The sequence below is a fragment of the Poecile atricapillus genome, chromosome Z (assembly GCF_030490865.1).
Source record: "Poecile atricapillus isolate bPoeAtr1 chromosome Z, bPoeAtr1.hap1, whole genome shotgun sequence".
In the NCBI taxonomy this organism is placed as follows: Eukaryota; Metazoa; Chordata; class Aves; order Passeriformes; family Paridae; genus Poecile; species Poecile atricapillus.
Genome location: NC_081289.1, coordinates 52,967,646 through 53,400,389, shown reverse-complemented (window position 1 = coordinate 53,400,389; position 432,744 = coordinate 52,967,646). Strand labels below are relative to the sequence as shown.

Genomic DNA, 432,744 nt, shown 5'->3' with positions numbered 1-432,744 from the left:
CAATCTACAGTTTGGCAGCTGCAGCAGCACTACCAAATTAGAGGCCTAAAAACAGCAAGGAAGGATAGACTATATATTTTTTGAATTTTTTTTTTTTTATTCAGCTTTAAAATTCCAACCCCCCACCCCCCATCAAACTAAAGCTATCAGTTTGCAGACAAAGAAAAATGCTATCAAAGTGATTGAATACTTCATGCAGGACCTCCGTGGTCACACACACTGCATTTTAGTTTTATGTCTGGAATTGTAGTTACCTAAATTAGACTCCTGGGTTATCCTGAGAAAGAGAAGAGTACTCCAACTGCCTGTGCCCTGCTGCACTACATGCTTATAAACCACAGAGGAACTCCCATCTTTGCTCTCCGGAGACATGCTGCTTGTGCTCCCTCCTTCCCAGCACACCAATTCACATCCTCAGGCCCTGCTCCAGCCAGCCTGTGCTGCAAAACCTGTAGCAAGCCAACAAATCTGGCTAGAGGATATCAGAAAACCATGGGTACTCCCTGCAGCTGTCTGTGGGGTAGCTTTCTTCCATCGAATGGACAGGGATACTCAGGAAGCTGGTACTGGATACTCAGGAAGGAGGATTGCAGAGACACTACTGGCCAGCCTACCTGGGAGCCACATTGACGCCACCAACAGAAGAGGAGACTTCCTTTATTCTTATATGGTATTGTCCTGAAGATTTTGGCATGCCCAGATTTCTGGGCCCAAAACCACCAGCTGTGTGGGTGGCATTTGCATGGTTGTCAACTTCTCTCAGATTTCTAGTGAGGGTATTTTAATCAGAGCTTTATGGGTTATTCCTAGAAGAATAACCCATAATAATAACAACTCGAATAAAACCATTTTATATAGATTTGCCTTAATGATTGTTTTGTAATGTGGAGCTCATACCTCCTTGGAGAATCCTATTCTAGAACAAAGTAATCTTCTCTGTCCCCACCCCCTGCTCCCTCAGTTACCTTCAGCACAGAGAGTAATCATGTTCCCCCCTCCAGCCCAACATCATGTTTCCCTTTCAGCCATTTAAGTAAAGTCTTTATCCTTGCATTTTCCCCAATGTCTCAGAGTCAATTCACCCTTCCTGCAACCCCAAAACCATTCATGGGTCCCAAGATTCAGGACAAGCTGGGAACAGATGAAGGAGGTATCAGCAGAGGCAGGCAGATGACTCTGCGTCCTGTATATTCCTGGGAATCAGCCTTCTATGCATCTGTGCTATTATTACTTTGTTCCCCGCCTCTGTGCTACCACTGTCCACCCCACAGCGGCCAGGGAGGCAGGGGAGGTAGTTTAAGCTTGCCAGAGGAGACCCTACAAACGAGGCTCTTTCCCTTTGCTGAGATGGCAGTCGCAGCTTTATTTCTTGGGATCTTTCAGAGTGAAGTTGCAGGAGGGAAAGAGGAAGAGGTATTGATAAGCACTTCTTTTTCAAGGCAGGGGAAAGGGGTGGGGGGAATTTACACAACCAATAAGGGGAACTGGGGAGAACAAGATAAGGGAAAGAACTTACAAGTCTACATTTTCAGGGGTACATTCTTTGGGTCATACCATTTTTCCTAACTGCATTACAACACATCTGCTTTCCCCAGATGTTCTGAGGAGTGAGCTGGATTTTTCTCTAACTATTGGTTTCTTTTCATGACAACAGCATGTCATGCCCATTTCTTAGGAAGTAAATACTTTCCTCAGTCACAGCTAGAGTGCAATTAACATGATTCCTGTTATCTTTTGAATCAGGATCCCATGACATCTCTGGGCTTACATGTCTACTGACTTACCTGGCCCCAATCTGACACTTCAGAAATTAAGCTAGGACTACTGCATATGGGGACTAATTTCCCTGGCATTAACTAGTCTTTTACGAAAAGGATATAAGTGGATATGGGTCTCAAATTCACAAGAAAGATTCTTCAGTATATAATATTCAAATAACTGTTGGTAAGATCAGGACTATCCAGCTAAGTATATTCATAGGTATATGTGCATGTTTCAGAATTTCTAGCAGAAAGGTATAAATCTCCTCTTTTTGAAATACAAAACAAGCTTAGTATTGATTTCCTGTTTGAGATTCCCTGACCTGTTCCTTCCAGTAGCTGTTCCCATTGCATGGATTAAGGGCTCTCTAGTCTGTTTACCTCTTTCTGTTTCTCCCTCTCACTCAGCCTCTTGCCTGGCTGCTCCCTACAGCAGCCAACTACTGTCCTGCTCAGCATGAGGCAAAGCTTTGCAGGGATCGCCTCTGCCAAAAGCAGCAAGCCATGTCTGTCAAAAGTGATCTCCAGTGCTTGCAGACAGAATCCCGGTTCCATCTGCATCATCTGGCATAGACTCAAAGTGTTTAAAACTACCCTGACACAGAAAAGGTGAGAAGAAAGTCACAAGACTTACTAAAAAATTACCAGGGTCTGGGATTTGAGAGGATTCAGCCAAGGTGCCATGCAGGCATGTAAAGTTCACTATTCATCACTATTCACTGGGTTTTGACTCAGCTCATACACACACAGCTTCCATTTTACATGAGTCTCCATGTTTGATCAGTGGTGAAAGCTAGTGACCACTGAAAAGTTATTTCCATGATCTAAACAGTAACCTGGAAACATAATTGCCAGCAGCAAGGAGAAAATATTAGGCACAGAAAGTTAGCAGGAATTTAAGGTCAGCTGAATACATACATCTTACACATGCTTAACTTCACTCAGAGATCTAACATAAACCATAAATTAAGTCTAGGTATAAGTGCTTGTAAGATGAAGTCTTGATATAAGAAAACTAGCATCAGTAATTTCACTATAAAGAGGCTGCCAAAAACAAAATATGTTTAAAAAAAACCTTTTCACGATTGTTCTTTTTCTGGAAAAAGTTTCAAATTTCAAAGCATAGCATCCTAGCATCCATTTCTGTGAGAAATGAGATCACATGAAAAATAAGTGCAAACTGATAATTTCTAAATTAACTGATAGTCAAGTGCTTGTAACCATCTGTCATCTTCACAGAGCAAACCTACATGCAATTTTCATTTTTTATGCTGAACTCTTTAATTTCTTTTTTATTTTCTAGTTTGCTAAAAATTGTGCTAAGGGCCATAAATTCTCACTAACTTCAAAAATTAGTTAAAAGCTTCAGGAAGAATAGGCCTTAATAGCACTGTAAATATTCAAGCAAAGCATCTTGTTAAGCTGTGTTGGAGAAAACCAGCTCAGCTGCACCCTCCCTGATTTTTTACTTCTCCTTATATTCAATCCAGACTGCAATTAGATTTGTAGTGTCTTTAAGCCTGTGTGTGGTCCCATTATAAGCAGAAGAAAAGAACAAAATGAAGAAGAGACAAAAAATACAGTAACTGTTCTGAAGTGAAAATCAATCCCAGTGCAGTAAAAGCCCAGATTGTCTCTCCTTGTCTCATCCATAGAACCATGTAAGCATTAGTGAGAGTGTGATTTTGCTCAGCTCCAAAGAACAAAGATTCATCTCTGAATCCTGCTTAAACTCAGCTCTCTGATTTTGGTTCACAGTGAAAGCAGGCAAGAAGAGAATCACAGAATCAGCTGTGTTGGAAGGGATCCATAAGGATCATTGAATCCAACCCCTGCCCTGCACAGCACCATCCCCAGGATTCACACCATGTGCCCAAGAGCATTGTCCAAACACCTCTTAACTCCGTCAGGCCAATGCTGTGACCACTGTCCTGGGGAGCCTGTTCCAGTGCCCAAACACCTCTGGGTGAAGAACATATTTCTAATATCCAGCCTAAACATCCCTGACACAACTTCTGGCCATTCTTTCAAGTCCTGTCACTGGTCACTATAGAGAAGAGATCAGTGCCCTTCCTCTTCCCCTCATGAGAAAATTGTAGACTGTGATGAGGTTTCACCTCAGTCTCCTTCAGGCTCAACAGACCAAATTACCTCAGCTGCTCCTCATACAGCTTTCCCTCAAGGCCTGTCCCCTTCCTTGTGACCCTCCTTTGGGAACTATCCCGTAGCTTTATACCTTATATTGTAACACCCAAAACTGCCCCCAGCACTCGAGCTGAGGCCACCCCAGAGCAGAGTGGGACTTGCCTGGCTGGCCATGCTGTGCCTGGTGCCTCCCAGGACACTGCTGGCTCTTGACGTGTTTAACTTGTCAGCAACCAGAACCCCCAGGCCTGCGTTCTGCTGCAGGGAGGGGCAAAACAACTGCCCTGGGCCCTGGAGTCTTGGACCTCAGGCAGCCACTAAGGACCAACAGGAAAGGCAACAGGATGGGTCTTGGTTTAGCAAAATCCAGGATCCTTTACTGAGCCAGGGACCAAGACATGGAAGGAAGAGAGAATCATGGGTTTTATATGCCAGGGTAGGGTTGGAGTTTAGGGTCGGGGTTCAATAGCGAGAGGAGCCGGGGACAGCAAAGGAGTGGGTCGAGGAGGACAACCAATGGGAAGAACTAAGGTGGGAACACTGCAGTAGAATTTAAACCAATGAGGGTATAGGAAAAGAACGTTCTGGAGCCATTGCTTATCTGGCAAAATGGGGTGGAGTGTCTTTTCCTGGGCTTGCAGGGGCATGCCCCGTAGGGTGGAGGAGTGGAATCTTCTTTAAGTCATGCTCCTCACCCAATGCTGTCTGTTTTAGGTAGAATCCCCACCTCCTGGAGTGGGGGCCAGGTCCATTTCTGCAGCGCTATTGTCCAATATCACATTCCCCAGTCTGTCCGTACATTTAGGGTAGCCCTATCCCAAAAGCAGAATCTTGCATTTTCCTTACCTCTGGTCTTGCTCTTTCCCTTCCTCTCTTCCTACTGGTGGAGCTGCTCATTAGATCTTCCATGAGAAAGAACTCAGCTGGGCTGTTTTCTGCCATGTGAGGGAATTGAATTGATAGTGGGCCCTCATGCTGGTACAGGTCAAGCCGCAGGTGAACATTATTGAAAGATGATGCAAACAGAGGAATGGAACAGGACCTTTTAGGTGGTGGCAAAGCTTGATACTCAGCTCATCAGATTACCAAACCTACCAGCTTCCCTAAAGTTTAGGCAGAATCTGGGCCAACTGAGTTACTTGTTCAGAAGCATCTCTGTATCTCAGCCATGTTCATCACTACTTGTTTTGGCAGAAAAGGTTACAGTGAAACAGAGGTATCTATTTATTTATATATGTTAATAATACAGCAAGTTGCTTTACATGAGGATACAGGAAAGCATTTGAAGACCAAAGTCTTATTAAATATACTGGTTCCTGCTTAAAAAGCAATTTTGAATGTCATGAGGAAGAAATCAGCAAATTCTCTGCTTCTCCCTGTCTACAGTTATTTGCTGACATAATCCCCTTGATGCAGTTATTCAGAGATAACAGAGATTTATGGATTTTGTAGCCAGTTTGATTGCCCAGACTCACTAGTTACTGCTGAAAAATGGATAAGAATCAGTAGTAATCAAAAAGTGCCCAGATAGGCTGCAAAAACATGGAACAAAGTGAAATACCTCATGACCTCTGACAACATCTGTGTTCCTTTTTACTTTAAGTAATTATTTTATTTTGTGATGCTCCACATCATTTCTCTGGCATCTTGTTGGTCCTCCTCTTCTTCACACTTCAGGTTAAAGTATCTGAACTTCCATTCTTAAGTCTTCCTCTCCCTACAAATGTTTTCTAATTGTATCTCTGTTGTCTCTCAAGATCATTCTCTTATTTTAACACATCTCTTTTTTTAAAATAATCTCTTTGCTTGGGTGATCTCACCTTCTTATTGTCTTTCAGTTACATTTTCTGTGTTTATGATATGAAAGGCATTTGCACAAATACTCTTCTACTTTCTCATGCACTTCTGTTGCAAGCAGAGCCCTTCACTGCTTTGTACCTACAGAAGGGCTCTGAAGTGCAAAGTTGTACTTTAAGTGCACGGTACTATTTTCCTTGCAGTCTTTCCTAGCTGCATATATTCAGATGAAAATGTTATCAAAATGACCAGTGCGAGTTGAAAGAACACAAGAATACCAGTATCATTGACTCTGTCCTAGGCACTCCATGCCTGTTCAAATGGTATCTGCAATGAGGGTATTTCTGTTCCTCACTAACTGGTGCATGTATGGGAACACCTGCCCCACACCAGGCCTGTGCCCTCCTCCTTTAGCACCAGGTCAGGAAAGCTCCCATGAAAAGGAGATGCTTTCAGTCTCATAATCTGAAGGTCATGAGTTCGATCCTCACACGGGGCACCACTGTGTAAAATGTCCTGTGTTTTATCTGGTTCTTTTCCTTAAGGTCGGGATTAATGAGCAAGAGAGACGGTTTTCATGTTTGGACTCAGTTATTTTTTCTTATCTATAGTACTATTCTCACAGACAGTGTGTTTGTCTGCACACTAAGCTAACAGTCTAAAAAATGGAGTCTCAGGTATCTCTCTCCAAGGCCTTTTAAGTGTCAACTACCCAATTATAAAATGCCAACTAATTTATTTTTATTTTTAACCTAATAACTAAACACTCATGTTCCACACTGTGGATTTTTCTATTTAATCATACAATATTACTAAAATCCATGAAGAAGAAGGTGAAAGAACAAGGCAAGCTAACACCCTAAAACCTCCATCTTGTTACGTATATATTACTATATTCTAAAACCTTAAAGTCTAAATTTTCCACTAAGTGATATAACATACTTCGGTTTAAACTACACATTTACAATCTTAGTTCAATCTATCAATTTTGGAAGATTTTTTCATGACCTCAGATCAAATACAGTGTTCTTTTGTGGGTCTGTGCCTGTTAGCAGAGAAAGCATGAAAGTCTTTGTGCCCAGCGTTCCAACAGATGGGGAGAGGGAGAGCAAGAGGTAGGTATGCAAGTTTGGAGGCTAGTGCCGGGGGGAATTCCTCAGTCAGACCTCCAGAGTGAGAGCAGGATGTATCCTAAATAGTGGCCTATGCAGTGGGAATGCATGATGCTTGCAAGCCAACCATGGAGTTGTTTGAACAAGAGCAACAAATATGAAGTAAAGGATCATTCGGTAAGGGCATTTTGCATTGGGAAGAGAAGCATTTACAAATGTATTTAATTGTAATGTTTAAATTTCTGATTTTGTTTGTTTTAAAAGTTAATTTTTCTATTTTCTATCTTGATAAACTCCAAATGTAGAATGGAAATGTCATTGTTCTCCAGGTCCTGTCACGAGATCTTTCCTCTTCTTCTGTGTAAACTAATTTCATTGCCATGTTCCCTTTTCACTTTAGTCTGGCTTTATTATGTAGGTAGCCAAGACTAGTGGTGGTTTTGGTTTTTTTTTCTCCTGTTCTTCACCATAAGTGGACCCAAAGACCTCAGTCCAAATAGAGGAAAGCCAAGGTCACACAAGAATTCGTGACACTCACCCCCAAGCACTGCTTTTTATACAGTTGCCTCTCAGAAGCAGTATTGGTCTCAAATAAACGCTCTTTAAGAAGATGCCATAGAAAAATACAGTCAGACTCCCTGTTCCATAAACACTCATCTTCCAATTCACCCCCTAAACTCTGTTTGATTCTGTCTCTATTTGGCTGCCTTTCTTCTTTTTTACTGCTTTTATGATAAAGAACATATCTTTCTTTAGCAAAGTGATTGCTTTGCTGAGACCACTCAGACTTTGGCATGACTATCCCAGTATCTTCTAGGTTTAGCAGTCCTCTGATGCTCCTTTGCAGCAAGGAAAATTAAAGTCTCCTACAAACAATTTTTTTCATCTCTGTTGTGCCCATTACACAAGGGTGTAATGCTCTCAGGTACCTAGAGCTGTTTGTGCTGTCCTCTGGATGATTTAGTCTGTGCTGGTGCAGATGGGGTGCCTGCCACCAGCAGGCTTGACAAACAAGCTCTGTAGTTTTGGACCAATTTTTCCAGGTGCCAATCATTTCAGACATTTTGGTCATTACATTTTTGTTCATCCCAGTACAGTAAATATCCATGCAAACATAAAAGTTAAACCACATCATGGCCTCCACTGAGTTCAGAAGATGTGTGGATGTTTTAGGCACAAGGGAACAAGAACTTGATTTCTTCCTATCAAAAGGCTTTGTACTGATGGATATTTGTTTAACAGAGCTCTTCCGCTAGCAAGGAGAGTTTTAAGGCAACCACATTACACAGAAATGTTGACTAAATGCTCAACTGTGCCTCTCAAGGCACCCGTAGATTTAACTAACCCCATCAAGGCCAGACATTATTATATATGCCAGAGTATATAACAGTTTATAACAGTTTGTTGCATTCATGGTGCTGCCAGAATATACAATAACCCAGCCCAGAAATGTGTCACCTGGGGCACTCCACATATTGTGAACGTATATGAGGAATTATTGTACAAGTGAATAGAATACATGAGGATGGAAGACATGCTATTTTGTTGTTCTTATGGATAGGCAGGAAAAGATAACACTAAACTTCTTAACTTCTTGACCTAATTATAACAGTACAGCTTCTTTCACAAGTCCAGCTGCCACAGCCTGATTGTTGCAGAACAAGGTAACAGCAACCACTGCGGCACAGAAGTTACTTTAGAAATACCTTTGAGTACATTACGTCTTTTAAGCACTGACTTTTGACAGCCTACTCAACATAGTATTTGTGAAAGTAAAGCTGAAATTTAGATTTAGCCATTTTTACATCTTACAAAGCCAGGTGGCCTGAATAAATAGAGTGAAGGAGGCTGCACAGAACATCTGCATTGCAGCTGGCACGAGGTCTGATGAGTTCTTTGTGTCCTGCCCCATGCAGAGTCACTACACTGCCTCTCAGCTCTGGCCTCATGGGCTGCACAGCTTGCTTAAAATGCGCCTGATGGACTTGAAAGCTGAAACTGGGGAGGGATGTCACGCAGAACCGCTGTGGTACAGCTGGGAGCAGGCTGAACATCATGCTGTCAGTAGGTGATCTTGACCACTTTGATTGAACAGGTCATGTATAAAACTAGCATTTTAGGCATAGATCTGTTGAAAAACCAAGGTTTAAAGAAGATGTTTCTCAGGTCTAAGAGATTTAAAATGTTTCATTATCATTTTTCAATATTTCACACATAATTTGAATTGTCTAGAGGGACTGAAAAGTGAATAAAAGCATTTTTGTTCTTTGTCTCATTGCCGGTTTGTTGGAGCCTGTTTCTTTTGTGGGTTGTTTTGTTATATTTTTATTTTATGGAGTCTTGTTTTATGACTAGAGGTAGACATAGATGTACTCAGGATTTAATTTTGAAATAAGTTAAAATATAACCAAAATATAACCAAATCAGAATTGCTCTGAAATGCAGTATGAAGTAGTTGAATAACTGCCTAATACATTTTTTTATTTAATCATTATTTCTGTAAAACTATATTTTGATGAACTTTTAAAACTAAAGCATATTAAAGAGACTCTTTGCTTTGGAAAATAATCTAAAACCAGGTAGTGCCAACACCAAAAATTAATAAAATGTATATAAGGCTGAAAACTAATTTGCTTGTTTTAAAAGAGTCTTTGGAGAGACAATTACAGACAATTTTTGGGATTTATTTAAAATCACACTATCATTTACTAAATAGGAAATCAGTTTACAATTTTATAATCTGATGATGTGATTAGGAACAATATGTTTTCGTGTCTCCTTCCTTCTTGAGTTTAAATATGACTGCTTAAGACTCAAACAATAGGGAAGAGGAAAACTTAGAATCTTTTATATTATAAGGCTTGTCAGCCTCCAGAGAGAGACGTCAGTACATTCCTTTCAGCCTCTTAACAGAAGTCTTTAAGTATATAGCTATGGGTGAATGTTTGGAAAGCACTTTCAAAGTGGAAAGTACTTCAGCATTGGAAAATCTTGAACACTAATGTAGATACTAACCAGAACACCTTAAAGCTGGATTTTCATCTCTTTCTTGTTTTTGAGAATCATCTTTCATTTTTCTGTCCTGGGCTGAAACTTCACTGAGCTGTTTTCCCAGTGTGTATTTTAGATTGTATGTCTTACAAGAGCAACCAACAACGTTAGAGAAGAGATGGGCAGAACTGTTCTGATGTGACACTCTCAAAGGCAATCATTGCTTCTGAAATCATCATTTCTGTGTGCAAAAGCATGTAGGCTGTAAGTCTTTGTCTAAGAAAATTTCAGCTCTGGATTAAAATGATTAAGACATGATTTTAATTTTTTTAGGGCAATGATAAAGTAACTCCTACCTTAACTTCTGCTTATTCCTCAGTTCCTTAGCCATTCCAATAGTATTAGGCTACCAGCAAGCTCCCTGGGAAATGTATGGGATACTTTCCTAAATTAAAATAAGGGGTTGGTCAATACTACTGAACTGTTTCGTTTTCCAGACCTGACTAAGGAACACACGTTTTTATGGTCAGTTCATTCAAGTATTGGCTAATCCTTCGATCTATAGAATTTGCTTTCTTTAAAAGCCTGAGATTAATGTAGCCCCAAATAACATGACACAGAGATTAAACACCCTTTTAAATAATTTAAATCAAGAAGAGCATATCCAACTGAATTCATCACAGCAGAAACACTTCAGCTTGTCATCTTTTCAAGCAAGCTACGTAACTGAACATTTGTTACAACAATTTTTAAATATGATGAGCACTTATTTTTATACACCAACCCGTAGTAACAATATAATTTTTACTCTCACCAAAATAAAAGATAACAGAGCTGTAAACAAAATTTCTTTTACTAACACAAGGAAAACTATTCCTGTATATCTAACAAAAAAAGATTCCCTAATTCCATAGCACTTACCTGACTGATCTCTTCCAGCACATAACTATACTCACGCTTGGAAAGTTTATCTATCCCACATGTCCTTTTCTTAAAACAAATCATAAAACTTGCTTTGAAATTGTAAGGCTAAAATTTTGCAGGTAGAAGAATTATAGAATTATTTTCACATTGCTCCCAGTTTCTGCTTCACTAATCCTCATGTGAGCAAATATAGTATAACTATTATTTATTCTTCTAGAAAAAAAGGCTTAATAGAAAAATCAAGTTAACTGTCAACTAACTAAATCTGTTCAGCAACAAAGATTCCTCAAAATTTTGATACTTTTAAAGAAATATATAAAATTTTTAGCTGAACAACTGCATCTAGTCCCCTCATTGTTCTCTTTAATTTGAATAAAACTTTCTCTAACTGGCATTAGCCAATTTCATAGATGTGGGCAGACACTTTTGATTCAATGACTAAGACATTGCTAAATATTCAGAAAGGAATAGAGCTGCCACAATACCCAGTAATCTTCATAATGTAAGGTACAAGGCACAAATAGGTATTACGTCTTTAAAACTATTAACACAGTTGTGGATCATAACATTAGTTATGCATTTTTTAGTGCATTAGGTCGATTTCTTGTACAGTCATGAGGCAAGTATTTCTCTATTCTAGCTGTAATATGCTAGGGTTTTCCTTTTCAATATCTTCAGGATTTTTTTTCAGGACTGAATAAAGGAATTATTCCTATCCCTATAAAAAGAGAACACAGCATGCAGTTAAAGTCATGTTTATAATCAAGACTTTAAGTCTACAATGAACTAATGTAGGAAATTACTAGGGGTTTTAAAATATAAGACCTATGGAAGGACAAACCTGAAAGTAGTAGTCATGCAACTTGTTGACAACTTTTGCATGCTCAAATAACTCTGGAATACAAGACTTATCTAGAGGAAAAAGCTGTTGTTTTTCTGTATTGAATACTATACAAGTATAAAAGTAAGATATGGATTTGGAAGTGCTAAGAGGAATCTTACTGTAAATTGGTATAGATACACTAAAGTGTGACATTTTCTCCTTTTAGTTTTGCTCTTTTATTCTAAGAGCATTTTAGTTAAACCAGCAAGGAGTAACAAAACTGAAGGGATATGTTCATATGGTGTGGCCTAACTTTATTCATGTATACCCTGAAGAGAATGTAAAAACTCAGAGCCTTATTCCTCTCACAGTTTTGCTTCTCAGAGACTTCAGCCTAAAAAAATTGAACTCTCTGCTGTCAAGGTAAAGGCCACCTCTGTTGAAGAAGAAAAATGTATGGTCCAGACATTCCCACAGAATGAGGAAGGAGATGAAAAAAACTTGCCAAAAAAAGCCAACTCACAGTGGAAAGTACCTCCCTGGTGAGGCAGAACAGAAAAGTGAAACAAACCTCAGAATTTCTGATCTTTGTGTGAATAACATTTTGCAAAGTTTGGTAAAGAATGCAAATTTTCCAGTGCTATTCAGACAGTCAACTTAGTGGGATTTTCAGATTAGTACCCATTAATGTATTTCCTCTCCCTTTTTCATTTCAGATCTAAAATAAACTAGAAGTCATAGCTCCCCAGTGCACACAGACAATACTCTTTATGAGGAATAGGCAATGTTTTGTTCCATTACAGTGCTTAGCACATTGGTTCTCAGTTTGTGGTACTACAAAAACTTAAAATCCTAAAAGTTCACCCAAATGCTGGAACATTAATGTGAAACTCAAAGAAACTGCACTGCCTAATGCAGAAGTTCTCCTAACGTAGTGTCTGGTATCAAACAGCATTCAGTGAGTGTCAGAGGATTCTAGGACAGTCAGAGGCAGCCACAAACACTTCCCTCATTACAAACTCTTGACTTCTACTGATCAATCTTCTGTGAGCTTCTGATCCAAGTATCTTAGCTGTATGTCCCATTTTGTGATGTAAACATGCCATATGTGAAAAAATGTTGCTCATTTTTTCATTTTGGATTGGCTGCCTCCATACCACTGCTATCAAAACATACCTTTTCCACATCACTTCTGAATTTACAGATCCCTGTTGCGTCCTCATGGAGCTGCCTCTTTCCCATCCAGAAGAGTCACAGACAATCCATCTGCTTCTTAGCTGTGTTGTCATTATACAGCTTTGACCCTCCAATTTGAGCTTTTTCCTAGCTTTGCTGTCTTTTTGTAACAGAGCAGACCAGAACTTTACACTACATTGACGTAACTGCACCATCAATTTAAACAGGATAAAACTTTTCTATTTATATCCTACTGCATTATTCTCAGCACTTGTGTGACCTGCTGCTGAACAGTGAAGTTTCCATAAAATTACTAGATAATTTCAAAATCACTTTCCTACAGAGTAATAGGTACTTCAGAGGACTCAGCTGCAGGTAAAGTGAGATCTAAGTATTATTTTATATATTATTTTATATTTACATAATTTTAGCAAAATGTTGAAATACATTTTCCACTTTATCAGACAGTTTGTCATTAGATTGGTCTGATGCTTTTAGCACTTTCCATTTTTGGGTTTTTTTTTTGAGAAAACAACATACATAACTAAGATTATGTTACTATTTAGGCCTCTAACTGATCTCTTATGTAACTCTGGAGTAGCAAAGTCCTGCTCTTCTTTGGCAGTGTGTGTTGGGGATATTTATTCCTTTACTCTTCAGGATTCTATTCTGCAAATAGCAGTGTGGATGTCCCAATCAAGGGATGCCCACTCTTCAACCAGTGCATCACTGCTTTAAAAGAAGCTTTAATGAGAAACTTTTCACCTGTACTTCTTTACTCAGGGCAGTGTCCAGCAACTGTATTGACCATGAAGCATGAACTCTCTCAATACTTAACTACTCACACTGCTCAGTACTTTTACAGTCTCATTACCTCCTGAACTGTGAGCTTCACTTACAGGCTTCCTATTTAGAAAACAAAAGTATATACAGGTTTTATTGTTTTACACCTTTGACTTAGGTATTGCATTCTTTCCCACATTTTTACATTTGTCCATTTCTGTTTTCTTGGCACAAAATACTAATTTACTAATAAGGACAAGTTTTTTTCCTCTTGTGAGTTCTATAATTTCTCAATGAAAAAATAATTTATATTTCCCAAAGAAACAGCAATCCAATATTCACACTAAAAAATGAAATTTTATTTTGCATTTGTACTTTTGGTACCATCTTAGGTTACCAGCAGAATGAAAGATTTTGCTGTACACAGTCTTAATTCTCAAGGAACTTACTTCATAGCCCTTGGGACAAACATTCAGTACAAGGTAAGTCTAGATTACTGGTTGCTTATTTAATTTCAATTCATAGCATGGCACCAGTTTCCCACAGAACAAACACTTGTTATCTCCACTGTCTCAACAGCCTCACTTAAAACCAGATATTCTAGTCTTCAAGTGTTTTTTTTGGGACTGAGATTTCCACAGAAATATATACACAGTGGGTTGAGTTCCTAGTTTCAAGGAAACCTTAGTTAGCTGCTCCTCGCTGTTGTTTATTTCCACCAACTTCTATCCTATTCTTTTGCCAAAGTTTTATTATTATCCATAATCATATTTCCTTTCTTACATGTCTACTTTTCTTGAGTTCATGGACCTTAAATGCCTACTTTTTCCATTTTGGAAAAACATGCTGTGACAGAAGCCTGGTTTCATTCTCTGCACATACTCTTATTACTAATGGACCTATCTGTTTTTATTCCCTTGGCACTATTTGCATGGTCATGCAATGGAACACTGCTTCTCTCCCTCTCTTCTCTTCATGGGTCTGGAAAGCTAGCACATCACAGCCACAGCCTTTCAGCCTAACCAGGGGCTGAAGTAAAATCTTTAAAAGAGAAAGCATGTTTTTTAATAGTGGAAAGCAGGAGGAAGGAGAAAATAGGCATAAACCCCATCTTTCTGTTTGGCGCTGCAGCATTAAAGAGCCACAGAAAAAAAAAAAGGCAATTTGTTTGTGAAACCATTTCAGTGACAGATCTTTTTTTGACAAATGTACAGAAAACATTAATCTGAGGAGTTGAGATTCTTTTATTTTACACCTAATACAATTCAAATTTAAAGGATTACTTGCACAAAAAAATAAACACATTTGGTATAAAAATTTATCATCACTTTAACACCTTTTTTTCTTCTTATGGCCCCCGCCTTCTCTGGAGCAGAAACATATAAAGACTAATGGCACAAGTTTGTTTTATTCTACAGCATTATTTTTGTTTTTACATACTCAAGTACCCTAAAGGACAACAGCCCGCTGTATACAAGAACCATTTTCTTCAGCCTGCTGAATTAAGTTTCATAAAGAACCAAAGCTATAAAGGCATTTTAAAAACTGTCTCTTTTTCCTTTCAGAAGCACTGACTTTTTGCACTATTAATATACATAGTGTTACGTAACAGCTCTTGAGTACAGTACATGCAGCAGAATATATCTGTTGTATATAAAACATACATTTAAAATCTTGACTTACCGGAATTTTTGGAAGATTGAGTAATTGTAGAATGCCCACTGCTTAGAGAAAATGGTTTGATAGTACAAATGTCTGCATATGTTGGCCACTGGAACAATCCAAGGCTCACTGGAATAGTATCTGTAGCACATCAAGGTGCGTAAATAATTTACCTACAATATTAAAACATGACTTAGCAAAACCAATAGTTCAAGATCTTATGACTGGGGGCTGGAACTAGAAGATCTTTACAGTCCTTTCCAACCATACCATTCTATGATTGCTATGTTACTCTTCAGTGGTTGCAAGGAAGTGTGGTGAGAGTTGCCCCTCTCCTCCCAAGTCCTTTATAAAACCTTTAGTATGCAATTCTTTTCCAGATGAAGAAACTTATTTATGTCTACTGCCTCTTCTCTTCATTGCAGCTGTACACTGTGGACAGTACCATTTCCCTTTCGGTGCTTCTGTCAGTCCAACACATCCATAGTGGAACCACTCAATAGGGCACTATAAAAAGAGTTAAAAGAGAGGTTTTGGGACTTGGTTGTTTTTTTTTCAAAATGCCTATCACAAATAGAATTCTAGAAAATGAAACATGAGTGGAAAGCATAGATTATGCATTTAACACAAGTCACAGGACAAAACCAGGAGAGGGGAGGATCTGCAACATACACTCAGTACACTAAGAAAAATGATAAAAATTCTGGGAGTCATATATGGACTCACAGAGCAAAATAACTATGCTATGCTTTGAAATAGTTTGACAAAATAATCTTATCACTCACTTCTGTTTAAATGTAGTTATCTCAGTAAACACATGATTATATTCAACTGTTCTTTGAAAACTTTTTTATTTGAAAAAGACAACTCTTATTAGTACTGAAATAGCTGAAATGTCACAGAAATAAAGGATATTTTGAAGCAGGGAAAATAAAGGATATTTTGAACCTAGCAAAGGCTGAAGTTTTCTAAAACAACCTGAGCTGTGTGGAAAGATGAGGAGTTTCCTGAAGGATGTTTCAAATCATATGCACTTTCCACTAAAAAACTCTACTCAAAAACAAACTCTAAAAAAAAAAAACCAACTCCTACAAGCAGTAGTTATATGCAAAAACCTCTCATGAACCCTTTGAACTTTTTTACTTACATCTTGGTTATCACAGCCTACCATTTCACCATAGGACACCTAGTAAAATAAGGAAAAAAAAACCCTTAGCAATTAATATTTTCAAGGAGCCATCATTCAAATTTCTTCCTTTGAGGAGTTTTTTTCCATTAATAGCAGTAACAACATTTTCATTTTACTTTTGTTACACAACCCAAACACCATCATGTTCATAGTGAATTGATTTTCAAAAACTGTTTATGCAAAAGAAGATACATCTGCATATTTCAGATTGGATGAAAAACTAATTCACTGTGAACCCCCTCAATTTTTAGTTTAATTATTCCTGAAGTCTCCATTACTAGATTTAAAACTCTCCATGGATATCTATCACATCACTAAAAAAATTAACTATTTTTAGCTTCAACAGTTCATGATTCATATCACCAGTAAGTAAATAAAAACAGATCAGAAGTTCAAGAGTAAAAATACAGTTTTTTTCAAAATTAGCATTCAGAGAAGGAAGTTCAGCTACATCAAAATGGTAGCTGTAGCTGTATTTCAATTTGGAGGCCATCCTTACCTGATTACAAATACAGTAACGTGGCTCATTTGGATCATAGGTCCAATCAACCTGGCTATTAGAATCAGACTCTGGTATTACTGCTGTTTGCTGAGACAGTTCTTGTGCCAGTGCAGATGAAGAAGAACATGATGATAGAGAGGAAGAAGATGATGATGATGAGGATTGCTGACTTGAGGATTTGTTGTTGTTTCTGAGGAAGAGTAGAAAAAAAGGAAAAAACAGCATGCATGATTTATTTTCTGCCAAGTGAAAGAATCACTAAACAAGTACTTCACTGGCTCTGAGATACTGCAGAATGTAAATCCCAAATCCCACTATCACATTTCATTCAACCACTGCAAGCAGTGGAATGCGCCCACTGAATGCTCTTGGAAAAGGAAACAAGTCAGACCAGCTTACAAGTGCAAGACACGCTGTTCTAATCAATGGAATTTAACAGCCCTAAACTGTCAAGTGGCTTAAACAAATGCTTTTCTTCACAAAGATTGCCATCAGCAGCCTTGGTGTCAAGTCCTTATAAAAATTATGTTACCAATAAAACAGGAATTTACATACAAATAACGTCATATGTCATGTACAATAGATAACTGTTTTGAAGATGACTGATTCTCTGTTAATCTCCACTCAAGCATCAGCAATCACTTCATAGGAATGGTGCCAGAATAAAATTTCTCTGCTTTTGCTTATAGGTCAGACCTGACATCGAAGATATTCATAGATGAAAAATTATTCTAAAACAGCATTATTAACTGAGTTGTGAACACACACAAATTTGAATGAAGAAAAAAAAAAGTCAATTTAAAAAGATGGGATGAGACAAATTCTTCCAAGTACAAGTTCTGATTGTTGAATGTTGTAACATTGTGTTGTTAAAAATGTTTTAAAACTTCATTTCAATCAGAAATAAAATTCATTCCCTGTCTAGAGGGTCAGTCATTAGAAGGCACCAGTTTCAAGTAAACCTGACATCAAACAGATATCCAGGTTATTTCAAAACCATCTACAAACCATAGCAGAGTAATTCCCAACATTTGCTGTTAGATCAAATCTCTTCAAAACAAATGAGGGAAGAAACTTGATTGTATCTCAGATAAAAAAGCAAGTCAATGGAGTGAGTTTGCTTGAAGAAAAAGAAGTGGGAGGACTAAAGAACACAACCCTGAACAAAAAATGGCCAGCAGGGAGTAACCTTCTGCTGATTCCCGCCCAGGGATATTAAATACAATGTATTTCTAATGCAGCCCATGACCTTTTAAAAGAAAGCTCAGCAGTCTTACAAGTTGTAATTGCAATCAACAAGTCAGAAAACCTACTTGCTTTTTCTACCACTTCGTGAATCTGTGGTTGATGAACTTAACGTCTGCGTTAATGTAGATGCCAGAGCTGATGATGAATATCCAGCTGAATCTCTGGACAATGAAAATTCTCTTCCAAGCTGAAAATCATTGTTCTTAAATGCTTCATAGCTGGCTTTTAGACTGGATGTTCGTCTTCCCTCCTTCATCTGAAAGGAAGACTGACACTGTATCAGATTACACAACAAAGCTCCTACATAAAGTTGCTAACTGCCAATGATATGCACAGGTTCGCTCGTTACCTTGTTAATGAAATTATGTACAGAAGGTAGTTAAATGTGCATATCTAATGTGAGTATCTTCCAGGAAAAGTCAGAAAACAGGCTGTCCCTTTAGGCGAGTTGTACAGGATGAAACTGTTGCGTATTAATAAAATTCTAATATAAAAACTGAATCACATCAGCCGAAAGTGATCATGGGAATTCAGATTTAAAAAAAAAATAAAAAAAGCAGTCACTAGCCTTTCTTCTTAATCTTAAGTGGATGGCAGAATGACAAGAATATTTTGACATTACCTGTGCCGTGGCTTGCACTGCTTGAGCTGCTGCCATGGTAATTGCACCGGCCCCGGATCCTGAAGATAATGAGCCCAGGTTATATGATGCCAATGGTTGAGAAGAGTTTGTATTGTATGCATTGTTTGAAGAGGATGATGAATTACTGTTTCGACACCCTTGATGAATAGAACACATTTATGAAATTCAAAATGAAACTAAATTCCTTTGCATTTTAAGAAGTTATATGAAAACCAGTGAAAGAGTAGGAACTCCGTTTATGCATCAGAGTAGTCTAATCATATGGAAAAAGGGTTTTAAAAGTAATTGGACACAGACAGTATTTGTTTACGGGGAAAAAAAAAAGAAGTTTGTTCCCTATCTATCCTCATGTGCAAGGAGACCTTTTAGAAAGACAGCTCTCACTATAATACTAAGCTGTTGAAGAACAGATGCAGCTGCTGTACCTATATTGAAACAATTCTCACTACTATAATCATCAAGAAGAGGGTGAGAATGATTATGCACCTATACTGTTTCTGAAGTAAAAGTTTCAACAGTCTTAATTCTAAAAATCACAGATCAGTTTTAATGCAACACAGTTTCTAGGGTCATCTGCAGAATGACAGCTGCTCAAATATAGCTACATTTTCTTGGCAGCCTCATGTGAAGTTTCTTCAAAAAAAAATTGAAATAGAAATGACTAAAACTACTTAAAACTGAAAAACATTACTGAGGTAGTTGATTTACTGTATCTCCTTAGTCTTTTATTTTCAGAAAAGAAACTATGAAACACCTTAGTATTGAGAATAGGCAGAAAGGTTTAGGTTTTTTTAGTTGCTATTCAAAAAGGCTTCTCTTTTGACATAGACAACACATTAAATAATTTTATTTTCAGACCAACTCATAAAAAAAAAGATGTGAAAATTCTTTTCCCTTTCTTTGGAAATTGTTGTATGCAGTTTTTCCAAAACTAGTGTAATGATCTCTTATATTTCTACTACTAGCTGAACAAAACTGTACTGTTACCCTCCTCAAAGTGTAAATAAAAAGAAACAGCCATCATACAGCTGTTAAATGACAACAAAGCAGACACACTTAATGGACAACACAGTTGAGTAAGAATGCCTACAATTTCTCATGTTTCAAGTGACTGAAAATCCTAGGGAAAGGGGTATCAGCCTCTGACTGAGAACTGGCTGAATGGCAGATCCCAGGAGGTCATTATCTATGGTACAGGGTCTAGAAATTCACAAAGGGAAGTGCAGTGCACCTGGAGAGGAATAACCGCATGCAAGAGCACAGGCTGTGGGCTGACCTGCTGAAAAGCCATGCTGTGGAGAAGGACCTCAGGGTCCTGGTGGACAACAAACTGTCCCTGAGCCATCTGTGTCCCCTCGGGGCTAAGAAGCCCAGTGGTGCTCCTGGGGTGCATTTGGAAGAGCACTGCAGGTTGAGGAAGGTGATCCTGACCTTTTCCTTAGCCCTAGGAAAGCTGTGTCTGGAGTGCTGTATCCTGTTCTGGGCTCCTCAGTACAAGAGACATGGAGTTCCTGGAGTGGGTCCAGTGGAGTGAAAATAAGGTGATCACTTAGGAGGAAAGGCTGAGGGAGCTGGGTCTGTTCAGCCTCGAGAAGAGACGACTGAGAGGGGACTCCATCACTGTCTGTCAGTATCTGAAGGGAGGGTGCCAAGGGGATGGAGCCAGGCTCTGCTGGGTGGTGCTGAGCAGTAGGACAAGAGGCAATGGGCAGAACCTGATGCACAGGAAGTTCCAACTGAATATAAGGAAGAACTTCTTTACTGTGCAGGTGGCCACAAAGGAGAGGATGCATAGGAACAGGTCACCCAGAAAGGCTGTGGAGTCTCCCTCACTGGAGATAGTCAAGAACTGTCTGGACAAAATCCTGTGCTGTGTGCTCTGGGATGGCCCTGCTTGAGCAGGGAGGGTGGACCTGATGACCCACTTGGGTCCCTTCCAACCTTACCTATTCCATGATTCTGTGAATTGAGAAGACTAACTCACAAATGTAATAAAGTTTCTCTTCTGATTAAAAAGCAATGAAATGAAAGACAATTAGGATTACCTGGTGTATTTTCTTTAGAAGCGTCTGAAGTCAGGGTAGATAAAAGGGCTTCAGATTTGAACTTCTTTTCAGGAACATGATCTGTTGTACTATGGTGAGAAGATGGATTGTGTTTCCTTTCTAAATGAAATAAATGAAGGGAACTTATATGTAAAATCTATTTGGCTTGAAAGTCAAATTATGCTACCACTTTCAACTAATTCCCACCAGCAAAACCTATTTCATCTTGCCCTTCTTCTTAACAGACATTATTAACATTTCTTATGCTTTGTTTTCTCCCTGCAATGATGGAGGGAAGAAAGTTCTGAACCATCTTTTTCCTGATACTACTCAACAAAAAAACCAAAGGAAACATAAAATATGGCCATCTTTATATAAGTTTCAAGTACTTACTCTCTACTGGAGTGTGAGAATGGGAGTGATGGTTATTCACAGGCTGTGCTGGTGTATCCAGCTCCAGTGACCCTAAGAGGAAGGTAAGAGGACACAAAAATTGAGAGCTGGCACTGATTTAACTTTTACATACTAAAGGAATCTTTAAAATATTAACCAAATCACCATACAGTTATATTTATTTTAATCAAAAGAATTTTTGTTAGAATTGAAACCCTTTCTACAGTACAACCAGGAGCCAGTGAGATTAGTTCTCAAATAAAAATTGGTGACTGCTATGGTCCAGCTGTTGAAATCAAGAACTTAAAATCAAGGCCAACAAGAAGAACCAACAACATTGCCCTCAACATGCCACTTACTCAAATAAGATGCAGAATGGCTGCACCAAAACTACTGACAATCTACAGACATATGAACTTTAGTCTGAACAATATAAACGGTGCAAAGAAGGCATCTTGTCCCACTGAGTCCCCCTTGTCACAGTCAAATCTCAAGAAACAGCAGTTTCATCTTTCAACATGACTTAACTTTCAAAAGAAAGGGCTGCAGATCATCATCCAGATTTTAACATTCAAAATAAAAGAGCAACAATACAAATAAAAAGAAAACAAAACAAAACAAAAAAAATACACAAAACCAACAAAACAACAACAAACCCCACCCCCCTCTTCCCCTCCAAAAAAGAAAAAGTCAGACGGGCATAAATCCAAGTATATATCTAAGAATAACATTTCTTGTAAGATGAGGCAAAATAATCACAGCATAGGACAGACTTCGACTATAAACTTAGAACAATATACAATACTTTTTTCATCAATCTCTAAGAAAAAGATTTTGAAGTAGTTCTGATACCTACCAACTTACATTTACACAGAAGACAAAACAAGAAAGCAATTCACATTTATTTTTCAAAATCTGTAGCTTCAGGATTTCTTTACCTCTTCAAGTACTTTCAAAAAGCACTGACATACATGAGTATATAAGTAATACATAAGTATTACAACAGTTTAAATATAATTATTCTAGAAGAGAATCAATGCATAAGGAGCTATTTTGGCTGAGCGAACTTCAATCACATTATGAACTTGCCCAAAGGCTGCCCTCTGGCGGGACTTCAATCTTATGTATTTATTCTGAAAGCTAAAAATATTAAGAGTCTTCTACTTTTAGCTTTATTTAAAAACAAAGAAAGGAAACCCTCAATCCAATCAAATCTTAAAGATGCAACATGCAGTCTAGTACTTCTCTATTTTGAATTCTTGAACTCCTATCTAGCAACCTCTCCAAACACATGGTTCAACAGATGGTAGCATCACATTCTAAAATCAGCTGTGATTTAAATAAAATAAACTAGTCCTTTTCTGTAATTGCTAGTTAATTAATAGCATTTCATTTAGAGTATTCTTTTTTTGTATCTGTTATTTGTAATAGCAATTACAAATAAAATAGTCCTGAACTCCCAGCTTATACAACACGGCCACAAAAAGTTCCAAGAGAGAATACTTATTCCTAATATCCCCAAGTGACTTAAGTCAATTTTCACTATCTTTGGCTATAAGGACAGCCACTGCCTCCATAATCACAGTAGTTAAATCAACTTAGAAATTTATCACGATCACATTTGAATTTGATGTCTAAATGCTGATAAGTACAGAAAATCCAGATTCTTCTACACCAAGCTGGCAAAAAAAGCTGTAACTTTACATTTTTATTCACATTCTGAATACAAGCATGGTTGTATTTAACATGCAGGTTTCTTACCTAAAATGCTTTTCCTTCACTGCCCCATTACAGAACAACCCATTCTTACCCCTTTAAAAAAGAAAACCACCAAGTACATGAAAAACTAAAATAATGACCCTCTTTGGTTTGGTGGCAATCAGCTCAAGGAAAAAAAGGTACCCTTGCAACTGGGTAGGCGGCATGCTTAGGCCAAAGTACTTGGCTGAATACCTACAGTCATTAAAAACAGGTTTAAAGAATTATGTATCTCACTGTACCAATTCACAAGGACAACAGTTGTGTGAAAAAATTATTCTACTTAGTCAGCTGTATTTTGATTTCACTGGTATAAATTGAGCTTGAAACTAAAATTTTGTTAACTAACTGATGAGAAGTGGGTTAAAACACAGGTGAAAATACTGTCAGCCACTAACAAGTGTATGATACTTGAATTTTCTGAATTGACAGAAAGTCTGTTAAGTTCTTAAAGAAAATCATGCATACTTACGTCTCTCTAATATTTCTGTAATTCCAGCATTATCTGCTTCAAGTTCCATTTTAAATTTAGCGAGTTCCTGGTCCAATTTTCTTAAATGACGGTCTACCTGTTTGTTAGATGAAGCAAAAATAAATAACATCCACTTCTGGGACATGAATATCTATGTCCTCAATCACAGGCTTGCTAAGTATTTCCCTTCCAGCAATTTTGTGCCATGCAGCATAATAATGCAAGAAGCAATCTTTTTGGCCACCTCCACTTCCCTCACTCAGCACAGACACTACTGTTAACACCAAAATAGCATAAGCAAAGCTCCAAGACACTTCTTTTCAGAAATAAAAATGAAGAAGACTTGGAGGTGCTCTGGTTATGCAAATACGAAGGGGAAGAGAAATAACAGTACATGACGTGGACTTTAGTAGAAATTGGGTTGCTTTGAGGAAATTGCAAGCTCTGAACTGAAATCTGTGTGCAATTTGTGTGCCACTATAAACACCAGAAAATTCAGTGTGTTCTGAGTATTAACTGAAAGCAATGACTTCTGTGTGTTTCAGTAAACTATGAGGTGCTCTTGGGTATTAAAAACTAACCAAAAAAATTCTCAACTCACTATCATGAAAAGAAACATCACATTCCAAATGCTTTCTATGTCTGTAATCATACAGCAAAATTTACCTGTCTTTATTAAAAACTGGGAGGTTTTTCCAGTTACCAGCTAAGCAAAAGAAAAGGGGAAGTTCCAACTTCTAGAACAAACTTTTGGCTAGTTGTAGTGAACAAAAGCAGTTGTCTTATGTCTTCTATAATTGAATGTAGCCTGGCTTGCAGGTTCTGTTCACTTGAAGAATGTAAAATAAATAAACTTTGTACTTTAAATCCTGTGCTACCCCTCTCTGGGTCTGGTCATCCATCCAATTTTTTACCCAGTGAACAGTGCACCTGCCCAAGGCAAGAGCTGCCACCTTCTCCAGGAGAGTGCTGTAAGAAACAGGCTTTACTAAAGTCTAGGTAGACAACATCCACAGCCTTTCCCTCATGTACTAAGCAGGTCACTTCATTATTGAGTATCAGGTCAGTCAAGCAAGACCTGCCTTTCCTAAACCCATGCTACCTGGGCCTGATCCCCTGGTTGTCCTGCTTGTGCTGTGTCATCACACTCAGGATGATCTGCTCCATGACCTTCCGCAGCACTGAAGTCAGGCTGACAGGCCCTTACTCCTTGCTCTGTCTGACCCTTCTTGTACATGGGCATTACATTTGCTAATTTTCAGTCAATTGGGATCTCTGGTAAACACCCAAAAGTGGTTCACTGACCTCTTCCACCATCTCCCTCAGTGCTGTGAGGTGGATCCCATCACAGCCCTAGACTTGTGTGTGTCTAAGTGGCACAGCAGGTTGCTGACCTCCCTTGAATTAGGGGACTTCATTCTGCTCCCCACCCAATTCTTCCTGCTCAGGGGGCTGGTACGCTGGAGACAACTGGTCTTGTTATTAAATATTGCAGCGATGAAGGCAATAAGTATCTCTGCCTTTTCTGCATCCTCCATCACAATGTTTACCTCTGTATCCAGTAAAGGATGGAAATTTGCCATAGCCCTTCTTTTATTTCTGATATATTTTTAAAAATATTTTTGTCTTTCCTAGCAGTAACCAGATAAAGTTCTACTTGGGTGTTGGCCCTTCTATCTCCCCACATAACCTCATAAAATCCTTGTAACCCTCTCAAGTTGCTTGCCCCTTCTTCCCAAGGTGATACACTTTTTTTTTTCCCCCCCAAGTTGAAGTCAAAGCTCTGAATTTAGCCAGGCTGGTCATCTTCCCTGCTGGCTTCTCTTTTGGCCATATGGGCATGGGCTGCTCCTATATATTTAGGATTTCCTTCTTGAAGAATGTCCAGCCTTCCTGGACTCCTCAACACTATATCCCAAAGGATTCTCTCAACCAGTCTCCTAAACAGGCCAAAACCATGCATTAAAACCTTATGAGTTCTAACACTATTTATCTGTTTTATATTCAAGTGATGCTTACTACCCAAACCCCCAAAATTTGTAAAAGTCAATAAAATATTAAATGTTTCTTTCACCGGCAAAACATCTGCATGTAAATGACATAAAAGTACAGGACGCATGGCTGCAGTGCTTATCAAAATGCTTAGAACTTTCCAGTGAATAAATTTAGGTAATTCACCACAAGTCTTGAGTCCACTTACCAGATCGTATATTTGATTAGCCAGTTGTACTTTTTCATCTGCATCTTCCAAAGCCTTATAATAATCCTGTTATAAAGAGAATTTTTTAAAAATATGAATGTAACTGAATTAATTTCAGTAAGTTTAAGCTATGTTATGTTATGAAGCACAAAATAAAAGTCAAAAGGACAAACTGAAGTCAGTTTTCAGAAAGACTGAAATTTTACTGAAAACAACAATCATCTGAATTTTAAATGAGAGACAATATATGCCAGTTTATTTTCTCTGTGTTAGAAAAAGCCAAATTACAAGATGGGGACACTTCCTACTAGAAAAGTATTTAGATTTCTGCAAGAAATGCTACAAGAAATGAAACAATCTTGCATTTATTTTATATTACACAGCATCATGCTACAGACTTAAAATAAGATAGTGTCTTTTACTTCAGGACCACCACAAATCCTACTGCTCTTCAAAATGATGCAGAAGTACTCTGTGGGGAGGACTTTCCAGCACTCTAGTTAAACAGAGATAATATTGTGTATCATCTAAATTACTTTAAAATAAGTTTCTCTAACTCATAAGTGCGTCCCAAATAATTTGACTAAAACAATCCAAAAGACTTCTCTAACCAATAAAAATCCACAGACAAAACTTTTTTTTAAAAAAGGTATGTTTTCAAGTGCTTTTACTTTAGATTTGAACAAATGTTGCTGTCTTTTAATTCTCAGCTTCCACTGGATAGTGAAAACTATCTTATGTGAAAACTACTTGAAGTTTTAATTCAACTAAAGTCAAAAGCAAATTTTTCATTTATTGTAGTGAAGTCAGAGCTCTGACCTTTTTCTTTTTTAGAATTTAAAAATCTATTTGCATTAATTAAAGAAGAAAACAACCCCTATCCAAGTTAGGGGCTGAAGTAGCCACTGTAGGAGATTACAAAGGAGTTTCTCCTGACAAAATGATGGACTACATTGCTAACAATACCCCCACCAATGCTCCAGTATTGAAGGATAACACAGAACACATTCATATTCATGTTCTTACTCCTCTCTCTCTCAAGCTACATAGACAATATGTATAATGTGTAGAAGGACACAAACAGAAAACCACAGGAAATGCTGAATCTAAGCTTGAAAAATATCCTCTAGAAGAAAGCAAATTAACTTGGGTAACTTCATATCATGCAAACAGAAACAAAAAATCTGAGCTCTAAATTTAGTACCAGGCTTCCTCACCATTTCAGGATTACATTTTTTTTAAATGCTAGCAAGTACTCAGTAAAACTTGAGAGAAATACTTGACCAAAGAAACCTTTCACTCTTCTCCTCCAAGGCAGTTCCATCCACCTCTATGAAAGCCCAAAGGAAGGCACAGTTCTGAACACTGAAATCTCCCATCAATCATAAACTATTCGTTCCTAAGCTTGTTTTAGTTTGCAAAAGAAAAATCTGACCCACTCTCTTGATATCCTTACTTTTTTGATTGATGTCATTTGTTCTTCTCTCCATTCAGGTTTGTTTTTCTTTGCATTCATAAAAAACTCATTTACCCTCTGTTCAAGCTGATCCATTGCATCTGTAGCATAGGAAAAGATTGAGACAAATGTTACCTTCTCATGTACACAAACATTAGAAAATAAGGGGAAATTTTTTTCTCAAACAAAGTTGACAGGACTGAGGTGCAAACTATTAGAGAGGAAAAAAAAGAAAAAACCAAAACAATCAAGCAACAGTGGACAGCGGAGGGAAATATTTACCTTAATTTCCAAGAAGCAGAATTGCATTCTGGTAGGATTCTCATCAAGGTTCTTGTGCTCTCCAGCATGGGACAGGCAGGACTCCAAGTTCTAAAGGTTTTTTGTCCCTAAGAGCAGTGGTAGTGACTTAAAGCACGACCCAAACTCCTCACCCAGGGCTCTAGACTGCTGACTTTGGAACATTCTAGCCAGTTACAAACTGAGCAGGAAACAAAATGTTCTCCTAAGAGAAACAGTCAAATACAAAACCAAATAATTGAAAAAAATTAGTGTCTCAAAAAGGTAGACCAACTGAAGAGCAAAGTCACTGCCTTTAAGTCCAGGGCCTCTCCATTGTTTGCTAGGAAGGGTCAGGGCAAATTGAAAGCACTCACAAATTATTCCCTCCACCCCCAGAGGAGTAAATGCACTGATGAAGTATTATTTGGACAGGATTCTCACTTATGAAGTTGAGAAATATCGTAAAGGGGAAAAATATAAAACCACCCATTTTCTAACATTAACTATCTCTAGAAAGGAAAATGTCAACCACAAGGTTTTTTTTTTCATTGTTTATTGAGACAGGAACAGGGATTCCCTTCCTTTTCCCCTCCAGCCTTCTCCCAGTGAGTTTACTATTTCAACAGCTGGACACTTGCTCACTCAACAGTGCATATTTCCAAAAACATGCAGCTCCCTCAGTCAAACTAGCTTGGACAGCCTTGCTAGTGTCAGCATAGATGACAGTAATGAGTTTTTTTTCCCAGCATTCTCAGTGACATTGCCTAGCTATCAGTTTTAAATTAAATCTGACAATGCACAAATCACCTACAAACTTCAGGCTCTGGGTGCAAAACACCTAAGAAACTTTCCAGAAACCACCATTAAAACTGGATCACATCTTGCCAAAACAAAATGAAAATTCATTAATTAGTTCAAGAAGCTCATGAATCCGTATGATTTTCTCTTAAAATCCAACAGGCCAAGGGTCTTCTTAACTCTGTGAAAATTCACTGCTAGAACTGCTTATATAAATGACCAAAAATCATTCAAACTAAATGATCAATACTATTCATCAATCTTCCTTATGCTGGGAATATTCAGCATCAAACCCAAGAGGAACCTAAAAACTGACTGGACAGAGCACCATTAATCCCAAGCCATAACAGTTCTGACATAAATTCACATCAACTTTATTTAGACACAGATGAACAAAGTAGTCAAACAGTTCTGGAGTAAAATAGGCTAAAGTGGGAGAACCTGAACAATGAGCATTTTCCACCTGCACCAAGTAGAGAAGATTAAGAAGAGTTAGCCAAGAAGCACACACTTTATATGGAGGCTTCTAAAATCTCTATTCTTCGACCAAATGACTCTAGTTTGGTCCAAAAAGCCAACAGACAAAATGTTCTATCTCCTATTATCTGAGCACAAACACCCTAAGTGTTAGTTATTCTAGTGGCTCCATAAAGAAGAAATGATAAAATGTATCTTCACTTTTTATTGAGGACATGTTATCAGTCTGTGTGAAACTGCCTAGGGAAAAATTTCCACAGAAACTTGGTCTCTCCTGAAAGAGCAGAAAAGACAAAGGCGAGTGCAGGTCAGATCTATCCAATTATATGTAAAGTTCTCTCTGCTACACTCAAGTTCATCCATTTTTTCTCATTATACTATATTCTCAAGACAGTTTCTTAGATCAAATTTCCCAAGTTGCTAAAAATTCTATGATAACAGAGTCCTGTTTCCAGATCTTAACATTTTACCATTAAAACCTGATAATCCATGATTTTAACTTAAACGGAGAAACACATTTTATGCTTCATGTGGAGCTCAGTTAAAGCTCAAGAGCCAAGTCCCAACTCAGATGATATTTGCTTTTTCCACAGCAACCTTATCAGAATATACAGCAGATTGACTCCTAATGAGGCAGGTTCTGCTGTTCGAAGTTGGAAGAAATAATAGACCAGGTCTATGTGCTCCAAACACGACAGAATACAAAGTCAACACTGACACTAAAGCAGAGCAGCAGAGATGTCTCTGAATTACAAATCACGTCGATTTCTGGGACAGCATCACTCATCAAAGTACTGTTTTCAAGTACTTCTGAGACACCAAACAACCTCCAGGTTTGCATGTATTGTGCATCAGGCAGTTGGACAAGTTATGCTGAAGAGGTGCTAGTCCAGAAGTTTAATAAATGTCTTTGGATACCCTGCCAATCACTGCACAAGCTCACTCCCTCTCATGATGCTCCCTAGTGATAGTGACTTCAGAGGTACTATCTCTCAGAAGGAGCCATGACTGTTCCCACAACTTTAAGCACAGAATTACCAAGGTCTGAGAAAATTTTTCTCTACACCTAAGGCTGGTCCTAGTAAGCAATATTCACTGTCATTTACTACTTCAAATAATACAACATGGAGTGTTATTTGTCATTCTCAGTTTAGGCAGAGGAAATAACAATCTGATGTCTTGGTGTTGCTAGCTGCCTCAGTTTTCTAACACACCTAAAAGAGCCCCTACCATCTTCTTTGCCTTCTTATGGAACAGAAGTAAAATTGGTGAACGTATTCCGAACTATTCAAGTCAGGGAGCTGCTCATTCCCTCTCATCATGCTCCCTAGTGACAGCAACTTCTCCCAGAAGGAGTCATAACTGTTCCCACAACTTTAAGCACTGAACCCAAGACAACATTTAGGTCATAATATACCAAAAAATCCTATAGACAGTTTAACATGTGTCAATGTGATCTGTTAAACAGACCTGCTGGGTCCACTAAAGCAAATATCCAAAGGAAATAACTCTAAAATACTACAGAACTGTTCCCACTTAGTGCTGCATTTTGTATTCCTATATGGTATTTGCTTGTTATTTCAATCTCTGCTCTTTCTCTCATTCCCCTTTTACAATAGCCTGGCCCTTCCACATTGATGATTGTTCTCATCTTTTGTGCAGTAGCAGTTTCATTAGTGAATACTTTTGGATCACAGTTATAGATAACCATATTGTGTGTTAAATGACCACAACAGCTACCCAGGGTGTGACAGGACACCTAAGTCCCAGATGAGATTGCATTGGAAAACATTAAATAGCAATGCATCCTGAAAATAGCCTAATGAAGTGTATTACATTGGGATATAAGCAGCTAGATACAAAGTCATCTAGAAAGAAACCTGAAATGTATTTATAAATATATATTTTGTATAATATATATATTTATACTAAAGAAGACATTTACGTAAAATATAATTTGTATAAACCCGAAAATATATATATATAAAGTATGTTTGGCTACGTGTCAGGCAGGACACAACAAGCCGAGCAAATAGCATCTTCCCATCATACACTGTTATTAGGGAGCTGGCTGGAAAGTTTCAGGGAGAGCATGCCGCTGCCTACTGGAAGGAGTGGGACATAACTCATGCTCCAAACCACCATCACTGCTCTTAGGGATCAAAAATCTAAAGAGTTTGGGACGTGCCACCAAAAATGCCTTGGGGAGCAGCACAAGCCCTGGAAGGTAGCTCCGCCGAGGCCCTCCTTGCGCCGAAGCGCGGCGGGCGGGGGCTTGGGGCGGGTCGGGGGCTGCCGCAACAGCGCCAGGGGCGTGCGTCCCGCCCCCCGCCTCGTCGCGGCGGCTCGGCAGAGCCTTCGCCCGCGGGAGGCGACGAGACGCCCCCAGGCCCGAGCGGCGGTGCCGGAGATCCGTGGCAGGGCTGGGGAGGGGGCGCGACCGCCCCGGGGCAGCGCGGGGGAGCGGGCGGAGCTGCTGCAGCGGGCCGGAGCGGCGCCGCTTCGCCTCCTTCCTTCCTTCCTCCGCTGCTCGGCCTTCCCGCCCCTCCCGCCCTGCGGCGGGGGCGCGGCGGTGGGGCCGGTGCCCGCGGGGCGGAGCGGGGCGGGCGCGGAGGGGGCGGGCGGAGGCGGAGGGGGCGGGACTCACGTACTCTGCACCTGCAGGTCCATCTCGCGCATCTCGGTGAACCTGTCGCGCAGATCCATGGGAAGCTGCTCGATCACTGCGGGGACACGGGGGAGCGGGAGAGAGGGGGGAGGGAGGGAGCCAGTCAGTCACTCGCTGCCGTGGGGGAGGGGGGGCGCCGCCTCCTCGCCGCGGCTTCCCCCGGCTCCCCCGCACCGGCCGTGCCCGGCCGCCCGGCGCCCCCGCCGCGCACACACTCACTCTCCAGATAGTCCTCCAGGTACAGCATGGCGGCGGCCGGGCCCGCGCCCAGGGGCTGCTCGAGAGCGGGCGCTCGTCCCTTCCAATATGGCGCCGCCGCCAACAACACCAGCGCCTCGACTCAGCGAAAACAACATTGGCGGCGGACGGCGCTCGCCCCGGCCGCGCCGCGATTGGCTGCTCGCGCCGTGACGCACACGGCAGCCCGCGCTCTGCCGCGCGGCCTCACGGGAAGCGTAGTCCGCGCTGGGCGAGCCGGTGGGAGACTGCGCGTCCCGCCAGGCATTGTCCTGCCGGCTCGTCCGCGGTCCCGGGCCCTGCCCGCGAGCCTGGAGCAATCCTGCGATCGTGGGTGGGAGCATTCCCGCCTTCATGGGAGCACTCCCGCCCCATGGGGGCCGCGGGACTCTTCCCTGGGAGCAGCTTTCGGCCCTCCGGAGCGTCCCCAGCGCGACCGCAGCGCCGCAAGTCAGGCGAACGGAAAGGGAAAACTTGCGGCTTCTCGAGCAGTGTCGAGGCTTTTGTTTGTCCGTTGTTGTTTTAAATGCTCGCAGCCGGCAATAGTTCATTAAAAACGTAAGAAATGGCAAAACTAATGAAACTGCTTCGGTCCGTGATCTCTCACGGCACAAGGTGAAAAAGCTGCTCCGTTCAGCACAGGTCACAGCCTTAGGAGAGGAGAAATGTTCGTGGGCTTCTGAATTACTGTTCAGAGTGCACGACCAAAATTGGCTGACAGCGTTGATTGCCATCCAGTTGCAATATTCCTTGCAGTAATTCACTTTCATGTGTTTCGGGCTGGGGGTTTTCACACATTCATTCCCCCAAACAGTCTTTTTCATCACTCTTCTATTGCTGTTGTTTACTGCTTTAAGCATGGACTGATGCATTCATACAAATGTGTTTTATTGCCTAGGGAAAGAAACCTTTGGGGCTTGTGTGATGTCAAGTGAAAGTAAATTAATGTAAGAATTGCGGTAGCAGATCAGGTTTGCTCCCCACCGTGCATTTTGTTTCAATGTCTTTATCTGTGCCAAATGTAGCCAAGTATGCTTAATCCAAGTATGAGTAAAACTTGGCTATTTTTGATAGTAAAACTTTTTGACAGTCAAGACCAATGAAAAGTGGTACTTTTCCTATGTCTGAAGTTCAAATATTGTGAGTAGTTAAAGGTGACTGAATTTTGGGAAGTGAAGCATACATTTTGTATGTAGCCTTTATGAAGACTGATGTAGTAATGTGTTGGATACACACAGTATAGCAAGCAAGTTGAAGGGTATTAATTCCTTTGTCATTAAAGATGGAGGAGAATAAAAAAGGTGTAACAAAAACACTTGATAACTTTTCAACTTGGTGGAAAATGTGCTGCATGAATATGGTGTCATACTCACTCCATCATCAGCCACATAGTTTACACTGCCAAACCAGAAATACCAACTACTCTCATAGAAATGAGAACAGATTTTAGATGGTCATTAAGCTCAGTTAGCCCTAGTGGAAATGATCTCTGTATTACTGCTCATACAGATCACTTTCCCATATTATTTCTGACACACCAGTGTAGGCATAACAGTTTTGGGTGAGAAATTGCATGGCCCCAGTTTGGTATGTAAAAGACAAGATTGACCCTTCGTGGGAAGGTAAATGCCTGCATTTACTGAAATGAAAGAGGTACATGCAGCGAGAGAACTTAATCCATGCAAAAGCACAGCAAAGTAATGACATGCTATATTCAGTAGGAGAAAGGCTAGGTGAATTTAGGGGAAATCTGGATAGATGGCATCACTTTATTTTATGCTTAATTGTGGCTTTAATGATTGAAAAAAAAAAAGAAAAAAAGTTGTAGACATGTTTGGGAGCACGTTTTATGCAGCTGATGTCTAATAACGATACTGCAAAAAAAGACACCACAATTAGAACCACAACTGAAATACTGTCATACAGTAAGTCCCTACCATTTGCCTCATGACCAAAATCCCAGGACAGCACAGACATTGGAACTTCTCGTCTTTGCAAGCTTGGGGATACCTAGCAAAATTCTCAATGAGGCCTACTGTGCCATAGTGTTTTATGTGTATTGTGGTGCCCAGACCAAGGAGACCAAGGAACACAGCTCTTGGGGCTGTGTCTCAGTCACTTCCATTAGTAATGGTGTATGCCCTGTGTCTATTAGTGAATCAGGAAAATGAAATTCAGCTATGCCAGCAGAATGACAAAGTACTAGTGGGGCTGGCTGCTGTCTGCAAGGTGTGAGTTCCCCCTGTTTATGTGTAGTGGTTTATTGTAATGTGAGAGGCTGTTATAGAAACAGAGACCTGCTCAAAAAGCTGCTCACTGTACTGCATTACAGGAAGAGATGGCAGGGAATTGTGAGGTAAACTACAAATGAAATACAATTCAATTTGTTCACTATCTGTTGAAAAGAAATCAGGAATTTATTTATTTACCTGTAGGCTTCTTTAGTATTTTTTTGGCAAATGAAGAAGCTCATGTTTTTCATTTCTGCCCATACTAATTCATGTTGTGTAGTCAAATGACTAGCCACACCAACTTAAGTAGGATTGCTTGTGTAAGTGCTGTTTATCATGACATACCAATGGCACTGAGTTTAGGCTGACATTTAAGAAGTGATAAGCCAACAGACCATAAAAAATACTGGTTTTGCAATAGAAAACTTCCTGTTTATAAATGCAAAGAATTAACTCTATTGATTAACTCAACTTCTAGAACAGCCTAATTAGAACAGCTCCTGATAAGGAAACAGGGATTAATGACTGTTTATTGGAATGCAAATACAGTGAAAAAGAACTAAACACAAGCTGTGAATTCAAGGTAAAAAGAAATTCAATTTGTGAGTTGCAATCAACACTGCTCAAAAAACTCCTTTGTAACTACATGGCTGCTTAGCACAAGAAGTGAAGGGAGGCCACTGGAGCTGCTGTTTTCTCCTGTTTATATAATATTATTAATGTTGATGGCATTTCTCCAGCAAATGTTTCATATAAATCATGTTTCATCACTGTGACGGAGTGATGGCATAAAGGAATATTACAGATGTCCTGTAATCTACCTAAAGCTAATTGCTTGCTTAGGTTTCATTAGTTCTCAACTGACAGGAAAAAAAAGCTGATTAAAAACATAAGTTTATGTTTGGATATACATTTCTCAGATGAGGGTTCAAATTTTCAAATCTCCCTCTCTTCTGCACTTACCCATTCCATATCCCTGTAATGTCCTTTTTCTATTCTAATTTATTCTATCTCTTCCCATGTGTAGAGCTGTTTGACACATTAACTCCATTTCCATCTTTGTGTTGCATCTGCTGTCTCTCTGTTAATACCACCCTTCGCTTCTTCCTTCCAAATCCATTCTATCTTCTGGAGCTGCATGATTGCTGGAGCTTTCTGTACCCATTTAAGACTGTCACAGTTTTGTATTTATTTCAGTACTCTGATTTTTAACTCTCATCTAATACAGTGTTTCTGGACTTACAGTGCTTTTGTTTCTTTGTTTTCAAGAAGGACACACTTCTAATGATATTATTTGAAAATATCAGGAAAGATCTACCTATCCCATCCCTAGATTGATATTCCAGGTCTCTGCTACTGCTGGTAGGTTCCTGTGCTTTGGTTTCTCACAAGGGAGCCTCCCTGCCTGTGGCACACAGAGGTTGCAGATGTACACCTGCATGTTTCTGAGGGCTCTCACAAGAACTTCAAGACAGCAACAGCTAAGTGGAGAGCCTACCACCTAAAACTGCAAGCCTGGCTAGCTCTTGAACTACCAGAAACTAGCAGTTTGTTTTTCTTTGGCACCTGCTCCTGCTGCCCTACAGCAGTCCTGTGTGGCAGGCCAGAATCCATTCACCACGGTGCGCTGTGCATGTGTTGTGGATTGCAGCATTCCCAGCAGTTCTGGCTGCCAGTGTCAGTATCAGGCCTGCTGCTCTCCTCACATGCTTTCAACTATTTTCTTGTAATTCCTCCTCACATCCTGTTTGTTGCCTGCTATTTTTCTGCTGTTGCAGCTGTTTTTTCCAGTCTTTGCAGTCCTCCCAGTTTTGCAGTCCAGCTGTCCCTCCCAGCTGCCATGAACTCCACCATCTCCAAAATTCCACCCTTTCTGCTGCTACAGGGGCATCACCCACAGCCTCACTCTCCCTTTGCAGGAAATAACTATCATTCCTGCTCTACTGCACACCATGGCTATTGGAGGACATTAGTTAAATAACTGAATTGTCTTGAGACTGAGAGCTATGTAAGGATTACAGCATGATTGTATTTTTTCTGAGCAATCAACTTTATGTGATGGGAAACTCCATCCAAAGTTGGATCATAGGAAAAAGCTGTGTCAGAGTTTTAAGTACATAATATTACCCTAGTCTAGTGCAGCACTATGCAGGAACTTCACACTTCTGTGGAACAATCTCTCAAAAGGGCAACTTTGGCCCAGGAATATTGTGTCTGGATGGTAATCTCTCTTGAGAAATCAGTTTCCTTTTCTGTTTATTACAAACTCTCTTGGATTCTGAGATTCACATTCCTGTTTCTGGAAGGAAATCCATGACCCCAGATAATTTAACAGTCAACAGGAAAATGGAACTGCCATTTATCTTTCAGCTCGACTTTGTGTACAGACTCAGGCAATTATATCTCCATCTTTTAGTTAATCTGCTACAGACTCAGTTAAATTTGCTCACAGATTTCAGTTATTTCCTGAATATCTGCAGGATATGAGCAATTGCTGTTTATATATTAATCACTGAAATGTTTTATCCTGACTTGCTAAGGAAATAAAGCTTACATGAGCAATCCATCTTTGTGTGAATACTTTATCTGTTTTTTCACTCTGCCCTGTCTCTATAGAATTGACTAATTTCAACCTAACTGAAAAAAGAAAAGCTGTTCTTTTAGGGATTAATTTTGAACTTATTAGATGCTTGCTTGCTGCTAATAGTTTTGGATTTTTTTCTCCCTTTCACTGAGGAGAAGATTGCAATACGAACCTTCCATGTATTGGACTCAAGAAAATCTACTCAAAAGCACTGAGTACCCAAACCGTAAAAAAATCATCTGCTGATGAACATAACTTATGCACAAGGAACCAACATAAGCAGTCTCACTGCTTACAGAAGGTCCAGGTTTGTCTGCTTGATTTTCTTGCCATCTTGAATGCTGGACCATGTGGCAGTAAATTGGAAAGTGATTATCTTAATGATTACTTAAACACTTTAAGTAAAATCTGACATTTCAAATGCCTTTAACTATTCATCTGTAATGAAAAACATTTTCTGCCTTTTAATTTTCAGATTTATACATATATTTTTTCCATGAAGCCAGGACATGCTTGTGCCTGGAATTGGCTCATATCTACTAGTTTCCACCAAGAAGTGCTATCATTTTCTGGTATGGCATGAGTGGCACAGAAGAATGTGGGATATCTGTGCCCTGTGCTGCTCTGAGAATTGAGGTCTACAGATGGAGCAGCTAAAAAAATAAAAAGAGCTGAGCAGTCTTGTGCTCAGAGCACACATCTAGGAGATGACAATACAGTTATTTTACTCTCTACTCAAATTCATGCTCTTGTAGCTTCTTTGTCCCTGGAGCAAATTCATAGAAGTTGCAAGTGGCAGCAGGGGAGGGAAGTAACTGAGAAATTTACCAAAATAATTATATTATGATTGATTGAAGTAGCACAGCTGACCCAGGAGAGGATGCAGACCTTGAGGGCAGGCATGAATCTTCACTGCCTCTGGGCTTACACTGTCAGATATGTGAGGATAACCCAGGAATCACCTCTTTCATGGTTTCAAGAGCTGTGCAGAGACTGAGGCACTCGAGAAACTGGAGTTCAGACTCAGAGGAGCTGCAGGACAGGACAGTCCTTGTGACAGAAGGCAAATACCCCAACTTCTTACCAGGGAGAGAAGATGTACTACAATTTAGCATGAGAATGAGTCTACTATTTCTTTGGTTGATAATGTAAGGCAAAACTTGGGGCAAAAAAGGGAGAACAACCAAGTTCCTTGAAATTTTACTACCATATGTACTCAAGGTGGTAATAACATTGTAGCTGTGATACTCTCAAAGATACAGGTAAAGTTAGTTAGCTTCCCCCCTCTTTCTGGGGAAGCTAACTTAGATGATAATTATTTTATTAAGATGTATACAGTAGATGAAAATACAGAAAACTTGGAGAGCACAGAAGTTCCTCTCCAACTGTCCTATTGACTTCTGTTGTCTGATGTTTTTTTTTAACTATCATGTGATCTAAATGTACCTATTTTATATACCCCTGGTCAAATTTGCATTACAATTAGAAGTATAGCTTAGCTTACAAATGAACTAAACCTATGCCTTACTGGTATGCATCAGCATACTTTAAGGTTGTTATGGTTTATTATTTGTGCTCTGAAATGCAAATTCATGGTCCCACGTGTGATGAGCCCTGTCATGTTAGTTCCTACAGAAATAAAGAATAAAAGGTGATGCCAAGCTAAGTTAATACCTAATTTGATTTTCATCTCATGCACTGGAGAAGTAACCTTACCATATTTTTAGATGAGTTCTAAAGGTTTGCAATCAGCCCATACCATAATGATGTAACAAATTGCCTCATTTTTTATATATGCAGAAATCCCTAATGTAAGCATGCACTTATTTGAAAATGCACAGTGAAAGCAGAAGAGGCAGTAAGTGCCTTTGCAGTCCATTTTAGAAGGATTGCTCTTGTTTTAAGTTTTCAAACATCTCCATTATTCTGATGTATTTCTTTCCAAAAGAGAAATATAAGTCTTAAACCTTCAATATTTTTTTAGTGCACATGGAGAGTTTGCCTCTCTATGTGTCAGTATTGTATTTCAACAAAATATGAAGAGAATTACACAGTCACAGTCACTTCGGACTTCATTGGCATAATAATAGTTGCAATGAACAGCCTACTTTCAGGGTAGCAAGTGACAGGAATGCTACAGCTTTTCTAACTTGAACAGATGATCTTACTAACAAAAGAGTTAATTTTGGTGGAGAGGTTCAAACTGAAAAATTTTTCACCTCTCATTTTCATGCATGCCATTGCAGAACTGTCTGGTCTTTCATATTTGCATGTTACATCTATTAAATTTGTTTGTATCTCAGAAGTCATAAGAAATAAGGGCTTTACCAGAAAAGAGAGCTACTGTGCCGGAGACCACAAGTTGATTTTACACATACGCTAAGCTAATGTGGCAAAGGAATGTATTTTTTAAAGGAAAAACTCCTTACTGACAATTATCTGACAATTATTTATAAGGGAAGTACTAAAATCACTGCAATTTTTTATATCAATTCAGTTTGAAAGCAAGGTGTTAGTATTTTTTTTCTGTTAATAAAAATCCTATATTCCACTTAGTCACAACCTCAGATCTTCTTGGCTCTTCTATGTGTCTCTGCCCTTAAAAATTAATGCAAAACACTTGGGAATGCAGTTGACTGGGAATTCTTCAATGAAAGAGTTTTTTAACTGGACAATACCCTGTATGAACTAACATGCTTGCAAGAACCTAAGTGCTTCAACAGGGCTTTTACTGAAATGCAATACTCTAGAGACTGAGAGGCATAATTGGTAATAGCCTTGTGGTCATGAAACTCCTGGGAGTTAAGCAACAAACTCACAAGTGTCTTCCTTCTGATTTAGGTATTGGCCCTGAGATTTTTTTCTTCTTGATCTGCCTTGTGTGAGAGAAACCACTATGGAGCTAGTCCAATATTCTGTCTGGTTGTGATGCTGGGTACTCTGCTTCACAACTTTGTTGCAGAGAATGTGAACAAAATATACAAATACAGAAAGTCATAATCCATCTCTAGAAAAAACACTGTAGGGTTGATTTCCTGGTGTATGGAGCATATTTCTGGGATAAGAAGAAATGGCAGACCTGCAGAGTGAATCTGAGCCTTTCACATCCCAGGTAAATTCCTCTTATTGCCAGGCTATTATCTGTGCATTCATTAAATTACAAGTGTTTAGTGACATTTAATAAAGATCAAGAACATTTAAGAAACCTTAAAAAGTTTTACAGGACAAAAAGCCTCATTTCCTTGTCTAACCTGATACTGAGTATCTTTCATCAATAGGGAACAGATTTAATTTAAAAAATCTTATAAATAATTAAAAACTTATTTCAGTTTGACTGTGATTATAATTATATTCTGATACAATTAACATTAAGAATTACTTTTGTTAGCAATGTAATCTGGTACTCAATTATGGTTGACAATGTTCTCTACAGAGAAAGGGAGAATCTTTTTTGAAAAAATTGACAGAAAGTGCGAAGAACTTCATATACCTCCCAAGACAATATTTTACAAATTTTTGAGAAAAATCCAGTGGCTCCTGAATTATGTCCCTATGGTATCATTTTAAAACTACCAGGTCACACAATGTTATAATTCAATAACAACTGCTAATAACGTAGTAAGAAATAAATGGTTGGTGAAGATAAAAATAGGTCTTAATTTTTTTTTATTGTGTATGTCAACCTTTCTTTGCTGCAATTATATCTGGGCTGTTTTTCCATTTTGAGGCTAAATAGAAATTCAGATTATAAATGATTCCTTCTAAAGAATACTTACTGGATAAAGAAAAGTCTAAAATAGTGTGTCTTAGCAGTTATTTTCTTTTATAAACAGGATCAACACAAACAGTGCTGTCAGACGATGATGATTAATGGTTGAAAACACTATAGATCTGCATTATGTAATGCATCTCATATCCTTGAAATGAGGATTGTAATTTGTCATTGTTGTCTAGTGTTAAAATTACAACAGGTAATTTGCAAGAATAGAGTGTAGTGTTTTATAATTGCTTTTTAAAATTCATTTGGTCTTATATTTGAATAAATATTAGATCTCGGAGCAATGCATTAATTTTCTGTATAGTGACATTCAATGGCTGGATAATCAATTATGCATTTTTTCTTTAGCTAAAATGACCTCTATCATATTTCTCATATGGCGTGGTACCCTATAAGTAGTATCAGAATACAAGCACACTCTTTCTACCAAGAAGTATTCATTTTTACTTTTATTTCCTTATCTCTACTTGACCATGTGACTGGCAGAGTTCACAGCTAACTCTGAGTTAGAGCACATTCTGACTGCTCATGGGAATTACATTCTGGTCTCTTGTGAGCATGCCCTTACAGGGGGCTGTTTTCTCATGGGCCCTCCCTGGCACTTCTCCTTGCCACTGCTGCATGCCCCTCTTTCAAATGATGGCCTTGGCTCATACCAGATACATGGTTTGTTGTAGGCTGTAGAGTTCATTAAAAGGCACGTATGATAATTCATACTCAAAGACTTTCTCTGTCTGAACCTGTCTGTACTCAATTACAGAATTGCAAAAAAAAAAAAAAAAAAAATTATGCAAGAGATGCCAGGTAGAAAAACCTGACTCACGACAGTTTGTTTGTTTGGAGGTGTTGTTGTTGTTGTTGTTGTGGGAATGCACTAAGAATCCAACATTTTGTATTGTGATATGGTCAAATGTAATTGAATGGGAAATTCCATTAAATCACTGACTTGTGGTTCTGGAATTGCTCAGTGACCTCAAGTGCTGGAGGACAGCTGTAGCCTGCCTTCTTTATTTACTGATGCTGGCTTATAAATGTATCTTGCTAGCTTGGACAACAGAGACAAGTCCCTTGTGGTCCACTTTGTTGAACTTGACTGAGGAATGTCTGCCCCTGGAAAGAAAAATATTTGGTTTCCAACAGAGAACTAGAAGTTTCTGTGCCAAATGGGACAGTGTTTGGAATGAGCTAGAACAGAATGGAAAGAAAATTAAATTATTGTGCTAGGACTGAAAGTTATTATATAGATACTTAAAACTGAAACATACCTATCCAGGTATTTATTTATTGTCAGTGTTCTCCCTTTTCTATTTTCAGTCAGTGTTAACTGCATAAAACTAATGTATAGTCATTCCTTGGCATTTTCTTTCAAAAATATAGGCACATTTTCTTAAATAGGCAGCAAGCAATATGGTCACATCAAACTGTTTAAAAGAAGATGAGTTCAGGTCACATCAGGCTTCAAATACTTTACAGGGTCCTGCAAAAATTCATAGTACCCAGAGCTAAATGACTTTGTAGGTAGTGTATTTAAATTTAATTAAAAAAAATAATAAAGTACAGTCTGGAAGTGCCTGCTGCCTGTCTCAAAGATGAGAGCTAATTTGCTATTAAGAATAAATATATTTTATAGTTTTTAGTTCAGAACCAGCATATATGAATCAAGGACAACTGTTGTCATCTGACAATGAGTTCAGCTTTAATCACTCAGAATTGAATTTTAATCTCCCCCTTCCAAACACACATCAACTCCATATATGTATATTATGTATATATATGTGTGTGAATGTTTTGGCCATGGTACTCAGCACTTGTTCATGATACTATTTTTCATTATCTGTCCCTGCATAATTCATTTCAGTTGGCACAGTATAGACTTATAGATTCAGAAATCTGAAGAGATAAGGAAAGAAAAGAATGCATATTTTCAGTGAAGGCATCTGTATGATTCTATACAAAATTTTTATACAACTGAGCTGAAAAAGAGCAAAGAGAACATTGTAAGGTAAGATATAGAATTTAATGGAATGTTATAACTTTGTTTTATTTTACTACTTTATCTTAGAGATTACATGAGGAACTAATAGTAGCATTATATAATCTTGTGAGATAATGAAAAAAAAACCTAAAAATACGTGCACTCATATAAATTCTGTTAGTTTTAAAATAATTTCTGTAGAAGCCTGCTAACCTCCTCACCTCTGGTGAGTTCTGAGGGATTTTCTGTAGAGGCTGCTCTTTAGTCTGTTCACAGGAAGGCTGAAGGCATGGATACAGCTGGACAAGACACGTGCCTTATTCAGTGAATTACTAGTGGCTATCATTTATTGCCTTACTACAGCAGTGACAAAATAGTAACAGAGAGCAGAACTCCCATATCGGGTAACATATACACACCAGCTGTCCCTTTAACCCACTGCTCTCCTTCTTTCTCTTATAACCTTTCTTTTCCATCTTTAAATATTACATGTTTTTCCTGTATGAATTACCCTTTGTTTACAATGCCACATCTTAAATACCCAGTAAATTATAGAAAATCCTGTTTTTATAATAGAAATAAAATATTTCACATTGATAAAAGACACACAGAAACTTGCCTTTCATGTTAGTTAGTATTTGTGCAACTTTAGGAAATGTCTTTGCATCAGATACACAGGTATCATGTGATGCAAGGAGTTACCATGGACAAACAACACTGAATGGCAAAATCAGGCTTCGTAATACCTTTATCTTAATCACCGTCAATTTTTCCATATGTTCTAAATATTTTACAACATGTAGTGGACATGAAGCATAACAGATCTGTGGATTGAAGGATGATAAGATTCAGTTGCACGATTTTTTAATCATTATCATCCTGTTTTAGTAATAAAACACTTTTGTTCCTATCATAAATTGTATAGAAAAAAAGTAAAGTAAGACAAACAGCATGTATATACTTTTTCTACATACCTTCATAAGATAGTGTGGGGCAGATGTCTCCTAGTGGAGACCTTACTACTTAAGACTCTGCATAAGTAACAGTGATCCCATAAAAGGTCCATCACTGGTGCCACACTGTGTTTTATGGAAGAAAGTTATGGTAGAAAATGGTTCGTTTGAGAGGGGACCCAAGGTAGCTCAGAACCTGCTACTCGTCAGTTGAGCACAGCCACTGCTCTGTCGCCTTCAGACTGCTATCCAAGGATGCTTCCTTCACTGAATTTAAATTTCAGCATATGAAAGAGCTTTCATTTCATCCTTTGTATTCCAAAATTTTCTTGAAAGGAAAAAGAAAATGTACAAGATATAGTGTTTTTCATAAAGAACATAAACTTTACTAACAATTCAGATTATGTCCATAAAATTCACTCAAGCTTAGTGACCAGCTAACAGAACTAACAAAACATTCTTAAACCTTCATGCTCTCAGGTTTAGAAAAAAATAGCAAACAATGGTGAGAAATGTCAAAGTTTAGAACATGTAGCTGGTAAATATATAGGTTATATTTAAGACTGACAATAGCATGAAAAAACACCAACACAACTGTAAATTGTCAGGTACACATTTAAACTAGAATCATGTCGAAGACAACTCCCATTTTTGCTGTTCAGCCACCTAAATTTTTATTTTATCATTTGGACATGGGGGAAGGTTTCTTTTTTTCCTGTGTAGCTAAGTAAAGTACATTCTTAACATCTTATATATAATGGTTTGAAAAAATCCTGCTCAGCTTCAGCTTCAACTTAATCATCTCATGGTTTCAGAGAAGGAGGGCACCAGTGTAGACTGAAAATGGGCAGATATAGAAAGAGAGGAGTTTTTAAGAGGTGATTTCTCTTACATCAGGTGGTAGAAGCAAAGTTTTGCTGAGGAGTGCTTCCTGGAAAATTAAAGAATTATCTGATCTTCGAAAAAAATAAAGACAGAACATAAGAGCTGTCAATATGAGAAATAAAAGAATGGAGAAGCTTAGAGTGAGGATACATAAGTTGCTGTAAGATTTGTCTAGAAGAATTCAGGATACAGAAAATGAAAGGAAATTGTTGATAACATTGAGGGAAGAATAAAAATAGATTTATAGGTACAAAAGGGAAGAGGGGAACATGGCTCAGAGTAACACAAGCAGACATGAAAGAAGACTGAAAGAGAGTACTGGAAAGTCATGGTCACTCATGAAAGACCAACATAAAGCCAGTAAACATGTTGAAAACAGTGGTGGCTGGTCAAAAATGGTTTGGATTGTCATCTCCTAGACTGATCAGAGTTTTAATTAAGAGAAAATTAAACTGAATGGATATTTTGGCAAGAAATGCAATGACTAGCTTTAACGTTTTTTCAGAATTTTTTTTTCTGAAATGATTGCTGTCTTCCCTTCATCATTAAAAAATTAAAATGTATTATTCTACTGTTGAAATTGTACTTCCACTTCCCTTTACCTCTAGTCTTCTCAAAATTTGTTGCCAGTGAAGCTTTTTCCTGTCAAGAAAATGTTCCGCGCTTCTCTTGGCTTGCTAATAATCAAACATAACATCTGGCATTAGATTTTGATGGGTGTGGACTCCTTAGTTTATAGAGCCATATAAAAAAAAATTAATTGTCCTGTAGTTAGTTACTATTTAGGAAATGGATTTTATAGGCAATAGAAGATTTTTTTATGAAAACAAAATTGAACATTATGCAATGAAAACTGCCATCCCAAGTTCCTGGAAAGTATACTCTTGGTGTTCAAGGCTTGGTGCAAGGCTGTGGCCAGCACTAATCATTGTAGCAGCAGTAAAAAGAAGGTGTTGTTATGATGAGACACAGATGAAGTTCTTTCTCCTTATCTCCCAGATCCTGTAACTCCTTATAAATCCAAGATGTCCCCAAAGTGTCCCCAAAGGGTCTATTACTATTTTAATCAGTTTTGTGTCTAAAATATTGCTGCTTGTAAAATTTGTTCTGCTTTTATTTTTAATGCCTTACTGGATTAAATAAAATATTTTTCAATGATTAGGAAGCATGAATACCGGTCTAAGTATTCAGCTGCTGAGAAACGTGAAAATGAATTGTAACTTGGAGAACAGATTGACTTATTTTTCATTCATTAAAAAAAAAAAAAAGAAAAAAAAAGAAAAAGAAAGGAAAAGGAGAAGACAGGCTAAAAAGATTACCTGAGGCAGGTCTCATTTGCAAAAATAGCAGCTATATATAGACATGCATTACATAAAAGCCAAAGTAATTAATATCTATACAGCAAAGTTTATAAAGAAGTAGTTCATACACAGTGAGAACTATAGCTATTAAAGTAGCCTATTAATCTGTAAAGCAAATTTTGTGATCAGTTAGCAATTTTTCAGTCTCGAATAAGACATTTTATGGGAGTCTAATTAGATTTGTGTTTCAGTGCTGGGAATAACACTGTGTATGCTTTTTCTACTGCTTTATAGGCCATAACAAGTTGTTCCCAGGACACTTAATAGACAAGTCACATTTTCATTATTCACTGGAGCCTTGAGTACATTTAGGACACGTCCTGCAGAGCTGTTCATTGTAGTGGTTCAAGGACACCTAGTGCTGTGGAACAAATGCTTTATTTACAAATACAGATTTAATGAGTTTCTGAAGCGCAGTAAGATAGCCTTTGATCCTGAAAGAGCTGATACATACTAGTGTGGTGCAAACAGAGCAGACAATTCAAATTAAAACATGTCATAACTATCAAAAGCATCCCAGTGGTGTAGTAGAGAAGTAAGAGTTCTTTGATAAGCATAAGTCCCTGGGACTGCAATGTCGTTTTAACATCTTCCATGGAAAATCATGGATAACTGACAGCAGATAAGTGTCCAAGTCACTGATATGTTAGCTCAGAGCAGGCAATTTTCTTTAAAAAAGATGTTTTAGTGTTGCACAAAATTGAGCTTTAAGGCATTTGGCTCTCTAACTGTATTTTTCAGTTTCCTACAGAGTCGATTTATACTCATTCTAGCATTGCTAGGATGTTATACTAAAGCTGTACAGCAGTTCTGTACCTGTTTGTGCCCAGTACATCTCATATGGTGGATGATGTAACTGTGTTCAGCCATGTCAGTGCCAAAGGATGGTGGCACAAGAACTGATGATGTCCTGCACCACTGAGTGGCAGGCCAGTTCTGCATGCTTATTGTCTGCATTGCAAACCCAGCACCCTTCCTCAGTCCCTCAGTGGGTGTCATCCATGGCAGTAATGCATCAACATTTCAAGAACACATTGTTTACATGACAAGCAGCCGACTGACCCTTGAAAAATGGGCTACATTTAGGGAAGGTAATATAAAGAGACTCTTTGTGGTAGAATTTTAACCAAAAAATGGCATACATTCTCAGCTGCCTACTTAGAATTCAAAATACTTGAGAATTACAAGTACTTGAGAATATTATGAGGTTTTGTGTTCAGATGAAGCTGTACAATATTTCTGCTGTATGTATTTAGGAAGTACTGCTGTTTGTCTTGCAGCAAGGACATAGAGACTTCACGGAAAAATCAGAGTCTATGCAGAACACTACTTAAAAAGTGCTAGCACAGAGATGGCTCAAATTTAGGGCACAAGCAACCTACTTCAGATACCTTGCAGGAAGTAAAAAAAATATCAAGGAAGTCATGATCATCCATTGTCCCATGAAAGATCATTTTGGATGCTGACTGAAATGAAAGCTAGTTACTTGCTGACTCTGGTGATACTAGCCTAATAACTCATGCATATAGTGCATCATATTGCAGAAATCTGATACTGATTACAAAGTGGAGGAAAAATATGCTATTAACCCTGGTCTCATCATTCTGTGGAGAAAAAGTTTTAGCTTAGATACCTAAATATGTTCACTTCTTCCATGTATAAGTTCAAAGCAATTAAAACCTGCCATTTGACAATTTAAGATACTCTGTAAAAGAAAAGATGAGAAGGCATCCTTCTCATAAATATTTGCCATGCCTTTTATAATTTTTTTGTTTAGATAAGAATCTTGGTATACCTTTTTCCTATAGAGATCCAGCTACCACACATCACAGTTAAAAAGCCATGATAAAGTCTGTGTCTTCTGATATGAAAAAAAAAAAAAAAAATTACAATTAGAATAGAATTGTAGCCAGACAACTTAGTTTTCTTTCCTTTAATGAAGGACATCAGTCTAAAGCATTTTTGTTTCATACTTCCTGACAGACTTTGTAATAACAGCAAAGTGATACACAGTTCTTCACAGATGTCTTCTTGTTTTCTTTTTCAAGCCTCAACATACCTCCATCATTCTCCAGATTTTTACATTCTCCTTTGTCTTACCTACTCTTAATGTCTGTCAACTTCTACTTATTTCTATCATTTTTGTGTCCTGCTTTCACCTGCATCTCACTCAAGCCTCCAATGACAGTTTCAGCAGCAATTTTCATGGGAGCTGTGAGCCTGCCAGTGGGAGCTTTCAGATCCAAGGAGAAGGGAACATCATTTGTGTTAAGGCATCTCAGGTACTGTCGCTTCAGGCTTTGCCATCAGAAGACTTTGGTGTGATTGTGGTGGTTTCAGCCAGGACAGGGTTAAATTTTTGCAGTAGCTGGGAAGGTGTGTGTTATCCCCCACCACCCCATGTCACTGCCAGGGGCAGGGAAAGGGACTCTTGCTTCCCAGAAAAGGGTGTTCCTTCAGGTGGAGAAAACATGACAGATGGGTGCAATGGTTCAGTATTCATATTTTGTTGAGGGTTTCTCTGTGTTTCCATTTTTTTTTGTCTTATACCTTTTGTTTTTAATATTGTTGCTGTTACTGTTCATATTCTTACCTCATTGCTGTTTCCAGTAAATTGTTCTTATCTCAGCCTGTGATCTTTGTCTTTTGGACCTGACTTTGAGTGTGGGGACGGGAGAAACGTATGGTCTTTTAAGGGGGGAGTACTAAACTGGAGAATAATTTTCCTAAACCATGACAGTGATCCAGAAACAGCTTCACCTCAGACATTTTTTTATATATATCCTGGATAACAATCTTAATGCAGAGGAGAACCTGGACAAGACACTGAAACTAAAAAAGAAAAATAGATTTAGCAGTAGAGGACATGTTGAAGAGGAAAAGGTAAAAAGTGGAGATTAAAAGAAGGACAAGGAGAAAAAGGAAGAAGGTGAAACAAATGGAAAAAAGGGGAAGACTTATCCCTTCCTTATAGGGCTGCAAGAAAACTGATGATTATTTAACACCAGATTTGATTTCATCATAACTAGTAAGTTCTCTGCTAATTCTTAACCAGATTTGAGCTCTGAATCCTGTTAGCTCTGAATCCCCATGTAGTTAGATGGAACAATAAGGTGTAACAGGTGACCATAAGCCAGCCATGTGCAGAGCAGTGTATTCCCCTTAGCTGGTATAAGATTTTCTATAAAACCATATTTTATATGCACCTTCCCAAAGAAAAACTGCCCTAAGAGATAATTTCTCAAACACTGAAAAATAAGGAAGTGTCAGAGTTAAAGACATTTGCAAATCTTTATTCCCTTATTAAATTATGACACTAGCTTTAGTTACACAATCATATGCATTTTTCTCCTTGACCCCTGCTTCATTATGTGCAAAGAATGAGCTTATTAGTATATTCTTTAGCCTCATTCAGCATGAGGTCTATATACTTTTCACTATTAAGTGTTTTATCTGTTAGGACAGCCATACATTTCCTGCTGGCTTGTATTGTGACTCTCATAGCACATGTGTTTCACAAACATTTCTCCACATTTCTCTGAAAGAACAGTTTTATCATCTCTTCCCTACAGCTGGGAAATTCAAGCTGTACAACACAAATATCTGAGAATTCAAGCTAATCCATCTGAGTAGTTCACAATGAGTTACATTTCATATTTTTAAAGGGCAGTTCCCAGTAGCTTCAGATATAGTCGTGAATGTTTAGCATTTCTCTGAATCAGTCCGTGAAATCTCAAGCTGGACAATGAAAAGAGAGAAAAAAATAACCACCTGGGAAAAATGTGATTAAAGAAAGTTGCCACACAGGAACTTTGCAGTGGAGACAGACTGCAGTTCTCCAAAGCTGCTACTCTTTAGTGATGGGATCTCCTTTGTATTTCCCTACAGCACCAGAGCTCTATGATAAGAAGTGTCAGCAACCTTGATAACTAGCAGTGCTGTTGACACATCCCAGATAATAAAATGTGCTCTTTGCTCATGTAAAATCCCCTGTTGTGCCTGAAAAGGAAGTGTGGACTATAATCTACAGGACTCTGAGATCATTGGTAAGAAACTGAAACTTAGGAGACTTCAGAGGTGGACCTATGCAAACCTCATGAAGTTCAGCAAGGCCCAATTCAAGGTCCTGCACCTGGGTTGGAGAAATCACAAGCATAAACAGAAGCTGTGGAGAGAATGAATTGAGAACAGCCCTGAGAAGGACTTTGGGGTGCTGGTGGACAAAAAGCTCAGCGTTACCTGGCAGAATATGCTCGCAGCCCAGAAAGCCAGATGTACCCTGGATGGCATTTAAAGGAGTGTGGGCAGCAGCCTGGGGAGCTTGAGCAGCTCCACCTTGCTCTGGTGAGACACCATCCATAGTATCTCATACAGACCTGGGGTCCCCCACATAAAGACACTTGTTTGCCTTGTCACTGGTGCCACGGTCCTCTAGTTAAGCAAGAAGGAAGACATTGCTCCCCAGTCAAAATTTGGCCATGAGGAGATTCTAGAGGGATACTGTGGAGGAAGCCCAGTCCTCTGACAGGCATCCTCCCTGGAGATCTGCCCCCTAAGATAAGACAAAACCACCTAGTCATGGTGACTAAGCTGTGGGCCCCTTCCTGCTTCAGGACCCCATGTTATCTCCCTGTTAACTATTGGTCACCTTCCCAATTCTCCTCTTCCCTATAAAACCCTAGCTTTTGCCCAGTTCAGGGTTTAGATCATCACTGGCCCCCTTTGCTGAAGCCTGCAATAAAGACTCTCTGTGGAACGCCATATGGCCTACCCGTCTCGTGTCCACATTGGCTGTGGTAACTTCTGAACAGAGCTGGCTGGGCTGAACAGAGCTGATCACAGAGCAGAAATCACTTCTAAAAGAGCTGGTCACCTAAAGCCTCTGCCCGTGCTCCTAAGGGTTACTCCTGTCCAGAGACTGCCTGGAAACCCTGGGATGTCTGTCTGGGATTGTTGCCGGCAGAAGCTGGGGATCGGACAGGCCCCCCAGGCCCAGCTGAAGCAGCATACTGATGGCCAGGACAGGAGAAAGAAAGGAAATAGGCAGAAACACAGGTTTAGAGAGTAACCTAGGTTTGAATGAACCAGCTGTGAGATCCGACCATGTTGCTCAGAAATTTATTAATCTAGATCCCAGAAAAAAACCTACTGAGATATTATTTCAATTCAGAGAACAGAGAAAAGTTGCTGAGCTGGAAAGCAGGGAAGACCATTTTCAGGAGGCCATTGAACCAAAATGTTTTCAAGACTATGGTTTTAATCACTTAATCTTATTAATTGTATTTTATTAAGTGCTGCCTTTTTCCAGACTGTTGTTTGTATGTCCAAGTAAAACCAAGCTCTAGAGAGAAGAAAAAGTTGGTGCCTTTTGATGTCTTTGTTTCAAAAGAAAGAAGGGAACTTTTACCTCGTGGTAGCAATTTTGGGTTCTGTTATAAACATGCATTTCATGACAGGCTACTCCTAAGCCAACTAGAACACCTTCCATTTTAATGGATGTTTGTGTATCTGATAATTTTGTTCCTAAATAAACCTCCATCCTGCCCTTGACATTAAACCTGTCTTTAGAGAGGCATATTAATTGGGCAGACAGTCATTACCAGCACTGATGGCCAGACAAGAACCAAGTTTAAAAGCAAGGCAAACCAGGATCCAGACAAGTTAAGAAAGGTAGCAAGCAAAGAGCAGAAGAGAAACATAGAGATAAGGGTTCTAGAGAAAACAGCTCAAAGAACAAAGGAAAGGAAATTAACTAAGTCTGAGTCTAAGCTAAAGAGCAAACAGGTCTGGAGCAAAGCTGAGAAAGAGCTAAGCTAAGCACATAAGACCAAACTACAGAATACGATAATAATCAAGTAAAAGACTGAGAAAGCAAGACCAAGTGATAAGATGCCTACCTGAGACACTGACAAGCCACCAGCTAGCTTCAGAAATCCATCCTGAGTTCAGTGCTAGCACAGTTAGTCATGCAAATTACTGATTACAGGCAGAGGTCAGTTATAGAACTTGCCTGCCCAGGCTATACCTGGCAGAGACTTGAAATTAAAAAGCTGTTTGTAAAAACAAATTACTTAAGTATCCTTGAAACTTTAAAAATACCATGAAAATTAAAGGGGTCACAGAATTTTCATATCTAACAGACAATGTGTCAGATAAAAAATATTAACTCATTAAGAACGCCCATGGTGCCTCCAAAACCATTTCTGGCTTATACTAAAATCTTGTAAATAAACCTGTCCATGAACAATTTGTTCATTGGAGTAGACTGAGTAGATACATCATAGAATTAAAATAAATATGTGTCAAAACACATCCATGTGTATGTTCCTCTGTTCACTGCTCCTCTGAGCAATTTTAAATGTTATGGTGGGATATAAAAGGTCATTATTTAACTAATCACTTTTTGAGTGATGAAGTTTCCTGACAAATATTAGCAGGTAATTATCAGATATAAATTTACATGCCTAATACTATTCCACTTGATCACATAGTTTAAATTAAAGATATTTTCAGCCATATGCTGGATGGGTGTCTTTAATATCCACTGCTCTTCTATTCAGGTTTCCTGATGAGGAAGGAACAGCTTACAAAACCATGCTGTTGTATTCATGCACACTAAATGTCTGTCAAACCACACTCTTCTAATAGCTTTTGAACCTGCTGGCTAATTTCAAGCACGTTTGACAAAGAGGAGCTAACTTACAGATATTAAATTTCCATACATCAAATTAAAATAGGCAGATAAGCAGAGGAAAGAGATTATTTGAGTTAATTGAATTTCCATCCCCCTCTTCTGTCATTGATGGAGAGACTGTATAGTGAACATTTTATTTAAGTCTAGAGAATTCATATTAGAAAGCTATTGTGGATGCCCTGTGACAGAAAAGAAAGCTTCTCAGATTGTAGTTTATTAGGCATCAGAGAATACAAGCAAAAAATACCAATCCACAAGGCTTTCCATTTTATAAGTCTCTGTGCATTAAATAAGCATCACTTGCTAACAGCAAATACATATTGAAAAAACTTATAAAGAGCTTCACCATAACACTTCTGTTTGTAAAAAAATACTCTCTTTTCTTGCCCTAAATAAACAGGTTACTCTTTACAATGTATGGGAACTGCCTGTGTATTACTTTCCCAGTGCTGACATCAAGAAAATACCACAAACTTTGACAGCCTGGTAGAAAGCAGTATTCCAGAGAGACCTTGCTCTTGCCCCTATAGAGTTTAGCAGACATTCATAAATAGGGCCTATTTTTGTTAGATTTTAAGCAAAATCTCTTCTGGACAGCTAATGATTTAGCTAACAACAAAATGACAGAGAATTTTTTTAACCAACTAGGGGACCCTCTTTATGTTTGTGATGAAGTTTTTGCAGCAGAATTAAAAAAAAAATTAGTCTGAGAGTATCTTATGATGAAAGACCTCAAAGAATGAAAACTCAGAGATGTACAAGTGCCATTTTTAGCAGGATTTTTAACATGTAAGATGTCTAAGAGACTGGTTTTCTTTTTCCTTAATTTCTTCATCACACTTCAGGAATAGTTTTACACTAAACCAAAAAATATCTAAAACAAATAAGAGAACTTCTTGTATGCTATTTTAGGCATGTTTAAAGAAAAATCACTGAGTATAAGATAACTGAATATTTTTGTAGTGCATTTTTCATAAAATTTTGCTCAAGCAATTTGCTGTCTTCTCAGGAACAATCGATAACAAACAAAACCTCAGTTATTTTTATGTTGCTTTAGGTCAGATTGGATTGTTCTTAGCCAAGGCTGGAGCTCAGTTGTAAACTGACACTGTTTTTGTAAACTGGCATAGGTTCACTGAAAATACCATACCTGTTCAAGTTCTGTCTGACTGCGTTCATGTGAAGTCTGTAGTAATAAAAAGAATGAATGGTATGTAAACAGCAGAACGAATGTACAATGCCACCTTTTAACAGTATCTGCTGTAGCTCAATTTGCTTCATTTAGGTATGGAATTATCAACATACACTGAAGATTCTAAATGTGGGTACTACACTTCCCAGGTCGACTCATGATTTCACAGAGAATCAAAATAGCAGTTAAAGTTTAGCAAATTTCAAGGAGGAAAAATCTTCACACACCATATTTCTGCAGTATTCTTAACTGTTTTCAGCTTTACTACGATTTTCACTTATATAAATTTGTCATAAAATCCCTGTTGCATGGGGATTCCCATGCAACATGGAATCCCATGTTGCATGGGGACATAAAAGTCCTTCTGTGTCCATTTAACTTCCTTTTTAAGGAGAAGCAAATACCCCTGAAGAGTCTGTCTGCCCCAGTTCATCACAAATGGCATGAAGCAGTGAAATGAAAACTGAATTGAGATTCCACCAGCAGCTTCAGTGATAAGCATTTGAATATCTGGACTTTGTGTGTTTTTTTCCCAAGACACTGTTTCTTCAAGAAACAGATTTTTCTTTGGCCTTACAAGAGCTAGATTTTATCCATTACATCCTTTTTCCTCTTTCTCAGCTTTAACTAGCAGTTATTAAAGCAATCTTTATATATCATGAACTCAAAAGTATTTTCCTGTTCTAGTTAAGAAATATTTTTCAGAATATTTTCTTCTAATTTTTGTGGCACCGCAACACTCTTATAGGTATTAATGGAAAATTTGTTACTAATCTGTATGTAACTGAGTTTTAAACTGTAATTCTTAGTTTTGAAGTATATTGTGTATATTGTACACACATGTAACAATACAGACATCAGTAACAATGAAATAGTGTAGGTTTAGACTGGATATCGGGGGCGGGGGGGAAAGTCATAACTGTGAAGGCGGCGAAACACTGGAACAGCTGCCCAGAGAAGCTGTGGATGTCCCATCCCTGGAGGTGTCCAAGGCCGGGCTGGGTGGAGTTCTGAGCAACCTGGTGGAAGGTGTTCGCTGCAGAGGGGCAGAACACCTTTCAGAGGGTGTTGGAACTAGATAAGATGCAAGGTCAAGAGGGGCTAGAACTAGATGAGCTACAAGGTCCCAACCCATGCTGTGATTCTACAGAATTCCTGCCCTCATCACCAGCTGCACACACACTAATGGATTTCAGAGGAAGGATGACTTGTTTCAGGTCAGTTGTGTCATCTGTAAGTTCTATGCACATTACGGGGCAAGTCAACGGCCATTTTTCCTAAATAGTAACTACAGATTTTGTCCATTTCTGGAATAGTATCTCTCCAATATGGATACTTTTTCTAAATTTGATGTTTAGCAGAGGGGGAGGGTGCTGGACTGCTAATGACCGGATTCAGGTGTGACGTTGCAGAGTTTAATTTCCAGCGCAGACGCCGGAACCTTGTGAGATGCCTGTGAAACATTGCAAAACGTGTTTCGTGTGGCAATTGCCACCCTGGGCCGAGGCGTCACAAGGGAGGGGGTTTCTTGTCATTCAGCCCCAGTCAGCCCATTGATTAACATCTCCCCTGGAGGAAAAAAGGCCACCAGCTCCGAAGTCCCGCCGCAACAAAGGTACCGGGCACGAGCCTGTGTGCCGGGGCCTCAGCCCTGCCCGGGACAGGGGGCACAGTCCTGCCGGGGGCACAGTCCTGCCTGGGACCCGGGGCACAGCCCTGCCTGGGACACAGCCCTGCCGGGAACACAGCCCTGCCGGGAGCACGGTCCTGCGGGGGACACAGCCCTGCCGGGAGCACAGCCCTGCGGGGGACACAGCCCTGCCGGGAGCACGGTCCTGCGGGGGACACAGCCCTGCCGGGGACACAGCCCTGCGGGGGACACAGCCCTGCCGGGGACACAGCCCTGCCTGGAGCACAGCCCTGCCTGGAGCACAGCCCTGCCGGGGGCACAGTCCTGCTGGGGGCATGGCCCTGCCTGGAGCACAGTCCTGCCGGGGACGCAGCCCTGCCGCGGGCACAGTCCTGCCTGGGACCCGGGGCACAGTCCTGCCGGGGGCACGGCCCTGCCGGGGGCACGGCCCTGCCGGGGTTGCCAGCTCCGGGATCGCGCTGGCGGCGGCGCTAGGACCGGGCGGGCGGTGGCGCATGCGCGGGGTGCGGGTGCCGCGGCTGGCGGAGCGCTGCGGGCGGGGCGGAGGGGCCGGGGCAGCCTCGGGGCCGGGCCGGGCCGGGCCGGACCTTTGCCGGGACCGGACCTTCCCCCGCGCCCGCCGCAGGGCATGGGCGCCGCGGCTCCGCGCTGCGCTGCCGCGCCCCGGCCCCATGAGTCCTCGCCGGAGCGAGTGAGTGCGGGAGGCGTCCGGGGGGTAAGTGGCCGCTGTCCCACGGCCGCTCTCCCTCCCCAGCGCAGCGCGTCCATCCTGAGCTGAGAGGAGCTGGCGTCCTCGGGCCGTGCCTCCGCTGGCCTCAGCTCAGCTCTGCTGTGCAGCTGGGGTAGCCTGCGGCTTCTCCCAGCCCGCGGGTTTATTATTTTTCATGAGAACAGCTCGCTCCTCGCTGTCTCCGGGCGGGCCGGGAGGGGAAGGGAGGCTGCCGGGGGTCTCCGTGGGGCGCGGTCGGTCCGGGCTCGGCGGGGCTCCGCCGCCTCCACCTGCGCGCTGGTCCCTCTGCAAGGCGGACTCGCCCGCCCTTCTCCCCCTCTTTCCCTGCAGGGCACCGGCGGCCCGGCCTCGGGAGGGAGGATGTGGTGAGAGGATGGGGCTGTGTCCCGCGGGGGCTCGCCATGGCCAGGGAGGACTCGGTGAAGTGCCTGCGCTGCCTGCTGTATGCCCTCAACCTGCTCTTCTGGGTGAGTGCAGCGACGCGGGCGGGCAGGTGCCGTCCCCAGGCTCAGGACGGGCACGGTCGCGGGCTGTCGGCGCTGGGCCCGGGGCGGGAGGTGCCGCCCTGGTGCCCTTGGCCCCATGCCAGGCAGCTCCTGCAAGGGAGTACATTTTACTGGGGAAAAAAAGGCCTTTGGAAGCTAGTGGGAAGTAAAATTGAATTAGGCTTACTCGTGGGAATTGGTGTACCTGTAATATGTAAAGAGGGGAATATTCACGGGTGGCTTCTTGACTGGGTGAGTTTTAGAGCATCCTGTGACCCAGGATGAACTCCGAGCTCTCGCAGGTACTTGAATAGTCAGCTCAGAGTCTTTCTTGTGCATTCAGTGGACAGATCCTAAGTGGCAGGCAAGGCCCCTTCTTTTGTTTTGAGGATTTCAGTCAAAGCTGTATTTATAGCACCAGGGTTTCTCACTCCGCACAAGTGGGTGTGTCTTGTTCCTTAAACTTTTGGAGCTCTGAAGAAACAGCAGGATGGATATTTTTGGAGTTCCCACTCATTTGCAACAAATGAAATCTCTTTCACCTGAATTGATGAGATTTGTGTATGGGTAAGACAAGAAAAGGGATGACATTGCAGACCTGTTCATAAGGACTGGCTCCTGAGATGCTATAGACTTGAATGATGCAGGGATAATACATGGGCTGGGACCAAACCTAGTTTATGTCTGATTTCTTTCCACCTGCATCCAGCTCTGGGATCCCAAACACAGGAAGGACATTGGCCTATGGGCATGGGTACTGAGGAAGGTCACCAAGATGGTTAGAGGGGTCCAGCACCTTTTCTGTGAGGAAAGGCAGAGAGAACTGAGATTTTTCAGCCTGGAAAAGAGAAGGCTTTGGGGTGACCTATTTGTGGCTTTCCAGTACCTGAAGGGAGCCAACAAGGAAGATGGAGAAGGACTAGAGCATGTAGTGACAGGACAAGGGGGAATGGCTTCAAACTGAAAGAGAGTAGATTTACATTTCATATTTTAAAGGAAATCTTTATAATTGTAATTAAATCTTTATAATTATAAAGAAATTCTTACTGTGGTACTTGTGAGTCACTGGAACAGGTTGCCCAGAGAAATTTTGCCTGTCACATTCCTGGAAGTGTTCAAGCTTTGAGTAACCTGTTCTAGTGAAAGGTGTCCCTGGCCATGGCACGGGCTTTGGAATTGAGATGAAGTCCCATGATTACTGAAAACTAAGTGGAAATCAGAATATGAATGAGAGAGAAAACTGTTAAACAGCATTTGGAACAGAATGGTAGTTTTTGTGCAAAATGAATTGCTTTGTTCAAGCTGGGGGCATGAAGTCTTTGAGGTCTTGAATAAAACTGCAAGAGTCAGTGGACACTGCCTGGTAAGGTCTGACTGTCAAGCTCTTAGAAGAGAACATCTGAAGTAAGCTTCAAAGTGTGTGCAGCTATACCAGTGTGCGTGATGGGACTTCAGCATTTGTCATTGCCAGCTTGGTGAGGATAGACCAGTGCATATGAAGCTCCTTAAGATAACACAAGTGGCTATACAAGTATTCTGATCATGAATACTGCTGAGAAACTGAAGGTGCGGATGGTGGCTGCAAAACACCACTGTCGGCATTATTTGCTTGTTTTCAGTGCCTACGGAAGCAGAGAACTGAGGGAACTTTATCAGTCACTCTGCTGCTATCCTTGTAGCTTCTCCATGGTATTGCTTGTAAATGTATAGCTGTGTGCTCTGTTTGAAAAGAAACTTTTTTTTACTGAGCTCAGCTGATGAGCTGTGGTGTACCTGTGTGTGCATGAGAGGGAGGCAGGCAGGAAGTGCTGTTCATAATGCTTTCTGTCACTTTTGACCTAAAGTTTGCTTAGCTGTAAATAATCCATAAGCAATCAGCAGAAAGCCCAAGGCTGTGTTGTAGTGGTTCATCCTGTTTTATAATGGACCAGTACTGCCTTTACTGCTCCAGAAAAACACTGGTTTTTCACTCACTGGTGGAAGTGAGTGGATTGGTACTTCAGGACCTGCAACTTGCAGAAAGCCTTTCTTCTTACAAGATGAAAATAAATTCATTGTCAGTGATCTAACTGTTGTTAGTTAAGTGACTGACTGGTTAAGTGGCTGGTCATAGACCTGATGATACTCTTCTGGAAGCTTTTTCCATGGTCAGTTGAAGCATGCATCTGACTGTAAGATACCTGTTTCATAGCAGTGGAAGTTGCAGTTTCAGGACATTCTCAGTCTTGTAATTTTTTTTGGCAGTGTTTTTTTTGACTGTGTCCTGGACAAGGAATATCCTTCAGACTAAATCCTGCAGTTAACATTTGGTTTCATTCTTCTGCAATCCTCATATATATATATATATATATATATATATATATATAAATGGGCATCACTTCATAGTGTAATTTGCACGACTGGGGTATTCAGCTTGATTCTATGTTCTGTAACGCTGCTATTTTCAGTAGATTAAATTCTGGGCAGCCTAATAAAAGAGGAGACCTCCAAAAATGCATGATTTGGTCTTTTGTGGTCAAGATTTAGTGCTTAGCTAAGCAGCCTATCTTAGTGGTTCATGAGGGAAGATGAATTCCTACTGCTTCCTATTTTACTGTTCTTTTACTGTTTTTTGTTATATCTAGATAGTATGTGTATTGGCACTTGGAGAAATTAATTTTAATAGCTTTACAGATATATTTTATGCAGTTTATGAGGCTGCAGGGTTTTTCCTTCTGGTGGGGCTTTGCTGGATTGGCAGACTCCTGACACTGTCCCAGCTCTGTAGCAGTCCTAGCTGTAACATGAGTATCCTCATTCATTTTGAGCCTGTACAGCTTGTCCTCACAGAATCCCTCTTTGCCACACTTTGCAGTGCTGCCATTGTTCTGTATTTAGCTGTGGTCGTTTTCCTAGTCAAACCACCTTTCCAAGCATTTATACTAGGCAGACCTTCAGTCACAGAACATGGTCAGCCTGTAATAATGGCACAGACATATCACAGGAGATACTGGAGTGCAAGTGCAAGTGTTCTCTGAGTTTTCTGCTAGAACAGGAACTAGCAAATGGTGCTGAATACAGGGAAAATTCAGCCTCCTGACTGCTTGCTGTAGTAGGGGATTAAGGAGAGCAGTGGTTCTGAGATGTACAGGTTTGTTCTACTTTCCTTTGCAGCTTAGCCCTGTATGTTCTTTTATAAAAGTTATTAATAGTTGAAATAGATTAACTGGATAGTGATAGTAAATGCAACTAAAAGCAGTACAATTTTATCAATTTTCTCTTTTTTTTTTGAAGAAAAGCAAAGTATTTGGCAGAAAGAGTGCATGAAAAAGTCTGCATAGACTTTCTGTCTTGAGAAAACTGCCAACTTTTTTTTTTTTTCCCTCTGGTAAGCATGTGAGGCAGGAGCAGCTGCTGTTGTGTGGCTTGTAATTGAGGATGACTGTACTGTAGTGCTGGGGACAAATCAAGGTTGTAAGTTGCAGTTGACTGTGTCACAGGTGGTAAGGGTCTCTTAACTGATGATTAGAAGTGTCAGTGAATGTTTGAGCCGAGACAGGGATGTTGCCACTTTTCTTTTACCTTGTGAGCTTTTTTTGCCTAGGGATTTGCTGTTTCTGTTGAACAGTGTTTAAGATTTCCTTCAGCAGTACCATCTAATTTCAGTTATGTGATTGCAGACAGTAAGTACTTCTGGCAGGTAGTGGAATATGTTTGCATCTATCTCAAACTTATGTTTGTGAACAAAGTTTAAAAAAAAAGTCGCATAAGATGAAAGTGGAGCAAGTTTCCAGTTAGTTTTCCATTTGAGTACTTCGCACACTTAAGTCTTCTAGTTTTTCCTATGTGTATTAATTAGAGCAAGTGAATATGAATGTTGTGCTAGGAAGTAATTAAGGGTGGTTGGAAGCAGTGAAATTATATTTCCTGTGTTCTCCAACTTCAAATACATGTGTTGAATCTAGTAATTTTTTTGCTTTTTTTCAGTCTGTTGTTATATGAGAAAGAAATTGGTCTATCCTGCTTTCTGTGAAAACAGATTCTGGACAGAGGCTGTTTGTCCTGCATTTCGACTTCCACTCTTGTTGGTGGGATTTGTAGATACCTGGAATAAAAAGTTTGGGTCAATATTTTAAGTGGAAAATACTATCCATTGAAATGATCACTGCCTGGCCAGGTACCTGTAGCACTGTAAACTGTGTTTTAGGCTAGTATACTGTGATTTTGGAGACTGCAGTTTAGACATGTGCAATTAAAACCTTATTTACTTAGCACTCTTTGTGTAAAGAAAATAACTGTGGGAATATGCTGTCTTGTTAGGAATGTATTAATATGCTTTTTAATTGGCATTGAGAAAGAAGTGAACCACAGACACTTTTTTGGTAATACTCACAGTTAACTCTGTGGCAGTCATTGCATCAGCCGGGAGGATGAATCACAAACCTGTGCTGACAAGATTTGAGCTCGGGGAAGGAAAAATTTCAAAACTATGTGCTTATACTGGTGAACCACAATCTGGACCAAACTGGAAGAGGGTCCATCTGGCATGTAGGTACTTGTATATTTTCTTCTTTCTTTCAATTTGCATCTCCTTTTGTAGAAGGTAGCTATCCAATTATTCATGAATCTCCAGTATCCTGTGCCCAGTATGCTTCTGTACCCTGAAGATTCTCTATCATCTTGAGTCTGTGGTAGGCTCTAGACAAGGCTCATAGAAATAATAACAATTTTTAAAATATCTTGTAGCTATTTCACAAGTTATAGGGGACAATTTAATTTTGAGCATTTTTGTAGGAACATGTGATTTAAATAAAAATTAATCATCTTTGCGTGCTCATAGAAATTCATGTGTAAAACAGGAAATTTAGGTATAAATCCACTAACAGGTAATTTGTAGTCCTGTGGAGCATAGGAAACACATGCTCTTTTAAAGTATATATATATATGCTCAGTTTAAAAATAATTTGCGTGCATCTCTGAGATTGACTACTGTCCATGAATAAAAGCAAACTCTTAGAGAAACAAAATTAAGAGTATATTGTGTATATGTGAAGGCATATCATCTTGATGGTAATGTGTGCATTGTGATATGGATTGGGATACTTGAGCTGTGGGCATTGCTCTGGATTACCTGTGATGAGCAGCACATACCTGTTCCTCCCCAAAGCAAAAGATGTTTTGACACTCAGATGGTTACTTTTGAGGGAAAAGTGGCCCAAGTCGTGTCCTAACAAGAAGTGCAGTGCCTAAGTAGTTGTAGAGAGGGTGGCTGAAGAAATACACGTGCTTCTTTGTCACTCTTTGCTTTTAATGTACCCTTGTGCTCCACAGCCCAGAGGTTGATGTGGGTGTGACACACTGTAGAACTGTACCTCAGCCTTGTTTGCATGTTTGAGCTCTTGTTCTTTCTGCTGTGCTTCTTCTGGGTGCCTTGAACAGCCACCTGCTGAAAATCTGGCTCATGTTCCCTGGGAGGGTGGCCTCTTAGCAGCCTGTCAGTGCTCTAGCAGTTGCCTTACTGCAAAATGTGTGAGATCCAGCCCGTGCCAAACGTGCAGCAGGTTGCTAACTCACTGTTGCAGCTGTGCAAGCAAACCCAGATTCAAAGTGCAAACATGAACGTGCTTCAGCTGTTTACTAATGTGGGAGGGGACCAAGGCGTAACCTTGTAGGAAGCTTAGTTAAAATGAAATATTGGAATATCTGTCCAATAAAAGGTGCTTTTTTAGAAAATGGAGGATTTCTCTTTTTTGTAGGCAATTCTTCTTTCTCCAAACATTTAAATGGTTTTGCCAGGTAATACAGAAAAAGAAGGCCTCTTTCTCCTCGTCCTCCACCCTTATGACCCTCTGTTGCCAAAAAATGTAGCTGTTTATTCCTGGATCTGAGTTATCTGTGTTTGTTCAATGATCTAAATGTTGAACCTTATAGTGAAAATCCTGTAAAAGCATTGCAGCATGTTCATGACCTTGTAATAATGTATCCCCCCTGTCCCTTGGTAAGGGTAAGTCATAGCTCAGATTACCTGAATCAATTTTAACAAGAAGATTTTCACAGGGTTTGTTTTGGGATTTGTTTGTTTGTTTGTGGGGTTTTTTTGGTGGTTTTTTGTTTTTGTTCTTAACTAAAGTTATGGGACATATTCTGATGAATGTTGTCACATCTTGGAAGTAATTTCCTTATAGCCAGAAACCTTTTAATACAAAGAAGGTTGCTCTGTACTGCTGCTAGTCAATGTTTCATTATGGGTATCACGGCCTGGCCTGGAGTTGTTTACCCCATCTGTTAGAAGATATGGAAGATACTTTTAATCTTTCCTCCAATTTAACTGTTAAAAAAAAAGAACTTTCTCAAATTATAGCAGAAGTAAAATGAAGGTGAAGGTTTGAATGAAAAAAAATTTTGGGAGGGTGAACAGAGGTGTTGATATAGCAACATCAACTGGACTTGCTTCCTTAAAGACAGAAATACATGTTCATTTATTAATTGGAAATGCAGATTTATTTTCCAGTTTAGTTATGGCCTCAGAGACACTGGGACTAGAACTTTCAAAATAATGGCTTAAAATATGTACTTAATGAATTGAAAATGATTTTATATTTTCATTTTGATGTCTAATTTATGTAAGAGAGTTCCAAACACAATTTAAACTATGCTTGGAAATGATCGCTCCTAATAACTGAAGTCTGTTGTTGGATATTGTAATTCAGTTGTCTGAGAAAACCTTAGTAGCTTAAAAAACTTTGCATTAGAAATTAATTTGAAAATTTAATACATTATTGTGTGCATATTGTTCATATATAAAAATAGAATTTATTTCCTATGTTCAATCAGTGTGGAAATATATTTAAAACAGAGTATTACAGCAGGCATCATTGTGAACTCCTCAGTGTTGTGTTGATGGCTATACAACATACTGTGACAGTTCAGAATTAAACCCATAGTGACTTGTGCAGCCAGCTGCAACAAATAAACATGTTTTACTGCATACTATCATATTATATTTACAGCACAGCAGACTGGCTGTCATCAGAGAAGCTTGAATGAAAACTTTTTAGTGAAATGATGTTACTGCTAATGTGAGAATTATCTTAGCAGTTTTATTTGTCATACACTTGTGTTCTTTCATCTGATTGCTTGATACAGATTTTAACTGTATGTTACATATAAATTGGTTGCAAAGCAACAGCTGAAGTGGGGACTGCCAGTTTTTTGGGACCACCGTTTTACCATCCTTCAAATGAATCAACGATAGCTTTAATCAGGACCTTCCTCCTGCCTGTGACTTCTTGAAAATCACTTGGCAGTGAATTGCAGGGATGTGCCTGCTGATACTTGCTGGTGGGTTTGGATGCACACTAAGGTTTTTGGGGAGGCTGTTACTGTTTCTGCCTGCTGAGTGCCTGGACTCAGTTGTACTGCTGGTGTCAATGAAGTCTGTGCTGCTGGCTGAAGATCTGCATGTGCTGTAGGTGGTGTGAAGTGGTGGGTTTCTGGAGCTTTCTTGATGTCACCTGGCACTTGAGGATGTTTAGTACTTTTACAGGGCAGCACATCTGCACATTGAGTCAGCAGGAGGCTATGGAGGCCAGATATGTGTGTTGTGTTCTTGTGATTCCCTTGTGGCTATGGAGCAGGTGAGCAAGTGGATTGATGGATGGGAGCTTGGTAATCTTTTGTCACTAAAATAAACATCAGTCATTATACAGAACAGTCTGGTGTTGCAAAGGCATCTTTCATCCCTCAGGGTGTTGCTGCCCTGAGGCTCACTTCTGCTGATCAGAGGGGTTGCAACTTTTTCCCCATCATTCCTTCTATTAGTAAAGAGCTACCAAGCACTTGCTGGCTTATGTGCTGTGAAATACACCTTTTAAGTAATCAACTTATTGCTGAATTGTTGTTTTGGGTTATCAGTTTGCTCTTTCACAAGGCCTCTTTTTTTTCAAGAGGAGCCTCGAGTATTTGCCTTTGCTTTCTGACCCACGCCTTTCTGCCACCCCAGCTGCCCACTGTTACTGACTTTCACACCTGTGAATGAAATGTGTCACAGCACTCTGGCTTTCAGGTTATTCGGAGTAATAATTCACTTTGGACTTGAAAATATGTGCCCAAAGGTGCCTCACTAGGAATTTGATTTGCAGGAGAGTGTTGCACAGGTAATCTGTGTGTAGCATCTGTGTAGCAGTGAGGTAAGGCAATGTGCTTGCACTTTTTCCGGTCATACTGACCTAGCTCTTGTGCATTTTAAGAGTAGCAGAAGTCAGTAACATCTGAAGCAGTTAATGGTGGTGAGATCATGCCAGGCACAGGGTGGGTGAGTGAGTGGTTGAGTGGTAGCCTGGCTTTCACAGGCTTTATAGGTGGAATGTTCTTGCATGTAATTTGCATCAGCAAGAAACAGTAGTAATTGTTAGTTATTCATACTAAAGGAGAATAGCCAAGGGGAATCTAAATGGCTAAAATCTTTCTGAATGATGCAAGAGGCCTTTCATAGAGAGTTTGTTCTTATGAACTGAAACAGTGTTCATGCAGCTACGTTACTGGTGAAGGTTGTGTTTCCTAGGTTAAAGGAAGCAGTCCTTTTTTCCCAGTTGCTGTTCATATATGAGGAGGGAGTCATGATCTCTGATGTCGTAATTAAGCATTTCTGTAGAAGTCACATGGCCATGTGTTGGCCTCAGTTTGGTGATGTATCTGCCTAGATTTTCCATGGATTTTTTTGTGGGCAAAAATACATATCTAGGTAGAGAAAACTCAATCTAGGCAGACAGAACAGAAATGAAAGTTCTTGTCCTTCCTGATTTGCCTTTGCATGCAAGTCCTTTTCTTCCAGCAAACTGAATGATTCTCTTGGTGATGGGACTCAGTACTGCTCAGTACTTTTGGTCCTTTCTGTCTTCTCTGCCTTTTACCTCGTGGTTCTGTGATTTCCCTGTTGTCTGTGAGTAACCTGCATGCTTCAGTATACTGCCAAGTCTTACCTCTGCTAGAAGAACAATTTTGCCTTCTTCAAAATCCACCACCTCTCACTGCTGTGTACAATGTGCCGCCGCATGCTGACAGCTGAAAGAAAATTTGTGCAGCCTGAGAGTGCCTAATGGACAGCAAGGAGTAGGCATTCTACCAGTCTAGTATGTGAGGAAGAATATTATTTAGAAAGCGATCATTTTTCTGGTACTGTTTTTGTAGCAGGGCTGTCTGGCTCTTACTAAAAGTTACTGAGCAGTGTTTTGATGAACTTCTCATTTCTGAGCACCACTGTTGTAAAATGAATTAACCAAATTGGGTTATAGCTTAAATATCTTAAATATATCTTAAATATTTTATCTTAAACATGATAAACATTTTATCATATTTTACCATAAACATCATAAACATGAGCTAATGCTTTTCTGTGTGTATCAACAGGCCTGTCAGGAAGATGTGGAGGGTTAAAAATATTTTGTATTGCCTTTTGACAACAAGAAAGTAGGGTGTCTGCTTGTTGTCTGCTTTACCTCTCTAGTGTTTTTGACTGCTTGTGTGGTATATTTGCCTGACACTTTTTTAGGACATAGGTGGGGGGAGTTTATTTAGGAGGAGATTCCAGTCATCCTGGTTTCCTTGTTCCTGCAACTTCCTTCAAATAAGACAATAGAAAATATTCTTTACTATTACTGTTTCATCAGCCAAAACAGATCCCACAGAGTGTAAAGAACATGAGTGAATATAATAGACATGTAGCATGCACTAGCTTCCAGGAATATGCTTGCAGCATGTCAAGCGCCCAGCTCCTGCTGGCAGCACTCAGAGCCAGGGCAGTGCCTGTACTTTGTGCATGAGATCTGAAAAGCAGGAAGAAGCTCTGGGACAGCTGCTGGGACTTCTGTGAAATTTTAAAGTAGTCTGCTGTGGGCATGCTGCAGGCTAAGGAGCCAGTAAGGATACAGAGTGACTTTTCCTGTTAGGTTTGATCCACTTAAGTTGTTCCTCAAAAAAACTTCAGGGGAATATGAGGGCATGTGAGAATCTAGATGTTGACGACAACAGGGGAGATGAGCACTTCTTAGTGATTTAAGACTGTAAGTATAATGCTGATGTATTACCCTTATGCAGTTCATGAAAACAGTAGTATTCAGGAAATTCAGCATGCTTAGGAACCCCTCCCTCAGCTAGACAATGGTGTTTCTGAGGTCCTGTGTCTTCTGTGGTTCAGGCCTAGATGCCCACACGAGACTGAATGAGGAGTGCCTCGTCCTCTAGCAGTACCTAGCAGCAGTAGAACTGGTGCTGTCACAGTGTGGCAGGTTCTGAATGTGTTGTTTGGGTTTGGCTTCTCAAGAAAACCAGAGGGTGGATCTTCTGGTAAGTCCCAGGTGTGCTGAAGTGTACGATGGCATCGGGTGACAAAATTCATGTCTGCTGAGGTAGTGGCAATTCTGGGTGGGCTCAGTCTTTGGGACTTACTTGCTGTGGGAGCAATCCTGGTGACAGTGTAGTGTCTTTATGCCTCTGAAGTGCCTGACATGTTAGGTACCCAAATGCTTTATATGGTTTATAATTGAAATACCGTTAGTTTTATTTTCATTTTATGGTTCAGGAAACTGAGACATAGTGTTCAGTTTCAGTTCATAGTGTGACTGTCCAGATGAGGAGGAGAATCAGATTCTTCTAAATTCAACCCACAGATAAATCTCTCTTGAGCATCATTGTATTAGGACTGTTGTATGAGATTTTTCTTCACTAGCTGTGTACTTGAGCATGGCTTCATGATTTTATGCAGACTGATGTGTATCACTTGTGAGCCTTGAAGAGTCACTGATTTTAGCAGCGTAAGCTCTCCCTGTTTTTTCTATGGTATGTTGTACAGTGGTGGGATAGGAGCTAGCAGTTGCATCACTAGGTGGAAAGGAAGATTATTGTCACTGGCACCCTAAGACTTGGGCAGCAAATGAATTCTAAGCATACAGAAGTACAGTTTTGGGGATGGTGTGTTGTTCACATAAATGAGTGCATGAAAGATGTTAGTGATGATTGATCCTCTACTTAAATTATGAATGATCTTCCAATTTGTGTTAAACACATGATAAATAACTTAATGTTTTCTTTTTAGTTGATGTCCATCAGCATATTAGGTGTTTCTGCTTGGCTGAGAGACTACCTGAATAATGTTCTCACTTTAACTGCAGAAACAAGGTAAAGCTTTAGTTAAACTTTTAATCTGTGTGGGTTACTGGTTGGGGTAGATGTTGTTCATTATATGTGGCAAACTTCTTAATTAGGATTTATAGAATTGAGAATCTTTCAATTAAACTAATCATTTTTTTATTGGAAGGTGCGTTTTTTGCCACAGTTTTGGGCATCAGTTGAAATAAGAAAAAGGGGAAAGATAAGGTTTCAATCCTCTGCCTTTTTCTTCTGACAGGGATCAATTTTTGGCTGGTTGACAACATGTAATCATATTATATTACTATTTAGTTTTGAATACTTAATTCAGTCCAGAGATTTAGAAATTCTATTAATTTTATTACAGCAGTGCTTATGAGCCTTGGTGATAAAACAGGGTCTCATTGTACTGCACACTGTGCAAATGCAGGGCATGAAGATTACCTTTGCTCCAGAGAGGTTTTGGACAATGCAATTTTTGTTACCCAAATGTAGTATTTGACTTTAAAATGATGTTAAAGAGATTTTTTTGTGAAATGCGTAAGGTGCTGGAAAGAAAGTATCTGCTAATGAACCATTTTCTTCTTAATGACTGTATTTTTTTCTTTTGTGTCTTTTTTTGTGATTGTGCTTTTTTTGAGGATTGTTCTGATTGGTTTTTAGGGTGGAGGAGGCTGTCATTTTGACTTACTTTCCTGTGGTCCACCCAGTTATGATTGCAGTCTGCTGTTTCCTCATCATAGTTGGAATGCTGGGATACTGTGGAACAGTGAAAAGAAATCTGTTGCTCCTTGTCTGGGTATGTTTCATAACTTCTGTTTTGTTTCAGGAGTGTTAGAAAGGTTTTAATCCACAGGCACTAGATAAATACTGATTATTTTTTATTACCCTGTTGAGTTATGGTATTGGTGAGGAATTGCAATTGCAAAGCACACAGTAGGAAATAATTTGTTGCCTAGATTGTGTTATGCTGTGACTGAAAGACAAGCAGTTTCTCAATTGCAAAAATTCACTTCATTTAGTAGAGGAGTTGCTGAAGGGAAAAATAACTCAAACTCTTCAGTACTAGTAATTATAGGGACATGAATCTGAGTACTCTGAAATAAACCCATATGTTACTGTTTTGACTCCTAGCTGTGCAATAGCTACTTAACCTAGACTTTGTGTGTGTAAAGTAACAGCATTTGTAGCTTAAGAAAGTTAATTCTGAGTATGTTCAGAAGTCTTCTCTTACATGGATGTGGAATTTTGCAGTTGCATTTGATTGTGAGCAAGTTTAAAAATAAATTCCAAGTACACATCTTTTTCCTTCATTTAGAGAGTATATAACTGAGCTGACAGCAGCTGAAATGGAGCAGTCTGTCCTGCACAAAGCTTTGGCTTGAACTGTCAAGGGAGCCAAACACCATGTTCTTTGTCTGGAAGTCAGTGAATTTAAGGACAATTAAAAAAACAGTCAGCCAAAACCAAACAAACAAAAAAATGGTATTCCAACAAGAGCCCATGAAGTTCACACAAGTCTTAAAGGTTTAGAGTTAAAATTTTTAGATGATTGGCAGTACTGAAATCCAGGAGTGCCATGTATCTATATGCGTCTTAAAAATGTAGCTGTAGCTTTGCAGAATTGGACTCTGCTCTTTAACATGAGGATAAGCAGGATTCCAAGCACTCTGTAAATCCAAGAGAGCGGGAGAAATGGATGTGGAAGAGGTGTATCAGACTTGACTACTGTAATTGAAGTAGGAGAAAGTGGACAGATAGAACCCTTCAGCTCTTGATATTCATCCAGGGTCCCATACAAGTAGAGTTGGGCTCCTGCTGTTTTTTCACTGCACTGTGTGTTGGATTCTCACAGACTGCATTCAGTTGAATTTTTCATGTGGATCTGTGCAGGCTTAAATATGTGACACCTAAATCTCACACATTTTGCACAAAATGGCCATAAAAACACTGTAAGAAATTGGCTGAGATTTATGGAACCTTTGTTTTTCTCTAATAGAAATATTCTAACTGCAGCATAAACAGTTGCAAAACTGTACTGGGGTTTTGTATTAAAATGTCATTTATTTATTTATGTATTTATTTATTTATTTATGAAGGTTGGAGAAAACTATATTTGATATTTCCAGATGAATGTCTGCAACAGAAGTGTTCTTTAGTTGCAAGAGGGCAGTTTCTCCTTTTGGATATTCTGTTCAGCCTGTATGCAATGTGAAAATTATTCTTTCAAAACTATATTGTTGGGGAAAACTGTCATTTAAATCTGAACATGTTAGAGTAACAGACTGCTCACACACATCTTTTGTTTCTAGATCTTAACATTGCAATTTTAAAATCAATGGAAACAAGTTCTAAAATGATTAGTTATGGGCATGTGTTTAAGAGTAATGGATTAATGTAATTTTATACCATATAATTATTTCTCTAGTAATCTTTCTTACATACTTTAAAAGGGCTTTGTACATATTTTTGTTTCATCTAAATAGTTACAATATTAAAATATGGTAAACTTACTAAACCTTAGGAGTTTTTGTAAGGGTATAAGATAACTTTCATAATGTGTTCTTTATTTTATAGTGGTGGTAGTTTTAAATCCTAATTAAATTAATTAAAAGGTAAAAACAACTACATGATGTAGATCAATGCCACATAGTATCTGGGGAAAGAAAAAGTTATTTTTGGTATAAGCTTAGAAAAAGCCCACCTCACTATTTCTAGAGATAATAAAGTTAAAACTAGTTTTGGTCTTCAGTTTATTTACATTGCAAGTGAAAAGTAGAAATAATTTATAGCCTTTAATACCATCTGGAAATAAATAATTCGAAGTGTGTTTAGGCAGTCAAATCTACACTAAATCAAAAGACAAGACATTTCTGTCATTTTATGTTGCAATATTTCATTTTTAGGAGCTTGAGATTTGCTCTTGCTAAAAAAACTGATAAGCAAAACTAAATTATGTCTTCCTAGGTGTGTCATTGTCTTTGATTGATTGTTAAATAAATGCAGTTATGTTATGGCATACAGAAGTATGCAGACATAAGTCAATGCTTCATTCATCAGACTGATTAGAAAACTGATGGATCAACAAAATGAGCTTTTGTTCAACCAGATGAATTAAAGAAAAGAACCTTCATGTAAAACATTAACAGCCTCTTCGATCATGCTTTTAGTCTTCTTTTTGAAGTACATGAAAGCCATAATGATGGCACGCACAGATATTTAGATACAAGTCTTGATGTTCCTGGCAGCATGCTCATTGCTAGTGCTGATGTTAATTGAAATGGATTTTTGGAAAATGTAATAAAGTGCAAAGGCAATAAAATAGATATGGTGTTGGTTTTAATACATTCAAATGCATAATTTTCTTTTGTTTTTGAAATTCTGTCTTGAAATCTTTCTGTCTTCACATGAGGGCATCAAGACACATCAAACTTGTGTTTGCTCAGCTTAATAGTAGGAAAATGTAAAACCTCAGTCTTCTGAGGCGCATGCTCTGGACTTTCTGTAGAACCACCATTTTAAAGCTATGATAATTTCATTTTCATCACTTCAGAAATATGTCCTGAAGGGAAGTTGGTTTGAAGAGTCCATGTGTACCTTGAGTTTCTATGTTATTTTTGTGTGACTGATCAATATCCTCATGTAGAAGTAGCTATGATGCCAGCCTAAAGTGGAAGATCTGAGCTCTTCCAAGTCACTGACTTGGGTGCATGAAAAGTACAAAGATGGCAAAGTAGAGTCCTGGTTTTATGGTGGTTGATATAGTTCTTTCAACAAGATTTGTTCTGTATTTAAAAAAAAAATACTTTGCCTCTCTTCTGAGACTCTGTTTTGGATTGTTTTCAAAGTTTGTTGTGCACATTGCCTAACTGAAAAACACCCAAACCCTAACAAAATGCATATATTCTTTAAGAATAGTATCCCCTAAGGATATGTGGTGGTTTTTTTTAATTTTTTTTTGTTTGTGTTTTGGTTTTTTATTTGTTTGGGTTTTGTTTGGTTTTTTGGGTTTTTTTGGTTGTTGTGGTTGTTAGTTTTTGGGGTTTTTGTTTTTTTTGTTGGTTTTTTTTTTAGTTCTTGTTTTATTAATATAACAAAAATAAGCTTTGTTGCTTGGCAAGAAGAGCTTTATGAAAATCCTACTGGAAAATACTTCTGGCTGAAATTTTCATTGAAAGTTCTTGTATTTTTTACTGTGACTTTTCTGTAACTGCAGCATTCAAACAGCACAGGATTCAAATTTTTCTGCGTATGTTTTCACAAAGGGGAAAACTGTTAGAAATATTTGATTATCAACAAGGCAAATCCTGCTACTGATTTTTATCATATAGGTGACAGAGTAATAAATATTCTTCAGAGCTAAACATTGTTAGATCCTGTTGGTGTGTGGTTAAATGGCTTATTAATTCAGTTATGGTGGAACCTGCTAATAAATTGGACCCTGTTAGACTAAGCTGTGTATTGAGTTGAAACACAACCAGACAAACCATCATCAAACTACTGGTTTCTGTGAAGTCCATCTAAAGAATGCTGAGATGCTGTTGACTGTATCACCACTTGTGGCAAATTCTTCTGTACACATACACCCATTTCAGTCCATGTGGATGCAGAGGTGATAGGGGTGATTAAATTGGGGCATCTGATATATTGCAAGATACCAATAACTGCTAATGTTTTCTTCCTAGAAGGCATTGTTACTCTATGTGAAATGTTGGCTGCTACACACTACCACAACATCAACTGTTCTGTAGTACTTATGACTACAGTTGGCAGGAATTAATATGAGACTTTAGTGATAACAAATTTTGTTGTCTGGTTTTTTTTCCTCTTTTTGTGGCAGCATGTGTTTCTGCAGTAATACATAGAGTAGCTTACTTGCTCTGTAGTAATAGTGGATATTTATTCCTATCTATGTAGACTCTTAGCACAGTTACAGCTGCTCCAATACCTTGTACTAACATTTGGCACTGGAATTGTTATTTACCAACCAGAAGTATTTCTAAATTATTTAGATACCAAATCTTGAAGGGAAGAAACAACTAACAAACATACTTGGTGTAAACCCAAGCAGTTTCGTATTAAGCTGGACAGACTGAGTTTGTATTTTGTGGCTTTTATCAATAGCCCATTTACAAATGGGGTATGAATGGGAGGAAGATGGAGAATCACAAGACAGGTTGACCTACCTTGTTTGAAAGACTGGTTTAAATATGTTTATAATGCTGTAATGCAGATTTGATGAGAAGCCAATACTTTGCTAAACCTCAGTTTCAGATAGCCAGTGAGTAACTAAGGGGCTGGACATTCAGCTTGCATTCTGAAGTTCTGCTTGCTTCAAGTTCCACTGGTAAGAGAAAATATGCTTCAAATTCACCAATTTTTATTATACCCCAGTAGTTTCAAATATGAGCAACTTTCTCAAAAAAGAGAGAGTATTTTTGTTCTTTCTATATTTCTAACTTTGAATTCAAAGGTAAACTGCTGGAGATGATGCCTGTACTAATTACTATACATCTTTTTGCCTTGAAATGGAGAGCAAGTGTCTTTCCTGTTTCAATCAAGATTTTTGAGGTTCAGACAAGCTGTTTGATTTTTGAGATGGATTTTGGTGATGCCAGAGTGTCACCACAGAGCTAAGCCAGGCTTTGCAGGAATATCTGCTCTCTGTAGGGCTCCCATCTCTGTGGAGTACATTGGTCCTGGGGTTCAATGCCAACTTCTCTATCTGCCTGTGTAAGCATGGTGTATTTTGTTGACCTTGTCTTGTCAATATACATAAGTCCTTGCTGTGTATGTCCTTAAAATACTTTTCCAAAAGTAAGTGCTTTGAAACAGTGCCTAATTTCTTTAAATGGTAGAGGGACCCTACAGAGGAGACATGAGCTGCTTGGCTACGTGGGATACTTGGAGTTGTGGGGCGATGAAGGTGCTGCCTGCAGAACACACAGCAAGCACGAGCAGCTGTGTATTTGAGCATCATGGGGGAGCATGACAGGAATTGAACTGGGGGGAGTGTCCAGGTCTTCTTGCAAGTACTTGACTTAAATCCAAATGTGTGCTGTGATCATGGTAGTGATCTGCTTTCATCCAGGCACTGAACAGCTGCCTTGAATGCTTGGCAGTGTTGCAGAGGCAGCGCGGCACTATTTGGTGCCGTTACCCAGCAGCTCCAAGTAACAGGAACTGTCTGGCCTCTTGAGGGCAGTTCAGGGAAATGCTTTTGACTTAGGACAGCAGGGTTGGATAGTGCCATTAGGAGGCCATAAATTTTAATTGTTTTCTGTATATTTCTTCAGTAGTGAGGAGGCATTTGCTCAGTGCTTTAGGAAAAAGGCACAGGGCTGAAAGGTAGATATCTGTTGACAGTAGTAACTTCATGGTTCCAGTGTTTCTGCATGTTCCATGTGCTGCCTGGACTCTTGTGCTACACTTTTGACTGCAAGCTATACTTTTAGGCTCACCTGATGGGAGGTCACTACTTTGTTCTTGGGGACCTATATCCTTAATACTTATTTGACTGGGTGTCACTGTTTGGCCTCATGATCCTTTTGAAGCAAGCCTTGTAGCTTTTTTCTTCCTTCTTTCTGTTTCTCCTCATTGCCACTTGTTACACTCTTAATACTGCTTCTTCCCTCCAAGTTCATTGAAGTCATTGATGCCCAGGGTAGTAGAGGAGAATGAAACAGTGCCAGAACTGAAAAGGGCTCTGGAATAATGCTCCCAGGTCAAAAGAGGAGGGAAGATAGTAATAAAAAGGTTGGTGAAATAATGGATGTGGGTACCACAAAGCTATAGAAAAGACAGGGACTGATATGATGGCAGGTTCGAGGCACTGGGGTTGTTGAAGGGTAGAGAGTTGTGAGTGATACCAGGATGGGAATGAGGGCTGCTGCGTCTTGACTGAGAAAAGATGGGGAGCTGCTGAGATAATACATAGTCTTGCTGCCACAGCGTGGTTTTTTTTCCCCTCTGTCCTTTCCAGCTCGTCTTTTCAAACTGCTTGTTTGCCCAGGTTTTTTGTCTGCTGAAATGAATAGGAAATGAGAGAAGTTTCTAAGAGCAAGGAAGGAGTATATAAATGCACAAAGACTAGTCAAATCTCTGTGTCTTGTCTGAGACACAGCCTGGCCTCACTGGTAGGGTGTGCCTTGCTGCTTTTGTTCAGCTGCATTCTTGTTGCCACAAACTGAGTATGGAGTGCATGTCCTGTCAGGAAAATCAGTCTTTTTCTCGTTGAATCATACCTTTTTGCGTGTTTAACCATGAAGGCACTTCACTGTGTCCACAGGGGCTGCTGTATGGGTTTTATATCATAAGAGCACTTCTTCACTCAAAATGTTGATTGTTTTAAATGTCGTGGGGCATGCTGAGGCAGAGTCGTGTATCAGCACCAAATGGGTCTATTTTACAGGGAAAATAAAGGTTTTTTTGACTAAGGAAACATTTTTATGGTTTGTAATTTCCTTGGTAGGAAGTAAATAGCAGGTAGACAAATGAAGGAAACTGCATTTTGAAAAATCTGTGCAGAATAAAAAACTTTAGGTTTTGTTATAAATCTTATGAAATAGGGGAATAAAAAGGGGAATGGGAATATGACAAGCTGTAAGAAAATCATGGTCTAATGTCTGTCTTCACCTATATCCTGTTTAGTACTTTACCACGACCTTGCAATAACCCTTATTCTGGGAAGTTCACTGACTTGAGGTAGTTGAACCCTTAGCAAATAAATCCCAATAATGGTTTGAAATGTGTATTTGCTTATTTCCAAAGTAGTACCAGTTTATATATATAAATGAAGATAACCATTAAAGTAAAAGTTTAAAACAGGTGAAGAATATCCCACAGAAGAATCAAGGCTGTGAACAAAAATCTAACCATTCATAAATAATTTTATTTAGTTTTTAAAAAAACAAATGGTAAAAAGAACTTGGATACATACATTTAAAAACTAGAATGTTCATTGTCATAAATTAATTTAAAAATTAGTTATAAAGTTTTGCAAAAAGGAGGTGGACTTTGCAAAGATCATAGACTAAGACATTTTGAAAAAAAATTGTGATCTGGGAAACTAAATCTAAGATAATAGATTGATCATTTTCATGTGAAATGTATTTATTTTGAAGAAGTGGATGAGATTCCATAGCTTATGTTGCAAGTTGTTGGTTTCAGCTCATTTCCCTGTTGAATTTTGGCTGCATCTCTCATAAATTTCTGTGTTGTCAAGCAAATAAGCCAAATTTAAAATCAAAATGACTAATGGCCTGTTAATTCCTACAGGGCAGGGCTAAGGCTACAAGGGAGGGAAGCAGGGGGAAAACTGTGCTGCTGAAGCGGATAAACAGGATGTCAATTTTCCATGCAGCTTGTCTGACTCTGTGTAATGAGTATTTGCTCTATTTTTGAAAAAGATAGCTGGATTTTCATTAAAATCCACTTGTTAACTTGTAGACGGACAAAAATAAGGGGAACCGTAGCTTCTTAGTTACCAAATGAGGAAAGACTTGTTACATTTTACACAGGACAATTCTGGTTCATGTTGGTGATCCAGTGGTGATGGTCATCTGAGGTTTCCCAGGGGGCAGAGAGATGGTTGGATAGCTTGCATCTCAGAAGATCAAGGCTGATGCTCTCAGGCTGTTAGCCATTGGGAAATGCTATGCATAACTCTTATTATCTGCTGGCATTTGCTTTACATACCATATACTCTGGTCTTTTAGAGGTTACGATAAGGTTTCATTCTGCAGCTGCCCTCTTGGAATTTCCTTCAGCCCATGCCCTTTCCAGAGCTTTCTTCACATCTAACGCCACATGGAACATGTTGCTCAGAAAGCAGTATGAGGCAGCAAGTCTGAGGAGAACAGAGTTGTTGGTCAGCTACTCTTTTGTTTGCTCTGGCATAAGATCTTGTTTTTTTCTTGAATCTAAGGGGGGGAGAATGGTTTTATATCTTCTCGGAGAAAACTGTTTGGGAGGAGAGTAGTAAAGCCTGAAAAAGATGTTTATGAAGTAAAATACAGGTGATGTGAATGATGATTCCTTAATAAGTACACTGACCCTTTAAAGAAAAGTGCATTTGCTCAGAAAATGAAGGATTTCTACAGTCTTGTAGAAGAGGTTTTCCAAAAGCTCCCCATGCTCTTTCCTTCACTATATTTCAACTTCTGCGTCCAGTAGTTAGCCCCTGCCTGCCATTCCTCTTTGCTTTAATATACAGAATGCACTCTTGCTTTCTCACTGTCTGGAAGTCAGTATTTTGACTGTGTTGTGTGATGGGATATATTTGTTCTCTAAGGATTAATTAAGGAGATGGTGAAGTGTCCTCAGGTTGACAGTAGTTAACTAGGAAGCTGTCAGAACAGAAGAGCATGATGCGAGATAAAACTAAAAAGGTCTGAGTAAGGAAAAAGATAAACTAGACCATTCTTGTGCCTTTCTAGTTCTGATGAAACTTGGGTTGACACAGAACCCAGTCTCTCATATTCATGGCTCTTGCTTCCAAATCACACTTGGAAAATGCAAACAAAACAAACACTGGTATGAGTGGGCTCAAAAGATCATGACTGGAGATGTGTTGAGTTTTTGATTCTCCTTGTGCAGTTTTACTGATTTTAGTAGCTGCTTGCTGGTGAAGCATTTCATAAGTCATTGGCAACAAATTACTGAAGCCATCAGTGGCAGATTGAAAAAACACATGGAAAAAGCTCATCACTTCCAGAGTATACATGGGTACACTCAGCTTTGTAGTACTGCAGCTCTTCTCTGCTTGAGTTGCTTGGCAGCAGAGTGCCGTAGTGACTTGGTCACTAAATACCCCAAGTCACCAAATTTCTATTAGAGTTCCTGGTCTTAGCTTTGTTTCTGACAGAATGTTCACACAGGGTTCAGAAGGGCATCCTCAAAGGACAGTCGTGCAGGTTGTGTGTCTGTGCCAGTGGGATTGGCATGGTGGCTGAAGTAGGGCACTGGCTGCTGACATTGCTCTGGCTATTGCACTGAAGGAAACTGCTGTAGGGCGCTACAATTTTAACTCAAGTTTTCCTTTGATAAATGTAGTTAGAATTCAATATTTCTGTTGTGAAAATTTAAAATGTCTCTCCATGTATGTGGAGAACACATGTATCTGTGTTTTCCTAGTGTTCTCCATCATTCTATTGCCATGTTAGTAACAGAAATAGGTTATTTTTCACCAGTTCTTTTCATCTGTTGCCTGAAAAGCATAGACAAATTACATTAGGTTATTAATTGCAGGTATAATGTGGTGTATTCAATACAAAATCTCTAGAACTACAATAAGAGTTTTATATTAGATATCTGCAAAAGACTGTACTCCATGCTTTGCATCCTTCCCTAAGTTGCCCACAGTTGCGACAAAAAAAAATCCTATACTCTGCAGGTTGGAAAGCCATGAGAGAGAGATTTTATGTTGGGAGACACTTCATGTGTGTGCTCTTTGCTATTGCTCTGAACAGAATGGGAGTCATTGGCGAAACACCTTTTAAACAAATGTAAAATGCCTTAGATTCGGTATTGGTGATTTTGTGCTTGCATTTGCTATTTTTGTTTGTATTTTTATCTAAGTGATTGAGATGATCAAGAAAGAAGTATGTTCCTGGAATATATTTGGTGGTGGTGGACATTAGCTTAGTTTGGTAGAACAAATGTAATACCAAAAAAGCCTATCATGATTTACTTAGGATAAACTAATTCTGTAACTTGGTTTTTAGCCTTATATGGAGAGATAGGAGGGATATTTTGGGCATATGCCAGAGCATATATGCTCCACTTATGGAGAACTGGCACACACTGGCATATATGGAACTTACACCCTTTTGTGAGGCACCATTGTGGTGTGCAGAAATTTTATTCAGATTAAAATTTTTGATTATATTTACATAGCCTATATAGATATTTTTAAAAATAGGTTTTAATTATTTTTATTTTTTTAATGCATATCTGAAAATACTATGTATGTTTTTTAGTGCTTTATCAGGTTCTGATAGCCTTTATGCAGATAATTATTTGGATTATGACAAAGCTTATTCAATACTAGTCCCTGGTTTTTGGTTTGGTAGGTGTTGGTTATGTTTTGTTCTGGTTTTTGTCTTTATTTTCTTGATGGTTACCTCCCTTCTGCACCTGAAATTCATCGTAATAGGATTTGCATTCACTATCCCCCTTTCTGTCTTATATATGAATTCCCTGTAGATGTGAGCTTGGGGTTGTTTGAGTTGCCCAGGAGCAAGAGCTCTGTGGAGACTGTTGCAAGTTGCAGTAGGTGAGTATAAGCTGGTAGCATCTCTGCACTAGTAAGCAGTATTTCAGTGGTGGGATACCATGCTGTTGTTGTGTGTGATTTCTGCATTGGAGGTTTCAGGAGCTGAATGTTGGCTGTGGTCACTTTTGCGGCTGTACCGCTTGAAGAGTATTCCAGCAGAACAGGGTCTGGCCATTACGTACAGAATATCTTTACTATCTTTCCTTGACCCTTCATGCCTCTTTACATGTCTGAAACTGTTTTTCACTGTAATGACTTTGTTTCTATTCCCATTTCTTGAATGTTTAGTCTCTTGCCCAAGAAAGGAAGGAGAACATGATTCTCCTGAGCCCTGAGGTCCTTCACCTCTCTTTCAGGATTGATGTGCCAGAAAAACAAAGTTGTTTAAGCTTCTGCATTCTGTCAGTGCTGCAAATCCAAGTGCAGTATACCAGGTATTAGATGAAATGTTCCTGTTGGAAAAATACTGCTTTACAGAGTTGCTGCCTTCCTCTCTTCTCCCTCCTTCCCTTCCAGCCTGTGACCTGTGGTAGAGCTGCCTTAACAAGGAGGTTGCAGGAGACCAGCTCCTGCTAACTGGTAACATCCATTTTACAGTGAAGCGATGCTGAAGTTGAGTATCTTGGCCACAAGCACGATGTATGAAGCAGTAAATGGCTAACACTTTATTTATTTTAAAGTTGGCAAGTATTTTTACTTTGATTTATTACTCTTTAAGAGAGTGTTTTCTGCCAGCATTTTCAGTCATTCAGCTTCTCTCAAGGAGGCAACATTTTAGGTTTTTCACAGTTTTGCTGGAGGAAATCCTTTAGTGAAACTGATGGGTTTGTTACAGTATCAAGGCACCACTCCAATTTTCTGAGTACTTCACATAGTCAGACTAAGGAGAGAATGATAGTGATTAGCAGTTGCTTACAAAAGGGAAATGTTAAAAGTCTGTAGGATTTGCCTTGTAAAGGGTCTCCAGTTCTTAAAACAATCACAACTGTGCTTTTATTTTATCATAGCTTGTAGATGTCTTTGCGAAACTGTTCACTCCTGTATGTGCCTTCCCCTTCTTACCCTCTCTCTGCCAAGAAAAGAAAATAACAAAGAAATGAAGAAACAGTAGAAAATATCTCAGCAATGGCCAAGAATACTCTGAGGGAGATGTTCTGTAGAAGGCACTATCAGGGACCTCCTGGCGCAGTTTTGAGTGTGATATACAACAGTGTTCTCAGTAAGTTACTCATCTGTGCGACATGTAGCCACTCAGCCCACAGGAAGAAATGTTAAGCCTGCTTCAAAACCAAGTCCCTGTTTCTGGCAAGAGCTAGAAGCACGGAAATGCAGGAAGATGCATTTAGCATTCAGATTCTTGTGGGAATTTAACTGGGGTCAAGCAATAAGCAATGAAGCCAGTAATAATTTCTAGATTTGGAACATGGAAAGTAGGGGTAATACATTTAAAGTAATGATTAGAGGATGTTTTTTCCCCCAGAAATCTTATATAAGAGGTATTTGTTTTGCAAGGCATTATATAGAGAGAGGTATAATACCCTCCTTCAGTAGCAGAGAGTAACAAACTCTGACGTGTGAGTTAGGTGTGTCTTCCGTTACTCAATTCAGAGCATGACCTTTCATGTGTGTAAACTCATTGTTTTCTCTTTTATGTTATGGGCAGAGATGGGCTTTCTCAGGACAGAAGGCTTGGTTCTGCAGTGCCCTGATGTGTCTAGATGTAGCTAGTCAGGAGTGCTCAGTCCCTGGCAGAGCCAGAAGTGGTTTATGAGTGAATCTGGCTCTATCCTGGGCTGTATTTAGTAATAGGAGAAAATCTTGGTTTTGGCTTTTCTGTCTCCTACCACTGTCTCAAACACTCTTAACATACATACTGAGAAAGATGGGGAAGTTTCAAATGTTAAACTTGATGAATGAATTAAATGTGGCAAAGAGCTGCAAATTAGGAGTTTTGCAGAGAAGGCCATATGTACACCCCCAGATGTATCACTTTCACCACAATCAGTGATTTTTGCATAAGATTCAGAGGTGGCAGAAAGTCCCAGGCTTGTTATTCAGTTAGAGTATAAACCCACTGAATTTTCTTTTGACAGCATAGAAGTGAAATGCACTTTTTGTTGAAACATTTAGTTGTTCTCCCTCTCAAAAATGTTGGTATTAGTCACAATGCCCTTAAACATTTTTTATTATAATTATTAACCAGAAGAGCATTTGGCACTAAAGCATGTGGTGTTCTTTCCTGCTTTCAAAAGTGAATACTTAGAAAAGTAGATTTCCATGTGTGTTTTTTTTAAAGTATCATTTGCGTAGCTACTAGGCACTGTAGCCTAGTAGATACATTAAACAGAAGTTCATGAATTTATGCTTTAGAGAAAGCACCATTGTTCTTGGAAGGCGTGACTCATGTTTTTCCTTTTTTGTGCCTTTGGAGGATGAACATTTTGGTTATTGAAGACCTGTACTGGAGCTCTGCGTGTGCTTACAGTGTTGATTAGTAAGGAAGTGCAATGTGTTGTTCAGCTGTAAGGACTGTAAAGATGCAATGTAATGTGATGAAGACTAGTAAAACAGGAATCCTTTTTGCAGGGGAGGGTATGGGTACAGGTTTCTCCTGAAAATTAACATGAGTATTTTTACACGCACTTCTTATATAGCACTTCTTATGCATCTACATGCCTAATTCGGGGTGTTAGATTTGGTGAGCAAGTAGAGATCAAGGCAAGAACGATAGCTGCCACGGTACCTGTGAATTACTCAGTTCCAGACCAGATGAATGGAAAATGTGTTATGTAGATGGCTGTTAAAGCCTAACATTTGTGGATTTATACTCTGTTTTAAACAGAGTAAATACATCTTATTACCCCATTAATAGAAAAAAAATCACTTACCATAAGTACATATTTTTTGTCCTAGATAGATTCCAGAATGAAATAACTAAATTAGAAGCCATTTGGCATGTATCCTACTGATTGAATTATATATTTATTCTATTTTATGTTGTTATGGTGTTTCTTTGATTTTCAAATTAAGTTAAAATCCATGAAGATGGTAGCTTTAAAGTCTTGTGTGCCAAGTCCACTGACATGGAAGACGATTTGGAGTCAAGAATGAATGAAAGTATATTTCTGCTTTAAATAAAAGATAAAAGGGTTGTTTTTAATAGGGAACACCAGTTAAAACAGCCTTAAATTCCATGTAGCTTTATCCTGCGGTTCAGAAAGGGTTTGTTGATGCTATGTAGAAGATACTCCTGTTCTTTTTAATTGCAACAACCAGTTTTTCTTAAGCATCATTACCAAGGTCTGTACTTCTTCATTTACACTTGCATTTCCTATTTTTAAATAGTTCATGGGTTACACCTTCTGATAGTAAAATATATTTCAATTGATCTCTGAATATTTGTACAGTTAGACCTGACATCATACCCCTAAATCACTTTGATAAGAATTTCGTTTTCAAGAAAGAAATGTCCCATGATTTCAGCTTTTATAGTTTGCTTCCTCAGTCTTTCATATTTTGGTTACAAAAATGTATTTCTGTTTCCATGTCTTAAATCATGTGAAATTTTAGTATTTTCAGATGCTCTTTAAGTTTGAAAAAAAGACTTAACAATATTAAACATAGAAAACTTTTTTTTCATTTCAAAGAGGATAAAAAATAGCTAAGACCATTCTATTTTCTGCAGTATTTTGGAAGCTTGCTTGTAATATTCTGCGTTGAACTGGCCTGTGGTGTTTGGACCTACGAGCAGGAAATAACGGTGAGTCAGAAAAGGAGGCTGCATTTTTTCAGCAGAAGAAAACTAAGTTTTCTATTAGCTAGCTGTTTTCTAATTGCTGTAGTATTTATCTCTGTTTATTATTCTGACAGTTTAATTTCAACTGATTGCCTTCATTTTAAACAGAGAATTCTCCTAGGAAAGCTTGTTTGTCTGTCTGGAAGGCCCTGTCTGGGTTTCCCCTTACCCCATCTATATTTGAGAGCCAAATCCTTCATCCCCTCATTTAAGAACTTAATTTTTTTGTTAATTTTTGCTCAGGCAGGTTTTCATTGAAGTCTTTGATATTTTTAGCATAAATTATGAATTTCAGGCTTAAATAAGGATTTTGAGAGTTGAGACAAGAGAATTTGAAGGGATTTTGTCCCAAAAGTTCTTTGCATTTTAAAGAGTGTACTACGTTATAAACAGACAGCATGTTCTTTCCATTGAGACTTGCTGTCTGCTAAAATCTGCACACTGCCTCCACAAGCTATAAATGCCAGTTTTAAGCAAAACATGTCTTGACTATAAAACACTCTTCTGTAAACTTGTGAAGAGGTTTTATCTCTGTCTAGTTTTTGTAACTACACCAACCTTTAATTTTCAAACTTGTAGCCATCATGTAAGAAAATAGATAAGTGGTGAGCAAATTAAACTGAAACGTAACTGGTGGCTGCTATATCCTTACATCTTGTACTCAGTCTGGTACATTTTTATGAATAGAAGAACAAATATTTTTCTCTCAACTGCCAAGATATGCCCTATATAATGGTCTTTCCAACAGTGAATGACAATTACATTGCAGCAAGATGTGAGGTAGCTTCCTTGGTATTTACACAGCACTTGGACCACAGGAATTTCTGGCAGATTTGAAGTCTGAAGTTACACAGCAGGACTTTGCATCAGAATTCATTCCCTTGCAGTACAGATTTGAGAGAGTTGTTCTAATATAATAGAGATTAAGGCTATTCCTTTGCTTTAAATGTCAGCTCACGTTGATTCATTTTAAAATTGGGAGTACAGATGAGGCATTCTTCATGTTATGGGCACAGCTGCCCTCTGCAGGGGTTTTGCCAAGGATGATTGTTACAACTAATATCCATGGTTTCACAAAAATCTTTTCAGTGGAAACTACCTGAAATAACATAGCCTTCACAGCCCTGGAACATCCTTTTTCAGCCTTCACTATTTAGTTAGAAAACCTGAAGTTGTGGTGCTTTTTAGTCTGACCCTCAAGCTTTTGGCTATCTGTTTTTCTACTGAAACCAAATCAAACCTGTGACAGTTTGATAAAGACTGGTATAGCCCTACCATATGTTATGTCATTGATCATGCTGTTTCCCTTCAGAAGAAAACATGGCTGTCCCTTCAGCCCTTTGCTAGAGTAAGCAGCACTGAACTCCATGTCTGCATCTTCTGCAGTGGGTCATAGCAAATAAAGTTTCTCCTTTTTTTGGTTTTCTTTGTCTCTTCTCTTCCTATATATATATATATATATTCCTCATCTCCTGAAATACTGGTTTGGGTTGGGTTTTTTGGTTGCTGTTTCTTTGTTGTTTCCTCTTTCCATCTGATTTCTTACTATTATTCCCTTTGTCCTAACATTACTGCTCTTCATGTGATAAGATGGGTTTCCTGCTTCTGAGAACCATAATGAATAGTGAATGTGGCAGACGTGAAAAGAACAGTTATTTTTCAGTGGTTCTTCCATACCTGTGCAGGTCATTCCCTAGAACGTGCTTCCTCCTACTTGATAAAGCTAAGACGATTCCCTCTTAAAACCGCAGAGTTGTCTTGGTGTCATATTGGTTTCAGTGTAGCATTAAATCACATGAGCCCCTGGTGGGTTTCAGAGATCAGTTGGCATTAGTGTAGGTGGGTGTGTAGTGTAGCGTGGGTGATGTTGTCAGAAATGTCACTGAGGCATAACTGCCTCTGCTGATGCAGTATGGGCTTTCCTTGGTAATTGGACAAGTGGCTCAAAGAGTCCTTGCATAAACAACTTTCCTTACAGCTCATGATAGCTCTCAGCATGTAGTGTTCCTCATGACTAACTTATTCCACCTACAAGATTGAAAAGCCAGTGTGGGTCCTTGGCTTATTTAGGCATTGATCAAGCTTTGATAGTCATTAGAAAAATAATAATGAGTAATTAGATCTCAGTGGCAGACTGAGCTTTATAGAACTTAGGCTGAAATCAAACTAGCATCTTTAGTTTTTGTTTGTTTACACATGAGTATTGGTGCATAGTCAAACAAATGCATGTCAATCACGTATTATTGTGCACTACCATGTATATGAGCTGACAGGAAGATATTGAGAGGTACATCAATGTACCTATTACCTGTACAGTTTTACCTGTAGGCATTCTTGTAGCAAACACAAAGATTCTGAAATCCCTCCTTAGGTCCAGCATTCAAATTGCTTTCCTACAATGAGATTTAAATTGTTTTGCTTTGCTTTTAATTTCCTTCTCTCACTTCTTGAGTATTATTTTTTCCTGCTTTCCATTGACTTCCTAAAGAAGTGGAATGTGTTTAACCCAAATAGGTTAATTAAAAAATAATCTAACAAATATGAACTTAATTGCAGCACTACCAAATATTATCCGAAGAAAGAAGAGTGCTAGCTTACAATGCAGAGGAAAGAGAAATGCATTGAGTACAAAACTAAATTAATTAATTTATTATAGTGGCCTGTGTAAATGTTTGTGATAGAAATATTCTGTGATAATGCTTTTACATATTTTTAGTACTCTACTGCTAACATATTTTTCATGTGAAATATTGTGAGTTCAATGCAAAAATCTAAGTGAAAGGCATGTTAAATTTCTAGAATCTATTAATACATTGATTATATGAAGCTTTACTAGGGCATCAAAAATTTAGTATAACTTAGCAGTTGTAATGAAATGTTATCAAATGTTCCTATTTGTGTTATGGGTTCAGGCAGGCAGTGATTGTCTCTATATTTTTGCAGAGCATCTAGCACAATGAGGACCAGGTTCCTTGGGAAGTACTGTGCAAATTTTCTTTTCTTAGATAACATTTGTTGCATAGAATACCCTTACTGTCAGCTTCAAATTGGAGAGCAAAGTCATGGCTGCTAGAGGAGCTGGGCTCCCCTCCCATCCAAGTCACAGCTGATACTGCAATTGTGGTTTCTTTCACCATGACTATTAAGGCTGATGGAGACAAGGCAAAACTCTGCATGGATGGTATGTGGTGACACAGAATGGTGACTGCAGTCTTCAGGTCCTTGTTTTGTTTTGGCACACTGAAATTTGTGCTGCTGAACTGAAGTAATTTGATTTTGACTCAGCTTCAGTCTATGCAAGGTGCCATAGCACTTGCTTCTGTTTGATTGCAACAAATTGCTAACTGAAGTGTCATATTCAGACAATGGAGTGCACCAGCACCTCACTTCTGAGTTGTCAAAAGACATATTTCAGGAATCCTTTCAAAAGAAAAGATTTTCACAAGTCTTTGATTGTGTTTGAGGAAAAAAGGTCATAGGCCCTTGTCTACACTTCCTTGTTACTCTTTTTGAGCAAGTTACTGAAATGGAGCACATTCAGAATATCTGCATGGAGGATTCCAGACAAAGAAAGAAAATGGTTGAGAAAACTCCAGGGATATAATTCATCTCAGTTTTACATATGTAGAAGTTAGACATTTAAATCAAAGTTTTTCACCTTAGACAGTGAAGTGGATTTGAGACTTCAAGGGAATGATTCATCTGCTCTGTTTTAAATTATTTATCTTGAGATGAATTTCTCCATTTGGCTGCCTGTTTATTTCTATTATCTAAGACAACACCAGGGGGATACCTAAACTAGGGCAGACAAATACCACCCCCGATGACTTGGATGGGACTGTGTTCAAGTTTTATGCCAAGTAAAAAATCTGGTAATGATACAAATAAATTGTACCAAATCATCCCAGAATCTCTCCAAAATGTGACTGCTTTTCAGTGTACATTAATTTGTAAGCAAAGGAAACAAATAACCTTTCCTTGCTATTTTAAGAAAGGCTTGTAAAGTATTAGTATCATAAAAATTGCGGCAACACTTGCTTTTCTGTTTTGTTTGTGTACATAGTTATTTTAGTCATTGCACTGGAAAGATCTCAGTATAGATGTAACCTGTGGGTTTGGAGCTTCAAGCCTACTGATCCACTGTGTGAGTCACTTCTCTCTCCTTGCTCCAGGTTCCAGTGCAGTGGTCTGATATGATCACACTGAAAGCCAGGATGACCAATTATGGCCTACCTAGGTACCAGTGGCTGACCCATGCTTGGAATTTCTTCCAGAGGGAGGTAAGATGATAGTTAATATATGAACTAAAGGAGTACCTGCTCAGTGAGTGTTATTTATCTGCTAAAGGAAAGGTTTGGTTTTAAGTGACTAGGTAAAGAAATGCAAGTTCATTCACTATAAACACTGTGTAGTGATGCTGTCTTTTAACATCACTTGGTATCCAATTCTTTGGTTTTTGTAGGCCCTAAAGGTAGTTAAACACCAAAACGAGAGTGTTAATAAATTCATTTAAATTGCTAACATTCTCATATCCTTTCTCAGTAAGGTTAGGACACCAATACCTTTTAGGATTACTATAGCATTAAAGGATATGATGTATGTAAAATGAAAAATCTTCAGGTAAAGTAAAATGACTGTGTCTATATATTGTTTTAATATTAAACTGTGCTCCCCTTCCCATAGGCTCTGTTAGTTTCCTTTCATGGAGCTGTCATGGTTAAGATATGTTTAGCTGAAAAGGAATGGGAAAGGAAGTTTCCAAAAAGATGCCAACACTGTCTCTTTGGCCGAGGTTTGTGAAAGTGATGAGGGTTTTTATTTCCTTTGACTGGGGGGTGGGAAACAAACCAAAAAGCTTCCTTGTGTATTCACAGCTTTGCCCTCTAGCCTACTAAGATTCAGAACTGTTTTTATAGAATGAAGTATTATGTTACAGAAACACAAAATCGCCCAAGGTAAAACCCATTAACTCCAAATATAACTCACGTGCAGGAAGAGAACTGTTTAAATGCCTGTCATTGTGCTGCCCTTGTTGAAATGTTGAAATCTATCATTGTTGCACAGATTTCCTGTTTATTGAAACATTTCCTGGCAGCACTTGGTTAGTCTGTATTTATACTAAAACGTGAAAGAAAGAGGTTACACACCAGCCCCTCCCCCCCCCCCCCCCCCCCCCCAGTTTTCTGTTCTGGCCATGTGAGTGCTCTGTGAAACTGAGTAATTCATAGGCAGGTAGTAATGGACCTGAGATAATATAATCAAATGGGCTCTATCAATTTGCCTTGACTAGAGATAGTACTGTATCTCGGTTTAAATGTATAGGTTGATTAAATTAAATACTGCCTCTTCTCCTAGCTGTTGTAGTTTCATCATAACGGCTGGTTATAATATGAATATTAGTAATAAAACTTCAACTAAGCTTTAATTTTTCTAGGAGAGAAGAATTTCCTTTAGAAGTTAGATTTTCCTTATGGCACCTGTGACCAGATGAATGATTTGGGTAGCTGAGAAAGCTTTTACAGTTTCTACTTAATTGGTTGGCTCTGATTTATATTCCATCTACTCATAGTTTAGATGCTGGATGTATGAGCCTGGTACGTGCTTTATGTCTGAATAAGCACTTGTGGCCCTTCTTCAGTCAGCAGAATTGTAATTGCAATTCTGTTACCAGAGGTTCAGTCCTGATCAGCTTGGTATTCTTTCTTCTGTATCTTTTAACATCTGAGGGAGATGGGAAATGAGTTCTCCACAATCCTCTTGCTGGTCGGATATCAAAAATGTGGCTATGCTAAGGAAGACGGAAAGGGTCAGCTAAAGTCAGGAAAGAACAACTGGGTGGGGGAAGACAAGATACAAGAGTAAGAAAAGGGTGTTTAATGAGGTGGTCTTTGCAATTGCAATGAGGAGCCAAAGCTTAAGCTTTCCATAAAATCCTGTGTTGGGTGGAGTTTGAGGAACAAACCAATAAAAACTGAGACATGAGAGCTGTGGTAAAGAAGGGAGAAATGAGATTTTTAAGAGGACTGGTGAGTTAAAGGGACAGTTTGTGCCGGCATGGACACTGATGTGCTTGATTGTGAACAATGAGTGGCATGGAATACAGGACCCTGGCTCTGAAGAGGGTAAAGAGGGGCAGACATCTGTGTTTCCAAGCCTGTGGATCAAAGGACTCGGGGAATTACTTACACTCAGTCTGGTCCTGGAGGGATGTTCAGGCAGAGAAAGGTAGCATCTTGTTTTTGCAGCAAAGCGTCTTTTCAGTCATGTCAAGTCCCCATCCAGTGCCAAACCAAATCTAATGTAGCTGCTTCATCCTTTTCTGTGTGAAAACAGTTGCTAATGTGGGAGACTGGTCATTTGGGTTTAAATCTCAGGGTGTGCTTTACAGAGAAGACAGGTTATTGGTCCTGGTGGGTTTTATAGCCAATTACAGCTCATCTGCTTTGCAGCCAAACTTCATATTTTTGTGGTTCATTCTGTTGCAGTATTTATTTTAATGTGATACCTCTTCCTTCCATTTTCAGTTTTTCTTTCAGCATTTGTGATTTCTATACATTTTTGCTTACTCTATTAATTTTTTAATTTTTTTTTCCTATATTCAGGTAAATCTGTGCTTTTCCTGTTTTCAACGGAAGTGTCTGTAGCTGTACCCTTGCAAGAATAGTCCTCATTAGTATGATCTTTTCCTGCTACTCCTTTCAGTCACAGGTTCATTAGTCCCCATTTTGACAAGAAATTGTGTTAGTTCATTGTAGTAAGGATAGGAGAATCCAGCGACAGGACAATTTCTGTGAAGCACCCTTTGAGGAAGCAATTAGGATTTAAAGGACAGAACAGTATTGTTGACTGTTTCTAAAGTATTCATTGGTCACTTCATTACATTTTTCATATTGCTTTTATGTCAAAGTACAGGAAAACAAGATACATGGAAGCACTTGTAGATGTTTTTAGTTCTATGTAAATATTTAAAAAATGGTATTAGGAACTTCGTTAAATTTTTGATTACCTAATGTACCTATTGAAGAAGTAGCATCATTATTACTGATCTTGGCTAATCCTTCCTTTGCAGTTTAAATGTTGTGGAGTGGTGTACTTCACAGACTGGCTGGAAATGACAGAATTGGACTGGCCACCTGACTCCTGTTGTGTCAGAGAGTTCCCAGGATGCTCTAAGCAGGCACATCATGAGGATCTCAGTGACCTTTATCAGGAGGTAAGGAGAAAAATATGGATGTATTGGAAGGTTTTGTACATTCTTCCTGATCCAGTAATTTTCCATATACGTCATTTGCAGTGCAACAGAGTAATTTTTTTGTAGAGTAGTTGTGTTTATGATAAGTGTTTATGGTTATTATTTGCTAATGCTGAAGCAGAGGGAGGGGAGAAGGAAGAACGAACACCCACCCTTACCTGGAAGTGAGATGAGTTAGTGGCATTGCAGTTAAAACCTGAGATGTGCTTAAACTTTGAAGTGTTTGTTTTATATTGGTTAGGTTGGAGTTCAAATTTGTTCCAATCCAAAATTATTTATTAGGTGTGCCTTAGAATCATGCTCTCAGATGCTGCAGCATGAACATTTCTCCAGTGGATGGTGTAGCTCTGCATTATGGAAGAGTACCCAAAGAACCGTTTTATTTACTCCCAGTCTCAAAGGCTGTTTAAGACCCATTTTTACAAGAATCTGTTGGATAGCTCTTGTTCAGGAGTTACTGAGCAATAACTCTGAAGCAGAGGAGATTTGCTACATAAACAAGCCAAAATGAATATTAGGTATTGCCAGGAAACAATCAAGTTTTAGAGAAATTAATTTATGTGGTATTGACTGTATGAACAGAAATTATTTAATCTAATCTGGGCTTTCAAACATCCATCCTAGGAGGAGGCTGTGTACTTTCACTAGGAAGAGAGAAGACAGAGCTGCTCAGAGGCAAGTGCCTCAGGCCAGTCTGTACTAGGAACCTTAAAGACAGTGGCAGAGGTTGGGTTTTTTTCCACTTGTAGACCCTCTCTTGCCTTCTGGCAAGGCTCGCAGCACTGACAGCACTGGTTATGCTTTGGAAGTGTCAGTCCCTGAATGAGAAAGCCATTCAGGCTTCTTCTGGGGCCTGCCAGTCTCTTACACATTTAGAAAAACCTAAAAATTGTGGCTCACTCTGCAATAGTATACTGATAATGTAAAAATGCTTTTCTGTAATACTGTTGCTACTGTTAATGCCATACAGATAAGTCTGTTTTAGAGAGCCTTCAAGGAGTATATGGAAGCTGTAGAACATTGATTTGCCCCCTGCCTGAAGAGGCAGGAGTATGTAAGCAGTGTCACTCAATGAAAAACTGCTTTTTGAGCACAGGAAGCTCAAAAATTTCTGATAAGTATTAGTCATTGGAATGTAGTGTCCAGAGTGCAAGGTTTTCTTGTGTCACTTCTTTTGCTAACATTTCCTGTGCCATTTTCCAGGAAAATGGTTCTCTGAGCACTTCATATGTTCAAGTTCTTTAGGTTCTATTTGTAGAAAATTAATTGCCAAAGATAATAGTTAAGTAGAACATAAGGGCTGTGTTAAGACCCACTTGATAAAAGAAAGGCTGCTTGGCTTTTTTTTTTCCCTAAAGAAATCTGAAGGGCACATTTATGGTTCTTCCCCTACTGTACTGCAGAGCATTTTGGATGGATTCAGCACTTAGCAAAAATTTATTTTTGGTTCTCTACTGCAGAATCCATTCCAAAAAGGGACAGGCTGTGTTCAGTAGTATCAGCCACAAAAATACTTCATTTCTCTTTGAGATATGTACAATATTTTGTTGGCAAAATGTTTCTTTTCGTGGCGCTTGCCTGTGGGATGTCTCACAGACTCTTACAGTAGGCTTGCTAATAACTTTATCGGTATTATGCAAAACCAACTTACACTTCCAAGACTAATCTGCCTAGCTTCTGCTTTGGAGTACTGAAGGAAAAAAAGCTTTTTTAGAAAGTGATTCAAACCAAGCTTGCGTAGTCTGGTGGTTTGAGAGGGAGCCTGATAAGATTAGCTTCGCTAGCCTAAAATTGGTTTATATAAATATTTGGCAAGTCCATTCTACTACATCAGAAAAATTCTGTGTAGTACTTCAGGAAACTGAAGTTTGGTTTGTCTGGGACTGATAAATGTATTTTTTTTTTTTTTGTAGCTGTGCTGTGATTTTTTTTCTGGGAACTCAGAACTTTCTATAGTCTAAGTTGGAATCTTTCACAATTTAATTTTTGCAGAAAGAAAGCTGACTTACAGTTCTGCTTGAAAGTACTTTTGGCAAGAATCATTTTTTTCCTGCTGGATATTGAAATCTATTTTTCAATTTCTTGAATTGCTTTTATTCTGATGAGCTTCACCTTTGGTGCAGTTTCATGAGCAGAAAGAGGATGGTTGTGAGGGAAGTGTGAAGATGATGATGTGGCCATGGAGGTTTGTTGTGGTCTGAGGACAAGAGGAGCTCTGCCCGTTTTGTGATTGGGAACTGCAGTGTAGATAAATGATTGATGGGAGTTGATGCCTTAAAAAAAAAATAAATCAGACTTGCACGTTTAATATTTTCTTTTGGTTTCTGGCATAATTTTGAGTAAACTCAAAATCCGTTTTAATTAAATTAATTTTGTTTTCATTTTGGTTTGTTTTAATATTTAATTTTGCAATTTGATTTAATACACTTTTGAGTACATTCAAAATTTGGGTATACAGAAGATGTGTTGAGTTTGCTGATGGCTTCTCTTTCCTGCTCAGTGAAGTGCCTTATTTCAGTTCAGGTTCTTACTCTATGATGAAGTAAATCAGTAACATATGCTAAATAAGAAATACATGCTTTTTTCTATTTCAAGACTGAAAGTATAAAGTGGATGAATCAGGCCTTTAATCTGTAGTTTTGTATGAATCTGAAGCTGATTCTTCTCAATGATTGCTGCAAGGTTATATATTATATTTGATTTGTCAACAAAACCTTCTCCCCATTTAGTGACTAACTTTTGCTACGGGAAGTGTATTTATGTACTGTTTAATTGCAGGCTACCAACTATGAAAGTGTGACATAAGCAGAAATAAAATGCTTGAATATGAAGGTAACAACGCTGGCTGTGTTTCCTCAGTTTTGAAACTGATTTTGAAGGTGTATTAGAGTAGAGCTCTAAGAACATTATTAATGGAGGAAAACAGTCTACCTAGATTGGGCATAATTTGTCTGAGTTATATGTCTGTGTACTGTACAAGATATAGGCATTAATGTTATTGTTGTCTGTTAGTGGGTGCTTTCTCTAGGCAACAAATGATCTGAGTTTGAATATTGCTGTGGTGGAGCATCTTAAAATTGTGACCAACGTGCACCTTCATTTCTTTAAGTTATCAAAAGTATTAAAATGCAGCCAGTTTCCCTGTAATTAACAACAGATTTGGAAAATGGTATAACTACCTTCCAGTTGAAGAAAAGAAGATGCCAACGTGACAGTTTTTGTCCCTCCACCTCAAGTCCAATTACATTGGTTTTGCTACGGCGTTGTTTCGTTTTTTACTTTTGAAATTTCAAAGAATGCATACCTGCTCCTTTTTCTGTCTTTGCTGCTGTTTAGAAAATGAAACAGTGAAACGAGCAAAGACATTGAGATCCTATAATTTATTCTGGTACAATTATCATAGAGTGCATTAATTTTATTTAGATCCTTAATGAAAATCTGTTGACTGCAATATGAATTTTGTGTGTGTGGCAAAAATTGGACCTTTCATCAAATACATTTAGGATTCTAGCATTTGAAATTGGCTTTGGGGAAATTGGCTTTGGGAATTTAAGTGTGATTGAAAACTGTTATTTATCATGTCCTGTCTTCAGATTCTATCACTTTGATCGATTGCTTTATTTTCTTAGAAAAGCCATAAGAAATATGAAGTGAGGATGTAAATGCAAAAAATAACATTCTCAAGACAGTGCCCATTTTGATGGGTTCCTGATGTCTGCTTCTGGGACCAGTGGCCATCCAGTTTGTTACTCTGAATTTCCCCTTGATATGTATGTTGCTTTGATAATTGTGCTGTGAAACCCTGCAAAGCTTAGAATAAGAACAAGCATCATGCAGAGTAGCAGAGGCCCTTCTCTTTGTGGTTTTATCGTCTCTAAGACACACATTGCCCTTACTGAGCGACGAGCACTGTAACTTGTGCTTGCACTGTTGGCCAGTAGTTCCCAAAGCTGCTGCCTCTTTGTGGATCTTACAAGGTCTGGGAGCTTTTCTGAAGCTTTGTGTTGTAGTTAGTTGGCCAAGCAAACTGTAGAGCCTGCATTGAACGTTTGGAAAGAGCTAAATTCTGTTTTTGTGAGCATCAACATTATAACGACATTTTAGCATAGTTCTCATGGGATGTTTTCTGCAGAGGTTACACAGGTCCATAGATCTTTCCTACAATACTGTTGTAACTTCAGAGTGTAGTATTATCTGTAGAAAAAGTCTAAAAGAGTTTAAAATAATTGACAGCTTTGAAGATCTTCAGTTTAAGGAGAGAAACAAGATGATAAAGAGGACTTTAATGGCTTTTTAAACCTTCACAAAACCAGCTGAATTTCTTTAACAATAAGTAAGAGTTGGGAGGAATTCGGATCAACTTTGAGGGATTTCTGAATTGAAAAGTAGCACAGATATATTGCAGTGAAGTCTCTGTGTATGAGAAAACTTAAAGTTGTCATCATGGAAACAGTTAAAAAGTAGGCAAAATAGTTTTCAAAGCATTGTTTGAAAGAATAGGGAGATTCTTGGGAGCCAGAAAAGACAGTGGGTAGGATGAGCTAAGCTTTGGGAGCTGCAACCCAAATATTGCTGACTGTTTTTTTAATCTATTTATGTTTTGTAGGGATGCGGTAAAAAAATGTACACTTTTTTGAGGGGGACGAAGCAATTGCAAGTGCTGAGATTTCTAGGAATCTCTATTGGAGTAACTCAGATCCTGGCTATGATCCTCACTATTACTTTGCTGTGGGCTCTGTACTATGACAGAAGGGATCCCAGAGCAGATCAGATCATGGCACTGAAGAGTGATACCTCGCAGGAGCTGTCATGTCATTCCATGGAGCTACTGAAACCAAGCCTGACTAGGATCTTTGAACATACATCCATGGCAAACAGCTTTAATACACACTTTGAAATGGAAGAGCTATAAGTGATGCAATGAATCTATGAAGTCACAGAGGATTGTTTCATTTTGTTGTAACTTTTGTTCTGTTTCTTCAAATATGCCAAATATACCAATCTTACTTGTCAATAACCAGCTAATGAATGAAAGTGAAGGAGACCAACTAAGAAAGACAAGTCTGTTGTCAGCCTCTTAGCCATGTCCTCAGCTGTGAAAAAGAGTTGATTTTGTGTTTGTTTTTTAAAAGGCACTCATTCAGTTGGACATGGTAATACTCATTGTCACAAACTGTGTGAAGTGTAAAACACTGACTCAATCACTGGTAGACTGAACTTGTAAATAAGCATCATGGGAAGGGAAGAGAAATACTCATCTTCTGAAGAAACAACTGTGCTTTGAGCAAACAAAATGTGACTTCAGCTGAAATTGACTTTTAAAAAGCCATTTGGAAAATGTCTTAATCAGGGATCTATGTATGTATAATTTGTGCGTTTTCATGTGTGCATGGAAAGCAGAGCTACAGTTCAAGTTAATACTTGGATTAAAAAATTTGAAAGATTTGTAAAAAGGGCAAGATTTTCTTTTTTTCTAACAAAACCTTTATCTTAGCTTTTGTTCTTAAAGATGTTCTAAAACTTCTATTTTTATCTAACATAACAATTTTTAAATTTTAAATATATTAAACAGGGATTGAAAACAGAGCTATAGCTATGGACAATAAAATTTAGTTTTCTGGAGAATTCTTCTTTCAAACAGTTTTTTCTGTGGACTGTTTCTTATTAAAAAGGAAGAAAACCTTAAGCATTCTTTCTAAAACGGGAATCAATATGGGAGTAGCACATTTTTATAGATAAATCTTTTCTCCTGTCCATGATTCCCCTGAAGCTAGAAACAAAAGACGGCAAGAAAAATGCTTACAGTTCTGGATGCTATTGCAATAATTGTAAAAGTACATGAGGAAAAATTTTACTTTGGTGACTGTTTCATTAAGAGCTCTCTGGTTGCTTAAAATGCCAGCCGGAAACAGATTAAAATGTATTTATTGAGGTGGGGAAAGTGCATTTTACTGTATTTTTATGAACAATGTCTATGTCATAGGATTATTTTTACAATTGGCCACACTCTTGAAATATATATTTGTTCCACTGAGTATAGTAGTTTGTGGCAAATGGGCTTTTTACATAATATTACATTAAAAAATTCTTTCTTTTGTTTTGGAATTTGTAAAAGAAAAAAGAAAGCAAGGTGTGATTTGGTAGACAATAAAATTACTTTTCTCTTAAATTCTGTAGTAGCTTTTTTATTTTTAGTCCTAGAGTGGGAATGCTTTGGATGGGCATTGGGAGGGTCCTCCTGCTAGTGTGAGTCAATTTGACTTGTCTTTACCCATTCCACTTCCTCTGTTGTGGAGAAACTGCAATGGTAGTGTGATTTCATTTTTTTTTTTTTTTTATTGCTTCTGGGAACTTAAGGGCTTGTGAAATTAAGCTCTTCAGTTGTGTGGGCTGTTTGCTTTTTAGCAATCTGCTTCTGGGTGTAATTATTCCAAGGGTACTGTTGCAAGCAAGATTGCCTTTCTGCTTTTGTACTTCTGTTGATGCTTATACTTATTTTTGGAGGTAAAAAGAAGATAAAAGGAGAGACCATCCCAAAATTTTGCTTGGAGTGTTTTTGTCAGGAATACTCTCACATGTTCTGCTTGGGAAGGCTTGGCCTGTTATTACTGCACAGGTACAGCTGAGTTCCACCCCTCCATTGCTCAGCTTGGGTGGTGCTGCTGTAGCTGAAGGTGAGGTGACACGAGGAGCAGTGTCTGACAAAGTCTGGGTGTAGAACAACTCCAGGCTTTTGAGTGCTACAGAGACCAGTGGTGCTACACAGTACATTGAGTCATCATTTGCCCCTGTTTAAAAACCAAAAAAGAAAAAGTCCATACAAACCACACATTGTGGAATCTTGATTATGGATTACGTGTACACAGCTGCGTACATTCATTTGACAGCTACTGCTGAATGTAGGGAATTTCACATTAGTAATGTAAAAAGAAATGTAGAATTCCCTTTTTCCAGGAAACCTCAGCCCTTAAAGTTTTGCCCAAGAAGTGTCTGTAGCAGCTCCCTTAGCCATACTTCAAATATTCCTAGTCTTTCCTTACAAGCACTGTTCAAACTATCATGGGGGTTGCCTGTGTATCTTGTTGTGTCCAGGTTAGAGCTCATCAAGGAACAGATATGGCAAGCCAAGCTAGGGGTATGTGTTGGGATTTAGGGATACTTTGAGCCTAGGTAATTCGGTTTTAAACTGTGTGGGTGCTGAGGAAGCACTGCCATCAGGTGTAGTCAGGTTTCTTTAACAGCAGAGGGATTGCTTTGAGGAGGCCTCCTTTGACACAGAACCAACCTCCCAGAGCAGTGTTTATGGACCTCCATAACAATGAACATTTGCAGTCAGGAAAACTTCACTTGGGCTTTGCTACCCAAATCCTGAGCCAGTCCATATTCTGGGAAAGAATCTTTCTATTTTGAGTATTTAACCACATTTGCAGAAATAGGTCTCATCTGTAAATTGGAACACTTTAAGATTTTTTGTCTTTGACTGCTCAGGCTATGGGGTGTACCTGTTTTTCTAGGGCTTCTTAAAAGACCCTCAAAATTAATTGGCTAGGCTGCAGTGAGCCTGCTCTTTTCGTGTAGAGCTTTAGAATCTATGTAGGAGAGGGGCTGCTTGGCAGGAGAGGAACGTTTAGAGATACTTGAAGTGGTGAAAACTACTTCCTCTTATTTTCTTTTCTCCTCAGTTTTACAGGAGTACTTGGAGAAGGATGGTGTGGTTTTGTTCTCTGCATCATGAAGTGTAATGAACTAAATCTTTCTTGTTGCAGCAAACAACTACAGAGATGCTCCTTAACATTTTTCACAGAGCAGTCAAGGAGTGCAGCTGTGTCAGAGAATGGGGTCATTTCCTGCCAGCACCAAGTTTTGTGTTCAGCCCAGTGACTATACCGAGTCCATGGGACCATGCCTGTTGCTGTGGGGCTGAGCATGCTTTCAGGAGGCAAAAATCACTATTTCTGGTCCTTGGATAAGGTATTGAGTCATCTGCCAGCAGGTTGTATGACAAGATTTTTAGAAGTAAAGAGCTATATTTTCTTCTTTATAGGTTTTCATTTTGTAAAAGCATAAATGAATATAAGGGAATATATAATTAATAGCAAAAAGAGATGCTGTTGGTCACAGCAATTATATAGTTAAATATGGTGGAGGAAGGGATTTATAAATAGCTTTTAAAGTTTTTATTCCAAAAGCATTGTATTTGTTCTCAGAGCATGGTGTTAATAATGCTAAGGTTGCAACCTCATTCCCCATATGGACCAACCACTTAAGAGTTGGACTTGATCCTTGTGTGTCCCTTCCAACTCATTCTGTGATTCTGTATACTATGCAGAAAGACACAGATTATTAAAGTCTTACGACATTGAAATACTAAGGGTTTGCATGGCATGGTAGTGGGGAGGCTACGGGGTGGTTTCTGTGAGAAGTTGAGAAGCTTCCCCTGTGTCTGACAGAGCCAGAGCCAACCAGCTCCAGCACGGACCCACTGCTGGTCAAGGTTGAGCCCATCGGTGACAGTGGCAACACCTCTGGGGTAGCCGTTTGAGAAGCAGAAAAAGTGGTTGTGCCAACAGCAAGTGCAGCTGGAGAGAGGAGTGAGAGGAACAGCTCTGCAGACACCAAGGCCAGTGAAGGAGGAAGGGCAGGAGGTGCTCCAGGCACGAGAGCAGTGATTCCCTTGCAGTCCTTGGTGCAACAGGCTGTGTCCCTGCAGCGTGTGGAGGTCCATGGTGGAGCAGAGATCCACCTGCAGCCTGTGGGGAGCCCCACAGCAGAGCAGGTGGTGCCTGAAGGAAGCTGTGACCCTGTGCATGGCCCCCCCTGGAGCAGGCTCCTGGCAGGACCTGGAGAGGAGCCCATGCTGGAGCAGGTCTGCTGGCAGGTGTGTTTGACCCTGTGGGGGACCCCCAGAGCGGGTGGAGCACGTTCATGAAGAACTGCAGTCCATGGGAAGGACTCTGCTTGGAGAAGTTTGTGGAGAACCACGTCCCATGGAAGGGACCCCATACTGGAGCAGGTAAAGAGTGTGAGGAGCCCTTCCTGGGAGGAGGAAGGAGCATCAGAAAAAACACAATCAACTGATGACAGACCCCTTTACTTGCCTCCCTGCACCTCTGAGGAGGAGGAGGAGGTAGAGAATTCAGGAATAAAGTTGAGTTTGGGAAGAAGGGAATTATGGGAAAAAGGTGTTTTATTTTTTATTTCCCTGTTTGGATTTGATTGGTAATAAACTAATCGCACCTAGTGAAGTCTGTTTTTCCTATGACGGCAGTCAGTGAGTGATATATCCCTGCCTTTATCCCAGCCCAAGATACATTATTTTGTTATATTTTCTCTTCCCTGCCCAGCTGAGAAGGGAACTGATAGATTGGCTTGGGTGGACATCTGGCATCCTGCCAGTATTGCCAGCCCACCACATGCATTGCATTTAATTCATGCAAAATGCTATTGTTAAAGTGAGATTGTATCTAAAACTTTCCAACTTGTGTATGATTGACTACTTCCTGTTAAAAAAATGCAGTGTCCTAAACTTTTGAGAATTTTTACACAACTACTTCCTTTTTATTCTGTACTCCCCCACTTCAGCTGTACCTTGTGCATAGAAACTGTAAAAAAGTAGACAACTAGATGGTATAGACAGGTAAGAAACTAAGCTGTCTGGACAATTTCATATACCTTCTGGACATTGCCAATCAATACATAGTGTTCATTCCTGACACTCCAACTCTTTTAGGCACTTGTTTATATATCCCATCAGCTGATGACTCCTCTAGAACAGGTGATAGTCCTAAAATATTCCCATATCAGTTGTGAAATAAAGCCCTGGTGGGCCACAGATGCAGCAGAGAGCTTATGACCTCCTAAGCAACCGCCCTGCCCAAAATTCAATAATCCTGTGGCTTCAGCAATTTGTCCTCCTCCAGATCAGGTTCCTCTCTGAAGACCTCCTCTGTATGCAGCAGCTGAGGCTGCATTCTGTTCTCTGCTGTGAAAGCCTTCTCTTGGTGTTCAGTGTGCTTCCACCCAGAGTATATCCATGGCTTCAAAATGTAAAGTGCACGTTTTCAGTTTGTCTTCTGTAGCTATTTTATGAGAGGACAGTTTTTTTTTACCTTTCCCCACCACCCAGAGCAGTGAGCTCCTCACAGAGGCAACCATGGCAACCCCATGTGCCAGTGCTGATCAGCATCGCCTGTCTGCACCTAGTTGCCCTATATTAGTGATCCATGGTGTGTCCCTTATGCTACAAAAAGAGTTTGATCTTCTCTGTGCACTAATATTTTATCAAGGGAGTTCGATACCAGGTATGAGGAGACTGTAGGTTGAGAAGTTGAGCAGAGCAGTTTAGGTTTGGGATGTGCATAAGGGACATTTTATAAAGTACAGATATAGAGGTGGAGTTCATACTGCTGGAAGTAATGCTCCCATTTTCTCTGCTGCTGCAGGCTGGGAAGGGAAAGGTGATGGATGGCTGGTCCCTCAGGAGAAGGGCAGTGTAGTGGAGCTGTGGCATCCTGGTCTGGATGGCTCTAGTTTAGATACATCTTGCCTGGAATTACTGTCTAGGACATTTGCTGACTTCGAATTAAGTGTTCCTTCCAAATTATTAGAGGGGAAAAAAAAAGTTTCATGAAGAAGTTATTGCAAAACCAGGTTGACCCATTCAAGCATGCAGATGTTTTATTTAAATATTCCTCAAATGTCTATTTATTCAGCATAACACATGTATTATGCTGCCTTCTGAAATACGATATATGACTGTCAAACAAAATTGTCAAAACAACAACCTTGGTTTCTTTGTATGATACACAGAAATAATTACATTTCATGTACAGTACAGATGCATTTTACACAGTCATCAACAGTCATTCACTACCAAAACAGCATTTAAATCACCTAAAACACCAAAAAAATGTGTATTTCCCAAATTGAGAATAAATTAATGGTTTTGCGCGTGACATATGGAAATAGGAGACAGGACTGGAATTCTGAAAAATCTGACTAAATTATCTGTTAAGCTGCATTTTAAAAATGAAAATACAAGTTGCTTCAGGGATATAACTGTTATGCGAGTGTATTGCTGTAGTGCATTCCTTCTAGTGCCTATGAACAGGAGAATAAAGAGCTTTTAAAAGACACATGATCTGATGGAGTCAGTAGGGTTCCTGGGTTGTGTGTAGTCTGTACCAAAGTAGGTTTAGTAACTGCCCCTTTGCATTATTTAGCTGATATAACTAGTCATGAAGTACCATGTGACATAAAGTTGTTGCAGTTTGCTGACATCAAGGCAGTTTTTGTATCAATAACTGGCAAAAGGTGGGGACCAAGTATGAGTAACCATGCGTAGAAATAGGATGCAACGAAAAACTCTGATGTGTTCTGCCCCTCCATTAAATCCATTAAAGTTTATGTAACCTACCAGCTTCAGCAGATCTGCTGCAGGGTGGAAGAGATAGCAGTGCTGGGTAATGGACTCGGGCAGGGTTGCTCAGAAGGAGCGCTCTTCCTCTGGCTCAGAGCACAGCCTGTGCTTCTGCTCTCTGATGTTTGAAAGAAATGGAGAAGCTCAGTTTACAATGAGTAAATCCTTCTGATTTGAAAAAAAAAAAATTGGGAAGTTAATTGTATGTTAACCAAAAATGCATTAACTTCAGAATAAGTAAATGATACGATAAACGAGTAATGAATGGCATTATCTACTCTTTTTATTTGCAATTTAATTCTAATATGTGATGCTGTATTTTGGTGTATATACTGTAGCATGATAGTCTATCATCTACTCTTCACTGTTGACAGGTAGAGAGAAAGACTAGCATTTGTGTGCAAGAAGTGTATCATCAGCAAGTTTCAGTTTTCAGTGGGTATTTTAATGTAAATTTTCAGGTCAGTAGAATGCTAGCAAATACTATACTGAAACATACACTAAAACTATTAAATAACTGTGTTAATCATTTATTGTAATGGCATCTAATGCACTGAGCGTTTTGATTTATATGCATATTGTATTTTGCAGACATGCAGTTATTTCTGATCCAGTGTTTTTGATGTATATATGTATGTATTGATATGCACATATTCTGTGTGTATTCGATGTATGTGATGTATGGTATGTCATGAATATAAGAAGCATTATGATACATCTAATGCACTCTCATGAAAAAAAAAACCACTTTTTTATCAGAAAGGTTTCTGATAATATCAATGTCTTTTATAAATTAAGCCAACAAGCCTTAGCTTGTAAAGCCTTCATACTAGCTTTTAGGCCTGCCCATGTAGGCAAATTCCAATTGAAATCAATTTTATTTTTATAGCTTTGGGACTCAATCCATTATTCTGTCACTGTTCTTAGGTAATTGAATGTTTTTCACACAATATAAATTCTCAAACAAGTTTTAAGATGCAAGTTTATAGATAATTGCAAAAAGAATATAGACATCATTTTTACTGAATGTCTTTCCATGTCTTCCAGTGTAGCTAATACATTGGATGCTGCAGAATGTCAGAAAGGAACATTTGGAGACAAGTGTTAGCTGATCCCCAAAACACCTCTGTGGTAATTTTAATTCAAATAGGATTGCTCCTGTAGCAGTAAACTGTGACAAGAAGTGTTCTGAAAATACAGAAGTAGACAAGTTGTCTATAGAAGAATGGACTGTTGATTCTTCAGTATCCTTGAAATCCCAAATGATACAGTTATGTTGGAGTGGGCAACAAAGTGTCAGAGAAATAGAGAACAGTGAACATAAGGAGCAACGACTGAATAGAAATCTGTGGTGCAGAGTTTGGCTGTATGATTATTTAAATGTTTGTCATCAGAAGTTTATAGTGTAGATGAAGTTGTGTAAAATACCTGAAAAAAAATAAAATCCTGATTCCTGATACAACAGGTGTACAATGAGTTATTGCAGTTGTAACAGTACCTAGGAAGCAAGATAAAACAATAGTAAATATTGAACTAACTGAACACTTTTAGTTCACTAATGAGTGTTTGAGTAAGAAATACTGCATTTTTCAAAGGGAAGTTATTTGTACAACTACCATGGAACATTAACAATCAGCTTGTTGTAAGTGCACGGAAATGCCCCTTTCTACAGTATTATTTTATCATGCCTAATCTGAAAAACAACAAAAGTAAACTGAGATCACAGCTTCAAATAATTTCAGCATGCATTATGGTTGTAGTTCTTTCAGTCAGTACAAACATATTTCATATGAGCATTTTTTCATTCGTTTTTTGACAGTTCTTCAACAAGTTTGTGGTTTATTAACAGGGAAAAAAAAAAGACATGTTATCAAAATGTTTCTTGTTTTGCATTCAGCAGGAACATAGGTTTCTATTTTTTCCTTTGTGTTTTTTTCTAAAAAGAGCTTTCATGATAAGAAGAAGCATCAATGGGGACATTTCATTGTGCTCATATAGTAAGTCAGGATGGTCACAGAAGATTCCACCACGCGTCAGTCGGACAGGGGGTAAGAAACTCCTTTTGGTTCACACCCTATGACACCAAAACCCACAAAGTTTGTTTCTCCTGAACCTCTTGCTCTGTGGCCACTGGCACACTCATCAAGGGGCGTTGTCTTTGTCAGCTCTCTCATTCCTCACGACTCGTTTTTCACTGCTCGAGCTCAGCTTGCGAGTGGTCTTTATGCTAATTCATAAATAATTCCTTGTTTTATAATGCAGATACTCTGACAATGTTTCCTCCTGAATACTCAGGAGAGTCTGGCCTGTCGTCTCCTTCAGGTGTGGTGACTGGAGGTGTTGGGATGCTGATTATTGCTGTAGTGACGTAAGGCTGCTCACAGTTTAGTTTAACGCACTCTTCCACTTTGGCATTTAAGCTGGAACGGCTGGAGGAAGAAAAAAAAATCCATGAAGAATGAAAGTCCATATTACCACAAACCTCTCAAGCCTGATTCCATTCCCTCAGCCAGCCATCTCCAGCCTGCCCCACTGGAGAGCTCTAAGTACAGAGCAGCAGCACCCCGCTGCCCTGTACCCCAGCAGCAGGTGCTCCATGGCTATGCTCATGTCCCCTTCTCCCTCCCTTCCCACCATTTCAGCACTTCTCAGCCAATCACCTGTTTCTGAACAGGGGAAGCATTGCAAAGTTAGCATAGCCAAGTTGCTCACTATGCAGGAAAGTAGAAGGGCCAGTCCAAGTCTCCTGCGTATTCCTCAGTCCCATGCTTATTTAAGAACATTTGGATATTAGGAAAGGAATAATTTCTTCACTGAAATGGCTGTCAGACATTGGAACAGGCTGCCAAAGGAAGTGGTTTCATCACTACCCTTGGAAGCATTCAAAAGGAATGTAGATATGACTCAGAAATGTCATGGTGAACATGGTGGTGCCAGGTTAATAATTGGCTTCAATTATCTTGGAGGTCTTTTCCAACCCTGGTGGTTCTGTGATTCTGTGTATATTCTATTTCCTCAATAGTAAGGCACTCTATTATATGCACTAATTGAGTTTGTGTTAACATGTTCATGGAGTTGCTGCAGTACCTCTCCATTGTAAAGACTTGAAAAACTCAGACTGTTTCAACGTGAAACTTGGGCATTTTGTGCTTGTGTTTTTGTTTTCCAGCACAAAGCTGGTGCTTTTTGTTTTTTATATACATGGCATCTGGTAGTATGGTGCAGGCAAGTTCTCTAGCAGAAAAAAATGGATCCAGGCAGAGTATTTCCTGAAAAACTAAGATAGCTTGGAGCTTTGTGCTGGCCAGGAGGTTTCATTGCATAATATCTGAAAAACTTGAGTAGTTCCAAGAGTCCCAAGTTGGATTGTTTCACTTTATGGAAGTGAAATCCAAATGTAGTAACTATACAAAGGAAGCTGCTCAAAATGTAGCTTAACAAGACAATCTCTATAGCAACATACTGAAAAGATTTCTTTATTAAAGGGTGGCATGTGTGAGATCAGTAGAAAACACTTCTGCATCTCCTGAGACCTTTTCTGCATTTTCAGAGGTGATATTTGGATATATGTGAAAGCCAAATACTTTTGAGAGCACAGAGACATTCAGTAAATTACAGACTCTTAAACTGCACTTTCCTCACTTTTGTAATAACTCCTCAAACTAGGAAATACATTTTTCTTATCCATTTCATATTTTTTTTACTTAGAAGAGTCTTCCTAATGACTATTACACTTAAGACTCTGGGAATCAGTTTTATTTCTCTGCTCTGCAGAAATGCAAGGAAGTCTCATTTCCCATGCCTCTGAACCAAGAAGGGACAGAGAGAGCACTTGCTCATCTTGTATATCTGAACTGGACATGTTTCTATACGAAATTTTTCTTCTTACGCACTTGTCCATGGCATATAATATTTGGTGCTCTATTTTATTTGGGGGACCCTGGATGCCATTTGGTGCAAATAGGGCATGGTAGTTTGTGAGGAAGGTCTGAGAGGGCAGAAATGGATCGAGAGAGAGATTATTCTGTTATTTTGGATTAAGCTTGAAGCCAAGGAAGCACAGAATGTTTCGATACCAGTACCCATTTTTAGATGAGTATTGGACTCTCATCTTTAGCCTCACCACCTGCCTATGGAGGCCACAACACCTTTGCATCCCTTCGCTAAGAAAGCCTCAGCTCTCAGTGTGCTGATGCAGATGCAGTACCTGTTAGACAGAGGTGTCCTCTCCACACATCTGATCTGGATGGTGCTGAGCTCCTGCACGCTGCCGGGGCGGCTGCCGGTGATGGTGGTGTTTGGGATGCGGTACGTCTTTTTATGTCTTCGTGAGCAGCAGGTGCTGGTCACGCCTTGTTGAGACGAGAGAGAGGGGCTGTGGCTCGGGGGTCTGTTCACTGTAGAAACCTCCATACAGCTCTCTTCGTAGAGTTGCTCATCCACAAACTCGTGGTTCTAGCCCAGAGGAATCCAACAAAGGGACAAAGCGCACACAGAAGGATAATTGAAGTGAACATATTAATCGTGATTGTTTAACGGCTTAAATTGACACAACTGAATAAACTGGGAAAGTTAGCTTATTCTTGATTATAGTGTTTAGCCCATATTAGTCTGGGCTGAATACCAACACAAATGTAAACACTGGAACAAAATTAACAAGAAAATGTTAATCCAAATTATTTTTCAAAATAGCATGTGGTTGTAATGTAGTTTGCATTATAAATATCTTTATAATCTTTGAAGTGCCACAAAATAGAGGATTATGTTTATTAATAAAATGCGAGTGGTGCTTATGTAAACACTCTAAATGTCAGTTGAAAATAAATAATATTTATTGTATTGAACTATGATATAATAAAATTCATAAATATTTTCCAGATATATTCATAAGACTTTCGAATTACATGTTAGAAATCAGGATCCAAAACATTTTTTGATGAATGCATCTATCTAAAAGTAAAATATTTAAACAAATAGAAATTTTGGTTAGAGGAGATGAGATAGTTATTTAAAAGCATCCAAAAAGTTCCTAATTACTGTAGATGGATGTATCAAAGCAGTTTAGAGGACTGGGAATTTTAGTTAAATGAAGTCCTCTTTATTCATGCAGTCTTTGCTCAATCCCAGCAAAGTAGTTTTGTAGGATGGTCGCAAAGATGAATCCAAATTCACTCAAATAGCCAGTTTACATTAATTCATCAAGTGATTAGGGACTATTTCACACCCAGCCACAATTTCCACATTTTCTATGCGTGCAAAAGAGTGTGAAATAGTGGTTTTGCTTGTGGTGGCAAGGCAGGGGAGGAGATGCAGGGGAGTGGGAGAAGTTTTTATACTCATTTAAAACTGAGCAGAGACTGAGATATGTTTGCATGCTGTTTGAGAAAGCCTCCTTTTTCAAGAAAACTCTCCATTTACTGCTAGAATTAGTCTGTGTGTCCCGAGAATGTTTTAGGGGAATTGTTTAAGGGGCGCTTTCTGGATTGTTTTACACTCTACTCCGTCTCACATCAAATTTGTCAGCCTGTTGCACTTTTGTGTATTCAAATGAGGTAGATTTTTTTTCCCCTAAAAATTTTTGATCTGATTGGAAGGGTGCTGATGTTCTTCAGACTATCCATATGGGGCCAATATAAAATATGTGAATAATGTAAAGAGAGTAACAACTCTGGCCAAGAGTTTGCAACAAATGGAAATACCTTTATAGGCATAACATTTTTCTTTCCATTTCTTCTGTTTGTCTTCACTCAGACATAAGTTTGTGTGACTCAAGAGGTGTTGAAGAATGCAAATTTCAGGAAATGAGGAAAAAAAACTTGCTTGATTTTTATAAGGCATATGTGAGCCACAATCAAGATTTTGAACATGATCACACAGTAGGCATAAAATTCAGAGAGAAAAGTAACCTAATTGCTCTCAGAAGATTACATTCAGGGGCTTGCAGTATGTTTGCCAAGAGCTCTGTAATTTTTCTGATAAAAAGTAATTCTGTGCTTCCTAAAACTTTTATGGAGCAAGGATTAAAGAGTTTTATTGACTGAACTTTTAATATAGAGTGGAAACTTTTTGAAATGCTATAATGGTGCAAGTTAATTGATTTAATTATACTTATTAATTAACTGTTCTTAAATTAGCTAAAAGTAATCTGTAAAATATAATTTTTAGTGCAATTACTTTCATTATTAATGTAATCTTTCCAGAATTTCATAACATTGCCCACTCTGCATTTCTGAGGGTGGGTGAGATCTTATCCTATTGACTTTTCAGTGACAGAAAAGAGAAAATATGCTTTTTCTCAGTATCATGATGCTTGTACCACAAAGGATGGTGAGAGTCTTAACAAGACACACCACCCTTCCTGTTCTAAAACGAACCAGAAACTTGCCAGATTCCAAATGCTGAGGGCCCAAAATGTCAAGATCCCACTAAAATTTTAGGAATGCATCATCTCCAGAATAAAACTTGGAACTGCTACATATATTTTTGTGTTAGTATATCATAGGAACTCAGGACCAGTAGCAGGACCCAACAGAAGGAAAAAAGAATGTAGATTCAAGAAACAAGATAATATTTGCTTTATAGACTTCATTTTTAAGAAAAATTTAAAAAAGTTTTACAAATTCCACCATTATGATTAGAGGAAAGGTGAAACTTCAGAAGGAAGGAGCTGAATTCAGCTCCCACCAAATGAATAGAAATTCTTCTCCATGATTTCTGTGACAGTTTAGCAAGATCTGTGTTTATTACTCATATCTTTAAATATGTTTTCAATATGCAACTGTGGGAAAATTTTAAAGGCAAATTGCTATTATCAGGTTCTGGTTCAAAATGTCTCAAAAATGTTTCAAAAGGACCCAGCAAGAATGTTAGCAAAAGAAACCACAGTATGCTCTGAATAGGAAGTGAGACATTCTGTCCTACAGCACATTTTCTAATATTAATACTTCTAAAGTAAGAATGAAGGAGACATAAGCACAAGAAGCATGTGGGTGACGTATTGCTAAGTGACGTAACAAGTGGGCCCTTTTATTTCAAATAAATGCTGTTAAAAGGAGAACATTAAATCCCCCACATATATCAGGTTATAATTTGTGAAAAAACTGGCAATGTTTGTTGTGGGAAATTTTTTGTTTGTTTGTTTGTTTTTTGTTGGGGGGGGTGTGTTTGTTTTTTTGGGTTCTTTTTTGAGGAAAAGCAGAAAGATTTTCACAGTGATCTCCATCAAATGTAGCAGAAGTTATATCTCTGTTATTTATATGCATTGGGTATAATGCCTTAAAATAAGATAAAATGGCTTTTCTTCCCAGCTAACTGCTTTAATATAAAGGTTCATTAATTAGAAGAGATAACTGAAAACATTCAAAACCAGGCTGGTGTTGCAATTCACAAGAAAACACAGTTCTCTTTTCTTACCGTGGTTTTTTCCAGGCAGTGAAGCAGGTGGTGGTGCTGTGTTTCAAAGGAAGAGCCAGATTTGCCAACAAAGGCCTGTTCTTCTTCATTGGAGGACTGTTGATACATAGAACTCTGTATTATTCTCAGTTTTGAACAAAAGGGTTCTTATCCAAATATTTGATCAGAACTAATCTGGATTGTACACGGTAGCATAACTGTACTGCTTCATCTACAAAGTACAACAAAAATAATTTTGCAACTTAATTTTATTTTGCTTTTTTTTTTTTTTTTTAATCAAACTATTTTCTTTTCTTCCCTTGCACCTCCTTTCAAATGTTTTCATCTTAGGTATTTTATGCATGGATAAAATAGTAGAATTTACAAGTGCAATCAACACATAAGCTTTGAATGTTAGATCAACACATGCTTAAAATTTTAATCAGTTTAAGTTACAGTAATATATTTGTTTTTCCTGAGAATGTGCCTCATTTGAAGATAACTAAAAATTGTTGTCCTCCCAGGATTCTTTCATAGTATTAAGGAATTTGTGGTATTGCTGCTGACACAAAAATTTGTGTCAGTGATCCCAATCTACTGGGTTTAGAAAGTGTATAGCAAATGTTACTGACATAGAATGAAGAATTAAGTAGAAAGCATCCACTGTTTATTTATTTAATGTTTGTTTATATATTATTTAATTGCTTTCATAATTATTCACTAGAAAGCAAAATCCTGAATAGGGGAGGAAGTGGGATAATAGAAAAGAATACAATTCAACCTTGAGATATTTGAAATCTGCATGGTAATTAAGCTATTTGGTGTCTTTTTAATTCAAATATTTGAGTTCTTTCAAGCAGAAGAGGAAACAAGGGCTCTGACTGCTCATCTTTTGTGCTAGACAGGACAGATGGACAGACAGCCACTTCCTCCTCCTCTGGCTATAGGTTAAAGTATCCGGCTGTTTAACACGTATTGAATGGAAAGAGCATAGAGGAATAAAAGCCTTCCTGTATCCCTCAGGGAACAGCCTAAATGCCAGAAAATGGCAGGGATTAAAAACCACTCTGTCTGCAGTCTTTCTCAGCTGGGTACAGCTTTGAGCAGCCAAGGGACTGTCTCCCAGCAGTGTGGATCACCGTGGATCCCAGTCCCAGCTGCTTGTCCTGGTTCCTTGGCAGGGGTGAGCTGGGAATTTGTTTCAGGTAACATTAGATTACAATGCATTTGAGTTAATCACCAAGATTTTCTTTAAACCCAGGTAGGTGCTTCGAGGGAACACTTCACTCTGCAACACCCCTCTGTGCAAACAATATTCAAGAGCTGCTTTTTCCTTAACTGATGATGAAACCTGGTTTTGTCACCCACGTTCTACCTGTTTAAAGCCAAGTGAGGTAAATCCAACCCACCTCCTAAGAGGCAAATACTCTGTACTTTCCTTAGTGAGTTCTTCTACAGGATCTAACTCCAAAAATGTGAGTTACATTGAATCCAGCGTTTCTATCTGCACATTTCCCTCATCTCTTAATACCCCACCATCGATTCTCACAAGCTTCCTTTATCAGTAGTAATCGTCCAGTTTATCCTTCCTTAATCTACCTCTAAAGATAACATTGCCCAAAGTCCCAAGGTGATTTGCCCTGGTGATAGGTAGAATAAACTACTGCTGGGCTATCATTAAGTGGTTACTCCAGAGGTGGAGGGAACACAAACATTACCTGCTGCAGCTGGTTACTCAGCAAGCCATTTCGTTTGCTCTGCATGTAGGCATTAGCGCTCCCACTCTTCGCTGCACGGATTCGAGCAAGCCTGGCTTTCTGTGTAAATAGACAAAACAAAGAGTGTCATTTGTACTCATGGCCATTATCCTATTTATCTAAAACTGCTAATTGGAATCAGTTGCTTATGAATACCAATCTCACAGTGACTGACAGGCTGCATTGCATCCATCCTCCAGGTGGAGCAAATCACAAGTGTCTTCCCATTTAAAATGCATATGATAGAAGTTTTTATTTGTTTGCATGTATCAGCTACTAAAAACAATGACTTTGGAGAAGAGATCAGACAGATCAGTATGGAAGTGCTGCCTTTTATTTTTTTTTTGCATTGCTGCAACTGCCACTCCTTATGTCTTGTGGGGAGAAACATGGGCATCCATTGCAGTTTCTATTGCAGTGAAAATCTCTTTAAAGGGAAATAAACAGTTCAGAAAAAATATAATATTGCAACATCTATGAGTGGGTTTCTCAGAGTCTTCTGGGTTTTTGGAGTACCAAAATGTGATAGTGCTTTTATGCTGTCTCCCAGCTAAATTTCTGAATATTTGCCAGGCCATTTTAGAATCATAGAATGGTTTGGGTTGGAAGGGGCCTTAAAGGTCATCTAGTTCAAAACCCCCACCAGGAGCAGAGATGCCATGCACTACATCAGGTTGCTCAGGGCCCCATCCAGCCTGGCCTTGAACATTTGCAGAGGTGGGGCATCCACAACTTCACTGGCAGCCTGTTCCTGTGCCTCACCACCCCCTTAATAAAGAATCCCTTTACAACACCTAACATAAACCTGCCCTCTCTCAATTTAAAACCATTGCACATTGTCGTGTCACTATGTCCCTTTATAAGAAGCCTCTTTCCCTCCTTTTTGTAAGTCCCTTTTAGGTATTGGAGGGCTGCTCTAAAGTCTCCCCAGAGACATCTCTTCTCCAGGCTGAACAACACCAGCTCTCTCAGCCTGTCTTCATAGGAGAGATGCTCCAACCCTTGGATTGTCTCTGTGGCCCTCCTGTGGAGCCTGCTCTAACAGGTCCATGTCTTTCTTGTGCTGAGGACTCCAGAGCTGGATTCGGCACTCCAGGTGGGGTCTCACCAGGGCAGAGTAGAGTGGGAGAAGCACCTTCCTTGCCCTCCTGGCCATGCTGCTTTTGATGCAGGCCAGGATGTGGTTGGCTTTCTGGGCTGTGAGTGCACAGTGCTGGCTCGTGTTCAGCTTTTCATCCACGAGGACTCCTGGGTTCTTCTCCACAGGGCTGCTCTTAATTCCTTCCTCTGCCAGCTTATACTCATATGTGGAATTGTCCTGATCCAGGTGCAAGAACCTTGCACTTGAAATTTTTGATTTTCATGAAGTTCTCATGGACCTATTTCTGAAGTTTGTCCAGGTCCCAGTTTGTCTGGATGGCAGCTCTTCCTTCTGTTGTGTCAACTGCATTGCTCACCTTTGTGTCATCTGAAAACTTGCTGAGGGTCACCTGATCTCACTATTGCTGTCTTTGACTCTCTCAACCATTAATGTGGAAAACAGAAGCTTTTATGGGATTACTAGGATGGCATCTGGTTCTGTTTTTTTTGTGGCTGGTTATATGTGTAAGATGGAATCTGTTTTTATCTTCATGGTTAGATTTCTTATTCTGAAAGCCAAATGCCTAGCAGCATCTGGAATTAAACGGCTGCTGAAGCACAGAAGGAGATACAATGAAGGACTTGAAAATCCAACTTTGACATGTAAGTAGGGATTTCCATATCTGGTATTTACCCAGTTGACATTTTCAAAAAATAGAGAGTATTTCTCCCCTTTCCCCAAATTTCTGTGACATTAAATGTCAGTATGCACTTAGAGAGGGATGCAGCCTGGTCAGCACAGCCACCAGATCTTTCTGGCATGATTAATAATTAACTGACTTAGAGGAATGTCTCAACACCGTGTTTCTTTGCACTCACAGCCTCAAACTCACAGATCTTCTCAACAGCAAGCCAAGAAATTTATGACAGCTAACAGGTAACATGGCTGAAATCTGGCTTATGCTATGTCATCCACTGATTATCATTTAATTGTTCTGAAGAAAATGAAGTAATGCTCTGTGTGTGTGCAAACAAAAAGCTCATGGGAGGCTTTTGGCTTATTTGTGATATATTGCCCATTTGAGGATGACACATTTGTTTATCACCTTTCTTGGTGAACACAGCTTTTCCAGCAATGCAATTAATACATCTTATTTTAGTGGAGAGAAAAGATCCCCAATGGCCTGGCCTGGGGTCCCCAGGAGCAGTGTGGGGAACTGTTACAGCTCCCACCCACCTGGCTCACTTAGGCTCTTAGGTGGCACATCCAAGGCTACCAGCACGGTTAGGGCTCAGTCCTCAGGGTTAGCAATTAAAAAGTCCCTTGGCAAGGCAGAAAATAGGTTGTTTTCAAAGTGGTGCTCCTGTGATACCACCCCAGCATGCTGGGTTGAAGGGTGGGGGAAGGAGTTTTACCTGCACCACAGATTAGTCATGGGCTGGGACAAGTGCACTTGGTTATGTTCATAAGTATATAAAAGTTTAGTCTTAGGAGCTCAAGATGCTTTGGAAATGCCTTTAGAGGATGCAGCTTGGAGTCCCATAAATAAATTATTTCAGTCACACATGTTTTAGCTGTGGTACTTTTCAGTCTGCTCTTTATACAGGGAGATTCATTAAATTTAATGAACAGACATTTAACATACATTAGTTCTGCTTTTCCTTTCAGCATGCATATTCATTTTCTCTTTAGTGATTGAAGTAATAATTATGGTGCAGCATTGTTTAATAAATAAATATGAAAAACATAACAGTCCATCAGACTATCTTAATATATCAAAGTGCTATGACACATATAATATGAAGGTTGTACTTTCTATGTGAAGATTTAAAATTGCTTTTCAAGTATGAATTTATTGCATCTTAGGAAGCTTTTGTGAGCTAGAAAGTAATAGCATACATCCTTCTAGCTGAGACTCATTCAGAAGGCCTGAATTTATATCATTTACCAAAGAGAAGACAGTAAATCTGTTACCAAGAGAGGAAGCAGATATTGTGGCCTCCATGTTCATGCTTCAGCTTACAGAAAATACTGCAGAAACTGGAGGTGTTTACAAATCTGTTAAAGTGATAAGATTTATTTTCAGTGCTTCTGCCTGATTTATATATGAGCCTGCAGCATGAGCAGTCTAGTGACTTCTCACATTTCCTTTCAAGGCATCATTAAAAGCTCATGTCATCCACAGGATTTTAAGGGCTGTGCACTGGGGATGGAACTCCCATGAAAGACATAAAAATTATGTGATGACATCAGAAAAACTGTGGTTACAGAAGTACTGCATTTTCCTTTACTCTGCATTTTCTGTCATGTATAACAGAATGGCAGTGACAACTGCCCCTTTCAAAGCAAAGCCCTCCCTAATCCTCTTCTTCCACAGAATATCTAGGGGGAAAAAAAAAAAAAAGTATTCTTTCTGAAGTAGGTGATATTTTTGCTATGAAGATTTCCTGAGTATGAAACTTTGGTAATTTTTACATGGTCTAGGACTAAACAAATGTAGATGAAATATAGTTCTTTTACATATTCTAATGAAATTCCTCCTCAATCATCTCATCTCCATCTTCCTAAGAAGTTTGATGGCCAGCTCTCATTTTTCCCACATCCCTTGTATTTGCACTGACCTTCTCTTTCAAATGCATGTCTTTCTTTTTTCTAGCTTCAAATTTTACAGCATAGATTTGGATCCTTGTCTACTGCTGCATTCATAAAGGGAATTCACTGGTATTCAACAATAGTTAGCTTTGTCAGTTTTAGAATTATAAGCATTCATTTTTACAAGGTTTTAAGTAGCACTAAAGGTAGCACTGTGGGGTATTTACAACATCCAGCTTTAACACTCAGATGCCCAGCTATTTTAAAAGAGTGATTTTATCAGGAAGACTTTAGGACAGGACTTACTGTGGTACTGGAATAATTTCTGGCAGGATTCTCTTCAACTTGTTATGCAAGAAGCCAGGGTAGCCCAGGCAATTTAGTACTTAACGCCTGTTGTCTCCTGCTGCTCTCCAGGGTATGTAATTATCTTACTATGAAAACTCAAAAGTTATTAATTACTTACCTTTTGGTTATTATTGTTTAATAATTTTGTACATTTAAAATATTATAATTCCTTCACAGTCATTCTGTGTGCACAGCTTTTGGTCAGGACAGAGCTGGTTTTCTTCACAGGAGCTGGTATGGGGCTGTATTTTGGATTTGTGCTGAAAACAATGTTTATAATTCAGGGATGTTTTAGTTACTGCTGTGCAGAGCTTTCACAGAGCCTCCAAGTGTCTCACTGATGAGGCTGGGCATGGACAGAGTAAGGGGGGCACAAATGGGACAGATGACCCCAGCAGACCAGAGGGTTATTGCACACATATGGCATCATGCTCAGCAATAAAGCTGGATGCTGGTGGGGACTGGCAGGGCTGCCCCTCCTCTGGGACAGGCTTGGTGCTGAACAATTGTTTTCTTCTGTATCACTTTTCCCCACCTGAATTTGCTTCCCTTCCTCCCTTTCTGGTCATTTCTTTCCCTTCCTTATAAAAAGATTAGACTATCTTCATCCTTACCCACAAACTTTTGCACTTTTACCTTTCTGATTTTTACTCCATCCTTCTGAGGAGGACAAAGAGAGTGAGCAGCAGGGTGAGCTTTAACTGCCTGCCTGTGCTGAGCCACAACACTCTGACTCCTAGAGAAAGGATGAATATTGTCCAAAATATCAGTTAATTTTTTGTTTATATATTTTTTTTTGTGTGGTCTTTCATAAATCCACCCTGTGTGTTTGGTTTTAAGTGAAAAAAATCAGGCCCACATTTCATGCTCTGATTTTCTAATTTTCAGTAATTGGAAATGATTGATTTCACATTAGCTGACAATAATTTACAGGACATCAATATGTAATAGAGAAGAAAATGCTGTTTAGTTTGCACATTAATGGATATGGAATTAAATAAGGTTCATACATTTCTTGAATGGTGCCTTACTTTTACAATCTATTCAAATTATTGTTCAATAAACATGAGTTCTACATTTTTTGCTTTAGGTTTGGCTTTTTTTTTTCTAAGCTCAGAAAGCCTAGATAAGTTACTGTTATGTTTCTGCAATACTCCTGATATTAATAGCCTGTCTCATATAAAGAAGTCAAAATGGCTAGCAGGGTTTCCTACTTCAAACACTCAGTTCTAGATGCCAGATGCTGTTAAGCAGTTGTTGCAGTCTATCCTAGAGCTATTTATAATTAGCTAGTAACTGATTATTCATAACTTGACAGATAAATTCATCATGTACAATTAATAAATAACAAAGCCAAGGCAATCTTCAGGATATATTTTGCTTTGTGAAGGTAGAAGACCATATGCATGAAAGACTCAGGCTGAATTCCATGTCTAAAGTCGAGTTTTTGAGCTGATGATGGTTGTTTGGCTGTTCTATTGAGGCATCATGCAAGTCACTCTAGGCAGAAAGCGCTTGGGCAATTAATATTAAAGCTCTTTTGTTCCTCAGGTAATGAACAGCACTGGGCAGATGTACCTGCACTTAGGCACTTGTTGGCTAAGATGACACAAGGCTCTTGCCTTCCAAAGACATGTATGGGAAACAGAAAAAGCACATAGCAAGGGATACTTCATTCAGGCTATGAAGTACCTCATAATCATAATTGCTGCTGCAGTATGCTGGGATGGACCTTTGGGTCCAAGCTGCCATGGACTGGCCAGACACCCATTCCAAGAGGGAAGCTGTGCCTCCACCTGTCTCCTCCCTGGGCTGGTAGTCTTCCCAGTGAATATGACACTGTCAGTCTCCTGCCAAACCTTAGCCCTTGCTACCTATCACATACAGAATAGGAAATGATATCCAGTTGTGCCTAAACCTTTCTTGCCCCCTTCCCTTCCCTTCCCTTCCCTTCCCTTCCCTTCCCTTCCCTTCCCTTCCCTTCCCTTCCCTTCCCTTCCCTTCCCTTCCCTTCCCTTCCCTTCCCTTCCCTTCCCTTCCCTTCCCTTCCCTTCCCTTCCCTTCCCTTCCCTTCCCTTCCCTTCCCTTCCCTTCCCTTCCCTTCCCTTCCCTTCCCTTCCCTTCCCTTCCCTTCCCTTCCCTTCCCTTCCCTTCCCTTCCCTTCCCTTCCCTTCCCTTCCCTTCCCTTCCCTTCCCTTCCCTTCCCTTCCCTTCCCTTCCCTTCCCTTCCCTTCCCTTCCCTTCCCTTCCCTTCCCTTCCCTTCCCTTCCCTTCCCTTCCCTTTCCCACATGACAACTGTCATTAACTTTGGGCAAAGTTAATGAGTAACAAAATAACAGCCCCTTGAAGTTGTCTCTAGCTGAGAAAAGCTCCACAAATAGCATTCTTCAAAATTGTCTCAGTACTGATAAAACTGCTTGAGAAGAAGCACAGTAAGACTCCAGGGCATAATTAGTTATGCCCTGAATTTCAATGCCTAGTTTGGATTATTTATTCATCCATCTCTCATCAGGATAGGCCAGATCCTTGGGCCTTACTATCTGATAGAAAACAATGTTTTGATAAGCATAGATGATTTTTCCTTTCTTTGCCCCCTCCCTCTGTTTTTGTTTATATTGATTGCAAGGGATTTCCTGTACTGCAGCAGAAAGCTGGCCTATATTGCCAACATTTTCTGTATTACAGAGTGGGATTTCATGGTAATTATGACAATGTATTTTTATGATTGGAAGCAGGAGCTTCCTTTAAAATGCATTCAAAATGCAATGGTATATAAATTTCTCTCTTCCATCTTCTCCCAAGCATTAATGTACAGTGTATTTTTGCCAAAAAGAAACAATTGGAATTGTCTAATCTTGAATAACTGTGCAGAACTCAGTAAGTGCGTAAAATGATGGTTGCAGGGCTCTGAACAACTGCAAAGAAAGTGACAGTATTTTTCTGCTGTAAATTGTCAGTGCTTCTGGAACTAGATTTCAACTCTTCAGCAAAGAACTTTCTCGAGTTTTCTTCCAGCCCGAGTGTTTTGCCATTTTTGAAGTCTATTTTGATTAAACTTCTGTGTGAGATACTGATAAAGTTGCACAACTCAAAGATACAACTATCTCAGTCCAATGGAAGCTGTTGTGGCCAGCAGGATCTACCATTGCCTGCAGGGGTTTCTGCTAGTCTCCACGAAACAGCACCTTCTTTTAAGCTTATATTCATCAGCCTCAGAGAACAGAAATAAGTTCAGTGCCTAGGGAAATATTTATTTTAGAAAATGGTGTAAAGCCTCTATTGTACTGAATGAAGAAGGAATTTCAAACTTCAATAATGTGACATTGTTGCCTGAATATTCTTTTACAATGCAGTAGAAACCCCCTGTGAAATGCAAGGCTATATTTCATGGCTAAATATGGACTATACAGTACCCATGAAGTGCTTTTTGTTGATTTTTCTTTTTTAGAGCAATATTCAGTTCAACATCTCGTCATTTTAGATTGAAAGAGATTAGCTTTGCAGTAGGAGATATCAATGAAACACATATCCAGTGCTAGGTTAATCAGACCTCAAAGCCATTTTCTCCAAAGCAAGAATGGCATAAACACAGTCAGAGGAGATCTCTCATCCTTGCTGTTGGCATTGTTCTGGGGAGCAGAGGAAAAAACGCTTGGCAGGATTGCCATTCATCACTTCATGTTCCTGTTTGAAACATACAATGACCTCACTGTTTTGCAAGGAGAAAATGTCAGTTATTAACTCAAGCAGTTGCTATTCAGGAAGAGATTATGGGGAATAGCAGCCAGTCTACTAATCTAACTTTTGTGAGCTATTTTCTACTGTCCATTTATTTTTCACCGACAAATGGTGCTGGTTTTTGGCTGGGGTAGAGTTAATTTTCTTCACAGTGGCTGGTGTGGGGCTGTGTTTTCATGCTTCCAGTTCTCTCCCTGATCCTGCTGGTGGGGGACTGAGTGAGTAGCTGCATGGGGCTTGGATGCCGGCTGGATTAAACCATGAAATAAATGTAAAGCAGGCCTAGAAAAATGTGTTTTGTGGCATACAGTAGGAGACAGTTTCTATCTGAAAAGGTTGTGTCTGCAGCTATTATGAAAGCTCAGAGCAGGCATGATTGCTGGGATAGAGCAGATCTATTACCCATGACTGCCACAGTGCTCAGGGGCACAGTCAGGAGCACTGTGTCCTGCCTGAGATACAGCCATTTCCCTCCTGCCATTCTAGAGAAAGAAGTAGAAAAGTTCTTGAGAAAAACAAGGTAGTGTGGAAGTGACATGAGAGGGGAACACACAGCTGGAATTAGTCTGTGGGACAAAGCATGCAGAAGAGCGGGTAGAATTAGTAGATAGGTAATGTACAGGATTTAGATCCCTGAAGTGGATTTTAGATCTATATTTTAGATCAGGTTTCTAGAGAGGTATGATATTCTTGTGATACACCTGTTATTTTAACAGCCATTTTCCTCATCTGACAGCATTTTTGCTGTCCATGTGGCCATTGAAGGGTGGTGTATCTTTCACCTGGTCCTCTGAGTTTCTTGGCCATGTAGCACTCTTTTTCCTGATTTTAAGATATTCTGCGAATCATACCACTGCACACATTTATTTCACTGATTTTGGGTTTGTGGTGGTTTTGCTTTTTTTTTTTTTTTTTTTTTAATGGAGAAATCGGTCAAAAAGGTGGCCAGAGAAGCACACAAACATTTTGTGTCTGACCATGGTGCTGTTGTCAGTATGAAGCAGATGCATTCCCTGGTGTATGTATGCAGTCCCCAGCCATGGTCTGCCTGCACACTTCCCCCAGCAATGAACCTGCTCTCCTGAGACTCAGCACCTCTGAAGAGGGGCCACAGGTCCACAAAAAGCCCAGCCTCAGCCTTGGCAATCATGTGACCTGTGTGCCACCGGAAGCCTTCCGACTGCCATCCGCAGAGGGGCGGAAGGTCTGGAGCATCTCAGCTCCCAGAGCAGGGCTGCAGGGACAATGGGTGTTCCCTGAGCTGCCTGGCACCTCAGAAATCAGAGAAGTGGGTTAGGACAAGGGCATTTGCAGTGATGTGAGGATGAAAGTGACTGTCCAGCCTTGGCTGCATCGCTCCTGATAAATACTTTTCTTCCCAGCCCCTGACATTGTCCATATGTGTCATGAAGGGAAACAGACTTCTTTTAGATCTAGTGGATATTTTAGTGAGAGGTGCAGCAAATCAAGGAAGCTGGAAAAACTGACTTTTATTTTCATTGTTTTACCTGATTGAGCTGTTTATCTGAAGCCTTTTAAGCAAAACAGAACTGAAGAGAAAAGTTTCTCAACCATCAGATTCCCCCAGAGACTGAATCTGGGACTTTGGATTAGTGAAGCAATCTGTTAGCAGACATGTTAGAAATCATTATTAAGTTTGAGATTTTTTGTTGTTTGGTTGATTGTTTTGGGGTTTTTTCCTCAGAAGACTGTGGTAGAAGGAAAGTCTGCCTGAAAAAGCACAGAAGAATCTTCAGTGGATGAGACTGCAGCTACTGTCTCAAAACTCTAGGTCTAGTCTAACAAGTGGGATAAATTACCAAAATAATACGTCTGTACATTTTGACAGAAAAGATAAATGAACTGGTTTTGGTTTGTTTTGGGGATTTTTTTCTCACAAAAAATAAGAGTGTTTGCATCTAGGACATGGGTTAGGCATGTAGCACATACATACAGCGGTCCTCTTGCTAAGAAACACACACTATAATGACACACAGCATATAGAAAATATTTTATCTATTGTTCAACAACGTAAGTGGGAAAAATTAGAAGCTCACCTTTTGTGCCCTGCGCTTGTCTGCTCGTTGGTTCTGGTGGTATATACGGCTGAAGTTGGAGACAATTACAGGAACCGGCAGAGCAATGACCAAGACCCCACTCAGGGAGCATATTGAACCAAAAATCTTTCCAGCTATTGTCTTTGGCACCATGTCACCATACCTGGGTTAAAGAAAACAAAAGGCTTAGTAAAGACAAAATATCTTCTAATAATTTAATTTTGCAATGAATTAATTGCACAATATTTTTTACTTCTCTTGCAAATAATATTTGCTGCATATAGATAATGCTTTTACACATATTCTCACATATACATCGTGCCCACTGTTGTGCACAAATAATTTTAATTTGAAACAGATTTTGCATCTCCTGTCTGTCAAACTGGGGGCAGGTAAATCACATGTTTTACCTGCTGTACTCTTCCCAGGGTACCTCTATTGCAATGGAGAGAGAATGACCTTGCAAAGAAAAAAAAATGTTGAAGTTCAGTCCTTACACTGTTTACTTGAAAGAACTCATCAATTTCATTGGCAAGATCTGAGAGAGACTTGGTAAATTAGATACTAAACTGAATAATCTGTTGTCTCAAGCTGATTTAGTGCTTTCATTTAGCAGGGTGACACATTTTTGCAACAAGTTTCCGAGGAAATCATGGACTTTTTATCACTGTATTTTTTCAACTTGGCTGGACACAAGTGTGGCTGACCTAACTTGTTGGCATGAGAAGCTGGAGTAGCTGAGTTCCAAATGTCCCTTCTATGGTCTAGGTGAAAGCAAACATGAAAAACACAAGCCACAAGCAAGCAACCAAATTAAAACTGCAATCCTGGCAGTGCTCAGAATTACCACCTTACCTTATGATATTAAATATTGTTTTGTCCAGCAAGTAAGAACAAAGTGTTACTGATGTATGTAAAGGCACTCCAGTGACAACTTATTAAGAGATTTTAGCTCTGCATTTTGCTATATTCTAAAGGGGACAAGTATGTAATTACATATTACAGAGTTTAATAAAAAGATGAATTACTTTCAAGTACCATTCAGTTTTTAACTTTATTGGATTTTAAGTTATTAATAAACATTGATTTTAGCTTGCGAGTTTAGTATGCTTGTGAAGAGAGATAACATACTCCCTATTACAAAGAATTTATAAACTCAGCACAAGGAAAGCTAAGAAATAAAATTGCAGGGGAACAGTGTTTAGAAAATAGTATCTAGAAAACAAAACCTGTCTGTTCAGCAGGAACTGGAAAAATAATAGAGAAGAAGGGAGATCTTCAAGTCAGTGTCCAAATGTTGCACCTAATCACGAGGAATGGATAAAAGGGTGAGTTTATGGGATGATGGAGAAACTATATGAAGTTAGAGGACACCTTCTAGCAATGAGAGCTCAGGTCATGTCAAAAAAAGGTGAAGATGAATGGTCCAGGCAGATATAATATAGATGACCAAGGCTCAGACTCTTGACATAGATTATGTTGTGTTAAATAAATATTTGGTTGCCTTAATACGCATATCCAAGTGTAAAATATTCACATGAATAATGTAATTAATACTTCTGCCAATATCTTACCCCGCCACCCCCCCCCCCCCCCCACTTACTCAGAATTTGAATGCTATTAGTTTCTCATTTTGTGACATGCATAATTTAACAAAATCGATCTTTTACATGAATAATATAACTGGTCTTAATTAAAAATATCTAAAAACTGGAAAAACACTAGAAAGAACTTCATGCTTTCCTTCACATCAACATTTGCAACCCACAACATAAGCATTTTTGGTGCTTATCTCTTCCTAAAGCCTGAGCTGACTATCAACTGTATGCATGACCAGCAGTTTTTCTTTGGGCAAGGAGGAGGATAAATGACCTTTCAAGGTCTCTTTGACAAATAGGATCCCCAACACCTTACTAACCCCATTTTTCTCCAGGCAGAACAATAGAAAAGCAGTAGGCATAGGGCCAGGGTGGTGAGCTTTGTGGAGAAGACCTAGGATCAAATCACTGGTAAACGTTCTTGCTTTACACTATTCCCTAGTTTTACTTCATTCTTACAGATACAAGTATTTTCATATATTGGATCGAACTGTGTAAACAGAAACCTGACACAACCAGATTTCGAAATGCAGAATTTACATGTGCCCAGTACTAGATCTCTTAAATCGGATCTCTTAAATGAGATTTCTAAACCTATATGTAGATGACTTGAAATGCTAAACTGCTGAACCTCCATAAGCTTCCATTGTCACTGATGGCAGGTGTGGACAGAAGGCATTGCTGGCTCTAATTAATTTGGCTTGAAATTGCTCAGGGATATAGTTCATCCTGTTGATAATGTGACACTATAATTATATGAATAAGGAGCAGACTGGAGCTTTAGGAGTTGTGACAGGAACCACAAGCTCATCTATCTTTAGCATTTCAGTATTTATGTGTGGACCTAACCAGCGACATAAGCAGATGCCTTTTCGTAATATTTTAGTGTGACAGAATGAAATAAAAATATTTAGGATTGTTTGACACAAGAAGGTATTTTGCAATGTTTTTCTTACCTTCTGGACAAAATATCACGCATATGCATATAATGCTTACTTTAAAATAACTTGGTTTTGGTTGCTTTTCTTTTTAGCCTGCATCAATTGTAATACAGTGACATTTTCCAAAGGTAATGTTGCTTGCTTGTTATTTAGTGCTAGTAATACCTTTCACATCATTAATAATTCTTACATAATTAGTTTTTCTCCTGTTGCTAACCACTGTGCTGGAGTTGTTTAAATAAAATTATGGTCAGAAAAAATTACTTCAAAGAAATAAATCTTCCTACTTCTCACAGGGTGAGAAACACATTTGGATACTTTTGTGACAAAACAGAGGTTTTGCTACATTTGCCCTGGTTAGCCTTGCTCTCCTCTGGGACAGTGACACAGATTTTAGTCTAGCATAGTCATGATCAGAATTACTAATGAAGTTCCTCCTCCTGAAATAAACATTGCCTTTAGTTATACCTCATATATCACTGAACACCACCAATGGAAATGGATGACATAAAATGAAGGGAAAATTCCTTCCATAACCCCAACTGCAATTGTTCTATTGTGTGGAAGTTCTCAACTGAAAAAAAGAGTGTAAGTCCATTTTCAGATGGCAGGGAAGTTTTGAGGTGCTAGTATTTCAAAGTGGAAAATTTATACTTAATCTCTAAAACAAATTCTAAAATATGATTTCTTCAGCCACAGAGATACAACAAATGTAGAATCTTATTAAGCAATTTTCACAGACTCCTTTTTCAAAAGGGAACTATTTTAAGGTTTTATCTAGTGCTAGTCTGCTTGTCTCACTTTTCTTCAGGCTAGAACTGCAAACATATTCTCCTTTATTTGTTTTTTTCCCCCTAGTTGCAGTCATTTCATAGCTTTGTATATTGTCTGTTCTGCATATGTCTTTTATTGTAGCCAAAGCTCAAGTCAATCTTTGGGCATTTATGATTTGTACTGACAATCTAATTTTGTAATGTCAGAATTGTCATTCCAATATTTTATGTTCTAGATGAATGAGGAAAAAGAGGCTTCATGCTGATCCCAGTTATCAATCAGGTGCATTCTACTTCAGTTGCCAAAAAGGGAAGGGAAAAGACTATGACAAACTAGGTGTGTCAATCAAGCTTTATCAAATCACAAGTCAGAAACAACATGATCAAACTAATGCTTAGGTTTCACTAGATCTACTCCAGACAGGCCAGACGTGCTATTCCTTGCAGTCCATGGATATCTCTTCACTAAGTGAGACTGTACAGGGATGGATGGAAGGATGGATGGATGGATGGATGGATGGATGGATGGATGGATGGATGGATGGATGGATGGATTTAAAGGCATATATGTTTGTCTCGGTTATTGGTACTCACCGGGTGACAGACCACTTTTGCATATTTGACTCCTTATTGCAAGACAGACAGGATGCCAGGGGATTCCTTACTTTTGCAAATAGTGTATCTTTCAGAGTGTTGATGTGAGTAACATGGGTGTGATGTAGCACTTTGCATGACAGAATGGGGGGAGCTAAATGCAGCTTGAATCACATACAGAAGATGTAGCTCTTGCAGGAGCTGGGGGAACACAAATGTATTTGGGGTTACTAATACCCAGGCAGTAATCTCAGCATTGTCATGTCAGATCTTACCCAGGGATGTCCACCTGCCAACACACTACTGCTTTCTGATGAGTAGAATATATCTGGTGCTGCATACCCATAATTCAAGAAACCTCAGACAACACAGGCTCTATTTGTGGCATCATCACCCATCCATCTTATTCCTGAATCTAATGAAACCCAGTTTTTGATGGTTGTAAGATGAAATATTTCATAAGTCAAAGGTCGAAATTTTAACTGAAATGAATCATACCTTTTGTCCATTTTCACTTGATGTGTGAGAGAATGTATTTTCTTTAATAATCTTAACAAATGAGAAGGACAATGCTGCTTATTTGACTCCTGTTTGTTTGTTTGTTTGTTTGAACACAGGAGTAAATTTTTTCTGAGTGAAAAATAAGTGTATTGTGGGTGTCAAAATAAATAATGATAGAAATTGTAATTTAGCATATTTTTGTGTGTGTTACATCAGAAATTAACATTTTAAGTAGCTCATTTTGGGTCAAAACACCCCCAAGCAACCTCTGTACCAAATCTGTAAAATTGGAGGACATATATAGGAAGAATAAATCCAGCATTTGCATTTTTGCAAAGCCTAAGTACTCAGGGCTGAGCCGGACGGACGCAGTAAAGGTTAAAAAAACCCTCACTACGATGGAGTTTTCCGACACTAGAGGGCGTAAACGCCATTAAAACCAAATGCAAATGCAGAAACAATTTAAAATGCATGTTACAGATACATATGCCCTCTTCCACCTCTTTCGAATTAATTTACATTATTTAAAGAATTATTACATTGATTGAGGTCTGTTGTCTGCTCCCATATTATTTCCTGTAAAGGAAATCTAGTAACATTTTTTGTTTTCAAACATGTGAAACATCAGAAAATAATGGAGTTGTAAAATAGATGCAAAGACACTAAAATTAACTTGTTAATACTTATTTTAAAAGCAAGGGAATTTATGCCCAAAGAACAATGGAAATAGTATGAGATCCATGGAAATGAAACAATCTTTTTAGAAGCCAGGACAGCTCATATTTTTCTATGTGTGGGGGACAAATCACATTTCCCAGTAGATTTCGTGGGTCATCCAGGCAGAGATCAAGATTTGTGCATGGGAGTTGATTAAAAGAACAGTGCCCTGCCTCTGCAGGGCAAGGACTGCCCCCCTGGCCTCCAGCTGCTGGCTTGCTGTGCCAGGGTCAGTGCTTCACCCACCTGGCTGGGATGATGATGCATCTGCTCTCTTGTCTCCTGTCTCAGCTAATGGCTCTTTCCTTTCCTCAGGAAAAGCCCCAGAGGCTGCTCTGGTGAGACTCTCAGAGAAGATTATACAGCTGCTCACTGGCCCATGAGTTTAGGCTGCCAGCCACCCACTCAGACACATTTACATCCTGGTATAGGAGAGGAGGCAGGAAAAGCAATTCCCATCCTCTCTGGCACTACCAAACAATAATCATGGCCAATCTGACTTGCTGTCCTGGTTTTGGCCAGGTCTGAAAACAGCCTAATGATTTTGGACACCCAATTTCTAATAATGCAAAATATTTCTGTTTGTGTGAGGTGCAGAACAACATTACATAGATTTCTTCAAATTTTATTCCAGCCCAGGTAGATTCTGCATGGAGTTGAAAACAATTTTCCTGGATGCTTTTACTGCTGTGCAGGGCCCTCTGCTGCAATAGCTCTCTCTTCTCCCTAGTCATGAGGGACATGGTCCCCTCTGGGTCCACAAATGTTCCTTCAAGTGCTGGCCAGTATGACCATTCATGAATGATGAAAACCACATCTTCCTCTCAGAAGTGGTAGTGCTCCCTGGGTTTTCCAGCCTGCAGTGCAAGAGAATTAAAATAGTGCCCCTGCACCTGGCTGGGTTAGCAGCTCCTGATATACAGGATTTCAAATAAAAGTCAGGGGATCTGAGGGGGAGGGAGGTTGGTTTTTGGGTTTTATTTTGTTTTGTTTGTATATGCACCAGGGTTTTCACTTAAACAGATTTGCACAGGTGGACTTTAGTACTTAGAGGTCGAAACACAGGAACTTTTGTATGGAAAAGTTAAAAAGCTTGGCCAAGGAAACACTCCCAGCTTCTTGCAATTCAGATCAAGCTTCACATAGCCAAATTTTTTCTGTTTTCCTTTACCACAAAATATTAAATTCAGAGAGGTAAAAGATATCTTCTGTTGTCATTTCTCCCTCACTGAATGGGAAAATCAAATATACCTACCTGAGCAAATCATCACAGAAGTATGATGACTGCTCCATCCCTCCATCCTGCATGGGGGATTTTTAAGCTATCAGAGGTACAGCTCAGCTGACTCCCAATAGCAATATTACAGTCACAGACATATTATTGAGATGGCATTCCTGTTTATTTTTCCCCCCAGGCTTCAGAAGCAAAAATAAGCATGTTTGTTTTAGGAAAAAGAGAATGTTTCTGAATGGATCCAGCCCTTCATAAGGAAAAGAAAAGCAACACAGCACCTAAACTGTTCTTGATATAAAACTTGCAAGCTGCCTTTCCAAGCATTTCCTAAGTCATGGTGCTTCTCACAATCACTGGCCATCATCCACAAGCACAGGTGAAAATATTCCTTCTTTAGAGTTTGCAAAGGGAGTCTTGCACAGCCCTTATCCAGAACCAGGATTCTGTGCCAAGTGCAGGTGCCCAAGCCATCTCCTGCCTGAAGGAGTGTGACAATCACTTCAGAAGGTCTCTGCAGAGGAAGCTAGTGCTTCCAAACCCCATATTTGTTCAAAGTTATGTAGACATCATGTCCCATTATCAAGTAACTCAGAACTGAATCTTCCAGCAGTGGTTTTCGTGATAGAGATGCTCTCCTGAGAGATCTGCCATGTTATTCGCTGGGAATTTTTGCTTAGTTTAGTGGATGGAGGACTGTATGTCAGCAATAAAATTAATCAGCTAGACTGCCACACACTCTGCAAAGGATGAGTGACTCGTTAAGCCCTGCCTTTGTGCCCTCATGGGCATGTAAATAAACCAATCTCCATTAGCTCCCTTCAGAACTAGAAGACTAGCTCTGGAACTAAGCACATACACTGTAAGGTAGAAAATATCATTTAACAACTTTAACTTTGAGATCACTTAAAAAAAGACCATCTGAAAAAATATAGAAACTAACCATTCTAAGAGTTCAAAAAGCTATTCTATGCATAAAGCAATACTACAGACGTCAAATTACATTTGACAATTGCTAAATGGGGCCCTTGTCTAAAGAGAATGCTGCAGATTGTTATAAAGCTGTTCCCTAGAGCCTTCAAGCTGCTTGGTAACTAAATGCTGGTGAGTTGACACTAATTAGCCATTTATTTCAACATTGCATCCAACAACAGATAATATAAATTGCTACTGGTAGTAATTTTAAGTGGAATTTCTAAATAAGCATTTCAACTGTGTTGCCTTAAGGATTCAGCCTGTACAGTTACAATTTGAGAGCTAATTCTGTTTATAAAACACTACTGTATGGGAATGTGAAATGAGCCAGGTTTGAAAGAACGAGTCTCAGACGTTAAGTAAAAATTACTTAATTTCTTAAAATGATCTTTACTCCTAAGAATATGATATCTGATTAACATTGAATTAATTTATTACTTTGTTGTATTTAGAATTCTAAGTGTTTAAGATACCATGGTGATGAACAGAGAATAAATGCTTGGCTAGATGCTATTTCATAAGCTGGTTCAAAGGATTACCAGAAGAATATACTTTTCTGGTGTCACTCAAATATGTATTTTCTGGGCCCTGATGCAGACATGCAAATTTTTTCTATGTGAGGTTAAAAGTAACTAAGAGGGAAAAAAAAGACGATTTGATCTTTGCTCCTGTATTTCTGGCTTACTTCACAAAGAAAAATTATTCCAGGGTCTTTGCTCCTAAAAATCAATTAGTTGTATTACTTAGTTAGGACCTAATTTTCTAACAGTTTTTTTGTCAGAACATGAACCCATACACAAACACATATATGGGATGAACTGACCAGCTCTTTCATAGTTTATAAATGAACAAAAAAATGCCAGCATTAGTTCAGACTGAACCTTCACCTACCCTAATATTCAGTCTCCAAAACTGAACCTGAAGCAAACAAACATACAGGGGAAAAGAATCTGCTAAATATATATTATCATTGAATAAATATATAATATCATTGAATGATTTTCCAACCTTCAACCATTTATAAATAACTGAAGAATACCAGCTATATTTTTTTTTTTTTGTAGTTAGTCATTCTTAGAGATGTGCGCTAAAGATGGGCTTTATTTTGATCCTTTAAATCTGTGCACATTTCTGGAATTCACAACACTGACAGTTCCTTAGTGAGCGTCCTTTAAACTCTTCTGGCTGTACTTCCTTCTTCCATGTGATGCCACCAACCAGGTTTTTGTATTCAAAAAAGCATCTGGTGATATTCTCCAGCCACCCTCCACCTGCCTCTTGTGTTTTCATACCTACTTACCTTATCTCTGTCCTAGGCTGACAAGTCCTACTGTGTTCATACAGAATCTGCTTCCTATATTTGATCATACCTTTTTGTCCTATTTTGAATCTCCTCTATTTTTTTTTACACTGTTTGTAGGAAAACAGACCAGAACTGAACACAGTTTTCTAGAAAGAGATACAGACCATTTCAGGATAGCTTATATTTCTGGTCCCAACTTGGATAGTGAGCCATTATTATTCACAATGTTAATGCATGATTTTCCACCCTTGTTATTTCTCTGTCCAAATCTTTATTGGTGGGAGCTGGTAAAATTTGCCTTGTGTCCCAGATATCTATCCCTGAGAGAGGAAAAGGAGCTGTTGGGCGTCTGGCATAGTACGGGTGTTTTGATGACTGTCATCACATAATTTGTGCAAAATAATCATTGGAATGGCATAGCTCAGCCAGCACCTGTGCTAATCAGACAAAGAAAATTCACCCCTAGATTTGGACCAACATTTAGGTTAAAAGGAATGTATCTTTGTTTGTCCTATGGATATGAATTTTTGCTTTTGGGTTTCTTTGGTGTTTTTTTCTTCTCCCCTCGTTCTTTCAGAAAATCCTTTTTTTTGAGAAGTGGATTAAAAAGCAATATAATGTTAAGAGACAGTGTTTTATATCTTGTGGACAAATTAACAAATATGAACCAGGATGAATGCACACCGATCCCAAAGGCTCATAATTTTAAATAAATTGATACAAATAAAACAGAATATAAAGAATTTCCAGCAGTTCCTGTCTGAGACATTTACTGGAAGCAATGTGAACAGGAGTGGTGTGAGATGTACTGACTACACCAAGTGTTTAGTGACACCAAGGGTTGCTGTAAAGAGAGTCCAGTTGCAGGCTCCATTGATTCCCAGCAGAACAGACTAGATTTTGACACATTCCTCCTGGGAAACATTTCCAAGGCAACGGATAAATATCACCCATCTAATCTCCCTCACCTGGCCTTGGTTCACGGGCACTCTCTGTTCCCTTCAGACACCTCATGAGCACATGGAAGATGACAACCCAACACTATTCTGAGTCCTTCTAGGAACACGCTATTTGGTAAAATTTTTCAGCATCGTGACTAAAATTAGGATTAAGCTGTGAAGCACAGCTTTTGGTGCAGATTCAAACTCACTTTCTGAAGCCCAGGGGTGTGTTTTGATGTGCCACCTTGTTCCAGCAGAGAGAGAGTTTTCCTATTAGTTGTGTGATTAGGTATATTGCAGTGCTCATCCCAGAAATATTGCTGAAAATTTTATGGAATTCATTTCTCCTACATTTTTCCTTTTAGTTTCAATACTTGTGCTAAATAGCAGCAAATTCAAAACAAAGCATTGATCTTCCAATCCAATCCTAAATTTCTCTAGAGTATATATTAGCCATCAGGTAAAACTGCTCCAAGTATAAATCACATTAACACTAAAAAGCACTGTGAAAGTTTGCAAGGACAGCCATGCCTCTTTTTGTGACAGCTACTGGGCACAGCACTGAGATCTGTGAGCTGACTGCAATTGGGAATCAAATCCAGATGCTCCCATGTTCAAGTAAAACTCTCTGACAAGAGAATTGACAAGAGAAGGCACTGCTGGCCTTCATGCTGTTCAGCACTCTAATAGGCAGATCAAAATCTAGGTAGGGATGATTCCCATCAAATTTGAAACTCCTTCTGCTTTTTTTTTTTTTTTATTCCACAGGGAAGTTTGCTGCCTTCTTGGGGCCCAGGTAAGAGATATTACTAGGAAACTCCCTGATCTGTTACAGTCCTCTGACTATGACCTCTATTAATTGTCAGGTCTGTAGTGATGAGATTAAAGAAATTAATCCTGGAGCAATCAAAATGGTCTTCAGGGCACTGGGGCATTTGGTCAAAGGTGTGTGTGCGAGGAGGGTGGTTCAACAAGGCCAAGTGCGCGGTCCTGACCTTTGGTCACAACAACCCCATGCAGAGCTACAGGCTGGGGGCAGAGGGGCTGGAAAGTCTCCCAACAGGAAAGGACTTGCAGCTGGTGGTTACAACTGGCTGAAAATGAGCCAGCTTGTGTCCAGGTTGCCAAGAAGGCCAGTGGCATCCTGGCTTGTATCAGAAATAGTGTGGCTAAGAGGGAAAAGGTGATTTGTCCGTACTTGGCCCTGGTGAGGCCACACCTCAAGTCCTGTGTCCAGTTCTGAGCCCCTCAACTCAGGAACAACTCTGAGGTGCTGGGGCAAGTCAGAGATGGAACAAAGAAGCTGATGAAGGGGCTGGAGCACAAGTCTTATGAGGAGGGGCTGAGGGAGCTGGGGTTGTTTAGTCTAGAGAGAGGAGGCCAGGGGGGACTGCACTGCTCTCTACAACTGCCTGAAAGGACCAGAGAGGGGTTGGCCTTTTCTGCCATGTCCAAGTGGAAAGATGAGAGGAAATGGACACCCATTGCACCAGGGGATGTTCAGATTAGATATTACAAAAAAAAAAAAAAAAAAAAAAAGGTCGTTTAAAAGAGTGGTTAGGCACTGGAATAAGTTGCCCAGGGAGGCAGCAGAGTGACCATCTCTGGAAGTGTTCAAGGAGTGTCCGGGTGTGGCATTTGGGGATAGAGTTTCGGGGTGGTTACAGTGGTGCCAGGTTGATGGTTGGACTAGATGATGTTGAAGGTCTCTTCCAACCTCGGCGATTCTGTGATTCTGTAAAATTCCCAGACTGCAATAAAGGTTTTCTTTTGCTCATTGGCACACCTTCCAACTTAAAAACATCCTGGTTCTTCTTCCACATATTAAGTCCCATTAGACAACACAAGTTTACTATGTTAAAATACTGATAGAAGAAATATTTAAAAAATGTTTTTGAAATAATAAATAGAATTATTGCCTTCTCTTTAAAAACAATTATCCTCCCAACTTTCTATTTATTACTTGTTTTGCTTCACATATTTTCACCTCCCTTGAAAATAGGCTTTTGTGTCACATTCAGCACTGGCCAATTAGGCCAAGCTAATTTTTTGCTTGCCAACACAACCACCAATGGATCTGTATTATTTTTATATTCCTTCAGGCAGAGCTGAAAAACATGAAATAGCTTTTGTCAGTGTGACACAGCTACTGGCCTAAGTCTCTAGGGATCTCTGCCAAATATTGAATACTTCACTTATTTTTTCTCTAATGCCTACTTGAAATCTGTTCAATGAAGTGTAAAAAGTACTCATATATTTTTATACCTATACACACACATGATAAATGATATATGATTATATATTATACACTATACATTTTATATTACATATAAACAATTAGGTAAGACTAAGAACTTTTCCTGTAAAGTAATAATAATTCCATTGTAAATCTTTTATGCACTAAAAAATTTATCACAGTCCAATCTCTTAGTGTCCCTTTCTAGCTAGTATTCAGGAGAGTAACTTTTCTGAGAATATCTACTGTTATTTTGCATCAGAAATCTAGCTCCTTCCTTTTCATAACATTTTTCATGCCCTCCTGTTTAGAATATAGTTGAGAAAACATATCAGCTGCAATGGACCATTTACTAATTTTTCTCTTGGTCTAATAATCTTTTTTGCTCTTTTCCAATTTTCAGGGAGTTCTGAACTTGCTCAGGCAAGTCCAGGGGAATCAAAACAACTCTTGTACTTCTAGTCTAGCAAAACAAAAGCCTCTTCTGAGTTCACTGAAGGCTCTGCACAATTCAGCTTTTCATCAGTACTAAATCACTCCAAACCTTGAAAGAAGGAGGTGATGCTACAGCCTGGCAGAGTAATCAGCTTCAGCTGGGCATAGTTATATCCCCTTTTTCACAGAGAAACCAAGAGCCTGTATGAGCTACTCTGCCCAGGGACAGCTTAACCCTCACCCTCCCAGCCAGCAGCCTCTGCAGGCTGTAAAAGCTTGGTGCTGCATGGTTTATGTAAATTAAATAGGGAAATTTTCAACTACTACAATTAAAAATTGAATTATTGAATCAGTGGTTTCAGATGTCCTCTCTCCATCAAATTGTGCAGTGTGGAGCTTGACTGCTTAACCACACTGGCTCTGAGTCTTGACACAAATTTGAATGGATATCTTTGGACATGGCAATGTAGCAGCATGTTACAAAGAGTAGAAATGGGTCTGCCTCTGCCAGTTTTCCTAGTATATTTTGTAATGTGACCTCTTGTGTGCTAGTAATTGGACTCAAGCCACCAATGAATCTCTGAACATTAGCACACTGCAATGACACAGTAATGACTTTCTGTCACTACTAACCCCATTCCTATTTGAATTCATGTCCCATGACTGAGAGGTCTGTATTTCACTACCAATCCTCTCAGTCATTCAGGCATAAAGCTTCATAACGCTGACCACTACTATTCTTTTCACAAGTAACAAAGAAATAAATTTTCCACATGGATTTATAATTTTTTTTCCATTTTAAAGAAATGTTTCCCCCTCTCTTTTATAAAACATTTAAAAACTTTGTTTTCAAAATCTACCTTTTTAGAGATTGCTGATAAACCTTGAATTTTCTCATGGATTTCTGAGATATAGAGCTTCTGGACCCATAACTGTAATTTCATTACATTTTAAAATGCAAACTCTGTAAAGTTTCAGTATTCATTAAAAAGTCTGAAGCTTTGTAGAAAATTTGTCAGATGCCAGTGGTAAACAGAAGGATTTTGGAAGGTCGCATGAGACTTCTTTTCCCAGAGTGATGCAAATACATATTCCCTACATGTGTTGCCAAGAAATCATGCAATAGGGAATGCTGGAAAGGGATTTTCTCAATCTCTTCCTATGCAGACTGTCATTCATGAAGTGCTTATAAACATTCAGCAGTCCAAGCCTGGTTTAATTAAATAATCAAACCATAGCTACAAGAAGGCTTGTAATTTTTTTCCTAATTAATTTTAATTTTTGAATTTCAACATGAAGAAAACACTATCTGTCAAGAGTGAGTAATGTCTTTAGAGGCTGGAGCTTTCATGAAGGGTCAAATCCCTCATGTATGAAAACTTTTTGATCTCAACTATCCAACAGATGTTTTGACTGCACGGAAAACCAAGGCTCGAACTCAGAAGGAGCATCTGCACTTCTTCCCCAGCTTTTGGAAGGAAAGCCTTATTCTATCCTCTCCCTTCTTCAGGTTTTGAAAGACAATCCTGTTTTGCTTAAGATGGCTCAGTATAGTCTTCTAGAGAATGTAGACCTCCTTGTAGCATGGGTCTGGATTGTGTGAGGGACTAGGAATTCAGTCTCACAGCACTACTTTGGCTTTTTTCCCACCAATTGGCTTACACTGACCTTCCCCAGAGGGCAAACTCCATTTTTAGGTGTCTAATTCTCTTGTCATTATTTGGCACAGCCTGTGTGCAAACCGTTATGCCTAGTAATTAGATACTGCAGTGCTAGGGGTTGTGACACAAGACTTTCTGAATCATTAATATTATGCCTCTGCTGTAATTCTTTGCCTTTCCAAAAGTTGTGTGTCATGCTCAGAGAAATGCTGTGGTGTGTCAGACATTGGCCTGAAAGCATGATGAAAGTTGCTTTTTCAGTAGAGATTCCTGTGCTGCAAATAAGGCTCCTTCTGCTTATCCACCCTCTGCAGTGAATTACCCAAATCAGTGATCCCTGAGCATTTTGAACTATGCACCAGCTTGCTTTGAACTACTGTGAACCTTTAGAATTACATGGTCAATTGAGAGCACTATAAAAGCAACATATTGCAGATCATTTATCTTGGCCCTGCAGGCTGTGTTTTTGGACCCCTAGATGTAAACAATAACAAGCAAGTAAAGTTCCTCCTGACCAGCACTCTTGCCACAGCTGAAAGATTATTTCCTGAGCCTCTTTCTCCAGCTTTATTTTAACATCCACAGCAGCATCAAAGAATAACCTACCAGTTTCTACCTGTCTCCAAGTATAACTATATTTGATGCATTTATCTTTCTGAATGTCAAAATCCATTGGGAACTCTAACCAATATCTGGCAGTTCTCATGCTTAATTTTGCCTGTGACAGTCACTGAAAATTTTGTCCTTGGATTTTAAGTTTCTACTCAGCCTTTTGGTTCAAACTGTGTTTCTTTTATCTCTACAACAGCAGACATGGTTTAATGAGGAATGCCAAACCCTCTCCTTTTTATGCATTTTCAATGAGTTTTGCTTCTCACCCAGTATAAATCACTTTCTAGACACCTTTATATAGGAGGTCTTCTGTCCTTTTCTGCTGTCAGGTTTGTTGTTTTCAGTGTGTTGAGCACTGATCTCCTTCCTTTTCTCCTTGATTTTCTTATTGTAGGTACTTTTAAATTTGTGCCCACGTTATAACTTCACAGCTTTGGTCCTTGAGCAGGAATCCTGGGAGAAGAGCACTAACGCTGAGCTCCTGATGCAAACAGATTACACACCTCAAAGCACTACTTCTCTGTGAACTGCCTGACAACTGCCCCCTGGGTTCCCACCGATTTTCACCTCTGTACAGAATTTGTGTGTCTAGGGAACGAGTGAAGAAATGACCTGTTAGCTTTGAGCTGTTACATGGTAGAGAGGCAGAAGAGTGACAGGCTTCATGTCACTGCTGTGGATGTTGTGCCATGTGGCACTCTTGTCTCCAGAAGTGACTTCTGTTCTCCTGTGGGAAATGGTAGTTGGTGTCTCTTGATTGCAAGGACTCTTAAACCAACTTAGAACACAGAGATTCAACACAGTAAAAATCATAGATGTTGAATTTTCTTTAAGAGTAGTATTTTTCAAGTGCAGTATAATTCCAGTGACTGATTAGGACTCTATTCTAACCTCATTACTTGCAACTACAGTTTCACCTATGCCAGAGGGCTTTTTTGAGTGTCCACTTTCAGCTCAAAGTGTCTGATGCTTGCGATCTGGCTCACAGTCTATATCTGATTGCAGGGGACACCCCACCCCTGACAGTAATTCTGTTTCTTGTGATAATACGGCACATTACTTAATGAGGTAATTAGCATGATACATAATAATTTTTATCTTCTGCAAGAGACCTTCCATGCCTTCAGAGAATATGCATGTTCTTACAACTGTACTGGTCTCTTGTACCCTGCTTAAATCCACCTGGTACCAGACCAGAAGTTCTCCTTGATGCTGTCTTTCACCCCTAGCTACAGTTGCAAGGAGTCTTATGGGAAGAACATGAATCTGGTCCACTACCACAACCACTGCCAAAATGCACAGCAATCTCGTTCCTTTAATTTCTGTATTTAGGACTTATTCTAGTACTACAAAAACTGAACTAATAATACTACTAATAATAATATTTTCCACAGAAAAAGTATAACTATGTAAGAATCTGAGACTGACTAATCATGCAGTCCTTTTACTGTGACTCCTGTCATACTTTCTGGCCTTTCTGTGGTGCATTTAAATTGTCTTTCACCCTGCTGGTAAACTTTAGAATATGAGATCTCAGAGTTACTTGTGCTGGAGTGGACAGATAGTTCTTGGTGTTAAATAGCTAAAAAGCCACTAAACTACATTTCATTGCTTTCAAAGTAGGGCAGATTTTGGTTATAAATATTAGGAGACTTTCCTTTCTCTTTACTCAAAACTGTGCTATTACAGGCTCATAAGTTGGATAGAAATTCAAGCTCTGTCTCTCCAGGCCTTTCCTTCCTTAATGTGTTCATCAGCATTAACCACCTAATGCATTTGCCTTAGGAGCTAGAAGATCTCTATGTTCTATTATCAACATGCTGTCTTTAATAAATAGGCATGCAGGTATTTCACTGGCCTGTTCCTCTTCAGAAAGTGTTGGAAGGAGTGGAGAAAAAGTCTATGGGAGGTCAACTCTCACAGGAAAGAAAATAAAAGACAAAATTAATAGAAGCTTCTTAGGGAGTAATGCAGCAACTTCCATCTGTGCCAGTAATTCACAACACAGCTGAGCAGTATTTTTTTCCCTCTGATTTTATATTATGCCACTTTTGTTTCCGCTCTCCCTAGAAATGTTCCATCTGTCTTCTAATCTCTGATCCTCCCAGTCGTAAGAACTACTGCCCAGTCAGTGGAACTCAAATTTTAGTTTGTAGGATCATGGCTTAAAGGCTTTGGGATCCTGTGTTCATAGAAATATGTATGTCACCACATGTATACCATCAGAATAACCTCACAGAGAAGGACCTGAGGGAAAAGAAGAAAGAGGTGTCTGGGGTCATGGTTCCTGTTCCTAAGGGATTATACATGTCTGTGAGGACAGCCATGCATTTGGTCCTCCTGCTCAGTGCTTAAGTGCTGTGAAGGTTAGGTGAGGGAACCACGTGGATGTGTTGGTCACCTTTTAAAGAGATTTATCCTCTTCAGCTCAAAGTTGTCTGGCATAGACCCCAGACCAGGACTGGATTTCATCCAGCAGCTCACAGGGTGGGCAGAAGAGACATGCAACCCAGTGGCTGTACCTCCAGCATATTTCTACTCACTGCTGCTGGTGTCCCACAGGGAGAGGGGCGCTGCTTCTGCTCTGAGTAAAATCTGTGACCCTCAGTGGACAATAAGGACCAGATTTTAGGGTGTGGTTGCTGGTGGCTATAAAACAGTGACTCAACTCATCTGCAGCCATTCTATCCTTCTGACATAATAATTATGCAACTATGAAAAATGAGAAATCAAACAAAAGCAGTCAGTGGGCATAGATTTTCCTGAAACACAGAGTTCATCAAAATGTAGTTATGACATAGTGGAGCCAAATTCCTGTTAGTACAAATGTTTGCTGCAATAAGTATAAGCATTAAATAGTGCTGGAGAAACACTAAAGACAATCAAAACTTTGTGACAGTCCAAGAAATACATTTTAGCTTGTAGATAAGAGATTGAGCAGATTTACTTAATCCTTTAAAAAAAAAAAACAACCCACCTTAAGTAGTTTATAAACCTATATAGCATCTTACTTGAAAAATAAATCAGAATGTGACGTAAACCAACAAGTGTAATAAATGCTGTTCTTCAAAAAATCTTTTGGACATGTCAGATGTAATTACATTGATACTATTTCATTCTATTCCCATAAAAGGGATGAATTTGTGGAGGTCATGTACTGCATTATATCTAGCCCTTTCTGAGCTGAGCTGTTATGCAAGAAGTACATTAGGGCTACAGGGTAGCTCTTGCCAAAGGCCGAGTGGCACCATAAAAAAGGAACACTTAGCAGAGGAGACTTCATTAAAATATTTCTCTCTTTCTTCTGCAAACAGTTTTACTTTGTAGGAGTAAAAATCCCATTGTTACAGAGTCACGGATGCTATTTTTGATACCCGAGTCTGTCAAGGTCTCAGGGTAGCAGTTATGGAAGTCTAACATAGTCTTTTTTGTTCATTTTCTATAAATAATGCCCTAAACTCCCATTCCAGATCTTATCTGTGGTACATGAGGAGGGCAAGAGGATCTTAAGAAGAGAGGGATATTTTCTCTGCTGAAGTCAATACAAAGGCAATGTGTTTGTCCTTGCATGTTCTGTCTGAGCTTATTCATTGAATTAGCAGGAGCAGGATTAGACCCCATAATACTCTTTCAAATTGACATGAGGTGGATTAGGGCTAAAACTACTGAAAACAACCTGTTTTCCTCAAAAACAATCTGCACATGAGTTTTCAGGATTTAAATGTAAAAAATGGTTTGTAAGTATCATACGAAACTTCTTTTGAGTTGAACTTAACTGGAAGGATAATTTCTTAATGACTAACAATTACAAGTTTCTGTAATGAGTGTTTTTTAATCTCCAGAGACATAGTTTCCTTTTACTTCTAATATAAAAACATGTAATTTATTAAGTAGAGTTTTGTAATCATTTTGACAGGGAACCAAAATAGAGATCTTTAATGAAGACATATTGCAAGGTGGTAAAACAAAAAGTTTTGCTGTGGCACATCACTTTGTGAACACCATAGACTAAACTCTAACCTCATGTACACCAATGAATCCCCATCATGATGCCAATCAATGGGCAGTAACACAGAAAAAAAAATAGTAGTGTACTTATTTTCAGACTTAGTGAAGTCTGAAAGCCAACCTCTGCCATTGGTAGTCTTTCAGTACTGTAGAAAAAGAGCTCCCTATTGATGATGAGGATTTATTAAGAGTGCAATGCTACTAAGGTGCACTTATAGACAGAGATGAAGGCAGTGTCTATGCCCCAAAAATTTTAGCAGAACATATAAAGATAGGAGATGAAACCGAAATTGAATTCATCTCACCTTCCTCTAGAAAGCCATTGGAGGAATCTGAATCTGAATCAGAGAGCTCTCAATTCTTAATGCATAGTTGACCCATTTCAAAAGACTTCAGGGTAACATCTTTCTCATCATCATCTGAAAGCCTAGGTAAAGTCAAGTGCTTTAACTACGGAGAGCTAAAAAGCAGAAGAGATGAATTTCAGCTTGTACATTTATGTTCTCAAAAGCAATGAAGAGGCTCAGAGACCTATGATGGTGCTCTTTAGAAGTTCCTCATACTCCCTTTCCAAATGTCAAAATCAAAAGCATTTCTTCACAGTAGATCAGTAAATACTCAGAGAAATAAAACCTGTCTTTTCCCTTTATATGCAGAGAACATTTTACTTACTCTTTTTTTCCCTTTATTTGACTCTGATTGCCTATCAGTACATGTGTACTTGCTCATGTGGAAGACTATTAATCACATTTGGCCAAAATTTTAGGGAGATTAATAAATAACATCTTTGTTTTCTGGTGTTTGAAATGATACATTTGACTTTGTTTTTGGTTTACAGATGAGGTTGATGGGTCATTTCTAGTCTAAAGATATTCTATTTTATTGCAATTTTTATTATTACTCTGTCTTAAGCAATGTAATATATACTTCATGCACATGGTTTATTAAGATACACAGTCTTTTCTCCCTTTCCTTTTGATTTTATACGCCTATACATTTTTATGGTTCTGCCGTAAAGGATAATCCATAAATCAGTTCATGCTCATGTTTTATATTAGTATATGCTAAATAATATAGAGAAACTGCTCAAATCTATTTAACACACCAGACTGGAAATTCTCTACTGTGAGGTATCTTACTGAGCATTTCACAGGTCTCTAATCTCCATTAGCCTGTACAAACAACTACAACCCACACAAAGCAGCTAAATCCAGGGCTGAATATTTACTGGAGCAGAAAAAAATAATAATGTTTCTGCAAGTTGATATTAGCAAAGTCAACAGAAAATGATATATGTCAGTAATGTGTTGTCCAGACATTGATATACTTTCTTTTTATTCATCTTCTTGCCAAAATTACATTTTAAATAGAATAAAGTATACAGAACCACTTCACTTATAAGAGCAGCCTGTGTGTTCATTAGTGCTGAGCTCAAATTATTTTTTCCAGCAAACAATGCCACAGTAAAAACCAATACCCCTTCTTAAGCTTTTGGAACAATTATTCTAGGCTGAAAATATAATGCAATGGAATTTCTTTCATGATCTGATATGCTGGTCTCTGTAACTGATACTCATTTGATGAAAAGGACCCAAAACCAGCCCTGGAGATATGAAAAACCATGATGTGAGTTGAAAGACACCAAATGAGACTTCCAGAGCATCTGAATAGCTTCTTGTCTTATGCAGTAGGAACACAGATGTGCCACCCATTTTGGTGTACGGGATATCATGATGACTTCTGGGGCCAGCAGGTTTTGCAAAGCAGAACTCTGCAAAAGGTGAGACTACAGGTTGGATTGGTTCATGTATCCCTTGGACAGAGACACATAGTTAATACATCTTCACTCTAGCAAATCCAGGCAGCATTTTTGCCAAAAGTCATATGAAGTATGAGAGGACAGAGTGCTATTCAAGCCTTTACAAGGAGGCTAACATGTGCTTACCATGTGAAATAGAACATGCTTACTTAGGACAAATTCACACTGTCCTCTGTGGCATGGAAAGTACTGAAAACAGCAACCCAACAACACTTGAATGAGACACTATAACAGGCAATGGGAATGTGGTAACAAACTCCCTCTATACTGCTCTATCAGAACTTTGGCAGAAGAAGGAGCTTTAAGGAAATGAGACTCCACTGCTGATTATGTGAGTATGTGACTGAGTGTCGAAGGACAAGGAAAAGACTGCTGTGTCTTTTCTGTTGTGTTCTTTACAGGCAAAAGGGCCTTTGCAGAGAAGAGCCTGCATATCTGGAAGGGCAAACTGAACAGTATGTTCTTCTTAAGCATATGTAGTGCTTTGTCACAGCCATCAGGATGAGTAACATTACTGTGGACCAACATTGGCCAATTGTAAAATCTCCTCTGGTGTACTGTGTTTGATTTTGGACTTCCTGTTGCAAGGGATATGTTGGGAAACTGGCATAGGGCCACCAAGATGTCTAGGCTGTGGAGTCTTTGTCCTTGGATATGTTTGGAATTTGTCTGGAAAGGGTATGAACATTGTGACCTGACTTCAAAGTTAGCCCTGTTTTGAGCAGACTGAACCAGATGACCTCCAACAGCATTTTTTCTACAATTCTGTGATTGCATAATGATCCAGCAGCTCTTAACTGCAGGTGAACTCTCAGCACTCTCCTTGGGCTTAAGTACCATGAGATGCATCCTCCAGATACAGCCCTTTGCACTTCTGTTTCTCTACCTTTCCTTTGACTCCTTCCCCCCACTGCCCCCTCCCTCCACCCCAAAAATTATAAACAGCTTAGCAGTTGGAGACTGCTGAAATACTGATTGGGCAAATAGCATTTGTGACTTTTTACCCTGTTTTTGATTGCTCCAGGCTAACTTTCCAAGTGAGATTCTAAAATAAAGCAGATGATGTGAAACAGTTCTTAATTCATGAGTGACATGAGTTAAAATGAGTTACTGAGTTCCCTTTGATTTTATTTTTTCATTTCATTTTAGGCCTTTTTCAGCTTTGCTTTAGCTCAATATACTTTTTATAACTATACTTATTTACACAGCGTACAATAAGGCTTTAGTGTATTTTTGCTTAAGAATTTCTGCACTAGTGGATGTTGCAAGTGTTTGCAAAAAGAAGTCTGCTCCCTCTCCTCAGCAGATGAAATGATGATGAAAAAGCTTTAGGCCAAGATAGGGCAGAGAGACTCATGACTCTTTCATTTCCCTCACCCAGAGGGGTGCAGGAGGATTGGAAATGGTCGTGGTCAATTCATAATGCTTTGTCCCTGCTACTCCTTCCTCCTCACACTCTTTCCCTGTTCCAGCATGGGTCCCTCCCATGGGCTGCACTTCTCCAAGAGCTGTTCCAGGTCGTTCCATGAGGGTAAAGTCCTTCAGGAGAAGACAGTTCCAGCATGGGTCCCCCATAAGCCATGGCTGCTGCCAGGAGGCTGCTCCTCCCTCCATGGGCTCTACATGGGCTGCAGCTTCCTTCAGAGCACCTCTATCTGCTCCCTATCTGCAGCCTGGGTTCTCCACAGGCTGCAGGTGGATCTTTGCTCCCCTGTGGACCTCCATGGGCTGAAGGGGCTCAGCTGCTTCATCACAGTCTTCATCACAGGCCACAGAGGAATCCATGCTCTGGTGCCTGAAGCACCTTTTCCCCCTCCTTCCTCATTGATCTGGGTGCCTGCAGGGCTGTTTCTCTCACATTTTTGTCTCTTGTGTCCCTTACAGCATTTTTTAACCTTTCTAAAATTATCAGAGGCATACCCAGCATCACTGATGGGCTTAGCTTTCGGCAATAAAGTGTCTGTTTTGGAGCTAGGTGAAACTGACTCTGCTGTACATGGAGGCAGCTTCTGGTGTCTTCCCACAGAAGCCAACCCTGAAACTATCCTTCAACTCGTCAAAATCTTGCCATGTAAACCCAACACAGGGGAGCACAGTGGTGAGCCCTGAAATCAGTGCAACAAGGACTGAGCTTACCAGCATCAGGTGGATTGTCCCACCTGAACTCTTGCCTAGCTGCAGCACTGAGGCTCCCCTCTGCCTCTGAAGCGACTGTGGGCCCTACAGCAGTAGGCATATTTGTGATATCTGGAATATCACAGCTCTGCATTACAGCAGCTGATGACAAGTAGACTCTATGCTGAAACTTCTTACTGTGCTCTGTTCAGTTTTGATCAGAACTGGAATAAATGTGAGCAGTTATGTAAAGGGTTAAGATGAACAAAAAATAGATCAGAAATATCCTAGAGGAGAGTGGTCTAGATTATTTTCAGACTCATTCAGAATGACTGAAACTATTGGCTAAATAACAGTTTGACAAATACTTCTGAACGGCTTGTCTCTTTGTAGCTTCCCTGCTGCTGAGAACAAAGCTCAGAGATCAACACCCTCACATGGGGTGGCCTTATGATCTCTGGGTTTTGAAAGAGGAAAAAGTCTAAAAGAACTGAAACAGGCTTTTTTTTTTTTTTCTATCCAATTCAATGCACATAAAAATTAGGCTTGGAAGATGGGAGAACAGCCAGGGCCATTTTCGGTGCCTCAGAACCTGCCTTAACTGGATGGCAGTAAAGGTTTTCAACACCTCATTTGATGATTACCACTCATCACAACAAAAGGCCATTACTGGCTCTGCTCTAAATTAGCTCTCACTAAATAGAACAGATGCTATAAACTCTCACCTACTGATCAGACAATCACAAATGAACCAGCAGAAATGGTCTCCAACCCTGACTATGAGCTGATATTTTTCAGTTTGGCCTCAGGTTTGCATGGGTTATAGCTGTTATTTTTGGCCCTCTGTTCCATTAAACTGCTGCCTTGTTTCTCTGTTCCAGATTCTCATTAATTATCATCAGGAAATTTGACTAAATTTTTAAATTCCAAAACATGCCTTCTGAGAAAATGCATGCCCTGTGTTAACTGCTGTCTTTGATAACATTCACGGTCCTCTGAAACAACAGAACAACAGGCTGATGTGTGTAGGCAACAAAACTTGCAGAGGATAATGGACATTATCATGCCCTCCTCTGCACAAGATAAGAATATCTACATTACTCTAAAAGCTTTCAGAACAAAAGATAACACTTAGCTTATTTTCTCTCAATAATTTGTTTACACATGCACAAGACACACATTTGTCCCTTATCACAATAATACGTACAAACGCAAGCAAATAAACAGAGACAAGCAGTTTCATCTCTGGGCTTGGGAGGAAAAGAAGAGATATATTTATTTTCTTCCTGTTTCAGAAAACCAGAGGGACACAAAGTCTATGATAAGAATTATTCAGTATTAAGGGAGAAGCAAAATAAAGAGAGATAGGCAATGTAATATATATGTAATATGAATCAAAGAGATTTCAACTAGATTTTCAAATCTCAAAATGTGTTTGTAGGTCTGCCAGAAACAAATATTTTCTTTTGACTGATATATTGAATTAACTTGATATGAAAGTAGATATTTGAAAGAAAAACATGGACACTAAAGTGTCACTCTGAGGAGAACCAGACTCTCACGGCATTCAGTCAAATGTGTAATTTGCTGATGAACAAGCTCATTTGGATGACCTCTTTTCTTTTTTTCACATTGGCTTTTCTGCCCATGAGTAGGCACTTTTTTTTTTTTTTCTCTCTAATCCTTAGATATGTGAAAGGCTGCCCAAACTGTCTGTGCAGGTGCTTCCATAATTTCTTTCAACACACTTGGTTTCTTGAGGAAAACGGAATTATGAAAAAATACAGCCTCTACTACTTTGGGACATGGATGGTGCCAAAATCAATGGTTCACCCTCTTCCCTCTCCCCTCAAAAGCCATTACTGGTAAGGGATCTGTAAGACTCAGGAGGTATAAAATTGCTCACTGCTCAAGGCTGAGCAGACCCCAGGCTGGCACTGCACAGGTGGTCCCTGAATCTGCCCTTACTTTCATCTGGGCCATTCTACTCTCCTCTATCCAGGTGCTCCCATCATCCCCTGCCGGCTCCCTATTAAAAGAAGAATACCCTATTTCCTTTCAAATGAATCTTCAGAAGAATGAAATGAATCTTTTCCTTTTCAATGAATTTTCAGAAGAAGGGTCATTCAGCTGCCTTTTGTGAGGCAGCTCAATTCAGCAAAGATCCAGGTCGATACTCAGTGCTACTCCAGCCTGTGCCTGTGCAGCCCACCTGTGTGCACACACGTTTCAGGGGCAGGGGTCACAGGCTGCACAGTGTTATACAGTGATGCTCTAACTCCTTCCTCAGGCCATGGGAAATGCTGTTGGTGCTGGGATGACTCAATTACCTTTTACTGGAAATATGTTGAGAATGTTAAAAAAAAATAAAAATAGCAGGAGCTGATCTGAGATTTGACCTATGCCCCTCAACTCCCTTCAAACTCTTTAACTTCTTTTTCCTCAATAACTCAAGGCTGCATTTGCCTGCACTTGCTCTATGTCTGAGTGTTTTCAGATTCATGCCCACTTGCCTGCCTTCCTAAGCACTGCTGAGAGCATGTTTTCTCTGTGAAAGGAATGCATGTTAGCCTGTCTGCTTCAACCTGGAACTATTTCTATGGGGAAAAAGAACAACTATTGTTGAATTACAGGCAGGCACTGCTTTCTGAAAATTGTTGTTGTAGACAACAGCTGAGGTTCACTGAGGTGAGTGCAAGGATGTGCAATGTAACTTTTACTTGCTCCAGACTGACCCTGTTTTTGGTAAGGAGGGACTGCAATTTTTTACACTGAGAAAATGGATTGTTCTAATACCCTTGGTTTAGAAGGCATGAAGTTATGAATGGAGGATACTGGATCTTTCCATAATTTCAGTTGGAAGTTATTTCTTTTTATGGTGGATAAAATAAGTTTAACAGGGAAGGTGAAATTACAGCTGCTTTCCATGGCTTTAGCTCTCCACAGCTGACTTGTATTCTTAAAGGCCTTGAATAAGATCTGTGTCAAAAATAATTTAAATAAGCTTTTTTTTTGTTTTATTCTGTTTTTTGTTTGTTTTTTTTTTTTTTTTGTAATTTGGCGTAAAATAATTTTGTGATTTTACCATCAGAGCTACAGCATGAGGCCCTGTGTATTCCTTCTAGCTTTGTGTTACATTTTTGCTATGTGCTGGGATATGAAATCAAAAATTCCAGCACTCCTTGCTAAAGGCATATAATGAACAACACATTACTTTTCATCTGCAAAACACTGCCAAGAAAGTGGAAAACAATAACAAGGACAACGTAACCTTTGTTACTGCAGAAGCTTAAATCATAGCTGAAACTGTAACCTTCTCAATCATATATGGGCTTAAAATGCCCTATTCTGTAAAAAAGGAAATAGGCACATCCATGGAACTAGAAGCTATATCACATTATTAAAAAGGAAAATCTACTGAACAGTATTCCTTGTAAATTTGGTAGGTAATTTCAATACAAAACCAATCAAAATATAATGCTGGGCTCATAAAAGCCTGCAAGTTTTCTGTGATTAGAGCTGTATGGTCAAGGCAAGCAAATACAATTGAACGTTCTCAGTTTATTAGAATTTCACCTAGAGGAATTGTTTTTGGCTCCTTTTTATTCCGATTTTTGTGTTCTTTCTCTTATTATCTTCTTTTTCTCCAGTCAATGAAAACTGAACATTTCAATTTACTTCCAGGTTTATGCCATGTAACTAAGATGCTATCTAGTACAGCTGGCCTTTTTTTCATCTTTATCTTCTCCATTTCCCTAATATACCACTGAAGTTTACCCACAAATTTCTTAAACCTTTCCTCTATTCTTCCCACTCTGCTTTGTGCTGCTGCGGAATCAAGGCTGTGAAACATACGTTTGAATGGCACACTGACCATTTTCAAGTAGTCTTGGCTGACTTTTGTTTTTAGGAAACTGAACATAGAACAACAATTTTGAATAAGTCTTTTGAGCGGGAGGTGGTAGGGCAAACCTAACTTCTTCTTGCTAAAAGAAAATCTGGGCTGTCACCTTGTGGGTTTCTCCAACTACTTTTCGTCTAACCTTAATTTATGTGTCTGCCCAAATTGCTCTGGTAACTCACTGAAAGCTGGACCTTTACTGCATTTTCCTAGGATAGTGTCTGAAATTAATCCAGAATAAAATCATAGACATTTCTCTGACATGACATCTGTAAGAGTAAGACACCTCTCCAAACATTTTTCAGGTGTAAGTAGCATAGGCTGTAATCACAGACCTCAAGTTCTGGGCACTGAGAGATCATGTCTTCATTGCTTGGCCACTTTTTCAGAGTTTCCTTGAGGAATCAGTGTTCAGCCATTTGGTTTCTGTCACAGGTGACATGATACTATTTTGTTAATACTGTCCCATCTTCTGATGGCTGGCCAAACCTACTCCTTGTCTTTTCCATGTACTGATTTCTTCATCTGCTCTCTAAATTAACTTATTTTCTTCATTTTTATTTCCCATTTAAACCTATTTTGCATACTTGTTGTAGATATATTTGTATTATTACATTTAGTCTTCAGACAGCGTTTTCCATGGTTAATTCAATCTCCTGAATTAGAAAGAATAAAGTTTCCCTTTTGTTATGTGATGAAGTTAGTCAGAGCATGTAAAACTAATTTTCTTAACTGGTACAGGGGTTTTTCCTATTTATAGGGTAATATTTATAACTGCAAGGAAGAGGTCATTTAGTAAGTGAAGCATATCTTTGTCAATGAACACTTTTCTTGAACTAATGGGAGCTGGGACAGAAACTCCAGATTAGCACATCTCTCTGACAGTCTTTAAAATGATCTGCTAAGATCCAGGCTCTTCACTGTCACTGGATAAGGAATATGCATCTTTGAAGTATTTTTACCAACTCTGTGATTTTGTTGTGAGCTGAAAAAATCTTTTTCTGTGTGGAATTTAATAATCCCAAGCCTGAATACTTTTCTTAGTAATTTCCTCCACCTTTTGCTAATATTGTGGAAGGGAATCTAGCATGTTTTGAACCCTAGATTTATATGTGTCTGAAGCTGTGGCTCAGTTCCTGGAAGAAAGGAATCACATACTATTGTCATGGACAATGTGCCATTTTAATGTAAATGGAATTGATTCAATTCCTTTTTTGCTTCCACAAAAAAAGTTTTATTCTGTCCACAGCCATTTCACTCTTTTTCTTAAGAACAGATATCACACCAAACAAAGTTGCTACATTTGGAGCAGCAGAATATTCTAAGGTGTACCTTGGACATCTAACATCTGAAGCAACCCTTACTCTCAAGAAACAAAAACTAACAAACCATAATTTAAAAAATAAAATCTCACAATGTATTTTAGAGTATATAACACTTTTTCAATCTAATAGACTCTTCCCGCTATCCCTCTACAGCATGCAACATCTAGTTCATCTCATGGCCTTAAAGCTCAACCCTGAAGAAATCTTGAAGGCCCTATTTAGATTCTATGTATACTAGATTTTAATTTTTGGAAGATATGTAGCCTTAATTTTCTGTCCATATGCTGTTACCTGGTTTGGGTATATGAGAGGAGGAAAAATTCACCAAAAATTAGCACACTATACTTTGTTAGCTTTACAATCACATCTTTGCAATTTCTTTCAGGCCTCCTCTCAGTTTTGTAAATATTCATCTGAAATCTTCCCAGTTATTAGCTTGTCATCCAGATAACAGACAACACCATTTACCCCCCGCCTTACTCAGCTCATTATTCTTTGAAACACAGCAGGTAATTTTCTGTTCATACCTAAATAGCCCCTCATGTGTGTTTGTCATCAGAATATTTTTTTAATTCTAGCTGCAAAGCCACCTGCAGGCACTCTTGGGACCAGCACTGTTTGGTTAGCTCCTCCCCACTCAGCACTTTGCAAATAACTATTCTGCTCTAGAAATCCAATATAGTCTATTTCAAGCCAAAAATGGTTGGTGATTTCATATTTCTGACAAACTTTTTTCTACTGTCCCCTCTAAAATACAGTTTTCTCAGCCCATTCACTGACATCCAGAGGAGGAAACAGGCTCTGTTTTCCACTGTACTAAGCTACTTAACCACCAGGTTTTGCAAGGTTTATGGCACAGGTCTCCTCCTCAGAAATGTAGACATGATTTTGTCACTTGCAGATGACATTGAGCTACACCTGTTACTAAACCAAGCCTGTAATAAACACTACTTTAGTTTGAATTTTCCTAACCTATTACACAGTTGATTATTAGCTAACTTCCACTACAACTTAAGCTTGGGGAAACAGTTTCTCCACCCCCTTCAGTTATGACTGCCTTCAGTGTTAATGAAGTATATTTGTAAATTTCAGTGACACAAAGACCTACCCGTTAAACACCAGTTGTCCTTACACTATCACAGTACAGTGTGCTAAATACGTTCATTTTCTACTGTGCACAGCCAGTGCTCGGTTATCCATAGACAGTTTATTTAGTTGACAAATTAACTGTACCATAGATGCAGAGACACTGGGGGAGGCCAGTGCAGTTCTGGCAGGATTATTCATGCAAGTGCAGCTCTGTGCAGTTGTTGATACATTAGTTCCACTGAGTGCACACTGACCCAGCCAGGGAGGATGCAAAGGATCGAAGACATCTCCAGCCTGCTCCAGAATGTGCAGGACAACCTGTAAGCCCAACCAGGTGAATTATGTTTCAAGCAGACCCCCCTGGATGCATGCAGGAGTTGACTCAGGTGCTGTGCTTAGGGACCTCTTACCACACTGAGCAGTGCTATGGGAATTTGACAGCCACCTTGGCTCCACTCTGGCAAAAGCTCATCAATTCTTTCAGAGCTGTGGAACTTAATGCAGAGGAGCTCACATGGTTCCCTAATAATCATCTTAGAATGGACAGGTGATGGGGCTTAGGTGTCCTTCCTTTTGCTCCTTCTCACCTATAGAATTTTCCCCATTAGTTTTGGGGAAACCTGATTGCTGGTACCTGTTGGGTGCTTGAAAAGACAGAGTTTGGCTGGGCCCAGGGGGAAGGGCTGCAGGTAAAATGGAGGGTGGAGGCAGCTGGGGGCTGGTTTCTTGGACATCAGAGCAGGACACTTGGAGCTGCTGTTACTTGGGAAAAGGAATTTGGTATAACCCAGACAGAGCTGCTGCTTCTTTTTCTTTGTTGGTCTCACATCCCTGCCCTGCCAGGATGTGCCAGTGCCAGCCACCGCCATGGAGCTGCTGATCCACCTCATCCACCAGCCCAGGATCTCAGCTCATCCCTGCTGTTCCAGCCGACTGTTCCTCGGAGCCCTGCAGGAGCACCGGGACTGACTGCCCGAGGGGTTTGTGAAAACAAAGCCTCTCCTCCATCCCGTCTCAGCCGAGAAAGCTGTCACGGGGCCCCTGCTTCTGTTTTCTTGTTAATGCTGTAGTTATTGTTTGTTTGCCTTGTCATACAAACTAGTACAGAACTGTTATTCCTATCCCCAGATCTCTTCCTGAGAGCACCTTGATCTCAAAATTATAATAATTCGGAGGGAGGGGGTCTACATTTTCATTCCAAGGGAGGCTCCTGCCCTCCTGAGCAGACACCTGTCTTCCAAACCAGGACAAGAGGTACCACTAGTTCAAACTGAGGACCTGACATACAACCCTTGTATTCACAGCCAACTTGCTGGGGTATTCCTCTATAGCAATTGCCCAGGTTTCTCTGACACCCAGTGTGTTCCAGACCTACCCTTCTGGCACTGCAGCTTCTTAAATCAGTGATGCTCCTGCCTTGAGCTGCAGCTCCACAGGTGCTTTGGTGGAGATACAGTGAACTGATCAGAGAATGGACTCAGGTTCAAACATTTATTTTTCAGATTACTTAGCAATTTGGTCCATGTTTCACCAAAAACTACTGCCAGCCCAATGGAGGCAGAGGCATGGAGGTAGAAAAGAAAGGCTGGGGTGAGGACTGCCTCTTGGATATAGTACTGCATTGTGCAAATTTATGGTGCTTGCATAATTAAGAACTTACTTTTACCCATCCGAGTGTTTATTGCGTGTCTTTTACAAAATGCTATTGAAACAACTAGTAGCAGAAAACATTTCTGACTTGCCAAATACCATAATAATTTAGCCTTCTAGCTGATTTTGATGACAAAACTCGAGTTAAAAATAAAAAAAGTGCAGCGTAAGTTTTTAATAATTTCCTTAGAAGTCCTAAAATATCTTTGTCTCAGTAGATTCCACTGTAAAGTATGATTTTTAAAAGACCATGAGTGCTTCATATCTGGCAATGCTAAGGAAATAGATTTTGTATAGTGGAATCTTCCATATGATTTGTACAAATTTGTTGTCAAAGCCAGAATCTCTCTCAAAACTCTTCCTGCTTGTGTTATATATGTCCCTTTTACCCAATGTAAACAGTATACTTTTCTTTTTTTTTTTATTTCAAGATCAAGTTCTTTGCCAGTTTTCTGTTTTTGTGTTTTGCTATATTCAGAGGACTTAAAAAATAAATTGTCTACTGATTTTCATAAAAACAGGCTCAAAAATATGGCTTTATTTCCCTAGGATGTAAGACAATAACTCCCATCTTCCAGAAGTTAAAGGCAACTAGCACAGAGGAATAATTTATCCTCCCTTGCTGCAGGAATTGTAAATCATAACTGAAATTAAAAACTAAATCTTGATCACACACTTTTTATACTCTTGTTCTACAAGAGAAGAGCAAATCCTTGACATTTAAAGCCGAGCTAAAATTGTGAAGCTGAAATTATTTGGATTCTGTTAGAAGTGCCTTTCAATGCAGTTACTCTCTTTGGTCCACTGGAATCACTTAAGGAGAATTTTATAGATGTACTCCCTAAACTTTTTATCCATTCCAAGTCCCATATGAGCACTTTGAATACTACTAGAATCAAAACCTTCTTCTAAATTTAGAGGAAAAAAAAAAAATTAAATACTGAAGGGGAGTTTGAAAAAACGTGGGAATTATAAATTCAACCTAGATCTCATTTACAGTGGTAAAAATCAAGAAGTATTCTCATTTTTGTAATGAACAACTGGGAAGGAGCTGGCAGTGGAGGGAGGAATGTAACTGCCTTTCTATCTGGGCTGCATTATATAATCCCAAGCAAGAACAAAGCTGTGAGCTACATTTATTAATCACAAATTTGAGGCAGTAATTTTTCACACCGCTGTAGAAAAGATATGATGCAGAGGTATTGCATTGATCTAAATACACAGATTCAGGTCTCACTTTATAATTTGAAACACTGTGCAATTTGGTACAAAGATTTCTAGCCTACTTTCAGCACAGTAATTAAAAAGTGTCGAAGGATGCTGATGCCTGTTGCTGGCTGACCTGTGATTTGGAAATGAAGAACCAAAAGAACTGAGTGACAAAGATTTAGCAACAGCACCGAGGAGAAAAAAAAAGGAAAAAAAAGAAAATAAACACAAAATAGAATATACAATCAATGAAGGCTAGGCATAAAAAATGTCTTGATAAACTAGTGAGAGATGGGGTGAGCTTCATCAAATAGAAGATATGTGCAAGTGGGATAGAAAGGAAAAAGGGGTGAGAAGGTTTCACCACTTTGCAGAGTGCTTTCTGAACTTACATGATGAGTAAATATTTGAAGCAACATAGTATAATTGCTTTTATTGTCTGTCACCTTTGGGATAGAGCAGAGGAATACACTCTCTACAAAAAAAAAAGGTTGCACATATGTATTTGCCTGAGGATAATCTCAGGCCCATTACCTTCAGCAGAAAAATCACCCACAGCATCAGTTATTTGTAGACTTTTAAACTCCAGCACCAAATGGCTGAAATAAAAATAACAGTTTTCCTGGTAATTTTTTTTTCTTATGTACTCCAGTTGCTCAACCTCTAATATGTTTAGATGTTTTCAGGAGACAGTTAAGACAGTTCATCTATGGATTAATTACAGAAACTCTTAGAGAAATAAATCAAATTATGTCTACCTGTGAAGTCAGCATAGCTACATGCTATGTGTGATTGGAGTGAATTTATCTCAACAGAACTGGAAATGTGCTGTGTTCCAGGGCTGGTGCTCGCTCCTCATACAGGCACCAACTCATGATGGACTCAAATGACTGATGCTGAAGATGGGGGCAAGCATCAGCCCTTTATTATCCTAAAGCAAAACTTTCAAATCTTTTCCTTGCAAATTCTCACAAGCAGCACCACACAACCCTGATACCCTATGACCAGCCAACCCATTCTTTTATAACACACACCTTATTGGCCATAGCTGCGACTTATTAAGGGCAAGGCTGCTTCCACTCTTTGGTAATTAGTACAGCTGCAGCTCATCAGGGGCAAGTTTGCCTGCAGCATCATCTCTATTCTCTTACAATGCATTCTCCCACATTCCAGGTATGGTCAGATCATGATAACAGTTTCAAAGCAAAATGCAGGAATCATAATAAAATTTAAATGAGTACACTCAACAGACAAGGCTTATTTTTAGAAAATGGAGCTGAGGGGATTCTTGGTCTCCATTCACGAAGGCCATTTATTGTAGTGATAGTTCAACAAGAAAAGGCTAGCAAATTAATGATTATGCTCTCATTACAAGATATGCACAAAAATCCTGTTTAAAGAATATGGACTGATGATTTGTTTCATGTACCCAAAAATAAAGCTTCTCAATATTTCTGTATGATAAGGTGAAATTTCAGTTTTTCCTAAGAGATACAGGTTACATTAAAGGCAATGAGATGTATTTTGTATTGTAGGATCTTTTAAAACTTATATAATTGGAAGAACTCATCAAAGTTTTGGTCATGAGCATCTAAAGGACACTACACAATCTGCTTCACATGGAATGAAAACTACCAGACACTATTTAAATGGACAGTGTTATACCAGCTCCCTGCCTGCTCATCAACAGTCACAGATGCACAAGACTGGTGCCATTATAAGCAGAGATAAAATACACATATGAATCTTGACTTTCTACCGCATCCAGGATTTCTCATTTGAAATCTGGGACCAGTGAATGGTTTCAGACTAATTGCTTCCAGACATTGTTCTTTTTTGAGAAATTTCAGGTTGTGACAGTTCTAAACTGCAGGAATCATTTTTAGAAGCCCTTCATTATAAGAATTCAGTCTCTGTGAGTCTACTGGTTCATTATATTTTCAAACATTCAGAAACAAAGAGAAGAAAGGCCTGTATGTGAAATTTAAAATGGTCCAGTTACCATGGCAAATATATATACGCATTAGCATTTCCTAGGAAAAAAGGTAATTCATTGGTCAGGGCACATGTTATTTTTTATTTCTTATCTATAATGTTTTGGAACAGGTTTTACTTCCAGCAAAATAAATTGGACTCATAAACACTTAAAGCATTATAAAGCAACCACATTTTCTGGCAAAATATGTCTTAAAAATAACTTCTTTGTGAGATATGAACAGTGCATTCCAGTATCTGCACCAAAAAAAAAGGAATGTATTCCCAATGACATATAGAGAATCTGTGGAGTTCATTTAATTGTTCAGTAACACTGTAAATTATGAAGGAAAGTACTGTGGCCTGTAAAAACACAGTGCAATTGCAATTAGAAGCTACAGAGAAAGCTTAGATAAATAAAGAAGATATTAATAGAACTGTAGCACAGAAAAGGTCAACTGGTTCTTATTTACTTGATAAAATTAAAGGCCAATGCATCTGGTTCATACTGGCATAGTTCCACACTTTTCATGGAGTTGATGGTGGCATAATGAAGAACAGGAAGCACTTCTTACTGGACATACATGTTTTGAAAAAAGCTGAAAGGCAATAATTTGGCAGATTTTGTAAAATATCTCTTTTTTTGACTAAACTTAAAGGAACTGAAAGCTTATTTTCACTGAAAAGTTTCACTGAAACTGTCTTTCAGAAGGCTGTTACAGACCTACTGGATGCCCATCTAATTGTGCTATACATTTCTTCATGTATTAAAATAATACCTATTTTAAGAAAAATGCAGAGGAAAGGGACATCCTAAAGAAGACAGGAGTCCATTATTGTTTGTTGTACAATGTGCTGCTCAAAACAGGGCTGCTGAAACTCTCCTTGATTGCTGTGATACGGTTTTTCAGAAATAATCCTCGTTCCCTCTTTAATAAGTACTTATGCCAAGGAAAAAGAGCTCTCAGGAGCAGTCGATCTGTTGCTTAGATGGCATGACAAATTGTGCCCTTGTCAGACTCATGCACTTCTCATTTGCTGAAGCTAACATGGGTTGCAGAGTTAAAAATGGGAGTAGAAAATGGCCTCTTTGTAAGTGCTTTTTAAGGCTCTCTTCTTGTTAATTGCCCACCCTATTTTATATTTCATTAGATCATAAGTGCACTTTGTTTTTCATGCAGCTTAGTTTTGAAGCTTAAGAAACTCTAAAACTGAAAAGCATTTTTGTTATTGAACTCCAAGAGGTACATCAAGGCACTTGCCTTAGCATGCAGCAGTATTTGGAATATTTTGGTAATGAAGAAGGGCAGGGCTTATTGTGCTTGAGTTACTTCCTTGGTTTATTTCCTTTTCAAGTGAATTTATAAATAGTTAAAGAATCTCTGAATGACAGCCTTGCTTTCTATTGCTATTTACAGAACAGGTACAAGCATGCACTTCTTTCCTGCAGTATTATTCTAAAATGTCTTATGCAAAGGTAGGATAAAGTGTGGTACTAACCAGAGACACGTGCATCTTTACATAACTTCTCACACATTGCAAAACTGAGCAAAAATTGGTATTTATTGATACCAGCTGCCAACATTACAAGGAGACCATTACCTCTACCCAATACTGAGCCTAAAGTATTGGATAATTGAATGTATTCCAGGAAATAGCAATCACATTGCATTGATATTTTAAAAATATGGATACTTATACAAAATTAGTATTTATTAATTAAAAGGATAATATTTAGGATAAATATTTACTCTATTTCAAAGTTTGGGACAATTTTAGTAATTTTTTGTACTCAGGTTCTCTATAACTCCCCAAGCCTATGAGACGTGGGGTACTTGTGCTGAAGAATTTAATTTGGTCTCTCAATGCGTTTTTAATTTAGTCTCTACTATGTGTTTTTAAACCAATTCAGTTTGCAGATAAATTTGGATTTTTTTTCCTTCATCCTCATCAGATACCGGAAGGAATGGCTTAGGACACATTTAAGATCTATTTGTCTTCTTTTGATTTTTGTGACCTGTTTCAAATTTTATGCACGTTGTTATTTTCTTTCTTCCTTTCTTTCAGAGGTGGGAAGAGGGCCAGGCAGGGTGAGGTACTGCCAGTGCAAAGTTAACCTCTAGCATCTGCTACCTTAGTGAGCTATAGCAACAGAGAGGAGGTATCCTGAAAATCGTTACAGTCCTTTATGCCCTTTTCAATTTGCTGAGACAAGAATGATGTTGGCACACAGCACAGTGTCATCCTGAGCTTCTTGCTAAATGGTAGGGTCTTCTGTTACTGGGACAGTTTTATCTACTGCCTCTGCTTATAGTGCTTCCCTTGTGAAAATTATCCTTTCTTTCTCTGTTTCCAGACAAAGCAGCCTGAAACTAGCTGAAAAAATCCCCTACCTTTCTAGGTCTTTTATCCTCAGCCTCTGAATTATAGAGGATTTTTCATCAGGGAAGGAACTGTCACTGGCAAGCTGGAGGAGCACTGCCCAGGTGCCATTCTTGTTCCAGATGAAGGTTATGCTGAAGCTCTGGAAACCAAATTTCTGGCATGTTTGGTAAGCTCACTGTTGTACAGCCTTTGCTAATAGATCTAAGAAACAGGAAGATGTCAAAGGATGAAAGGAGCTCAGCAGATACTTCAAATGATGCCGGTGTTAAGAGTTTGTCCTAGTCTGAGAATGCACCAGAGCTGAGAACACACTTCTCTGCCCACTTACTTGCTTACCCCAGACCCAGCAGGGAGATGGGCCCTGTCTGGGGGACCCTTCCCAGCCATCCTCAGGGGTCCCTGGTGCTCCTGATAGGAAACATAAAATACGCGTGTTTGTAACTTCATTGTTTGGCAAGGTTCTGGAAAGGGCGGATAAATGAAGTAGTGATGGTGAAACATCTGCAGTTATCCCACATAACATCAGTCCAGAAGACCGGTTCTGGTCTTGCTCACCTCTGGCAATTACGTTTTTGAATGGCCTTATATTGCTCACAAGAACAGTTTTGCAGGAACGCCTGTATGTTGCCTGCAATAAATGGGTAGTAAAAGATCTTCCATTGAACAGCTGTTGTGAAACCTTGAGCTGCTATAAAATATTTCCACAAGAAGGTGATCATGCTTTATAGAGAAATAACAGAGAAATGACTATATGTGGAAAATAAAATTAAATGATACGGTATTCGTATCATCATATATTTTTGAAAAGACCATAATTTTATAGGTGACAAAATTGGCACTATATTTTCACTGATTTGCTGCATTGGTTCCAGTTCTAAGTGGCAAGCAGAAAATATCTTTTATGAAAGATTATTAAATGTCTATCTGTCATCACTGAAATTGATTTGCATTCACTCCATGCACCTAAACAAGCCAATAAGGAACATCAAAATCATTATAGGCATTTTGCTTGAGCTTTACTAAGAACTTTATTTCTTTGTAATTGCTTGAAATTTCTTGTCTAAATTTTCAAAATGGTTAATTTTCAAATTTTCAAAGTGATTAATTCTGCACTTTGTCTACTAACCCACTGAATCCAAAGCCTTTAGTTTGAAAAAATTCAGAACAATTCTGAACTAATTAATTTTGTTGCTTACGCTTCCTCTCAAAACAATAATTAATAATAGTATTATTAATGAATTCTCTTCTGGGTCCCGTAATTAAAACACACTCCTGTGCAATCTAAGAATTCTGGGGAAAAACCGTTAAAATTTATTTGAACTATTTTAAATTCCTGCCCTGTTTCAAATAGTGAAAAACTGCAGCATTACACATTGTGACAAAGACATAGGATGAAGGATAATTACTGACTGTGTTACTGCCATTCATGTGTGAAATCTTCCAGGGTGGAGAAATGCATGCTCTGAGGTAGTAAAAGAGACACCAGTTAAATGGATAACCTTGATGTGCAGAAAAATTCTGAACACGTCTACTTCTTCACCAGGTATTCATCTGAGAAGGCCCCTGTGTACTGCACTGGGTTTTATTCTGTTTGGGTTTTTGCTTTTTCAGCACAATGACACTCTCTTAAGAAGAAATACTCTTAAAGGTCAAATTATTGTCGAAAATTAATTCTTAAAGTATCTTTCCATAGGTGGGGTTCAGGACATTTTTATTATACAAGTCCTGAATTCTTTCCTATTTTATCTTGTTGAGGACACATTTTATTTTCTTGACTAACACTCATGAATGAATACTCAGACGTTTTAAAATATGCATGTGTAAAATTTATGCAACTATGATATTTTACTTGAAATTGCACTTCTCTCTCACAGTTCATTACACAACCCACAAAGAGATAACTTATGAAACAATATTCACTTAAGATACACAAATCTTTTAAGCAAAAATAGACTCACTATTATCTAGTGAAAAATAAAACCAAAACCTCAGTAACTCACTCAAAGAAACATCAATTTTCAGATAAATGTGCTTGCAGAAGAAACTGCTGAAAATGAAAATGTTTGCCAGATACTCTCATGAAAACATTTTGCAAGTAAAAAACATTTTGAAATTTAAAAATTTTGACTTTCACCTAAACAAAAAAGTGTGACATTTTCATAGAACTGATCTACAAACAATCAGCTTTGAAGGAATGAAGCTAACGTTGAGCTATGTGCTATCGATGTCATAAACCACAGCAGGAGCAAACACTCCTTTTCTCATCTGTTTATTTTGCTAACCTTTGCTTACTCCTGGTTATAAGTTACTACTTCTTGCATTTCAGTGGTGGTACCACCACTGATGGTAAGTTCCTCTCACAACCACTTCTTGTGTTCTCCCATGCTCTACAACATCTGCACCTTCCCTGCCAGGCTCAAACTGAACTGTCTTAGCACTGTCTGTTCCTGCCATTCCACCTTCAATGGGAGGAAACATCCACCTATAATTTGAAATTATAACAATGATACTTTATATTTAATTTGATTAAAAAAAAATATTTTATATTTCTTCTTCTCCATTCTGTGTGCAGAGCTAACTTGGATTCTTATTCCTTTCAGCCAAGGTGCAGACAACTGCAAGACTTAATATGACACATGTAGCACAACTGAAGTCACTAAGGACACTCAGTAGTTAAAATTAATATGTGTTAGTTTTTGACGGACCAAAGAACTTTCTGGTAACATATTCTGAGCAGGGATGTTCTTTTCTGCTCAAATGACCCTTTCTGAATTTCTATCTAAATATTAAATAGACAAGTAACTCCTTATAGGACAGTTCTCAGTGGAAGATAGTATTATCCCTGTCTTTCTTAGAGGCAGAAGCCAAAGGATTGAGAATTGAGGATCTTGGGTAGTTGAGGTTAGTCCTTGGAAGGAGATTCTCATTCCATCTACTGCAGAGGGACCCTAGGGAGAACAGACTCGGTAAAAAACACATCTACCATTTCAGGCTCAACATCTGAATGTTTGCACAGGCTTCTTGGTTTATCTGGAGCAAGTTACTGAACCACAAATATTGCATAGTCTACCATGACCTCTTACATTAAAGCAATTTTGTGGGGTCTCTGCAAATTTGGGAGTTGTGTTTATCCTACTAGGTTTTTGTTAACAGACTGTTTTTAAACTACAGAGCAGCATACAATTATAGCACATTCCATCTGCCTCCCTTATTGCTTTGAATGAGTTTTGGAAAAAATAAATCTTTTAAAGAACCTGTATGAAACAATCTGTTAGTCAATTAATATAAATAGGAACAGAAATTATATTACTGTAGTATTTTTTGAATAGTAAAAGTGTTCTATAAAAATTCTGAATTCCCTAGGTTTTTAACTAATTTTATTTCATCTTTACTGGCAACAAAACTGCATGCATATGCAACACCTTATCCTCATGCCCTCAAGGAACAAAAGCTGTTAAAAACATTATGAAGAAAGCTTTATGACTTAAATCTGTTTTGTTTCTCCTAGTGTTGCACCAGCAAAATAGTCTATAATAATAAAATTACTTAATGAGGAGTTTCATCAATTTAGAATAGCAAAAATGACTTGGTATATCATGTAAAGTAGAGTTTTGTATTGTTAGAGCAACCAAAGCAAAAAAAATTCAAAGCACATATTTGATCAAGTCTGTTTGAAAACAGAAAGATGTGTGAAATCATCACAATCTGCATCTACTTACCAACTGCTTAACAACTGCTTTCTCAAGCTGTGATTTCCTCTGCCCCTTGGGATGCCCTTGCTCAGTCCCTCTCTCTGATGAAAGATTCAAGAGGCAATGCCCTGACATTACCTAAGATAGGTGAGCTCTTCTCCTTGCTTTACTTACAGCAACTGGGATGTACCCTGGGATTTCCCTGTTTCTTTTTCCATTAGTCAGGACCTTAGTCATCACTTCCATTCGCTCTCAGAGGAGAGAAAGGAGTAGAATGAAGGAATATGTATGCTCAGCATGCCTCTGCCTCTGCCTCTGTGTGAGTAAGAATTAGGTTGGTTTGGGCATTTTAGCTCAGTAGTCTCTACTTTTAAAAGCTTTGAATACAAAATACAGAAGTGACTCTTCAATGACTGGTATTTACAAGTCAAATTTTGCTGAACACACTAGAAAATACCAAGAAGTACTGAGGTTTTTTCATCAGCATAGGAATTCTAGTTTGCAGAAGCGCTACCAAGTGCTTACAAACGGTTGCAGACTCTTCTGAAGAAATTGAGAACAATGGGTGTTTATAGGCATATGTTCCATATATATGAAGTATAAAAAAGGCATAAATGATATGATTCCTGTTTTTAAACAAGTAAGCAAACACTACTGCTCTACTCTCCTCTTTCTGTGTTCTGTAACCAATACTTAGAGTGTTTTTTAACTAAGACAGATACTTCTGATATAAATTTGTAAATGAGGAGCAAGCCTAATTTATGGAAGAATCATTTAATGTTCTGTATTTGTAATCTATTTCTTCTCTCTAAGTTAGTTTTGGAAAGAAGCACACACCATAACTTTTATGTTATTGTTGTTCAGCCTTGTTGCTGGACAGTTAATTTGCTATAAAATCCACACTATATCATTGTTATTAATTAGAGTAGCTGTGAACTTGCCTTTCAAAAGCTATTAAATGCAAATGTTTATTCACATAAAAATATAAATGTGCAGTGAAGTTCTTCAGCTGAATAATGTCATGAAATAATTAATACAAAATAATTAAATTTTTGAAAATTGAAAGGAATACACTTGATAAAGTGATGAACCTTAGAGGAAAAAATACAAACAAATAAAAATACTATGTCAATTGACAATAAATTGGCAAAATACACATTTTGTTGCTGATAGAATAAGAGGATCAGAACTATACCTTTACAAATCTATTCATCAAGAAGCTGAATAGGTTAATGTAAGTGAAGGGACCTGTACTTTAGTTTTTATTGTGAATTATCAGGGATTTTCATAGGAATAAACAACATGGCAGACATGACATCACCAACCCCTTACATTAATTTTTTTTCAAGTGCATGCACCTCTTACAGAGACATGGAGCACTGTAAAAAATAAAGGAATTATTCCAGTTGTTCAAGAAAAAGTAAGATTTTATCTAAGGTTTATAATTTCAGAGATTAAATCCAGAATTTATTCCTTTATAAGAACCAACTTTTACATAGTGAAGTTATTTGCCTAAGTGTTTCTCTGAAGAGAGAAATCTTCTTAGACACTTAAATGCATTTCTGATTTATAGCCTTAGATTTGAAGAGGCAATGCTTGTTGTTTGCTACCATTTTGTACAAGACCTCATTGAATACTAGCCTTGCTTCAGGTGCTGCTATAATACTTTGAGACAAATAATAATAAGTATGTATTAAAGCAATTGCTTGTTATAATAATGTTAAACAGAGACTGTGTGTTTGTGATTGACATACCCTTGGAACCAAAAATGCCAGTGTCAGTAAAGGACTCATCTGAATTATGGTCTGTCATGAATCTGGTAGGAAATTAACATTTTTTTAAGTAGCTAGAAAGCATTCCTGTAATAACAGCTGGAATAACAGAGTTTTAATTTTATGTGGTTGAAAAAAACTTATTGGAAAATGTGTTGCTGTTGAAGATGTCACATGTCATTTAAATAAAAATTACATTTGTTTGAGTTTTAATATATTGTACCTAATAGGAGACGAAATTTAGCATGTGCTAAGATGATCAGAGAAAGATGCTTATAGCAAGAGGTTTGAGTATAATAGCAACAGAATGAAAAAGACCTACAAAAAGCAAAGGGAAAAAAATAGAAAAAGAAATGAATACTCAAACAAGGCTCAGGAAAGCAAGCTGTTTCAGAGAACATTGCATGTAATAGGCACAACCATTTATGGGATTAAAGTACAGCTAAGGTCATTAAACATTAGTCTTTTTCCAGGAACCCAGTACAAACATGTGAGCTACACTGAGTACTCCTGGCACAGATACTATCCAGCTAATATATATTGCACTATAACAGATGAATATCTCCCCTTCTTCCCTTAGCATGACCTCTTCAATTTGGATTTCTGGTTAGAGTACAACACATTTTCTATCAATCTTGTGCTAAGAGAAAGGTCACCTCTCAGCATTGCCAGGGCTCTGCAGGGGAGGCGCTTCTGTGCATGCTCCGATTCTCTACTTCTACTCAGGGTACTCTCAGGCACTTCTAGTCCAATTTTTCAAGCCAAGCTGTCTTTTTTCAAGCCCATACAGGGAAAGGAAACAACAGGCAGTTTATGTTGCTGGAAACTCCACTCCAGCAGATTTTCAGACCACACACCTACCCCTGGGTATCTGCCAGTGGAAGCTAACAAATGTTTTGACTGAAGGCAGGCAGGAGATTGTAGAGATAAGAAACTCTTGAGAAGTTGTTTAGGAAAATTTTGACCTCCATTACTTAAAAGGGGAGGAAACAGTTTTTCTGAACTCTCCCTTTATGTATAGCACATGATGTTGTTCAGCTTATAGAAAATACTCTGGATGATCATTTGGAGGTTCACAACCAACATATCCCACTCATCTTGCTAAGCAAAATCAAACTACGTGATTAGATGTGGTTTCCTGTTGGCTTCTCTGGTCACTGCAGCTATGAAATTTGCTAAAACCTGGAGCAGTTTGAATTATGTTTGAATTGTTGCACTGGACACATAAACATTTAACTAATCTTTGATAGATGCTGTTATGCTTTCTGAACAATGTACAATGACAACACGGTAGACACAACAGTATGATTCCTTTCTTGTACAAAATTAAAATTCATTATATCTTGGTCAAATTTTAATAATAATCATAATTTAAGAAACTGGGACTGCACAACATGTCTCCTGTTACTTGCATCACTTTCTGTCAGGAAATATCAGAATATGAAGTATTTCTTCATGAAGCATGTACTTTTTTATGAAACACCTTAGCATCAATATAGCTTCTACCACTCTCTCAAGGAAGAAGTAATTGCCTTGGCATAATAATTATCTATTTCCAAGGCATAGTTAGGAATGCAATCCTGAATTAGGGTTGTTGACTAGTGTTTGACAGATCCCATTGCTTACACAGATTCTTTATACAGAAATTTTTCCTTTGATTATGATGCCTCATTCATGTCATCAAAAGTAAAAATAATTCCTCTTGTATTTTTCTGTTTTAAACAGCTGACAATACATTTTGGAATAAAGTAGTTACAGTTCAATGACATGCTGCAGAAAAATACAGTATTGTGAATTTAGAATGTATTCTTACTGTACAACAAAAAAATAGTTTTATGACTGTATGGTTATATAATATATATAGTATATATAGTTTTCCCCATAAATATATAGAAATAACTCAGATAGACATATTCATGGTCATTCATGCTTAAAATTAAAGAAAATATATATTCAGGGAGAGTTGCTAAAGTTATAATTAGAAATGGGTAAATTTCTTTTCCTGATGGATAAAAACAAATTGGTTTTGACTAAAACGAGATATTATATTTGGAGAAGTTGGATATGATGAAAAAGAAAGTAATATATAATTTGGAATAAACACAAAAAATTCTGTAGAAGTATTTAATTATTGTGTTTGTGTTATAAAAAGGTTTTGAAAGTTTTATTTTTTTAAATAATAGGTCAGTCAAAATATTCATGTTGGAATACATTTCCTTTTAAGAACTGGTATATTTTTGAAAATTCCACTCAACATTTTTGACCTGTATGTTTGACTAGATTTAACTTAATTTTGAGAATAGTTCTAGTCTCTTCTTATTTTGGAGCAAATCAACTGTTCACCAAAAAACAATAATTTAACTTCACTTAGAAAAAATATTGCTGGTAAGTGTTCAAAATTTCTCCTGAAGAAAATAAGTATTCATTTAAAGCAGTTGAAGAAACTGTATCTTACAAAACTTAAATCATGGCTGGTAAAGTAATTTTAGCTGAAAAGCCACTTATTTTAATCTATTCTACAGTATGCATCTGGTTTGATCAATAAAAGAGGCTTAAGAGAGAATTATACTAAATGGGAGTGTGAAATGCAAGTAAAACTCCAACTCCAATTGTCTGCTTAACACAGTTACAAAGAATGTAATACAAAATGTACTTAAAGACATGAAAAATCCAGAGGCATGCCTATCCATTTGACATTTAACAATGGAACACACCTTTTGGCACAGTATGAGGAGATTTTGGAGCCAGAAAATAGAAACAGGTTTTCACCAAGCTGTTCCACTCTACAGTTCAGAACTGAAGCCCTGAAGGTACCTTTTTTCTACAGTACTGTGGAAACAAATCTAACAGCAGAGCAGCTGCCTGACAATCTAGCTACCCAACTACCCAGCTGACTATTTTTATTCTCAGTACAGAGCTGAGATGTCTTTCTTTTTTCCATTATTAAAACCCAGAAGATTTATAAGACGAAGAAAAGGTAATGTTTCTTATAGGTTAAAGTAAACAACCCCCCAAAATATTCAGTCTTTCAAAAAATACAAAATTCCAGTGTGTAATCAAGTGATTCAACCCATCTCTTTCCTGTTTCAAGTGAAGTTGGATATTTTTTGTCAACTACTTTTCCTAATGTAGCAGGGTGGGTGTTTTTCAGCTTTATATTCTATTTTTCTTTTTACTGCCAGAGGTGGGAAAGGGAATTGTCAAATGTGACTGCTAGCAACAGCTGTTCAAATTTTGACCATCATGTTTGAGACCAAATGGCAAGTAATAAAATGTTTGGAAGTCTGTATTAACAATGATTGTAATCTGAAAGGGTTTAGTCATGAAGGTCTGTTTTAGCTTTAGCAGGGCCTGTCAAAACAGAAAGTCTAATATGAGGCTGTGATCTGTGGCAGAGTGCTCTCACAGAACACAGAGGTGCCTTGCTCAGTTTGTACAGCACCTTGGTTGAAGAATCTGGATTTCCAGAGTGACTTCCCTGCTGTATTATTCCTCAGACTCAACAACTGGATTCCTTCAGACCAGCATGGGCTTCTCTAACAAGAGAATAACCTGTTTCCTCCATAGAAGAGGACTATATGAAGATCTTCTGCTTAATAAATTCAGACTTTCTTCATAGACTAAAAGTTGAAATTCTTTTATTTTTCAGTTGGGAGCAAAGGGAGAACTAACTTCTCACCCATCCATACTTAGTTGAGCACCCTAGACCATGGACAGGGAGCTCCTGTGCACACCAAAGTCTACCTCGAATTTTTGATTCTTGTTCCTTCTGCAGTCATTTCAGAAAACACCCCTGGTGCCCCTTCACCCGTGGTTTCTCTTAGAGTTACCGACCATCAGAGTAGCTGGCTGAAGCGTTATGTGCCAGTGAGCCCAGTGAACGGCTCCAGGCTCTGTCAACTCTACAGCCTCTTGTGGAACTGCCCACCTGCTGTGGTAGTTCCTCATGCAGACAATAGTAGGAAATCATGTCAACCAAATAATTTCCTTATATTTAAAACTTAAGGATTTTTTTTCCCCACATCTAATTTCCTTTAAAATCTAATGCTCGGGAAATACAGGAGCAAGACTAATTAATGTGTCAAGCCATAGGGAGTCCTAGGCTACAGAAACAAGTCTGGTAGTTGATGTTATTTCCCCTGTGGCTCCCTGACCCCTTTCTGCTGCCAGAGGTTACTGTCTGAAGCCAGTGGCTGAGATGCAGCTCACAGGGCTCCTCAGTGCACTCCCTGGCAGCTTAGCCAGGCTGAGGCACCACAATGTGAATTAGCCGGCCTGGCCCTGCACAGAACTCGCATTCTGGCAGTCACTGCACTCCGGTCCCTGAGCTGCACCCCAGGACAGGGACATCATCCACAACTATACAGCTTTTGGCATATGGCCTCACCTGTGTAAGATGACCACCATCCTGGGCACACCCTGCTTGGATACATCAGTGCCTTTACCAGGTGAACTGCCTCTAAAAAGCACTTCACCATTTGCATTTAACCCAGCTCCAGCAATCATACTGAGGATTTCCTTTGCCTGTCTTATCTAACCTGAGATTATGTATCTATCCAACACCTGCTGAGAAACTGTGAGGATGCTGTCCATTTCCCTCTTGGATTCAAACACTAACTGCTGCAGAGCAAATTCTGCTCATCTCCCAAATGAAAGGCAATTGCCTGCATGGGAGAGAGATGGTGAATATTTTATAAAAAGTCACTTGGTTCTGTATATTACTCTAGGTCTTTGTTGAAGAAATTGGCTTCTTTAGTAGAATTTTACAGAAGGAAACATAATATAACCTTAGCAAGGAAAAAATCCTGCGTTTTAACTTTAGAACACTATAAGGAGTGTTACCACTTTTACATTCAAACTATCAATTCTGGTAGAATAAAAAAATTCCATTAACATGAAAGGGTAGATAAGGATGGATTTCTGGTGAAATGAACATAAAGCAACATAAAAGGATACACCAATCAAAATGTCTTAAGCATATTAAGAGAGTAATATATTACTGTTTCTTCGCTACTTTTTTTATGAGCTTTGCCTCAAAAGACCAAACATGAATTCTATTAATGAGATCAAATATTCTATGTTAATTATTCTCCCATTTGCTAGTAAAAAAAAGAATGCTAATATGAATGTCCTTCTGAAATCTAAAAATATAAATTTAAATTAATGTATAATGAATATCACAAAATACTGCAGCTAATAAAAGATCAAGCTTACTAGAAAGCCAGTAGGAGGCTCCAAGGCAATCTGCTAAATTAGAAAACTATTTAGTTTAAAGTTAATAGAAAGTAGTAGGCAAACAGTCTAAATTGCAAACAGTGACAATTGCTCAGAGAAAATAGGTTAAATTACTTTTCTGTTTGTATTTCGTGGCTATGTAAACTAATCTTCCCAATTCTATCTCACTTGTCACTTTTCACTGTTTTTCACTGTTACCTCAGTTTTGAAGTTCAATATCAGAATGGAATCAAACTTCAATACACATTACTGGAACAGAAAGTCAGAGAATGTTGGATAGGCTGGATAGGCTTCTGACTTTTCCATTGGCTTTGAATGCTCATGACAAAGATTTATATGACAATTCAAAATCAATGGCAGAACTGCTGCTGACTTTGGGGAGTCTGGGAGTTCACCCATGTCAGTCAAGCTAAGCTCAGAAAACTGGAAAAGCAGAGATGTAGTTAGAGACTGAGACATCTGTTTTTCAGAAAATGCTCAGAACTCAGCTTGTGACAGGCAGACCCCAGTGCTGTGCTTCAAGTCAACCACTAGAATCATCAATCAATGACTGAAAAAGTTATACTTATTTGCTGATATTATGACATGCTAGAGGAACCAGAACTTTAGCTAGGATACAAAAGGATAATGTGGGGGAAAATTGAGATTTTGCTACAGGAAAGTTTGTATGCATTATAGACTAAAATCAGAAAGGAAATGTAAGATCCCACAACCTAATTTTTGCATGATAGTGATGCATCCAAAAAGACAGTATGCCCCAAGGTCCAACACTCTAGCATGTGTGTAGGAAGAATGATGCACCCCAACTTTGCACAAGCCAGGCAGCCAATCAAGGCTGGAGATAGCTTTTAGAAAAATGCAGGAAGGGAAAACCTGTGTGTTGAAGATTTTCAGTTTCCTCTTGAAGCTCTGTGCAGGCAGGACTGATGGCCCACAAGTTTGTCCTGAAAGTAGGTGCAGATTTTGCAGCTTGGATTTTTACATTTTTGAACAATTATTCACAGCGAAGAAAAAATATAAATGCACTGTCATATATGAAGGAAGTAAAATGATGTGATTCAGTCTTTCTGTTCCTGTTGAAGAAGCTGTTTAGAACATGCAGATTTACAGAGGAGGCTAAGGGAAGCAATTCCCAGCCTGTGATTTCTGTTTGGGACCCACGAGTTGTTCATGTGCTAGTCACATCCCCCCCAGTCCATGAATGAATGAATGAATGAATGAATGAATGAATGAAGCTCTAGCACCAACTGAAAAGAAAGGCCTAACAGTGTTGTGTTCCACCATTGCTTTCACATCCTTTCCCAGGAGATGGGAGAGAACCAATGCAGCCAAAAGGTGAGAACCAATAAATGCTTCATCTCCTAAAAATCTGTGAGTGTGTTAACCATTTGTGACTGGAATTAAAGAATGGAAGAGCACAACTTGGTCATGTTTTAAAAGAAAGTGCTTATGAAAACAGTGCTTGCTCTTCTCCCAGGTAACAAGTGATACAAGTGGAAATGGCCTCAATTTCTGCCAGGGAAGGTTTAGATTGCATATTGGAAAAATGTCACTAAAAGAGCAGTCAGCCATAGGAACAGGCTGCTCAGGGAAGTGGTGGAATCATTGTCCCTAGAAATGTGGATGTAGGGCTTAGAGGATCTGGTTTAGTGGTGGACTTGGCAGTGCTAGTTAAATGGCTGAACTTGCAGATCTCAGCAGTCTTTTCCAGTCATAATGATTTTGTGATTCTGTGAGATGTTACTTCCCTATTCCTGGAAAGCCCTTCTGGAGAAAGGCAGCAGGACACCTGGCTCCTCAGCTATCAGAGCTGAGAGAAGGACACCAAGCTATTCAGTCTTGCCAGGATCACAGTGCTGTGGGAGCCAGCAGAGGCAGCTCTGTAGCTCTGCTCTGATCTCTGCAGGACTTGAGACAGGAAGCTCAGGATGGTTTTCAGGGCTCGGGCAGAGGTAGCTTTCAGAATCACCACTGTGTGCATTTTGGGTGTTCACCTGAATTCTCCTTTAATTATCTAATAATTTCTTTATATGTTTCTTATTTAATTGTTTCTTTAAATGAAATTTCATGTTCACTAAAATTAATGGGGATTGTAATGGTTGCATTGTTGCTAATTCTGAATTTAAAATGCTCTGTCTGGCAGTTAAGAACAGCTAATCATACCAGTCCAATGAGTTTAATGCCTATGCCTAAACTCATGGAGGATAGCAGGACTCTTTTGAGGGCTAGTTAGGTACATTAGGAAGTTTAAGAGGCATCTCTTAATGTTCCACTTCGATTTGAAGGATAAGATTTTTAAAAGACCAGGGAAAACACCATGAATATTAACTTTCAAAAAAAAGGACTGAGAGGGAAACGTAAGAAGATGTGACTTGGATGAGTGCTAGCTGGCCATGGTAAATGCTGTTTTCAGAGGTGCCCCCTGGTAAAGCTGAAGCAATTTAGCTCCTTCATGAAACAGGGAGCCATATTTGAGTGTTTCATAGTTTTGGCTTTGCTACAGGTAGTGACTATGAACAGACAACCTTTTTTATAGAAGGACAGAAAGCAGATTTATATATGACATTTTTAAAAAGTTATACTTTGCTCTAATTTGGACCTCAGATAATTCCAGCCAAGATTTATGCTCTAGCTGTAAGGAGAAAGTGGTCATACAATAGACAGATATAAGACAGTTTGGCGGGCCCTAGGTTACCTGCGCTAATTTTGCAAATACTGGAAATAAATGAGTAATTCAAAGTGGGATGAGAGAAATAGGGATGAGGAAAATGGAGAAGAGGGCAATCTAGTGCTTCCAGAAGCTACTGGCCAAGTCAGGAAACAAAGCCCTACACCAGCTAAGTTGAAGCGTGGAAGGGGAAGCTGTACACACCCTGCTTCAGTTACAGCATCTGCACATCTGGTGTCTATCACCGAGGGAACTGCTATCCAGCACGCTTGCCAAAGCAGCCCTCCAGCTGCCTGTGATTTCAGCCTTGGACTGGATCCGCGGAAGCCGTGGGGCGCACTGCGGCACCGAGGTGCGCGGCACTGAGCGGCAGCAGGTGGATGCCTGCGAGTGCTGCTTCTCCCACCTTTATTGCTGAGGGCACACTTATGGTCACCAAGGACTTCGCAGCAGGCAGTGAGAGTTACTCAACTGTTACTATTTATAGCGCTTTCCAAAGTGTGAAATGAAACTGTGGAGCTGCTGTGGAGCCAGTACCCTTTAAGCCAGAGCCACCTGACATTTGGAGGAGTTGGATCCTGTGAGCAGGGTAACCAATTCCCTGCAGATGCTACCCTACTAAATGACTTGAACTAGAACCATGAAGGGAAAGAATGAAAAGGATGGTGTTTACAGCCTCAGGAATAATTTTCCTACTGATCTGAATCTCACTAACAGAGGCTGAAGGCATAATCCATGTCTGCTGCAGCAGTCTCTCCTAGAAGAGAAAACCAAACCCTAGCCCTAGGAAGAGTTATTGCATGAGGGTTAGGTTTTTTTTCATACACATAATGTCGAGAAAAAGTTTCTTAATATACAGCTTATGTGTATATATTTTGTGCATATCTCTTTAATATAGAGAAACCATGTCCTTTCATTATGATAGCTCTTAGAATTAAATTGGAAATATCAAAAAACAAGTAGCAAATGTTTCAATTATTGCATGTTTTGATTTAACAAAATAGAAAAAGTAAAACATCCTTTTTCCTAGGATAGGTTTATTAATTGTGCACACACTGCATGTGCAATTTAAGGCTGTCAGAAACAGATAACTGAAAGAACTTTCAGCAATACAGACAATATTAATACATTAATGATTTTTATTAATATGTAGGAATAACATCCTTCTTTAACATATTCTGTGGAGTATTATAAATATATTTGTAACTTGTAGGAACACATAATAGTGACACAGAGGATTTACAGCACCTCTTACCTTTAAGAGATCTTTTTTACATAACAAACATTTAATAAAAGTGTTCAATGAAGCTTATTGACATTTACTTTTCCCTGTGCCATACATTTATTAAGTTCGAATATCACATTCACATTAACATCAAACACATAAAATATGGAAAAGCTGGAGAGAACAGAAGACATATTTTAGTGCTTTGATGTTGATGCCAAAGTTTTATTTAAGATATTTATACATAGCCTAAAAATGGATAATAAATTCTATTGAAAGCTCACTGTACTACTAGAATTTTTAAAGTCCACAGGGCAGACTGAAACTACCAAAAGGGAAAATTTGAAACACTGCTGAACAATCCATCTTCAACAGCAAAGAATGTTATTAGGAAAACACATTTAAGGTATCTGTAATTTAAATTTGATTTCTGAAAAGTGGAATGACACATACACAACAGTTTCAGATTAGACATAAGAACGGGTTTCATTTTCTGGTTTTCTTACACAGGGATCGATTGCTTCAAAGGCATAAGAGGAAAAAAAGCCTACTGTGCACACAGTATTACATGAAGTACAGTATGATTTAGTTATGTAAAATATGGTCAAAGATTGACAAAAACAAAGATAATTCCCTTGAATTGTTTGCTGGTTTCTACTTATTTCTACTTAGTTGAAATTAAATCCATCCATAGATTTTTAGCTAGATTATGAGTAAATGAGAAAGAGGGAACAGTTACTTGTGTAGATTAAATTTCTCTGTACTCCATTTCTCTATTCACAGTTTTGTAAGGCTAAATGATATTAGGTCTGTTTCAAAGAAAGATGCAACAGAAGATTTTTTAAAGAATGAACTTGTTTTGGTCACTTTTAGCATTAGGTAGTTACTATTTATTGTTAAAAATAACCAAATATGTGAATTGGAGGTTAACACTGGAGTAAAATATTCCATTGCCAAACATTATACATATACCTTACTGGGAAGTCAGGTTTAATTTGTTCTTGATGACATTCAGTTCAGAGAAGAGCAGAGATGGGAAATTCAGATAGCACTTTCCAAATATTAAAAAAAAAATATGCAGACCTACTTTGGATTAAGGTCTTGGTGTTAAGACTGCTCCAAAAAAGCCACATTGGAGGGTCTCCAAAGTGCCTTTACTGTAAGAGTCCTGGAGTGCAATGCCTGAGCTGAGCAGTGCCAGCACGCAGAAGCATTGGATTAGCTATTGTTCCTTCTCACCATTTCTGCTTTTGGCGTGCAGTCGTTGGGGACTTCTGACAAGGAGAATCCTTAAATGCTGTGTCAGATTGCCTATGGAGTCCCTTAGTGTCAGGCATCATTAGTCTGATCCAATACCCTATAGCATTTATTTCTGAAGAATTATGACTTTCTGGAGATGTGTAGTGCCTCACTAGCAGATCAAGTCAAGAAGAATTTCTCAGGTTATTACTATGAGAGGAGAACTAGTTATGAAACACAAGTTACTCGAAAATTGCAGCTGGTATCAGTTTATCTGGTTAGGCTCTAGAAAGAAAAACATACTTTAAGGTGGTTCTCTAATATTTTGTATAAATATTCCTAAAGGTTATGGGCAGATATTAAAATCTTCCCTGTTTATATCTCCATAATGTAAGATTTTTATATCCTACCTTCCAGATAATAATTTTATCAAATATAATCCAGTTTATTTTGCTTCAGACATTACTGAGCTCCCTACTCAATTTGTTCCTGCTATCTATTTAAAAATTGGAAGAGCCCTGCTGTTCAGAAAGAAAGGTAATGATCTTAACTATGATGAGAAAGCATTATCAGCACACTAAGTAGCCTTGAATATGGAATTGCTCAGTAGATGAAGTTTGTGAAATCATTATTCAAGCTTGCATTAACTACATTTTCTGATCAACCACATTTGTTGTGGTAACATTACCCAGGTGAAAATGGATCGAAAACATTACCTTGATCACACTTTGAGATAAACCTTTGGATATTAGATTATGCATTATCTTTCTGTCAACAGCTTTAGAAACAGTTGTTGGCAATACATATAATCTCTTTTAAATGGTAGCTCCTTAGGGCTGATGTGATCACCAAGCCAAAAGATTTTATAATTTACAGATTTAGTTGTCAGATGAAATTAGCAGCACTCTTATATCATTAACAATCATACACACCTAATTTCAAATTCTGCCACATGATATTGTATTAAAAGTCTGCTTCTGGCAAGCATTATTAGTATATTAATATATATTTTTAAAGGAAAAGGGATTTTTTTTTTAACGTTTTCCAGAGCTACTGGACTTATGTTGGAGAGATAACCTACACAATTAGCAAAATTCAGATGGTTCAGGTTCACTTGCAAAGTCCATCTATCCTTTAGATATCTCCCAATCTATGTCTTTACTGTCCAGTTTGTAATGGACAGTATTTACAGCCCAGATGTAATAATCAAGATGAATCCCTCTTGAAAATCTATTGGGGCAACAGATAGGATCAGTGTGCCTCTGCTAGACAACACATCTAGGCATTCCCTGTTGATACAATGGATACAAATAATTCACCCAAATATGTGAGGACGAAATGACAGAGCAAAGATAGTTAACTGGGTTTATTATTGGGTCATTTTCATTGGCAAGTGGATTAACAACACTATTAATGGTTAGTGTCCACTCACATAATGTGCAGCATTTGAACTGCAGCTTTATCAATGAGGTTTTCCTATGACCATGAATTCTCTCACTCATGATCTTCTTCAGGTTTAAAACTTGATTTTTTCATACAATTCTACTGTGTTTGTTCTTAGAAAACTCTTATAAATGAACCATATGTATCTAAGTGCATTAACATAGAAAGGTAAGTCAACATTCATGTATGTGCATGTGCACATTTGTGCATGCACGCACACACAGACATGGGCATGAGGCAGAAATGGTACTTTGGTCTTTTAGGTGTTTTGCATCTGAATAAAAAGTTATTTACCATGAAGATATAGAATGTGAGATTTCTTTCTCCATAACTATTTGTGCTTGTTCTCCAGATTTTTTAATCAGTTTAATGAATTAATATTTTGTTCATTTTCTGCCAGCCAGAAGGAGGAAAAGCTTAAAGTGAACAGAATTTAGCCTCATCATATTCAAAATAGTTGTGGTGTTTCTGCCACTGTTAACACTGAAAACTGGATTAGATAATATCCTGAGAAACTTGCTCTAGCTGTCTGACCCTGCTTCGAACAGGGAAAGCTAAACTAGATGATGCCAAGCAGTCCCTTCCAAATCCAACTATTCTGTGATTCTGTGACATTTCTGTAAAGCTCAGGCTCCTGCTTCCAATATAGCTACTATGCTGCATGAACTATTTTAGATTATGCAAGAAAGGAGGTAGTCCATTGGAAAGTTGATGTGGAGTAGTCATAACCTGTTTCCAGAGAAGTGAAGAACAATACAGAGGAACTATTATAATAGCTTGCAATAAACAGGAGACAGTATAGACTTTAAGAAGCAGTTCAATGGAGTAAGCAATCCAGTTCTGGATTTTAACTCATACTTCTGGAAATCATGTTGTTGAAATATCAAATCTCCTTATTACAAAATTAACAGGGAAGTGAACAGAGGCATTGTCCTATCAGAACACTTTCTGTGGAAGACATAACAAGAAGGTACACATATACTAGAGTGAGCTCCAGTAATGATATTCAAATGCTGGCTAAATGTAAAAGTGATCTTTGCCAAAAAAGCTATGGCATCAGATATAAGACAACAAAAATCCCAACCAATGAAACACCACCCAACCACCACCCACCCATCTCCCTCCACCTTTCTAGAAAATGTAAAGGAACAAACAATTTTTACCGAGAGAATTATTTGCAAAGAAAATGATAGAAATTTCCTAAATATATAGAAACTTTTTACTCTGTCAGTCCAAATATTAGGTCCAGATCTGCCAACTTTATTTGCTTTCTGCCAGTCAGTGATGGACTTAATGTTATGAAATTACTGTTACATCGTTAGAAGGGAGGAAACAGCTGGTGCTTTTCTAGTTGTCTCCAGAGAAAATATCACCATAAAAATGATATTACTGACAGGCACATGCAAGGGAGTAGGAGTGTTGTGTAGAACAGAATGTTACAGTAGTGTTTTTTGTCTTTAAAGCCTCAGCAGATTTATTCAGCTTCCACTCAGAGGCTCTGCCAGAGGTTTTTTGTCACTGTAGAGCCTTTAAATCAATTTAACGTTGTTGCTGTGTTTTGTAGTTTTGCTAAATTAGAAGGTGTTTGGAAGCCCACTGAAATGATGATGGATAACCTCAGAACTGATAAAATGAATGTCACTATGAGCATGTAAGTAGGTAGGTAACTATTGTAGAGTAATTAAGCACTCTCCTCTGTGTTCTTATCAGCACAGTACTCCTTACAATAATTTGTCTAAGTTTACACTTAAAACTTTAAAGTCTAGATAGAGTAGCAGAGCAATTAGAGTTTCAAGGGCATTCCCTGTTCTTCCAAAGGAGAATGATAAGGCTTTGAAAAACATTTTAAAGGTGAATCTTAGTGTTTGAGAGAATCATGTGACAGTTTTCCTTCAGCATGGAGGTAATTTCCTGAGACAATCTGAGTCATAAGAAGCTTAATATTATTGGTTCTTAACACTTCACAGCTTTGATTATAGATATGGTGGAGATTATCAAAATGTAACACCCAGTTACCTAAAAGAAAGAGTGCAGACGTAAAATTAATGAGGTTTTTTTGGATACTTTAACCTAAATATGCCAATGAGTACGTAGATCAAAAGACTACAGCCTTCATCATGCTTCTGCTAGTTTAGGTAGACAAAAGCTAGATTGTAAGGCAGTCAAGGATGACACTTGTCTTTAGAAAACTGATAATTAAGCAGAAGGAAAGAAGGCTAAGATAGAACAGCAAAGACTGTAATTCTGGTTTTTTCAGGGCTCCTACATCCAACCCCTTTAGGTTTACCAAGGAGGGATGGCCAGCTCAGGTTTATGATTGTGATTCCTATAACTTTATTTTTCTTTTGGGATACATGAGTATATTGCACTAAAATGAAGAAAGAATATGGATAATGTCAGACAGGCTACATAGGAAGTGAGTGTCAGATTTAGTAGTTTTTTCTGGGAATATTTAGAAAGGTCATTACATTCTGCCATCAATACATACTGCTTTGCTGTCCTGTTTTTCTTGTGTTTCTTTAGTAGCTAAATTTGCTTCATCAGGTCCAAATGATATGTTAAATCATTTGATGCTGTGTAATATGATAAGGTATTTATTACCTACTGTTACATGTATTGCTATATAAGATCACATGAAAAGTGATTTTACTTCTTTTCAACAGTATTTTAACTTCTTTTCAACAATTAAGATCTAATAAGGGGACTCTTAAACATTCTGAGTAACTACTCCCCCTTTTGAATGCGATATTTAAATCCCTTATTTGTAACTGATTGATGAAGTTTATTTAAAACATCTTGTCCCTTTCCTTTGCAGTCACTACTGACTGAACTTATATTAAAAATAAAAAAGTGGAACTTAAATGTGAATCTCCACTTGACATTTCCTGCCCCTACTTAAGGTTGGCAAAAGATGACTTAGTGCTGCTTTCATGAAGATTTGAAAAAACAGAAGAAAACAATGTCTCTAAGAATGATATTCTTAACTAATGATGTTACTTGGCTTTGTTTAAAATAAGGCATTAATATTTTACATCAAAAGAGGCCCAAGACCTGGTCTGATTTTAAAGGATCAGTTTACAAAGCTCATAATGGAAGTTCCACACACCATGTCTAATTATTTTTCTGAATGGTATTTTATTGTATGGTCTTTATGTTTCTTCACCCACAGAAAGAATTTAAATAAAAACTGGAATAATTCAGAGGTCATTTCTATTCAGCTATGTAAGAGATTAACAATACCTCTATTGGTCTACAATAATTAGTACTAAAAAAGTACTGATTACCAGTACTGATAAGTTTTATTTTTTTTGCTTGGAGAACAGTTAGAAATTGAGTTTACTTATTTTATTGCTACAACTGAATGAAAAAGAAACACAACATGAATAGTTTCTTTTTCACGGGTTAGTAGTCTTACCACAGAGCAAGAGAAATCCACATAAAAAACTTGTTCAGATGGATACCAAATTTTGAAAGACAAAAGCAGAAAATGTTAACATTAATTGTATTTAAATCTTCAATTAATTTAAAAAATACCAATGAGCTTTTCAGCACAAGAATGCGAATGTGTGAATAACACCATTTGTGATAAAAATTAATAAATTATTACTTAAAAAACAATACAGGTAAAATAAGGAGACACTTGAGAATTCTTTTTGTGACCATTACAATAAGAAATTAATATTTTTATTCTGAGAACTTAGGGGTACTGTTAATTCTGTCTTTGTGCTGTTCACATCTCCAGATGCACATCTTCATCATATTCCATCAGTATCCAGGTTTTCTTTTGCTGTCTCTTGCATGAGCATAGCCAAGGCTGAAAATGGCTGAGGTATTACCTGTGCTTTACATAGGTTTTAGATGAGTGCCCACTATTTTACTATGCAACATTTTCCATTCTTTTCTCTTTTGGAATCAATAAAAAACAAAGGTGACACAATGAAAATATTTTTCAGCACTTAAACAGCATCTTAATTAACATTTGGGAGTTTTAGCAATGTCTGCCAAATAAATATTTTAAAAGATGTAAATGGCATCTGTTTATGTGAAGTCAGAAGACTACATATTCAGAAAGAAAAACCAATCTTTTCAGTAAAGTCAGCATAAGTTTTGTTAGTCCAAAGTCATTATGTTTGGTTTAAAAGACATGAGGCTGCACTAAGTTCTTAGATGCACTTATCAAATGTCTCCTTTTTGGTGTTTGAAAATGTAAATGGGAAGTGGCCCACTTGATTTAGTTTAAAAAGTTGGCCTGATAAATTTTGTTTCATTTCTATGTTCTTTGGTTCAATGGACAGGAATTCAGAAGTGAACAGTGCTGAGCACTGCTCTTCCATTGAAACGAAACATGAAGAGTCCCTGTCGTTGAATTGATTTGTTTATGCTTTTACAGTGTTGCTGCCATGTTTCCTAAAGCAGCTTCGTTTCTCAGCAGAGTTCAACACTTTGCCTAGTGCAATTAGAAATTGTGTTCCTTTTAGGATCTTATAGTTTTGTTGCTATGAAATATCATAAATGCATGCTTGGTAAGTCTTTTTTCTAGTGTCAAAAATCATAGTGAGAACATCAGGTAATAAAATTAACACCACAGCACTGCCACCACTGCAGGTGCAGCCCATTCCAGGCCATTCAGCTTGGAAGAGACCCCAGCAGCTCTCTGTGCCTTCTGGTTGCTGAAAACAGACCCCACTGTGAGGTAAGAGCAGGATGCTGTTCCACTGCTTGACTGTCCCCATGGGACTGCACTGTTATTAATATCCAGCCTAAGACTCTCTTGACTCCACTTGTCTGCTGTCACTCATTCTCTCACCATACACTACTAGGAATCTTTTGGTTCTGCCTATTTTGGTAACTTCACATATCAGGGAAGTTATACCATACAACTGCTCTTCAGTTTTTTATTCATGAGGCTGAGGAAACTTTTTACACAGAAGTTTCTCTTTACAAGGCAAATGCTCCTGGCCTTTGACTAGCTGGGTGGCTGGTGATGCCTTGGGAGGCTACCTAGAACAGAGGCTAGACTGTTAAAGGAATAAAGCAGGTATTTATTAAACAGGCCTTTACAGGATACACCTTGGGCAGAACAGAGCTTGCCGAGGCTACACTCAAGGTGGACGATGGATCACGCTTTCACACTTTTATAAGTTTTGGTCTATTTTGGTCTATATTGGAGCTAACTGTCCAATTGCAGCTTCAGGTTATGAAGTCCCATCCACCCAGTTTGCTTTCCTCAATTCATTGTTTATACTTTTTGGGCCTGAAGACTCAACAGTGTCCTTGGGCTGGAAAAGGATTGTTTTGTTTAACTAAACTGTGAATATTAACACTTAATATGATTAAGTTTGGAGTGATACAGTCATGCAGTACAGAATCTGGAAAATATGAAAGCTAAAACTTAAGGCATCACTGGTCTGCTGAACTTGTAGGAATTTATCAGTGTCTCTCCCCAAACTGGATGCAATACCCAGAGCTACTGCAGTGCTGTAGTTGCTGAGTGCAGAGGGAGGGTGACTTCCCTCAGTCTCCTGGTTATGCTGTTCATAACACAATCTAGGATGATGCTGTTTTTCTTTGCTGCCATGGCACCCTGCTGCCTCCTGTTTAGCTTGTGCTCTGCTGGGACCCCCACATCCTTGTCTGCAAAGCTGCTCCCCAGCCAGGCAGTCCCTACACCAAGACTCACACAGGCACTTCCTTCCCAATTGCTGTATTGTTAACTGAGGAATTCTGCTAGCTATTGAAACAAACAACCCCCAAAAGATTCTTTTCTATAACTGTCTTAAAATGGAATTAGCTTTAGCACAAGTATTTTAAGAAGTCCTATTAAATATAATGAGATAGATGCTAAAGACTTTTGTATTTCTTATGTTGTAGTCTCCATGCAGGAGTGTCTGAATTTTGCAAGGTATCCTTTTGGTGGGCCAGATGAACTCAAAAGTAGGCAATGCACAGTTGAGGAATATGCCATGTTTTCTTAACAAGATCATTGTATTAGCTAACAATAAGGAGGATATAAAAGAAAGAGGACCAGCTTCCATCTGTTTTCTTTCTATAATTTAAAACTGAAGGAGGGAACATAATATCATCAGGCCCAAAACATTCATCTTTTTTTCCCCTTTGTTTCCATTTAAAATAACCTAAGTATATGCCTCCTTGCAAAACATTTCTATTACTTTCTCGGCTCAATATATTCACAGTACCAATTTCCTCTATAAAAAATTAATCATCACCAGCTGTTCTATACATTATTTGTCTTGAGTATATTGTGTAAAAGTACAAACTATCTCTAAATCAGTATTAAGAGTACTTTTCATAAGTACATTTCCACTTAAAGAGAGTACAATTAATAATTTTAAAACATATGACTCACCAAGGCAAATTTTAAGAATTCCTAATTAAATACTTTCCATTTGTTATGAACTAACAGGTTCATTTCAATGTTAGTTATGTGAAAGGGTTTAGGGATCCAAGTACAAGACAGAGATGATAATTATTACCTGCCTTCTATTGTGCAGGCCTCTCCAGCTAGGGACATGAAATACTTTGTTTCACATTCATTACCTCAAATCATTTTGCTGAGATTATTTTGCTAAAGGTCTGCTATAATCAGATCTGCAAATTTTCTTACATATTGCTGGAGAGTGTTTGTCTAAATTAAACATTTATAAATAGGACTAGATTTATTTTCCTCTGGGATATGCACAAACATGCAACTCATTTTTCTGTCTCCTTCTGTCAACTTACTCTTTGCGTAGTCCACCCCAAATTGACCTGTTTAATAAGAAAACTTACCGATTCTTAGATCAGTAAAACTGAAGATGGATAGTGCAAATGTAAGTAGGAATAAGTGTGTATAGGTGAGGCAGGATCACAGAAAAGCATCCTGTACATGTTTGTGTGTTTGTGTACATGTGTGCCTGCTTTGTGGTGCCTGGCAATATTATAGACTCAGAGCCTCCCTGGTCAAAGGGAAGGGGAAACCCTGTGAGATGTCAGGCCCAATGGATTCTGCCTCTCCTTAAAACTCCCCACTGATTTACAGACCAGGCAGATCAGGACATGTCATGGCTTATCCACAAAAATGCAAGGGCACAAAAAATGGAATTCCTCAGGGAAGATCCACATTGTTTTTATACAATGGGGACAGGAATTCTCTAGATGTGAAATGAAGAAAATGGGATAAAACATGTAGAACAAGAAAAAAGAAAAAAAAAGAGAAGAAACAGGGATCCCACCCTGGGAAAACTCCTCAAGTGGCCAGTCTTACGGGTTAGCAGCTCTCCTCTATGGGAGCTGGGAAAGATGCAGGATTCCTTTGCATGCTATAACTTATTGGTCCAATTTTACTAAGGGGGAAATGTGTTATTCAGTCAAGGATAGTAGTAGTACATATCAATCATTTCACAGGCAATACTCAGCAGTTACACTTCTTTTCTCCTCTTGCACACTGATTTTAGCTGAGTAAGATGAAAAGTGGTGGATTCTGCAGGGTTGGTGAAGCTGTTTTCCAATTTTTTTCTCTGGTGATTCATTAAAAACAATGACTGTCTCTTGAGAATTTTACCTTGCTAAGAGGTATGATCTCAGGGCACAGATTTGCTCTATTATGCCTGTATGTGTTTTCACTCCTAGCACAAGAGATGAGATCTAATGAAAAGGAATTTATTGTTTGGTGTCTCAAAGAATTAGAGGAATTGGCATTGGCATTGAAAGATGACAGATATAATAACTATTCTTATGGTTGTACATTATTGTGCCTCTTATATTAGATACTGTCTAGTCTTCATCTGGCATCAAGATCTATCCAATATGAGCACAGTGTAAAGTCACCTTGTATTTTTTCTCTTCCTTATCTCAGACTGGATAGTTTAGTCAGATAAGACATTTTAACCTAATTTACTTGTGAGAAAGTTTTCCAACTGTCAATCTGCAAAGAAGTAAAACTACAGAGCAACTTTACTTTTACCTTTCACTTTAGGATATATAATTGTAATTCTTAAATATATATAGCATTTCCAAGTCTGTCTCATGGCTAATTGGTTACTTTAATATCAGGCCATTTTGTGAGCAAGGTCTAACATTAAAAGAAATTTGAATTAAAAAGTTAATCTTGTTTTGAGTAAGATATTACAGAAGAGGAATGTGTGCAAATCAAAGAATAAGATAGGCAAAACCTTCAAGAATAAAAGTCTGAATGTAGGTAATCTTCATTTTGCTTTTATGATATGGGCAGATGGATTGGGTGATACAAGATCACTTCCTGTATTAAATTTTGTAGTACCTTAAAATTTTTTGGGTAGCTGTCCATAGAAATCACAAGGACCATCAGCTGGGCATTAATGGGAACTCTGTGCATGGAGATCAGCTTGAGAAACAGAGCACAGCCTCAAAGTTCTGTAGCACAATCTCTAGGCTTGCTCCTGCAGGTTGCATGCTTCATTATACCCAATATAGAGTGAAGCTGAAGCTTGACAAATGAGTATCCTCTGCTTTCCTTTGTGCCAAGGCTTTAACATTTTGCAGGATGTGTTAATGTTTTCTCAAAGACTTTCATATTGCCTTGACAGATATTGGTGGCTTTTAACAAAACATAAGTTATCCTAATGACAACTTTCTGTAAATCATGTCAGAGTAGTTAGGACTAATTCCTTAAAATCTTTTGAGGATTCTTTTGAAGCTCACAGAAAAGAGATTTTCCAGTCCCTCCAAGGCCTTACAGTAGTCTTAGAGATTTATTTTCTCAAATGGGACCTAAAGTAACAATGATATTACAAAATAAATGTTGTTTACATTTAAACATATTTGACTTGGGTCTGGTCTCTTTTTTTAAGAGTAATCAGTTTTCTGTGACCCAGCAATCCAATTACGTATGAACCAGCCACACAATTTCTGTGCAGTGGGAGCACTGGCCTTTGGGCCTAAACAGAAATTCCACAGTTGCCACTGTAAAAATACACTAACAACAAATAAATGAGGTGAGCTACAGAGATAACCGGGTTCAGTGTTATCAGCAAGTATGTAGGATGGCTCAAGCAGAGATCTTCGACAGTGTCTTCAGAGAACAGAAAAGAAGGATGCTTTTTGACTCTTGTTTCACAAAACAGATTCTATTTATATTTGCATGTCCTTTTTTGTGGGCTGTTAGCAGTTAATGCCATTCTTTTCCCTGTTTTCAGCAAAACAGCATGAGTCTGTGAACTAATTACCATGATGGTAATTTGAATAATAGCTGTACTGCACATTGGCTTCTAGTATACAGAAATTAGGAAAGTTTCAAATTGCAGGAAGTTGCCTGAGAAACATTAAAAGTAAATTTATCTAATGCCACTCTGATAAAAAGAAGAAACTCTGTATTTAGTTACACCTATTTATGTGCACAAAGTGTAGACTTTGCCTCATCTTGCACAGATGGTCTGTGGTACACAGATATACATTTAATATACAAAATGCAAAAATATATAATATAACAATTATAAAAATATACATTTACACAAATATATATTTAATATTACTACTACTACAAAAGGAGGGTTCCTTCATTTTATTTTGGGACTGAGCACATAGATGATAAACTTAATCCATAAATTTTTGGTGAAAGAATAAAAAAGATAATTTCTGTCAACAGGATGATTGGTGTTAATGGATGCATTTCTTGAAGCAGACCATGCACAGACGTAACACACTAAAAAATAATATGCAAATTAAAAAAAAAACCCTAGCTTTTCCCTTTTCCCTTCAATTTTTAATAAAATGAGCTTCTTCAAGAGCTACTGCTTCTATGTTATAGGCTACTGCATATTAGTTCCAGTTGCAACAAATCATATGGAATCTATTTCCTGTCAGTATTTACTGGATCACTTCTGTAGGCCAGGATGCAACTCATTTCTAAGCAGGTATACAATATACCTTCAACACGATGACTACACAAAGGCATTGGGTGAAGTTTGAATTCTGTTCCACAGCCTTGGCATGGTCAAGCAAGCTCAGTATTACCATAGAGTGAAGGCAGCAAGTTCCAAATCACTTACTGAAGTGGGTTGAATTGCCTTCTAGAGGTTTCTGCCTCCATCCATTGATTGTAAAGGAACCTAGAGCCACCTGCCTCCTAATTTAGGGGTTCAGTGAAGTCAAACACAATGAATTCAGACCTCCATTTCTACCAGACCCTTTACTCACTTCTTTTGCACCACTCCCTTGTTCTTCTCTTTGCAAATACATGGCATGGCAGTTAACACAGAGCTGAAAAGATGAAGCTATACACTCCTGTTCTACTCATCTTGTGCAGAAATGAAACACAGTACAGCCCTTACTCTTAAGGACTTTATCTCTGGCACAGATTGTGAGTCTTTAAAAACTAGACTTCATTTTCCTTGCAAGGGAAATCAATCTCTCTTCCTGAACCTAAAAGTGAACAAACAGTTCCCTGTGTTTGGCAATATCCTTATTGTCTGTACCATTCCTCATACTTTAAAAATATTTCTTTGTAAAAGTCATGCAAATGCAATAATAATTCATAAATTGGAAAGTGTGACTTCCATTGTGTTTTTTGATTTATTTCAAGATGTATGAAACTGGACAGATTTACTTTTGGCAATTAATTTTTTTAAAGGGAGACATTTTCAAGTTATCACATATTGACAATATAATATTTAAAAAATAAGTTCAAATGAATCATGTAGAAGCCTGATATAAACAGAATACAGTACTTGCTGGATTCAGCTGACATCAGATTGAAAGGAAAGGAGTCTTCTTACAACATGAAAATCTATCAAGTGAGGAAAACATCAATTAGTGGTTAAAATAACAGTCTTTTGGCTCTTTAAGAAATCAACCTCCCTATACATAACACTGTTTACGCAGGACTGCAAGTTTCATTTAGATTAAAGTGCAGGCATCTGTAAGAGGGTAGGATGCACGTGATTGTTTTAAGAAATACACCACAATGGCATTCCATGACTTGTGGTCCCGAGCCAAGTGAACACTTAGAACTGAACCCTATTATCAATGTATTATTTCCCTGTCAGGAAATATCACTCACCTCAGAACTGGCTTACCACCTTCTTTGTGTATGCAAACCCCAACTGCTGAGGGACGTTACCACGTAAGAGCTTTACAGAATGCAGAATCCTTTTTGAATAACTTAATGGACATATAAGAAGGGCATGCTAACCTCATGGAGAACAGGCCTGTGTCTTACCCAAAAGGCAGAATTTTGGGGTGAAGGAACTGGTAACAGAGTACAGAGCTTTCTGGTCCTTGCCTTAGTCCAAGATATTAATTCGCAGCAGTTCTGACACAAGGGAAAGAAAAAGAATCAGTATGTTTATGCTCAAATGCATTGGTGGTACAGGGTATCTCCATTTCCCTAATCTCCCTTCCAAACCTCTGATTAGAATAACATTTTCTCCTGACACTGGATATTGCAGGCAGAGAAGAGGTGAGGAGAAGGGCAATTATTCCGTAGTGTAAGAGTTATGTCTATCCATCTCATAAGGACTATGCTGGCATGCAGAATTCTATCTTCTGACTACCACAAGGTGTTGAGACAGCCTGGTAAATCAGGACTATCTGTACTGGTTTTACAAATAAACTAGACTCTAGTGTGTTTCCTGAGTTTATTAACTAATTAATATTGCTTGAAATATCTTGACATCACCACATGGGTTAGACAAAATAGATAGAAGAGTAGATAAAAGTCTTTTTTAAAAATAAGAAAGATTTAAGATAAATTAGTTTCTGTTATGTTGTTCCGTACATAGAGATGGATTTTCTCTACTTGTGCAGGATGGGAGGACTTAATGTAATGTAATGAAACACAGAAGTTCTGCAACACAGCTTAGAAAGACGGTTATCATGACTGTAAAGTTTCTAAAATAAGAATTTCACACTTTATCATGATCAACATGGTTTTATAAAAAAAATTAGCATTACTGTTTAATGATTAATTCTACTGATACCATTTGCAGATATGCACATCAGTGAGTTACATGTTCCTATTCTTGAAAGAAACCCTTCCTACTTTGCATGTGCAATTTTGTGTTTCCTTGAGGTGTAAGCAAAACCAGATTTTGCTCTGTAAACAAAGAGAAGGAAAAATTTTTCACTTGATCAGAAAATTAATAGTTCTTTTATTATTGGCTGACAGATAAACTGTAATAGAGAATTTACTAATTAGTTAACAATTTTGCAAATGATTTGCAAGCCAAAATAGAAGCAGATCACTGTCTCATAGTTGTATTGAGTTTACACTGGCAGTGATTGTTGCCACTCAAAGAAGCAAATGTGAATAAGCTCATGTGACTGAATGCTTAGAAACAGTGCACCTGATGAATAGGACAAGAAAGTTTCTTACTGTAATAACCACCTTGAAGATATGACTGAAGAAATGTTAATTATTGCATGCTTCAGTTATGACTCAATTAGAGCCCTCCTGCTGAATGAGAAATTTATGGAAAGGAGCAGAAAATTTAGATTGCCAAATGTCATAGAAGGATTCCTTACAAGGTACTTATAGGATAGACATTTGAAAATGAGCCACACATGACCTGTGTGTGTAGTGATTGTGAATCTTAGGGTCATGTTTCTTGTTTGAACTATAAATGGCTTAGACTTTCAATGGGATACCTGAAGTGATGGCATTTTTATCAACTGTTTTTTTCCTACATAACAATGAAATTTCCTGATGCAGCTGCTTTGGTTTTAAATTCCTGTATACCTAAAAACAACTCAATGGAGTTGTACACAGGGATATACTAGAGAAATCCATTCACCTAAAGGGCACTTTCACAATGTTCCACTAATACTGTTTTAATGATTACTGCATAGCAGGAAATGAGAAACTAAACTGTATGGCAACAAAAGAATGAAATAATATGTATTCTTTGCAAACAGACTTGTAATAAGATAAAAAAAAAAATCACTCAAAAATCCTAGAGACAAAATATCTTCTTAAGATGATGCTCTACAATAAGGAGCTTTCTCCATTCTCAGTTTAAGTTACTGAATAATGAGCAGAGTACCCTGGGCCAGGATGCATTTTTACTACAGCACTTTTTCTTTGTCTTAATAGAAATGCTTTATTTTTGCTTATCTGCCACTCATCACTTTAGATATTATACTATGATGTTTTATGGTAAAAGATCAACTAATCCCATTGTCAGATATTTTTTACTGACACCCTTGATGTATATTTTAAGCCTTAATATTTCATCTTTAAATTACTTTTTCCTCTTACAAATGCTGTGCTGTCCAATTCTCACACTTCTGAATCACATACCTGTTCAGTGAGATAAGTGGAATAGTTTAATCACAGGTAGCTGTACAGCATAAACATGACGGAGTGACATCCCTCTACTTCCTGTTAGCTTCAAATACCCTTCTGGCTGCCATCAGTCTCCTGCATGGTGCAGGTAAGTTGACCCTGTTGGTTAGACCTACGCTTGTTTCCAGGTTTGAGTCTAATTTAAAACTTGAATCTTGAACCACTGTTATCTACAGTTTTACACCCTTTAACAAAATGCTGGAAAGAGATCAGCTTTTCTAAGCTGAGCATGGCCTTGTTATCAGCCTAATAATGGGCTGTATGGAAAATGCTGATTTCTAACAACTGGTAGACAGAAAGGAACAGGTTTTTACCTGTTTTTTTGTGGAAAGAGTGGAGTCAAGTCTGTTAATTTCAATCACCATTTAAGATATTTCCTAATAGCTTTATCTAATGAGCATTTGTTAGTACTACAGGACCATGTCTTAGCCAGGAAACAGCAATGCTGGTTCAGGACACTTCTCAGGTCAAACTCAAAGAACCAAACCCAGACCAAGCACAAGAAATTAAAATGCTGTGACTTGTACACTGATATCTTCACTTTTTGAAATTCATATTCACAGTTTGAATGTTTTTAAGGACTTCAAAAGAGAAAGAAAAATCTTGAAGGCACTAAATCAGGGGCTAAATGAACAGATGGACTTCTATGTTTTACATCTAGTGGAACCCTATCCCAGACAAGTTTTCCCCAGGGATTCTCAGAATAAGATGCACAGGAGACAGTAACATGAGCCAAAGCATCCTGGTGTGACACAAAATTGCTTGGCAGGATGGGAAATTTGTGTTTCTCCCCTGTCAGAACTGTAAGCAGGGTTGAGCAAATGTTCCTACTGATGACTTCTACCATTTGGAAAGCCATTTCCAAAGTGTTACAAGATATTGATACTGTTTGCAAACCAAATCCTAATATCTTGTCAAATGATGGACAGTGACTGTCAGAGAATTTTTGAAAATGCCATTACTTTTTCATCTTTGGATACCTTTGGTACCTTTACAGAAATGAACTGAGTAATTTTCCAAAGAAAGATTTATATGCCAAATTCCCTATTGTTGGGTTTTGTTGGTTTTAATTCTGGGCTTTTTTTGAACATGCTACACTGCTGCACTGTAGCTGATTGTGATAGAAAGTTGAGAAATACAGAAAGTTGAGAAGCACTGTCAAGGAAAGAACTAGGATAACATAGGGACACTATGTCCAAACCTACACTGGGAGAGATCAAAATCAATAATGCTACTTGCCAAGACATACACTTACAGAAAAGAGACAGAAAATTCTATCAAGATCTAGCACCTCAGCAGCTAGGGGGTGACTAAAGAGAAAAAAGATCTTGTAGATACACTGTTATCAAAAGGGATTTGGCTAATGCTGTCACATGGTTGAAATATAGTCAATAGCTGGTTTAAGTAAAAGAAGTAGAACATCATTTGCCACTGTCATAGGTGATTTGAGCACGGTTATGTGTGCAGGTATGATCATGTGTCAAAAAAGATAAATTCAGAGACAAAACTAGGGCTGAGCTATTGGGCTAGTCAATGGAGTCCAGAGCCTCCTACAGATCAAGAGCCAGTTCCTTTTATTTCTAGCAGGGAAAGCGACTGAGGAGAAACACGATGCCACTAAAGCATAATAGGGTAAACACTGGAAGGGGTAAATAATTATTAAAACAAAAGGATCATATAAGAAAAACAACAAATGGATATAAACTATGAGTCAATCTAGGCTTAAAGCTATGTTTCTAACTAGCTGAATAATCAGAATGATTAATCAGAAAAATATGAAACAAACCCAAAGCCCAAGTTCCTCACTGTGAAATGTAGGCAAATTTGTTATGATAAAGGTTGGATCTGACAGTAAAGAACTGGGTCCTATAATCAGTTCATCCAGTGTTTCTTAATGGGCACTCTGGGCTCTTCTGTGAAACCATCTGGCTATCAAATAACCACAGTCAACATCACACCTGAGTGATCTTGAACTTCATCAGCCCTTGGATTAAACTCTAACCAGAGCATCCTTAGGTAGGCTGTAATAGGGCAGCTTCACTTAAAAAACTGAGACACCTGGATTCCCTACTGCAAGAGAACAGAAAACAAATGTAATCCTTTCAGTTAAAAATTTTGAAGAAAACCAGTCAAATTTACCAGTGTGACAGCTCTGCTCATTAAAATGGCACACACATTATTGCAACAAACATCTGAAGACATATATAAAGTGCATTTATGTTCTAATACATGAGGCCAAACCAAATGTTTATTAAATATTTATTTTGATTTACTTTTTCCATAACATTGCTAGCATAAAAATTAGTTCTTAGTAATGTACCCTTTCTTGATACTGAAATAGCATCATTGTATAATTTGATACAGCTGCTGCATGCTTTGCACTTTATACGGCCATCTACAATAATTATAAAGTGACTTAATTATTAAGGATGAAACATTAATGGTTACTTTAAGGGCCATATTTCACCATTTCTACACTGATCATAGAATTTCTCTTTTTGATGAGAATTCAAATGCAAAATTATTGCATTCCCCCAAATGTGAATCAAACATTTACACACCATTTTTACCTGTGGTTTCATATAATTCTGACAGGAGATTTAGATTGTGTATATATACATTGCACATATTTTATCTGATGTTTGTATATATTAATGTATTACAAGTTTACAGGTTATCAGATAGAAAACATCAGTCTGTTTTTTCCAAATGTATACTGTACTGGTTCCCAAGGTGGATTTTTAAATCTATTTACATACAAATAGAATTTAAAAAAAAAAAATGATAAGAAAATGTGCTGTATAGAAACAGTCATAAATAGGAGTGCTATACACTAGAAAAGACCACTTTTTTTTCCATTTCTAGTTGCCTTGGTAATTTTCATGGGCTTGATTAGTCCCAGATAGCCTATTTTTGTTGTTCTATCTACTCTTCATAGGTTAAAAATAAAGATTCTATACAACGTCTGGAAATATTGTGGGATTTCTGCTGTTGGAGAAATTAATTTACTAATTCTTTATGTTTTCTGACTGGGTTCTAATTTTGCATATCTATTTCTGATACTCTGTTCAATCTGTTTATTCATCACCCTGCTTTTTTTTTCCAAAACTGCAAAAAATAAAATGGTAGTGCCCTATAAAAGGACACCATATAGGTTATTGCCTGAGCTTTGCATAGCAAGATAAATTTGATGCAAGATTGTTTACCATCCTTCCACAGCAGGCAAGGTATTCACACTGTGGGGCTTATTAAACAACAATGCCATCATGCATGACTTTATAGTGGGCTGACATGAGAAACACTAATGAGAATGAGCCATTGACACACTTCAGGCACAAGCATAAATGAAGCTGATAAAATCACATCAGAAATAGGAAAATAACCAGTATAAAAAAAGCAAAACTCTAAGATATCCATGCCAGGTTGTTACTGCCTTGAGCTCTCTATTAGTATTTGTGGAGTGCTCTGTTGGCTGTGCAAATTCCCTCTCTGCATCTTAATCTGTGTCAACATGTCTCTGCAAACTGCCACATAAAACTTGCTTATTCCTATCTGTACAGAAGGTATCCTGAAAATGCATGGATAAAATATGTCTCTTTCCCCTTACATAACCTTATTCAGGTATAATTAATACATCTCCTTACTTCCTATTTTCTCTCTGAAGCTTGAATTAGGGAAAAACTTTAACAATTCTCAGATAAGATGTTACACGTCATCGAAGTGGAGAGCCATCCATATCTGGCATTGTGAAATCCTCACCTGCACTGTTAATTATTGTCCCACACTGGATATGAGTGCTCCAGTGCCAGGTTCAAGGACATGCACTGTCTGTGGTTCACAGCTCCCTGTTTTAATCATGATTATCATAGTTATAATGACACCAGTTGAATCAAAAGCAGCACTTGGAAAGACCTGCCAGTCTTTAGGAAGTATTGTGCATATATCCATGTATGCCCTCTGAGAATACACACATCCTTCTCAGTAGAAGTCAGCCCATTTTCCTGAGTCTGCTGGAACACAGTTAAAAAGTGCATATTCCCCCAGGAACATAAGATTTACCAGAGATGGAGCAGTACCCTTCCTAATTACAAGCATATTTACATATGCATGCACATACATGGAATAAATTTGGAATAAATAAATAAACATGCATACATATATCAATACAAGTTTGAGATCCATTAGTTCTTTCCTTCTCCGTTGTAGAAATACTTGTTTTGGCTTTGGTTTATTCTTACTTGCTAAAAGAAAACTAACAGTAGTTTGTGTCTCTAGTATTATTTTTTTGCAGTGGTCTTTTTTTTTCTGAGTAGAAAGACCAAGTAAGAGCTCTGCTAAACATCTCAATAGAGTGCCGATGAAATAGTTTCTGATGTGCTTATTTCTTCTGCAGCTTATTCAATATTTTTTACTCTTTCCTTAGTCTATGCTTTGAGTGATAAGCAATAACGAATGAGGCACCAGAGCCTCATTACCCTGGGGGAGAACAGGTAGTTTTCTGCTTCCACGAATTCTTCGCTGAAGTATACACAGGAGTCTCATTCTGTAATGCAGAGATTGATTCATAATGGGATTCCAGCATTTTTTTGAAAGACTACTGCAACTCTCTGCTCAGTTCTACAGGTGACAAATGAAGGCTAGTGCAGTTATTAACTAGACATTACATAAAAAAAAAAAAAAAAGCAGCTCATCATGATATTTTTGTCATACACAAAAGCTATAAAGTTATGGACACAGAGAACAAGAAAACAGTTCCTGGAATAGCAAGATGTTTGTTTCATTAGCAAATCAAGATACTGTGTACTAGATACTTAAAAAGACATTTATGAGAGCCTGCAAAAATGAAAAAACAGAACATAATTTCAGGTCACGGCACAACATATGAAATAAAAGGTGATAAGTTTACACCAATGTTTTATTATTTAGTAGTTATGAGCATCTTATCAATTTTGCTACATAATTGCAACTCTGTCTATGTATTTTTAAAACACAATTTACCACTATAAAATGAGGTTTTTTTGAACGGGCATTTAAGAGACTGTGTGAAATTCAAAGCTAATGAAGTCTGCACTCCACTCAGAAAGGACCTAGATTCTCTAGGCAGTCTGTGCTTCCATGTCCACTGCTCTCTGGGAGAGCCAGGCCAGCCTCAAACACCACCCAGAAGGACCCCAGTTAAGGATCTATTCAGCCTAGAAATGTAAACAAAGGCTTCTGAAAGGAGATAGAAAGTAATTCAGCATTTAGTCATACTGCACTGTTCAGGAAGGTGGAATCAATCACCAAGATTCCTATATCCTTCATGTCTAGTCATTTGTCTATTTTGCTGTTTTCCTAAAGTGATTTACTGTTCTGGAATCTTATCTGCAGTTAAATCAATGTTCATCCAGTATACTAAAGGTTAGCATGTAAAATAGTAAACATATGTTATGCATGAGAGATCACTTGCATAAGTGACAGATTCCCACAGAGTGAAGTATATAGCTGCCACCTCTACATTAAAATGGTGGAGTAAATCTAATGACAGCTAAGTGAATGAATATGGAGACAACAAATTTTCTTAAAGGAATTAAAAAAAACCAACAATCTGTAGGTACTTGGAGCTTTTCACAATACAATTATAAGCAATGCACATGCATTTATTCCAATCATCTTATATCAATGTAGATTTCCAAGAACATATCAGTAAGGACGTTGGACAGTTCCTTGTACATTTTTCAAATGGATGGACCCTGGCCAGTCTTTGAGGCAATCTGAGGCAAAGGAAGATGGTGTATTACAAACAGGAGCTTCATGTTAAAACATTTCTTCATGTTAAAATACTACCAGTTTTATTTCTCCATCACACAGATGGAGAAAGTATGGGCTGCCTCTATGCAATTCAGTTTCAGACATTCTGCAGGGTTTCATTCAGTGCAAAGGCTTCTATATACAACAGTAAATTGAAAATCAGAACAGCTGGGGGTATTAATGAAATCCACAAAACAATCTAAAAAACAAGTTTTCAGCCTTATAAAGATCCATACTGGTCTAAATGCAGCAAGGGACACAAAGGGAATTTCAAAGAAAAGTAGAGAGCTGCTCATGGAGTTCTAATAATTACTGATCTCTGCATCGTATAAACCAAATTGCTCAGCAGAGAAGTTGAGCATTAAAAATGAATGTCTCAGTTAGGGTGTTTTGGCATCTCTTCATATCTAGACATGTTCCAAGTTATCTCCAGAAATGAAATAGAATAATTGTGTCAGATCCCAGAAACTCATTTACCTAAACTAAATGGGAGGAATGAACTAGCATTCTTTATCATCATTCAGATCTGGATATTCAGGAGAGCAGTTAGATCTTTTCCATCAATTTCCTCTTAATTTAGTTACTAGTCAAAGGTTTTTCTAGTGTAGAACATTATTATGTTTAACACCTGCTGTGTTATTGCACAATTTTCTTTATGCTGACACTAAAACAGGGAGAGGAGAGTGAGTGATTATGTTCTAAGCTACAAGCTATACTTCTGAAGATTTACGTCTCAGCAATTAAAAAAAAAATAACATTTCTGCATACTTGCCTGTCTCCATACTGAGGTGAGGAATACTCCATTCAATGCCTTCCTATTTCTCACACTTATTATCTTCCTTCACAACCTGCAGAAGTTCTGCTCTGTAAATTCCTTCGGCAGAAGAAAAAGCCCTGATCGCAGCCATGATACAGTTGTAATGGCAAGACTTAAAATCAGTAGTTATGGGTAACTACTTTAACTACCACATAGGCCTAAACCTTGCAGTAATTCCTAAAAGGGAAATGAAGCCCTACAAGTGGAATAATCTCCCTGACTAACTCTGAGAAACCCTTTTGGGCCATCACAGGCAGCTGCGTAGCCCCAGCTTCTGGGGGTTTCGTGGACAGGTCATCTGGGCTGTGGGCCAAAGTGGGTGAGCAGAAAATCACTCAGATTTCCAGGAATGCTGGGAGGCTCGTACATGAAGTCCCTGACATGAGAACTGTCAGAATAGTGTGACAAAACTTTTCATTTTCACCTAATAAGGTACAGTTCAGGGTTTTTTTTTACAAGTAGACTTAATGAGACTTAAACCTTCCTTTAAAATATATGTTAGGTATCAGTAAGTGTAAATACTAACTGAGTATTTCTGTCAGGAGCTGTTGAGCAGATGCATAAAATAGGACATGCTCTTGGTTGGACTGCCAGCAAAGAGAAACACAGATTCCTTCACTTTTGGACATATAAGGATATGACTTATCTTAGGCATTCACCTGCAGAGGAGAGCAAAGCAAGCCATGGTGTACATTAATGGAACGCTGATGAAATGTCTGCTCTGTGCATATCTGATGTCAGGATAAAGTACAATCATAAAAATGTATACAATTCTAACTGGTGAAATGCAGACCAGTGTGAAGTGTGGATGAGGACGCAGGGAGATTTTTGCTGTTTTATCACAGCTGCAAAGATGTTTTATATAAACACAGAGGTGAAAGCTGTAGAGTCAGAGCACAGCTTGTTTGTTCGTCAACGTAACGACTGTACATCTGATAGCTGACACCATTGGCCTCCGTCAGCAGTTTGAAGAGAAAAGGTTGCCTGATTCAATTAAAATGCTCTTTGTCTTTAAAACACAACTTTTGGAAGGCTTTTTAGGGAGACAGTTGGTGGAGAGTCCTTGTTCAGCCACAATTGTTCAGTGATTGCCGCCTGGTTAATGTTATAAGTGTAGTCAACATTTTTCAGTCTTTGAGGTTCCAACCATATATTACTGCTACATATAAAAAGGGTTTGCTTATGAATCTGGATATAACCTAGGGTAAAAAATGATTGGAAGACTTTTGTACAATGCTGGGGAAAAAAAGAACGAAACAGGGAAACACTCAGGGAAGTTCTATCAGCCTGTCAGACATTTTTTTTTCTAATTAGTCTGAAAAGCTGTTAAGCCTTTGCTTTTTTTTCAGATTAGAGTTATCAAATGAGCTCGTGTTTAATCTTCTACAGTCTATATATAATCTATAACCTTCTACAGTGAACCTAGAAAGTTAATGCCTCATATTACTTAAAATTCATATGAATGTTTTCAACCAGCTCCAGGATGTAGTCAAGGGATTTATGAATTAAAGCACGATTGACACCGTAAGAAACTCTTGCTGACTTTACAAGACAATTCACTCCTTTTTTAGTTAATTTCATAGTTTAATATATCCAAGATAGGTTAATGGAACATTGCATTCCATTTTCTCTTTTCTTTGAGAAAAAAAAAGAGGGTATTGGCATTACAGTGTTAATTGTTTAATGTTATGGAAATATTCTTGGCTGATTAAATTGGATTAGTTAGATTATCAGCTTAGGAAAATGGTATTACGCATTTTATGTTCCTTCTGCTTTGGAATATTTTAGAGTTTGCAGCATTAACAATTTGGAAATCATGTCCATACAAAGACATATTTGAAGGTTGTTTTTGTAAGGTGAAACATAAAAAAAAATTCCAGTAGTTTGGACAGAAGGACACAGGAATAATAGTTTGATGCAGATAGTATTTTTTCCCCTCTTTGACAGGAAGTTTTGCAAATGAAACTTCATTCCAAACTGTAATTCAGGGAAGAAAACAAGATCATATTTTGGTACCATCTTTCCCCCAAAGTAGTTAAAGTTGTTTGCAACACAGATCAATAATTTCTGCAGTCCCAACTCCACCACGAAGCAGACCTGTCAACAGTTCTTTTCCTGTGCTGCCAGGTGGCTTTGCTAAGTGATGAGTACACACATTTCTCACTCCTCTACTTTTCCCTTCCTGCACCACACAGAATGAGCACCATTGCTAGGAATTCACCTCAAGTTTCTGAGCAAGGTGGTAATTTTAAAGAGGCATCATGTCTCACATCCATGAGTCCTGTCTGCACCAGCTCTAAGAAGGTGCTGAGGAAGATCAGCTGGGGACCTCCTCAGTAGCCAGTCATTCCTTTCAATGCACCTAGCTCTGGTCCAGGTCTGCTCCCTTTCAGCCACAGCTGCTGCAGTCTGGGCTCATAATGAGTTGTTGGGTTGCAATTGAAAACTGGTCTCCTGTCAGCCTAAACAGCTCAAGAAGGAAGAAGGGAATAGGATCTCACACTGCTTCACAAAGCTATTTCAAGTCTTCCTGCATATTAGACAACCCCAGCAAGGTACTTTTTTACTCTATGAAAGAGCAAATCAAAACAAAACAAAGATAAAAGATTGCTTCTGTTATTAACAGAATTACTGTTTCTCACTGTACCTCAAATAGGTGGAAGAGCTTGCACAATTTTAACTTGGGCACATTGGTCTCAAAAGACTTGGTTGTGCTAAGCTTTGTCTGAATCATCAGCTTCAGAGTCCTGTTTCCTTCCCATCAAGTGCATTTTTGTGGGTGAAGCGTGGAGAACATGCTGTTAGTGGTTGTCATGGTTTAACCAGCAGGTAGCTTAAGACTACACAGCTGCTCACTCCTCCCCCATCCCCTGCAGTGGGATGGGGGAGGGAATTGGGAAAAAAAAAAGTAAAATTTGTGGGTTGAGAAAAAGTCACTTTATTAGGACAGAGACAGTAGCAGTAATAGTAATGATAAAAGAATTGGAATAATCAAGCACAATGCAATTGCTAACCACTCATTGACTGATGCCCAGCCAGTCCCTGAGCTGCCCCTGGCCAACTTTCATCCTAATTACTATACTGAGCATGATGCTATATCCCTTTGGCCTGTTTAGGTCATGTCTCTATCCTTGGGTCATCATCACAGCTTCTTGTGCATCCCCAGCCTCCTCACTGGTGGGGTGGTGTGAGAAGCTGAAAATTTCTTGACTTAATCTAATCGCTGCTCAGCAACAACTCAAATATCAGTGTGTAGGCCCCTTCCAAACTTAATCTGCAATTCTATAATCCTGTGTTATCAACACTATTCTCATAAAAAATCAAAAGCACTCTACTCTATCAACTACTAGGAAGAAAATTACCCAGCCAAAACCTGCATGGTGGTGAAAATTCGTTCCTTGCAATAACAATCTTCCCAGCATCTGTTGTGTATGCTTCCTCCTACTTCTTTTTGCTCACATTAAGACACAGTGAATTTCTACTGCAAACCATAATCTCATTAGTAAAACAAAAATGCATGTTCTGTCATATGACAGGTTTCTAAGTCTGGAAAATGTTCTTGATTAAATTGGCTTTGGCTGTGTAACCCCTATTAACATTAATGGCAGGCACATGGTTGAAACTCTGGATATGAACTTGAGAATAAATCATTACAATCCAATTGTTTAACTTTTATTGCCCTGCATGTCAGTGATATTAACTGCAGAGAGGATCAGAGTACTCCATGCAATTGAACAGGTGATTTAACTCATTTCTTGTAATTTGTCACTAAGATGAAATTTTTTTTTCAGATTCTTTATATTCTAAGTAATTTTGCCTCATAAAAAAATATATTAAAGCTTTAACTTAATAGATGTGAATGGATATAAATGGATATATGTGTTCAGATTTTCTGTAGTCTTAAGACTGAGCTAGCATAATACTTCTTTTTAAAAAAGGAAAAGCTTAAAAATCTTAAAATTGTTCCAGATCTCTAAATTGACTCATAATGAATAAATTAATAAATACATGACTTTTCTTTCTGTGAAAGCTTTTTTCACTTGTTAAGAAATACCCTTTTACTTTCAGAAAACGCTCTGTTGTAAAGACTAGAGCAGATTTGCTGAATACATTTTTGTACCATTGAGCAGTCAAACTGTGTTTATGTATCAGCAAATAACATTCATTTGAGCTCTGAATTTAAATTCTGTAAATAGTAAATTAACTTCACAGGTACAAAACACTTCATATCAAAGAGCTGGTCAAACATTAGGTTTATGATTTCTTCACATTCGCATTAAAATCAAAGAAATTGAAAATCTGCTGAAAGCACTACTGAAGTCAGTGAAAAGGTGCCCACTGACATTAGTAGGAGTTGAATAGAGCCCACCATGGAAAAAAAAAAATCAGCATTCAACTCATAGGCTTTCAATGTGCCAAGTTCAAACACAGGGCACATCCACATCTTGCAGAATAAGGCATTGACTTCCTCCAGCACATGCAGGAGATGTTGTTTGGATTTTAATTTAATCCCTTGTTGATTATTCATTGGTGTGAGGCTGAACAGTGCATAGAATACCAAAACAGATATTTTTAAAGCCATACAAAATATGTTAAACTCTTGAAAATGTGTATGCAAACCGGAATAAAACACACTGTACATATAAACACACTGCCCACACATGAAGACTTGCTTTCTTGCTGTGTTTGCATACTCTCATAGACATATATATATTCATACATTTATTTGAAAGAAAATAAAGACTTTTTAAACCCTTAAAATTTTCTACTACAGTTTTTACTTCATAAATTACTCTTTTTGTGGGTTTATTTTTGGAGGTGTGTGTGAGAACGACACGTGTCTATAGGTCTGAGTAGAAAAGCACAGCTAGCTGGGGAGAGGAATAATGTACACTGAGAAGGTAGTGTGGGAAAGTTTCCTAAGAAGTAATAACCTCTGTTGAGTCTACAAGAATGGATAAACTCATAAAACTGTGAGTAAGTTTGCCAAACTTTTTCAAAGCCTCAAATGTACAGTGATGTCAGCAACTTACAGCTGTGGTCTATATGTGCCTCAACTCTACCCCTAAACAGGAAAAGGGAATTTATAGCATTTGTATTGGGAGTTGCCAACATGTGACCAAGACAAAACGATAAACTTTTTTTTTTTTTAAACAAATGTACACTAAGTCATTCACTTTTCAGTGTTCTAGCAATCCTACTTTCATGTTATGATGTTTGTGTATGGCATCCTTTGGTTTTCATATAGAAATTTCATTCTTGTGCCTAGACTCAGGCTTTGCTTTCTATTAAAGGCTTGCCAAGTAGCACTGAAATAAATGGTTTTGGTGTTGGTTGATGTTTGGCATTTATTTTATGTTTGGTCCCAAAAGAAATATATGGTATCTCCTGGCTGCAGAAAACATCAAGATGCATGTAGCAGACTCATCAGTATTGTCCTTCACCTTCCTTCTACTATTTCTTGAGAAAAGTCATGGGGGCAAGAGAAAATAAGATATAATGGTTTCCTGAGGGTGATAAGCTTTGTGTGAGTAGGTTTAACAATAGACAGACTGTAGCTTTGTGTGTTATATGGCTAGGTTTAATTACAGACAAACTGTCGATAGCCTTTTGTGTTATATTTGATCTAAGCACAAATCTATGTTAGTAAAGTACTCGACTTAACCTGAAGTCTGAGGTCTTGAGCTTCAATGAGGGTAAAGGCTTGAATACACATCAAGCATTCTGTAAAGAGGCAGTGTTATAGATTCATGACACGGGTGTTGACTTTTGCACTACTTGGTTTTCAGAGGATTAAGTTTAGCTATTCATTCATAATGAGAGGTCTTGAGTACTCAGTGAGCAACCTAATGTTAATCTGTGCATTAGCTAAGATTTTTAATAAACTTCATAAATATGCAGGGCAAAAGGGAAGAGATTAAAACTGCCACAGTAAAATTAATCTTGACATTTCATACCTTCTGAGTATTTTATTTTTTTTATCATGATTGTTTTCCCAGTATATGAAACACCAGGGAAGTGTTGCATGAAACTGAGAATAAATAAGAGGGAAGCAAGTTCAGACAAAGTAATCTGACGCCCTTGCCCCAGATGGTGCATGGTTTCTCTAAAATGTTAAAAGCAGTCTGAATCTTGTGTGCTTGAGAAGGTGTAATACAAAGAAGACTTTTTATGGTATGCAATTTACAGTGTTTGTAATGGTTCTGAGTGCAATGTGATCTCACAGGAAAGCCATTTAAGGCAGGAGGATCACACCAATGAAAAAATGCCATGTGAAAAAAACAACAGGAGTGCAAACTAGGAAAAATCTCTAAAGAAGGATCAGAGAAGAGGTTTATTGCACTTGCATTGATCACCAGTTTGAACCCATTCATGAACAGAATCAGGGGGGAAAAAGGGATCCATGTGGATGAAAATGGTGTGGGGAGGAAGCAGGTGCTGAGATGTCCCTAGTCTGGCTATCTCAGGTGGCTGAGCAGGTCACTGTTCTTCAGGCACAGGTGGATGTCAGTTAAAAATAAAGGGAAGGGAAAAGCTACTGAGTCAGCCCATCAAAGGCAAACCCCAAAAATCCTACATGACAACTCAGAAAGAAACTTGATTCCTAGTACACTCCAAGGTTGGAGTTCACTATTGGATTCCTTTCCCATTTTGTGCAACCAGGAACTTTTGGTGTTGGCTATAATCTGGTTTATTTACATATTTAAGATAGCTATATTATTATTATTATTTAGCTATATTTAAGCTATATTTTCATATATTAAATATGAATTTAGATGAACTGGACAAGCATGCATGTGTGTGCTCATTAATTCAGGGCAACAAATACAGTTAAAAATTTGTGGTAAAGGCACATACTGGGAAGGGCCTGCAGTTTAAGAGATCAAAGAAGCTGCCTCTCTCTCAAGGTCAGCTTGCAGACTGTTGTGGCCAGAGAAGTTGCTGACATGAAACACAAACTGGAGCCCTTCTAGCAAGAGGCACGCTGAGATCCTGTGCCCACCCTTGGTGCAGTGATGCTCCCTGCCTGTCAGCAGGGATGGAGGGCTGGAATAATAGGTGCTTTGGGAATGGGGACAAAGGAAGAGTGAAAAACACTGCAAAGGGTGCAACGTCTGCTACTGACTGGATGAAGTTATGTGTTTAGTGTGAGGGAATGTTTTTTTCCTGCTTGTTTCAATCTTCTGTACTTAGTAAAGGGGAAAAAAGAAAAAGCTGCAACACACCAGACAACACAGAGTGGGATATCAATGCTGTGGGGTGTACCTGCAGGTGCTGCCATCATCCACTAGAACTCCCTCTAGAACTTCTGCCCAGGAAACTCCTGTTATGTTGATTCTTCTAATTTTTCACTTTGCTATCCCCTCTATCCTCTTTATTCATCTCTTTCCCTCTTACTGATTACTATTTTCCCTGCCTCTGCTCCCTCACTTTCCTATCCACCCCAAATTGCTGTGTCTGCTCATGAACTTTCCTCACTCTTGCTTGTTTTCTTCCACGTTCCTACTCTCTTGTCCCTTCTTAATCTGACTCCTCTTGCCTTCTGTAGCAAAGTGCATCCCAGCTCCACAGAGATAAAGTATTCCTGCTGCTGATCCCATGGTCCTCACCATAGAGTCACTCGCAGAGGACTTGTAGCTGCTGGATGGAGCCACTCGTGCTTTGGTGCTGTAAGATACAGGAACTATTGTCAGAGAAGTGGAGCTCTGACGTGGACTGAGTTTGTTCAAAACAAACAATCTGGGTAGCATTCACCTGACAAACTATAGCCTCCATCCAGCTTATGTAATCAGGGCTTTTTGTTTTGCTTTTTTTTTAGAATCACTGATAATATTTGGGCAGCTTGTCACAAGGGCAATAAAGGACATTGCTGCTTGAGGTAGTCCCCAGCCTTTCTCAATTTCAGTCACCTTTTGTCCACAGAGAAGTGCTGGTTTGACTCCTGAGACTTGTCTGCCTGCTCCCCATTTACCATCTGAAGTTCGTATTTTCTGAAGAAGACTAATTTCCTATTACTTACACATTATACTTAGCACTAAAAGTATAATATGAATGCAAAAACAGAAATCTCAGGATTTAACCAAGATCTATTATTGCTTCATTTGAGCTCTGAGCCAAAGGTGAATATGCCTAGATTTTACAATGACATGCAAAAATAGTGTTTTAAAACTCTTATTATATACACCATCAATCAGAAAAAGATCTTCACCTTCTTCCCCAGGGTTGAAGAGTGGGTCACAGAGGAGAGGAGCAGATACTCACGCAGTCATTACAAAATGCCCCTGATCACTAAACAAACTACTTTCAAAAGGCAAAAATCTCTTGAAAATTAAAATATTCTGACAGCACTTTATGTGACCCTGTCTTTTATATGAGGGTTAAGTTAACATGAAATATAAAATTTCAACTTAACATTCAGCCCCTGCAATGTGATTGCTGTTTGCTCGTGTGCCAGGTACCACTGACAGGCCATCTCTTGCTTGCAGTGAGTGCCACGTGGCCAGATTATTTGAGCTGTTGGACCTCCCCAGTGCCAGGAGAGTGTGCTGTGGGCCTGGAGCTGCCAGCTGGCAGCCATGCAGGGGCACTTTTCACTGGACAGCCCTCTCCGAGGAGGAGGAGGCAGGACAGGGTGGTTAAATGGGATACATGGGAGAGCTGGCACAGCTCAACATTGCCCACAGGTGCAGGCAAAGCTGACTGCTAAAGAGCAGGTTGTAGAAGCTAGAGCCTGGCGGCTCGGAAGATATCGGGATGTAACGGAAAGACAGTCACCCCCCTCCTCTACAGTGTATGGTAATGACCCCCGTAATTAGCCAATAGCACCTAGCTCTGATGAAAGCAGATGGGAGTAACACAGTGAACCTAGGTTATAAAGTGTCAAATTCTCCAGCAATAAACGCCATTTCTGCCATCCATCACATTGGTGTCTTGTGTGCAGATGGACCGAGTGGCCTGAGCGTGGCCACCATGCTGCTCTTGAACCAGGGTGTTTGCCTTGCTAGGCAACAATTTGGTGCTGAAACCCGGGATTCAAATTCGAAAAGCGGGATTCAAATCCAGAGAGCGAGGATCGCCTGGAAAACGGGAGCAGTGGTCAGGACAGCTGGACCAGTCCTGGTGTGAGAGACATTCCTGGGCCCAGAAGGAAGATGGAAGCGCTGATAAAGGTCGGATTGCAATTACATAAACAATGTAGTAGAGATTATAAATCTAATTCTTTTACTCTTGCTATTGCAAGGCTTTTGTATATTGGGGTCATAAATCAGCTAGTAAAGATTATCCACCCTAAGGTGTGGGACGGATGTACTAAAACCCTTGCTGAAGAGACCTGGAGGGTGGCAAAAAACTCTCTGTTGGCCACCCCTTAATTTGGGGTCAGAGCGGCCACCCAGACATTGCAGCCCCCAGATGAGAGTGGCTTGGCTGAGCCAGAAGGGGCCCAAGAGGGTGATACGTCCCCTCAATCCCCGAATCCTGATCTGCTCTCAAAGGGACAACAGAGAGCAGAAGTTTTTTGGAGAAAGTTAACAGAAGAAGCCAGGGGGGCTGCATGAAAAGCCCAGGGAGAACCACCGCCTCAGGTGCCCCAAAATGGTGCTGAGCAAAAAGACATAGAGCGGGAAAGGAATGTCCTTAGTGAGAACAAAGAACAAACACTGGCATTGATGGGTGAACATAGTCAGGGGGATGGGAAAGATAAGGTATGTGAGGAAGAAAGAGAAACTGAAGCGAAAGAGATAAGATGCGGGGGAGGTGTTCAGGGAGAGAGGGAAAAGAATGTAAGAGAGGGAGAAAGGAGTGAAGGGCAGAGTGAAAGGCGGGGAGAACTAGGAGGGAGGGAACAGCCCGCCCACAGGGGTTGTAGGCGGGGCCGGAGCCCAACAAAAAGGCACGGGAAATGGGAAATGGGCAGCCAGTCGAGTTCCGACTCCAACAGAGATACCAGCGAAGACAAACGGTCAGAGACTGACTCCTTAGAGGAGGAAACAACAAAGATAAACAAGAATACCCCCCTCCACATTAAAAAAGAACTGAGAGTGGATACTGCTCTCACAGACTGGGGAGAGATAAAAGCTGCATGTGCCAGCTGGATCCCCTCAGCTGCATTAGCATGCCCAGTCCAGGTGACAGAGGGGAGACAGAGTTCACTCACCAATAAATCCTCAGCTGCAAGGCTCCAGCCTGCAGCGGCTGATAAGCACAGGTGGGACAATGATTACCCCATGCCTATCAGTTTATAACTTCAGTGTTTCTAACGATTTTTGTGTGCAAGTTGTGATTGTTCCCAGGGTCCTGTGCCGCCTGGATGAAGAGTTGAGTCTGCAAGTGGTGAGACTCACCCGACTTCAGAAAAGAGAACTGTTTACAGGTGTGACCATAGCGATGCTGCTTAACCTGGGAGCAACTGGTGCTGCCACAGGTGTCTCTGCCATCGTGACCCAACAACAGAGACTGTCTCAGCTACAAATGACAATTGATAAAGACTTGCAGATAATTGAAAAACTGTGTTTTAAATAAGCTTGTGTATTTTGTTAAGAGCCAACTAGAAAAAGTCAACATCCTGTTTGTAGAAAGGCAGCAGATGCTCTACTTGGTCACCTCATGTGTCTTATGTTTACTAATGAAAAACTGCGGTGTCTATTTTATAAGTTTTTAGCCTTTTAGTTAAGTACAGTGTACCTTATATTTTACTCAAGTTTATAATATCTACTTTTAAAACTTTTATAATATAGATAAGTTAGATAAAATGTTTAGAGATAGATATACATAAAATAACGTTAGAACTTTCAAGACTAATACACCTTATATTCTAGCAAATTTAGTTAGGCATAAAGAGGGGGGGAAATGTAGAAGCTAGGGCCTGGCGCACGGAAGATATCGGGATGTAATGGAAAGATAGAGTCACCCCCCTCCTCTACAGTGTATGGTAATGACCCCCGTAATTAGCCAATAGCACCTAGCTGTGATGAAAGCAGATGAGAGTAACACTGTGGACCTAGGTTATAAAGTGTCAAATTCTCCAGCAATAAACGCCATTTCTGCCATCCATCACATTGGTGTCTTGTGTGCAGTATGGACTGAGTGGCCTGAGCGTGGCCACCGTGCTGCTCCTGAATCAGGGTGTCTGCCTTGCTAGGCAACAGCAGGTGTCCTTATTCTTGCAGGCAGCTTGGGCAGCTGTGCCCTGGGCAAAGGAAAGAGGAGAGGTGTCAGGGGTGACCTGGAGCTGTCACTGTGGTTTTCTAACAGGGCAAAATGGCGTGAGGGGCCTGGCATGAGGAGGGAAAGGACATGGAAGGAGTATAGTTACTGGAAGATTTTTTGTCAAATTTTGGAGATATTGTGATGTCTGAATCAGGTAGAGAACAGAAAGGAGGAGTGTGTATGGTTGGAAGAAACCAAGGGCTGGGAAGGATCTAGAAAACTTTGTGGAACCAATGGTAGCTGTGTTTAGACCATGATCTTCTTTCTTCTGCCAGAATTGTCTTTTCTGCCTCCACACTCCTTTAGTAGAATGCCTTTTGGTGCCCATAGTTCTCCTGTCTCCATCTTCACATGATTCTCACACATACTGCTTTCCAAAAAGCCCTGTTCCCCTCCTGCCAAATGTCTCTCCTTACTCATGACATTCTTGCAGTGGCTAGTGCTGCCAGGTGAGTGAAGAGGTGAAGCAGCACCAAACCAGGCAGCCCTGGAGACCCTGGGGTTGGGCAGACCTGCTTCCTTCCTGCTTGGTGAAGGAGTGGCAAGAATTTCCTCCTGTGCCTGTCAACAGCAGCTGGGCTCCACTAGGTGCATCAGTCATCACAAAAGTGCTGTGAGCAGTGGTTTTTCCAGAAGGCTGTCCATGAGGAACAGAGATCAGCTGTAGAACAGGAGTACCTAAGACTCCTTTGTCCAAAAGTCCCCACAGAGATAAGGTGTTGTGAAGCATGAGGGTCTTTTTATACACAACAACCAGCACAATGGATACTGGGACATCTTGAAGTAGATTTAGTAGAAAATGCTAAACTTGCCCACTTCAACACAGCTAAACTAGGACACAGAACCAGGAACCTTTTGAACTGACCACTTCTCCTACAGTAGCTTGGCATCTAGTGAACAGAAAACCCTCTTGAAACTCCTCTTGGATCAGAAGATAGCAGCAGGACGTAGGTCTACAGCGAGGGACCCATGAGATCTGGTTGCCTCATGATAAATGTCTAGAACCCAAATGGGACAGATGATCAAAAATATATTTTTGCTCTGGGAAGTTATGCAAAAGGTGTCCACCAGTGCCTGATGTCACCATTACCAACAGACAGACTGGCAGAAGTCCAGATAAGGTTCCCTGCATATTTGCAGAAACATACATGACACCATCATTTTGGCAAAAATCTAATTTTTTAAATTAAAAAAACTATTTAGACTGCAGACTGCCCTACCCAGGAACAGTTAGATCTTTATTTTGTACTTGTGCTAAGCCTTTAAGAGATTTGGAGAAATTAGTGTTTAAAATATTTTATGCCTATACTGTGTTTCCAATGTTCCCAATGTGATCATTAAACAATATTTTCCTCTGCATGAACCTATGATACTCCATCCCAAAAAAGGGATAAAAATGAATGAAAATGAATGCCACAAGCCATCCTGTTTAAGGTGTGACCAATAACTAGTGGCTATCTGTACCTACATTTAGATGGTATTTATGCTTCTCAGGAAGCCTTGAGGAATTTCTTGTTAGCCATGAACCCAGACCTTTAGGCTGTAAGAATGTGTGTTTCCACCCTACTGAGCTGGACAGCAAATCCACCAGCTCAGGACAATACTTAACCCATAAATAAATCTCCACAAATGCTTCAGTCACCAGAGAGAAATAAAGAGACATATTTTCTTAGCAACATTTAGAAAAACCCAAACAGACAAAACAAAGAAAAGTATGATATTTAGGGTCACTTGCAAAAAAAAAAATTAAAAAAAAAAATTAGTCTCTTCTAGAAATTAATACTTTAAAAAATTATTTTATTTTGGAAGATGTATTTGTGTGCAACATAACCTGTCACTAGGTGGAAATACTGTTTCAAATACTGAAGTGTAGTTACATGGAGTGAAGCAGTCTTATACAAGGGCAATTTTCAGTTTTTGAGTGTGCTATCTAGTCCTAGAAAAGATGTTAAAATGTAATTGTTTTGTGACACATTTCGTTTAAGATGGAACAGGTTGCTTTTTCCTTTTAAATAGCATTTTTTGCTACATCCATGTATGCCAGGAACTTGCAGTAAAATTTAGATTTTTAGACAATTATTTCAGTTGTACTTATTCTCTATACTATATTTAAACAAAAAATGGAGTCTTGGGACTTAATATCAAGAATACTACAGATTTTTCCAATGTTTTCAGATAAATACAGTTCCATGTCTGTATTTTACAAAATACAGTCTTTACTGGTAGCGGATGTAAATAATTTTCATAATATAATTCTTCCAATAGCAGGTGACAACAATCAAATTCCTAATGAATTATGCAAGCATAGACAATATTAGCACCATTGCTGAGACCCAGAATGACTTAATTTCTGATATCTACACACAATATTAGTGAATTTGATTTTCCACAGTTTTTTGCACATCTTAAGACACAAGCACGAAATCTATGTTGATCCTTATCCTATCCCTATGTTGTTTTAACATCCATGTAAATAGATTTATAGCAAAAATATCTACAAGTCTGGTAGTTTTTTTCTCTGCTGAGATATATAATCAGGAGCAAAAGCATTAAGGATTCTGAGGAAAGAGCTTCAGAGTCATAACAGTACACAAAGCATAATATAGTACAAAACAATGGCATTGACAATATTATCATAATATTGTGACTAATGCCATGAAGTCATTAAGTGTTACAAAACTATTTTTTGGGTCCTGACTAGACTAAAACTCTTAAATAAACAAAAACACCTGTGGGGAATAATAGAATTTACAATATTCAGTGAAATACTAGTGAGCTATGATATAGAAGTACACCAGAAGCAAACAAAATTGGAAGTTTAAAATTGACATTGCAAACGAAAGCTGGAAGACGGCTGCTGCTCTGGGAATACATGCCAAAAAGCAGGTTGGAAATATATCAGCAAGAGCACTTGGAAGTAATAGAATGACTTTCTTGTCACAGTCTGGAGTGTCATGTGATAAAGCACATGAAGAATTACCCATAATCTAATTGTCGAGAAAGCAAAAAGATACTGCAGATAAACAGCTGGAGAGATGAATGTCCGATAATTAACCCAGTCTGACATTAAAGATTGAAGAGCTTAAAAGTCTTTAGGTAGTCTGCAACTTAATGCTCTTTTCTTTTCAATAAAACATCCTAGAGAAAAGGTGTCCAGCACCTGCCCTCCCACACATCTCAAGGAATAATCAGAACAAGTGAAAGCAACAGGAAAGCCAAAGGCCTCATGCAGTTACTGTGGCATGCAATTGTCTTCTTGCAGGAGGAATAACACAAAGGAAAAAGAAATCCTCACCACACTTACTTAGATTCAGAGAAAATTATTGTAGCAACCTGGAAAAGGAGGCAAAACATTACCATGTTTGTACAAAAAATATTAGCAGTTTTGTGAATGGGCTATGGTAATCCTCCTTTAAAAGCAAAATTATAGAAGTCCTCATGTTGTGCTCCTTTCTTCAACAAAAAATGCTCGTGGAACATTTAACCATTAAAAAGTTAAGGAAATGCTTATCCAGCACTTTTGGAGACAAAAAGAAATTTTTTGTTCTTGGTACAGAGTAACCACCAAGAGTTGACATTTCCCTTTAGAAAAATCACTTCAGCTGGCGCAATCACTTCTTTTTCTTATTTATTAGGTCCTTCAGATTCAAAATAAGAAAGTATACACACAACCCTTCTTAGTTCAACTTTCTGCCTGAAATAAGACCTTCACATAATGTTATTTGCTGTTCTTAAACAGATTAAGAACTTTCCTACTAGTGATAATATTAACAAGGAAGAAAATCACATTTTATTTTACACACAGCAATATGGGGCCTGAAGCAATGCAAAGTCATACACTAAGGCTGGATAACCAACTACTAAATTATTGTCAGCAGCCCCTACAGAAAGATTTAAGATCAACAGGAGGGATGAAAAACTAAAAAAAAAAAAAGAAATACAAGCTTACACTGGTACCTTGTCAGAGAAAAGGAAACCAGTTTTTACTCAGAAGAGGGGATTCCACATCTTGTGGCTGAGTAACTACACTTAGACTCTAATAAGATACATTTATTTGGAAATATGAGTTGAGTTTACATATATATATAGGGTCAGAGTCTTGCTAGTTCTCAGCTGTGATTATTGCATTACTATCTGCAAGGTGGCCTTCTCTGGAAAGAAGGGGAGACATATTCATCTCTCAGAATTATCAGTAGATTTCACTTTAAAATTACTTCAGTGCTAACGTTGTACACTAATTCAGGTTTACCCACTCTGTGTCCAGGGTACCTCTTTGCCTTGAGAATAACTCACACAGTGCATTTTCTAAACCAGTAAAGGAATATTCTTTATCACACTAACTGGATGGGTTGTTTTGATACTCTACACTTAATCTTTTTTTCTTTCTCTTCCATCCCACTATGGAAAAAGAAATTTAATTACATAACCTTGTGCTGTCACATATCCAGAAGAGTTCCTAGCATGTGGCAGGAATGCCTGCATTTTTGGTTTATGCCAGTAACACCTCCAGAAATATAATAAGACAGAGATATAGACTATTGATTTGTATCCAGATTAGTTTACATGTAGTCCAAACATAAGATCTTGTTCAGGCTCAGTATATGTTAAGATCTAAATGCTATCTATATGTTTGTTCAAGCAAGAATTCAATGATTGATGCCTTTGAAAGTAGCTTTCATAATAAGGAGATACTGGAGTTTTTTTTGAAGTTTTAGGGTGGACTTAATGAGACTTTGCTTTGAAACTGATGGCTTACATAAAGATAGAAAAATATAAGCAGAAAGATAGCTAGTGCCTCTCAGTTTAGGGAGGAAAACTGTATTGCTCAAATATCCATCCCACTGGAAATCATAATCTAAAGAGTATATCAGAAAATGTGTAGGTCCCAATATCCAAAGGATGTTCTATAACCGTGCATTTAATTTAAACAGATGTTCTTCAATATGCAGGGAAACCATGATGACCTTTACAAGCTTACACTATTTCTAGACTCTTCTTTACCCTTTATCACATCCATTGATACAGACTATCTGGAATGGCCTGAATGAGAAACTATAAACCACCAAATGTCAAGTGAAATGTCATCATTAACTTTAATGTGTTACTGTTCATCATAATAAGTCTGATCTTGAAACAACTTGAAAACTTGTGCAGCTTCAGTGGTAGTGAAATTTCTCCTAATTTACACAGATCACAGGAAGACCAGGATTGTACTGGGTATTCTAAGTACAGCAAAATTTTCCTTTTGTTTGAAAAGTTTCCTTTTAGCTGCAACTAGATAATTTAATTTTTACTGCACTATTCCTTAAAATGAAATACTTTGGTAAGGGCTTTTTTTCTTTTGAACTGAACAATCATTATGAAATATTCCAGTTGAAATGAGCACAGTGCCTTGCCAACATATAGAGCAGTCAGGAGGATAAAAAGTCCAAAGTATGATTTGTTTTCGAGCCTTCAAAACAAGAATAAATCACATCAGAGCCTCACAATAGGAAGATTTTTTTGTATTAAAGCTTTGTATAAAGTTCTTATAATCTAAACTTCTTCACTGCATATTGAAAAGAATTACATTTTTAAAATGTAAATGTGCTTACAGTAAATGTACATATATTAAACCCAAATTACTTTGTAGTTTGAGATGCATTTCACTTTTTTCCTATAAAATTTAGAATCACAAAATAGTACGTAGGTGTCTTCAGCATTACAGTAAGAGAAACAGAAAAAAACCCCAAATATGATTTCAAGTTGCTTTTTCAGAATCCATTTGAACTTTCATGTGATACATTTAAACATTTTGTTATAATAGTTCTGAGCTGTTAGACTTCGCAGGACGGACACTGCCTAGGTAGTGTGCAAGCAGCATTTAATTATAAAGCTGTGTTCTGAACACCCAAATAACACGGCTTCAGCAAATGATTCTTTTTGATAATAATTTCTTAATTGTCTTGTAGAAACTTGAGCATAATAAATATTGTGAGGCACAGCAATGAGCTGGATTAGAATACCTTTCTGAAAGCAAAAGATTTTGTTTCATTTCTTCTCTGTCTTCTTCACATGGCTAGAAATCACACTCCTATATTCTCCATTAAGATATTTTAGACCAATATATTTTACACAGAAGAATTCAGCTTTAGTTTGGAAACTGATAACCCAAGAAGAACCTAGAATAACTTGAAGAAAATGGCTGAAAATAACTTGAAAGAAGTTTGGTCCATCAACATTATAGTTCCTTTGATGCCTATCTCTTCAGATATCTTTATAATTGATGAGAGGATGTCCTGGAGCCACTACTTGCCTTGCATCTATGTAACCTCAATTCCAAAGCGGCTTAAAATCTCAATAAGATTGTGTGGATAAATGTCTCAACTCTTCATTTTTCTGAAATTTTCAGTTTTAGTGACCAAAATAAAATCTGACAAATAATACTCCTCCTATAAAGCCTTTCCTCAAATATTTAAATACTTTCTTCTTATCAGATTTTCTGTCTAAAACAGCCGTAGCCCAAAAGAAACAGGGCTGTACAACACTTAGAGGACAGCAGAAGTACTTATTCCCCTTCAAATGCTCTGTTTGGTCCTAAGAGGATACACCTGCCTCTCTGAAGCAGTTTCATTCACTCCCAAAGAAGAACTTGGAGAATGTGGCTGCAGTTATATTTAAACATCACATGTAGGTTCTCCTGGTCCCCAAAGAGCATCATGAACTGAAAAAGGCTTTAGGGAAAACAGCATATTTGATAATTAGTCCCTTTGAAACAGCCTCTGTTTCTCTAAATACAGCATACTTCAGGATATTTTGATGACTATGAAAGGAATCTGAGGACCATGAAGTGTCAAAAATTGTCTCATGGAACCATTCAGCCTTTCTGAAGACCTTCAGAGTATATCATCAACCTTCAGGTGAGACACCAGCCTCCCAGCACTCATCCCCCCCATGCTTCTCATGCTCAAGCTATTAAAAAAAGATGCCACGTTCAATTTCATGTGATAAAATACAGTGGCTTATTTTGCTAGCAGTGTTTATCCTCACAGGGTGTCTTCCTCATCTCTATCCCTCAATGCAGGAGACTTCTCTACCCATTTTTAAAGACTAACCCCCAAAACTACATTGAAAAGTAAGTTGACAGCTATATATACAACACACAATAAAGCCTTGAGCTCAGTGTGTGGCTCAACAAGCTGCAGACTGCTGTGTCCACCACAATCAGCACAAATCTCAGCACAGATGTTGCAGCTATTCAAATCCTGGAGCAGGTGAGCTCTGAGCCTGGCAGCCTTCTATTCCTCTGCATCTATCCTGGGAAGAAAGATCTGGGATTGACTGTTTTGCAATACTGTTAGTTTCCCCCATTCAATTCACCCTTGAAAACCACCTTTCCGAAATAAATGGCAGAATAGGTTCTGAAATTGATGAGTCTGGAGCTCACCGGGATTCTTCCTCCATTCCTGAGGTCTTATCTGAGCTGATCTGCAATTCTCCTTAGAATGACTTTTCTACCTGCTTGCCAATCATACCCTGAGCTAGCCAGCTGTTTCCTGGGCTATATCAATGCAGTGAGACCAGAAGTTCGAGGTAGGTGAGTCTCCCACTCTGTTCTGCTCTCCTGAGACCCCACCTGGAGAACTGCATCCATCTCTGTGGACCCCAGCATAAGAAAGATGTGAATCTGTCAGATTCAGGCCAAAGGAGGGTCATGAAGATGCTCAGATGGCTGGAGCACCTCTCCTATGAAGACATGCTGAGAGAGTTGGGGCTGTTCAGCCTAAAGAAGGGAAGGCTCCAGGGAGACTGCCTTTCAGTGCCTAAATGGGGCCCAAAAGGAAGCTGGAGACAGTCTTTACACACGGGCAAGTAGTGATGGGACAAGGGGGATTGGATTGAAACTGACCGACGGTAGTTTTATCTTTGACACTCAGGAGCAATTCTTTGCTGTGAGGGTGGTGAGGCACTGGAACAGGTTGTCCAGAGAATTTGTGGCTGGCCCATCCCTGGCAGTGTTCAAGGCTGGGTTGGATGTGGCTCTGAGCAGCCTGGTCTAGTGGAAGACGTCCCTGCTGGTGTTGGAATTAGATGATCTTTAAGGTCCCTTCTAATCCAAAAAATTTGTCTGTCCCTGGAAGGGTCATATCACACCTGCCCACCCTGCACACAGACTGAAAGAGCATCAGAGTGCACAGCACCATGTTAAAAGGGCTGCAGGCTATTGGCTGGAGGAAAGGGAGACTGGCTCATATTTTCCTATTTGCTGGGGAAAACAAGCATGCTTTTGAAGAATTGTGTTTTCATGTTTTTCAAAAGCTTTACCATTTTTTGCTTTAAAAATAAGCAGTCTTAGCAGCAGTTTCTGCTGGAAGAGGAATATCTAACCTCAAAAAATACAAAAATAACCTTAGATCTTAAGTGGATTTGCATTTTTCTTACAAATATTTTGCTTGGCGTTATTAATTTGGATGTGAATGAGTTCTATTTAGGTATACTGAAAATCCAAAGGGTTCCTTTTTAGTACTAGTTCAATTATCATCATGGCACAGCCCGGTACTCTGAGACTAGGGAAGCAAAATTTGCTGGCATTCTGCCATCTGTAGCCATCCTCCAGTTATATTTATAGCCTGGGGAAGTCCCAATGCTACTTTTACCACATACGTGCAGTACAAGTGAGAATCTTTTGTTGCTGGGTTTCTTTTCAAAGCTGTTAACTTGGGACACTACAGCAGGCACTGTCTGGGAAGTCACCTACCAGCTAAACCTCCCAGTCATAGCAGAAATCCTGATGGAAATTCCACTGAATGCACTGTACCAGTTTTCTTTTAAATTATGCTACAATTTGACAGGAGCAGAAACTGTGAGTTAGACTAGAGCTTTCATTGTAGGTTTTAGTTTATATTTTGCAGTTTGTCACAAATTGTTTGGCATTTCAATACAAAATATGTTTTTACTATTCTTTATTGATTCATAATACATACAACCCTCTAAGGTGCACAGACATGTGTGTGTCTGTAATACAAAGCTTTTGCCTAGTGAGCTGCAAAATAAATATTCCATGTATTCACTGAATAACATCCTGTGCTTAACTACAGAAATGTACAAGGTAATTCAGTCTATTCTTAGAAGCATCATAACAAATTGAATTAATTTATGTCAACAGATTTCTGAAACCAATTAAAGCATTTTAACAGCATGCAAACAAATAATAAAAAAAACATTCCTAGGAATGCTATTGTAATTTACTTTGATATGTTCTTAAAACTAATCTGAACCATGACAGATTAGAAACCACAGGACAATACACATTATTAAGCTCTTGCTTACAGACCGGCTGCTGTGATTTTGCTGTCATGCAAGGCTGTTATTTGAGCAAGGACAGAGCAAGAACTGTCCTTTAAAAACCTAATAGCAGCATGCAGCTTGGGTTTTGTTATGTTTTTTTCAGAGAACAGTCATAAACAGATGCTTCAATTTTTTATTTATTGTATTTAATTTTTTTTTATTTTTAATTTTTGCACAGATAATGTTGACAAGAAATTTGTCTCATATACATATATTTTCCTAGCAGCCAAAATACTGAAGAATGAGTTCTAACATAATGATGAGAATCATGTTAAATTGTCCTTATCACAAAGGGCCCAATACAGTATTCTGCAAAGGGATCCTTGGCTGTCCTCATGATAAATGGAGAAAGAAGAAGCAATAGAAGGTAACTGTGACAGCAGCAATGATGTAGCTGTAATGTAACTGAATTTAAGTGAAAAATTAATTACTTCACTTTAGAAAGTGCTGTACTAGACACTACATTCATGACTACGTGACAAGCTGTGTGTGCTGGTTCATCTTACAGCAAGAATGCAGCTAATGTTTCTTAAATGCTTCAGTGCTAAAAAAGTGTTTTAAAAATCCACAACCAGAAAAATAACACTGCCATTGAGACTGGAACTGAGTAATGCTGTCAGTCTTCCTAGCAGCCCTAATGACACATAAAAAACAAAAGTGAGAAGGATTTCCATACCTATGATATTCATATGTGCCCGAGTTCTGAAGCTTGGAATTGTACACAGTTCATAAAATCCTTTGGAAATGCACAATTACACATAGCATGGAAAGAAGAGATGCTGTACAGTTTAAACACTTAAATAAAACTCAATTTTCTTTGAAGTTAATTTTCAAGATAATAAATTAAATAAATTATAAAAAGGGGCAGGGAAGTTTTTCAGAATTTATTAGCACTGGAAATATTTAACAGGAATCAACTTCCATATTTCTGTGCAGAAAGCTGAAGGAAAATGAAAATGGTTCTCTTTATAGGGATGTTGAAATTGAAGAGGGTTCATATAGAGGATTTGGAGCTCTATTACCATGTTGAGTCAAATGAAATGTTTAGAATTTACTAGATTTCTGCTTTTTTGTTCAGAATTTTCAGTTCTGATCAGCTATCAAGATGTGACACTGATCAATCCGTTGAATACTTAGGATTCTTGAATGTGAGATTCTATACTATCTTTATACTGAACATGATATCTCACAAACAGAGAAAGCACAAAACTATACGGACACAGAATTTCCATAAATAAAAAATTGTTTAATGACCCTTCTATATCCACAACCTGGTTTTTAAATGTAGCTCCTCTCTCGTTCACAAATCAGATACTTCTCACTAAGCTTTCAAGTAATTTTCAAACATTTATGTGTGTCCTTTGCAAATGCAGTCTTTGTCAAACTTAAGGGTAGAACCTGTCACAAAGCAGAATCCTAAACTAGTTGCAAACAATAGTGTTTTCCCTACTGACTTTAAAAACAGACCTGTTCTGTTATCAAGCAAGTGGAACTGCCCTTGAGGCAGGCTCAACTTCCAAATTAATTGCCTTTTTTTGGTTCACTGTTAGATTCAAGGTGTAATACAAGTCCTATATATTTTATACCAGCTTCTTGGATACATAAAGAGAGGAAAAAATATTTTTATTTATCATTTTTCAGGATAACATCTATTGTATTTCAGAAATTGTCTTTTATTGCTGTCCTCAAGATCAGCTGAAGCCAAAAACAGGTAGTTCCCTTTTGAAGTTCCAGAAATGCATGGCATAACATGTTTATGTAAAAAATATTTTAATATATTTTGCTATTAAAATTCATTGCGATGTCTTTTCAGTGGAGCAATACTCTGTAAAATTGAGTTTTCAGAAGTTTTACATACCCCAAATATACAAGACATGAAACTACAAAATTCTCTTTCTGATAGGCAAAAACCAAAATTAAGTTTCTAGCCACTCTTCTGGCAAGTAAGGGTTCAGGGCTGAAGTTTTAAGCAGCTCAATGTCATATTTTAATTCTCCAGACTTTCACTAAAGACATTGCATCAAATCATCAAAATCTGATTAAAACAAAAAACATCTGGATATTAAAGTAATAATGCATGTAACTGGCTTTGAACTTACAGACAGGTCAGGGTTCCCCTCCTTTTAAATGGCAATATTTGCAGTATTTTTTCAGAAAATATTGCATAGTGTTTTGCTATTGTGTGTTTTTGTTCACTCATACAAGATGCCTTTTGCCATTTGTTGCTTCTGAGAAAAAACTGCTAGCACACCACTCTCTTTAATGCCAAATCATTACAATGGGAATTTAACATAAGTGCAGCAAGGAAACTTAATATCTTAGTTAAAAAGAAAAACTGCTAAAAAATTTCCTTCCAGCTGGATTATTTATTTCTCTAAAGACAGAAGGACTTGAGTTCTTGTAGCACAGTGTTTTAAAACTGGATGCATTGTCATGATCTTGTGAAAACTGTTCCTGTCCTTCCATCTCTGCCTCTTACCATCCCAGCCTCTTTCCCACCATCACCCAACTATAGCCACACCACCTAGGGGGGAAAAAACTCCACATTACCATTTGCAACTTGCTGCTTCTGCAATTTTGGGTCCTCTTTATTGCCTCTTGACTTAGGGCCAGCCTTTCAGAAGGGTGAGACAACAGCGTTCAGGAGAGACAACCACACTCTGAAGAAGTCTCTAAATCAAATGCTCTGCTTCCTTTTAGCAAGCATGCCATACCAACAAATTACTGGGAAAAGAGGAGGAAGAGGGGAAAAAATATCAAAGATTCACTTGGTTTTGAAATGTTAATGAATATAAAAGAATTAGAAGTGTTACTCTTACAGAGCAAACTGCTAATGTTTTGTACCTGCTATGTATAGAATTAATTTCAAAATAATGAACTGGCTTCTTCTGGGATATTTTGAAAAGGATTATGCAGACCTGCTGTTGAAAATTTGAAGAATATTATTAACACATTACATCAGGAAATGGTGCAGGCTGTAAAATGAAACTATTTTCAAAAAAAGTGAACACTTTTAGTGGTTGGATGTGGTTTATAAATAGGATGCAATCATAAGAAAATTAGATATATAGAAAGATTTTAGAGAGAAATTAACGACATAATTGCAAAATAGAATTACAGACCTGAAAGTACTCCTTCTTTTCTCTTATTCAGTTAATATCAACTATTACCATGCTGAATTATTTGCAAATACTATTTATATTTTAAAATAGAAATTTTATATAAATATAAATTTAAAAAAAATTGCTTTGGAATGTAGCTAAATAATTTTTTTAATGAAAATAATTTCAATTTAAATTAAATGCCAAGTAAAGACTCTCTAAATTCTTGTAAGGTTTATAAGCTGAAATGTGGGATAATAAAATCTCCTTTTGATATAAAAAAGTATCAGGAACAATTTCTCTTTTTTCAGATGATGCTTTAATATATTAGTTCCCAACCACATCTGCAAAATGAATGCATGGTTTATTGTAGGGATCAGCACTCGGAAATTCACTAGTTGTCATAGAAAAAAATACTATAGATAAAAAAAAGGAATAATAGACTTGTGATTAAGCACTGGCTAAGGCTTGGGAAAGAAGGTTTCAGTCACTTGGTCTTCTGCAGATTCCCTCTAGGCATTTGCTAAATTTCATTCCTTTAATCAATGACCTAATACATAAGAACTGCAGCCAGGGAGCTACACTGCACTAAATGCTTGCAGCTCATAAAGGAAACTGAACTGAGTTTAGTTACTCTGTGTTCCCATTATCTACCAGTATTCCAAGAACTTTTTTTAATACAGGCATATGCAGATACAATAACAGGAGAAATATTTTTTGCATTTTGTTGACAAGATGCATTTTCCTGATCTGGTTTTGTTATTCAGATACTTCTGTTATCTGCCCTCTCTTGATTTCCCTATTCTTCTCTGGTCCTCATATTATTCCTCTTTTTTACTCTTTTCCTTTGCTATAGTTTTACAATACACTTCTCTTTCTTCCAGAAGGTTTTTCTCTCATACTTAACTCCTCTTATTCTTTATGAACTCATTAACAAGTTGTTGTTTTTCTTTTTTAATGCCTCAGAAAATCAGTTTGAAATTGGTGATATTTTCTTTACTGTGTAAAGAAATGATGTTTAGTCTGCAGTCTTTCTTCCTGATCGTGGGATACAAGTTCCTCTTGATCTCAATAGTGAATATTGTGGTAGAAATGTGGAATTCAGATTATTTTCCTGGAACTCCATAGATAGGTTGCTAAGAGCTTTGTAGTGTACCCTGTACAAAACCCTGTGAACAGAGTTCAATAGGTCTTCATCCAAACTATCCAAACACCTATTATTACTACCATGTAAGGACTTAGAAAACTCTGGAAAAGGAATAGACAAATAAAATTCCAGGACTTCTTTCCTATAAAGGACTCAAAACTATTTAAAACATTGGTACAATCACAATAATAAGAAATATTTCCTTCAAGATTTTATGAATTTTCTTTGCTCTGTGGTACTGCCAGTGTGTCCAGTTATTATGCTATAGCAGCAATTTTCAGCAAATTATTTTCTATTAACTTTTTGAAGTTTAACTGATAAGCTGATGAAGCTCTGTGATAAACATAGACTACTTTGAAACCTGTGAATAGATAATAATTTCCACTGTCTGTGCAAGGTTAGCAAGGGTTTCAGTGTTCCTTTTAGAATGAAGACCTAAATTTTTTAGATTGATTAATCTGTAAAAAGTTTAATTTAATAAAACATTCTACAGTGTCATTCCAGGGCCTCAGAAACCAGCCAGGGCCTCTGTGGAAACCAGCCATTTTTACATCAACATTGAATGATTTATGAATATGCTTTGGGGCAGAAGATAATTCTGAGAACCCAGAAAAGTATCTTGCCAAGATCTGGGGAGGGTTGTATATTAAAATGTTCACTTTCCATCAATCACATACTCATTTTCCTAATAGAAGAAGATCAGATATTCAAGTCTAATCATATGCTATGAAAAATTAATTTAAACCTAAGCCATAGTAGTATTTTTTACTTTAATTTTCCCTTTATTCTAGCAGTGGTTTGTTTTTTTTTTTTTCTTTAGATTTGGATTACATGCCCATTTTCATAGCAGTCTTAATATCTACAGTGTCTTTATTAGGGCTTTTTAAAACGAATTATTTTTCTTGTAGAACCTGCAAAAATTTTTGTGATCAAATCACTGCTAAACCCCAAATCACTATGTCAAATAGAAACAGATTATATTCAAATGCGCCCTGCTTTAACTTTGAGAAACATAGACTGTAGTTAATGTATTTTTTTTTTTTTATATTAGTCAGTATTGTAGGAGTGGACTTGTATAATCTTTACCTTACTGAAATAATACTAAGTTAATCTGAATGTGCTAAAAACTGGAGAGTGCTCTGTGAGCAAAGCTGTAGGTTCCTGCTTCTCTTTAAAGAATTTCCAAGCTCAGTAGCAGTGATGCTGCAGCTGCTGGTGTTCCCATACTGCACTAGTGATGTTTGGGACAAGGGGTTAGGTGAAGTCCAGTTTATGGCACCAGCAGGGGGACAAAGTGGAGTTACAGACAGCAGGTCACAGGCGTCCCACAGCTGTCCTCAGAGGGAAGAAGTCAGCCAGCAGCAGGAAAACAGCAGCAGTCTTGAGCAACAAAAAACCTTTCAGATGGTCTGGTGCTTCCAGAATCTGCCTCCTTCCTTGCTGCTGAGAGAATATGGAGACCTCACCTCAGCTTTAAGATGCAGGGATCCCTTAGTTTTTAAGGGAATGAGAACTTCCAGCATGCAGCTTCTTTATTCTTTGTTACTTGAATTGCCAAAGACTTGTGTTTCCAACAAAACTTCTTTGCCTTATGATCAGTCTTTACATTCAGGCTTTATAGCACTTAGTAACTAAACTCTGCTTGAGGTCTAAAAGAAGGAGGGTTTCATACTGTTCTCTTCTAACTGCATTAAAATGGTACTACAAAGCATAACAATAGTACAGAAAGTGCTATTTAAAACTAGTTTGAATTTGTTCCTAAGGCTTTAATGTTATTTGTCTATGTGCTGTTTTGGATGTTTTTTCCTGCATTATGACGTTACTTACACTCATATTAATTTTTCGTCATACAGAACAATGTGTTTAAAACCTTTTTCTGAAAATTTTCTCTGACTTCTTGTTTTTACTTTGCATGCTTTATGTTTGTTATCTTTTTCTTTTTCTTTAAATCACTCATTTTCTTTCTTTATTGGAAAGCAAAACCATTATATTTTTTGAAGTGAAACTTGCATTATAGAAATTGCAGCTCAAAGAGTCCTTAAAGATAAGTATTGATTTAAGGCATCCTCATACAAATAAAGCAAAACAGGCTCTTAGAGCTTCATAAAATCCATAGCTTTACATGACCCAAGAACAAAAAAATTGATTACTTTCTTTAGTCTGCTTACTAAAGTAACTCAAAATGTACTTTTACAAATGTGATATTTCTGAGGACCTGATGACAATTTCCATCTCTGTTTGTCATGTAGAACAAGTGGCTAAATGTTAAACTTCACAGTGAATTTAACATCTCAGTAAGAATGCCTTGAGGAAATAGAAATGTGCTTCTGACAATGTAATGTGATTTTAAAATTTCAGTGTATTAGATTAACTCTTCCCCCTAAGGGATTAAAAGGAAAAAAAATAAAATATTGCAACAGCGATACAAAGTTTTCTGAACAGCATCACCTCTGAAGTTAAAACCTGGTATGGGCTATTGGGAGTGTTGCCAATTCCTAGTTGCCAATTCCTAATTTCATTGTAGGAGCTGAAGTTCCTACACTGAAGTGGCCATTTGAAGAAAAAACTTTGAAATTCAACTATGTGAAAAACAAGCCTTAAGTAATTCTATTTTAGGTGCTTCATTTAAGAAGACAGACCCTTTGTTTGCTCTGTAGTCTAAAGGTAGAAACAGACTTCTCCTGAGCAAGATGGAGAACACTTTTACTAGCTCTCTCTTCACTTGCACTGTGGAGCCAGTCTTTCTCCTTTGGCCACTGTGGGACTGTAAAAAAGCAGCCCCCACTTTTAGGGCACCAGGATGTCACACCTGTAAGAAAACATTCAAAGTTAAATCTGAATACAATTGGGAAAAAAAAAAAAAAGGGACTTGCTTAAAACCTGCTACCTTATTTGTTTAAAAAAAAATGCTCCTTTCACAAAAATTAAAGGAGTAGTAATCGAGGAAAAAAGTGAAAAAGTGAATATATTTTGCCTTTCTGAATAACCTCAGTTTCTAGCTTGCACCATATTGGTAAGCTCTAGAATGCTTTGCAACATTAAACTATTTGTTGACTGTATAATTTCATAATGTCATGTTATGGAAGTTAATGGTCTAAACCAACAATTCATCTAAGATAAGCTGTTTCTCTAATTACTATATTGATATTTTTGACTGCTCCACTGATGCACAGAAAATTGATACATTCAGCACAGTTGTGAAAGTTAGATGTAAATTACATATTACACATAAAATAAACCCTAAACCTTAAAAAACTTCTTTTATAATGCAGCAATAAGACCAAACACCTTTATAATAGGAAAGAGTTGACCAACATTACCATCTTTTATTCGACTATCATTTTCCTTTCACTTAACATTATGATTGAGTCCCATTTGCAAATAGTGTGACTTGAAAATTTAATCTAGGACCTGATTGGATAAATAAGGTCAATTTAGGAAGAAGCAAATGAATACTATTAGACCAAACATCTGTCACTCTCTTGCAGCACAATTAATCTGATAAAATGGTTACCTCTTCATCAATTTCTTGACATTATAGGAATGAAGTCATCATAATAGAGCACTATCATAAGATCAATGTTTTTAACTTTGAAAATAAATGTCTTGGCTCTGCCTCAGCATTAATGTGGCAGCCAGAGACTATTAACCTAAGCCAACTTTTGTTTCCATTGACACTATTTCCTAGTTAAGAACATACTTCTGAGCACTTTTTTGGGGGGGTATAAAGCTTCTCAAATTAATTTTAGGAGTAAAAACCCCTGTGTTGTATAGTAATTATGTTACTTGAGGGAAGAAATTGCAAATAGAATTAGAATTTTAGTTACAAGTAGCCATATCTGCAAAATTAAATTACAGGAAACCACAATATATAAATATGAAATATTTATAGTTAAATATGCTTAATGATAAGTAGTGCCAATTACAGTAAATTCCAGTAATGTTTTACAACCATAATAATCTGGACAACATATCATGTTAAAATTTTCTATGTAGATAATTTTCTATGTAGATTAATATGCTTATTTAAGATACTTACCTTACTGAGATTAATGATTTAACACATATAATCACTGAAGTTAATGCAGTTTTTATATTCTGAATTTTATTCCTTATTTACTTCTGGTTAAGCTTAATTTCTGAGGTAATCACAAAAAATGACAACAAGTTTGTTGATAGTTATGCAGTTCTGTTTTATGTTCCCTGATTCCAAGAAAGCTATATGACTTAACATAAACAGTGCCATATGACTTATGTAACTAGCCAAAACACAGCAGATTGCCAATAGCACAAGATGAAATTAGGTTTTGGGAGACATTCCAGTGTTTTGTTTAAAATTTGCATGTAGAAAAATCTGAGCACTCAAAACCAGTGGAAAATAAATAAAGAACCTATCCTAAAGATAGATGATTTTCTTTTTTTCATGTACTTATGCCATCTCTTCAAAGTAGGAAGCAAAAATTAATACACTCAGCAGCAGTTATCTGCTTCAGGAGAAAAAAAAAGCCTTCTATCAGAGTGACTGGAAAAATTATGATCTTCACAGGGGGTAAAATTCTTTAAACATTTAGGTAGAAGACTGACCTGCCTCTGAGCTAAAGTGACCCAAGACACCAATTAATTTTAAAAGATTAGGAGTCTCCAAGATGTGTGGAAGCGTTGCTTTGTGTCATGAGGAAGGCAGTTCACAAGTTTTGACCACCAGGGTATTCACATCACCTTGATGTGAACAAAACTTATCCTAACTGAACAAGTGCATAGTTACATACAGCTTTTAGAGGACACTCCTTCTCCATATGGTCTGTACATGATAGCCCAGCCACCTAATCAGGGGTATTAATTCATATGCTTTATTTAAGCTCTCACATTACTGGAATGAGCACATCTCTAACCTTTGACCAGATGGACCAGCTGTCAGAGACTTCACTCCTCCTCTGCACATCTTCCAAAAAACACCAGGACATTTACCCTCTCCAGGTATTCCATCAATTTTAAAAGACACACTCAAAAGCAACTGCACAGGACATGAATGAAAAAGTCGTGACTTTGGCAGTTTGTAGCCCTCTCATGATGCTTCTGCTGTAAACAACTTGGAGGGGAAATGTGCAAACATGTAGCTGTTGCTGGTCAAGGTTGTGTTGTATATAACTATATGGTAGAAAAATCATTAGAATTTACCTTAATTCAAAACTGCATTCTGCTATAGGCTGCAGGTTGGATGCCTGAACTATTTCATAATGCTCAGAAGATACATCATAACAATTTGAGGAGGTGTTTTTGGAAACAAAACCAAAATGTGGATCAATGTATACATCAAAATATGAATCTTCATCTTTCTTGTTATTTCTACTAGAGGAATATGTTGAATTTATGTATCACTGAACTCCTTGTGCTTATGTATTATCAATAAACACAGGGTGGCATAGAACTTCCATCTTCTTCAGAAAACTGTCTTCCATTACTAGAGATTAAATTTCTGTTTACTTTTGATTAAACACTGCAAAAAACCAAATCCATATAAGGAGAGATTGTGATCTCACAGGCTAGCTTAGAAAAGACAGTGTGCATGAATCTGAAATGATCTCCTATATATTTATAAAATTTAAAACAGTTTTGTTTCACTATAGACCTAACTTAGCCAATGTAAGCCATGACAACTCTCTGCTGAGCTCTGTGAGATTTATAAGACTTAAGAGTATTTATTTTAATTGAGTGACAACTGGCAAAGTCAACTTTAGTCTAAAATTAAAAACTAGAAATATATATGTTTCACAGTTATGTCTAATTCATCATTGAGACCTCAATGCCTGAAAGTCTTAGAATTCATTATTCCATTTTGCAAACAATTTTCATTGAAAAAAATTCATGTAGATGAATGGAGCAAAGTCTGGTGATTCAGTCCTGAATCTGTAAGGTTTTAGGACTGCATGGCTATGAGAATATTTTTTTTATTATGGTGTTTTGAGTGTTAAATGAAAGAATATGAGCACCATATGTGTCCTTCCCTTCTCCTTTATTAGACATTAATGTTACAACAATACTCTAGTGCTACGTCAGTGTTGGGATTGAGAAATGCAGGTTTATTGCATCAAGCTTCCCAAATGAAAAGAGAATTACTGTTGCATAGCTTGAGGACAAAATTTGCCTCAGAGTGACATCTCTACTTGTGAGCAAAAGAGGGCCCTGAGGTGGCCCTGATGAAGCTGCCCCAGACCCGTGTTTTATCAAACTGTTCCCATAATTCTTGTCTCAGCCGTGGGCTGTGCCCGCACAAGGAGTCCCAGAGTGACAGCTGACAGGGCAGGGAACGGCGTGTTCCACATCACCCTACAGGGGAAGAAAAATTTAGTTGTGTGAACATGAGCTGTGCCACGACTTTAAATTTTAGGGCCGCAGAATGGTTACAGCATGTAATTTTTAATATAAACACAGACACAATCCTACAAAATGATGTTTGCACAAAGCCTCTTCTAAAAGTATGCTTGTGGCATAAGTGGCTGCACAATTCTGATCAAAACTCAAATCAAGCAAATGCAGCAAAAATTTTTCTCAGACGTAAACTTCTTTACAGAATTTTAAAAAATATTAGGTAGTCACTGGTTATTCATACTTCTTCCTAACATTAACTTGTTTCCACTACAAGGTTGACATAACCCTCTTTCCATAATTCAAATTAGATGCTTTTCCCTTTAAAACGTGTCCATATCCTCACAGATAGTTTGCATTTCATAGCAGTTGAATTCAGGTAGAACAGTCGATACACTTTTTATTTTCAGAATCAGTTTAAGTCACCTACCAAAGCTGATGAAAACTGAGAAGAATTTTCAGAAATCTTGATTCCAGGAATGCTTCAAGAACTTTGGTTTTGGATGCTTCTTCTTCAAGAGCAATAAGAAATATTATGGAAGTGCTGCTTTATTTCTGAGTTGACAATTGTCAGGAATTTTTTCTTATTCCAGGGAGAAATGAATTGTACAAAGGACTACAAAGGAATTTATTAAACAGAGGAATTTTCTTTGTGTATCTCTGTTGCAAACACATAAATCCAGAAAGAACAGGCATGGAGGTTTAAAAGAGAAAAAAAAAAAAAAAAGCAAATGGAGACTGACAATTTCTTTCATCATAGGGAGATTTTTAACAGTATAATGGGCTTTAAAGAGAATAAATGAGGCTTTAATTTATTGACACTTCAGTTGCTTCCTTTATTAGGTCTTTGTAAACCTTAAGAACTCATAGTGACATGGAAAAATGGATTCAGGTTAAGATTAGCACTATAAGGGTAGGATTTGCACAGCAACTTAAAACCCAAATGTCCTTTTGACAACAAAGTGCAAAGTGCACACATCAAAAACACTGTTCCTGCTCTGGCTCTTAAAGATCTGGTAGAAAAACTCCCAAGCAGACATGTTTCTGTGACTACAAAGCCGTACACATGGCTAGTTTCAATGGCTTTCACGCCAAATTGTCTGGCAATAGCCCCAGCGGAGATACAGACTGGATGATATCTCACAAGTACTGCTGGGCTGGATAAACCCTAAAACATGACAAAAGTCTATTTAACTATAAAATGTATAACATTTTGAAAGAAAATTGGAAGTGTGTCAGCTTCTATTGCCTTTTAGCCAAATGGGTAGAGACCAACTTTGATATGGGGTGGTTTGGTTTGGGTCTTCCCCCTGCCTGGGCTAAGCAAAGATTTGAGAAAAGATATCCCACTAACTAGGCAAATATTTTATGTATAAGAAGGGTTTGGAAGAGGAAGACAGCATGACAATCCTTCTGATGACATCACTCTAGAAGAAGAGACAGGGGGATTTTCCAGTGTACAAATATCACAGGGTATAAGGAACAACGTGTTCAGTAATTTAAAAACCTGTCTAGCACCAGAACTGAAGGTTCTGTGTAACTTTCTTTCACAGGAGATTAAGAATTACTGGATCCAAATTTTGAATTTTTGTTCCTGTATTTTTTTTTTTTGTCCCAGCCACAAATGTACAGAAACCTAATAGTGGGACAAGAATTAGGAGAAGACTGAGATGAAGTAATTTCTTACTTGAAATCATAATGTAGTTTTGTGTTTTCTGATTTTCTAAGTTCCTCATATTATTTAACTAATGCAGCCCTTAAGGTTCATTTATACTTAATGTAAATGAAATATAAATGAGCTGGAGATATTACCAGGGGAAATGGAATAAAATTAATTAATATATTACTTGATTATTTCTTATCATTAGTTATTAATAATTAGGGTTTTTTTCCCTCCTGTACAAGCATGAGATGCCTGTACTATAGGAAAATGCCACAAAAAGTTAGTGTGTTTTGTTAAACATCATTCTCGGTCTCCAGATACCCCAAATTATCAGCTATTATAGAAAGATCCACAGCTGCAACAACCATGAGTTGGTACTATTAGTCATGTTCCCTTGCTGGCTGTTATTTCTCAATGGGATATTGATTACCAGGGAGAATCAGTATGCTTATCAGAAAGTGTGGAGATTTTTGGGATGTTAAACAGATGCAGCTTTTGCACAAACATAGCCAGGTAGTTAAACCACGAATTCTGAGGACAATCTGTTATCTGCTGGAAGTATTCTTGGGGAATTTTCTTCTCTCGTCGCTCATGCTTATTTGTCCCGTTTATCTTCCTCTTCTCAGATAAGGTCTGACAACAAAAGTGGTAATACATGGTATGACAGCCAGACATACAAAATCAATCTCTAGAAGGCTGTATACCCTGAATACTATGATGTTACACAGAGCCAATACAAAACATCATGAAGCCACCTCAGTATTTACTCCCTCCCTGCTTGGTGTGATTTCTGAAATGACAAAATTCTTAATGATTATGCAGCAAGCTTTCACTACATTGGTGCATTTTCTCTATTAATAATGTCTAATAATGTCTGTGAATACTCCAGCACTTAAGGAAAAAAACTGATCAGTGAAAATACTTTGCAATTCACAAATTGGACCTGGCACAATATATGCATAGCCGATAAAAACATATATTAATATTCACTTTAATTATACACAATATGTGGTAGACATATGTACTTTGAGAGAGGCAAAGGAAAATACTGTAGATGTAGCCCATATAAACAAGTCTTTTTTTGTCTTTTTATTTTTTCAAAGAAGGTAAAATTCTAAATGTTTTAGAGACTACATTAGACTATTTAGAAACCTAATGTAGGAAGATTAGAGCTATGTATGTTAAATAGACTCCTAATGAAAGATTTTTTGAATCATCATCTTAAAGGCTTTTAAAATTATATTGCTAACAATACTGAATCGGTTAATTTCCTCTCATTAAAAGTTCGGTTTTATGGGGAGTGACATTTGCATTAGTCTCCAATCATTATAACCACTGTAGAAAAATGGGAAATATATTTAAAAATAGCTCAACACTGCTATCACTTCATCAAGAAAAATTCACCATGAAATATGCTGTTCCCAATGGAAATCTAGTACAAGGAAAACCCTACTCCGTCCTTGCAAGTGTCATGTTTAATGAATGTATTTGACAAATTCTGAGATCTTTAGTAATACATAATGACACAGAACGATTGAAGCAGACTATTAAATATATTCTTACTGTTCAGGTTCAACTTAAACTCCATACAGAACAGGTACACATTTTATTTTAACTGTTGATATGAAAATCCCAGAGCTACATGTTTATCAATTTATGCACATTGCAGTTAGACGTGTCACACTATCCTATCAAAAATGGAGTTTTAAGAGAAAATTAAAGAAACTTTTCTTCCTGTATAAATTAAAATGAACACTATGAATACATGATCTGAACATGCAAACACAGTCTTAATTGTGTGTGAGTAACAAAAATGAACAACCATCTTTAGGAAGGACTAAGCATTTTCCACTTTTGGCCATTGACTGAGAAGAACAAGAATGTTCCAGTATGTATTTACATAAATGATTTTCACTCAGACTTCTTTATGAACTTAATGGTTTCATCTTTTTCTATATTAACTGCTGACAACATGGATACTCAAGTTGTAAATTTAAATTGACTTAATGTAAGTTTAGTGTAGGTTAATAATTTAACAAATGCAAAATGCACTTTTTGATTAGCATAAAAATTTGAGCTGATGGCTTTTTAGGAGATACAAATACCAAAATAGCCAATTAAACTCTGTTGAGCTTTGGCTTTGTAATTTTTCCTCTTCATTTGCATCTTGGGCAAGGTTATGAGCTGAGCTGATATCGCTGAAAATAAAGTTATGCCAAAGAAGAATGTTTCTGAAATACTACCTAATGATACTGGGGTACAAAAGAACAAAATGAACCCTTGCTAATTGAACAATCTCCTTGCTTACCTCATTTATGTTTACTACATTTAGGATTTGCAGTAATTTCTGTGTATTTTTCGTACATAACAGACACGATGAAAAGCCTGTTGACGCCTCGCACAACTGTAACAATAATAATGTAAAAAAGAAATAACACGCAAGAGAAATTTGTTGCCAACTTGAAGATTTTTGTTTAAGTAAATCATGAATAAAAAGGCATGTTCTTTACCTTTTGAATCTATTCTGAACCTTTGCTGAAAAATCCTTGACTATAATGTGCTTCAATATTTGCATTTTTGCAGACTAAAGCGTTATTTTTATTATTATACCCAAATGCATTAAAATGCATAGTTAAAATAAGTAAGAAAAAATTCTACTGTGAGCAATCTACTTTCCGTATGGATTATTAATAATACAAGATTGATGCTTGTCAGTGATTAAATGTTTCAGTCTACTATTTTTCAGCGTAGCAAGCAGAACATTTAATATACTGCACATTATTTTTCCTTTTCCTTATTTAAATCTTCTAGTAAGCACACACCGTGACAGCAGGAGACACAACAATGACTGAATGTGCACAGCTACCACTAGATCATTCTCCCTCTATTAAAAACCGAATTGAATGTAGCAATGATGTCCTGGCAGCTCAGTGTTATTTCTGGGTCAACATCATATCTCTCCAGGAAAGGTGTTTTTGTTGTTGGCCTGACTCTCCCTCTTTCTGATTTAACTGACATACTTGAAACTGTGCCAGGGTGCAAGAGCATTTTGAGTTCAGCAATGAGGAAAGCAGTTTGGGTAGGTGCCATGAACAAGCAGCTTTCTGAGAGACATGTGGAGGGGAGATTCAGTGCATGATTTTTTTGAAATGAGGAAGACACGCACACCTCCACAGTGAACACTGCTCTTCCTCTTTCCTCCTTTTTTTCTCCCAGAGAAACCAGAGATCAAAGACCATGTATTATGTATTATGTTTCATTTCCCCCAAAGCACTACGCTAAATTTTGAATTAAAATCTGAAGATGGATTTTAGTAAATAAAAAAATTGTGCTAAATCCAATCTGTAGACAAACTTATGAAGAAAAAGAATTAATTTGCTTCAAGGTAAAATGAGATTTTCTTCAAACAAACCCAGAAAAAGACTATCATAGCATTTAAGAAGAAAACAGTGTTGTTACAATAATACCTCCTTCTGCTTCCCTTATTAGCAAGCTAATCCAAGTATTAGGTACTTTATTATTGTTTTTCATTGTAGGTATAAAACCTCGAAGCAGCACAGGCAGGGTTCCTGTGTGCACTGCACTGGGGACTGTGCAAACAGAAGAACAGCAGCAGGCAATTTAGATTTAAGACAGCTCATCAGCAAGTGCAGGCAGACAGAGACCGCAAAGGCACACGAGGTAGCGTTAGTCAGTGTGAGTGACAACAGTTTTGTCAGGGGTTGTGTAAGCATTGCAGCAAAGGAAAGGCAGAATTTGTGATTTGAAGGAAAACAGCAAGGCAGGTTGGCAGGTACTTATGGGCTGCACCTTTAGGTTATGGATGAAATCATGGAAGTGCATACTGGAAAATCTGCTGAAAGCATGAGGGAACTAGCTGGGGGATAAATGAGTCTGGGTGACTGTTCAACTGAACAGTCCTAAAGCCACAGAGATATATGTTTATGGGGGTTAAAAATGTGGCCCAGCAACAAAATACAATATGATACAGTGACTGTCCTTGCCAAAGCTATAGAAAAGGGGTGTTTTAGCTATTGAGGCATACATTGAACCATTTAACTAGGAAGAATGTACGTGTAGAAAAAAAAATCTGCATGATTTATATTTTCACTTGAAAAGAAGTTCCCCCAAACATTTTCTCCAGTCTGTGGTAATAGACCTTAACATAAATTTGCACATGAATTATTCTTACTGTATGCTTAGTAAATTAGTCAAAAGGAAGAACTAAAACTCTCAAAGCTTCCAGAATGATATTAAAATCCCACAGTGATGTGATAGACAGCAGCAGCTTATGATGCATGATTTCCCTAAGAATAACTAAAAAAATATTCTTTTGCCAGAGATTTTCAGCTAAAAAGGAAGGAGATGGTGTCCATTTGGGATGCTCTAGGACAGTTGCTGGCCAGCAAGAGCTTCAAGACATTTGGGAAAGGCAGAAAAAAAGAGGCAGGGAGGACGAGGAGGGAAAAAGAAAGCAGGAAGACAGAATGTTTGCAGAAAAAAATAGGTTGCAGATTGGTTACAGGAATTTTCTTGAAAAATTTTTGGCTGCCACTTTCTTTTTTTTATATATTTTTTAAAAAAAACCAGAACACCAGTCATCCTTGTGTAGCTGAGATTATTTCTGTGGTCCTCACCACTTACAAAGGGTATGATCTCTTCAGTACAACTTGTTCAATGTTCACCAGCACAATTCCCAAAATAGTCTCCCAATCAAGATCAAATATAGTTGTGATTTGCAGTCTGTATTGACTGATGAGCCAGCTGACTGAGACAGCTGGTACATGATAGTCAGGCTTTAAGGCATTCCATAATTTCAATTTAATTTCAAAGGTTACACTATAAGTAGGCACAAAATAAGTAATTTGCATGAGGACAAAGATAATCTCTGGAAATAACTATGGCATTCATAAATTATACAGTTACAGAACAGCCTTTTTTATTTCTTTTGCCTGAGAACAGTAGAACTGTTGTCAGTATAATACTGTAATATTCATAAATAGCATTACAAATGCATGTGGAGAAGGTTTGCTGCTAGTGTTATTGGTACAAATGATGAGAAAACACTATGTTATCTACGTAGTTGTATATATACATATAAACCACATCAAACAACCCCACAGTTTAAGAATCCCATTTCACCCTTGCCATTATCTTTAAATATGCCAACATTATGGGTCCACCTCATGGAAACCCAGCTGTTACAAAATCATTATCTAAACATGAATTACAAAGTCTATTTCAATGGCCACTATTTTTGAATCACGTCACTTATTTTAGTCACAAAGCCACCTCAGTTCTACACAAATCCCGATTAAAAATTTCACAGCTAATTGTTTCTGTCAGTGATCTGTAATCATGAGCAGTGATCCTCTTTGTACTGAATGGTTAAGCCCACCATCAGCTCAGGAAAACATCCCTTTCTTTGATGTTTGGTGAGGTTTTGAGAAACCTCAGATCTAAATAATTCTAGTACTGGTGAAGGATGTTTGGGAGGTTTAGGAAGTAAGCTTTTGGGACAAATCCAAAAGGCAATTAGAGCAGCTAGAGCATAATTAATAGAAATAATGAGGAAAATTTAAAATGTTCTATGATCACTAATTCAGAATGGATAAACAGTCTCTGAGCTTCCTACCAAGGAACACAAATACTTACTTTTCTGAAATTCTAAATCTCATGTGCAAGTTTGGAGTACAAAATTTTTGCACAGTTTTCATTCAGTGAGATTTCACTTTTGTGGCTTCTTCCCAGCTTGTATTTCAAAACCAAGCAAAGCCTGATTATAATTCCTTGTCAAAGTGCAAAGGAAGAGAATGACATGAAAAATTCCTCCCCTTTTCTGTAGGTGTGACAAGCTGGGCACAAAGACATCTCTTCCCTGTTTGCCATGGGACAGGGGACCTTCATGCTCGAGCTCAGCCCTCCCTGGTGGCTGCTGTCTCAGGGCCTGAGAAAGAGTCTGCCCAGAGCCCAGGAAGACCCACCACAGTCCTCGTCTCTGGGGAAGTTGCATACAGCTCCCTCAGGCTTTTTGGCTCCATTTTTTTTCACTCAGATAAAGCAACTTCATAAAATGCATCAATACAGAATATAAACCTAAAAGGCAAGAGGACAATTAAGAAGTTTTGTTCCTGTTCAGTTTAATGACCTAGGTGGATTGGACTCCAGATTTGAGTAAAGACCACTGAGGAGAGAATTGTCCACTTAAGGATCATTCTATTAAAAATAAACCCACGCCCTTTTTATTGCCGCTATTTCAAAAATTCAGTCAAAAAACTCAAATCACAACCTGACATATGGAAGCTTTCTCATAAAATAAATAATATAAGAAATCCTCTTAGAGATAAAAAGGCAACCCATTACTATTGAAAAAATATTTTTTTCTCTATGCAAATATTATGATCTTTAATAATTATGTTAATTTTTCATTTATATTCACAGCTCATCTCGTAAAATCATTATATGTCTTAACATTAACTTTGATTGCATAAATATTACATTGACTTTGATCATGTAAGTATTGCACAATCACCATTTAAATAGTTATAAAGGTGACTGAATAGGTTCCAATTGAGTTTAATTTAACTGGAGTAGGAAATATTTTTTCTTTGGTTTTTAAACAGTGCTTTTGATTTTGTTATTTTATATACAGACCATTGAAGTTTTCATTCTTTTATTAACTCACATAAAAATGCTCACAAGGGCATTTCTACAAGTGAGAGTTGAGGTTGCCTACTACAAAATTATCAAAACAGAACTGTGTCTTTCCTTCTATGGGATAACCCAGAAACTAACTCAGGTCCTAATACAGAAGCCCTTTTAACACATTTATCTTGTGATTAATTACCATGATTACATTCACTGGATTACTTAGCTGTTAAATATTTCTTCCATGCTTAAGGCAGTCTATTTTATGGGGCAGGTTTAAATGTGCTTTCATACTTGCTGGACATCAACTGCAGCAAGCTCTTGGTAGAGTTTCCAGCCAATTCCTCTAGGGCATGGAGGGCTTTGATGCCTCTGAACAAATGATAACATATTGATTCACAGAAGCTGAGGCCTTTTACCCTATGTGACTATCAAAGAAAGCTGTCAACAGCTGTCTTGAATGCACATTAGCACAGTCACAGTATATAGGAACTTGCTGTAAAGTAATGCTGATGTTAAAAATGGCAGTTTGCTCCCTCCCTACTTTGAAGAGAATGAATATGGCTATCAGGATGGGATTTACTCATCTACAATACTTGTCTGGCTCACTTACCCAGATTTTTAGAACTATTTGGCTGACTCTATTCTTTGCTAAGGTAAATTTCCCCCTTCAGGGTATCCATGGTGGGACATTGCACTTATGAAGAAAAGGCAGAACCTCATCCTGTTTCTTATTTCTGAATGTGCTATCCCTAACTTCAGGGGAAAAGAGACAAAGAACCCTCAGTGTCTGTCAGCTGCACTTAAGGACATAACCCTTTCTTATGTAGTTATATATCATCCTAGCAAACCTCTCTTAGAGCAGCAAACATCCAAAGCTTAGATACATCTTCTGCTGTGTCTGTGAATTCTTTTCATAGATACGCACTATCTTTTACCCTCTTCAAGAAGGATACCATTAACACCTCCTTTGTAAGACAGATTCTTATTTTCAAGTCCCAAACAGCTCTTATGAGGCTCAAATCTCTCAAGATACTGTAGTTCTGATCTGAGTACAGTGAAGATTGGATGAAAAGCAGTAGTCCTAGCTTTATTAAACACTGTCATTGGCTTCTCATAATCAGTGCTCCTGCTCAGAGGTGTTCCATACCACTTCTGTACCAGTATCTTTTACTCCTGTCTGGCTTGGATACTTTCTCAATTTGCAAAGCTGCTTCTATGCCCCCTTTTTTTTATCTTCCAGAATGAGAACTGGAATCCCCTGAGATTTCTGCCTCCTCTCCCTCCTTCCAATCCTTTCCTCTACGTGGCAGCCTGAGTGTGGAAGTCAGTCAACCACAAGAGGCTGGATATATCAAACAGGGTTTCATTGCAACTAGCTAACAGGACTGGGATTTTGGCTGAAGCCATAGCAGCTCTTCTAGACATGCAAAATGCAGTCCTTAGAGATGATCTAATCCAGTAGGGACAGGGGATTTCTGTGTATGTGTATTGGGATAAAGTCTACTGCAGGCTTTTTAAAGTAAAGAAGAGTTGGTGTGGTTTTTACCTTTCACTTGTGTTAGAGAGAAATGAATGTTTTTAATTGTTTAATTGTAAATTCTGTTTCTGAGGCAAAAATAAAGACAGAACTATTGAAAATTACTTCAGTGACTCTAATTAGAAAAAACTGACACATAGTATTTCTGCCACCAATTTTTTTTTTTTTCTCTCTTTCTTCGGGTTAATTATATCTCTTTTAAATTCAGACAGCATTTTCAAAACACAGGTTAATATATCCAATAACTTTGACTTCATATTGTATTTTTGAAGCCTTTAGAACATTAACACACAAAACTGGAATAATGCTACTTAACTGCATTCATGCATTATAGTCTGTTTACAACATGCATTATACTTTAGTTCTTACATTGCAGAGTTCCTTCAGGAAGCATGAATAACTCAAGTAGACAGAACAGCAATTGAAAAATAAAACTAAAGAGCAAATGGGAACAGATTTCAGTGTAGCAAGACAAAAGACTCCTTTCTCTGGAGGATATAGTATCGAAAGAGATATTGTATTAACAGCTTCTTTTACAATATTCGACTGTACAGATGTTTTAAATAAGTCTTTGCCTTGCTGCATTTCAACTAAAAAAACACGTTCACAGAGATGTAAGTCATAATTGATCATAACAAGCACACATTATCTATAAATAACTTAATCAACATTCAGCAAGGAGTTGCATAAATGAACCCTTCTACATATTGCACCTTATAATGAGCTACTACACAGCTAATGACTTATTAGTGCCACGGGCAATGAATGATTAATTAGTCAATTCAAAAGTGACTTTTTAAGGATATAATTGCTACCTTTTCTAATTTCTGAAGGTTAGATAGAATTATGCCATGTTGGCATACTAGACCTGATAAAATAACAACTTTGTTTATCAACAATGTACTAAGAGCAGAGGTGGATCCTGAGGGCAGATTTCCCTAAGCTGAGAATGCAGTCCTGTTATGGGTTCATCAGAATACCTTTGAGTACTTTACAGTGAATCCTGGGGAGATTTAGGACAGTGGCAATTGAGAGCTGGGAGTGCCCTTGAGAAGATAAAGCACTCAGATCCCACACAACTGCTGCTGTGCCCAGAGTGTGCTGCTAGCTTTGATTCTGGGACATAACTCATTCCCTCTTCCAGCTGCTGCTGTCCCCTGCCTCTTGTAGCTTCTCATCTTCTCTTTAGCTTTTATGTGTCAGCCTGGGAGGGATATGGAGTGGACATTGCTCAGGCCCCTGAGTGGACAGAATCCCACTACACAAATGTTTGTAGGAATGCAGGATAAATATGCATTAGACTAAAAGCTATTAACAAAAGAATAATTTTCCTTAGGAAAAAACTGTGCTTGGTGTAAATACAATTCTAGGAAGGCTTTCAAGGTATCAATATCAGTATTATCATTCCTGATAACATACTGACTTCCATTTGCATTATCCAAAATCCACATAAGACAATGGAAAGTGCTCTGCTGAATCCAGGGGCATTATGTAAGGGAATAACAAACAGGGACAGAAAAAATTTTAACCTGATTACAGTGAGCTCTGTATGGGAACAGAAAGATATAGTGATCAAAGGAGCAGATTGCTCTGCAACACTTCTGTTTTCATATAGGGGAGTCAACTGAAGGACTGAAAGAGGCAACATAAAATCTCTAACTGTATGATCACTTGGCCCTAATTCAAAGTCGGGAGACAGGAGTTTGACTAGCAGATGATCTGTTCTGCAATTCAGCAGTCTCACAGGGTTAATGAGCAGAGTGTCACTTCCAACACTCTTTTAATGCCCTCTTTCAAAAACCTCCAGGTACAATTGCTGACATGACATCAATTTATAAACTGATGTCTTCAGTAAAGCAAAGCTGCTACATATACGGAAAGGAAAAAAGTATACTTGACAAAGTAACAATAGTAATGAATAGAACTTCATTAGAAGTTTTTGCTTGACCAAAAATAAGTTGGAACATTATTCCTAGTATGACATTATTTCTACTATTAATGCAGAGAACAAAACAATTGTTTCCCAGAGTAACACATCTAACCAAAATCTGTGCCCTCAGCTTATTCCGATCACTTACCAATGAAAATACAGAAGTTATCAGTGAATAAGAATGAAAAAGAAATACATCAATAAGGAACACAAAGGGATCACATCTCTGTATCACACATATTCTTTATTTAGGTTGTTGAAAACTTGTTTGTGGGGCACAGCCACTCAACTGGCAGCATTTGGCATCATCACATCCCTGCATCTGCTGCACTTCTGGCTGCAGGAAGCTGGGAAGTAGCCACTGCACTGCTTGCTTCAGTCAAAAGCCTAAGTGGAAAATTAATCCTAATTTCCCACCTCTTTACTGTTCATAAGATTAAGTATTACTCTCAATTTTCCCTTTCAGTTGTCAACAGCTTCTTCTAAGTAACCAAAGATTAATTACTAGACACTTCTAATTTTGAATACATATAAAAAAAATCCCATTCTGCTATGAATATCTTAAAGGAATAGGAACAATTCTCTTAAAAGAAAAACTTCATATTTTTTAAAAAAATATATAGAAATACACACTTATTTATAATTGAAGCCCAATATAAGCTTTAAAACAAGCTTTGTTCATCATCCAAAAATTATGTCCTCTTTTCCATGCTTTATTCTCCAAAGCTTGGGTGATATTTAGGTTTCCTCCATATGTTTTTCTAATCTATGAAGGCAATTCCTACGGCCATTCCTCTTATTTCTTAAAGTTTCCAAACAGGTTTCCAAAGAGGGGAGGTACTTCTGGGAAAAACTTCCCTGCCTATGAAGCTATTTATAGTTTAGCCTTGTATATGTGTTTTTTAACTATGCCTCCATTTTTTGACTGAAGATAACTTTTCAGTTATTTTCCCCATCTTCTGAATATCTGGTTGTGTCAGACACCTTTGTAATATTATTTTGCTATTTTTCACATACCGAACTTTACCATGAACAGTTTAGCTAGTACAAATACCATCTCCTTCCTTACGCTCTCTCTTGAATTGTTTCTGGAAATAAAGGACCTGCACCAGAATTACAATGAGAATATTTAATCTCATGCACATTACAATGTTATATCCCATGAATATACAGAATAAAAGTGGTAAAGAATTATCTAAATGTGATCCATGGAAGTGTAACATCATTCAGTAGCTGTGGTCCTTACTTGTTGCCACTGGCCATTCATTACCTGAGAGGTTTGTTACAATGCTGTTACATTCGCTGCTGGAAATGCAAATGTAAATTTTGCTACTAAGACCAACAAGGACATAAAAATTCAATGTTCTCACAGTGTTGTGCTCTCTCTGTTGCTGCCCACGGGCTGCAGAGATTGTGAAAATGGCTGTGATCTAACTTGCCTTTTTGACAAAACTTAAGTCCTTATTAACATAAAAACAACCAAGAGCAAAAGTTCTGCAATGAGGCATACACATTTTTTAAAGTAATTGAAAAGGATTTGTTTTGCTGTTTGAAAATCATTAGAAACAATATTGTTCAAAATCTTAATTATGACCTAGGTTGCTTTTATGTTATTTCTTCTTCAATAGAACTCTAATTAGTAGCTAATACACAGTTGCACTACACTTTGCATATAAGTGAATAGACAATAAAAACACTGAGGTTCATTAAAGTGATCAAAGAGAACTGCATTCTCTCCACTCCTTTCAATAACTGTTCTACAGAGAGCTGGAAGGTTTTTAAAAAGCCTGAGCAGTCCTTGCCATTAATGTACTAAGTGAGTATAATTACCCAAATCAAGAGAACACAACTTATTTGCAATGAACTTTCCAAATTAAAATCGTTTGACTGCTAACACAAATGAGATTCTGTTCATGAAAGTATCATTATAATTAAGCAAAAACTATTACTTTAAACTATCATGAACCCTTAGGACAATGACCTGAGTCTGTAGGAGCTGTTCTTTGTAATATTGAAATCACTAGATCACTAACTCTGATTAGATGGTTTTCAGTTTAAAAAGATGCTATTCAATATCATGGATCTAAATCCACATTATATTCACTGTGAAATTTATTTGGTACAAAGAGATCTTTATGGGTTGCCACTGAACTGAGTGAAAAAATGTGCATAACTTTTTAACTACAGCTAAAAATTCCTGGAAAAACTGTCCTGAAACTTATGCATAAAGATTCAAAAACAGAGAAGCAGGAAATAGTATAGTCAAAAAGAGACAAATAAAGCAAGACCATGAGATTTTGTCACAATCAAAAGAGAGAGAAATCTATGAAATACATGTCTAGATCATCAAAAAACAAAGGACAGAGTAACAGTAACTGAGAAACTATCCCTGAGCTGTTTTTCTTATGGGCTTGTTATTGTAAAATGCTGGTTTTGATTCTTGAAAAGAGAAAAGTAAACAGGGACATTCCATATGTATTTAATTCAGTAAGAATGGTTTAAGACCATGTCTAACTGCTTTTTAAATCCTATACATTTCTAACAGGTGAAATCCCCGAGAATAAAGACAGTTCTTAAATCTGAGTATTTGTCTAATAATGGTTTTAAAAAGTACAGCACTTAGGGAAGACTCTGAAAAAATAAAGAAGTTCTAAAGGAACAAGGCAAGTAGTTTAAACTTTTAAAATAATAATTGTGTAATAAATAAAATAATGAATCTATTAAAAAGGGCTAATAAGTAACAAAATGCCTAATGACAATGAACATTGTTGGCTAAATTCAGGCTCAAGATTGCCATGTTAAAGGCCTATTACAAAGACAGACCTTTTGTTTTTGAAGGAAAAAAAAGCATATCCTTTGATAAGATTTTTTCTGAACATAAAAGAACAATGCTAGACATTTTTAAATCTCAGGTAAGGTTAATGAGAAAGAAGAAGAAAAAGACTGTTAAAGTATGTATGTCCTAGACTTCTAGTGAACCAAAAGTACTTGGTTGAGGTTAATAACTTTATAGTTTACTGGAATGGGACTTTATTAATCAAAACCAAGATCTTTGTGGTTCATCTTAAAATATGCTTCTGCGATACAAGTAGGTCAGATTATCTTATTTTAATATATTGATTTTGATGTGGTATAATGGAGTACTGCACAAACATAAGAATAGTTTTGTTTCAACTAGTGGCCATGTTGAATGCATTTTAACATGAGCAAAAACAACATTAAAAGTATTAAATTATTTCCCATTGCAGCACAAATTTGCACAAGGCTTGCAATAGGATAACTCAGGAAACTAAAATTATTTGTTTAGCAAGTCTTTGTGGGATCAGTCTCTGAGTCAGTTTCTCTCGTTCTCTACATGACTGATTTTTCAAGTAATAAGATTAAAAAATACTTCCAAAAACATGGTTGTAAAATTATAAAAGGTACCCAAAAGGCTTAAATTAACTTATTTTATATCTGGGTGCATCTACACAGACATTTATTGCCTTTGTACAAATTTGATAGCATCTACAAACTGCCTCCAACACCAAATGTTGGAACGTAGCCATGGTGCACAAGTAACTGTGGCTATCCAAGCATTTCAACACAGTCCAGCAGCTCAAGAATTTGTCTGGCTTTACCACTAGTCCCTCGCCGATGTCACTGGCCTGTGTGAGACCCTGTGCCACTTTCACTTCACCTCGACTGTTTCAATCACTCAGCTGAGAAGTAATGTTGTTCTGAGGACAAATCCTGCCTAACAGCTGCTTCCAAAGCTGTGGGGTGAGAATTTTTTTCACACCTACACATGAACTTAAAATAGATTGAGAAAGATAAGAAACCATTGTGCTTTCTGTCAGCAAATGGAGCAACAGAACTGACACACTGCTGTTCTCAATGCTCTTAATTTTGAAGTGGTTAGGAATTACAGTAAAAGCCAAATCAAATTAATAGCACTCCATGGAATAATGTCAACCATTTCTCTCCCATTATTTATAATTTAAATATGCGCACTAATATTTTCCTAATTTTAATAACAATTGTTTCACAGGGTCTTGAGGATGGCATAATGCCTGGAAACTGTTTCACCAAATTGCATACCATAATGATCTACTGTTTGGATAGTCTCCAGGACAAAGGCCATGAAGTATAATTAAAAGGAACTAATAATTAACACCCATTAAATATAAGATCAAGGAAGGGAATGATAAATTTAGTTAAAAACTACAAGTAGCTTTAGCACTTTTCCTCTCATGGGCTAAAGTACCTGTTCTGGTGACTATTGGTGTATGCAAATATGCCAAGATAAAACCTGAAAAACTTGGCTCATTCTTTGTTTCACTACATCAAAACCATGAAATCAGTACATCTTAATGAGCACTTAGCTGTTATATCTTCTTCTTTTCTCCTGCATGCAACCTATTATCAGAACTGTATCACTGCATTTTATGTGGAGACATTTCAATGTGTTTTACATGGATGCTTTTCAGAACTGGTGTCACAGAAGCACAGAATCACAAAATAGTTGGGCTCGGATGGTTCAACCCTCCTGCTCACATAGGGCCAGGAAAATGGCAGACAGTTTTTGGATAGAAACCACACAATCTCACTGAACAACCTGTTTCATTGCTCAAAAGAATTCAAAAATTTACTTCAGTGTAAGCAAAATTTTTCATAATGCAACAGAAAGAGAAGGAATCTTAAATTAACTAAACATTCTCCCATTTGATTGCTCATAAACTAAATGCATGCTGTTTTCTACTCATACTATATATGAACTTTTACTTATATATATATATATGGAGGATTTGGGTGCGGATGTAAGTCTTCAGTTATTACATACACCAACAATCTGTCCAAGTTTTTTTGATTTTTCTTTCACTTGCACCTAAGTAAATTAAGAGCAATACTACTGATTATGTGATGTGGTAAAGCTGAGAATAATGCCAGTTCTCCTTGTATTTAAATTACCACATTAATGACCATCCATTTTTAATGACTATAAATAGTTGAAATACTAGCATATAATTTACTAAATGTTACTTAGTCATTAAGGTATCAACATAGCCTGGTAAATAATGTAGTAGAAAACTCCAACGCCTAAAGGTATGTCAGGGTCACAAATGACTAAATATGTATATTATTTTAAAGTCTGTTTGTGATACAAACCTTGAGAAAATAATGAGTAACAATATATTTATCTTTCCAGAACATCTTTATGAATATGCTCCCTATCTAAAAACATATTTATAAGCAGGGATTTATAATTGCAAATACTAAATTTAACTGCTTTCGAAATATGTAAATGACATCATCTGCACTATAAATTTTGTGGGGCTTAATGTAGTAAATTTGTGTCTATGAAACAAGACAAACATGAAGAAAATAATTAAAGGTGCTGCAGACAACTCCAAGATCTTATTCCATAGACATAGAAACTGTTGTCTTCTTTATATGCATTTATTCTTTCTTTCATATCTTCAACTACCTTAAAGGATCTGGGATATAAATATTTCTAATGATCAGTCAATACTGACAGTGTTGTCATCAATCATTATGGAACAAGTACTATTTTACACAGTAATCACATAAATCCATCTTCCAAGATAATGTAATTCTTCCAGGCACACCTCTTGATCTTTGGCAAGGTCATCTCATTTCTTGAAGCCTTCATGGAAAGACAGTAGATGTCAAAATTCAAAGACGGATGAATGGAAAACAAAAGTAGATTCAGTTTAAAAAGCTCTGTCAAAGGAAGCAAACCTATCTCTTTAACAAGCAATGTTTAAAAAGCATTTGTAATGAAGAGTCTGATATTTGCTGTTAATATCTAGCATTATTAATGCTTCCTCTACACAGAAATAAATCACAAATTCTCATTCAGAATATTGCTAGGAATTACTCAAAATTTGCCACAATTCTTTGGAACGATATTTATTCTTTTAAAGATAATTCTCACGAGAAATGTGTGTACTGGTTAACAAAAGTATGTGTGCATCATTTCTGACTACATGAGGGAAAAAAAATGTGTTCAGATTATCTTAAATTTATAGCTGCTGCTTCAGAGTCTAGGACATAATCTGAAGTATTACAGAACCACAGAATGGGCAAGGTTGGAAGGGCCCATAATGGCTCTTCTGTCCACCCTCCCTGCTCAGGCAGGGCCATCCAGAGCACACAGCACGGGATTGTGTCCAGACAGTTCTGGAATATCTCCAGTGAGGGAGACTCCACAGCCTCTCTGGGCGACCTGTTCCAGTGCTCTGTCACCACCACAATAAAGCAGCTGCTCCTCATATTCAAGCACAACTTCCTGTGCATCAGGTTCTGCCCTTTTCCTCTTGTCCCATTGCTCAGCCCCTCCCAGCAGAGCCTGGCTCCATCCCCTTGGCACCCTCCCTTCAGATACTGACAGACAGTGATGGAGTCCCCTCTCAGTCGTCTCTTCTCGAGGCTGAACAGGCCGAGTTGCCATTGTCTAATATGAGTAATAGACAAAACTTTTGGTCATTTAGGGCAAATCCTTGTGTGCCTTTTCTTTTAAGAATTTCCTTATCTTCTTCTGAGCACAAGATAGTCTTTACACAGAATTTTGCCTTTATGTTTCTATATTAGGACTGTGGGTTTTTAGATGAAAAAAGAAAAACAGAACAAAAATATTTCATTGATTGCTGTTGCTTGTCTTCCTTAAAAGTCAAGAGAAAAAAGCCATAAAGCATATGGAGAAATTATTTCTGCAGCAACATCATTACAGACCAATTGCTAAGAAATGAATTTATGTAAAACTGCTTTACGAGAGAAATCGTCCACCAATGAGAATTAATTCAGCTGATGAAAAACAACAAATACTAAAAAGACATTGATTTATGAAATGATGCAACTTATAGAAGAACAATTTTCCTGCTAACATACTGTGTGCATTTCTGAATTCACAGGTCACCTCAGTTTATCAATCAAGAACAAATCTACAGTGACATAAAGAGACATAAGTAAGTAGGAATATTCATCTTGGAATAAACAATTGTTACTTGAAAAGAGTTTAATGGACAATATCCTATACTGAGGAAGGAGCTGTTGGCTCCTTGAAATGATGCCAAAGTTGCAGATAAAAGTCACTCAGAGCAGAAGATGCCAGAAAACAGAAAAGGAGTCAACATCTAAGGGGACAAGCATCTGACTGAAGAGAAAAACTATTTTTTACCTTTGGCTATTAACATGAAAGGCTTAAAAATCATCACAAGTTATAAAAAACAAATCAAAATAAGAACTGTTTCCTTCACTTAGGGAATCTAAGGTAGATTTAGATAAATGTTGGTACAAACCACAGGAATGTAATAATCCTCATATTTCCCTATGACAACCGAAAATTTGACAATATTTCACATGAGGTTTTTGCAGGAGAAGTGAAAGATATTACTGGTAATCAATATGACATGGTTATTGTCTGGAGAAATAGCAACCAGTTAATAGTCTGGAAATAAAGCCCACATATTTAAAGTGTTTACTTGGAGATAACACAAAATACAAACAAATGCATAAAGCATATATACAAGCTGAACAGGAACACCTGTGGTCCTGGTACATGAGAGGTGTTCTAGAACATTTAGGTACCTTCACTGCAATATTTCCTTCATAATGTTATATCTTCTCTTTACTGCAGTAGCAAAGAAGTATTCACTGCCAGCCAGCTTGATTCAAATTAGGAATGCAGTAAGGCAAACTCATCTGAATTCCAAATAGTTTAAATTGATATATACAAGAGAAGGCAGGTTCTGTGTCTGTGTCACAAGACAGAAATCAAGGAAATAGATTCAGACCTTTCTCTACCACAGTTTTCCTCTGTGACCTTGAGGAAAGAGTTACAATCACACTGTTAAAGGTAAAGAGCTGAAGAATATAAAATATAGTTTTATAGACAGGTCAAAATAAACAAAGTCAGATTTTTTTTTTCCAGATAGAATGCCATTAAATCCATTGCTGCATGACATTGTGCATGCAAAAGATGACACTGGAGTAAAAACTGACCAGGTGAAGTCCAGTAAGAAATATGTTGCAAAGACTATGAAAATCTGGAACTAAAAGTCTGTGACACTTAGGCTGCTGCTATTTTGAACAGCATCCCATGAAAGGTAGGTACCACAGCATACCGACCCTACCTCTGACACTGCTCCAAGTCATGGATGCATGTGAGATGTCGGACTACATGGATCTTTGGTGCAGCCATTTTTGGTATTTGTACATAAATTTTTAACTTTCTGTCTTGGGAAGTGCTTTTATTGTACATACTACAAAACAACATTCATCTGTTTGAGAAGCTGGGTAAATATTGATGTAGTTGCCTCACAGTGAATATTATGTTGCCACAGTTTCATTGTTGCTACAGCAGTTAATGTAAAGCTGGCTTATATATCCATTAGCTGTTATTCGGGATAGAAACAGCTTTAGATACCTGTGATGTATTTGCACAAATTAATTATGGACTATAATGGTATAACACAAAATACATTTTTTGGTGAGTTACAGAAGCTGTAACTCTTGGTGCAAACACAGTGCCTCATATGAGCATAAATCACAACATAGTGAAGGCGATACTCTGCCACCTTGTGCCAAAGGGTTGGAGCAAAGACAGGGACTGTCAATGTCAAAAAGCTGATGCAGCATAAAATATATTGCCATAAAAACTCAGTACTCTATCAGAGTTCCATGTCCCGCTGATTTTCAAAAATAAAATTCATCCAGGAACGCTGTAATATTACCATGATTTAACAAGATATACTGAATTAGCTGGGCAATTTTAAATGTTTGTGCACTTAGTCTTAGCCAGTGGCAAATATAAGTTAATGCCGTTTAGCCTAGCCTGAAATGACTGAAGTTCAAGCTAAGCTGATGAATGGTTACATGTTGAGTGGTAGTAACCTAATTGTGTGTCTGAGTTCTCAGGTTCCTAAGTCTGCTTAAGTCACTTTGGAAAATTGGATTTTGCCAGTCATTTATAACAAGATTTTTCAAGGTATTTAGACATTTTGGTCTCATCAAAATCAGTGGGAGATAGATGACACAGTGCCTTTAAAAATCTTGTTTGTAAAGCCCTGGACTGCTGAGCAGAGAAAATAGAAAACTAGACTTGCACCTGTAAGTTTTTTTTGGACACTGACTAATTCCTGGGCACAAGAACACAGTGATGACTAATTGAGGACAGATAGACACAAAAGGACTCCCCATGCACTCACATAGATCCTCAGAGCAGGATCAGGCCTCAAATATATATATTAAGGTAAAGGTTGAGAAGAAGAAGCTGGATTGCAATGGTAAGATAATACTGAGTTTAGGCTGATTTTAAATAAAACTTTTATGGTTCTGATGCACTTGAAAGTTAAAAAATGCCAATAATTATGTATGCCACCATTTTTTTCAAGATAGTTGTAGCCAGCTGGTGTCTTGGCATCATAGCAGACTAATAAAATAGATATTTCCTCTATTTTGCATTCTTAAGGAATGTCCAAAATCATGACAGAGGTGGGCTATAGTCCCCTTTCGTCCTGTTTAGATGGTGACAGTGTTTGGAAGACTGAAGGATTCTCTGTGTCATTCCTGGACCTCAGAGGTCAAAAAGGAAAGCCACTGCCCAGGGAAGAGAGGGGTGGCAAGGCTAGCTGGTGTCTACAGCAAAAAAAAAGCTAAAATGAACCAATCCAATAAATGAAATAGTGATGAAGATATTTAATTCTGATTTATACGAAGAAAAAAGACATGTATTTTTATGTACTGACCTCTGCCATTGAAAATTATCCTTTACTTTTCTTGGTAGCTTAACTTAGAAGTGAGTGGGAGTTATACACCTGCTATATGTGAGAAAAGAGGGTGACCATAAAGCACCTCTCTTTAGAGGTACTTTTGAAATATTATCTGAGATGTAAAGTGCAACCCCACTTGTTCAAATGCTTAGCATGCTTGCAGATGTCTACAGTGTATTCCCTCTATTAGCTGCTTAACAAAAATTGTACAGACAGAACCCAATAAAGCTAAATATTAAAAAATTGGACTATTTAAGCCATAAGTAAAGATGAATGTGCCAAAATTAGTCTCTTCCTAAATCTTTTATCCTTCCAAGTCTTTCAGAAGAACTGAGGGACATGCAGGGAGCACTGGTTGAGCCTCACTGCAAAAGTGACAACCCTAGCTAGTGTTACTCAGCATCCCAATGTAAGATTTGAATTAACCCAAATGTTTTTGAAATGCAAAGCACACATAAAAGGGTAAAAGACATTGTCATTTTTTATCTCCAGTGTTGTAGTTGTGCAGATTTGCAGTGTTGCATATTTAAGGAATTTCACATAATAAAAATATAATTCTTCCATGGTGGAATTAATTCCTATATAGGATAAACTGAAAGAGTTGCACATCTCAATACTCAAATGATGATACTAACAAAATTATGAAAAAGTAAATATTACAAAGCATTCAGAAATGAAACTATGATCCACAGGAGGTGTGCTATTCTTTTTTTTTCCCACAGGATCTAAAAAAATCTTCCAACCTGTAATGGAACCTTACCCTTAATTATGCTATTCTTGAGAAGTGACTGATGCAGAAATAATATTCTATCAGAAGAAAGACAATCCCAGAAAACACTTAAAAGGAAATGAAAATATAAATGGTAAAGGACTCCCATTTTTACTCATCTATTTAACACTTAAACTAGAAAATGAGGAGACAAACTCCCACTGATTTAAAGATCTTTTATCTGTTACAATGTTCCAAGGTTTAGAATAGCAATTCAGACATAGCAATAAAATAAATGTTTTTCATCCTTTCTTATATCCTTATAGATGAAAATTCTTAGGTAAAGTGAACATTATAATGATTATATACATGCTAAGTATCAATTTCCTTGTATGAATGGAATTTCTCATGTGTATTAGTATGATGCAGGATATGTCATTGGATGCTTCTTATTATAGAAATCACCATCGAATAGACATAGTGCAACATCTCATTAAGTCAGATATGAATGTTCACAATTTGGAAAAGATTTTTTTCAAATTTTAGTTCCCCTTAGGATGCCTGTATGCACAATTCCTCAGAAAAATCTGATTGTTACTATCAGACAGCCACATATTAGACTTATAATAAGCACAAAATGGGAGGAAACTCCTCCAAGTATCCATATATTTTCATGCCTGTATAATTTCCTTGTGGTCCACTAACAACGACCCCAAGTGCTACTATCACTTCAATCTTTATCACAGGGCAAAGCTGACTAGTGGCATGGCAAATAGAAGTCTTCAATCCTTTTATTTTTTGGATTTTTTTACCCTAAGTTCCTCAGTCTGGTTCTTGAAATTATCATGAAAAAAATATTCTTAGAGATGTCTGCAAATGACTAAAATGCTACTTGTCTCTGGGGTTCAGCTGATGTTCTTAGCATAGCACAGCAGCTTATGAAACTTTGCTGCCGGGCAGAATTACTTGGAATTCAAGATATCCTAATAGCCTTAATTTCTCCAGTTCTCTGGTTGTAGCGCAGAATAACTGTGGCTTTCTAACTTTCATGCAACCAGCAATATTAAAAATTTGTCAAGCATAAAGGGACTATAGTTGTAGGGCTTCCATTAGGGAAATGAAGACATTTAGTCCTACTTTCCAATGCCCTATGTTTTACACATCTATCTATCTATCTATCTATCTATCTATCTATCTATCTATCTATCTATCTATCTATCTCCATCCATCCATCCATCCATCCATCCATCCATCCATCCATCCATCCATCCATCCATCCATCCCTCAATTCTGTTTCACTAAGAGGCAGATGGTAATATAATACTGTGTTGGGAGTTGTGAAAAACTAAGCAGGTGTGGAAGTCAATGTGAATTTTAATGTCGCTGTATATGTGTAAGAATTTCTGTGTACTTTTGCCCATTTTAGAGGCAGTTGGGAGAAGTCTTCTCACTTCACGCTTCTAGAAATTGATGGACATTTTGTGGCAAGAAGTGTACTTAGCTTGCTCTCCTGCTGCAATCTGCAATACAGGCACAGTTTTGAGCTGTGGCGTAAAAGAAATAAAATGTAATTCTAATTAAAAAATATAATGTAATTTTAAGAAACTATCACATTGCAGTATTTTAGCTATTACTGAGTGTATGTTACATGATTTCTGTAAAGTTTCAAGGAATGCAAAACATTCTCATGATGCTCGTGTCTATTTACACTAATTATGTAATTATACCAATTGCACAAATAGAAGGCAATACATACAGGCTGAAGTCAACAACTAATTACCAAAATAAAAACAACGTCAACCCAAGCTGTGAGTAAAACTGAAAAGAAGTTAGCTGTTTATTCAAGTATGCACAACAAACAAATAAAATCTCTCTAGTCCTTTTCCCTTGCTGTCTTCTACTCAAAAAGGGACTTTACCGCCCCCAGACACAATCTCAGGAAAATTTCCTTATAAGTCTCCCTAAGGCTTGTTCCATATAACAAAGTTGAACTTGAAAAGATGCCTAAGTGTTGACCAAAATAAGAGTTGAATTACATTCAGAAATAATACTTAGTTGAATTACATGAATTACATGACTGCAATTTGTTTTGCAAATATCTTAGTGCAAAAATCCTTCCAAAGAAGCATGGGTATCTGTTACTGGGGTATGCATCACTGTAAGGCCACACCTCATGGTTGTGAAGATTTATCAGTTCAGCAGGCCTAGAAGCTACTCCTTCCAGGGTTTTTTTTGGGTGCCATCTGCACCATGAATAATAATGTTGTCACTTTCCATGGGTGAAGCCTTATCTAATTCATTGTTTGTCATACGTGTCTTGTTAGTGTGTGTGGGATGTTGTATTTCAAGAATTCCATGTAAACTTGCAGGTAAACATTTAAATATGAAAAACGACCAAGCAAATATTTCAGTTATACCATAATTCACCATTCAACTAAGGGTCATATTTCCCACACAAAATCATCCTATGAAATATTTCACTGTATGTAGGTAAAGTAAGCCAATTCACAATCCTTTCCAATGTGTTTTCCTTCCACCCCTACCCATTTTTTTGGTGCCTGATGGACTTAGAATTTCTGCTTCTGTAAGAAAATAAAAACCAATTTGTGTTAAGAAACTAAGTCAATGTGGCCATGATGTATATATTTCAGACCCATTTCAACTAAGATTTTGGCTTAAAGCGTCCTATTTGAGGAATTACTCATAGTGAATTAAACATTCATTTTCCTCCCTTTTTCCAGAACAAACACTACTACTGAATTTGGGTTGATATGGAGAAATGAAAATCACTCTCTTCACTAAGTCATCTCTGTGCCTTGACAGCTTACAAATTGTTCCAATAAAACTTTGTGATACTTGTTCAGGAACATGTTAGACAGAATCCCTGATGTCTGCAGACCCCTCATGCAGAACACTGTTTCCCATGCCAGTCGAAGACAGTGACTCTCTTTCCATGTTTTCTTGGCTGTATATGCAACACAGGACACAAACAGACCATTGGTAAGCTATATTGTCCATGACAGTTTAAAGGAAAAAACTACAATTCATGGTGAAATATGATTTATCTATTCCAAATTACTTATAGTTTCAATTTTATTTTCCTGAGGAATTTCATGCATACATGTGTCACACCAGCGAGTCCTTAGAATACAGATTCATACTTTATTTTACTTTTTTTTTTTGTACTAAAAAAATTAACATACTCTTAAGGACACATATTTTTAAATTTTAAAAGAGTTGTGGTAGTTTTAATTAGGGCACTTAATGGCATTTGCTAGTAACATTTAACTGTAATCGACAACTTGTCAACATGATCCACCATTTCCGATTTTCAAATGACTATGGTAGAAAGAAGTGAAAACACCACTAAATGAAACTGCTAACGGACTTGCCATTAGTTCAAGCAGCAAAAGAAACCACTCTAATGAACAACCAGGCTTTCAGGTTTCCTTTGAGTTCATTTTTTCAAATTGTATTTTTAAGTATGGAGAATTGATTTCTAAACTTCAGGGTTTGAATGAGGGTCTTATTCTGTCTTTTCTGTGAAACATTGAAACATATTTAAATTAAATCTTGAAAGCAGTGAAATTTTGGTTAATGATTTGTATTTGACTAATGATTTAATTTTTACAGTAGAAACAACAATTGCAATGTACATGAACAATTTTTAAAAATTCTTATCATCATTATTATTTGATTATTACTGGAACACTTGGAGATTTTAACTAACCCAAGTGATAGATTTTTCAGTCGTGTCTTTTTTTTTTTTTTGACATCTATTGCCTGCATTCATTTAAGAAATGTTCTCGCCTCTGATTTTGTAGAGTCCACTGAGGGAAAACAGATTATCAAAAGCAGAGAATTCAAATGAGAGGGAGTGGAACTATAAATTCAGCAATTAAGGAAAGATCATTATCAAGTGTTTATTACAACAGCTGAAGATGAATTAAATTCTCTAGCAATTTTAAAGAGTTATAAACCAATGGTGACATCCTCATATGGCAGAAAACTATCAAAGTCAAGACAGAAGATTATACTAGGGTAGATAATATAAACATAATAAAAAATGGGGAATAGCTGAGCTCAAACCATCAGAGGCAGACAAGCTGGATAATGTCTTAGGTAACTCCTTCTGCCGAATAAAAAATCAAGTTTGATGGTCATTATAAAAAATAATTAAATTGACTACTTTAAAGCATATAATTTTGTAATAAACAAAACACTTTATGCACGAAGATATAAACTCCATTTGAAAGTATCAAGAACTTTTATTGGGATTTTAAGCAGTTGCTAAAGGTCAAGGAATATAATTTCAATGACAAGAATAATGGATGTCATAGTGTATTCCCTAACCAAAGAACCTTCTTAATTTGTGCTATAACACTAAGGCTCAGATTCACCCTACTTGCACTAAATGAAAAACATATGTTCTATGTATTTTCTGTTTTGAGCCAAGGAAAGAGGTAGGAATCCCTAACCATGACTATGCTGTCTAGGCTCCACTGTGTCTCGGTGGAGCTAAATAGAAAAAAACCTAGATCCACAGACTTTTCTGCTTTGAAATACAATTTGACATAGCTATGCTTCAATTGCCTGTCTACTTATAAAACCAGGAGATGTTCTTATCCCTCATTTACAAGGAATAACCATACACTTTAGAAGTGGATTAAGGTAAAGCATGTTAAGCGCTTGATGTCAAGTTTTTAAGCAATACTTGCCTTAAGAGCCTCAGGAGACAAATTTACTCTAATGCAAAGATTTTATCAAGACCAAAAGTGATCTGATTGTGCAAATTACCACGCATCAGGTGATTTTGGATAGCTGTCAATTCTTACGGTCTTACCTCAAGACACAGTTTGGCAAATTTCTTGACGTAAGTAATCACAAGCAGAATTTAAAGCACATGCTTGAATCCTTCTGAGACTCAATACAATTTGAAGTTCAAAGTTAAGCATATGCTTAAATATTTTCTTGAATATGCATGAGCTGCTCAGCTGGATTGTTCAGTGAACATGCCTCCTCTTAAAATTGTTTGCTAGAATATTTGCAGGAAGTTAATCCACTGGGGCCACAGACACAGCCAATTTTTTTGGGTTTGTTTTCTAATTTTGTTATTATTTTGGGGGTTTTTTTTGTTAATTTTTTTTTAGTTTAAATAAATGCTCATAAATAAGTTTTGCAGTATTTTCTTAGCATTTCTTAAGGGAATAATACCCGCCAACTGGCCTTCCTGTCAATAAGGAAGTAACTAGATGCTAAATGTCAATATATATTGCTCTCTCCAGACTACACATGTCAATGAAATTAAAAAGCAAATTACTGAACATCTGGCTAGAACTATATTTTAAGAAGTCTGTTCTGGTTCAAGTCAGAAAACCAGAGAATGTCTCCCCTCTATTCATACATCCGCTGTATTTAACAGCTGCCTATTCCCAAAAACTTTGATTGAGCCAGGAACTTAAGAGGGCATTTGAAGATTCAGCTCATGTGAAAAAAGTGGTTGCAGGGCTAGAAGTCTCAGACAAGAATGAGGGTTTCCATGGTTCAGCAGCTGCACACGCTGATTGCAGTGGCCTGTGCTACCGAGATCCAGTGACCTATGGAAGAGAAAGGAACCACAGTGTGGCTTCTAACCTGCAGTAAACATAGGACTGACAAAAAATCCCAGAAGGTTATTCTTGCGAATACTAAAGTCAAAATATCTTTTAGTCCTTTTTAAACTATTTCTTTCTTGTTCATGTACTGTAAGGTAAGAGTGTACATAATGAAAGACTTCGTATGTTGATGTCATGTCTTTCACATCAGAAATTAGGTTGGGCTGGTGTTTGTGAAGTCTTTACTAGGAAGTACCTACACAGTGACAGTATGGAAAAATGTCAGGCTCTTAACACGTACCATAGTGTTTATGAAAATAAGATTTGAATTATTTATATAACTTAATAAACATAGTTTAAAAAAATAAGTATTTCAAGTAAAAGAATGATCTCAATTTCTGGTACATTTAAAATCCTGGGTTTTTCCAGACTACCAAATCCCATACTGGACAAACCTATACTGGGATAAAATAGCATCAATTTGCATTGAAGTATTGTGCAATTCATTGGACGCTCACTATTACTGATTGTTGTACATGAATCTGATTATTCCTGATCTTATTATTCTGCCTAGAATATACTGATTAATTATCCAAAACCCATTAAGGAACACTGTTCATCATGAGACTTAAACTCATATGAAGGATATGATAAGGTTTAAGCTTCTTATTCTTATGGTAGGTCCTGAATGTTAGTGTAGTGACATTGAGTAGAAAGGCAAAAGATTTATGAGACTTACTGATGTGCACTGCCAGTCATGTGAGTTATGATCTACCTGGAAAGTGTATTTGTGAGAAAACAGATCTAGTAATTGAAGCTAATTGTGTCAGATGACTGCACAACAAGCACACTTAATCTAAACTCTCTGATTCCACTGGGGAGAGTATTGCTGAGCACAGAAGATGAAAATTTTGAACAAACTTCAGAGTGGAAGGCAAATAAGTCGTAAAGTGTGAAGATGCATTCAACTTCTACATGGTTGAAAGCACAGAACATATTAGAGATTTGACAGATTTAGATGGTAGAGAAAAACCGAGACAGATGAATGCAGGGCTGGAAAAGGCGTGCTGGTTGATCTGTGGTGCATATAGGTAGAAATTAGTGATTTATAGTTTTTACACCAAAAAAAAAATTGCTAAATGGTTTCTAATATTTCATTTGCAACCCTCTGACTTGAGAACATAGGAACAGATATTCCAAATGTCTGCATTAGGTAAAAATAAGTAAACTGGGTATACATATCACTCTTTTTTGTGGATGAAGAAATATAAACTGCTCTGAAAAATAATGCTGTCTGCTATCATTGTAGGTAGGGAAAGATCATTGTTGTAAAGCAGTGGGGCTGCCATCAGTGAGCAAACACCTATCCAATTAATATAAAGGGCTTCCAAACCATGTTTGCTTATTGATGTCCAGGCTCTGAATTGCAACAGAGCCTGGAAGGCTGTTAAAAATTTGAAAGGAATGTTTACAGCCCTATGATTCAGACTCCTTTTCCTGAGAATAAACAAGCCATTCTGTGGAGAGCAAAGCCATCAGCAAACACTTGAAATTTATTAAATACTTTTCTACAGCTTATTCCACCACCTCACTAATTGCTACAGCTGCTGCTACAAAAGCATTTCAATTACAGCTGAAAGGAAAGGTGGCCTATGCAAATCTTGCAGGGAAGAAAGACCCCTGTGATATTCATCTCTGGTGTGGTCCAACACATGAATGTTTGTGTGACATCTTTCCACAGTCACCGCTGATTGACACTCTGGCTATGGCACAAATGGAAGAACTCCCATTATCTTTAAGGAATAGGATTTCACCTTTTGCTTTTTACATCATATAACTGCAGAGTTTCATTGTAGAAGTGAGAGTTGTATATTTTTCTTGAGTGAGAGTTGAATATTTTTCTTCTCTGTTACAATAAATTTAAACTCAAAGATAACCATAGCCTTAATTCTAAGTGTCACTTGAAAACAGAAACAAAAATTGAATGTGGACATGTGAAATTGGTTTGACCAATTTCAGTTGAAGGTGTCAGGAAGCTCATATAATAAATCAAGAATGTGCTGTGGTCTGCCTATTTTTTTCTATGCTGGGACAGCTGTCTCTCTCTTGAACATTTTTATCAGATCACACATTCTGGAAGGTTCATAGAATTTTCTAAGTTTCTCTTTGCAAGCATCCAAGTGGTTCAACTTAGATTTCGTAAGCATGAGGAAACCTATATTATCTGAGCTCCAAACTGTTTTCTGCGTTTGAGATCTCAGGAACATTTCTGGTAAACTGGGACTTGCAAACAAGATAGATGAGATCTGTTATATTTTCTCTCTGCTTGCTGCATGTGCCATGCACAGCATTTTCTTAAAGAACCATCAATGAAGAGGAGGCAGCTACGCATTTTCTTTGTCCTAGGTTAGGATGAAGACACTAAAATATGCAAGGGATTGCTTCTTTCCTGGAGGAAACTTTGGGGGTTGGTCAAGCTTTGGGGGTGCTCAGTGGCACACACTGCCCACAGCACAGGTTCCCCCATGAGTCTCTGGTGACCCAAGAGGAAAGGCTTCTAAGGAGGTGGCATGAAAGATTTTGCTGTCCAAGCAGTCTGTGGGCATTGGTGAATAGACGGGTTTAAAGAGGAGGAAGGCTTCACACACATTTTATTTCAGACTTACTAGAACTTTCCATGTTTCAGTTACCTCATTGCAGTTTATTTTCTAATAAAAAAAGGCTTTAAGGAACAATTCTATGGACTTTTTTTTTTTTTTTTTAACAGGTTAAAATAAGATAGGTATTAGTACCACAAGACAATGGTTATCCAAGTGTTGTCAAAAGATCCATTTTTCACAAATATTACTGAAAGAAAAAATATTAGGACCTTTCATCTCCATTTTCAGCCTTTCAGGAGCAAGAATCTGTGGCTTGCTGCTCCCAGATGAGTATCCTGGCAGCTGCCTTTTCAGCATTTTGCTCTTTAACAGAAGCTTTGAATTTCATACCCTTCTGCAGGATAACCTCCAGGATGGAGTTATGAAATGGCTGAGATCCATCTTAGCCCTCCTGAAATTTAGTTCACAGGCATAGGAAGGAGAAAGTATATCTTTTATATTTTAAAGCCACACAGACTGAGGTTATTCTCTTTTTAACATCCAGATAAAAATCTTGTAATATTTCTTCACAGATTTTTGATACAAATATCTGAAAATGGTCTCCTGTGTTTCACTAAAATGTTTTCAGACTTCTAAAAAACTTTCTATGCATTGTGTGAATAGGACTTTTTGATAGAATTCTAGGAAATTTTGTCTTGATTCTAAACATTATTGTTATTTCCCATCAAAATATTTCTCCTCTGCTTTGCTCTCCTCTCCTGTCGTCTCCTCTTTCTTTTTTTGTCTTTGATGTCTTCTTCTCCTTCTTAAAAACCACCCCCCCAAAAACCCTAAAGCAACACTTTCCCCCACCTTTAATATGTCATAATTTATATTGCAGTCAAGAAAAATACCACTTATTTGTCCATCTGCCAAGATCAAAAACCTTTATCTCATTTTAAATCAGACTGTCACGAGAAGATAAAGATGCCTTTTTTCAGGGGTATGGCAGGTAGACTGTGAAGCACTGACATGTTGTATTGATCATTCAACAGCACTAAGTAGAGAGAGAGAATTTTGCTTGTATGTTAGTTTTGTATTAATTGACATTTAGTGAAGAGAGAAGAAGTTACTTACCACAAAAAGATTCTTTCTTATAAAAAATTCTCAATAACCTACAATAAAAACCTCTTCTCCCTACAAAAACTAATAAAAAACTATTACAAAAGTAATAACTAATTTAAAATCCTAACTTTTATCTCTACATTGTCAATTAAAAAGAGTCAAACAAAAAAAAGTATTCTAAAAGTTTTATTCTAATTATTCTTATTATTTTAATTCTATTAATAAAGTTTTTCTTTATACCTTTTAAGTTTTAAACCTATTTTACCCTCCTCCTAATTCATATCTCACAAAAAAAGTAAGTAAATTATTCTAATAAGTACATTAACAATTTTAATCAACACTAAACCCATTACATAATTTAGTGTTTTAACAAAAAAAAAACGCTAATTAGCAAACCTAAACCACTACAGCTTGTTTTGAGATGAAATATCAGAGCAAAATTAGTAAAAGAGTCTGTTTTTTGATCTGGAATAGCATAACAAAACTTACTGCATTATTTTATTAGGCTGCTTTTCCTTCTTTCTATTTGCCACTTTACTACTTGGAAAATAATTTTAGGGATATATTAAAAGCTTACATTTAACTCAGAACTCACAGAAATCAGGTAGTTACCAGGAGTCTCTGTACAGTTGCAGTACTCAACGAATTGATTTTGTCTGAATAAATGTATAAACCAAAGCACCTTAGGGGGAATGGAAAGTCAATGACCTCTGTAGCACATGGGAACAGACTTTAGTTTTCTAACATTTCCAGAGCTGTGTCATACTGTTGTTTGCCTGCTTTTTTTCTATCATCAAGTTTCATAAATATTTTTGAATAGAATACAGTAAATAAAAAAAAAAAAAAACAAACCAGCTACGTATGTTTATAGAGATCAATATAAAAACTGCACTTGTGAAATTTCAATAGCAGCAAAAAATTTCTAAAATATAATTGAATTTAGATGTTGAACTATGATTTATAAACATATTAAACATTAAACCTTTACCACAGATATGTTCATTAAATAAGACATTTTTGTATGCTGTACACTTATTTGCAAGGGGTTCACCTTATTTTTGTACTATTTAATTTCATCCTTTGGCTATTTATATAATATCTAGTGCTGCTTTATTTAAATCCATGAAGCACTTTGATGAACTGCGTTTCATATATAAATTAAATCCTGTGTAAATAATGCCTGAGGTAGTGAGATCCATTCCTCACATCAGACAGCTAATGAGACACCCTGAGTGAAAGACTGCCATTATTTTTCAGAGGAGTTTGTATTGGGCTTTTTTTCTTTTACAAATCATGTACTTAAAAAAGAGAGAAATTATGATGTCTGATTTTACAGGAGCTGTTAACAGAACTGAAATAAAACATCTCCTACTGGTGCAATAATGGAACCACAATGTGATTATACAGCAGTTAAATGTATTTTAGTGTGTAACACACATCTGATAAATTATTTGAAGATTAATAACCACGTCTTCTTTATAACAGTGCTATGACAGAGATGAAACACTGAGCTCCACAAATGAAAGGTTATAATTCATTTACTTCTATGCTGTATACCTGCTCAACATCTAAAGGATTTAGAGAGTGAAGTGCAGAATGGTTCAAAGCCAAATAAATATGAAGTATTTTTTAAACAAAGTGGTATATGATCTCCTAAGATTAGTACATAGATAATTACAGAAAGTAAAATACAATACATCAGATTCAGTAAAGATCAAGTTCTGAATCTTGTGTGATCTGCACCTGGGTCAAAGTACAATGACTGTCTGGAAAAAGGTCGCGGAATTATTGTACTCTAAAATAAAATAGTGCAAATGATACCATTATATAGTATCTCTTATTATATGTAAAGCTCATTGTTTCATCCCAAACGTACAGATCACATTTGTTTGTTCCCTTTTCCCTTCTTTTAAGTAATTAGTATAATCTAAATAATTCAAATATGTTTAAAATATTGAATCATAGAACCACGGAATATCAGGTTTGAAGGGACCTCAAGAAACATCTGTTTCAACCTTTCCTGGCAAAAGCATGGCCTAGAAAAGATGGCCCAGCACTCCATAAAGCTGAATCCTGAAACTGTCCAATGTTGGGTAATCCACCATATCCGTCTATGAGCATGCTCATGTCAGCTAAAGAAATTCTTGTATGAAAGTATTCAATGACACACGATAATGTACCTAACTGTCTTGCAAAGTAAATCCATTACTTTTATTCACATTCCCTGATGCAGTTACCAAATACACTGAACTTTTGTGCAAACTGCAAACTCACACTCCTTTGCTGAGATGTTACTGCGTCACATTGAAGATCTGACAATAAACTCGAGCATCTGGGTCTATAACAGATATATTGTGCTATTTATCTGTCCTATAAAATATCTAGCACATTTCTCAAGTACCAGAGTCTAAAATCAATATCAGATGTTAAGAAAGAACAATATACTATAAGAAATTGTGTTTGTTAAAGGTTAAAAGAGAGAATAAACAGCACATTATTACCATTAAGCATCTACAAATCTTGGGTATTCCCTTCTGTTTAGGAGTGGGATGCAACAGCTGTACTGGTGTCATGAACAGGATGCTGCTGTGGTTGAGAAGGTGGGGGTGGGATGTGGCCATTCTATGAATAATGAGTGAGAGATGGTGGGAATTATCCCTTAACTTGTTAAGGTTAACAGGAGGGAGGGATCTGAGCACTGCTGAGTCACAGTGACCCAAGAACACCAGTGCTTGACTGCTACCCCATTTTGGAGTGATTTGGAGAACATGATGCCTGTACAACATCACTGGGCATGTAATGGACAAATGGAAGTTCAATAGAAAAATGGCATCTTCATTTCGGTCTCTGCTGCTTTTTGCTTTACACATAGAAGAATGAATTTGTCTATGACTGCTACAATGAATTCCTATTTTAAACACACTATTTCAAAAGAACTTTCCCTGAAATTTCATGTTGGTAAGGGAGGTTGCAGTTAAGGGCAAATTTCAGAGTCACTGTGTCACTGTGACATCTTTATCTCCAAGGTGATACCTGTTCAGAAGGTCAATTCCCAGCTAAGATTTCTTTATACTTTGTAAGAACCCTGTGGTCTTTTTCAGAATTAAAGCAGCCTTTAAGGGACACGTTGGTTCCTTCTCTTCCTAATGGGCTTCAAAACACTTTTTCAGCCTACTTTCCTAGTTGTTTTTTCTAGTTTCATTACTGAGTATAATGTTCTCAGGTTCAGCTTGTTGTATTCAAGTACAGACACAGAGAATGTGAAATCAATGTTTCTTTGTAGAACTCCACTTTGGATGTCAAGTATTTGACTATTTGAAACTTCTGGGCACTAAAGTTAAGCTTTTTCTCCTTGATACCTGCAGAAGTACTAGAAACTGAATCAGCAACAAAGAAAGAATAAATGATTTCAGCAGCTAGTAAAGAATCAAGTGCAGTGTCAGCAATGCTACAATAGTGCAATCGTCTTTGTTACAATATCATTATGAAAATTGATTTAATAGCATAATAATTTGTAAGCAATATAAGATTTCTGAGCCAAACAAAGAAGAATAGTAATGATCTTTAAAAACTCTTAAAATATTTCCACATTCAGAATAAAATTCTGCGCTGAGTTTCTAACTATGCACCTTGATAAAAAACACTGGGATTATACAACTGAAAAGCCACACAGGAAATAAATCTTAATTTCTGATTTAATCTGATTCTTACAATAGCGCCTTTGTTTTTTCAGTCACATGGTACTACCCTAAAACTGAAAAAAAATACTGCATGTTCATGAATTTAAAAGGCAAAGAGAAAACTGCGAACATTTAGTCCTACATCCTGCCTGATATAATGACACAACTAATCTAGATTATGTCTTATTATTAGTAGTAGTATTTACAGTAGCCATGGTGGAAATAGATGCATTTTAAAAAATGGGAATTTCATTTCATTATTTCAAATTGTATTACATAAACTACACTTTGCTAAGTCATTCCAAAGTTAATTTCTGGACTATTTGAATAAATGTCTGTGAAAAATCATCTAGAAAACAACAAGTTAAAATAATAACTAGACAGGCTCCCTATGAACTCAACTCACAGCTGCATTTACAATTTGGTACCTAAAAGTCTTGATTGAAGTTAGATCTCCTGTGGCTTTGCGCCTTCACCAGCACAGTGAGAATCAAAAGACCTCTTAGGAGTTGTCTTGATTTAGCATTTGCAAGTTTTCAGGTGAAGTTCCAACCAGCCCCCCTAATTCACATTCCAAAAGGAGATAAACAAGCAAACAAACAAATAATCCAAATCTCAGGGAGTCTTATTTGGCATTTAAATTTGCAAGTCCTCACTTCTCAGATTGTAGTCTCTATTAAATTTTTCTTCTGGACTGAAATATCCCTGCTATCAAATTTCTTCGAATTTCTATGATCAAAGTATAAATTAATGGATTAAGACCCTTCATTTTCTTTCTGTGCATGTTTTCCATTAATTTAATTGCCCCTTTATAATTTTGGTGAAGCTCATTAATTTTGAAATCCCTTCTGGAATTTTGGTGACATATGAACAGAGCCCAGTAGAAATGGTCTCAGTACCAAGTACAAACATGCACTGTCAGTTTATTTTCTCAAAAAAAAAATAAAATTGTATATATATATATGTGTCATCTTTGTATCTTTATTTTCAGTAAAAATAACATGAACCCTCTTTGTAGAAAAGTTACATGAAAAACACAGTCTTGTTGAACAAGTCTCCATCTGTTCTGGGGAATTCTACTGAGAAAAATTTGTACTGTTACAGCACCATCAAAATCATAACACTGATTAAAGGTGTGGGACCTTAAGCAAATAAACAAATCCATCAGTGCACAAATGCAATTTTTTAACAATGAAAAGTTTCATGAAGCTTCCCCATTTCAGGCATGTAATGAGGGATCCTATGTATGTCTACTGTGGGCAAAAGATTCCATATTGCATCTGTAAAAACTAACTGTTCACTTAAATGATTTCTTTCTGCTTCCCAGACCCAAAAGAATTAAATAATTTAGATGAGAAGGGTGAGATCCTTCCCACATAAATTTCTACATTTCCCATATGGGTGATCTAAAACAGACCAAGCCATCTAAACCCTTATAGGTGGTGAGGGGAATATTATCTAGAGGTACAGCTGTGACTAATCCAGGACAGAGAGACTGGCAAAGAAATCCATTGCTAAGTACTATTTTCTCTTGACCACAAATAATATCTAAGCTAGATGTAAACATGCATGTAATGGATACCAAAGCTGGTGAGATGCATTGTATCTATATTAAGTCATTATGAAATTGGTGGGAGAAAGTAATCTAATATACTGGGGCTGGGCTGGGGATGGGGAAGATGTGGAGCATGGGTGTGGTGGGAATGTGTATTAGGTAATTATAATGCAAGAGGAAATACTTACCAGTCTTCTCCATGCTTGAAAATGAAAATTCCCTTCAAAACATTTCCACCACCCTAAACACCTGAGCTAGACACAGAATGAAGATAAAGTAGACAGATGTTCAAGTGACTTCAGGAGAAAAAATTGCAGATTGTGAATTCTTTTTTGTCTTTGACAGCTGGGTAATTTCCAAGAGGTTGAAAGGAAAGAGGTAAATATAATGTTAAACTCTCCTCAGGGCATAACAGATCATTATTATAGTAAAGAATTCACAGCTGTGTAAGTGTGTGCAGGAGATGTGCAAGCTGAGCTGAAGATGGAAGGTTAAAACCAGCTTAATGAAGGAAGGCTATTATCTTGTCCATGAAGAGTGCCTAGTTTATGTTCCTCTTGGTGACAACAGGACTTGATTTGACTCACTTGGGAAAGGCATTTCCCTGCATCAGAACAAATGCTCCCAAACTCCATTTTCTGTCAAAGTATGGCATTCCAATAATGGCTTTGTTTGGAAACAATGTGTCAACACTTCTTGGCCCAGTATGGTTGCTCATTTGCTTATCTGCCCAGAGAGTAAAGCAAGGGCTAGGGATCTTTGGTTGCCAGACTTCTGGCTGCAGCAAGGGCAGGATGCCCAGCATGCAAACATGTGAATATTATCAATAAAACTGTGGATTACCAATTCACACTTGCTTAATGTTTGTGCTTGTGTTGGAAATGGAGCTAAAGTCCTCCTAACAAGCATGAGGGTTGACAAAAAGCATTGCTGCCAATTGTTAGAAGGCTAAAAGCACAAATATCCTGGTAATTAGAGACTGATCAGCTGAGATGGCTAAGACTCTAATATTCTGAATTAGCAAGGGATTGAATGGAATTTGACTAATTAGAATGTAAGCACTTTACTGAGAGAACACATGTCTGCTAAAGCAGACATGGTTGAGAAGTAGGGTTTCAAAATTATAGAGATAAGGAATCAACAGGCTTGTTCTGATAAAATTGCAAGGGATATTTGCACTGAATCAAGACAAGGTTAAGAAGCGACTGTTTCCATGTAAAAACACAAGCACCATTTACTCAACTCAAACTGCATTAAAATGCAGCTTTTTATACTACTTCTAAATATTTACATGACATCCAGACTGGTGGCCCATGGATTCTTTGGAAAAACATGAAGTTTTTTCTTCAGTAAGGATAAATAAAAAAAATTTTCTTTAACAGCCCTGCAGCAAGTCATGTGTTGCAATTACAAAACTGTTCTTTAATTTATTGTTTGTATATCTGTTCTCCTACTACACTAGAATTTGGAAACCTACAGTATTAAACATAAATTAATGGTTGTACCTTTCAAGTTCTTTGAAATAAGCCACTCTAAGGAAACCTGATCTTAAATCAGTGTAATTGTCATGAAGTCCCTCTTAGCCCATTAGCCTGTCTCTGATAACTGCAAAGAATACAGGCTTAAGTAAAAGAACAGATACACAGTTAGAATAGCTTAGTGCTGAACATGAATAGTGTGTTCCTTCTGGTGTATCCTTTCAGACTCCGGAAGTAAGTAGCCTTAGTCACAAGTTGCATCTAAAGCATTAATATCCAACCTAAGACATATTCTTTATGAATTTAATGAAGATTTGTCTAATGCAAGAAACTTAGAGAAATCTTTGTACCTCACCATCATGCCATTCAGTGTTCAAGATTACTATTGTGTCCCTTTTCCAAGATGAATAGCCACAATCTTTTCTCTTTGTCCATTCAAAATATTTTCCTAGTCTATGATAAAACTTGTTGACCCCCAGTTTTGTACTGCCCTCTTTATAGTAGGTCCCACTTCTCCAGAAGTTTTCTGTGTCCAGCTCAAAATATCATGCTAAGTTAATGGTATCTTTTATGAACTATTCTAATGATTTCAAGTTAAATTATATGTTAATTTTTATGTGACAATCTTTCAGAGATATATAGGTACTTGCAGTATTCATAATAAAGCTGAATTACAGGTATGTTATGTATTTCTTCTCAAATTCTACCTACATAGATAGCATTACATCTACATGAATACATGATGTTACTTTGGTTTTGTTGACTTCTAATCACTGAGTTATATTTTTAGAAATTTGTTCATGATGACTCTTTTCAGAACAGCAAAAGTTCATTTAAAGCACTTCACTATATAATTGTTCTTAGATGTTTAGGGACAGTTCTTTTTATATCACTTTGCACTTATCACCACTTAATTGAACCTTTGTTTTTATTGTCTAGTCACTCAGTATTTTGGAATTCCTCTGCAATTCTTCAGTTGTAGTTCTAGCTACCTTCAGTACTTGAAAGAATAAACACCTCCCTATTACTCTTTTGCCTTCTCATTTTTTTCTGCTCATTTATTATTGTGTTAAATATTAGGTTCCTGGCAGAAATTCTTATGGCACATACAAAAGAAAATCTATTTAAACAAGCCAAATTGTTGAAATCAAACAATAATCTGGGGATATAATAATTATTATTCATATTGCTAGAGTATTTTTTATTTTTGTGAACATTTTCATTAAGAAAATTAAGAAAACATTTCAGAATTTTTCTGTTCTAAGATTTCCCTTCTGTTAACACTGTACAAATTACATGGCTGTTTTCAGATGTTGCTGTCATATGCTTTCTACAAAAATGCATATTCAGTATTACAAACTGAATTTCCTGGAGATTAAAGTCAAATCAACTGCATAAAAGAAGCAAGAGCTGTAGCTATTTAAATTTTCCTAATATTCATAACATAATATTTAATATCCATTTATATGTCTGACAATCAAATGATTTTTCCATTTTTATTAAGGAAGAATGATTTTATCTCACAATACTTCCTATGCTCTGATGTATAAATGTTGCATGAGTATGACAGGGATTATGCTAAATTATTACTCAATCAGATATCACATCTATGAAAGAGTACAGTATGGTTAATAATATTTGTACTTGGTTTTTAAAGTTTTCTCTTTCTGTTCCTACTTGTCCTTGACAAAGATTTCCCTTGCACAAAGGTGCCTCTGTGCTTACCAAAGAAGGGAACTGAACTTATGTTCAATGACTCTTGCTATCAAGATCTCTCCAGCTTGACAGCAAATATCTTAAGGAACTGGAGTGGTCATGATTTTTCCAAAATCATTTGTTTAGTGGAAACTGCCGACTCTTTCTCTATCAGCACGACTTCCTTGTCACCAGACAGAACTGAGGAATTATTTTCCTTGCAGCTTTAGATTTCCATATCCTAGGGCCATTATGGTGAAATGTCAGGAGTAACTGCCATCCAAATACAATGTTTTTATTTCCAAACAGCCCTTTTCAGACATCCTTTGCAAACACATTTTCTCTTTCCTGCCTTTCCTTACCCTGCCCGGAAAAAAACAGTTATAGCAGTTACTTTAACATAAGTAACTCTGACCACATAAGGAAGAGTAATTACCCAGACCATTGAGGGAATGTAATGTCTTGTTATTTTAGCTGTTTAAATACTGTTTGAAAGTGTAAGCAGCAGCAACAAGAGACACAGTTTATTACCCATATTTTTTACTATTTTTTTTTATTAACAGCTGCAAATCCAAACATACACTGCAGGATCTGGCTAAGTATGTATCACCTCTAATAATTTCCTGGATGATTATTTCCTAATTCCTTTAGATTTCAACACTGATCATCATTTGTCTTAGCCTAAAGCTTAACTGCTTGCAAAATACACAGAGACAGCTATAATTACACTATTCAGTCTAACTTTCAGTTTGTACATGAAATAGGCATGAAGTCTAAACTTCTACAAATTCATACTTGCATTTTAAAAGGGGAGATTATGCTTTCTAAATGTAAAACATGAAGAGAATATTGGGACGACTCAGAAGGGAGAAAAGTGATTTTTGTACTTTTATAAATCACTATTTTAAGATACAATCTAGAATTTTTAGTTGTTGGACATTTTCTTCATTCAGAGTATTGATAAACTTTCTAAAAACCTTACAAATTTTTAGGTTGTGCAAGAAATGATAGTCACACTGTAAATTTAGGAGGGCCTGTGTTAGTAGACTAGTGCAATATTGCAACAGATATTGTTAATATTCTGGGACACCCAGTTTGTGCCCTAATGCAATTTATATGTTAGTTAAAGGACAGAATTTTATAATGTAATTTCTTTGCTTATTAAAACCCTCTTAGACTATTCACCAATGAGACCTAAGCCTAGACTTTGAGTTAAGTATCCCTTTCCAATATCTCCTGGAATCATAATTTGGAGGTTTCCCAGAGCCAAAACCCATTTGCTTTAAATGAACACTTGTTAATTAAAGTGCTTTTTACTTTTGTATAGACTACCTGGCTCCTGAGCCCTCTCTAAACTTTATAATATATACCTGTCTATGGGGATGGTACTTGAATATGCTGCTACCCATCCAAACAAGATTCTAGCTTTTAGTCACACCCTGAATTGGGAGCAGCTGAAGATCATTAGGAGACCAAATGTCAAACAAAGGTAAGAATTTTCCTTAATGTGTGAGAAGAAAGATAGGAGGCTTCTGCTCCAAGCAGAGATTCATTGAGGGGAATTAAGGGGAATGTGCATGATGTCTTCCTTCTCACATTCAATCCAGTGAGGCTCATGCTCTCAAAAGTTATAATAAATATATGTCCGCACAGTCCTTCCTTAAGTAGAGAGGCATGCCCCATTTATTCCTCATCTTTGTTTCCAGCTAAGAACTTCACAACCTTTAGCAAGTTCCTCTTAATCTCTGCAGAAATGAGTTCATCACAACATTTTTCACTTTTTCCCACTCTTTGGGAAGATGACTCCCCTTTCTCTACTTCCATCTGAGGATACCCAGAAACAATGTTATGTATGAAATGCAGACCATTCAAGGTGATCTTTGAAACAACCTACCTCTTGGAGGTTCCAGCTCTTTTTCTTTTACTCTTAGGTAGAAAATCATACTCTCCTCCACTAATGACAAAAAAAAACCAACAACCTAGTCCTGTCCTTCAGAGGTCAAACAGCATGATAGATTGAGCAGAGTGTAAAACCCAACCCCATGCCAAATGGAGGCTGGAGCTGCTCATCTGCTAGTGGTGATTCTGGATATATTAGGCTGTAAAACCTCATCTAGCTGTCGGGGTGCCAATTGCTTAGTTAAGCCACATTGCCCATAAACTCACTCAGATAGTCTTCAGCTTTCTTCAGCTGATAACTCTCTATTTTCATTCTTCATATGAATCAGAAAATGTATGTATTAAAAATTATATATTTTGTTTACTTTCTGGTGGGCCTCCTATTTTGAGTTCATTAGATCGTCAGACTGAGTTGAGAACATGAACAGACTTCTCAGTGCATCCTGGATTTTATCTCCTCCATGCAGTGTGACATTGTAGCCCATGTGGACAGCTGCATAACCTGACACAGAACACTTTGCTGAAATTAACACACCTGCTGTGCATTAACCACACAGAGGAAGTTCAATAGTACTACATGGGTATAAGATAGATTTCAGTCTAGAAATCTTACGGTGTTTATATATATGTGAAATGTTGCATTGCATTTTTCAGCTTCTAAAACCCTGTTTGAAATCTGGTATCTTAATATGATACAGAGGTTTGGAGAACAGTAGGGCTGCACTCTCATCTGACCAGCCAATTCTATTTCTCCTCTTCTGGATGTTCCTGGTTTTATAAGGTAATGTATCACAATGAGAGTGTCAACTGCATCATGTTACAGCTGTGCTAAATCCTTCTTTACACAATGATGTCCATTATGGTGTCCTGATAGTAGCAGGCTGAGTTATGAGCTGGACATGGAATGTTGTGGAGTGCTGAAGCAGTCTGGCAGCTGGCCAGGGACATGGTATAGCAGAGTGTGCTTGGTGGAGTGCAGCAGATGACAGCCCATTGCTGGAAATTGCAGTTCTCCCGTGCTGTGCTGTTATGATAGGGTGAAATGACTTGGCAAGTGGTGGCTATGATTTTATGGTACAATTGAACTGCAGTATGAAGCAGGATGAAATTGCAATAACAGCTTTAGTTTGTCAGGATTTGACTTAAACTATTTTTTTTCTAGTAATGAACTAGGTCAGAGTTGTGTGGTTCAGTACTCCAGGAATGTGGCCATTTTCTTCTTCAGTTATGAGTCTAGAGGTGCCTAAGTATTTTTAGCTTATTTTTGCTTGTTTTTAGTTTGAAGAAATAACATTAATCCAGAGCAGATATTATCATGGGACTGTCTAGTGTATGATATTTTAGTTCAGAGAAAGAATATTAGTGTTCACACAATTTCTATCTGTAAGTGTCTTCAGTGTGCTTTCTACATTTAATACTGCCTGCTCCCTAGGTTATTGCTGCACCTATGGACGTGTCCTAATGAAGTAGCTAGCTCCACTGATCATTTCATACAAACGCATCTTACTGGGTCACAGTTGGAAATTCCTTTGATGAATTCCTGGAGTTGCTGTCTGGGGTTAAACCATGACAACAGGGAAAAAAATCTCACATGAATCCTAAGAGCTGTGGAAGAACAAGACCTTCATATGGTTTGGAGCCTCTTTCCCTATTCTTTATTATACTATTTTGCAATTAAGCATAAACTTTTCTTTCAAGTAGGAGAGATTTAGTTCTTTAGTTAACTAAAGGCAACATTATCATTCAACATGTGGATGATAGAGTTTTTCCATCTAATATTCTCAATGGCAAGTTGTCACTGGGTTCTTCACCAAATATCTCTTCAGTCTAACCCACAATGAAATACTTGACTAATCTTGTCTAAAGACAGCAAAAGCATGGGCTATGCTACTAAGTTTCATATCTGAAAAGATATGAAAAGATCTCTCGAGAAGAACTTTGGACCTGATCTTTTTTATTTGGGAAAGTTTCCATTAGATTTTTTCAATACTCCTGAAAATATAGGAAAGCATAATTTATTTTTTTTATTGTCCAAGTGTCTGGCAAATGTTCTAGAGTAGGAAGACTGCCAAAATATCCACATGCCATCATTATCTCCTCACTTTTTATCTCCTTCAGACATGAAAAAGCAATTTTCTTTCATCAGTGTCCTGACTGATGTCAATATAATATTTAATATAACAGAACAATGTAAAACTGTGCATCATCAAGATGCTACTCATATTTCAACTGACATCTCCACACCAAATCCTAGCAATCTAATATACCCTTAGATTTAAAAAAGATGACAGAAGCTTGAAGCTTCTTTAGTGTGAAGAAATAACCCAGCACTAATTTAACTCAGTCTGAGGAGAAAGAATAAAGAAAACATAGGGTGACCTTGTCCACGCTCAGATGTATGACCAGTTTTATGATTTAAACTATCAAAAATACACAGTGATTCCATACCAGCATAAACATTAATATTTATGTGACATCAAGAAATCATCTGGCAAGGAATGCTAATGTACTGCAGCTGGAAACCAATAGTCATGTTTAGAGAGTTTGTCCTACCATTTTCTGTTCTAACTTTCCCAGAAGCCTGAAGAAAAATCAAAGTGAAGTGGTTAACAGTTAGCTTACAAAGACTGACTGATGTAATCTACCTGGAGTTCAGCCTTCAACATCGTCCCATGTGACATCCTTATCTTCAAGCTGGAGAGACATGGATTTGAAGAGTGGACTGCTCAATGGATAAGGAATCTGCTGGATGGAAGCAGCCAGAGATTTGTAGTCAGTGGCTCCATATCCAGATGGAGGCCAGTCATAAGTGGTGTCCCTCAAGGTCTTTCTTGGGAATGCTGCTCTTTAATATCTTTATCAATCACATAGACATTGAGACTGAGTGCAACATTGTCGCTCTGTTGGGAACGGCGAGAAGAACGACACAAACGCTCTTGTGAGTTGAACAGGAGAGTTCCTATATGGTTTATTACTTTAGATCTTCTTTTATAGACTGATACGTGAAAGTACAGGAAAGTAAAACTTTTATTGGTTAGTAAACTAACACATCACCATCATTGGTCAGTGGGGAATACCACCCCTCGACCTTCTCTTGCAAGAAAACAAGGAACTGACAAACAGCACCTGCAAGGCTGTTTTCTATCTCTGAGGATTGTTTTAATTCCTCCTCATGATTTCCCAGACCACTTTCTCAGGCGAGACTGAGAAAGTTATGCGGCCTGCTATTCCACTGTGCTCCCTGCTGCATAGTTAGCATCCATACAACATCAGCAAGTTTGCAGATGACACGAAGCTGAGTGCAGTTGACAAAACAGAAGGATGGGATGCCATCCAGAGGAACATGGACACACTTGAGAAGTGGGCCTACAAGAACATGATGACAAGTGTACTCAGGCCAATCTCAGACATGAGTACAGACTGGGAAGAGAACTCATTGAGAGCAGCCCTGCAGAGAAGGACTTTGGGGTTTTTGTGGAAGAAAAGCTGGACAAGAAGAAGAGGAGCTGTAGCTCCTACTTCCATTGAAGGGTTCAAGGCCAGAGTGGATGAGGTCCTGAGCAACCTGGTCTGTTGCTGAAGAGTGGGAGTCATCCCTGCCCATTATGGTGGTGGTGGTGGGGAGATTAGGAACTAAATGATCTTTAAGGTCCCCTCTGACCCAAGCCTTCATATGATTCTATAAAGAGTCAACATTAAAGGTTCAATATTTTTATTGATGACATGGATGGGGCTACTGAGTCCTTCAGCAGTAAATTTGCAGATGACACTAAGCTGGGAGTGTGTGTTGATCTGCTGGAAGGGAGGAGGGCTCTGTAGAGAGACCTGGAATGGCTGGATGGATGGGCAGAGTCCAGTAGGATGACGTTTAATAAGTCCAAGTGCCAAGTCCTGCATTTTGGCCACAATAACTGCCTGCAATGTTACAGGCTGGGGATGGTGTGGCTGGACAGTGCCCAGGCAGAAAGGGACCTGGGGGTGCTGGTGACAGCAGCTGAACATGAGCCAGCCCTGTGCCATGTACTGGACTCAATGATCTTGAAGGTCTCTTCCAACCTAGTGATTCTATGATTCTGTTCCACAAGAAAAATTTAAAAAAACCCACTTTTTCCTTTTTACAGCACTTATTTTCCAGATCTTATCACCCAAGAACCTGACCACACAAAATAAAATGTATATATGTTTCCTAAAACTTCCACATGTATCACTTCTTAAACTCTTTGCTTATTAATAGCTGTTATTTATTTTTCTGGGTACTAAACTGTATTAAATGGGATGAAATGGAAAGCTACTTTTAAACTTTTTGCCCATTAATGTTTATTGTTAACCGTTTGATTTGTTTTTATCTTGTAGTCAATCAAGACATGTAGTTTTAATTTTCTTCCACTTAGATGTGTGTTGATTTCTACTTTTATGAATTTACTGAATACAGTGATGTGCTAACATTCTCCTTCATCTTACAGTCCCATTTTATAATATTGTACCATTAAAAGAACCACCTTCTGTGCTGTATTTTCTGTGCATTTTTTAATTATAACTGCCCTGACTTTAGTTGGTAAATTTTAGACTTAAAAAAATTATATATATATAAATAATATGTATATATATGGGTATATATACAGGTATATACACATATATATATGTATATATATGTATATATACCCATATATACCCATATATATATAAAAATTCCCATATATACATAAGAATTTTTAGTAATTTTTTACATTTTCTACCTTCCAAGACAGTTAAAAGCCCACAAGTTCTTGATAACAGTACAGTAGTATCATTCAAAAGCCCACAGAGAAAACTGAGCCTCTATTCTGGACATGACACTATGGTCCAAACAGGAATAAAAATGGACTTACTGCTATCATTTCAGCAATTACAACCCAGTCCAGCTTTTGCTTCTTTAAAGTTTGCTATCTAAATCCAAAAAAAGTTTGGACTATAACTGCAAAACGCCTTGACTTTTCCATGGTTTTAGAGTGTTTATCTTGCAACTGTAAAGTGGAATCCAAGTACACCACTAAGAATTATGCTTAAAATCACAGAACATTAAGCTTTGTAAGGAACCTTAAAGATCACCTCTTCCCAAGACTTCTGCCATGGACAGACACAAAAAGTAACATGGAACAGTTTTTTCAACACACATTGCTATCCTGGTAGAAATGGTTTGTAGAATTTTTTTTTTCCTTTTAAGTGAAAACATGAAATTTTCAATCAAACTAGCCACAGCTTCTGTCTTATGATAATTGCAACCAGTGGGGAGTTCTGAATTTACTGTATTGAAGGAAGTATTCTGTAATATATTGTTGCTTAACTAAAAGAGAAAACTAAAAGTTCTAGTAACTTTTGCTGTTCGCTGGAAACAAAAAAAATGGAGTGTGTGTGGCTTATGAATTAGCTGATATTTTATGTAAAAAATACATCATAAACAACCTTTTCTTAATTTTAATTTGCTTTATGCTATTTGAAATTGTGTACACAGTTCCTATTAAAATACATAGAATAGGATGAAACCAAATGTCACAAAAATAATGCAGTATTTTATGATTTAATTCATGTATCACACCATAACCTCTCATTCACAGATCCATCAAAGAACTGTTTGCTCATGGGAAAGATTTTTCTGGATTGGAACCTATTACAGCAACATAGTCCTTTTGAAATTATATTTTTTGACTACACAAAGCTAGGAACGATAAAATGTTTTGTCTAAGTGCTTAATGAATTTAATAAAGCAATTGTGATATTAGTCCCCTAAAGTGCTTTCCAGTATTTATTTTATTTTTATTCCTGTATAAAGGTTGAGGAGTTTATCTAAAAAAACCCTCTTTATTTCAAATTTTTGTTCCTCCTGGAACTAAAGGAGAATGATAGCCTCAATATTAGGTTTAGTGCACAGAGAAAGAAACAGAACTTGAGACTAGTAGATTAACATACGCTTTATTCAGAAAAAGGAAATTGCCTTAGGAAGGATTTGAAACTTAATAAATCAGTATCAAGAATAAAGCTGAACCCTTTATCGTTGTGCCACAAAGCATCTTAAGGATATATGGATGTATTTGTACTGTCTACATGCAAAAAATGTAAACTGAAATGGTGATTATAATAGCAGAGAAACCCTTTTTCTTGAATATTGAAATAGATAATTTTAACCAGGTATCTATTGATTTCTATTTCCAATCATCTCATGGAAACCTAACTATGACAGATTGCATCCAGCCTGCCTGATGTGAATTTTACCTGCTGTATATTCACGGGTGATTTAAATATCGGATACCCATCTCTATGTGCTTCTACATACATATCTTAGCCTATCTATCCTTATCTTGAATTATACTGCATCTAAAAAGCCCACTCTTCTGGCATAATAATGATGGTATAGTACAAATATTTTATACTAGGACATCTTCTTTCTTTTCCTTTTTTTCATTTAATATCTAAGCAGAATCTATGACCTCTCTGGACATTTCAGTCCTTCTAGGTGAACACCTCTCATCCCCCTGTACCCTCTCAGAAGAATCCTTGGCACAGTTACAGCATTCAGTCAATTTCTTTTTGACCTATTCCAGTTTTCTACTTTCTCATTTTCTTGATGGTATTTCAATTCCTTTTTTTTTCATTTTTGGACAGACTATTTTCATTTTCCTTTCAGTTGATATTCTGCTACAGCAACTATCCATTCTCCATCTACACATTCTCCTACTCATTACCATGTTGTCGGTGTTCAGCATTCCTCCCTCACCTCACACACGTGGAGGTGTTATCTCTTATTCGCCTCCTTTGATTGCAACAGCCATGAAAGTGCTAGAGCAGGAAGGATGCCAGCATTTTAACTACTGTGTTGTCTAAACCTGAGCAGATGGTCTTCTAATCTCCTAGGAAGGGGAGGCTCAAATGTGTGATTGTTAAATTCTTTGAGGTGAATTTGTAGGAAAATGGAGGGTTCTGAAGTACATTGTGCACCGAGGGCAATGTTTTGAGAGGAATCTGAGAGATACTTCTACTTTCATTCCTCCCTTTCTTTGGAACTTTACACTAAAATTTAGCTATTGCAATCTGAGGCTTTGGTCATTTTAATTTCACATAAACATGACTATTGTATTTCCAGGATCAATAGCACTTCATCCTTGCTACTTAAAATCACAGAAGCTTTCCTCAATAAATAGTGTCCATCTCCCAGTGCCACTGGTGCATAACCTCTTTCCTAGGGTTCCCCTCATCAAGGACTACTTTTGACATAACATGGTTGCATAATCTTGCCTCAAACTTCTGAGAAAAACACTGTGTTGTGAGAAAGAGCTGTGAAAAAGTACTGGGCTAGAAAAGAAGGGTAAAAGGCAGAGGTAAGTTTGCAGAGACAGGGATCGTTGGCATCTCTATGACTCCAAGACAAAAACACTGACATGAGAAGGCATAAAGATGGCATACCAGCAGCACTGAGGACCAGCAACGGAGAATGTCTGGCCAGCACATGATTTACAGGGGATTGTAAGCATATTAATACTTATTTTCCTTTATTTTTATTTTTTTTTTTCACATTTTCTGTTGTGCGTAATAGCCAAAACCAACTGTTCTGTACTCTTCCAATGTGCCCATCCTTCCTGCAGTGTCTTTGTTCATGGTAGAAGTTGTCCAAACACAGTGACACTGAGAAGGCAAGTTACAGACATCAGCTGAGCAAAGGCATCAGCCCATCAGTCAAGCCAAAATGTCAGGTGATGATTAACCAGGAAGATTTACATAATAGCTACTGAGTAGGAAGCTTCTCCCTAGAAATAAACATCACTGAGAAAAATTTGGGCCATAAAAATTCTTATCATATGTAAATGTAGAGCTGAACACTTCACCATCATTCTCCTCTCAGTGATCACTAGACCACTAAGCCACTAGTACAGAAAAGAGAATGTTGCAATAAGGAAGAAAAGAAAAAAAAATAATTTACTTCATCAGTTCCATTAAATGACTGATATGGACCTACCTTGCCCCAGTCTATCTAAAAATACTGATGCAATATAGAAAGGAAAATGCATTTTCCCACTGCAAGCATATTTTACTTTAATTATAAGGCTCTGGATTTAGAAATTTTTTTAGCAGACATTTTTCCCTCCTATATTTGATATCACATCATCCATGATGATTCAGGTAGCCACTTTTATCCACAAGTCCACAAAAGAAATCCTCTCTGTTAGTAGCAAGGACAGAACTCTTTTTCACTCAAATTTTGGCAGTCAGATGATCGCATGGATCTATGAACTACTAAGTATTTAATCAATCCTTATTTAAGTACATTTTAAATAATGAAGATTTGTGCAAGGCAGTATTGCACAATGACTGAGACAGGTTTCTGTAGGATACACTTATTTTAGCACTTTATAGTAGTTCCTGCCCTTAAATTCCTGAATAAATCTGAAATAATTAAATTGGTATTAGATCACATTAAGACTTTTACTCTTCTTTTTATCATTTAGGGATACTCTTTTTTGGGGTAGCCAGATGTGACAAAACCTTTTGCATTTTAGAAGACAAATGTACCCAAATGAACATATGTGACTAAAAAATAAAAAAAAACCAACAAAAAGCAAATGCATGAGCCCTTTTTGAATTCCAAGTCAATATCTACAAAGCCTGGAAGATAGATAACCAATTAAGACTGAATTTTATTCCTTGCATCAAATAGTATTTCCTGTGAGGTTGTTTCTTGAAAAAAAATACTGCATATTCTATTTCTATTTGTTATTTAATATATATGTCATGATCTGACTCTAGAAAGAGAATATATTCATATAGTGTCAAATAATTTCTGTAACTGATGGAAATCAGATGATTTTAAGTTGTTCTCTGCATTTGTCTAGGTTTGTCCCGATACTCTGAATATTTTAGAATTTGTTATATCATGGTATAGATTTTAAATATGAAATTTAAATGCCTACATGCAGAAATACATGTTTCTGGTACTATGATAATAGTGAGTTTTCTAACATTCTAGCATTTTTTAACAAAATTTGAGGCCAAAATACTGATCAACAGTTTTCATGCTGCATGTTTCATAATGACTGTTACTCAAAGAACGAGAGGGAAGGAACATGGAATGAAGAATTAGAGGGAGAAGTTGTTTGAGAAGTCTTTTTGTAAGCAGTGCTGACTGGAGAGGGAAACTCAAGCAGTTCCTTGGGATGTAAGGTGGAGAGCAGATGTGTTTAAAGGTGACAATGGGTGCAGCCTCTGATTGCTTGCATCAAGAGAAATAGCTTGAGAGGGAAAATACACAGCTGGTGTGAGCAGCTGAGGCAGTCCAGGACAGGAACATAAAAAAGGAACAGTGATTGTAGGGCTTTTAGCATAAGGGAATAGATACAACAGAGATCCATAGTGAGGCAGGATTCTTCATATGGCATTGTTAAGAGAAACAAGAAATCCTAATGACATCTTTCCCATGTTCCTGAACAAAAACATCCAGAATAAATCATGGGTGTGCCAATGTTATTCTGTATCATAGGATTATTTTAAACTCTACCTTTTAAACTTGCGAAATCTGAGACCAAAGAAACTTATGCTGCTTTAAAGGATGTTGTTCCCTTCTGAAAGACAAGTACACAAGGCTTATGTAACAACATAATTAAGATTGAATTTACTGCATTTGCTCAGATTATCTTTTGTGTTTATTTGTGTGAGCTATGTTGTTTTCCAGTCATAGGGGTACTGGATATCTTAATAATCTTTTCTATCTTTCCTGTTTTCCTATTCATTCTTGTGAATGAATATTGTGAATGAATATTCTTGTGAAAGCATTCCTGTGAACCTCTGCTCAGCATTGGCAGGGCCGCACCAGTGGTTGTGTCCATTTCTGAGCTCCCCGAGACAGAAGAGATGTGGAGCTACTAGAGAAAGTCCTCTAAAGGGCCACAAGGATGCCAGCAGCATGTCTCACATGAGGAAAGGATGAGAGACCTGGAGCTGTTTAGCCTGGAGGAAAAAAGTCTTGGTGAGGGGGTCTCATAAATATGTATAAATACCCAAGGAAAGGAAGTAAAGAAGACGGAGACAGGGCTCTTTCCAGTGGTGCCCAGTGACAGGAAAAAAGGCAATGGGCACAAACTAAAACACAGAAGTTCCCTTTGAACATCAGCAAAGACTTTTTATCTGTGAGGTTGAGCAAGCACCAGCAGAGTTTACTCAGAGAGACAGTGGCGTCTTTATCCACAGAGAAATTAGAAAGCCATCTGGACATGATTCTGGGCAACTGGCCTTTTTTAAAAAGTGGCATACACCAAGTGACTTCCAGAGGTCCCTTCTGACCTCAACAATCTGTGACTCTGTGTGAGAACAGAACTTCATATTGTTTCTCATTTCTACATTTAAAAATCTCAGTAGTAAGGACAGGATCCAGACCACTTAAATTCACCAGATCTCTTCCAGTCGGACCTGGAATTTCTCTTAGTAACTACAGCTGACCTATACGTGACCCTCTTCTGTTCATGTAAGAAGGCTGAAATCAGAGTAAGAAGAACTTTTGACCTTAATATTTATATAATATGCTTTATATTCCCAGCTTAGAGGAATTACAAAAAAATGGGGGTGGGGGTGTTTTCTTTCATTGGGTTGGGTTTTCCTTTGGTTTGCCTGTTAGTTTGTTAAATTTCTTGTGTGTTAGCTTTCCCATTTGGCTCCTGAATTCCCTCTCATCTCTCATGCCCTCAACTGCTGCTCCCCAGAGCCTCCCCAGCCCCTTGCTGCCACTTGTCACCTGGCAGACAGAAGTAGGCAGACCCCAGGGCTCTGTTTGTCTGCTGTTGAGGACAATCCCGTGTCCTAATTCTGTCACGCATGCCATGAGCTCACCATCACTGCTTATTATAAACTGTAGATCTGAGTGTAAACATGTAATGAGAAATCCCATAACCTAAAGGTTTGCACAAAGATGTATCAATTCTGGTCTGCTCCACTTCAGCAGCTCTCACTGACCCCAGTGATGTTTTTTTTGTTAAAAGTTGTGCACAAGACGAGTAGACTGAAAAAACACAGCAAAATTACTAAAAATAATTTCAATATTACCAACTGATTTAAACTTCATTTTCTGAAAAAAAAATTGTGTTTTCAAGTTAAGCAGTGAGTACATAAAATCTTAATTATCACAGACACACCACATATGAATAAACATGTATTTACACATATATGTTTCCATCAATCTACCTTTAGCAAAGTGAGCTGTCTCCAGTATTCCACACCTGCTATTTAGAATTTTATACCTTGATTAAAATGTGTATGTTCATCCAGTTATGGCATTTTGATATAATCTCTGTTACAATAATAAACACTGCATACTACAATTTACTCTAGTATGTCACTTTTTTGAAATAGCAGATATTTAGGGCTGACTAGCTGACTAGCTCTGAATTGCCTCTTGAAGCAACACTAAGTAAGGAGCCCACAATCTTAATTTAGGTCCCCAAGTTAGATGCCAGAAGTTAGATGGTGTGAATACCCCCTTCAGAGAACAAGCCATAAAAGGGAACAGCAGCTATGTATAGAATGCAGAGAAGACTAATATAAATGTCCTGAACAAAAATGCTCTATGTCTATATTTGGCAAGCGAAAGCTTGTTCCAGGGAGTTGCTCATGCACTGCAACTCCAGCGAGAGCTTCAAGAGAATATCTGCACCTCCCATCACTGGGCCCTAATAGACTGAGCATTTCTATCTGCCGCTGTGATCCACCTTGCCTGATCTCAAGCGGAGTTATTACAAGAACGGGGATTACACATCATTTCCCTCTACAGTACTTTGAATTATTTAATCAACCTGCTTTATTCCACAAGCTGTTCCAGCCATGCTTGTGAGGGTTTAAATCAGAAGATTGCAATGTTACATGAGCAATCCTTGGAGGAACAATGTGCCCTGCTGTATTCTCAGTTAGAAAAATGCCATATTCTGCTTAGAGCCATTGCACAAATGATGGCTCTTGGTCTGACATCTGACATATTATTCTAATATTCTCCCAAGTTTTATTATGATGTCATACTGTTCATACTACAGTTAGTAAATTTTAGAACAGCTGACTTCCTGCTGGCAGGTACTGTAAGAGAAGATCCAGCTACAGCTGATACTAGGGATCTGTCATTACAACTGTCAGGAAGATAAATACAACAGAGTTTTACTGGCCAGACAAAATTTCCCAGAATTGTTAGCTTCTATGCTGTGTCTTGATATTATTAATGTTAAAATGGATACTTCAATTATGAACATGAAATGAGATTTTTAAAGTAAGACAATTGTAAAAAAGGATGTACACTTTTTTGTTATTCTAACAGTATCATTACAGTCCTCTTTCACCATCAACATTAGTGACCATTTTTAATTTTTAATTCTACAGCCCATACTACTATTTATAAAAGTTAAAGGGCATTTCGATAGTAAAAGTAATATAATTTTATCTTTAAAAAGTATTTTGATTCCACTGTATGATTTACTCTACTTACAATGATTTATTCTAAAATGGAAACATTTACCCTAAGTTAATTATTGCTTTCTGATGTTCAGCAATTTCAATTGCTTAACAAATAAACCTTTCCATGTCTTTCAACATACGTTTTCAAGGCAAGAATGCAGTCTAAAGGGGAGACACAGAAACTACAAACAAGCTTTTAATGGTGATTTAAAGCAAATTTATTTCAACATTAGTCCTAGAATTTTGGACAGGACCCTATTATTTGGGTTCAGTTGAGATTATCAGTTTTAAAGTGGCTTTCAATTCAATATCTAAGGACTGTTGCCAAAGGACCTCTAACAAAACCAGAGGCTATATATAAAACCATTTAATTTGGAAGATTTATCTAAAAAGAGTGTAACCTTTGAATTGGACTGAATCCTCTTGAAAGAGAAAATAATAAATGCAAAAAGGCACAGGTCCATAAATGGTGTGTGCAATTTTGGACTGAGTTAAGAAACAAATGACTTGTAATTCTGAGTAACCATAGGAAATCAAGGAAACAACCAGATCTGTGAGGAGGATGAGCCATACTTTCCTTGTTGTATTGGCCAAATACAGAGGATTTTCAGCCAGCAGCAGTTCACATCAGTATCACAGGCACTGCTATTTAGTCCTGTATTTGTCATTGCCTTCCTCCAAGATATTAAGAAAACTACTTAAATTCTCTCACACCTGACATCCCCTCGTGTAAAATGAGTTGATATTTATACATATCTCTCTAATGTAAGGAAAGTATTTTGTAAAATATTCTGAGAACCATTTATATAAAGTTCTAAAAATGTTTTATTGTATATCAATATGCAGAGAGAAGTTTCAGACATCTTAGCTGCAGAGTTTGATAAAGGTTTAACCTAAGACAAAGGTTTCTGTGTTGTGCATGTATACATATATTAATATTCTGTGTTGATGTTTGTAAGAAATGCCAATTTGAATACTTCCAGCAAAGTGTCACCCTCTGGACCAAGTTAATATCTCACCATTCACCCTGAGAAGATGATCTTCACTGTGTCTCCTATTTCTCAGGAAAACATTTTGTTTTTTAATTAAGTCAGAATTTTTTTCTTGTAAATAAAATATTTAAGATGTACAGGATTTCTGAAAACATGATGAGATTTCAGCATCAAGGAATTAAACTGTGTGGAATATTTTTTTCTTTCCTTAATGATATCCAATAAAATGAACAGTTCACCCCTATCTGGTCTTCAGAATCATCTTCTAGGCTTTTCATGTATTAGCTTTAGAAATTGTTTTCTGTGATAGTATCTTGGCCAAGATACAGATTTTCATAAATTCCTAGTTCATAAACCCAAAACAATCTCAGCAATCATTACTGCTTACATAATACAGATTTCAGGGCTTCTCTGAGGTTAGTTCTTGTCTAAATGTGGTTCAGAATAAATGATTGTTACCCACAACTAGTACTGTCACGAACAATTTTACATTAGGTTTTATTTTATAAAGAGAATACATAGAGCTTCCTCAGTCTTTTAACATATATTTTTCTTTTCACTTGCTTAAACACTTTATGAAATTTCTCTATACTCTTTCTGTATCAGTATTCTTCATGTAGTTTTCAAACAGGTACAAGATCACTGGGAATTTTATCAACACTAAAGACTGAAGCAATGGAAGGACTTTATCTATGGATTGATACAGGTCTGTGCATTAAGTATGAGGACCTTATTTGGATTTTGCCACTTTACTTTCTATAAAATGTACAATTTATTCCAACATTTATCAGTACTCTAATTTCTGTGTCAAGTGAAAACTTTTTATATATATATATTTTGTAGATATATTTATTAACTATATGCTAACTAAAAGGAGACTGACCTCTTCAGAATAGCAGAAGATTCCTGCAACATTTTTGTTTGAGATGTAGATGATGGTTTTGTTATCTAGCTAGTACTTAGCCCTTTAAATTTATTAGTAAATTTTTTATTTCCCCATTTTTCATAAAAATAAATAAAAATGCCAAATCTTTGTCTTACATTATTTTCAATATAAACTGTATTTATCAAAAGAAATGTTCTTAGTAAAATGAAACTGTATTTGAAGGGAATATTTTTTCTTTTCTCTTTCTGATTAATTTCTTTCTTTATTAATTGAGGTCCATATATTGTTGTATCACTTTTCCTGTAAGTTTATAGTTCCCAGCTCAGCTTACTTATTCTCCTTAGATAATGATTTAACAGCAATTATCTTCCATGCTTATAGAATTCTCTAGCTGTTCCAAGGAAAATAAAAAATCACTAGCAACAATCCAGAGAGATCCTTGATTTCCAGACTCTTAGATGCCAGGTAACTACAGATATTAACTTGAAACTGATTAACTTCAGTAGCTTCTGTTTATCCTCTAGTTACAATTGAAGCAGAAAATGCTTTTCCTTAGCCTATGCTGTCATGAGAGCATTTGGCTTTTTCCCCAGAACAGAAATACTTATTGAACTGCTTTTTTTCTTCTTCTTGAGAGTTATTACTATGCTAAACAATTTCCATTTTGAGTGATGTGTACCCTAAAATCATACCTGTATCATAATTAAACTACGGACCTGAGTTATTTATGTTAATTCATGAAGTTATGCAAAGTAATTTCAGATATTTTGAGTCAAACCCATGAAGCTCTGTGCATCCTTGAGAAGTAATGAATATTCTCTGCATGACAGACAATCCTAATTGATAATCAGTGTCTCAGCAATCAATATTGATGGGAAATTAAGAAGTCTTAAATAAGTTTGTTTGTTAATGCACATGCATACACACAACACATGCACAGTCACTTTCCTTTTAATACCTGTGACTGACAGAAACTGAGCCCTCAGCTAAAAATACCTTTCAAAAGACTTCAAAGCTTAGAAGTTTCCATAAGAAGTAGAAGATGTCCCCATTTTCCTTCCATATGCTGGGAAGATGTGAATAATTAAAGTTCAATTCATAGGTGTATATCACCTAATGCAAACATTCATAGTTATTGTTTTGATTTTATAGTAGCATTGCATTTGCAATAGACACATGCAAAGGATTACATGAAGTGCAGGGCTCTAGAGATATTGGAATATGAAAACCAAATTATTCTAATCAGGATAGGTAGGAAGCATCAACGCATTTATAATATCAAAGAAACACCCCAAATTAACTTGAAATAAGAACAAAATAAAAACCAGACAACATTCAAATGTCTCTAGGAAACACAATGCCATACAATTTAGAAGAAAACTAGGATAGATAACAATAGCTAGAAGCCAGAATGGTTTAGGATGCACCTGTGCAAATAGTTTTTTCAGGTTGCTAAATATAGGAGATACATTCATGCTCGATATAATAAAAGATCAGACCTTTTACTTCAAAGAATCTAAGAGGTATAAATAGGAAGAGAGAAAAAAAAAGTGTGTATGTGTGTGCGCATGTGGTTTCAGTTTATGAAGATGCAAGTCCTTCTGACGCACAAGGGGATAAACCTCTAACAGGCTGCAGTGCTCAGAGAAGGAACTCTGGAACTCTGTGTCTAATGCTGGATACCATGTGTTTCTATTTTCTTTAATGGAATGGTTGTATATATATAAAATCTGTGTCTCTAAAATCTCTGTCTAGCTGAACAGATAGCCTACGCTTAGGGTAGATATTACTTCAGTTTTATTCTTTTATATTGTTTTGATAGAATCCTCTTTAATGAGGAAATAATACTGTTACTGGAAAATTCTTAAAAATCCATTTATCCTGATAAAAATTGTATCAGACATCTACGTCTGGACTGTCTTGTAGTTTTGTGAAAAGCGCTGCTGGACATTTTGATGCCATACTGCTCTGTGAGCAGTGATGAGGTCAGCACAGGATCTTAAAGAAAATTGAAGTTCAAGTCCTTATACTGTGTCTTTTTTGCTCAAGTCTGCTTGTAATGGTGCATTTACTCCTTAGCTGGAATTCAGAATAGGGCCCAATCAGATATACATGATCTTTATAAACGGGTAAAGCATTCTCAATGTTCAAAACACTTTATCTCCTTTCATTATTTTAAACAACATTTAAGATGTGCCCCAAAAAACCAGGATTTTGCAGAAAATTACTCAGGAAGATGCTCCCCTGAAGGAGGCCGTTGCTGCAGCATAAAGATCCTATCTAGGTGCCTGAAAGCAGCTAGCTGTGGATTAGACAAAGTCAGCAGGGAACATGCATTGGCAGTCCCTGAGTGGCAGATGACCTTTGGCTGCCCCTATGATCCCAAAGCTGCAGTTCAATTTTCCATTTCAGCTTTACCCAGTGAACAAGGTCAGCCTATACTGCCTGTGACAGATTGATATCTTAGATGCACGGACATTTCAGGGGGTGCACAGGGTTCCCTTACATAATCCCCCCCTCTCTTTGTGGGAGATTTCTTTATTCTCTTTATTAACCTTCCGTTCATTCCTTTTTACATTATGTATTTTCAAAAGATTAAATAAGAGCAATATTTTAGCAATGATTTAGTGACAGCTTTAATGATTTGATACAGCATCTTTTTAGTTTATTTTAAAGCTTAAAATCCTCACTGTTGCAGCAAAGGGATGGTGTAAATTAAAGTTAAAATGTTGACTGATGAGATTGTTATATATCACTTTTGTGTGATGTAAAATCGTTGTGGCTGTTTTCTCAAGGGCTGTTTTTTTATGAGACTGAATTACATCATTGCTTCACAGAAAGCATTTTTCTGCATGATCAGGAGGCACACAGGGTGAGAAAGAGATGACTGTCAGCAGCTAATGGGAAATGCTGCTTCTTAGCATTACTCCATGAAGACATGTTCCTAAGGGCATGCTTAATTTTGAGCATCAGTGGTCCCACTAAAATCTTGAAGACTGGTCACGGGATTAGTGTTCTTTTAGGATGTCCTTGGACATTTGGGACATTTGGGAGACAATGGCATTTACAAGCAGGTTTCTCCCCCCGGTTCCTTCTCTCAGCCTTCTCTTTCACAGGTTTATAACACACCAAAAACAATATCCTCTATTCAGTTATCTCTGCTCCAAGCAACATCAGCACATCAATGACAGCAGTTCTGACTCTTCTCCCTTACTGCAGATGTCACTTATCTTAGTGTGTACCTCCATGTGCATTTAGAGGGACACTGTGCCCACCCCAGAATCACTCTATTAATGCCTCTAAAAAGGGCAAAGACAACTTTGTACATGAGAGTGATGTTTCTGATCATATTTCACCTTTTCCTTACAAAACTCAGGTTAACTGATTAAACAGAAAAAAGTTCTGTCACTGACAGTATTTTTTACACAGTATTTTTTAACAGCAGCAAGAATAATACTTGAAAGTAAAAGAATTTAATGGTGGAAATTACTGAAATTTATTTAGTAAATGTTTGATTATATCCACAAGGTGCAGCCATTTCTTGGATTAGTATAGCATTCTGGTCCTCAAGAAAGCAAAAGGGCCATAGCAAAAGGTTTCAGAGAGGAGAGCTCATGGGCTTTGGTACCTTCATCTACAATTAGTTTTTTCATCTGCCACTGCTACACTGTGTACAAGAAAGAAGACAAAATCACAGCTCCCCATTCATAGGCCAGCAGATCTTGAGAGGGATGGGGAAGGGAGGGTGGCAAAGTGAACATGAGGTCTGCGTGCACAGCCAACTTTTCTGGCAGACAGAGGAGGTGAATGCATGGATAGAAAAGTTGTTTGCGTATGCCAGCTGTGCCTGTAGAGCTCCAGAACAGCACATGAGCTAATTGCAAACTGTCCTGTGTGGCTAAACTGCACTGACAGACAAAAACCCTGTTTGGTGGTGATATTTATATAAAAACCAAATTAAAGCTGTTTAAACTAGACATAATACTGAAATGATCTGCTAGAGCTGAAACACGAAGGAATCCCTTCTGTCTTAATCAATATACAAGATACACCAAGGTCATGCTTCAGAAGCAGCATACAAATTAGAGCTTGTTTCCTTACAAGAAAACCACAAAAGCTGAAGAACATACATATAGAAGAAAAAAACCTGATGAATTCTACTACTATCAAAGCTCTACTTGAGGGTTTGAAAATTCTTGACTCTGCTGTTAAACTGAGAACATGGCAATATTAACACTTTAGACTGGTGAGGTGCATTTGGTGCACCCATTCTCAGCCCATTTCTTATTCTTACAAAGGGTTCTGGGTAAAGGGTTGTGAGAGATAGTGGTTTCTAGAAAATTAGTTTCATTAGGGCGAAGGGGTGTCTCACCACGATCTTGCATAAAGAAAATCAAGAACTAAGCTTATCCCCTGTTATAAATTAATGACTTTCCTTCAGACCTGAATCAGTCAGTTTGTTCTCAGACACTGCCTCACCAACACTTCTCTTTAATAAATGTCGTAGCTGATGAGTTCTTTTTTCCTCACTGTCCAACCCTGCAACTGCCTCTGTGAAATCTTTATTTCCTGTCAGCTTTCTAATTCTGGGTGCTGTTGCTTCCTGGTGCTTTCTTCTACTGCCGGCCACCCAGCAGCCCCAAGTCCTAAAGGACGTGCAGTAAAAATCCCCAGAAAACCATGAAACAACATTACAGAGAGTATCAGATTAAGTAGTGGTGTCTTGGAAAGGATAATGCCTTCCTGTTCTCATAATTATTTTAGTTCCCTCTGTGCAGGAGGAGCATGGACTCCAATAAAACAAACCAGGCTGATCATGTACTCCAGGACTTTGACAATTCAGATAAGGTTGGTAGCTGCTGCTCTAGGTGCATGTAACGGGAACCAAGTAAAAGTTTGCTTCCTTGAAAAAAGGCAGTTGGTTTTCTGCAGTGTTAGTTTGTCTGTCCTTCACTGGATAGATGAGTGCAGGGGTTCCTCAAATCCTTGCATGCTCCATGGACTGCCCAGGCTCTGTCTGAAGGACGATCTTCAGACAGTCAGTCTAGTCATGCCCATTTTCACACCAAACTACTCAGTGTGCTTGAACTTGAAAACATCAGAAGAGAACATCAAGACGCAGCATAGAAATTGTTCCCAGACAGAACTTACAGAATGCTGAGAAACCCACTTCCACTCCCCTCCTTTCCATGCCATCCCAGGCAGAAACCAGTGCCATAGAGCTGTGGGGTATCACTGATCCCATTAATGCTGCTTGGCTCCTTATCTGCCTCTGACAGAATACACACAGAGATCTCCTTCTTAGTCACTGGTGGAGCCCTGACCACTCTGAGTAACAGCCTCTGAGACTGACAGTCTTCTGTGCCTGAAGGGATCAGGAATACGTCTGGGAAACAATTTGAATCCCAGCTCTGACACTGCTTGCCTGTATGACATTAGACATATCAGCATCTTACCTCAGGGTGGTGTGTAGGTGACTGTGGAAAATAATAATGCATCATCCTAAATCCCCCAGAGACTGGTTCATACATCCTAAGCCAAATTGCCTCAGAGAGAAGACTTAAATCATATTCTAGGGGGTATTAAACTCTGAGAGATATCAGAGTGTTTATGAGGTCTAAGCTGAGGGCTCTTGCCAATTCTATTTTGAGAATAAGCTCTGCTACCTTTTAAGAAAAAAGTTTGGAATGAAAAAAAAAGCAGCTCTGAGGAGGCCCCTTTTCTTTCTACTCTTTGCTACTGTTTTTCTGACAAATGATGTGACTCAACCCCAAAAGACTGTACTAGAGTGAAGCTTCATATGAGAGCTGTATTGATCAATGGTGACATGCCTACCTAACAGCTCCCAATCATAGTTTGATTTATGCTCCTATGTGCTACTATATATATTATATTCCTATACTCTCTTGTCCTATATTCAATTATACTCCTATATGTTTTGTTCCTATATGCCATGAAGAAGCTCTACCTGGTTCAGCAAGATTAGGAAAAAGTAACAGCTGTTCTTCTAGCTAAACACTTTTCATCTTATTTGAAAAGATTCAGCAAGTATAAAGATACCCTTTAAAAAAGTGTTTTGTCTGTGCTTCTTTCAAGAAGCCTAAGGATAACAGATCTGGTTCTCAGTAGATGAGAAGGATGAAAATTCAAGGAGAACTCTACTCCATTGAGCATCAGAGGAAGGAAAGTAAGAATCTGAGATGTCAAGGATAAGAAAAATACAGAGAGATAAATTTGAGAGATTAGAGAAGTGCAAGACCAGTGCAGAACCGGGCAGTGCTTGGAGTGACAACAGTGATGGGAAGACAGTGAGAACCAAAACAACTTTCATGTCCTTCAACCTAACTTTGTGCTCAGAATAGCTGCAAATGGAGATTAAGTTGCTGTGCTTCACTGAGACTGATTGCTATTTATAGACCCATATTTGTCCTAGTTCTGCAGCATTTATGCGGGTTTTTTTTCTTACATTAGAACAAACATTAAAACCTGAAAACATTTGCTCTCATATTTGAAACGCACCGTGGAGAACATATTGGACCTTTAAAAATGGTATTTTGATACTAAGCTACTTTATGTGATTTTTAATGATCTCTAGATAGGTAGAGAATATAAAGTTTTAGATTACATGGTGTAAAAATTATCATTTGTAAAATATTTTAAAAAGTTGAATTAATTGTATCTCATATTTAGGAAGTAAGTTCGTGACATTAAGGATTGTACTGTTTATTTTCACAGAGAAAGAGAGATCTTTAATTTTATTTATTTTTCAGGTTTTCATCTTGCATCTAGAAATGACCCTCACTATTCAGAAAGTTAAAAATTTCAAAGCATTCTTAATATTCCTTAGTTAAATAAGTTGACAAATATAACACCTATCAATTTACTCAGTGTCCTAGCTTTCTTGGGTTTTTTTGAAATTCAAGCTCATTTATTAAGTTATTTAACCATATCACATATTTTTTAGTCAGAAATTTTCGTCGTTGTAAAAAGTGAATGATGACATGGTATAGTTTGTTTCAAGAATCAAAAATAGAAGATTGTACTTTCACAAGACGATCATTTAGTATCTTTCTGGAAACATTCCAGCAAGAAAGGAGGAGCTCAGTTAATCAGTAACCTGAAATAAAAATCAAGTAACCATCTTGAAACCTTCTATATTTAAATCTTCAGTTGTTCACACAATCAGATTTGAAATAAATTATTTAAGTAAATTTTACCCTAGTGAAAACAAAAAGAAAAAAAATCCCTAGAAGAAAACAAAGCTACAAAGAACAGAGATGAGATGAGTAACTCAAACTGTGACAGGTAACCTGCATCAATTGTTAAGAATGTAATACTGGCTTAAATGTTAGGTAAGATAAGAAAGGCTGAATTTGGCTGAGAAATACATTCCAGCACAACAATTTTAGTACCTGAAAGTATTCTAAGGTATTATTCAAATAGAATATGGAGGTGAGACTGGCAGAAAGGAAACACTTGAGCAGTAGGCAGGAGGTGAGAGGGGCAGTGGGAGTGACAAAATTGGGGAAGTAGATGTGAGAATAGCCACAAGTAAATGCAGAAATGTAAGACACATAACAGCAACTGAGAGAGCTGCCTTAAGAAGATGAACAAGATATAGTGCTAGGAGAGTTTAGATGAAGGGGTATCTATAATAAATGACAATATGATAAATTAGGAAAAACATGGCTCTTGTTTCCTATTTAGATGATTTATAACCTCAGAAGCCCAAAGGCTCATCTTGTTATTGTTCCAATAAGAGGACAGGGGTGAAAAAGACTTATGCCTTATTATTTGTTCTGCTGTGAAGGAAAATAGCTATAATCACCAATTTATATCCTCTATTTACAGCAGAAGGTGGTGCTGATTACTTTTGAGGGAAAAAAAAAAAAGACATGGTCATCTGGACTGATGCCTAATGATTAAATAATGTAATAAAGTATTGACGCATCTTTTCTCATGTAAAGAAGGGGAAAATTAAGTGTTACAATAGCTCATATCAGACATGAGACACATCCAGCTCTTTGTACCCCATTCGACAAGCACTTGGCTCTCCTGGCTGTGAATGCAGAGCCTTGGCACGCTCCTTACCCTGACTCACCCTTCTAGACCATCTCAGGTAATATGAGGAAAGAGACAGTGGTGGGCACAGGAAGAGATAGGAAGACAAGGAATTGAGTGAGACTGCAAGGAAAAATAAAGGAAAGACATAAAAAAAAAAAAAAAAGAAACCACATACATCTAAAGAAAAATTATTTAAGGCAATTTAAACAGCGTGTCTTGCCATGATAAGAAAAATGTACCCTTGGAAAAACATCTTAAAATCCATCATGACTTTTTTGCATGAGCTTGCAGGACTGTTAAATAAGCCATGTGGTAAACTGTGATGCCTTATTATAATCCTTAATTTCCTCTATGATGTAGGGATATTTATCCCTCTCATCTGTTGTGGTCTTTTTAGTTTGTGAGTATGAGCTCCCTATGGACTAAAATCGAGGGCCAGATTTCCAGATAGCATAAAATGTTGGAAATGCCTTGACTCCAGTAGCATTTCTGTTTCGATAGCACCACTAATAACTGGTCATGATTTTGATATACTGCCTAACACTCTGCAGGGTACCACAACAATGACTGTCATTAACAGTATAGGGAAAAAAAAATCTATTTTTCCACTCACTATAAAAAAAGATACTTTTGCATTCTGGAAAAACAGTGAAAAACATGCAGTAATTTAGACTTGATCTTTACCAATGTTTAGATGTGTGTCTTGAGTAATTTTCCTAGAAGATGTCCCATTTAAATGTCTACTGTCAAAATATTTGATGGTGTTCTGGACTTTCTGCTCTCTGTGAAAAATCCACAGAGATACATTAAAAAAAAATCTAGAAAATTTGCATGAAAAGTATAGTTTAAAATTGCTTTTGTCCTTTCCATGTTATTACAGCATTTTGAAGAACATCTGTGCTTATGTAGTCACATCAACAAAATAATCTTGAGGGGGAAAAAAAGCTCCCCAATCATTCCTTATAAAACAGTTATACTTTCATCCTAGTTTTATAACTAGCTCCATAATAAAATCCCATAGAAATACTACTGCAAGGATTTAAAGTCTTTTCAAAACAATTTATGGGAATGGATGCATTATGCCCACTTGGCATAATACAGAATAACAATCAGGCAGGGAATTGAATTTTTTTCCTTAAAAATATTTTTTACTTCAAAACCAAATGCAGAAATTCCATTTTTTAACCTGATTGTACTATAAAAGGCAACCTCATGAAGAAAATATCCTGTAAGACATGTTTTATAGTTAGCCTATGGTAACTCCCCCAAACCCTAAAATAATAAAAGGATAGAAGATGACTTTTTTCTGCTTTCATGTATTGATGGATTTTTAGTTATAATGCTAACACAAATAAAGGTCATAGTATGCTAAGTTCCATAAAATGCCTTTTGGTAGCAGTCATATTTGAGAAATTTGTATGATTACCATTACATAAAAGTGACCTTCCCTTTAATTTACTGGTATTATCATTCCCACTGTGAATGACCTCACTTTGAGATATCGTATTAAACCACAGCATTTTAGAAGACACTCCCTCATTTGCTTCTTAACGTAATTTTTGAGATATTGTAACCCAATGACTGCTATAATAGCTGTAAAGCTTTCTTTATGCATCTATAGGTGACCTACTCACATTGCTTACTCTTGAGAGCAAAATGAACTGACCCTCCTACAGCAATTTTTATTGTAACAAGAATTTTCTACTTCATCACAGCACAACTGTTTTAAATTGCCTCAGCACTACATTAGAACATTCCATACCTGAAGGATATAAAGTGAAAAACTGTAGGGTATAGTAGTATAAACATGCAGCTACTGTAAGTGAATTTGCAATTCTTTTATCAAGGTCAAAAACTAACTTTCTAAATCCTTAGGTCTTGAAACTGAGTTTTAATATTTACTAACCTATAATTTTATACTGTTTCTCAGCCAATTTAAATGAGAAGTAGACCTCCCCCCCAAAAAAATAAACAACCAAACAAAATCTCAAAAATACACCTGTAAGCAAAGAGACTCACAGCTGTTCTTACTTGTACTTCAGACACCTCTTGTTCCCCCCAAAAAGTTTACTTTCACTAACTCTACATAGCAGAGAAGCAATAATTCAACAGCACAATTTACCTTCCTGAGTAACCTAAAAGGGTATATGGACAGAAGGGAAGACAACTGTGTAGCCTCCTGGAATATAATGCAGATTGCCTCTAGCAAAGGAACATAAGGAGCTAATTACCTTGAAGGTGCAAACTAATCAAGTTAGGGTGATAGCCTCTCACATTATTCACATGAATAGCCCAGACGAGGTTACTGAAAATAGTGAGAAGTTGCTGATGAAATGGACAGTAACATTTCACAGCACGTGCCCAAAGGGGCCAGGGCTCAGTCCTAACACCCATTCCATCTTACTGGTCCTGAAGTTCAGATGTCCCATCTAGCATTGCACCTGAGCTGAACCCTGTGTGTAATAAAAAAGAAGCATGAAATTGTTCTTTCCTCACATGTCTGTGGCAACCTGCTGCTTTTCCAGCTGTTCACCTATCCTGAAATGTAGCAACTGTACGTAAAGCTTGAATAAACAAATCTACATAGCATGGGTATTGCTTCAGCTGGATTAATCTGTTTACATGATGCAGTCTTTTGCACATACATGATTTAAATATTTAGGACAGAAAAGGATCTTGAACACCTGTCTAACAGGGCTGTCTCATGCCCAAAGAGCTTAAACCATAACTCCTTGAAAAAATAGATTTCTGCTGTTAGTAGACAACACCTGCTCTGGATAGGCAGGTCTGCATAAGTTTCTTTAGATTAGTACTGTGTTGATTTTTTCATTTGTTTGTTTTGGTTTTTTTTTTTTTTGTTTTGTATGTTTATACATTTACAATAATATAGAAAGATAAGACTTTAAAAATTTTGGATATTTTTATATTTTTATTAGTTTATATTTATATTTTTTTCTATTGTCATGCAAAAATTCAATAAAGCTGAAATATTTTTTTTCATTTTGCAGCTTTGGTAATAAAGTAAAAGGAATGAATTTTTTTCCAAGCACTTCTTGTGATGATAAACTTCATTAGTGTGAAAAGTCAGAAATTCAGAAATTCAAGAGTAGAATGTTATTTTTAACTGAACTCAATATGTATTAATGGTCTGAAAATAGAGAGCAAGGTTTTTTTATGCAGCTTGATGTTTATCCAACTCTAAATTTTCAAGGAGACTTAAAAGTTTATGTCAGAGATTTAATCACTTTATCAGAGATAAGGTTGGCTTGAGATAACCTGCAGCCGTGCCACAGTTCCTTTAAATTTTGATTCATCATTAATAGCCTGATTTAATATCTGTTGTATTCCTGAATACTTCGGCCTTTGGTACTCATTAAGGAAATATGTACATGCTTTGGAAAACAAGCTATCACTGGGAATTTTTTTGTTTATAAAACATAGTATTAATAGTATTTTTTTAAAAAAATGGAAATAATGGAAAAATAAGCTTTCTTTTTTAATTGGTTTTATTCACAGCTCTTTTCTGTATACTTTGCAAAAGTACTAAATTTAAGAAACCTGAGAATAATTTAATTTTTTCTTTCCTTTAAAACAGGCCAGACTCAGATTATTTTTCAAATGTTAATCACATTTTCAGCTTTGCTTTCATATATTCACAGTTTTAAATTTTGGTGAGACACCATGCACTTTTAAATACCTAAAATATTTTCTTGTTTGCCTGAAAACACCTACATCCTGACAGAAGACAAAGTAGAAACGACACAGAAAAATCCTCATCTGTATTTTGGAACACCTCAGAAAATGTCACAGCTGGGAGATACTGGCCAGAGTATTCTCACTGATTTCAGTGTGTTTTGAGGGCCATCTTGAGACCTTCTGGAAGCGCAGATCTGCAGTGTCAATAATCAGGTTATGATTGTGGCAGGCATAGCCAGAGCCTGGTGGGATGCCACATGCCTGCACACACCTCCTGGAGTGGGAGGTAGTTTCACGATGAGCAGGTGAAGCCACAGCAGGCCTGAGGCTGGAAAGCCAGTGACTCCCCACAATGACATTTTGGGGCTCTCAACATAGCATGTCTCCACAGGCCAGCTGCTCATGAAGTACTGGTTGTTCGGTTTGAAGAACCATCCCCAGTTCATGGATAGTTAACTGTCACTGTTGGACACAAAATGATTCACACAGACACAGCTTCATGTGTGATAGAAAAAAGAGAGTAATTTATTATGTCATTTCAGTGTTTATAGATTCTTGACAACGAGCAGGGATTGGAACATTAGGTTACCACCTTCCCAACCACACTGGTTGTGAGAAACATCCATCAAAAGACATTTCTTTAATGGAATGTATAAACGTCTATGTTTATAGTTACTTTACTGGGAAAGTGGCTAAAAACTATGAAAACAAGATCAGAAGGTTTAATTCTCAGGATGACAGTTAACCACATAGATTTTCTGTAACTGTATGTATAAAAATGGTTATAGAAATTAAAAACAACAGCACTGCATATATAATTTCACATTTAATTATTAACTTTGTAGAGTTGCTAATTCATTAAGGGAAAATGTCTTTCTTCAAGATATAACTTCAATCTGAAAGAGACACACTGGTTCATATTCAAAATGCAAAAAGCATAATATGCATAAAAAGCACTACTATGTTTAAAATGAGAGTGCAATTTTATATATCTTTTGCTCTTTAGATCACTAGACCAAGTGTTTGACATGAGTGTGCAATTATAGCTTAGTGCTTTTACTAGCAAGAAAGTTGCGAGTTTCAGTGGTTTTTTTGTGGTACTAGTAAACTGAATGTTTGTTAACTTCAGTTTATCATTTTATTTGATTCACACCTTATTGTTAGATTCTAGTGTGTGGGAGAACATGCAAACATCCAGCAGATGGTTTTGTTCTACATTCCAACGCTGTATTCCTTTCACACGCTACAACATGGCTCTGCATGTGTCAGCACAAAATTCTGATCCACAAACAACAGAGTTTTGGTATAGAGTCTGATGGGACCATATTTTCTAGGAATTTACACTTGATTAATGATTGTAGCAGCAAGAACAGGGAATAAATTTGATGACCTGTGGGAGAGGGAAAAAAAAAAAGGAAAAGAACTAATAGCACATTAGTGATGGACAATATACACGACTACTCATTTTTACAGAACTCTTTAACACCTTTATTTTCCCACAGAGATGTATATTTATGAATCCCTAGGACTGCTGCTGTTGTGTAGCTTTCACATCAGAGTTTTCACAGCAACACTTTAAGTTACAACCCCAAGTGTCGATACTCTGGACATCAGACAGATTTCACTGTAAGTGATCTTCAGATCCATGTTTATATGTTTGAGTCCATGTTTATATAATCAGAGCACCAGTTTTTCCTGTATTCTTCTGCTAAGGTTCTGCAAAAATCAGCATGACCTCAAGAAAAACTCTTTAACCAAAAATAATGCTTGTTAGAAAATGTTCAAATGTACATCTTGTGTTATGTATCTCTTGTTTACAATGAAACAGAGATGGCTTGACTGTTTTAGCCCCTGGTAAAGCAGTTAACCTTATGGTGCTGGACCTTTCAGTATTTTTGGAACTAAATATTTTTCATTTAGAAGAGTCTGTCTTACTTTCTATAAGCGACTATTACAATTTACTAGACATTTATTTCAGCTTTACTTTACTTTCAGCTACAAATGAGCTGTTCACTTAAACTGACATAAATTTTCTGCACAAAGTGGAAGACATGAACCATTTATTTCAGAGAAATATAATATTACAACTATGATTGTTTTACCCTTTCAGTCTCCAAAAAGCCTTTTAATGTGCCAAAATTATTAATTTTACATGTTTATCAAAATAAAAATCAGCTAACACGAGTCTTTCAGAGGGGAAAACATGTCTTGTCCAGAAATAACATTTGGTTTGAATTTCACTATACTTGACAACAGAAAATATATGATAATGTCTCAAAAGATGGGCATTCCTATAATTCACTTTTTTTTTTAAGCTTTAGAAACACACTATTCTGCAATGCTTGGCCACTTTTAAAGGATGAGAAAGTTCTCAAACTCAGGAATCCAAGTCTTATTCCTTGGATGACCAAATTCAGAGCATTAGTCAAAAGCATACAGACTGCCTCCATTATTTTTGTGCTCCAATGCTTTAAAAGGAAAGAGGGATTCAATTATCCATGCTTGAAATGGATCACAGACTTTTATACATCCATGTGATGGTTACCAGGATATGGATTTAAATCCCACGCAGATGCCTAGTTCAGGATGCAAGTTAACTTTTCTAGCATTTCTAAATGTACTTGCATATCTTAGAAAACACTGCCATTTTAGGTGTACTAGGCTGAATGCTACCCAAGAATGTAGTTGAACACATCTTGGAACCATGATGGTAATCAATAATGGTGTGTTTGTGCACCATGAAGAAGTGATATATATAGATACAGATATGTTGAGATAATTGGCCTTGAACTGCAGGTCAGATTAGATATTTGCTCGTGTAGCACTGAAGTAGGTTTGCTGTTGTCAATCTGGAAACCTTTAGCAACACTACCATAGTGGGTTCATGTGCTGTGTTTTACTGAGCATAAGAAATACGACTTATGAGCTAAACAAGACTTGTTCAAAATTAGGACATCAAACTGCTTAGGTGTGAAGCTACAGAAAGGATTATGACTTTATTATTATTATTATGAAAAGAGATTTTTTTCCCCCCATTCTTAGAACTTTTATATTGCAATACAAAGCAAAGATAGTCAACATAAGTAATAACTCTGCATTTTACAAGATTGTGAAAAATCTTAAAAGAGCCTGTACCATACAATAAACCCTACCTGATGGATTTAAATATTTTGAAATAGAAAGGCCTGTACTGATGTTTTCACATCTAACACAAACATAGCTGTTTCCATTTTAGAGGAAAACCATGATAGTATGTGCATTAAAAACCAAATGAATAAAAAAAAATTGCCACAGTGGTCTCTGATTCCTGCATTCCTGACTTTTTTTTTCAGAGCATTGAAATAAAATTAAAACAAACTAGATTTAAATTGTCTGTCTGTCCATTTTGGTTTCTTCTACTGCCTTGAGACTTTTCCTAAGTTCAACACTCAGTAATTCACAAAGGCCAAAGTGCTGGTTGGTAAATAGAAAAGAAGATGATGTGATACAGCTTTTATTGTCCTTCTTGGGATTGAATGCAATGTAAGCTACTGATCCTTACTGCAAGGGGCTACCAGACACTAAGGGCTGGATGCATTTTATACCATTTTAATCATCCTAAAGTTAGTTACTTCATAAATTTCAGTTATCTGTGCTCCTTTTATAATCAAGAAAGAGAAACAGTTATTCCCAGAGGGTAATGAAAACAATGTGCATCTTTATAAGATCCCTTTTCCCTTCTTTATTCATTGAAAACTTTCATGATTTACGTAAAATATCTACACCCGCTTCTATAATCTTAATTGAGAATAACCCCAAACTAAAACCTGAAGCTAAATGCTTAAGTATGCCATGAAATTATACATTACTAAGCTTATTTACATTTCTTTTTATAGATTTCTGACGTATGAACTGAAAAGCCAAACTTCAAATGAGTTACAGGCATAAACCATGTACCAATTCATGTACTGCGAGCCACGTGCAGTTCTACTGACAAACCTGTGCCTGCTTGTATGGATGTGGCTTTGATAGAAACTTCTATCACCATTTCTATTTTAAGACAAGTGAAAACTTACTTCAAGATTGCTAGGGATATTAAAGTCTGAAACTTGATTTGATCTTGAGAATGACCGAGAGATACTGACTCATTAATCTGTTTAGGAGCCTCTTGTGTTCCTTATTTTGTTATGAACAGGAAAGTTATGAAAAGAAAAAGAAATCTGATTTTACAGCTGCTAAAGAGGTTAAAAGAACAACCAGTGGTTAGTTTAATTGGTTTTAAGTTATGGTTTTTCTATGACATTGACTTTGGATTTTTTCTTTTGGCACTCAGTTTAGATGCTATGTCACTGGATTATTTCAGCACTGTTGTACTAAATTTAAAAAGTGTATTGTGAACTCTAAATATTATTTTTATGGTTTTTTCCTGCAACAAATGCTACTTTTAGTGTACAATAAATACCAAATATCTGATTTTCAAAACAATGTAAGATTCACATGCAAAATGTCATAGCCCCTGATATGAACTCATAAATACCGTAAGTAGTTGGGAAAGCTGGTCTTTTTGTGATAAAGTGTTCAAGTTTATAGAGACAATTATTCTAAATAAAGCACACAGGTTTACAATTTCAGTGATTTCACAGCTGGCCCTCGGATTCTGAAGGTTTCAAAACTCAGTGCTGAATATTAATATTCACCCTGTCCCCTCCTATGGCCTCCCTGTCCCCCTCAGGGCTACCATGGTCCCCCCAGGGCCAACCTGTCCCCTCTATGGCCACCTTGTCCCCCCCAGGGCCACCCTGTCCCCTCTATGGCCACCCTGTCTCTGCATTCTGAAATACAGAAATATGATGGGGTTTTTTTCATTATCTAATGGCTAAAATTAATTTTAAAAAACCAGTTATAGTTTTATAAAGGTAAAAGTTACAGAAACATGATGAAAATTTTTGAGACATTGTTTCTGTAACTGTGTCCAGTCCCATGCTAGCCAATTTCATGGTCTTTCAACTTTGCATTTTCTAGACCTATGAAGACCTCACAGTAACTTGGAAAACATATTGTATCAAAGTAGAAATAGTTACTTGGGCATACAGATTTTATCTTTCTGTAGTTTGTACTTTTGTGTAATCTTTCTTGTTTTATTTCAGCTGTTATGTTAGAACTGTTAGTGTCCATGAACATACATAATCACTGAATGATTATATGCAGGTGTTTTTGGCACCTAGAGGTATCAGTACCCAAATCTAGCTCCACTTTCTCCAAAGTGCACATATTTATACAATTTCAGCTGTAGCAGTAATCACTATAACAACCTTATTAATATTGCTTCATTAAACCTTATCAATATTGCTTCATTGAACCTTAAACCATCCTTGTATGAACATGTACAAATCTTATCTCCGGGTATCTTAGAGACCCCAAGCACCAATTCCCATTACTACAAACATCTCAGCTTGCTAAACCATCCCAAATACCAAGCATTCTCGTGGCCTACTTTTACATGATTTTCAGAAACATTTTACCCCATAGTAAGAGAACCTACTAAATTTCTGCAACTCTTTCCATTTCTGTGATTTCTGTGTGATCTCATATGCATCAAGATTCCAGAGGCAGAGTTGACTCTCACTTTTGTCAAGAGTAGCTGTGGGATCTCTTAGTGTACTTTCACCAGCCAGCTTACAGCCTAAGACCTCAGTACCTCTGATTTACCCAGCCCTGGGTGGCCCAGCTAATAATTCTGCCTCCATTTTTAATGTATCTCCCACTACAATGAAGTTAACAATTGACAACATGTCCAGTACAGTATGGTTCTAATCTTCCCTTAGGCATTTTAAAAAAAAAAAAGTTTCATTGCAGTGCATATATGTATATTATGTATATGTAAATTATGGCATATGTCTACATTACTCATACACTCAGTTTATGGCTGTAGTAGATTGCTTTGCTTCACAGCCAAAATACATTTAAAAAAAAGGTAAAGACAGAAAAATTGTAGAAAAATTGTAGAAAAAGTAAGAAGAAAAAGGGTAAAGCTTCATGCTGTCTGCATGAAGGCAAATGTCTCAGAGCTAATCTGAAGATGTGGACTCACATGAAGACCATGGTCAACCATACAGATGGGCATCTTGTAAAGAGACATGGAATAAGAAAAAACAATTTCCCCTCCTGACAGAGGATTTGCAAATCAATGACCTACATTTATATTATAAATAGTAGATAACTCAGTTAAACTACTCTTGGATTGCTTAAATACTGTACAATGTAAATAGTACAAAAGAGAGAAGAAAATTCATAGGTCATTCTCCATCTTATTGAGCAATGATAAATCAGTGAAAACTGTCTAATCATTGCCTGAAAATATTTTTCAAAACCCAGTAACACATAGCTGATACAAAAATATTTAATATGAAAAGTTATTATGAGAAACTCTTCCTCCCAGAAGTATAGCATTACTTGACTCAGACTTTTCATCTAAAGCAAACTCATCACAGTGAGTAACCACCTCTTTTTACATATTAATCATCAACATGATTTGTTGAATAATATGGCAAAATGTTTGTCTAATATATAGAATTAATTCCAGTATATGTACAATTAAAAAACCCTGAAAATTTAATTAACTATGTGCAATAGCCTGATGAGAAAAAACTTCTAAACTGGATTTTTCAAATGTTAGTTCACAATTCATTAAGTCTGATTTAACTACCCATGCCATACAGGGGGTAATCTTAGTCTACACAAAATATTGTTCTGCCATCTTTTGGGTGGATAAAAACCCCACCTCCTTTCATTAATTCACTTCCAGTATTTTAAAGAAATAAATAAAGAAATAAAGAAATAAAGAAAGAAAGAAAAAGAATAAAGAAGTAAAGAAAGCCTTATGGACATTCTGTTTTACTTATGCTTTAAACCAAAATTACCAACTGACAGATATATTTAATCATTCCTTGATGCTTAAAGACTTATATGTCATACAGTTATGACAGCTCAACTTGATGATGGTGATTTCAAAGAAAGGAGGTGGGAACATAGAATTTAGGAAGTTTTAAGACTACTCCAAGTAACAGCCAACACTTTGATGATCTAGCTAAAATATGAAGTGATAGGAAAAAAACCTGTATTTTCTGTGGGAAATTGTGGCAGCCTATACCATTTTAGTCTCTGAATGTAAGAATCCAAAGCTTTAATAATTACTACAACTAAATGCAGTTTACCTGTAATCATTGATCTTGGAAAGAATTTTATGATTTTTGTTTTGTAGCTCCTTCTTAAAAATAACATTTGAGAAGTTCTGATATTTTAAAATTAATAATCATATAAGACGGCTAAGAAAATAAAAGCACACGAGGTTAACAAAGATTTGACAAAGCCATCCTGGCTCTAGCTGGAATAGTAGTTAAAGCCTGAATTCCCTAAGAAAACCAATTACCTTAAATTAAAGGACATGAGGGGGAGCTTCTCCTGTCTTTGTAGATCAGTGTCATTAAAAGCTCAGTCCCACTGGCCTTTACTGAAATCTGCTCTTAAGGACTGGATTCAGGAGTGTGCCCAGCTTGTCCAGGGTAAGAGCTGCTCCCGACCCCCGGCCAGCCGTGGTGTGCGCGCTGCTGCTGCCCCTGAGCAGGTGCTGCACGTCTGCTGGCTCTGCAGCAGGGGCAGGTAGGCAGGCTGCCTGCTCAGTGGTGCCTCTTGGCTTGGCTTCTGCACAGTCACCTTAAATCCCAGCAGAACTGCCTTGCTGCTGCCTTAAACTCCAATTTCCTGCCCTTTTCTGTATATTCTCTCCCCTCTGATTTTCTGTTCTTTAAGGAAGTGCTTAGATTTATCTTCCTGGAGCAGTTCTGTTTTGTCTAAGTAATTATCTAACAATTGACACAGGTTTGAACTTGGGCTGCCACTCCCTGGGGAAATTCTCTACAGATGAGCCATAAGCCTGCCCTTCACTCTTTAATATTTACAGAAAAAGGAACGGTTCCACCAAGAAAGCACAGCTTGTGGAGTCCAAGGCGCCTGCATCTGGTAGGGAAAAGCTCATGTCTCCTACATTCCTTTAGATATTCCTCCCACCGTGGCTTTTTAAGTAGAGGAAGGGCACCCTCCCAACTTTTCTCACCTTTATCCCAGCTAATTAAAAAACAAATGACCCCCACGGATGCAAACAAGAATCCCAAAACATAAAGATTTCCTATCTGGAATTCCTGGATAGATTATCTACAGCCCCTAATTTACCAATACTCAGTTTACTATTATTAACGAGTTGATATAAACTTTGTAAAATAACCTGGTCCTGTGAATTAGAATTCTGTGATCAAATATGAGACAGATTGTTGCAAAAGAAACTGTGAAAATTGAAGGAGGCCCATAAAGCAGAACTGTGCTCCTGAGTGCAAATTCAGTTTTTGAATTAAGAGCAATGTAAGTTTAAAGTACACCACTCCTGATTGTTCTGCCTCTGATGGATATTTTGTTTTTCCATCTGGCCTCTTTCCAACATTTTTGTTCTAAGCATTTATGTAGCACTCCAAGGAGTCAAGGAGAGAACACTTTTATAAATAAAAGATGTGTTTGTATAATTAGTAGGTAGAGAAAATAACTATTTCTGGGTTTAGTTTATTTCCTTTTGAGTGCACATATAAGGCCTATATTTTTCCTTTCCACTTTTGGTCAATGGCCAAAGCCCTCTTTAGATTCTTGTTATATGAACAGTATTTGAAAATACCACATGATTTGATAGTACTTATAGAAACAGTGTTACCTCTCTGTGTTTCTCTTTAGGTGGCCAGCTGGAAAGCCTTCTGGATTCTGTGGCATTCTGTAAATTCCTTGGTAAATTGAGAAAAAAATTTAAATTGAAGGGTTAGATGCTTTAGCTACAAAAATAAAGGCTTAAGGCATTGGGTAAAACTGATTTACTCATTTTAGAGTTATGGTTTAAACAGCCTCTTTTCTTATTTCTCTCATAAAATTCATCTGCAGATGAAAGCCTGAATAAGGATGACAGAACTTCTAGGCCTAGCATTAAAGCAAAAATAAAAGAATGAACTTTGAATACATTTTATGAATGACTTGGCTTTTTTAAAAATTTTATTGATAATTAAATAATTTTCTTAAATAGTATTTTTCTTTAGTAAAAGCAAGAAAGATGTGGTGATACTCTTCACCTGTATCTTAATGATGAAATATTACAAGACTTACACATCACAGTGAAGAGCACGTCCAGCTTCAAAGTTTATCTTCACTTGATCTTTAGTAAAATATTCATACTTTTTCTTTACAGTGAAAATTCATGCTTCTACTAGACATCCAAAACTGGGGTGGTGTGGAAGAGAATGAGTTATGCATACTGAGCAATACAGTCTTAACTACTAAAAAATTAGCACAGAAGAATGTGTTTCAACATTGACAATTTAAGACTTTTATGGATCCATAGTTTTCTCACATCTGAAAATTTCTTCTAATGTGTAATGTACTTGTTCCTTATATTTCCAGTTGGCATCTGCTCACTGATTTTACAGTAAGAACATCTATGTTTTGATGGCTCAAGCATCACCTTTTGACCCCTGTGTCTCACATCTTACTCCCTCCTCTTGATGCTAGAGGAGGACAATAACAAGTACAAGCTAATTTCTGAAGTTTAAGGTAACTGCAAGGAAAGACAGGGAAAAGGAGAAAAGGGAGCAAAGAGAATGTAACAAAGTGTACCAGAAAGGTTGGGAAAAGGTACAAGAAACTGGGCTGGGGTCTTGTTTAAGGGAGTTGAAGTATAGAGGGGGATAGAAGGGATACTGAGGCACAAGAATGGGTTCCTAGTTTGGAAGATAGGGAATTCAGAAACAAGATAATTGTTTTGCTTTTACAATGAAATCTGGGCCCGGCTCTAAATCTTTACACTGACAAAGAAGAGGGAATGAAGCAGTTAGTGAAAAGGGAAAGGAAAGGACTTAAGGTTACTGAAACAGGGCAGTAAAAGGATGCAAAATGAGTACAAAAAAGGACCTTCAGGTACCTTGGGCTTTCTTCTAGAGTCTTGCCTTCCAATCTATATCTAAATTAAAGGATCTGCCTTTAATCCACTTGTTGGATATCGAAGGTATGTGATTGGACATTTATTTTTAGAATTAGATAAGAAACAGGATACTCTGTGTGAGGCCAAAAGCCTATTTGATGTTACACTTGATTAATTGGTAGGCTGGCCTGAATTAATTTTAAGATTAACTTTATTTTATTTCCTTCCTGTGGCATTATGTCAAGGTGAAAATGTATCGACTTATATTAATTTATTTGGTCCTGGCACACTCGGTGTATTCAAGTTAATTTATAAATGGGTTGTTATTGTCTGGTTTGGCACATCACCTTGATAGTGACTTTTGAAAGGTACTGGTTAGTTCAAATGTCATTGAAACTCTTCATGCAGCTGATATTTGTTTTTGTTTTCTTTTTAAATACTGCATTTTGATGTAGAAATTCATTATTATGCTGCTACCCAGTCAGAAGGATGACCCTTACTTTAGCATAGCTTTGAGTAAGGAACATTTATAATGATTTACACAGGCTCATAAGCCAGTCCTAACTTCTTAGTGTTGTAGCTGCAGTCTCAGTCATTCTAGGAAAGATGACATAATTGTTTCTATTCTACCATCCATTTCCTGAAAACCTTCTGAACAGTCTGTCATCTTCTGAGAACAAATAATCTGGACACAGAGCTTCATCTTTCATTTCTTCTTTTTTGTGCAGAAAATAACTTCTGTGCAAAATGAATTGCCAACTGTGTAATAAGACAAAACACTAACAATCAACATAGTTGTATGAGGCAAAACAAGGAGTATAAGAAGGCAGGGCAGAAAATAATATCCTATTTCATTAAACTTTAGCAGTATGTGACTAAAATATTTCAGTAGTTTAGTCAATCACAAAGGAAAGTTTTCCACATTAAAAGAAAAAAAAAGAAAAAGAAAAAAAGTGGTGTGCTTGTGTTGTAAACAGCTTAATTACTGAAAGGCCTGAAAAGACAGAACCCCCCACTTGCCAGTGAAACAACTCTCAGTAAGGACAAATTTCCAGCTGAAATTGCATTTGAATTGACACCATTACACTTCACTGAAAAATTTTCTCTATATAAGCAGAGCAAACTGGGAAATGATAACATAAAAGAGCCCTCCAACAGTCTCCTTCCCTTGATTTCAAGGGAAGTATAATAAAGTAAAATATCGCTGGATCTTTGGAAATCAGACTACTGATGACTGTGCACATAGAACATCCAGTAATAAAGATGCTTTAACTTTATGGAAATGTAAACATTTCTGTTGAAATCCTATGTTGTTATCTCTCTAGCTTCTTTTCTATAGGGAGGGAAAGTGTTTCTATTTGAGTTGAGCTGTTATCTCTGAAAATGAAGGGTTAACACAGAAAAAGAAGAGGAAAAAGGTGGAGATGAAAAGAGAGAGAGACCATACTGAGTAGGAAATATGGGTAAAAGATGGGAATGGATAAATTGTGTAGAGAGTGTTGGGGATGTGGAAAGTAGATTGATGAGAGTGGAATGCGGTACTGACTGTAAAAGCTGTGTCTGAGATAAATTCATAATGTTTCTAACAAGAATCTTACAGTTCTGAGTGGAGATACCAAAATGTGTGATTTGCTTGCTTAAATTATATAATCTAAGCACACAACATGTTATACTAGAGTAAGTAAAGCTCTTACTTTGTTTTAAGAAGCTATATGAGACTCTGTATCTGGGATCCTGGATGCTATGTGCTTACAGTACAACAATACAATGCTTTTATTTGCATGGATATAAAAAATAATTGGGTTGTGTAGGATAACAACTTAATTTCAGGAATTCCAGAATTCACTCTACATCTATATGAAGTCCTTGCATGCTGTGCCAAATTATAGTGGGGCAAAGAACTACATTTTTACAAATATTAGGGATTATCCACAGTAAACCCAGTGCATTAATGTTATATCATACATAAAAGAGCTAATATAAGGTTCACTACAGCATTCTGTATTTTACTTAATACATACCACTTCTTTTTTTTTTTTTCTCTGTTTTGTTTCTCTTTTTTTTTTCTTTCCTGTTTTTGGATTTTTAGGTAAAGAAAGACAGAAATGTAAAAGTGAAAATTAAGTAAGCAAGTATCATATGGCATCTACAAGTACACTAGAAGCAAAACCAAAAAGACTAGAGAAAAGACAGAAGCTGCTGGATGGTTCAGTCTGACAAGGGACATAGAAAAGTCCAACACCTCAAGGCCTGCTTTTCTTCAGTATCTACTGAAGCAAAGGTAAGACTTCAGGAGTTCCAAGTCCCTAAGAACAGAGGGGAAGTCTGCAGCAAAGACTTACCCTCAGTGGAGTGGGATCTGCTCAGGAAATATTTAAACAAATAAAATCCACAGAAGCTGATGGGAGGCACCCAGGGTGAGAGGGATACTTGGTGTCACTGCAGAATCACTTGAATTCATTTTAGAAAGGTCATGGCAAATGACCTTTCCTAGATAAACTGGCGAAATAAAGGCTAGATAAGTTTTCAAAACTGGCTAAACTGTTGGGCTCAAAGAGCTGTGATCAGCAGCATGAGGTCCAGAGGAAGCACCAATGGTGTACTCCAGTGGCTGATACTGGGGAAGTGTGTTTCATTATCGTCCCTGATGACCTGGACCACGGGACAGAGTGCACTGTCAGCAAGTCTGTAGATGATACAAAACTGAGGGGAATGGTTGATGAATCACATGCTTGTGCTGCCACTCAGAGGGATGGCAGTAACCTGAAGAAACACAACTGCCAGCTGGTTGGGAAGCAGCTTTGTAGAGAAGGCTCTGGTGGTCCAAATGGACAATGAGTCTGCAACATGCCCTTGTGGCAAAGAGGGCAAACAACCTCCCCAGAGCCACATCAGGAACAGCATCACATTGCCTGGAGGTTGAGACTGTGACCCTTTGCCTTTCTTCAGCACTGGAGAGGTCACATAGGGAATGCTGAGTCCACTCCTGAGCTTCCTGGTATAAGCAGAACTTGGACATAGTGGAACAAATCCAGCAGAGAGCCACAAAGATGATGAAGGTCTTGAAACATGTGAGCCATGTAGAAAGGCTGAGAGAGATGGCATTGTTCAGCCTGGAGAGAAGACAGATCATGGGCATCTTATGTATGTGTATAAATACCTGGTAGGGGTAGAAGTTAAGGACGTGGACAGAGATTCTTCTGAAAGGTGCCCAATGACAGAGCAAGAAGCAACAAGGAGAAACTGGAACAGCGAGAGCATCCACCAATAGTGAAGAAAAGTAAGTTTTCCCTATACATAAATACTGAAACAATGAATGCATGTAATGATTAAACATTGATTAACAAACATTATCCAGTATCTTTTACACTTCAGCTATACACTGCTGCTAATTTTGACAGGACTACAGACACCATTTAAGCTCCCCTTGAAACACATACTTCCCTGCTAGCAAGCTTTCGTTTGAATTAGATATTTGATAGGCTTCATTAGATATCTGAAAAGTCTTCCATTTGTTGAGAAGAAATTGTTCTTTGTCAGTTGACTCCAGCTAGACTCAGATTTAATAATCATAAAAAAATGTTAGCAACATGGAGAAATTAAAAGAAGTTGGCATTTCTAAATGCCCTTGAAACCAATCCAGAAGGTGATGTCATTTGTGTGAAATTTTTTCTATATATGTGCAGACAATAATGTTGAGTCTTTACAAAACATGTTATTTTTGAAATGCAAAATTCCTGTTTATTCTCTTTTTTTTGACAGCCTCTTTTTTCCTTATTTCCCATTTTTAGTAAGAAACCTGAACAAGAATGTATTTCTTCCCCCTAGACCTGATGCTTTCAGCACAGCTGTTACTTTCTTCATGATCATTTAATGAACTAGGGAAATAAGGACAAATGAGAAAATGGATAAATAGCATGAGAAGAAGAAGAAATCTTCATACAGATAAATAAAATTTAATCAGTGAGGAAAATAATTGATGAGACAAGAATAGCTGTGAGTATTCCTGTAAATCCCTCAAGGAATACTGGCAAACAACACTATAATTCCTAGGGGACTTTCCTGTGTATGGTTAAAAGATAACATATGCAATCCAAATCTAGAAAAGTCAAGGGAATTTTTGAAAGATTTAAAGTGGTTTTTTTCAAGATTGAAAATAAACACTTTATCCTGAAAGGAAACTTCATAATGAAAGATTTAATGCCCACTAGACTAATCAACTTTTAAAAGCAAACAAAAAACCCTCCCTAGTTTCCTCTAGAATCTTTTCATGCTGTTAAGCAGAGTCAGTTAGAAAACCTTTGACAGCAGTTCCAGGTCCAGACTACAACACACAGCTCTGATCTTTTACTGTCTGACACTGCTAAGTTTAGCACTTACATTGTTTGAGGTATATTTTTTTGGGGTCTATTTTCTAGAACACAGGAATAAAAAAATAAAAGGCCTATCAAAGGATTAGGAAACAAACTTTCTGGTGCAGTGCTTTCCCTATTTCTCTGCCAACCTACTTTGCAGTATTAAGATGCAAAGAAGAGGGTCTTCTTGAGTGAAACCCAACAAACATTTCTTAATCTTTTAAGGGTTATGCATTATGTTTCCACTTTCACATCTCAGAATGAATAAAGTTTAGGACGGATTTTCAGTGAAGCATGTTTTTAAATGCCATGATACTTTTATAAGTAAATAATTAATAAAGGAATGAAACATTTAAAGAGTAGGTTGTGAGCCCTGCAGTGTGCCTGGGTAGCATTTGCAGTGGGTGGAACACACCCTGCCTATGTCCATGGTGTAGGGGCAGGTAGACACCTGCTCTTCCTGTCACTGCTGCTGGTGCTTTCCTGAGTAGAAGGAAAAATGACCACATACAACCTCAAGTCAAATTCAGCAGCTCAAGAAGTTCTGGCTAGGAAATGCTTGCTTACTTGATTTCTTTTTTTTTCCTTCCTTTTCTTTCTATTAAGTTTACATTTCAGGAAGAACTCAAACAAATTGAAACACCTCTCCAGCACCTGGATCAGATGCAGGATCATGCAGGACTGATATTAGCCACAGCAGGTAGTGTTGCAAGATGTCTGGATTCTTGGTGAATGAGAACTGGGCAGCCTAATATGGAGCAGAGATGGAGTCAGAAATTCCAGCAAAAGGAGCAGTGCCAGCTGCTTCCCAGATTGAGGGAGAAGCACAGATCAGACTCGAGCTTCGCCAGTCTCTTTTTAAAGGACACCTAACCTAAGGCCACATGAAAATCTTCTATTTTCCTGGTGAAGTTTTTACTGCTTTGTCAACTTTCCTCGTGGCAGAATCTAGCCCTCATTAGCTCTGTGTTAATGAGACGTTGCTAAAGATAGATGAAAATTACTGTTCTCATTGAATAGCAATTTCAGCAGGCTGCATTGATACCTTTATGTAGGGGTCATGGAAATAATATTAAAAAGACAGCTATGTAAAACACTTAAATACTGAAATTACTTACTGGTGTGACACTGACTATGCAATGTAGCAGACTTTAAATAAATTTGCTCTACTTTCTTTTTGTGAGAAGGATCATCTCCCAAGTTCTGTAGTTTTATCTTCCTGGTCATGTTCATGGGCTAGTAGTTTTGACCCAAGGAAATGAGACATGGGCGTATTACTTCAGACCAGGATTTTGAAGGGCTTTTCATTTGTCTTTCCTTACCTTAAATCTGGTGAAAGAAATGTGTTACTTTTGTTTTGGCTAATGGATTTTAATGAAAGTAGGACTCTGACTTGGCAAAGAAGTGCAAGCTGGAATGTACAGGCATGAAAAAAAACCTGGAGAGAGTGATTTGGGACAAATGAAAACAGGTATTGGTGGCATAAAGAAGACAAATTCTATAGGGAATAAGGTTAGAGAGATAGCTTGGGGCAGAACTTTGAGGGTCTTTCAAGGCAAAGGCACAGAGTCTGAACTCAAGGTGAGGTATGTGAGTAAAATTAAATAGGATTAACTTTCTCTGTGAGGTTTCCAAATATGCATTATAACAAATTTTGCATTTCTATTTTTTAGAAGTGAAATTTAAATAGACAGATGCTCAGTGTTTTAGACAGATTCTGATCTTCTCTCTGAGAACAATTAATATATCCTGAGTGTCTTAACATAAAACAAAGTAGAAAAAATATAAACAGATGCACTCCAGAAACTAAAACAAAGCTGAGAAGAGGTTTCAGGTACAATGGCCATGTTGTGCAGTTTCCAATTGATCATTTGCTCTAGGGGTAGAGACTTTGGAGCAATGTACTCAGGAACAGCCATGTGCTCTAACACTCAGAACTTGCTTCCCTTTTCCACCAGAAGCTGTGTCTTCTGCAAAATCCTAGAAAAGAGAATGAGGGTAGGAGTAAAGCATGAAGCAGAATGAATATTGAAATAAATGTTTGCCAAAGCCTGAAGACAGCAGTTGTCATTTTTGCAAGTTAAGACTAATATTCATGGAAAAACATTTGTTTCTCTCTCTTTGAGCTAACAAAGCACTGATGAAAGTGCTGCAAGCCTCATCATCTCTTGAAACCACAGATTATGGTTTTACTGTCACTTCATAGGGTCCCTTAGTAATGTACAGGACAGCTTTCTTATGTGATTAACAAACTTTGGCAGATATGAGGTGGTGCATGGCTCTAAATTTGCCCTAACAGAAATAGTCAGCTAAAAATATCTGAAAATTGAAAATAAGGTTAGCCTTCACTTAAAAGCTGGTATTGTTACCTGAACAAGGTTCAAATCCATAAGAATATGTTTGAAATATATATAGAATAAGCTACCAAAGAGTTGTAATACAAACTCAAAATTATGTCAGCAGCTGGGGAATAAAAGGTAGATAAAAGAAGACACCCAGGTGGACAAAAAGCTCAATAGAAGAGAACAGTCTGATGATGCTGCAACAAAGAAGCCAACAGGATGCTGGGCTGCATCAATAAGGACATCACCAGCAGAGAGAGGAAAAATCATTATCCCTCCCTGCACAGCACTTATCGGGCCACACCTCAAATACTGTGTTAAGTTTTGGTCCCCACTATAAAGAAAAAAAACAAAATAAGTGAATAGGCTGGAGAGGGTCCAGAGAAGGAGCACAGAGAAGAACAAATGACAAGGAAGCCTGTCAGAATAGGAAATGGTGAGAGAGCTGGGTTTGTTCAGGCTTGACATAAGACTTCAGGGAGGCCTTAGCACCATGTTTATGTATTTAAGGGGTAGCTACTAAGAAGATGGAGATTCCCTTTTTACAATGAGTCACATAGAAAACATTAGTGGTAACAGATATCAATTACTCCTGAAGAGATTCTTAATGAACAGAGGATGAAAATTTTTCATAGAAAGAACAATCAGCCATTCGAATAATCTCCCCACAGAAGTGGTTGATTCTCCAACATTGGACATTTTAAGATTCAGCTGGACAGGGTGCTGGGCCATCTTTTCTAGACTGTGCTTTTGTCAATATAGGCGTTGTGATTCTCTGGTTCTTCTGGGGAAGCTATCCACTAGAAGAATGTTAAAATGGTTGTATATGTTCACTGTTATTCCTCAGCAGAATTTTACCTGATATGTAAATGCCTGTCGTCAAAATTGGAACTTTCTGAATTAATCTACAGGATTTGATTTGGCTTTCTTTGGACTGATTCTTTGTATCTAGACCTGAGTAAGTAAGAAATAAGAGAGCAGAAATAAGTCTGGAACACACAACTGTGCTAGTCATCAGTGCAGCCACCTCACATACAGAAAAATGGGATTTCAAGTCATTAACTTAAAGGAGGTCATTTGTCAGAACTCTTCTGCATCAAATGACTACATCAGAGAAGGAAATTCCACAGCCCAACAACCCACTCTTTGATGTCAGAGACACATGTTGAAGCTCCTGCTCTCTCTGCAGGAGAGGTTGCTGACTTAAGGTCAGGACAATAATATCCCATTAATAACAGGACTTCTGCTGTTCGGCTGTTGTACGGAAGGAGATGTGGCAACAGATGATGTAAATAACTGTGATTGGTCCCTTCAGATGCCACTTTCAGTATTGTATAACTAATTACATAAGAATCTGTTTTCCCTAAGATGGCTGGGACCTAGATATCAAAAATGGGTTCGAAATACCAACTCTGACCTGAAGAAACAAAGATCCTGAATTGTTTTAGTTCCTACCTCTCTCTCTTCCTGTGGCTACTTTTCAAAGCACTATAGCAAGGGGCTTTATGTGGGTAAAAGGATGCTTTTCATATTTTTCATTTGGTCTGGAATATACTTGATATTTCTGTGTGTATCCACACCAATAACCACCTTGCAAATGGAAAAAAATTAGACATTTTTATAATTTCCTTGTAAGCTGGGATAAAAGGATTTTTTCACATGAAGTATTTGTTTGCCATTGTATAAGATAAGAATAACTGAGTTGTCTAAAGTTATATGTCTTTTGAAAGAGTAATGATTCAACCTGTAAGCTCTGATCACACAGAACATAATCTTTCCCACCAGAGCACTCTTTCTTTCCTAATCACACTTTTCAAAGTCTCTGTTTTTCAGCAACACTTCTACTGTGAAATGCTGCCAAGGACAAAAAACAATGCAAATTCATGCTAGAATATTTTGATAGTAACAGAGTAGCTCTCTTTCTCAGGCTAGTTGGACAAAGATGAACATATATGTGTGTACTTGGAGAGCTGTAGATATTTATGTGTTTATGTACATGTGTTTATGTACGCAGATTTATATACATACACACATAAAAAGACATGACATTTAAGGTAAATATAACGGACACTACTGCTTTAGATCCTACCTTGAGCCTTGTCTCATTTCAACTCTAAATGCTTTTCATATCTGCTCCTTCTGATCAGCAAACAAGCAGTATCTTTTCTGGCTTAGATGTTATCAGCATGATACTTTGAGAAGGCATCAGCCATTGGGTATTGCTTCAGAAAAGCCATAATCTGTAATTAGTGACGTCAGTCAACTTATTAAAATGTAATTACAGAAAGCACTTTAATAATAAAACACTAGAATGAATATTACAGGTCTTTTTCAGTACCATAAGCACAGTGAAAAAAACCTGTTACCATCTTTCTCTTTTGGTTTTGTGCCTGACTGATACAGTCTGAGGATTCCATTCATTTACCTATGAAAATAATCTTAACCACAGTTTTATTTCTCAATAAATACAGCTGGTGTAGAGGGTAGTAAAGTAGCTATGAAAATAAAAAGCCTTTACCATTTTATTTGGTGTCCAGTCAGAGGAAAGCATCCTGAAATCTGTGTGCTTACAAAAATGTAGGAAGCTAAGGACTCAGTCTGAAGCACACCCACAGAGACCTTCATGGCAACTTAGGATGGACACCAAAATAAATAAATAAATAAATGCAAAGAGATAAAATACTGAGACAGGATGAGTCATTTTGTATCAGTCAGTGCCAACTCTACATTTGCATTGTGGAAGGTCAATTATCTCACACTGAAATACAGCTGAAACTATGAACTCAGTAGCTCTGGGCACTTAACACTGTTTAGATCTGTACTTTAACACTTAATTTAATATTTTTCCTGAAGGGAAATGATTAATAATTGCATTCAGTGAAGCATACACTTTAAAAGATTGACCCTTACAAGCTGTTGTTTTTTTAGGATTAGAAAAAAGTAGCTGTTTCCCCAGACAGTATCCACTTATTTTACATTTTTTACACTTCACAAAGCTGCCGAATGTAACATGCTAAAGGCAAAATTTTAAAGATAACTAATTAGAAGAGTACTTTGCAATTATGTTTTAGACCATTCAGCAACAAATATGTTATTTGATGTTGAGTCTGATATTGATGAAAGTTCAGACTTTCCCCTATTGAATTCAGTGCCACGTGTCCTCTACAGCTTAACTGGAGCCAAGGAGCAGGCAGGAAATTACATCCATTAATTCTTCATTTTTCATATTAAGACATATACTCTAGATCCTTTAGAAATCCTTGAAATCTTTTTGAAAGGGTTCACTCCTACAAAGGAAAGGATTTTGGCTTCAGCAATACCTTGCCAGACCTGAGATATATCCCCAGTGTTTCTTGAGAAACAAGAAAGTGTAAGCAATAAGAAATCCTTATTTGGGTCTTAAACCCAGCATTCATAGTTAATGAACTTGTCTAGAGATAATGCTGACTGGACAGAGATATTGGTTAGAAACTGCCTGAGAATCTAGCTGCTTCTGCACAGAACAACACATGAGTTTCATTGTGATGTTCAACAAAAATGTTGTCATGTTTCCATCATATCTCAGTGTGTATCTCATGTCCTGCCAAGACTGCTCACAGTCATGTTCGCTGTGTATTTTCATATATGTGCATGATAATGCACACTAAAGCTTAGCCACCAGCCTCAAATACTTCCAAAGAGCCATTGCTGGGCAATAACTGTTAGTCTACATCTGCAAGAGCTAATCTTGACACCGTGTTAAGTGCAGGAGGCTCTGTGCACCATGCCAGTGCTGTCAGAATACAATGGAAAGAACAGGCAGCTCAATCTACTATAAAAGCAAATATTGTTAAGCAAATGACCTTTACTCTCTCAAAAAATATCCTACTCACAAATTTATGGAGAAGCATATAATGCAATTATTAACAAGTGATCTACTCTGGAATATGAGTGTGTGGCTTGAATATTATTTTTCAGTACAACTGAACATCATTTCCATCAGCACAGTGGTAAACTTAAAGTTGAAACTTGCAGCTGGGCAATGCCTAGTGCCATGCTTTTCACTAGAAGAGGGAGGTTATGGTCAGCCAATATAATTTAAAAAACACTATTTATTTTACTGCTATTGAATGAAACGTGATGTGTGCAGACAGATGTTGCACAGCATACTGCATGTCATTTCACATATTCTCTGCAGTAAATGAGGTCTCATTGTTTGAAGTATTTACAATGGAAATGAAAAAAGAAAAAATGCTTGAGAAATACAATTTACATTTCCAGTCTACAATTATCACCAGATTTAATGACACAGTCCTTTCACACAGAATTCCTTTAGTTCCTTAAAATAATGCCCAATTCTCTGATGCTTTGCACGTGTTTGAAATGAGAACGACATTTTACAGTTTTGCAGTTAGGCGTCTGGCTTCTCATTTACTTCTCCCTGTCTGAACCTACCAGGTGGCAGAGAGGAGTGAAAAAAGTCTCACCAGCAGGTGATACTCACAGTGTCATAGATTCCCTGGATTGCAGGTAAAACTTTCCCATCCCTTCTCTCCCATATAATGCTATTTTCTTTAGGGTTAAGAGGACAATAGATAAGCCAGAAGAACAAGTGCATGCTTTTCTACACATCCTGCTTAACTCAGCAAGTAACAGGTCAGTTTCCCAGCTAATAAGAGATAAATGTCCCTCGCTGTCATCGCATAAAATAGATTTATTTTACGGAATTCAGCCTGAAGAAACTTAAGTGGGACTTTAGAAATCATGTAAAGAGGTAGAATTTTGTCTCTGCTTAACTCACATGAAGATACACTCAATCAACAAGGTGGCCTTCATTAGCATTCTGATGCTTGAGGGTAACAGCAGGCACCAAGATGACTATTTCCAGCACCATTAATTTTCAGGAATATTTTTCCAGAGATCCTGCAAGGATGCTCCATGGCTTTCTTCATCATGGCTATTTCTGATTCAGGGCTCCTGCTGTACAGTGCCAAAACTATTCAAAACCTGTGCCAAGAGGATTTCTGCTACTCTGTAAGTACTACAACTTCTGAACTGAACTGTCCGGGCCCTAATTTAGTTATTTCCCAAGTTTCAAGCCTCTTCTCATATCAATAGCATCCAGATTTTTTCTTGCTGTTGCTTTTTTGTATTGGTATTGAACTGTTTCTATGAGTAAATTTTGAATGCTTACAGACTATTCCATTACAACAAAGTGGTAGATGACACTTGCTTCTCTGAAGACCTTAATTTGCTTCAGTTAAGAAATGGAAATATCATCCAAAATACCTTACAGAAGTCCAAATCATCATTCTCTCCAAATAACTAACTCCAAATAACTAACTCCCACTAACTCCTTTTAGCAAAAATGATCAACAGAATAGAACAATGAATTTCTTTTCATGATTACATCAGTCACAGATACCTACTTATTAAACAAAGGATAAGTCCAAGGTGAATAAAGTATAAATCCATAGTAATACAATTTCCTTTAAAATTATGATCTATCAAAGGTTTATTCCTGAAAAAATTCTAATTGAAGAACACTTCAAAATCAACACACAGAATAACCAAATAGTCTGGCCTGAAATATAGCTTTACAGCCATTTTGTCCTCCTAACAAACTTGTCAAACAACATCTCATCCAACTATCTTATTTAAGAAGTATAATATTGATTGTTCCCAGTATGCCATTTAATCTTTCCAAAAAGTTTAGAGGAAATGTAGCTATATTTATGTCTAAATCAATATTCAGTTTTCTAGTTACAGAAATAATTTTTAGTTTATGCAATTTTATATGGTTCAAACTTACACAGAAGAGAATTAGGGACAGCAAATGATGAATAAAATACTTATTTGGTGTGTTAAGAAGAATATGGCCATAATGTGTTTTGTAATAGGAGATATTAAGTCACTAGGATAAAATAAAATGTAAGAAACAGTTTGCTATCTGGAAACAAAATAAAGGCTTGTAGATTTCAAATGGTAGCAAACACAAAAAAGTTTAGGATACATATATAAACATCCACTATAAACAAGATATTTTCTAGAGAAAAGTAATTTCATTCCTTAATGTTTTAAATATGCTCAGAAGTCATGCATATTTGCATTTGCCAAACCTTAATATTCAAAATACAAAGTTGTCATGTATTTTGTAAAAATAATAAAGTTACTGAATATGTACAGAATGACATTTTATAACAGAATTCTAAAAAAGTTTATCAAGCTTTTAAGTTTTTTTATTTAATGGGATGTTATGAATTTTCATAGCACTTAATGACTCTTATTAGGGACATTAATTGAAATTAATTAATTTAACACCTGAAGCTGAGGCTTTCCAGCACTGTTAAATGTTACCTGCCATCTAAACAAAACCTGTCAGAAATCACTCACTACATTTGGACATTTTTCAGTGTCAGAAGTCTTCTTTTGTGTTAGTAATGGTCAGAATGGTTGTCTTAGAATGAGGCTCTGTGCTGTCTACTTCCATGATTCTTCCATGCCATGTCCTCATAGGCACAACTATCATGAGAGTTTTCTAGATTTATCCTCACCACAGTTCCCACGTGTTTCCATCTTCTTTTTGGATATATTTTGATAAAAAATGGTTTAACACCAGTCTTATTAGCATTTCTTATATATTGATTTAAGGTAATATCAAGCATTTTTCAAAGGTCTATACCTTTAATGGATTTGGATCCTTCCCATTGAATGCTAAAATGAAAATAACATGTGAACTGAAAATTTCAGAACTTTGTCTTTAAATAGTCGACTTTCAAAAGCAAAATTTGTTTAAGATGATGATTGTAACTATCACCTTTCAAGCTGATATTCTACCAAAATACCCCTGTTGTTTTGAATGTGATAGCCAAAATACACAGACTGCTTCACCACTTGTACTCCTCTGACTTTGGAAGCAGCACACATTGCAAACTGACAGAGCTTTGACTAGACACTCTGAGCTAACTGCTGCTTCCATTTTCTTGGAATTTTGGATTGGATTTTCTACTTTGATTAAGGAAAGAAGTCAGCAGACAACCCTCCTACCTGTAGCAGGGCTCTCCAGGCACAAGCAGCAGGGATCACTTTGAACAAGAGCAGTCGCTACCTGCTTTCCAGTCAGGCTTCCCTTGTGGTGGCTGTCTTTCAAACAGCAATAGAACAGACAAAATATATTTAAACTTCCTACTGTAAAGCTTCAAAAGAATTTCCAGGAATTGTCAGAAGCATCAGATGTAATTTCTGCAGCTGTTTTATTTTGTTTCTCCTTATCAGGAAAAGAAATATGAATTGTTTTTTTCACTAAACTGTCTGTCCAGCTGGTAGAGTGGGAACAAAAGTGGCAAGTTTCATGGATTTTAATTTTGCAAGGGTATATCCGTCTGAATTACCCCAAAATAATCCTGATTAATTGACTTAAAGCCTCATTATGATCTCTGATGAACCTGAAAGCTATGCATACTGCTTTGTTCTGCACAGGGTTTGTGATAGCACACATGCTCCTATTGCTCTTTTATGCACCTAGAAGAGAATATCAGATCAGGATGTCTCCAGTTCCTCCTGGGCTTTCGGTATTTGCATGTTACCACCTTGAAACAAGAACATAATGTCTTAAAGCCTCTTTTTTTTCTTCTTTTTTTTTTTTTTTTTTTTTTTTCCTTTTCCTCCTAGAAATGCCCTCTGATATGGAAACAATTTATCAAGAATTTGGGATGAGATGTGGCAGATAGCTTCTTCTCAGCTGCATAAGGCATTATCATATCTTGTTTTATCATTTATCATTTTAAAATCTGTGATTTTAATCAGAGTTTCAGCACAATTTATAAGTGCCTGTCTGAGGGATAATTTATGGGAAGTACCAAACTGGCACTAAGAAACCTCCTCCTCCGTGTCTCTCCTAATTGCAGACTTATGAAAATCACATTTTGGATTAGGTGAATGGACACATACAGCTATTTCAGACTGTGTGTGGTGTAGCAAAGAGCCTGGGCATGTTGCCTAATAGTGTTAAGAGGAAGGAAGGGGAGGAGTAGAGGGAAGGAAATTTCTAGTGGCATTCATAGGGGAAAGGGTCCTGTATCTTTTGCATTTATCTAGCATTTCTCATCCAAGAACATCAGAGCCTTCAGTCTTGGATAAAAAGAGAAAAAAACCTTCAAGATCTTACTGCTACAAGCCTTTATCTAAAGGAGAATTAAACCCATGAGCGTTACCAGTAACAGGGCCTAAATTTGCAGATGATCAAAGGCAAATGATCAAAGCAAACGAGCAATACTTCAAGCAGGTTGGGATAGTACCTTCCCACACATCTCTCTGAATTATTACTAAACAATGTCTTTGCAATCTGGAAAAGACACTTCCCGTGGAAAATATATACTTCAGGCAAAGCACATTTTGACAAAATATGGCAAAAACCTCTGTCGGGTTTATGGAACAGGATGGATATGCTAGTATACTTAAAAGGCAGTCCTAAAAATATGATGTATAAAAGAAGTATGAATCAGTAACGTCTGTCAGAATACTTTAAATTCATTAGCTGAGCTTTGTTATAGTCCCAGTGAGATGAGTAATGAACAGATTTTCGTTTTTCTTGTGATTTCTGAAAGTCACAGGCCATAGCCACTTATGCCCTAGTCTGAGTAGTGTCCTCCTGCAGTGTATGACATAAGCAGGACACGGCTAAATTTTCCTAGTATAAAGTTGATTTGACCTGATATTGACTGTGCAAATAAACACTGAATTGACAACAAAATATCTCCTGACAACAAAACAAATGAAGATATCTAACCATATAACAAGACAAAAATGAGAGAAAAAAATAAAGCCCTCAAAAATTGTGTTAATTGCATTAATATTTAAACAAACTATTATTTCAAAGGGTTACACATTTACAAAAGGGTCCCCTGAGCCTATTTATAAGTTATGAGGGAGACTATTATTTAAGCATAAAAATGTTGACTTAAAAATGCAAAGTAGTAATCTAAATCAAAAGTGTGAAGGGGCTGATTAATGCACACCTTCAGTATGTTAGGGGCTCTCTGCATAGACAGAACCTTGCATATTCATCTAAGGTATATTTTAATCAGAACTTTTGCACAGTTTGTCACCTATTTTCTTAATCAGCGTTCCCTCTTGAGGATTATGGGTATTTGCTCATCGTCATTAAAACATGTGCTTTTTAATGCTAAGTAATTAGTAAAAATTACAGTGAAATGTTTTGTGTGCAGTTTCAACTGAGAGATGAATAACCTTTGTAGCAATATAGTTAAATTTTAGTTTCTTCCACTCTATACTATAAATACAAAGTTTCTCTAGAGTCTGTGGCCATAAAATAATGCTTCTGCTTTAATAATGTGCCTTGCAACTTTTGTCAGTCTTGCAAATCTGTTCTAATACCTAAGCTGGTATGACAGAGATCCAAGCATCCAAGCGATAAATAAAGAAATAGTGCTAATTCCCCATTTCCCTTGACTAGGAAAGCAGCCTGATTCTCAACAAGGACTTTGATTTATGGAGATTGAAAATATTTCTCATCAAATTTAGGTTAAGTAGTAAGGAGGAGGAAGATATTTTTACACTTGATAACAATTCAGATACACTAGAAAAAGAAAATAACTTCCAGAAATGGTAAATGCATTCATACATTTAAAATGGGAACGTGAAGATCTGTTCTCGTTGTTAAATCAAGTATCAGAATTCTGTAATAAAGACAGAATATAGTATCCACATATATATTGAACAAGTTCTTTCTGAACTACAACATTTTCATCTCTATCTTTCTAATCTTCCAATTCTCCTCTTGCCATGTAAACTCTGTGGACTTTATGATGAAAACATTCATCAATGTGATGAGTATGGTAGGGTCAAAGTGCAAATCATGTTAACTTATGAATATTAATTTCAGATATAAATATAAACATATATTTATTTATTTATGTGTATACATTTTGACACATAAGCAAACAGGGAATCAATATGCACATGTACATTCTTCAAAAATCAAATTCAATATTGCAGAGTAGGCTAATAAGAATGCTGGCTTAAATGCTTACAAAAATAATTTAATTTTACTTGTATCTCTTTTGTTTTTTGAGAGAAGAGGACTGAATGTGAACCACAGCAAATATGAAAATGCAACATATTTAATTTTGTTACTATATAAAATAGCAGTCTAAGAGCTATAATAATAAAGAATAATAATAAAAAAAAGTTTAAGAGCTCTTAAGACTGGATTAGCAAATCCAGTAACATATTTTAAATGAGAAATATTCTAATCTAGATTATACTTTCTGTTATATAGATGTATAGGAACATGCTGTAATATATTTAAATTTTGGGTTGTCTGCTAATGCATTGCATGTGAATCTTATGTCCAACCAGGGGTTTCCTGAGTGATATAGAATAATAGTTCTTGATAATTCTAAATTCATACTTTTGTGTTGCAAAAACCCTTGACTTTCTAGAATACCAAGCTTTAAACTCATGTAAATTAAATACGTTTATGGATGACAAATGACCCATGGTAATATGACTCTTGTATTAGGAAAAAAAAATCAAAGGATAAATTAATTTAGCTTTAAAAGGAATACTTGTGGCCGTGAAGGTACAGGAAGAAATTATAAAAGCGAGGAATTAATCCAGTATATAACTTGACAATTATGGCAGTTAATAACTAACAAGCATTAGTTCAGAAAGCAAAAATAATAAAATGTAAATGGACCAGATGATGGGTGGTCAAGCTTCTTTTAAAGCCTTGTAAATGCTAATGGTACCTTAGTAATAGGTGATGCAGCATGATGCCTGCAGATGATCTGTTAACTACAGAAATCCAAATGAATGTTATCTTAACAGAGGGAAATATAATTCCTCACATCCTATTTTTACCCTAAAACAAGCAAAAATGTTTTATGATGTTATCCTAACACCATTTAATTTCTACACTTAGTCCTAAAAAAGGTTCTTTCTGCCCTCAGTGTATACTTAGGACATTTTTAGCTAAATATAAAAAATAAGACTCACCTACATCAGAAGTGAAACATCAAACAGTGGCACTGAGGAAAATGACACAATTTAAGTGGCTCTTTAGTAATGTTAGTAATTATTTAGTAATGTCTGGAAACCAAAGAGCTGTTGGTCAACTAAAATGCTGGATTTCTCATAATGAAGTTCCTCTAAAGTTTGTAGATTTTTCTTGGATTAATTATTCATTAATTTACAGAATCAGTGACTGCCCTCTGATAGGAATTTCACTAATTTGTGTGGCTCAGCTATCTTTTCATATAATTAAAAAGTATTTTCATCTTTCATCGTATTTACCTCTGAACTTCATCACCTCTATCTTTACAATTTTTTAGTTTATTTTACTGTTCTTTCAGCTAGAAGAAAAAAACAAATGGAGCAGTGGGGGCAGTAATATTTGCTTTAATTGCTTTAAGATAATTGCTTTATCTTTGAGAAATTAATCCAGTCCTTTAAGTGGACGCAACGCCTGTTAGCTGCAGTGACAGCTGCAGCTGTTTACACCTTTAGGCAATTTCGGCAATTTGGACAGGGCTAACAGCACTAGCTGATATTAAATTTCCCTGGCATTTCTGGTTACTAAGATTTTATGCTCAATTTCATATACTTTTCCAACTCAGAGATCACTACACTCAGAATCTGCTCAGACTTTATCTTTCAGCTCTGGGCTTAGTTGTACAACTTTGTAACTTCAATAGGCCTGGCTTTCCAACACCTTGATTTGGTGTTAGGATTTTCAACACAGATTTCACTACTGGGTTCCCAATCCATGTAACTGTTCTTTTATAGCATACATGGATCAAGATAGGTAGAGTGTAGCCAAAAACTGGTGATAGTTCAATTTAACCCTCTTTTTAAAAAGGGTGAAAGAAAGCAGAGTAAATCACACTGGCAAAAGGGGCCAAGCTGCACTGGTGATTTGCATAAGCACGTGTGGAGTCAGCAGCTGCAGTCTCCAGGACAAAGATAATCACAAAATAAAAAATAGTACAAAGGGGTGATTATTACATCTGGAGAATGGCAGCTATGAAAATAAGTTAAAAAAAGCAAAAAAGTTTCACTAATGAAACAGTAATATGTTGAGTTTGAAGTGTTTCACATCAGATACCTCTGAGATACCTCAGATTGGACTTTATTTTTTTTTTCCTACTTCAAAGCAAGATAGTCAGATGATTTATGCCTCAATTTCTGTTAGAAGCTTCTTGGGCCAAGGATTCTTTAGGAAGAATTGGAGCCCATAGGAGAGACCTATGAAAAATTCTAGTGCCTCCAGAGAATATCTTCAGACTCTCAGGACCCTGTAAAACAGCAGAGTTTCAGGCAAATATTTTCTGATAAACTGTCATTCCTAGCAGTGATGCCCTTGGGGAATGTAGTTCTTTCTAGACATGCCCCATTGGGTGTTTCTGAGAGAGATATCTAACACTTTAGAAAATTTGGATATGCAGACATACACAAAAGAGGGGACTCATCAGAAAAACTGGATATGACTGTTTTCTCCTATCATTTCAGTTCATAAAAGAAAGAAAGCATCTATTCAAGATTCAAGAGAATTGTTTTAATCACTTTGGAGCGACCAGAATATCTTTACTGCAAACAATGACCTTCAGTCTTATGCCCTTGTACACTTTAAAAAAAGTGCAATTATCTTCCCCAAATGCATCTTTTATCATATCTTAGTGCATAAATGAACAGCTTTCTTTCATCTAAAGATAAGTGGGCAGGGGAATTTTAAAGACAACATGAAAACAAGATGTGCATTTCAAAACAAACCATGAAAAATAGACTACACTTCCTACTCAAAGCTGCAACAAACATGATAAAATGGGTAAAACTGGATATTCTTACGAAGAGAAGACAGATATTCAAGGCTTAGAAGAGAGAAGACACACATTGAAGCTAATCTAAAAGCAACAGACATGAAAAAATACATGATTCTACCTCTGAGAAATATATCTGTTGTTAGTCTTTAGAAATATTTTTAGAGACGTTCTGGACATACTTTGTTGATAAGATATGAAAAAGTTTAGACAAAATAATTAATTTACTTGTTCTTTATGAACAGCCTTGTAGAATGAAATTTATCCCAAATCTTTCATATTTTTCCTAGCCTCAATCAGCACTGTAATCACTGAAACTTTGGCATCTTCAATGTTTAACACTTGAAAACATAAACCTCATTTGTGCATACAGAAAAAGAAAGGATTTCTTTACCCACTTGCTTAGAAATGGTGCAAAAAAAAAGCAGTTAAAGCAATTTTCTTCATAAAAACATGCCTTATTTGCAGTGTTTGATCATGTGGAATAGCCCTTAAGTGACTTGCTCCAGAATCACTGGTGTTATCTATACAGCTACATGGAAAAGTGATACTTAAGCTTTGCAGAAAATAATAATTGTGTTTGTGAGTTGGAGAAAACAAGTTCAAGAGCCTATTTCATAAATAAAACAAAAGAAATATCCCACTTCCATCTTCCACATCATTAAAATTTACACACATGAAAAAAGATCACTGTTGTGAGAACCTGTTTTCTCAGGAATGTTTTCCACCATTTCTTTTGGCTGAAATGGGTTCATTGAGATGATATATGTTACACAAAGTACATATATGTACATATATGTACACAAAGTCAGGTGGTATCTCTCAAATCAGTAATACAAAGTGCTGAGTAACACTGATGTCAACTGGAGTCAAAAAGACTTAAAGCTAATTTTTTTACAGGTTTCTCAAATTGTGGGGTTTTTTTCTAATCAACAAAGGAATGTTTTAGTCTGATGTAAAAATGTAAGAGAGTATTAGCTTTACATTCCTATTTTTATAGAATCATAGACTCATTTAGGTTGGGAAACACCTGTAGGACCATTAAGTCCAATCATCAAATTAATGCTGCCGGGTCTACCACTAAACCATATCCCTAAGTGCCACGTCTATATATCTTTTAAATACTTCCAGGGATGGTGACCCAACCACTTCCTTGGGCAGGAATGTTCCAATGCTAAGGCACTCTTCTATTAAAGAAATGTTTCCTAATAACAGCCTCATAATCTGAAGGTCATGAGTTTGATCCTCACACGGGGCACCACTTACAACTTTTTTAAATTCTTTGTTTCTTATTTCTCTCTTGATTCTGCTGTGCTTGTTCTGCACTTCACTCATGGATTTCTCAGCTTCTCTGAGCTGAGCTCCTTGGGGATATTCCCTCACGGGGAGTCCCGCTTATTTCAGTCCTCCGGGTCAGGACAAAAAATCCAAAGCCTGTTAGGATCTTGTTTCTCGTGTTTATTAGGACGTTATCACAAAACTTGGCAGGTCTCTCCAGACTTTCTGCACAAGTTCAGTTCACCTCAATGTGGCTCATTTTGGCCCTGATGGTACAAAATGGCCTTGTGGCTCACTTTGGGCTTTGAAGGCACAAAATGCCCCTTTACCATGCAGTTTTTTTAATCTTTATACTTATTCTTATCCAATTAACAATAGACATGTATATTATTTTTCTTAATAACCCAATGACCCATCACCTGTGTGCTGCACTGCAGCATTTTCTAACGAATCGCCTACTATTACCCAAAAACCTCTAGAAGAAGAACATGAACAAGAAAGAAGAAGGAAAAGAAACAACATTCTAAATCCTCCATCTTGCCTTCTGCTATCTAAACTTAAACTCTAAACTAACTTTTTTACCCAGTGACTTAAGAAAACTCTAATCTACACACTTACACTTTTAGCTTTCATCACCATGAAAACATGCTCATAAATGTCATGTTATATGAAATTCAGTGTTCTTATGGATCTCAGAGCCAGGTATCAAAACCAAGGGCACACACTCTGTGTTTTGGACTCCAACACCTGTCACTTGCTACCTGGGAGATGAGACCAACTCCCCACCTTGCTGTAACCTTCTTTCAGGCAGCTAGAGCAACAAGATCAGTTGGGAAGACTGGACCAAGTGGAAGCCAGAGTTGCACCTGTGTGCTGCCAGACAACCTTCAGAGAACATTATCAGAGCACTGTATTCATTTTCCAGACACTCCACAAATTCTGCAAATGCCAGTAAGCAGGTTACTCTCCAGGTCCCAGATTTTTCTCCACAAAACGGGAGGGAGATATTACATCTTTCCCCCTACTGTCCATCTCTCTTGCAAGTTTTTCAAAGAGGAGGCTGTGGAATTGAATGGTTATTAACCAAATGATTAGTGTGTATGCAATAAGAAAAGTTCACCCACAACAGGAAAAAACACTACATAGAAAACCCATGTCTCAGCCGCATTTTTTACTAAATTAGTGGTGCTAATTTACTATAAACATAAGTTATTGATTGCAACTATAGTATTGGTTTGCAGGCCAAAGCCACAGGGCTGTTATTTGTTTTTTAGTCAGCTTTATGGAAAAGGCTAGGAGAAATATTATATTATATGCTAATAGGATTTAATCCTAGCCCCACTGAAGCAGAACTCCCACTGACTTCCGTGCTGCTAAGACTTTAACCAGTGTGAAAATTTCTTCTCTGAATATTTCTATTTTGATTCAAGCTTCCAAAACAGCTTTGAAAAACAAATGCAAATACCTTCATATGCAAGAATTAACATCTGCATAAAAATTGATTCATACCACTCTCCACATAACAAAATTGTTGCATGAGTATGTAGCTATTTTCCAATGCTGATCAACTAGAATAAAATGCAAATTTACAGTTAGCCAAAGGGAAGAAATGTGCCATCATTACTGTCAGTACAGAAACCCCACTACAAACAAGCAATAAATAATGTCAGGAAATGTCAGTTTCAGAGGGGATGTCACCACGGAAAATAAGCTTATGAAATGCTGAAATACAAGTGGTATTGCTTTTAATTTTGAACTTTGATAGTAGAAATCAAGCCAGTTTAAAGACAAATTCCACTGGAGACAGAGCGAATATACCTTAAGAAAGGACATTCATATAGAATCATTACTTCAAAATAAAATATTGAATATCAAAATTGATGTCTGAGGACTTAAAATATTTGAAAATTTTAAGCATTGAAGACATAAAATACAGCACACACAAGCTCACTGATAACTCACAAGCTCATTTAAACTCTGCCCATTTTAGAGTCATTTTATTATTTCATCCTGAGTCTGGTGAACTAGTTCATCTGAAGTAAAACTAACATTTTACTTGTTTTCTAAGAAAAAATACAAGTCCATTTTAGAAAACCAGACTTAATTCTCTGTTAACAAAGATGCTGCTAACAGAGTCCCTTTCAGGCACTCATGTCAGTGAGAATACATCTGGTGTGCTGCATATTAGACCCTTACAGGGCATTGCAAATGACATTGTTCCTTGTCAGAACTTTCATTAAGAAAGTTCTAAACAGAATGCTTACACTGCTGTACACTGCAGGGAAACCTCAGAACAGGTAGATTTAGAGGAGGTCGCAGTGACAGCTAGATAAATTTAGTGAGTTCAGCATGTGGCAAGATTTTTTTTTTTCAAAGAAAGCTTCTATAAGGGAATAAAATAAATTTTTTTTGCACAGAGATATCATTTAAGAATCACATGACAAAAAATATTCTACAGTTCTTTCTACAAAAATGTAATTTTACTAAGGTAATTTATATAATTTATATACAAATAAACTACAAAAAAGAGCTTGTCCATAATTTCAGTAATTGCTACCATTAACGAGAATTTAATTTTTTAAAATTCTTTATTGTATCATTTTGTTTTCCTGTGTTTTACGCACTGTCTTGGTTTCAGATGGTGGTTTTTTAATTTTTTTATTTGTAATAAATCATGAAGACTCATTTAATTTTCTCCAGGACACCTATTAATGTGACTGCCTTTTTTGTTATTGCTTTTGGAAAATGATGTATTCTCATCTAAAGCTTTTTATGTTAACACTGTTTCCTTCCAAAGTTGACAGTTCACTAGTTTATTTTTTAATATATAGAATATTTGTGGATTATTGATTTATTTTCAAAATACAAATCTTTAGTTTCTAGGAAGGAACCTGAGAAATTTGAAATGCTAAAACAAAAGTTTTTCTGAATTGGGACTTAACAGACAAAGCTAGACAATTACTGAGAAGGGCAAAGGCCATTAGAAGTCACTTCTATGTATGAGAAACAATGATTCTGTTGAATATGCACAAGTTTAAGTTTTCATTTCTAAGAGATACTTTTATATGATAATGGGGGTTAAACCGATCTGTGATGGTAACTTCAAGTGAGCTAAAAAGAAAAAAATCAGGTGTTTCTATAGCTAATTCAATGGATGCACTAGTGAACTGTTATCCATGTATTTTGGTGTTGGATGTGCACCTATAACAGTGTAAAAACATCTGTTTTCCAAAATTATTTATTTAAAGTGAACAAAATACCATTACTGTAACATTACAGATTAAATATCTTACTCACAGAAGAAATAATATCTTTATTTACATGTTCCAGAACCTACATCTTCCAATAATCCTGGCAGAATTTCAAAAGCAATGTTTTCAAGAAAGGGAACAACAAAAACTATAAAAGAACATTTATGCGCAGGCTTTTTCTAATCAAATTGAGGACAGCAACTTAAAAAAAAATTCTGCAAAAGAAGATACAGTAAATCTCCAGTTTGAATAATTGCTAGTTTTCATAATTTATGGACAATGACACACAATGTTTTACATCACTATGCTAACCCTCTCAACAGCTGAATGTAGTTTAAGGTAAATTTAATTGCTCTTAACTAACTAGGTATTATGTCATATACTGTGAAGGAGGCTGGCACACTTAAATTTGACTTTGAAACATAAGACTTAGAAACACATACAAACAGCATGTCAAACTAAAAAAGCAGTATTTGTATCAAGTACTACCAGCTTTAGATGGAAACTGCATTTCCAGTTTGAACTCTCACATTTTCAATAAAGATTTATTGCACTTTTCTTAACATTAGCCTTAGTGTGGACTTCACACATTCTGTAATTTCTGCTGGAATTATTCCTCAGTTCAGCTGGCACTGTAGTTTACTTTATGGACTCTGAAGATGATGCAGTTTAAACCTAGTCAAGTAGTTCTGTGTAAGATGGCCTAGGGCATCTGATCTGTCCATCTGCTCTTCCAAAATAGGGGCTCCTCTAGTCAGTTAGAGCTGGGTGGAAGCCTTGGAAATTCTAAGGTGTCACACGCAGCAGTCAATACACACCTGCCTTCAGAGAACAGAAATGACATCTCTGTCCTCTCTCATGTCTAGATTATGACAAAAATGCTTTTGTCTGTTCACACAAATGGGGGGCTTTTTTTGTATCATATTTGATGTAAAACAGGAAGGGGATAAACCTCCCAGTTTATCTTGGTGCAGAGTTGGGATCTGGAAGATTCTGTAGCAGGATCTGGTAACACATAAACATTCCAGAGTGCTATAGAAAAAAGCAGTACTTCCAACCATTAAACAGAAATCAAGGAATAAAGAAAGACGACTTAAAGAAATCCCGAATCCTTACTGTTTATCCCAAGTTTGATAGATTCTTCCAGCAAAAATATTATAAACCATAAAATATCTGTAATTAATGGTTTATTTTGCGGTAAATTATTTACTGTTCTTCAGGCATTTTAGTAAATCTATCATCTATCTATCTATCTATCTATCTATCTATCTATCTATCTATCACTTTTGCAAGCTTATCAAGGTAGCCACATATTGGGAGAGCTGCCTGACAAATCTTAAAATCCTTGATTCAACATATAATTACTATTGTTCAATGTATGGTACAAGGACAGTCTCACGGGATTTTAAACAGCTACTAATTATATTGTAAATTATAATTTCCCCTAGAAATTACTGATAAACCCACATACTTGACCTGGAAGATCACTCACATTTAACTCCTCTCAAAAAAAGGGAAATCTAGCACAGGTAAATTTATATGGAAAAGCATGTTTGCAGTTGAATGAAGACTCATTTAGGTATATTCAGTGATCAGTGTCATCCCTGAGCCAAATGTCTACATTCAGTATTCAATGAGGGAAACACACAGATGAGTTGAAAGAAGGGTCTACCAAGCTGTGGCTTTTATTCAATGAACTTGAAGAGTGTTTCTGTTATGTCTAAAGGGCAGGCATTGCAGGGTAGTATTTGAATGAACATTTTCCTCAAAGTTCTTGGTTGCCTTACAAGTGAATTTTCATAGTTCAGCTCTATGAGCAATATCAGCAAAGCTTCTGACCTTCTGTAGCAGTAGCAGAAAGAATTCTGGCACGGCCTCTAAATTATTAATTTACTGTATTTTCAGAACTAAAGGACAGGTGAGTGTCAGAAATGCACCAGGAAAGACATGGCTTGTCAGCAGAGGTTCCTTTTATCTGTTCTGCTGTCTGGGCCTCAGCACAGTGGTATCATGGTGTATGACAAAAGCAGTGTAAATCCTGACCATGAGCAATGTGATAATATATGCCACAACTTCCATCTTACTTCAGGTCAAGCTAACATCTCTTTACAGGCCCTGAATGTGAAGCAAACGATGCAAGTACCATTCAGTGTTAATAAGAAGCATAAAGCACTGCAGTTATTTTACTCAATTCTGTACCTGGTACAAGGTAAATAGAAAATCTGATTTAGTTCATCTAAGACAGAAAAACAGTTGGCCACCTGGCTTATACAGGGGATTTACATTATTCCAAAATTATATCAACACTATTTGCATTTCTGTCATTACAGACATTAACAGTGTCCAGGGATTTTAATTTTATAGGGATCAGTTTATGAAAGGACTTAACAAATGTAATTTCATTGTCACGCTGTTTTCTTAATATTTGACTTTGTTTTTTCATTATGTTACAACAGCTCAATGTTTTTTAATTAGAGGACATATTGACACATAAACTGAATATTTAATTAAATTAAATACACTCAAATATTTAACTTCCTGTAGGAATTACTGTGATATAAATTTACCAACTCTGTAATCAAAATAACATGTAGTGAAAAAGACTATTGAATTTTCATGCTCAAACATACCAATTATAACACCATTAAAAGTACTTAAAGAAACACTAAAATTTGTAAAACCATTGAAAATTGATTCAGGTAAGTGCTGTAATCCAGCTGTAGAAGTAGTACATGGCCAAAGATGGGGAGGGAGGATTATTCACCCCTGTGTGCAAGAACAAAACCTACTGTCTTGCTTCATGTTAGATGTTTCACTTAGATGAGAATATAAAACTTCAGTGAAACTTACCAGATTTCCTTACATTTTTCAGCTTTACTGACAGCACAAAACTCTTCCTGATACGAAACTGCTTTCATTATTTGCAAAATATAATTCAATTTAGTCAAATTTTTGTTAAGTATGATAGATTTTTAACAGACAGGTTTTCAATTTGCTATATTTTTTTCTGGTTTACTGATTCAAATATTTGCATGTTTTATTCCTCCACTATCGTATATAATGACATTTAAAGTCTACAAGAAATATTTCACTGCAAATAGCTTTTTATATCTTATATTTGGTTTATTCTAATTAGTAAGATTAGAACTAGTGCTAGATGTTTAAATGCTTAAAATGCATTAATGCTTTTTAAGATTTCAGAATATAAAACTAGAAGGAAGCATACAATGCTGTTTTGTCTAATGCAGTGTGTGCAAGGGTCTGTGTGTGAGAAGGAGATATCATTATGGACAGGAATAACTTCAGCTAAGCTTGGGCCCTTGACCTTGGCCGCATTCTCTGTCAGCAGAGAAGGCTGCAATACATAAACAATTAGGCAGAAACTAGGGTGTAAGGGAGAGCAGAAGCTCCTACAAAGAATAGACTTGTTGAGGCAAAACACGTCTCCAGCCTCATGCTATATACTATGCAGCAATCAGAGGGTTTGTATTCCATACTTACTGAGTATTTTTTTTCATCAGGAAAACAACCTACAGAACAAAACTAACTTCTGCTGTCCATCTGAAAGGCACAGACTCATTTGTGGTTGAGCTGCAGTAGGTGGTGGTGGTAACTGGATTTTCATGGAAACAAATGATCACTTACTGTGGTTGAGCTCATAAAGAATTATAGGATTGATCTAGTCAATGGCCAAACTAACAGTTCAATAAGGCAAGATCAGCTTACTCCACAAAGGCTTCAGAAATCATGTAAACATAAGCATTATAGTTGGCTCTAAAACCAATAAAAAAATAGCTCATGCACACTCTAACTACAGCTTGTTTCTAAAGATAAAAAAATAACAAGCCCAAACTGTATTATTTTGTACCAAACCAGAACAGAACAGTTACAGAAATACATGAAGGAGGCCATTGTATGGAACAGCTTTCCTTTCAGATCTTTCCATTGATAATGTCAGAAGGTTCCACTTAGCTTTGTTTAACCAGATGTCAATGAACAAAAAAACCCTTTTCCTGATCTGTTCTTCAGTGTAAAGCAATGAAATATTAATTAATACTACATTCAAATGGCTATTCAATTTAGAATAGCTCATTTTTTAAAGGCAAAAAAAAAAGTAATTGACATCTATGAGCAGGTGTTCCCCATGCCAAAAAAAGTCTCACTTTCACTTATTTAAAAAGCTGGGAAATGCGCATTTGTTTGGGAAAGCCATTTATCTAGTGAAATCTTTAATTACATGCACCATAAAACAGGCACAAAATGCTGTCTCCTCAGACCTGTAACTTTAAGCCACTGCAAGTATGAACCGGCTAATTTCACCAAAGAGTAACAGTCACTACTTTGCTGTTTCATGACAGCTGGATATGAACAGCTACTCTCTGCTATGAAGTGGAGAGATGCCACATGACTAGAGGCAAAGCTCTGCATTGTGTCAATGTCATCTCTGTTAAAGATCTTCTTGTAGCCTGACATCCAGAACAGAGTCGCACATTATGTACAATGGATAATATTTCTGACAATATACTCTGGATGGCCTTGAGCTGATTACTACTACTGCTTCAGAAAACAGTTGTTACTGAATTGTTTCCTTTCAGTAGAGCTTGCCTGAGGAAAAATAGCAAGCGAGACTGGATCGTTAGTGCTGGATATATCATAACTTTGTAATTGCCCTAGTTCGGTACTTGAAAACAATTCTTTGTCAAGGACAGCAAACAGCTTGCCTGTAGGTGCAATAATGGAAAGAGTAGAGCTGGTCTAGATGAGCACCTTTAAGGATACATCATGCTTACACGTTAAAACTTTATCTAGTTAACAAACTCAGGTAAAAGGCAAATGGTATCTTCAGGACTGATGCTCAATCTTTCAAGGAGAGCCCTTCACAACACTCTTTCAAGATGGAATATTGCTGCTGATTCAGCAAGGTGTTTGACTACAAGGCCCTACCTAAAAGGTCAGATACAGCAGTCAGTATTGGTGTCCCACAATAATTCTATTGTCTGGTATCAATTACAAATCTTACAAGCAGTTTATGGATTATGTTTGAAAAAAGAGCTAAGTCTCAGTACTGACAGTGGAACTGTGTAGTGTGGGTTTTTGGGATCATTTAAATCCTGTGAAGATGTGAGGCAATAGAGTGACGAGGTGACATAATCATTTGCTGTGGAGCTCAATGACAAAGCTAGCTCAAATTTCTAGAAGAGGAGGGGATGTAAAGATCAAATTCCACCTCTTGCATATGAACCAAATCAAGAGCATGCCCTTCCTTCCACTTTCTGAGGTATTAGTCCTTACGTTTCTCAGTACCTGATCAGTAAGGTCAGCCAAGATGGTCATCCTGTCATACTGTTCTACAGAAGCAGCCAAATGTATACCTACATACCTGTTATTAGTATTTTTACAATTATCACACTAGTAGAGATGAATTTTCATCTAACATTTATTCCTCTAGGAGAGATTTTTCATGGCAATTTATTTCAGAGACAAGAAAGTCCATCCAGAGACAAGACAGCTCATCCAGAACAAAAATACCTGCTAGGAATTAATGAGTTTAGGAGCTTCAACTGAGGTGATTTCTGAGGGGTCTCTGCAGGTGAGAGTTCTAAATACCAGCTCATCATAAGCACTCAAATAAAAAACAGCTTCCCAAGCATGAAATCCACAGCAAAACCTGGAATTCCTTAACTAGGAAAAGAGCAATTGCATTGGAATCTATGTAGCTTAGAAAAACCTTGAACAGCTTAGAAGAGGAGAGACAATGAGCACTGAAAGCAAAAGCTCAAACGAAAGCTGCATAGAATTTCTCAGAAAAGCAGGAAGTAAAGAATATGAGATGAGTGAAACTCCTATCTGATGCCAAACTACTATCTTGAGCTCCCATGTTGCCTAAAAGAAAGTTGAGAATTTGGCAGGAGAAGCTAAATTCACTGGTACAAGAAAAGAGTATGGCAAAACTCCATTTGTTATGAACTTGGAAGGCCAAAAATGTATTAACTGAGAATAGCCTGAGTGTCCTTTTGTGATTCTAGTATATGTACACTCTTTAAATTATCCATTATTTATATAATTTTTTGCTTTAATTACACAAAAAGTTTTCCTTACAAACAGAATTATATATTTATATATCTATATATCTATATATCTCTCTATATATATCTATAAATAAATAAATAAATAAATAAATAATTACCATTGTTTTCACTGATACTAATTTTCACATTGCTACGTTGAAATGTTAAGTTGACCTAAGTCTCTTCCCCATTAACATCTTTCCATTAGATCAGATATTGATCATAAACTTCCTCCCAGTAAGCTCTAAGGACATTTGACATTAATTTCAACAGGCACAAGAATAAGAATTTTTTTTGTGTTTATTTTTATAAGTGCAAATAGAATTCAGTATCTTTAACGTAACATTTTCTTTCTCTGTTTTAGTCCATATCTGACTAAATACCCAACACATACCTCTATCCATGCAATTCCAAAACAAATCCGGTAATCAATTTTTTTCTATTCATAAAATAGCATAATTGTTCTTTATTCTTTTCCTTTAATAGTAGTGATTCCTTTAATCTTTCTCTGATCACTGTGCTTAGAAATGAGAAATGTATCCCCTCATTAAAACATCCTGTAACAGAGATACCTGCCCTGTTAAAATAAATAGAAGCAAGTGTACATTCACCTTTGAAGTTGCTAACTACATTCTGCATTTTTTACTCAAGAAAATTCCCACTGTGAAAAACATGACAGTCATAGTATCATGGTATCATTACAACTGGAAGAAATCTTAATGGCCATCTAGTTTCAACTTCCTTGCCATAGGCAAGGACACATTCCACTAGATCAGGTTACCCAAAGCTCCATCTGGCCTACTTTTGAACACCTCCAGGGATGGGGCATCCAAACTTCTCTGGGCAATCTGTTTCATAATTACCATCCTCATAGTAAAGAATTTCTTCCTAATATCTAACATATACCTATCCTTCCTCATCAAAAGGCAATTGCCACTTGTTCTTGTGAAGAGTCTCTCTCCAGCTTTCTTGCTGGACCCCTCTATGTACTGAATTCTAAGGATTCTCCAAAGACTCCTCTTATCCAGGATGAACAGCACCAATTTTCCTAGTCTTTCTTCAAAGGTGAGGTGCTCCATCCCTGTGATTTTGGTGGCCTCCTCCGGACTTGCTCCAACAGGTCGATGTCGTTCCTGTGCTGGGCACCCAAGAGCTGGATGAAGTACTCCAGGTGATTAGAAGGACACAACCAGGGTGGAGCAGAGGGACAGAATCCCTTCCCTTGACCTGCTGCCCACACAGCTTTTGATGCAGCTCAGGGTTTGGTTGGCTTTCTGGGCTGTGAGATCACACTGCCAGGTCTTGCTGGGCTTTCTGACCACAAATACCCAAAGTATTTCCTCTCAGGGCTGCTATCGATCCATGCTCTGCCCAGCCTATATCTGCCCTTGTGACTGTGCCAGCTCAGGGGCAGGACCTTGCACTTGGCCTTCTTGAAATTCATGAGGTTCACAGAGGCCCACGTCTCAAACTTGTTAAGGTCCTTATTAAACCCTTCCTTCAGGGTGTATCAGACCCTTAAGTAAAGACTATCTGGTTTGCTCACTCTTGTGCACAATATGCAATGCACACAATCTGTTGGATTAACAGAACACTGTTTCTCATTGTACACAATATTCCTTTCATTTATCTCAAATTAGACAGCTTTGTGAAATATAGAAGTTTTCCAATTATCTTGACATTTCTGTAAAGCTCAGCTAAACCTACAGCAGATACTTGTAAGGCCCAATGCAAATGTTCAAGGCCACTGACAACATGCTTCCATAGTCTTTATGTCTCATAAAATTTGCCTTGACTATCTACGGTCTATGGAAGCTGAGAACTACTTTAACATAGTACCTTATTCATGTTAGGTAAATGAACTGTGCTCTAAAGAGCCTACCACTCTCCACTGGAAAACTTGCTCAGTTGTAGATAGGCATCTAAATTAAAGTTAGGTGAGAAGAGCTCCTTCATTCATATTAGAAATGTCGCACACCTTACAACAGATATTAAAAGATTGTGATGGACTCTTCACTGATGGCTCTTCAAATAGAATAGGAAGCACTTCTTATACTGTGCTCCCAAATTTAAATCAAAACTAATGCAGAATACTCCTTTACCTTTTGTCAGATATGAGGTCTGATGCAATGATCACAACAGTCTTAAAAAATGATTGCAGTTAATTTAATCCAAAAAGGAATTTGCAGAAACATTTCCTCACTAGCTCAATTTTGCTACTTGAAAATCATGCCATGAAACAAGTCTCATGATGTGCATAACCAAACCTAGATCTTCCATATCTGCTTCAGCTCTTCAAATTCAATTTTGAGCTCTAACTGAAATAAAATTAATTAATAATGAATTTCCTTACATAGACTGCATGAATAGATATTAAAAAAAAAAACAAACTAAAAATAACTTTATATCATCAAACCTCTAATACCACAGTCTTGATATTCATACAGTATTGTTGTAATTGCATTTCACAGATACTATTTCTTCATCCATCCAAAACACAAGTATTCACTTCTGTCTTAGAAATCAAATTGTAGGAGATAAAATAGGTGTCACATGTAATCAAATCCAACAACTTTGTTGCCTTCTTTTCATATTACTCTTAATTCAAAATCAGAACTCAGTATGTTCTTCTGTTTCACAATCTTTATTATATGCCTCCAGAATTTTCTACTCAGTGCTGAAAGAATTCACTATATGTACTCTTCAGTACAAGCTGTGCTTATGCCAGAGGAGTTATAACACAGAACATAAAAATGCTCTCTCTCCTGTCTAAAAATTAAAATCTGAATAAGTTTTCAGGCTGTAAACCACACTAAATTATAAATGTGACAGAGTGCACCACATATTTAACATCAAAGTCCTTAATTCATTTATTAGTTGAAAATATTTTTGGCTCAGGTTTGAATCTTCAGCAGTCGAAAATCTCTTCTTCCTTAGTTTTTTAATTGAGCTTGAAGTTCAGAAGATGTATTGTAAACTCTTAAACATACTGTAGGTGCAAACTTTTATGTCTTAAATCCAACATTTTAAATGTCACATTATAAAATTGAAGGTTCAATTTACCTTTTTTTTCTTTCTTTTTTTGGTAGTTATGTGGGAGTATTTTACTTAAACTCAGAAGCGTGAAGCAGGTCCAGAGGTGCTTTAGATACTCACACTCTCAACTTCAAAGTAGCAATATAAGCTTTTACTTACAACCATGTGGGACATGTTTAGCTCTGGGCATATATCATTTTGTAACCTATATATGGCCAGTGAAAAAGATCTACTTCTTTCCATAACCTATTTTCCCCTTATAGAAAGAGTTTAAATTCCTATGAGTAATGAGAATCACAAAAAATAGTTTCAAACCTAATTTTAAAATGGAAGAAGTTTGACTGAAAATATTACTTTGCTTATGTCTTATCCCCTTGTTTTTGTATTGGGAATCTGTCTTTCTGACTTCTAAGCATTACATAATTTTCTGCCCTTTTCCTAAGTTTTGACGACAGGAAGGAGGTGTTCAGTGTTTTCACCACTCTCCCGTATAGTTGGCTCCTTTAACACTTGTATGTGATGAGCTTTGATTGTGACCATGAAGATGGAGAAATCTAATAATTCTGGAGCACCTGAAGGGGCAGACCAACCACTGCTTAGTGTGAAACAGTTTCTTGGTATAATGGCAGTGATATGGTTGCTCTAGAACTCAAATGTATCTTGCCAGTAGTACAGGACCCAGTGAGTTCTACTGTTCCAGCCATGTAATGCTCCATAAATAAGACTGAAATTTGACTCCACAGGCTAACTCCTATAACCTTCTGTATATACTTATACAAAACTTTGAATGGTTTCTTCTTTTTTTTCTTTTTTCTTTTTTCTTTTTTTTCATTTCTGTATGTTTTTTGGTATGTTTTAAAGAGAAAATAGAAAAACTGGGGTACAAATTACTTTGGCTTCCAACTCTGTCATAACTAGACACTATAATTTAGTTGCACAATGAGTTAAATCATGGAAAATGTCAAAGTGAAAATAAATGTTACTCTATTGACTTACATGTGTTCAAACTCAATTCAGAATGTTACCAAATCAAATTTATTTGGTTTATGATTTGGATTTTTTTTTACAAACCAGGTCTTAAGGGATTTGTGTGAGTTCACAAAGATTAGCAACATTGTTTTGCCTGCCATTACACTTAAAATTTCTTTCAAATTCCCTTCACACCATACGAAGTTAGCAAGTTTTAGTAAGACTATCCAATCACCACATTGCTAGAAATGTGTTTTTCTTAATATGAATTTCATCTTTCCAGTTCAAGGTGTGATTGAAGAAGTCAGCAAATAAATATAAAATAGATTTATATTTTAATCTTTCTGTATAATTTTCTTCTGCAATTATTTAAATCTGAAGCTTAATTTTTATCAGTCACAAAAATATTTATTTACAGCTGTTGTTAATATTACACATATTCCTTAAGACTTTTTCCTCCTGCTATTTTACTCAATACTGACTTTTATTTTACTAAAATGATATATTCAGCTTCTTCTAAAATCAGATAATTAGTTCCTCAGCTTTTTCTATATGCTCAGCCATGCAATGACTTTTGCATGTCCTTATCTTTATGCACTGGATAAAACCAAGGTTCAGTGAAGTTATGACATTGAGTTCAATGTGACTAGGACAGGATAAAAAGGAAATTTTTACCATTTGATACCAAATTATCCAATTCCCTTGCTTGGTTTGAAAGCACTTCTGTGACTACTGTGCAGCACTGCATTTTTAAGGTAAAGATTTTTTTCAAAAATGTCTTTACCTCTTTATCAAGATGACGACAAAGAAATTACATTTAAAAGAAGAACACAAATAAGGAAGGTGAATAGTCCTCTTTAGCCTCTGTTTTTAAAAATATGGAGGTGATGTCATTAAGTTGTGTCATTCTCTGAAATGACATTATTTAGAAAATATTCTGAAGGTTCTAGGACTTTTTTCAATATGTAACTGAGATCAGATACTCTTTTGAAGTAGAATTGCCTTTGTTCTACAGCTGTTTTGGATAAATAATTAAGGAATTATTTGTTCTGTTACACTTGTTCCAAAGCACAACAAGTACAGTACAGGTACTGCAAACGACCAAGAGATACAGTATACACTTCAGAAGGCCAAACAAATTTTTAGAAATTATTTTCTTGGCAAATAGAAAAATAACTAACGGAGATAAAACAATCAGCTGCGAAGTTGGAGTCTCATGGAATAATAGAATGCTTTGGTTTGGAAGGGACAAAAGACCATCTAGTTCCAACCCCCTTGTCATTGGCAGTGATACCTCCCACTACACCATGTTGATCAGGGCCACATCCAGCCTGGCCTTGAACATTTCCAGGGTTGGGGCATCAGCAGCTTCTCTGGGCAACCTGTTCTAGTTCCTCACCACTCTCTGAGTAACAAATTTCTCCCAAATCTCTAATCGAAACCTACTCTGTATCAGTTTAAAGCCATTCCCTTTGTCCTGTCACTGCATGCCCTTGTAAAATGCCTCTCTCCAGTTCCCTTTGTAACCCCCTTCAGATAATGAAAAGTTGCTACAAGATGTCCCCAGAGCTTTCTGTTCTCCAGGCTGAACAACCCCAACTCTCTTGGCCTGTCTTCATAGTTTGCTCTAGCCCTCAGATCATCTTTGCAGTCCTCTGTACTCACTCCAGCAGGTCCCTGTCCTTACATTGAGGGTCCCAGAGCTGGATGCAGCACTCCAGGTGAGCAGAGGACCACAACCACCTTCCTCAACCTGCTGCCCATGTTTCTTCTGAGGCAGCCTAGGGTGCAGATGGCCTTCTGGGCAGTAAGTACACATTGCTGGCTCATGTTGAGCTTCCTGTCAATGGACATCCTCAAGTCACAGAATCACAAAATCAAAGAAATAATTGGGTTGGAAAAGACTTCTGAGATCATCAAGTCCAACCTTTGAGTGAACACTACCAAGTTAACTAGGCCATGGCACTAGGTGCCACACCAAGTCTTTCCTTGAACATCTGCAGGGATGGTGGATGGTGACTCTACCACCTCCCTGGGCAGCCCATTTAAGAGTCCTCCTCAGGCCTGGTCTGAAAAGATATTAAATTATCAACAAATAATTAGTAATGACAGTATTGTTCCTATCTACACTGGACAAAAGTTATACTCTTTCTATTGCGAACTCAAGAATTACACAAGATTTTTTACTTTTAAATTTAATCTATTGGCATCTATCTGATCTGATGCACTTCAGTGAGAAACATTTTATTGAAGATACACAGCTACTCAAAGCTCTCTTATTCACATACACTCTGTCATTGCATGGGGTCAGGGCCAAGGGAATGGCTTTTTTAAAATTAGTGCACAAATATATTTTGCTGGACTTCCTCAATACATGAAAAATGACAGTGCAGCTGAAAAAAGCACTGTTATAAGTCCCAAAACTGGCCAAGAAAACCTGAAGCTTTTTTACTAGAAGGGCTGCCTTCACAGAAACTTCTCAAAACATATATCTGTTAAAATTTAAATGGCACTTCATGATGTTTAAATATTATTACATCCCAAATAATCGTAAGTCTCTGCAGCAAAATTAATTAGTCCAACACCTACTCACAATTAAGAGTGTTCTAAACTGTTTTGTTCATTTGAAAAAGTCCTAAAGTAGCATAAATATACATTTTGATTTTATATTGTATTTTTATATGATATCTATTTTATATGATAATTACATTTGTATCTTAAAATGAACTTTGTAGATTATGTATTTATCTTTTGAATAAAAGAGTTTCATTCGAGAGCTGCAAGAAGAAGGACCCTGGTAACTACAAACCAGTTAGCGTAACTCTGACCCCTGAGAAGGTGGAGAAAACCATCCTGAAAGCCTTTTCCAAATACATGATGGACAAAGGAGTAGTGATCAGCATAGATTTATGAAGAGAAAATCATGCCATAAGATTCTAAAATCATTCTATGGTGAAATGACTACAGTACTCAGTGGATGAGGAGCTATTGCTTATGTTGAATTTAGCAAGGCTATCAGCAATGTCTCCCGTAATACCACCATCCCTGGAAGAGCTTAAAAAGAAGATAGATAAGGCACTTCATGATATGCTTCAGTGGACATGGTGGTACTTGGGTAAATTTTTGACTTGGAGCCCTTTTTTCCAGCCTTAGTGATTATATGATTCTGTATTCAACAAACTGATGAAGCACAGTTTGTATCTGCAGACACTGAGGTGAGCTGAAAGGTGGCTGAGCTGTTGGGTTCAAAAGTTGTGGTTAGAAACATTAAGTCCAGCTGAAGCCCAGCCAGTGGTGGTGTTTCCTAGAGGTCACTGCTGGGGCCAGTACGGTTTAATGTCTTCAGTAATTACCTTGATTATGGGACAGAATGCAAATTTATAGATGATTTGCAAACTTGGGAAGAAGTTTTGGCACAGCAGATGGTTATGCTGTCAAAGGAACCTTAACAGGCTAAAGAAATGGGCAAACAGTAATAGTCTCAGAACATTCAAGAAAGGGAATACTAAATCCTGCACCTGGGGAGGAATAGCACCAGTACTGACTGGGGACTGAATGGCTGGGAAGCAGCTTTGCAGTCGTGATGGAAGAGCCAGCAATGTGCCTTGGAAGGCCAGTAACTTTTCCTGGATTAAATTAGGAACAGGATCTCACCACCTGCAGGCTGACTGTGTAATCCTTCCTCAGCACTGCCACAGCTGGAGTGCTGGGTCCAGTCCTGAGTTCCCTGGTACCAGGGTAATGAAAATATGTGAGTTGAACTCAGCACCATGAAGATGAACAAGTGTTTGGAGCATGTGACCTACACTGAGAGTCTGAGAAGCTTGCCTTGTCCATCCTGGTAAAGATCTGCAGGAGCATTTCATTCAGGTATACAAACAACTGATCAATGTGAAAGTTAAGAACATGGAGCCAGGCTATTTCTCTGGAGAAAGGTCCAGTCGTGGTAAACCACTACTGAGATAGGAAACTTCATTTAAACATAAGAAAAAAAGAAGAAAATCGTAATGAGAATATTCCTCCAGTAACACTGGAGCAGGTTTCCTGAAGTGGTTGTGCAATCTCCACCCTTGGAGATATTCAGTGGCTGGCTGGACCCTGAGCAGCCTCCATCTGGTGACCCTCCTCAGAGCAGGAGGTATTGGATAAGGCAATTTCCAGAGGTCCCCTTTAACCTAAACTCAATCCTGCAATTCTGCTTTTCAAACATAATATGCTGTGCTGGAAGACTATATCCCCTACAACGCAGTGCTACTTGTAGGCTTAATGATAAACTAGATTTTCCACAGCTTGTGACTGATTAAAGAGACAGGGGGCTTCAAAAGAATTAGAAGACTTACATGTCTGGTAATTCATGAGGGTCTTTGAAACAAACTTGTCTCTGTATTGCTCTAACTAGAAAATTATGATACTAGAAACAAGATCCTGCAATGCAATGTTACTTATTTTATTAATTAAATGCTCTAACAAGTGTTCTAAAATGTAAGAGGTAAGTTTTCTAAGTAAATGGCTTCAAATTCTTAAAAATGTTTTGAGCGGATATTAAAAATCGCTGGATTTATAACTGCAAGCATTAACACAGTTCTTACAGCCTTATAAACAAAAAAGTTACATACACATTGTTGATATCCTGTTGAAGCTGCTTAAATTTAAAGACATTTTTTGCAACTTTCTTCAATAGTAAGATATTCAAAGAAATCACTGGAAATAATGTTTGAGAACTTAGAAACATTTTTCATTGAAACATCAATCTAACCCTGTTTTTTGTCCAATACACCTCTTAACTTCTTGCTAAAAATAGAAATGTCACAGATAATAAATTATAATTAAAACCAAAATAATTCCTCAGACTATGCATGCATTAAACAACTGGAATTGATAACTGGAAGCTTCATGAAAAAAGTTCTGTGTTGATATGAAATTTATGATGAGACATTGTGATGCCTATATGTTGAATGCAAAATATTTTATTAGAAAATCTTGAGATTTCTGGTGACTCACAGAATGTAAAACCAGGGGCATTTTTTTAAATTTTGGAATCTCCATTCCTATAGCACATAGGCTTGGTGCACCTGCACAAAACATAGCAATTTCATGCTCCATTGCTTTTGATGTGACATAAAAACTTAAGAGTTCATACACTGTGTCAGATCAAAGATATATCTAGGCCAGGATCTTGTGGCCATTACTGACTGCATAGAAAAGTAAAAACAGAGCAAACATATTTGATGCTTTCCCTTAATAGTATCTCATCTTCCATCTATTTTCAGTTCAGGGATTTTATGAAGTAGATTGCTTTTCTATGTACTTACAAACATCAGTGAATTTCTGTTCAATGAATTTACCTAGGTATGCCCTTGAGTGAAAATAAGTTTTAAATATCTATTATGTGAGATTCTGCAGAGCTCAGTGAGTTTCTGTTTTGTTAAAAATCTAAAGAAAAAGGTTGAGTTCCTAAGAAATATAAAGTCTATTAGTACAGGATAAAAGTAAGGGTTGGTGAAATGCTGAAGCATTCATAATAAAAAAAATTAACACTGTCAGAAGATTTTTTTTTGGATGCAAGTCTTTTCCATAGATTTTACAACAGCAAAACTGGAAATCGTAAAACCATGCAAAATATTCAGTTACTAGATTTAAATAAAGTCATTAAAAAATTACTCTTAGATTTTTAAACTCAGATATGGTAGCCTGGCTTACCATTTACATGACATGTAAAATTATATATAATCATGTTATATATATTCTTGCTCTTATGTATTTGCACAATTTTAGTAAACATATTCTTCATCATATTTATTCCCTCTATTTGGTTTCTAAGGTCTTCCTTTTCATGACTATGTCTGATGAATACTATTATTGTTGTATGACTGATTAGTATGTTAACATTAAAAAAAATCATGGACTAATTCTCTAGGCTTCTTGCAGAACATTCTATATAGAAGGCACTGGATTTTTTTCATATCTTACTTAACAATGCTTTGGAAGACTGAGCATTGAAACAGACTTTACAAATATTTAATGGCATCAGTCTGCTAAAACCAGACAGATAATTTAGGCTCCCATGGTTTCTTCTACCCAAATCGGTGTTACTGTTTATCTTTCTCCTCTCACTTAACTGAATAAAAATAAGTGTTCCTTTTTGTCCCTGAACCTCAAGCATTACGAGTGACTCCTGGAAAGCAAATTCTTTTCAGGACTGTTCACTGATTAGAAACCAGTTGAAAATGGGGACTTTCCTCATGCAGAGCACCAAACCAAAACAGCTCTTCATGTCTTCCAAAGAGGAAACAAGTTCCCACCAAAGCAACAGGAACTTGACCCGCAGTGGACAAGGGCACCACCTGCTGACACCTGTCCTTTCACTGACTTCCCTACTGCCCTGCACCAAGTCTGATCTCCTCTGTCCATGGGAAGAGAACAAGCCATTTTCAAAATCTCTTTGGATATTACATGTTCCTACAACAAATACTTCTTCAGGTACCTCAGCTTTCACCTACACTTTTGGGTCTTCAATTCTTGGTCTGAAATTACTCAGTTCTTTTTCCCCCACCTTACACCATCTGGCAATGTTTTTTTCTCTTCAGTTTTCCAGAACTGATTTTTCCTGACCAGCTTCCTTTTGATTTTACACAGAATTCCAGAAAGAAGTAATCTGGATATAAAATGAGGAACCCATTACATGCTTACCTGTAAAAAACAAAAAAACCAAAAACTTTTCTGGAAATGCATGTTTTAGCCTAAAAAATTCAGAAGGACAACTTCAAAGAGAAATGTAGATCATAAAATACTCATTTGTCAATCACTTTCAAGATTTTAATTTTTTTTATATAAATTTTGTCTAAATCTGATAATTGTTGTGGCTGAAGATTGGACTGTGATGCAATTTATACTTCTAAGAATATCTATTTTTTCCCACTTTTTAGAAGTCTTTTTCTAGTAAAATTCTTTACTGAGACAAGAGGATCATTAATGGTTTTTGAATCAGCTACTAATTTACTTACCATTTTTCTAAAGGACACAGCTTTAAATGTAGTTATTTTTCTGTCATTAACAGTCAATTTAATTTATATTCAAAATGTTATAAAATTATTTTGTAAAAATGTTATCTTTCGTTTTAAACAATGGAAAAGGTTTTGATTAATTTTAATATTACTAGAACAAATTGGCATGAAAGTAGGTTAAAAAATCATGAAATGCCTTTGATCAAGGAAACTTCTGGGCTCCCTGCCAATTTCAAAAGAAAAGAGAGATGTTCGAGGTAAAGATGTTGGTGCTCAGCTGGTGTCTCAGCCAGAATCTGGAAACAGAGACCCTTACATTTTGAGTCCTTACATACACAAGAAGCCTTGATGAAATTAATTGGGGAAAAATAAAGCAGTCAAAAAAAAAAGTTTCTGTAGCAGACAAAAGTAAGATGCAGATAGACAGAAATGAGTAGTAGCACTTTTCAGGATTACAATACTTTTGTACATAGAGAAGGATATATAAGCTATAATCCTAAAATAAATAGTACAATCTCATACAACTGTTGTAGCATGTGTAAAGAGGAAAAATTCAAATAGGCACTAAATTAGCTTTGAGACAGCTCAAAAAAAGGTTGTTTGCTTCTTTGGGGTTTTCCATTTTTTGTGTTTTTTAGGAAAGAGACAGGAAAATAATAGTGTAGTCTTCTAAAAATTGTTGTACAAGGAACTGCATACTTTTCAGGGAAAAAAAATGGGATGAACCTCTTTGTTTGGAAGGAATAAGCATCTATTACAGGTAGGAAGATATGTCACCACTTGGGAACATAAACTGAGAACATCCTTTAGATTAAGATACTGTGAATCCTTGCGATCTGTTCTCCTCCCATCAGAGCTGAGGGTGTCAGGCTCTTCTGACAGAACAATTCTGCACTAGAAAGGGAAGGAGGAAGTATTTTTAATTAGGGCCCTTTTCTATTAAATATTTATGGAATTGAAAAATGTTGCAGTAGGCAAAAAAGGTATTCAAAAGTATATATTTCCTGACAATCAGATCTTTTCCTGGGACTGGAAACAGAAAAGAATGATCCCACCAGTCAGCTGAACAGCCTAGTAACAATCTTGGACACATCAAGTTGTGTTCTATACATAACTGATAAAATATTAAAGCAACAAGGGTTTTGTTGACTTTCGAAATTAATGTATAAATTTTAAAATTTTCATGACAAAATGGTCCATGGATAAGTGTTTACTGCATATTTACAACACAATATATACTGAAAAAACCAAAAACTCCTCTCATGCATTTTAAGAAAAAATGCTTGAGCCATGCTTTGTACTTCATATCATTTAAGCAACAGTAAAATCTGCCACACAAAATGTTTTTATTCCCTTTTTTTTTTTTTTTTGAGCAGCTTATTCAAAACATTTAACTGCTTGGAGGAAATTAGATTAACCTACACAAAATTATGAATATGGGCTATCTGTACCTATAACTACCATCTCTGTAGAAAAGAAAGGCAAAATGTATATTAAAATACACCTAATACTTGATATGATTCATGAGTATCTACTAGTTTTGATGAACAGAACAGTTTTATGGCATTTTAATGTATATTCAGTATTATTTGCACTAAAAATTGACCTAGAATTTACCAAACTATGTTAAGTGCATTCTTTCTGAAACTTAAATTTGCCAAAATATCTTGTAATATTATTAAACATGGAATATAATGAATGCAAAATTATTCTACCACAAGCCACTTGTGGTAAAATATGACAGCGATACAATCTATTGCCTCTCTTGCTTGAAACTCCAGGCAAGGTCTCCATTTATTACCCTTGATTGTCCATGTGTGGCTGCTTAGATTAATGGATCACTGGTAGAAATAATCTGTTAAAGGCTCCATGCATCAGAGACTTCCCAAACAGTGGAAAAAAGATAGTTACAATGACATATAGTATGAAAATAAGATCTCCAAGTTCAGAAGAACCAGTAATTTGGGGATATTTTTCTCTGATGGATGACCCAAAATGTGCAAACAAGGGAAGGTTAGTTGTAATACTAGTCCCCATAAAAGAGCTAGCAGAGATGGACAGATATGATCACAACATGAGTGTCATCTCCTTGACTTCAAGATCAAGTATTCTGTAGTTTCCTAAAATCTGTGAGAAAGACTGGCCCTAATTTGTTTTTGCAGAACTCAATGATATTTTATCCAGTGCTTGCTCAGTTACTTGAACTGTTGTAGATGAAACTCTACTTTTTCCAAGTCACCACTCCACTGCTCAATGAAAAATGAACACTTCATTTTCTTAAGTCATTATGGCACTGTTGGCTCTGAGGAGAAATTTAAATTACAGTAATAATCAACACATAATAGTTAGTAAAGTTGACGGAAATTGTTTCCAACCTTAAACTTTCATATACACATCACGTGAGTTGCAATAGATTTACTTCTCTGTTTCCTACTTCCTACTACTTCCTACTTCAAATGAATTAAAATTGTATTTTGTTGGCAGTGCAAAGGCTGACCATGGCACATCAGGCCTCACTCTATTTTCACATTACTGCAAACTAGGAGACACTTGTGCAACAATATATTTACGCTGCTATAAAATTATGTAAGTGGGCTAAGCAAGCCAAAATAACAAGCTCCAGCACCCCTTCTGAAAATGCTTGGAACTCCTCCAATAAAAAGGTCATGTTTTGGAAGATGAGCTTAGTCTTTAGATGAGGTGGTAATGGACACTATAAACCATAAAATGCTCATGGCTGGCATAGTGGCTGACATCCACACATTTGTAACCTCAATATTTGCCTGCTGCAACAATTTCTAAACTACCAAGCCGGAAGAAATGCTTATTGCTCCAGGAAAAATAACTTGTTCAAACTGTAGAAGGATGTTTGCAATATAGGTGGTTGGTACCATGAAGATGGACAGGATATAGGAATCTAAATAAAACTTGCTGCATCATTGAGGAGCTCTGTCTTCTACAGTAGCTTTATGCTAGATGTAGAGGCAAACCTAAGGTAAAGAACTGCGAGGTCATGATACTCAGAAATAATCCCAAGACTTACCAATAAGATTGCTGCTTCTTGGCTAAGTCTTTGCAGAGACTTGCTACCACAGTCTCTGAGGAAATTCTCAATATAGTGCATGATGAATCTCTTAGTGAAAACAACAGCAATAAAGACAGAAGAGGACAGTGCTGCCTAAATCTAGATCTCAGTGCTATGTCTGCATTTCAGAATACAACACATTTTTCTCCCTTTAATTCAGATATGAACACACACACACACACACACACACATGGGGAACTAAAAGGTAGCTGCTATTTTAATCAAGAGTGCAAAGTACTGAAAAGCCACAGTGGACTTTGCATGCAAGTTTTTGTGAAGCGTCAGGACAAGACTATCACCGAGAGCAAAAAATACGCAAAGAGTGAATGCCAGAAATATGCAAAATAGCAATTTTCTGAGATACTGTTTATGATTTAAGATACACACTTGTCAATAGCTAGCACACTAAATTGGAAATTGCTCACAAAACCAGCTAAAACATATCTGTTGGCTTTACATGTACTGGTAAAGGAGAACTGGCACCATAAAATACTAAACCCCACAAGTTTTTAGCTTCTCTGTCACATCTCAGTGCATTTAATATCCTTCTGTCATATTATTTATGACTTCACAAAGAAACCAGTTATTTCCCATTATCTCTTCAATAAATAAGTAAAGCAGAGCATGCTGCAGCACTGCAATTCGTTAATGAGATGCCTACAAAATCGTCACGGTGTCTGGTCTCAGAAGCTTGCACAGCATCTAACTATTAGAGTTCACCTCATCCCCAGTGAGTAATTGCACTTTTTACACATTGATATGTTCCAACCTGATGGCTGAGACACGCATTTTAAAGTAGGTTCCATAAAGTAAGTAAACCTTTCCATGACACATTTAATATTTAAAAAACCAAAAATTCTACAAGTGTTTTCAGGTTTCATTAACATTTCCACCAGTTTATCATAAGAGCGTTGCCTTTTTTTGTTATAAGGGAAACAGGTCACAACTTTTACCTTGGATTTCATGTGGGAAAAATCTGACACTCCAGATCCCACTGGAATGAACTAGTGATATAGAAATGTTACATTATAAACCATAAGATGTAACTAAAACCTGCTGAAGAAAAAGAAAGCCTTTCCATTAGCTCCTGTGGGCTTTGTCTTCAACCCCAGATGCTGGTAGAAATCATTACATTTTCCACCCATTTATCTATATTGCTGCTTAATAAAAAAATGCACAGGTAAAAAATGTTCTTTTATTATTAGATCAATAAGACTGTCACAAATTAAAAGAAACTACCATGAAATGACTTCCACGTTTAAAAAGACAAGATATTTACCAATATTTTTCAAATGCAGCAAATACAATGTTTCCTGTAGTTTCTGCTGGCTTTTTTATCACAAGACACAGTGTTCATAACACCTGTTTCTTTAGTTTTATTCACTGTAAGTTCTCTCATTTCATTTCACTAGTTTGTAGTACAGTTTCATGATATTCCTGTACATTCTTTTCTTCTATTATTTTATATATTGGAACAGAAGTTTTCACTGTTTATTAAATGCACTATCAAGGATAGAAGATGTAAAAGCTGTGAGTTTTTTATGGTTTTCCTCTTTTATTCTACTAGCAGAAATATTTTTATCTGAGACTCTTTAAATACATGTACGGAGGCTATTGTAATGTAATCATAATGCCTCAAGAGAACATATTTTTTTCCTGAGGTGACCTGTTCAATATATTCTAAATACTTTTCTCCTGAGCGAGTTGCTGTCACTCTGTTTGAATGGACATTAGGGAAAAGCACCTTGGGCAAAGAAGCTTGAAAATGATATGAGGAATAGTTAAATTGCATGAGATCATTAAACAGAGCAGGACCACCAAATCTGAATGGGGGAATAAAAAGGAATAAATAAAAATAATTCTTGGCTCTGACATCTTAACAATTTCATTTTGTTCTCCTGGAATGGGATTCAAGTAGAAAGTGAAGACACTTTTGGTGTATGTATGTAGGTTTTCGTACATGAGTTAGTATTGAAGCTCACGTTGCAGTCGTTGAGTCTAGAGAGTGATTTACCTCACCTGAAAGTAGAGATTTATATTTGAGCATCTCAGCTGGGGTAGTACTTAGACACTCCTAAATTCAATTGTTTTTTTCATCAAGTATGTGATTCAAGAGAAACAGAAAAATCAGCATTGTTTACATATAATGGAAACGAAGTTTCTGAGGCAGAAGAGGAAATCTGTTATAAGATGATTGGTAAAATTTCTGGAAGAGAAAATGTCAGCAAAAAAACTTTTTTAGTCAACAACCAATCTCAGGCAATAAGGATAAAGATACATGTTTATCCACAAAACTCATTTACACATGCTATATCATTACTGTTTAATCAGCCATTTCCTTCCAGGAAACAGTTGTGAATATGCATAAAGTCATTCATGCACTGCATTCATGTCAACAAAGCTGCAATATTCTCTGAAATGGATTACCCAAGAATGAAATCTAGTCTCTCTCAATCCTTACAGAATTTTCAGAGTATTGGCATTCATGTCCCACATCAGAAAAAAATTAACTGCAAGTTTATTTGTTTTTCATTAAACAAATTATTTATCTAATGGTTATCATGTATTGGAGGAATATATAAGGAATAGATATATATTTATATAATATAAATTTATATAAATATAAATTTATATTATATAAAATATTTATATAAATATAAATTTATATATAATATAAGGAAGCACACACGATGATCACTAGGAGTGATGGATTTTCATGTGGAAAGGCAAGCAAGCAGATAAGTCCATATAATAACCATTGTTCTGTTGATAAGTCTTAGCCAGTCATTCATTTTAACTAGTTGTTTGACAGATTCCTGTTAGGGAAATGAGGTTTTTTCTTTATACACATTTTATATACAGGGTCAAAGAATCATCTAAGTTAGAAAAGACCACGAAGGCATTGAGTCAAACTGTTAACCCAGCACTCCTGTGGTCATCCCTAAACTATGTCCCCAAGTACCACACCTCCAAGTCTTTACCAGCTCAGGGATGGTATCTCAACCACTTCCTTGGGCAGTCCATTCCAATGCCTGAGCCCTTCCGGTAAATAACTTTTTTCTACATCCAATCTAAACCTCCCCTGTAACAACCTGAGGCTCCTGTGCGATCATTTGTTGCTTAGGAGAAGAGGCCAATCCTCACCTGGCTACAGCCTTGTTTCAGGCAGCTGGGAGTGATAAGGTCTCCCCTGAGCCTCCTTTTCGCTGTGCCAAAGAACCCCAGCTCCCTCAGCCACTCCTCGTACAACTCACTCTCCAGACCCTTCACCACCTTTGTTGCCCTTCTCTGGACACACTCCAGCCCCTCAATGTCTGTCTTGTAGGGAGGGGCCCAGAACTGGACACAGTGCTGCCCGAGTACAGTATATGACCTTATCCTAATACAGTTAGCAGGACAATCCCAAAATGTAGGCAGAACCAGCCATTCAAATGTCCTTTATGCCAGAAGAATAATAAGGAGATGCAATACATGACATATTTTTCACTATTTCAGTAAACAGATCAACCAAGAGATAAAACCTTTATTGCTCTAAATAGCACTGTTATACCAGTCCAAAATTAGATACATCAGGCTCTGTCTGTCATGTTCTCTTATGATATTAGTGCGTGATATACTGTCAAGGTTGCCTGAAAGCTTCTGTGAGTTAGCAAGGCTTTTGATAAGCTAACGAAGAAAATGCCAACTTGTTCCCCTTTTAGCTGTAAGGAACTCTGAGCAAATTCTGTACTCCAGTGTTGATTATGACCATTTCAGTGAAATACTCATGTATGAAGATGGGATCTCATGTATGACTCAACATTGATGCTAGCACAGGAGATGCTGTATCATTTACTTCCCATTAAGATTTTCCTGACAAAAACCAGATAAACCTGTTATATCTGAAGCTGGAATGTACTATCTTACTGTTTTCCTGATGATGAAACTATGCTTCAAATACATATAATTAAACTCCACCGTTTGTTTTTCTCACCCTGTGTCTGCATAAGGTACTGAGAGCAATATATGTATTGGAGGAATGCCTGCTAACACTCCCAAGGATTTGGGATAAAATCCTTAGAGTCTGACATAATTCAAGAAAATAATTGTTGTCCTGGTCAATATATTGCTAGAGGTTTTTATATAAAAGCTTGATGCAAAGCCCTCTCAGGTCAAACCAAAGACTATTTGATTTCCATGGGCTTTGGATCAAGTGAATAGCACCAAATCCTGCAAGGCATTCATGGACTCACAGATGGTGCAGCATTTATGTATCTTACACTGAAATTTTTATTAAGTTTTTGTGTTCTGCAGCTGATGAAAGTTCTCATCACCTTGTAGATTATGACCTTTGATTATATAATAGCTGAAGAAAGTAAGAGTAGTAAGAACTATTAGTGAGTTTAAAGCATCTGCTTCCCTGTTTGCACAGTATTCAGGCTCTATGATATTCTTGCAGACTCTGAACCTATACTTAAGGTACTTAAAAATAGCTATAATGTATCCATTGTCCACAATTCTTTAAAAAATCTTTAGGAAAAAATAACTATCTCCCTACTCTAAGCTTGATCCAACCCACAGTAATTTCAATTAACTGAAAACATGAGAGGGGGAGGTGAAGGAGATAAATTAGTGTAAAACTAAAGCCCTGTCCAGGGTGGAAGCAAAGGTTAGGATGGAAGCAAAGGCAAGTACACCATGATACTGCACCAGTTATAGTGCCAGCAATCTGTAACTTCTACCCAAGGCAGAAGTTGTATCCTTTTTCCTTGATGTGCACTGCTGGATATCTTGCCATTAATTTTTCTAAATTTTTTTTAAGTGAAAAGAAGAATGGACCAGTCATGTCTGGTTTACAGTCTTTCACCATTAGATGAAATTTTTCTTTCACAGCATTGCTTCTGAAAGTATTCTCCATTCCACATGTGGATGAAAAATCAAAATTGCTTTGAACTGAAATCCCAAAAGCAATTTGAACCAAAAGAGACAAATGTGTAGTTCTAGGTTTTTGTTCTACATTTCTAAAAGAAAATTAATAAAAATTAAGTGGATTTCATTAATGTATTTTTGGAAACAGGAAATTCATAAATTGTATTTTCCAACTACATTTTACTTTTATCAAAGTCTCACGTAAGAAAAAAAAGTTCAAAGACTCCTGAAGATATTTTCTATTACCTTACATCATAAGAATTCTTGATATTTCATTGTGATATTTTTAGAAGAAATATGAAGTTTCTTTGGAAAAAAGTTCTAGATATTTATTTTAACATATTCAACTTATTCTGATATTATCCTAGAAGTACAGAAAGTTATGGGTTGCAAGGGACTAAAGATCATCTAAATCCAACACCTCAGTCTTGGCCTTGAACACTTCCAGGGATGGGGCATCCACAACCTCTTTGGGCTACCTGTTCTCATGCCTCACTGTCCTCCCAGTAAAAATTTTTTTCCTACCATCTAATCTAAATATCTCTTAGTTTAAAACCATTCCTCCTTATCCTATCACTATCTGTCCATGTAAAAATTTGCTGTCCCTCATTTCTAAAAGGTACTTTAGGTACTGGAAGGCCACAAAAGGTCTCCCTGCAGCCTTCTCTTCTCCAGGGTGAACAACCCCAACTCTTCCTGTGCTTTCTTCATAGGGGAGGTTCTCCACCCCTCTGATCATCTTTGTGAACCTCCCCTGGACCCTCTCCAACAGGTCCATGTCTTTCTTGTGCTGAGGACTGCAGAGCTGGATGCAGCACTCCAGGTGGGGCCTCACCAGAGTGGAGCAATGGGGCAGAATCCCCTCCCTTGCCCCCCTGGCCATGCTGCTTTGGATGCAGCCCAGGATGCAGCTGGCTTTCCAGGCTGTGAGTGCACAGTGCTGGCTCGTGTTGGGCTTTTCATCCATGAGAACCCCCAAGTCCACACTTCAAGTCCATGTCTGACCAGCTTGGAAATAAGAATGTTGTATGGGCCCATGCTGAAGGCCTTACAGAAGTCTACGTAGGTGACTTGGGTCTGTTTCCCTTGTTGACTGCTGCAGTCACACCATCACAGAGGGTCACCAGATTATTTGGGCACAATTTGCCTTAAGAGAGCCATGTTGGCTGCCTTGAAATACCTCCTTGTATGTGCCTTAAAACTACTTCCATGAGGATTTGCTCCACAACCTTCCCAAGCACAGAGTATGTGGTTCCCTACATCCTTCTTTCTTTCCTTTTTGAAAAGAGGAGTGATGTTTCCCTTCATCTGACTGCAAAAGTTCTTAGCTTTTTTATAATTCTCTGAGTCAGTAACTCTGGTCAGTAATCATAATCACTAAAAGTTAGTAGTTATTACATTAAGAAATCATGTGATCAGGTGTATTCTTCTTTACCTCACACCACGAACCCGTTGTAGTGAACCTGACTGAAAGACCACAGTAGAAAGTAGTTGACTCAGGTAACAGTGAGACTGAGCAAGTACAGCAGACAATGCTGAATGTTCACGCCAGCCTTCAGGCTGTGCTCTGTTGTACAAACACATTATTTGCAGAATAAACCTGCCCAGACCACTGTAAGAGAGGAGCCTGCAGGTAACTTGATACTGGTGATTACACCACCTCTACAACCTTGCCTTCATCTAGAAGTGCAGCAAGAAGTTATCATGAAAATATCCTCTATTAATAGGGTTGTGTTATTGCAAAAACCTAATAAAAATTATGCAATACCACAAAGAACTGAAAGAGAGATCTCTGCATGTACAGGATCTGTACAGCATGCTGTAGAAAAATCCCCCCAGCCCATCCAATGCTAAGCAAATGCATAGATCCCAGCATCTGAAGGGCAATGAGATTGAGCCGATAACTATGTCCCTCTTTATGTTATTAAAACATCTATTTTTATTAAGTAATTTGTTGTTGTACCTTTCTTGTCAAGATTCAGAAAAAATACTGCATCATCACTCTCTCCCATCCCACCATCTCTACATCCCACCACTCCACCCTGGTGCAGAACACTAGCCACTATCAGGCTGCTTTATTGAAGGACTAACAACTCAGTTTTTGACACTGTCTATACCTATTTCTCCCTAGAAAACTAGTTAGGTAAATAATTTCTCTGCAGACTGGCTTCATAGGTCCCTGTTCTCAATTTGATTTGAAAGGCAATTGAAAAGGGGTTGGCATAATAAAAATATAACTTCAAATTTCAGAAGTATGGAAAAAAAACTTGTCTTTGTACCGGGATTTGTTTCAAGGACAGCTTATAAGTAAGCAAGAACCTTAAGAAAGAATTTCTTTTCCATCATTTATCATCTCTACTAGCTTTTCAAAAGCAATAGCTTGAACTGCAAATGGGAAGAGAGTCATTTTTACAAAGTATTAAATCAGAATTGTTGCCCCAAATTGTGAAATAACCACTGATTCCCCTCAAAGGAGAAACAACATTTCATTAGTTATGCAGGACAGCACTTTTTCTTTAAAACATATTTGGAAGTTTATGATAAAGCTGGCCAGTTGAGGGGAAGAAAAAAGAGGAAATATTGTTTCTTCTGTAGTTCATTCATCTCTTTTCACAGACAGAAAAAAAATTAGTATGCCATTTAATGTATAAAAGAGCAAAATTTCATGAATTCTTACCCCCCCCCCCCCCCAAAAAAAAAGGAACATACTGAAAGAAAATGTTATTTCACACTTGTATAGAACTGTACTAGCTGCCAAATTTGAGATTTGCTGTTCTGGAAAAGCAGATCATGAAGACAAACTAAAATTAATTAAATCAAATCTTTGTTGATAAAAGGATTTCATACCAAATTAAAGAATTCCCTTATCAGAGTGATTTGAATGATTTGCAGAGAAGTGAACAAAGTTCAGAAGGAAAATGAGAAAGACAAATCTGAAGCAGTTTTGACCATAATACCCTGTCATGGCCTTTAAGGCTCTGTCAGTCTGGAGGCAGCTTTAGAGAAAATTATATTTTTTAAATTGAATTAAATATGAAAATGACTACTGCAATGAGTAGAGTGTCCCTGCTGAAATTTATTGTAGTGTGTCTCTAAAATTTTCACTCTGCTTCACAGTTATGCACTGCAGTACCTAACTGCAATCTAGAGCTCTGGGACCTCCTGGAAGAACAGTGTCTCAGGGGATATGTCTGATATGTCTCCAGTGGGACACTTTGGAAATGAACAGTGGTGAAACAGCTAACAAGACCATTATGTGGCTTGGTCTTTAGGTTTCCCATTCAGAAGAACAGAAATAGCTTACAATCCTTTGAAGGCTAATCAAGGTATTCTAGCTCTTCATATCTTAACTCACAAGCATTGCTATTTGAAGAATGCTTTCCTGCAGAAAAATACAGTGGAAACTTAAATTTTCTTTCAAATTTCTAGAGGCTTCTTCCAAACCAGCACAAATATTAAATCTCCCTTTATTTCAAATTTAAAATTTTTGTTGTGTTGTACGGAAAAAGATAAAAAATTGGCAAAAGCACTGAAGTGGCCTTCAGGGTTACACAAAACAAGAATATTTTGAGTTTGAATGTAGTGCACATGTCACCTTTTTGATGAAGTGGGAATTGCCATCAACTGCCAAGCAGGTACTCTGCTATGATCTTTGAAAGGAATATGTTATGGGCCTTTCACAGTTATATAATTTGGGAACAAGGAGAGTGGATCAAACCAACTACCCACAGAGCTTGGGATTTATCTCATCCATTTCCACTTGGTATTTAAAGTCTACACTAATTATAATAAATTTCATTTATACTCGGTGCAGAGGAATGAGCACATCCAGATGCCTGCTTCTCTTCATTACCTCCTAACTGAGAAAAGGATGACTAGCTCAGAACTATTTAACTTTTGGAGGAGTAAGTTAAAACCTATAAATATCTCCCAGAGATAGTAAGCAATTGAAAGAGAATTAAGTTGGAATTCCACCTCCAGATTCTTCCATAATAATTCTATTGTACAGCATGTCCTATTTGTCTCCTTTAAAATAGTTTTATGTCCTGATTGTCTTCTTTAAAAACCACACACCTAAGATATTATCTCCATAGCTGCATCCTTCCACACAAACACAGGGACTGGGAAACAAATTATGTACAGACAACATGAAAGGTTTCTTTAAGGAAACCTTTCTGTTGCATTTGGATTTGTTTGCTTTGAAGACAATAGAACCTCTGAGAATAGCTAATGAGCTAGAAACCAGGTATCAGAAAATATATTAAAGGAGAGGATAACACCACTGAGACTAGAGATGAACCAATCTGTTTTCAGCCTCTTGATATATTTCAAAACCATTTATGTGGATCTAAGTCCATACTTCCATCCAGTTTTTTGCCCAGTATTCCAAATCATCTGTCACTTTGCTTTGTATTTACTTAATTTGTTTGCAAAGACGCAACAAGCAGTGCATGCTAAATGTTGTGAATTCATAGAGCAATAGGGAAAACTCACATACAGTCTGGAAAAGCATTGCAAGACCCCAGATCTCTTTCCTATTGCATGGCCAAACCCACTGTAAATCCACTCCATGAATGACTGCTGACAGACATCGTGCTGTACTCAAGGTGTGAAGAGGGCTCAGGGCAGACAGTGCCAGAAGGCAGTTGCACCCAAAGGGATTTGTGTAGTCCACTCCAGGCACTCTTTTCTGTCTTCTAGAGACCTGGAACAAAAGTGGTTCCTATCTTCCCTTCCCACAGCTAGGATTTCATCTTGCACGTGCACTGTTGCCCAAAGATATCTGTTTTTTAAAATCATTGGTCACCTGTGCCAGACACAACGAGTCAGCACCATCTCCAGTCTGCAGCTGTGCCTGTCCCCAGAGGAGGAGAGAGACTGTCACAGCTCTGCCAGCGCGGCAAGAGGCTGAACTGCGCTCAAGGGCTCGCCAGCACGACTAGCAACATTGCTTCTCCCATGAATTATTTAATGTGCTAAATTCCCAAAATTTGGGCCTGCACAGGAAAGAAACTGTAGGCTAAAGAATGATGATGGTTGCAGCCTTTCAGCAGCTGCAACTTCTACAGTGATCTGACTGTGATGGGAGGAAGAGAGAGAGGTGTCAGAAGTAGCACGCCGTCTGAGAAGGACAGCATATCATATTACCTGGGGATCTTTCTGTAAGGAGATTCCTTTATAATATTTACTTCTAAAAGTTGGCACCTTTTGACACATACTATAGGTTGATTACTTTGTTCACAAGCAAACCAGATAAAATTTGAGCTTCCCTTTAACTTGGAAAATAATTAATACTGAGCGTGTTAAATTAGTAAGCCAGTCTGTGGACAGATTTACTCTAAACTATCTTTCTGTGGGAAAGCTTCAATTTGTACCCTTTCAAGCTTCCATCCAGATGCTAAAATAGCAAATTTTATCTAAATTCTCAAACAGTGCAGAGTTTACACTATTGAAATCTTCTTTTTATATAATATTTATCAAATAAACACAAGAGACAGCTGCAAGCATAGCTCTCACTAAGTGTGTGAGAATAGGGGTATATATTCTGTTTGACCCATTCTCCTGTCTCTAGTCCATGATATCCATGCTTCTACTTGGATTTCATCAACTGATGTAAACAAATGCATAAGTAACAAACCCAACCAAAAAGCTTAGAAAAACTAAAAATTCTCAGTACTAGAAGTGGTACAAGATACTGTGGTATTTATATTATACTGTGATATTTATATTACAAAGAGTTAAAAAGAGTTGTTACTAAAGATTGTTTGGTACTTCTGTGTCTTCAATAGAAAGGCCACAATTCTTAACTTGCTGTATACCAACAATGAAGCGATTAGATACCCTTAACCAACAAAGTATACAGGCTCTTCACAATCAGGTTTGGAAAACATCTTCAACCTCTCTGCTCTTCTATTCCTCTGTGGGAAGAAGGAGAGTTGGGGACCAGCATGTTGCAGCTGTCATCCACCATGTCAAAGAGCATCAATTTTGTTCCTAAACAATTCTGCATAGTGCCGTAGTTGCTGCCCATAGCTGATAAGGATGCTCAGGGAATTGCTAAGTGGCTGCAAGTGGAAGAGATAAAAGTTGCAAAAAATGAAAGTAAGGCCACTAACACAATAATAAAACTCCTCTTTTGGGCTATAAAAAAAGGAGGATATGAATAGTAAAAATAATGAAAAGTTAAGGATCCCACTCACATTACATGTGCTCTTATACAGAAAACTCTCGATTCATCTTACTGAAAGAAGCAGTGAGTTAGGATGCAAAAGACACATTCAGACTGTAAGCTAATACACAATCCTAAATTAATTCCTTCACAACCTTACAGTCTAACTCTCAGCCATTTACAGGGAATGCCTGGGTGGCCAAGCTTTCAAGAGATAATTTGAAAGACTGTTCCCTTTGTATCAGCCAAAATATTTTGAGAATCTGCCAGTATAATTCATAGAAAAAAATCCGTATCTCTGGATACACACTTGAAAAAAGTTAGAGTTTGGTCTCATAATATTTTTTTCTAAAATAATAATTAATTAAAGCATGTTTATGTATTATCATAAAATTAGGCTATTATAGATACCATTAAGGATGTTCACAGTTACTTCTTAATCCAAAATTAACTCTCTTAATCCAAGAGATTTAAAACTGTAGTGAAACATACTTTATTTTAATTTACCAAAGTACTCAGAGTAATAAAGTAAAATCCTAGAAGTTTATACTGCCTTTTATACTATATGAAGTCTTATCTAAGGACAGTCTTCAATAATCAAACAGCAAAATTTATTTATACAGATACATATTTTATAACATTTTTGTTTTAATGCTGATATTATAATATTCGTATTTGAAAATATATAAATGTTTTCAATATTGGGATTTTTTTCTTCATATGTTATTTTTTGATATAAAGCCTTAGTGAAAGTGATAGCAAGTACAGCTCACAAATCAAAATACTTCCTCAAAGAGAAAGAACTGTGATATAGGATGCTTACCTCAGGAAATGATTTTTTTTTTTACAAAATATCAGGAAAAAACAGGAAAATATGCTTTCAATATACTTCATTTAGGAACAGAGATAAAGGTAAGAATCAGCTAGTAGAAATGTACTCTGCTTACAAAGTTCATATTACTGCATAAAAAGAAAACCCAAAGGCAGACAAAGTAGTTCTCAAACATCCTACAAAAATCTACAAACAATGTTCATTAAAAATCCAAATAGACACAAAATAATATTTGCCACCATACCAGAGAAGTGGATGAATTTGCAGTGGTCAAAATTTAGACTTATCTTTTACCTTTTCTTACCACGTATCTGCATTCTAACAAATTTACTGTGTATAAGCCAAATAGGAGACCTATTGAAACCAATAAATCCTCAGATTCTTTATTTGAAAAATGGAATCACCTACCTGACATTGTTTCATAATTTTACACACTGTTTCTAAAAATATTTTCATTAATATCTACATGTCACAGCTTCCATTTCTTACATATCTTTTCATGCTGAGCTGTTGGTTTGAAAACCACAGAGACAGAAAATTAGGATCAAAAAATATATCCCTTGGATAATTTACATTACTCTTTCAGTTACCCTTCTTTTTTTTTTACTTGAATTACTCATTCCTCCTTCCTAAGCATACCATACACACAATACTCTTATCTCCTTTCTACAATATGATGTAAAAACAGGGCATAATCTATTTTAACAAGACCTGAACCCCAGCAGGATCCATTTGATTCTGACAGGGCCATTTGATCCTGCCTCTGGGACATACCCCAGATCTGAGTACAGTATTCTGTACTTATCCTAGAAGTTACTCCTGTGCACATAAGACTGTTTTCTAAGGGAACTAGGTACCTAGCTTCACTTGTTCCCCTTTGTGTTTCTCACACCCAAGCCTCTGAGAATTCAAGTTGAGTGCCTGTCTTCATCTCCAGACACATAAATGCCTTTAAATTCTTCCTTGTAGTGTTTGGGTCCTATAAATAAATAAACCCAGGAGAACTCTATGTCTGTGAAACTTGACCTCTCAGTTAAACCAATCAGATCAAAGAAACCAGTAACATAGGTGAAACTGAAAAAAAAAAAAAAAACAGGGATGAAATGTAAACTACTATTCCTAAATTCTTTAAATATGCAAAATTTTACTTTGTTCATTTTAAAAACATTTTTCTAGGTTTTTTTAGCAACCTCACATTTTCTGTAACTGGAAAATCATGGTCTAATTAAGTACATTTACACAGTAGCTCTTAATGCTTTCATCTTCAGGATGGAGATCTGCAGATAAGTACGGAACAATGCTGCACAGTGGAATGTAAGAAAGGAAACTGCTTTTCTAAATACACAAAAAATACAATTACTTATATGACTAATATCTTTGTATCTTTAATAACAGAAAGATAGCTGTCTTTTACTGTTTTGTTAGCTTTTGTCAATGCACTTAACTGCAAGAATTTGAACTCATGGTAGTAGGAATGCTGTACTGATAACTAGGTACATTAAGATGTATTTCCTAATAATGCCTAAGTTGTGTCTATGCTACTAGGAGAAAAGGAGTGCAGTCTCATTTGAATTATAATAGAGATGAATCCTGTTTGATTTTATTCTTTTTATGCATTGATCACATGATCTTCATAGGTGCTCATGTTTAAACCTGAGTCTTCATACACCAGATACCTGAGTAAATTTTTGTATCCAATACATTTCTACAGGACATTCATACCTGTTACGCATCAGATGCTCTAGTTAAAAGCATTACTTTTTATTTCATCTCAAATCACATGTATTTAAGTCTATGCTGTGAAAATAATGCAAATTTCATTGTGCACTTTGGTGAAAATTGATTTTTTTTGTCAAAACAAAGCCCAGAGCTTTTTTACTTAAAGACACTAATGAAACATTACCAGAGGCACAGGAAGAGCAAAATCATATGCTTCTTAAAAAAAAAAAAAAAATTAAGAAATAGTGGTAGAAATTAGGGCCCCTAACTGTGTTAGGAGTTGAAGTCCAAGCATGGTGGAAGTGTATTGTTCCAGGAAGTGTAGCGTAGAGCTATCATTTCAAAGCACTCTCTATAAATTCAAAAACCTTTGCTAATCAATTCATTTAAGAAAAAAAAAAACTTAAAGACTGTGTCCTTCAGAAAAACCTGTGCTCCTATCTATTGCCCAATAAATGATAGGTACAGAAATATACAGAATCTTTCCCATCAGTGTCAGCTCTGTTGTCATGCAATTGATTAAACCTCTTAAGGCAGATTCTAAATATCTTCTGTATTTCTAATTTATACTCCCTCTTTGGAACAATCTGTAATCTTAACCCCTGATGAATCAGATTCTTGTTATCTTACCATGATGAATATTACGAACTTCTGCCAATGGACTATAATGATGTAAAAATCAATTAAAAGGAGTAAAATTCATTAGACTTTCTTTCAAATGCCTGAAAACTTAATTGTCACCCTGAAGTTGCAAGATGTTCTCAACTTATTTTGAATACTCACTTTATTTCTGTTGTATTTATTTTTCCTTCTTCAGAAATACAGTTTCCATTTCCAGATTTTTTTTTGCATGGTAGGCACTATTTCTAATACTGTATTCATAGATTTATATGGCTTTTATATTGCAAATTTTTCATCTTAGACAAAGGCACAATGATGTGAGTCACATACGGATTGTCATCACTCAGTTTAAACTTCTTAGGTTTGATCACTTAAAGATTTTACTAAAATGACAGTATTCACTGATGATTACTTGAATGATAGGCCCTAGTTAACAGATCAGGCACTAGTCATAATTACTCTCTGAGATTATTTGTTCTGCTGTACTAAGCATATTTCTATGCTACATCAACAGTAATCTAATTCTTATTCCTGTCTCAAAGTAACAACAAGGAAACAAAATTCAATCTCTTTCTACCAAAGGAACAAACGTATTCAATCCTGAGCAGAAAGATCTTTTTGTTAAGCATCACCTTCATGTTCTTATAACTGAACTAAGGAAGTTCATGCTCAAGAAAAATGAGTGAAACAAGCCAAGTCCTTCTCCTTTAAGATTTTCAGGGTTTTTTTGAAGAGGAAAGCTGGTCTCCAGTGCAACCAAGTAAGAATACAATTACTCTGCTCTCTTACTGTCAAGTAACAACAGCCCAATATAGTTTCAGTAATCCTTTTGTTACATAAAAAAAAATAAATTTTACTGCTATCAAAATGACCCTTTGTATAACAGTTTCTCCCTGGAGCCCTTTTTGAATATCTAGTAATGTACTTTGAAGGTGATCACAACTACACTTTGTGCCTCCTCTGTTATATAGGCTAAATGTCTCTGCTGTGAAGAGAAAATAGATTGAGACATCAAACACATTTGTAAAATACAAAATCCACTAGGTTGTATGTAAGACAAAAATAGCAAAGTTCTATTTGAAACAGGGTTGAAAATATCAAACAAAAAATGAATGAGCAATATGTACTTACAAGATACAGATATAATACTCTAACTTTGTGAATATTTACATTTGTAACACTGATCATAAGAATATATCTGAACTTTTAATGAATTTTTTTTTCACAAAACAAAGATTTTGAATTTTTTTCTCTCTTGTCACATTTTAATAAACTCAATTTTTTAATATAAGTTGTGAAAAGATGGATTATTTCAAACTAAAATGCAGAGACTATAAGGAACTAAAGACACTTGAAAATGGCACAGTAGTGAGAAAAGAGAATATGTGTGGCATTTGAGAAAAAAAGTGATGATGTGGAAATTTTATGATGCTCATAAGGAAAAATTTATCAAGCAAAGGTCAGAACAAAAAATCTGTTCTGAAGAAAGTTCAGGTCAAATGAATGACAATGATGACAAATGAAAGATTTGATCTAGTAGTGAGGGATGATTAGGAATCTGGAACAAAGGAGCAGAAGAAGGAAAAATAAAGTCAGCAGAGTCTTATTACAAATGTTAACCTTGTCTTGAAGAAGGGAGGAAAAGTGTCAACCAGTGCACAAACCCCAACCATGAAAACTACGGAAAGTGGTAATTGGAATAAATAATGGAAAAAAAATAGATAGAACATACCCATATTGATGAAACAAGAATGGAAAAAGGACTGAAGATGGCAAACATGAATATGCAGGCAAAGGAAATCCTTTGCTCTCTTCCCTTGTTCACTGAGGCTTTCTGTTATCACATCTAGTCATCTGTTCATTATAAAGTCTTCAGAGAATTTGATATATCTTAAGTGGGTTTCCTCACACATTATGGGCTATATTAAGAAATAATGAAAACAAATAGCTGCTTTATCTTTTCTGAAAGACACACCTCTAGTTTATACAAAGAAAGCAAATAAATGAGTAGTCTTGAGTTTAACCTTCCCTTCATATTGTGTTCATCTGCTGAAGCATTGTGTGACTTTATAATGCCACCCAATGTAAAAGCTATAAAAATAAAATTTTAATATAGCAGTGAGATTGCTTTAGAACTACTCACAGAAGAGCACTACATTCCTTATTTAAAGTATAATATCTTCATAAAACACAAACTAGCTATAGCTCTGACTGACTCGGGAACAAACAATATCCTTACACCATCAAAAGCTTACCAGCTTACCAGCTCATTTGCTGGCTCCTGATAGGGCAGATGGAAATTTATTGGATTGTCATGTTATAAGGTGATAGCAGAAAGTGACATAACTGTCATTATGGGTGTAGATGTTCACAAGCCCCCATGGAGGTCTCACAGTCCCAGTTCAATAGACTTGAGCTTTTCTCTCTCAAGTTTCACACTAACCTGATTCTTGACCTCTGTGCTTTCCACTATTATCTTGAATCTCCATAAAATATTTTGTGACCTCTTTCAATTTTATTCTCCTTTCTCCTCTTGTTTCTACTTTACTTTTGCTGCAATTAATCCTGAAAAAACACTAGTCTGGAGTTTAAAACAGTTCAGTTTCTGGAAGCATACATGCTGTTTTTCTAGAGGCATCTTTCTCTCTCCATCTTTATCTTTTTCTCATGTTCTCTTTCTTCCTTTGCTCCTTTCTTTCCTTCCTTTCATTTTTTTTCAGCTTTTTCATGTAACATTTCCATGTACATGTACTACTTGAGCTGAGCAGTCAAGAGCAGTTAATAGCTGGTATATCCTTGGAGGCAAAAATATTGTAATATTTGAAGTCACTAGCACACTGCAAAAGAAAATGTAATCTATGTTTTTTTAAAGACACTTTAATTGCTCAGCAATCATGCAGAACTGAGAAATATAGCTCTGCTTCCAAGGTAATAACTCCCCAAATTGCAAAGGTCGCTTACTCAATACCCTTGCTATCTAGAAAAATATGACAATGACACCAAGACTCAAAAGCTCAATTTTATGTTAATCTATTATTCGCTATTAGCTTTCATGAATTTTTGTAGTATTTCACATAACCTGCTGTGTGCTACTGTCATTTAAAACATAAAGACTTCATCAAGCTTTGTTTCTAAAAGAGAGAAGTTGTTCCTGTCAAGTTCATTTATACACCCCTGATTCAGCTAAAACTAAAGTTAAAATGAACAGGAGTCCTGTATTAGTAAAGAGGTGGTAAGCTTTAGCACATAGAAAAGGTATCAGTACTAATTACAATCAGTTTTCACTGACCCTTGATGCTTTTCCCTGCAACTTCCCTCTCCTTTTGTGTAATTATTCCATCAACTAAAAAGATTTCAAAGCTTTTTATTATGCTAATTTTATTTAAATTATTCACATATATATATTTAACATTTAAACATAATCTTTATAAAGTTATCATGATGTTATTAAAAGGACATAATCTACCTAATGCACTGATAAAAGATTTCATAAAAATTGGAGATGTGTGTCATATCTGAACCTGTATCACACCTCAACTTCTGAGGGTGAGACTTTGGATCTCTGTTCAACCTGCTCAAAACTTTCTCTGTTCAAACTACCTTGAAAAAGGAGTCAAGCATGAGAGGATTCTCTTTAACCCTTTTTGTTCCACTTGGGACCAAAATATTGTGTGCTGTATACTTAAAAACAGATTCTTAGGTTCTATTCAAAGAGATGTGAAATTATGCTCAAATTACAGCAGTACTTTTGAAGATTTCACTCAGAGTAATACTTCAAAACCTGGAATTACAGAATAATACTCATGTAGATACATATGTGTGTGTGTGTGTGTGTGTGTGTGTGTGTGTGTGTGTGTGTGCCAAAGAAACAAACAAATCATATTAACACCAGCTGAGATCTCATATCTGTATTATAATCAGTTGCAATTTGGGCACAAAACAAGAAAATTTTCTGTTCAGTACCATGGACAAGTACTTTCCACACTGCATAAGCATGGAAACAACTTATTCAGAAAGTACCTTTTGTTACAAAAAAACCCTCAAAATACACCAGCTTCTGTTTTTTTTTTATATTAAAGTATCAGTCAACTCTTTCTTGAAAACATCACTATTCTAATTAAAAATAAATGGTAAGAAATATCAGCATCAGAAAATACAGGAGTGTGGATCTAATTACCATGCCTAACTTGCTGCTTCTAACTCATCCCTTCCATTTGTCACCAGCAACAGAAAATGAAAACCAAAAACCACCCAGGAACCTAAAAGGCGGGTTAAAATCCCCAAAGCTCTTGTCACTCCTTTTTAGCATAACTTGCCCTTACAAGAAGTATGAAATATTTACTATGCACTATATTTATCTTCATTTGTTATATCACACTGGAGATAAAAGCCTGGTATAAAAAATGGTGGCATAAGACATTCCTTTTATCTTTTTCAATATTTTTTATGTGCGTTTCCCAAGTAAATTACTATTGCACATAATAAATCAAGTTTTTCATAATAGTTTAATAATGCACTTTCATTTTGTTAAATTTAAAAGTTATTCATGTTTCATAAGTCTCAACAGTCCCAACAAGATATGGCAAAATGCTAATAAAATGATGGGCTTTGCCTTAATGAAAGTGCTAAGTTTGCCATGTAGTAATTATTAAATAACTAGGTAGTTTGTAATGAATCAACAAATTTTCAATTTCATAGATGGTACTATACAACAGAAAATTAAGAATAGGGAAAAATTATCATTTCAAATTAGTCAACCTTCTAAATCCCTGTTGTAATTAAAGACAAATGCATTTTATAACTCAGTGCAGAGAATCAGCTGATACACTCAGACTCTGGAATCAGAGACTTCATAAAATACTTCTCTGTCTCATCTTTCCATTAAACTGCATTGCATTCTAATGTCAATGGTGACACTTTTTTTTAACCCCTATTCTCTGAAAGAAATTGTATTGCCATTAGAATTATATTTAAAGACACATGCTTGATGTGTCATATGTCTCACACTTCCTCAGATCATTTTCCAGAGCATATCACCAGTCAGTGTAGCTTGACATCCATGATTTAAAAGTTATACGTCCATGAAATTCAAAGGAAATGTGTTCAGTGTCCTAAATAAAATCATTAATGTATTTTTTTTGTAAAGATAAGGTATAATTTTCATGAAAACAAATCTTTTTGTAATAACAAACTCAATATCCAGGTCTACATCAATACATGACTTAAAACAAAATGGCAGATCCACATACTGACCAAAAGCTTGCACTTTGGTTCTCCTTATAAGAATTAGTAATTTAGGAACACTGTAACAGGTCCTAAGCGAAAATACATACTCCACTAAAAATCCACTGATAACTCACATGTACTCATAAAATATTCCAATTTCACTGTCCAAAACCAAACAGTTTGAAGACTTTTTTGCTTTGTTTTGTTGTTTGCCTTTTCAGGTTTTTTGCAGTTTTTGGATTTGGGTTATTTTCATTTCGGCAATGTTGTTGACTCTCTTAAACATGTAAAAAAGCTAGAAGGAAGTTACAAGTTGTAGTCCTAAAGTTCTGTAACAAAAACTTACCCTCACATTTTTTTCTACCACCATTTTTTCTAAACTGAGTGTTTTCCATCCGTGCCAATACACTTGTTGAAATGTTGGCTGTAACCAAACACCAGCTGCACTTACCCCAGTGTTGTCATGGTGACAATGGTGTACCAGAAGGCTGCAGGGATGCTGGTGAACTTGCTGGCTGATGAACCTTTCTCTGCATAGTACATGACTGTGGCAAAGATGATGATGGCCATAGTGAGTGAGAAGAGGAGGAAGCCTAACTCCGAGGCACAACTTTTCAGGGTATAGCCCAGGATGCGCAGACCCTGTGAGTGGCGGGAAAACTTAAAGATCCTGAAGACACGAAAGACTCTTAATGTCACAAAAGCCCCACTGACATCCTCGTTATCTGTCATCACCAGGCCAATGTAATATGGCATAATGGCCACCACATCAATGATACTCATGACACTGCGCACAAATTTGTAGCGACTAGGAGCTGCCAGCAGTCGTAGGAGATATTCAACTGTGAAGATCATCACACAGGCAGTATCCAGACAGAAGAAAGCCACCGCATACCGCTCTCCACAGGGCAGCTCCTTGATGCGCCCCGGGCTTACCCCACAGGGCACTGTCTCCACCACATTGGCAATAACAGAGACAGCAATGAAGAATCCAGTGACATAGTAGAAGACCAGTGCCAGGGTACTGGTGTGTGGGTTTTCGAAGGCCCGCCACATCCTCTGACGAGCTGTCATTGAGGGTAGGGAGCTCTCAGCTACGTGATCCGTATCAGCATCATCCTGCAGGCGCTCAGCATTCTCACGCCGGCGATCCTTGTACTCCTCATAACAGCAGTCACCAATGATCTCAGGGATGATGCCAAAGAAGGCCAGCTCCTCATCATAAGCTGAGATGCACTCCTGGCGGGGATAATGAAGCTTCCCAGTGCGGTAGAAGTTGAGAATATGGCGGAAAATGTCAGGGTCCCGATCAAAAAAGTACTGCTGTGTCTCAGGGTGGTAGAAGAAGTCCCGCTCCGAACTGCCCAGCAGAGTGTCAGGGTAGCGCTCTAAGGTGTCCAGCCATGTCTGGAACTGGATGCCACTCACATTCAGTACAATCAGAGAGTCCTGGCTTCGCTTTCTCTCCTGCCGCGGAGCAGCTGGCATGGGACCAGTAGCCACTGGCATCCATCCTATGGCTGCTGCCCTGGCAAAGGGTAACCAAGCCGCTACACCTGCCGCCATGGTTCCAAACACCTATTACAGCTAAGGGAGTCAATCTAGAGACAGTTCCGGTCCAGCCACTAAAATAGAGAGGGAAAAGAAAAATACAAATTCTCACATGTTCTTGAGGCAGCAGAATTCTTGAACATTTTTGTGATATTCAGTATTAACTGAAAACCTTTTTGCTTCCTTTTTGTTTCCTCCACTTTTTCAACCCAGAATATGCTTTCCAGGCGCTGGTCAGACTGCTAGGACAATAAATGAGGGCACTTGGAAATCCCTGTATTCAAAGAAGCTTCTCTAACAACCAAATCCTTTGGATATAAGGTCTCCATTCGAGGCCCCCCGGATGGAAGCAACAGTCCTCAAATCACTAGCCCCTGGAGCCAGCTAGTAGCTCTAGTGCAGCTGTGCAGCCACCTGGAAGGAGATTTTCCTCCACGCGCGATGCAGCCGGTCCCCCGCCCCTCCTCCGCTTGCTCCCCGCCCGCCGCCGGAGCCGGGCCGCGGCAGCCAGCGGAGCCCTCCCCGGGCGGCTGCAGCGGGGCCGCCAACGCCGCCGCCGCTCGCCGTGGAGGGGCGGAGGGGATGGGCCGGGCGGGCCGCCCCCCTTCCCGCCGGCAGCCCTGGAGCAGCGCCGGGAAGAATCCTCTCCCTGACCTTTAATCGCTGCCCGGGGACTTCTCCAGACCCCGGGTAGGGGCCGGGGGAGCCGGCGGGGCAGGGGGAGGAGCTCCGGGCGGCAGCATTAAACTTTAAGGCAAGTTTTCCGTGCAGGAAATGCTTTGAAGGGCAGAGGGATGCCGGGGATAGGGCGCCGTGAGCGGGGAGCGCCCACAGAGAGGGAGCGGGCAGAGCGGGGCTCTCCCCTGGACGGAGCATCGGGGCACGGATAGGGGCTGGTCTGCGGCCAGGAGACCAGGGTCGGGCAGAACCCCGCGGTCCTGGCGGGGGTAGGAGCGGGGGCTTTGGAGACACATGCAGTAGGTGGGCTGCACGGGGCATCCCCGGGAGCGCCCGAGCGGGCGGCGAAAGGCGAACCGGGGAAGGCTGGCCGTGGAGTGGGAAAGGGGCAGGAGCTCCCTGGCGGCGCGGGAGGCCGGGCAGCGGGGCGGGCGGGGGGGCGCGGGGCAGGAGTGCGGGGTGCAGAGGGCTCGGCGGTCGGTGGTGGATCATGCCCCCCCATCCCTCCCCCCCCGTACCCCGCCTCCTTCCCATCGCCCCTTCCCCTCGGCTCAGTTCTCGAATCCCTCCAGACGTGCCCAGTCTGCGGCACCTACCTGTGAAAGTCTGGCGAGAGCGCTCAGTTGCATAGAGACTTTTGGAAATACGAGCTCTGCCGCTAGATCTCCGCGCCCCGCCGGGAACGGCGGGGAAGTAGTTGCTCCTGAGAAAGCTTGATCGCATCCAAAGGGACATCGATAATAAGGCTTTCCCCCACCCCCACCCCCCTCCGCCACCGCCGAGCGCCAAGCAACAAGTTCAAGGGGTGGGTGGGGGGAAAAAAACAACGTAATCGCGCCTGGCAGCTCGTGGAGCACGTCCTTGCGGGGCGCGGATCCTGCGGCGCGGGGCCGCTGTCAGGCGCGGCTGCGGCTGCGGCCGCTGCCCCTGCCCTGCCGCGGGCTGCGGGCGGCAGCGGCGAGGCCCTGGCGCGGCCGGGGGCGGGGAAGGGGGCTTCCCGCTGCCTCCCCCAAGGCGGGCGGGCCATGCCACCCCGCCGCGCCGCCGCCGCCCGCGGGCGAGGGGCGTAGGGGCGGGCGGCGGTGCGGGCGCGGGGAAGCGCGGGGCGGGTGGGCAGGACATCGCTCCGCGGGCGAAACAAAAGGGCTGCGGGCAGCTGCGCCGGCGGCGGCGGCGGCAGGGCAGGCAGGGAGCGCGGCTGTGCCTGCGTGCGCGCCGGTGTGTGTGTGTGTGCCACCCTGTGTGCCGGTGTGTGTGTGTGTGCCGGTGTGTGTGCCATCGTGTGTGCCGGTGTGTGTCTCTGCGGGGCCGGGATCGTGCGGTCCAACCCCTCCGCCGGCAGCGGAGTTCGCGGTGCTTTGGGTAGGGATCGGGCGACGGCGATAGCTTAGGTGAGGTACCGAGGGGATTTCTGGGGAGCGCTAGCTGCTTTCAAGGGAAGGGGAACCGTTCACTGCAAAAAAGGGGGAATGAGATGGCTGGGAGCGAAGTGTTGCGATGCTCCTCACAACCCGCCCCGAGCCACTCCGGAGTTCTGGTCGCAATATCCAAATGGCTCTTACCAGCTTTGGGAACGGCGAGAGCTGGGACGGGTGTGGGAGCATTTTCCTCCTCCTCTCCGTTCCGCTCCCGTGCCGAGCCGGGTCCCCTTTCCCGACGCTAGATGGCGCGTGGATGACGGGATGTGCGCTCCCGCCGGGGCCGGGCGAGCCCCCGCTCCGCGCACCCCCTGCGCTCTGCCCGCGCCGCCGCCGCCCGCCACGGGCCCGGCCCCGCCGAGCGCCGCACCGCCGCATCTCCGGGCTACACCTAATGTCCCGAGCCCTGCCTGCCGCTCTGATAGTGCCGATAAACAGAGGGAACGGTCTATATTTTTCAGTCAAGATTCTGAAACCGCTGTATGTCTTTTTCGCAGACCTTGGAAGAAGATACCAGAAGGTATTCCTCCTTCTGATTTGCCTGTGTTTCCGTTTGGTAGTAAGAGGTTTCGAAAAGAATCACGGAATAAATGGGTTCCTTTATATGTGAAGTTTTTATGACCAAACCTTCCACTCTGATAAGCTATTTGAGATACATGCTAAAGAAACCCAAAGCAAAAATATACCAAATACACACTGGAGCTCGAGAGTTAACTCTTTTCTGTATTTTAATATGCTCAGCTTCAGTATATATTCACTTCTAAATTCCTGTGAAAAAGATAAGCACTTTCAGTATTGTAGCCTAAGCTGCAGCCTAAGCTGTTCCTACAAGTAATACTTAAAAGCACAGGAAAATGTTTGAGTGCAAACTCTAATATAGGAAAACCTGTGATGATGACTGATTTCATATATCAAGTCACTTGAAATAAAATATCACATTAAATAAAAGATACTTTTTGTATATTCACTGAAGTTGTTTGTTGGTTTGTTGCTTTGCTATTTTTCTTCTAGTTCAAATATTCAGTACATGAGATCCTAGAAATTAATCCATTACATTAAAATCCTTTGTATACCTATAGTTATTGGTATACCTATACCTATAGGTATTGAGCTTTCAATGATATGGATATTCTTCTCCCATATGAAATGGGAGGTTTTGTTTGGTGTTACAGAAGGACAGTCCTGTAAAATTAATCTCAATTTATGATCCTGTCAGCTCAGCACTGAGAAAATAATACAGGACTTCCTTTCCTGATAATCAAGAGGTTTCCTTGTCAGCTATAGATTCTTTTTGTAATCAATAACTTCTCTTATCTTTTTAACATGCCTAGCGTTACAAAAATCAGTTGCTGCTTTAAGTTGATTTTTTATTTTGCAGTTTTTCCTGAACAGAAGTCTCGTAATAAAGGATTTTCCATCCATAGAGAGAACCCATGAGAATGGGCTCCATTAAAGAAACACCTGGATTCCTGTTGCAATCTTAGAGTTTTCTTCAGAAATTTACACATTTTATTAAAAAATTGAAAAAAAATCCCAAACAAACCCTATATTTTTTGGCAATTTTGGACACCACATTAGAATATTTGGTGTGTTTTAAGTCAGAGGTTTGAAACCAGTTGAGGTTTAGAAAATTTTGTGACACCATTGACTGGAAAAATTATCACCTCACCTTAAATTTTTGTGGACAGCCTGTGTATCAGAGAGGCATCTCTCCAAAACAGTATCTTGGAAGGAAGAAACTGCACTCTATTGACTCCTTAATTAATGTGTTACTGAGAAGCGAGAGCCAGGAACTCAAACTTTCACAGCTTTTACCTTATGTGTAGTTCATTAAAATTGTCTGGCTGAAGAATTCCTTACTTTGTATGTTTCAGAACTAAATCCTGCTACATAAGGTGTACCTAAATAATCAGTTCTTCCTAAGTCAAAATCCTGCTTGTGAAATCAGAATTGGCTACAAAGAGATTGGTCTGATGTGACAGGGAGGATTATGACTTCAAGTAGGAATTAAGTAGCAGGGACTCAAATGAGACAAAAATCCTATTTTCAAGGGAAGAAAATAAATCCTAGTAATTGTAGGAAAAGAAGAAAATGGTACTAAGGGGAATGCACAATGGGTTTTAAGATGAGCTGTTTCTTAATTCATTCTGAAGTCATGAGCCACAAGGAACTCTCTGAGGATTAAATAAATACCAGCTATGATGCAGAATTTTATATTAATGAATTTTTTTTAATTTTTTAAAATATTTAAAATGTTTGAAACTTAAAGTTTTCTTTACAGACTGAGACTACATATGTATTCCCTCTTTTTAATTCCTATAGTATCAAGACAATTTTCTTTTCTTTTGAGAGAAGAACACTGCAGATGGTGTTTTGTTTTGAGGTTTGTTTGTTTGGGGTTTTTTTTGAGTTTTGTTTTGTTTTGGTTTTTTTTAATGAAGGGAACATTCCTGAGAACTTCTAAGTAGCAGAAGTCCAATATAAGAATTTCTAGAATGCAACCCCATTGATGAACTAGGTTGTGAGATTAATGTTAAGAATGTATCTCACAAGGGAAAATGTTTGATTCTACCTTGCAAATATAAAAAAATAGTGCTTTGGTCAAACATGCAATCAGCCCAAGTACCTATAGTCATAGCCTGCAGTTTCCTTGCCCTCACAGATTTTTTTTTTTGGTCTAAATCTAGCTGCTTTGGGCCAGACAGAATAAGTATAAGGCTTTTGATAATTTTCCCAAGACAAAAAGCCATCTTTCTGGTAGTTTGCTAAAATAGGCTCAGGTCACTCTGCACTGCAACTGCTTGGTGTCCTTCTTTCTATGTGGAGAAATGGATTACTCTGGACATTAAAAAATGACCTCTCACTGATCAGGGATTAAGACATCGTGTGGGGGAAGTGCACCATATGTACCATTTCTTTTAAATTCTAAAGTCAACCTGAGAGGTAGTATAACCGCCATTAACCTAAAAAAAAGACCCTTCCTTCTGTGGAAAAAGAATTTTTTATGTATTTATTGCAGCTTTGGAGGATGGAACATGAAGGCAGAGCTGTCAGCATAGTAGTTTCTTTTTTTCTTAATGTGAGGCCAAGTCAATATTTGGAATCATCTCAAGAAAATCTTACATTCTTCCAAAGAAGGGACTGATTTGATCTCAAACATGTGCTTTATCTTCTCTAAACCAACAAATACTGATTTAGTCATTATATATGTTTTTCCTGATGCATAGGATATTATATAAAACATTAATTCTGTTAAACTATGTATTAGTCATATTAAGCTCTAGGAATTCCTCTTCAGATTAGTGATATTGTACCCGTAAATTAAATGGTAAATAATTTTTAAATTTTATTTTAGATAAATACCTAATTCTCATTTTGAATTCATGTTTTGTTTCGTATAGTATCTTCAAACAAATAACTGTCTTGTCTGCGTAATGAGACGAAATTTCAACCAATTTAGCCTTAAACACCTGTGGTACCTAATTAGGAGCCTACTCTCCCTGAGTTCTTGGAGTCAATAAAGGGAGAAACAACTCCAGAAAGCAATCTATCCTAGGTACAATCTCAGTGCATGTAGGCAGGTATCCATTGACTATAAAAGGCAGTCTGGGATGACTGTGGTGCTTCAATTGTGAGTCTGCATTAGGATACTTTGCATTTAGGCAGAGCAGTCCTGAGACTTAGACTGTGAGCCACTCTGCTAAGTGAAAAAGAACCTACCCTGGACTTCAAGTGTCTTTGAGATCACATCCTTAGAAAGATAAACTAAGAGTGAATTAATGCAGAAAACTAATTAATGACTAGAGCTCATACTCCTGGTTGAAATTAAGCAGTTTGGAAAGTCTTCGACTAAGACACCTCTTGCCAGACTGACTTACTCTGTGTCGCCATAGCCTAAGCACATGCGGAATCTTCAGCATCATCAAACACTCCTGTTTCACTCCACAAACAAAATTTTTAAAAAGTCAATGTTTTGGTTTTTTTTTACTTCACTGTTTTTTTTACTCAACTGCCTTTTTTATTTTTGTTCTCTTTAACATAGTCACAGCATGGCAATCTTTCAATCTGCATTCAAACATTACCATTTTAGATACTGCTTTTTTCTTTGTATTCCAGGAAATGTAGGGTTTGGATGCTAGCCACCTTCCTCTGCTCCTGCAAAAACCTCACAACGATCAATGGCTCCTTGCCTAATTAGTCCCATCTCTCTTATACTATGAATCTTTTCTAAACTGTTTTGTTACTAGATTGGCTCTGCTTTTCAATACCTGATGTGGAAGGGTACCCAGAGAGGGGTATTACAGCTCTTACTGAGAGCGACTGCAATTGTATCCTTCCCGTTTTTAATAATTGGTTTCTGTTCCAGCAAAACTTCCATCATTTAAAGTTTCAACAGCTTTATAGGAATCCTATATGAAAGAGATGAATATGTGCAAAAATATAGTTAATAGAAACAATGTGTCATTCACTGGCACAGATGAATATAGAACATTTTTCAGAAGTTAGTAGATTGAATAAAGTTATTATCTTGCATTGCAAATCATTTCCTTAGTCCAGCCAGCTCTTAGCAAAGAAAGAAGCCTGAGGTCAGGCAGACTGGCATGAAGCTGGTAACTTCAAAACTGAGAACATCTGGAGAGCTGCCTGTAGGGGCACCTTTTATGCCAGTAATTGCTAATAGCCCCTGTACCACAGTTCAGAACAGGAAATAGAAACCTTCTTTCATGTTAATGATTGCTTTCTAATTGTATAAACAGCAATGAGATAGCAGTCATTTATAGCAAGCTACTCCTCCAGCTCAGGGAGGAAATAATTTTTTTGTGGTGTTCCTGGTGGCATTGCTGTGGTGAATGTTGAGTCCAAGCTTCCAAAAGGGAGAAAGGATGAAATAAAATACATTTAAACAAAAATTCAATGTTAATCATGTGTTCTTTTTAAAATAAAATTGAAAAAATAATTAAAAATTACAAATCAGAAAAGCTAGCATTTTTTTCACATCAGTTTTATTAGCCTAGAGCAGAGTGCAGTTTACAAATCCTGAGAAACATTTAGTTAGACTTGATGTCATGGTATTACTGGATGTCTCCTGGTCCTAGCAGTCATAAAATCAAGATATTACAATTGAAAACTGTCCTAAAATTAGTGTCATTATGCTCTACACAGATCCAAAACATACATGTCACAGAGAGATGTTAGATTTATTAATTATTTAGCTTTATCACAAAAGTAAACAAATATTTTATTGCTTGATTAGCAATACTTCACCTCAAGGGCAGTTTTCAGCACAGGCTATTCAGTTGTAAATCATGCTGCTAAGACAGTCTGACAGCTTGCACAAAATTATTGCTGTCCAAGTTAAAAGAAGTATGTTTCAATGAAATCATACTTGCTTCATAGGAAGCCATATCTTTGTTTACCAGTTAAAGACATTATTTTTCTGTAGTTTTATCATTCATAAATCAAATAGCAAAAAAATACCTAATTTTATTTACAACATTTTTAAAGTAAGATCATAACAAACCAAGTCATCACAATATCAGATCTTTAGTTTCCTTCCAGTTTTGTATGTAGCATTGCCTAGTCATTTAAGAGGATTGCTATATTATATAACATAAAACAGCCTCAAGAATACACCAGTTACAGTGTAGATATTTTATATATAATGTGTGAATAAAAAAAACCACAAAACAAAAGCCTGTTCAATCTAATTGAAGATTAAAGCAGTAGAAAGCAGAATCGTAAAACACTAGACAGTAGACACATTTCTATAAATACAGCTTTGTAAGAAGAAACAACTTCAAACCACTTGTTTAGCTAATGATCTCAAAATCAGTGAGAGTTTGAAAATGGTTGGTCCATTTGCAGCTTCTGCTCTGCTCTCATTATCCTCTGCAAACTGGGCATAAAATTCACAGTGAGTTTGGTAATTTTATCTGTCATACTGAATGGAAATGTTGTCTAGATGGGACAGCAGTTTTTCCAAACCCCTTACCATACTCTTCCATTTCATCTCCAGTTATAGCAATTAGGGCAGAAGATAATGTAACATGGAAAGCTTTTTAAAAAAAAGAGTAGCACCATGCAGCATAGCTATTGATGTCTGATTCCCTGCCTGTCTGATGTCAAAGGAAGGGTGATCTCATTATCTTCCTTCACAATGAATAATAATAGGGTGTTTCATCTCCAGCCACTTGCTAGTTTCCATGAAATTATAAAAACTGCTTATCTTTAGTCTTTTTACCCCTCTAAAATGACATTCAAGAATTAGTGTGAGTTTGACAGACAGAGTGACATGGGAAATTACTGTATTCACTCTATTTTGAAGTTTACTCAATTACCTAGAAAACCATTCTACAAATTGCCATTTCTCTTTATTTTGATGGTTCATCCTGAGAATTTCTGTCCGGCTTACTGAAGAAGAGTGAGATCTGGAAACATTCTGTTCCATTCTCTTTATAGTGTACTTCCACATTTCACCCCCTTTAGGTGAAACTGGTTACATTAGGCAGTTACAATGAATAGCACAAAGGTTGCCCTTGTCTGGTAGCCATAACCCTGAACTACATCAAAGGATTATAACTGAGAAGTGTGACTCCCTCTGCAGCTTTTCCACAGCTATAAATAATAATAAATAATTGCAAATACTAGCCAGAGGTGTGTGTGTGGATCAGCTGTACTTGAACACCAGTTCTTTAGTGGTCTATCCCCTTCTTAGACCCTAGTGCAGGACAGCTCAAGCACTCTGTAGCTTTTGGGGATCTCAGGAAAGCATTCTGTAACAGACTTGTGTGCATGTGTGTATATGTTTAAGAGAACATCATAAAAAACAAGCACAATATAGGTTGTTCGTTATCACCTTGATTTGTTGGTTTATTATGAAAAGTGCTTATTAAAAAGGTAGAATTAGTGGTTAATATCATTCATATTGTTGAAGAAATCTTTCTGTTATGAAATAAACAGTTTTTCTATCATAAATATTCTTCTGATCTCTTTTGTTTGACTAACAGAAGCAAAGTGCAATAAAGAATTCATGTTTCTTTTTTCTGTTTTAATGTCACATCATGAGTGTGCCTGCCTTTCTTCTGAATTCATGATCTCCTATTGTGTTTCATTACATATGGAAAGCTCAAATACATATCTGGTTAAATGCACTCAACCTTTTAGAAAATTACAAAATCCAATATTATGTTTGAATAATAGATATTTTGCCATTTGGTTTGTTGAAATGTAAATATCATGACTCTATGTAAAACAGAAATGACAGATGGAGAAAGCTGTACATGTATACACACTCATAGAAAAGTAAGAAATGTGTGCTTGTGTCATTTCAAGCTTGATCTAGAGAACGTTTGCATAGACAAATGCATTTTTCATGGTAAAACTGGAAAGGTAGATAGACTACTGTTATTGCTTTCTGGCTTCATTTGTTTTGTGTTGGATATGTAGTTGTCAGGCTGGTAGCTTTTCAAAAAAAATATTTTATGGTTGGCATTAGAGTAGTAGAATTGCAAATGACTGCTTTTATTTAATATTTTTTCCCAGTTCATTGCCTGAACAAAAGAATTATAAACCCCCAAAACACTGTTGTATATTGACCCAGAGCTAAAGTTCATTGATTGTACCATTGAAAGAAAAGAATGAAAACAAGTTAACAAATTAATAAATTTTTGTTAGAAATATTTAATTTGGATTTTTTACTTTATTTTTTATTTTTTCCCAATTGTGGCATTTAATAAAGTAAAAATTAATTTTGAAAAAATGAAAAAGAAATGGTAAAAACCCCAAATTTTCAGATTTCCACTTTCATACAGATCTGTTAAAAGTTATTCCTACCCAAAGGTTTTTTTCAGAGAAAAATCATAAAACAGAGATGTCCTTTCCAAAACTTATAATTAATTTAGTCTTTGATAGCGATTTTGCTAAAGTGGAATTTATAATTAACCTCCATTTGGTTCTGGCCTGTAGTAACAGGTAATACAAAGTTTTCTGTCCTTGTAAGTACCACAAGCTTTAGCAGGGCTTGGTGTGAACACAGGGAGATTCAGAGCAGAAATCTTACTGGAGGACCAAGTACCAATTTTAAATACAAGATTCCTTGTGTTAGGACCCATCTTTAAGCAAGAACTTATCCACTATGAATATTGTCTCAGGAAAGAAACCTGCAGGGTATGGTAGTCACTTGGAAAATCCATCATTATGTGAAACAAAATGTGCATGCTTCCCTTACAGCTTTGTGCCATGCTGTTCAATTAAGATTATAATTGTGAAAGTGAACATTTTTTAGGCTTTGATCCTCCCAGTAATTACACACATGTTTAATGCTACACTCATTAATAGGTATCTTGACCCTGAAGAGCTATCCAGAATATCTGCATTAGTTTCAGAATGGTTGTATGAAAACTTGTGTCTTGTACACTGTTTACCTCTACTCTTATGCTGGCTGTTTCATGTTTTGCAGTGCAACTAATATATGTAATAAGCTAATAAGGATTCTTATTATACTTCTGTAACTCTTACTCCTTGACATAAAATCTTTCTCCTACTGTGTAAGTAAGATTAATTTGTAATCTTATATGCTTACTGACATCTCCCACAGTGTTCAAAGTAGGCTAAATATGTAAAGTCTTGAGTACAACTTAGGCCTAAATTATAAAAATTAAACAGTCTTTTCCACACTTCCTCCATTTATCCTATGACTGTATCTAAGAGAAAAGATTGAAAGATCGCCTTATTTATTGTTCAGGAAAATACAAATTAAAAAAACTCCTCAGACTCATAGATCAATAGGTTTACAAATGTCAGCTGTAAAGAACAGCTTTTTTTTCTAGTGACAATAGGAAATCCTGATATTTAGTACTGTGTATTGTGCATGAACTACTGATTTATTGTCCAATGAATCTTTGGATATTTGATATGTGCAAATACTAACAGTTTCATGAGGTAAGGTACAGAAGGTAATTTTGGGATGATATATGGGTATTTGATGGCATTGCAAGGTTATAATGAAGATTGTTAGCAACATGAAGTGTTACTCAGTGTTTATAAAGAATCAGCTCCAGGGAGGAAGCTGAAGGTGCAGAGGCTCTCTAAAGGCACATTACAAGGTGGGATGCATCTTATCTAAGTTTTATCACCTTAAAATTAAGAATTGAATTCAAGATAGTGTTCTGAGCTTCTTGTATTCCTGATATAGGCAAGTAATTGCATCTCATCTTTACTTGTAGTATCATTCAGTATATCCTTCTTTACTCTTATTATTTGTTATACTACTGCATAAAAGAAAAACAGTAAAACAGATTCCAGGAGATTTTAATGAGATATCTGTAAAGCCCTTTTGCATAAAAGGTTACTTTGTGATAGCAAGATGACAGCCTTAAAATACTTCTTACTCATTAAAACATACAAAATGTTGCGTACTGAAAAGTGAATCATGGCCTCAAACAGAAAAATCTACTGATGTTCTGCAAAGCTGTTTATATCATATGTCCTAAGTAACCAGCCCTTCCGTGTCATGTAAGCACTTTTAGACAATCCTATGCTATTTCATGAAGCTTCCGTGCATTTAACATAGTGTAGAAGAGGGAAACTACAACTGGCTTTGACAGGATTAAATTATACAACTAATCCTTTTTGTTCCAGATGTCAATACAGAAAAGCAATATCAGAGACTCAAATGCAGAACCTCATACATAATTTTAACCACTCTTCCTGTGCTGCAGGTTACAGATCTGGAAATTATAGCATGTAAGAGCTTCTAAAACTGGACTTCTTTCTCATTGCTTTAAGATCCAGTACTGATAATAGTAAATATTTTACTCATTTATTATGGAATTCCACATGTGAGTACTAAATGAACTGCAAATTGGTTATCCAAAATGATGGAGGGAGTTCAGCATTTCATGGCAGGTGAAAAGCATGTCACACATACTGGCTTTCCATCTGTGACGGCATACCTAGACAGTGCCAAACTGAAAACTAGGCAGCATGCAACAGCTGAGAAGACAAAGTGTGATGTGCATTTAATTTCACCAAGAGAACTGGCATATGCCACAGAATGCATCAGCACTTACTGCAAAATAACTGTTTTACATGAATGAATATAGGTATACCTGTGTGTATACACACATACATATATATAAATTCTGTTTGCATATGTATTTCTTGCTTGGGTATTGCATTTTTTTTATTGTAGAGACAATCTTGTGTGACTGTAACAGCTTACACTTTAGGTATATGCTACAGTGCACTTTTTGCAGGTGCCAAATGACAAAAATATATATACATTCTATAAAATCTATACAGAGTTTGATAATTTTCTAGTGCAGAGAAGTTCCTCATTGTGTGAAGATTGCCAAAAAAATTAAAAAAGGAACATATTGAAATCTATGTATTTTTTTTTCTCTTTAAACCGTCAGTCTCTCAATAAGAAATAATAAAAAGGCTGCTTTTGTGGAGCCTAAAATGCTTTATGCTTTGCTGCTGCAAATTTAGTCAGCAAAAGCAGCTCAACTCATCTAAAACTCATTTATGAGTTGTGCTGACATGAATGAAACCATCAATGCTACAAAAACAATGACAGAGAGAAGAAAAAGGTTTTTTTTATTTTAAGCTTCATTGAAAATAAAAGACAGAACATTTGTCAGATAGGAATAGTTGGTGATTAGTAGAATTTAAAACATCATGAAAATCAAAAATAATTATTCCAGTGTTAGTGGATCAAAGGTAGACTAAATTATTGCAACAAGAAATTAAAAAATATTTTCATTTATTACAGCAAGAGATAAAAAATATCCTAAAGATGATATAGTGCAGTTACCCCTACATTCTTGGCTAAAATTAGTATGATGTCGCCATGATTTATTTTATAGTCAGCTTTCAGATCCTATGACTAGTGATTTGTGGCATTCAGAACAGAATAAAAACGGCAAAGCAGTTAAGGGGCTTTCTGGAGGTCCCATCTGCAGATGATTCCAGTAGATCCTGGAACAATAGTCTGTTGGGCAGCAGACAGAGTTTTCTGTGTTTTCAGGCAGGCTGTCCACAGACATTAGTAGTTCATTTCTCTGGTGAAAGTTGCTGCTGGTGTCAAGAGACCTTCACAGGCTAAAGGGAAGCTTGTGAGCTGAAAAGGAAGAAAGGGCAGAAGCCACTCTTGTTTCCAAGAGTAATACTTCTCTTGACTTGAACAATGGTTTTGTCTTCACTGCAGCCATTCTATAACTATGTCTCTAAAAGAATTTCTAGACTTATAGTTTGGAGCAGGTCTTTTAAGGAACTTCTAAAATTTCTTCAGTTGGTGTACATTTTTGTACATAGTGTACCTATTTATATATATTCTTTATGTATATCAATGGTATGAATACATATTTATGTTTGTATACATGGAAGACACTTTCAGAAAAGTCAGGGGTTTGTGTTTTTCTTCTTTCTGTTTGTTTTCCAGGAAGACTTTTCATCCTTAAAAAAAATATTAAATTAATATTCAGTTTTGATGCACAAAAAGGAATATGTATACATTTTCTTTTTATAGGTGATTATATAAAAGCAGATAATAAGGTGTGAAATCTGCAAATATTTATTTAAATGAAATAGTGAATTTTCCATGGCAATACTCTAACTCATTTTGTGCTCATTTTCCAAGAATATTCTAGGAAACTAATTTACTGAGAGGCTGCTTAAAATATGTATTGTCACTGAATAGTGGATGTACCAAAGAAATTCATACTCAGAGTTCTAATATACAGTTATTGAAAATGAACAATAAGCCATTAGTTCTAAGTTCTGGTCTGCTCTTCAGAGAAAGAAGAAGAAAACATGACTGCTGCTTATATGCTAACTGCAATAATTTCCCTAAAATTTTCTGCTGTTCTTTGCAGCTACAGTGATACGTCATCATCATTATCATCATCAGCTACATCATCTTTCTACAAATATTTTGTATAATTGTGACTTAATGCATATTCAAGCTTGTCTTATAATATGGGCAAACATGGGAACAAACATTTGTAGAACAGGAAGTTTATGAAGCCAGATTTTTTGTGGCAAGACTTATATTCACATAGATGATAAAGTGCATAGAACAAAAGCCCTATTTCTTTTTGTTGCTACATATAAATAACAAGAGGTCAAAATCAAATAAGTCTTTATTTTTATTCCATTCATGTAGTAAATTGCTTACTACAATATTGCCAAGTATATTTGCAGATAGAATTTGGCTAATGTTAACAAGTAAATAATAAATAAATGCTATTATAATATTGTGAATCTTTTAAACTAAATCTCAGATTTCTGTTCAGAGCTGTACTTTTTAGTATGCATGAGTCTCACACTGTTGATTCTTGCCTTGTGGATGCCTGACCCAGGCCTGTGGGTCCCAGGTGTGTGCAGCAGAGAACCCCAGGTTCCTCCTGTGCTCTCTAGCCTGCATGTCAGCCTGGAGGGGTCACAGATCAGCAAATACAAGTCACCATACACCAAAGGGTAGGTCACTGTGTAAAGATTTGTGCTCAAAGGGTTCCAGCAGGGAGGCAGGCTACATCACTGCAATGTCTATTATGGCCTTCTGCTCACCTTGAGTGACCTGCTCAAGTGCTCCATTGTCTGTCTTGCAGCTGAAAGGAAGATGCTTTTTCACAACTGTTCAAAAAGGAAGAAAGGAAGCTATATTCAGCAAATAAATTATTAACTCTGAATGATTCCCTCAGCTCTATGGCACAGTCTTTGCTGCCCCAGTTTTCTGTGTTGCATATGAAGCATAAAATATCATTCCTATCCTCAAAGCCTTTTCTTATAGAAATTGGTGAGATTGTTGAAGTCAGAATTAAGCAAGATGAGGTAACGTCTTTTGGCAAAGAGTATATCATTTCATAATTCTACATTTTCAAGATCTTGTTGTGTTCTTGAATTGAAAAGGAGAGATGCCAATGAGATAAAGGCAGGGAAGAATATCCCTGCAATTTCTCTGACATGACAAGTTCTACTTAGATGCATCCATCAGCAGCAAAATCTTTACATTTGGAACATACTTTGTACAGTGTTCTCAAGATACACTTTTAGCCCTTTTAACTCCTTTCTTATAGGAGTTTGATACAACTCAGCAGTGTGACTTTTCACAGATATCAAAGGGCTGAACAGAAATCTCTAAGTTGTCTATGTCAGCCAATGCAAAGATTTTACTGGCTGTTAATGCTGAGCCTTACCTACATAAGTGAGTACTTTAACTGAGCTAAGAGGAGTAATGCAAAGTAGTCCAGATGTTTTCAGGATAAATTAAACTTCCTAGTGTCTTGACTCATGAGTTTTCTCAGATCATTCATAGTAGAAAATTGAAGAAAATTGTCTCGGCAAAAAGTTCTTACTTTTTTATTATATATCTGATCAACAATACAGGTCATTATCTCTGTCTTCCAAATAATGGGAAATGAGTGGGAAATGAAGCAAGAAAGGAATATGATCTTCTGAAAATAGGACAGTAAAGCAGGATCAGAAATTAGAATGGACTCAGGATCTTCTGAGTCCCAAATCAGTTTGCAGGCTGTCTGATTGTACATCTGTATCAATACAGATATACCCCTGAATAGATACTTCTTTATATAACTCTTTTTATAAGTAAACCAGGTGTTTTTTCCAAATGATGTTGAAGATATCTGAGGAGATATGTGGATTCAGTAATATTCTATTATTGAGAACATTATTTACTCTGCTTGTTTGAAGGACAGAGACCAGAGAATGAAGTAGATGTATGAAATATTTTGGAAGAAAAGCTGTTTGATTATGCAGTCACGTAAACAGATGTATCTGGATAAATTAATTTCATATTGAAGTTTTTCAGTGTAACATAGGAAAACCTCACTTTATTAACAAAAACTGTTGGCTGAAAATGTAGTGAAAATGTCAGTCTCTTAGTGTAGTTATAAATCCATCCACTATATAAATTTATGTAGTTCTGTAAAATGTTTTGACAGGATGTTTTTGTGTGTGAGGCTTTTTATTCAGTAATTCCTAAAGAAAAAAGAACATTTTATTTTGAGAATTTGTTTCATGTTTCTATGAACATAAAATCTTAGTCTAGAATTGCAGTAATTTCAATTAGCTTCCAATGAATATTTATTTTCTATAAATTTAAATACTAAATATTTATTAATTTTATTAATAATATTTAATAATATTTATTAATTAATAAATATTGATTGTAAATTTATGAATCTGTTTAATGTAAATATAAAAATGCAATTTACATTTTTAATATAGGTTTTGAAAGTCTGCAAGATGCTTATGGTCAAATATAATTATAGTTCTATTTGCCTAGGGAGGTAAAAATGGGATTATCTACCTGAAAGATTATCTTGATTCAGCTGGTCAGTGGTTCTGTGCAGAGACACACATTATACCACTGATATTAGCCCTGAGAGAAACAGTCATCTCTCTGAGGGTCTTGGCTCTAAATACTTCCTGAGGAATTCAGAAGGCGAGGGAAACGGTTCCAAATCTTCCTTCCACATACTGGCGTCTTCCACTTCCTTTGCAAAGCAGATGGAGGTACAAGTTACATCACGTGCTGAGTGATTCTGTTCCCTTGGTGCAGTCTGTGCAAGTCTGATCAGATGCCTTTCTTCTGGAGGCCAGGAGACAGAATAATGTAGAGAAACAGTAATTTCTCCTTGACTAAAACTAAAACTTTCTCAATGAATCAATATGGGGAACAAGCAATTTAAATAAGATGCCATAATATGTAAGCTACTAAAAGTCAGTGCATACCCAAATGTGGCACTCATACTGAGCCCCTTAAGTCCTTCCTACTGGTTCATGTGGTCATGCCACAAGCAATTTGGAAGGTCATTTGACATAAATGCTCTTCACTACACGAGATGCAAAGCAGGTTTAAACTTGGCCTGTAGCAAATATATTATTCAGTCCTTAGGAAAAATTACCTCTGCATAGCCAAGCCTCACTATACTTTTTTAAGATCCTTTTTAAAGCTTTTTGTGTGTTCATTCTTCTGCTATTATCCTATTTCTCTGTATATGGATTTTGCTGATTTTTTTTTTTTTTTTTTTTTTAATGTCATTTTAAGCAAGCCAGGAGCAGAACAAGAAGAAAATTCATTCAAGGCTCAGGCTTGAACTCATTTTTGGTTAGGGATTTATAGCAAGGGTTTTGAATTTATCCAGCTTGACACATGTAAATATCTTAAGCCCTATTTCTTCTTTTTAGTGTGACTAACAGAAGTCCTCCCCCAAAATGAAAACTGAGGTATTTGAAGTTGCTGTTTTCCCATATCTCTTCTCTGGGAATGACTTTCTGGCCAGCAAAATCCTCTTTGTTTCTCTTCTTTGTGAGTCTTATATTCTTTATAAGTGAAGGACCTAAATGGACTTAGTTTCTTCAGTTAGTTCCCAGTTAGTCAGTGCTTTCCTGAGGTGTTTCTGTATCATTTCTGCAAAATAAATTCCCAAATTGGTTCACTGGTTCATAATTCCCAAAGTGGTTCACTGGAAATATGTACCATGATCTGAAGGTTACCGAAGACCTCTTCACTAGCTGTAGATTAAGTGCTACCTGAAAGTTTAGACAAGGGTCCTGAAATAAGAGTACAGTTTCATAATTTGGAGGAGACTATGTCAACTTCCTTGTTTTAAAAAAAAAAAAATTATTTGTGGTCTAATTTAGCCTGTACAGGCTAAACTGTCCTTACAGATTCAAACTGAGATCAGTAATTGAGACTAGAATTGGCTTTTATATCAGTTTGAATATGTGAATATATATACTCATCTGTTGGTGAGTTTGTGACTTTGCAGGATTTTTTTTGGTAGTGGCTTAGTATAGTTGAGCTAAGTCCTTTGACTAACAATGGAGGGGGTTATGGATAGTCAGCAAATGCAAGTTTGACAATGATCTGACTAACTAGTCAAGAAATTGTGTGAATGAATTTTTGATGAAACAGAGTAAACACCACCTCTGCATGTTGTGAAGCCAGCAGATCTTTTACAAGCAGATTTGCAATAGAAGCTAGTGCAAATGGAACAGTTTCTTGGACACCTAGCTCTGTTATCTGTGCTTAGGGAATGTGTGCAAATGCCAGCATTCTCTCTCCCAAAACCTCTGAGTGAAAATCAGTTTTCCTTACCGCAAAATCTAGTTACAATTTATTGGGAAATGAAGCCATAAAATAAAAATATGATTTTGCTTCAACTTGTAAAGAAAATTTTTAGATATTTGCAAGCTTCATCCTTGTTTCCCTGTTCAGCCCATGCTATATACCCATGGCCAAGTCATTCTTTATGTGAGGAAGAACCTGGTCCTCTGTTCTGACTCATCAGAAATTTGAATCTGAATGCTCTGACAACAGGAGGCAGCGGCTGTTGTTAATTGCAAAATTAACTCTTCAATTAGATAGTCTTTCAAAACATCCTTTTCCCTGAGCACCATTACCAGAAATGTCTGAAGTCAGTCTCCAGTCATCCTGGCCAAATGAGTTACCCAAGATGCAATGCCCAAACAGAAGGATCTGTCAAGTCATGATAGCTAAGCTATTGGAGTCTCACCTTCTGTTAAAGAGATCCCACATGAAGCCCAAGTGAAATGAGCTACTTTAAAGTGTGAAAATACTGAGCTTCACTTACTTTCTTTTCAACTTCTATGCATTCTTCTATTGCACTTTATCATACAAAACTCCACAGAGAATTTGATAATTACCTATGCATGAGAAAACACTCCCCCTTCTTAGCCTAGATTCCTTTGTCCTGAAGGTCAGTTTGAAAGTTATTTTTCCTTTCAAAGTCATCTTTGACAGAAGTGTCGATCTGCACTTGGAATGATGCAGGTTTACATGAAAAACAACAGACTGCAATTGAAAGTTTAAAGATGAGGCAATTCTCATTTTGGAAGAGGAAAAATAAGAAACAATAGGAAAGGAGCAGCTATAGGCTATGTAAAAGTTATAGAGCAGTAATAGACAATGCATAAAAAGGTCAAAATGCACCAGTTTTCTAAAACGTTTATAATGTCAGACAGTTTTATGATATTAGTTGTGCAATAAAGTAATTTTGAAGTCATGTATTTCCTGGAAGCTAATGACTGGACATTGGATCTAACACCCCGTGAAAGGGCTTGTTATTTTACCTCTCCTGTCATTAGCAGCTCAAAAGAGATTAAAACTATTTTATCTCACGGATGTTTTAAAATACAGACGAAAGTAATTACTTTTAAATATTTTTCCTTTCTACAAATTTAAATTTGTGTTCTTCTATTCAAACTTCTGGCCTACAACACTGTTTTTTTCTTTGTTATATTACTCTGTGGAAGAAGCAGACGTCATGATTCTGTCAGTAAAATTCTGAACCCGTTCCCCCAAGATTTCAATAGCATCTGGTTTATTGCATTTAGTGATCCTCTATAGGAACAAATGGATGAATTGCTTTATAGTTTTAGCATATCTCCACTTCTCTCTGCCTTTAAAACTCAAATCCCTTTTTTTGTTTAGGGACACAGACCTACAAACCAACCACAGTTTAGAAGATATTTTTCCAGAAACATGATATTTCTCCTAACTCTTTAAACCCGAGAACTTGTATGAAGATGGTTTTGTATTGTGAAGCAGAGGACTGCATCCCTTTCACATGGAAATCATCATAATACTCCTGACTTAATTCAAAATCAGTATAACTTTGCTCATTTCTCTTAAATGAGTGTCTGACCCAAGGCTTTCCACAGAGAACTGGTGACATTGCTATGCATATTTCAGTTTTGAAAGAGTTTCTCTGAAGTGTTTTCTGATAAAACTAGTGATTTTCCCAACACAATTTTCTAGTAGAAGCTGTATTAGTAATTAAGTAAAATTGTCCAAGAACCAATCTGTGGTGATGAGTTGCACATTATTTTCTCCCTGCTCTCAGATTCTTCATGCACCCAACCTGTTGGGAATAGTTCCTTGCGTAGACATTTCCATGAATGCTGCTTGGGCACTGTGTAGGACAGTCCCAGCTGGCCCAGGTCAAAGCTTTTTTAGGGACTATGCTAAGAATTCAAGATTATGATTGACTGTACAAAAGAACTTTTGTCTGTGACCTGTTTAGAAGTTGCTTTTAGATCTGGTGCTTTTCATTGTTGTGTAGGAATTCAGTTTAATTGGGAAAGTGATTTTTCCCCTTAAAATTGATATTTGAGCAAACTGTGTCAAGTTGATTTCAGAATTGCTACACAAATATGGTGTCTCTTGCACTGAACTGTTTTGAATGTTGAACTAGTTTTATTAAATTAATGACTCTGAAAATAAGTTCTATATTGTCTTTGATACATTTATTTTTCTGGAAAATCAAGATGATCCTACATGCACTACACAAACTGAGTTTATAAATCTTCTTTAAGTCTTTGTTGATCACTATGTATCCCCACAATTATGGTAAAAGTGCAGCGCTTCAGCTGATGCAATAATTCTAATCAAAGTTCTGTGCAAAAGCAGGGAGCCTTGAGCAGTACATTGAAAACCAGTGTGAGAAATCAAATCAAGAAAAATTAGAATGCTTTGCAAATATCAGTTTCCCTTTCTATATGGCCTGAATATCTGCAGTTACTATAAACACTGCAGATTATGTATCAGTAGAAATAAGCCACAACAAATGTATGTATTTCAATCCAGAAAGTGAACAAATGAAAGAACATTGTCAGGTTATGCTGTATGGCAGTTGTTCTTCATTCCAGATATTTCACATTCTCAGAAGAGCCTGAACCTGCTCAGGGCAGACTACTAAACAAGTTGCTAGATTCTATTTTTCTGAAACAATTGCTTTTAGGGCATGATGCTGTAATAAAATGTGCTGTCCTTCCCCAGTCATACAATCAGCTGCATATAGGCAACTGCAACCCATACGACAGCAGGTCTGTCAGAAATTTACTTCCTTTGGTGCAAACATTTATGAAAAAAAGAGTGCTTCTTTCTTTTTATGTTGTTGTTTTTCTTTATGTGAATACATCTAAGTTGCTGGCAGTTTCACTATTAGCTGGCTAATACTGAGATTGTTAACTTTCATTAAGTCAGTACAGAGCTTAATTCCCACTGTTCTTTCAACTTCCATTAGAAACTATTTAATTGAAGCTCTTTGTCCAGTATCTGTTAACCCTGGCTGAAATGTGCTCAGTTTTTAAAGAAAATTGCAGCTGTTCCATTTGGGCCATTTACCTCTGTAGCAGAAGGTCACCTACAGGTTATGAATGAAATTGTAACACATTAGGGCTTGTGGTATTTTATTTATTTATTTACTTGCTTACTTATTTACTTATTAATTTATTTTATTTTTTACTTTCTTACTTGTTAATATAGAAAAATCCAGTCAGTATGCCAAGTCACAACTCTTCTAAGTTCTCTGCCAGACTAGTCTAAAATTTAAATCCTGAGCATATAGCCACCTTATAAGTTAATGTTTCCATAATGTTTCCTGAGGTGCTGAAAGTGTTCTATTTCTGCTGTAAAATTTCCAAAAGCAATCAAGTTTTGATAGTGGGGAGTAGATCAATGTTTCTCTTATACTGGTACCCACCAGGAGCCATAATCTAGGGACCTGTTTTAGCTTCTCTGCACAGTCTGACCCAAAAATTATTTACTGCACGCTGAGCAGAGTATGTTCTGTATAGAGCATAGCCAAAAAGGGCTGGTTAGAGCACTTACTATGGATGCAGATGATATAAGTCCAGCTCTTTTTCACCCTTCCCCTCACCATTTGAATGCATCTTTTCCAAGAGATTTAACTATGAGAGTCTCTTTGGGTCTGCCTCCCAGATTCCTTAACAAACCTTTTATCTGAAACAGGAATACTTCATCTATCTAAGCTCTAAAACCTAGAGTCAACCTGTTGTCTGGCTATGTTTTAAGAATTCATTCAAGAAAAAGCATTTTCCACATGGCCAGGAGGCATACATCTCTATACTACTTTCTTTTGGGTGGATAGTAATCACAGGTCAAATTTATCTTACCAATGAGAGACTTGAATGCATCTCAGATGAAAAGGAGCTACTGGATTACTCAGCTGCTAGACAGAGGGAGGAGAATGCAATGCTGCAGAGGACCTCTGAGGAATGGCTGGCTTGGATGTGTTTTTAGCATTATGTCATTGCTAGAATGTGACTCTCACAAGGCAGATTTCTTCAGTCCTTGTCAGTGCAGTAAGAGTAGTGATCACCTGTGAAAAACCATGAATGAAGGGGAAAGAGGTTCTTAGCTTCCTGATAGCTGCTGTGTGTGAGTATTGCTCTGAAAGCATGAAGAGGTGTATCTGTTGGTAATATCGATGAAGAGTCCATTTAATGCAGTCAATACAGGCAGGGATAACACTTCTTCCTTTTATTTTCTTGTGAATTCCTCAACACCCTTCTGTTACGGCCATGGGAATATTACTTTGTGGTTTTATCTTGTGAGCATTATATAGGTAACATTTTCCCAAATAAGTGGCTATTTTAATGGATGTTTGAGTATCACAAATTCATTAACACTAAAATAATACAGATATTATTATACTTCTGTTGGGTCTTATTTTTAATTACATACATATTTCCTACATTATCTACTCCTTGTCTACTCATATGGTAAGTATAGTCTTTGGAAAAATTAAGAAGCTACACTCAATAATCTGTTACAGTCTCCACACATTAGACATTAGGAAAAAGTCAGTAATGTAATGATGAAACCTGTGTAACTTTTGAAAATATTTTCTCATTGGAGCAGTATCTTCCAAAGTTGATTTGGACTGTTACAAGAGGGATTATTCCATAGCCTGCTGTCATTTTTTGTCTTAAGAATACTTGGATATCTGATGCCAGAATTAGTGTTTAATTAGCTGTAGAAAGCATATGTTTTTGTCCAAGCGCAAGTATTTTTCTGCACATACAAAGTAGGAAATATTTTTCTGTTGCCATAAACATTATGTTTTGATGGCACAGTGCAGCCTGCACATGGATAAAGGAGCTGTGCAACCACATGTCAACCCTGGTCCCAGGAGACATGACTTGGACAAGAGAGGGTGAAGGCTGTTGCTTTCACAGCACTTATTAAATCTACTCCCACTCCACTAAGTCATATCTAATTTCATATTATCAACCCCTTTGATATTTTTAATTTCCCAGATGCAGATAACAGAGTGCACCTTGAGTTGCTGATTAAGTCTTTTTTGTACTTAGCCTAAGTAGTGCTCATCCTCAGGTGAATTGTTTAAACAGCCTCTGCCAAGTCATATTTTACCATGAAGGCGAATCAGGCTTCTTCAGTGTCTAGAACTTAATGATATGCCATCAATCCTTGTTTCTTAATGAAATTATCTGAAAAAAAAATCTACTTATATTTGGAATTAAATACAAATATCCAGTATAGTTTCTCTGAGCCCATGTAGTATTTTACTTGACCTTCACAGCTGTCTTACTTTGCTTAAATATTGTCTTGAATTTTTTTCAGGTTTTTTTTCCTTTTCTTTGTTTTTTTCCCTGGTAATACTTCAGTGGTTTCCCCCATGTTAGTGTTAAATGCAAGATATAGTCTGTACAGTTCAACACTAAATACCACTGTATGTTTTTCCAGGATATTTGTATATTCTCTTGGTCTGTGAAATCTTCATGCAATGAAGACACTGATGACAGCAGTGTTATCTCCAGATTCTCTGGGCAGCTTCTATGTTGTTAGGAAAGTACCTATTACATGGTAGTTCCATTAGCCGGGCTCTGTGCCATTGATAATTTCCAGCTGTTGCTTGTTACTGTGCTCTTTGCTGTTTTCTCTTGTGAAGAGATATTGTTCTCCCTGTCCCTACCTGAGCACTATTTTTGTATTATGAGAACGCTCATGTTGCTATTTCAGCTCTGTTTGTCTCATCTTCCATGTATTGAGGCCACCTGATACAGGACTTCTGCTTTGGGAATGGTAAGTAACATTGCCTGCTCTTGAATCTGAGTGACAGTGTCTCTTCCCAGAAGTGGGCTCCTTTTATATGTGGCTCCTTTTATATATGTGACTATTTTTTCTCTTGTTAGTTCTCTTTTGAAGTCTACATATCTGCAGCATTCAGCAAACCTATCAAGTGCTGTCATTAAATCTTCGTTATTTGCCTTTTATTCCTAGCATTTTATTGTAGCAAGTGATCCTGATACTCTTGCTTGGAGCAAGTCACAAAGAATAATAGACTTCTCCAGCTTTTGAGGCATGCTTTCTTGTCTCTGTAAACTTAGAGAAAATAGCTACAAAAGAACCAGTTCAGTTGCACCTTAAGAATAATTTTATATCAGTTTGTTTCTTAGTCAAATTAAAAGATCTCAGTCAGCAGCTTGCCATTGTCACTTGTTCTTGGTTTATTTAACTCCATAATGAAAATCTGTCCTCTAGAAAGTTTGTCTATGTTATTATACTTTATTAATTAGTCTAATAGCATATATTATAGTATAAAACTAAGGCAAGATATTGTGATATTTATTGTAGAAAACTATTTTTTCTGACTGAAATATATTAGAATCCATGAGGAAAGCTAACTTGTTTTGACACAAGGGCACATGAGAACAGCGTGTTGTATAGCCCTGATGGTATGTAATCATATTATCTGATTTAGGTCTGGATCACTGGTATTCTTTGTCGCTTAATCAGCTTCAGAAGTTAACCAGCTTATGCTGGCATAGAAGGTTGTATCTGGAGGAAAATTGCTTTCCTGTGAAATGGCAAAACTGATTATTCAGTGTTGTAGCTTCTGAAAAGTGCTATGCTATCTAGTTAACTGTTTTAGCCATACCAAAAAAGGCAGTGATTAATATTGAATATTAATTATGTAATTGAAATGTGTTTTCAAGGAAAACTCTTAATATAATTTTTTAATATAAAATTTTATTTTTAAGAAAAAAAAGATCAGTGCTATTGTCTGATTTTTTTAAATGAAAATGGAAAAAAATATTTTTTTAAGATTTTGGTGAATGTTATGTATCAAAGCAGTTTTTTTAAAAAATTGCTTTTGACAAATACTTTTTTTCACAAATAATTATTCTTCTAAGTTTGTTTTCTCCTTTTGAACTAAAAACTAGAACCAACTCATAATGAGATTTTTAGTGGAATTAAATTTCCCAGAATCATATTCTTTAACAGACCTAATACTCAAAAGTTTGAATAAATATCATCTTTTGTAAGAATTGCCAGTCCAACATAGTGTCTGCTGAACTCAGTGAGATTGTATATACATCATAAAGTCATATAATAATTTAAGATGGAAGGTATTTCTGAAGGTCATCTAGTCAAAATCCTACTTCAAGACGGACTGACTTCCAAGTTTTTTTACCAGATACAGATTTTCCTGGAAGACTCTATACAGACGTAGACACCTGTGATAGTCTGTGTCTAAATGTGCTTTTTACATATATGCTGGGCCTCCAAATATGACTTACCAACAGAAAGGAATGTGAACTTCGCTTTCACAGTTTGGCATGGCTTCCTGCATTTCCTCCAGCTGTGAAAGTGTTTTCAGCTTGAACCTCTGATAAAATAAAGCTTTGCTATTCAATATTCAAGTAAATATTAATTTTATATCACATTTCTAAAAATACTAATTCTTTTTCCTTTGATTTAGGTTTGAAGCCTACTGCACATGTATGGATGAAAATTATAAATATGTCCTTTGCATTTTGTCCAAATTTTTAATTTTGTGAGATCCTGCAATGTGAGCATGATGAAGAAGGGAGAAGAGAAGAACAGCTACTGACCATCTTCTCTGCCCCTCATGAGGGTAGAATGAGAAGTAGGAGTATTGAGTCAGGGTTGTGTGACTGTCAGGAGAACTGGCACAAAAGTATGGAGGGGGTAGAATCTGGTTCAGACCTGTGCAGTGAGAGATTGGTACTCTTTCTCACTCTGAGTGGCTTGTGTGGGTGCACACACATCCTCCCCTGCAATCAACTTCTGCATGTACTCCTGTGACTCACCCCCGCCCAAAATATTCACAGACCATGTATACATATACATAAAAATAAACAAATATGCACTCGAATATACCCTACAGAAAGATGGTAGAATTTATAGGTGTCATATTCTGCATCTTAATTAGATAGTCTCTTTTGAATCTTATCTAAAGATGCAAAAGCAGGTCCCAGAGCATGTCTATTCATGTTGTAATACCTTGGCTCTTGATTCTAAAAGCACTTGGTTTGTCAGTTGTTATACATGTGATATAGGATTTTGTTTGAGTCTCTGAAAACCTGCTCATTGACACATGTCTGAAGCTGCCTTTATACACATAAGGATTTTATTTATCATTTCATAACTTTTAAAATTATAAAATAGATACGTAACTTTAGAGATTTTGTGAAATGACATGGAAAAGCAGTTATGACAAAAAGGATAAAAATCCATACACTTAGTGTGCCTTATTTAGTTTGTCAAAAACACTTGAGCTGTTGAGAGAAGCTAGTGTAATTCAATGAATCTGCAAGTACATTTTCAGTCCGTTGAAAATGACTGTCAATTCAAGGTTACTTCATAAAACTGAATCATGAACAAAAATTACTTGGTGAAGATGAAAAAGGCAAAGAAGTAAAATGAATGAGGAAATGGCTATTAACAAATTAGAAATTAAGAACAATAAAAAATGGTAATGGAGATTTATGGAATAAAAATATTTTTTTCTTATATGGTCTTTCTTTTACCATTATTGGCCTATCTGTGTCTTCACTATGTGGAAAAATTATCTATTGACTTCAATAGCAAGCAATCTTTCAATTCATGCAGGCAACCATTTCCACTTGAAAAAATAATAAATATTATTCATGAATATTTTCTTACACAAATGGAATTGAAAAGCTATTTCTTTCTCCATACATTTTTCACCCAAATTCCACTTTTGATCTAGCATGAAAATATGAATAAATTTAGTAATTCATAAGTTATGCCATTATATTTTTTACATAAATTCTTATGACAGAAACATTTGTTTTTGTGTTATTTTTCCTTCATTTCTTGCCTTCAAATTGTCATTTGAAGCACGAGATTCTTATAAGATTACAATTATCTACTCATTGAGAAAGGTTATTTGTCAAGTGTAAAATTAGTGAAAACATAAAGACATTAGTCCCTTTCTCCCCTTTGTTTTCTGTTCCAATTCCCCAGCTAGAACTGAGTTGCTGTCTAGACATCAGTATTTGCACAGATAGTAAATTTAACTATTGATTTGGCCTATATACAGAACTCCAAAATATTGGAAAGCTGGGTTAACCAAAAGGTAATGGTCGTGGGTATAGTCACACATTCCTGGAAACAAAAAGGAACAGATTAAATTTCCTACAGCTGCAGATGACCAAGAGTGTTGTTCTCTTTTCTTTCGTGTTTTCTCTATCTTTTGCTTTCTGTTTCCTTCATGTCTTCATGAATTAGGCACTTCTTGGGGCTTTTTAAACGGGTTTCATGAAATCAGTTGACATTCACTTTTAATGTGGCAGCACCTGTTGCAGATATCTGCATTGCTACAGTGAGGCACTGTGTTTCAAACGACGCAGTAACAAAATTGTTCAGATCACAGGGCTTCCTCAAGTGCCTGTCAGCAGCTCTACATGGCTGAACAAGTGTGAGGGCTCCAACCCTCTTTAAAACTAGGCCAGGTGAAAGCACAAAGAAGAAAGTATTATAGTATCTTTCTCTTGCATGAAATGGTCTTGAAGTCTCAAGAAAGGGCATAGTTTCATCATGCAGAAGCTTTGGCAATAACTGAGCTTTATGGCACTTCTACATCACCATCCCTTGATTGTTTGTTTCAGAACCCCAAGCATTTTCCTCAACTAGTCTGAGTTTAGAGCAAAATCTCATACGCAGCTGAGCTGACACTTCATGAAGGGTAGACTGCTGGGACAGGAGGGTGGGATCATTTCACAGAATTACAGAACGGCTGAGGCTGGGCGAGGTACCTGGAGGTTATTTGAAGGTCCATCCCCCTCCTTAAGCAGGGCCATCTAGAGTAATTTCTACAGGATCATATCCAGACAGATTTTTGATATCTCCAAGGATGGAGACACCACAGCCTCCATTAGCGACTTACAGTGACAGTGATCTGTTGACCTCAAAATGAAAAGTTTAAAGCTTGACTGTCATTATATATTTTGTGCAATGACAGCCAGCTCTAAATTGGAGCTAAGAATCACTTTTAATAGTTCGTAACTTCCAGCTCAGGTCTGAAAGGCTTCAAACACCTGTGTGTCTGTAACAGTATGTCAGTCTGCCTGGACGCAGCTATGCAAGTCAGTTCTAGTGTGCTTTGGAAAGCTTCAGGGCATGGGAATGTGATTGTCCTTGTTAGGCAAATCTCAACACACTCCCTAAAAAAGATTCAGCCTGTTGTAATTATTTATGTCCCCCAACAATTCCCTCACATGGTCTGTCAGTCAGAGCAGCTCGTGAGAGTACACAGTGGGGAGTTTCCCTTCAGCTCCTGCCACAAATGCACCACCCCAGCCACCCAGTCCTGGCAGGATTTTAGGGCAGATGCCAGCCATTCTGTGAGTTATCTCAGTGCCTTCAAAACCCTGAGGCATGTTTGATTTGCTGATAAAGAAATGGCCTGTGTCTGGAGGATATCTGAATGTGTGCTCATCTCTGTGGCATGAGTTTTAGTACATCAAGCTGCTTTATACGCTCTTGACTCCTGGCTCGGTATGCAGCGTGTGTGGGACAGGCAAGAACCCTGAAACTGCCTCTTCTTCATACCTTAGTTTCACAGAAATATTTTCATTATCTCTTTTCTTTTAGAACTTGTCCATAACTTGGGTTCTATTTCTGGATTTGCCTTTCTGAATAGCCCTCTGGACAATAAAATCTATTTAATTTATTTTTTTTTTAATTGTCTACATCAGAGTGAATAAAGTTGTGACTCAGACACATGACAAACAAACAAATCAGCTTGCTTAATTTTATCTGGAATACAACTTTTCAATGTGTTTTTAGCCTTGAAAGAATATACCTCCAGATGAAAAAAAGCTCCAAACAGATTTTTGATTGAAAACTGCAATTGCTATCAGTATTTCCAATCTATTTCAGAATAAGAATGAGAAAATAGACTTTCTTAAAGCACAGTATTTATTTTTAATTTCACCTGCATTTGAGACCTCCTGCTGGCCTACATCTCTGTGTTTTTCTCAATTTATATTCATTGTAACTGAGTTGGGGAGAGAATTGATCACTACATTTGGAATGCTGATGAATTTCTGTTCTTCAGCTGTATGCCTCTTTAACACAGTTATCTTTACTTTGTAAATATATATAACTCAAGAATGCACATTAATGAAATAAGGTACTTTGTTTCAATAAATTGAGGATATCTACTTTAATGCTTTCCTAAGATCTGCAAGATACTCTAAAGAGTTAGAAGTTATAGTACCATAATATAAAAGTGTTAGCATAAGTGTTACTTTATGAAGTAAGACCCCCTAAATAAAGACCCCAATAATTATATTTAAATATTCATATTTAGGAAATTATCTTTGTACTACTGTTATCATTGCTGATCAATTCAATCTACAAATGATTAATTATGTAACTGCATTGCATCATAACCTCTTGAAGAAAAATATGTCCTCAGCTTCTTTTATTCATCTGTTGTGGTCACCTTTGTAACAGACATTTTAGAAACTTTTTCTTAAAGTCTCATATTATTTTGATGTTTTTTAAAGTTTCTTTAAGTTGTGAAATTTATACTTTTCATCATGTACTCTGAGTTTCAAAATGAATGTAATTCTTCCACATTTCTCTTTTTACTAACTTATTCTGTTCAGCCAATTGTTATATGATAACTTTTGGTGTGGTGAGTCATCCGAAGTGAGCACACCACGTAGACATACAAATACCAGAGCAGTGTCTATTCTTCTTAGTGAAATTAGCTATTGATTGCGGTTGGCTATGTCCTTTATTTCTCTTTCTTACAGCAACAGCATGGAAATGTAAGATGCATATTTATTGACTGGATGATTATAGGCATTTGTGTAGCACCTTTATTTTAAAATATTAGCTTTTCTAAAAATGTTTTTGCCCTGTACTGAAAACTACTTTAATAAAGCAGGAACTATGCTTTTAAACAGGTGGAATGTCTTTGTGTACAGTATAACTAATCAAGAAAATTTGGAATGATTTATGGAGTAATGAGTTGTGCATGCATGAAAATGGAATATAACAACCATATATTTTTCTTGAGATCAGGTTCAAATCAGTCATTTTTTTTTCTATGGGCTTAAATTCTTTGGGTTTATTTTATTTTAAGTGCATTTTATGAATAGCAGAAACAGTACAGAGACAGCAAATTATTTCTGAACAGTTTTCAATACAAGACAACAGTATTTGTGAAAGGCTTGAAATTAGCATTTTTTGAATGAAGATTTAAAATGCTATATTAAATATCATTCTTTGTGTTTCCATAAAAGAACAGCACTTTCAAGTGAATTTAATGCTTATGGAAAACATAATGGAAAGCATTGACTGGTAAAGAAGTGAAACTCTTATTTATTGTTGCTAGGTACAGAAAGAGAGAAGGAGAATGGAAGCTCCCCCAGAAGCAATGGTGTGTCTTATGTGTGATACAGAGAAAGATTTCCAAATATTTTATCTTTAAATCTCTGCAAAAACGCCCAATGAGACTGTTGCTTGTGCGAGATAGGTAGTCAGTATGGGCATGCAGTTTTCAGAAAATCACATGAGAACTGCCAGAAAATTAAGTCAATGGGTTTGTACATTCTGTCAAGCAAAGTTTCATCAGCTACTGACCTTTCCCTTCTGGCCACTCCACTGGGCCTCCTGAAGCTTCGTGGTCTGTTCTCTGGTGGCCAAATAATACATTCATGCTACACAGGACAAAAAAAAAATCATATTAGTGGAGAAAAATGTACTGAAATCTTACTCTAACTTCTTGAAATCCCCCAAACTCACAAACTGTTTAATTACTTTGCCAAAGATACAGCTATTAATTCTGCAACTTTAAGGTTTTTGAGATCTGGTATGCTTATACTATTTCCTTCTATTTCCAGCATTGCAGGTGGGTGGATTAAAAGATGCCTTCAAGTACTAATATTTATGATTTCCAGAAGCGTTGTAATTACTTACCTCTTCACTACACAAATACAATGTCTGTCTAGCCCTTAAAGGCCTAAGGAGAAGCAGAGAAGACAATTGCCCTCCAGACATGTTCCTTCATGACGGTGAAAACATCTGCTTAATTCCCAAAGATATGATGGAAATATTTACACTATTAAAAAGAAAATTCTGCATGAAGAAAATCAGCTACATAAAAATATGCTGAGGGGAAAAAAAGCAAAAAGACCAATAACTAGAAACTAAGAATGTGTGAAACCATGCTGACTCCCACTATGCAAGACCACATGACAGTGAAGAGAATAAACTAAGCTTGGAAACCAAAACATTTTAATCACACATAAATGCCATTTTGAAGTCTCGCTATTTCTCTGACCTGCAGATGAAACAGCTCCTTCATGACTGTCAACTGCATGGCACCAGCACTGGCACTCTGTGGTTTTCAGTGCCTTCAGGAGTCTCCCATGTTGATTAGAGTTAACTGCTATGACTGAGCGATTCTTTTCCTGTAAGGTTATAAAAGTTCATATGTCATTACTACAGTGCACTAGCCCAAAATTATGCTAATTACCACATACATAGAATTGTTTGGCTGAACTGAGGTTCTAGAACCTAAAGTTCCAGAAAGATTATTTGGATGGAGAAGATGGTGATATGATGGTTCTCTCTGGAGTTGTCTGGGGAAAAATCTGGTGCCATATTCAGACAATGTACACAATAGGAAAATGTGGCTAGGGAACAGGGCAGCATATGGCAAAACAGTATCTCAGTGTATTAATTATTATCAAATCTAATTATTAATCCTCTAAATCTTATCTAGCTATTAATTTTCTTCTGTTACCATGTGATCTAAATATTTTGCATGTATAATTTTAAAAGTATCACTTCAGAATAAATATATCAATTCAAGTCTTTTTTATTAGGGCTGCATCATGTTCATTTGTTTCACAGACCATATACTAACATTTCTGAACATTTCTGATACATGTATGTACCCAAACAACATGGCTACTGACTGCTTTATCCCAATACAGAATAAATACACCCAACAATCAGTACAGGTTTTTCCACTTTCTCTTGCCCCACATTGGGTGCCAAAAACTGTATTTGTCCTAGTTTAGGGCAAATTAGGGAGGAAAACTCCAAATGGGGATTTCCCCAGGGAAATGCCCCTCCCCACCAACTGGTCCGGGAAAAGGAAAAAAAAAATTCCTTGGAGAGAAGTGGAAAAAGCTGTTTATTTAACAGAAATTGAATAATATTAAATAATAAAACCTCTTGCTGTTCGATGGGATGGCAAGTCTAGGAAGAAAAGTCCTGTTCATGTGGTGTAGCTTGGCTCGCTCAGGTTCTTATCAGTCCCTCCGGCGCTGGAAAGTGCCGAGGCCCAGGCCCCGGTGGGCCACAGGCGTGAGCTCCCGGGGTTTGGCTGGGTGTTCAGTCCAGAGCAGGCTTGCACAGGTCCAAAAAAAAACCAAAGGTCCAGGGAACTCCTCTGCCTCAGCTAGCTAAAACTAACTAAAAGCCAGAGAGAAGCTCTGTCCCGCTGTCTGTCTGTGCTGCAGACACCACAGTCCAGGAGCGAGATGTGTGGGAGTTATGTTTTCTTTAACACAAACTGCGGCTTCTTCTTCCCCCTCTCTTGCTCTCAAAGCCAGTCTTAAAGGTGCAGAACTTAATATGTAACATAAACCAGACGATTGGGGATACCAGTATCATACAGTCACCCCAGGACAGTTTCCCAGGCAGATGTTAAGCAGTCCAGCTGTGGGATTAGTACTTTTCCTTTACTGCAATCTATTTTGACTTCCTCTTTTAGGAAGGTTTGGTAGCCCATAAAATTAAAACAGTGAAGGGAGAAAAAGAGGCTGCGTGTGTTGAACAAGGGCAAGATACAAGAGAATTGGAGTTTGTTCATAGAATAGTTAAAATTCACAGTTCAGCTACTAAGGATATAGGTCCTTCTATATTGTCTTGAGAAAAGCTGGAATGCAGGAAGGTGGAATAGAACCATTATTTTTCCAAGGCCAGTCTACCCATTTTTCTCTTCTCATGATCTAGTGAGGACATGGGCTTTTTACATTTCCATGATTCAGAATCTGGGATCCTTCCTGAGGGTGACAAGACTGCAAAAGGTCATAAAGATAGCTTAGATGTAGAACTTTTGACTGCTGGCAGATTTGAAATGAGGTCCTAGTCTGCATTTTCATTGACTGAACTGAAATATAAAAATGCTATATGTTTTGAATATACATTGATAACGTGTGTCATGACATACACTGGAAACTTACACTCTATACAAAATACACTATACACTCAGCAAAATAGTGCTCCACAGTTTTTATAGACAACTCTCCAAATACCTTAACATATTTACTTTAATTTAAAGAGATTTATAAATACATGCCTTCAGAAGCTTTAAAAATGCCTAATGTGGTTCATCACCGTTAAACCTAATCTATCCAATCAGTGTCAAGTAACAGCATTTTCTAAATTAAAAAAGATTTTTTTAGGAGGATAAAGCTGAAGTAGAGAAAAAAGGCATTCCTTTGAGATAGGAAAGTCCGGATTTTTTATTGCCAGTGTTATATTCATGGCCATAAGGAGTTCTCCTTATACTAGACAAATGAATGGTCAGATTAAAACAACAGGTTGGCTATTGTTCTGAAGAGTCTCAAAGCATTTTGTAAAGATCCAGAGACATCTAGAAATAAACTATTTGATAATTTAATTTTATTTCTCTACTTGACAACACAGTATTAAGATACAATTTTAGGTTACAAATGTTAATTACTATCTGATTTTTCACCTGTTCCATAGAGACCTCCGCAATATCTTCTCAATTTTTTTAGACCAAAATTATAAAATGCTACTGAAGTAATTATTTTATATTTGACTATTTAGCAACAAAATAGACAAGACTTAATTAATATTATTTTATGTTTAGCCCTATTTAGATATCAAGTAACAAGTCTTGAAAACATTTTATATTATTTTAGTATCTCGAGCATTTATGAAAATTAATAAAACCCAGACACTCAACAACATTTTAACAAAAACAAGGTCAAAAGGTAAAAGGAGGGAGCTGCTGTATCAATGAATTTACACTGGTATGCATTTTATTTCTCTTCTGGTTAGCAGGGACATTCTAATATTAGGGAAATTCTAATATTGCTTCAGATTTGTATATGCATAGCTGTATTTCAGGGAAGTGTATTATAATATTATTAAAAGATGTTTTATATGAGTTTAGAATATTAAAATGCCATATTTTATCTTGTGCATATTATTAACATAAAAATATGTGGTAGGCTACTTATATACTATTGTCATTTTTACCACAATAGCTAAGGATCTTGTCAGGGTTTACATTATAATTCCCTATTTTCAGTGGTTTATAATTCGTCAATAAAACTTTGCTCTGTGATGAAAGTTGACAAGGAAATTCTATGTTCAGGATCATATATTTTGCAACAAAAAGGACACTTTAAAATCAGGAATCATTTTACTGGGGTATTAGTTTCCTTTTTTATTCTTATTCAGAACAGCTGATGGTGCTGAAGATGTTACAGGAAAATTATCAGTCAATTTCTCCCCACTCTTCCATCAATTTCTAGCAATATGTTAAAGGCAGCTGAATCTCACTTTACATAAAACTCATATAATCCATTGCAGATACATGCTGTTGCCTCCATTATTTTTGTGATTCCCTGTGGGATACATATATTCACTTTCACTACTCAAATTTTATGCACTAGGAACTTTTTTCTAGACTGTGTAAAGATTAAAAGTGAGAGGAATTCACAAGCGTTCGATTTTCCTCAGATCAAAACCAGCTGTCAATTCATTAAAAAAAAAACCCCTCTAAACAGGTAGAGATGAAGGAAGAGGAAGGAAGGGAACGTGAGATAAGAAGTGAAGCACCTGCATGCAGCACGCAGCCAGGAGATTTCCAGGGAAGACACAGGATGGCAAATGAACAGTTGAGTGAGTGAGCTTCTGCAGTGACCATTTGAAGCTAAGGCAGAAGGAAACAAAGCTGTAGTGGATAAATAAGGGGGATGAACTTAGGTTTCTATGACTTAAGGATGACTTAGACACTTACACGGGCTTTTGAATAACATGTGTCACTAATATAAATACATAGATAAATATTCTTTCTTCTCAAACTACAGTTCTTCTAATAAATTGCTTGTTAAATTAATGCTAGAGTATATGTTCAGCTAATCCAAAACATAAAGTCTAATCTATCTCACCTAGACACCACAGTCACCACAGAGACTTTAACATTTGAGCCAGTCAGTACATAGATATAAATGTTTCTGTGATCCTAATTTAGGACACATTTAGAGTGAGGTGAATAACACCTTAGAAGAAGAAATTCCTTTTTTCTGTTTATATAGGAACTCTAGGATAACTAATTCAAATGTAAACACTGTAAGTAACTGAAGCTTAGCTAGAACACACCCATTCATGGACATTGTAATTGAGATTACTTTATTTACCATTCTGCTTGCTCTAATGACTACCAGCCACATCATGTATTTAAATTAGTGAGCTTTGGAAGAACAGAATTATGGATTTTTCACCCTGGGCAGGGTATCTTCAAATACCAATTTCACCCAGCTCTCAGTACCCCATTACTTTTTTGGAATGTAAAAGAGGTATACTACTCTTCTGGGGCTTTTCTTCACTTGATTGACTTCCAACCTCCTGCTGAAAACCACTTTCCAAAAGTAAGTCAATATTACCAGTCAACCTTAAGACACCAGCAAGCCCAGAGTCGTTGATTGTCCCTTATAGCAATTGTCCCTTTGGTGTTTGGCAGCAACTCCACTGCTGGGCCACTGCCCCAGTGCCATCCCCAGCCACAGCAGACTCCAAGCAGGATGGCACAAAAAAATCCTACTTCCTTCCCTTCCTCATCTTCTGTTCTGACAGCTGGGCTATGTCAATATACCTTTCACATTTTGTGCTTTGACATGGGAAATAAAAGGGAGTTTACAATTTATTAACCATTACTTAATTTTAGGGACATATTTGTGACATTAAACTAAACATTTATTTTTTTTAGGAAAAAAAAATTCCAAATTGAAAGATTTGAGCTATGATCAATGCACAGGTAACACATACAGAAAATGTGCCACTGGCAGCGACCCTGTGATAACACAGACCATGCTTGGCAGTAAAATGAAATTAAAGTTATATCTATTGCAGTGCAGAAAAAAGAGCCTTTTCAAGAGTGTATTATTCCTGAATGTTTAGTACACCCTTTTTCCTTTGTCTGCATGTGTCTGTTGGGGTGAAAAACTGAGACATACAAGGAAAGAGCAGTGAAGAGTTTTACACACTTTGTAAGTATGTGGTTGTAAAGAATATTTAGGCACGAACAACAGAACTGGCAGTTGATCTGTTAATAGTCACAGCCTAATCTTAGATCTCAGAGCAAGCAGATTCTAAGGATGGAATTTGACACTGAAAATTGTCATGGATTTTAAATTCAATGCACAGAGAATAAAAGACAAATGGATATTTAAAAAACATGAGCATGCAATATGCAAATCAAAATATTTACCTTGCATTTCTCCACTGAAATGGGCATGTAAATTAATATCTATGTAATTATTTTAAATACAAAATAAAACCCAGATGTGAAACAATGTGAGTTGTTAGCAAGAAAAGAAACACAATTTCTCTATAAAAGGAATTATTACGTTCTGCATTTTATAGAAGCATCAACTTCTTCAGTTGTAATGGAAAAAAAAATAAAGGAAGTAGGAAGAAACAAACAAAATAGAAAAGCAACTTAGAAAAATGCCATTGCCCTGTTTTACATCTGGCTGTCCATTTTATTTGAAGATTTGAAGTTTATTTTACTAAAATAAAAATAATCAGTAATGGCTGGTGAGAGAAGACACTAATTTTCTTCGTTATGGCTTCCAAAGTTTTTAGTATTAAGAATGTCTGTTTTGCATAATGTCCACTGGTGTTTGAATGCTTCAAACAATTGCAGTGAGCATTTTTTCTCTTAGCTTTAGAGCAAAAGTTAGTTCCACAGCTAGGTTCAGCTATCAGACACACTTGCCCATATAAACAAAGCACATCCACAAACTGAAATCTTTGTTTTGAAAAAATGGGTCTGTTCATTCAAAAAGCAGCCAAAGAACCACTCAACTATGAAAAAAAATACTATTATCCCATATAAAGATAGAAAGGAGATAAAAAATGATGCTCCAAATTATTTTTAAGAAGAAAAGCATATGGCATACTCTATTATACCATTCACAGAGGTGGACTTGATTCCAATTAGTTGATCTAATCAGGGATTCCTGGTCCAATTCATGTGTGTTTAAAATATGTTCACTGGTAAGAGTTGACTGCAGATCTGAAATTTATTTAAGAGTTTGAGTATCATTGTAGAATGCAATGGTTTTAATAAAATCCTATACTTTTCAACACATCCTCTGTGTGATCTAGATGGTAATCCTAGATAACCACAAGAAGAACTGTGAAATACATGGCTGCAGACAGTACCAACAGGCAGAATCTGAAGAAAGAAATGAATATTTGAGCTCTTCATTCCAGGGAGCTAAAAATACCTCATGAAGGGGAAACTCTGAAGCTTTTTTTCCTTTATTTGACATAGTGCTTAGAGACAGAACAAGATATTTTTGGCCCCTGTATTTTACAAATGTACAAGGAAAAAGTAAAATACCTTCCTTATCTCACATTTTCACATTTTACTGTAAATTATACTCTTTTTTAGGAGTAATATTAATTTGGGGTTAGATCCATGAGAAGATTTAAGCCCTGCAATGTCTAGCATTTTACTAAGCCTTTAGAGGATTTTCTGCCTTGTGGAATTCCCCCATTCCCCTGTCTAGGCTTCTCATAAATGCCTGGAGAAAACTGGGTGCCAAGAAATAAGGTCAGTAACAGGAATAGGATTTCATATCTAAAGATAAGATCCATTAAAGACAGCAGGTTGCAAAAGGAGACATTGAGCTACCTAATAAGACACAGTGGAAACAGGGCTTGAACCTAGACATTTAAGTCCCAATTACAAGATACCATTTCAGTACACTGCTTCCTGACATCAGGTGCTTACTCCAACTTCTCTGAAAGAACATGGGTAGTAAAAGAAGAATTTGTTTTTCTGTCCCTCTTTTTCTCATCTATTCCCTCAAAACTTCCACACAATACAAAAATATCTTACAAGGAAATTCTGTTACTGCTTCCTGTTGAAACTTTTTTCCCTTCATAAAATGAATTTTGTTGGTCTAACAAACATAAACAACTTTCTTCCACTATATAGACACTGTTTTGAACAGACTAGGTGTCAGTAAAAAATCACTACTCTGTGTTAAGTGTTCAGTAGAGCATATAATCAAAGATTCTTTCCCTATCCACTAGCCTGTGAAGTCATGCTTAAATATTGAATACTGAACATATAATCATTTTTGAATGAGTGAAATAGCTAAGCCAGAAGGAACTACGGTGTTGCTTTTGCTCCACCAGAACAGTAACAAGCCTAGTGTTAACAACAACAAGATGGGTGTAGGAGACAAGGGTATGAGATGAATTTTTACATGGGATAACCACAAAATCTGGAGAAGAGCCTTTCTTTGCTTATGAAGCTGGAAAAAAAATATATCCTCATGTGACAGTAATGTACTTTGTGTCAGCCAGCAAGTGTGCTACCAATGTCTACTGAACTTGGCCTCACAGACGATGTGGAAAAACATATTTCTGTTGTTGTTGCAGGTAATACCTAAAAGCAGTGCCTACTCATGGAAAGGTAAGGCATTCTGAAATTATGGCTACCAAATATGAGGTTTTAAAATCTAAATTTTAGATAACAGCATCACAGAACAGTCAAGATTGGAAGGGAGCTCTGGAAGTCATCTGGTCCAAGTACTCTGCTCAAGCAGGACCATTTAGATCTAGTCACCAAGCTGACTGCTCTAGTCTCCTAAAAAAGACTTATTCACCTAAAGGAGTTTTTCAGATAGATTTAGGGCCTTATCCTAGCATGTTCTTTTTCAGGCTAGTCCCATCCTATTAATTTTTTAAACATATGTCATGTACTAGTATTTTGATAACCATCTTTTTTTATTAGAGGATGATTCCTTTGTTCCTAAAGGCAAGAAATTATTAAATATAAATGAACCATACATCCAGTCAGAAATAAAAAATATATGGAAATAATTTACTACTATTCCTTCATTTTCTTTTACAATTCAATTTGATTTTTCTCATCCTAACAGATGGCAAGCCAATTTGAAGTTATTCTATTGAAACACATTTGAATCATTGCTGAAAAGCTGTTGTGTATTTAAATATTCATTGATAATCTGAGGCTGTAATCTTGTTGTCCCCTCTGTAGTATTCTGCATTTATACACTCTCTGCTCCAAATTCTAGGGTAAGAATTTTCAACTGATCTGACCAATGGAAGTAGCCCGTTCCTTCTTAGAAAGAAAATTATAAGCAGAGAAGTGTCCAGGAGATTGACATGTCAACAGCACCCAACCTTTTGTAAGCCTTTGAGGAGACTTAATCACAAGTGTAGTGCAGACATTGAGGTTACCAGAGAACAAAAAATATTCTGGATGTTTACCCTGTCTGAAACTGGAATAAAGCTGGCAAATCACAGCACAGGTTTTGGTCCAGTGCCTCAGAAAAACAGAACTACTGCCTCCTTGCCTGTAGGCAACTCCGTGTCCACAGATTATACCTGGCTTCTGTCCACTGCTTGTGGGATGTTGCTCCTGCTGACTCATCCTGCAAAGGAAAATACAGGCCTCAGCTGGGTTTCAGGGACACAGAGGCACACAGATGTTTGAAACTAATGATCAATAACAGTGATTTCAACAATGGAGGTAGTAGTAGTAATAGTTTGAACAAGAGCAATCATCATTTGGATATTAAAAGTGCATGGTGCTTGGACTGCACCACAGCTGTCTTTGTTTCTCAGCTATTTCCACCTTTTGACAGCTCTGTAAGCCTCCTGCCCCTGGCTTGCTGATCTCCATCATGTGACAATTGAATTGAAAATTCAGCTATTTCTTTATCATCAATTCAGTGTTTTTTCATGCTATTTCTTGATCTTCTACCCCTAAAATGTCCTCTTGTTGTCTGCACTTTTTAGTATTCCTGATGAATGAATGATGCAGTTCAATACAGGGTTTCAAAGCTGAAAATTTGTCCTTAGCTGATGGAACTAATGCATTTTATTTTGCTTTCTCTATTCAGCAGGACTCAGAGATTCCAAAGATACTGTACTTCTTTATTGCTTTTAAATAGACCATGGGAGATGATGAATGACTATACCTTTGTATTTATTCTTTCTTTTCAGAGAACAAGGAGATTGAAGAGGGTCCGGTCTCTACTGCTAATTCAACTTGTACATAACCTGTAAGTGTGGAAATCAAGGGGATAATAATAAACCAGGTCCCTTTCAAGTACTGGTATCTGGTGGTATTTGAAGCAGCACAACAGGGCTATGGATGAGGTGTGAATGGCTGAAGTAAGAAAGAGTATTTCCAGGTGTTAAGCAAAGGCTGAAGGTTAAGTGCTGTGCCCATGACAATGCATCTAGTGTGTGTGGACCTGGCATAGCATCCTAGTGTTCTAATGCTTTGGTGTGCAAAAGCTTTCTGTCTGATATGCCTTCCTTCCCTCCTTCCTTCCCTCCTTCCTTCCTTCCCTCCTTCCTTCCTTCCCTCCCTCCCTCTCTCCCTCCCACAGGAATTATTTTCTACATTAGTGCACTCTGGGAAGAGCCAGGTTACAAGACTAATAGACGTGGGACAGTGAGACAGTGAGAAATAAGTAATATTTAAAACGTAACAAGAATTTAGACTTAGTGAAGCTTTAAAAATTTGCATCTTTTTTCTGTCTTGTCACAGACTGTTCCTTTTTATCAAACTTTGTGTTTGGCGAGGCTTGGGTATTTTGGGGGGGTAGGGATTGCTGGGATCTTTTTCTTCTCTCAAACAACGGAGCTTTTTTTGAAAACAAGAGCTCAGTAACTCATTATGTAGTATATAAAATAGAAGGGAGAGTCAATATTAGAAAGAAAGAATAAACAAAAGGAAAGCAGCTTGTTTATGGTATGAACTACAAATAAAGGAGGTAGAATTACCATTTTAAGAAATATGTAAATCTAGGTTTGTTATCAGTTTATCCCAGATAATGAAATATGTCAGTCAATGATGTGATGTAGGAGAAAGTGAAACCTTCAAATTTGAGAAGTTTCTACTGTTACTGGCATGGAATTTTCAAATTGACTAAATATGACCTATTGTCTCAGAAAACCCCTGAGCCAAATTTATAATCTTTCCATTTTTTAAATGCAGTTATTTTTTGGATGCCTTTCAGAGACTAATATTTTTTTCTTTTGGTTGGGGAACTTTAGGACAAAAAAAGCAGTTAAAATAGGTGAAAGAATATGCTGCAATATGAATTCAAAAGTGTCATTTGAAAATAAGCAGGAGTCCACCGAGACTGATGCTCTTTTTTCGTTCGTGGTGACTCCTAAAGAATGCAATTACAGGGGCCATAGTACGCCCAGTTGTGTCATAGTACAGTGGTAAGCATTTTGCATCTGTTCCCATAGCAACAACACTGCAGAAACAAGTTGTTCAGGCTACAGTCTCTGTCACATTGGTATGGGGAAGCTCTCCCTGGCAGGCTAATAACTATAACTTTCTAGGTCTCAAAAGGCATTGTTTAGAACTGTGCTACTAAACAATGACATACTTAACAAAGCCTTAAGGTACCAAAGAAGGATGAACTGCAGTTGGGATAAACATAGTTCTATTTGTAAAAATAATTCGGTATTTCTAGTGACATCACTTTAAAGAAAAACAAGATAATTTTTCTGGCTAGAGACACAGCAGGGATTTTGAAACACCTTGAAATTCTGATCACCTGGAAAGCTGTAAGAAATGATAAACAGTAGAAAACTACTAATCAGACACAACTGTGGTTTTGTTACAATACTGCTATAGCATCGCTAGAACTATTTTTGGTATTTAGATGAATATTTATTGGTGATTTTTTTTTTTTTTAAAGAGTTCAGGTTTTCGTAATGTACAGATAAAAGAAGAAAAAAATTTTCCCTTTGGATTCATTATGTGAGCTGAGGTTCAGTCAGATATTGATATTCTTTCCTCAAAAGTATACAGTTTATTAATGTCTTATCAAATGTTTCTGCTATGTTGTATTAGAAGGGAAAAGAAAAAAAGTCCTGCATGTAAAAACAAAAGATGAAACAAAAAAAAATAAAACCATGAAAATATAAGAACCTACTTCTTCTTTCTTATGTGGAAATTCTTCACATTAAAACTGCAAGGATTAGCTGTTCTACCTAATAGTTCAATAAAATGTACCAAATTAGAATACATTTTCTTAACACACTTGTTCCATGGTAACAAACACCATAGTTAAGGATGAAAAACCGTTTTGGATATAACCTCTAATTTTCACACCTGCATAATATTTTAAATCACCCCTTTTAGGGAAATTTTCTACATTGTTCTTTGTCTAAATTAGTTTTTGTTTTGTTTGCAGTTCTTTTAGGTTTAATGATACTCCAGCCAGCTATCTACAACTCAAGGAAAATTAGGCTTGTAATTTTACAAATATTAACTGTATTTGTTTTAAAAGTCCTGTCTAGAAACATCCAAAATATTATATAGGAAATTTAAGCCTAAATCAAAAGGAGTTGAACTTATTCTGGCAACTACATTAAGCAGGTCAACTGACAGGCTCAGGACTTGCTCCATCCCATAGGAATTTTCATCAGGGCTACTGCCTCTCTTAAAAAGGTTTTTAAAAGTCACAGAGACACACAGTTGCCATGAGGGCAGACAGCAGAGAATTAGAGGTGTGCCTTTTGGTTGTGTCTGGACCATATCAAGATGAAAACTGTATTTCTGGGATTTATTTTTTTTTTTTTAATCAGTTCCAACTGGTTGGCATAAGCATGTTTCTCTTTGATCCAACATGTACTGCAAATCCTGCTTGTAAGTGCTAAGTCACTCAGAGGCACATCTTCAGAAAAGGACACTTAATTACAAGCTTCTGTTTAAATCTGGTCAATAATGTGTGGACTTGAAAACCAATGAAGCATTATGAGCATGCTGTAATTATTTTTACTCAGATGATGAATTCTGATCAAACAGGGACAAAGCACAAAAACATTAACAAAGAGTTCTTAAAGGAGCTATGTAGAAATTTTCCAACCACTTTAGATTAACTCTGGCTCTCCTTTCTGCCATACCAAACAGCATGAACTTTAACCAGTCATCAACAGAACAAGCACTCAGTTCTGACTTTGTAATTAATCCAGATTTGATAGATCCAGATTTTCCAGCTAGTCAGATGGTTATCTTGATGTGGGATATATGAATAAAGGAGAAAAAAATAGGCAGTTGCTCTGGTGGGAAGACTGGAAAAAGATCATTACAAAAACTAATGTTTGAACATCTTAATGCTAAATTCAATCCACAGCTTTAAGGTATGCCTCTGGAGTCTCTAGAAAATACACAGGGATGATGAGATTCCTGAGGAAAGGAGCCTGTGCCAGATGCTCCAGAGAGCCATTACCCTGTATGCTTTAACAGACTGTCTTCCCTCCTTGTTTTTGTCCATTGAAACCCCTCATGAATCAAGATCAGGACTCTTCTCCAGAGTTTATCTCATTTTCTGGATCTGCAGTCTTAATGAGCATAACAAATGCAGTTCTTTCTTTTCCTATATTCTGGACTTCTGCTTTTAATATCCCATTTTAACAACACTCTCCTTCAGGAGGATCCTTTACTCCAAGTCATGGAGAGACACAAATATGCCTGGCTTACTCCCCACCCTCTGGCTGTGGCTGGTGTTGGACAAGGTCTTTCCAGTGTAGCTCTTGACAAAGACCTTGCCATTGATGATGTGGCTTTATGGTAGGGTCAGGCTCCATCCAGGAGGACAGAACCATTAAAGGTTCCATCTAATTACCACCAATGATTCTTGCACTGCACTTTTTCAAAGCAGGCTTTCATGACAAGAATAAAAAGCACTCTTCTGAGACAATGCAGCCATTCCTCCATTTCTAAGCCTTATGGCAAACTAAGAGTATTAAAGTTGTTAAGAACTAAGATCTCCAGAAATTTTAAACATGCACCACTTTTTGAAATTACTGAACTGCTCTGGCTAACCTAAAAAAATTAGAATAAAAATAAGTTTGATCTGAGATAGGCACCAAGGACATAAAAAAAAAAAAAATCAGTTTAGAAAATGTAAATTTTATAAAGTTGCAACATAACAGAAAATGAGGCAGTCCAATGGGGATTTTGACAGAAGGTGTAAAAGTACATTGCCTGGACAGCTCCATATTTTACTCAGAAAAAAAGGAAAAAGCCCAAACCATTTTCTGAGGACTTTGGAACATTTTTAATAGCAGATGGAAAAAAGGGAAGAAACAACAGCTGAGAGCAGGAAAAGTAGGAAAACCACTTTTTTTTTTCATAAGAAAAACTAAATACTTTTAATCTGTACTGCAAGTTCATATTCTTAGTGGTTAGTTGCAGGAGAAGTTGTTGATAGAGTCAATAGGGATTAATGGCAGGAGAAAGCTGAAAGAAGTGTATTCTTTGCCAGACAATACAAGTGAAAGTATTTTCAGAATAGGTGGCATGATAGAACAACTTATTATGAAGCTTCGTTTTCTTTTTGCTCTGACAGAAAACAGCTGCCTCAGTACTTCACCATTCTGGTAAATCAAGGTGAGATGAGATCGAGGAGAGTTTATGACTTAGTTTTTCAGCAGCAGTAGTCAAAATAAAAGGCAGGTGAAGGGCAAGAATTGAGCTCAGCATTTTCATTTTCCACATGGGGCATTGTATATTACATTTGCATTTTATATGTTACATGCAATTTTCTTATCATTTCCCTTCTGACATTTATGCCACATGAGATGGTTGAGTATTTGTTCATTTGAATTAGTGTTATCACTTTTAAATTATGGTAAATTCTTGCTGACAGGAAGATATATACTCTAACATAAAGAGAGCATAGCTAAGAGACGAAGAGTGGAAGGAACGGGGGAAGAAAAGCACAAATAATAGAGGGAGAGATTAATAGAGAGAAAGGGAGATAACATTTTTGAACACCTTGTCAAATTCCTTGTTTGTTTCCTAAGTTTTTATGTAATGACCAGCTACTTCAGAACTCTCAATCTTAGTTTCTTGTCTTTAAATGTAAGATAAAATTAATGAAATAATTTTCTCTGGTGCTTTGAAAAACTTAAATAAGGAGCAGCTTGTACAGGAAAAATAAAAGATTTTTTAAATATGTTTTTATGACAAAATGCTTATTTAAACTGCTAAGTTTTGAAAAAGCTGTTCCATCTTACTCAAGAAAAGGTAGAAGGTTGTTATGAGAGAAATCAGAGTCATCTGTCTAGGTCATTTATATTACCTTAATTTTCTTTGCCTCAACTTTATTCTCCTAAAACCTCTCCTGATTTTCTAACTCCATAACATTATGGAAGTGTTCCTGCCCAGACCATTATGGGAACTTTCAGATTTCTGTGCACAGAAAAGGATGTTAATCAGGTAATAAATTCTAATATATTTTTTTAATACTCTTAGGTAGTGTTAGAAAAAAATTAGGGGGACAGTTTACCAAACCAAGAGTATCTCCAGGTTCTTCTAAGAGTACAAATTGGAGAATATAGCATGGGTCACAGAGATCAACAAGAAGAGGAATGGTGGTGCATGGCAGTGGCTCAGTTTGGTGAGAAGTGTCCTTGCTCCAGATAGAGGAAATGAGGTTTTACTCACTCTGCTCCAGTGCAGGTGGTTGTCACAGAAATTCAGAAGATGAAGAGAGTTTTTAATATCTTTCCTTATGTGAGTTTTATTACCAATAAAAACATTAAATTTTAACAGTTTGCTTCATGGTATTTTCAGAAATATTTGACAGATGCATGCCTGGTTCATGTACTGGTTCTTGGGAATCCACTGAGTTCCTGTATTTGCTAGTACATTGGCAAAGATAAAATCATCCTTTTAAATTTCAAGACAAGCACTTCCGTTGAGGATTATGTAGACAAGATGAGTCTACATAATCCTCAAAAATTAGACAGAGAAACATGTTCTGTGCTGGACATCTAAAATCTTAGCTAAACTCTTAAATATGAACAAAAAAAAGCTGTCAGAGACTTTATTCTTAGGGTAAAAAATGTATGTTAAAAATGTTTTCCTTAAATCTTAGCTAAACTCTTAGCTAAACTCTTAAATATGAACAAACAAAAGCTTTCAGAGACTTTATTCTTAGGGTAAAAAATGTATATTAAAATGTTTTCCACTTTCAAAGTACAATTTCCCTACATCAGAACTAACAAAGCTCCATTTAATCTAAGATTTTTTTTACTGCTAAATCCATAATGGGCACTCAAGCTCTTAAATGTTGTATCCCATAAAGATCTTAAAATTTATATTATGAATATATTTGGGATTCTTTTTTTTGTTTTCTTAATGCTTTATTTTCAGGTTTTTTTCAGTATAACTGGCTTTCTGTTTAAGGCTTTTCTTTACAGGTATCAGGACTTGCAATGTTTCATCACAGAAGCTAAAAAGAATGTCAGGCTCACTAAGTGCAGCACTTTGCTACTTTTATTTTAGAGCTACTTTTTTCTTACCGGAAAAAGGATAAATGAGAGGAAAACTTTTCTAGATATGATTAAAACTTGTAAAGAGAAACTGTTTAAGATTGTCATTCTGGAAGGTAACTTGATTAAGACAAGCTGAAAAGGATTCTTCATAATTCTAGGGCAGGAAAAATTCTAAGAGTACAGTTCAATCAATTTAGAGAAGCATAAGGGTATATTTTCAGAGACAGGAACCAAAAGTAAAACTATTAAATAGTGTTGTTACTTTTAAAGAAATAAAAGTAATAGCATAGCTAAAAATTACCTAATTGCAGAGGAAAACTATCAAGAGATCAGTTTGATTCACTCATTCACCCTCCAAAGAACTCGGATAAGAGAATGAGAAATATAAAACATAGGTTTAAGTTCAGGTTACTAGGGAAGAATTAAAAGGTGTAGCACAGGTAGGCAGAGACAAAATTATAAAGAAAAGGACATAAGAAGGGAAAGAAGCAACTATTAATCAGTAAAGAAAGTATCATTACATCATCCTAGAAGGATCATAATAGTCAGATGCAAACAATGGGCCAAGGAGAGGCTTGGTCTGATACTAAACCACTAGCCAGTGATAGTTTTAAATGGTCTCTTTGTGACTGTTTTCACTAGGATTTATTGCTGTCAATATCAGCAACAATTTCATATTGCCTATTAGCAACCAATGGGGTAAAAAAATAATCTTAAATAAAGAAAATAAGCATTTAAAAGGTCCCAGAAAGGATAATGAATTTGTAGTCATCTGAGTCTTCTTTAGGTGTGTAAAGCAGTCTCAGAACTACTGGCATTGTCTAGAGATGAGAAATTCTTCAGACAACCACAGAAATGCAACCTAGGGTTTGTATTTAATAATGGAAAAAATTGAGTAAATGGCAGTTCTGTTAGGAAGAATATGGAATTAGAGGATCACATACTACAGAATCATCAATGACCCTCTGCTCTATAATGGAAGGTAAAACAGCAGTACAGTAAGGAAGGTACATAAAGGTGTATATACATACATGTATATAGATAGACATAGACATATAGATATAGATATATAGATATAGATAGATAGATATACATCTAATCCTGCTTGATTCAGCATCTTCCAGTCTTTTATTAGACAGAGATAAGTGTGAGAGTGCCCAGAAGCAGCATGCATAAAGCAGAGAATGAAGGACATAGAAGTAGGTACTCAATTTAAGTGCTATCAGCGGTGCCATATTTAATATTTTTGCTTCTTTCATGCAAAAAAAATAGTGATGATTCATGAAAAATCTTTGTTTGATTGTTTGGTGTATAATAGATCCATGTTAGCAATGTTACTTGTGATAGCAAAACAGTTTACATGCAATAAAGTACCAATCAGATTACAACATTTAATTGAAAGGAGGGAGAGAAATTTGGGGTCATGATTATCTGGTTATACAGAGGTATTTACTGTGTAAATATCTACGTTTCAGCTTATTGTTTAGATTTCATAGATTATGAAAGCAGGTTTTTCTTGGGAAAATCCAACTTGTCTAGATGAAGAAATTTAAAATATAGCAGATAAACAATGCTGTAGAGATGTCTCCTTTTCTAGAATCATAGAATGGTTTGGGTTGGAAAGAACATTAAAATCATCTAGTTCCAATGCCCTTGCTATGGGCAGAGGCACCTTCCACTAGACCATATTGCTCAAAGCCACATCCAGCCTGGTCTTGAACACCTCTAGGGTTGGGACATTCACAGCATCCCTGTTCCAGTATCCCATCATCCTCACATTCTAACATCTAGTCTAAACCTACCTTCTTTCAGTTTAAAACCATTCCCCCTTGTAAAAGAACCATCTCCATCTGTCTTGTAGTACCTTTATGTACTTGGAACCTGCTATAAGGTCTCCCTGTAGTGTCTTCTTCTCCAGGCTGAGCTACCCCAGCTCTCACATCCTGTATTCACTGAGAAGTGTTTCAGCCCTCTGATCATCTCCATGGCCTCCTCCACCATGAACTTGCTCCAAGGTCCATGTCCTTCTCATGCTGAGGGCCCTCAGACCTGGATGTGGTACCCCAGCTGAGGTCTCAGGAAAGTGACATAGAGGGGGAGAATCACTCTCTCTGCCTGCTGTCCATGATTCTTTCAGTGCAGACCAGGATACAGTTGGCTGGCAGTGTACATTGTCAGATCTTATATACACAGACATTGGAGATGTCTTTATATATATATATATAAAGACATATACTTTTGTAAGAAAATTATGGCCACATTATTCAAAGAAGAGTGATGTGCTCTTAAAATCAATTTGGTTTATTCCAAACTTATTCAAATGAAATAAACATGGAAACTAGTTTTGATAGTCCTCAAGGATCTTCACTTGTCACTTCCCAATGCAATGTGTGGTTTTATAATTTTATTTTCTTTTTTATGCCACTGCAATTAGTCCTAAGTTTAGCAGTATGGGAGAGAAAAGTTTTCACTCTGAGAGGGTTTAAAAGATAGTACAAGAGCCAGCTAAAAGCTGGGGCTTAGTGCATACACTGTGCTATGGGAAGCACTTGCCTGTGTCTGAAGTGAGGTGCATGAGGGAGTGCACTGGATCCCTTTTCAGTTCTAAGAAACCACAATTAACTGAGAATTTTTTTCATGGCGCAATATCATGTACTCTACCAGAAGGCATGTTAAGAGTGCCCCTAACCTCTGCCTTAAGAGGTGGTGAATAGTTAAGGGAAAAGGACAGACATTAAAACTTGCAGAATTCCCCACTACTCAGCAAACCTTTTGCAACCTGACTTATGAAAAAGCAGACTGACCATCTAAATCATCAAAAGAATTCCCTTGATTTCTAACTCAGCAGTTGCAGAATGACTATTAACTACACCTCTGGGAAACTTCAGGTTTATTGATGCATGTTTGATGTGAAATTTAAGTCCAGTTTGTGCTACATGTCCAGAATATTGAATGACTGATACGCTCTGCAAAAAAATCTTCACAACCAAAGTTTAATTCTTAGGTGAAGGCTGTTTTGAAAGACAGAGGTTTGCTTTTTGGCATGATCAGCCATAATCAAGAGTAACATCCTTTCCATTAGGGGCCTGAAACCAACTCTGAGTAAAATGCATTGTTGCAGTTTCCCATACCTTCTTTTGATGACTGTAAGCAAAAAAATGGAAGAAAGGGTTTGGAAAGAATGGAAAGTGGGTTTTTTGTAGTGCAGTCTTGGACCCTCAAGAGATATGCCATGATGTCTAAATATTTAGATAAACAGATATTCATATACATTAAAAAGAGCTATAGATTTTATGTTTCCTTTGAGTTTCAGGCCAGTGTAATGCTTTGAGAATTAGACATTATTTTAATGGCACGGATTCCTAAGGGAAAGTCAGACCCTAACCCCTATTAAAAAGAATGCTCATTAAGTGCTTTCCTATATTCAGAGGAGGATGAATTATGGTGTGTGCGTCACATGTCATCCCAACCTCAAGTGCTAACCAATGTCTAGCAATGGCAAGGTTATTCTCCCCACCAAAGATATGCTTATACATTAACAACGGGACAGAAAGGTAACTATTTAGCAAGACAAATGTTCCCTCTTTAATATGCATCATACAGAGGCAAAGCCAATAAAAAGGACTGAAAAAGAGCAGATATCAAAACTAGTATTTGGGAGAATGTTAACAAAAAAGTGTCTCTGCTTTCCTCAGTCCTGTAACACTCATAAACATGGAGGAGCCTATGCTTATTCTAAAACATTAGGATCTGGGAAGACTAAAATATCATGGCCTCCCTCTGATGAAGCACTAGGAAAAAAAATGATATGAAAAACACACCTGGATGCCAAAACAGTGACAATGCTGATCCAAATATTTTTGGCCTAAATTGGGATGTACTATTTTAGCTACAGATACATTCTCTTAGGAGTATTTCATAGTTTTTCACTCCCTTCAGAAAAAACAAAGACATAGAGACTCACAGTGGAACATATAAACATCATAAAATTCAATAGCACAGAGCTCTAGCTTTCCTGTAACAGAAATTGACTAATCTCTTGCCTAACCTCTCCTTTCTTTGGTTAACTAGCTTAAAAAAGTATAAGGGAGAAAGAAACAAGTAATAGACATTGACTTGTTTCGCAGCAGAAGAGAGTACGCAGGCCTGTCACCATATTCCTTATTCCTGAAAGTTCAATTTGATAAAATACATCATTTGTTGGCACAAGCAATATATGAACATTATCATTCTTCAGCTCATACTAAAATTGGAACAGTTGTGACTGGTGTATTGGCTTTTTTCTGTCAATTGAGAAAATAGGACTTGAGTTGAAACAGATGACACTGATGAGTGTTGCTATGGGCACATTTGACAATAAGCATGTTATAATGGCTCAAGTTCTTGAATGCTGTCAGTAGCATTTAAAGTTACAGGAGTTTGCTGATCTATTGGAGTAGCAAACAAGCATTTCTGAATTTTCTCACCAGCAGAGTGAAAATAAAAACCTTAAGAATCACTTTTACTGGTATTTAGATGACCCCAGGGCCAGTTTTTAAGATGATAATGCATGGAAAATGTCATGTTTAGTGAAAAGCGAAAGCTGTTGTAATGCAAGAGCTTCAGCACACTGAGCTAATGATGTACAGTGAGAAAGGAAAAGAAAAAAGAGATCAGAATTAGTATTTTACAGTATGGGGCAGTGTTTTTCTGTCCAAGAAATGAACATATTTTATAAGTCTGGCAAAATCAGGATAAGGTTGCTCTGCTGTACAACAGTACTGATGGTTACGTCTGGCTATTGCATGTCTCGCATGATTATGATAATCTGAAATTACACAATGACATTTTTTCTGGGGTCTGAGGCCTCATTGTCATGAAGTGTTTGATGTGTTCACTGTGCACAGGTCAAAAGAAATGCTGAAAATCTGCTTAATAAAGTTGTTGCACATACCACATCTTCAAAAAAGTTAGCAGGTTTTGGTACTTGGGTTGCAAATGTGGACAAATGAAGTTTCCTAAGGAAATACAGAATTTTCTTCTGTGTGACTGGCCATTGTTTCAAGATGTATCTATGTGCTAAAACACTTCATTTTTTAGCTAATCCTTCTCTGAGGAAAGGTTTTTTAGTGAGTTTCTAATTAAATACTAGTTCCCTTGAAGACTCAAGAAGAGCAACTATCTTGAACCAATGCCAAAATAGAAAGGATATGGAGATACCAGAAGGTGTGTTCCTGAGTTGTTTTCTGGTAGGTCCTTTTGTTTACTGATTAGTTGTAGTTGGAAGAATGCTTGCTTTCAGCTCTGTGTATTTCTGTATATCATTTTGTTGGATTCCTTTCATTGGCTTTCATAGTGAAGAGCAGAGGCTTTCCAAGGTGCTTGTAAAAAAATGTGTTTACTATTTTCTCCAAAATGCAAATAGTCCCAGAAGAAAAAATGGCAGCTTAAATGGAGTTAAGCTGCATGAAATTATCTCCCAATTACAACATAATTCAGAGTTACACATCAAGAAGTGGTTGCTCTAGATACAAAATTATGGAAAAGTTCAATTTCATGCTTAAGTCTTTCATTAAACTCTCTTTTCCTGTTTTTCTAGCTTAATAATAACTTAATGAAAATAAATTTCAAAATTGCTTTAGTGTATGCAGGTGGATTGTTTATAATGATTATTTTCCAATTGAGAGACAGACTTAGAAAAACTAATTACTTCTGCAGTTCACAACAATATTCATGAGCTGCTTCTTGAGTGACCAGGAGTTGGGGTGTGGGAGCAGGGAGAAACAAGGAATAAGCAGAGCATTGGCTTCATTTCATTTCTTGAACACTGAGGCAAGTGGGACAAACACCACTATCAGCACTAAATAACAACTGGAAAGCAGTGCCCCCTCCCCAGGAGCCTTTTGCAGTGCATGTCAACATTAGCATTATTGGCCCATCTTTCTTACAAGTGGTGTCATATTTTCTCTTACCCAACAACTTAGCATGCAGCTAGAGCTCACATGATAGTTGCTGATGTGAAGCAAGAGAGAAAATTTGGCTTCAGAGACACTGTACCTCTCAAATCATTTACCTGTGCATTTTACAGGACAGAATCTCATTCAATAGGTACATTTGCAGTCATGCAGATGTGTTTCTGGCAGCTATAGATTCTACAGGGCTTTTGAAAGTAGGGCTTATTATTTCACAGCTGCTGTCTGGAGCTCTGGGTACTGAAGGAGTGAAGGGAAACTGATACAGACCTAGCAATGGCATTTACAATAAGGCAGGTACATGATAGGACTGCAGCTGAAGGCAGAGACTTTAAAAGCTTGACTGATGAAAGTGAATGAAATCTGGAGAACTGACATTGAGATGTGACACCAGGAGCCAAAATATGTCAGAAAAACTGAAAAATTCAGTCAGGAATAGCTAAAAGTTGTGGACATGAGACGTTAACAACCTCTCAGAATGGGCAGTCAGGGAATTCAGCAGATATTTGAAGATAAAAAGAGAAACTGAGTGAACAGAACCCACTGGGAATTTAAATATAGGCAGTTCACTAGGGAGGGTGTGAAGCAATGTGAGTAATTAAAATGTGGAATAGACATCTATAAAATAATTCAGAATAAAATATTATTGAGGACACAATTTTGGGTCCTTAATCTCTGAGTGCCTAGAATTCAGTTGTCACTTACAAAAGTAATTCCATTTCTCTTTTTAAAGCAACAAACACAATCTCAGAAAGGAAATTTTATATGTGATTAGACTGCTATACTTAGTTTTTAGTTGAATGTAATTCAGGCGATAAATGTGAGCATTCTGCCTATAAAGATTCAGGGGACGATATTGATCAGCTATAGAAGGGACATCACACATTTTTTACAAAAGAATAAGTTTTCCATCTTTACAGCTGCCATACAATAATTGCAAATTACACACTGGGTAGGTTGCAAATTTTTTCACCTAAGTCATTGCTCTTAATATAAAGTATTAAGTACTGTTATTTGGTACTTGGGTTGCAAATGTGGAAAAATGGAGTTTACTGAAGAAATACAGAATTTTGTTCTGTCTGACTGGCCATTGTTTCAGGATGTATCTATGCATTTTACAGTATTGTTAACATGTCCACATTTTGTCTTTCTATCAGGGTCATTGTCTCTATTACTTTATTAATGTATGAACTTTTAATATAAAAACAACATCAACAGAGATAAAAAGGTGATTTTCAGCTGGTGTACAACCACTTGGCAAAAAGGATCTATGAAAAAGCAATAATTATTTAAATTGGAGCTAATGCTGGTTACTTAGTGTTTGTGAACATGACGTCCACTAGTAGAATATTTACAAAAGAGAATAATGTTTTTTTTAGTAAGGTACATCTACTGACAGGAAGACAGAGCACCTTTCTATGTTTTATCAGATCATAGCTTCTCACATGTCTGTGTTAATACAGCAAGTAGATCAATGCAAGTAGATCAATATACAAATCATTGTACAATTGGGTTTTTTCCCTCACAAAAAAACATGCAAAGTAATTAGAATAACATGTTTTTGAGCTTTACTGCCAATTTCTTGTTTGATGATGATAATGATGATTATTAAATTAAATATAGTTGTTATATTAAATATAGTTCCCAGATATTGTACCTGAAACTAGAACTTGTGTGCCAGACATTGCAAAAATAAGAAACATAAAACAAAAAGCAAAGGCAGTTTGCAGAAGGAGGCTGTATGAAACTTTACATTCTCAACTGGAACTTCAATCGAACACTCTTTTATTTTACATTCCTGGTGACATCAAATTAAAGGTGGGCTCAGTAGCATGTCCTAAGAAGATCAGTGTCTTGCAGAATTTCATTAAAAGTTAAAAAATGCATCAGGGTTATAAAAACTATACTGTTCTTTAACACTGCATAAATCTGGGTGGGTAAATAGTATTTTTACCTGGACTACTGAATGACTCACAAAAATTCTCATAAATTATAATTGTATCATTGTATTAAAGTCTGTATGCTTATGTTTGAACAGGAAGATTAGGATAAAGCAAATAATCTCACTCTTGTTATTTCTAACCTTGTGAGTGCTTGTTTTGTTTATTTAATATCTTCCATATATGTTTGAAAGAATTTTCTAGATTTTCAATGTGCAAAAATAGATATTCCAATAAACATCACCATATTAACATCACAATACTCAGGAACGTTAGGTCCCAAATATGGATCTTCCTTGTTTATGGAGTGACTGAAACAGAACAGGTTGGTGTGCAGTAGAAAAGGGAGGATGCACGATAGAAAACCCTCTAGAAGTTAACTGATATATATATATATATATATATATATATATATGTCTATCTATATCTACATCTACATGTCTATCTATATCTATATCATCTATATCTATATCTATATCTATATCTATATCTATATTTATATCTATATCATCTATATCGATATCTATATCTACATCTATATCTATATCATCTATATATATCTAATCTATATCTAACTGATATCTATATTTATATCTATCTATATCTATCATCTATATCTGTATCATCTATATCTTCAGTGGGGGTTTTCCAGAAACAAATCATGTCAGGCTAATCTGATTGTTTCTATTCCATGCTAACAGACTCATGTAGATGAGAAACCCTAGACCTTTGACAGTCTTCAGTGATATTCTAGTAAACAACCAAAGAAAACATTTTCTAGAAGAAACTGTTTAAGGTTGGAGTGAAACTGGTCAGAAAATTAAATTTGGTTAGAAAGTGTTAATTCTTCACTGTCAAAGTGGAGAAGTTAAAGGACATAGGTATTCAGTTGCAAAAAGAAAGGATAAGAGACAGCTGGCTAAAAAAATGACCCGAGGTGTAGTTGCATCTGTGGTATTGAGGTCAGGTTCTTATGAGTAATATCATGCAAAAACATATAAATGAAAATATGGCTTCTAAAATAGGTAAAAATCAGTAAACCCTTATCTGGAGTACCATGACTGTTGTACTCAAGAAAGACTGGGCCTATTTGAATTCAGAGAAAAATAGAAAATGTGATTAAGCTCTTAAAAACATGATTTACTAATATTAAACCATTTAGTGTGATTCCTGGAATCCTCATATCTCTTGCCATTTTCCTATTTTTTCTTCAGTTTCCTTACTGGGATTCCAGTTCTCTTCATTATCCACTTTCAGGAAATTTTCATCACCTCTGTTTTTTTCCCTTGAGTCCATACAGTCTAAATAGTTTCTCTCCTATTCTCTCTCTCAGTTCTTGTCTCTTCTGTATTTGGTTATTATAGTCACCCACATAGATTTTTCCTGAGTACCTGTAACTAAGCAGAGTTACTGAAAACAGAAGAGTGAGATGGTCAACACAAGATATAGAGACTTAGTCAAAGTTAAATCTCAGGGCATGTGAAATCTCTTGAGGGTTTTTGTAAATAAATCACTATTAGGCATCTACTAGGGAATTACCATGTAATTGGTAACATAATTTGTAAAGTTCTTTTAAAAACAAAAAAATATTCACTCCTCACTTCCACATTCCCAGTCCCTGCTTACATGGTATATATTTCTTGTAGAAAAGGTCTGGCCACATTTTTAAATGTCAAAGAAAAAAAAAATTAAATTCAGCCTGAGGCAGATACCTGGCATAAAAGACCTTGATTCAAACAATTTAGCAACTTTGAAAATAACTGAAAGCAAAGCCATATAATTGAAAGTCTTGAGCAATCTTAGTGAAAGGCACTTCTTGTCACAAGTTCTACATATAACAATTTTTCCTTAATGTGGTTATATCTTATCCTTCAACTCTCCATCTGGAGGCTCATTTCACTGATATCTTTGTCATTCTAAATAAAGTTCAATGATAAGAATTTTGTGATGACAGTGAGTGTTTATAAACAGAAGCTCAGGGAATAACCTTCATAAGAGCATTCTTTTTTCCATCTCTGGTGTTATAAGAATTTTCTTTTTTACTTCTGCCCCACTTGAAAATTTTCTTTTCTAAGTTAAAAAGTCATTTTTCAATGATGACCCACTGCTGGGTCATCAAAACAACACTAATGATGAAGTGCCTTTCCAACACATGGGGAAGAATAACTATTCCAGATATTATACAGACATTAACGTAGTGAAGAAAATAAGCCTTTTTTATCTTCTCTTGAGGATAAGAGTCTATGCAGGCATAATTGAGTGAGACTGTGAGACTTTAAGTCTTTATTACTCTGCTTCTCCTGGTGCTACACAACAGAGAATCAGTACAGTTGTGGAGTGGTTTGCTTTCTGTTTCTGGGAGCATATTCAGGGGGAGCTTTGCATTTTGTGTTCTGAGCAATGGAAATAAGACCCCAACACTTCTAGTAACATTTCTGTCTTCACTAAATGCTGTTGTCTTTTTATTTGCTGCTGTGACAAAAAAATTGTTGTTTGTTCTCCTATTCTTGCCTTGCTCTGACAATTTTAACCTTTATAACCTGTGCCTTATATAGTCTTAATGACAACAGTACGTGTATCCTATACAGAGATCAAACTGTAAAATATATTTTTTGACAATTTCTGTAAAAATGTCATATAGATATTAGATAACTCCTCTAAGTCCATTGCATTTTTACCAAGGTCAATGTTTAGTTTCTTGCTATCACCTTCAATAAATTGCATGATACTGCCTTCCTTACATATTGATTGCCATTCCTTCTTTCTTTATTGTTGCTTTACAGTTCAACCCATGTAAATATACAGTCTTGCAATGCTAGAAATAATTCTGTCTAATGTAGAAGACAGTTCTAAGTCACACATGAATATAAGGAGTTTTTGACCCTTTATGGCCTAAGGATGTCTGCATCCGTCTCCAACATATGTGGGGAGACGTCAGAAACACAGACTTTTCCCAGGGGTGACATTCTCACCTTAAGACAAAAGCTGAACTTTATAGGTTCAGAATAGCACCCTCAGAAGTGCCTGTGTCCTATATCCAAGAGTGATTAATGGAGACACTCTGTAGTCTGAAATACTAAGACTGGGCTGAGAATGATGTATTAAAATTGTTCAAACCCTTTAATGAGGAAGTAACACTAATGTGTCACTAGTTAGTGACACTGATTGGAAGGTTTAAGAAGATGATATTTAGGTGGCACGAGCTTATCAGCAGGATCTACAGCTCTTTGCATTGTCATACTATGAAAAATGGAACCAGTCTCAATCTTTTACTCAATATGCAAGATACTCAATGAGAGTAAGGATAAGATGTTAATGGATATTCTCTTGACAGTTTTTCCCATAACATTATAAAACCACTTGCAAGAAAACCAAAGTCTGACTGAATGCTCTTGAGGGCCTTCTGAGACCATAGAATGAACTACAAAAAGTACAAAAATCCCAGACCAAATTTACTTTCTCCAAAGAAAAGGCACCTTTCTTTAACTTTTTTTGGTGATCTTTTTTTCTGGTGGTTTTTGATTGGTTGGCTTGTTTTGTCTGATTGAGTTGGGTTTTTTTTTCCTTTTACTGGATAATCATAGCAACAATCTTACATAAAGCAGAAACATTATTAACCCAAGTTATGCATTTCTTCACCTGGTAGGAGAATAAAAAAATACACATTTCTTGTGATTTCTTCCCATTCTACAATCCTGCTGGAGGGTTTGTTGTTGTCTGATGAGTTCTCTAAAGCCTGGGTAAAACTGAATATGAACAGAACTTAATCACCTAGGAAAATAAGGTTAAATCACATCAACTGCCACTAATAGCTAGTAAATATTGTCAGTAGTTCCTTTGTTGCTCAGGTGTCAAGCAATTAATACAGGACTCATAAGTTATCTAAAAGTCTCTCCTTTACAATTTTACTCACAGTAGAGCCCTTATTATTTGTTCATTTATGATCCCTTTCCCCTTTCATATGGATCATTTATAAAAACTACAAATAAAAGAACTCACATAAATGCGCAGTGGTTAGCAGCTTTTGAATATTTGATGCAGGCAACCTTTTAGAATATTGAAATGGATATTCAAAATTTAAAACTAATAAGTGAGGTGCTGAGAATAGAATAATGGTCAAGGTTCTTATGTCTTCTCCCATTATTAACAGTTTCAGCCAAGCTATAAAGTATATGTTTGAGGAACTGAAAGATGCTTGTATGGCTGTATATTTGTGAAATACTCTTCTTAAGGGGCAGTGAGACATTAGTCTGTAAGTTTGTAAAAGAAGCTATTAATCTTGGACTTAAGTTCAGAACCACTGTTGTTGAACAACGGCAGGAAAAAATGTTTTTTTTTAAGACTGCAGTTCTGCAAATAAAAAATATAGGATTAATATCTCAATATATAGCAAGAGTGGTAGGGATGCAAAGAGACATCCATAAAATGGAAGTAAAGAGAGATAAAAGAACTTTACAAAACTATACAAGAAATGGCATCTCCACACTAAGTAATTCACAATATTCTTTATCTCCACAGGGAAGGGGAGAGGGAGAAAACAAGGCTTAGTTAATCTACTGCTGACATTTTGCTTTTCAGAACTAAAATACTAAGACATGGGAACATGGCAAACTGATCATTTTGCTGTATGTACAGTATGAGTATAGTAGACTATTCAAGAGATAAAAATTCTGGCTAAACAGTATACACACTTTTGGACAGTTCAACAACTATTGTATGTTATTTCTATTTCTAAAAATATATAATTAGCAAAATTTCAAGTCAGCAACAATTTTTAAGATAGTTTACATAGCTCTGAATTATTCCATACTTAGAGTATTTGCTTTGTTTTGTGGAAATTAAATTGCTATTTCATGGGTTTTTGCTTGATTATTTATCTTAAGAAATTTGTCCTTGGTGCATTGTCCTTTCACTTCAAATTGAACTCAAGATACAAGGTTACTCCATCTTTCTGACAGAAAGATTTATGTCCATATAGAAAATGCCAAAGTGAATATCCAAACTGAAAGTTGTTGCTGATAGTGAGGAAAGTAAATTAATCATATTTCTGTAATGCTGAAATTATGGCTCCTTTCTTAAGGTGTTATCACAAACAATCATCAGCCTCCTCTTCTCAAAACGCAAATTGACATTTTTTGGTAGCTAAATGGTTAAGTCATAATCACAATGTTATAAACAAACTGATACATCAAGAGGAAAGAAACATTCTAACAAATCATACTAATAGCAGTTATTAAGGTTCTTATAAAACTGACCCGTGGAAGATAAGAAGCAGTTTTCAAATACTGAAAAGCTGGTGTAAAAATAAAAATGCATATTTTTATGATCTGTGACATAGGTCCATGTTGAAATAAACAGTTTATATTGTTTGCTAGTTTTCTGTCGAGCACTATAAAATATATAATTATCAAAGCCATATAATTAAGTAAAATCTTATCAACTGTAAACATATCCAGTGTTAAGAACAAATGACTTGTGAATTTTATCTATGTATCACAGGAGTAATAATTGTCCTATTTTTTTACAAACACCTATGGCTAAAGGCATCTTAAATTTAGCACTATAATAATTTGAGTAATTATGTATTTAATTATTGTTGAAGAATTAGCAGATTCCCAGTCCTCTAGATGAGAAACAATATGTTTAGGAAAGTGTTGCCTGAAGAGACTGAGTTTGCACCATGACTGACAGGCTTTCTTAAGTTGTGGGTTTTAGATCTGTTAAGGATGTTGAAACCTAAATCCTGTGCTAAAACCTTTACCTTTATGATGTGTATTCTGAATTAAACAATGAACAAAAATATTGCCTCTGCTCATAATGCTTCAGGCCCTGGTGAGAAAGACTCTCTCAATCCATCTTCTTTATGCCTTTGTATATTGAAAGGCTGCCACAAGATTTCTCTTGAGCCTTGTCTTCTCTAGAATGATCCCAGTTCCCTCAGCTTTTCTTGATAGAAGGGGTGCTCCAGCTTTCTGTTTTTGTGGCCCTCTTCTGGACCCACTCCAGCAGGTCCATGACTTTCTTGCATTGATCTAGTACATTAATTAATTGTCTTTTCAAGATAAAAGGGCAGAAACCTTTTTGATGACTCACAAAGAAGTTGTCACCAAATATCTGAAAAGGGTACATTTCATGTTATCATGAATATTTTTCATAAATATACAGGTATATTCACCACAGTTATTGCATCCCATAGCATCAAAACAACAGTTTCTAACTGTTGATATTAATTTGCCTTTGAAAAAACCCACACCCCTTTTGTCTGGCTGCTGCATGGGTTGTGCTTGTAAATGTAGCCATTTCAGAAGCAGAAACTTTGGTCATAACCAAGCCATTTCTGCCAAATACTCAGATTACCAAGAGCTGTGCAAATGACCTCACGTTCAATAACACACACTTGAGGACTGCTCTCCTAAGACCATAATGACCAAGTGTAATGCAGTCACCATCTTGAAACCAGAAAGCCTTTAGCAGGATCTTTAGAACTTAGATTTATCTCTTTGAAACAGCAAACTTTCAACTGCTTTGAACAAGTTTCTTGTGTTCATGGAAGACAGAGGGCTTTATTGCTTATTCAGCCACAACAGAAGTACAAGAAGAAATAACATGGTATTTTTAAATTTTTCAATATTTTGAACAGCATCATTATATTTCATAAATGAAATAAATGCATATATTTCATTTCATATATTTCATAAATGAAATGCAATTATGTTCTCATTCCATCAAGGCATTAGGAGGCACATTCTAATTTTATGCTTCTGAATAAGGAGGCCAAGACCAAGTGCCACACCAAATGCTCCATGGGAACCATGACAGGCCCAGAGAACGTGAGCCCACACAGCACTTTTGCACCGCTTCCTAAAATGCCTTCAATTTCTGCACTGCTGTGGGTTAACCCTGTCTGGCAGCTCAGCACAACCCAGCTGCTTGCTTACTCCCCACAGTGGGGTGAGGGTAGAAGTGAGAAAATATGGGGGTTGAGATAGAATTTTCGTCAGCCAATGCAGGTGTACCTGTCAGCAGGCAGATGTTTGGATATTCTCATGAAAGCAGGGCTCAATCCTTAATAAGGGTTACTTGGGAACACAAATGCCATCACTCCTAATATCTTCCACCTTCTGTGCAGATGCTATTGCTAAGCATGACATCACATATTGTGGAATATCCCTCTGTTCAGTTGGGGTCAACTGTCCCTGCTGTATCCCATCTCAATTCTTGTGTACCTCCAGCCTACCTGCTGGCAAGACAGTGTGAGAAACAAAACAAAAGGGCCTTGATGATGTGTAAATACTGCTCAGCAATACCTAAAACATGAGTGTGTTATTGATGTTATTTTGGTGAAAAATCATAGCCCCATACAACTATGAAGAGGTACTATTCCATCCCAACCAAAATAAAAAAAGTATACTTAGTAGTATAAAGTATGAGAGTAGAGAGCACTAGTCTAATAACTTACATAAACTGCTCCCTTTCATTATACTTGTGTTAAAAAAATCCAACTTCATGTTGCTGTCACCATGTGCATTTCTGTTTTCATTATTGGTATGGTCACATAAGATTTCCTTGCACTTTTTGTGCACATGGCAGCTCTTGCAGGCTTGTACCTTATGCTTTATGTTACTTTCTGTGCATTTTGAATAATCACGCAAAGATTTATAACTACACGATATTTGCTTCCCTTGTCTGGAATCTTCTCCTGTGCTAAAAAGTGTGTGAAAAAATAAAAGATATTACTCTCAGATTATGTAGTCTAATCTGCTTTTTTACCATCAACATTCAAATGTATAGGTGCTACTACAAATTCTGCCACGCATTATTTTACAGAATTATTTGGGTGGGAAGACACCTTAAAGTTCATCAATCTCCGATACTCCTACCATGAGTAGGTATGGTAGTATAACATATAAGACCTTCACATGGCTGCAGTCTATATATTTTAATTTTTTACCCTTCAAATATAAATTCCAGTCTGCCATTGTGCATACCTACAAGATTCATAGGGATCTTTCTCTAAACTGTTTGCTAACTTTCACATTATCAACATTACTCTCTCATATACTATAAATGCCATCATAGTTTGTGTAACTTTCTAGAATCTTACCTTTTAACATATATCATTTTGGCTTGAAATTTCAGCATATGCTAACACTGTAATTTACACTAATATGACCACATTTTAAAATGTGAATTCTGGTAGCTGCAAAACCTGCAGCTCTATATGCAGAAAATCTACATAAGCAGTTCACTAACACTCCTCTGAAAATGAGTTTGGGTGATTATTTGCAGATAAATATGCATAAGCTGGATTCAAATATTAAACATGGAACTCAATTCCGAAAAAAATCTTGCCCACTGATGAGAAATAAGATTGCATTTTGGAGGAGTTTACATGAATTCTATCCCCATGTCAAAACATGCAGCCTTGGTGGCTTAGGATCATAGCACAGAAGAGACATCAGCTTCAAAGGACTCTGACAAAGACTGGATTAGCACTTCAGGAAAGTCAATACCACCCACCCACATCATGTCCTAGATAATACAGCAGAACTGGGATGAGAAAGTACTTATCTGATGTGATGAAATTATAAACTTCTGTGGTGAAATGACCTTGGCTGACTGCCAGGCTCCCACCCAGGTGTTTTCCCACTCCTCCTCACCAGCAAGACAGTGGGGTGAAAATTAGATGGAAAAGCTTGTGGGTTGAATTACAGCCAGGGAGATCACTCACCAGTCACCATCAGAGGCTGAGCAGACGTCACTTACAGAATATTAATTTAGTTTATTCCTAATTTAAAAAATATATTAAAGTAGGATAGAGAGAAATAGACAAAACTAAACTCACTTTCCCTTTACCCTACTCTTTCTGCCCAGGTTCAACTTCACTCCTTTGTTCCAAAATCTTCTACCTCTTCCCCACTCTACAAGAAGTACAGGGAAGTTGGAGAGCTGTGATCGGTTCATAATCTTTTGTCTGTACCACTTCTTTCCCTTCACACTCTTTCGCTTCTCCAGCATGGGCTCACTCCCACAGGACTCAGACATTTCTTCACAGACTGCTCTAGTGTCCACATATCACAGTTTCTATCAGAAAACCTGCTCCATGTGGTCTCCCCTCCACAGACTACAGCTCTTGCCAGGACCCTGCTCCTGCATGGTCTCTTCTTAAGCTGCAACTTCCTCCAGGATAGGTCCACCTTCTCTGGTGTGGGGTCCTCCACAGGCTGCAGAAAGACAACCACAGTATCTCCACAGGCTATAGGGAAATCTCTGCTTTGGTGCCTGGAATGCCCCATCATCTTCCACTTTTCTGATTTTAGTGTCTGCTGAGCCTTTTCTCTAGCATTTTTCTCACAACTGTGCAGAGCAATCTTTTATCCTTCCCCATATGTCTTCCCCAAGGTTCTGCCACCATGGCTAAAAGACTGTTTTGGCCAGCAACAGGTCTGTTTTGGAACCAAGTTGGCAAGGTTGCTCTCAATCTTCATTCCCCAGTCTGGACTGATCATGGAGGTTGCTCTCACCCAAGCGCAGCACCATGCATTTGTTCTTGTCAAACCACAAGAGATCTTCATGGGCCCACTTCCTGAGCTCATCCAGGTCCCTCTGGCGAATCCAGACATTTCATATATAAGATTACCATGAAATCCTCCTTTAAGCTCAGCACAGTGGGAGCTTTGCCCATGAGAATAAAACAATAGGTGATCACATTTTTCTACTCAACTTTTAGCTCAAGTTTTCTGTGCAAACTTTTCTAATATAATTTTTAATTGCTGGAAGACAGCTAAACTGGAATTAAGTACAACATAATGTTGTGGTTTAGGAATGGTACTCCCCAATTTAGTCCTCCCACTGAGACTTTCCAAACCACGCTCCTTCTTGCTTGTTCCCCTTTCTGCTCCCCAATGTAGCAGGCTAGAGAGAAAAATTGGAGGCACACCAGGCAAACGTCACAGGTTGAGATAAAAACTCATTACTGGAAACAGTAATGAGATAAGAAAACAAACAGTAACACGAGCAATATTAATATCAAAACAATACAAAAGAGAGTGATTTACATGCCAAAATGCTCACCATGGAACTTGACCTGACCTGACTGCAGCCATGCTACCTACCCCAGCCAGAAAGAACCTCATCTTTCTGCAAGAAACTCCATTCCCCTTACCCCCATCAATGCTATGTGGTGGAAGAGAGCAACTTCCAGGTCCTAGCCATGCCCCCTCCTAGCTACTACAAAAATTAACCCTGTCCTGGCTGGAACCAGGACACATAAACAGAAAAGGAAGGGAGAGCAAGATGGTAGCCAAGAGTTTGTTCAGCTCTTGTAAAGGGAGTGAAAATAATTTAACTTTGTTTCAGTACAAATGTGGAAACTAGTCTGAAACAGATATTTCCCCAGACTCTGATTAGACAAGAATAAATCCAAGCAATGATGGTCATTGTTGAAAAGGCCTGTTCTTATTTATAACAGTTTAATTTGTAGCTGCTTTCAAACTAAAGTATGCTTAAACAACTAATTAGAACATCCAAACAAACAATTTTAGAGTGAAAAGCCTTTCCTTCCTGTAGACAAATTTCTCAGGGATATCTTTAACGCAGACTATTCTT

At 37.3% G+C, this 432,744-nt stretch overlaps 3 protein-coding genes across 12 annotated transcripts; 1 reads left to right on the top strand and 2 right to left on the bottom strand.

Moving 5' to 3' along the window:
* Positions 1-14,737: 14,737 nt before the first annotated feature.
* Positions 14,738-33,500, bottom strand: LOC131573061 (inhibitor of growth protein 3). Of its 7 annotated transcripts, none has more exons than XR_009276123.1 (13): positions 31,524-33,344; positions 31,288-31,359; positions 27,080-27,180; positions 25,624-25,689; positions 23,424-23,520; positions 21,194-21,265; positions 20,801-20,920; positions 18,735-18,892; positions 18,178-18,368; positions 16,862-17,054; positions 16,321-16,359; positions 15,444-15,680; positions 14,738-15,346 (listed from the first exon to the last, which is right to left on the bottom strand). XR_009276123.1 is itself a non-coding variant. In XM_058826645.1 (13 exons), exons 4-13 carry the CDS (start codon positions 27,173-27,175, stop codon positions 15,564-15,566), a joined length of 1,149 nt encoding a protein of 382 aa, XP_058682628.1. In that variant the 5' UTR covers positions 27,176-27,180; positions 27,362-27,584; positions 31,288-31,359; positions 31,524-33,340; the 3' UTR covers positions 14,738-15,563. The 7 variants fall into 7 exon arrangements, 6 of the variants coding, with proteins under 6 accessions (XP_058682628.1, XP_058682629.1, XP_058682627.1 ...); XM_058826645.1 differs by adding an exon at positions 27,362-27,584 and having other exon boundaries at positions 14,738-15,680; positions 31,524-33,340; XM_058826646.1 differs by adding an exon at positions 27,362-27,468 and having other exon boundaries at positions 14,738-15,680; positions 31,524-33,340.
* A 21,909-nt stretch (positions 33,501-55,409) lies between these two features.
* Positions 55,410-97,492, top strand: LOC131572944 (tetraspanin-12). Of its 4 annotated transcripts, none has more exons than XM_058826396.1 (8): positions 55,410-55,536; positions 55,906-56,042; positions 67,132-67,214; positions 67,848-67,983; positions 82,145-82,219; positions 86,428-86,535; positions 89,325-89,468; positions 94,114-95,676. In XM_058826396.1, the coding sequence occupies exons 2-8, from the start codon at positions 55,977-55,979 to the stop codon at positions 94,417-94,419; spliced, it is 918 nt and encodes a 305-aa protein (XP_058682379.1). In that variant the 5' UTR covers positions 55,410-55,536; positions 55,906-55,976; the 3' UTR covers positions 94,420-95,676. The 4 variants fall into 4 exon arrangements, with proteins under 4 accessions (XP_058682379.1, XP_058682381.1, XP_058682378.1 ...); XM_058826398.1 differs by lacking the exon at positions 94,114-95,676 and adding an exon at positions 97,274-97,492 and having other exon boundaries at positions 55,427-55,560; XM_058826395.1 differs by having other exon boundaries at positions 55,427-55,560.
* A 2,666-nt stretch (positions 97,493-100,158) lies between these two features.
* On the bottom strand, positions 100,159-369,021 carry LOC131573837 (potassium voltage-gated channel subfamily D member 2). The gene is made up of 7 exons (XM_058828121.1): positions 368,684-369,021; positions 366,310-367,483; positions 119,893-120,055; positions 110,037-110,135; positions 108,340-108,435; positions 105,134-105,381; positions 100,159-103,355 (listed from the first exon to the last, which is right to left on the bottom strand). The coding sequence occupies exons 2-7, from the start codon at positions 367,422-367,424 to the stop codon at positions 103,178-103,180; spliced, it is 1,899 nt and encodes a 632-aa protein (XP_058684104.1). The 5' UTR covers positions 367,425-367,483; positions 368,684-369,021; the 3' UTR covers positions 100,159-103,177.
* Between the last annotated feature and the right edge of the window lie 63,723 nt (positions 369,022-432,744).

What these genes read in the sequence shown, in the direction of transcription:
- LOC131573061 (XM_058826643.1), bottom strand. Translation starts at nt 31,551, where the DNA reads ATGCTGTACCTGGAGGACTATCTGGAGA. An exon ending in TTCTAAAGAAAATACACCAG is followed by an intron (nt 18,893 to 20,800) that starts GTAATCCTAATT and finishes CTATTCATCAAG; the next exon opens with GGTGTCGAAACAGTAATTCA. An exon ending in GTTACTGTATTTGTAATCAG is followed by an intron (nt 16,360 to 16,861) that starts GTAAGGATGGCC and finishes TTATTTTACTAG; the next exon opens with GTGTCCTATGGTGAAATGGT.
- LOC131572944 (XM_058826396.1), top strand. Translation starts at nt 55,977, where the DNA reads ATGGCCAGGGAGGACTCGGTGAAGTGCCTGCGCTGCCTGCTGTATGCC. An exon ending in ACTTTAACTGCAGAAACAAG is followed by an intron (nt 67,215 to 67,847) that starts GTAAAGCTTTAG and finishes ATTGGTTTTTAG; the next exon opens with GGTGGAGGAGGCTGTCATTT. An exon ending in TCAGTGACCTTTATCAGGAG is followed by an intron (nt 89,469 to 94,113) that starts GTAAGGAGAAAA and finishes TATGTTTTGTAG; the next exon opens with GGATGCGGTAAAAAAATGTA.
- LOC131573837 (XM_058828121.1), bottom strand. Translation starts at nt 367,424, where the DNA reads ATGGCGGCAGGTGTAGCGGCTTGGTTACCCTTTGCCAGGGCAGCAGCC. An exon ending in GTCACCATGACAACACTGGG is followed by an intron (nt 120,056 to 366,309) that starts GTAAGTGCAGCT and finishes TCTTTAACCCAG; the next exon opens with GTATGGTGACATGGTGCCAA. An exon ending in ACAAGCGCAGGGCACAAAAG is followed by an intron (nt 110,136 to 119,892) that starts GTGAGCTTCTAA and finishes CTATTTACACAG; the next exon opens with AAAGCCAGGCTTGCTCGAAT.